Here is a 576,716-nt window from a genome sequence, read left to right as displayed (position 1 = left end):
CAGCCAAGGGAAGTCTTGCCTCACCAACTTGCTTCATTTCTTTGAAGGTTTGAATAAACATGTGGATAAATGTGAGTCAGTTGATGTAGTGTATCTAGATTTTCAGAAAACTTTTGACAAAATTCCTTATGAGAGACTCCTGAGAAAATTAAAGAGTCACAGGCTAGGAGGCAATGTTCTCCTGTGGATCAGGAATTGGTTATTGGACAGAAAACAGAGAGTATGGCTAAATGGATATTTTTCTCAATGGAGGAGGTGTGAATAGTGGAGTGCCACAAGGATCTGTACTGGGACTGGCGCTATTTAACATATTTATAAATGATCTGGAAATTGGAACAACAAATGAAGTGATTAAATTTTCAGATAATACAAAATTCTTCAAAGTTACACATGCAGACTGTAAAAAATTGCAGGAAGACCTTAGGAAACTGGAAGACTTGGCATCCAAATGGCAGATGAAATTTAATGTGGACAAATGCAAAGTGATGCTCATTAGGAATAATAATCCAAAATATAGTTACCAGATGCTAGGATCCACCTGGTGGGTTAGTGCCCAAGAAAAAAGATCTGGGTGTCATTTTAGACAATACACTGAAATTTTCCAACAGTGTGGGCGGCGGCCAAAAAAGCAAACCAGATGCTAGGAATTATTAGGAAAAGAGATGGTAAATAAGACCAAGAATATTATAATGCCTCTGTATTGCTCCACGGTACAACATCACTGAATATTGTGTTCAATTCTGTTTGCTGTATCTCAAAAAAGATAAGGCTTAATTAGAAAAGGTTCAAAGAAGAGTGACCAAAATGATAAAGGGGATGGAATTTCTCTTGTATGAGGAAAGGCTAAAGGTTAAGGCTGTCCAGTTTGGAAAAGAGATAGCTGAGATGAGATATGATGAATGACACGGTAACAAAATTCATCACCGTTCCCGTCCCTGCGGATAACCGCGGGAAATAAACCCATGTTATTTTCTAGTGTCTATTTCATCCTCTGTCCTTTTACACCAGCATTATTCAAAGCAAAGCTTGAGGGTCAGTGGTTGTGGCCATTCATACTCTGATTCTTCCCTCTTTCCTTAAAGAATGACATGAAGATGGTTTACCGAGGGACGGGAACGGTGATGAATTTTGTCACCGTGTCATTCTCTAATATGATTGATGTATACAAAATCTTGACTGGTGTAGAACAGGTTATTATGAAGATTAGGGTACACTCGAAGTTACATAGTAATACATTTAAAACAAATAGGAGGAAATATTTTTCACTCAAAGAATAGTTAAGCTCTGGAACTCATTGTTGGAGAACGTGGTAACAGAAGTTATCATAGCTGGGTTTAAAAATGGTTTGGATACATTCCTGATATTAAGACAGACATGGAGAAGCTGCTGCTTGCCCTGGGATTGGTGGCATGAAATTTTGCTACTATTTGGGTTTCTGCCAGTTATTTGTGATCTGGATTGGCCATTGTGGGAACAGGATACTGGTCTAGATGAACCACTGGTCTGACCCCGTATGAATATTCTTATGTTCTTACACAAACTTATTCACTGCCTCTAACAGCGTAGGTCCTAACGCGGCTGCAACCGCCGCTCACTCACTCGATATGCTTGTGCAGCGACGACGCCTGCTACTATGGCGACGTCCTTATTTAAAAATTGTTTACGTAACTCCGTTGTGCAGCTGATGTTATTACGGAGTTACGTAAACAATTTTTAAATAAGGACGCCGCCATAGTAGCAGGCGCCGGCGCTGCACAAGCATATCGAGTGAGTGAGCGGCGGTTGCAGCCGCGTTAGGAGCTACGCTGTTAGAGGCAGCGAATAAGTTTGTGTAAGTACTTTTAAGTTCATGATGCGTATTATTCTTATGTTCTTACCAGCATATACTGCTTGGAAGAGTGATCCTGGAAATAGTAGAGTGGCATCCCTTTTAAAAGGCTTCCCTTTATTTCTGGTTCTCTTTTTTTTTTTTTAATCTTTATTGATTTTCAAACTTTGACAGTGCGATACAATTAATTGAACATAAAATACTGCATAAAACACACTATTAACTACACAAGTAATACATAAAACAATCATTTTCTCCCATCCTCCTCCCAATTAATACAATAAGACATATGCTGTGATTACAATATTATAATTAAGTAATTTAAATCCTCAAAATACATTTCCCTCCCCCATCCACCCACCCTGGATGTGTAAGGAAATCTAAGAAAAGGAAAGATACATGACCCCTATTGCGAGGTAACAAATGTATTCAATGGGCTCCACACTTTATTAAATGAACTACTAAATCCCATGCATTCCGCATTCATTCTCTCATATTTATTTCTTTTTTAAAATCAAGCCTGTATTAATCTTTGTCTGGGCCTATTCTACTTCCCTTCTTTATTAGAACTTTTGGTACACACCTGCATTAACAAAAGCTCCTGACAAATGGCATTTGCCGAAACATGTTGAGTACTTAATATAGTTTATGCACTATTGTAAATATTTATTTTTCTATGTTGCATTTTTTGTTTTATGGTGTTTGAATTTTGTTTATATGAATGACATTTTTTATTGTCCTATGTTGCATCCTAACATTTTTGCTATCCTGGAATTTAGCATAGGCTTGCTTGCTTGACCTAAATTAATTGAAAAACACCATTAGAAACGGCAAAAAAACAGCAAGGTTGAGGTGACTACAGGCTACCACTATAATAAATGTAATGGCTACAATGAAAGATGGATGACTAAAGAGGAAAAATACTAAGCTATATCAGTGGTGGTCTGGTTGAACCAAAAGTCAGATCTCCCAACTGCTCTGTGGTAGCTGGATTGTGGACAATAATGAAATGATCCACTAGGCCATTAGATATGAGGCAGAGGTTCTCAACCCCAGTTCTCAGAATACATCAGTCCAGTCAGATTTTTAGGATTCCCACAATGGATTTGCATATCATAAGTTTACATGCATTGCCTCAGATCTATGGAAATCTATCACATGAATATTCTTTGTGGATATCTGAAAACATGACTGTTCAAATATGTCCCAAGGACTGGGTTGAGAATCATCCTGGTCTAGGTAATGTTTGTTCCAAAGAGTGTAGGATAGTTAGAGTATAGCAGCAAGCTGGGCTGGAGGAAGGTTATCTCATTTACTAAATAAGGTGCAGATGAAGTGACAGTTCCCGAAGCAGAGCAAAGTCTTTAATGACTAAGAGATCTTTCATTTTTTTAGGAGCAAATATGTCAGCATCGAATCAACTAAGTTTAGCATTGGCCTGGAACAGAGTGGACATCGCCAAGAAACATATTCTAGTTTATGGGCAACACTGGAAGGTACTTTTCATTTTAAATATACATAATAGTGGTGTAGTAAGGGGGGTGGGGGGGGGGCGGGGAGGGGGGGCACCCTGGGCGCTGTCTTGGTGGGGGGCCAGTACCCGTCCTCCTCTCCGCCCCCCTGCTCCTTCCCCGCACACCCCACTACCGTTCGCATGCACCCCTTCCCTCACACCTCTTTAATGTTTGCAGCGTGAGCAGCAACCCCAACCTGCTGCTCGTGCCAGCGTTGGCTCTTCCTCTGATGTCACTTCCTGGACCCGCACCTAGGAAGTGGCATCAGAGGAAAAGCCGACGCTTGCGTGAGCAGCAGGTTGGGGTTGCTTCTCGTGCCAAGAATGTTAAAGAGGTACGGGGGAAGGGAAGGGGCATGCGTGCATGGCAGGAGGGGGGCAGGGAAGGAACAGATAGGGTGGGTGGCGGAGAAGATGGCAGGGGAGGGGCACCACCATCCCGGGTGCCTCTCACCCTCACTACACCACTGATAATACTATTGTATATTAGACTTAAATCTCAAGTCCCATATGTAAGGATGCTGGGATACAATTATTTGCTCAGTTGTATTTAATTAATCATATCAACTGTAAAAAATATTTCAATGTATAACATTTCATAAAAGAAAGCAACATGTCACTTTAATTTTTATTGTTGAGACCATATTAAGTAATTAGGTAGCTGGGGCTGAAGACACAATGTCAGGAAAATGTTGCATGCTAAGTGTAATTGAATAGGTAGTTCAAAGTGCTGTTGCTGTCTTAGGAAGGACAGGTTTCTGTTTTATATTTCTTTGTCAGCCTATTGCTCTAATCACTAATCTATTCCTCCAAGCCATGCATTTACATTTCCTATAATAATCAAGCTACATGGAGGTTAACTGCTGCTTCAGAAATGTTGGCCTGGTACTTCAGAAGGTTAATATTGCCTCAAGTGCTGAACCTCAAGCCAAGTTGCTCATCCTGGGTGGATTTAGGGAATGCTGCTGTTGATATGATTAATGTCCCTTATTCTAGACATATAAATTCACCCTACCTGCTGCTGGGTTCTCTCATCATTGAATGACTGAGAGGCAAGTGAATGAGTAAGGGTTAATAGTTTAAAATATTTAATATACCAGCCTTCAACAGTGGCAAAATGGTGTACATTCACTAATTACATAAAAAGCATTGCATCATAAAAATCAATGAAACAACAATAATAATAATAATAAAAAAAAATCATTATCACGTATGGACAAAGCATTATTGGAGGAATGAGAGGATCAGTGTCTGAGATGTTACTACTGAATACATGGAGAGAGGGTTCCAGTGAGAAGTAGCTAATAAGAATTTCTGGGAAGGAAAGCAGAAAGATCATGGTGAAAATCAAGAATCTACAAAGAGAAAGCCCTTTGGAAAAACTAACTAGAAGACTATAAATTAGCCATCTTTGAAAGAAAAACCTCTTACTAAAAGCTCCAAACAGATCCAGAAGTCTATTTGCACTAACAAATAAATTCTTCACTGCATCCCAAGGAAACAGCCAATCTCCACAAACAAGCCTAGACAGTGAAACACTGTCAAACTTCTTCCACGAAAAAATACAAAAAATCCACTCTAACCTTGATTCAGCTGCCAACCCTTTACAAATAACCCCTACCGTTACACCACCAAACACCAATTCAAAAGTAAACACCCTCTGTCACTTTAAAACAATCTTTCATGTGGACCTGAACAAAACAGTTGACTCACTACGCCCATCAGGCTCAACCTTAGACCCCTGCCCAGCAAATCTACTGATATCAGCTAAAGAAGCCTCCCTAAACTCAATTATCCCCCTAATCAATAAGTCACTAACATCCGGAGAAGTACTTGCAACCTGGAAAACCACAATGGTCCGTCCTAGCCTAATAAAACCAAACACAGTTCAACCAAGTAACTTGAGACCAGTCTCAAACCTCCCATTTATGTTGAAGACCCTAGAAAAAGTTGTCCTACAACAACTACAAGACTTTTCAGACAGCCAAAATGATCTATCAATCTACCAATCGGGATTCAGGAAATCCCATAGTACTGAAACAGTCCTATTAGACATTATTGATGATTGTTGGAAATTCCTTGACCAGGGAGAAGATGTGCTGTTTGTTCTCCTTGACCTCAGCACTGCCTTTGAAACCGTGGACCACACTCTCCTCATCTCCAGACTTACCGATATTGGCATCAGTGGCATGGCATTACGCTGGTTCTCTTCATTCCTAAAAATTAGATCTCTGAGTGAACTGCTAGAATCATACCTATCATGTCCTAAAGCACTCAAATATGGTGTGCCTCAAGGTGCTTTACTGTCACCACTACTTTTCAACCTATACCTCAGACCAGTGCTTGCCATTGCATCAAAATACAATATCAAGATCCACTCATTCAGAGATGATATTCAAGTCTACCTCCCACTAAGTATGAACCGGGACACCCAAATAAAAAAACTACAAGGCTGCCTTTCCGAAATCAAAGACTAGATGACAATAAACAAACTTCAACTAAATGCATCCAAAATGGAACTATTTTGGATTCATAAGAAAAACTGCACCCATCTTCTGTCTCCTGGGATAATACGACCCTCAAAGCTAAGGATCAAGTACACAGCCTTGGAATCACCCTAGATGCAGACCTATCGCTAACGAATCATGTCTCACAGGTAGTATCAACTTCCTTCTACCTGCCCCAGTAGGGAATTTCAGGCCTTTAAATCTCACTTCTATGGTAAGCAAATTAATGGAAACACTTTTAAAACAGAGAATGGTCAAGTTTCTGGAATCCTGTGGATTACAGGACCAGAGGCAACATGGATTCACTAGAGGTAGATCTTGTCAGCCAAATATGATCAATTTCTTTGACTGGGTAACCAGAGATTTGGATAGAGGATGTGCGCTAGATGTGGTGTATTTAGATTTTAGCAAAGCCTTTGACAGTGTTCCACACAGATGTCTAATAAATAAACTGAGTGCCCTCGGGATGGGTCTAAAACTGGTTGAGTGGAAGGCGACAGAGGGTAGTGATCAATGGATATCACTCTGAGGAAAGAGATGTTACCGGTGGTATGCCTCAAGGTTCTGTTCTTGGGCCTGTTCTTTTTAACATTTTTATAAACAATATTGCTGAAGGGTTGTGGGGTAAGATTTGCCTCTTTGTGGATGATACCAAAATCTGCAATAGAGTAGACATGCCGGATGGTGTGAATAACATGAAGAAAGACCTGGCAAAGCTTGAAGAATGGTCTGAAATTTGGCAGCTAAAATTTAATGCTAAGAAATGCAAATCACATATTTGGGCTGCAAAATCCCGAGGGAACGGTACAGTTTAGGGGGTGAAGAACTTATGTGCACGACAGAAGAGCGGGACTTGGGTGTGATTGTATGTGATGATCTTAAGGTGGCCAAACAGGTTGAAAAGGTGACGATAAAAGCTAGAAGGATGCTAGGTTGCATAGGGAGAGGTATGACCAGTTGGAAAAAGGAGGTATTGATGCCCTTGTATAAGACTTTGGTGAGACCTCATTTAGAATATTGTGTACAGTTCTGGAGGCCGCACTTCAAAAAGATATAAAAAGGATGGAGTCATTCCAGAAGAAAGCTACTAAAATGGTATGTGGTCTTCATCATAAGGCGTATGGGAACAGACTTAAAGATCTCAATCTGTATGCTTTGGAGGAAAGGCAGGAGAGGGGAGATATAATAGAGACGTTTAAATACCTGCGTAATGTAGAGGGCTGACTGAACCCTTCTGGAGTTTTTCACCTCAAGTTAGGCACCCCTGCAGCCACCACCCGGCATTTGCCAGCATTGGGAGGGGAGGTCCTCTCTCCAGCGATTTAAACACCAGTGAGCCGCGAACATGGCCCGCAGATGTGTGCTCGAGGCCGTGTGTCCGAAGGGGCTTGGCTAAAGGGGTAGGATACGCCCCTTTTGAGCTCCTTCGGAGCCATGAGGAGCAGGTAGAAGCTAGGAGGTAATTATGGGCAAAAGGAAGGCGAAGATTGTTTCCTCTACTACTATTCCTGATAATCTTTACTATATACCTCGTGGTTCACAAAAAATATCAGAAGAGGGGGGGAATAGATCAATTAGTATCACCCAACAGTCTAAATATTTCTCAATTTTTAGAGTCATCAAAAGACTATCCCCCTCTTCTACAAAGCTGTGCGGTAACAGCCCTGAAGCCCATAGAGATTTAAAGGGCTTCGGGGCTGTTGCCGCACGGCAGCCGTTAGTGCGGCTTTGTAGAAGAGGGGGTATATAGCCAAAAGGGCAACATTGTTGGTTACTTTTAGAACTGAAATAGAAAAACAAGCTATCCTTAAACCATATTTTGTTAATAAAAATGCACTGTTTTGTGGGCAACAGTTTTATATCTTTCCAGATGTCTTTAAACAGACACATTACAGGAGGAAACAGTTCCCTCAACTCAAGACTCGTGTCTTGGCTGTGGGAGTTTTATTTTTCCTAAAGTTCCCATGTAAATGTTTAGTGACTTATCAGAATAATAAGTACATTTTTGTTGATCCAGCTCAATTAGAAATATTTCTTCAAGATACACCTAAATTATATATATTGCCTGTAACTAATGCAGAGGTTGAGATTGAGTGAGTTATATAGAATAGTTTAGTTTTGCCTGACACTAGAGGATTATGATATATTTTTTCTTTTTTTTTTTTATGTGATTCCCTCAGGAGATAATCAGCCCCCATAATTTGGACTTGATAAATATTTTAAAGTTTGGCATATTGTTTTTTTCTTGTACCTTTTTGTAACTGCCTGAAGATGCTATCTGTTGTAGCAAATAAAATAAATACCTACATAATGTAAATGCGCATGAGTCATCTCTTTCATTTGAAAGGAAACTGCAATAAGAGGGCATAGGATGAAGTTAAGAGGTGATAGGCTCAGGAGTAATCTAAGGAAATACTTTTTTACAGAAAGGGTGGTAGATGCATGGAATATGCTCCCAGAAGAGGTGGTGGAGACAGAAACTGTGTCTAAATTTAAAAGGGCCTGGAATAGGCATGTGGGATCTCTCGGAGAGAGAAAGAGATAATGGTTACTGCGGATGGGCAGACTAGATGGGCCATTTGGCCTTTATCTGCCATCATGTTTCTATGTTTCTGTGTTTCTCAGAAGGAGAATTCAACCAACTTCTCTACACCTATATCTTATCACCCATTGATTACTGCAACACTTCTAGTTGGACTCTCCGCAACAAACCTACAAAGATTGCAACGTGTAGAAAATGTAGCAGTTCGCCTTTTGAAGAACCTCTCTATTCGTGACCCTGTCGCTCCAGCTCTGGCTGCTGTACACTGGCTATCCATCCAGAAACATTGAACCTTTAAAGCTCTTACACTAGCTTTCAAATTCTTTGACAGAATGGTCCCATCCTACATCGCAAAAAAAAACCCAACCTAATAATCTGCAACCCTAACCATCCCCTGCAATCAAAGGCTGAGAGAAGATTGTCCACCCCATCGGCACAAACCCTCCTTCTGCAAAGTGCCTACAAACACTTCTACTCACACTTCCTACCCAAATTATGGAATGCAATCCCACCAACCATCAAATCACTATCAGGCTTGCTAAATTTCAGGAAAGCGATAAAATCCCACCTTTTTACCTGACTCTCTTAAACACACCCTAACCTCTAATTCTACCCCCGCAAATTTATCCTGCCTCACTGAACGTGCCCTCCACTCGTCTTATAGATGTAACTAAGTTTCTAGTTGCACACTCGGTGCTAAACTATGCAAATTCCTACCTCCCTACTACATGTACCTACACCAAGAATGCCTAAAATTGTCCTATATTTTGATTGTATTGTATTTCTAGCTGCTATACTTATAGGCCTATCAATTGCCATGCTACTGGTTCAGCCCCCAAATCATGTATTCATTCCTCCATGCAGCTCATAAGAATTATCCCTCTGTTGCTGTCCATTCAGTTCATAAGAATTATCCCTCTGTTGCTGTTCTTCCCATTAATCTGTTGTTTTGTATATCCTATATGTGAATTTGCATCCTTGTTACACATAGTTCGCCATGCTACCGTGCTCAGTACCCAAAACATGTACCTAGGAATTTATATTATTGCGTTTCATCCTTTAAATCAGTTGTTCTGTATATCTGCTGTATGTGAAGTTGTAACCTTGTTGCTAAACCTTCTACTGTGTATGTAAACTTGTAACTCATTCTGGGCTCTTCTGGGAGGATGGGCTAGAAATTTGACTAAATAAATAAATAAAAGTCTGGACAAATGTGCAAAGATTCTTAGACATTTGAGCCCTAGAACCTGTACTATCTGCAGAATTGGGCTGGGGCGGATACTCAACATACTTCATAGTGCCCAAGAAAGACTCAAGTGTTTGGAGGCCAATTCTGGCTCTCAAGTCAGTCAATGTGGCGTTAAAAGTGTCGCTGTTCCACATGGAGACTGTTTAATCATAGTGGTGGTAGCACTGGCGGTATTCCTGTCCTCCTTGGATTTAACAGAGGTCTGTCTCCATATTCCCATATTTCTGGATCACAACAAATACTTGAAATATCTGGTGCTGGGAAGGTATTTCCAATTCTCTGCATGCCCCTTGGGGCTGGTGACAGCACCACGCACATTCATGATGGTTATAGTGGCAGCTCACCTCCGGAAGGCAGGGATCCAGGTGCATCCTTTCTTGGAGATTAGCCTATCAGAGGCTCGTCCAAAGCTGAGGAAGAGACTGCGTGGGGATATGATCGAGACCTTCAAAATACTGAAAGGAATCGACAAAATAGAGCAGAGAAGACTGCGTGGGGATATGATCGAGACCTTCAAAATACTGAAAGGAATCGACAAAATAGAGCAGAGAAGATTATTTACATTGTCCAATTTGACACGGACAAGAGGACATGAAATGAAGCTAAGGGGGGACAAGTTCAGGACTAATGTCAGGAAGTTCTGCTTCACACAGAGAGTGGTTGACATCTGGAATACTCTCCCAGGGGAGATTATTGCGGAATCGACAGTCCTAGGCTTCAAAAGCAAACTAGATGCATATCTCCTTGAGAGAGGCATATAAAGATATGGTTGGCTGTAAAATAAATACAAAAACTAATTGAATTTAGATTTTAGTAGCTGGACATCATTCACACCACATTTAACAAAGACCTTCAGGCTACACACTTTCAGTAAAGCAACATATGAAAAATAATATAAACATAAAACAACGGAGAAAAATGAACCTCAATTGTGAGAGGCCAGGACTACACAAGTGCCTGAGCCAACTCACATCATCACGGGTTCATAAAAAAACTCCGTGTACATTTAAATGATTCTCATTCATACGTTTTATCAAAAACTTTTTTTCTTTTTCAAACTTTTTTGTGTGAGCCCAGTCAACAATGTTACTAATCTATTTTTCAGTGTGAACCGGAACCAAGCTAACCAAAAATTTTAACGATGGTAACAGCTCAACTTCACAGGTGTAAATAATTGTAGAAGCCTGAAAATACTGCCAACAATAAGAGAAAAAAACGTTCACTCATCTGGAAAAAACAAGATGGTTTTAACGATTCCTCAGTTCGTGTCCCAACAGAAAAGTCTTTCTGTTTCTCCTACAAGGCTACTTCAGGGGAGTATTGCATTGTCCAAAATTTTTCACTTCTACCAATATAATTCATATAAAGCTGGCTTTTTAGTTTTTGTATACATTTTGATTTATTCAATTGAATCCCCTGTTATATTTGGCTGTAAAATAAACCAGGTGTATACCTGGCAGGGCCTCCGCGTGTGCGGATCGCCGGACTTGATGGACCGAAGGTCTGATCCGGAGATGGCGTTTCTTATGTTCTTATGTAAGAGAGAATAGTATCTCAGGTAGTTCAGCTGCTACAGGATCTGGGTTGGATTGTCAAATTCCAAAAAAGTCATTGGGAGCCGGGCCAATTCTTGGATTACTTGGGAATCTGTTTCAACAAGGTGGAAGGCTATGTCTTTCTTCCTGGGCTACGCAAGAAGAAGTTAACAAGTCAGATTCTGGAATTCTTGAATATGCCTGCTCCTATGGTTTGATAATATCTTCAGTGATAGGATCCATGACAGAAACCATAGAGGTGGTACCCTGAACGAAGGCACATATGAGTGCTGCAGGAAACCCTGTAGTCTCCACAGTCGGATTCGCTCCAGAAGTTGTAGACCTAGATGGTAGAAGTGAGGCAAAGATGGCAGCGTTGGCTCCTTCTGGAGTCGCTGGCAAATGGCATGCTGCTCCGCATTTCCTCCTGGGTGATACTGACTACAGATACCAGTCTCTAAGGCTGGGGAGGTCATTGCCGGGGTCATCCAGTCCAAGGCCGATGGACACCATTGCAGAAGAAGTGGTCCATATATTGGCTGCTAGCCATTTGGCTCATATTACAGGTCCTGGAAAAATCCCTGGAAGGCAAAGCAGTCTGGGTTTTCTTAGACAATGCTACAGCAGTGGTTTATGTCAATCAACAAGGAGGCCCCAGAAGTGCTTTGTTGCATCTGGAGGTCCAGGTGTAGTTTGATAAGCATAGCTTCATCTGTTGGTGCTTTCAGAAGCACACATTGCAGGAGTGGACAATATACTTTCTCAGCCGACAGACCTTGGACCCTGGAGGAATGGTCACTGTCCCAGTAGGCATTTGACTGCATTGTACATTGATGAGGATGGCCAACATTTGACCTGGTGGCTTTGGCAACAAATGAGAACGTGGATCGCTCTATCAGTTGAAGCTTCGAACCAGGAATGCCCTAGTGCACAGTGCGCAGCAGCCTCGAAAAAAGCCAACAGGATGCGGGAAGTCATCATGCCATTGTATCGAGCGATGGTGCGTCCACATCTGGAATACTGCGTTCAGTATTGGTCGCCGTACCTCAAGAAGGACATGGCGGTACTTGAGAGAGTCCAAAGGAGAGCAACGAAACTGGTAAGAGGGCTGGAACACTGCCCATACGCCGAGAGGTTGGATAGGCTGGGGCTCTTCTCTCTGGAAAAAAGGAGGCTCAGGGGAGATATGATAGAGACCTTCAAGATCATGAGGGGCATAGAGAGGGTGGATAGGGACAGATTCTTCAGACTGAAGGGGACAACAGGTACGAGGGGGCATTCGGAGAAACTGAAGGGAGATAGGTTCAAAACAAATGCAAGGAAGTTTTTTTTCACCCAAAGGGTCGTGGACACTTGGAATGCATTACCAGAGGAAGTGATCAGGCAGAGTACGGTACAGGGATTCAAACAGGGATTGGACGGATTCCTGAGGGATAAAGGGATCGTGGGATACTGAGAGAGGTATCCAGGTAATAAGTATAGAAACCCAACCAGGTCATGCATGTGCAAGACCGGAGGGTTAGGACTTCGATGGGAAGCTAGGACTTCAATGGGAAACCAAGGTGGCAAGGGGGCCCCTTCTGGTGATTCAGACAGGTCGTGACCTGTTTGGGCCGCCGCGGGAGCGGACTGCTGGGCAGGATGGACCTATGGTCTGACCCGGCGGAGGCACTGCTTATGTTCTTATATATTCTTATGTGTTTCCCCCATGGTCCATGATAAGCCAAGATATCTGCTGAATAGTGACCCATCTGGAAATGGTGATCCTGGTGGCTCCAGATGGACCATGGAAGTCATAGTATGTGGATCTAGTGCACTGTCAAAGAGACAGAAGTAAGTTCCTAATGCACCTGGATCTCTTGTCACAGGGTCCAGTGCTGATGGAGGTGTGGTTTCTTCATGGGCAGAGTCTTGGGCAATCCCTCCTGAGGAGATTTGTAAGGCAGCGACTTCATCTATTCTTTATACATTTACACAGTTTTACAGAGTGGATGTGGCAGCACAAGAGGATACCGCCTTTGGGTCCTCAATTTTAAGGGTAGGCTCATTTGTTCTGCCCTATACTTGGAAGTCCACTTAGGTACATCAACTATAGTTAGGACTCCTAGACACATTGCACTAGAATGAAAGATTAAGTTCTTACCTCGATAATCTTCTTTCTGGTAGATGTGTCTAGGAGTCGTGACACCCCACCCTGTCAAATAGAATTCACCTGCTTACTGCCTCGGACAGAGTGTATGTCCACAGCTGCAGATCTTCTCCTGCCAGTTTGATATGAAGAGTAAAATATCAAATTTATTTATTTATTTAAAAATTTATTACTCGTGCCATCCTCTAGTTCGGTGCGAGTTATAGAATAAATACATCAATCTAGTCAGTCTTTCAGAGTTCCACAAATGTTAGGGCTGGTTGCACTGATAGGAAGGTTGTTTGTTCCACCTGGGTTTACATAATGGGTTGATTAACTTGGTTCAAATTTATCTTATAGAACAGAACAGCAGTGTATTATCGGGGATGTTCCCCATACCCCTCCTTCCTTTTTTATGTTGTGATGATCGATTGCTTTGGTCCAAACTGAAGGGAGCTCTACAGTTACTGGAGAAGGAGGTGGAGTTGAAGAATGTAAATTTCATCCTTCTGTAATACAACCTGCAAGTATGGAAAAATAACCTATAGTCAGGACTCCTAGATACCTCTACTAGAAAAAATATCAAGGTAAGAACCTAATTTTCCAATCGTATCCCTGATTTTTTGGGCTTCACCAGTGTAATGTAAAACACACACTAATGAAGGCTCAGTTTGAAGTCGCTGAGGGTTAAACAACCAGTGTCTATGACAATATACTCGTGATGCTCGTTTGTAGGCACTCCTGATGACACTTACTGGGTATCCTTATTGCATAAAGCTATCGTACATTTTCACTGGCCCTATCTGAAATCATTTTGTGGAAAAGCCCCGAGCTATCGCTTTCAGTGAGTAGTTCAGGATTTTCTGGTAGTTGTCTTAGTAGATGATATAAATTGTTTGAATATGGCTTTTTATACTGAGACTTCTGTTTCCATTCTTCTTCCCTCTGCCCATTCTTCTTTCTAGGTTAACTCGCTGGAACAGGCCATGCAGGATGCTTTAGTGATAGACCGCATGGATTTTGTGAAGCTGTTAATAGAATATGGTGTAAACATGCACCGTTTCCTTACCATCTGTCACCTGGAGGAACTTTACAATACTGTCAGTACCTGAACACAACTATGAAATGCCACACTTACAGCTGAATTATTGGTGAAGGGAATTTTTGAACAGTTTAGAGAATGTTGTATTTCACGCATATAAGGTTGGATTCAATAAATGGCATCCAAAGTTAGGTGTCAGAAAGACGTGCACTGAAATTGCATTCTATAAAGGGCAATCCATGCCAAGCACCCTTTATAGGGCTGATTCCTGTGACCAGTTTTGGGCATGCAGACTTACGTTAAGTAAAATCTGGTGTACAAGTTGGGCGCACAACTCTGAAACTTAATAACATTGTGACTAAATTAGAGGAATGCCCCTGACCCGCCCATGCCCCTCCCTTGGCTACGCCCCCTTTGGATTGCACAAGTGACAGTGTCAGCACACAACTTTATTGAATAGTGCGCAGGCAGAAGCATGTGCAGCTCCAAATAAGTGTCAATTAATGCTACTAATTGGTGTTAATAGGCTTATTACATAATTAGGTTGCATACACTTTTCAGGATCATGCCCAAAATTGGGTGTGCAAAATTCAATAACCTTTATACAATCCGGGATAATGCATATGTTATATGCATTTTTACAAATTGCATGAACCCCCGTTGTATGTATGGGTGTGCTATACTAATGTATTTTTACTAAGATGTGCTAACTGCAAAATTTGTGTATTTTCAAGGTATTTTTTTCTTTAAGTTTTTGCAGATTTCATGCACTAATAATACCTGCAAGAAATTATAAAGATAATCCCTTAAAAACAAACATGTTAGTTTTGCACGCCTTAGAAAAATAAACTAATAAGAGTATGGGCTCCTTTTACTAAGGTGCGCAAGCATTTTTAGTGCACGTTGGATTTTAGCGCGCGCTAAACCTACGCTACGTGGCTAGAACTAACGCCAGCTCAATGCTGGCATTAATGTCTAGTGCGCGCAGCAATTCAGTGTGCGCTATTCTGCGTGTTAAAGCCCTAACACAGCTTTGTAAAAGGAGCCCTATGTGTTTTATGTGTAGGCGGTTATACTAGTTTATTTTTATATGGATGTACAATTTGCATGCGTTATATGTATATGAGTGCTATATGAATCAGTGCGTTATATGAGTGGAAATTTGTTAAATGTACTTTCCAGTCCGCTTGGTGTTAGTTTTGAAGGAACTAGCAAGCAGCAGTACCTCTTGAAGTAGAGATGGCTTCAGGATGTCAGTCATTCACACACAGACTATAGTTTTTGCTCAGAAAGAGATTTTGATCTGAATAGCTAAAGGGATGCAAGGAGGACTGATGTGCACTGACCGCATGATATGGGGAAATTCACAGAGTGTTACCTGATGCACATTTTATCAAGCAAGTCTACTGATAGATCAGTGTAGAGAGTGACACGGTGGTGATTGCCTGCAGCTAGCCGTGTTTAGCCGCGGGTAACCCGCCAAAACGGTGACTAAAAAAAATGGTCACCGCGAATTCGGGGACGAGGCCATTCACCGCCCCGTGGAGCGGTGAATGGTAGCACGGGGCGGTGAACAAGGAGTGAACGCGCGGTGAACGAGCGTTTGATCCGGCAGTCCACTCTCTCCCTCCGGCTGTCCATGCATCTCCCTCCCTCCTTTTCCCTTACCTTTTCTTCTTGAAACTGGCGATTTCTATAAGGCTACGAGCTGTATTACAGCCGGAGCCTTGAAGTCGCGTCGCGTTGCCTGCTGGAAAAAGTCTCCTCTGACGCAACTTCCTGTTTCCGGTTGCATCGGAGGAGACTTTTCAAGCAGGCAACCCAACGCAACTTCAAGGCTCTGGCTGTAATACAGCTCGTAGCCTTATAGAAATCGCCAGTTTCAAGAAGAAAAGGTAAGGGAAAAGGAGGGAGGGAGGGAAATGCACGGCTGGCGGGAGGGAGCTGGTGGACTGCGTGAAGGGTGCTGGGGGTGGGGGGATGGAGAGTAGAAGACGCTGAAGATGGGGCCAGGGCCGGGGCGGTGAAAGAGACAGCGGGGCGGTGACGGGGCGGTGAAGGGGACGGCAGAGACGGGGACGGGGCGGTGAAAGGGACAGCTGGGACGGGGCGGTGCAGAGGATGGTGGTCCGGGGACGGGGCGGTGACGGGGACAGAATTTTTCCCCGTGTCATTCTCTAGATCAGTGTTGTAAGAGTCAAATTTCTGCTGAAACGAAATTACAAGGAGCATTTAAACAATTTTGTATATAATATATTGTGTATATATGTATAAATATATTTTTTTTTATCACAGAAACAAGGACCAACTAATTTATTGCTACACCATCTGATTCGAGATGTGAAACAGGTAAGCTAAATACTGATATCAAAGCAGGCTGAAATTTACAGCTGTATTGGTTTGCAATTCTGATTTTTTTTTAAATATTTTTGATTGAAAAAGTGACATTTTATTTTAATAAGATTTTTTATATCTAGAAACTGAAGGGAAAATATAGTGAGTGTGCTCCACCAGTCAATCTACTCTAATATATTTATTAGACACAGGTTGTTCAGGATCTGGATTTCAGTGCATTCCACTACACAGATGTTTCTTCTCTGAGGAACTGCCTGAACGAAATGGCCAGGAGACTAATGAATCATTGTCTTGTTTTCAATACTGTAAGACCACCACTTGTTGTATCTCAGGTCATTTTCCTCACCTTTTTCTGTCTCCCATTTTATTTGGTTCCCTTTTTGTGATTGAAGAGCAGTTTGATTACTTAAGAGTTATCATTAACCACCAGCTGTCATTTGCCCCCATATTGGGTGTGTGACCTCTTGGCATCACTATTACAGTGCCAGCATTTCTGCCTCACTGTAACAGCGTAGAACTTTTCAACACAATAATTTTTGGATTTCTCAACATGATCAAAATTATTGCTCAGCATCTCCACCCCAGCCCCAGCCCCCGAAGCAGGAAGCAGCAGCTATCCTCGGAGCGGAGGGGGTTTTTCCTCTGCTGCAGCAGCCATTTTTGGAGGAATACTCCTGCACCCCCCAAAGCAGCAGCCATCTTTGGTAGGAAAAGAATAAAATCTCCCCACACCCCACAGTAGCCATTTTTGAGTGATAGAATCCCCATCTTGCACCTTGTACTGCTGGCTGTCTACACTTCATAGCATGGGTGATTCTGGGAAGCAGCCGGGGAGTGTGGGTTCTTGATCAGAAGGGAAATGTAGGGTTACCTGTGAGGGGGACAGGAACAGGCTTCCTGAAGAACTGTCTTCCCTTACAGGCACTGCCTGATCAATGACCCCCTTCCGGTCTACTGTCCAGAACCGCTTGGGCCATGCAGGATAAGCAGCCAGTGGTAACAGGTGGGGAAGGAGATTTTCCCCCTTGAAAATTGCTGCTGTGATGGTGGGGAAGTGCAGAGGAATCCCTGAAGATGGCTGCTGTAGCCACACAGGGCAGGCAACCAGTGGTAAGAGGTGTGGCAAGGGTGGTGCTGGAGGTGTTGGGGGGAGGAGTGGTGGGGTGCTGGAGGTGTGGTAGAGTGCTGGAAGTACTGCAGGGGGGCGCCACATAAGCTGTAGGTTCACGTGGCTTGCCGGTCTCACATTAAAGCAGCCTGCAGAGGATCGCTGGTCGGCTGTAGCGATCCTAGCAGGCTGCCATATAATCAGCAGCACATTCCCTCTGCTGCGGGCCCATGTGTCAGAGGAGGGGCGGGACTGCAGCAGAGGGAATGTGCTGTGAAGGCCGACAGCAGCCTGCTAGGATCGCTACAGCTAACCGGTGATCCTCTGCAGGCTGCTTTAATGTGAGACTGGTAAGCCGGGATGGAGGGAAGGAAAGAAACAGAGGGCCAAATCTCAGGCCAAAAGGAAAGATGCCAGACCTCCGGGGGAGGGAAAGGAAACAGAAGGGAAGAAGAAAGAAGGAGACCCTGGCAAGCGAGTTATCAGAAGACAACTAGAGCCTGGGAATCACATGATTTGAATAATGACCAGATAACAAAAGGTAGAAAAAATAATTTTATTTTCTGTTTTGTGATTACAATGTCAGATTTGAAATGTGTTTCCTGCCAGAGCTGGTGTTAGACAGTAGGTGTGAACTAGGACCTAAAAGAGAGAGGAAAAGGCTTTTTTATTTATTTTATTTACATCACAGAGCCAGCATGAGGTTGGTGAGGTTGTAACCCTATACAGTACTTCTACTAAGGCTAATGGGTCCTTTTATTAAGGTGTGCATTTAGCGCGCACTAAATCGGTTAGCGTACCTTAATAAAAGGACCCCTAAGTATCTTAATAAAAAATTTGGCCCATGACTTAGCCTATGTTTTAGATTTCGGCCCCTTATGTGATTGAGTTTGACACCGCTGAGTTAAAGAAAACAGCTACAGCCTATTCCAAACACTGTCCATTGTTTATTATAAAGTTATGGGGTGTACTTTCAGCCAATTAGTAGCAGATTACATGGAGAGAATCGGGAGCAGCAAGAGCAGCATCCTCACTGCTCCATTCCCCAACTGGAAGTCTGGGGCAGGTGCATTTTTTAATGTTTAAACTACAGTATTACTGCAATAGTAAAGAAAGTTTTTTTTCCAATAATAATAATTTGCATACTCTGATACATGCTTGTTTTACATCAAAAACTGACTATTGTAAAATTATTTATGCTGGAGCATCTTTATTCAGTACTGTATTAGACATCTTCAGACTTTACAAAATATGGCCGTGATGTTACTAGAATTACTTGGTGAAAACTATCAACAATCCAAATTAACCAAAAGTTTTTCTTCACTCAGAGGGTGGTGGACACCTGGAACACGCTTCCAAAGGAAGTAATAGGACAGAGTACAATACTGGGTTTCAAAAAGGGACTTCCTGGAAGCGAAGGGGATTGCAGGGTATAGATAGAAGGTTACTCTACAGGACAAAAGCGAAAAGCGTATGTGAGTTTTAGGGTAGGAGCACTTTCAGGTCCTGGACCTGAGGTGCCGCCACGTGAGCGGACTGCCGGGCATGATGGACCTCCGGTCTGACCCGACAGAGGCAATTCTTATGTTCTTATGTTCTAAATCTATAGTGGAAATGTTGTCTATCTTGATTTGCTACAAATATTCATTCTATATCAGAGCATATCTGGGAAAAGACCTCAAAAGCCCAAGTGTTTGAAAGATTTGCTTTTTGAAAACACTTTAAAGGGGCTTGAACATCATCACTGGTCAAAAAACCTGGCGATCTTTTTTTCTTTTTATGCGTGTTATTTAAATCAGATTTATGTGCATGTGCCAGCAGTGACTAATGCAGTCATTATGTAAGCAGCATATAGAAATATTAGTATTGTTTCAGTGGGGAGAGTGTGGTGCAGTGGTGGTTGTATGGCATTGTGTGGCAGTTGCTATCTTTGCTCTTGGCTAAGTCAGCTTCGATGTCTCGTCCGTACGTTTCTTCCTCTTGATAAAGAATGTCATCGAAACACGGCTCGTGTTGAGGAGGATGGAATTGGATAGTTTTGTGGAAGACTGAGGAAGATGGAATTGGATAGTTTTGTGGAAGACTAGATGAATTGTCTGTTCACTTTTTATTCTCTATGTTGCTGAACATCTTTGGATCACTTCACTGGATTTTTGCACTTTTCTAATTTTGATGAACAAGTTTGCACATGAACCTTTGCATTTTTGTATTTTTGATCTTTACTCAACTTTTCCTCTATTGGATGGCTCAGGACTCTGATTTGTCCCGTTGGCTTTGGTTTTGAAGGCCATTTAAGCTGAAGCTGAAGTATGGACTTACTTGAGTTAAGTGACTTTTGAATTTAATGACTTCTTAATGAATTATCGGATTCCTTTGCCTCTTTTAATATTTCTTTTGTTTTTGCTTGAAATGCTTTGACGTATGTTTGTAGGTTTGTATGCTTGTTTTTTAATGAATTTATGATGTTAGAAACAAAGTATTTTTTAATGAATTTATGATGTTAGAAATAAAGTATTGAATGTATTTATATTATTTATTATGTATTGATATTGGGAAATTTGGATCATACTAACATAACTTTGAATGAATTTAGATTGTGTTTTCACAGAGTGGATTCTTTGTTGTTATACTTGATTAGATTTGAATCTTTGTTTGTCTTTGAATTTAATCTCTCTCAGTGGTTTTGTTTGTTTGAACTGCAGGTGTTAAAGCTACATCCTCAGCACCCTGAGGTTGTGGGTTCAAACCCACGCTGCTCCTTGTGACCCTGGGCAAGTCACTTAATCCCATAACTTTCTCACTTTATGCTCAACAATGAATTAAATCGCTACAAGTTCATTGGCAGTTTCATTCACGTCAAATCTTACGAAATAGTAAATAATGAGGGGAGAGCCTCAGATCCCCGTGCGTAACAGTTAGTTGCTGCCGCACTTGAAAGGGAAAAATAGTCTTCACCGGCTCCTAATCCCCCTCCTACCCACAGTCAGACACTTCAAATTTTTCTAATTTTTTTCAAAAAATGTACCAAAGTGTGTCAAAACTACTTAACTGTAGGTGGAGCAGTTAACATGTTGTTTATAGTCTCTGTGTCTCTGCCAGTCCTCGCCGACGGACGTTAAGCTAGCTACCGTTTCACTAACAAACTGTGTCAGGGCTCCGGACAGCATCTGCAAGAGAAGAAATAAGAAATAAAAGGGTCGCAGAGATCCTATCTGAGTGCAAAAAACCTGTCAATGATGTTGTAGCTTACAGCAGCTTGCTAGGACAGAGACCGCCCCAGGTGAAACTGCTAGCTCTTAAATCTTGAATATGTCTTGAACGGAGACATATTTTGGACAATAATCCTTTTTTTCCCTGTATTAAGTTATGGGTCAGGTTCATTGATGTACAACTAGCGATTTATTGAGGTCAAAACAAAATGATTAATAAATATATGAAAAATACGTTTTGTAAAATCTAGTTATTAGTAGGGAAACATCCAGGTTCATCAGGTTCATTGATGACATTTTTGTACTTTGGTTGGGGTCCGAACAGGAATTGAATGAATTTTTCCAATGGTTAAACAGTAGACACCCCACAATATAATTTAGCATGAATAAGCACAGTACCACATTAGCTTTCTTAGATTTGGACATCATTAGAATGGCCACTTCATTTGAAACTAAGGTACACCAGAAACCAACTGACCGCAATACATTGTTATTATATATGAGCTGTCACCCTAAGTCCTTAAAAGACAGTCCCAGTTTTTACGGTACAGGAGGAATTGTTCCACATTACATGTGTACAAACAAGAAGCCCAATAGTTGCGCGTGAAGTTATTGAATAGAGGTTATCCAACGGGCATTATCCAAGTGGCATACAAACGAGCCAGACACATTAACCAAGATTTGTTATTTGTTAAGAAAGCTAAGAAGAAGGAAGGGTGGCGCTGGAGGTGTGGGCGAGATAGCGGGGGTGTTGTGTAAACATTGGCCCATCATACAATTGCACCCCACATTCATGGATAAAACTCTAAGGATAGCGTACAGTTGTCAGCGGAATTTGAAAGGAATTTTATGTCCTTTTCTGACACCACTAGGAGAAGCACAATGGACATGGCTGAATGGAGCCATGTGAAGTGTGGGAAATGCAAAACGTGTGAGACCACTTTAGAGCTGCATGGCAGCTTTCAACATCCTTTAACCTTAAAATCCCATTGGCTCCGTTACAACATCTCTTGTGACACTTCTTTTGTAGTGTATGGGATTTTATGTCCTTGCCTAAAGCTATATATTGGACAGACATCGAGACCCTTCAGGGTTAGGATGAGTGAACATCATAGTAATTTAACGTGTCACAAGACAGAGGAGCCACTGGTTGAACATTTTGACACATCAAGCCATAACTCTAGGGATTTTAAATGTTTCATCTCGCCAAAAATGTCCAAAGTACTGATTTTCAAAACTGTCTTTCTGAATGTCTTTTGGGGCATCCTAGTCGTCGTGCATTCAAAACTAAAGGAGGGAACATGTTGGAGGCGTGTTCTGGGAGGGCTTCGGGTGGACTTAGACTTGGACGTCTTGCGGTAATAATCGAACCTTTCCCAAGATGTCTTGAGTCTATTTGGTGCACATCAGCTGCCATGACTATTTATTCTTTATACAGATTTTTGAGAAGGACAACCTTATGAAAAATGAACTACTCTAGTTGACATTCTTCCTATCTTGTGTGGTACTACTCTTATTTCTGTTTCTAGCTTTGGAGATTTGTGCAAATTACCAACTTTTTAAAATTATTTCTCTTTATAGAATAATCCTCCTCCGGATTATAAAATGTCATTGATTGACATTGGACTTGTAATTGAGTACCTGTTCGGTGGTGCATATCGAAGCAGCTACACAAGGAAGCATTTCCGGGTTTTCTACAACAGCCTTTATAGAAAACACAAGGTGAGTTAGGTTGTTCTCCCTTTTTATAAACATTTACATATGTATTTGTCCTGAAATAGTTTTGAGTGCTTTCAAGTGTCCCCTAGATTAAACTATATCTTTCTCCTGGCATTTAGCTCTGATTGCTCAAATTATAGGTTAATATCTCTTTTTTGCTGAACTGTTTTTTGCCTATTGAAAATAAAATGCATGACTCTGGACCTGTTCCTTCTGAAACTGATGGGATGAGAACCCAACCTTGCGGCACACCACTGGTAACATATTTTTCCTCAGAGTGAGCTCCATTTACCACTACCCTCTTGTTGTCTTCCACTCAACCAGTTCCTAACACAGTCCATCACTTTGGGGCACAGAGTTTATTTATTAAAAACCTGTGTGGAACAATGTGAAAGGCTTGGCTAAAATTTAAATAGACCACGTATAGTGCTCTCCCTTTATCCAACTCTCTGGTCACCCAGTCAAAGAAATTGCTCAGATTTGTCTTTCAAAACCTGCCTCTAGTGTTGCCTCAGATTCTGTAATCCATTGGATTCTAGAAACTTCACTATTCTCTGTTTTAAAAAGGGTTTCCATTAATTTACTTACCACAGAAATCAGACCTATTGGCCTGTAGTTCCTTCTGCTCATCCCTCTCTTCATTCCTTCCGTCTGTCTCATCCCCTTCTTCTCTGCCCAGATGCAAAAAAATAAATGCCCTAATTATTGAGTGGCTCCCTGGCCCCTCCTCTCCCACAGTTGCAAACATGCCCTGATGGTCTAGCTGAAGCCCATCCCCCTTACCTTGTACAAGGCAGGAACAATGCCTATTTGCTCCTGCCTCTGGACGCTATCTCTAAAATGGTGGCGCCCTGTCTAGTGCATTGCATTTTGAAGAGGACGGTATCAGAGGCAGGAGCAAATGAGCATCTGGGGGACCTTAGAAAAGGCTTCAGGAAGGGTCACAATGCTACTAGACACCAAAGTGTCAGGCGGGTGGGATGTTTTATGGGACACTTGTTGCCACAGCATGCTTATGTGTGTTTTTTAAAAAATGTCATCTTATCTGGCAGTACCTGAACCAATCACCACTGAAGCACTGACAGGAAAGTTGACATTCGCCCCCAAATTCTATAAAAAGTGCTAAAAATTGCACACTCAATTTTGGTTGTGCCCAAATTGCACATTCAATCTAATTGTATAACAAGCCAATCACCACCAACTATTGGTTCTAATTAAAATTAATTATAAGCTCTGTGCATAAATTTAGGCAAGGGATGGGGGGATACAGAAATGGGCAAGTCATGAGCACATCAGGACATTACTTTAAGTTACACGTGTATAGACGAAGGGCATCCACTCCTAAATTTAGGTGCAGGCATTTGCACTATGTTTTCCTTGGTGCAAATAGCTGCACCTAAATTTAGTCACAGTTCCCAGTGTAAATGCTATTTTATAAACCGCGCTCAATTTTAAGCATGGCTTATAGAGCTGTATTTTTTCTAGCACCGCTTTTTTGGGCGCCAAATATAGAATTTATCCTTAGTGCTAAGCAGCAGATTATTCCTGTGATTTTAATGCAACAGTAATCTGTATGCTCATTAGTTTGAGCACGCTGCAGCTAGCTGCAGCTATTTTTCTTGCTAGTTTCAAAGTGAAAAAGGCCTCTACTGTGCACCATTTGAGTATTGGCCCCTTAAAGTCTGCCTTCTTCTGGTCTCCCACCTAGTCCCAGTTTTCAGTTAAACTTTATCATATCTTCAATTTATTATATATGAACTTTAACAAACCTTTCATTCAAATGCTAAAATTATGACTGCAATTAACACACACTGAAAAGGCCAGACTGATTTCTGCAAATTGCCAAATAACATTTGGTTAAAAATGACTAAATATTGAATTACCTGCATTATTCTATGTAAATGGAAATCCCCATTTCTGTATCGCTTGGTAGACTGGTATAGTTCTTACGAATGGTGGTAGACTGGTATAGTTCTTACGAATGGGTGGAGACTAGTGCTGTCCGATTCAGAGAAAAATATTTCGATTCGATTCGATTCACCCTGTTGAATTGATTTTTCAATCACGGAGGAAACCGTGATTAGGAAAGGCGACAGGCGGGAGCTTATGTCCGGACCGGGGTGCCCCCGTCTTGTTTGCCACCCCCTAACGCCGGCCCTGCTGACAGAGACCAGAAACAGTCGCCGACAATGTGAGGGCAGGCAGAGAACGAGGCAGGAGCCCGATCCTGCGGGGGCGTTGAGCCGTCTCCGCGCCCCCCCCCCCCCCGAGTCCAGCGGGGGCCTACTACTTAAAGTGAGCAGCGTGGAAGCTGCTTGTTCAAGCCCAGTTTGCTCTCCCCGGCGATCCAGAGGGCAGGCAGAGAACGAGGCAGGAGCCCGATCCTGCGGGGGCGTTGAGCCGTCTCCGCCCCCCCCCCCCGAGTCCAGCGGGGGCCTACTACTTAAAGTGAGCAGCGCCAACGGCGCTCTGCCGTTCGGCGCGCCGGTGAAGGCGCACGGCAAAGGCGCGTGCGTCTTAGTGCGCGCCTTTGTGAAGCGACTCGAGTTGAAGCGACAAAACGTTATGATAGACTCTTCAATCCTCCATAATCGTCATCCATATACTGCACCTACCATTGCTGACAATCCTGCAGAATCTGACAGTACCTACAAATTCCAGTATACTTCCAAACAGCCTGATAAGTTGATAGTACTGTTTATCTCCAAAATAACCTGTATATCTCCATATAGTCTGATAAGCTGATAGTACTGTTTATTTCCAAAAGAACCTGTTGATCTCCATTTAGCCTGATAAGTGATAGTACTGTTTATCTCCAAAATAACCTGTATATCTCCATATAGTCTGATAAGCTGATAGTACTGTTTATCTCCAAAAGAACCTGCATACACTCCTAGAGCCTGATAGTTGTCTGTACTGTTTACCTCCAAAATAACCATATATCTTTATATAGCCTGATAAGTTGATAGTACCGTTTATCTCCATAAAATCCTGTATATCTTCCATATAGCCTGACAAGCTGATAGCACTGTTTATCTCCAAATCAACCTGCATATCCTCATAGAGCCTGATAAGTTGATAGTACTGTTTCTCTCCAAAATAACCTGACAAGCATAGACAAACTGCTATTGCCAATACTCTTATATCCCACTGATAGTTCTCCTTAATCCCACTTAACACTGATAGCACCCCCCGAACCAGCAGGGACCTACATAACATTGATAGCCTCACACCAAGTACCAAGCTCCAGACTCTCTAGCATCCTAAACAAAAACCACTATGCCTCCCAATTTCTCTACAAGCACACTCCTACATTTACTACTCTTCCTACTCATAACCAACAGAAAAGCAGAAGGATATCATACATCCTCTATCCCAACCTTAACAGAATCCCACAGAGCCACTCTACCTTCCAGAAAACTATACTCGCCCAGAAACTTGATAGATTGCTCCTCACTCAACCATATCAGCATACCAACCAGCTGGGGAAAAAGACCGCCCCCAAAACCAAAATCAGTAAACCACAACTATCACCCACACTCCAAAGAAAATCTCCTTCATCCAAACTGCTCACCCACTCCCCAAACACTTAACACCACATTATCCTGTGCATACATGAACATCAGATCAATAAGCACAAAAGCAGACCTTATTAAAGACTGGATAGTTAAAAAACAACTAAGCTGCTTATTCCTATCCGAAACCTGGCTAACCTCAGAATTCAATCCCTCCATCACAGAACTCTGCCCAATGGGTTATAAAATAGAACTAATCTGCAGAAAAAAAAACGTGGTAGAGGTCTAGCCATCATACTCAAAAACAACATCAATATAAAGATCCTAGACAAACACTCCACCCCCCACCTAGATCTCCTAGCTTGTCAACTATCCGATGATTCTCTCATAGGAACTCTAACATGCATCCTCTGTTACTCAACACCAGAAAAATGGAATGACAACAAACAAGCCCTAGAAGAATTTATCTACCAGAACTCCCTAACATCTCCTCATAACCTTCTCCTAGGAGACGTAAACCTCCATCTAGAAGATCACACCTCAAAACAAGTACTAAATTTACTCTCATACCTTAATGCACTGAACTACCAGATCCTCAACCCCCAATCCACACACGAAAAAGGCCACCAATTAGATCTCGCTGCTTACATGACCCAACACCCTCACAAACCCAAAATCAATATCTCAAACGGTGCATGGCACCCCTCCCTCTGGTCAGATCACTATAAATACACCTTTGATATCAACTGGCCTCAAAGCATTAACAAACAACCTCCAAAAAAAACCTCCTTCAAAGCACGCCAAAAAATCGAACCCTCTATATTCTGGGATAAAGCTGACCACGCCACCACCAACATAGCCCCCAACGAATTCGTATCCCAATGGAGATCCATAAGCGAAACCATTCTAAATGAGCTAGCCCCAGAAAAAATAAAATTCAAAATATGCAGACCTTCTGATAAATGGTTCGACTACGAACTTCTCCAGTCTAAAAAGCTCTGCAGACAACTAGAAAGAGACTGGAAAAAAAATAAGAGCTTAGAACACACCAAAACTGCATGGAGAAACCAAATTAACCAATACAAAACCAAACTCAAGGAAAAACGAAAAGCCTACTATTCCAAAATGATAGGCACAAAAACCCCAGACACAAAAAAGCTATTTAACCTAGTAAAGAACCTCACTGATATCAAACCTTACCTTTCCACCCAAGGTATCCACCCACCAACAGCCATCCACCTAGCCGACCATTTCAAAAACAAGATCACCAATATCAGATCCATATTCATCAACACACACACCCATCTAGAAAAGATAACAACAAACCCCTCAACAGGCGAAACCATCGTAGCAGACAGAAGCTGGTCCGACTTCCCAATCCTACTCTGGTCGGATATGAACCGACTCTACAATAAATACAGCCATGCTTCCAGCGACCTAAATAATTGCCCCACCTACCTGTTATCAAATGCCTCCACCACATTCAAAACCAACTTCATGCTATGGATTCAAACCACATTGACAGAAGGCCAATTCCCACAGGACCTAGGAGAGATCTTAATCACCCCAATCATAAAAGATCACAAAGGCCCAATAGATAGCCCCTCCAACTACAGACCTATCGCTTCAATACCAATGTACGTTAAAATAATAGAAGGCCTAGTTGCTCAATACCTCACCGAATACCTGGAAAAACATAACCTACTCCACACAATCAGGATTCCGAACTAACCATAGTACAGAAACACTACTTGTCACATTACTAGATACAGCACGGCAACACATTAGCAAAGGAAAAAAAATGATATTAATACAACTAGACCTCTCCGCAGCATTTGACCTAATTGACCACACCTTATTACTACAGATTCTCGACGCCATAGGAATCTCAGGCAAGGTCTACAAATGGTTTCAAGGGTTCCTTAAATCTAGAACCTACAAGGTAAAATACAATGATATCAAGTCAGAGCCATGGGCAAATCCCTGCGGAGTTCCACAAGGATCACCTCTTTCACCTACGCTCTTCAACCTCTTTATCTCCTCCCTAGGAGCCACTCTTGATACCCTAGATGTCACATCCTTCAGCTACGCAGACGACATCACCATACTCCTCCCTTTCGACCCATCAGAGACCACCACCACAACAAAGCTAGAAACAACCTTAGATACAGTAGAAAAATGGATGATGGATCACAAACTAAAACTGAACTCAGAAAAAACAAAATTCCTTTTGCTCGAAAAGGCCCAAACTCCTACCATCACCGAACTAGAAATCAAAAACACCAAATACCCAATACAACCCAAACTAAAACTCCTAGGAGTTACGATAGACAGATGTTGCACAATGCAGTCCCAGATCAATAAGACGACCCAGAAAGCTTTTCTAACCATGAGAAATCTACGTAAAATCAGAAAATTCTTCAACCAAGCACAATTCAGACTAATCGTCCAATCCCTAGTCTTAGGTCTACTGGATTACTGCAACTCCCTATATCTTCCATGTCCAGCCACTATGATAAAACAACTCCAGACCATACAAAACACCGCCCTCAGACTGATCTATTCACTTAAAAAATACGATCACTTAACAAATGCCTTCTTAGACTCTCACTGGCTACCCATACAAGCACGAATTCAATTCAAATTCCACTGCCTAGTATTCAAAGTGTTACACGGCTCTTCCCCCTCCTATCTAAATAACCGCTTAAACCAGATCTCCACCTCAAGACACAGAAGAACCTCAAACCCTTTTGCCTTCCCCCCACTCAAAGGCACACAATGCAAGAAAATGTTTGACAACCTTCTGGCAACACAAGCAGCAAAACTCAACCATTCCATCTCCAACCTGATGACAATAACAGACAACATCAAAACATTCCGAAAAGAAATCAAAACCCTGCTTTTCAAAAAATTCATCCAAATATCTTAACCCCTCCTCTCTTACCTCCAGAAGATTCACCTACCTCTAGATAATTCTCCCCCAAATTACCCACCTAAACACCTTCCAAGTAAACAAACCCCATAAATAGATTGCAATCTTACCCTCTCTAAATGTATTCCATTTGTCTTTTTCACACAGTTCTGCACTGTCAGTTTAATATCCATCCCTTAAGTTCCCATAGAATTCTATCCAGCTATCTCCCATATGTTTAAAAAAAAAATAAAAAAAATTGTATCTTCACTGGAAAATGTCCAGACAAATCTTTTATAATCCGCCTTAAACTGCAAGGTATAGGCGGAATAGAAATCCGAAATGTAATGTAATGTAATTCGATTCACTGTAAAAGTCAATAGGTTCTCCGAGTGGGAACAACCTGATGTCTCAGCACTTGAGGAAAAGACCACATAATAATGTTTATAAGATAAATCATATAAATGATTATACTGAAGCAGGGTGTCCTCAGCGAGAGAGGTAAGTGAGGGGAGAGAATTCTCCAGCGCTTTACACAATAAGACACAGGTTAGTCACCCTCTGCCTGCAGTGCACACCATCATAGGACACCTCACGTGTGCTCAAATTAATCAATGTGATAAATTAAACAGCGATATACAATTGGTCAATCACACGAGTGCAAGATCAAACAGGTTGTTCCTACTCAGAGAACCTATTGACTTTTACTGCTTTTCTGTGTGAGTAGATAATTAAGCAAATTTCTGATAGCCTACAGAAATGATTCTCGGCTTCCATCCCCAGCCCCCAACACTCACCAGCCCCCATTCCGATTCTCAGTTTCCATCCTCAGCCCCCCTGCCTATTCTGAGCTTCCAACCCCAGCCCCCAAGACTCACCAGCCCCCCTGTCAATCTCAGCTTCCATCCCCAGCCCCCCTGCCGATTTCAGTTTCCATCCCAGCCCCCCTGCCGATTTCAGCTTCCATCCCCAGCCCCCATGGCTCACCAGCCCCCCTGCCGATTTCAGCTTCCATCCCCAGGCCCCAAGACTCACCAGCCCTCCTGCCGATTTCAGCTTCCATCCCCAGGCCCCAAGACTCACCAGCCCCCCTGCCGATTTCAGCTTCCATCCCAGCCCCCCTGCGGATTCTGAGCTTTCATCCCCAGCCCCCCTGCCGATTTCAGCTTCCATCCCCAGCCCCCCTGCCGATTCTGAGCTTCCATCCCCAGCCCCCCTGCTGATTTCAGCTTCCATCCCCAGCCCCCATGGCTCACCAGCCCCCTGCCGATTTCAGCTTCCATCGCCAGGCCCCAAGACTCACCAGCCCCCTGCTGATTTCAGCTTCAGTCCCCAGGCCCCAAGACTCACCAGCCCCCTGCCGATTTCAGCTTCCATCCCCAGCCCCCCTGCCGATTCTGAGCTTCCATCCCCAGTCCCCCTGCCGATTTCAGCTTCCATCCCCAGCCCCCCTGCCGATTTCAGCTTCCATCCCCAGGACCCAAGACTCACCAGTCCCCCTGCCGATTTCAGCTTCCATCCCCAGGCCCCAAGACTCACAAGCCCCCATTCTGATTCTCAGTTTCCATCCCCAGCCCCCCTGCCGATTTCAGCTTCCATCCCCAGGACCCAAGACTCACCAGTCCCTCTGCTGATTTCAGCTTCCATCCCCAGGCCCCAAGACTCACAAGCCCCCATTCTGATTCTCAGTTTCCATCCCCAGCCCCCCTGCTGATTTCAGCTTCCATCCCCAGCCCCCCTGCCGATTCTGAGCTTCCATCCCCAGCCCCTAAGACTCACCAGCCCCCATTCCGATTCATTTACTTACTGGACTGGATATTAAATCGCGGGGCAGAGAGGAGAAATGTAGGGAAAGCCAGCCAAAAATAGTATTTGCTGCTGCCGAGGTCTGCTGCACGAGGTCTGCTTGCTCGCCGATTGACTCTCCCACTACTTTCATTTCTTCCGATGTAACTTCTGGTTTCGCAAAACCGGAAGTTACATTAGATGGGTAGAGTCCGGCGGCCGGCAGCGTGAAAATCGTCTTGCAGCTGAATCGGTGAGTCCGGTTTTTAGCAAAAACGAACCGATTCGATCGATTCACCTGATTTGAATCGGTGAACCGATTTGAATTGTGAATCAGGCAGCACTAGTGGAGACTGAGATCAAACTTGTATATCAGAATAGCATGCCCCTCTTGCTACTCCAGTTTTCCTCAGTCTCTGGTAGCAGGTGGTAAGGCTTTTCAGCTCCCCTCTTAGCACTGTTGGAACTTTGTTTGTGGACTCCTGATTCCCCTGTTTGTGCCGGATAGAGCTTGGGCGGGTTCTCCTCCACCTCCCCATATTTTTGCAGTGTGCCTCAACAGGCGGCCTGGCCCCCTAGTTGGTCAGCCCTCCAGCTTTGAGAGCCGTGGAGTCTGTTTTGACTAAATAAAAAGAAATAACAAAAAATCCTGAGGTGTGCTGGTCTAAAGGGCTCATTTCCCTTTATAACTGCCTTTTTTTTCTGTGTTTTTTCTCAACTAACCAGCACTTTCTTTACAGCACGGGCACAATGAGTTCTTTTAAAGGGAAAAAGTGCTCCAGGTGTGAGGTACTCGTTGTGCAGGCCGGAGCGGTGGGGAAGCCTCATCGGCAAAGGATGCCGGCAGCTAGGGCATCCCACCTTATGTGCTTCCTGGTTCTGCTTCGGATCTTGGGGAAGCCCAGGCTTCTTCCGACGCCCACGTGGGGGGTTCCCAGCCGCTGACAGTCAGGGAGCACAGGATTCCCTTAGCGCCGGTTCGGCTGGGGATTCCCTTTTCGCGACGGTCAGTTCCTTGGCCTCAGCATCCCAGGCTTTTCAGACATGGCAAGCCACAGGTGCTCCAATTTTGGCAGTTTCAGGTCCAATTTTGGCGGGAACCTCCTCATTCATTTCAGTTACCTCAGGTGACCTTCCCCCTGTTCTGGAAATACAGGGACAAGGTATGTCAGGGTCCCCTGTTGGGTCAGGGAGTCCCTTGGGGCCACTGGCAAATAAGCCATTTTGTAAAGCTTATGTGCTGGCAGCAGGAGGTTCTGTGTCCACTCCGGGGGTTTCAAGGGAGGATTTTTACCCTCAACATCTTCTCTAGTGCGGCCCCACACAGTGGCGGTTCTGCCCCCCTCTACTTCTCTCTCATCCAAACGCCCGAGGGTCTCTTGGGATGAGAATTTTTTTCCCAGGGGAGCACGAGGTAATTGATGAGGACCTGGACCCTTGGGGAGAATTCCAGGATCCTCTTGGGGGCCGGATTCCACTGGCAAGGGGTTTGAGCACCCCTCAGCTGGTAAAGATGCGTCTGTGGTGTGCATTTTTCAGTGGGAAGAGCTCCATGAGTTAATCCTTCAGGTCTCCTCAGTTTTGAACTTGGAGGACCCTGTGTCGGAGCCCCCACGTGCAGTGGACCCCTAGCTTAAGGGGATTTGCTCTGCTTCCCGCTCTTTTCCTATGCATCAGGATATTCAGGACATCATGCTCGCACAGTCTCAGGTGCCGGAAGCCCCTTTTTCGCTTTGTGCGCTCCACCTGTATCCCATTCCGGAAGGGGATAGGGATACTCTGAAGTCACCTGTTGTGGATGCGGTGGTCTCGGCCATCTCTAAGCGGCATACCGTGCCTGTTGAGGGCGGTGCAGCCTTGAACGACCCGGATGAGCGTAAGTTGGAGTCCCTCCTTAAACAGAGTTTTGATGTGATGTGCTTCTTATCTCGCTGCCAAGTCTCTGGTCTTAGGAATGGCAGCATACCGGACCTTGTGGCTTCGCGCGTGGTCAGCGAATTCGGCGTCCAAAGCTAACTTGATGAAGTTCCCTTTTAAAGGATCTTTCTTGTTTGGTGAGGACCTGGACAAGTTGATTCAGACTCTCACTGATTCTAAAGTGCCTCGTTTGCCTGAGGATAGGCCTAGGCCGCTGGCTCGAAGCAGCACTACTTGTGGGCATGGGTGTGATTTCCACCATTTCTTCTCCAGTCGAGGGGCTGCTGCTTTTCAGTCTCCTGGGCTCTCAAGAGGCAGGTTCTTCCAACGCATGCAGTCCTTTCATGGGGCCCACCGGGGTGCGGGTAGTGCCCTGGCCAGGTCCCCTGCTGCCCATCCTGCACAATGACTCCTTGCCGATGCCCGTCTTAGTTCCGGTGGGTGTCTGGTTGAGAGACTTTTATCCAAAGTGGGCAGACATCATGTCCGATCAGTGGGTTCTGGAAGTGATCTGAGACGGTTAAGCTCTGGAGTTCGCCCAGTCCTTGCCAGACCATTTTCTCGCTTCTCCCTTGCTCGCAAGTGGTGTGAAAGCAGCAGGCCTTTTGCCAGACCCTTCAAAGATTGTTGGGTCTTAATGCGGTGATTCCAGTTCCCCCGCTGGATTGGGGCACAGGTTGGTACTTGATTTACTTTGTGGTGGCAAAAAAAGAAGGGACCTTTCGACCCATCCTGGATTTGAAAGGAGTCAACAAGGCTCTTCACATGCCTTCCTTCTGCATGGAAACTCTGTGGTCTGTGATTCTGGTGGTTCAGCCAGGGGAGTTTCTGACCTCTCGATCTGACCGAGGCCTACTTACACATTCCTATTCGAGTCTCCCATCATCGCTTCCTGCGCTTTGTGATCTTGGGGCAACACTATCAGTTCTGTGCACTTCCCTTTGGTCTGGCCATGGCTCCACGGACGTTCACGATGTTCATGGTGGTTGTCACGGCGGTGTTGCGCAAAGAGGGTATTCTTGTTCATCCTTATCTGGACGACTGGTTGATTCGCGCCAAGCCGTTCCAGTAGAGCACTCGGGTCATGGCTCGGGTGGTGGAGTTTCTGCAGTCGCTGGGATGGGTAGTCATCCTTCTAAAGAGCCGGTTGTCTCCATCTCAGCGCCTGGAATATCTTGGGGTCCTGTTCGACACCTCCTTGGGGAAGGTCTTCCTTCCAGAGGCTCAGGTGAGAAAATTGCAATCTCAAATTCGCCTGCTTATGGCGTCCCGGTGTCCTCGGGCACAGGATTTCCTCCAAGTCTTGGGGTCAATGGCGGCCTCCCTCAATGTAGTGAGGTGGTCGCGGACCCACATGCGTCCTCTTTAGTATGCTCTTTAGTATGCGTCCTCTTTAGTATGCTCTTTAGTATGCGTCCTCTTTAGTATGCTTATCCACACGGTAGTGTCTGACAAAGGAATGCAGAGAAGACCAAACTGCAGCCTTGCAAATATCCACTGGAGGCACTAGAGAAGACTCAGCCCAAGAAGCTGCCTGACCCCTAGTGGAATGAGCCTTGAGAAAGTTAGGAACAGGCTTCTTCTTCAGAAGATAAGCGGAAGCAATAGTCTCCTTGATCCAGCAAGCAACAGTAGCCTTAGAAGCGCCATCCCCCTTACGAGGACATGCTAGAAGAACAAAGAGATGATCTGATTTCCTGATCTCCTGGGTCCTCTGCACATAAGAGCGAAGGACCCGACTGACATCCAACTGGCGCAGCTGTCTATGCTCAGAAGAGCCCTCCCGACAACCCAACAACGGGAGGACTACAGATTGATTGACATGAAGAGGAGAAGCCACTTTTGGCAGAAAGGAAGGAACAGGCCTCAAGACAACCCGTTCCCTAGAAAACTCCAAGAAGTGAGTCCTACAAGAGAAAGCCTGCAGCTCAGAAACACATCTAGCTGAAGTAATGGCCACCAAGAAGACCACCTTAAGAGTAAGGTCCTTCAAAGAGCAGTCGCCCAACGGTTCAAAAGGAGGGCGCACCAGAACGGATAGAACCAGATTCAGATCCTAAGATGGAACAGAGGGTCGTACGGGAGGCCTGAGCAACTTGGCCACCTGCAAGAAGTGAATCACATCAGGAATGGCAGTCAAACACTGACCTTTCAAGAACCCCTGAAAGGCTTACAAGGCCCCAAGTTGAAACCGGAGAGAAGACCAAGCAAGTCCCCTATCCCTGCTGCAAGAACTCTAAGATGTTAGGCAGGGAAGCACGAAAAGAGACCACTCCATGCGCATCACACCACTCCTTAAATAGACACCAAACCCTCACATAAGCCCGGGAGGTGGAAAGCCTCCGGGACCCCAAAAGCGTTGAGATCACTTTATCTGAATACCCCTTCTTACCTAGGTGACCCCTTTCAACAGCCAAGCCGTAAGACAAAAAGGACCCGGATCGAACATTGGCATGGGACCCTGAGTTAGAATGTCATCCAAGAGAGGCAGAGAAAGAGGATATGCCACCAGATGCCTCACCAGATCCGCATACCATGGTCATCGAGGCCAATCCAGAACCACCAGAACCACGAGGCCCAGATGGCGAATTATGCGGAGAAGAACTCTGCTCACTAATGGCCATGTGGGAACACATACAACAGCCCCTCCGTTGGCCATGGTTGAACCAGAGCATCCAGGCCCTCAGCCTGACCGTCTCTGTGACAACTGAAGAAGCGGGGTGTTTTGGCGTTGACATTTGTGGACATCGGGTCCATGAGGAGCTGACCCCAAGACTGCACTATCACCTGAAAGGCCATGGGGCTTAGACACCACTCTCTGGGATTAAGCACATGACGACTTAGGAAGTCCGCCTGAACATTCTCTACTCCAGCTATGTGGGATCCTGAGATTTCTTGAAGGTGCAATTACGCCCAGACCATGAGCAAAGTCACCTCCTGTGCCACCAAAGTGCTCCTAGTGCCCCCCTGATGACAGACATAGGCCACCACCATGGCATTGTCCGACAGAACCCTGACTGACTTGCCCATCAGAAAGAACTGGACGGCTAGCAACGCCAGACGGATGGCTCTAGTCTCCAAAACATTGATCGACCAAGAAGCCTCCTCCGTGGACTAGTGCCTGAGCTGAGTGACCTAGACACTGAGCCCCCCAACCGAGAAGACTGGTATCCGTGAGCAGCACCGTTCACTGTGGCTGATCCAGACTCGCCTCTTGTACAAGATGTGGGGTCTGAAGCCACCAGCAAAGACTGCCCAAACTAATCCCAGAAGCGGAAAAGGGTGATCCAGACTGTGCCTCTGAGGTGAGTGTCATTTACTGTTTTTCAGTTAAGAAATTTCCTAGGTTCTGCTTGGCTATTCAACAAACTGGAGTAGCAAGAGAGGCATGCTATACTGATATACAAGTTTGATCTCAGTCTCCACCTGCTGGACTATGCCAGTCTACAAGCTAACAGAAAGAAAATTAGCAGGTAAGAACCTAATTTCTCCTTTAGTACCTTTTGTCTGAAATGCCCAAGTGGTAGAATCCCAGTGTTGGTGACATTTATTCTATATCTGGTGAACTCAACTCTCTGCTTACTGTCATTAAAAGGGCAAGCTGTAAATGTATAACTAAACATCACCATCCAATAATACATACTTATGGCAATACCCCACCCATTGCACCTATTACCCGGTGGTAACTCCTAATCAACCCTTTATAAACAAAAGCAGAAGATAAACCAATTCCATAAAGTCAAGCGTTTTCTGTTAACTCTAATTGTGGCACATAGGTTTGATATACAGTATATGCTTTTCACACATTTAATTAAGTTCCACTCAAAGCTTGTAAAAGTGCCTAGACAAAAGGCCACTCAGCTGAGTTGACATCCTTCTCTATACTAAGTGATACTATTTCTTCTGGTTTCCTTTAGCTGAATGGATGGGAAAATAGATGGGATGCTGATTTTTCTATTACTAAGTGCAACTTTTTCCTTTTTTATTTGCTTCTAGAGGATTAGCCTTCATTCTGTAACCAGCTTGGTTCGAAGCATACCCCAGCAGTCACTTCATCAGAACAGTCAGTTAAATACTGGACTTGGATCAACTGAAGACACCTTGCATTCCCAGTTTTTCAGAACAGCACAGCCATACAAACGCAAGGTAATTGTTTTAAGTGTTGCTGGTTTTCTTTCACTGATTCTGCATTTGCTGCAAAATATTTGGATGTGAGCCATATGGGTTCTGAAGTATACACCATGGCACAGGATTACGGCATTTTACGTTGACTTCTCAGGTTGTACTCTTGGGCTATAGTTTGATGCTTCTACAGGGCAGTGTGTGGCGCAGCCTCAGCACCCTGGGGTTGTGGGTTTAAGCCCACGCTGCTCCTTGTGATCCTGGGCAAATCACTTAATCCCCCCATTGCCCCAGGTACATTAGATAGATTGTGAGTCTGCTGGGACAGACAGGGAAAAATGGTTGAGTACCTGAATAAACTCATGTAAACTGTTCTGAGCTCTCCTGGGAGAATAGTATAGAAAATTTAATAAATAAATACTGTAGCTGTTTTCCTTCTTAGCACATTCAACAACCAATATCACTCTCCAGACTTGTCCATAACTTTTCTTCTAGTGCAACAGGCATATCATTCCTGAACCTTCAGGTAGTCAATTTATTCCTGCGAGAATTTGTGTAGAGAGCCTCATTGTAAAATTTTTTTGCTCTGCCTCCCATCTCTCCAGGCTCCAGTTCCTCATTTTGTCTCTCTTCATGCGATATGGTAGGAGGGGCCCGATCACCCTAGAGGATCCAGTCCAATTTGGTTTTATGGCATGGCTCTTGAGCGCAGAGCCTTAACATACAAAGGCTATTCAGATGTGGTGATTGCCTCCCTTTTAAGATCCAAGAAACAGTCAACCTTAGCTGCCTACGTGAAGACCTGGAAGTGTTTCCAGGTTTGGTGTGGTGTACACAGAGGACTTTGAACCTGGTAATGGCCGTAATCTCTGTGGTGCTGGCATTTATGCAAGAAATGCTAGAAAAAGACCTGGTGGTCAGTTCTCTGAAAGTTCAGGTAGCGGGTATTTTGTTTTATCGAACGAAGGTTACCAAAATGCCCTGGCCACACATCCATATGTGGCTAGATTCCTGAAAGGAGCTTTACACCTGCATCTATCAGTAAGACAGCCTTTTCCTATATGGAGTCTTAACCGGGTTCTGCGGGAACTCACAAGAGACACCGCTTATACAAGCTTATCGTTAAATATATTTTATTGAGCACAACAATCAGAATCAAAAGCAGAAAATAACAATGTAGCTCAAATTTGTATACTAAAACCATCAAACCCACCCTACCAACCCAACCCATCCCCACCCTCCCCCTCTCACTGATGCCAAACAATAAGAGGTAAATAAGAGAATAATATCCAATACCCTAGCAGTTCAGAATGCGACTACGAGCCACCGGAGATAATGTAGACCATAGAGGCTCCCAAATTCGTTGAAAGGCCCGTCCAGGCAAGGAAGAAATGTCCTGAACACCTCTCCGTTCCCAAGAAAGCAACGTAATCATGTGACTACGCCAAAGGGAATAGGAGCCTCCGCCTCCATCCACTTAAGCAAGATGCACTTGATAGCAATCACAACCATCCAACGAATGAATGCAGAGGCTCCAGGCCGACGAGGATGAAAATGCAAGGAGGCTCCAAATAACACCAGGGCTGATCTCCGAACTGTAATTTTCCAGATGTCATCCACAAAAAGAAAGACAGTAATTGACACCAGAGACACCAGTACAACGGCGATTATCCGAACTCCAATTATCCAGATTGCTTTGGGTGGGGTCTCAGTTTATATCTGAGTTCTCCCCGAAGTACTATTCTTATCACTCTGCCTCCCACTAGTGCTCCTTCTCTGCTTCTGCCGTTGCTGACATCAGCCCAGCCCTGCTCCCCCTCCCCCCCCCCACTGAACTGGGATACTTTCCCCCACCGTCAGTACACCCCCTGCAATAATTGGATGTTACTGGACTTTTTTGTTTGTGCAGGTCTGGGGTGGAGCCTGGGCGGGGTACTTGGTTAATATTTGTTAGACATAGGGGGTACTTGACTTGAAGAAGTTAAGAAACACTGTTTTAAAGGACAATTGCTCTTTGGTAAGAACATTGATGATCTCATGGCCAGTGTGTTGGATCATAAACTAAAGTCTTTGCCAGATAGTAGGCCAAAGTCCCTTGGGGGGGGGGGGGGTCTAGTCAGGAAAAGTTTTGTTGCTCTAGGCATTTTCACCAATACTTCAGGGGACCCTAGGACCAGAGGATGTTTCAAGGCTTGAGACAGATTTGGGGGTGCTAGGTGCCCACAGAATTCAGGATCCCAACCCACAGCAGCTCTCAAAAAGAAACTATGATGCCAGATCAACAGCTGTACCTCTGCAGATAGGCGGAGATTGTTGGTGTACTGTATTGGGAGGCTTGGGCGCAGATCACATTGGATCACTAGGTACTGGAAATAATTTGGGAGGGGTTCAAGCTCAAGTTCTTTCATCTCCTCTGGGATCTATTTTTGGATTCTCCAGTGGGGAAGCTGGAAAAAGTGGCCAGAGTTTGAGCGACAATACAGAGGCTCATGAATCTAAGAGCCATAGAAGCCATCCCAGACGAACAATTGGGCTTAGGCAGATACTCAATATACTTTATCAAATCCAAAAGAGACTCTGTAGAATGGAGACCGATCCTGGATCTGAAATCGGTCAATGCAGCCCTCAAAATACCCCACTTCCACATGGAGACAGTAAGACCAGTCATTGCCTCAGTGGCACCGGGGAAACTTCTCACTTCTTTGGATTTGTGAGATGCCTATCCGCATTTCCCCATTTTTCCAGATCACAGGAAGTTTTTGAGGTTCCACGTACTGTAACAACACTTCTAGTTCTCGGCCCTTCTGTTTGGTCTGGCAACAGTGCCACAAACCTCCACGAAGATGGTAGTCTTTGTAGTGGCACACTGCACAAGGCAGGTATACAGGTGCACCCATACCTGGACGATAGGTTGATAAGAGCTCCATCCAAGTCCAAGGGAAGGATGGCAGTGGACCATGTAATCTAGGTGGGTTATGAACGTTTGGAAGAGTCGCCTGGAGCCGACACAGTCCTTGGAGTATCTGGGAATTAGTTTCAACACAAAGAAGAACAGAGTGTTTCTCCTAGAGGGCATAAGAGCAAAGCTCTTGTGGCAAATTATGCAGATTTAGGAGGACCCAGCCCTTACGGCATGGCATTACTTGCAGGTGCTGGGGTCAATGGTGGAAATGGTAGAAATTGTTCCCTGGGTGAAAGTGCATTTACACCCCCTCCAGGATGCCCTTATCCCATTGGTCTCCACAGACAGATTCACTGCAGATGCCTCTACCTTGGACAAGGGAAGCATGGTGCATCCTAAACTGGTGGCTAGAGACACAGTCTCTAGCCCAGGGGATGGTGCTACGCATTTCCACCTGGTTGATACTGATGATAAATGGCAACCTATACAGCTGGGTAGCTCATTGTGATAGGCACCCAGTGCAGAGACATCGGTCCCTTTCACAAAGGAAGTGGTTGATTAATTGGAGCTGAAAGCAATTCGATTAGCACTACAGTGGCTGGGAAGGTTGCTGAAGGACAAAGCTATACGAGTCTTTTCAGACAATGCAATGACGGTAGTCTATTCATACATCAAGGGTGGGGTGGGGCATCAAGTGTGCCTCTGTGACTGGAGACTCAGTTGTTGTTTCAGTGGGCAGAGACCCATCTGTTGGCTCTTGATGGCATATGCAGCAGGATGGACAATGTTCAGGTGGACTTTCTCAGACATTAGACTCTAGATCCTGGAGAAAGGGCCCTATCCCTGGAAACATTCAACCACATTGTGAGATACTGGGGGCATCCAACATTCAATTTGATAGCAACAGCCATCAACAAGAAAGCTGCTTGGTTTTTCAGTCGCAGATCCGAGCCAGGAAGCACCAGATTAGATGCCTTGGTGCAGTTGTGGCCACAAGCAGGGTTTCTGTATGTGTTCCCTCTGTGGCCAATGATTGGCAGAGTTCTCAAACGAATAATGACTGGTAGTTCTTCTCATCCTGGGTTGGCCGAGGCAGCTATGGTACGCTGACTTGGTACATCTAAAGAGGGACCAAGGTCTCAGGCTACCCTGTCATCTGGGGATGCTTTCGCAGGGTCTGATTGCTTTGATCTTATGGCATGGCTTTTGAGTGTGAGGCCATAGAGCATAAAGGCTATTGGAAAGTGTTATTGCCACTCTCCTAAGATCTAAGAAACAGTCAACCTTGGCAGCCTACGTGAAGGCCTGGAAGTGTTTTTAGAGCTGATGTGCTCGGAAGAGTGAGGACCCAGGCACAGCTCTGATTGCTTTCCTTCAGGAGGGGTTTGAAAAAGGGCTGGCAGTTAACTCCTTCAAGGTACAGATTGTGTGTTTTTCTTGCTTCAGTACTCAGACTAGTAAAAGGACATTGGCTTCTCATCCAGATATGTCTAGATTCTTGAAAGGAGCATTACATCTGCTCCCTCCAATACATCCTACTTTTCCATCGTGGAATCTTAATCTCATCTTGCAGGCCATCACTAGGGCATCATATGAGCTTTTGAAGAAGACGTCTGTACCGGATCTAACTTTTAAAAGTGTTTTTAGTAGCAGTAACCTCAGCACAATGGGTTTATGAGCTGCAGTCTTTGTCCTTCAGGGAACCCTTTCTCAGAATTTCAGAGACTGGAGTGTTCCTATGGACAGTTCCTTCTTTTTTTGCCAAAGATAGTCTCCAGTTTTCATGTTAACTAGGACATAAGATTACCTGCTTTCACACCTATGAGATTAAAGAAGAGTGACAAGGTTCTGAGATAGCTAGGTGTTCAATGAGTGCTGCTGCATTAACTGAAGGTGACAAATGAATCTCAGCTGTCAGATCATCTCTTTGTACTTATGGGAACTAGCCACCAGGGAAGACCAGCTTCAAAAGCATCCATTTCTAGACTGATTCACATGACCATCTCTTCAACTTACATTTCTGGCTGAAAGCAATCCCCCAGTCAACTAGGAGTGTAACATCATCCTGGGCATAATTTAGAGCAGGGCTGCCCAAGTCCGGTCCTCGAGATTTACTGGCAGGCCAGATTTTCAGGATATTCACAATGAATATGCATGAGAGAGATTTGCCTGCACTGCCTTCTTGGTATGCAAATCTTTCTCATGCATGTTCATTGTGGATATCCTGAAAATCTAGCCTGCCAGTAGATCTTGAGGACCGGACTTGGACAGCCCTGATCTAGAGCAGTGTCTCCTGAAGAAATTTCTAGGGAAGACACAAGGTTCTCCCTCCCCACTTTAACAGAATTTTACAGGGTGAATGTAGCAACCAAATTGGATGCTGCGTTTGGATCTTCGGTACTGTCAGTAGGCTCATCTGTCCTGCCTTAGATTCAGGGGACTGCTTTGGTACATCCACAGGTTCAAGACTGATGTTCCCTATTGCACTAGAAAGGAAGAGTGGGTACTTACCTTGATAATCTTCTTTCTAGTATATAGAAACATCATTCTTGAAGCCCACCCTGTCAGATGTATGTCGCCTGCTTTCTGACTCAGACATGTCTGTATTGCAAGATATCTTGTTTCTTTCTTGTCCATCAAATCCAAGGATAAAAGAGATCCTTTTATTCGGAAGTGATACATGTGTTTTATTTTCCAGAACTACAAGACTGTTGGTGCAGGTGGCACTCAAGTAGGGGGCTTGTTTGTTCCACCTCGTTATACGTTACAAATGGTTTATAATCATTCGTGTTACACATTGTTATATGAGCAGAACAGACTTTATTATCAGGGACAGTCCCCATACCCCTCCCTTTTATGTTTATTCTCTAGGGCTGACCATCTGCTTTGAGACGAACTGAGGAGGCATAGCAGAAAAAATGTGAATGAGGCTTTCTAGACTAGATCTCATGATCAGAGATACACTGGATTATTTTTCCCTCTGTAGTTATTAACTGCTTTGGTTGTACACCACAATGCTGAGGTGGCTATATGTGACTTGCGGTATACCAAATAAATAACTGTTGGGAGTGTCCCGGAGGCTGGGTTGGGAGCCCCTGCTGTAGAGGAAGGAATATTTTCTTTTAGTTTTTAGAGCTGTCCTCAAAAAAGGAATGGTGCAGTGGTTGTAGGGTCAGATCCCAGTGCTGCTCCTTGTGACCGTGAGCAAGTCACTTAATTCTTCATTGCCCTAGGTACAAAATAAGTTCCTGTATATATTTAAACTGCTTTGAATGTGTAACCACAAAAAGGCATTATACAATTCCCTAACAACCTGACAATTCAGCGTTCATGCAGGACCCTGAAAATGTTGCTTATGCTATTCAAAAAAGGGTTTCCTTGTTTCACACTGACTTTATCTCTGTGCAGGAAAAAACTGTTTCCCTGCAGAAAGTTGGGAAGAAAGTTGGGAAGGAGTTGCCATCTTCAGAGGACCTTGAACTCACTGACTTTGTCTACCCATATAATGACCTGCTGGTTTGGGCAGTGTTGATGAAAAGACAGAGGATGGCACTGTTTTTCTGGCAGCATGGGGAGGAGGCCATGGCTAAAGCACTGGTAGCTTGCAAACTGTTTCGAGAAATGGCGCGTGAAGCAAATGAGAGCAATATGGTGGATGGCACTTCAGAGGAACTGAAGAAGTATTCAAAGTAGGTGTTCTCCTTTCATATCAATTAAATAATTTAGGGGTTCATTTTCAAAGACTTAGACATATAAAGTACCATAGGTTTCTAGGGTACTTTGGGGCTCATTTTCAAAAAAGATAGATGTCCAAAAGACAGCATAAACCAGCACTTGGACGTTTTACTAGTGAATACATCCAAATGGGCATTCTCTAAACAGATTTTCTAGATATCTTTCTAGTTGTTTTGTCTCCAGTGCATCCAAAGCTTAAGGGGGCATGTTAGAGGCATGTTTTGTGCAGGCTTAGGACTTGGATGCTCATCAGGCATAATCAAACCTTTAACAAAAGGTCCTGGACTTTTTTTAGACATTTGGAGCTAGACCTCTATTAAAAGCATCTAAATACTAATAAAAGTGCCCAAACTGACCAGATGGCCACTGGAGGGATTAAGGCATGACCCCCCCCCCTTTATTTCCCTAGTAGTCACCGACCCCCTCCCACCACCCAAAGATGTTAAAGAAACCAGTACATTCTAGCCTGTATTAGGAGGGGGTGATGAAAAGTTCTCAACCCAAGCAGCTTCAGATGTTAATACAGACATTTGAGTTTAGAGAGCAGAGGAGCACTCTAAGGTGAATTTCACATTAAAAGTGCAGTGAATTTCACAGTAAATGTTCCAGGTACTGATGTCACCATATCTTGCTTATATTGCATGGTGAGCCCTCCAAAATCTACTGTACCAACATTAAAATGATACCTGCAGGCATAAGGGCTATTCGTGTGGTGTACAGGTGGGTACAGTAGGTTTTGGATGGGTTTTGGAGGACTCACCATACAATGTAAGCAGTTTCTAGTAGCATATGTGCCTGGGACTTTGAAATGTGGCAGCACTGCAGTACTCCCTAGAGTGCCTTTCTGCTATGCTCAGCTCAGCTCTCTATGAAGTTTGCTAAGAATGCTGGCTGCTTTGAGGTCTGAAAAACTTTCTTTTGTGCATTTTCATGTGGATGAATTTATATTCGAGAATGACCAAAAAGATTGACTTAACAGATCTCTAAGCTATCATATCACAAGGCAGTCAGATATACCTGCCTGGAAACTGCTATGGCTCAATATGTAAAAGCCCTGTGCTCCTCTTCCAGAGGTCATAAGTTCAAATCCCAACCTGCTCCCCAGCACATATTTTAATTGTGGCATTCTACCTTGTAAGTGCACCTTGATGATCTCACAATGAGGTCACCATTGTGCAGCTGCAAACCTCCACTTGCAATGAAGTAGAAGCCATGCTAAGGTCCGTATCTGGTTTTTAAGCTTTTGCAAATGAAGTTATGTATGCAAGATATATATTTTTGTCATGTGCTTTCTTTGCTTTCAAGAATAAACTGATTGGAGCACTGTTTAGTCAGGAAAAAAGGATAGCTTTTTAGCAAGAAAACTAAAGCTATGTTTTTCATGTGCCGTGCTTCAGTTAATGGATCTTTTCCTTTAATTAACAAATAACATTGCTGTTTGTCCCCCCCAAATAGGTTCTGCATGCAATATATCTGTTTTGTTTCCCCGTTTATGTGGTGCCTTATTAAATGTATTTTGAGCTTAATAAAGCAAAAATAAAAACCTAGAGAGCTATTTAGCATATCACATTAAGGATATCCAAACTGTGCCTAAGTTCCGTCCATAGAACTCAGGTCTATCTGAAGCCCAGACTAAGCTCAAAAGTAGACCTGGTTTTCATTCACCTACAATATAGGCATAATATGGACGCCCTAGGTCGCTCAGTGTTATGTAAATGAATCAAAGGACACCCAAATTGAGTCATTGCCCAAACCACGCCCATTCCACGCCCATGCCTTTTGAGCTAGGTGTGAGTTTTAAACATGGGTGTCCATGAAATTGTGGCTGCATCTACAAAGTGGCATCTACATACTTTGGACGCCTAAGTGCCAATTATCGCTTGTTAAGACCCTTAATTGGCTCATTAACTACTTAGATTGGACGCCTAAAGCACATCTAATTTAGGCATGACTTAGGTGCCCTTTATAGAATCAGGGCCCTAATGTACAGCGCTGCATGCATCTAGTAGCACTATAGAAATAATAAATAGCAGTAGTAGTGGTAAATAATATACGATAAAACAAGGAGGAGAGGGTGGTCCCAACCTAAACTGCTATAAACAACCAACCAAGAGCAAACAAAACAAAACTGCAGATCTGTACAAGACGCAGGCAAAATTTATTGTGACAAAATAATTTATATGCAAACCCTTTTACCAATCAAGGGACCCGACACGGTCCGTGTTTCGGACAAACCTTCGTCAGGGGTCCATGGTAAAAAAGGAAAATAAAAAGTCACAAAAAATGTAGAGTAGCAGCAAAATTTTGGCGACGTCGGGGCTCACTCAATGCCGACGGCTGTTTGCATTGAGTGAGTCCCGACATCGCCAAAATTTTGCTGCTACTCTACATTTTTTGTGACTTTTTATTTTCCTTTTTTACCATGGACCCCTGACGAAGGTTTGTCCGAAACATGGATCATGTCAGGTCCCTTGATTGGTAAAAGGGTTTGCATATAAATTATTTTGTCACAATAAATTTTGCCTACGTCTTGAAATAATATATGATTCCACCAAAGTCACCTTGGAATTGTTTTTCCAGTGATTGACTAGAGGTTTGTATATATCTAATAAAGAGGATAAGGATTTCCATATAACTATTTTGAGTACAGGCACTAATAAACTTGAAACTTGAATAATAATAATAATAAACTTGAATAATAATGCTCTGATGCCATTTATATGTTTATGTTTATTGACATTTGATACCTTCTCCAAGACAGGGCAGTATATGTAAATTTGGACATTCATACATCATATGTAGGAGAGTGCCAGGTGACTTAAACAGGACAAACATGTATTGTGTTATTAGTTAAACCACTCACTCTTCTAGGATTTTATCATGGTCCACAAAGAATGATGATAGAAGAAAAATAAAGATCGCATAATAGAGGTAGAAAGTAAAGTTCCCATACCCTGTGTTCTATCCCTATTTTATGTGGGCATTTTCTTATTTCTTGTATAAATCAAGTATATGTGTTTATTCTTAGATGTGTAAGTAAAGTGTGCTCTGTGGACTTAAATCCCCAGAAACCTTTGCTTCTCCCAGAGAGCCTGGCTGGCTGCACCTAGAGAGCTTAAGCCTGCCCTTCTTTAGCTTCTGGGAGAGAACATTATCCATTTTATAAGACCGCATGGCTGCATGAAAACTTGGGTCTAGCTTTGTCCTTTTACCAGGTTTTCTTCCTTTATTTCTGCTATTCAAATACTGTCTAGATTCAATATCTAAGTCTGGAGCACAGTGTTATTCTCCACAAGGTGTGTGGACACACTCCCAATTTTCCTTTGGATAGGTTGTGCTGGTAAAGTAAGAAGAGTCTGTATATAAAGTTGGGGCTCTTCAACTTCGAGAAGAGACAGCTCAGGGATGATATGACAGAGGTTTATAAAATAATGCGTGGAGTGGAAAGGGTAGAGGTGAATCACTTGTTTACTCTTTCCAAAAATACTAGGACTAGGGGACATACAACGAAGCTACTAAGTAGTAGATTAAAAACAAACCGGATAAAATATTTCTTCATACAACATGTAATTCAGTTCTGGAATGCATTGCCAGAGAATGTGGTGAAATCAGTTAGCTTAGCAGGGTTTAAAAAAGGTTTGGATAATTTCCTAAAAGAGAAGTCCGTAGGCCATTATTAAGATGGTGTGGGGAAATCCACTGCTTATTCCTAGGATAAGCAGTATAGAATCTGTTTTGCTACTTGGGATCTAGCTAGCTGCTTGGGACCTGGGTTGGTCACTGTTGGAAACAGGATGCTGGGCTTGATGGACATTTGGTCCGTCCCAGTAGGGCAAGTCTTATGTTCTTATGGCTGCCTTGAAATCTTCATATTGGAAGTGTTTATTCTTCACTTCAAGTTATTAAAGAAAGTTGTTCAAAGAACTACAGAGTCTGGCAGAAGTAAGGTTACAGAATGAAGGGTTACATAAGTAAGGTTACAGAAGTAAGGGTTAACTGAAAGGGATTCTCAGAAAGTGTTAACAAATACTGTGAGAACAAACAACACAAAATATGATCATATAAAGTAAATATACAGAATGTTGTCTGACCATGGCACTGAGAGACACCCCAATTCAAACCAAGCATGCACCCAAAATAAGAGGGAGAAAAAAGCCTCAGATTAATGTAGCAGTACAGACATCCGAAGGTACAGAGAAAACTACTTTCGATACTTTCACAGGCAAAAAAACTCCCTCACAAAACAGCTCAGGTTTAGAAAAGGGCAAAGTCACTCAGAAACACGTTCAAGAACCTAGCTGAAAAAAGATGACTTGTGCTCCAACGCTGTCATGTCTCTTCAAAACCTCCCAGCAAGTGACCTTGTTTCACCAATTTCTTGGCTCATCAGGGGATCAATAAACACAAATGTGCAGCCACGCCGTGACTAGCCCTGGACCGAATGGATACAGGAAACAATAGATAAAGACCATACCAAAGTATTGAAAGCAGTTTTCTCTGTACCTTTGGGTGTCTGTACTGCTACGTTAATCTGAGGCTTTTTTCACCCTCTTATTTTAGGTGTATGCTTGGTTTGAATTGGGGTGTCTTTCAGTGCCACGGTCAGACAACATTCTGTGTATTTATATTCTCAGAAAGTGGCAATCTAATGCAGTGAGTTCTGCAGCGTATGGCCATGTGGAGTCTCTGTTTTTTAGTACAAAACCTGAGGAAGCTCCAGTAAAAATCTATGGTAAAACTGTTCAGTAACGCTGTAATCTGCACAGTCATACTCTGTAAGCCAAACTTTTGTCTATATTTGATCTGTAAGCATACTTCCAATATCCTTCTCCCAGACTCCTTGTGTGCCTAAGGACTATTTGTGGTAATTAATTTGAAAAAGTCTGTAAAATGAGGAAGATATATGTTGTAACTTAACATTAGGTGAAAATATACATGAACATATCCAGCCTGGACTTTCGTTTGGGCTGATTACAACTTGACAATAAAATCTATGCATAAACAATTTAACAAATGCATATTAAAATATTTGACTCACTGAGATATTGATTCCATTTTAATCTTTGCCAAGTATATACATTACAAGCAATGGGTTCAGGGTGAATATATCAAACAAGGAGAAACCAGAAAAGGTATAGTAAAGCAACTGGTTTCAATAATAAATGAGTCAATGAAATGTGGCCCTATGTGGCTTGTAAAAAAGCTCAGAGATATGAAACTCTGAAGGGAAGGCTTTTAAACCTCCCTGAGAGAAGAGTTCACCTTCCATATAGCCACATAGGGCCACATTTCATTGACTCATTTATTATTGGAACCAGTTGCTTTACTATAAGTATATACATTAAGCACGCAGCCTAGGAATACTCCTTGACTCCAGCCTACATCCACATCTCTCAGGTGGTATCTTCCTCATTTTACTACCTGCAACAGCTCCGGAAAATAAGGAACTACTTTTCTGAGTCCTCTCCCGAATGGACTACTGCAACGCGCTATTCAACAGTCTCATGGTGAAGAACATACAACGTCTCCAGCGTGTACAAAACGCGGCAATCAGACTTCTAAAAAAAAACAACCCTCCATCCCCACGACACTGTCTCCCAGGCTCTATTGTCAGCTCATTGGCTGCCTGTAGCCAAATGCTGTGTATTTAAGGGCCTGATACTAGCGTTCATATCCTTGCGCTGGGCTACATGATGACCAAGCTTCCTCCATACATTCCAAACAGGTCCCTCTGCTCCCCAGGATAAAATACGCCTCATAACGCCCCCTGGTCATGCCCTTCAACTGCAAACTACCAAACGACGTTCTTACTCCCACTTCATACCAGCCCCCATAGATTAGATCCTTTGAAGGACTCCTCAACTTTAGGAAAGAAAAACAAAATGTCCTGTCCTGTACTCCCCTCTGCCCTCCAACCCAGCCAGCTGATTAACCGTTCCTCTTAACTGTATCCATGACATCCTGTCTGTCTTACCTTCCATATGCTGAGAGATTGGAGAAACTGGGTCTCTTTTCCCTGGAGAAGAGGAGACTTAGAGGGGATATGATAGAGACTTATAAGATCATGAAGGGCATAGAGAGAGTGGAGAGGGACAGATTCTTCACACTTTCAAAAAATAAAAGAACAAGAGGGCATCTGGAAAAGCTGAAAGGGGACAGATTCAAAACAAATGCTAGGAAGTTCTTCTTTACCCAACGTGTGGTGGACACCTGGAATGCGCTTCCAGAGAATGTAATAGGGCAGAGTACGGTACTGGGATTTAAGAAAGGATTGGACGGTTTCCTGCTGGAAAAGAGGATAGAGGGTTATAAATAGAGGATTTCTGCACAGGTCCTGGACCTGTTGGGCCGCCGCGTGAGCGGACTGCTGGGCATGATGGACCTCAGGTCTGACCCAGCAGAGGCATTGCTTATGTTCTTATGTTATCTGTTCACCTAACCCCCACGCCCACGAATGAAAGATTACAAAGAAATGTATATTTAAAACTTTTCATTGAACAGTGACAACAGCAGGTACAACAATAGCAGAAAACAAGGTTTACAATAGCAACCAGCTACCGTGGATGACTGGACTCTTATGTCCTCCATGATCAACACCCCTACCCCTTACAAAGAACCCCACCCACCTCCCTTCCCTCTCTCCTCCTCCAAGAGAAATAATACAACACCCAAATGGGAGGGGGGGGGGGATAGACAGCAAACAGGTATACTCGATTACATTTGGAGCCTATTCAGGATATGGCTACGACTTGCAGGGGACAAAATGTTCAAATATGGAGTCCAAGTGTTGACAAAGTCTCTGCTCCGGCGACAAGAAGAACAGGCCAAACGGGCCTGCCAGCCCATAAGTTCATGAAGTCGATTCCTACAAAGAAATGTATATTGATACAAGATCTTCAGTATGTGTTATGTTAGGATAAAAACTTATAAAGTCCTACACTATAACTATGAGAAATCGAACCCATATACTGTATATTATGGATATTGATATTAGATCTCTAGTATGTGTTGAGTTAGGATAAAAAAAACTTGTACTGTAACTATGGCAAATTGTAGCCTAACTGTATATTATGTATGTTAACCTATAACCCGTCCTGAGCTCTTTGGGGAGACTTTAGTAGATTCCTGGCAACAATTTTGCCTATGTACATTAGGGGTAGCCTCCCACTTAAACTGTTTTCCATGGAGCCAATATTGAGCCCTTTGCACAATTCAAAGTATACTCAATCCCAGGCTTTATTTGGACACTAGAGTTTAAATATCTGGCTATTTGGTAGCCACCAGAAGTTACCCCAGTGCTTTTATTTGGGTACTTACAGTATCAGATTAGTGGACCGAGAGCTGCTGCTCACTGGGTAATGCCCAGCTTTACCCTGACTCCATTCCTGGGCCAAACCAGCACTAACTGGATAGAGCCATGGTGGCTCTCGAAATTTTCAGTAGCATTGTCTCATTATTCCACTGAAAATCCAGGGATCACTTGGTCATCAGGAGATAACTGGGTAGGATACTTTCCTACTATAACCAAGGTTATAATATTAATTTAAATACCTGATACGAGGTTTTGGGTCCGGGGTGTTTGGCCCGAGGTTCAGGTGCCGGGAACAGGTGATGATCCATGGATCAGGTCGATCGCGTTTATTCTGGGCTGCAGCAGACAGTTCTGCCGTGGACCAGAATAAACACGAGGTGGGTTAAAGTATATGGAAATTCCAATTATCTTTACTTTTATTTGGGTAGCTAGTGTCCACAGAATATTATGTTTTTTTTTAAAGCCATCAAATAAGGATATAGGGTTTTGCTTTTTTGTGTTTTTTTAAGTCAGGGAGTAGGTTTTTTTAATGGAAGAGCTATTTCGCCCACAGAGAAGAGCACGAGAAAAGGTACCCAACGGATCCCAATGAAAGAAGAAAACAACTGCATAATCACTTGTTTACATGCAGATGATGATATCTGTTAGAGAAATTTTTTAAAAGAATCAAACTCTTTTAAAACTATTGAACAAAAAGCATTAAAATAAAATTACTACAGTGTAATCTTTCAGTAAATACTTGCCCCTGTGTTTTTTGAAAGGTGGGAAATTCTATTCCTGATTTCTTTTACTTGAAAATATTTATTGAGCATTATCAACAACAGAAATATATGATGCAAAGTTCCAGAACAATAACTCAAAAATATGGTAGAAAAAGGAAACAGAATTAACTATTAGGAAGTCTGCTACAGGCCACTGGTGTGAGAGTATTCCAAAAAGGTTCCCAAGTTGCGCCTTTCTGGGAGGTCAAATCCTGTGCCTTTCTATAGGAATGCCAAACTTGCTCCTATGGTGCATTGGAAGAAATCCAAAGCAACAAAATCAATTTCAGTGCTATCAATAATCCCTTCCACTGGGATCTTGGCTTCAGAAAAACTCCAAACAGCAAGCCGGGAGTGGGATGAATACGCACTTTCCAAAATCTTGAGGCAAAGTCCATTATGTACTGCCATAAGGTTTGAACCAGAGAAGTGTTCTAAAACATACATATGTCCCAAAGTAGATGACTACACCTGGGACAATTAGTGTTAGAGCATAATTTCAACAAATATGCCTTTTTTGGAGAGAGACAATAGCATAAAAATTTTGTATTGCATCTCCCAAAATGAAATATTGTCCTTATGATTCTGACTTGTTTTATTTTCGCCACAGGGAATTTGGGCAACTTGCCTTGGATCTTTTAGAGAATGCATTTAAACAGAATGAGCAGATGGCCATGAAGCTTCTTACATATGAACTGAAGAACTGGAGTAACTCCACCTGCCTTAAGCTAGCTGTGTCCTCAGGGCTACGCACTTTTGTATCTCATACGTGCACACAGATGTTATTGACTGATATGTGGATGGGGCGTCTGAAAATGCGTAGGAACTCCTGGCTTAAGGTATGAAATACCATAGGGCAACGTTTAGCTTTGAACTTTCTCAGATCTTACTTCTGCTTCATATTATATAGGATAGATTAATATGAAAGAAATTTCTGGTAAGTGTCCACAGTCACATTAAGCACATACAATGCATAACTGTACAGGAAGTAATTTTTTTTATTGAGAATTTTCAGTTATATATAGATGTAAATTGCAAAGAAACATAAACAGGAAGTAATTTTCTAAAGCTGTTCATGCATGTAAGAACATAAGAAGTTGCCTTCACTGGGTCAGACCAGAGGTCCATCGCGCCCAGCAGTCCGCACCCGCGGAGCTGGTTTACATGAGAAAAGAGGATCTTTTAAAATTTCAGGTGGGCATACAGACACAAAAGTAAGCACTTGGAAAGAGTGCAGCAACTTTTATGTGGACCAGGAGTACACTTTGAGTGAAGCTGAGGTAGAGTTGTGATCTGTATGGGCAGACTAGATGGGCCGTTTGGCCTTTATCTGCCATCATATTTCTATGTTTCGAGTCCATGCACAGAGTATACAAATAAGTATGTACATTTTGAGCATGCACAAATTTTTATGAGAGGAGTTTGTGCTAGTGGGGCTGGTTCTGGGACCCTATTTAAAATAAAAAAGCACCCAGGGGGCAATTCCATAGCTGCATGCCACCATTTAATCACCTACATATGGTGCACTGAGCACTCATTCTGTCATGGCATTTGGGTGCTAAGATTCTGTTATAGAACATTAGCCTATGTTGCCATCCATATGCCTACATTTAGATTCATCCACTTAAGCCATGTCAATAGCAGGCACAAAGGTACATATTTAAATTGTATCACTTTAGTACTGTGTAAGTTAAACAAATAAATGTTGGTCCCTTATGACCCACCCATGCTACTTCCATATGAATGCTCCTTAGAAAGTCATTTCACAGGGAGACTACCTGTGAGGCATATGGATCTCTTCCACCTCAGGAAGAGATCCTACAGGCAAATGGTGCTTAAATTTAGGTACCAAGTTACAGAATGAGGGGGGATGCTCATCTATGAAATAGGAGCCTTTAAGAACTAGGTAGAAAATAGCTGCCCTTTTGGACATTTCCTATAGGTTCCCTGTTGTAAAATGAAGCCCATAATGAAATCTGGATATCCCCATAGCAATTAATACCAGTAAAGAAAAAAATTTACAGAGAATACCCTCAAAAAATGCCAGTGAAAAAAAATCACAAACACCATCTGGCCAGCAGAGTTTCAGTTTATTCAAAAACACATTGATTTCATGGATAAGCTAGAATGTTGATGGCCGGGTGGTGTTTATGTGAGTTTTGATTGATATTGTTAAAGTGGTTCCAAGTTTCTATTACATTGCATTGCATTACAAACGTCTGTCCTGCCTGTTGCTTAAAAAGGCCCCTGAGTGAGGTATTTAATTTATGGGTCAGATTGTCATGAAACTACAATACATAACTCTATCCTCAACCCCCTCTCAGAAAACATAGGGAGAAACCTAGCAAGTTCATGATTTTACCAGTATCCCAGATCTATCCTTCAGCACTCACAGTAGCTTTTGAAAGAACTCCCATTAGGTGTGCCAATCCTCACCATGATCCTCTTTTCAAAATTACTGCTGGTTCTGAGGTCTCTGCAGGGCTGATTCTGAGATCTGTGCAGGATTTGCAGATGTTTATCCCCTCTTTATCTTTGATGGAGCTGTCATTGGTACTAGGACATAGTACTACTCGAAAGAGTCCAGAGAACAGCGACAAAAATGATTAAGGGGCTGGAGGAGTTGCCTTACAATGAGAGGCTAGAGAAACTGGGCCTCTTCTCCCTTAAAAAGAGAACACTGAGAGGGGTTATGATCGAAACATTCAAGATATTGAAGGGAATTGACTTAGTAGAGAAAGAGAGATTGTTCACCCTCTCCAAGGTGGAGAGAACGAGAGGGCACTCTCTAAAGTTAAAAGGGGATAGATTTCGTACAAATGTAAGGAAGTTCTTCTTCACCCAGAGAGTGGTAGAAATCTGGAATGCTCTTCAGGAGGCTGTTATAGGGGAAAGCACCCTTCAGGGATTCAAGAAAAGGTTAGATAAGTTCCTGCTGGACCAGAACATACGCAGGTAAAGCTAGACTCAAATAGGGCACTGGTCTTTGACTTAAGGGCCGCCGTGTGAGCGGACTGCTGGGGAAGATGGACCACTGGTCTGACCCAGCAGCGGCAATTCTTATGTTCTCCAGATATACATATGGGGTAAGTAATCAGCAGTTTCACCTTGTTCTTGAGATGGCTCTGTTCCCATGCTACATATATTGGGGGTTATCTCCATAAACTGAATTAATTGAAATTTCATAGCAGTATTTCCACCTCATGGAGAGACCCTACTACCAAATTTCAGAGAAATTAGTTCACAAAGCCTCAAATGCATGCGTACATGATAGACTGACAAGACAGACATAGTGACAGACATAGCAAAATTAAGAGGCACTTAGGGCTCCTTTTCTAAGGTGCGCTAGTAGCGTTTTTAGTATTTTTAGCGCGCGCAAACCACGTGCTAAATGAAAAATACTAACGCAAGCTCTATGGAGGCGTTAGCGTTTAGCGCGCGCGGCATTGTAGTGCGTGCTAAGTGCATGCTAAAACCGCTAGCACACCTTAGTAAAAGGAGCCCTTAGTATTGAAGATATGCACCTAGAAAGGAAGGTGGCGCCCCTTGATTTTATTTTCTTATTTTGAATGTGGATTTAGATTTAAGATTCAATTACTCGCCTTTCCAAATCCAAGCTCAAGATGTGCTACATTGTCCTGTTTCAGAGGTCTTTATTTATTGGTTTGTGTTGGCGATTTAGCATTCATTAATTTGAGTTAGGTAAATAGGTCCATTCAAGGCAATTCTATAACAGATTACTTACTAGGAGTCTTTCTATAAAGGAATATAAATGCCTATATTCCTTTACAGAGCACTACCCTAACCAGTTATATACACTCTTTACATTTAGGCATCAGGCTAGAGGTCATGGTCACCATTTTTTGAAGGAGCCAGCATGCCTGGTCCACCCCAGTAGATCACCAGGGACCCTACAATAGACCAAAGGGGGTCTACAGGTGTGGGGATGCTCTTTATCAGGAAGGGAAGATTGTGGTGGGGCCAAGAATGGGGGCTGCTCTTGAGAACATAAGAATAGCCTTACTGAGTCAGACCAATGGTCCATCTAACCCAGTAGCCTGTCCTCACGGTGGCCAATCCAGGTGGCAAAATTCCAAAGAGTAGCAACATTCCATGCTACCAATCCAGGGCAAGCAGTGGCTTCCCCCATGTCTGCCTCAAATAGCAGATTATGGACCTTTCTTTCAGGAACATGGGAAAGGTATAAGCTTATGTTTGTGTGTGTGTATTTGTATGTGTGTGTGGGTGGGGAGGGGGGGTGTTCAGGAGGAGTGTAAGCTTTTTTTTTTTTGGGGGGGGGGGTGAATGGGGCTTATCTTGGGGCTGCTCTTGGATGGGGTTCAAGAGGAGGTAATTCTTGGGGTTAATAAGTAAGGGGATTGCTTTTGAGGAGAGGTTCAGGAAGTGCATCACACACAAAAAAAGAAAACCTGTTATTCAGTCTGCCACCCAGTTAACTAACCTGAATATCACAACTACGCTTTTGAATTCTGGGTGTGGCCTGAGCCCGGATAGGTGCTGACTGATATGTTTCTTGAAACATAAAACACAATCCCGAACATAACAATGCACTGAAATGACAACTAGTGGATACCTAAGAGATCATTTTAAAAGGCATTTCTTTGGGCAAAACAGTGTTTTATGCAAAAAAGTAGCCTTTTCTCAAAGGCACGTGTTCAGTGTATATCTTCATATTTCTAAGTGAACTAGCATGGTGACTACATTTCTTTGCCCCAGAAAAGAGGCATATTGTTATGAAGAGGGACTACTGTAAGAGGGCTTACTTTCTTTTATACTATACTAGCTAAACTGGGTTTTATGTGCATATGTGTTTAGGCTTGAAGTTTCAAGTTTTTTTTTAAAGTTTTTGATAAAATCTTATCTAATAAAATCTAGGCACTGTACAATAAAATATTTAAAAATAATAAATAATACAAATAGACATAATTACATACAAAATAAGACCTTATACTGGAAACTAATTGGGAGGAAGGGAAGAAATACAATGTATATAAAGGAAAGAGAGGGGAAAAGAGGAGAGCACAAGAGGAGGGAGATAAAGGGCTCCTTTTACAAAAGCGCGCTAGCACCTAAACACGTGGAATAGCACGTGCTAAATTGCTGCATGCACTAGCCGCTACCGCCTCCTTTTGAGCAGGCGGTAGATTTTTGGCTAGCATACGCTAAAGCGCGCTAAAACGCTTAGTGCACCTTCATAAAAGGAGCCCAAAGTGTGTCGCATATCATAGTTCTTCAGAATCCTAATGGTTATCAAGTTTTTATTAAAATTTGATTTAATCGCCTATCAAATTTCTAGCCGATATCCAACAATTAAAATGGGTACAATTTAAAACGTACAAGTACGTTGATTGCAATACAAAAGCCAGACTAAGCTAACACACTGAAACAAACGGAAGAGAGGGGAGAAATACAATCATAACAGGATAGAAGAACAATAAAGGTAAGGTCAAAAGGTTAGGGAAAGATATGAAGGATCATGCCATGATTGGATGAAGTTTGCCTATAGATCGAAGGCATTCTTGAATAAGAAACTTTTGAGTTTGCCTTTGAACCGATTTATAGACGACTTTAAATAAAATGTTTTACGTTTTCCCATCTGGACTCTGCCTGTGTGAACGCCCACCTGCAGACATAGCCATAGGTGTGGTGTGGAAATCTTTGAAATCGCCTGCCTGTGTCCCGTTGGAGCCAGCTATGTGTGTGCTGTGTTCTGTGCACCCCCCTCCTCCATACAGAGCAAGCGCCTTGCATTGTATTTGGCATGACCAGTCATTTCAAAATGTCTATGGTATTACCTATTTCCCCATGCTTCAATAAGCTGTTCTGTTTCTTAGTGCAGATAGGTGCAAATATTGCATGTGCATGTTTCTTTCACTTTGCAACATTTCTCTTAAAGGTCATCCTCTGCATTCTTCTGCCTCCTGCCATCTTGATGCTTGAGTTTAAGAGCAAGGCAGAAATGTCTCATGTCCCCCAGCTGCAAGACTTCCATCAATTTACACGGCTCTATGTAGATCCGAGTCCCACCTGCACTAGAGAGGAGCCCTCAGAGGTTAGTATGGAACTGCATGAAGCCAGTGTGCCAGGACAAACTCGCTCATTCTTACAATGCAGATTAAACAGTTTGAACACTAACACTGATTGCGTTTTACAATATTTGTACTATCACTTTAGATGGATACTATTGTTTGTTTTTAGTTTAACAGTGTTGATCTGTAAGCAATTAAAACTGGCATTCATAGGCTTTCAGAACCTTTCTGCAGTTCGTGTTTAAAGTTAACATAAGAATAACCATACTAGGTCATAGAAACATAGAAACATAGAAATAGACGGCAGATAAGGGCCCACGGCCCATCTAGTCTGCCCACCTTAATGTCCCTCCCCTACCTTTGCCCTGTGAAGAGATTCCATGTGCCGATCCCATTTGGCCTTAAAATCAGGCACGCTGCTGGCCTCAATCACCTGTAGTGGAAGACTACCGTATTTTCGCGGATATAACGCGCACCATTGTAAAACGCGCACAGGGGTATAGCGCGCAGAAATCACGATGATATGTACAAAAACTTTTCTATACCGCGCTCAGGCATATAACGCGCATGCTGCCCGACTCTCCTCTGGCCACCCCGACTCTCCTTTCGCTCTCCCCGACTCTCCTCTGGCCACCCCGACTCTCCTTTCGCCCTCCCCGACTCTCATCTGGTTGCCCCGACTCACCCTGACTTTCGGTGCACTGCCCCGACTCTCCTCTGGTTGCCCCGACTCACCGTTCACCCGCCCTGACTTTCGGTGCACTGCCCCGCCTCTCCGTGCCTGTCCCCCTTGAAGTCCTGTCCCCCCTTGAAGGTCTGCCTGTCCCCCCTTGAAGGTCTGCCTGTCCCCCCTTGAAGTCCTGTCCCCCTTGAAGGTCTGCCTGTCCCCCTTGAAGATCTGCCTGTCCCCCCTTGAAGTCCTGTCCCCATCCTGAAAGCCTGATGCCCCCCCTCGACGTCCGATTCTTCTCCCCCCTCGGCAGGACCACTCGCACCCCCACCCCGAAGGACCGCCGACTCCCCGACAATATTGGGCCAAGAGGGAGCCCAAATCCTCCTGGCCACGGCGACCCCCTAACCCCACCCCGCACTACATTACGGGCAGGAGGGATCCCAGGCCCTCCTGCCCTCGACGCAAACCCCCTCCCCCCAACGACCGCCCCCCCCAAGAACCTCCGCCCGTCCCCCAGCCGACCCGCGACCCCCCTGGCCGACCCCCACGACACCCCCACCCGCCTTCCCCGTACTTTGTGTAGTTGGGCCAGAAGGGAGCCCAAACCCTCCTGGCCACGGCGACCCCCTAACCCCACCCCGCACTACATTACGGGCAGGAGGGATCCCAGGCCCTCCTGCCCTCGACGCAAACCCCCCTCCCTCCAACGACCGCCCCCCCCCAAGAACCTCCGACCGACCCGCGACCCCCCTGGCCGACCCCCCCACCCCCCTTCCCCGTACCTTTGGAAGTTGGCCGGACAGACGGGAGCCAAACCCGCCTGTCCGGCAGGCAGCCAACGAAGGAATGAGGCCGGATTGGCCCATCCGTCCTAAAGCTCCGCCTACTGGTGGGGCCTAAGGCGCGTGGGCCAATCAGAATAGGCCCTGGAGCCTTAGGTCCCACCTGGGGGCGCGGCCTGAGACACATGGTCGGGTTTGGCCCATGTGCCTCAGGCCGCGCCCCCAGGTGGGACCTAAGGCTCCAGGGCCTATTCTGATTGGCCCACGCGCCTTAGGCCCCACCAGTAGGTGGAGCTTTAGGACGGATGGGCCAATCCGGCCTCATTCCTTCGTTGGCTGCCTGCCGGACAGGCGGGTTTGGCTCCCGTCTGTCCGGCCAACTTCCAAAGGTACGGGGAAGGGGGGTGGGGGGGTCGGCCAGGGGGGTCGCGGGTCGGTCGGAGGTTCTTGGGGGGGGGCGGTCGTTGGAGGGAGGGGGGTTTGCGTCGAGGGCAGGAGGGCCTGGGATCCCTCCTGCCCGTAATGTAGTGCGGGGTGGGGTTAGGGGGTCGCCGTGGCCAGGAGGGTTTGGGCTCCCTTCTGGCCCAACTACACAAAGTACGGGGAAGGCGGGTGGGGGTGTCGTGGGGGTCGACCAGGGGGGTCGCGGGTCGGCTGGGGGACGGGCGGAGGTTCTTGGGGGGGGCGGTCGTTGGGGGGAGGGGGTTTGCGTCGAGGGCAGGAGGGCCTGGGATCCCTCCTGCCCGTAATGTAGTGCGGGGTGGGGTTAGGGGGTCGCCGTGGCCAGGAGGGTTTGGGCTCCCTCCTGGCCCGATATTGTTGGGGAGTCGGCGGTCCTTCGGGGTGAGGGTGCGAGTGGTCCTGCCGGGGGGGGGGGGATGTATCGGACGTCGGGGAGTCGGCCGGGCAAGAGGGCTTGGGCTCCCTCTTGCTCCGATCGTGGATGCGGGTGCGGGTGGGAGCGCGTGCGAGCGGTCGTTCGGGGTGGGGGTGCGAGCGGTCCTGCTGGGGGGGTGAATCGGGCGTCGGGCGGGGTGGGAACTATGTTTAAAAACTTTTGTATACCGCGCTCAGGCATATAACGCGCGAGGGGTATGCGCGGTACGTAAAATCACGTATAACGCGCGCGTTATATCCGCGAAAATACGGTATTCCAGCGATCAACCACTCTTTCAGTGAAAAAGAATTTCCTGGTGTCACCTTGTAGTTTCCCGCCCCTGATTTTCCACGGATGCCCTCTTGTTGTCGTGGGACCCTTGAAAAAGAAGATATCTTCCTCCGCCTCGATGTGGCCCGTAAGATACTTGAACGTCTCGATCATGTCCCCTCTCTCTCTGCGCTCCTCGAGCGAGTATAGCTGCAATTTGTCAAGCCGTTTTTCATATGGTAGATCCTTGAGTCCCGAGACCATCCGGGTGGCCATTCTTTGCACCGACTCCAGTCTCAGCACATCCTTGCGATAATGCGGCCTCCAGAATTGCACACAGTACTCCAGGTGGGGCCTCACCTGGAGGTCAGACCAATGGTCCATTCTAGCCCAATATCCTGTTTCCACAGTGACCAATTCAGGTCACAAGAACTTGGCAGAACCCCAAATAGTATCAACATTCCATGCTACCGATCACAGGGCAAGAATTGGCTTCCCCCATGCCAGAAGACTTTCTGGGCAGTTTATAGTATTTATCTTTCAAAGAGATGAAAAGAAAGATAAGACTAGGTTAATACCATGCAGCCCTTTGGCAATGATTATCCCATCCCCATCTTGAAACAGAAGGAACAGGAACAAGGAAGCAAGGAAAAGAAAGCTGTCATGTTAAGCACCAGAAATATCCTAAAATTAAAGAAGGACTTCCGTTTCTTCTTCAATACCTGTAGAGAGCACTCATTTTGGAGGGGCAATGGAAGAGCATTCCAAAGGGAAGGACCAATTGAAAACCCTAGACTGGATAGTATTTAACACAATAACGCAATAGATATCCTCAGATGATTGTAGAGGTCTAGAGGTGAGATAAGGGATCAAATAGTAGGAGAGATAAAGTGGGAGTGCCTATATAACGGACATATGAATTTATGGTCAAGATCTTAAAGGTTTTCCTGTGATTAATCAGGGCTTCTGCTGGAGTAGAGGGGGTCACAGTGATCATATTTTATAAAAAATTTTTATTAACTTCACAGCCATATTTGCACTATCTGTAGTCATTTAAGGTCAAATATCCATAACCCTATTAACAGCTGGCTGATGACAAAAGAATGTACCAGAACCCAGAGTGCTGACTTGGAAAATAAATTTCTTACTGAACGAGTCAATCTCAGTTTATAGGAGCACCGTTGAATCAGATTTTGAGCAAATATAACCCCCATAAGACTTTCACAGTAGATTTAAAAGTGACTTCAGTACCAACTATGTATTTGGATTGGAAAAATGTGATTTTTCAGGATTATGTTTTAAACCATTGGAACTCAGCCAAATAACAATCTCCTCAAGCTTGTGATTCAAAGACTAGGTGACCTGCAGGGAACCGGTATCTAAGATGCTAACGATCGCTATATCATTGGTATATATTACCCACTCATAAAACTTTCATTGATCCATGGTGCTATGTCCATAGCCAGCAATGAATTTCCACAGGTTTCATTCCCTCTGTCCAAAGAAAGCACACTACTGCACATTGTTCTTTGATGGTGCAATTTTGCAATGGAGCGTCCAGGTTTCTAACTTTGTGGCTGCTACATGACTAGCTCTGTTCCGGTTATCATGTAATTTAACAATTACCTTTCATTTTTGATTCGCCCTCATATCATGTTGAAGGCTGGATCTCATGCCTGCCTTTTACTACAAGTGTCAAAGAAATAACTAAATAGACCAGCAACTTTTGAATTATTAACCACAGTGAGTTGTAGATAAAACAAGGTGCTAAATCCAGTTTGACAAAAAATTTATTGGAACCAGAACAGAGGTTGCAAATAAACTGAAACAGCATCACTTAACAATAGTTTAATTCAACTTCTACATTTGGCAGTGTTGTTTATGCACACCTGTGGAATTTCTTTTGGGTCTCAAACTCCTTGCCTTTCCTGTGGCCTGGCTCATTTACCACTACATTACATTTTGCCATTGGAGGGATAACACTAAGGTTAACTGAGGCAGAAAACAAGGATGGTGGAAACATAAGAAAGGGAAGAGAGACGAGAAGAGAGTTGAGAAGGAGAAAGACTCCCTAAGTCAGGGGTGTCCAATGTCGGTCCTCCAGGGCCGCAATCCAGTCGGGTTTTCAGGATTTCCCCAATGAATATGCATTGAAAGCAGTGCATGCACATAGATCTCATGCATATTCATTGGGGAAATCCTGAAAACCCGACTGGATTGCGGCCCTCGAGGACCGACATTGGACACCCCTGCCCTAAGTGAAAGGGAGAAAGAAGAGGATAGACACAAACTATATAAAACAAACAAACAAACCAAGAACTAAATGGTGATTCACTTAGATTTTGATTGTAAAAGCTATTGTTTTTCCAGAAACATCTGTGAAATAATTTAAGATGAACCTAGGGCTCCTTTTTTCAAGGCGCGCTAAGGGGGTTAGCATGTTGGACATTTCATCACGCGCTAACCCCGCGGCAGCCTAAAATCCTAACGCCTCGTTAGTGGAGGCATTAGGTACTAGTGCGGCAGGCGGTTTAACGCGCGGTATTCCGCGTGTTAAACCGCTACCGCGCCTTTGTAAAATCATGAGAGGCATAGAGAGGGTGGAGAGGGACAGATTCTTCAGACTAGCAGGGACAACAAAAACAAGAGGTCACTCGGAAAAACTGAGAGGGGACGGATTCAAAACGAATGCAAGGAAGTTTTTCTTCACTCAGAGGGTGGTGGACACCTGGAACACGCTTCCAAAGGAGGTAATAGGACAGAGTACAATACTGGGTTTCAAAAAGGGACTGGATGACTTCCTGGAAGCGAAGGGGATTGCAGGGTATAGATAGGTTACTCTACAAGACAAAAGCGAAAAGCGTATGTGAGTTTTAGGGTAGGAGCACTTTCAGGTCCTGGACCTGAGGGGCCGCCACGCGAGTGGACTGCCGGGCACGATGGACCTCCGGTCTGACCCGACAGAGGCAAGTCTTATGTTCTTATGACTCCCTAAAGATGTATTTATTCACTCAAGCTTTTATCTCACATTAATAGCTAGGAGGAAAGAAAGGATAAGGAGGGAAAAGCTGCTTTTTTAATTTTGTTTTGTATGTATGGTCTTGAGATATATGGAATCTGCCTATCATTTATGGTATTCTTTTCTTTTATTAATTTATTTTATAAATTTATAAGTAAATTGCTGAGATTTGGATGTGCCACAGTTTGGCAATTCATCAAATTTGGAATAAAGATAAAAGCTAAAGTAACTTGTTTTGTGTAAGGTGTCATATAGATTTTGTTCTTCTATTAATTGGGTATCAAAGTTTTTATACGATTTTTATTTTATTGTACATGTTTTGTGCCAAAATATGATTATTTGTATTTTAGATATGAAAGCATGCCCTTGATGCAGGCTTATGCCGAAACATGGTCATGCCAGGCAGTATATCAATATAGTATTCTTGACCATACTGCTAGGGGTTTCTAGTGTCCATCTCCTGGTGTATGTGTAAGCTAGAGTCTTCAGAAAGTGGGCAGGTGACAGCTGGTATATTCCTCAGGTCTTTCTGCTGCACAGATTTCCTTGTTAGGGCACAGTCAATCAGTTATGGGTGCTTCCTTTCCAAGGTCTTCATGTAGTTAAGTGTACGTGGGAAAATTTGTTGTTTTAGTGCTCTGGTCTACATAAAATCATCATGTCTTATGACCTATGGACTGGGTTTGGCTGTTAAATCACAACATAGCACATAAGATAGCCAAAACAGCTCTTATTGGACTGTAAAACATTTGTACATGCTACTGCCACAAAGTTAGTCACAAGAAAATAAAAGTATAGGCATACAAATGATATTTAAGTAACACTGAAGACATCTGTGATAAAATCATTATGATCCTTCTCTTTCATCATTTCACTGGAACTGGTGGTGCCATTTTGAAAACCTTTTTACTTCCTTATTATGAATCCATGTAAACTGGGCTGATAATTACCAGAACTCCATGTGTGGGTCATACTAATACAGGCAAAGGCATACTTCTAATTGAGCTGTGATGTGCAGTTACCCTTTTCCAAAGCAGCTCAGAGTTAAATCATTTTTATACCTCTCAGCATTTCAGTTGCGGGTAATTTTATAAAACTTATTTTATTTTGATACATTTTCAACACTGATATATCAAAGAACACAGACCAAAGTGAGGCACACATGTTTGTTCTTCATGGTGGCCCCAGCAAAACCAATACAAGAACCAAGACTGTCCCACCCCTCACCCTCCACACACCGTTACATATTCATCAAGTAGCTACGGGCTCTAGGAAGCATAAAACTTATTTTGTGGATGAAGCTTGTTTTATATGCGGAAAAGAGCTTTGATAAAATTATGTTTACTTATACATACACTTCATAGGCATTCCCAGGGATATAGTTTGGGCAGAGCAGAGGCAGCGTTGTGATATAGGTACATATTTTGTATAATGCATTGGTATGTGTATAGAGTATGCAAATAGGGGCTGATTCTATACATAGCACCTAGTGGCTCCTATCTCCTAGGTACGGTTGTCAATCAACTGCTAAGTGCTTTTTACAGAATCTCACCTACCAGCACCTAACTCAGCTTAGGCATTGCTAGGTACCCTAATGTTAGGCACCAGTGTATTAGGCCAGGGATTTCCTGGCCTAATTTGCCAGTGCCTAACACAGATGACTAGCAACGCCTAAGTCATACCACACCTATTCCCTGCCCCTAACCACACCCACTTTTCAGGTAGGTGTCTGTAGGTGCCTTGACTTAGGTGTTGGTAGGCGCCTCTCCAAGTTCCACAAAGAACTCTTAATTAATTGGTTTTTAATTTATTTTAAATGAGCTTTTAATGGCATGGTCAATTACCACATCAATTAAGCTCATTAATCAGTTTTGAGTTCAATGCGGAACTTGGCTAGGCATCTCCAGTTGGGGTGCTGTTTATAGAATCTGGCCCATAGAGAATATGCCTTCTAAAAAAGGCACCCAGAACCAGCGCTGATGGTGCCCAAATGCCCATGCACAGATAACAGGTGCATGGGCGATTGGCCACTATTGGGGATGGTTCTGGCTTCTTTTTGGACTTTTCACATGAATGTCCTGTTACCAAATAACCCCACATATAAATAAAGTATACGAGTAAACAAGAACACTGCCCCAAATTTCTTTCCATTTAAAATCTTGAGATATTATGCATGTTGATTTTCAGAATCATGACTATGCTTGCACATGCATTAATTGATTTTGATGTTTTAAAATGCTTATCTCAGGGGGTATGTAGATTGGGTACAGTGGGTTGAGTGGGGGTAGTCTGGATAGTGTGGCGGGGCCGGGGGTAAGCCTAGCGCTTGCAACCCGGCTCCCGCCCCAGGCGTAAGGACGGAGCGCTCCCAGGAGGACTCCCACTGGATAAGCAGTAGAATAATTAGTGGAGACTGCGTTCTTGGTAAAGTTCAGCTTTTATCTTTATTACCCCTAGTTCACATCACTAGGGTTCCAGTAGTCCCTCCGGTCTGAGGAGACTTAAAACATACTTTCATAAGGTTTCTTCCTTACAATACAGTCCAGCCTGCTGCCCAGGCAGAAAAGCCAAAAAATAAACCAAAACGTTTTCTCCTTAATTTTGCTCCTTTTGTTTGGAAATACTTCAGGAAGCTCTGTGACCTAACCCACCCGAAGTCCAATGCCCCCCACTATCCTAGGCTCCTGGGTAGGGCTAGGGAACTTTATATAACCCAACCTTTTATGACTGGTGTAAGTCCCCTCCCGAAAGTTCCCTGCTTCAGGGTTACACGATGTCAGGTCTCTGAGTTCCGTTACACTTCTCGGGGAAGTTAATTAAAGGTTCTCACCTCCTTCCCTTTATCTACATGGCCTCCCTCTCAGGCTCAGATAATGGCCTCCCTCTCAGGCTCTAAGTGATTCATTCACACATGCTCACAGTTCTGCTACGGGAGAAAGAACGCTACACAAAGATACATTCACTTTCATTCCCCTCCCCCATTCATACCTTGTTAACTGTGATTCTCCAGGAGATCCCATACTGCGAGACTGCACTCCATCTCACTGCTTTCCGATAGCTCTCCCTCTAATTCCATTAGGGAATCTCCGCTTTCTGAGGCAGGGTAAGAACTCCCTTCAGTGACAGCTAACGGCCAGCCCTGCCCTGGAAGTCTTTCTACTCCCCTGCACTTCTGCTTAGGAGTCAGAAGTCTGTTAGCTCGGGAGGGTTGTAAGACCAGCTGTGCTTTAGCTAGGGTCTGGGACAGAGAACTCTTAGCAGGCGCTTTCCTGCTTAGCACGGCATGTCTCTCCCCTGCATTCCTCCCTCCAGTCTTCTCCCGAGTGTTCTCTCCAATCTTCTCCCTAATCTTCCCCCTAGTGTTTCCACCTGTGCTCATTTTATGCTGTAAGCCTAATCCCACTCTCCCTCTGGGTTCGTCCTGCTTGCCAGCCACACCCCTCTCATTAACCATGCCTGGGCTGGTTTTCTTTACTAGAGGTTTTGTTGGAGATTTGCCCAAGGTATTATAAAAGGGATTATAGTGCCCTAAACCAGATGTTATGGTTTCTGCCCTTCTCTCTCTGCCTTGCCCTGCCTGTTGGCTCTTGGTGATAGGTACAGGATTATTAGGCAGCTTCCTGGGCTTAGGAATAGGGGCCAGCCTTTGCAAGGCAGGGTTTAAAGCTGAGTTTAAACTGCTGACAGGCTCTTCCCTGTCACAATAGGGAGGGGGGAGGGACTTTGTGTAGTATTGGTTTGCAGCTGTATTAGTCTGATAGGCATTCATATGATGCTTTGTTTCTTTATTTTTGCCTGAGATGCCTTAATAAAAACAGATTTGAAGATAAAATGCTCATTTCACTGAATTCCTGGAATCAGGAATTCCATCCCCCCCCCCACCGGCCACACACTAAAACATGAATCAATAAAGATTTCCCTTGTATTGTTCTTTGATGCTGGAAACCACCAAACCAAGGCTAGGAAACCTGCAAGAGGCCAAAAGTGGCAGTCTCACATCTTCGTCTTCATTTGTTGCCCTCTTCTGTGTATAGGAGTAAGGAGGAATTTCTACTGGGCTTTCTTTCCATTGAATCTGTGAGATTTCGTAAATTTCATAATGATGGTTTATTCCACCAGGCAGCATACTTCTGCTTTCTTTGAGACAAGAATCCAATTATCTTATGTTTTGAAAACTTTTGTATCCAAGAAATTTGTGTTGCAGACAATTTAAGATAGAGTTTTTTAATTGTATGTTATTCCTGAAAACTGTTCAGCTATCTTTTATGTTAACTACTTTGAGCTTTGAATTGTTAAATTCAGGCTATAAATTTCTTTTAATGTAAATGTAAAACATCCAAACAGCTAATTTACTAAACATACAAAAGTAAAAACACCAGGGTAATAATCTTTCCTGTAAGTTTTCTTTCTTAAGCATGATTTTATTTTTTTTATTTAATTTATTTTACAACCAGGATTATGATGCAGAAAAAGGCTATGAGAAGACAGATGAAAGTCAGAAGTATGCTGGCAGCAGTGCTCAGCAAAGTCTTCCTTTATCCAGAAAAGTATATGAATTCTACAATGCCCCAATTGTGAAGTTCTGGTTTCATACAGTAAGTCAGTTTGATTCTTGCTAACAGAAACGTAGTAACATAGAAATGACAGCAGAAAAAGACCTTCACAGTCCAATCAGTCTGCCCAACAAGGCGGCCAGAACTGCGCTAGCCTCTTTGTGCAGGCCTCAGTCACCCATGTTCAAGTGCTGATTGTGAAGTCACCCCCATGCCACCATATAGGCAGCCAAACATGATGTTGTGATACATGATTCTAACCAAGACCCCCAAGTATTGCTGACAGACTCCAAGTATTGTTGAGATACATGATAGAACAGTAGCGTAACCACAGTGGGCCTGGGCCCAGGGCCATTCCAAAATTTCAGTACTGGGTGAATGGCTGCAAGAGATGCCCAAGCTCCATCAACTGAAGTGATTTTCTGGCCAAGCCCTCGCCCGTGCTGCCTCAGCAGCAAGGAAGCTGACAGGGTGCTTCAACCATAGTTGCCAAGACTTCTGTGCATGCTGAATTCTGAGTGTGTGAAGAAGTGCTCTCTAGCAGCTTTTTTGCTGGGCTAGTAGGGGTTTGGCCAGCGAATATCTTTGGCAGGCAGGGCTTAGGCATCCCTGCCAGCAAAGATATGAGGTGGGTGGAGCTGGAGGAGGGGAGAAGGGCTGAGGAAATATGTACTCCCCCTCCAGTCCAGCCATGGACCCCCTCAAAATTGGACTTTTGGCTATGCCTCTGGCTGAGAGAATCCTAAAATACTAAAATGTTAACAAGGATTTAGAGAATAATGTAATGTTTCAAGGCATCAGGAACAACTGTTGTAGAAAGTGATAGGCTGAGGATATGACAGATGGAAGGGATGACTTCTCCCTCCGAATTCAGGATTTCAGTATCCACGGATTCGGTTATTTGTGTATTTTTTAAAAATATTTTTAAATCTGCATTCCGGACCTTCCCCGCCTCCCTCCTGCCTTCCCCCCGGCTTCCCGGACCTTACCTGGTGGTCTAGTGGGCTTTCAGGGCATGAGTGATCTTCCTACACTCCTGCCCCATGCAGATCACTCATAGGAAATGGCTGCTGTGAGCTCCCATCATAGTCTCAAGGTTCCCACCCCCCTCAAGGCCCCCCTTCCCCATACCCTAAAAGCTGGGAGCAGGAGGTACCCAAAAAATCTCCGAGTCCTCCCTCGACGACGACACTGGCCCTTAGGCCCCTTCCCATGCATCATGTGATACACAGGGATGAGCTTAAGGCCCTGATTGGCTCAGACCCAAGGGAGGGGCCTGAGGCGTCTGAGCCAATCAGGGTCTTAGGCCCCTCCCTGTGCATCACAGGCCCAGTGTTGTCGTTGAGGACAGGTTGTGTTTAACACAGCACATCTGTGCCATTAAAAACAAAACAAAACCAGAAGCCCCAACAACAATGACAGGAGGCTTCTTTCCTGTCACTGCTGTTAGGGCTTTACGCATGTATCAATCGCTCACGTTTGCATGCAAATTATTTGCATTCAAACTTGTTTGTGCATCGATCGCTGCTGGGGAATCAGCCAGCGAATCAGCCAATAGCGATCCAGTTGGTAATACCGACTGACTTGTGCATCTAGGCCTAAAAGTCATGAGTTGAGGTTGCAAGATGGGAAATTTAGGAGCAATGTCAGGAAATACTTTCACAGAAAGGGTGGGGGATGCCTGGAATGCCCTTTCAGGAGAAGTTGTGAAGTGGGATAAACACAGAGGATTCTCTATCTAGAAAAAGAATGGAATCCAATTAAAGCAAAACTTAAATGACTTCTTAGCTGAGTGAGCTTTGACAGCAGCTCAGAGGTTAGGTCCCATAAAAGGCAAAAACAGATTAGAATTAAGGCTGGAGTCAGCTTCAATGGCAAATCCAGTAGCTGGGAAGCAGGATTGGTGCCAGGCAGACTTCTATGGTTTGTGCCAAGGGAATTGGTGGGAAGAGATAGAGCTAAGTATGCCAGTGTTTAATCATGAAAAAGTGGAGGCTTTGCACATGCCAGATACAATTCTAGCCAACTTGGAGAGACTGGATGGACTGTGCAGATCTTTATCTGCCAACATGTACTATGTTATTATGAGGTGTATTTTCAAAGCACTTAGACTTACAAAGTTTCATAGTAACCTATGGAACTTTGTAAGTCTATGTGCTTTGAAAGTCATCCCTTATATGTTTTCCAGCTTTGTAAAAATGCCTAGATGCAAATTTATGCACATCTAAAATGCAAACAGCACTTTTAAATTAAGCACCTTACACTTCTCCCTCCGTATTCACTGTGATAGGGGATCAACAGACCTGAAAATAACTTTTTCATATGTTATTCGCTGTTTTCTATTAAAAAACATTGTGAATATGGTGAAACTGCGAATAACATGGTGGGAGACCTGGCCTGTTCCTGAAGGAGAGGCAAAACACGGTGAAGAAAGGGCTGGGAATCAGCGATTTTCTCTGTAAATGCTTGGAATTAGCGATTTCTCTATGCAAGCTGATATAATTTTGGGGGGAGGAGCCAGCAAACTAAAAACCGTGAATAATCGAAACCGTGATTGCTGAAACCGCAAATATGGAGGGAGAAGTGTAGTGCACATATCCTTTCCTGAGAAATGTTTGCCTTTCATTTGTCCTTAGGATCCTGAAATCAGTCGGGAGCTTTCCTGTCTACAATGTTACCTTTAGTGTAGCCACAAGCCACACACTTCTTTGCATATATTTTCTTCCTTTTGATGGGGAAAAGCTCAAAACAAAATTCACCTTTCTCGGCTCAACCAACTTCCTAAATTCTGAACATTGTTTTGTCATTGTAGCTGAAAATAGTGTTATCTTATTTCGTTAAGTCCAATTTGCAGAAACGAAATTCTGTGTTTCAACATTGTTTCAGATCATTGATTGAACCATACCATGTCATTCAGCACCCCCTCGTATTTAAATGTCTCTATTATATCTTCCTTCTCCTGCATGAATGTTAAAGTCCTCAAAATGAGGGAATGGGAAGATAGTACAAGAAAGAGGAAAGGAAAGGGGGACTTATCAGATAGAAACATAGAAATATGATGGCAGATAAAGACCAAATGGCCCATCTAGTCTGCCCATCCGCAGTAACCATTATCTCTTTCTCCGAGAGATCCCACGAGCCTATCCCAGGCCCTTTTGAATTCAGACACTGTCTCCATCACCTCTTCTGGGAGACTGTTCCATGCATCTACCACCCTTTCTGTAAAAAAGTATTTCCTTAGATTACTTCGGAGCCTATCACCTCTTAACTTCATCCTGTGCCCTCTCATTGCAGAGTTTCCTTTCAAATGAAAGAGACTTGACTCATGTGCATTTACATTATGTAGGTATTTAAACGTCTCTATCATATCTCCCCTCTCCCACTTTTCCTCCAAAGTATACAGATTGAGATCTTTAAGTCTGTCCCCATACGCCTCATGACGAAGACCATGCACCATTTTAGTAGCCTTCCTCTGGACAGACTCCATCCTTTTTATATCTTTTTGAAGGTGCGGCCTCCAGAATTGTACACAACAGATGACAGCTGCCTGAAGAGGTAGTGGAGTGAGTAGCTAGACAGAGCGAACTTCAAAAGAAGGAGAGGAGAGGGAATGAGGTGGAAGAAGGAGTTGAAACTTATAGGAAAAGGACAGTAGAAGCCCAACACCACTGCTGTGGTGAGGTGCATTGGAAAAAAGTAACCTCCATGTCAGAGAGCAGCAACTGAAGTAGAATCTTCAGAAAAAAAGCTAGGTCTCAGTTATAGAAGAAAATGAAGAGTATGAGAGATAAAAAGGCTACAAATGTAAGTAAGCTAATTAGAGACAGAGTGGACGTTCCACAGGGCACATAAGATGAGAGAAAAGTTGGAGCAAGGAGAAGTATAAGAATAGAATTGGAAGAGTTTGGAATGGATTGGGTTTATTGCACTTGATAAACCACTAGGACTAATGTATTTAGCGGTTTACAAAACTGTATTTGAAATTACTGTTTTAGTTACAATACAGGATACAAGATAATCTTTTGAACAAGTATAGTGCAATTACAACATATGAAAATTCAGTTAAGATCACCAAGGGGGGGGGGGAGGAGCTTAGGCGTCCTGACTGATCTCAGCAGAATACTGCCAAACCTTTGCCTAATTTCGATGGTGAAAAGGAAATCAAAGACCCGGAGTTTTCCTTCTAAACCTGGGCAAATACCTCATCAATTAGGTCCGATGGATGCTTTTGTTGAGAGACAACCAAGAGCGGAACCAGACGAGAAAAAGTCCTCGGCTTGAGGCGAGAGTTGGTTGGAAGACTCCCAACTTCTTTCGAGGCAATCAGCCTCTCTCCGGAGGAGCGAAGAACACCGTTGCAGCCACCCCCCGGCCATTAGCATTCAGCACGGCAAGTGAGGGAAGTGAGACAGCGATGTCGACAAGCAGCAGAGAAGGTGAAGAGCTTGCTGCACAACGGGCATCAGCTGTTTTTAAAGAACAACTTTCACCGCGTGAACTCCTGGAATTGGCGGAAGAACGGCAGAATTTTTCTTCAATAATTTCCTCAGCAGGTACTATGAGCTCTAAATTGACCGTGGTAAATTTTGTGATAGCTCCTTTAAAGAAACCCTCAATGGTAGATCTGAATGCTATTTGGGAAGCAATTTCTGTGTTACAATCCTCATTGGGAACTCAGATGAAGAATTTAACTACTTACTGTTCTGGAATACTCTCAGAATCACTGAATACTCAGCAAAGAGTTGAAAAAATTGAAATAAATTTAGCTGAACAAAACCAAAAAGTTACAGAATACAGAATACGTTATTGATGAAAGAGTACGGAAATATTAACTTTAAATTAGAAATGTTGGAGAACGCATCAAGAAGAAATAATTTGAGACTAATTAATTTTCCAAAATTAATAATACATTAATTTTCCAAAAATAACATCTGCTCTTGATATGTTCAAGAGGTACCTCACTGAGATTTTGAAGATTCCTCAAAATGCATATCCCCCAGTTAAAAAAATTTACTATCTCCTGGTAGGGAAGAAGAAAACACCTGAAGATCAACAAGCTCCAGAAATGGACATGTTGAATTTAACAAATATTTTGGTGATCTCAGATTCTGAGCGGATGATGGTTGCTACACTCTTTGTCCAGTTATCACTGGATTCGGACAGAGATTGGCTTTTGAAAATCTTTTTTAAGTATAAAGATAAATTATTCCTAGATCAGAAAGTTAGAATGTATCTGGATGTTTCTAGAGTTACCCAGTAAAAGAGGAAACAATTTCTCCTTCTAAGGCAGTGGTCTCAAACTCAAACCCTTTGCAGGGCCACATTTTGGATTTGGCGGTACTTGGAGGGCCGCAGAAAAAAATAGTTAATGTCTTATTAAAGAAATGACAATTTTGCATGAGGTAAAACTCTTTATAGTTTATAATTCTTTCCTTTTGGCTAAGTTTTAATAATAATATTGTAATTTATAGCTAAAGAGATATGATCAAGAAACTGTTTTATTTTACTTTTGTGATTATGATAAACATACCGAGGACCTCAAAATAGTACCTGGCGGGCCGCATGTGGCCCCCGGGCCGCAAGTTTGAGACCACTGTTCTAAGGCCTCAGGTCTTAGAACTTGGGGATACTTTTATACTTAGGTTTCCATGTAAATGTTGTGTTAAGCTCCAAGGAGTTAAATATATATTTTTTGAGTCATTACAGCTCTCAAGGTTCATAATGGGTAAAGATGTGATTTCTGCAAGTACCCCCGCTAAGTCTCAGGAGGAAGGCTCGTGACTTTAGAACTCGGTTAGTTTTCAGGAATGTTGTTCAGTTTTCTTATGTAGATTTGATAATGATTATGATTTATCCGACTTCTTAAAGCTATCTCCCATATATATTGTGGACTAACAATTGAGCAATGTAAAATATTTGTTTGTTTGGAATTTTTTTTTCCTTTTGTAAAGATTTAAAAGATATTGCTTATTTGGAATGATGTTTGTGAACATATAAATAATTGAAATGCAATTAAAAAAAAAAGAAACTTCAGTGAATTAGTAAAGTGGAGAAGCAATGAGTCAGTTACTAGAGTTTCTGTAATTTGTTGTGGTCTTATCTGCATAGAGTGAGTACTGCCTTGGAGGGCCAGGATTGGGAGAAGGAGCAGGATAGTATGGAGAAGAGTAGGGAGTTATGACAGTGACAAAAATGAGATGCACTCCAAGAGAATGGAAATGGCTGAATTAAAGGAAGAAAGCTGAAGACCTGAGGAGTAGGTAGAAGACAAATGGTTGGTGAGGTGATAAAAGGGGAGAAAGGGCAGCAGGAGCAGAGGCTTGAATGGGTCAGGGTCACCACCCGAGAGAGGTGGTGGAGAGTAAAACTGTGACTGAGTTCAAAGAAGCGTGGGATGAACACAGAGGATCTAGAATCAGAAAATAATATTAAAAATTGAACTAAGGCCAGTTCTGGGCAGACTTGCACGGTCTGTGTCTGTATATGGCCGTTTGGTGGAGGATGGGCTGGGGAGAGCTTCAATGGCTGGGAGGGTGTAGATGGGCTGGAGTAGGTTTTAACGGAGATTTTGGCGGTTGGAACCCAAGCACAGTACCGGGTAGAGCTTTGGATTCTTGCCCAGAAATAGCTAAGAAGAAAAAAAAAAATTGAATTGAATCAGGTTGGGCAGACTGGATGGACTATTCTGCCGTCATTTACTATGTTATGTTACTATGAATATGGGAGCCACCCCTGAGGATGCTGGAAGGTATATACACAAGAGCTACTATCTCACCAGTACTAAAATGAAATAGGAATACTCAGATAAGCCCATGAGACAAGAACAACAGGTTCCTTTGCTAATGTTTATGTGGACATACACCATTGATTAGAGGATGAGACTATGTTAAAATTTGAACATTCTATTTTCCACCTTGGCCAGTATCTCAGTAAGTCTTTCTAGTGTCATGTCCTGTGCATTTGGCCTGTGTGCAATGTGTGTTCTGTGTTTTGTAGATGGGATATTTAGCGTTCCTTATGCTGTTCACATACACTGTGCTGGTGAAGATGGAGTCCAGGCCCAGTGCACAAGAATGGTATGTCATCATCTACATTTTCACCACAGCAGTGGAGAAAGTCCGTGAGGTGAGACCTACCTTTTATTTTGAAGTTTTGAAAAGAACGTGCATGACATGCTGACACCAGACTTCTGTTTATTGTCTAGTAGTTTGCTGCTGCTGAGTTTGTGCTAGCATTTCTTGAGACTGTGAGCATTCATATTGTGGCCGGGCCAGTCCTCAGGTGAGTGGGAAACCCCGGCTCGGACGATCGGTAAGATTTTAGATGCGCCTTTTATATGGTTGATGTAAGGAAAGCCCGGACACTGGATTTCTTACAAACAAAACTTCATCGGGTTTATTAAGACAAAAGATAAAAGTCCCAAAACAGACAGTTGTTTCTCATAGGCACCAATTATGCAGTTCCTTCCACTTAGTTCCGGTGCACTCCAACTGTGCTCTAGTTCAGGGACTGAACCAAAAAAAGATAAACCAAAATGAAACAAGCTTTTCAGTCTCTCAAATGCCCCTAATTCTCCCTTCTTAGGGCAGCTGGCCTCTCCTACCCAGTTCTGGCCAGCACTGGCTGAGCACTGCAGGTGCCAGCCCTTCTTTCAAGTACTTTTCCCACAGAGAGAGAGAAAAAAAACAACGTATTATCTGTCACTGCTTTTCCTCTCTAGCACATTGTCCCCTCTAAGGACTTTCACAGCCCTGCTTTGCAGGCTGTGTGGAGCAAGCCTCACTTTTCACCAAGGTCTTTAGACCCCTCCCAAAAATGCCCCCAAAAGTCCTTCAGCTGGGTTCTTTGGAGACTGCTAGGTGAGGTTTTAAATACACTTGGAAACTCAGGCAATGCTGCATCATTATTACCTGTAGCTTCAATTAGGCTTATGTTTCTTTGGCAAAGACTTTTCTTTTACTCTGTGAAGCAGGCAGCAGCTTCTCATGGGTCATTCACATGTCCATGCCTTCCTCTAGCACACATTCCCCTGGGTCAGTCTCACTATCACTGGGGCTATAGTCCATTAGGTCTCCTGCTTCACTTTCCACCTCCCATCCCTCATCCTGGGTGTTTGGGACAGATTCAAAGGAGGATTCTTCCTGACTGGAACTATCCTCTAGCCCTACCTCCCAAAGCTTATATGGGGTATTACCATACCTCTATGAAGGGAATATTCCTGCCCTTCCTTCCTGCCCTGGAACAAAACTCCTGTTTTGTGGATAAGGGAAGTTTTCTGCTCTGCTCCTCGTGTGCCTGCCTTCCTTGTTAGAGTCAGCTGAGGGTAATTTATTCACATGACTCCCTCCTGCTTGAGGCTTACGTGACTGCCTAGCCTCGTAGCAAACTCCACCCCCTTCTGTGTTGACTCTCTGTTTCTCCTTAGCTCTGGGAAAGGAGTAATTGGGGATAGACTGTGTTTTCTGTGCCCTCCCTGCCTGAATTTCTGGCTGTGACATCACCTGCCTTTTCTCCCTTCCTTCTTGCTGTACTAAACTAGTGCTTTTAGCAGGGTGTACAAGCTTCATCTTAGGAATTGCAGGTTTAAGGACTGTACTTTTGACTGGGCTAGCAGTCTTAGAATGAAATGCAGACTGTGGTAAAGTCTAGACCAGTGGTTTGCAAATCTGAATATCCATGAGAAAATGATGTGTGAAAATCATTGTGGATATCATGAAAACCTTACTGGTTTGGGGATCCCTTGGGTCAGGTTTCGGAACCCTTAGTCTAGAGCGTTGGGACTGATTAGTTAACTTTATACAATGGCTCCGTGAAGTTCTTTCATGTCAAAACAAACCTGGAAGAACAAAATGCCACAGGAAGCTTTGTGGCATGAAATTTGTTGTGGAAGAACATGCAGCCCAAGGACCTGAAATCCTTAGTGTGCAAGGGAATTTCTTCATCTATTTAGCCGTCATGGTTCACTGGAAGAGATTATATGGAATGCATGCCATTGATTAATTAATGATGGCCTTGTTATGTGTGACCGTGCAGATGTGTTCCTCTAGATGCTATCAGGGGAATGTTAATAGTCTCACACGGTAGAATTTCTGTTCTGTAGGATTCTTATCAATTCTATCTCGCATAACAATCTGTGCATGGTGGCAACCTTGTGATGTGTAAAGGGTTCTTTTATTACCTTTCAAAAGGTTCCACCCTACATGCTTGCTTACTGAAGCTCAAAAATCGCTACGGGGTACTTTTACCTTTCAGAGTAAAACTTTTACTGCTTGAAATGATCGTTTATAACCTTCCTTTGATTGTTAAAAACAAAGGTCCAAGATATTTGCAGTGAGTTTTGTTATACATCAGTGGAAAACAAGATATAGAAAATACCGTGTGGTTATACTATAACCATTATTCAGCTGTAACATGCTCTTAATCTGTAGCTTTTGATAATCATATTTTTAATCTTTGCTCATGTGCTCCGGCAGTCTCTGGAAGCTCAGTTTGTATGGAAGTATTTATTCTAAGTAACTTCACACTGCCAGGAAGCTCACAGAACTATTACAACAGAGTGGAAGAGTGGCGTAGCGCTTACAGCTGCTGTCTCAGCACCCTGAGGTTGTGGGCAGTGGCGTACCTAGCATATGTGACACCCGGGGCCTATCATTTTTTGACACCCCCCCAACTGTATGAAAACATAATTTTTAGTAACAATCCACACGTCACACATGAGTGAGTACCTAGGAAAAGGCAGCATCTTACATACTGCAATGAGCAGTACAACATCAGTACACCCATTGTAAAACTAAACAAGCCAGACTAGTACAGATCAATCCTGCAGTCAGTCCTAACAATAAACCATGTCTTTCGAACACACAGAATACAGAAAACACCTTCGCCTAGTATGGAATATGTAATCACAAACTAACCCCTCTGTCTTTTACAAAACTATAGTGTGGATTTTAGCTACGGAGGTAACAGCTCTGACGCTCATAGAATTCTGAGCATCAGAGCTGCTACCACCAGGGCTGGCGCTAAAAAACGCTCCACAGTTTTGTAAAAGGGGGGATAAAATAGAAATACATAGACAAAGGTTAAATTGAACCAGTAAGAAGCTGGACTCTGCATACAATGCTCCACAGAAACAGTGACACATGTCTCCTAAAGCAACAAATAAATAGAAAATTTTTTTCTACCTTTGTCTTCTGTGGTTTCTGCTTTCCTCATCTTCTTGTAACTCTCTTCCTTCCATCCACTGTCTGCCATCTCTCTTCCCCTATATGGCATCTTCTCTCCTTCTATGCCCCTTCCAGAAACTGTATGCCTCCCCCTTCCATCTCTCCTTTCACCCCCATTGGTCTGGCATCTCTCTCCCCATTGGTCTGGCATCTCTCTCCTCTCCTTCCCTCTCCTCTGCAATCCCTTTCCATTTTTCCCTCATTTTCCTTTTCAATTTATTTTCTGCATCTGTCTAGATTACGTTCTTACTACCCTCTCATCAATGTCCTTTTTTACTGTCTACCTAAAGCTTGCAACCTCTTTCCCTCACCCCTCCAGTGTTTCCCTAACTCAATCCTTTTCTCCCCATTATGTGCCCTCCTTTAATTTATCCCCTCCTTCAATCATGTCTTTCTCCAACCCTTCCATCTAGTACCTTCTCCTTTCTCTGTCCACTTCCATCCAGCATCTGCTACCCTCTTTCTCTCCTCCCATTTCCTTCCTGTATTTGCTCCCCTATCTCTCCCATCTGCACTTCCATCCAGCATAGGCTCCCCAATACCATCCAAGTCTGCCCTTTCTCTCTCCATCTACCCCTCTTCAATCAACATCTGCCCCCTTTCTTTCCCTCCAATATCCTTCCCCCTTATGTCTCTCCCCTTTCTCTGTACATCAATTCCATCAGCACCACCCTTATATACCACCCTGCCCCCTTTCTTTCCCTCCACCACTCTTCCATTCCAGCAGTCCTGCTCCTTTCTCTCCCTTCATGCAGCAAGGTCCCGCGATGACTGTAGCTGCCGGCTGCCAGTCCATCCCACTCCGACGTACTTGCTCTGGAGTGGACTTGGCAGCCGCATGCTGGAAGGTCCCGCGATGACTTGTCTGCTGACTCTGCTTCAGAAGAAGTAAGTTATGTCGGAGGGGGTGGACCCGGCAGACGCAGGGAGTTGCGGTAATGTCCCGCAATGACTGTGTCTGCCGGGTCCACCCCCTCCGACATAACTTACTTCTTCCGGAGCAGAGCCAGCAGACGAGTCATTGCGGGACTTTCCTGCACCTCAGTGTGGCTGCCGACTCTGCTGCAGAGAAAGTAAGTCAGAGGTAACATGACCATTTATTTTTTCATCAAAAGGGGACATCTATTAATTGACTATGTATCCTTTCTTTCATTTCTTTCTTTCTGCACTAGGCCCAACAATTGTTCCTTTCTATTCCCTCCCTCCCTCCCTCCTTCCCATGTTCTTAGTGCCCCCCAGTGCCTCCTTCCTGTGTCCTTAGTGCCCCCAGTGCCTGTGTCCTTAGTGCCCCCAGTGCCTCCTTCCCATATCCTTAGTGCCCCAGTGCCTCCCTCCCATATCATTAGTGCCTCCAGTGCCTCCTTCCCGTGTCCATAGTGCCCCCAGTGCCTCCGTCCTGTGTCCATAGTGCCCCCAGTGCCTCCATCCTGTGACCAGTGCCCCCAGTGCCTCCTTCCTGTGTCCTTAGTGCCCCCAGTGCCTTCCAGATTTTGTCTACCCCCAAAGCCAGCCAGCCTGCCTGCCTGCCTACCTACCTATCTCCCTCCCTCCCTGCTGTGCTAAAGCCAGCCAGCTTGCCTGCCTACATCCTTCCCTCCCTGCCGCGGAAAAAAAAAAAAGCCTCTCCTTCCTTTCCCCCAGTCTGCGCTGCTGCAGTCTTACCTCCCCACTGCTGCTGCTGCTAATCGCCGACAAGAAGTCTTTCCGACGCTAATTCTGACATCGGAGAGGACGTTCCAGGCCAGCCAGGTAGTGATTGGCTGGCCCAGAACATCCTCTCCAGTGTCAGAATTGACGTCGGAAAGAAGACTTCTTGTCGGCGATTAGCAGCACCAGCGGGGAGGTAAGACTAATGTGACCATTTATTTTTTTCGTCAAAATGGGACATCTATTAATATTCAGTTCCGCCCTAGCCCCATCCCCAGCCCTGCCCCCAATTTATTCCATTCATTTTCATGTACATACAATATCTTATTAATTCATAATGGTAAACATAAAATATATAAAAAAACCACAAAGAACACAGTACGCAGAGAAAATGTTAATTATCATTTACGAGTTTCAGGGATTTTTTTCAAAGATGTCAAACAGATTACTTTAAAATATGCAATGTCACCTCAGTAACTATAGAAAAATAGACACATATAGTGCAAAATATAGACAGCAGATATAAATTCTCAAAACAGACACATTTTGATCACTAAATTGAAAATAAAATCATTTTTCCTACCTTTGTTGTCTGGTGATTTCATGAGTCTCTTGGTTGCACATCCTTCTTCTGACTGTGTATCCAATCTTTCTTCCCTTCTTTCTTTTGCATCCAACATTTCTTTCACAATCCAGCCCCATCCCCTTTGGATCCAGGTCTCTCTCTCTTTTCCCTCTATTACCCTTCCCAGATCCAGTGTCAGTTCTCCTTTGTACCGTTGTTCCAGATCTCCCTCCCTCCCTCTCCCTCCCTCTCTGTCTGAACCTCCCATAGTCCTGCATCTTCCTCCTGTCTTTCCCCTTTCGTCCAGGCCTTTCTCTCTGTAGTCTTTCTAATCTGCTTACAACACCTCCCCCTTTCTCTGCCTCTTTCTCTCCTTCTTTCCTTCCTCCCTCCCAGCAGATTTTAGCATATCTCCTCCTTTTTTCCCCTCAGATCCAGTATCTGTCTCCTTCCTCTTTTCCTCCTCCTAGATCTAGTATCTGTCTCCTCCCCTTCCCCCCTGCTCTAGCATCTCTCTCTCCATTCCGTTTCTCCCGTTCTTCCCTGGTCTTCCTTCTCAATTTATTTTCTGTCTCTGTCTAAATTCTTTTTTATTATTCAGTCCTCAATTTCCCTCTTTCACTGTGTCTATCTATAGCTTGCCACCTCTTTCCCTCACCCCTTCCAGTATCTAACACTATCCTCGTCCCTCAATCCAGCATGTGCCCTTTTTTCTTTCTCCTCCCCACTTTCTTCCAGCGTCTGCTCCCCCTCTCCCCCTCACTTCCATTCAGTGTCTGTCCCTTTCTCTACCCCTTCCATCTACTGTTCACCTTCTGTCTCGCCCCTTCTAGTCACTGCCCTCTCTGCCCTTTCCATCCAATGTCTGCCTTCTCTCTCTTCCATACAACATCTTCCTTCTTTCTATGCTCCTTTCATAACTATCTATCCTGTGCCCCTTCTCTCCTTTGTACATGATTGATTTCAGCTCTGCCACCTCTCCATTTTTTTCTCTCTGTCACCACCCCATCCCCTATGCTATGGCATCTCTCTCTTCTCCTTTCCTTCGCACCCCACATTCTGGTATCTTCCCTTCCCTGGTTCTCTGGCATCTCTATCCTTTCCTTTTCTTCCATCTTTCCCTCTCCCTCTATGCTCTGACATCTCCCCCTTCTTTTTCCCTTAGGCTGGCAAAGCTTCCTCCTTCCCTCCAAGCCCTGGCATCTCCTAACATTCCATCCCTCATCTTCTTTCTCCCTCCAGCTGGGTACAACACACTCTCCCCTGCAGCTCTGGACTTCCCCACACCTGCTCCCCCCAAATTGCCATGCTTCGTTTCCTCTTCTTCCTTCCTCCCTCCCCCTGCGGGACTCTGCAACACCATCAGCTCTTACTCCCTCTAACGCCGGCACTGCAGCTCCGGACTTCCCCACACCTGCTCCTCCCCCCCCTCCCGGATCGCTATTATTTTAAATGTTATGGCAGCCACGGCGCTGTATCCATCAGAGGAGACTTCTAACCTCGGCCTGCCCCGGAACTCTTCCTGCAGCAGCCACCCGCCTAGGCGGGAACAGGAAGTCACTGTTGCAGGAAGAGTTCCGGGGCAGGCCGAGGTTAGAAGTCTCCTCTGACGGATACAGTGCCGTGGCTGCCATAACATTTAAAATAATAGCGATCCAGGGGGGGGGGGGGGCGGGAGCATGTGTGGGGAAGTCCGGAGCTGCAGGGCCAGCGTTAGAGGCAGTGAGAACCGGACAGCTAAGCGTCCAACATCGCCTTCAAAACCTGGCCGGCTGTGCACCCCCCCAAGGCGTGCACCCGGGGGAAGACCGCCGCCCCCCCCTTGGTACGCCACTGGTTGCTGGTTCAATCCCAGTGCCACTCCTTGTGACTTTGGGCAATTCACTTAACCCTCCATTGCCCCAAGTACCATAGTTAGATTGTGAAGCTGCCAGGTCAGATAGAGAAATTACTTACGGTTTCTTTTACAAAGCCCTGAAGCCCCCCTTTAAATCTCTGTGGGCTTCGGGGCCGTTAGCACAGCGCAGCCGCTAATGCGACTTTGTAAAAGAGGCCTGAAGAAAGAGAATGTAAACCACAATGATCCACATGTTGGGAAATTCAGTATATCAAGCACCAATGAAAAAAAAGAAGCACGACTTTCCATCATATTCAAGTTTCAAGCGGCCTTTAATCAGAGCTTCCAAAACTGTATGTTAAGGCTTCAAATGAGGTCACAAAACCAACTTTTGGGGGTCACAACCCAGGTGGGGTCTCTATACTGCATCCTTATTCTGCATCTCCATGAGTCACAATTTTATTTGGTTGCTATCATGGGGGCATGGCTTCAAAAAGATTAATAAGCACTGCCTTTGAGATTTTGATACCTGGTCATGTCTGTTGTTTGGCCTTCAGATGCCAAAAATGATCCATTCTGCACTCATCACTTGACTTCTGTTACGGTGTTTGCCTCCATCCTATTCTTAGGGAGACTGTTACATTCATCCTTCTGTGAACTGCTTCCTCCACCTCCAAGAATTATTTTCTCATATTTCTCGTGTTTGTTCCATTTAAGCCTCATATGGCGTAAACAAATAATATATGTACGTACATAAATAAAGTAAAAATAATGTTTCTCCAAGGACAAGCAGGCATAATATTCTCACATGTGGTTGATATCCACAGAACCTGGTACGGACACTGCCATGTCTTTAAATATTTAAGCAGTGCCCATTCTGTGCGCATACAGGTGCTTTCCTGCTCAGGGACCATCATTTCTTAGTTTTTTGTGGAGCCAAGCAGCTGTCTTTTCAGTATCTCCTCAGTGCATCAAATTTAGAAGTCTTTTCTGTACCTTTCTGATATTAAGTTTTTTTAATATTTAAATTTTTAATATTTCTTTTGCATTTTTTGCATTTTCTCTGAGTTTGGTTGAATTCGATCAACTTTTTGATTTTTGGCCTTCGGGCTACTTCGTCTTGGACCCATTCTACATTTGCGTTGTCATTGGCAGAGGAGTTATCTCCTAGGTCAGGCTATTGACCCCATATCTCGATGCATAGTCAACACTTATCCTGACATACACTCCCTGATTCTCCTTGAAGGGAATATTTTGAGGAGTCTGGCTCAGATATCTTCAACCATTCAGATAGGGAGACACCAGACTTGTCAGCAGAAGAATCCTATGGCATTTCCTCTATCCTTTTCCTCTAATACATAGGTGTAAGTCTCCACCACATAGCATATTCTTTACTGGCTTTGTAAGACAAATGGGTCAGGTTCTTCTTATTAAATGGAGACAGAGGAAGAACTTTACTCTGAATTTTTGAGCTTCTTGATTATGAATCACCACCAAATGATTGTATAAGGTCATGAAAGATACCTTATTTAAGAAATGGGGAAACCCCTCTATCAGTCCAGGTAGCTCCTAAAAAAATTGACATGCTCTGTTGTGGAACTGGAATTTGTTATTAGACAGAAAAGAGAGGGTAGGGTTAAATGGCCATTTTTCTCAATGGAGGAGGGTAAATAGTGGAGTGCCAAGTGATCTGTACTGGGACCAGTGCTATTTAACATACTTGTAAATGATTTGGAAATTGGAACATGTGAGGTGATTAAATTTGCAGATGAGGATTGTGAAAAATTGCAGAAAGACCTTAGGAAATCGGATGACTGGACATCCAAATGACAGATGAAATGTAATGTGGATAATGCAAAGTGATGAATAATCCAAATCATAGCTACCTTATGTTAGAGTCTACCTTAGGAGTCAGCACCCAAGAAAAAGATCTAGGTGTCATTGATGACAATACACTGAAATCTTTTTCCCAGTGTGCAGCTGTGGCAAAAAACAAACAGGTGCTAGGAATTATTAGGAAAGGGATGGTAAATAAGGTGAAGAATATTATAATGCCTCTGTATCGCTCCATGGTGCATTCTCACCTTTAGTATTATACACAGTTCTGGTTGCTGTATCTAAAAAAAGATAGAGTGGTATTAATAAAGGTTCAAAGAACAGCCAAAATGGTAAAAGGAATGAAACTTCTCTTGTATGAGGAAGGGCTAAAGAGGTTAGAGCCATTCAGCTTGTAAAATAGATGGTTGAGAGGAGATATAATTGAGATCTACAAAATCTTGAGTGGTATAGAACAGTTATTGAATCGATTTTTCACCATTTCAAAAAGTAGAAAAACCAGGGGACACTCAATGAAATTACATGGGAATACTTTTAAAACAAATAGGAGGAAGTATTTTTTTACTTAAAAAAAAAAAAAAAAGCTAAGCTCTGGAACTCATTGCTAGAGGATGAGGTTCAGTGGTTAATGTAGATGGATTTAAGAACGTTTTGGACAAGTTCCTGGGGAAAAAGTTCATAGTCTACTATTGAGAGAGACTTGGGGAAAACCATTGCTCACCCTGGATTGGTAGCATGGAAAGTTGCTACTATTTTGGTTTCTGCCAGATACTATGTTCTGGATTGTCTACTGTTGAAATAGAAAACTGGGTTAGATGGACCATTGATCTGACCCAATATGGCTGTTCTTATGAATTGGAGCAACTCTGACATCTAGAAAAATCTACAAGTGTTACTGTTCAGTGAAAACAAAAGCATTACTCCGATATTTCATTGTACAATTACAAGGGTATTAGAAGAAAAGTTAGACTTGGTGCTAATACTTGCTAATGCTTAGCCAAAAAAGCTTTATGTCTGCTTTGTGTAGCTCTGTCCAAATCCAGTAAAAAAACAACACATTTGAACACACACTGTGAGAAACTGCAGGAGTGTCTTACATGACTAGAAAACTGGGCATCCAAATGACAGATGAAGTTTAATGTATACAAGTGGAAAGTGATGCATACTGGGAAGAATATATAAGATTATAGCTACATGATGCTAGGTTCTGCATTAGGAGTCATCAACCGGGAAAAAGATCTTGGTGTTATTGTAGACAATAAATTGTAATCTTTTTTTTCAGTGTTTGTCAGTGACCAAAAAAGTGAATAGAATGATAGGAAATATTAGAAAAGAAGTAGAGAAAAGAATATCATAATGTCTGTGTATTGCTCCATGGTGTGATTACATCTTGAGTATTGTATGCAATTCTGATTGCTGCATCTCAAAAGAGATATAGCAGTTGAGGAAGAATATGATAGAGGTCCACAAAAGCATGAATGGAGTGGGATACATAAAGCCAAATTGATTGCTTTTTCTTTTGAAAAGGACATACCTCTAATACAGGGATCTCAAAGTCCCTCCTTGAGGGCCGTAATCCAATTGGGTTTTCAGGATTTCCCCAATGAATATGCATTGAAAGCAGTGCATGCACATAGATCTCATGCATATTCATTGGGGAAATCCTGAAAACCCGACAGGATTGCGGCCCTCAAGGAGGGACTTTGAGACCTCTGTTCTAATATGTGCTGGGTATAGTATATAGTAGGTAACATGTAACTCCTCTTTACTTAAGGTTCCATTGGCTCCAGAGTGGATAAAAATCAAAGATTTTTTTAAAAATTTCAAATCAGATTTTTTGATTTAGGGCTCCTTTTACTAAGGTGCGCTAGGGCTTTAACGCGTGGAATAACATGCGCTACATTACCGTACATGCTAGACTTTAACGCCAGCATTGAGCTGGCGTTAGTTCTAGAAGCGTAGTGCACGGTGTAGCGCACGGTGTAGCTAAAAACGCTAGCGCACCTTAGTAAAATGAGCCCTTAAATTTGATTTTTAAAAAAATTTAAATTGGGTTTTATACATTATAGTCCAAATGCTATTCATCATGAAATAAAGACTATGGGGCTCATTTTCAAAAAAAAGAAAAACATCCAAAAGAAAGCATAAACTGGCACTTGAATGTCTTTCTAGTTAAAACATCATTTTCAAAGCTGACTTTCCAGACGTCTTTCTGGGTTTTTTTTCTCCAATGCTTCTAAATCTTAAGGGGGCATGTTAGAGGCGTGTTTTTAGCAGGCTTAGGACTTGGATGTTCTGCAAGGATAGTCAAACTTTTAACAAAACGTCCGGGGCACCATTTAGACGTTGGAGGCTAGACCTGTTTTAAAAATGAATAACGCTCAAAAAGGTGCCCAAACTGACCAGATGACCACTGGAGGGATTAAGGCATGACTTCCCCCTTACTCCCTCAGTGGTCAACAACCCTCTCCCACCACTCGAATATGAAAAAAAAATTTCAGTATTTTCCAGCCTCTCTTACAGATTCACATGGCTTATATACATCTCCACAACAGAGCAGAGGGGCACTCTAAGAATTACTACAGTGAATGTCACATTAAAAGTCCCAGGTCAAATGTCACTATAACTTGCATATATTGTATGGTGAGCCCTCCAAAACCTAATGAACCTGCATAAAGATGACACCGGCAGGCATAAGGTGCTATTGTTGTGGTGTACAGGTGGGTATTTTCTCATAGCATAACCTTTTATTAACCGCATTGAACTTAGGGTTATGCAGTCTAGAAATTTGTTATTATGTTATGGTACAGTAAGTTTTGGTTAGGTTTTGGAGGGCTCGCCTTACAATATAAGCAGGTTATAGTGACTGTACCTGGGACTTTTAAATGTGACATTCACTGCAGTATCCCCTAAAGTGCCCTTCTGCTCTGCTCAGATGTGGCCAGTTTGCTAAGAATGCTGGCTGCTTGAATGCTAGCTTGCTTTTGTGCGGCTTTCATGTGGACGTCTTTATATTCGAGAATGGCCAAAAAGATAGACGTACTAAGGACCAAAATGTCTACATAGGTCATTTTCAAAAAATAAAATAAAAGACATCTTGCTGTTTGAGAATGGACATTTTCTTTACTGGATTTCTGGACATCTTTTTCAAAATGTCCAAACTCAGACTTAGAAGTCATATCGAAAATGCCCTAAATGGTGTCCAAAGCATAACAATATCTTTTTCTATTGCAGATGTTAAACTGTGGAACGCTTTGCTGGGCCAAATATGATTGTGTGTGGATAGATGAAAGTTTAAGAAACTGTTATAAATGCAGCTTTTTATGTCTGCGTTTTTGTAAAGAATAAACTCATTTTAGTCAGGTTGTATGGATTATCTGGTGAAGCAATTGTCTTGATGATGTATCTTGTTTTACTTATGTATGTTCATATGGAAATTGTGTAGGGATAGATGGTATATAAATTTTAAAAGTAAATATAAATATAAATAAAAATAAAATTTGTCTTCTGTCTGAGGACTGTCATTGCAATGCTGGGCTAAAAGGGAAACAGAAGAGTTAAAATGAAGGGAAAACGAGTAGCAGAAAATAATGACCTATAAGTAGAATAGGAGAAAAACACTCCACAAAAAAAAAAAAAACACCACTAAGATAAATGCTAAATGAAAGAAAAAGCCTCAGTATCGGGTGAGTCACAAGACCCTACCAGCTCCCCATCATAGGCAAAAAATACTTTCATATATAAGCATTATTTCAAAATGATGTGAAAAAAAAAGTCAGTGAAAATACTTCTACTGACTACAATTACAAGTATTCTAAATATGGCTATGGTACTGTTTTGTTCTACCAGTCCCAAATAGTAATGTAAGCAATTAAAGTTTGGACTAGTACAAGCACTTCTACGTATCATTCATGAGTTTGCCTCAGCCCCACCACTCCACCGCTGTACTTATCTTATGACTGCGTGGAGATTTAGGTGGTACTTTATCACTGGCTGCTCATATTTTTTGTTTATGTGATATTTTTGTGCATTTTTATGTGAAAGAATGTTGTCTCTATTATAAAAATAGTATAAATACTTAGCTTGTCAGCCAACGTCTGGGAGTCTAACCCGACATGTTTCGCGCCTACCGGCGCTGTATCAAGGTCTCCCTAAACATCATAAAAAGAACAGTTACCATCCAATCCTAAGTAGCTGCCCCTCTTAATTCTTATTAATGCATACAGTTAAAAAGTAAATGCTTACCGAGAACGCGCTTGTCACCCGACTCATACTGCTGTTAAGAGTAAGATGGCCGCGGCGACTATCCCCGGCATATATATACACTGTCAACTTACATTCATAATCAAGTACCTCCCCCCCAGGGTCTGATTGGACAAACCCCTATCCAATCATAGACATCTACTCTATCTCCCCATTCAATCCTAAGGGTGTAACAGTATCCAATGTAAAATTGTATCGCTGCTCACTTTCATTCAGTTTCTTGTGATCTTTCCCACCATCCCTCCCAATGACTCTGTTAATAACACGCCATCTCATCTCTTCGATCGTATGGCTATATGTTTTCCAATGTTCTACCAGGGGAGCCTGCATAATCCCGTTGACAATCCGAGATTTATGCTCTGTAAGCCTAACACGTATAGATCTTGATGTACGCCCCACATAAAGTAGATCACAGGGGCAAATTATCACATACACTAGATCCTGGGAGGTGCAGTCAGTGTTGGTCCTAGAGTATAGGATCAGATCTCTCCCTGGAACCTGCCACGAATCACCCTCAATGGTAGAGGGACACCATTGGCATCTGCCACATCTGTTATGTCGCCCCCCTTCCTGTCTAAGTGTTACCCCATATTTTTGAAAATTGCACTTCTGGCCTAACGTAACACCTCTTGAATGTGCTATCCTAGGAAAGGGTTGAAGAATCTGGTGGGTTTGTACAATGCATCAATGTCGTTTCATCAGTGTCACCACCTTTCTAGCTGTCCTTGAATAAGGGAGCACGCATGTCAATGTCTCATTCCCCCTATCTTGGGATGGGATAGCCTCTTGAAGTAGAAGGTCACGATGGGCAAATCTAGCCCTCAAGTAAGCTTGCCTAATAGCCTTTTCCGGATACCCCCTCTGTCTAAAGCGCTCCCACGTTAGACTCCCAGACATTGGCTGACAAGCTAAGTATTTATACTATTTTTATAATAGAGACAACATTCTTTCACATAAAAATGTACAAAAATATCACATAAACAAAAAATATGAGCAGCCAGTGATGAAGTACCACCTAAATCTCCACGCAGTCATAAGATAAGTACAGCGGTGGAGTGGTGGGGCTGAGGCAAACTCATGAATGATACGTAGAACTGCTTGTACTAGTCCAAACTTTAATTGCTTACAATTACAAGTATGGCATGCAGGTTTAAATCACAAAGCGGGTCAATGATCGTTTTGCGGTATAACTACTGCTGCCTCAGGACCGCAAAAACCTGATACAGGGACCAGCTGTTGAGCAGTGAACTCTCTGCTTCTCCACACTGCTCAACAGCTGGTTCTTATATCAGGAAATAATGCTCATATATGAAAATTTTTTGCCTATGATGGGGAGGTGGTAGGGTCTTGTGATTCACCCGATACTGAGGCTTTTTCTTTCATTTAGCATTTATCTTAGTGTTGTTTTGTTTTGATTTTTTGTGGAGTGTTTTGCTCCTATTTTTTGTGACATTTTTGCTTCCACACCTCAGTATTTAATATTTTTGTTAAGACCTATGAGTAGAAGCCAGTTCCAGTTGAGCTGTAGTTCAAAGGAAGAAAAATAAGCAGTGTCATTTGAGGGATTAAACTAGCTTAGCACATCTGCAGGGCTATTTTTCTTTTTAAGCTTATTTTTTCCTTTCTGTTTTAGGTATTTATGTCTGAGCCGGGAAAATTTAGCCATAAGGTGAAGGTGTGGATTAATGAGTACTGGAATATTACTGATTCTATAGCCATTGTCTTGTTTGTTATTGGCTTTGGCTTACGTTGGGGTGATAAAGCCATACAAACAGTAGGAAGGCTCATATACTGCCTGGATATTATATTCTGGTATGTTCGACTCCTGGACCTTTTTGCAGTGAATCAACATGCAGGCCCATACTTGACAATGATTGGAAAAATGGTGAGTCTGAGTTTTTTTCTTTCTTTTTTTTTAAATATCTTTATTCATTTTTAAGCCATACATAAGTGCAACATGTTATACAATCCTATTACACTATAAAAGCACTTAAAATCAATCAAATTGTAATCTATGACAAATAAATATATCACCCCCCATATTCATATTCAAAAATTGCACTCAAATTAAAGAATTAAAAAAATATATTCCAACCCCCCTCCCACCCACCCTGGTCGTGTATGACCAAAGGGCAAAATCAGCAATCACTCTTTGCAAAACTTTGTCAATGGTTCCCAAATCTTCATAAATTTTTTGTAATGTCCCTGTTGTATAGCCATAATACGTTCCTTTTTAAAAATGTGACAGAGAGACTCCTACCAAAAGGTATAGTTCAATCTATCCCAGTTTTTCCAATTCCTTAAAATAAGATGTATGGCAACCCAAGTCTTGAGTTTTTTCAACAGTGTTTTTTAGCTCCTGCACCAAGATAAAATTAATGGTCAAAAGCTAAAGATCAGGTGCACTTGCACTTGAAAATCCAGTCCTTTGTTAGTGTAAACTCCCAAAAGGAGTATCCCTGTAAGACAAGATCAACAAATGGTAAACTAACAGTACTGAACAGATATGTACAAGCATGGCTGCTTTATTATTACAAATACAGGGCCCCTTTTACAAAGATGAGGTAGTAAGTCCCAGGCAGCAAATGTGACGCAGCCCATAGGAATTGAATGGGATGTTGCATTTGCTGCATGGGAATCGCTACTGTGGTTTTGTAAAAGGAGTCCATAGTTTTAGGATGACATATTAGAAGATACAATGGCATGTTAGGTATATGTGCTACTGTATATTAATGATTCTGTCTTTTGTGGCACAGCTGTATGTAAAGACGTCTGTGTTTAAAATTTTCTGACAGACAGCCAACATGTTGCATATTGTGGTTATGATGGCCATTATATTATTCAGCTTTGGAGTAGCCCGGAAAGCAATTCTTTCACCAGAAGAGCCACCTTCTTGGACTCTAGCTCGAGATATTGTATTCCAGCCATACTGGATGATGTTTGGTGAGGTATATGCTGGTGAAATTGATGGTAGGTACAGTAAAGTATCCCATGAAAGAACACTTTTTTTTTTTAAACTGGAAAATGAGAATACAATATATATATATTTTATGGATTAAGGTATAAACTGCCTCTCAAAGGTTTTAATTTGGGGAGAGTATGTGAGGTGGAATGCTACCAGTACTGGGTCTGAATTGATCATCTCCTACTGCTTATATGACATCTCTATGCCTTGTCTCCCCTCCCTTCCAAAACTAATCAAGTAAACTACATTAATGTTGTTCTAATAATCCAGAAAAACATAGGAGGCAACAGTCATCCTATGGTGGTCAGTCTTGCTGACCACCACAGGCTTTTAATACCTGGATATTCAGTAACGGGCCATACCTAGGTGCAGCAGCTGAATATCTGGGTATAATCCAACTGCTGGCATTTATCTGGTTATCAGTACTATTCAGCCTGGTATCCTGCTGTCCTGACTTTATCCTGATAGTTAATTTGGTCGGGGGGCTGAATATTGCCACTGCAGTGAGCAGTACAACATCAATACACCCATTGTAAAACTAAACAAGCCAGACTAGTACAGATCAATCCTACACCATCAATCCTAACAGAAAACCATGTCTTTCGAACACACAGAACACAGAAAACACCTTTGCCTAGTATGGACTATGTCATCACAAACTAACTCCTCCCCCTTTTACAAAACTGAATTTTAGCCACGGTGGTAACAGCTCTGACACTCATAGAATTCTGAGCATCAGAGCTGCTACCACCACGGCTGGCGCTAAAAAACGCTCCACAGTTTTGTAAAAAGGGGGGGGGGGGGGGGATAAAATAGAAATACATAGACAAAGGTTAAATTGAACCAGCAAGAAGCTGGACTCTGCATACAATGCAACACCACAGAAACAGTGACAAGTCTCCTAAAGCAACGAATAAATAGAAAATTTTTGTTCTACCTTTGTCTTCTCTGGTTTCTGCTTTCCTCATCTTCTTGTTACTCTCTTCCTTCCATCCACTGTTTGCCGTCTCTCTGCCCCTATATGGCATCTTCTCTCCTTCTATGCCCCTTCCAGAAACTTTATGCCTCTCCCTTCCATCTCTCCTTTCACCCCCATTGGTCTGGCATCTCTCGCCTCTCCTTCCCTCTCCCACATCTCTTTTCTGCAATCCCCTTCTTCCCTCATTTCCTTTTCAGTTTATTTTCTGCATCCATCTAGATTACGTTCTTACTACCCTCTCATCAATTTCCTTTTTTACTGTCTACCTACAGCTCGCCACATCTTTACCTCACCCCCTCCAGTATTTCCCTACAATCCTTTTCCCCCATCATGTGCCCTTTTATTTATCCCCTCCTTCTATCATGTGCCCTCTTTCTCTACCTCTTCCATCTAGCTAAAGAAGCACTGCCTGGGCTTTGCAGTCCCCAGTTAAGTCTCTAGCAGGATATATATTTCAAATCTGATATATTCTAATGACAAAATAGAAATAAAATGATTTTTTTCTACCTTTTGTTGTCTCTGGATTCTGCTTTTATCTTCTTTTCACTCTTCCTTCCAGCGTCTGACCTGTCTCTTCAATCCAGCATCTGCCCGTTCCATCCACTGTCTGCCCATTCCAGAAACTGTCTGTCTCCCCCTGCCATCTCTCCTCTAGACCCCCCCCTTTGGTCTGGCATCCATCAACTTCCCTCTGTTCCCTCATGGTCTGGCATCTTTCTCCTTTCATCTCTTTTTCCCTCCCCCCTGTGGTTTTTAGCATCTCTCTCTTCTCATTTCCTCTGCTCAGATTTGATATCTCTGTCTCCTTCCCCATTCTCTTGCATCTCTCTCTCTTCCCTTTCCTTCTCTGGTCTTCCTTTTTATTTTCTGCCTCCGTCTAAATTAAATTCTTTCTTACTATGCAGTCCTCAGTGTCCCTCTTTTCACTGTGTCTACCCACAGCATGCCACCCCTTTATTTCACCCCTCCACTATCTCACTATCTTCTTCCCTCATCCAGCATATGTCCTTTTTCTTTATCCCTCCTTCCATCCAGTATGTGTTCTCTTTCTCCACTTCCATGCAGCATTTACTCTCCCTTTCCCCACTTCCATGATCTGCCCCTTCTCCTCACTTCCATCATCTGCCTTCTTCTTTCTCCCCCTTCTCTCCACTTCCATCATCTGCCCTCTTCTCTCTCTCCCTTCTCCCAACTTCCATCATCTGCCCTTTTCTCTCTCCCCTTCTCCCAACTTCCATCATCTGCTCTCTTCTCTCTCCTCCTTCTCCCCACTTCCATCATCTGCTTTCTTCTATCTCCCCCTTCTTTCCACTTCCATCATCTGCCCTCTTCTCTCTCCTCCCTTCTCCCAACTTCCATCATCTGCCCTCATCTCCCCACTTCCATCATCTGCTCTCTTCTCTCTCCCCCTGCTCTCCACTTCCATCATCTGCCCTCTTCTCTCTCCCCCTTCTCTCCACTTCCATCATCTGCCCTCTTCTCTTTCCCCCTTCTCCCCACTTCCATCATCTGCCCACTTCTCTCAATCTCTCCATCCACCACAGGCTCATCTCTCTCTCTTCCTCTCACCTTTCCAATTTTGGCAACAAGATCGGCAACACCCCCCCTGCCCCGCCTCAGTGATGACACTTAAGATTGGCCACGGGCCTGCTTCTACCCCCGGCAACAACAGAACTTCATATCGGCAATGCAGTGCTCAGTCTAAAGCCTCCCTCTGACTCAGCTTCCTGTTTCCGCCCAGGCAGTTCAGTCAGAGGGAAGCTTTTGACTGAGCACCGCGTTGCCGATCTGAAGTTCTGTTGATGCCGGGGGTAGAAGGAGGCCCGTTGCCGATCTTAAGTGTCATCGCGAGGGGGGGCGCATTGCTGATCATGAATTGCGTCATGGGGGGGGCTGTCGATGCCGCTCATCGCCATTACAGCCCAGATGCTGTCGATGGCCCCAATGCGATCTTGCTAGCCCTGTGCGGACTGGCACCGGACGACCCGGACCTGGCCGGCTGTGCACCCCCCCCCCTAAGGTGTGTACCCGGGGTGGACCTCCCCCCCCGCCCCCCCTTGGTACGCCACTGCCTATGTGTATGAAGCTGTCAGATGGAATTTGAGGCTTTTTTCTCCAAGTTTTTTTATTATGTATTCAGATCTCAAGTAAGTGCCTCTAATTTGCCATGACACAACAATAAGAATTTTTGAGTTGTTTTGTACATACCCTGACAGTGTTGAACTTCACTCCTAAGCCTGGGTTTGTGGAGTATGATCTCAGGGACCGATGCTCAAAGCTGGGCACTAAAGCCCACAACACAAAACCCAATAGCACAATAACAGCACAGAAAAATAGTTAAGTAGTCCTTAAAGGAAATGATATGCAATAATATACGAGGGCTGACTGAAAAGTAATGAGACTACCTCTGGTTTTCTTTCCAAGAAGTAGATGTGGCAACGCTTTGTTGGTTCTTGTGAAGCTCATACATCAACATTTCTGAACCTACAGTTAGACTGCCGTAGTCTTCATTGTTGGGTTACAGTGAGAGGAAGAACTTCATATGTTTCATCATGGCAGATGAAGAAGACATGTCTGTGAGAGTACACCAGAGTTGTGTAATTGAATTTTGTGTTAAACCTGGAAAGAGCAGTAATGAAACTCTTGAAATGTTACATCAGGCATATGGTGAAACACAGACACGACTTCCTCATCTACCATGAGTATGAAGTATGAAGTTCTGCTGTAGAAAAGAAGGCTGGGGTGGCTATCCTAGTCAATAGAAAATGCTCAGCTGCATTTAGCCTAGTCTCTGCAGATCCCATGGAAAGATGGGTCCAAGTGAACTTGAACTCAGGGGAAAATATTCAGTGGCTTTTTAATATTTATGCCCCTAATTCGAACCAAACTGAATTTTTCTAAACTCTCCAGCAGTTGATTCTTCCACTGGCTACTTCTAATTTAATAGTAGCTGGGGACCTCAATGCTGTTATGGACCCATTGTTGGACAAACAATCCAGTAAGCTAATATGAGCCTTTTAGAAATTGTTTGCACTTAAAATATTTGTAAGCTCATATTTAACTGCAGAAAAATAGGTATCGATGTGTGCTGTCACTTTTGATTTTGCTTGGACTTGCATGTTTGTTCCTTTTTTTTTTTCAAATTTTTATTCATTTTCAAAATTACATAAAGTGTAAGTACATATTCAATCAGATAATCAATACAGATATCACTTACATTCTATAATTTGTTTATTACATAACTTCTTACCTCTCCCCCCTCCCACCCCTCCCTACCACATAACCAATAATCATATAAATACACATCAATACCACAATCCCCACTCTACCCTTTTAAACTGATATATTTAAGGGAAACATTTCCAGTTACTCTGTACAATATCTTGTCAATAGTTTCCACACGTCCTGAAACTTCTTAAAATATCCTCTTTGCAATGCAATGAATCTTTCCATTTTATAGATGTGACATAAAGAATTCCACCAAAAGGTGTAATTCAATCTCCTCCAATCCTTCCAATTATATGTAATTTGCTGAATGGCAACACCAGTCATCATAAGCAGTAATTGGATGATAGCAGGAATACGAATATTGGATGGTATTATTTCTAATGGTACCATGCTTGAATTTTCACAGTTGCAAAACAAATTTGGTCTTAATAAATCAGAAAACTTTAGATGGATGCAACTGAAGCATGCCATTCAGGTGGGGTTCCCTGATTGGAAAAATCTTAATAAACATCACAGTTTGGAATTTCTGTGTTTTCAGACAGACTTCTTGGGTCACCAGGCCTCCCAGTGGTACAAAGTGTTAGGCGGATTTAATAAAAAGAAATTAAAAAATGGTTTAAGAGATATTTGGAGCATTGAGATTAAGCATGAAATTACTGCATCTCAATGGCCACGAATTTGGTCTTGGAGGATGAAATGTACGGTGTCAACATCTATGAGACAAACTTTGTTCTTTCTGTTACATAGAGCGTTATGGACCCCCGTTAGGTTACAAAAATTAGATAGTTCTTTGTCTAATAGATGTTGGCATTGTAATTTGGATTTAGATCATTTATTGTTTCATTGCCCATATATTATGAATTTTTGGAAATCAATTTGGGACCAAATTAATAATTTATTAGATAACCCAGTGGCATTATCCTATGATACTGTGATATTTGGTATGGAAATGAGAGCAAAAAGTCAAATTTCTGCAAATAATAATAAATTATTGCATGTTTGTTTCTTAATATTAACTTTCTAAGTTGCCATTGTTATAAACCCAGTTACACAGTAATATCTTCTTAAAAAGCACTGGTCGCTGCTTTTGATGAAAGGGGTGGTTTCACTCCAAAATGAGTTCACTTAGAAAAGGTATAAAGAGTTTTTTGGGGGGTTAAGGGAAAGGGGGAGAATAGCATTCATTGTTACCTTTTTATTCTGTGTAACTTTTGCCATAAGAAATAGAGAAACCAAGACTTCTTAATGTTTGCTATATCTGGTTTTCAGCGTGTGAAGAAAATCCGAATTGCCCACCAGGCTCCTTTCTTACACCATTCCTGCAGGCTGTTTATCTTTTTATACAGTACATCATCATGGTCAATCTTCTCATTGCTTTCTTTAAGTAAGTACATTAGTGATTGCCCATTGTTTTAAAGCTTTGATGGGCATCTGGTCTTTGCAGCTTACTATTGTGACCAATGTATGAGGTCAGACGCTTGAGCTATTCTAACTTTATGGACTTCAGTGTTTCTCAGAGTAACCTTATAATTTGTAATAAAGACTTGCATTAGAAAGTTCTCAGCCAGTCTTACATTTGCAGTTGTTCTTTCTTAGAGACCAGCTAATGTAGCTCTTTCACAAACCAGCTAATGCAACTCCTCCACTGTGATATCATGATACAGTAGGTAGATAGAGAGAATGCCAGAGCTCTGCTATTTAGACCCCTGTGCAGCAGCCCCATTTCCTGTATTCTCTCTATCTAGCAGGTGGATAGCACAATCTGTGCAGGTCTGACTGGTCTGTGGGCTCCTGGCCTGTCCCTTAGGGGAATGTTGAGGCTGGCTCATAGCACACCTAGGCAACAGAGGGCTATTTGGGCTGTTAGTGCCATCCCAGCCTTTCCTCCTTTAGGTGAAGATTGGTTTACATTTCTGCTTTCTCAATTGTAGTTTCAGAAATGACATGCTCAGGGATGTCTTGCAGGTAATGTCCACATGCGAGGTGTCAATAGAGGTGACTTGGGACACAGCAGTGGCAAGTATCTTCACTTAGGGGGACTATGAAGTTACTGTGTAAGTATAGGCTGCCAGCGAGTCTGAACAGTGGAGTTTACAAGAGTGGCCTTGGCTGCAGCCTACTTCATTGTGAAGCTGCTACATTGGTGGCAGTTGCCAACTGGGTGTGTTTTTTCTTAAAACTCTGTACCATACAGTGCCACCCACTTAACATGCCTGCTTCTCTGCAGGGTGTCCGCATGGGCATTTCTGGAAACACATGTGCTGCCTTGATGTCTTCTTATCTATTGTATGTTGCAGTTCGACTGTAGTGGTTGTTTGCATAACAACTCCAGATTAAGGGAGTATTTAGTAGGTGATAGCAGATGGAGGCCAGCATGGCCCACTAGTCTTCCCAGCAAAGGGAAACTCATAAGGTACATAGGCATATTGGATCTTGAGTTATATTCGCCATTTTCAGGGCACAGACTGTGGACGTTGGCTCAACTCCAGTCTCTTGGGTCAGCCATGTTTGGGGTACAGCCCATAGAGGACTATCTGGCATTGGCTTTGCTTTTCAATTGGTTTGCTGTCTAATTTTCGATACCCTTGTTGCTGCTATGTCTTCCATATAAGAGTCCTTAGCTGCTTCTAGGATTAAATAGAGAATAATTACAAGTAGGTACTCTGATCATTTGTTAGTGTGGCCTCCAGTCACAGAATAGGGGAGCAGGCTTTTCAGCCTGCACTTGCTCAATGGGGTGGTTGGCTGTATGGCTCAAAGAGACTAGCTTGTCTACTTATGGGCTTGCTGAATGAGCAATCTAGAGGAGTTTCCTGAGTACATTTTGCAACATTTTCATCTGTTATTACTTGGTTTGTATACAAGGTGCTTTACTCAGCTTAAAAGTTGGCATCTGGCCTCTACAGAGTTTCTGGGTCAAGGCAGATCCAGTCAGTTCTGAAGGAAGAGATTTGTCGGTCTGCAACATGGTTTTTAGTTTCAGGCATTGCCAGTTAGTCGTCCGACCCATGGGGACTCAGCGTGGGGGACTTGGTTTTTGATGGCTGGGGCTGCCAGGTCCCTCCCGACTAGATGACTGCATTTTTACATCCCACAAGTATCTGGATTGATATGTGGGATGCAATAGAAGGAAAAATTAGTTCTTACCTGATAATTTTCTTTCCATTAGTCTTTTTGTTCTTTTTCAGAGACAGCGATATCTCAAATGTTTCCTTAGTTGATGGCTTTGATATCTGGAATATCTGGAAATGCTGCACAGGGTTCTATATGGTAAAGCTCTGGAGTTCTTTCTATCTCCACCTGTTGGTAGATGGACACAACCCACAAGTATCTGGATTGATCTGTTGGGACTAATGGAAAGAAAATTATCAGGTAGGAACTAATTTTTCCTTAGTGGCGCAACCAATTATCATGCCACTTAAAACCAATTAAAATACTCAGATTAGGCACCAGGAGGCACAATCTAGGCACCTAAATTTCGGCATCTTTTTTCAGAATCTGACTCTTAGGCGCTATTCTGTAAATGGGTGAATCATATGTGTTTTGCATGAGTTTGCCATTTTTGCCCCATTTCAGCACCTCACGTCTGTTTGAATACTTTTCTTTGCAATGTTCCACATCATCTGTAGAATTTTCTCGATAGCACATGACTATTCTCTGTGACTTACAATAATTATACAATTGCAAATGAGAGAGTGGGGGTGGGGGGGTTTCTGATCTTATATTAATTGTTTGGATTAGTAGAAAAGAATATATTATATGATATATGTGATTACATTTGATATGGTAAGGGTGGGAGGGGGGATAAATACCATTAATTTAAGATGATTGTAACAGAAATTCAAGTGATGTTTGTAAGTTTAAATGTTATTTCCGATTACACTTGTTGTAAGTTGTAAAAATGAATAAAGAATTTAAAAAAAAAAGAAAAAAGAATATTCACAGTATTCATAGAAGGCAAAATAAACAGTACAATATCTTCTCCTTTCTGCCAGTTATGCTTCTTTTGCATCCTTTCTCCTGGTTAAGCCTTGCATCTTTCTGGCTTTAGCCACCACTTTATCACATTGTTTCACAATTTTGAGATCCTCAAATATAATCACCTCGATCTCAAAGCCGCAAAACACAGTGACATAGAGGGTACCCTTTAGGAAGTAGATAGAATGAGAAGTCATTTAAGAATGCTTGAGGTGTGGATGAATTCTTGACAGTTAAGATTCATTGCAGAGCCATAGACGTTTACCTAAAAATTACAGGAAACTTTGAGTCATAGTTTGTCTTTCTGATGGGTAAGCCACATATGTTATTTTGAATGAGAAAATAGTTGAAGATGTGCCTCTAGTACAATTATTCATTTTTTGTTTGCAGCAATGTTTACATGGATCTAAAATCTATATCACATAAGCTCTGGCAGTTCAACCGCTATCGTTACATCATGACCTACCATGAAAAGCCTTGGTTGCCACCTCCTTTCATTCTTCTGAGCCATATAGGACTACTGATCAGAGGACTTTGTTTCCATCGGCCCCGGAATGAACTGGATCAGGAGGAAGGTGATGTTGGACTAAGTAAGTGAACTGCTTCTGTGCTTGAGTTTAGGCCCAGTTTAAGAACTTGGGGTGCCAAAAGCTCTGCCCCAGACCCGCCCAAATCCCGCCCCTGCTTCCACCCCCATAATAATAATACTAATTGTAATGCAATTTCTTCTATCCATTTTTCATATACACACAATATAATCTTATTAATACATAATGGTAAGCACAAAATTTAAAAAACACAAAGCACACTGTAAGCAGAGAAAATGTTAAATATCATTTATATTTGGGGGGTTTCAAAGATGTCAAGACAGATGACTTTAAAATATGCAATGTCACCTCAGTAAAACTATAGAAAAATAGACAAATATAGTGCAAAATATAGACAGCAGATATGAATTCTCAAAACTGACACATTTTGATCACTAAATTGAAAATAAAATCATTTTTCCTACCTTTGTTGTCTGGTGATTTCATGAATCTCTGGTTGCACTTCCTTCTGACTGTGCATCCAATATTTCTTTCTTTCTTTCTTATCCAACATTTCTTTCACAATCCAGCCCCATCCCCTTTAGGTCCAGGTCTCTCTCTTGTTTTCCTCTGCTTACCCTCCCCAGATCCAGAGTCAGTTCTCCTTTGTACCTACCACCACCTTTGTTTCAGGTCTCCCTCTCTCTCCCTCCTGTGTTATGATCTTCCATCTCTCGGTTCTTCCTCAGGGTCTCTCCCCCTCTGTCTGCACCTCCCATAGTCCAGCATCTGCCTCCTGTCTTTCCCCTTTGGTCCAGGCCTCTCTCTCTCTGTCTTTCTTCTGTTTACAACCCCCTCCCTCTCTCTCCCTCCTCTGTTATGATCTTTCATCTCTTTATTTTTCCTCAGGGTCTCTCCCCCTCTGTATCTTCTGTCTGCACCTCTGCCTCCTGTCTTTCCCCTTTGGTCCAGGCCTTTCTCTCTCTCTCTCTCTTTCTTCTGCATACAACCCCTCCCCCCTGTCCTATTGGCAACCTTTGTTTCAGGTCTCCCTCTCTCTCCCTCCTCTGTTATGATCTTGCATCTCTCTGTTCTTCTCAGGGTCTCTCCCCCTCTGCTGTCTGCACCTCCCATAGTCAAGCATCTGCCTCCTGTCTTTCCCCTTTGGTCCAGGCCTCTCTCTCTCTTTCTTCTGCTTACAACCCCCTCCCTCCCTCTCCCTCCTTTGTTATGATCTTCCATTTCTTTGTTTTTCCTCAGCATTTCTCCCGCTCTGTCTGTAGCACCCATAGTCTAGCATCTGCCTCCTGTCTTCCCCCTTTGGTCCAGGTCTCTCTCTCTCTGCCTTTCTTCTTTTTACAACCCCTATCTCTCTCTCCCTCCTCTGTTATGATCTTCCATCTCTTTGTTCTTCCTCAGGGTCTCTACCCCTCTGTCTCTTCTGTCTGCACCTCTGCCTCCTGTCTTTCCCTTTTGGTCCAGGCCTCTCTCTCTGTGTATTTCTTTTGCTTACAACCCCCCTCCCCTTCCTCTGCTATGATCCTCCATCTCTCTGTTCTTCCTCAGAGTCTCTCCTCCTCTGTCTGCACCTCTCATAGTCCTGCATCTGCCTCCTGTCTTTCCCCTTTGATCCAGGCTTTTCTCTCTGTCTTTCTTCTGCTTACAACTCCCCCCATCCTCCGGTCTTTCTTGGCTCTCTCTTCTTCCTATGTCCCCCTCACTGCTTTCCAGCCTTTGTCCCACTCCCTCCCCCAAAGCCAGCCAGCCAGCCTTCCTCCCTCCCTGCTGCACCGAAGCCTGGCCTACCTGCCACCGATTCTTCCTCCCCCCCCCCCCCCCACGGTCTGCTGCAGAAAATCCAAGAAGGGAAAAGCCAGGCATGTGCTGCGGCGCCGGCTCACAAGCCTTATCCCGACGTCAATTCTGACATCAGCGAGAAGGTCTGAGCCAGCCATTGGCTGGCCTGGACCTTCTCTCCGATGTCAAAATTGATGTCGGGGGGAGGCTTATGGGCTGGCGGCATCCATTCGCTGCACGTGCCTGGCCCTTCCCTTCCTGCAGTTATGGCGGCGTGTTGATCATTACTAGTCATGCTCAAAAAATCATACTTATACTGACTTGTATAGACATTTGCTGATTTTCATTTCCTATTGTCTATTCTTCATATTCCACCATATAGAAAATAACTTCTTAAAAAGCTATTTCCTCAAAACTTGATTTACCACAGGAGGAGGCACTTGTTCCCTGCCAGTGACCAGCATCCCACTAATAGGACATATCTATACAAATACACACAAAAAGAAATACACATTCATCCCCTTGCAAACCATGAATTTCCTGTATAAATTCTACACCACAGGATTCTCATTGAAAGACCCATTTCACTAATATATATGAATTATTTCTGACAAAATCGAATCTTGCCCAAATGCTTCTCAGAAATAAAACCCTTTCAGCATGGTTTTAAATGCTTTAATATTTACTTCTAACCTCAACTCCTGTGGTAAATGATTCCATAATTGTGGGGTAATAAAATAAAATGCTTTGTTTCTTGTTGACTCCCATCTGGCACTATTAGCTGAAGGAAGAACCAACCTGTTGTCTTGAATTAATCTCAAAATTCTAGTCTAAGAGATTGTTAACGAATTTAAATAACTGGGTTATTGACGAAAATATGCTCTATGTAAGAACCAGTGCTCTATTTAAAAAACCTGGCAATTGCTAATAAAGTGGAGTAACTATCAAATTTCTTTTTAAAACCCAGTAATTTAATAGTATTTTGGATTGTTTGCAATCTCCTTAATCTTTGAAAGATGCATATATATGATGTTACAATAGTCTAATTTAGAAATCAATAATGCATGAATTAGAGTATGCAAATTTTGTTCATGAAAATACCCTCTCACTGCCCTTAATTTTCTTAATGAATAGAAACATGACTAATAATGCAGAAATTTGTCCTTCAAAATTTAGTTGATAATAATCGACAATCACTCCAAGATATTTTAAGGTCTGTACTGATGGAATCCTCTTTCCCAGGGTATTTATAATCTACCCTTGGTTATAGGTAGTGGCCTGTTATCCAACAAGAAGTACACTTTTCAACATTAAGAACTAAAATATATGATCTGTAATCCATTTGGCTGTAGTTATAAAGTCCTCATTAATTGATTTTAAATCAAGTCAAATTGGATCAAATTTAGCCACAATAAGTACAATCGTCAGCATAACAATATACGCAAAATCCAAATTCCTGAATTATAATGATCAAGGGTGCAATTAAAATATTAAATAGTACTGGTGACAATGCAGAACCCTGCAGTACTCCACACAATAAATGGAACCTTCTTAAGACAGATTTTTCCCTTTAATTGAATAAGTTTTATTTTGCAAAACAGATCTAAACCAATCTAAGACTGTAGAAAATAAACCAATAGACCCAGTCTACTTATTATTAATAGTTCATGATCTACTAGTGATTTCTGCTTTTTAGTTAAGATTTGTAATGTAGTTACTATCATATTTCTAAGTCTTGGGGTCAAGTTCAGGAAAGGTATCCATATTTGTATGACGTTATGAGGGGCTGTTGAAAAGTTCTCAGCCCAACCAACAAAGTTGGGGCAGCCTCCATTGAGGGCTATACACTTAGTCCGGCAATTTTCTACTTTTTTCATTCTGTATTTTTCATACAGAACAAAAAAAAAAAAAAGGGAAAATCGCTGGACTAAATGCATAGACCTCAATGGAGACTACCCTAACTTTGTTGGTTGGGCTGAGAACTTTTCAGCGACCCCTTGTATTAATTTTCTTCTTAAATCTTGCAAACAATTCTTTACTCCTATTAAAGGACTGACCTAACCATAATTATTTTAGGGGAGTGATATTTTCAAAGTGATTTTCTGGCCATTTAAATTGTTTGTCTGGGTCTAATTAGCTGCTTGTCTGGAGCTAACCAGGTATATTTAGCAGCACTGATATAACTGGATAGTCTCCATGAATATACCTGATCTGGTTAAGCGCCTGCTGAATATTGACCCCTGTATGGATAACTATTGGTAAAGCTGAGAATCAGGCAACATTTTTTTTGTGCTTTCATGATCCCTTCTCACGTGACTAAGGGCTCCTTTTACTAAGATGTGTTAGGGCTTTAACGTGCGGAATAGTGCGTGCTACATTGCCGTGCGCGCTAGACCTTAATGCCAGCATTGAACTGGCGCTAGTTTTTCTGTGTATCGCATGGTGTAGTACGCGGTAATTTCCTGCGTGCACTAAAAAACGCTAGCGCTCCTTAGTAAATGGATCCCTAAGAGTAGCTGCTGCCTACCGTGGAATTCTATAATATTCTTATACCATATGTGGTTCACTAAGTGCTGTAGAGCCTCTGAAGCAAGACACTATCTCCTTTCCTCAGAGCTGTACCTGAGCGATGATGATTTGAAGAAGCTCCATGACTTTGAGGAGCAGTGTGTAGAGAAATACTTTCATGAGAAAAATGAATCCCTACACTCCAGTGACAGCGAGAGGATCCGTATGACGGCAGAGAGGTGGGTTTATATCCTCTGCTTTGAGCACAGCTTTTCAAGGCAGGGCATTATTTAAATAAGCCTGTGTCACTTCTCAGTACACTGGGTAATTCTGGAACTGGTTTCCCCCCTTACATACTGGCTTGGTCATTCTACAGTATGGGAGGAAATTTGTTCTTGGTCTCATCAATAAACATGTGATCTTTCAAAATTCAGCCTTTTCAGTGGCTGATCTAATTAAATGGGATTTCCATCCAGAACACTTCAGAATGGATTGGACATTTCATTTTCAAGAGGCATTGAAATGCATTTCTATTTAAAAAGCCTTCAATACATAACAGGTGCTTATTACAGATTTTGTGCTTGTAGCTGTCAGTTTAAGTTTTAATTCTTAATTGGATGTGTTAATATGTTGTGTGTGATGTATTGATAATTATGTATGTTTTGTTGTAAACTGTTTTGTTCAATCATATTGCTAAGATGAAATGCAGGAAATAAAAATAAATTTCTAGGTCATACAGGAACATTTCCTATGTGTGCTTAGGTTTGCATATTCTTTATGGACAAGTTATGCCACTGATTAGCAAAGAATAACTAAAATCTCAACTCAAGTTGTGGAAAATTGGGTACCATAGCCAGATGGCAAAATTACCAGCTGTTGTGTCATGTTACAGTTCCAAGGAGAGGGAGAATCATGTGAAAAGCATCTCACTTTGGCATCATTTTGCTTTTGTTTGGTTTTTAGAGTTGAGGAGATGTGTATGCACTTGAAAGAGGTGAATGAAAAAGTCTTTTACATTAAAGACTCCTTGCTTTCCGTGGATAGCCAGCTGGGACACCTGCAGGACCTTTCTGCCCTCACAGTTGATACTCTAAAAGTCATCTCTGCTGTGGATTCCTTGCATGTGGAAGAAGCCTTGCTGAGCAATGAGAAGCAACGCAGCCTTAGGAAGCTTCCACACAGCTGGAGCAATGCTGTCTACTCCAAAACTCTTGGCAGTTTGGGGGACTTGGCTGATAAGGCGTACAATTTCTACAGTATGCCTCCATCCCTTCTCAAGAGCCTAGCAGGGAATCAGTGGTCTTCAGAGAGCCATTGTCCTATAAAGGAACTGAGCAGGAAGTCAGGTCAGGAGGAGCATGAGATAGAGAGTGACACTGTTACATCCGGGGTCTCTTCTGAGAGTAAATCAAGCCCTAGATATGGGCAGTTTCTTCTGGTTCCTCCCAATCAGGAGGGAATGTTTCCCTTTGAGGAAGTTGGATTGAAAATGTCCTTTTCTAGTACACCAGCTGAGAATAAAATAGAATTGTCTCCAGCAAACAGAGAAAGGCGGTCCAATACTACTCCAGCTAGACTAGGTCTGCAGAGTGTTGCAGAGGAAGGCCAGGAGAAACAACAGAAGAAGCAGTGGGATTCTGTTATGTGGCTGCCTCCTGATGAACATGATAAAATTGTGGATAAGCAATCTCTGACCTTACCTTTGTCCAAGGTTGAGGGAGGCCTTCCACTAGACAGGGAGGACACTGGAGGTGGTTACGTGAATTGGGCATTCTCAGAAGGAGATGAAACTGGGGTGTTTTCTTCCAAGGACAGACAGCAGGCATGTATTCATGCCACCTACAACAATGACTGCAACTGTACCAACATCAGTCCCCGGAGAGTTCAGATAAAGGAATCTAAATCCTTCTCTTACAACTCTGATAGGTCAGGACACAGCAGTGATAGCACCGAGTCTGGGTCTTATCTCCAGGGCAGCACGTCTTTCTGGATCAATCCACTGAGCAGAGACTGGACTTTTCACAAAGGGGGCAGCTTAAAGTCCAAGAAACAAAGGAAAGTGAAGAAGACCAGCAGAATCCCAGGCAAAGGTATTCTTTTGACTTCCATCGATGCATGCATCACCTCTTTCCAATTATGTGTATGACTCCATCTCCATGTTACATCATTGCAATTATTTTTAACTTGCTTTCATTGGAAAACTTCCCTCTTTAGTTTTTCATTTCTCATTTATTAGAATTAATATGCCATTTTATACAATACAGTTCTAGATGGATTCCATATAAAAAATACATAAAATCAGTCAGTTCTGCCTTCATTATCCAAATGCCTTTATAAATAAATGCAATTTTAGCAATTTCCTAAATGCTAAACACTCCATTTGCTGCCAAATTTCTACTGGTAGAGTGTTCCAGTCGCACCAACCACAGAACCTGTTGTATTCCTTGTTGAGGTGAGGCTAGCAAGCCCAGTCAATGGCAAAACTCGACTCATTGGAGACAGTTCTATAATATGGATAGTGATAGTTGTGCTTTCATGAAGAAAACTGCAGACACACGTACTATGATGCAGGCAAAGTTTATTTATATATAAAAAAAAAAAACTGAGTGCAGTTAAAAACAACACCTTAAAGGCAAACCGAGGGACCCAACACGGTCCGTGTTTCGGTAACACGCCTTCATCAGGGGTCCCAAGTTGGAAAAGGAATCAAGTGAAACCGCAAACAAACTAAAGCCTGTATGAAAACGAACGCCAAAGGTCAATCTGTGCGTGGGCGTTCGTTTTCATACAGGCTTTAGTCTGTTTGCGGTTTCACTTGATTCCTTTTCCAACTTGGGGCCCCTGATGAAGGCGTGTTACCGAAACACGGACCGTGTTGGGTCCCTCGGTTTGCCTTTAAGGTGTTGTTTTTAACCGCACTCAATTTTTTTTAATATAAATAAACTTTGCCTGCATCATTGTACGTGTGTCTGCAGTCTTCTTCGCTTTGTCTTAGTACCTTTCACTGCAGACCCTGTTGGTTCTTCCTTTTTGTTTGCGTAGTTGTGCTTTCATTACATGCGTGACTGTTTAGAATACAAGCATACATGTAAAAGCTCTCTTCTGTAAATATGTGCATATCTTGCACAGCTCAAATTTGTCAGTTGAACTTACACATGGGTTTCATAAGCAAACAGGTTGGGTCATGGTTCCCTCTGCTTCTTTCTCTAGCAGTTGCTTTTCACCATTACATTTGGGAAATCAACCAACTCTCTTAACAAGAGCAGATTACTGCATCCCAGTCTACAGTCTCTCCATCTTTTGGCATGCATATTGAAACCAGGATTATTGTGCTTATCCCAGCTTCTGACAAGGTCCTGGAGATTATCATCTCTAGAAGACCCCCCCCCCTAAAAGGGGTGGGGTGGGGGGGTTAGTTTTGTCTATATTACACTGTTGTTTGTAATGTCCCTAATGTAGGAATTTTGAAGTTTATTCAAAATGCTGCTCAGAGGCTGGTGATGGTATGTTCTCTAAAATCACATATTTTGTCCTATTTAAAAGAACTATATATAGAGCATATAGAGGCCAATTCTATAACTGCACTTATAATTAAGCACCCAGAAGGTACTTGGAAGGAGTCTAATCTATAAAGGAATATGGGTACCTATTCTGCTGCACTGAATACTAGTGTAATAGTTGAGATAATGATCACTGCTTCTTCCTATCTGATCAGGCTTAGATATTCAATGCCAGTGCTTGCATATGGCCTGGCATTGAAAATATTTTACTAACTTAGCCAGCAACGGTAAGCGTTTAAAAAAAAACAACAACCACCGTCACTAGCTGGATATTAACCAAGTAGATTTAAAAAAATTATAAATAAAATATATCCTAACCTATCTGCTAAGGACAAATGTCAGCATATTCATTAGTTTTTTTTCTCTTGTCTGCAGAAGTTGCCAAATCCTCTGAGAGTTCCCAGTCTGTGAGGCCAAAGGCAAAACTTCAGAATACAGACAGAAAATCCCCAAGGTCAAAGATGGAGCTACAGGTTCCGGTAGGTGTAGGTCTGTGCAGAGTTACAGAACTATATACGTTCCTTGGTCTTTGGACTGCAGAGCACTGTGGCAATATAATATTAGACCAGGGGTGTCCAATGTCGGTCCTCGAGGGCCGCAGTCCAGTCGGGTTTTCAGGATTTCCCCAATGAATATGCATTGAAAGCAGTGCATGCAAATAGATCTCATGCATATTCATTGAGGAAATCCTGAAAACCCGACTGGACTGCGGCCCTCGAAGACCGACATTGGACACCCCTGTATTAGACCATAGCATAACATGGAATGTTGATAGACTAGGCTCGTTAAATTTAACTGAGGTCTATGCCTTTTAACAGTTGGAGGAACTTAATAACGTAGAAAATTATAATTTCCTGTGGCGTTGGTTGATAGTTTTGTTTGAGAAGAACAGATGTATACATGAGGTATCAAGCAGTGGAAATCTAAGATGTCTCATGTTTAAAACCACAGAGCTGGAGAATGTAAAGCTTTGGTATAACCTTGTAACCCATGTAAGAGCTACTTGAGAGAATACCTACCTGCATGATGCCCATTTAGAGAATAAACAAACAAAAAAACCCTGAGAGAAGAAATATAGAAATCATATAGATTCACAACTAAACAAACACAGTTAGAGAATGACACGGGGACAAATTTTTCCCCATCCCCACAGGAACTCGATTTTCCCGTCCCCGCAAGTTTTGTCACTGTCCCTGCCCCATTCCTATAAGCTCTGCCTTAACCGCACAAGCTTCAAACACTTGAAGGGGCCCTAATCAAAAGAAACGTCGAAGTCCATTTTGGCCTAACTCACAAGTCATCCAAAGTCGGACACGGGAAAAGATCCATTTTCAAAAAATACGTCCAGCATATTTTTTTTGCGAAAATCGTCCAACTGAACGTCCAGCCATCTAATCGTCCAGACCGCTAAATCGTCTAACTTTATACCCCACTTTCATCCAAAAATTTGTCCGTCAAAAACACCTAGAAAAAGACCTTTTAGACATGGGAGGGACCAGAAAAGTAAGGGATTGGACACCCAGACATGGCAACAGAGTAGTGGGGCACCTTACAGGGTATTGCTGTGAACTTCACAAAAAGGGTGCCACATAAACATCTCACAACAGCTCCATTATAGGTCATGGTGAGCCCCCCAAAACACCCCCAGAATCTACTAGACCCACATATCTACCACCCCAATAGTCCTTATGGCTGCAGGAGCCACTTATATGGCAGTACAAAAGGGTTTGGGTTTTTTTGGGGGGTGCACATGTTTCTCCATGAATGCAGTGATTTGAGTGGTTTATGGGCCTGGGTCCTCCTCTTCATGGTTCACTAACCCACCCCCAAGAACACTTAAGCCACAAATGTGCAGCTCTACTAGGCTTTCCTACGCCAGGCTGCCAGGTGCTGATGTTCTGGAGGCAGATATGTAAAGTTGTTATGTTTTTTTATGGGGGGGGTCAGTGATCACTGTGGCTATGAATGGGGATCTGTACTTTGTGTCTGCAGTACTTATCTGGTCACTTTGGATACCTTTTGTGGACTTAGACCTGGTTTTAGATGGCCTAAGTCACAACGTCTAAGTTCCGTCTAGGCAGTGTTGTAAAACCTTTGGTTATACATGCAGAACGACTAAGTCTAGGACAGCCCACATCCCGCCCAAATCCCACCTTCACCACTCCTCCTAAAACGCCCCTTTTAGCTCTAGTCGTTCAGCAGCACTGTGAAAGCCTAAGTCGTTTTTAAATACGTTTAAAACCCTGTTTGATTATCGGCACTTGGATGATTTTTGTTACTGATCATCCAAGTGCTGATTTAGGCAGGTTTTTAGACATTTTTCTAAACCGATTATGAGCCCCTTATGATTTTAAAGAGTTTGAGGCTTGTGTAGATGAGGACAGAGTTTGTAGGAATGGGACAGGGACAGAAAAAGAATTTGCGGGGATGGGATGGGAAAATGAGTTCCCATGGGCACAAGGAAAAATGTGTACTCGTGCCATTCTCTATACCCAGTATACATTATTGTTGTTGGTGTTATTGAATATATTGAATATTTTAAACATTTTTTCAAATGAGAAAAACTGGTGCTGTTAATAATACAGTAGAGTCCTGATTTTCTTAGTCTTCATTATCTGAAATTTTGGTTTATCCAACATACCACATGATGTGTTGTCATTGAGATGTCCTATCCTAATATCAATAATAAACAGAGGGGAAAATCTTAATAATCAATATAGTCTAGAGTTCTTGTGTTTTCAGGTGGATTTCCTGGGACACCAGGCCGCACAGTGGTATAAATTGATATCTGGATTTATGAATAAAAACCAAAAACTGTTCTTAGAGACATTTGGAGCATTGAGATTAAGCATCAAATTACTGCATCTCAATGGCCACGAATTTGGTCTTGGAGGATGAGTTGTACAATGTCTGCATCTATGAGACAAACTTGTTTTTTTCTGTTGCACTGAGCTTTTATGGACCCCTGTTCGTTTACAAAAATTAGATAACTCTAGGTCTAATAGATGTTGGCATTGTCATCTCGAAGCGGGGACTTTAGATCATTTATTGTTCTATTGTCCATTCATTTTGGCTTTTTGGAAATCGATTTGGGGCCAAATAAATTGTTTGTTGGAAAATCCTGTGGCTCTATCCTATGATACTATATTATTTGGAATGTCAATGAGGAAGAAAAGTCAAATTTCTGCTAAGAATAATAAGCTACTACTTATTATGACAGGAGTTGCCATTCAGCAAATTACATTTAATTGGAAAAATTGGAATAGATTAAATTATAGTTTTTGGTGGAATTCACTATGTCATATATACAAGATGGAAAGAATGTTAGCCTTGCAGAAAGGTAATTTTAATAATTTTCAGGAGGTTTGAGGCCATTAATAGAATATTGTAATGAGTAGTTATTGGACTATCATTTTTCCCTAATAGGTATAATTGCAAAGTATGGGGGGGGGAGAATTTCTGATTTGATATTAAATTAATAGGACAGAATATATCATATATGTACTACATATGAATTAGTAGGATTGGGAGGGAGGGTTTAAATATTATGATTTAAGTTAAATTGATAGAGAATCAAGTGATATTGTTTAAGTTTAAATGTTATTTTATGATACACTTGTTGTAAGATGTAAAATGAATAAAGAATTAAAAAAATAAAATAAACAGAAGGGAAGACACAATACTAAACTGTATAGCACAAAAATCAAACATGTCTACCAATGGTTGTACCCAGTGTTCAGTCGAGTTTCAAAACTTTTACACAATTAAGCAATTGGGCCTCAAAATCCAAAGGATAAATACTTAAAAGGGCAAAATTCCTCAAAGAGTCTTCAGCTTCCTGCTTCTTCAGTAATTCCTCAGTGATAGTGTTTCCATATCCATTCCATATCTGTTCAAATCAAATGATGATTGTAATCCACTATTTACCAGACTTCCTACAATTCTCTTTGCAATATTTTCAAATTCTCTCAACAAGAGTCCTTGCAAGGCCTTGTTTCCACAGGTCGCTGCATCAGGAGGATAACCTCTTACAATGACAAAACTGAGATGTGACATGCCCACTTGATGTGTTGTCACTCAGAAAGGCAAGGGCTAAATCCATGTCTAAAATATAGTAAGGTGACGGGATAATCGCACGCCAGACACCAGTGCGCCGACAATTCAGCGCAAGATGTCTGTAGAGTTGACTGAGCTGGGGATTCGATGTTGGATGGGTGGGATATGGCCTTTCAGTGGGGCTGGGGTAGTTTCAATTGGGAGTTGGAACTCAGTGAGGCAAACCTCAATGAGGCAAACCTCCTCAGGTCAGGATAGTATACTGACTTGAAAAAGGAGATTTTGGCCTCCCAAAGTTAGTAAAAATGTATTTACGAGGGGCTGCTGAAAAGTTCTCAGCCCAACCAATAAAGTTGGGGCAGTGTCTATTGAGGGCTATTCATTTTGTCCACTGATTTTCCACTTTTGTCGTTCCATATTTTTCCAATTGAACAAAAAAAGTGGAAAATCGCTGGACTGAGTATATAGCCCTCGATGGAGACTGCCCCAACTTTGTTGGTTGGGCTGAGAACTTTTCAGCAGCCCCTCGTGCAATAAAAAGGTATCACCTTATTTTCCTTTTTATTAATTATTAAATTGAACTAACAAAACCTGCACACTGCTTTATCCTAAATTTAAAAATACAGGCTCTGATTACTGCTTACTTATTTCTCTTAACTTTCTTTTCAGGGTCTCCTGGCAATTTGTCATTGTTTTCTCTCCTCCTTTCTTCACTTCTTCCCCTACATCCATGCCTGACTTTGTTTTGTTCCTTTCAGCTTTCTTCCATTTATTTTTTCTGCCTCTGATTTCACTTATTTTTTCTGAAAAAGCAAATGGGCAAGCAATCTGCAAATGCCAGAATGACAAAAAAAAAGAAGAGAGCAGACAAAAGTGATTCAATAAAGTCCACAAATAAAATTAATTCAAATAGCAGCAACACAAGAGGAGATTAAAACAAGTTGCCTGACTTAGCCAAGTTTTTGACCTTCTGTGGTCTGTGTCGGGGAATAAAACAAATGTAAATAATTTGGTTAACCAAATATAAATGAAACATAAGTAGAAAAAAAAGTATAATTCAAATAACATAGATGAAATCATGCTCTAAGGCCCTCTTTTATCAAGCCACGTTAGGATTTTTTATCGCCAGCCATGGTGGTAAAAGCTCTAACGCTCATAGAATCCCTATGAGTGCTGTAGCTTTTCCTTCCAGTGATAAAAAAAAACCCTAATGCATCGTGATAAAAGGGAGCCTAAATAAGTTATCAAATAATAGATTAAGCAGATATATAAAATTTCAAAACCAGTGGCGTGGTAAGGATGAGCAGCACCCGGGGTGGTGGCGCCTCTTCCCTTTTTAACTTCTCCAGTGTGAGCAGCATGCCCACATCAATGTTGGCTTGCCCTTTGACATCACTTTCTTGGCACAGGTCCCGTATCCTCATGCCAGGGAAGTAAAAAAGGTACGGGGAGGGGGGTGAGGCAAGGGGTGCACGTGCAGCGGGGGGGGGGGAGAGGGCATCATGCCCTTAGGAAGACCGCGCCCATGGCGGACCGCTCCCCCACACCCCCTGTAGTATATCACTGTCTCTCAATGATACAAATTGTTGAGTCAACAGCATCAGTGTGGGTATGTGCATTGCTTTTCACACAGTTAGACAATCATGATGCACAGTTTCTCCCATTTCTGAAGGTGGGAGTTAGAGTGGGTTATAAATGTAATAAATAAATTTGGTCAGAATAAAAAAAGCTGATTTTATTTTTTCTCTTTGCAGGTAATTACAGTAGATAGATGCTTCCAAAGCAGCCAGATGAGCTCGGAACCCACAGATAGCAATGGATGGCAAGAAGAGGAGAAAGAACACAACAAACACTTGCTTACTGTTTCAAATTTCAACCAGCTAAGTATGTATGTTTGCAAACCACAATTAAACTAACCCCCTCTTCTAGTAAACTGCGCTAGCTGTTTTTAGCGCAGAGAGCCACGCTGAGTGGCCTGCGCTGCTCCTGACACTCATAGGAACTCTATGAGTATCGGGAGCAGCGTGGGCCATTCAGCGCAGCTCCCCGCGCTAGAAACTGCTAGCGCGTTTAATAGAAGTGGCCCTAAATTTAACTGTGATTATCTTACTAAATTATCTCCCTTTTTTCTTTAAAGCAAAGGAGGCAACTCTATAACTTGGCACCTACATTTAAGCACTACAATGGGGTTCACTTAGTGCCAATTATATAATGGTGCATTATAGCAGTGGTTCCCAACTCTGTCCTGGAGGATCACCAGGCCAATCGGGTTTTCAGGCTAGCCCTAATGTATATGCATGAGAGAGATTTGCATATAATGGAAGTGGGAGGCATGCAAATCTGCTCCATGCATATGCATTGGCACGACAAAACTTAAGTGCAACCCTTTATACCATGTCTGTGGCAGGTGTAAATGGCCTTACCTATGTGCACCAAGTGATGTATGTACAGTAACTGATAGTATTCTATAAGTTGTGTGCATTACATCGCATAATGCCCATGGTCTGATCATGCTTCTCCCATGTTTACTCTCACCTTGGATTACATGCTATAGGACTTAGGTGCCACTTTACAGAATAATGCCTAGGGTACTTCTGGGCGAAAATGTTAACCCTTTAATTGGCAGATGGTGAAATGGCTACTTTACGTAACTTGATGTTGAACGAGAGCAACAGTGCCAAGTAACGGGCATTTGGAGATGCAGATCTCCCATAAGAGCCATCGAAGACGCATGAGGCACTGGAGGGATGGGGAGGAGGGGTTTTTGGGAAAATATATGCTTCAAAGTAATTGGCGCAGGGATGTGAATCTGTCACCTCTGGTCAACAATTCAAATGTGTCGCAGACTACTAATGACATTTTTTGATGGCCTCAATGCAGCTCATGGAAAACAAGCATCCGCCTCTTACAGAATAACTCACTATTCCAAATTTGCACTAGGGGCTGCTTTTACAAAGCCATGCTAGGGCCTTAATGCGCGGAATAACGTGCGCTAAATTGCCGCACGCACTAGCCACTACCGCCTCCTTTGAGCAGGTGGTAGATTTTAGCACGCGCTAATCTGGTGCGTGCGCTAAAACCGCTAGCGCACCTTCGTAAAAGGAGCCCTAAATGGCAATATTGTTGACAGTTTCTACAGAGAAACCAAAGACTGCATGGTCTTGGAAACCAAATGACCTTTTTGGAGAAGATCCCTCCAGAGCAGGCGTAAAGGATAATTGGCCAAATACTATGGGGGGTGTTTCCACTGCCATGGCCCAAGTTGTACCTGTTGTGAGCATAAACGAAGGGCTTTAGATTCCAGTGTGTTCAATCTGACATCAGTACTAAGGAGTCCTTTTACTAAGGTGCACTAATAGATTTACTGTATGCTAAATGCCTTGCAGCCCATTATATATCTATGGGCTACAAGGCACTTAATGCACACTAATTAATTAGCATGTACTAACTCCATTGGCACATCTTAGTAAAAGGACACCTAAAATTTGCTCGAAAAGAAGAAGAATCTGGGGAGAGTATAAGAAAGATCCGTTATTTTATACACCGCATATTTATCTATTTTTTAATAAAAACATTTTTAATCTGCCTTTATCTAAGGCAGCTCACGATATTAAAATTCCCATACATCAGCAAAAATCACAAGATTATACCATCTCAACCTATAAATTACACCTCAACCGCTCATTTAATACATTACTTCAATCAAGCAGCCCAAATCTAATAACCTGCAGAAAAGATGATATTCAGAAAGTAAAATATTAACTCAAGGAGCAGAATATTAGCTTAAAAAAAGCTTGAACAAACAAATTGTAATAGGTTTCTACAAAACCGTAAGGTACCAGATAATGCATTCAGCATAAATGGTCCGGCTATAGAGAAACATTAATTTTTGGTCCGTACATATCATAAAATATTCCCCTTTGATGTGTCTAACAACCAACAATTCTGTGACCTCAGTATAGTGTTAGGCATGTTGCCAAATAATTCGGCAGGATGTCATAATTGTCATATTGGTTTTATTTTTAATGCTGCATAAATAGATCACTAAAATATACCCTCCCCAAATTTAAACATTATAGTCAACAATGGATTCAAATTCTAACTGTGGCTTTTAAATCTAGTTATTCTACACTGGCTGATACTCGGATATTAGTGTCAAATATCTGAGTATAGACCGGCAGGTGGAAATTATCCTGGGTGGTATTTTCTGGGTAGTACTGGAGTGGTCAGAGGTGATTTTCACTGCCAGTTATCTGGATGAAAATCTGGGTATGGCTCCGGTGAGCAGCAGTTATTCAGGTAGGAGCTGTTAGTGGAATATATGGCCTCTTTTACAAAGCAGCGCTAGTGGCTGCGCTGCGCTAATGACCCCGAAGCCCACAGAGATTTAAAGGGCTTCAGGGCTGTTGCTGCGCAGCTTTGTAAAAGAGGCCGAAAGTCTCATGTCAGTCTGAAGTCTCATGTCAGTATAATTTATATTTTGAAAGGGTTCATTCAGTTTTTTTTCATAAATGTTTAGAGCAGATTTTTCCAGAATACAAGGGTAGTTACTAAGTATATTAGGGTTAATGCAGATTTTATACCTCTTAATGTACATTAAAAGGAAAAATCCTATGTTGTTTGTTCTTAATGTATTTTAATTTACACTTCTCCCTCAATATTCATGGGGGTTAGGGTGCAGAGCCGGCCCGCGAATATTGAAAATTCACAAATAACTTTTGGACCAGCTCTGACCAACCCCCGCCTTCCCCCGGCATCCCGGACCTTACCTGGTGATCTAGCAGGCTTTCAGGGCAGGAGCGATCTTCCTACGCTCCTGCCCCGTGCAGATCACTCATACAAAATGGCTGCCGTGAGTTCCCATAGTCTCTCAAAACTATGACGGGAACTCCCCGCAGCCATTTTGTATGAGTGATCTGCATGGGGCAGGAGCGTAGGAAGATCGTTCCTGCCCCGAAAGCCTGCTAGACCACCAGATAAGGTCTGGGGAGGTCCGGGATGCAGCGTTTCTTCCCCCCCCCCAAATAATCGTGAATAACCGAATCCCCGGATACTGAAACCGCGGATTCGGAGGGAGAAGTGTATTATATGCAGGAATAACACAGCTTGCATAGTTGATTGAATGTTGTGTTATTTATGTACTGTGGGAATTATTAACCTGCAGTACTGAGTTGCAGTAGGTTAGTGATTCCTGCGGTAAATTACAAAGTTGCAGTATTTATGTTTTGGGGTTTTTTTAAACATTTATAGACCGCTTAAGTCTAAGCAGTTTCCATACAAAACATACATAATATTCTATCAAACAACACATTACACATGTTACCATCATTATAACCAATTTCTACTACATTTACCATCTAATAAAATGTATTTAAAATTTACTCAGTAAAATGCAGTATTTCATTATAGCTTAATAACTTCTCCCTGGTGTGTTTAATAATACCAGTTATTTTTTTTATCTATATTTATTCAATTTCACTACAACAAGCACTTTATCAAGCAATCAAAGCAGTCTTTTGGACTGAGCAGATCATAGCCAATTTGCCATTTTTATGATTTTAAGAAAATCAGAGCTTGCCCTTCCATTTCAGATTTATTGATGATTGTAAAATACACCTGAAATCACGAAACTGATTAATACAAGGGTTCAAGGGATTCAGCTGTTTATTCTCCTTAAAAGGAAAGAGATTCAGCTCTTTTCAGTCAAACGGGATCACTGTGTGTGTGTGATTCGACTTCTGGTTATCAAAGAGACACCTATCTTTATATTTTAGTATTAGCATTCCTAATTATTTTTAACTTAGAGCTCTGATATTGTTTTTCTCTGTCAGGCTTGGAACGGATCAGTTACTTGAAGCAGCAACTGAACTGTCAAGAAATTGAAAGACACTTAGTGCAAAGCAATGACTACCTGAGGCAATCACAAGAGGTAGGATCAGAAGACATATGTCATTTCTAATTCTAAGGGGGGAAGTTATCAAACTGGGTTAAGGTTTAAGACATGTTATTTGCACCTTAACACAACTTAGACTCATAGCTTGTCATGTTCTACCGTGATGATATTTAGATCACTTTGTGTTACATAGTAATGAAATGCAAAACACGCAAATGCATGTAAAACAGCTCATTACTGTGTAAAAACTATAATATGACTTGTGGTGTGCACCAGATACATATCGCAAGTTACATTATGGCCATAAAATTGTGGTAAAATAATCCCAGCTAAAAGCCAGGATTATTTTACTGTATTGGGAGCATGGGATCTTGAAGCAGCAGCCCAGTGCTTTGAGGCAGGGGCCAGCAGGGCCTTTACCATATCTTCACTCCCCAAGTCAGTTTCTCTACCTCCTGATCAAGCCCCTATTCCCCCAGTCAAGCCCCTCAACCCCTCCAATCAAGCCCCACTCCCCAGTTCAGCCCCTCAGCCTCCCATAAGGACCCCCACCTCCTCAAAGGGGCCTATCAGTAGTTTCCCTGGTTGTTTAGTGGTCTTTGGGTAGGAGAAATCCCAGGGATGTTGGGGGCTTAATTGTGGGGGAGAGGCTTCACCAGAGGGTTGGGGAAATGATTGGGGGCTTAGGATGGTACAAGCCCTGCATGCTCTGGACCTGGGAGTATCTAGAGGCAGTTTTGAGGCCTGATGCTCCTGGGCCACTGCTTGTGAGGTGGCTTACAGGCAGTGTTATTCCTTTATCACTATAGTCAACAACTTATGAGACTGTTATTCCACAGGTTTCTGACTCTCATAGTTAATCAAGGTTCGGCAAAAGCTTGCCTGTTACCACACCTTGATAACATTCCCCCCCCCACACACACAAACACTTAATTATGAGAAAATTAATCCTTTCTTGGCATGAGCCAATAAAATAAGGGGCCAGTTTTCATTGATGGTAGTGAGAAGATTAATTTAAACACCAGCACTGATATTTTAGATTAATACAACTGCTCAGCACCATTATCCCCCTAATTCTGGATACGTATATGCCCGATTTTATGCTTAGCACGCAAAGTTGTGTATGGAAGCCTTATAATAGGGCCAGTTGCATGCGTAACTTTATTGAAGAATTATCTATTAATAGGTATTAATGGCACTGGGGCAGGAGCAGAAATGATCCTGTTAATGATTTAGGGCTAGATTCACGAACCTGCCCAATCGGGCCCGATCCGGGCGGGTCCAACAAATTTTATAAACTAAAATATGCAGATGGGGGGGGGGGTGATCAGAGGAATGCCCCCATCTGCCGGCACGGATCACTGTTGTGCGATCTCCACGCATGCGCAGATCATCTGTAGATGGTCTGCGCATGCCCGTCCGAGCCGTGACCTTTTTTTTAAAACTTTTACCTTTTGTTTTTTTTTAAGCAGGAAAAGAACTGCATAAAATGCAAAGAAAGCAGGGACAGAACAGAAAGAAAAATAAGAAACACTGAACTAGGGTAGACACTGGCAGTAATTAGCTAGGCTGTAGAAATTGAAAGGCCAATTTTAAAAGATGGGTCCTCAAGAAGATTTTGAAAGACCGCAAAAGATTGTGCAGAGTGAATTTCAGCAGGATGGGGAGAGAGAGAGGGAGAGGGGGAAGCCCTGCGAGCAAATGGTTTTAACCCGCTTTAAACCCGCAGGTTAAAACCACAGGCTCACAGGGCGGGAAAGGGCAAGAGAGATTCAGGGAAGAGCAGGAGAAAACTGGGGGCGGCGATTTGGGCAAGCAGGCAGGAGAGATTCGGGGAAGGGCAGCAGAAAACCGGAATGGCAATGCGGCGATTCGGGGCAAGCAGGCAGGAGAGATCTGGGCAGAGCAGGGCGGCAAGCAGGGCAGAGAGCAGGGCTTCCAGAGTCAGAAAGACGTTTTCGAGTGGTCCCCAGCAGTTGCTTCTTGCGTTGATCGGCCAGCACAAAAATTATTTGGTGAATCGCGTCCCTGTCTACTTTGCATATGTTTCCCCTCATTTGCATGCACGGATTAGAAGCGGATCGCAGGAGAGGAAAGTGAATCAGGCCAGAGGGAAATTTAGTCGTAAAGGGGTCACAAACCGATCGGTACACGATTGGATTGCTTTGTGAATCTAGCCCTTAGAGCAGTGTTCTTCAACCTTTTTACACCTATGGACCGGCGGAAATAAAAGAATTATTTTGTGGACCAGCGGTTGAAGAACACTGGTATATAGCATAACTCTTGTCATAGTCCTGCTTTGTAGACTTAAATTTGAAAGAAATTATGGAGTTTGTTACAACAAAACCAACCAAATCTCCTATTCTACAAAATCACTTTAAATCTCCTTTAATCTCCCCCCTCAGACACTGTTTTGCTTAATGGCATGTTTGCTTCTGTATTGCACAGGCATAGCTTCTCCACTTTGGTAAGATCTATTGCAGGGGTGTCAAACTCAATCACATTAAGGGGCCGAAATCCAAAACATAGGCTAAGTCCTGGGCTAGACCCCGCCCATCTCTGCCCAATCTCCGCCCCAGACCCCGCCCCTATAATAGTACTAATTGTAACACTATTTTTTCCATTTGTTTTTCGTATATACACACACAATATAATCTTATTAACAACACATAATGGTTAACCACAAAATGAAACTACACAAAGCACACTGTAAGCTTCTCAACATTCATTCTTACCAGAACACAGATAACCCCTATGCAAATATGGGATCAAAAACTAAAAGTACTAATATATACAAACGAAACCTTAAGGTTCAAGACTCTGTATGCTGTACAACCCCAGAGAAAAATAAACAAATGCATTTCTTCCTGACAGAATTCAATCACTAAATTGAAAATAAAATCATTCCCCCTACCTTTATTATCTCCCTCCCTCCATGCTGTGCCTCAGTTAGGTGCCTTACATTCTGGCCTGCTCCCGCCTGGCTGTTTTATGCCACCCGGTGTTATCTTCTGGTCAGCTTCCTGTTCCTCACTGCCACAGTGCACAAAGCCGCGTGCAGCGGCTCCTCGCACATCCCCTGCGTCATCCAGAAGCCTGCCCTCTGACGTTGCGACGTGAGAGAGAAGGCTTCCGGTTCAGGTGTAGGAAACGCGTAGGAGCTGCTGCCCACGGCTTTGTGCACTGTGGCAGTGAAGACGAGAGAGCTGACCAGAAGATAATGTCGCATTGATCGCACCGCAGACCGGTGGTTGAAGAACACTGTCTCGGGCCCGATGCACGTGCCGGCCCTGCACAAACCAGCAGGAAATTTCTGCGGACCGGCATCAGTTCACGGACTGGCGGTTGAAGAAACTGATTTAGAACACTCTGACTTCTTTCATCATACCTAGAATAACTGAAACAAATAATCCAGTAAATCAGACTAGACTTAACTGATCTGTGGACAAAAGTCAGTAGTACAGTGCCCTGTCAGGATAGTAAATCAGTTGTGCTGCTTTTCTGTCCCCCAGGATCTCCAGAACAGTATGTTTTGGTCCATCAGTCAGAGTAACCTGAGCGGGAATTCTTTGTAAGTATATCTATTTGTACAAACTGAAAATTGTCACTTTTCTTAAGAGCTCCTTTACTAAAGTGTAACGGGTGCTAACAGAATTAGTGCATGCTAAAGGCTAAGAAACTGGTAGGCATAAAATGGACTTTTTAGCATTTAGGCCCTGATTCTATGAATGATGCCAAAAGTTAGGCGCCTAAATCAGTGAGCCTAGCTGATCTAGGTACCTAACTTAATTTGCACCATTAAAAAACAACGTAAAAACCATTAAAAAATATAATTAGCTGGTAGGCATTTTTTCCAAGGCGCCTACCAGATGAAGTCAGAGAGTGAACCTCTTGTCTTTCCAAGGTCAATAGAGCTATCATATGTGTACGCCATACGCTCCATAAAGGTGCATCAGGTGCCAACCAGGTAAGCAGAATCACTCTCTTCCCCACTGTGACCACCTTGTGAACGAATCTTTGTATTGTAATCCCTTGCGAAATGGTAATTTCCCACCAGGGGAACTGAACAGGAAAACCAGAGACCCCATCAGTCCACAGTCCCCACCATTAGACCAAAAGGCCCAGACCACCAGGCAGTGCCAAAACATGTGTTCGAGGGTCGTCCAAGTCTTATGACACTTAGGGCAGGAGTCGTTAGGTCTGTAGGAGGCCATATAAGCTTGGCGAGGCAAGATGTACAGGTGCAATAGAAATTTATATTGTATTTCCCTCAGAAGTGAGCCATCTGGTTTTCCACAAGAATAGGCCACATAAGTTTGGAGAAGAGGTTTTAAGAGGACACACTGAAGATCCTCATACCAGGTTTCTGCTAGCAGCTGATAGGAAATCGGAGTAGCTGCCTGCCGCCTAGCTGCATGATGGCATTGAAGGGGTGTTTTGCCAAAGGAACCAAGGGAATAAAAGGATGATAAACACTCAGTCAAATGTGTTGACAACATTGAGCTCAGATAGTGATGCAGCTGATGATAGGCAAAGATGTCCTTGAAGTGAAATTCTTGTTGCAGATCCAGGAAAGGTTTGAGATTTCCCTCTGGTGTCAAAACATGACAAAGGTAACGAATACCCCTGTTCTCCCAGTCAAAGAAGCTCTTATTGTCCATACCTGGCAAAAAATCCAGGTTGTCCTTTATAGGAAAGAGTGGGGTTATATTCGGGGACAAATTCAGTTAGCAGCAAGTCCACCACCATGTATTGTATATGGGGCACCTCAAAATACAGTCCTTGATGCGCACTGTTAGTTGAGCTGGGGATGCATGCAAAACTGCACTAAAATGCAATGTAGAGTGCAGCTGCGTCTCCACTTCAGTGAGAGAAAACATAGAAGAATTACAATACCAATCATTGATATGTCTCATATGGCTAGCTAACATCAAATGTCTAACATTCAATAACCCAAGCCCCCCCCCCTTTATCTCTGGGTAACATCAGTTTAAATATAGTAAGTCTGGGTTTTTTTAACCTCACCATAGGAATTTCTGAATGCTTCTATGTTAATAGAACTCATCCTTACAGCGTAAGGTCACTGGTAGCATTTGAAGTTTATATAACCACCCCAGGGCTATCATCATGTTGAACAAATGAACTCTGCCTAAGAGTGAGATTGGAAGAGATTACCACAAGGTTCATTTATGAGAGGTGTCCTGGAGGAGAGGCTGCATATTCACGTGATATAGCTCAGTGAGCTTGTCTAGAATCAAAATACCCAAATATTTTAATGTGTGGCCAACCCACTTCAAGGGAAAACTACCCCACCAATTCTCTCAGACCTGGGCCTGCACCAGGAGAACTAATGACTTCTGGTCATTAATTCTGAAACCAGATAAGATCCCGTAGTCACAGGCCATTCCAAGGAACTTGTCCAAGGAATACTCGGGGCTTGTAAGGGTGCAAAGGAGGTCATTGGCAAAAAACAAACACCTTGAGGATCTGTCCCCAGACAATGACTCCACGAATAGAGTCCTCTGATCAGATCATACACAGAAAGGGTTCTAGCAACAGCAAGAATAAAAGTGGGGAGAGTGGGCATCCCTGATGAGTGCTCACCTGTATGGGAAAAGGCAGTGTAAAGGAGCCATTGACCAGCAACAAGGCCTGTGGACTTGCATACAAGGTCTTCACAGCCTCTAGATACCACCCAGAGAGACCAACATATGCCAGAGTGGAAAATAAGAACTGCCAGTTCACCTTATCAAAGGCCTTTCCAGCGTCTAGACTAACCAGGATGGCTGGGATTTTACATTGCTGGCAACATTCCATTGCCAACAGCAACTTTCTAATATTGAGGACCGAATGGCTCCCTTTAACAAAGCCTTCAGTAGTTGGAACCTAAGCACAGTACTAGGCAGAGCTTTGGATTCTTGCCCAGAAATAGCTAAGAAGAAGAAAATAAAAAAATTAAATTGAATCAGGTTGGTCAGACTGGATGGACCATTTGGGTCTATATCTGCTGTCATCTATTATGTTATTATGTTACTATGTCATGGATTACTGATGGCAGATGCTGTGATAGACGATTAGCCAGGATTTTCAAAAGAATATTCAAATCTACATTAGTCAAAGAGATAAACCTGAAAGCCGCTGGGGTGTCTGAATGGGTACCAGGCTTAGGAAATTAGATTAATATAGGCCTCATTCCTTATAATAAGCCAATAAAGGTTGACAAAGTTGATATTGCAGTATTTTGTGAAATTCATAGGAGAAGCCCCAGGGCAGAGAGCCACTCCTTCAGTTGAAAGGGGCCATCCAGAGCCTGCAGTGCCATGGGGGAGAACCGAGGCATCCCCAACCCCAGTAAGTAAGACTCTATGGCATCTGTATCAATTGAATCCCCAACTTTATAGATCTAGCTAAAGTATGAGTACAAGAGTTCAGAAATCTTAACAGTATCTGTGTGGGAAATTCCTTGGCCATTGTTCATGCAGGGAATATATCGTGAGCTACCCTGCTGCTTCACTAGATTAGCTAACAGCTTCCTGGTTGTATTGCCATGCTTATGTAGATTATATTTACAGTATATAAGCATGCGTTGAGCCTTTTCATGCAATAGAGTTTGTAGAGCTTTTTTCGTGGAGTGCCAGGTATCAAGATCTTGGGGCAAGTGAGAATGAACACAGCGTATGTGAGCCCTATATAGCTCCTTTTACAGATGCCGTATACCTTGGAACAAACATTTATTAAGGGCACTCATGTAAGCTATAACGTTTCCGCAAAAGCCTTGGTGGTCTGCCACAACAACCAGCATCCGAGGCGCTGTTGTTTGACTTAAAGTCTTCCCATTTCTTGTTTAAATAGGTTCTAAAATCAGGATTACTGTATAAGTAAGCAGGGAACCGACAGCGACGCTGAGGCTGGCACTGGGAACCCAGGGCCATATCAACCCAGATAAAGGAATGATCCAAAATTCCTTCTGTCCCAATAGAGGCTGAGGCAACATCAGAAAATTTATGCTCACTAAGAAAAATATAGTCAAGGCGGGAGCAGGTACCGTGGACCTGTGAGATATGTACATAATCTTTTTCATCTATGTGAAGGACCTGCCAGGTATCTAGCATCTTTAAGGTGTCACAAAAGGCATAGAAAAAGGAAGAAACTCTATGTGCATTACTTTGAGGTATATCCGTTCTGTCCCACTGTGGGTCAATATCCATGTTGAAGTCTCCCACCACTGAGATAGTTTGATCGACATAAGGGAAGCACATCTTCACTGCTTCATCATAGCACTCTGGGGAAAAGGTGATAGGACCTTAAAGTTTCAGACGCCCCTAATTTGAAGTTTAATGAAGAGGATCCTGCCCTTCTCGTCTTTATCAATTAATTCCGCCCTCCGTTGAAGAGATTTTTTCAGCAGAATAGCCACCCCCACCTCTGCGACGGGAAGGGGAAGAATAAAAAATCTCCCCCACCCAACCCTGTTTCAGTTTTTGATGCTCGGCCTCAGTGAGTCTGGTCTCCTGGAGACATATAATAGCAGGCTGATTTCTGTGCAATGTGAATAAGGGATGCATAACAAATGGCAACAAAACAAACCTAGGTCAAGGTGCTCCTGAGAAAATTAAAGAGTCTTGAGATAGGTGGCAAAGTTCAGTTGTGGATTAGGAATTGGCTATTGGATCGGAAACAGAGGGTACTGTTAAATGGTCATTTTTTTCAATGGAGGAGAGTAAACAGTGGAGTGCCGCAAGGATCTGTACTGGGACCAGTGCTATTTAACTTATTTATAAATGATCTGGAAATTGGAATGATGAGTGAGGTGATTAAATTTGCAAAGTTGTTAAAATGTATGCGGATTGTGAAAAATTGCAAGCAGACCTTAGGAAATTGGAAGACTGGGCGTCCAAGTGGCAGATGACATTTAATGTGGACAAATGCAAAGTGATGCACATTGGGAAGAATAACCTGAATCACAGTTACTGGATGCTAGGGTCCACTTTGGGGCTTAGCGCCCAAGAAAAGGATCTCGGTGTCTTCGTAGACAATACGATGAAACCTTCTGCCCAATATGCGGCAGCAGCCAAAAAAGCAAACAGGATGCTAGGAATTATTAAAAAAGGGATGGTTAACAAGACTAAGAATGTTATAATGCCCTTTCGCTACGTGGTGCGACCTCACCTGAAGTATTGTGTTCAGTTCTGATTTCCTTATCTCAAGAAAGATATAGCAGCACTAGAAAAGGTTCAAAGAAGAATGATCAAGATGATAAAGGGGATGGAACTCCTTTCATTTGAGCTTAAGGCTCGTCAGCTTGGAAAAGAAATGGCTGAGGGGAGATATGATTGAAGTCTACAAAATCCTGAGTTGAGTAGAATGGGTGCAAGTGGATCAATTTTTCACTCCGTCAAAAATTACAAAGATTAGGGGACTCGATGAAGTTATAGAGTAATACTTTTAAAACCAATTGGAGGAAATATTTTTTCACTCAGAGAATAGTTAATCTCTGGAACATGTTGCCAGAGGATGTGGTAAGAGTAGTTAATGTAGCTGGTTTGAACCCATTACATCTGTCTTGGTGGGGGAGAGTCCAAACAGTTAAGATGATGATTCTGCCTGTAGTCTGTTACCAAATGGGTATGTTGCCAGTGTTTTCTCAGGGGTCTTTTTACAAGAAATTAAATAGTATTCTGACAAAATTTATTTGGCTGGGGAAAGCAACAAGAATTGCCTTAGTATCTTTACAAAAACCAATTGTAGAGGGGGGTAAATTTTCCCAACTTTTATAGGTACCATCAAGCCTATATTATGTGTCAGGGTATGTACTGGATCCTCCCTGAGCTCATGGAAAATCTCCCAGACTGGTTAAGGTTGGAATGGCAACTCATGTCACCATTGAGATTGAACAAATATTACCAGCTTCTTTCCAAAAGCTAAAAAAATTTTTTTTGTGAATGTGAAGATCAATAAATATTTAATAAATAAATTATATTTAAAAGTGAATATAAAAATATAATTTATATAAATATTGAAAAGTGCTCAGTGTCATATCTCTTACATGCAAGCCACATAGAGATCAAAGATAATTTATTAAATATTTAAATATTTATTGATCTTCACATTCACATAAAAAATGTTTTTCGCTTTTGGAAAGAAGCTGGTAATATTTGTTTGGAATGTATAGCGCTACCAGCAATTTAGTAAGTTTTATACTCCTACCAATTTTTAGTTTAACAACCATTGAGATTGAGTCATATATTAAGTATCAAGATGCCTAGATTATATAAGGATAATAGAATCCTAGTAGATACATGGAAAACCTTAAAATGTGTGAATAATTTAACAACCTATTTCGGTTCATAAATCAACTCATCAGACCCTATGGCTGAACTCCAAGATTTAAATTGGCGGATTTAAGGTCATCTGGAAGTATTGGTTGAAGGCGGGTATACGTACTTTGGATGATGTTATTTCAGATGGTAAGCTGTTTGATTTTTCACAATTGCAACACAAATTTGGTCTTAATAAATCACAAAATTATAGATGGTTGCAGTTGAAGCAGGTCATTTAGGTTGGGTTCCCTGAATGGAAAAATCTCAGTAATCAGTATAGTTTGCCGCTCTTATGCTTTCAGGTGGACTTCCTGGGACATCAGGCCGCTCAGTGGTATAAATTAATATCTGGATTTTTAAATAAGAAACCAAAAACTGGTCTTCGGGACATTTGGAGCATTGAGATCAAGCAACAAATTACTGCATCTCAATGGCCACGTATTTGGGCTTGGAGGATGAGATGTACAGTGTCTGCATCTATGAGACAAACTTGGTTTTTTCTGTTGTATAGAGCATTTTGGACCCTGGTTCGTTTACAGAAGTTAGATAGCTCTAAATCTAATAGATGCTGGCACTGTCATCTTGAAGCTGGGACATTAGATCATTTGTTATTCTTTGTCCATTGATACTTGCTTTTTGGAAATCAATATGGGCCAAATAAATAGTTTGTTAGATAATCTGGTGGCATTATCCTATGACACTGTATTGTTTGGCATGTCAATGAGAGCTAAGAGCCAAATATCCTCTAATAATAATAAGCTTTTACTTATTATGACAAAGGGTAATTGCCATGCAGCAGGGAAATTTTAAGAAATTTCAGGTTATTTGGGAGCCATTAACAAGATACTGTAAAGATTGAAATTACTGCATAGAATAAATATTAATTTTTTCCCTTTTGATCATACACGTCCAGGGTTTGGGGGGGTAGTGGGAATATTTTATTATTTCTTATGCTTATGAATAATTGTTGGGTATAAGGGAGGGGAAATATTTGATGAGAGTTCGAATTTGATGATATATTAAGTGTTGTTAAAGTATAAAATGATTGTATTCTATGTTACATTTATTGTGAGATTTGAAAAAAAAAAAAAAAAGGTTTGGATAAATTCCTGGAGGAAAAGTCCATAGTCTGCTGTTGAGACAGACATGGGACGATAGCATGGAATGCTGCTATTTGGGTTTTTGCCAGGTACTTGTGACTTGGATTGGCCTCTGCAAAGACAGGATACTGGGCTAGATGAACCATTGGTCTGACCCAGTAAGGCTGTTCTTATGACTTACGGGGAGGGGGAGCTTAGGGGGAGATAAGTGAGGAGAGATATTGAGGGGCTACAGAGTGAGTGCACTTATAAGTGAGTAAGAGGGTTTGAACTGTATTCGGAAACGGATGGGGAACCAATGAAGTGACTTGAGGAGAGGGGTAATGTCAGCATGGCGGCTCTTGCGGAATATGAGTCGAGCAGCAGCATTTTGAATGGATTGAAAGAGAGAGAAATGGTTGAGCGGAAGATCTGAGAGAAGTACATTGTAGTAGTCTGAGAGATAATGAGAGTATGGATAAGGGTTTTGGTAGTGTTTAGTGTTATAATGGTTCAAATGATCTTTAGAACTATTATTCACTAACTCTGAACTTTGTTTATTCCACTCAATCTGTAATACCTTTTAATCATTGTAAACCGCATAAAACTTCACGGTCCTGCGGTATATAAACTGTTATTATCATTATTATTAAACCTGTCCTGCGGGGACCCCCAGCCAGTCAGATTTTCAAGATATCCCTAATGAATATGCTGGCTATCTCCACTGAATATTAGCAGTTAGCAGCTTAAACTTGGCTGGCTATATCATACAATAATAAACAATTTTAAGTGCTGATTGGCCAAGTTTAGCAGCCAAATCAGGCTGCACAAAAAGCAGGTCTATCTTTGCCTGCAATAATTTAGCCAGCCAGCGTTTAAAATTGATGTAGCCAGTTTTAGATAGCCCAGATATTCAATGGTGGTCACAAAAAATGGCCCAGCGTTGAATATCAGTGGTCAGCACCGATCCCAGGAATTAACTGGTCTCAATATTGGCCCTAAGGAAATGTAGGGGCAAAGGTTGGTTTGTCTAGCCCTCCCAGCCAATCAAAATGCAGTGGAACCTCGGTTTGCGAGTAACGCGGTTTGCAAGTGTTTTGCAAGACGGGCAAAACACTCAGCAAACTTTTGTCTCGCAAACTGAGCACTGCCCCGATAAACGAGCACTTACAGCTGCAGGAAGCGCCGCATCAGAGGGATTCTTCTTCCGTCCACCGGCCAGCCTTCCACGTCTGGTGCCCTTCCGCATGTTGGCGAGCCTCTATCTGAGCCTACGCAGCCGAGTGCCGTCCCACCTGCATGTTGCGTATCATTGACGTTGTGCGTGTCATACGCAACATGCAGGTGGGATGGCATTCGGCTGCGTAGGCTCAGATAGAGGCTCTCCAACATGCAGAAGGCACCCGACGTGGAAGGCTGGCCGGCAGACAGAAGAGGCATCCCTCCGAAGCGGCATTGCGGGATTCTCCAGACATTAGAAGCATCCCCCCCCGAAGCGGCACTGCGGGGTTCTTCAGCAGATGACTGACAGAGGAGGCGGACGGAGGAGATGGCATTGCAGCACCCGGCACCCGACAGAGACCTCTGGGCCACCTTTTGGGTTCTGGAACGAATCATCTACGTTGCCATGGGGACATGTGCTTTGATATACGAGTACTTTGGATTACGAGCATGCTTCTGGAACGAATTATGCTCGTAAACCAAGGTACCACTGTGGTGTGTTGCTACTCCTGTACTGTATAGTAATTGAGTGACAATGGGGGCTCATTTTCCAAAGTTCTTAGACACACAAAGTACCATAGGTTTCTATGGTATTGTGTGTGTGTAAGTGCTTTGGAAAATGAGCCTCCATGTTGTTTTACACTTCCAAGTTTTCTACATTGCATGGATGGTAAGAAGGGGGAACTTTAATATGTTTATACTATCACTTAACTATTTTCACATCTAACCATTTTGAAGAAACAGCTGTAATTGTTTCCCAAACCTAGATTGAAGTGACATATTACAGACTTTATGTTGTAACAAAGCTTAGCAAAAAAAAAAAAAAAAAAATTGCTTCTGATTTAAATTTTTCTGTGATTGCTCCAGCACTCATGTGTAATCTAAACCATGTTGTCTGAAAACAGGTTCAGAAGTTCCAGTGGAATTAGCAGTAAGTTTTTGGGTGGGTTTTTTGTTGTTGTTGTTGAAGAGGGGAGTGGGTTTGTCTTTTCCTCTTTTCCCTCTATGAAAGCACTTCTCTCCATCTGCCTTTTCTGTGTATGCAGTGATTTGGGATAATGCTTGCTTGAAAGGACTGCATAAAATAATTTCCTTTCCTTTCCTTCTCAATACACTTCTCCCTCCGTATTCGCTGCGATAGGGGATTAACAGAACCGCAAATACAGAAAAACCGCGAATAACTTTTTCATATGTTATTCGCTGTTTTCTATTAAAAACCATCGTGAATATGGTGAAACCGCGAATACCATGGTGGGAGACCTGGCCTGTTCCTGAAGGAGAGGCAAAACACGGTGAAGAAAGTGCCGGGAATCAGCGATTTTCTCTGTAAACACTTGTAATCAGCGATTTCTCTATGCAAGCTGACATAATTTGGGGGGAGGAGCCAGCAAGCTAAAAACCGTGAATAATTGAAACCGCGATTGCTGAAACTGCGAATACGGAGGAAGAAGTGTATATCAAGCAGATGCACTGTATTGAGAGCTGAAAAGCTGTCAGTGATAATGTTGTCTGTTAAATGTGGAGGGGTATTTTCGATATGATATCCAAATCCAATGTTGGATGTTTTGCAAAAAACGTCCAAAAATACAGGGCCATTTTCAAAGAAAAATTGTCCAAGGGAAAAATATACAAAAAGAAGCCACTGGAACATCTGGGGGGGGGGGGGGGGTGAGTGCCAGCAGTCTTACTAGACTGGCCACATAGACATCCCAGCAGAGCAATGGAGCAGCCTAGGGGGCACTGCAGTGAACATAAAAGGTCGCAGGTACACATCACATCATAACTTCCTTATATTGTATGGTGAGCTCTCCAGAATAGCAAAAAAAAAAAAAAAGTACTGTACTCAACTATACACCACTACAGTAGCCCTTATGACTGCAGTTGTTACCTATATATGAGTTCAGTAGGTATTTTGGGGTTTGGGGAGCACTCACATCTTTCACCACAAGTGTACTAGTTGAGTGGGAAATGAGCCTTGGTCCCCCCTTCTCTACAGTTCACTGCACCGACCACTAAGCTACTCCAGGGACCTGTTTGCTGCTTTATAAGGAATGCCCATTATTTCTGCAGCTGTCATAGAGCCTGGTATGTACTGTCACTTTGACCTCTTGGGGGGGTGGGAGGGGGTCAATGACCACTGGGGGATTAGGAGGGAGGGGGGAAGTTATGCCTTTATCCTTCCAGTGATCATCTGGTCAATTTGGGCACCTTTTTGGCACTTAGTCATTACTGAAACAGGTCTAACCTAAAACATCTTATTTTTGGCCCTGGATGTTTTTACAATGTTCGATTATTGCAGAAAAACATCCAAATCATAAACCTGCCCTAGTGCTGCCCAAAACACCCCCCCTACCATGCCCTCTTGAAATTTAAATATATTGTGGCCAAACTATGGGAAAATATCTTAAAATGAATTTCAAGAATAGTGATTTGGATGTTTTTGCAAAAAAAAAAAAAAATCTATCTTCCACTTTATGCAATTTTTGGACATTTTTCTGTTTTGAAAATGAGCCCCTTAATTATTCCTTTTGGCTCCTTGGCTCAGTGTACAATGCTGAGCAGATGGGTTAAGTACATTAATGAGAAATGGATGTAAATACATGGTAGTTTTCATTTCTATTTCAGAAATGTCAGCTTCTCTGAAAACATCTCAAGATCTGAACCCTCATTACTCAGGTATATATTAAGTATTATCAAATAAACAGCTGCCAACTAAAGTCTTGCATCAGTGGTATGTGCAGTATTGAAATAGAGTTATTTCCACTGTTTAGAAACTATAACTATGACCCTCTTGGAAGATCAAACAACACCCAATCAATACTCCTTTATTAGGGAGCTTTCCCAGCCCATTGTGAGCATGTGGTGGTTCAACCACTCTTAAGGAAACCCTCTCTGCTCCTTAAGAAGATATATAACTCGGCCCATTTCCAATTTACCTTGGGAAAATTGTTGTGTATGTGTGTCCTTAGCAATTTTTGGCTATCCTAGATATTGAGCATTATCTGGACCCATTCTAGTCAGAACTTATTTTATTTATTTATTTAAAAGATTTCTAAACCTTTTAAACCTAAGCGGTTTACAATACAAATATAATTATCATATAACATACAAAGTTAAAATGAATGGGAACTTGTATACTGCCTTTTTGTTGCTTTGGCATTTCAAAGCTGACATTCAAAGCAGTGGGCACTGGAGGATTAATTGACTTGCCCAGGGTCACAAGGAACAGCACCAGGATTTGGTCTCACAACTTCTGGGTGCAGAGGCAGCAGCTCAACCAGTGAGCCACAGCTCTTCCTCCCTGAATCACAGCTTTTCCTCCCAAAACATACAAATAAAACAAACTCATGTGAAATGTGCATAATTAATATCCCAACCTACTCAATTAAAAGCCTCCATAAACAAAGTTGTTTACAAAACCTTCTTAAGTTTCTGGATATCAGAAAGTAACCTCAATGATGTACTTAGATAGAGACATTTAAGTATATCACTGGTCGCATAGAGGTGGAAGACGACGTTTTCCTTCTAAAAGGACCCTCGTCCACAAGGGGACATCCGCTGAAAATCAGGGGGGGGGGGGAATTTCATGGGGATACCAGGAAGTACTTCTTCACTGAAAGAGTGGTGGACCATTGGAACGAGCTCCCGGAGCAGGTGATCGTAGCCAGCAGCATACAAGATTTTAAGAATAAATTGGATGCCCACGTCGGATCCCTACGAGGGTAGCATAGAGGAGGGCAGCTTGGGGACGATTGATAGAGTGTAGATTGTGGGAGGATTGTTGGAGTGGGCAGACTTGATGTGCTATGGCCCTTTTCTGCCGTCATTTTCTATGTTTCTATGGTCCTGTCCAATTATTCCATAATTGTACACCTGCAACTGAAATTACAGATGCTCTCATATTTGCATAATATGATAATGTATAATGTGATAACTCATATGTAGACAATCACAGAACATCCCCTGACCTTAAAGATCTGAGAGGCTGGTAGAGTTTCATCAGTCACAATACCGAAACAGCATTGCTGGTCATGTTAAGTGACCTGCATTGGGATTCAGATACTGGTACATCTTCATTACTGATCTTGTTAGATCCGTCAGCAGAATATAATTTTATTCATCATTCTGTTTTGAACAGTCTGGCTAGGATTGTGATAGGGTAAATGGTTTTAGAATGGTTTTGTTTCTCACTGACAGGAAAATTGCAGGGTCATCTGTTTCTGAACCTCTCAGTTCATGGAATATGATGGGAGTTTAGTGAAATTTTGAATTATAAATGTGGAGGGGCATAATAAAAAAAAAAGTCTAAGTCCCCTTTTGGCCTAAGGCCCTAAATGTTTAAAGTAAAAGCAGGGAAAATGTCCATTCTCAAAAAAAACGTCCAAAAAGAGGTTTTTTTAAATAATGGCCTGTCTCTACGTTCAGCTGTTTAAATGCCCAGACCACCACTACGTCTACACTTAAGACATATAATAAACCAAAAAAAAGCCTAAGTCCAAACGTCCAAAGCCAGGCCTTTTAGGTGAAGGAGGAGGCAGTCCTTCGCCTAAAAGCTGGATTCTGTAACTGGTGTCTGTCAAAAACAACACCGGTTACAGAATCCACCCCCCCCCCCCTCCTTCCCAGCAACGATCGCGGCAGGAGAGATGGCTCATCTCCCCTGCCACGCTAGCGGCACTTGGGATCGCTATTGCGGCAGTAGTCAGGTTGCTGGGGCCGCTGAGCTGCTGCAATCAGCTCAGCGGCCCCTTTTTCGGCTCTTATACCTGTTTTGACTTAGTCTAAGTCAAAGCATATAAGTGCCGACTAGGCAACCTGCCTAAATCTTTGGTTATACCTGTTGTACGACTAAGTGTAGGTTGGCCCACCTCCCGCCCTTTCCCCTCCTCTAAAAATGCCTCTTTTCGCTCTATGCGTTTAGAGGCAGGGGAAAAGCCTAAGCTGGTTTTAGATCAGGCTTTTTGATCGTCCAAGTACCTATTTAGGCCACTTTTTAGACATTTTTTTGTTTTGATTATGAGCCCCTTAGGCACTCAGTCCTAGTAAATTTTCAAAGCGGCCAATATAAGAGTATAAATCTGAGAGGCCCTGATTCTCAAAACAAACCAGGCTTGCAACGTTTCATCTAGACTGGTTTTAGGCACTCTAAATAAAACATTATTGTGCACCTAATGCAGAAGGGTTTTTAGCACTGCTTTTACTGTCCACGGAAGCAGCCAGTGAAAGTCCTGTGCAAAGGAGCTTTTTTAAAATTAGGCTGTTTGCTATTCCCTCCAGTGCTTAAAGAAGCAGCAAACTAAAAAACCCTCCCCTAATGGCTGAAAACCACCAACAGTTCCCAAATATGAATGAGGAGCACTTGCCAGAAGCTCTGAAATGCAGAAAGCCAAAAAATACAGTTTTCCTTGTCCCTTCAAATGGGCGCATAGACACCAGTTTGCAACACACACACCAAAAAAAAAAACCCGACAGGAGGAATCAACAAAAAGCAGCAGAAACTCCCAAGAATGCAAGTGGCCCAACAGCAACCACTAAGGGCTCCTTTTACGAAGGTGCGTTAGGGCCTTACCGCGTGGAATAAGCGCGCGCTAGCCGCTACCGCCTCCTCTTGAGCAGGCGGTAGTTTTTTGGCTACCGCACACTAATCCGGTACGTGCGCTAAAAATGCTAGCGCACCTTCGTAAAAGGAGCCCTAAGTTGTTGAACTCTGTAGAAATCATATTCTTTCTATTTAGAACAAGTCCAGGAGCTCCAGAGACCACAGCTGTACCCTTTACTGGGCATGCACCCAAAGAACTGAGCCTACCACACAGCATTTATGGGCATATGGCAAGTGTGTTCTTCCCCCTTTAACATCCAGTGTTCAACTCTTAACAGTATGTATATAATTTGCTTGCTGCTAGTGTTGATCATTGGCCAGTAATCATGAATCGCTGTTTCAGCCGGATATTTTTCGGCACTGTTCCCTACAGCACCGGAGTTCTGTGCATCTCTCCCAGAGTTAGAAGAATAAATCCTTAGAATATTGGACCCGTGGAGGGGCATAATCAAAAAAACCGTCTAAGTCCCTTTTTGGCCTAAGTCCTTAAACGTTCAAAGCAGAAGCAGGGAAAGTGTCCATAACCAAAACAAACGTCCTTGTTTTGATTATGGCCTGCCTCTACTAAACGCCCAGATCACCACTATGTCTACAAGTACACCCCCACGACATCTACACTTTTTGGCCATAATGAACCAAAAAAACGCCTAAGCCCCAAACGTCCAACAGAAGGGCTTTTAGGCGAAGGAGGAGCCAGTCCTTCGCCTAAAAGCTGGATTCTGTAACCGGTGTCTGTCAAAAACAACATTGGTTACAGAATCCCCCCCCCCCAACAACGATCCAGGCAGGAGGGTGCCCAAGCCCTCCTGCCATGTCAAACCGTGGATCCCCCCCGACAACATCGAGGTAAGAGGGAGCCCAAGCCCTCTTGCCCCATCGAACCGCGACCCCTCCGACAACATCGGGGCAAGAAGGAGCTCAAGCCCTCTTGCCCCAGCGATCGTGCTCCTCCCCCCTGCCGAGTACGAGCAGGCCAGGAGGGAGCCCAAGCCCTCCTGGCCCCAGCGACCCCCCCTCCGACACGAAGGGGCCAGGAGGGAGCCCAAGTCCTCCTGGCCCCGGTGACCCCCCCTGACTGGATTGGGCCAGGAGGGAGCCCAAGCCCTCCTGGCTCTGGTGACCCCCTATCCCCCACCCCCCACTAAAATACGGGCAGGAGGGATCCCAGGCCCTCCTGCCCTCGACACAACCCCCCTCCCCCCAATGACCGCCCCCCCAGAACCCCCGATCGGCCCCCCTGCTGACCCGTGACCCCCCGACCCCCCACCCCCTCTTCCCCATACCTGTTAAGTTGGCCAGACGGATGGGTGCCAAGCCCGCCCGTCCGGCAGGCCAGCCGGGTCCAGAATGGGGCCGGATTGGCCCAGGTGGCAGAAACCCCGCCCACAGGTGGGGCCTGAGGCGCCTGGGCCAATCAGAATAGGCCCGGGAGCCTTAGGCCCCTCCTGTGGGCGTGGCCTTAGGCACGTGGGCCGGGTTGGGCTCCCTCTTGCCCCAAACATAATCGGGCAGTCGGGGTGCCACGGGGCAAGAGGGCTTGGACTCCCTCTTGCCCCGATATTGTCAGGGGGGGTGATGTATCGTGGCAGGAGAGATTGGCCATCTCCCCTGCCGCGATGCGATCATTCCTGTACCCGAACTGCCACAACCCGCGGCAGGAGAGATTGGGCATCTCTCCTGCCGCGGGTCGCAGCAGTTCGGGTAGAGGGGTGATTGCATCGCGGTAGGGGAGATGAGGCATCTCTCCTGCCGCGATGGTTGCAGTGGGTAGGTTGCCGGGCCGCTGAACTGATCGCGCCAGCGGCCATCAGCTCAGCGGCCCCTTTTTCGGCACTTAGACCTGGTTTGACTTTGTCTAAGTCAAAAAGGTCTAAGTGCCGACCAGGCAACCTGTCAAATGTTTTGGTTATACCTGTTGTACGCCTAGGTGTAGGTCGGCCCACCTCCCGCCCTTTCCCCTCCTCTAAACACGCCTCCTTTCTCTCTGTGCGTTTAGAGGCAGGGAAAAGGCCTAAGCTGTTTTTAGATACGTCTAAAAACCAGCTTTGGTTATGGGTATTTGGACGATCAGGCTTTTTGATCATCCAAGTAGCCATTTAGAACACTTTTTAGACCGTTTTTTTTTTTTTAATTATTATTATGAACCCCTTAGATTATCAGGTCTCTGGGGACAGGAAAGTATGTGAATGTGAGTTGCCATGAGCTACGGTTAAAAAGGCATGATCAAAATTCACATAATCATTGAGACTTCATATGCCACATTTCAAGAAACTGTGCTACAGTGTGTTGCTTCTGAGGTTCATGCAAGAACATGCTTAATAAACACGATTGTGTTTTGATTTTCAGCTGTTGAAAGAAATAACTTAATGAGGCTTGCTCAGACTATACCGTTTACACCGGTCCAGTTGTTTGGTAGGTATAAAATTCTAAGTAGGCAATTCAAAGAAGACAAAACGGGCGTTGGCGTAGAACAATACTGAATAGCATATTTTACTATTCGGCTGAATATGAATGATGAAAAATGTTTTTTTTGGCTGAATACAAATAACAAATACGAATAATGAGCATTGATCTTTAACATAAGAAGCAATGTGCAATCAGAGATCAAGTGTTTATTTCAGTAGGATTTAGCGCAGTAGAGCCCCAGATTATTTGTATTCAAATTTAAATTACTATTTGGCTGAATGCAAATAATGTATTTGGGGCACTATTTGGGACTTAATCGAATCAAATATGAATATTTGGTACAACCCTAAAATATTTATATCGAATGAACAGGGTTATCCTACTAGGAAATTGCATTGAATCCATAGAGTTTGGCTAGACCAAAAGGAAATAATTCTACAACATCCACCTCAGGCTTCTCAGACTGCACTCGGTTCTAGGTCGGTAGCCATCTGGACAATTCCCACCGGACAGTTTCCACCTACTTATAATGGACAATTGTCCTGCATGACCAGACAAATATCCAATAATACAAAAACCACCCATTCCACCAAAAAACCTTACCTAACAATAATAATAATAATAACAGTTTATATACCGCAATACCGTGAAGTTCTATGCGGTTTACAAAAGATTAGAGAAGGTACAGAATAATTGGACTTGAGAGCGGAAAGAGTGAGTGAATAAGGGGGGAGAACAGGTCAGTTGTTTAGGTATTTCAGGAACAGGTATGTTTTTAGACGCTTCCTAAATTCACAGTGTATCGCAAACTGTTTGCCTCCTGAGATTTGAGGTGTGCTGCAAGAAGCCGGGGAGGAGGAGAGGCGTTGATTGACTGCCTACAGGACATGCCTCTCACGGCGAGAGACACGTCCTGTAGGCAATCAGCTGGTGCCAGCGGCTCTCCTTCTCTCCACATGTGTTCCCTGGTGGCACCCCGCACTGGCAACTCAGGGCCTGTCTGGAAAGCCTTCGCAGATGCGTCGACATCGTGATGACATCACAGATGCACATGATGTTATCGTATTGACGTTGGCGCACTTCCAGATGCCTCTAGCAGCGGCCACTATGTTTAGTGTGCTGTGGCTCGACAAAGTTTGCGGGATACTGCCCTAACACTTGGAGGCTGCACATGCTTGAGGTCTCCCCTAACCCTAACTTTCAGAAAACGTGCATACTTGGAGTCTCCCCCTAACCCTAACACTCTAGTTTTTAATTTGTATCACCATACTTACTTGTGTAAACCACTGTGAACTTCATGGAGGTATTGGCGGTATACAGATAAAGATTGTATTGTATATATTTTGAGAACTCATTTTATTTTGGATTGTCAACAGTAGCAAATTCCATAAATGAGACATCTGAGTAACTAACACACTTAAGAGATTATTTGCAGTTACTATATCAAGTGGGCAAAATTGAAATTGCAGACCTGGTAAAGGGTTAAAGGGGTAGGAGGAGCTATAGGGCCACCTATTTTAGTTCAAGGGAGTAGGGAGTTGAGGGATGTACATCTTACTCGGATTTGAATAGGAGCAGTGCCTGTGGAGGAATGTGGAGAGACGAGAGATGAGAGAAAAGTGCTTGGGTTGTGGAAGAAGGAAGAGGGCAAGGAGAAATGCGGGGAATGTGAGACCTGGCCTTTGATGGGGGAGAGGCCTGGGGGATGTGAGATGGTGGGAACAGAATTTTGCAATTGCAATTGAGGAGGGCTGGAACAGTGAGGGTTGGGGCTGTGGGATGAAGGGCGCTGAAGCTGTTTTGGTAAAGAATAACCAAGAAGAAAAAAAATAAATTTATTATTGTTAAATGCTTTTTATTCTCTCACATATTTTCCTTCTTTTATGTCCATCACAATTGACATCTGTTATATGTATTGGCATTTGTTTGAGCTGGCTCTTGAAATATTTTGGTCAAAAATTAAGAATGTCTCGTTCCTGAAAGGACGCAGAGCTCTGGCTTAGAAGTAAAGTACTTCTTAATGCTCGTGTGATAACACCATATTGTAGCATAACACATTTTACTATTGCAACCTTCTTTTGACATAGCTGGTGAAGAAGTGACCATCTACAGGTTGGAAGAGAGTTCTCCAGTGGCTCTAGATAAAAGCATGTCCTCGTGGTCGCAGCGAGGAATGGCTGCTATGATTCAGGTATTGAATCGGGAGGAGATGGATGGGGGTCTTCGCAGAGCTATGAAAGTTGTCTGCACCTGGTCTGAGAAGGAGGTACTCAAGGCGGGAGACGTTTTTATTGTGAAATCATTTTTACCTGAGGTGGTCCAGACCTGGCAGAAGCTCTTTCACGATGGCACCGTGCTTCACCTCTGCCTTAGGGTAAGATTACACCAAGGAATAAAAAAATGGGAAGATAACAAAATATTAAAGTAAAATGAATGTAATATGACAAGGTCTGAACACAGAACAAAATAAGCATTGCTGAATTTGGAGCTAAAATACAAGAGGCCTGATATTGAGCCAGTGACTGGCACTGAATATCCAGGTTTTTATAAACTGCTAAAAGGTTAAGTGGTTATGCCAATATTTAGTGCTAATAGGTTAACTTTTTAGCAGTTAAAGAGAGGCAGCTATTTATGCAGTCCTATTTGACCGCTAAACTTATCTGGTTAGGCATCTAACTGGATAAGTCACATGACATGGCCTATGGACTTTTATCTTAGGAAATTATCAAAATCTTTTTTTAAACCATGCTAAGCTAACTGCTTTTCATCACATTTTCCAGCAATGAATTCCAGCACCAAACAATTTGCCTTTCGCTGCTTCCTCCAACAACACCCCAGGAGTCTAAGTTGTTTTCTCAGCATCCCCAAACTTGATGAAACCAACCCTTACATTTTCCAGATTTGGTCCATTCTGAATGGGAACAATCTGATCCAGTCTCGTACCCAGCCCTCATCCCCACTTAGCCACTTGCTCATCTAAAGACTTTTCACCAAAACCCTTTTCAAAGCAATCAGATAAAGGGGACAGCATTGAATGATCTACAGTAATCTATATAAATTTCTATGCTGAATAGGCCTTACAAATGACCCTGATATATAATGAGATTGCTGTAGCTGTATAATGAAGAAAATTAACTGATCCATCCATAACAACGATTTAAATATAAAATCCTCTATCTTATTAATTATTACTCTTCTTAAGAGTCTGAAAACACCAAATCTATAGTGTGCCCTAAAATATGCATCGGAGCAGTAACCTGCTGCATTAAACCTAGATCCAAAATAAAAGTTTTAAAAGATAACATGGATGGAGAAGACAAATTATCAAATTGTAGATTAAAATCCACTAGTATTAAAATACCTGAGAATTGTATCGTTATCTGCAAAATAGACCGATAAATGGTATCCCAAACTGCAGCTGATAACCTCAGAGGACAATATAAAACTGATATATAAGTTGAAACTGGAAAAGATATTTTATCAGTTAATACCACTTTATACGCTAAATGCAGAATCATAACTACAGTTACCAGCAGGTTGTTCTCATATAAAATAGCCAAGCCGCCCCCTTTTTATTATTTTGTTTAACTAACAAATAGGAAAAATTTGCTGTGGAAGCTTGGATTCAAGTTTCAAGTTTATTTAGTATTTTGATTACCTCGCATAGTCCAAATTCAATGCGATTTACACAAGTTCCAAAATTATGTAAAACATTAAAAACTAACAGACATAATATTCATTACCAATACAATAATATATGTAAGGAGGGAAAGGGTTAACAACAATAAACATAAATACAATTAAAAAAAAAACAACTAAAAGTAAAAATAAAACCAGGGGAGGGTTAAGACACCGCCTCACCAGATTTTAACCATGCTTCTGTAAGACAAATTAAATTCAATTTAAATTCCCTAATTACATCATGTAAAAGTAAAGTTTTCTTCTTTAATGATATACAATTTGAGACAGGCGGCGAGCCATTGAATAGTGGCCTAGATGGCTATGTCTCAGCTGGCCACAAATAGACTGGAAATTCAATGGTGTTCACTGGATACGGCGCCAGAATTGAATTTCTGGGTTTGCCATGATGATCTCCTGCAGTCTGAATATGAGGGGGGGGGGATGTCTTTCTGCAAATTTGTATTCCTCATTACTATGGGCTCCTTTTACTAAGGTGCGCGAGCGTTTTTAGCGCACGCAGGAAATTACCACGCGCTACGCTTCTAGAACTAACACCAGCTCAATGCTGCCATTAAGGTCTAGAGCCTGGGGCATTGTAGCATGCGCTATTCCGCGCGTTAAAGCCCTAAAGCAGCATAGTAAATGGAGCCCTATGTGTCTACTAGATTTTAGCAGGTTGAACCTAAAAAAAATGGAATATGGAAGTTGAAGAGTTTTGGGACACTTTTACAATTGATGTTAGGCAGCCTTGATTACTGTAATATGTACTTAGGTTTGTCCACTTCAGTCTTATACTCTTTGCAAGTTGTGCAAAATTTGGCCGTACATTTGTTGTATGGTTTGAAGAAAATAAAGCATGTGACACCGTATTATATACAATTGAAATGGTTGCCTGCTGTATTTTGCATCTGTTTTAAGCTATTGATGTTGGTATAGTGTGGACTTTATCAGGATACTGCAAATTATTTGAAATTGAATCTGAAGCATTACCTCCCGGGGCACAAATTATGCTTAGGAGCAAGTGGGCATTTAATGATTCATCAGTACCAACACTCTGGAGATTAAATAATACTTGGAATTTCACTTTTTCAATAGAGGGTCCTTATGAGTGGAACAAACTGCCCCTGGACTTAAAAAAGCAGATGAACTTATCTATGTTTAAGAAACAATTAATGGCAATACTTGCTGCATGATGCCTCTGCTCAGTTATAACTGATGGATCATTATAAGGAAGCTTAATTGTATATTTGACAAATATTTCAATTATGTATGTATGATCTCCATTTAAGGAATGGAAAAGGTAAAAAATGGACGAAAACTGGAATAAGCACAAACAACATCAACGCAGGTGCCATAAGACGGTAAAAGGAGCCAAAAGAGACTACGAGGAACAAATAGCCAAGGAGGCGAAGAACTTCAAGCCATTCTTTCGATACATTAAGGGGAAATGACCCGCGAAGGAAGCGGTGGGTCCATTTGATGACCGTGGAATAAAGGGAGTGCTAAAGGAAGATTAAGAAATCACCGACAAACTGAACACATTTTTTTGCATCTGTATTTACTGAAGAGGATATACGCAACATACTGGAACCTACCAGGCTCTATGCTAGAAACGAAGATGGGAAACTGACAGGGCTGACGGTCAGTCTAGAAGAGGTATACAGGCAGATTGATAGGCTAAAGAGCGATAAATCCCTGGGACCGGATGGCATCCATCCGAGGGTCATCAAGGAACTGAAAGGGACTATAGCTGAACTGCTTCAACTAGTAGCCAACCTGTCGATCAAATCGGGAAAGATTCTGGAAGACTAGAAGGTAGCGAATGTTACGCCGATCTTCAAAAAGGGTTCCAGGGGAGATCTGGGAAACTACAGACCGGTGAGTCTAACCTCGGTACCGGGAAAGATGGTAGAGGCGCTGATAAAGGACCACTTCATTGATCACCTTGACGGACACGGTCTGATGAGGACCAGCCAGCACGGTTTCAGTAAAGGCAGATCTTGTCTGACGAACTTGCTGCACTTTTTCGAGGGAGTAAACAGGCAGATAGACAAGGGCGACCTGGTCGACATTGTATATCTGGATTTTCAGAAGGCGGCTGGCAGGAGGGTGCCATAGTGATTTATATGTAGTTAAAGGCCTTTCAAAGGCTCCTGTTTTACAAAATGTCCTTTTCTGACAGACATGTGATTTTCAAAGTTTAATCATCTTTCTTTAGGAAATTCAGCAACAAAGAGCTGCCCAGAAGCTGATATACACCTTCAACCAAGTGAAGCCACACACTATTCCAAATAAACTAAGGTAAAGAAACTCTCTTGATAGAGGAAAAGACAGAATGTGGCCATGCTTACTGTTTGCATTTCAAATGGAGGCCCACTCTGGTCTATGTTATTTTTCCTGATGTGCTATTGGCCTAGCCCAGGGATACTCAATGTTGGTCCTCGAGAGCCGCAATCCAGTCAAGTTTTCAGGATTTTCACAATTTGTATACAGTGGAGGCAAATAGATCTCATGCAGATTCACTGGGGAAATCCTGAAAACCTGACTGGGCTGCAGCCCTCGAGGAACGACATTGAGCACCACTAGACTAGCAGCTTCTTCTTTGTGGACTTCTAGCTCAGGTACAAAAATACAAATTGTGAACCCACTAGGGACAGAGAAAGTACCTACATATAATTTGTACAGCATTGCATACATCTACGAGGGGCCACTGAAAAGTTCTCAGCCCAGCCAACAAAGTTGAGGCAGTCTTCATGGAGGGCTAGACACTTAGGCCCTGATTCTGCAAAGTGCTCCCACTTGTAGGCAGCTGTAGGCGTCCTACAGCTGTCTAATCAACCAATCGGGAGGCACTTTTTCAAAAATAAAAAAATGCTCCCCAGGCAGGCCGCCTATATTGAAGGCGCCTCCAGGGAGCCTAGAGAAGCCTGCCTAAGCTCACCTAAGGCTAGACGGTAGCCTTAAGCAAACCTAGGCGGCCCTACGTGTCTCCCTAGCAGAACGGGAGACGCTTAAATGTAGGCTAGCAAAATGCTGGCCTACATGGTAAGTAGATGCGGCCATTGTACCTAATCGTGGCAAGGATCTCCCTGCCGTGATTAGTATAGTGGCTGCGGCTACGGCCGCAAGTCTCCCCTCCCCCAGCAATCGCGGCAGGAGGGTGCCTAACCCCTCCTGCCGACCCCCCCAACGGCCCTCCTGACAATTGTGGCAGGAGGGTACCCAACCCCTCCTGCCGGCCCCCCCAACGGCCCCCCCTAAGATCACCGGCAGGATGGTGCCCATCCCCTCCTGCCGGCCCCCCCAACGGCTCCCCTAAGATCGCCGGCAGGAGGGTGCCCAACCTCTCCTGCCGGACCCCCCCCAACGAACCCCCACCCCGGAACCCCCCCTTAGTCTTACTTTCCAAGTTGGACCGGATGGCTCCTCGCACGTCCGGCCAGCAGGCCTACTCCATCCAAAAGAGGCGGGCCCGCCCCTCCCCTGCCCAACCCACAGGATCCTAGGGCCTGATTGGTCCAGGCGCCTAAGGCTCCTCACGCTATAGGAGAAGCCGTCCAGTCCAACTTGGAAAGTAAGACTAAGAGGGGTTCCGGGGTGGGGGGGGTTTGTTGGGGTGGGTCCAGCATGAGGGTTTGGGCACCCTCCTGCCGGCGATCTTAGGGGGGAGCTGGCAGGAGGAGTTGGGTACCCTCCTCCAGGCGTTGGGGTGGGGTCCGGGGAGGGGGGTTGGGTATGCTTAAGTGGCTTAGCGTTTAATAAAGGAGTGTACACATAGATAGAGCATGGGCTGGACCTGGGCGGGGCGCCCACTTACACACATAACTTACATAATACTGTAAGATAGACGTGTAAGACAGTGTAATGCAGGAATGACAGCAGTTCACACAATATTTCTTCCCAAACCAGATAAAAGAGGGAGCAAGCCTGACACTGGCCGTGGTTCAACCAAGCAAGGGCTGCGTCATGTTAGGATAACACTTGTATCATAAACTTGTACTGTAATTATGGCAAATTATAACCTGTTAACTATATATTATGTATGTAACCCATTCTGAGCTATTTGGGGAGAACAGGATAGAAAACGAAATAAATAAATATACAAAAAAGGATCACCCAGAACACCCCACTGTTAAATTCCCATATGCTGCCATATAATTTGTGCCTTTCTAAAATTGCTACACATGTAAATCATGTGTAAATGGTTCCTAAAGCTTCTAAAATTTACACCAAATGGTTAGAAAAGTTTAATAATAAAATAAATTGGACATGAATTAAATTAGCAAAATAAATACATGTAAATTATTGCTTCCTTCAAATGTACAGAAAGTGTAGGTTTGACCATCTTGGTGAACTGCTGACTCATATTTCTTGTCTCCCTCTAGGTTTCTGGAGGTCTTCTTATTGTACTGTCATTCAGCCAATCAGTGGCTGACCATAGAAAAGTATATTACTGGAGAGTTCCACAAGTACAACAACAACAATGGGGATGAGATCACTCCAACCAATGTACTAGAGGAGACGGTGCTGGCCTTCTCCCACTGGAGCTATGAGTACACACGGGGGGAGTTGCTTGTGCTTGACTTGCAAGGTAAATGTTAGGTTGATACACACATACACAGACAACTCAACAGGCATGATCACGCTGAAAAGTAGTAGTTATGTACGTAACCCATTTGTCCTGAATATGGGGCACATAAGTCTCTAAGAAGATATTTTCTCTCTGTTATGGCCTAAAAATATTGAGGTCAATATTCAGCGGAACTAAGCCAAGTAGGAGCATCTGCTACCTGGATAAGTTCTGCTGACTAGGTCCATACCCAGTTTTTTAATGGTATTATCCATATAATGGCGCTGGTACCAGGGCAGTCCAGGAATGTTTTGAAAAGGATGAATAAATAATGGAAGATCATTTATCTGATATTTCTGTAGAAAGAGAATGATCTAACTTTAAATTTATAATTGTTCAAGAGATTCAATCTATTTTTAAAAAGGTTACATCAACATCTTTCTCTTAACGTACTTGCCCGTCATTGATGTTGAAAAACCCTCCTTTTAAGCTTTTCAAATTGGTTACTCTATTGGATTAATTTGACTTTAAATCAAGAATGGTTTTCACCTTCCATGGGTGACACTATTGTAACCCTGATTCCAAAGCTTACTGGCCAGACTTATCCTAGGCTGTTAATTTTAGGCCTGTTGTAAGTATACGTTTCTTTTCTAAACCGATTGAGTTTGTGGTGTGCTCTCAATTGTTGGACGATATGCAGAAAACAAACTTACTTCATGAATCTCAACACGGTTTCAGAAACTATCATAGTACTGAGACACTGTTGTTATCTTTGAGCAAGGAAGTTAGAAATATGTTTTATAAAGGTGGCAATATGGTATTATTACAACTCATATGCAGCCTTTGACACAGTCAATCTCAATAAATTACTTCTAGTGCAATAGGGATGGCATGCTGAGCCATAGGGTTGTCCATGCATCCTTGCGAGCATACTGCCGGCCAAGATCTTTACCAGACAGCAGACTCCGAACAGTTAGAGGCCAGAGCCGGGGATTCTTTTGTGGCTCCCGGTGCTCTCACCAGTATTCCACAGGAGCCTTTACCCAGAGAACCTTTCAAGGTTCCAGATAGAAATTCTCCAGAAACCAGAAGAGCCAAGGTTCAGGTTCTGCTCCACTGGGCCAGCCAAACAAGCCACAATTACGCCAGCCCTCAAGCTGCTCCTCTAAAGATTGGAGGTTGACTCTTGGACTATCTGGAGGCTTGGGAATGGATGGTGTTCAATCGCTGGGTCCTAGACATTATCAGAGAGGATTAAAAGATAGAGTTTGCATACTGTCTCTCTGACTGGTTTGTGAATTTGCCGGCAGGTTGGCCAAAGAAAGCAAAAAGGGTCCGAACCACGTTATGGAGGTTACTAGATATTCATGCCATAGAATTAGTCCCTCCAGAAGACTCGGACTCTGGGAGATACTCCATATACTTTGTTGTGCCAAAGAAAGGCTCAAAAGAATGATCCGGCCTATATTCAGCTGGGGCAGCATAGGAGTTATGCGGTCTTGACTAAATATTGGGCCAGCCACATGACTTTTTTTTTAAATTCCCTATCCAACCCTGCTCCCCCAATCATGACCCCTCTTACCCTCCCCCCTTCCCCAGCCCCTGGGAAAATCCCTTTCTTCTCCTCCCCTAGAAGACTCCCCCACCTGAGACCCTGATCCTTCTCCCAACCCCACCTCATCACAGACCCTAGACGCTCTTTTCCTCCCCTTCCTCTGCCCAGGGCAAAATCCATCATTCCCCCCCCCCCACTCAAGGACCCCCCTGCCGGACCTATCTGCATCAGTGGTAGTCCAGTGGCTTCGATGAGGGCATGAGTGCAGTCCCTTCACTTCTGCCCTTGCAGCATCTTTGGAAAATGGCTGCTATGATCTCTCTGTCCTAAATCTGGCCACTTCACTATGCAGGTGCTGGCACCGAATATATGGATGCTGGCTTCTTCCCAGCTTTTTAGTTGGGCTATCTGAGGGGATATACAGTGGCACACTCCAGTTAAGTGCAACTGAGTTTTCCCACTTAGGTGACGGCAAGCGATTTAAGTGGGCAGGAGAGTTTTCTGCCCGTTTAAGTCACTTTGAATATCAGCCTCTAAGAGGTTCATTCTGTAACAGGGTGCCACCACAAATATTTTTTATGGTTATAGTGCCTTTTTAAGTCTATTCTATAAAAAAAACATTTATACCAATGCAAAATGGCTAAGATTGCATACAAAGAGAGCGTGGTGTAGTGGTTAGAGCTACAGCCTCAGCACCCTGAGGTTGTGGGTCCAAACCCTGTGCTGCTGCTTGTGACCTTGGGCAAGTCAATTAATCCTCCACTGCCCCAGGTACATGACCTAGACCAGGGGTCTCAAAGTCCCTCCTTGAGGGCCGTAATCCAGTCGGGTTTTCAGGATTTCCCCAATGAATATGCATTGAAAGCAGTGCATGCACATAGATCTCATGCATATCCATTGAGGAAATCCTGAAAACCCGACTGGATTGCGGCCCTCAAGGAGGGACTTTGAGATCCCTGACCTAGACTGTGAGCCTACCAGGACAGATAGGGAAAGTGCTTGAAGTACCTGTATGTAAACTGCTTTGAGTATGGCAGTAAAACTACAAAAACATGGTAAACAAGTCCCAATCCCCTTCCCTTCCCCCTTATATCATTTACAACTGCCTCTATCAGCCATTCCCAACCCAATGGTACTAGGTGTACCCTGGAAAATGGATTTTGAATGGCTGGCTTATGTTTTATCAGAGTTCTGACACTCTACTGAATCGTAGTATTGGGGTTGTTCCACAATCAATATCAGCAGATAGGGAGAATAAATTTCATAGATCCCTATAAGATAACGCCCTTTATCAACATCAACGGTTCGCTTTATTCAACTATTTAATTATTTAATATTTAATTATCTAAAACTATAAAATGTTTAAAAATGAAATAAATCTATATAAAAAAATTCCCCTATGATCCAATGATGATCTAACATTTAAAGCTTAGAGTAATGAAATTTGTTGAACTCTAAGGGCTCCTTTTACGAAGCCGCGTTAGCGGTTTTAGCGCACGCAGCTTTTTAGCACGCGCTAAACCCGCGCTACGCGGCTAGAACTAACGCCAGCTCAATGCTGACATTAGCGTCTAGCGCGGCTGGCAGTTTAGCGTGCACTATTACGCGCGTTAAACCGCTAACGCGGCTTCGTAAAAGGAGCCCTAAGTGTTGTTGCTGAGGATCATTTAAACTTAATAAGGGTGTTATCTTATAGGGATCTATGAAATTTATGCTCCCTATCTGCTGATATGACTTATGTTTTAGGCATGATCATGTATACTAGCCATAGAAAGCTGTGTGAGTGATAACAAATTTTTCATGATCACACCTGTTCTTTTCTTACTTTTATTGATTGTTTTGAGCACTGTATGGCATTTCCTAAATCTGATAACATTCTAGCCATTGGCTTTCGTAGTTGAGTGACAAAAAAGGAGATGGCTTAATTTCTGATATATTTTATTATCTCGGTCTTTCAATTTCAGGGGTTGGAGAAAATCTTACAGACCCATCTGTTATTAAACCAGAAGACAGGCAGTAAGTTCAGTCTCACTTCACGATCTCTTGTTCCAGCAACAGCAAAGAGATTTCTCAGGCCCATGAACTCAGTGGGCAGATGACAGATGTTTATCGCTCCACAGCCATACTGGAAGATGATCTTTGTCATCTGTTTTCCAGTTATATAATTTTATGAAAGAAAGTTGTAAAATATTGGAAAAGCGTTTGGGAATATTTGTTTTAGAGAAGTTTATCCATACACATCCAGTAAAGGAAATATATTTTGCAAATTCTAAGTCTTTGTATGGCCTTCCTGATTTGGGGGAGCTGATGTTTAGTGCCAGTGGAATTTCCATTGGTAGTTTCTTCTTCTTTATTGCTGTAAACGTTCGGTAATAATAGGAGTGATACATTCAGCAATGGTGCAGTGCACAGCAGTTTTCAAGGCCCTCATCTGTTATGTTTGTGCTGGCACAGTGATTGCTATAACATCAATCCCAGCCCTTTCTTCTGCCTCCTGTATCTGCATATTGTCTGACCCTGGGCTGAGTAGTGTTGACAGTACCCAAAAGTATTACATTACTGCTTTGCAAGTTTGTTATTGGATTGTATGTAATGCAGCTAGGTTGTTTTTTGGGTTGTTGTTTTTTTTTTTTAGAAGAGCCATATAACTGATAAAGTCAGCAGTCTAGGTAGTGGAGAGGGTAGCTTGGCATTAGGTAGTACCTAGGGGTGAGGGAAGAGGGGAAGATAGCCTGAAAATGACAAAGTAAGACAGGCTGAAGGGCTGGGGATAGGATGAAATAAAATGAACATAAGAATTGCCACTGCTGGGTCAGACCAGTGGTCCATCGTGCCCAGAAGTCCGCTCACGCGGTGGCCCTCTGGTCAAAGACCAGCACCCTAACTGAGACTAGCCCTACCAGCGCACGTTCTTGTTCAGCAGGAACTTGTCTAACTTTGTCTTGAATCCCTGGAGGAAGAAAGCAGAAGGAGGAATGAGGGGGAATTGGGATGCTCTGTCATTTGAAAAGAAATAAGAAATACTTGTTTCATTAAAAAACAAAAAAAACACCGGGTACCTAGATTTCATCCAATTACATTTGCTGGCCCTCCAGATCTCCCCATCAACCCATCCACTGTCTTCTCTTGCTGTTGCCCAGCCACTGCCATATTTCAAAATGGCATAAAAAACTGGTGTCAACTTCTTAGAGGACAGATGTCAGGCCAGTGCCATTTTCTTTAATAGCAAGATCGTCCAACATCATTTTGAAAAATAATAGAGAGTAGGACAGGAGTGTCCAGTAACTATTCCAGCCCACTGAATATTGCAGATGGAGTAAGTGATGGGAGTGGGGTATATTGATAGAGAACTTTGACACTGAATGATTGTCAGAAGAAAAGTTAGTCTTTATTCTAAGATTAGCTATAAAATAACTCTGTGTAGGGACAGCAATGAATGATTCATCTATAGCAAAATAAATAGCTAAATATTAAATGATTCACAGCAAATCGCAATTGCTAAGGTGAATGTCACATTATCAAATTATATAGCCCACTGTCACAGACTATCGACCACAGAGATCTTATGCACCCAGTATTCAGATCATGCCAGCTGTCGTTTTGCCTTCCTATTATCTTTTTTGATATGTGGACATACTATTGACATGGTCTTCATACCAGTGACATCTAAAAAACATTTTTCATTCAGTTCTTTTATACCTATCCCATGGTCTGACCATTTCTTAATTCCATTAACCTATTTCTCTCCAACAGTCAAAAATGAGACTGTTAGTAAAATTATCAAATTTAGAGATTTTAAAACATTATCCGTTAATCAACTAGCCGAAAACTTCCATTTTACACCTACTCATAGTACATCAATCACACTAGAAAATCACTTAATATTATGGGACGAAAATATTCAATCTTTCCTTGACAAAGTAGCTCCACTTCATACTAAATACATTTCAGCTAGAAAATGTTCAAATCCTTGGTTTACTGCTGAACTTTTATTAATTAAAAAACAACTGAGATCCCTTGAACGCTGTTGGAGAAAAAACAAAACTTTTTCAACTTTAGAAAAATTTAAAATACACTCCAATCTTTACAAAGAAAAAATAACTCAAGCAAAAAAGAAATATTACTCTGATCAAATTTTAAAAACTAGAAACGTTTCAACTCTATTTAAAATCCTTAAAACAATTACCCCATCTTCAAAGAAATTTGACCTCTCTTCTACCCAGTTACCAACTGCACAGGAACTTGCAACCTATTTTTCAGATAAAATTAAAAATATTAGAGAACAATTTGAAGTTACTACAGAGCTTATCCCTGATCCATTAGATACAGTAACTTCATCAGGGCTCTCAGCAAAATGCTCTCAATTTCATCTTCCTTCTCTGGAAGAATTAAAGGTGCTAATCAAAACAATTAATTGTAAAGGTACACGAAACGAATCTATTCCGCCTTTTATTCTTAAAAAACATTTTGACTTCTTTGGACCTCTAATTCTCTTCCTGATTAACGAAAGTCTACAACACAGTATAATGCCAAAGGCCTGGAAAACTTCTACAATTCATCCTATTATTAAAGACCAAAAAATAGGCAGTTCAGACAAATCAAATTATAGGCCAATTGCCAATATCCCATTTCTGGCTAAGATAACAGAGAAAATTGTCTTTAATCAAATATCGAACTTTATAGAACAAACAAATACACTTCATCCTAATCAAACCGGTTTTCGGCAACACCATTCCACTGAACATTCTCTAATAGGTATGACATCATCTATACTATATCACCTCGATCACCATTCTTCTGTCCTTTTGATTTCTCTAGATCTTTCAGCAGCATTCGACACAGTTGATCATAATCTTTTACTAAACAGATTACAATCTATTGGTATTTCTGAGCAAGTTCTTCTTTGGTTTAGGTCCTACTTTGATAATCGTACCTCTCTAGTCTCTTTTAATGATTCTGTCTCTTCGAGTTCTTCTAGCACTTATGGCATACCTCAAGGTTCTATCCTATCTCCTCTGCTGTTTAATATTTTCCTTTCTCCCCTTATGACTCTTTGTCAATCTATTGGTTTCTCAGTATTCGCTTACGCGGATGACGTACAACTTTTACATCCCCTTGATCCTCACAATGCATCTGAAATTGACAATATTAATGATAAACTTAAAAAGATTCATCTATGGTTGGACCAAAACAGATTATCCTTAAACATTAATAAAACCAACACTTTACTCTTTCCTTGGAAAGAAAATCACAAAATAGCAGTTTCTATTGATATACAAGGAGTTAAGCTCAAACAAGTAAATAAAATCCGGATACTAGGTGTCATTTTAGACGAGAATCTTACTTATCACGACCACGTTAGTTATGTGGTCAAGAATACTTTCTATAGATTACGTCAAATTCGCTCCATTTCAAAATTCCTCTGTCCCAAATCTTTAAATATCTTAATTCATTCATTAATTATTTCAAAAATCGACTACTGCAATGCTTTATTCAAAGGAATGGCCCAAAAAGAAATCAGAAGATTACAAATCATCCAAAACACTTCTATCAAATTAATCACGGGGGCAAAAAAGTTTGATCATGTCACCCCGTTACTTCTAAAAGCACATTGGTTACCTGTGGCACACCGCATTCTCTATAAAATATCTTTACTCACCTTTAAATCATTGCTATATAAAACCCCTTCATTTATTTACAAAGTTTTAATCCCATACTCCTCTCAGAAAACTTTAAGATCAAACGAACAACTTTTATTGGTAATTCCTACCCTTAAAATGATCAATACACAAAGGCAATTCATTTTTACAGTTACAGCACCGCAAACTTGGAACTCCCTCCCGCTATACCTACGACAGGAGAAAAACCTTGATAAATTTAAAGGCCAACTTAAGAGCTTTCTTTTTAAAGACGCTTTTAATGTTTAATTGAAAAGCCAATTGCTCTTTTTAGTAATAATTCATTTTATTTAATTATGTATTTTTATTCCCAATTAAACTAATTTTCCCCTACCCTTTGTATATTACCCTTAATTGTTCCTCCTTTTCTATCAGACAATGTAGTTCTTTCCCCTCCATCCTAATGTATCATGTAGTATTTCGTCTATGTTTAAAGATTTAATCTTTTTACTCAATTTTGTTCTTGTTTACCCAATATTAATATTTTATGTACATCGCTTAGTAATTATTGATAGGCGATTGATCAAATATTGAATAAACTTGAAACTTGAAACTTGAACTAGTCTGGGCTTCCAAAACAGTAAACACCGCCCACGCCTAAATTAAACTCCTAATCTTTGTAGCTTCTCCTTTCAGATAAAAAAAAGTCATACAAAAAATATATATGTGGAGGGGCATAATCAAAAAAACCGTCTAAGTCCCTTTTTGGCCTAAGTCCTTAAACGTTCAAAGCAGAAGCAGAGAAAGTGTCCATAACCAAACCAAACGTCCTTGTTTTGATTATGGCCTTCCTCTGCCTAAACGCCCAATCACCACTACGTCTAAAAGTACACTCACACAACGTCTACACTTTTTAGCCATAATGAAACAAAAAAATGCCTAAGCCCCAAACGTCCAACAGAAGGGCTTTTAGGCGAAGGAGGAGCCAGACTTTCGCCTAAAAGCTGGATTCTGTAACTGGTGTCTATCAAAAACAACACTGGTTACAGAATCCCCCCCCCACAACGATCCAGGCAGGAGGGTGCCCAAGCCCTCCTGCCATGTCGAACCGCCAACCCCTCCCCCCCGACAACATCGGGGCAAGAGGGAGCCCAAGCCCTTTTACCTCGCAGCAGCTGCGACACCCCTGACGATCCCCGGCGATCGTACCCCCCCTCCCTGCCGAGTACGATCGGGCCAGGAGGGAACACCAAACCCTCCTGGCCCTGGCGACCCCTCCGCCGCTACTGGAATGGGCCAGGAGGGAGCCCAAGACCCCCTGGCCCCGGTGACCCCCTACCCCCCACGACAATACGGGCAGGAGGGATCCCAGGTCCTCCTGCCCTCAATGCAACCCCCCTCCCCCCAACGATCACCCCCAGAACCCCCGATCGCCCCCCCGCTGACCCGCAACCACCCCGGCCGACCCCACGACCCTCCTCACCCCCACCCCGTTCCTCGTACCTTTTCCAAGTTGGCCTGACAAACAGGTGCCAAACCCGCCCGTCCGGCAGGCAGCCGACTCCAGAATGGGCCGGATTGGCCCAGCCGTCCCAAAGCCCCGCCCACAGGTGGGGCCTAAGGCGCCTAGGCCAATCAGAATAGGCCCAGGAGCCTTAGGCCCCTCCTGTGGGCAGGGCCTTAGGCACATGGGCCGGGTTGGGCTGCTTCAAGGGTTGGACTCATTTTGAATGCTATTTTTTGCTGACTCAGTGTGATGATTTTTGGACTTCTGATTAGATATTTTTGATAATTTTTGATCTGGCAGCTAAGATCTGAGTTATTTAATTTATGAGGTGTTTTTTTTCCTTAGTGTATTTTTTTTTTTTTTGTCTTATTGGGTCCTTTTACAAAGGGTGCTGCTGAACACCTGTTCTATTCCTATAGGCGCATTGGCATTTAGCATGTGCTGCTCGGCAGTGCACTTTTGTAAAAACCCTCCTACGTGTTCATTGGGGATTGTGGACCAGTGACTACTATTTTTGATATTTTCTCTTTTAAAGTTTGGTTTGGATAAGGAATGCTGATGTCCCTTCCTTACAATTATATTATCAAGTTTTCATGTAAAGTTGGTGTTTAAACCTGCCTTAGCTTTCAGATCAATTAAGATATGTTGGCAGATTTTTTTGTGTGTTTTTGATATATTGTTTGCCAATTCCCTTGTTGTTTTGAGGTAATTAAAATCACTCATTATCATAGTGTTGCCAGATTTGCTAACTACCCTAATTTCTGCTAACATTTCATCGACCGTCTGTTTCTTCAGGCCTAGCAGCCTGATACTAAGTCTACATAATCAGCATTTTTTTTAATGCTACTTGCTACAGCCCAAAAAGTTTCCAGAAACTCAGCAGGAGTATCCATGTAGTGGCTGCCGCTGAATATCTGGATAAAGTGGCACTATATAAATAGCAGTAATATTCAGGCAATATCTGGATAGCACTTACATGGCTGCTATCCAGATAACTTGTGTCTCCCTCCGTGACTCCGTCTCCAGTTAGCTCTGGCATTAGCCACATAGTGCAGAAGCCATCTAAGAATATTCAATGGAACTTACCAACATTTATCCAGCCTGTGAAGGAGTCTATAGGATGTGGCCACTTTTCCTTAAAAAAAAGCTTGCAGTGTCAGGACCACCTTAAAATTCCTAGTTCTGCCCAAGGGGGAAGTGATACATGAGGGTGAAGCTAGGAAGACAGGAACTAGGAAGCATAAAAGATCAGGGCAACTGCAACAGTCAGGTAGGCCCAGTTTAACTGGGGCTTTCTAGTTTAACATTTTGGACCTAGCCTAAGGCAGGCTTGCTGGTGAAACGCTAAGAATTGTACTAATGCCTCTTCTGCCAGTCCAGAGCCAAGGGAAAGTATTGCCTTATCGAGAGACTATAGTGCCTGCAGTGGTCCTGCTGGTGCAAGTCACTTAGGACATTCCTATATTTCAAGGTGTGGTTTTACATTTGATTTCTCCTTCACCTGTGAACCAAACAGGACCCCCCTTCCTAACAGCCTTAATAAATGTTAATTTTGTTCATCTTAGCCTGCTTCAACTACATGGTGTCCTTTTGTCCGGGGCGGGCCCCAAGTGTGCCCTCGCTCACAGTATCTTACATCTCTATATTGTTACAAGGCTCCAAAGGGTGGTGGTGAATGGCACCCCCTCCGAAATGACGGAGGTGATTAGTGGAGTGGCTCAGTCTTGGGCCCAATCCTATTCAACATCTTTATAAGAGACTTGGCAGAAGGGCTTCGAGGTAAAATAACATTATTCGCCGATGACGCCAAACTGAGTAATGTAGTGGGCAAATGCACAACAGACGAAGATTCAGTGCCCGACAACATGATGCACGACCTACTCCTACTGGAGCAATGGTCTAGGACATGGCAACTCAACTTCAATGCCAAAAAATGCAAAGTTATGCACCTGGGCAGCCAGAATCCATGCAAGTCTTATACCCTTAATTGCGAGATCCTAGCAAAAACGGTAGCAGAACGAGACTTGGGGGTAATCGTCAGTGAGGACATGAAGTCTGCCAATCAAGTGGAGCAGGCTTCGTCCAAGGCAAGACAAATCATGGGCTGCATACGAAGGGGTTTCGTCAGTCGTAAGGCGGAAGTCATTATGCCATTGTATAGATCCATGGTGAGGCCCCACCTGGAATACTGTGTGCAATTCTGGAGGCCGCATTATCGCAAGGATGTGCTGAGACTGGAGTCGGTGCAAAGAATGGCCACCCGGATGGTCTCGGGACTCAAGGATCTACCATACGAAAAACGGCTTGACAAATTACAGCTATACTCGCTCGAGGAGCGCAGAGAGAGGGGGGACATGATCGAGACGTTCAAGTATCTTACGGGCTGCATCGAGGCGGAGGAAGATATCTTCTTTTTCAAGGGTCCCACGACAACAAGAGGGCATCCGTTGAAAATCAGGGGCGGGAAACTACGAGGTGACACCAGGAAATTCTTTTTCACTGAAAGAGTGGTTGATCGCTGGAATAGTCTTCCACTACAGGTGATTGAGGCCAGCAGCGTGCCTGATTTTAAGGCCAAATGGGATCGGCACATGGGATCTATTCACAGGGCAAAGGTAGGGGAGGGACATTAAGGTGGGCAGACTAGATGGGCAGTGGGCCCTTATTTGCCGTCTATTTCTATGCTTCTATGTTTCTATGGCTCTGCGAAAGACTCATCATGTGTAGTAGAGAATGAGATAAGATGGAAAGCAAAAGAAAGCAGGAGACTGGAATGGAGAAAGGAAAAAAATAGTATGAAATGAAAGGGAATCCATTTCAAAAGGTTGAAAAGTCATCTTTGTGTAGAATTCATAATGATGGACTATCAGCTGGTTACTAATGTGCTTTGCAATGTGAGTACAAACTAACACAAATAATGTGCATTATTATACTGCAGGTTCCATTTTATGCAATGGCAACCCACAGTATTTACTTAATAACACACATTAATACATGTTGGTGACCCTATCCCCGGATTCTATATATAGCACCCAAAATTGGGCACCAGTCCAAGATAATGGATAATGGGCCGATTAGTGCCAATAATTAGGTGCTAATTGACACCAATTTGTACACACATCTTGTTACATGCTATTGTATAACAATGTGTGCCCAATCCCATATAATAATAATAATCATTTATTTTTGTATACCTCTATACCAAAAAAGGTTCAAAGGGGTTCACAACAAGATAAAATACATACAATTGGTAAAATTGAAATAACATAATAAAAACAATCAATTAAAATTGGAATACATGAATTAAGAATCAGTTAAAATTGAAATGCATCAGTTAAGAAACAAAAGTGAGTTAAACACTTGTAATACTAGGTTAAAGACATGTTGTAGTACTAGGATATAGACATGTCGAACAGACGGGTCTTTCATGTTTTTGTTGAAGTAAGTTGAGGAGGGATGTAAAATAGGGAAATCTCTGAGTACTTCTGAATGAAGGCTCCTGGTTCCAGATTCAAGCCATTGAAGCCCCATAGAATAAGAAAAAAAAATTGCTTGGCCAAAAACAGTGCCCCTCCCCACAAAAAGAAATATCAGATTATAGAATCTTCCGGAAAGAAATCAAAATCATGTTATTTAGGAATATGTCCTGCAATGCTAATCCAATGTTGGTCTAACAATAAGCTTTGATATGTAATTCTCTAGAAACATCCAGATACCTCTTTTTGTAATTCGCCTAGATCTGAAAGGAAAGGTGGAATAGAATTGTAGTTTGACATTTTGGACCTAGCCTAAGGCAGGCTTGCTGGTGAAATGCTAAGCATTATACTAATGCCTCTTCTGCCAATCCAGAGCCAATGATGGGGTGCTTTTAGCGTGCACTAAACACTAACGTGTCCATAGACTATAATGGATGCTAAAACGGCTAGTGCGCCTTAGTGATCGTAATACAAGTTTATAATAAATCACAAAGATTGTAAGAGAAAACAAGTGATGAACTCAATGGACTCTGATATTCAGGTGGTGGCAATCAGTGTTTTGCTGACTGCCGTCAGCAGTGTATTCCAAAATTCAATGCCGGGTCATGTCTGCACTCCAGCACCAAATTTTTCTGGGTATATTGAGCCTGTGAAAACATAGCCAGTGAAGTACAATGTTTGGCACTTACCTAGCTATGAAGAACCACATAAAGATAGGACTGCTTTTAATGTGATCCTAAAACCGCTTCGAACTTCACGGTATAGCGGTATATAAGAAATAAATTATTATTTATACAGTTCTCTTAGCCGGTTAAGTGCTAACTCTGTCCTTGGAACACCCCCCAAAATAGCTGGGCGCTACCAGGCATTTTCAGTGCCACTGAAAATGCCCAGTTAGTTCCAGACAGGTTATTTAAATGGTCAGAAATGACTGATTTTGCACAGCAGTAGAGAAAGCAGCAGAAAAGGCTAGCAAAATGTTTGAAGTCCCTCCTTCCCCCAGTATATTAGACATCTAAATGACTCATTTTTACTGATAACTATTTACAAAAATTCAGTAAAAAGAAAGTTAAAAATTAAAGCCTTTCTATTGGCTCTTTTTAACTTAAAACGAATAATGTTATCTCTTTTTTGCAAAGCCAAGGAGATTCTTTCTGTGCTACAAAATAATTTGAGCAGTGTAAAAAGTTGAAATCCTGATAAGGATTTATATTATTCCTGTGTGCTTCTTTCAGATCTAGAGGGATGGTGTTTGGACCAGCTAACTTGGGAGAAGATGCAATTAAAAATTTCATTGCAAAGCATCGCTGCAACGCGTGCTGCAGGAAACTCAAACTTCCTGGTATGTAGAAGGTGCTTTTAGCATGTCTTTCTTCCATAGACAGATTCACTTGGGGACAAGTTTCTATAAAATATGCTTAAAGTTTGGTGCCTACATTGGCGCGCATATACGATGTAGGCCCCTAACTTGATTGATTAATAGGCTCAATCAGTGCCAGTAATTGGTGTTAATTGGACTTAATTGAAAGTTAGGCACACAGCTTGCAAAGCGTGATTCTATGAAAAGCAGGTGAATAGCCCAAAGTAGAGAATGACACGTGGAAAAAATTTGTCCCCGTCTCTGTCCCGTACCCGCGAGATCCATCCCTGTCCCCATCCCGTCACCACGAGCTTGGTCCCTGTCCCCACCCCCACATATATTCCCCATCAAAGTGTACAGCGTCTGTTCCTCTCCATCCCCCTTCACCTTTTCCATAAGCCACTTCCCTCCCGCTGTGGTCCAGCAGCTCCCTCGCTCCCTTCCTTCCCCTTGCCTTCGCTGGTTTACTTTAATTTTCATCTTAACAAGCCGCCGGAGCTTTGAAGTAGCGTGTTATTGCTAGAAAGTCCTCCTTTGACGCAACTGGAAACAGGAAGTTTGCATCAGAGGAGGACTTTCCAGCAGACGCACACGACTTCAAGGCTCCGGTGGCTTGTTAAGATGAAAATTAAAGTAAGCCAGGGAAGGAGGGAGGGAGATGCCCACACCATGATTAGGAGGAAGGAGAGAGGGGGCTGCTGGACCATGCGATCTTCAGCCTGATCCTCAGTTAACTGCGGGGACAAGGCCATTCATCGCTCCACAGGATGGTGAATGGCCTTCTCCCTGTCCCCTTTACAACCATTTTTTTTTTTAAGTTCCCGTTTCGGCGGAGTAACACTCACCATATCATTCTCTAGTCCAAAGCATTTAATTAAACATGGGCATGGTTAGGGGCGGAATGTAGGTGTATTTCTGAGTTAGGTGTCTGTTTTTGACAGGCACCGTTGTGCGCCAAACTTAGACCAAAAAAACTCTGGCATACATACAGTGCACCTAAAGGTTAGGCAATGCTACGCGCAATTCTATACAGTGTGTTTTTCATAGAATCACACCTAGCGCTGCAGTGGTTGTGCCAATTGTTTATGCGATATACTGTATGTAGAATCTGGGCCTTGGAGTCTCCACTTAAGTACCTTAAAAGAATACAGAAGCAAATTAATATTAATGCTACAGAGTTAAGTAAGACAAGGCCCTAGGGGCATGCAAAATTTTATAATCAAGGGGACACAAGTCTAACAGTAATGGATCAGAATGTTCTGTAGCCTTGTTTCTACTATGAATACAATACCTAAGTCAAAGTTACTAATCATTTCATGCAAAATAGAAGCCTTATTACAATTGACTTTGCATTCATATAACTGCAAGGTATAGTTCAGGAAGATGAAAGGGAATTGGGTAGTTCTAGTTTCATATATTGTAAATGTGTTCAAATAGGCTTAGGTATAGCTTTAGATTTGTAGGAATTATCATAATAAATGGCTTCAGTACTCTTAATATTTTCTCTGAACATTCAACTAGCCTTATTTCATATGGTAGTTTTGGTAGCTTAAATCTATATATTTTAAAATCATAAATAATTACTGGAATATTATTATGAAAATAATCACTAAAGAAATCTCCTGTAGCAGTATTTAATTTTTGAAAAGTGACCAATAGTCACTTTTGGTCATAGAGAAATGTGTTTCTCTCCATCAAGAGTTTTGAAAAAATCTCAGAGTCTTTTTATCAATAATAGTAATTTTTTTTTTGCCTGTTTTTTAGTAAATCAAAATTTAGTGTAAATTCAAATTACCATAACCATGCAGCTGTGCCTCTTAAAATAAATGTGAAACAAGATAATACAAAAGAAAATTTGTTTCTAAAAGCTAGACTCTGAGTGGAGCTCAAGATGGCCAGTCACACCTTTTCTCTGTTCAAAAGAAAAAAATTCTATCTTAAACCTAAATAGGCTTTTATCTACACCGATCCTATTCTGTGAAGTTATCTGCTTAATTTCAAGGGTGACATCCTTGACTATTTACCCAGTTACCATGGAGTTCTAATTTTGTCTCCTTTGTCATCGCTTAGGCAAATCTGCTAAGACTTGTATACCCCTTTATAAATCTCATTCTAAAGGGCCAATGTCTAGTGTTATATTTATTCTCAAACATTCCACAAAACCCCTTGTGAGGGCCTCAGTTTTATTTCTTCAGATTTCATTACAAGTTATAATACCATATAGTATTATTTTATAACTCGTTCATTCCTCTCATGCCAGCCCCATACCTGCGGGATGGACATTCAGGAAAGCATAATACAGACTTCTAACTTTTACATCTGTTAAGTCATGTCATCTTTTTTCCTCATCTAAACATCATATCCTTATAAAATGGCTTTTTCTTACATAAACAGGCAAATACATTTAGGGCCTGAGGCGTCTGAGGCAATCAGGAACTTCATTAGGAAGGAGTCTAAGGAAGTCCCTGATTGGCCTCCTTCCTGTGAAAAAATTAAAAAGCTATGGAATAGGAGACAATGCTATGTTATGAATTAGGGGGTAGTTAATGGATAGAAAACAGAGAGTAGTATGAAATAGCCATTTTTCTCAGTGGAAGAGGGTGAATAGTGAAGTGCCACAGGGCTCTGTACTAGAATTGGTGCTATTTAACATATTTAAAAGTGATCTGGAAATTGGAATGAGAAATGAGATGATTAAATTTGTAGATGACACAAAACTATTGAAATTTGTTAACACACATACAGACTGTGAAAAATTTCAGAAAGACTTTAGGAAATTGGAAGATTGAACACTCAAATGGCAGATGAAATTTAATGTGGACAAATGCAAGTGATGCATATTGGGAAGAATAGTCTGAATCAGGGCTGCCCAAGTCCGGTCCTCGAGATCTACTGGCAGGCCAGGTTTTCAGGATATCCACAATGAATATGCATGAGAGAGATTTGCATACCAAGAAGGCAGTGCAGGCAAATCTCTCTCATGCATATTCATTGTGGATATCCTGAAAACCTGGCCTGCCAGTAGATCTCGAGGACCGGACTTGGGCAGCCCTGGACTCTGAATCATAGTTACTTGATGCTAGAGATCACCAAAGGGGTCAGCACCCAAGAAAAAGATCTAGGTGTCATCATAGACAATATACTGAAATCTTCTGCCCAGTGTACAGTTTAGTGCAGGCCAAAAAAGCAATCAGGATACTAGAAATTATTAGGAAAGGGATGAAAAATAAGATGGCTAATATTATAATGCCTCTGTATTACTCCATGGTACGATCTCACTTTAAATACTGCATGCAATACTATTCACTGTATTTCAAAAAAGATATAATGGAATAAAAAGGTTCAAAGATTGATGACTTAAATGATAAAGAGGATAGAACTTTTCTCATACGAGAAAAATCTAAAGAGGTTAGGGCTCTTCAGCTTGGAAAAGAGATGGCTGAGTGTTATAGGATGCAAAGTGAATCAAATTTTACTCTTTCAAAAAGTATAAAGACTAGGGAACACTCAATGAAGTTACATGGTAATACTTTTAAAAGGAATAGAAGGAAATATGTTTTTATGCAATGAATAGTTAAGCTCTGGAATGTGTTGCCAGAGGATATGGTTACAGTGGTTAGCTTATCTGGGTTTAAAAAGGTTTGGCCAAGTTCTTGGAGGAAAATTCCATGGGATAAGCTACTATTTGGGATTCTGCCAAGTACATGTGACCTGGATTGACCACTGTTGGAAACAGGATACTGGGCTAGATGGACCATTGGTCTGACCCAGTATAGCTATTCATATGTTCTTATTAACTAGAAGACCATTCAGACCATCTGCGACAAACACTTTATTTTCTGGCTAAAAAGGTGGATTGCCCCTAAGAATGAGATTTTACAGCCAATGTGTCCGAGGTATAAATTTACATTTACATGTGAAAACAGCTTCACAAACAGAAGAAACTACATCTTTCTTTGGTGCTTCAGAAAGAATACAATTCCCTTCACTACTAGTGGATTTCTCTGCTCCAGCCTAAATTTTCAAAGGGAAAACATAGGGCTCCTTTTACAAAGCTGCGTTAGTGTTTTTAACGCACGCAGCTTTTTAGTGCGCGCTAAACCCACACTACGTGGCTAGAACTAACGCCAACTCAAATGCTATTTTTTTTATTCCATTATATCATTGTCGTTAGCGTCTAGCATGGCCGGCAGTTTAGCGTGCGCTATTACACGTGTTAAACCGCTAACGCGGCTTCGTAAAAGGAGCCCTTATGTAAACATACACACACACTCATGCTCTTCATTCACAGACATACTTTCTCACTTTTTAGTCACACAAACATTCACATGCATAGTCTCTTCAGACATGTTTACCCCCTCACACACATGCATGCACTCTCATTCTTCAGACACACACACACATGCATACCATACTCCTAAGATAAACACTTAATTTTTCTGAAATCTTAACAGAAAAAGGAGGTGCAGATGTGTGTGGGCGTGTTTTTCTTTGGCAATTTTCAAATAAATGTCTGTGTGTACTTTGCAGATTCCTGCAGGCAAAAAAGTACCAACTGACTTTGCAACTATACAGGCTGTATGAAAATTGCAGAAGTGCCTCCCTTCCCACAGAGATATGTAAATATCCTGATTATAAGACTGTAATCTATGCTATCAGACCATATCCCAAGGGATCTATACATTACTAGATCGGAGGAGTGTGTGGCGCAGTGGTTGGATCTACAGCCTCAGCACCCTGGGGTTGTGGGTTCAAACCCCGCGCTGCTCCTTGTGACCCTGGGCAAGTCACTTAATCCTCCATAGCCCCAGGTACGTTAGCTAGATTGTGAGCCCACTGGGACAGAGAGGGAAAATGCTTGAGTACCTGATTGTAAAACCGCTTAGATAACCTTGATAGGCGGTATATAAAATCCTAATAAACTTGAAACTTAAAACTTGATTACTAGATTCAACATACATATGAACAGAACAAAGAAACTTTTCAGTTATACAGTACATAAAAAAACACCTCAGTATTATAAATCAGATCAACATTCTTTTTGAAAAAGTACAAATCACTTTTTCCTGGAGCAGCAAGGGAATTACTAAAAATAAAACACAGGAACAAAAAATCCTATCAAAGACAATACATCTAAAGTATGATATGACAAATCCAAGTAATTATAGAACTACTCTTTGTTTTCACTGTAACAAAACAAACAGGTTTGCAATGACTTCAAAGAGTACTACAATAAAAAAAAAAAAAAGCTGCACCGATGTGCATTGTTTATATTGGCTCATTTCCCAATTTTTAGATTTTTCTCAGTTCATTTCACATTTCAAAACCTAGCTTTCTAACATTGCCTTTTCTGCATTTATTTGGCGTAGACATGTATACGCTGGATTTACACAAATCATGAAGGGCCATTTTAATGAGCAAGAGTTTCTAGGCTAACATACCAAATGCATTTGTTTAATTAACTATCCCAGCTGTCGCTTAAGAGTTCTAAACAGCGATCAGCGTAAACAGGAGAGATATTGAAGCAGGACAATGCAGCACAGACCTAAATACCAAATTAAAACATAACTCTTAAATTAATACAACTTAAAGATTCATAGTCATAGGGCTCCTTTTACAAAGGTGCGCTAGCGTTTTTAGTGCACATACCGGATTAGTGCGCGCTAGATGAAAAACTACCGCCTGCTCAAGAGGAGGCGGTAGTGGTTAGCGCGCGGTGTATTTTAGCAAGTGCTATTCCGTGCGTTAAGGCCCTAACGCACCTTTGTAAAAGGAGCCCATAGTTTCCCTATAAAATCCCAAGTAAAATAAAAACATTTTCACGTTCTTCTGAAAATCAAGTAAATCAGTTGATAAGCACTTATCTAAAGGTAAATGGTTCCATATTTTAGGACATGATAAAGACAGAATCCTATTACAAGTTGATTTGAAACTGGTACTATCACAAACTTGGACCATAATTGTTGAGAAGTGGAATATAAATAGATAGGAAAAAAACAAACCTAACTTTATCACTTTGAAAACCAACATGACAATCCTACTCTGTTTGAAGCCAGTGGAACAAACATAACACAGAGGAGACATCTAGCAGCTACATTTTGAATAATCTATAGGTCTGTATTGGAATGTTTATGTTTATTGATATACCTCCTTTCTAAATAAGGTGGTTTACAAACTGATAAAATATTTATCCCAGGACAAGCAGGCAGGTATTCTCACATATGGGTGACGTCACCGATGGAGCCCGGATGCGGAAGCCTCGCAAGCAAACTTTCTTGAAGAAACAAGAAGTTTCGAGTCAGCTGCACCACTCATGCGTAAGTGCCTTCCTGCCCAGTACAGGGTGCGTCTCCTCAGTTCTCAGTTTTCCGCGGAGCTGAGAAGTCCGTCTTTGACTCTCTGTGTTTAACTAACTAACTTCGTGCCTTCTCTCACCGCGGTTTTGTGTTATTTTCTTCACGAATCGCTGTGTTTCTTTTATTTCTTGTTTAAAAAAAAATAATAAAAATTTTTTTCTTCCGTCCAGTTGCCGGGGCAGACCGCTCGGCCGCAGCCCACGGGTTTCGACCTTACAGCGGCTGTTTTTTCCTTCTATGTCCCGGCCAGCTACCGGCTTCATGAAGTGTAGCCAGTGTCAGCGTGCAATTTCTCTCCCAGACCCACGTACCAGGTGCCTTATGTGCCTTGGGCCTCACCATCAACTGAAGTCGTGCGACCGCTGTGCTGCTCTTCAGCCTCGTGTTTGCACGTCGTCTACTTTCAGTGGAGAGGCTCTTCCAGATGGAATCCACTTCTTCCTCGACTCCGAAGTTGACCGACCGGGGGTCCACCGGCCTCCACTGTTTCGACCTCGAGCCTCATCACCCCTTCCTCGTTTGCAACGGCTCTTTCCTTGACGACGACTGCTGTATCTTCCCCTGTATCCTCAGGTGAGCTAGTGCAGCAGGCAGTTCCACCGGTGATGTTTCAGGTGCCTAAGACTTCCAAGTCGAAGCACATTTCTACTGCCTTGGTGGAACCTCCAGCCAAGGCAGGTGGTCCGGTTTCAGACACAGATTCATCCTTGCCGGCTTCTTTCCAGACCATGTTTGGGCAGCAATTTGTTCAGTTATTGAGCAAATATAGTTCTGCCTCGACATTGCCTCTACTACTTCAGCTGGGAAATCAGCAGTCTCCCGCGAGGTCGAGTCTTTGCTTCTGTCCCGAGCTCCAGATTCGCACTCTATGCAAGGAGCAGAGTCTTTGCTAGTGTCTGGTCTGGCATATACACACTCGATGCAAGGAGCAGAGTCTTTGCGAGTGTATAGCCTGGAATATACACACTCGATACAAGGAGCAGAGTCTTTGCGAGTGTTTAGTCTGACATATTCACACTCGATGCAAGAAGCAAGTGTCTGGTCTGGTATCTAAGCACGTGAAGCAAGGAGCAGAGTCTTTGGGAGTGCATCGAGATTCCTCCATCCAGCCTCTGGAGCTTCGATCCACAGCTCCAAGCCCCATCCATTCTCTGGTGGCATCACCTGCTTCCTTCGCCGGGGTGAAGGCTCCTCGACCTTTGAGATCTGCTTCCAAGCACAGTTCTCATCGACGTTCGAGGCATGCTTCCAGGCATCGCTCTTCTTCTAAGGAGCGCCTGTCTTCCACTACGCCTCGATCTACACCTGCATCTCCTAGACCGTCGACTCCTCAATCGAGGTATCCACTTTCACACCTCGACGACTCAGCGGTCTCAATTACCTCGTCCATGTCTCCCTATTCTTTTGATGCCTTTCTTCCAGCCAAAGTTTCATCTTCGACCCAGACTGCCTCGACGTCCTCGAGTCATTCTTCAGACAGGGCATTACCAGATCTCCTCATAACATTCCAGCTGTTCCAGGCACATTGCACTCCTAGAAGGGATGGGTAGACTATGGACGAATTTGGACATCGCATCTCTCAAAATGTATGATATCCTCTAAAGTCCTTCATTATAATTTTCATTTAATTGCTTCTTTTGCCAAAATTTTTGAGTTATTTGCATACTCAAAAGCACTTTGAATTTCAAGATGTCATAGTTTTTCTATCACAACTCAGACTACATCTCCTCCAGTCTTCTTATGATGCCTTCGAGTTGTCTGCCTGAGCGGCTGCTTGTTCCTTTGCAATGCGCCATCTCGCTTGGCTTCGTACCATTCACATGGATCCTACTTTTCAGGACACCTTGGCTAATATTCCTTGTGCTGCCAATGACCTCTTCGATGAATCCATTGAGGCAGCCACCATAGAATTGTCTGAGCATGACAAATCCTTTGTTTCTTTTGTCAGACCAATGCTAAAGCCAGCTCCTGATCAACCTGCACGCCCTTCTCCAATTTACCAGAGGCGTTTTGCTTCGAGAGCAGCTCCTTACAATTGCCCTACTCCTATGCAACAGCACCCTCAGAAGCAACAAAAATCTCAACCTTCTGCTGCACCTAAGGCTACACAGCTTTTTTGACTGTTTAAAACAGAGCATAAACTCCACCTTTCTGTCTCTGTCCTATCTTCCCCCTCTTGGAGGTCGTCTCCATCATTTTTACCACCGATGGGAGACAACCACATCCGACCTCTGGGTGCTGTCCATCATCAGGGAAGGATACTCTCTTCATTTCACTCAGATTCCACCAGAGCTTCCTTCAAGAGAGTATCTTTCCAGACCGCCCTTCTTCTTCAGGAAGCTCAAGCTCTGCTTTGTCTCCATGCCATTGAACCAGTTCCCTTGGAACAGCAGAACAGGGGGTTTTACTCCCATTACTTCCTTGTTCTTAAGAAGATGGACGATCTGCGACCCATTCTCCTCCTAGATCAGAACGACTGGTTATGCTCTCTGGATCTCAAGGAGGTTTATACTCATATTCCCATTCATCTGGCCTCCCGCCAATACCTCAGATTTCGGGTGGGGAATCTGCATTATCAGTACAGAGTGCTGCCCTTTGGCCTGACTTCATCTCCCAGAGTGTTCACCAAGTGCCTCATAGTGGTAGCAGCAGCTCTACGGAACCATTGTCTTCAGGTATTTTCCTACCTAGACGACTGGCTCATCAAAGATTCAACATCTCAGGGGGTTATTGTAGTGACCCAATGGACTACGTGGTTTCTACAATGCTTGGGATTCGAAATCAACTTTCCCAAATCTCAACTTTCACCCTCTCAGAATCTACAATTCATCGGAGCTGTTCTGGACACTGTCCAACTCAGAGCTTTCCTTCCACAACAACGTCTGGAAGCTCTCCTGCAACTCTGTCATACAGTGTCTTTCCGCTCTTCCATCTCAGCGAGACACATGATGGTACTCCTGGGTCACATGGCCTCAACAGTACACGTGACTCTTTTTGCCAGACTTCACCTCAGAATTCCTCAGTGGACCCTGGCATCTCAATGGACACAGGTTTGCGACCCTCTATCTCGACACATAACTGTCACTCCTTCCTTGAAGCGGTCTCTCCGTTGGTGGATGCTCTCTTCCCAACTCTCCAGAGGCTTGCTGTTTTAAATGCCCCCTCAGAAGGTCCTCACCACAGATTCCTCGACCTACGCTTGGGGCGCTCATCTCAATGGTCTCTGTACTCAAGGCCACTGGACCAGTACGGATCGTCAGTGTCACATCAATCTGTTGGAACTCAGAGCGATTTTCAAGGCTCTCAACACTTTTCAACATCTTCTTCACGACCAGGTAGTCCTTATTCGGATGGACAACCAAGTCGCCATGTACTATGTCAACAAACAGGGAGGGATGGGATCTTCCTCCCTTTGTCAAGAAGCTCTGAAGGTTTGGAACTGGGCAGTCTGTCACAACACCTTCCTCAAAGCTGTTTACATCCAAGGGGCGAACAATTGCTTGGCAGACAACTTGAGTCGTCTTCTCCAACCTCACGAATGGACACTCCATTCCTCGCCTCTTCATCACATATTTTCACAGTGGGGAACGCCGCAGCTAGATCTCTTTGCAGCTCCCCACAACCACAAACTGCCTCAGTTCTGCTCCAGGATATATTCTTCTCATCACCTCGAAGCAGACGCTTTTCTTTTGGAATGGACAAATCTCTTCATCTATGCATTCCCTCCATTCCCACTCATTCTCAAGACTCTGGTCAAGTTGAAGAAAGACCATGCCACCATGATTCTGACTGCTCCTCGGTGGCCGAGACAACCTTGGTACTCCCTTCTACTTTAACTCAGCACCAGGGAGCCATACCTTCTACCAGTTTTTCCATTTCTGCTTACACAGAGTCAGGGATCTCTGCTTCATCCCAACCTGTAGTCTCTACACCTGACAGCTTGGTGCCTCCCTACATAACTCCTCTTCAGTTTTCTCAACCTGTAAGAAACATTTTAGAAGCTGCTAGGAAGCCTGCCACTAGACAATGCTATCCCCAAAAATGGACTATATTTTCTATGTGGTGTTTTTCTCATGATAAGGAACCTCAACATTCATCCTTATCTTCTGTTTTGGATTACCTTTTGCACTTATCCACCTCTGGCCTCAAGTCTACATCGATTCGAGTCCATCTTCTTGCAATTACGGCTTTCCATCAGCCTATTGAAGGGAAATCTCTCTCTTCTCATCCGGTGGTTTCCAGATTCATGAATGGACTTTTTAACGTCACACCTCCTTTCAAACCACCTCCAGTGATTTGGGACCTCCATGTTGTCCTTGCTCAATTGATGAAGCCTCCATTTGAACCAATGTCTACAGCTCATCTCAAGTATCTCGCTTGGAAAGTGGTGTTTCTCATTGCTCTCACTTCTGCTCGATGAGTTAGTAAGCTACAAACTTTAGTTGCTGATCCACCTTTCACTGTCTTCCATCCTGATAAGGTGGTCCTCTGTACTCATCCTAAATTCCTTCCAAAAGTGGTATCGGAATTTCATCTCAACCAATCCATTGTTCTTCCAGTGTTCTTTCCTCAGCCTCATTCTCATCCTGGAGAATCAGCTCTTCATACTCTGGACTGTAAACGTGCTTTGGCCATTTATTTGGAACACACTAAACCACACAGATCTGCTCCTCAACTTTTTGTCGCTTTCCATCCACACAAGTTGGGACATCCTATCTCTAAACATACCATTTCCAACTGGATGGCTGCTTGTATCTCGTTCTGCTCTGCCTAAGCTGGATTACCCTTACACAGTAGAGTCACAGCCCATAAGGACAGAGCAATGGCAGCTTCAGTAGCTTTTCTCAGGTCTACCCCTATTGAGGAGATTTGCAAGGCTGCCACTTGGTCCTCGGTTCATGCTTTCACTTCTCACTATTGTCTAGATGTTTTCTCCAGATGGGATGGCCATTTTGACCAGGCAGTGTTACAAAATTTATTCTCCTGAATTGCCAACACTCCCACCATCCCATTATGGTTAGCTTGGAGGTCACCCATATGTGAGAATACCTGCCTGCTTGTCCTGGGATAAAGCACATTTACTTACCGTAACAGGTGTTATCCAGGGACAGCAGGCAGCTATTCTCACAACCCACCCACCTCCCCTGGTTGGCTTTTCTGCTAGCTATCTGAACTGAGGAGACGCACCCTGTACTGGGCAGGAAGGCACTCACGCATGTGTGGTGCGGCTGACTCGAAACTTCTTGTTTCTTCAAGCAAGTTTGCTTGTGAGGCTTCCGCATCCGGGCTCCGTCGGTGACATCACCCATATGTGAGAATAGCTGCCTGCTGTCCCTGGATAACACCTGTTATGGTAAGTAACTGTGCTATATACAGAAAGAAAGAAAAAAGATAACAGCAATATAAGCCAAACTGAATTACAATAGGCAGTGAGTGAAATGGTGTGGTGATCGTGTTAATCCACTTTCCAAGGTAATATATAGAAAAAACCCAAAGGAAATAAGGTAATTCCTTTTTTATTGGACTAATTCAATTCATTTTATGATGAGCTTTCAAAAGTAACCCTTCTTTAGATCAGAAATAAGCAAATGTTGACAAATATCAGTATATTTAAGGAAAACATGAAAGCATTTCAGGGTTATGAAGAGGGAAGAATGGGTGGGTGGGCAGGAGACAGAGAGGTCGCAGAGCAATTTTAAATGTCTTTGTAGTTTGAAAGGAAGCCCAGATCTTTGTTAAGGGGCTGGAGGAGTTGCCATACAGTGAAAGATTAGAGAAACTGGGCCTTTTCTCCCTCGAACAGAGGAGATTGAGAGGGGACATGATCGAAATATTCAAGGTACAGAAGGGAATAGACTTAGCAGATAAAGACAGATTGTTCACCCTCTCCAAGGTAGTGAGAACGAGAGGGTACTCTCTAAAGTTGAAAGGGGATAGATTCTGTACAAACGTAAGGAAGTTCTTCTTCACCTAGAGAGTGGTAGAAAACTGGAATGCTCTTTGGGAGTCTGTCATAGGGAAAAACACCCTCCAGGGATTCAAGACAAAGTTAGACAAGTTCATAATGAACAAGGACGTACGCTGGTAGGGCTAGTCTCAGTCTCAGTTAGGGCGCTGGTCTTTGACCAGAGGGCCATCCCGTGAGCGGACTGCTGGGCATGATAGACCACTGGTCTGACCCAGAAGTGGCAATTCTTATGGTCTTATGTTAAGTCCTGTTTGGTAGGTGTCAAAATATTTCAGTTGATGTAAAACTGATGATGTGGAGTTGGTACACCAAAACTTTGATTGTAATGCCTCTATTTTTAATCTCCAACTCCGAGTCCTACTGATATTAAGCTTTAAGTATTTTGTATTGAATCTAAAGTACTGGTAAATATAAATTATATTTACCAGTACTTTAGATCAAATTCAAAAGTCTATATAACCAAGTATAAAATGATAAAGTACCATATATTATAATGTAAGTTTTTATTTTGAAGCTGAAGTCAGAGTTGGTACATTTTTACTGACTCTGACTCCATCCAAAATTGCTTCCGACTCCAATTTTGACTCCACAGCTCTGTGTAGAACATTTCTAAGATCAAAGGGATCCAGATATGGATATAGTCTACCCACCAGCTATAACACAAGGACTGACTTGTACCAAGTCATTGATATATAGCCAAAAAGGCAAAATGGAGTCTAGGATTCAGAGAGTGTAGGTAAATCTGAAATTCTACTAATATTTTAGTACAGGATTTGCTGACTTAGAGCCTGTTCAGAAATAGACAATACACTGGTTACATATAGCATTAACATGCATTTTAGAAAACTTGACATCTAAAATATCAAAGACATCAAAACAGGTAGATGGATGTCTATGTAGGAGCACATGAACATCCATCTGTCTATGTGAATCATTTTAGAAACATGAACGTTCATTTTACCCGAAGCTGTCACTGGGCCCGGTTTCCTTTTCCAGTTTTGCTTTTAGGGAGGAAGGGGGAGGGGCACATCAGCCACTGTGGTATTAAGGGAATGACCTCCCTTAATCCCTCTAATGAAGTGCTGCTCAATAGGATCACTTTGCTAATACTTAAGACACTGGTTGGAAGAGGGAGAGAGATTGTTGATGCTGGATGGAAGAGGGAGAGAGAGGGTAGACAGTGAATAGAAGGGAGAGAGATGGCTGATGCTGGATGGAAGAGGGAGAGAGAGGGTGGAAAGTGAATGGAAGGGAGAGTGGATGGAAGGGAAAGAGATGGCTGATGCTGGATGGAAGGGGAAGAAAGAGATCAGAGAAGATGAAGAAAGCAGAAACCAGAGATGACAAAGATAGAAAAAAGTTGTGGGAGGTTTTTTGTTTTTTTTTTTTGCTTTAGGGTAGCATTGAAGCTATGTTAATAAAATAAGGTGATCTTTTGGAGTAATTTTAATACATTTTTGACTAACTGTTAGAGACCAAAACTCTCATCCTGTACTATACTGAGCTGAGAAAGGAGGTATTGGCCTCCGAAAACGAATTGAAAAATGTATTAGTCCAATAAAAATATATTATCTTATTTTCCATTTTTTGTTTCCTTTCTATTTGTTAATTTTTAAAGTGGTGATTGTTATTTTTCAATTTTTTTTCAAATTTACATCTGCTGTCTTTATATTTATATTTTATATTTTGCATAGTACTAGGAGACATGAACGACAGTTTCTGTGGTATTGCATTGTGTGCAGAATCTGGCTTCTTGGGGGGGTAGTTAAATTTTTGTCTACATTTCTATTTTTAGTTTGTGAGTGAGGATATATTTGTTCTCTGTGTGTGAAAAAGACATAGTTTTCTGTTGGCATTGACTATGCAAGTTTAATCTGTCTTAATCTGGCTTGTTTAGTTTGACAATGGGTATAATGATGTTCTAGTGCTCACTGTAGTGTTTAAGATGCTGCCTTTTTCTAGGTACAATAACCCCCCACACACCCTTTTTTTTTTTTTACAAAACCATAGTGCAGTTTTTAGCGCTGGCTGTGACAGTAACAGATCTGATGCTCATAGGAATTCTGTGAGCGTCAGAGCTGATACTGCCGTGGCTGGCATTATAAACCACACTGTGGGTTTGTAAAAAGGGGAAGGGATAAGTGTGTCTCGTGGATTATTACAAAAAATACTATTTTCATGTAGAGGAGGGAGTGTTAAAAAATGATTGGCACTGGTGTCAAATATGCTAGATGCACCACTGGACTGAGGTAATACATCCAAATCTATTGTATGAAAATGTGTCTTATGCATATTCACTTTGTATACCCTGAAAACTCAACTGGCAGTGTTCTGAAGACTTTGGGCTAGATTCACTAAGCCCACCGATCAAGTTCCGACCCCTTTACGACCTGATTTCCCTCCGACCCGATTCACTAAACTCTGTTCCGATCATCCTCTGATCCACGCATGCAAATGAGGGGGAACAGCATTCAAATGTAGGCAGGCAGTGATGCACTAAAAAAAGAGAGACACCGACTGGGCTGACCGCCTAGAAGGCTTCATTGGGCGGTATAAGAAATTTTAAATAAACTTGAAACTTGAAACCGATCCAAAAATAAGCGACTGCTGAGGACCAGTCGCTCAGGTCCTTTCCGTCTACCCTGCCTTCTGCTGTCCTACTTCTCTGCTCTCTGCCAATCTCCTGCTCTCTGCCCGATCTCCTGCTCTCTGCCCCGACTCTCCTGCCCTTCCTCGCCGTGCAAGCCTGTGGTTTTAACCCGCGGATTTAAAGCGGGTTAAAACCACGGGCTTGCGAAGAAAAAAGTAGTGCCAGGCCTGCCAGGCATGAAGGGCCAGCGCCTGCGCAGACCATCTACAGATGGTCTGCGCATGTATCAGGATCGCTGCAGAGCGATCCAAGCGGTCGGTTGGGGGCATGATTCCACCCCCCCCGGCCACGGATCGGATTGCTCACAGATCAGATCTGATCCGTGGCCGTAGTGACTCTGGGCCTTTGTTGAGAATCATGATTACAACACGATGGGTCATGATCAACAATATCTATACCAGACAAGGCGCACAACAGTTCCAAACAAAAATGGTCCTTTATTATTACATTTTGTCTTTCATTAGATTTGAAAAGAAATGACTATACACCGGGAAAGATAAATTCAGACTTCAAAGAAGCAATAGCAGAAGGAGGAGGTACCGAAGAGGAGCCTTTGGAATATGACACAAGATTATAAAGAGAAACTATTTTGGGAAGATTACGGACCACATGTTCACTGGAAGCCCTCCACCTGTATTGGTTGCTGTTACCTGCAGGTTAAGTGTTGTATGCAGGGAGCGAAATGTAAAAGTGCTTATCAAATAAAACCGTTAAGCATCTATTTCTGCATTTTCAAAAATGTAGGAACTGGTTAATGGAGAGGTTTTCCCCAAGGATTCACCAGTTACTGACCTCCATATATTACTGCTTGGTAAACATTTTCTGATGATGGTCACTGAAGTCTTCAAAACAAGGATTCACGTTTCCATTGGATAGGGCGAGTGCTTCTGTCTCACTTATTCTAATGGTGTAGTCTCAGAACCAAGGTGCTTTATACACATCGGTGGTGAGTCATGCAGAGGTGCACATGTGCCACCAAAAATACATTAGAAGACCAGAGTTGCAAGAAAGTAATGGAAAAGGATGCTGGCAGAGGATGACACTTGGGAGGGTGGATAGAAGGACTAGATTGGGGGAGGGGGAGAAAGGGAGAGAGAGCGGGCCAAGGATAGACAGTTGTGCAAACCACTTATCTATTCACGATAAGCATCCCATATTCCACTCTCTCTTTTTTTTTTTTTTTAATCTTCCATTGTAACGTGTACTATCCAAGTCTAGATTGCCATGAATGCTGTACGAATATTTTCTCAAATGAAAGGGGAGAGAATTTGGGCCTTTGTCAATGAACTGCTGACATTTTAGATCTACAACTTGGCAATGTTATAAACTATAAAAACCCACAAGCTATTTGCAGTATAAATGCATCTATACAGTAGGGTGATGGTAAAGGGACGTTTGTAGCTAAAAGATGGAAACATATCAACTGCACAGTAAAGAAATGTAAATATAATTGAAGCAGAAAACTGAATACTGTTGTATACATGTTAAAGTAAATTAAGGATTTGATTGAATATAAATTACTTGGTTGTAATCTGTATAGATGCCATAGTGGATATGCTCCAGTATATCATGAATTGTAAATAATAGTAATATTTTAGAAGCAGATGCCTTACTTTTAAGGTAACTCTAACGAACATCACAGTTCTGATATCTGTTTTTCGGCCAGCTTCGGAATTATTCAAAAATGATGCTACACTTGGGTTTTTGAGATCTCTTCTTTGATCTGATGACTTCTGAAGAAGAGATCTTTGTGGTTTAGCTCATAAATCATATCATTTTTATGCAATAATTCCAGTGCTGGAATTTGGTTTCTCCAGGACCAGTATGACTATGAATATTTTGCACTGTAGGGCAGTGTTCTTCAACCTTTTTACACCTATGGACCGGCAGATATAAAATAATTATTTTGTGGACCGGCATCAGTGGTTGAAGAACATTGGGCTAAGTCGTGGGCCAGACCCTGCCCATCTCTACCCAATCTCCACCCCAGACCCTGCCCCCATAGTCCTAATTGTAACACTATTTTTTCCATTCATATATACACACAATATAATCTTATTAATAACACATCGATCGCACCATGGACTGGCAATTGAAGAACACAGTTTTGAGACTGATGCACATGCCGGACCTGTGGACCGGCAGGAAATTTCTATGGACCGGCACCAGTTCATGGACCGGTGGTTGAAGAACACTGCTGCAGGGTTTTGGAACAGAGCCTCTGTAAGTATTGTGAACTGAATTATATTTTCATAGCATTTTTGAAGTTTTTGAAAATTTTTTACTCTCTCTGCAGGGAATGGAGTCCTAATGGAGGCTAGCCTCAAAGTCCGGGGCTTGGGATTTTAAAGTGGATGGGTTTTTTTTTTTTTCAAACCAAATAGCTTGAACGCCACTCACTTTCAGTTCATCATTGTAATACATCTCTTTGTAAGACACATTTACTTGGCCTATGAAACTATTCAAAACGATATTTTAAAAAAAGACAAGCTTGATGCAGGTTCCTGACTTGGAATAAGACTGCCTGGTTATGTTTCATTTATTTAGATTTGCAATCTGTATATGAAGACCAGCTGTTCAGTTCTTGCAAATTAGGTGAATGATATAGCAAAGGAGTTGTATATTCAGAATCTAATGTGTAAACTAAAGTAAAATGTTAAGGAGAACATATGAAATTATCATGTTTAATAATATTAATAATAATAATTTTATTCTTATATACCGCCACAATCTTGCGACTTCTAGGCGGTTTACAATGAAGAGAAACTGTACAGACAGCGAATTACAGAGTATAGCATTGAACATCTAGTGATAGTAACAGGAGAGTTAAAGGGTCTGTGTATTACACGGTTTCACAATGAGTAGCATTATACAGTCGACGATATTCAGAGCATAAGTAGGAGAAGAGAAAGGAGATTGCGCTTTGAGTTACAAAGGTGCAAGACTGCGAAGGTGAAAAAGATAACATAAGATGTTGATGAGAAGTAAGTTGCTAACTTGGTACATTTGAACGAAGGACGGGCACCAGTGGGAAAAACTGGTAACAATAAAAGACAGAAATTTTGGCAGAAGAGGGTAGACGGACTCCTTGGGATGGGAGGAGGCTCCGATTTTAGGGGAGAAGTCTGGTTAGGTTATAAATCTCTTAAACAAGGTGGTTTTTAGTTCTTTCCTAAAGATACTATATGATTCTCTGGCGGCATCAATGAAGTAGCCTGTCCAAGTTTGCAGTCTACCTGCTTGGAATTTGAATGTTCTATGAATATTTAGATTAAGGGCTCCTTTTACAAAGCTGTGCTAGTGGTTTTAGCACGCTAAATTGCCATGTGCGTTAGACGCTAACACCAGCATTGAGCTGACGTTAGTTCTAGCTGCATAGCGTGGGTTTAGTGCACGCTAAAATTCTGCATGCGCTAAAAACGCTATTGCAGCTTAGTAAAAGGAACCCTAAGTTCTTGGTAGCATTTTGTTAATACTCAGTGTACACTATTTTGATTGCATCGACGTTCTAGCAAATACATATGCTTTATGCACGATAACAAGTAATGGCTTAAATAAACAGAGCCTACATTTTTTAGTCTTATTTTCTAGCAGCTGTCACTAAGGGGCCCTTTTACTAAAGCTTAATGTGTGCTAACAGAATTAGTGCACACTTGATGCTAAGAAGCCATCTTATACCTATGAGCTTCTTATAATTTAACAACCCTAAACTGAAGTAGAAAGGCACCTAAAAGAGTTATTCATAAGTCCATGGGGTGTTTTTTTTTTTTTTTTTAATAATTTATATTCCACATATCCTACAATTATGTGGATTACAAATTATTCAGATACTCAAGCATTATTCCCTAACTGTCCCAATGGACTCCCACTATCTAATGTACCTGAGGCTTAAGTGACATGCCCAGCGTTACAAGGAACAGTGTGGGATTTGAACCCACAACCTCAGGGTGCCAAGGCTATAGCTCTAAGCACTGCATCACACACTCCCCTAACATGCTTTATATATTAACATATTTACTTTACCATGGGCCCCATTATTTCCATTGAGACCAGTTCACAAAATAACTTGCCTTAAGATTACCACAGGTTTAACTAAAGGGCGCTGTTTATATTGGGATTTATTTCCGATGATTTTCCTCTAGGTTTACCATGATATATTTGGTATCACCTCTCTAGATGTGGACTTGATAGAATACTGCATTATTTAGAATTTTTTTTCCGTGGTATTTCTTTTCTATTTCCATTCTGTATGGAATGTATTAGTAAAATGTGCAATAAAAAAAAAGATTGCCACAGGTTAGTGAATACTCCTCTTATCCTTTGCTAATTTGTCCTGGTTTCAAGATGACATTCTTCAAGTCAGAGTGAAGCCTAGTAATAGTGTAATAGCTTCTGTTTATACAATAAGCTGCTATTAATAAAGTTTACTTCTTATTTTGCATTTTTAACATGCCTTTTCTTTCTTATCTTTGATTCATCAGTCTTTTTCTCATTCCTCACTATTTTCAAACATAGGGGCCCTTTTACTAAAATTCTTTTAAGAAATTGATTTAGTGGGCCCAATATTCAGATGGTGGTGGACAGCTCCTATAGCTAATAATAAGAAAGTGCTTGTTCAAAAAGGTGGATTTTTAAAGTCACTGGACCACCAGGGATTTAAACGGTATGGGGGGGGGAAGAAAGATAAAAATTGTTATAGTTGGCTGGGGCTGGAGACAGATGGGATCACTCCTGTCTGACCATCAGGTTTTACCGCAGGCCTGGCAAAGACCTGCAACTGGTTCGGGAGGGGGGAAGGTCAGCGCTGACCCAAATATAAACCGAGACCCCTATTTTGGCCCATTTTTTTGGCCCAAAAATCTCGGTTTATATTCGAGTATATTCGGTACTTGACCGAAGTCTCCCCTGATAAGCATAGGGACGTCTAGATTCTGCTGCCTATTACACTTAGGAGTAAATTATATATATGGCACCAAAAAAGTGCTATTCTATAAACCATGCTTAAAGTTAAGTGCAGTTTGTAGGGTAGCACTTACGCTTGGGAATCGTGACAATTTAGGAATGGCCATGTTCACCAATGATAACTAGTGCAAATGCCTGTGCCTAAATTTAGATGCAGGGGCCCTAATTCTATCATTACACACATAATTTAAATCATCCATGACCTACCAATTTCTGCTCCCCCTTTTTTGACTGGTATAAAATTTAGGTGTGGAATCCGATAGTAAATTTACATACATAACCCTTAATTCTAATTAATGGCAATAATCACTTGTTAAAATGCCAATTATTGGTACTAATTAGCTTGTTATTCAATTAAATTGCACATGTAATTTAGGTCTGCAACCCAAATTGTGTGCACACTTTTTGGCACTTTTTATAGAATTAGGGGGTGTACCTTTTTGGACTCCTGAAATTAAAAGGTGTGTTTTTTGAAGCAAGACAATATTGAGGGTGTACCAGTTTAGGATCTTATTTCACTTAATAAGATTGTTGAAATCTTTAAAAACATTTAGTAGATGATTCCTTGAAAGTTTGTATGAATGCAGTACTAGAAAGTAAACTGCATCTCAGTTCCCTACACTCCTATTTAAAATAAGACATATTTATTTGAGCCACTAGGTGGCAGCAAAGCACCAGCAGTCTTTTCTTCAGCTCTGCTTCAGTTTTACAACAGACAATGTTTTAAGTTTTGCATTGCAGGTGTTCACAGTCATACTTTTAGTGCTTCTTGAGTACCTTCAGTTTATGAATATTAATGCTCATCTTACCAATAACACTGTTCTTTGCAGTTCTTAGTCATCCCTAAGCAGTTCTCATGGTGTAAATTTCTTTTATTTTCAATGATTCATTCCCTGGTGTAAGTTATATACAGCATTGTTTAATATATTCCACCATCCAGGGCCTTGAAAACCAATAAAAATCAGAATGATAATAATTCCTCTCATATAAAGGCCTTGCTTCAGTTAGATATCAAGATCCTGATATTCAAAAGAATCCCAATTATCCAGTTCTCAAGCAACTGGTACTCTCATACAACAGACAAATAACAAAACAAAAAAACCTTCATCCTCCCTCCAGACCTCAAAGCAGCAGTGACAGCAGTCCTGACCGAACAAGCCCCTTCTGTCCTTTCCTACAGCCCCCAAAGAAGCAGTGGCAATAGTCCTGATCTGCCAACCTCCCCCCCCCTCCCTCCAGCAACGAAGCAGCATCAGTGGTCTTGACCCGACAACCTCCCTCCCTCACTAAAAGCAGCAGTGGCAGCAGTCCTGACCCAACAATCCCCCTCCCTCCATTACCCGAAGCAACAGCGGCAGCCGCAGGACCTATCTCCATCCCTAAGAGTTCTGTCCCTGCCCCATCACTGCCAGCTCTGTCCTCATCTACACAAGACTCGAACACTTTAAAATCATAGTCAGGTGTTCAAGGCTTGTGCAGATGAGGACAGCTTGCAGGGATGGGGCAGGGACAAGGACAGAACTAAAACTGTTCCCTCTAAGCTGAGCAGGAGTCCTCCACCCACAGTCTCACCAATAGAGGGTGCTGTTTTACTGTCACATTTTTCAATTGTGAGGGACAGGCAAGTTCTGCAGGACTCCAGGGAACATACCTATCCTTAGCGACTGAAAATATTCCACCCCCTAGTGGTAGCAATGCAGCTGGAGGACCCCTGCTCAGCTTAGAGGGAACACTTGGGACAGGATGGAGATAGATCCTGCGGGGATGGGGACAAAATTGTCCCTGTGTCATTCTCTAGAGAACCAGAAAACTTGTTGAATAAACAAATTAGCCAAAAAGGGTAAAGGGTTTTTAATGCTATGCAACAGGAAGAAAATTGGCCACCTTAGATGGCTCTTATGGTTAATTTCTGAGGTCATACCTTGAGGATCTCATTTTTAAAAAAGGCTCAACACCTCTGCCGCCATATGCAGCTGTGATTTAAGCAGCTGAGGGAGGACATGAAGTACGCCAGTGCTAAGTGCTCTGTGTCACATCTGCAGAGCTGCGATACAGTCCGAGTGCCTGCCTGCCCATCACAACCGACAGCCCCATTCTCATGCTGTAAGGTACCTGCCCATGGATATCCATGGGTAGAATCAGGAATAAGAAGTCATACATTGGAATGTTTGTGTACAAATAAGTCTGCTCCCAAATCTGCACCCCTGGAGGTGTTTAATATGGCTGTTTCTCCTCTTTGTGTATGCACACTATTTTCCCCATGTTCAGAGCATACTGGTAGATCCAGCCCATGTAATGTACAGATTTTTTAAATACTTTAAATTTGAATAGGCCAAAAATCACTAATAATGTCAAAGATCTCCTTAATACCTGTAGTCTTCTTCATCTATCTTGATGGGAGTAAGTGGCATAGTAAGTGGCTGGGGTGGGAGGCTTACTGCCCTGAGTGCCATCTTCACAGGGGGTTCCGGCACTGGTGCCTCTCCTTTTTTCTGCCCCCACCGCATACCTCCTTAAACATTCCAGAAGCATCTTCCACTTGCTGCTTACGCCAGCCTTGGCTCCCTTATGACATCACTTCCTGGTCACAGAACCAGGATGTGATGTCAGAAGGGAGCTGTGGCCGGCGCAAGCAGCAGGTGGGAGATGCTGCTTGCGCTGGTGAACATTTCAAGAGGTATATGAGCATAAGGGGGGGGAGAGTGGGGGGAACTCAAGCGGTGGGGAAGAGTGTGTGTGTGTGGGGGGGGGGAGCACAATACGGTGATGCAGTGTGCCACCAGCCCGAGTGCTAACCTCTCTCACTATGCCACTGGTGGGAGTAGTTGTTTATGTCATGTTATACCAGTTCTTGTATTCCGCTTAGAAACATGAACATAGAAACATGATAGCAGATAAAGGCCAAATGGTCCATTCAATCTGCCCATCTGTAGTATCCACAATCTCCTCTTCTCCCTAAGAGATCACACATGCCTGTCCCAAGCTTTCTCGAACTGAGACACAGTCTTTGTCTCCACCACCTCTACTGGGAGCATATTCCATGCATCTACCACCCTCTCTGTAAAAAAGTATTTCCTTAGATTACTCCGGAGCCCATCACCTCTTAACTTCATCATAGGCCCTCTTACTCTGGAGTTTCTTTTCAGTCGAAAGAGACTCACCTCGTACATATTTATGCCACGTAGGTATTTAAATCTCTCTATCATATCTCCCCTCTCCCACATTTCCTCCAAAGTATACATATTGAGATCTTTAATTCTGTCCCTGTACGTCTTATGACGTAGACCACTGACCATTTTAGAAGACTTTAACTGTTCTAGGATGGATTCCACAAAGCAAAAGCTGGATCAAATCGCCCAGGAATTACAGAACATTGTTATAGATCAACAACAAATTGAGTAATCGTACATTAAATTTATGGAACAGATAGATTTTCAGCATCTGTCTACATCTAAAATACTGGTCACAAAATCTTACAAAAATTGGGAGTTGATTCCATAACTCAGCCGTGTGATATTAAATAGAGAAGGAGAGTTGCTTAATCAAATTTCAGTTCTTAAACATAGGGCTCCTTTTACTAAGGTGCGCTAGCGTTTTTAGCGCACGCAGCAGATTAGCGGCTAGAACTAACGCCACCTCAATGCTAGCGTTAGCATCTAGCACGCGTGGCATCGTAGCACACGCTATTCCGCGCGTTAATGCCCTAACGCAGCTTAGTAAAAGGAGCCCATAGTGTTATATCCTGTAGAAGAGTCCTGTAATAAAGTTACAATATCTAACAAATATGAAGGAACCTCACCAGCCAAAATCTTAAAAGCTGTGACACTTAATTTAAACCACACTTGGGCAGCCGCAGGAAACCGATGACATTTATGATAGGATGATTGCAATGATTCAAATTTAGATATTGTTCTGCCCCCAGCAGCATTGCACTAACTAGTTCAGTGTCTCTCAAACTGTGTGCCACGGCACAGTGGTATGCCCCAAAGAGATTCCAGGTGTTCCACGAGAGATTTCAGAATTTTACTTTATTTTTAAAAATTCCCTTCATAAGTATACACTAGACTTGATGACATGTACTTTGCATACGCAACAGTCTGTAAATGTTTTGAGCATCTGTGTGCGTAAGGATACAATCGCCCAGACAAGCATCGTCTTTGACGTGATTGGTCCTTGAAAACTAATGGCATGTAATTTTATTTTTATCTTTTATGCAGTAGTTATCCTAACTTGAGCAACTGTTACTGTTTGGATATTCTTATCTTTGCAAACTTTGATTTTCAGCTCTGACAGAAATTAATTTTTTTTTTAAAAAAAGAGAACCACTGCAGATGGTGGATGATGAAATACATGTTTGCTTGTTGACTGTTGAGTCATAAGAACATAAGAATAGCCTTACTGGGTCAGACCAATGATCCATCAAGCCCAGTAGCCCATTCTCATGGTAGCCAATCCAGGTCACTAGTACCTGGCCAAAACCCAAGGAATAGCAATATTCTATGCTACCGATCCAGGACAAGCAGTGGCTTCCCCCATGTCTTTCTCAAGTTTTGAATTAATATGTACTGAAAAACAAGCGCATCGATTGCATTGATTAGCAATTCTATCTACTTTAGTTTTGTTACAATTACCCATACATAGATTAAAGAACTTTAAATAAATAACTCTCAAATTTAATTTTTTCTTGGCTTTGCAATTTTATAATTTCAATTATGTGCTGCGATAACCATGTGCTCTCTTTTAGTGTTCCTCAAAGGGACCTGCACAAACTAGAAGAGTGGGCAACGAGATGGCTGATGAAGTTTAATGTAGAGAAATGTAAAGTCTTGCATGTAGGAAACAGAAACCCAAAGTACAGCTATACGATGGGAGGGCTGGAAATGGGTGAAAGTACCCTAGAAAAGGACTTGGGGGTAATAGTGGACAAGACAATGAAGCCGTTGGCACAGTGTGCAGCGGCCTCTAAGAAGGCGAATAGAATGCTAGGTATTATCAAGAAAAGTATTACAACCAGAACAAAAGTAGTTATCCTGCGTTGTATCGAGCGATGGTGCGCCCGCATCTGGAGTACTGCATCCAATATTGGTCGCCGTACCTTAAGAAGGATATGGCGTTACTCGAGAGGGTTCAGAAAAGAGCAACGCGGAGGCTTAGAGGGGACATGATAGAGACTTACAAGATCATGAAGGGCATAGAGAAAGTGGAGAGGGACCGATTCTTCAAACTTTCGAAAACTACAAGAACGAGAGGGCATTCGGAAAAATTAAAGGGGGACACATTCAGAACCAATGCTAGGAAGTTCTTCTTCACCCGAAGGGTGGTGGACACCTGGAATGCGCTTCCAGAGGGTGTGATAGAACAGAGTACGGTATTGGGGTTCAAGAAGGGATTGGATGATTTCCTGAAGGAAAAGGGGATAGAAGGGAATAGATAGAGGATTACTGTACAGGTCCTGGACCTGATGGGCCACTGCGTGAGCGGACTGCTGGGCATGATGGACCTCTAGTCTGACACAGCAGAGGCACTGCTTATGTTCTTATGAGCAAGGCCCAGTGGAGGGAAGTTATTTTATCAGTTACTAAATTTAAGCTCTGCTCAATTACCTGAGGGTAACTATAAAATCCTGCTTAGATGGTATATGATGCCTGTTAAATTACAAAAATACTGTAAAATACCACTTATATAGAACAATACACATCAGTATTGTTAATCCCTTACACTGTAGGGCTTACTCTACGGCCTCAGAGATGGAGCCTACGCACAGCAATACAGTCACAAGCTGAGATGATCCGCGTAGATGTAATACTCCTGCTCCAATCATTGGCCAATAAATACTTTTCTACTTTTTTGTGCTATTTTTTAAAATATAGTGTTTATCTTAGAGCTACTATAAACCCTTCACCAATCACTACTGAAGATGTAATGCGTTTTCAAAAAATCTTCAGCGAATATTGTGCATATTGTCCAAATTTGAAAAACTAGACCACACAACTTATCTTTTTGTTGAATAGTCTTCACTGTGGGAGTCTTTTTTTTAAAACCTCAGTTAGTTCATGTCCGTCTGCTGACGCGGCCAGCATTTTGCGGGAATTACATACATCCGCTGCGTCAGGGCCACCGGGACATTAACAGTCACACGCACACTAGAAATAAATACAAAAGTTAAGACATTCACCCTCAAAAACCAAAATATTTAAAAATTTAAATACCACAACACTCACATCAGTGCATTCGGTCACAGCTTTTCAAACAGTGCCAAGATGCAAGCCACAACTTTTTTATAACCTATTCAACGTAGTGATGCAATAACGTAATGATGTAACCGGAACGTGCCTATTACACGCTTCAATCTTCAAAGAATGGCTACTAGTAAAAGTGTTGCCATTCAAAGGGCCTATTAAGGCCCTTAGGCCACAAAGTATCTAACCTGTTAATCCAGCGCTGTTCTCGTTGTGCAAGGTAACGCCTGAAATCCCCCCCTCTACTTCCCGGAACAACCACTTCCAAAATCAAAGCTTTCAAAGACCAAAACTCATGCTCACTTTCTATACAATGTTTGGTCAAAGGTGCCCCAACTACTTTATTTTTGATGTTACTTTTATGTTCAGTAAGCCTTGTAGTTAATTTCCTAGATGTCTGACCCACATAGATTAGATCGCAGGGGCATTTTATGATATACACGACCCCACAGGTTTTGCAATCAGAAGTATGTCTCAGAATATATTCTCTCTTATCCTTAGGTTTGCAAAACCTGTCAGTGCATACCATAAGCTTACACATTTGACATGTCCCACACTCTCTGTGTCCCAACTGTACTACAGTATCACTGAATTTAACACTAGGTAACACAGAGGGGCACAGAATCTCTTTGGGGTTCCGAGTTCGCCGGAAGGCTATTCTCAAATGGTGAGCTTTAAAAATTCCCGAAGTTTGCAAGATCCCCCAGTGCCGCTTTAAAGAACGGACCATCTGGTGACATTGACTAGAATATGTCACCACACATGTCATATATTGTTCTCCTAATTTCTGGGGCTCAGATTTTTTAGGGGCAAATAGAGTATCCCTATGACTATAACATGCTCTTTTATAGGCTGCAGAAACAACCTTAAAAGGATAACTCCGAGCCAAAAATTTTTTGTTTAAGAACATCAGCTTGTTTTTTGAAGTCACTTGTCGAGGAACAAATCCTCCGCATGCGTAAAAATTGGGAGTAGGGGAGACTTTTTTTCAAGGAACTGGGGTGGGCACTGGAATAGTGAAGAGTAGAGTTACAGTCAGTAGGTTTTGTATATACTACTGTATGAAATTCACCATTCCTGATTTCCACCGATATATCCAGAAAAGAAATCTGGTAAGTACTAGAAGTGTAAGTAAACTGTACTTTAGGGTGACAGGCGTTTAGATATAAGAAAAAATCTTCCAATTTCTCCTGACCCCCATTCCAGATCAAAAAAATATCATCAATGTATCTCGTCCAGAAGGTAACAAACTTGAAAATAAGGTGAGAAACAGCAGCCAGTACGCTGTTTTAAGTAGGGGAGTAATGTGGTCAAATTTGCAGTTCCCAGTGATGAACCTGGTGGCAGTATTTTGAATGATTTGGAGTCATTTACGGTCTTTGACTTTAATTCTCCTATAAAGGGAGTTGCAATCATCGATGTGACTGATGACCAAGGAATGAACGAGAGCATTAAGAGCATGGGGTAAAAGTAAAGGGCATACCAAATGGTTGAGTCGAAGTTTGTAAATTGCTCCCTTGAAAATGGATAGAATGGTCTAAGAAAAATATAGGTTAATTGACAATGCACTCATAGACAACAAATTAAAATCCTTTCAGGATCTACAATCTCCATTTATGCTTCAGTCAAATCAATACTTTATGCGAATGCAGTTAAAATATTTCATTGAATCAAAGAGCATTGGCTCTAGCTTAACATCATCTCCACTGACTATACCTTTACAGAATTATTGTTACTTAAAGGTCATACAGCTTCTCAACTGTTTAAATTTCTATTAAAGAAGTTTGAGGAGAAACATGAACTGTAAAGTATTTGGGAAAAAGATCTCCAGTGCACCCTTTTCTGGACAAAAATCTGCAAACCGTGCGCACTAGACCTTAATGCCAGCATTGAGCTGGCATTGTTCTAGAAGTGTACCGTGCAGTTTAGCGTGCGGTAATTTCATACGTGCGCTAAAAATGCTAGCGCACCTTAATAAAAGGAGCCCTAAGTGGTTGTGATCTCTGATGGTTATTTAGCATTTATTTATATTTTCGGGGCTCTTGAGGTAGGACTTAGAAAGAACCTGAACAGACTCTGAACTGATTTTTGGATTGCAGACCAGACGGACGATTTCTCACATTTACGTTTTTTGCACTTGAATTATTTTTTCTTTTGGGGGGTTTGTGGAGCAACCTTTTTAGTAGGCGTACCAGTGATTATTGTTTTGCTTGTGAATATTCTCTTTGAGGGACTATTGAAAAACTATTCTTTGTTTAACTATTATTGCAATTTTGATTGTTTTCGTTATCACAATATTTCAGCACACGGTTGGGATCCGATGATGGTGTGCAAGATTGGTTAGTGAAAATTAGCCAACCTTTGCTATTTGGACTATACATAAGCATTAGAGCTGTACCTTTATTTAGGGGTTGGATCTTTAATAGTTAATTAATTCAATTTTCTATACCATTCTCCCAGGGGAGCTCAGAACGGTTTTTTACATTAATTTATTCATGTACTTGAGCAATTTTCTCTGTCTGCCCCGGTGGGCTCACGATCTATCTAATGTACCTGGGACAATGGGGGGATTAAGTGACTTGCCCAGGGTCGTAGGTTTGAACCCACAACCTCAAGGTGCTGAGGCTGTAGCTTTAACCACTGCGCCACACTTCACACTGAGGATCCCCATCGTCACTAATTTATTAATCAGGTTTGAAGGATGTATGCATCTTGGGCCCCTCAAAGTTTATATTCATAGTGGTTATAGAATACTAGCATACACCTACCACATCTAGGTGCCTAACCTTAGGTGCGAACACTGACACCACATGGTCATGCCTAAATGTAGGCAATTAGGCACATACATAGGCAGTGGAACATTTTTTTTGTTTGGGGGGAGGAGAGAAAATCTGCAGGAAAGGGACGGGTGGAGACTCTGCACTGTGTGCATGGGGAGGCCACAGGAGCCGTCAGAAGAGTTCCGCACCCGCCTCCTACCGGCCGCTGTCATTTTAAATCTTCGAACAGCCGCCGCGCATCATCATTGAGCAGGTCTGCCCCAGAAGTCTTCGTTCTACAGCGACGCATGGCAGCTGTCCTTAGATTTAAAATGACAGCGGCCGGTAGGAGGCAGGTGTGGAACTCTTCTGACGGCTCCTGTGGCCTCCCCAGGCACACAGTGCAGAGTCTCCACCCGTCCCTTTCCTGCCCCCTCCCTCCTGGGGTTCCCCTCTCTTTGAGCCTTCTATTTGTGGGTGTGAGACCATGTTCTGTGGGTGCAGTGGTGCTCTCCTGCTTGGGCACATTCCAGGCACTGATGAGTTCTGCCCCCTTGGACATGCACTTCTCTTCCCATCGCTGTGTAGTCAGGACCCAGCAGTGCCTGGCTGTGCTTGAGCAAGAGGCTCCACGGAGCATTGCTGTGTTTGCTGGGCATGGTCTTTTGCCTGCCGGGGGGGGAGGGGGGGGTTGGGGAGGTTGGACAGGGGTGGATTCCAGGGAAGGGGTATGAAGGGGAAAGGAGATGCTACAAGGAAACAAGGAGGCAGTCTACGTGACAGGGGTACACCATAGTGTGCAGTTGCCCAGGGCCTCGGTCCCCAGTTTTAGTTCCAGCAAAGGTTTGCAAGCATGATGCAGTAGCTGAGAGTAGGAACGAATCAGTGTGCTGAGCTACCATGCTGACACCATCAAAGCTTTCCTCTCTGTATCTCTATTATCGGAACAGCTCTGTTAACCAAACCTATTATCTTCCCCTCCCCTTTGGTTTTCAACTTGAGAAAGCGAAAGCTTCTTCTATAATGGCCCACAGACTGATGATTAACATTTTACACGTCCCAGCTGGTAGGTAAAAGAACTGTTTAGTGGACATTTAAAATGCCTAAGAGGAGGAAGCGGGAGTCAACTTGCTGTATTAAGCTGTGCTGCTTCATTAATCACAATCTTTTTTTACTGGCGTGCTTACAGCCAGATTCATTGTACTTCTTTGCAATGGGTAGATTAACATGGAAGGCTCTTACTACACCTTTGACATCTGGGCCCAGCAGCTGGCTATCTGCTGTATCACTCTTAAGGAGTGTCTAGAGCCCCATTTATTGTGGCCATGCCAGCCTTCCTCATTAAAGCTACTGGAGAGGGCAATGAATTATTGCAAAGCAGCTTTTGCTGTAGAACCCCCAAGTTATTTTGGACCCCTGCCAGCGCGAGCCTGAACAGGCAGACAATTGAACTGATCTGACTTTGCCTCTCCTGGAGTTTCATTGCGTTTAACCTGAGCACTAATGGATTTAGGAAAATAGGCAGGGGCATTTAATGTCATGCTAAGTGCTTCTCCGACTAGTGGGAATGTGCATTAGCATCTCAACTAGGGCACCCATTCTTGTTAGCTGAAACACTGCATTGATTTGCAGAGGGGAGCCTGGCACAGTGGAGCAGAGGGATGGGACCAAGGGACTACTGTAGACCCTGCACGATCAGATCAACATTATTGTAATGCAGCTTATTTCCTTTTATGCAGTTAGAGAGGAACGGTCCTAATTTTCTTTCTTAACTTCCCAGAGGTTTTTTTTTTTTTTTCAATGAAAGTATTATATATTTCAGATTCTAAAAGGGACACTGTAGCTTCTTCCAAGGAAATTATAAATACAAAGAGACCCAGTAGTGTTAAAAATATTTCTGAGGTCAGTTGAACTGACTCAGTTCATCTCTTATTTTGTAAGAGTACCAGATATTTTAACATTTAATATATATCACTTTAGTAAAACAATCATTTTGGATAGGTGAACATCTATTTGGCATGGATCAGATACAGTGACTGAAATGTACAGTATAACTAAATATAAATGGTTTCTTAAAGCTCTAAAAGCTTTCTTCTTTCAGAGATTTACATTGGCAAACTGAAAATAAGCCTGGATTATTGTGTTTCATGATTTATGATTTGCTTTATCACTGACAAAGCACAGTTGTTTGTGTTTGTGAGCCACCGTGAACTTTGTGGTACTGGTGGAAATTATAAATGAAATTTGTAATGTAATGTAATTCTGGAGTGGCTCCACTGCATCTTTTAACTTGCTCACCTGAGGTTATTCACATCCATTCTTATTCACCTCCTAGAACCTTCTACCGCAAATATATTGGGAAGGGGCTATTTTCTTCATCCCCTTGTTTTTCTGTGTAGGCCCCATTATCTCCTTTGAAAGGAAAATATGGCATGATGTATATTTTTCATTTGCTAGCAATCCTAGCTATGCTGCATTCTTTCTTTTTATTCATTCATATTTCATTTGTATGAAGGCATCAGGGCAAGGATAGAAACCTGAAAATGTACTGTTCAGAGCCATTTCTTGATGTACATATTTAAAAAAGACAATACGAGGTCTGTTCAAAAGGTTCCAAGACAGTTTGAATTATGCACCAATGGGAAGTTCTTTTGAGACATGCTAGGTGATATTGCATAACTTGAAATCTTATGAGCAACCTCCTTTTTCTGTTTGTTGATATCTATTTTCATCTCTGAGCTACAGCAGTTTTTGTGAAAGTGTGTTTTTGTGATTCGCTATTTTTTCATCATGTGCAGTGCAATAGCATGAAGTTCTGTTTTAAATTGGGAAAGACTGCTCCAGAAACTTATGAAATGTTTAAAGTGGCTTAGGGAATATGTCATGAGTCATGTAAGGTGTTTTGAATGGTATTCACGTTTCAAAAGTAGTCATAAATCAGTGAAAGATGATTCGCAAACTCAAAGACCATCAACATCAACTGATGATGATCATGTTGATCACGTGAAGGTTCTTGTGCAAGCTAATCAGTGATTAACTGTTAGAGAATTGACAGAGGAATGCAACATCTCCATTAGTTCATGCCACAACATTCTAACAGAGAAGTTGGGGATGTCTCACGTTGTGGCAAAGTTTGTTCCATGGTTGATGACCGAAGAAAGGAAGAACAACTGCATCATGATCTGACAGAATCTTCTTGAGCAGGCAAATGAAGATGAAACATTTCTGGTGATGAGACATGGGTCTACGGTTATGACATGGAAACCAAAGCTCAGTCATCTCAATGGAGAACCAAAACATCACCAAGACCATAAAAAGCTTGGCAAATTCAGTCGAACATCAAAGTGATTTTAACAGGGTTTTTTTTTGACAGTTGCAGTGTTGTTCACTATGAATTTCTGCCACAAGGACAAATTGTCAACCAAAATTACTATCTGAAAGTGTTGAAATGACTCTGTGAGAGAATCAGGAGGAAGCAGCCTGAACTTTGGAGGGAGTAGTCGTAGTTCTTGCATCATGACAATGCGCCCACTCATGCTGCCATCAAAATTATGATAACAGTTCTTCCCCAGTTCTTAAACTTAAATCCAAGCTGAAAGGAAAGCGATTAGACACCATTGAAGACATAAAGCAAAATTTGACACAGCAACTTTTGGTGAGTCCTGAAGATGTATTTAAGGACTGTTTCCAGAAGTGGAAACGACGTTGGGAAAAGTATATACGTAGGGAAGTGGAGTACTTTGAAGGGTACCCAATGGAATAAGTTATAAGATTGTTTAATCTTTGTGAACTTTTAGATGTCCTTAGGCAGACCCTATCTGATCCACATACATTCTGGTATTACCATTAGGCACACAGGTTGCAACTTCCATTACTATTTCATCCTCATATCTACTCTTACATGCATACCAGTGATAGCAAGCATGGTCACAGAGTTTAAAAAAGCACATATCCAGCTCCACTACCCAGCTAGGAGAATCTTTCAGAGGTTTCAAGGTGCAGGGAGCTGCTATTGCCTCTGATGTCATAGCAATAGGGAGGCTGTCATGTACACTGTGTGGACTCCTCCAACTGCCAAGAGCAGAGAGTTACTATTGGCTCTTTTGAAAGATTCAGAGTTTTTTTTTCAGCCTGAGAACATGGAGAGAAAGAGAGAACTGCAGCTGGAGTGAGAAGGAGTTGGTTGTGGTAGTGGCTCACTTGCACAAGTGCCTCTCTATCTGTTCGACTGGCTGATCAGAGACCCCTCATTCTCTGAGGGGCAAAACACAATGGATCAGGTAATCTGAATCTTAGAGGATCTGGGTTGGATGGTAATTTACCAGAAGAGCAATTTGATGCCAAATCAATCCCTGGCGTACCTAGGAGCTTTGTTTGACATGTAAACAGAAGTTGTACTCTCAGATTCCTTGTCTCCTGCACAGGTCCATTCTGTTGACGTGGGACTATCTTCAAGTCCTGAGATCTGTAGCTGTGGTGCCTTTGGTGAGAGCTCTCATCCATCCTCTCCAACACGCGTTGCTTTCACACTGGTCTCCATAGACGGATGTATTACAGACAGGCCTACATTGGACATGGGAGGCTAGAGTTTGCATATAGTGGTGGCTTCTTCCTCAGTCTTTCTCCAGGAGCTTGCCTCTGTGGATGGCTTCTTGGGTGATTGTGATGACAAATGCCAGGCTCCAGAGCTGGGGAGCCCATTGCAGCTGCCATCCGATTCAAGGGCTCTGGACATCCTCGCAGAGGAAATAGTCGATCAACCGTCTGAAACTGCGGGCCATACGTTTTGCTCTGCTGTAGTTGCAGAAGATTCTAGAAGATCAAGCAGTCAGAATTTTCAACATTTACCTGGGTAAAGCGTCATCTTCAGGTGCTTTCAACAGTGCATGTTGCGGGAGTGGGCAATGTTCAAGCAGACTTTCTCAACAGACAGACCTTGGATATGGGAGAGTGGATACTGTCTCCGATAGCATTTCAGACCACTGTACAGTGCTGGGGTCATCTCCACTTCGGCATCATGGCAATGGCGAGAAACTAGAAGGCAATCTGTTTCTTCAGTTGAAGATTCAAGCCCTGAAGCAAAGGTCTATACGCTATAGTCCAGCAGTGGCCACAAGACCTTCTGTTGTATGTCTTTCCTCCTTGACTCATGATAGGCCAAGTCATTTGATGAATTGTGACTTGTGAAGGAAGATTTATTCTAGAGGCTCCAGATTGGCCTTGTAGGCTGTGGCCCACAGATTAGCTGCATCTTCACTCAGGCCATGGGCTCTGGATGCAGGTGCATCCAGACCTGCTTTCCCATGCATGATATATCTGGATAGCTTTGCTCTTACGGCATGGCTATTGAACGTGAAGCATTAGAGTGCAAAGGATATTCAACCATGGTTCTTGCCACCCTTCTCAAGTCTAAGAAGGCAACTACAGTCTCTGCCTATGCTACAGCATGGAGGACTTTCCAGCATTGGCTCCAGTTTTGGTAACGTGGTCCTTGACAATGGTGTCACCGTGGCGTCACTTCCATGTCCAAGTTGCTGGGCTCTCATGTTCCAGACGTCGCCAGATTTCTGTAGGGTGCTTTTCAAATTCAACCTCCTATCAAATCACCTTTCCCTTCGTGGGACCTCAACGTAGTTCTCGGAGGCCTCACCAAGGCTCTGTTCGAACCTTTGGAAGAAGTGTCCCTCTTGGCCTTGATGCTTCAGGCAGTTTTCTGATAACGATGTCATCAGTGTAGTACATTTCATTGCTCCCAGCTCTTTCTTGTTGAAAGCCTTTTTCAGAATTGTGGAGACTGGAGTCTCATGGCACTCTGTTCCTTCTTGTCTCCCAAAGGGGGTGTCAGCATTTCCTGTGAGTCAAGAAATCTGTTTGCCTGCTTCACATCCTACAGGTTCTGCAGAACAGGACCTAGTTTAGCTTTAGTTAGACATGAGACAAGTGCTTCTTCGTTATCTAAAGATATCAACATATTGGGCTCTCTAATCATGTGTTTGGGCTGACTCCTTCGTCTAAGCAAGGAGGGGTCTTAAACAACCTGGGCCAATAGAGTCTTAGGCCCCTCCCCGGTGTACTTTGGGGGGAGGCGTTAGCAGTGTCGGGTGATTTTGCAATGTGGAAGGAGAGAGTGGGCATCTCTCCTGCCAATCTTGATTTGGTGTTTGTTTTTATTTTTTTAATTTGAGTTGGGGGGGAGGTTGTCTGAGCTGTCAAACCTTACTTTCCTGTCAGTGCCTCAGCCAATCAGTGCTCAGGTACTGATCAGAAAGTAAGGCAATATCTCAGACCTGTCAGCAAATTTTGGCCACAAATGTGGCACAACGAGGTTAGAGAATCACTCGGCGATTATAGAGAATCGCTTGGAGTGATCATTTTAATCTTAATGACCTTATTGTATTATATTTGCATGGTAGTATCAGAGACTGCTAGAACACTTGGAAAAGACCTTGGTAAGCCATTTTGATAATCCACCGCTAAAATACATGCACGCTAAACAGGCTGGAACCAGTTTAGCAAGCACGTTAAAGGTTGATTTTAGTTTTAAGAATCTGCCCCTGAATATATCTATTCTGTGTTCACTGTAGAAGAACTCGAGATAGGACTGCAAAGAATTGTCAGGAATGTAAGTAGGTAGACTTGAAACCATTCTCAGATGACTCTGTTCCTGATGTGCTAGCAAATCTAAAAGTAGATAAGGCAATGTGGAGTAACGAGATAGATCATATTAATGATACGTTTTTGGGCTTATATGTTAGAATTTTTCCAGATTTAGCTCAGAAAACCCAGAAGTGAAGGAAGGAATTCTTGGCCTTGTGACCAAGAGTCCTTGCTATTGGGACTACTTTATTGCTTAAATTTCTGGCAAAATGTTATATTTCTTATCAAAATAAAAATGTGCTTTTCTTTGAGCCCAAACAGCTGTTAGACTTTATAGGACCAAAAGAAAGGTTGGTATCTTAGTCCAATGATAAATGATAAATGACCTGTCATCCGGCTGTAGGATGGAGTATTCATTGCCGTTGTGCTAATATTAATATTAATTTTCCTTTCTTGATTCCAATAATGGTGGACTAAATAGTAGATTATATTGCTATGCATACACTTTAATTACTTTATTTCTTTTTGTGATAATGTTTCTGATCTGTTTCAAGTTGTAATGCTTGATTACAAAATTGGAAAAAGTATATATATAAAAAAAAGAGAACTTAGGGAAGTTCTGGCTGCTCTACAATCAGGTATGTTCAATACTTCACTGGAGTCAGGATTGGTCCCAAAGGACTGGAAACTGGAAGATGTGGTCTATCTTTACAAAATGTTGAAAGAAGAGACTGGGAACTACGGACCAATTAGTCTGAGCTCGGTGGTGAGTAAATTAATTGAATCATTGCTAAAACAGAATACAGTAATGCAGTTTCTAGAATCCAATAGATTACAGGCTGTAAAGGTCTTGTCAGAAAAGTTTAATCATTCAAAAGTAATGTCCTAGTCATGGATTCTAAAGTGGCTGAGTTAGAGGCAGACTGGGTAGAAAATGCAATAGGGAAGGAAGGCTGCCAAGGGTGTGAACCAGGGATACCATCAGGCAATAGCCTACTATTGAGGATGAACTGCTTCCAGATTGAATTGAAGTATCACCAATGACAAAAAGAGCTGACATTAAATCAGGTTATCTTTCAATGGCTCAAAAATATTTCCCTAGCAGTAATATAAGGTATTATGAAAAAAGGTGGCAATCATATGCTCATGATCATCAGGTGATTGGCAAAATAGCCAAACACTCAGCAGTCACCTTATAGTGGGGTCAATCAGCCAAGTGGAGTGGAGAAGTAGTCTAATGGCTAGTGCAGTGGGCTTTGATCCTGGCAAACTGGGTTCAGTTCCCACTGCAGCTCCTTGTGACCTTGATGAAATCACTTAACCCTAGGGTTACCAGATTTTCCCAAAGGAAAATCTGGACCCATGGCCAAGCAACCAGGCCTTCCCAGTTACGCCCACATCCCATCCCATCCTGCCCCCAGCCCCACCCCGCTTAACCTGTTTGTACATCGTGATGGCATTCGTGAATGCGACGCAATGATGTTGCGGGTTCGCGGATGCCGTCCCGATGTTGGAAGCTTTTCAAAACCCAGACAAAGTGCCGGGTTTTGAAAAGCCATCCGGACTCCCAGACATGTCCTCAAAAGGAGGACATGTCTGGAGAAATCTGGAGGTCTGATAACCCTACTTGACCCTCCATTACCGCTCCCTGACAACACCCAGCCTAGACTAGAGATGTCATGCAGTGTTTATCTGCTTTCATTTTTCTATGTATTATGTTATGACTCCCTAATTTCTGCCCCCCCTTAATGGACACAGTACATTTGTTGCTATTCCCGGAGGGCTCACCATACAATATAAGGGGGTTATGATGTGATGTGTACCTGCGACCTTTTATGTGAAGGTCACTGCCGCACTGCTCTGCTGGGATATCTCTGTGGCCAGTCTAATAAGACTGTTTTTGTGCATTTGGCCCTTAAAGAAAGATGCACCGAACACAAAAATGTATAAAATAGGTAATTTTTGAACCAAAAAGTTAGGCATTTGTGTGGCCATTTTTGACACAGGTAGTCCCCGGGTTATGAACGTCCAACTTATTGTCGGACTCGTACTTACGAACCAGGGTCTGCTTTTCCCTTCCTGTGCCAAAGTGTCCTTCTTCCTTCCTTCTGTATCCCAACGTGACCCTCGTCGTACCTCTCCCTCTGTGCTGTATCCCAAATTCATGCCTCCCTCCCTCCTGTAGGTGTTTACCTCCTCTGGCTGGCTTCCTCCTCCCAGTCGCACTTCTCTTCACAAAGCTGTGAACAGCTGCTTCTGCACACTGCCTGTGATTGACCCGGAAGCCTTCCCTCTGATGTCAGAGGGGAAGAAGAGGGGTGCGTTGGCACAGGAATGGAGAAGCAGGGTCGCATTGGGACACAGAAGAAAGAGAGGGAGCACAAACTTCGGACAAAGGATGGAAGGAAGGAGGGAGGGAGCATGAACTTGATACACAGACTGGAGGGAGGGGAGCATGAATTTGAGACATAGGATGGAAGAATGGAGGGAGTGATGGAAATAGATGCTGAGGTGGGGAGAGAATAGAAAGGGAAAATTGTTGGTTATGGGTGTCTGAGTGAAAGGGAAAGAGAGATGGTACCTATGTCCCTCTCACTGACTTCCACACTTTGTCCCACCCCACCCCCGAAGCTTGCCTGCCTGCCTGCCTGTGCCTGTCTACATTTCTCCCTCCCTAGCTAAAGCCAGCCTGCTGCCTCCCTGCCGCCCAAAAAAAAAAAAAAAGCCACCGTCCTTTTCCCCTTCTCTTACCGCTATGCTGCAGCTGCTAAAGCCGGAAGTCTTCTTTCTGACTCAATTCTGAAGTCGGAGAGGACGTTCTGGGCCAGCCAGGCAGCGATTGGCTGGCCCAGAATGTCCTCTACGACATCAGAATTGACATCAGAAAGACTTCCTGTCGGCTTTAGTAGCTGCAGCATGGCGATAAGAGCAGGAGAAAAGGAGAGGCTTTTTTTTTTTTTTTCTTTGTGCGGACCGGCAGAAATTCAACCGGCGGTTGCTCTTCAGTTCAAAGGTGAGGTGGAGGGAGGGAGATGGCGGGGACCGCGTGATCTTGATTGCCTCACTGCAGGGACAAGTCCATTCACCGCTCCATGGGGCAGTGAATGGCCTTATCCCCGTCCCGCAGAGGCCACTATTTTTTCTTCCCCGTTTTGGCGGGTTACCCGCGGCTAAATGCGGCTAGCCGCAGGTAACCCGCCACCGTGTCATTCTCTAATGGTACACATGGGGAAATGAAGAAAGAGGAGAATTGTTGGGCATAGGGAGGGAGAGAGAAATATTGGATATGGGGGTGGGAGAAACATGAGGTCAGATGCATGGAGAAGAAAAAGATGATAATAATAATAGTTTATATACTGCAGGACCGTGAAGTTCTATGCGGTTTACAATGATTAAAAGATGTTACAGATTGAGTAGAATTAACAAAGTTAAGAGCTAGTGATAAACAGCTCTAGAGATCAGATATTGTGGACTAAGATTGTATAGCTCGGTTACCTAAATACTTCAGGAACAGATATGTTTTTAGGTTTTTCCTAAATTCCCCATAAGTAGTAGGCATAAGCAGTTGTTCCAGGTCTTTACCCCATAATGCTGCCTGATGTGCGAGAAGATGGTGATGTTTTTTAAATTTACATCCTCTAACCGGTGGGGGAAACAAAATTTAAGTCGTAACTTCTCTGAAACGTAATCCTTATTCTTCTACCTATCTTTTAATCCCTTCTCTACTATGTAACCAGCTCCTTAAATTGTAATTTTTCCTGGAAATGTCCAGTCATCTTTTGATGTAGTCCGCCTTGAACTGCAAGGTACAGGCGGAATAGAAGTCAGTAATGTAATGTAATGTGAGCTTCTCTTATGTCTGTTGGTTGTGAAAGAAAAGGTCAGTTATATATTTAGGGGCTAATCCCAATAGTACCATAAAGCCAAAACATCCAAACTTGAACCTCACACGTGCCTCCATCAGCAGGCAATGCAGAAGTTGATAGGAAGGCGTTACATGATCGAACTTCTTCAACCCCAAAATTAGCCTGACCGCCGCATTTTGTACCAGTTGTACCAGATGAGAGGGAGAAATGTTGGATGTGGTGGTGTAGAGGGAACAGTGGGATGAATGAAGAACAAAAGTAATTGTAAACCTCCTATCTTTTCTTTCTGTTTAAACTACAGTACTTTATTTTGAGGACTGTTTCTTTAATGTTTAATGTTCTTTAACATTTAATGTTTTTATAGACTACTAGCTGATGCCCCGGCGTTGCACGGGTATTTAATTATAGCAATAACACTGTAAATGGATTCAAAAAAAGATACTTTATAGTGGTGAAATAAATTATTTTTTTACAGCTTTATAAAAAGTACAATATTCAAATAATAATGTGAAATATTACTAACACAAAACTTGATTATAAACAACATTTTTAGTTTCACCTCCAGGAGCAAGAACATATACATTCTTGGGTGAACCCACCCTTGAGCAAGCAACATAGAGTTGTCCATGGGAAAAACAGGGGGATCTTAAATCCACTCCACAGTATGTAATAGTTGTAATAGTCTGTCCTTGTGATTTGTTGATTGTGATAGAGAATGCAAGTCTCACTGGAATTTGCAATCTCTTAAACTGAAAAGGAAGATCTGTTGGAATAAGTGGTATCCGCGGGATAAATACGGTTTCACCTTGTCCCTTTCCGGTTAAGATAGTCGCTTCAATTACATTGGACAGTAACCTCTTTACACAAAGCCTTGTGCCATTGCAAAGTTTTGGTGGGTCAAGGTTGCTAAGTAAAACAACTGGAGATCCCACAGCTTTTTACATTTTTTCCATTGACATGAATGGGTGAAATCTGATTTTATGTTTGTAGCTCCGCCCACGTGTGCAGGTGGGCCGCGAGACCCCCAGAGCACATCACCCCAGGTAGTGAGGGATCTGCATACCAAGTTTCGTTCAAATCGGTCAAGACGTTTTTGCGTGATCGCGGCACATACACACATACATACCTCCGATTTTATATATATAGATATAATGTATAGGCGCCGAGTTACATACAAAATCAACTTAAGAACGGTTTGAAAAAAACGGACCTCATTCTTAACCCGAGGATCGCCTATAGTCGCCCTTTCGAAAACTGAATGCTGCTAAAGAGATTTATTTATTGACATCACTTCAGATAACAGCTCAAATTTGAACATAGTCACCTCTCGTACTATGTACTGCATTCCACTAAGGACTGCATCTAAAATAGCTCCCCCTCTTGTCGGTTTCTGTACCAGTTGCTTCAAGAAGCAGTCATTTATTACAGCTAGCAATTTTATTTCCCTAGTGCTCCCTGATACATCATTTATCCATTAAACACTGAGGTAATTGAAATCACCCATTATTATACTGTTGCCCAATTTGCCAGCTTTCCTAATCTCTGTAAACCTTTCTTCATTTCTTTCCCTTCACACATGGAATTTCTATCTATATGGATTCCAAGCTTCTATCTATGTCATGCAGAATATTTTGTTTGATTCAATTCCCTCTTTAACACATAGCGCAGGGATCTCAAAGTCCCTCCTCGAGGGCCGCAATCCAGTCGGGTTTTCAGGATTTCCCCAATGGATATGCACTGAAAACAGTGCATGCACATAGACCTCATGCATATTCATTGGGGAAATCCTGAAAACCCGACTGGATTGCGGCCCTCGAGGAGGGACTTTGAGATCCCTGACATAGCGCAACTCCCACCTCACCAATTTGATAAATTCTAGCATTGTGATATAATTTGTACCACAATAACACAGAGTCCCATTGATTGCCCTCCTTCCACAAGGTCTCTGAGATGCCTATGCCTTCATTTAGTGCTATATACTCTAACTCTTCCATCTTATTTTTTTATAGGTTTCTAGCATTTATATACAGATACTTCAAATTGTGTTTTTTCCTTGCATCTACAGGCTGCATAGAAGTTGACAGGGATAATTTGTGTCCTTTACTCTGACCGAATAACCACCTGTTAAGTGAGTTAACTGGTCAGCAGATATTTCCAGCTGGTTAACTCACTTTGAATATCTGCCAGACTGTACTGTATACAAGAAGTCTGAGTCATAGTTATTACACTACTACAGTAGATTCTCAGTTAACTAGCACCCATGGGGATGGATAGATGCCGGATAAATGTAGTTTCTGGTTGTTTGACATTTACTATTAAAAATAGGCCATGCATGATACATAAGAACATAAGAAATGCCTCTGCTGGGTCAGACCTGAGGTCCATCGCGCCCAGCAGTCCGCTCACGCGGCGGCCCAACAGGTCCAGGACCTGTGCAGTAACCTCCCTCTATCCCCTTTTCCAGCAGGAATTTGTCCAATCCTTTCTTAAACCCCAGTACCGTACTCTGCCCTATAATGTCCTCTGGAAGTGCATTCCAGGTGTCCACCACACGTTGTGTAAAGAAGAACTCAGGGCAGGATTAATTCTTCAGTGGGCCCTAGGCACCCTGCCCTTCCATGGCCCTGTCCCCTCCCTGCCTCTGCCCTCCTATGTCCCCCCAGCTCCAGAAATCCAAGTAGCACCTTCTACTTCCTTCTTCATTATTCAGTGCAGCCGAATTTGCAGTCTTCAAAAGGCCATGGGCAGTGGTTCCTACACTTCCCGCAGCTGACCCAGAAGCCTTCCCTCTAATGCAAAATCCCAGCATCAGAGGAATGGCTTCTGGGTCAGCTGCGGGAAGCGTGTAGGAACCACTGCCCCTGGCCTTTTGAAGACTGCGAGTTCAGCTGCACTGAATAATGAAGAAGGTAGGAGGAGGCAATACTTGGACGATTGAAGCCATACACAGAGGCAGGTACACTGATGTCATCCGAGCAGGCAGCATTCTGGGCCCCTCTGAACTCTCTGGGCCCGAGGCACGTGCCTACTTGGCCTACCCTTTAATCCTGCCCTGATGATACTTAAATATTTTAAACCCAATGACTTCAAGTACTTACCAATTCCAAAACATCTCACAATTAAAGAAACAATTCAAATGTATTTAAAAGTGTCTCAAGAAGCACTAGCACATAATTTAAATTTGGCCAAATTGAAGTCTCCTGTAAAGACAAACATCTCAACGCTCATCGCAATATCCTGCAACGTGTTCTAAAACCCCTCCTGATGTTATGACAGAATAATTGCTATAATTTAGCACATATACTTCAACTTTGACAAATAAATTTCTTATAAATCTCTATTAATAACAGAGATAAATACCTTTGAAGTCTTCTTTTCCCTTCCTGTGGCATACTTAGTTTCTTGTCTGATACTGACATTTGCCAGTTCAATTTCTCAGATTCCTGACAGTCTCCCCCCCCAACCAAACATTTCTTCAGAACAAAAGAATTTAAAAGTGACTATCCTGGATAAGAAAGCATTTTGCAGATGGTTTAACTCTGTGACTGGCAGTTAAGATGTATCCATAGCAATGTGGACAGGATAACAGGGCAAAATACAGGACCATATCAAGCTAAGACTATATCCTATGCAACATTCCCCCTGATGCCCCCTCCTAATCCACTGCACCATGACCAAAAAGTGGGGACAATAGACGAGGGAACAATTTTGGTGCCCCCGCCTCTGTAGCACTCTGTTAGGTTGCATCACTCACACAGCCCTTGTATGGCTTTAGCGGGATGATTTTTCTTTCTCATTATTTACTCTGTTATTCTGCTTTTTCGCTGCCTACCTTGGCTTCATTCCTAAGTTTTCAAGTTTTATAGCCAATGGCGTTCCAATATGCTACATCTCTTAATAATGGAAAGCATGTCTATATCCGAATGGGACGCTAAAAAAGGGAAGAAAGTTGATCACGATTAGGCAACCCTCTTTAAATACATTATCTCCTACAGCACGAAGTTGTGTTTTGATTGATAGATTTTAATTTAATTTATTTTTTTTTTTAGCAGTCCTGGGAGAGGGGAGGAGGGATGGTAAGAAAAGGGAGGAGGGGGTTTGTTATATTTTTTAAATGGTATTGATACGATGGGGCTCATAATCGAAAGAGAAAAACGTCCAAAAACTGGCCTAAGTCGGCACTTGGACGAACATTGTCAAAATACGTCCAAGTGCCGATAATAAAAACAGGTTTTGGATGTATTTCTAAATGACCTAGGCCTTCATAGTGCCGCTGAATGACCATAGTTAAACTGGGCATTTCAGGAGGAGTGTCGAGGGCGGGATTTAGGCGGGACATGGGCCGGCTTAGACTTAATCATACTGCATGTATAATACAGCACAGGATCGACGGAACCCACTTAAAGTGACCAGATAAGGACTGCAAACACATAATACAGACCCCCAAACACTACCCTAGTGATCATCGACCCCCCCCCAACCTCATAAAAATCGTAATCACACCTTTAAAATTCAGCCTCCAGACCATCATCACCTGGCAGCCTGGCATAGGAAAGCCTAGTCGTCCAGCACAGAGGCGGCTTAAGCCGTCTTGGGGGTGGGTTAGGGACCCATGGAGAGGAGGACCCATGCCCCTAAGCCCCTGTAATCACTGCATTGATATTGAAACATGTGCACTCCCCTATACACCCCCAAACCCTTTCGTACTGGCATATAAGTGGCTCCTGCAGTCATAAGGGCTATTGGGGTGGTAGATAAGTGGGTCTAGGGGATTCTGGAGGTGGTTTGGGGGGCTCACCATGACCTATAAGGGAGCTGTAGTGAGAAGAAGACATGGCACCCTTTTTGTGAAGTTCACAGCAGTGCCCTGTAAGGTATCCCACTATTTAGGTGCCATGTCTGGGTGTTTAGTCCATCACTTTGCAGACCCCCTCCCACATCCAACAGGGCTTGTTCTAGGCATTTTGTATTTAGACGAAAAGTTGGATGAAAATGTGGTATAAAGATGGACGATTTAGCGACTTGGACGATCAGATCAACAGGACGTATATTTAGCCGATTTTCGAAACGAAAAAAAATGTGGACATATTTTTTGAAAATGTGTCCTAGGCTGTTTTTTTACTTTGGATGACTTGCGACTTAGACAAAAACAGACTTAGATGTTCCTTTTGATTATGCCCCTCCACATGTATAAAATGATTGAATAGTTATAATATTTGTATTATTATAATGTTGTATTGTTACAATGTTTGAAACTATATTTGAAAACTAATAAAAATAAATATATTAAAAAAATATTGTTATACCGCCTATCATAATTTTAAGTGGTGTACAGGTATCATAAAGGAGGGGTTACATATACAATTATAAACAAAATACTTACGATAGACTAAGTGACGTACAACAAACAAGAGAGAAGAGGGAGAACTCCATTAGATCAATAGGATAGTGAGACGGGTTAAGGATAGAACAATAGGAAGCAGGAATCCTGTCTAAAGTAGTTCTCAATACCCTCTCCTTGTTTCTTAACCCCCCTCTCTTCCTCCTCTACCCAGCATTAGCATGTTTTACTCACTCATCTTTCTTCCATGTTAGTAATTCCTAACTTGATTCCTTCTGCTCCCGCCCTCTCTTTTCCTATTTGACCCTCATTCAATGGTGTACCAAGCGGGGGGCGGGAGGGCGGTCTGCTCCAGGTGTACGCCCCAAGGGGGTACACAGCCGGCCACCCTCCCTATTCTGCCACTGCTGCCTTTCCTTAACCAGCAGCAGCGGCAGCAAACAGAGGTGTCCGCGGGTGCTCACCGGCATTGCTTAGCTTCTGGCTGGCTCCCCTGATGAAAGCCATGGGCGTCAGCTCCTCGCATGATCTGCGGCTATGTCAGAGAGAAGACTTACGACGTAGCCACGGATCGGTGAGATGTGTAGACGTCCGCGGCATTCAGCAGGGGAACAGGCCAGACATACTGGGCAGGAAAGGGTGGGAGGGTAGAAATGCTGGGCAGGGAAGGGGGGAGGGTAGAAATGCTGCACAGGGAATGGGGGAGGGTAGAAATGCTGCACAGGGAAGGGAGGAGGGTAGTAATGCTGCACAGGGAAGAGGGGAGGGTAGAAATACTGCACAGGCACAGGCAAGGGGGTAGAAATGCTGCAAAGGCAAGGGAGGAGACATGCTGCTGCTGCACAGGGAAGGGGGAGGGTAGAAATACTGCACAGGGAAGTAGGTAAAGTAGAAATGCTGCAAGGGGGGAGACATGCTGCTGCACAGGGAAGGGGGAGAAATGCTGCACAGGCAAGGGGGAGAGAAATGCTACTGCTGCACAGGCAAGGGGGGGAAGAAATGCTGCACAGGCAAGGGGGGAAAAATGCTGCTGCTGCACAGGGAAGGGGGGAGAGAAATGCTGCAGCAGCACCCAATTGGGGAGAGAGAGGGAAGGAGGGAGAAGGAAGACAAGGGAGAGGAACCAGAGATGCCAAGTCCATGGGAGGGAGGGAAAGGAAAGGAGATACCAGACCATGGAGGGGGAGGAAGAAATGCCATGGCATGAGGGAAGGGAAGGAGATAGAGATACCACACCATTGTGTGGAGTGGGAAGGAAGGAAGGAAAGGAGGAGATAAAGCATAGGGGAGGGGGTGGAGACAGAAAAATGGAGAGGGGTGAAGCTGAAATGAATCATGTGCAAAGAAGAGAAGGGACACAGGATATACAGTTTATTGAAGGGACATAGAAAGAGGGAAGATGCCATATGGAAAAAAGAGAGGGTGGACAGTAGATGGAAGGGGCAGAGAGAGAGAGAGGGCAGAAGCTGGGTGGAAGGGGCAAAGAGAGGGCAGATGTTGCATGGAAGGGAGAGAGGACAAGCGCTGTATAGAAAGAAGAGAGCAAAGAGAAGATGATTAAAGCAGAAATGACAAAAGGTAGAAAGATTTTTTTGTTGCTTTACTTAGAATTAAGTAGTATTGTAACTGTATTGATAAAAGTTTATAAATAGGAAAATGGAAATAAGACAATTTTGGGACTAAACCACTTTCCTCAGGACAGGATACCATAACAGCAGTATACTGTACTGTTCTGAAGAAAGATTTGGCCTCTGAAAGCTAATTGAAAAATGGTTTAGTCCAATAAAATGGTATTTTCTTATTTCTCATTATTTGTTTTATTTTTATTTGTTAATTTGTAAAGTGGTGATTGTTATGTATCAGTTTTTTCAAATTTACATCTACTGTCTTTATATTTTGCACAGTATTAGGGGACATGTGCAACTGTTTTTGTGGTGTTGCATTGTATGCAGAGTCTGGTTTCTTGGGGGTTCAGTTTAACTTTTGTCTACATATTTCTATTTTTAGTTTGTGATTATTCCATATTGGGCGAGGGTGTATCTCTGTTCTGTGTGTATGAAAAGGACATAGTTTTCAGTTGGCATTGACTACAGGATCAATTGACTGTGCAGGATCTAGCTTGTTTAGTTTTATAATGTATGTGTTGATGTTCTAGTGCTCACTGCAGTGTTTAAGATGCTGCCTTTTCCTAGATACACTCTTGTTGTGTGATATGTGGATTGTTACTAAAAATCATATTTTTGATATAGATGGGGGGGTGTCAATAAATGATGGGCCCCGGGTGTCACATATGCTAGGTATGCCACTGCCCTCACTCACTCACTCTTCCCAAATACCCACTCTTCTCGTGTTTGTCTGCCTGCCTTTGGCTGTCACCTCTTTTCCACCAGCCCTATCTTCAGGCAGCTGGACAAGACACACAAAAAATCTTCTTCCTCCTACCTGCAGCCCTCTCTGAGTCTCTCGGAGCAGCAGTGGAGGTGAAACTTTGCAGTCTTTCTCTACCCCTCTCTAAAATAAGAAAAGCCATGATGAGTCACACTAATATTCATTCAGACCACCATTCAGTTTCCAAAAACTTTCTACAATTTGTTTTCAGAAGGCTGGTCATTAGTTTCTTGAAGAATCCTCTTGTGTTTTATATGTCTGAAAGGTTAAACAACCATTTCCTGTTTTACTTGGATTTTTACCACATCTTTTCTTTATGTGGTCTGTCGTCATTTGTATTCAAGTTACATTATTGTTGTGCCAATCCATTCCCTTCCTTGGCATCTGGTCTTTTGAGTTTGTCTGTGTGTGTATTGTGTTGGCTGTTATTTGTTCTGTTATTAATTTTATTTTTTTTTTAGCTTGTACACTATTGCAATGGATCTCAAATAATGATATATTAAATTTTCATAAATAAATAAACTGTTCCACCCTTCTCATGATTTGATGTTGAATCTTTTTTTTTATAAGTAACAAAGATAACATAACATGCCAATAAGGAGTCAAACAAATACAAACATAGGGCTCCTTTTACAAAGCCACGCTAGCGGGGTTAACGCACATGACTTTTCATCACGCGCTAACCCCCGTGCTGACCAAAAACTAGCAGGTGGTAGTGGCTAGTGCGTCCGGCGTTTTAGCGCGTGCTATTCCGCATGTTAAAACGCTAGTGCGCCTTTGTAAAAGGAGCCCATAAGCTTGAGCAAAAGTAAAAGTGTGTAACTCCATATTTAACCCATAACAAATCTCAACAGGCATTCTTTTCATTTATAAATATAAAACTTACAACTTAAAGTGCTTCCAGTCTTCCCTCCCCATGCTCACAACCCCTATCCTCCCTCACTACTCTCACAACCCTCTTCACAATTACTAGCAGTCAGAGCTACACACAATATTGTAGACTGTACAATTAAAACGGCATAAAATCTTAATTCAAGTGTCTTCCTAGTCTTTTCTCTTGTCTGTCTTATGCTTTTTTTTTTTAATCACTCCTTGTTTTAACTTTTTTATTATTTATTTTTTAATAGCGTTTTTGACCATTTTATTATTTTATATTTTACTTTTGAATACATATATTTTATCCTTTATTCATTTTTATTTGTGCATTTTTTATAACTTGTCAATTTATTAGTTATTTATCAGTTGTTTTTTTTATAGAGGGATACTATTTCTCTCTAGTCTTCACTTTTGACTTTTCACCTTCTGTTTCTTATGAAGTTATAATTTACTTACACCACAACACCACAAAAACAGTTGCACATGTCCCCTAATACTGTGCAAAATATAAAGACAGTAGATGTAAATTTGAAAAAACTGATACATAACAATCACCACTTTACAAATGAACAAATAAAAATAAAACAAATAATGAGAAATAAGAAAATACCATTTTACTGGACTAATCCATTTTTAGCTTTCAGAGGCCAAATCTTTCTTCAGAACAATAAGGTTGAATTCTGTAGCCTTAAGAAGGGACCTGCAGAATTTGTGCTACCTTTTCTTTTAAGAGCAATTCCTTATAATTTTTGAATCAATAGGTGTTCCCCCCCCCCCCTGAAAATAGCATGAAGTTGAATTTGGAGGGTTAGATGTTAGTCTCTTATGTTAAGATTGAGGCAAAAATGCTGTCTGTAGCAAGTGCCAAGCTTTGGAATGTGCTGCCTAGTATTCTGCGATTCTGTGATGGGAGACTGAATTTTTAGAAAATGTTGAAAACACAATTATTTGTTAATGCCTTCATGTGCTAATGCTATTTGCTGCCGAAGCCTTACCGTCCCGTAAATGTTTTTATGGGATTTTGTCTTTCCGTCTTGCTGGATGAATTTGAAAAAAGGTTTTATTGTGTTTGTTCTGTCGAAACATGTTTTAGTATTTTTAATATGTTTGCATGTAATTTTGTAAACCACATAGTATTTATGCAGTATATAAATTTTTAAATAAATAAATATTTTTAAATGTGTGAGATTTTAAAGACTTCAATACACATTTCAGGTGTTTGATGTTGTTTAGAAGACATTGCATGTGGAAGTTTTGGGTTTCTTTTCTCTTAGATTTATTCTTTCTTTTCTTTAGTTTATGTTTATTTCTATTAGTTCTTTTTGATTTAAGGCTCCTAATTTTTTTAATTTATTTTTAAATTTGGAACAGTATCAATATACTTTTACAAAGCAATTCAAGGATAGGACACCCAGACTTAGGCATTTGGAGAGTGCATGGTAGAAGCCTGTTCTACAAAAGAAAGTATGCATCTAATCACCTTTATACTGTAGATTACTAGCATGATTGCGTATTTATGGACCTAACATTTAGGCATGAACACTTGCACCAGCCATATAACTAGTATAAGTGCGAGTACCTAAGTGCAGCAGCAGCCATGTTGGTGGGGGCGCTGGCATCCCTCCTTCTCTCTGCCCCCTGCCTCTTCCCACTCCTCCCCTCACTACGTATGCACCCCCTTCCCTCTATCTCTAATTGTTCACCGCCAGGAGCAACAACTTCAATGTGCTTCTTGCGACCATGTCATGTCTCCCACCGATGTCACTTCCAGGTGCACATAGGAAGTGACATCAGAGGGAGAGCCGACAGGGTCACAATGAGCACATTGAAGTTCTTGTTGCTCGCGGCGGTGAACAACTAGAGATATGAGGGAACGGAAAGGGGCGCATGTGCGGCAGGGGGAATGGGGAAGGAGCGGGGGGACGGAGACGGGTGAGGGGTGCCACTGTGTGCCTCTCACTCTCGCTACGCCACTGTGTAGCAGTAACACAAAAGAACTTCTAGTGCAACAGACACTTTATTCCTGAACTTGTGGATAGTCAAACTATTCCTGCAAGAATTCTTGTAGAGAGCCTCGTTAGCATTCTTTTGCTCTGCCTCCCATCTCTCTGAACTGACCTCTAATTCCCCAGTTGTCTCTCTACAAGTGAGATGTTAGGAGCCTGTCTTTTCTGCTCATGTTTATTTTTCCTTTAATTTCAGTTTTTGCTTACCGTTTGTGAGGTTTTTTGGTGCTGTAGAGCAGTGTTCTTCAACTGCCGGTCCGTGGACTGGTGCTGGTCCACAGAAATTTCCTGTCGGTCCACAGGGCTGGCACATGCATCGGGCCCCAGACAGTGCTCTTCAGCTGCCAGTCCACGGTACGATCGATTCGGCGTTGTCTTCGGGCCAGCTCCCTCTTCCTCAGTGCTGTAGTGCACAAAGCCATGGGCAGAGGCTCTTATGTGCGTCCTGCGCCTGAACCGGAAGCTTTCTCTCTGACGTCGCAACGTCAGAGGGTAGGCTTCCAGATGAGGTGAGATATGTGTGAGGAGCTGTTGCCCATAGCTTTGTGCACGGCAGCACTGAGGAAGAGGGTGCCAGCCCGAAGATAACACCGGGGGGGGCAGGCCAGAAGGCAAGGCATAGCATGGAGGGAGGGAGCCAACAACAGTAGGGGGAATGATTTTATTTTTTAATTTAATGATTGATTTACATCTGTTGTCTGTTCAGGAAGAAATGCATTTGTTTCTTTTCCTCTGGGGTGGGACTGAATGCAGAGTCTTGCACCTTAGGGTTTGTTTGTATATATTAGTACTTTTAGTTTTTGGTCCCGTATTTGCATGGGGTTATTTGTGTTCTGGTAGGAATGAATATTGAGAAGCATACAGTGTGCTTTGTGTAGTTTAATTTTGTGGTTAACCATTATGTGTTGTTAATACGATTATATTGTGTGTGTGTGTGTATATATGAAAAATGAATAGAAAAAATGGTGTTACAATTAGTACTATTATGGGGCAGGGTCTGGGGTGGAGATTGGGTGGAGATGGGCGGGGTCTGGCCCACAACTAAGTCCAGTGTTCTTCAACTGCCGGTCCGCAGACCAGTGCCGGTCCACAAAATAATTATTTTATTTCCGCCGGTCCATAGGTGTCAAAGGTTGAAGAACACTGCTGTAGAGGATTCCAATCTTGGGACATCTCTGGCTGCAGGACAGTGCAAAGGTCAGAGGTCTGCATCCAAGGGGCAGACTGACTTGCAATGCACCCACTTGGATAGCCTGCACTTTGAGCTCAGGGACTGGTCTCTTCGCAGCAAGGGTCTCCCTAGGTTCTGTCCACAGTGGGTTTGAGTGCAGGCAGCATGGCTCTGTGGTGGTTTTTCCAGGATCAGGGCCAATTGCATTTCCTCCCTCCCAACTATACATGTAAGGTTCTGATGGAAGTGGAGGTTGAGGTGTCCGACCTGAGAAGCAGTCAGAAGAGTCGAGCAGTTCAGGTTCCAGGCTTATGTGAGGCAGAAGTTCTCCCTGTAATATGTCTGCAGCTTCACCCAAGCAGCCCCCAGCACACAGTATTGCACAGAGAGTAACAGGCTGACAGCCTTTAAAACAAAACCAGGGGAGCCTTTAAAAGTGGATTTATTTGGGTTCTGGGGTTAAAACCAGGGTCCTTCTCCTCTAAAATCTCAAAATCACTAATGTTTTGACCACAGTGTAGCTCCCACAGGCTGTTTTGGCTCTAATATAGATGCCATAGTGGATCTTGGATTTCCTGATTTGAAAATTAAAGCCTCTATCTGCCTCAAAACACCTTGATTTTGAACAAAAACAGGTGTGATGCAGTCATACCACATTTGTGCTGGATAGCCTACTCAGAACCATCCATGTCCCACGTGGGAGGGAGTGGGAGCTGCTGGCTTAGCCTCTTCTGGTTCCTTGGGGGATGTTAGTGCCCAGAAAGTTTGAGTCCAGGTTGAAAATGTGCCCTAGCAAAGCACAATTGTGCTGCTGCCACAAAAGCCCAGAAAGGACATTGTGAGCGACTTGGGAGCAACTGCAGGGGCCATCTGGATGTCCTGAACAGGGTTTTCCCCACTGAATTCATCAATATGATGTTTGAAGTGTACATGATTAACAAGGTCACATGAAACCTTCAGGGATTCTGACCATGCAAGTGCCTGGGCTTCCCCCCCCCCCAAAAAAAAAAAAAAAAGTGCAATTTCCTAGCAACAGAGCCATGCGCAAGTCTGAGAAGGACTGGGTTGATGAGGGCTCTATATCAATGCCTTTACTTTCCCACTCTGGGTCTTCAGTAGCAGGCGATACTGCTTCATGTCTAGGGAGGCCAGATCAGGATCTGGTGGAGGCTCTTGATCTCAGTGAGGACCCGACTGTGCTCTGGCTGCTCCAGTCGTCAGTGCTTTTGGAAGTAATCATGGAATCTCTCCAGGAATTAGTTTGAGACTCCATAGTCCTCAGCCGCACTGTGCTTGCTTATGAACAGCACTAAAATTCAGACCACATTTCCCCTCTCAACAAGACATTACAAAAATGCTAATGGACCATTGGGAGGTCGTAGAGGGGCCCCTTTGGATGGCCAAAGCCATGGCAAATCTCTGTCTGATGGAAGCTGAATTTAATCAGCTATTTGGTCATGGATTCCCTGGTGGTGCAGGTAACCAAGTGTATCTCCCTCCCCAGTGAAGGCAGATTTATCTCTTCTCTCATAGGCCGATGCTTAAAGTTTCATGGTAGAATCAAATTGTACTGTGAATCTTGCACTGCAAAATTCCCACAGCCTGCTCAAAATAATGAGCATACAAATTAATACTACGAGTTAAAATCATGATATTAATTTGCTGCTCACTGTCCTGTGCAAATGTTCTTGCCGGGGCCTGAATGCTGATTGGCTCAGGCACTGACAAGTATATTGATGTTAAAAAAAAAAAATGCCCCTGGCCTGAATTCTCTCCTCCCCCTCCCTCCATCCAGGGGAACCGGAAACTTGGACCACCACTGCCCCCCCCCCACCACCTTTGAGGTTGACAGGCCAGACCACTCTCTGAGGCAAGGTGAGGCAGGGCAGGACAGATCTCTTCTTGATCCCACTCACAATTGGCCTTACTGGTCTGGTGGACCACACTCTCCGACCCCATACCTGGACAAAGTTCTGGTGGTCCAGTGGGACCCCGAGACAGGCCAGAATCCCCTCCCCACACTGGAGTCTTCCTTGGTGGTCTAGAGTAGCCCTAGCCCACTCCCCACATAGGCAGAAATACCTTTTCTGGAAGATAGGAGAGAATGGGCATCCTTTCCTCTTCTCTCTTGGGCTCTGTCATCAAAATGCCATCTCCCACCACTAACTGGTGCATTCTGGGATGTACTGGGGAGACCTAACTACCAAGCATTCATTTTATATTTTAGCAGAGGGGGTGTGTTTGGAGGTGGAGAATAGGTGTGTTTGCGCATTGGCGCACGCTGACTGATTAGCACAAGAGCCTTTAACATCTACTAATATCTTCTACAAAGGTGGCATTGAGGGCACACACAGTAAAGGCCACATGCTGATTTCCCAGATTGTGAATGGCCATTAATAATAAAGCAGCAACGTCAGCTATTTTAGAGCCATGCTGAAAAGTCACCTCAGCAAAACAGTGCAGGAAATTTTTTTAGCTCTCTGCCCCGAAAAGGCCCTTCAAAAATTAATTACCGTGTAGTTAGTATATGTACATATCAAAACTAGTGCAGAATGCTTCTTTAGCTTATTAAAAGGACTCATTAAACCAGGGGTGTCCAAACTTTTGGCCTCCCTGGGCCGCATTGGCTGAAAAAAATGTTTCTGGGGCCACACAAATGCGCAAACGCTGCAGCAAGACAGAGGAGGGAGCCGGTAAGATGGTAAACACCCGGGGGCAGCAGACTGCATCGCCCTCGACTGGGGCCGCACAAAATACTTCACAGGGCCGCAGGTTGGACACCCCTGCTTTAAACTGTAAGTCTTTCAGGGACAGGGAAATACCTAGTGTACCTGAAAGTAACTTACTTTTTTGAGAAGCAGCTCACGGTATCAGCTAAATGAAAATAAATATTCTTTTAAATGTCTAATCTTTTAATCTTTCATTGCTTCCTCTCTCTTCCTCCTATTTTCCTACTCTCTTTTCCTTCAGTCCATCTCTGGCCTTTCTTCTCTTCCCTCTCTTACTTTTTCATTCTTCTCTACTCTGTCATTCCCTCCCTCACTCATTCGAGTCTTTCACCCTGAGTCCCCTCAGTGCTCCCGGTCATCGCACTGTTCTTTTTCAGTTGCCAGCTGACCATGAATCACATTGGAAGCTGGCATGTTTGCATCTTGAACTCCACTCGTACAATCTGTATTGCTGCTGTGTGATGAAATTCTTGGGTTTTTTTTGGGAACTGGTATTTATCTTTCTTTTGTTTTAGTTTGTAGCCTGAGCGATACACCTTGAACTAAGCCCGAGCCCGAGTAAGTTCCTTTCAAACCGCTGTATATTTTTCAGATTCCACCTTACAGGCTGCTATTAAGAAACAATTCAAATGGCTAAAAAGGCGAATAGTGTATGATAATGTGCTGTATTTGTTGTTTAGTATGCAAAGCACAATTTGTATCTGAGATTTATTCAAAGGAACAGTTAATGAACTACTGAAATGCAAAATCATGTAAAGCAGCACCATAACTGCTATTGTGTAATAGAACTAGGGACATAATTTACTTCATATGCAGGATCAAAAATAACTACACCTTGTTGAGGTGTATTATGAGGGTTTGGTGGTTTTGGGTTTTTTTTTTAATTTTCCAAGAGCAAATTTCTGCACGTACAGGTTTTTTTTTGTTTTTAATTATGGTGCATGTAAGTTACAGTAGAAAATTACTGCATACAGTTCTGCAAAAGCTTTGTTCCCCATTAAAATACTGGCCCCACAATGTTTGGCAAAAATGCTAAATCTGGCCCAAACTGATTAGAGAGTGACATGGTGACATCTAGCTGAAAATGTTTTTCACGGCGGTCAACAATGTGCTCTTCATGACCCCATCAGCTCTCCCGCTGACGTCATTTCCAGGTGCCACGCATAGGAAGTGGCATCAGAGGGAGAGCCAATGGGGTCGCGAGGAACACGTTGTTGACCACTGCAACAACTTCAACTAGAGGTATGAGGGACGGGAAGGGGGTGCGCCCAGCAGGCGGGATCAGGGAAGGAGTGGGGATGAAGATGAGGGTGGGGGAGGGGCACCACTGCCCTGGGCGCCTCTCACCCTCGCTAGGCCACTGCCTGCAGTCAGTCATTGTGGGAATATGAAGAAATATATTGGGCTGTTTTTGCGTTGCTTTTTCAAGGTAAATGGGCAGGATTTTAGAAAAGTATCTGGCAACCTTACGGTTTCTTCCCAATATATGAGTTGCACTTTCTGTGTTCTACAGCAGTGGTTCCCAACCCTGTCTGGGAGGACCACCAGGCCAGTCGGGTTTTCAGGATAGCCCTAATGAATATGCATGAGAGAGATCTGCATATAATGGAGGTCCTAGGCATGCAAACATACTCCATGCATATTCATTAGGGCTATCCTGAAAATCCAATTGGCCTGGTGGTCCTACAGAACTCCCAGTGCTAGCTGCCAGAAGACTTTACAGAACTATCGGTTAGCTTTGGGCCCATTTTAACTCCAGTCCCTTTTGGAGATATAAATATCTCAAATTCCTTTCTACAGCACATGTGACAGGTAAAAATGCAATCTAGAATAAAATGTCTACATTTTTCTTACTGATGAAAAGGCGATTTTTTCCCCCCTTGATCACGGAATTTTCCAGAATGAAGCTAAGCCACAAGGTAAACGCTTGCTTATACAGTATAGAGATTTTTATTGTTATTAATTTGTTCAGCATTAAAGAAAGGAACTTCATCAACATTGATTGTCATTTACAGAAAACATTCAAAAATCAGATGCGTTTCATTATCAAATGTTAAACAGTACGTTAACTAATAATTTACAAGACATGAAAAAAGACAAAACCTAATATCTAGTAAATCAATTTTTAAAAATATGACAGGGTTTGCTGTTGCATTTTTCTATGACATCAATGAGTAGAGCTGAATCAAGCTCTTAGGCCCTTAAAAAATCTAAATTAAATATGCCATGGCCTTTTTAACATATTAAGATTTATTGATTAAACAAGGGAAACAAAGAGATGTACAAAGATCAGACATGCTTCTGGCAGTGAGAGAGAGAACCAGGAAGTGAAGGGCTCCTTTTAAGAAAGCTGCGTTAGTGATTCCCTCGCGGCAAATGCAGCGAAACCCATTCCATTCCTTTAGGCTTTGGTGTATTTGCTGCAGGAAAATCACAACCTCGGCTTTGTCAAAAGGACCCTTGGGTTCCGTGTGTTTTTCTTGTTCACTATCTGTGTTTAAATAAAGAATTATATATATATATATATATATATAAAGATTTAGGAGCTCTTTTACTAAAGTGCGAGAAGGTACAGTAAATGCAAAAAAAGCACCGATGCACCTGCACTAACAGCAAATGCATGCAATACAGGGCCTGGGCAACCGGTCTGTGTGGTAAATGTAGGGCAGATGCAGAGCACACACCCTGCATTTACTGCAAGGGTTTCTTTTTTTAATTATAACTTAGTTGATATCAGATAAAGGCCAAATGGCCCATCTAGTTGGCCCATCCGCAGTATCCATTATTTCTTCTTCTCTCTAAGAGATCCCACTTGCCTATCCCATGCTTTCTTGATTTCAGACACAGTCTCTATCTCCACCACTTCTTCCGGGAGACTTTTATAACTATACTAATCAGACATTTATTTTTCGCCAAATCACATTATACAGAGCAGAGCATCCATAAGCCCAACAAGAACGATATAACTGAAAGGCATCATATACAGAATGATCTTTATTGAACAGAAATCAGTCAGCAGCATTAATTCCCCCTCCCCCCAAAAAAATCCCACAAAATCATGCAACACATTCACTTTACAGTTTTCTTCCACTCCTCATAGCATTGCCATTTAACTAATGAAGCTCCCTATTCTGTGATACTTCAAGGCCGTCAGCCTATACAGAGAGACCAGTCGTCCAATTTAGTCAGCACTAATTGCATATCTGGAGCAGCAGGCGATTTCTAACTGGCGGCCAGCACAATACGAGCCGCCGTTAGAAACAGTTTAGTAAAACAGACTTCCCCTTCATCCCAAGTGTTGTCATAATGATGCAGAAATACTAACCCAATGAAGGCTCTAGAGCCCTGTTCAGAACAGATGCTAAAACTTGAACTACAGAACCCCCGAGCCATTCCACACTCCCACCACATATGTAAATAGGAACCCAGGAGCCCGCATCCCCGCCAACACCGTCTATCTCCCCCTTCCAGACAGCTTTGCTAGCTAGAAAGGGGTGTAGTACCAGCATAACAATGCTTTGCTTGGCCAAGTCAAGCGTAGCAGTATGCTGCCATTTACTGCAAGGTTTTTACTTACTGCACTGTAAGAACCTGTGCAGTAAATGCAGGGGATATGTCTTGCAGTCAGTGCAGGCACATGCATTGGTGTTATTTACCAATGCATGTAATACCATGTTAACCCAAATAAATTATGATCTGCCACAGTGCACCCTCCCATCTAATTATAGCCCCTGACATTTCCCCAAATCTAACAACAGCCCGCTCAATCAATGAGCCCCCCCCGTTGCCAAGCTCTGCCCCCATAGTGAAGTCCTGTCCCCATAGCAAGGGATCACCATAGTAACATAGTAATATAGTAGATGACGGCAGATAAAGACCCGAATGGTCCATCCAGTCTGCCCAACCTGATTCAATTTAAATTTTTTAATTTTTTCTTCTTAGCTATTTCTGGGCAAGAATCCAAAGCTTTACCCTGTACTGTGCTTGGGTTCCAACTGCTGAAATCTCTGTTAAAACTTACTCCAGCCCATCTACACCCTCCCAGCCATTGAAGCCCTCCCCAGCCCATCCTCCACCAAACGGCCATATACTGACACAGACCGTGCAAGTCTGCCCAGTACTGGCCTTAGTTCAATATTTAATCTTATTTTCTGATTCTAGATCCTTTGTGTTCATCCCACGCTTCTTTGAACTCCAGTTCCCTCCTCTCAGTTGTATACTCATCCCCAACCTACCTCGGCTACTTAAAGACATTTCTCTAGTGTCTAGGCCACGAGCAGAGCCCCTCTGCTTTTGCCCTGGCCAAGCCTCAGGTTCATAATGGCAGATCTGACCCTTAGCAGTAGTACCGAGACACTAGGGGTCAGACCTGATATTTTGAATTCTATGCTTGGCTGAGGCAAAAGCAGAGAAGGACTGCTCCTGGCCCCTCCTAGACACCTGAGAAATGTGGTGGTTCAGAGGTAGGGGAACTGGGCAGCAGGTCTTCACAAGGGGACAGGGCTTAGTGATAATGGTGATTGGTTGGTTGTGAACAGGGTTAGAGGAATCAGTGAGCTATAATCCCAGTTGGAGGAATTGGGGTGGGGGATCCAGGGGGTGTGATAGAGATCTAGCCTTGCTACCAGTAACATGGCTGCATTACTGTCACTTCTTGAGGTATCTAGCACACATTACAGACTTATGCCTCTGATCTGCCCATATCACATCCCACTATTACCTGTGTTGAGGTGGGCTGGCTGGTTTTGATGTGGGATAGTTGTTAGCATGGGCCCACCTGCTCTACCTATTTAACACAACTTAGTCAAAGAGCCACTTAATGATCAATTTAATACTTTTCTATTGTAAACTGCTCGCACCATCATTACTTGCAGTTTCTTCATATCCATAGGCAGGTTAGATTAAAAAAATACAAAACCAATAGGGCTGTACAAAGCATTTACACTACTTTGTCATTCCTTCATGTACTTGTCACCATGCTTGTGTATTTAACAAGAGTGTGCTATTGAGAACAGCAAAGCACACCGACAAAATCACAGCAGTTTCAACACCACGCAGTCAATCACATCATTGGCAAAAATTTTAGGACATAACGTCTCGCTTTTAGTTAAACAGCAGTGACTAAAAATATGGATGAAAACATTGAGCTTCTGCCTTTTGGATACAGAAGCACACGGTTCTCTCTCACATGCCACAAAGATAGGTTGCGTTTCAGGATTAACAAAAATTAGAAAATTATATTTCAATCCAAGTTGCTTTTAAATACATTTATAAATTAATCGCCATAACTCTCTACTTATAAGAAGTCATATTTTTGGAATTATTTTGCATGTGTGCTCTAGGTTTGTAACATAACTCACTGTCGATATACATGAACTTGACCTTGTATTTGGTGTGGGTCAGCCACAGCTGTGAAAATTACACCTGGACATGGAACTGGCCTTATTTTTGCAAGAAAGGAACAAAAAAGGTTCCACAGTAGAATTAGCAGATTTTAGAGCAATTTATAAAATTCCATGTTTTCTGAGAAAGTCTTTGTTGAAAGGGGGGAGAGGTCTCTGAAAAAAAGATGAGGGGGCAATTCTATAGCTTGGCACCAATATGTGGACACCATAATGGACATACTCAGTGCCAGTTCTATAATGTTCTAGAATTATTAATGCATAGCTGCTTTGGCATGCCCACTTACAGTATAGTGGAATAAGTTGCAATGCGCACAACTGACAGTATTGTATAAGTTGTCTGTGTCATTTGGTGGTGCACCATGCTCCGCCCAGATATACACCCTCACTTTATAGAATAGCGCGTAGAACTTACCTGAATAGATGCCAATTACTGGTGCCCGTTAAGTGCTAGCATTCCAGAAACTACATTCAAACTTGATGCCTAATAGTAGCTGCCGAGATAGAATGAAAGGAAAAATCGCTACGTTGGACATAGGAGGCTCTTCGTTGACTTGTATGGGCTCGTTAATGCAATTTTGTATATATTAAATAATACAAGACTAATTATTCTAAATGGAGGCCTTGTGACTGATTACTGTAAACAGTATTCAAAACCTGATGCTGGAAAAAACTGGTGCTATGCACTATTTTCCAAAGGGTACCCTTTATAGAACTGCTCTTAGAGCCAATTCATGTGCTGAACGCTGGCATTTACGACAGCTGAAACCTGGTGTAAATTCGGCACCCAACTCATGGCTTTTAGGCTGTTCTATAACTGTGCACAGTTTCTCAGCATGCCCCTCTCTTGGCTGCTCCCCCTTATGAGTTGCACACTATGAAATTTAGGCAGCCAGGCATTATAGAACAGCATGCAGGGAGATGCACAATAATTGGTCAATTAACTGATAGTTAATAGCTTGTTAATTAATTTGTTTGCATCTTGGATCTGCACTGAAATTTCAGTGCCAAAAGTTTGGTGGCATACATTGAATCTTGAGGTATGTGCTTAATTCAGATTAATTTGCTTTAACTTCTTAATGTACATTCATAAATAACATCATGTAATTGCTTGCTTTATTTGTTAAAATGTCCTATTGGATACCTTTGTTTCTGTGCTCTCTCCAAGTTATAAATAAAGTCCCCCCCCCAAAAAAAAAATCCTACTTTATTAAAAAAACAAACAAACTCCTTTTCACAAAAGTACTGTGCAAAAGGATCATAGTTCATTTTCAAGTTAACATGGTTAACACACATAGGGACCCTTTCACTAAACTGCTAATAAGTGGTCAGCACTTTCGCTAGTGCAGGACTTTCACACCTGCTGTGCCTGTGACCACTTTTAGTATAGTTATAAAATGGCTGCATTTCCCTTTTTCTCTATTAATGGCCATGCAATTTTTCCATTAACACGGAAACACCCACATGTACTTTCTAGGCAGTAAGGGCTCCCATGCTAATCACACACTGATTGGTGTTTACCAATGTAGCTGCACTGATTAGCAGAAAACACACCTACTCTGCACCCCCAAACATGCACCTAGCACTAAAAAATAAAAAGTTTTTTTTTGTATGAGGGAAACCAGCACCAGGCACCAAACTACTGTGGGACACCTGAGCGTCTCCCGTGGTAGGAAAAGAAACCCAAACTGTACTGGGGGTGGGAGCATGGTGTACCTGGTTTGGTGGCCACTTGAGGCAGAGCATCCTTTCCTACAGTATGTGTGTGTGTGTGTTGGGGGGATACATGGAGTGGTCATGGGTACGCGGCCGGCATCCACATGGCCTTTAGCTTCACCAGTCCCCTGCCCTGAAATAGGAAATTGACATCAGAGGGGATAGGGACCAACGGAGCCAATGGCTGTGCACATGTTCCACACACCTTCCCCCATGCTTGCATCCAGGTTGGACTGTCCTCACTGCCTCACCCTTGGTAGGCTAGAGGAGGGGATGCATGTTGATTTAGCTCAACATCTTTCCAGGTAAGGTACTTTGAGGTATACTAGATATTTATCTATCCCCAGAGGGCTAACAAATAGTGGATATAATCAATTACAGTCACAGGGAGCTATGTTAGTCAACGTCATCAGAAGCCAGGCTACTTTAGCATGGGTTAACACGCTTTCGTGAATAAGGGACTCAGTCATTTCATGGTGAAAATTAAGTTTGAAGTTCACGATTTTCTGATGACAGTCAATAAACTCCTCTCTTATGTTTGCCGACGCCACTTCCTGAAAAAGAGTCGGAGGATTCTGCATGTATTTCAGCATTGGTTCTCTATCACCAAATCAGTAAGTTAAGGAGGCAGTTCTATAATGACTCACTTTTCCCCAAATTCTATAACTGATGCTTAAAATTGCACATGCAAACTGCCCAGTGTGCGTGCATCAATTTAATTGAGCAACTAGCCAATTAGCGCCACTAATCGGGCCCTAACAATCAATTATCGGCACTAATTAGCAATAATTTGAATTTATGGGGCACATCTTAATAGGTGCACAATTAAAGGGGGTGGGCCATGGGAGGGGCATTCACTATAGATGTGTGCAGTATTATGGAATATGGGAGCTCCACACAAAATTTAGGCATGAGGATTTAAATTTTATACCGGGGTCAGTTGGTGTAAATCCTTGTGACCAAAACTGGGCACTAAGCTTTATTCTAAAAATGGCACCCAATTTGGAACTCTGTTTATAGAATAGCACTCAGCATCAGTGGCGTAGTGAGGGGCGGTGGCGCCCCCTGTGTCCTCCTCTCCACCCCCACCCCCGCCACACTCACATCCTCCCTTTCCCCGTAATCTCTTTAAATCATCGCCAGCGTGAGCAGCTTCCCCCAGCCTGTTGCATGTACCGGCACTGGCGTTCCCTCTGATGTCACTTCCTGGTCCCGCGACCCAGAAATGATTTCAGAGGGGAGTCAGGCCAGTGCGAGCAGCGGGCCTGAGAAGTTGCTCACGCTGGTTAAGAGTTAAAGAGGTATAGGGGGTGGAGAGGTGCCGGCGTACCCCCCTAAGATAGTATCCGAGGTGGCATGCACCCCCCCTTGCTACTTCACTGCTCAGCACTCACCTTTTTGGCACCCAAATTTGGGCACTATTTACTGAGTTTAGTCCATTATGTGCATAAATAGGCAGAATACTGACAGTGACGTATGCTTAAATGTGAATATTCCCCCCCCCCCCAATATCCTGGAAGAGCGCATTTAAGTGGCAAGGTGCCTAAGTGCAAGGGCATACAAAGGGGTGTAGCATGGGCAAAGCCACCACTTATGCACCCGACTTATGGAATACTGTAAGTTACATGGGCCCCTGCCACATCTGGACACACATACTGTAGTTACACTATGTCTATGGCTGGAGCAACTGGGAGCATCTAGATTTTAGGCACCCCTTAACCAGATGCCATTATAGAATAGGATCTCACCCCATAGCATCAGGACACCTAAACAGAGGTGCTCACTTATAGTATTACTTTCAAATTGCCTGTTTTCCAGTGCCCATTTGCAAGGTCTCATAAGGGTCATTCCATGTCAAGTGGTCTCGAACTCCCCACTCAAACATCTCAGAAATTGCTGAAACTTTTTCAGGGACCTCCAATGAAGACATCCAAAGTTTTGGGGCATGATCTCAACCAGGTTCAGAGTTAGGAGCCCCCTTTATTTGGGCCACTTCTTTTTTTTGTATCCGTGGACCCTCCTTGACATTGGACCAGTTGATATGGAATTACAGTTCTCAACATATTCACTCTTTGGAACAACTTGGCAGTTTTGTTTTAACATTTTGCTTACATTACACAAAGCAAAATAGACTTCATATCAAATGGCGAGTCAAACTAATCATAATTTTTTGTTTGTGATGCTGTTGGTTAGAATAAGAACAGAAGATACTTTTACAGCCATTGTAAGGAGGGGGCACCATTTTGCTTTTAGATGCTTTGTTTTCCTTCTAAAAATTGTTACAAAGCCTTATATTTAAACAAGAGACATAGAAAAAATATTCAGCATGTAAACACAGTCTCCTGTTATATACAACAAAATTTACAGAGACTGCACACTTAATATTAGACTTTACTCAAGCATATATTAAAAGTAATTACATCTGAAAAAATATTTTGTCTTCTTTGTTTCTACAATACAATACCAGGTTCATTTATATACTTTCCTTAGTGTTAATCAGATGAGGCAATGTAGAGAAATCAGTGGGATTCTGAAGTTGGTTTTCAGTTTCCTTTTTTCATGAGCTGTCTTAAGAAAGAAGTTTTATTATTGAACTGGGGAGCAGAACCAGTGGCATAGCAAGGGTGAATGGCGGCCCTCTCATGCCCTCTTCTCCAGCTCGCTCCTTCTCAACCCCCCCTGATGTGCATGTGTGCTCCTTCCCTTTCCCGTACCTCTTTAATTTTCCTGGCGCGAGCAGCATCACAGACTTGCGCGCAGAACCCAGAAGTGATGTAAGAAAGAGAGCCAACACTTGTATGAGCAGCAGATTGGAGTTGCCGATCGTGCCGGCGAAAAGCTAGAGATACGGTGGAGGGGGGAGTGAAGACGTGTGTGCAGTGGGCGAAGAGTGGGAAGGAGGGGGGGGGTGTGAGAGGAGGATGCTAGCTCCCCCACCAAGACAACACCTGGGGTGGACTGCTCCTCCCTTACCACGCTGCTGAGCAGAACTAAATTTCTGTTTCTGCTCTGCTTTATTCATGGTCACAAGAACTATGCAATCACTGTATTATATGCATGCGACTAATCTAGATTTTTAAATTTCATTGCTCATGCTTTCCAAATTTGAGTTCAAAGTGGGTCACACAGCGGTACAGTTGATATTTCTTTCCACAGAGGGCTCACATTCTAAACCAGGGGTGGACAACTCTGGTCCTCGAGGACCGGAATCCAGTCAGGTTTTCAGGATTTCCCCAAGGAATATGCGTTGAAAGCAGTGCATGCAAACAGATCTCATGCATATTCCTTGGGGAAATCCTGAAAACCCGTCTGGATTCCAGCCCTTGAGGACCGGAGTTGCCCACTCCTGTTCTAAACTGTATCTGCATGGTGGATTGACTTATCCAAGGTCACAAGTAGAATTTAAACCCTGGCTCCACTGGTTTTCAGTCCTCCACTCTAGGAATTCATACTGCACAAAAATACATAATCCAAACTTCAGAACTTTACAGCAATTTATATGTAATTTTACTTCACCCTCTTAAAAATGGTCTACAACAGAGGGTGAGAAGACACATTACTGCCTCTTATTTGGCTGAAGGATAACTGAATAAAAAACATTATAATTGCTTTTTGTGTGATCTGTTTGAACAAGACAGCTGTAAGGGAAAAGTCCATGACCCTTAACCCCTGACTTCCCCGTTATTCCCTCTGAAGGCTGCTGCTTGAGAAATAAGAAAAAGTCAGCAGAACTGAAGAAGATTAAGTATTGAAAAAGATGAGAAGGAATGATCTGAAAAGACACTGCAGCTGACCATGTTCTTGATGGCCAGTTTGTAATGATATTGAACCTTTTCCACAACAGACTTACCGGTAAGCTATCCGTCAGCAGTATCCTAATACAAACAAGACACAGGTTCCTTCGGTATGAACAAACATATACTGTACAGCATTGCTTTTCGTTATATTATACAAAAGACAGCATGCAAAGCCGACATTTTCAGCAAACACTATTACAAAGAAAGACAAATTTATTGCTTCTGTATCTAATGACATTTCTTTCAGTCTCTCTAGAAAACAGCTATGACAGAGATGTTAGATTCATATACACCATTTCCTGAATTCACTGTCATCGTTATGCTTATTGGTGGTTGTCAGTTCATAATGAATGCCCAGATGAGCTTTAAGTCTCATCGGTCCTAGACTTTCTCTTTATTCACAAACCTTGGTTTGCATCTTTATGGTAAAATGAAAGCAGACATAGATATAAGGAAACACAAAACTAGCAGATGAGCTTATTCTGCTTTTGGTCCTGTTTTCTTTAGATCCATTCTTTTTTTGGAAAATAATTAATATGTTAGTTGCAATTCAGTGGCTGGCTTAGTACCTGCTGTAGGGCACACCATTTGCCACTGGGTGTAGAATGAAGGATGAAATGGACCAAGACACTTCATGGTTACATATGTTGCCTGTTTCCTCCAATTCCTTCCAGTGGTTTCACCTAGGTCAATCTAAACTCCAGAAAATATCTTCAGTGCTAATAAAACTTGGTCGAACAAGTGCAAGCTTAATAAAACATTATAGGAATTTGTGCACACTTTCTAACGTAATTCTAGACAAGGAAACAAACACTAAATACCAAATAAGAGGCAAGTTAATTTAATCATGTGTTTTTAATGAGAATAACTAATGGGCAGACTGGATGGACCGTCATTTACTATATTGTTACTATGTTGAGAGGGCTGGGACAAAGGATCCTCCTGAAGGGTCTCACTGTGCCCGAGTGAAAAGCTATCCAGAAGCAATTGCATATTCACCTCACGAGTATGAAGTATGCGGGTATCTTTACACTGAGAAAGCAATAACAATTTCAATTTGTGCATCTGCTTTTCAGTACTGGTGAGTAGTGCTGCCCAATTCACGATTCAAATCGGTTCACCAATTCAGTTCGGGTGAATCGATTTGAATCGATTTAAAACAACAAAAAAAAAATCAGCCTCCCGATTCGGTAACTGACCCTCCTCCCTCGCCCCCTAAAGCAGGAGCGGCAGCACTGCTTCTTGCTGGCTGGCTGCTGCCACACCTGCTTTAGAGGGCGAGGGGGGAGGGTCAGTCAGGAAGTACTGGTGTCCAGTTTCCCCCCTAGCCTCCCACGCATCCATTTATCTCATTTCAGCAGCCTAAAGAGAGTATCGCTTGTGCTAGCGATCTCTGCAAGCTGCTATAGGCTTTGGGAGCTGTCTTCCCTCTACCATGGTCCCGCCCCTCCTCTGACATCAGAGGCAGGATCGTGGCAAAGGAAACAGCTCCGAAGGCCTATAGCAGCTTGCAGAGATCACCTGCACAAGCGATCCTCTCTGCAGGCTGCTGAAATGAGGTAAATGGATGGGCGGGAGGTCAGGGGACCCATAGTCCTTCGGGGGGGGGTGTGTGCAGTCCTTCGGGAGTTCTGGTACAGGCCTTCAGGAGGGACAGGCAGGCCTTCAGGTGTGGGGTGCATATCTTCAAGGGAGACAAGGCTTCAGAGGGGATAGGTCTTCAGTGGAGATGCAGGCCTTCGGGGGGGGGGGGGGGGTGGAACAGGCCTTCAGGAGTGGTGGCATAGGTCTTCAGGGATGGTGGTACAGACCTTTAGGGGGGACAGGCAGGCCTTCAGGGGAAGTGGTGCAGGCCTTTAGGGGGGACAGACCTTCAGGGGAGGGGGGCCCTTGTGTAGAAGTGGAGGGAGGGAGGGAAGGGTGTTCAAAGAGACATGCATATGCTGGACTTTGGGGGGAAGAAATAATGGGTGTAAAAACAGAGGAGATGGAGAGAGATGGTGGACAATGGGATTTAGGTTTTACTGGGCCTAATGTACCGGCGCCTAACTCAGACACCTAGCAATGCCTAAGACAACCCTGCCTATTCTCTGCCCCTAACCATGACTACTTTTCAGGTAGTCGTCATTAGGCCTCAGAGGGCATCTCAACTTAGACGTTGCTAGGTGCCAATTTTGTGTTCTGTGCAGAACTCTTAATTGGTTATTTTTTTTAATCAACTAACCTCAATGGTGCAGTCAATTACCACACTATTTAAGCTAATTGAAACAATTTGGGTTGCACATGGATTTTGGTTAGGCATCTGCAATTAAGGCGCCTAAGTAGGGCAACGTTTACAGAATCTGGCCCTTAGTGTGTAAACATCCAATCCTCAATGTATTTTAGGAATGGATGTTTATATGCCAGATGTGTGTGGCAGGAGCATCCATTTTATATCCATAAACATCAAAAAGAGCAATGGGATCAATGCAATTTAGAAAGGGTTCTACATTGGCAGATTTTGGTTTTTAAAACACTAGCGATTCTTGAGATGTCTAACCTGTCCATCTGAATTACAATTTATACGTCATTTTGAAAACCTGCCTCTAAATTTTTTCCCTTACCAGTAGTACCATATTGGCTAAACTCAAAAAAAAAATCTATTACTTCTTCAAAGATTAAAAACCATTAACTGTTATCAACAAAGCAATCAAAAGAAAAACAAACAAATCAACAAACAAAAAAAAATCTGCAGTGGGTAGAGGAAAGAGTGACAGTGAATTCAGCCTGTATAAAAGCCTTAACATGTCTAGTTATTGGCTTCAGGGCCTTGCCTGACTTTCTTTTATTCAATAACAAATTTGGTCCTTTATGAAAAAAAAAAAAATATTTTTCAGTTGTTTTAAAATATTTTTCTTCTCTGTACTTTTTGCAATGAGACATCCCTGAGTGGCATCCAGTGCAAAATCTGCATCACGCAGTGATTGTCATTTACGAAGTGCCGCTTTTACGAAGCAGTGTGGCGCGTGAATGTAAAGAAGCCCGTTCAATTCCCACTTGTTTGCATATCCCTCAATAAAATCCTGTCATTACAAAAGGTTCCTCGACAGAACCTTTTCTTTTCAGGCAGCCAAACCGGATACATGGCTTGCCAAAATTGCGTTAGAAGCTTCCTCTTATCTTGATTTTAGAAAACAGATAAAAACCCAATTATTCAACAGACTGGCATCCTAATGTATCTTATTACTTACTTAATAATTTTTATATCATTTTAAATTGTTTATATCTTCCCACTATAAGCTTTTAACTTTGCTGAAATTTTAGATGATTTCAATTTTATATATCTATTTGTACTGTATATATTATGATTGATTGATGTGAACCGCCTAGAACTCCCGGGTATGGCGGTATATAAAAATAAACTATTATTATTATTGACTGCTTCCCATTCACTGCATGCTGATCGGTAATGCTGCTTCGTAAAAGGTGTCCTAGGTGAATATCAGAAAAGTTACACGAGCACATGCTAGATCTATAAGAATGTGCTTAACGCTTCTGCTTAACTTATAAAATGTTGAATTATTGTCTGCATCAAGTATTTTTCCTTACTATATAAAAAATGCATAAAATTTTAGCTTTCGGTACTATTTCCTCATATGTGCATCAAACAGGAGAATAGTGTATTACAATTCAATATTATTCTGCTAACAAATTTCATATTGCAAGGGCTTATAAACTGTATTTTCCTGACTAAGCCAATAGATGTGTATAAATTTATTGGTAGCATAAATAAAGATAGAATTAGTCCTTATATTACTGCAGTATGTTAAAATCTATTTTGAAGACATGCCTCCAGGCACATTAGAAGCAGGTTAAATGGAGAGAAATACCCTAGAGAAAAAAAAAAAAGTTTTTTGTATAGTACATCTGGACTAAACACTGGGATTGACAATTGTAAATTTAACTATTTACAATAAACTCTAAGGCCCTAGCACCACTTAACTTAAATGATAAAGTAACTGACCGTGTCATTTAAAACCAATTAAAAGTCATTTAAAAAAAAATGTACAGGCACCTACAAAGAACACCATCCAAGTCACGTCTATAGCGATGCTTGTTGGCACCTACATGAAAAGTAGGCATGATTTGTGCTGGAAGTGGACATAAGCGCCGGAAGGTGCCTCTGTAGATGCAATTATCGTCAAAGGTGGGCACTGTAAATGTAGGCCCGTAAAACCCTGGCCTACATTTCCAGCGCCTACTTTTAACATTGCTGCAATTCTGCAAATGGCACCGTAGCGTGACTGACACATGGGCAGTGCTGCATTTGTAGGCGGCTGCCAATAATGGTGCCATTTTCAGAATCCAGCCCTAATAGTTTATGTTAAGCTCTAACAGAATGAGTGAACATATATACATAATACATGCTGTTTATGTCATATTTCAACTATACAGTCTCTCTCTCTCTCTCTCTCTAATGTTGAAATTCAGTGAGGCCTCTGCCCATTTAAACTAAACTCAGCTGGTCAGCTGTGGTACTGTCTAAGCAGTGCTGAGAAGGGTTACTGGATGTCCGGATTTACCCGGACGTGTCCACTTTTCAGAGGACTGTCCTTGCGTCCAGACAGCTTTTCAAAACCTGGCACATTGTCCGGGTTTTGAAAAGCTGGAAAGATCGGGGGCCAAGTCTGGCGTGCATCTGCGCATGCACGGATGCATTCCAGACCCAGCCTGAAGAGACGAGGTTTGTGTGGAGCTGGGGTTGGGAGACGGAACGGTGCCGGAACAGGGTGGACCTAGGGGTGGAACGTGGCAAGCCCGAGGGTGGAATGGGGCAGGGCCTTACTTCCCGACCTCTGAAGCTCCCTCCGGTTACGAAGCCATTTAAGTTTTGCTTTAATGTGATCCACCTTTTTTCTATATAGTGATCCTCTGTGTTCATGTTTAAACCTTATTAATATTATGTCAGTCTCAAGGCAGAGAGAGGGAGGGAGAAGCCTCACCTCACCCTGGGAAGGCAAGCAGCTAGAAAGCAGACCTGGGCCTGTCCCAAGGACTAGCCATCTGAAGGAACTGGGCGAGTTCAGATATCTCTTTAATCTGGCTAGAAACTGTTCAGAAGCATAAGCTTTGGAGAATCAAGCATATTTGTGTCCAGAGGGAAATTCTCTTACAGAGGACTCTGAAGGCCCAGAAGCTGAGGAAATGATATGGGATTCAAATGCTTGAGAGACAGAAAAGTGAATTTGGCAGCTTGTTACAAAGCTAAGACTGTTTTGATGTAGAAAGCTACAAATTGCATGCTAATCAATGGGACTGCTAACAGGCTTTGAAGAAGTAATAAGCAATAAGATGTATGAATGGTTTAAAGACACGCAGCATGATTTGGGTAGGGATCTTGAGGACAGTTTTTTGTTAAGGGTGCTGAAACGCACAGCTGGCCTAGTCTATAATGCTGAATTACGGAAATGTCACTATCGCACAGTCCTGCGAGCTTATGTTTCCCAAAGTCAGGCTTATTATATGGGCTGTATTGACACTCAACTCTGTGTGTGTTGTTCTGTTGAGGTTAACTCTTATTTTCATGGTATCTGGAGTTGTGAGGGGATACAGGCCTTTTGGAAGGAACTGGCTTCCTTTTTGCAGGACCTTTTGCAGGTTCTCTCCGTGTACACTTCTTCAGAAAAACTATTTCTTAGCAAATGTTTCATTTTGGGAAAGATATGTATGTATCTTATGTTGCTGGCTGTCTTCTGAACCCCCCTCCTTTGGGCTTTGGAGGAATCGACTACATGAGCTTATGGGCTGGGAGGCCCGTTTGGCCTGTTCTTCTCGTCGCCGGAGCAGAGACTTTGTCAACACCTGGACTCCATATTTGAACATTTTGTCCACTGCGAGTCGTAGCCATATCCTGAATAGACTCCAATTGTATTCTGGTGTATCTGTTTGACATCTAACTCCTCCCCCATCTGTGTACTGTAGTATTTCTGTTGGTGGGGGAGGGAGGGAAGGGAGGTGGGCGGGGTTCTTTCTGTGGGGTAGGGATGTTGATCATGACCGTGGAGGACATAAGAGTCCAGTCCTCCGCAGTAGCTCGTTGCTATTGTAAACCTTGTCTTACGCTTTTGTTGTTCTCCCCACCCAAAAAAAGACATTGTAAAGCTAGAATTCCTGAACTATGCCATCTCAAGTGGACTTGTTCATTGGTGGCAACAGAAAAGGGGAATGAAATGCTACACTAATGAACTGAATCGGAGGTGCCTGTGATAATTGCTAACTCTTTTGAGGGAATTGGGGGGGATTGAATACTATCAATCTAAAGATGGATAGACCCTCTTTGCTGGGCATTAGGTTGCCAAAGCCCAGTGGTTCAAATCAGGGTTACATAATGATTACCTGGTGATAAAGTGGAACGCCTAAAATAGAAAAAGAAACTATTTGTTGTGTGGGGAAAGGCCCAAGGCCCTGGCCCTGGTGCACAAGACCTGATGTTGAAGCAATGTTTGAAGAAGCTCCAGTAAAGAAGCCGAACTGAGGTTATAAGCTTATATTTAGGCTGGAGGCTTTTGGAAACTCCTGATAGAGAGCAAAATTTTTGCTTTTGAGCACCAAGAAACTGTTGACATGCTTTAGGCAAAGCATTATGAACAGGAGGAATGGGAATCCCGAAATAAATCAAAGTGTGACTTGTGTGAGAACATTGACCTTTTTATTTTTCACTTCTTCACCCCTCCAACAAACGCTTTGTTTGGCGCATTTGTCCATGCTCAGTGTTGTGACCTGCTGTCAGGCCACCTATGCCGGCCACAGGAGGCATTGTCTGTAATAAAAGCCGTGTAATAAAAGCCGTATAATAAAAGCCTTGTAATAAAAAGCCGTGTAATAAAAGCCTTGTAATAAAAGCCGTGTCTCCACTGATACAAATGGTATACTGTGCCTACCTGATCAAAAGAGGAAGCGGCAAGGAAGCCAGCGTAGTGCCAAAATCTTTGAAGGTTGTCTGCTGAAGCCTGGAGATAGGAATGGGGATAGAGGGAACTTTCTGCTTACTACCCATCCTCTTCTTCCCTACTGCAAAGGAATTAGAGATCACCCAGGCTAGAGTCAGGAAGCTCACATTCAGATGATGTGACTCACTTAGCTGCCATCTTGGATTTCCCTTTGCATTAGATTTTAACTGTTAAACATTAGACCATTAGTTTATTCTGTTTCAAATCTTTGTGTCATCTGCAAACAAGGCAAACTTTCCCATTTAACCCTTTGGTAATGCCACTCACAAATATAATAAATAGAATTGCCCCCCAAATTGATCCTTAGGGTACTCTGCTACTCACCTTTCTTTCCTTCAAGTGAATTCCATTCAATGCCATCCTTTGCATCTTTTAGTTAACCAGTTTTAATCCAGTTCACTGCTTTGGGCTATAACTTCAGCCTATTCAATTTGTTCACAAGTCTCCTATGAAGATCTGTGTCAAGGGTTTTGCTGAAGTGCAAATAGACTACATCTAGCACATGTCCTTGATCTAGGTCTCTGATCACCTAGTCATAGAAATCAATCAGATTTGTTTAACATGATTTTCCTTTGGTAAAATCATGTTGCCTGGGATCTTGTAAGCCATTGGATCTTGTAAGCCATTGGGATCTTGTAAGCCATTGGATTCTAGGAACTGGACTAACCCTTCCTTCAGCAGCACCTCTAGAATTTTCCCTACCCTCTAAGTAAGACTTATTGGCCTGTAGCTTCCCAGTTCTTCTCTGTCACCAGTTATGTGGACCTAAATAATAATAGGAGTATATAAAACAGTCTCTAATACACTTTTCGATAACTGTTGAGCACAGTACCAGCATATTATTTCAATAAGTAATCAATATGAAACATAAAATTGAATAAATTATTCTTAGTGAAAAGTGCTCAGTGCCCTTTGCCTCCTGCAGAAGAAAATATATAAAAAATATCTTGCTGGACCGCTTAGAAGCTACATTTTCTAGCACTACTGGTTTCATCAAGACACACAGCTAAGTGTTTTTGATTTTTCAAATCTGCATAAAGTATCCTAGTAGTGTTTCAAGCTATAATAGAAATAACCAGCAATAGATATATAATATAACACCCATGTTTCACACAATCAAATTGTCCACCTAAACTCATTGATACCATGTTGGTGACTGCTCTCATGCACATTCTAAAAAATTGGAAATCACCCTCGCTATTAGATTATACCTTTTGGTGGAACTCTCTGAGTATGTATCATAGATTTGAATCCTATGCATATGAGAAGAGAGTTACATACCGAACCTGCATGAACTTGAAATACAACAAATCTCCATGGTCATTCTTAGATTCCTATGTACGCTCATCTTCTTAGACACTCCTGTTATCCTTTTCTTCTCCTCTCTTCTCTCTTTCATTTTTCTTTCCTTTTTCTTTACTGCTCTCTCTCATCTTTATCTTATATATCCCTTACATACATTTTTAATAATTGGAGCCTTTGCTCCTATACAGTTAAACATAGATTTATATATTTTATATACAGAAAGCTTTATTTTGTTTCTATGTACTTTAAATGATTCTTGTATCCTTTAAAATACTTAATAAAAATTATTGAACTTAAAAAAAAAAAAAGAAATAACCAGCATAAGATTATATATCTGGTGGGATGGAAAGGTGGCATGATGGTCCCATACTTATTCTCCTAGAGGTGCCAACTATGCAGGAGGCAAAGGGCACTGAGAACTTTTCACTAAGAATAATTTATTCAATTTTATGTTTCATATTGATTATTTATTGAAATAATATGCTGGTACAGTGATCACCACTTATGTGAAGACAGATCACATTCACTCTTCTCCAATTCCGTGGAACCAATTCCTAAATGGGCCCTCCAGAACCTATCTTTCAGCTCCTTCAATATCCTTGGATGTATTTCATTTGGCTCCATGGCTTTGTCCATTTTCAGTTTTTCCAGTTGTTCAGAAACACTTTCTTCCGTGAACAGTACGATATCTATTCCACTCCCATATAAGTCTTTGTCAGCCAAGAGAGATCCTTCTCCAGGATTTTTTTCCATGAACATTGAACAGAAGTAATTGTTTAGTATGTCTGCCTTTTCCTCATCATTCTCCACTCTTACATTGCCCTTTCTCAGTAGCTTTCAGTCTCATAGGATGCCTCTTTTAAATCCAGTTATCAGCCTACACACTGTGAAAACCCACAGGTATTTTTAACCACATTGAGGGGAAATAATTTTTGACCAGGGCAATCTAGAAGGATAATTGCTTAGTTATGTGGCTGAATGCCTTTAAAATCTGTTCTCAATATCCATTTGTACATATAAACAGACAAGATGCGTAATGTATATGTCTTGACGTCATCAGTTAGAAAAGGGAAAAAGAAGCATGAGGAAATTAGTCATGAATCGTTAAAAGTGATGGAAAGGAGATAGATGGACAGATTAAAGAGACAAAAAAGAGTAGTTTGTTTAATTAAATGCTTTTCTATTGCCCTGTTTTCCGAGCAATCAGTGAAATAATCTCTCCATTAGAAGGAAATATGACTCTTGGAATTAATTCTTTATACAAACAGCGAGGAGGAGTGACATTTATACCAACAGGATTATGTCCCTGCCTTAACAAGCAGTCTACATCTGTCTGCTCAGATACTGAATGTAATTTTGGTTTAGTAGAAAAATTCAAAGCTGAGTACAGTGGTAGTAGTATAGAAAAATAATCTGTCTTGCAGGACTGGAATTCTCAAGTCACTACAAAATTATCTCATTCAAAACTCAGTTATTGTGGGGGTTAGGGGCGGGGCATATCAAGCACCTGTGCCCCATTTCAAGGTAAAGATGCTCTAAACCAGGGATCTCAAAGTCCCTCCTCGAGGGCCGCAATCCAGTTGGGTTTTCAAGATTTCCCCAATGAATATGCATTGAAAGCAGTGCATGCACATAGATCTCATGCATATTCATTAGGGAAATCTTGAAAACCTGACTGGATTATGGCCCTCAAGGAGGGACTTTGAGACCCCTGCTCTAAACTAACTTGGCTGTACAAACATTTTTAATGGAAACGAATAAACCTGAAGGCAGAGAAGTAAACTGCACTGCTAGTGAGGCCACTTAAACCTATCAAAACACCACATATTTATTTTTTTCTTCCCATACGGCCTTTTGTTCATTACAAATCTGGCCACAACACAGAACAATAAGACTGTGAGGGCTTTCAGGGAATTGTGTGTAGGAATTGCTATATCAGTGTCTACCATTTTCTTGGCTAATATCTTTTCTATAACCAAATGAGCGGCCCTTATGACTACCAGTAGGAATAATTCATTATATTGCTATAACACCAAGTGGAAGCTTGGTAAGAAAAGTCCTAGAAAAATACCTTTTACTGTTATTAGATTTCACTTGGCTTTAATTGCCATACAGAGATCTCAGCAAAGATTGCATTAATATGTAGAAAATCCTTCCCCTAGCACTGGCCAGCACACTTCACTTCTTTAGCTGGAAATGTTGACGCCTTTCTTTCACTCTTTCTATACAGCAGATGTAACTAGGATGAGAAAATTATTTGACTCCCTTAGTTTATTTTCAGAAGGGACCAAAATATCCCCCTCCCCCTTTATGAAGCCACGTTAGGCTTTTAGATCGCTGGCCACGGCAGTATTAGATCCGACGCTCATAGGAATTCTATGCAGACGGTGATAAATAAGCCTAACGCAGCTTCATAAAAAGGGGTGGTGGGGTGGTATATGAGGTGTTAGGTCTGATGGTATTAAAAATTCAATATACTCGTAGCATCAAGAAGTCTGTCAGTATTGTTCTTCGTGCTGACCTACACAAGCAAGACTTTTCTCTACTATCTGTTGTACAGCTTATATTGTGTACTGCATACATTCACACCTCAAACATTTAAAATTGGAAAGGGATAACAACTCTGGTTACCGTTAACAGGAGCTCGATCGCCCAACGAATGGCAGAGTGAATGTATTACTTGAAAGGGGTGAAGGGAAGAAATACCAACAAGTACGCCTGTCAAGAATCTGTAAGTAAATATATGATCCTTAAAAACACTGAACACATACATCAGTGTGTACATGTATATAGATATACTGTATACACATACACACACAGAAAGAACTTCAAAATTTCACATGCACTGAGCATCTAACACATAGAAATAGGTATGTATAATAGGTTGGGATCTCTTAAATTATATTAGAATGATAAATGAAGAGTAATACTGGAAAGTACTGCTCTTTCTTCATTTATATCTACAATAAAATTCTATGAACATTGGTTTCCAGAAACATCTCTCAATAAAATAACAATAAAGTTAAAAAAAAAAAAAGTCCACCCGCTGTCCTTTCTTTGTACATTTGTGGATGGAGAGCGAAAGAGGTGCACATCTACATTCTTCACACTGTAGCGGTGAAAATTATTCTAGTAAGTGCAGGACATTCCTAGTGTTTCAGTAGTGATGCTTGCAGAAAAATCTTAGTGAACACATTTCTGTGGTCCCAGTAGTGAAGCATTCCAGAGCTTTCTGCTATTTCTAGCTGGTGTTTTACTTGCAGCTAGTGGTAGAGTCTGGATTAAAGAGTTCCTTGTACAACGGAGGAAACAGTGTGTTCACTATCTCTGGATGAGATTGCCTAAACACCTGCAGTTTCTCCCCATGAAGGTTACAAAGTGCTGTTATATTTGGTAACTTGGCTATTAACTGTATGGGAGAAGGGGGGGGGGAAAAAGACAAGAATTATTTACAATGTCATTGTTGAAAAAATAATTAGGTGGATTACCTGGAATTCATATGCTCACTATAGTAATAATAAATAATATATTTTTTTTAATATACCGCCCTACCACATAGTTCTAGACGGTTCACATACATTGAAAATTATACAATCAATGAATAAAATACAATTTGCTAAAATGCATTAAAATCCAATAAAATGTGCATACTCTAAAATCAATGTACATTTACCTATCAAAATTCTAAAAGATCAGTTTACAAATTTGTCAAATAAATTGGTTTTTAGTAGTTTCCTAAAATACCTATATGAGTGTGCCTGAAAAATAATAGTACTTAACCATATATTCATTTTACCTGCCTGAAAACCGAGCAATTTATCGAAAAATCTCTTATAAAGACATGACTTGATAGTCGGAAGGACAAATAAATATTGCCCTCGAGTAAGGCCATTGATTTGGCAAATAATAGAGTGTGTCTGAAGGGGTGGGTGACACTGCCTCTGCATGCGAGTACTGGCTTGCTGGGAAATTGTGTATTTTACAACTTGGGGAGAAGAGAAATTGTAGATTAAATTGATACATTCTGTGTACGTTTTAAAGGTAGAACAGAGCATAGATAAAAATCATTGTGTCTGCTCATTGCAATATGATTTTATGTTTTAAGCTAAGGGTTCTAAAAACTAAAAGGCAGGTCAGTTTTAGGCAACTATTTATTTATTTAGATTTTTATCCCGTCCTCCCAGTAGTTCAGAACGGTCTACAAGTGAACATACACAATTGAGGGTAATTAGACATATAAGAAGTGCAACAGGTTTGGATGATTGGACTTACAAGACTGTGATGTGAGTTTAAGTACAGGCAATACAGCAATTTAAGAGTAGAGTTCAAATATAAGTAGTTAGTTTAAGTACAGTTATGTGAGATTAGGTAGTTGTGTAGTTTAAGTACAGTTAATTGAGATTAGGTACAGTTTGTCAGAGGATAGACTAAGATAAAATTGTACTGGAATTTAGGGGGAAGGTAGGAGAGAGGAGAGGGGGGTGCTTAAGGGGGGGGGAGAGACAGAGGGAGAGACAGAACTATGAGTTCGATTCCCCCCCCTGCCTTCTCCCTTCCAGACTCCCACTCATGCCAGGCACTTTTTTTGTTACCTCAGTTAAGATAAGTGAGGGATTATTATTGATTTTTTTTAACACAAGAGGATGCTAATACCAGGGTCTAAATTATATTCAAATAATAGGAGTAGTGTTATACAGTATGTTAAGAATGGCATAAAACTGAACAGGATAAAAGTCCTACAAGAAACAGAATGCAATGTGGAATCTTTTGATCTAATTTTTTAAAGGGAATTATGCATTGCCATGGCAAATGCATAACTTCCCAGACATTTCTTTTTTTAAATAGAAAATAAGGGATCAATAAGCCCATGGCAGTCAGTGGCTTTTAAGCCCTATATAGCTGTGAGATGAACTGGACATATCCAGGCATCAGCCAATATGGTGCACAGCTAGCTTTTCAGATTAAGTTAGGACAGCCTTTATAACCAGGGGCCTCAAAGTCCCTCCTTGAGGGCCGCAATCCAGTCGGGATTTCAGGATTTCCCCAATAAATATGCATGAGATCTAGGTGCATGCATTGCTTTCAATGCATATTCATTGGGGAAATCTTGAAAACCAGACTGGATTGCGGCCCTCAAGGAGGGACTTTGAGATCCCTGCTTTATACTGTCCTAACGTTAGGTGTTTACATAGCTGGTTAGTGGACCGAATATTGCCACTAATCAGTTACATGCTGGCTCTGCCCAAACTCCGCTCACAGACTGCCCTGGCACCAACTGGACAATGCTTGGAAGGTTACAGATAATATTCAACAGCACCATCCGCTTTGGTTCTCTCGAATATGGCCAAAATGTTTGGTTCTTTCTGGGGTTTTTTTCAAGCCCTTAGTAGCTCTGAAATCTCACATGAATGCCCACTTTTCTCACTTGAACATCTATTTATAAGTTCAAATTTTCACTTCTCCATTCTCTTTATTTTATCTCATTACCTTATTTAGTATATTTCTAACTTCCTTCTCCAAAGCCCTAAACAGTGGGGATCTCATGATCATATTCATTTACTCTATTCTGTTGATATCTCATTTTTCCTAGATTTCAAGTTCTTCAGGATAACAAATTTCTGAAGATTTGCTTACGATCTTTAATACGTTGTTTCTGTGTCTTTGTGACTTACTTTTGCCAAAGTTTCATCATCGAGGTGGTTCTTCTGAATCACATGTTGAAGTGCAAAATAAATCTTTTCCTGGAGTTTTTGGACCTTCCTCGGTTCCATCAGCCATGGCCGATCTGATCCAATAGAAACATGGGTTAAAGTTAGCAAAATTGTGAAAAAAAAGATCTACATACAATGGACTGTTCTGACAAGAACCAAAGTGAGAATGTGAGTAGGCTTTTGATATATTTAATGGGATTAACATATCAAAATTCAAAGAGACTGCAACAGAGCATTCAAAACTACCCAATATCTTGTTTGCCATATGTTTGTCTTGACAAGATTATACACTTGATTGAGCAGGAGCGCTCTCTTAAATGTGACCGTACAGTGCTATACACATGGCAGTTCTTTCAAATTAAGCAGTAGTAGTGTAGGTTAGAGAAGGTCTGATGGCTCAGTGGAACTGGTGTGCACTGCCTTCATAGGGTCTCAGGTTTAAATCCCAGATTGAGCTTAATGCATGATCTCAAGGTCAGCTGGGACTGTATGTGCTCTGAAAGCAATGCCACTTTTTTGCCAGATGAAATTCAGGGTATGAGACCTGTGTTATCTATGAAGAGGAAATGATGACAGTAAGGTGCTGGTCGACAATGTATTTTATTGTTTATATCTTTAGCTTTGTTTTGTGGGTGTATTTATTGTTGACATGGTATGTATTTTTGTATGTAATTTTGTATTTTTGAATGTAAGTTTGTAACCCGCCCTAGGTAAGGGCAGGATATAAATAAATAAATCAAACCAAACCACTGACATACGTTTCCAGAAGCATGGTCTAATAGTTAGTTCAGTGTCCTGAGACCCATTGGAACTGGGTGCAATTCCCACTGCAGCACCTTGTGACCCCGGGCAAGGCACTTCACACTCCATTGCCCCAGGTACAAAATAAAGTCCCTGTTTATAATAGGTAAACCACTTAGATTACAACTACAGAAAGATGGTTTATTAAATCCTATCCCCAACCCAAATGATGCTTGCTGCAATTAACAGACCTGATAGTAAATGTGGGGAGGGATGTCTATCAAGAAAGGCATAGAGGGATTTGGCCTGCACAGAACAGCAGGTATAGTCTTACTGGGCAATCTGGATGGACCATGCTGGTCTTTACTATGTTAGAAAATAAGATCATAGGGAGCTGAAAATGAAGGCTTATGATGGTAGAATCTTAGCATTGATTTTGATTGAGATGGAAAGAAAAAACCAGAGGAAACGCACTCTAAGAAAACACACCTCGCCCAATATATGCATGCACTATGAAAGGATAGAAATTGGACAAATGCCATTTACATCAGTGGTTCCCAAACTTGTCCTGAAGGATACCCAGCAGTCAAGTTTACATGATGCCCGCAATGAATGATCTATATATAATGGAAACAGTGCATGCAAATCTCTCTCATGCATATTCATTGTGAATATTCTAAAAAAAACATCACTGGGATTTGACAACCATAGCTCTTCCTAATTGTGGGTCTGCTGAATAAGGTTTTCATTTCAGATATACTATCGATTTCACTTAAAACTACTGACATTCTTTTACAAACTTCTCCGTACTTAACGGACAAGAAGAGTTTTGAAAATTATTTTCCTTTCCATCCACATTCTTTTTAACTGTCACCCACTTTCCCTTCTACAGATAGGAGTAAAGGTAGGTTATAAGGATAGGATTAGAGGATTAGAGGTAAGTTACAAAATTAGTCTGGGACCACTGTTCAGGCGATAGGCCTGATGGGCCACCGCGTGAGCGGACCGCTGGGCAGGATGGACCTCTGTTCTGTCCCAGCGGAGGCACCTTCTTATGTTCTTAAGTCCTTCCTATCTGTACCCTTCTCTTCAACTGCCAACTTTAGACTCCGTCCCTTCTGCCTTGTTGCACCCTATATTTGGAACAAGATGCCCGAATCCCTACGGCGGGCTCCGTCTCTGGCAGTTTTCAAGGCCTGTTTAAAAGCCCACCTCTTTGAGAGTGCTTTCGACTCCTAGCTCCTCTCACCTTGGGTTCTGCTTCCCTTACCCTCTATGTCATGTCTGTCTGTCTGTCCAAGTTAGATTGTAAGCCTTTCAGCGCTATACAAGAGATTAGTAGTAGTACCTTGGCTAATCCTGCCCACCCTGGAGCATCAATTCTATAATGGCTGCTAGTTGTGTTTCGAATTCAGTACAAAGCAGTCATGTTATGTCATCAATTTCTATATGGTACGATGCCTTATCTGTCCTTTTGAATACAAACTGTTTTATGATTTTATTCTTATGTTTTTGCTTTTGTTCTTTGAAATTTTTAAGAACACGGTGTCTCATTATTGACCACAAAGATTCTTATGTTCTATAGGTGCGGCATTGTTGAAAACAAAGGCCAACCCTAAAAATGTAGATCTGAATGCCATGACTTTTACGTGTGCAGGAGTCAAGTTATGGAATGGCCTTGTTGGCCAGATTAGACAATGTGGAGTGAGGAATTCCTTTAGGAAAATGATGAAGACTCAATTATTCGCTGAAGCATTTTTCTGAGCAACTGGCTTTATGTTAGACTGAATAAGTCTGTTTTGATGGTATTGATGCATTTTTCTGGGCAATTGATTTTATGATAGACTGAATATGTCTGTTTATCTTCTTATTTTGTATGGATTCTTAACTTTTTATGTATGTAACTCCTTGTGAACCGTTTTGGATAAAAACGGTATGGAAATTTTAAAAATAAATAAATTCTAAATTAGAATGCCTACATTTAGGTAGAACTGCTGCCTCTGTACCCAAAGGTTTTGAGATCAAATCCTAGTGCTGCTCCTTGTAACCCTGGGCAAGTTACTTAAGGGCAAATTCTATAAGATGCGCCCAAAAGTTAGGCGCCTAATTAGGCACTGTTCAGTGCGATTCAAGTAAAATTGGGTGCTGTTTAGTGAATCACGCTGAGCGGCACCTATGTTGGAGGCGCCCAATAAATAGGCCAGCTCTAGGCACCACTAAAAATTACACGTCTAGCTGAGCGCATAAGCACGCTTAAAAGCAATGATTCTGCAACAAGGCACCTAACATGTAGCCACGCCCACGCCTAACATGCATAGCGCCTATTTTTTTTAAAGCTGCCTAAATTTTTAGAGGCGCCTTGTTATAGAATCGCGCTTTCTTGATAGGTGCCTATGTTTCAATCAGTGCTGATTAAAAAGCCTAATTGAGCTTGTTATTCAATTTAGATATGTGCCTAGGTGCTGGTTACAGAATTTGGACCTTAATCCTCTGGTGCCCTCAGCTTTGAAAGTCCGCTTTGAAATGCCAAAGAGGTGGTATACAAGACCCCATTCCCATTTATGCCAAACATCGTAAGTATGGTAAGCAACGCATGTAACTTACATATTCTATAAATTATGAGGGAAATTCTATAAATGGTGTTCAAAATTCAATGCAAAAAAACCCCAAAAACAGCACTGAATGGTATTCTATAACAGGTGTTCTGGGACTGGCGCAGCGGGATTTGCACTCAGCTGGACGGAAGTAGACTTTTCAAAGAAACAAAGACAGTGAAAAAAATGAACATAACTAACTGAAGTGCTCTGAGTAAATAAAATTACCTGGTGATATTAAAACAGCAGCTGAAAACAGAGCAATTTCTTCTTCAGTCAGATGAAGAGAACATAAACCCTTTGCAAAGTCAAATGCTTCATTCACCAGATCATCTGAACCTGTCGATCAGATAAGAAAATATATAGCATGCTGTCTGTTTTTGCTCCTCTCCTAACTAAAAATAAATTGTAAAATAAGATTGGATTAGATTAGATTACAGTGCCATCATGACCCAGAGCCAACTGTGTATTAGACCAGTGGTTCCCAACCCTGTCCTGTAGGACCACTAGGCCAATCGGGTTTTCAGGATAGCCCTAATGAATATGCATGGAGCAGATTTGCATGCCTGTCACTTCCATTATATGCAAATCTCTCTCATGCATATTCATTAGGGCTAGCCTGAAAACCCGATTGGCCTGGTGGTCCTCCAGGACAGGGTTGGGAACCACTGTCTTAGACAGTGGATAGTAACCGAAGATCCTCATACACCACAACCATGTCAAGCTTTCAGGATACCCCTAATACATAATGCCCTGTATTCTCTATATAGCATCCAAATCTGGGTGCACTGCTGAGATTTACACATAAATTAATTGGTTAATGACTCTTAACCATCAATACTTACATATATCCCCCCCCCAAAAAAAATTAATGTTAATTGGCACTCATTAAAATTTGCAGGTGCATCATATTCTAAAAGGCAGGGCATTTAACTCCCATAGTGCGTATCCCAAAAGGGGGGCATTGCCATGGGAGGGGCATGGGCATGTTGGGTGTTCAGAAAACTTATGTGCATAGTTATAGAATAATGTGTAAGCGCTCCTGACTTGGGTACCAGCATTTATACCGGATTTCAACACACGTACGTTGGTGCTCAAAGTTAGGCATGGGAATCAGCGCTATGCACTGTTCTATAAAGGGCACACCTCCTTATAGAGTCAAGCTTAGCGCTGATTTTTACTGGCACCGAATTGTGAACGCCACTTAATAATAATATAATTTTATTCTTATATACCGCCATACCGAAAAAGTTCTAGGCGGATCACAACAAGATGAGCTAATACATGAGATACAGATTAAAATACAAATTAGAATAATGGACTTAAAAACAAATAAAGACAGAAAGCATTTACAATATAATGCAGAAAATACCGGCATGGCAGGGAAAGAAGTAATATATTTATAGAATTCCCCCCCAATGTGTGGAGATATTTGCATGCAAACTGCTTCCACTTCTCTCTTTGCATATTCATTTGGAATATCCTGAAAACCCAACCTGCTAGTGATCTATAGGACATGACTGGCTTTGCCATGAGTCGCCTACAGAGCCAGAATTGAGGCTCTGCTAATCAAGCAAGAGCAAAACAGATGGATAGAATACTGGATCAAACATGGCTTGTAGGGATTTCCCAGGTCTTGGGAGCAAATGCGAGAGTGAAATTGGGGTGGAGTGACAGAAGCCGTTACTTCCGCTTTTATTCCTCCTCCTGGGTGCTTTCACTGTGGGCATGCTCAGAACTCTTGTTGGGGGACCAGCACTTCCTGATGTTGATCTTGTGGATGCTGAAGAAGAGGGGAAGAGGCAGGGGGATAGGGAGAGGTAAAAGACAAAGGGCAGCTGCTGAGGTGAGTCAGGGGATGGATGCTGGAGAGAAAAGGGACAGGGCCGGGGCATTTTCGATATGACATCCAAATCCGAGTTTGCCCATCTTGCGGAAGATATGCAAAAATCCAGTAGTGAACATCACCATGTTCGAAACAGCAAAACGTCTATCTTGTTTTTTCAAACATGGACATTTTTCAGAGTGTTTGTCCTCAGTGTGTCTGTTTTTTGAACTGTTTTTAGAAAAAAGCATGTCAACAAGAAAAATGCACAAAACAAGTCATTGGGATGTAGGAGGGGCCAACATTTTTAGTAGATTGGATACACAGACTTCTCAGAAAAGCAGTGGGGCACCTTAGGTGGCACTGCAGTGAAGTTCACATTAAACAAAACCCTTATATTGCATGGTGAGCCCTCCAAAACCTCCCCAAAACCTTCTCACTGGTTTTCCCTATTTCAGTTCCTTCTCTTTTCTCAGGATGCTGATGCACTTTCATCTACTACCACCCACTCCCTCAACCACTTGAAGCAACCTGATTATTGCAAAAAAACTTTAGCAAGATAGGCTCTCCTGACACATAACTAAATGCAATTGTTTAGAATATTATTTGTGATTTTAAGCAGAGTGCACCAATGTAGGGTTATCATATTTCCTCTTAAAAAAAAGAGGACATGTGGCCCTGCCCTGTTCCGCCCCCAGCCCTTGGAATCCCTCCCTCCTCCTACCTTTCCCTGGTCTGACATCTCTCTCTTCTTTCCTCATCCAGTGGTTTGACATCTCTGTCCTTCCCTTACCCCTCCCGTGGTCTGGCATCTCTATCTGCCCCTTCCCTTTCCTTTCTTCTCCTGAAGGTCTGGCATCTTTCCTCCCCATTCCTGTGGTCCAGCATCTCTCTTACCCTCTTACCCTCCCCCCCAGATGGAAAAAGGTTTACTAGTACTCACCCTCTGGCTGATGTTTTGCCCACAGAAAGGGGGGGGGAGGAAGCAGGAGTAAAGAGCAATTTTTGGTGGCCATTTTCAAATGGATAAAGGCCTGCTTAACTGCATAAAAAGTTTAGAAAATTGTCATCCTCAGATATTCTGCTTCCCCGAATTTCAAATGGAAGAAGGAAGCAAATATGGAATGTAACCCCTGAATCTGTAGTCAAACAATCAGAAGTTTGGACTTAATGGACTTACTGGTCAGTATAGAACTCAACCAAATCCATAATAAAGAACATACCTAATGTTTTGAACATCTGCATTCCGCCATACTTCCCTTCAAACAAGACGGTGTTGTTCAGAGGGTTGAAGGCACGGCACATTCTCACCAAAACTACTTCTAAGCAACCTGTTGGGCAATAAGTAACCATGTAATAAATAAATTGCTAAACTCTTCCGTTATGGCACTTATAACAGAAGTGTATGTAATTTAGAAACTTTCCTGCTAAAACCAAACTGCTTTCACTAAGCAACACTGAAATTCAAAAATCTGCCAAGGTAAAACCTCTGCAGCTCTAACAAATTAAATTGCATTAGTATTTATGTATCACTAATATGTCCCCCAAAAGATTTCAATGCGATTTACACTTTAGAAGATCCTGACCATGTCCAGGATTTACATTATTTCATTAGAGTTCATGATACATATACTGGTTTGTGTTCATATAAGCATATGATTATAGTATGTGGTTTGGAGAGAAGATTGGCCATATCTAGTGTTGTAATCTTGACATTACGGGTTCTGATATGAGTGTCACTTTCCTGGTTTGTGGGGTGACTGGTATATAGAGAGCTTGATCATCTGTTGGTCGTAGACTTTTTTTTTTTTTGGGGGGGGGAGGGTAGTAAGATATTTTCCAAACAGATATGTTTTTAGGCAGTTACAAAAGTTTTGGTGTTGAAGGATTTCACCATTTTGCTGCCAGGTATGTGCAGGTTGTAGAGTGAATAGTTTGTATTTGATTCTTCTAGGATATGGGATGAGCTAATGTTGACCACTTGATCTTGAAACTATGACCTAACTGTATTGATAGTTATACTGATCTACCTGTACTAGCAACTCTATTGAATGGCCATGTCAAACTGTCCTCTGTAACTTCCTGGGAAACTGACCCAATCTCTTGAAATGTAATCCAACCTTGAACTGAATAAGTAAAGGCAGAATAGAAAACCTGATTAACATAGCATCTTATTCTTATATGGTTGCTGATCAGGTTGTATTTGTCATTGGGTGGTATTTCTATTAAATTCAACATGTAGTCTGGTGTTTTGCCATGGAAGTTTAAAAAGATCATTGTACATATTTTTAAAATACCCGTTGCATGGAAGGGGAGCCATTGTAGTTCGAGGTATAGAGGTGTCATTGACATTCAGAAGTTTAAGAAAATGCTTAAGCCTACACTTTTTATAGAAATATTCCAATGAATGATGATTCTGGTTTATTCCAGTTTTTGGATTGCTATATAATTGAGTGTTGTGAATTAATTGTTCTTATTGAATGATTTGAAATGTCTGTTGTTTGTATAATTTTGTTATGTATGTTGCTATTTTGTTATGTATGTTGCTATGTTTGTTATGTATGTTGCTATGTATGTATGTTTTTATTTTATGTATGTTGCTATTTGTAAAGCCGCCTAGGAATAGGCGGTTGAGAAATCTTTTACATAAATAAATATTCACTGATCTCTTGCCCTTACGGGGTAATCCGGCCTTTCCTCCGGGTAGGGAATCCAGGGAGTACCAGTCTTGGGGAGCGAGAGGAGTCACAAGTTTAAAATATATTTTGGGGGATGATGGGGAGCTATTGACCCGTGCAGATTTACTAGCTAAGGTTGGGGAGACCTGGGGAGCGCAGTTCGCATGTCATCAAGTGGAGCACTATGTGGGATCCCTCGACAGAGCACAGTTGCATTTGGGGGCCAGGCTGCGGGAGTTGTTTGTTCGGGAGGAAGGGGTGTCCCTCTTGGTGTCTAGCATTCATGCTAGTTTGCAAGAGTTACAACCAGCCAAGGACTACCAGATCATCTGGGGTAAATGGGAGGGGGAATTGCAGATTAATTTGGGTCATTGGGATGTAGCCCGTACCTTAAGGGTGATGCCTGGGGTGACCCGGTGTGCTTGGTTGCGGGAAACGTATTATAGGGCGGCCTTACGAGCTTATTACACTCGTACACAGTTGTATTACAGTGGGGGTCTCCCTATACCACTGTGTCATAAATGTGGGAAGGGAGGACATAGTTTGGGACATGCCTTTTGGTCTGCCCCATTATCCAGCGCTTCTGGAGGCGTATAATCTCTTATATGTCAGGGTTAATTGGGAGAGCTTTGAGCAGTACCACAGCACACTTTGTCTAGGATTTGCCAGAGGCTTTTGGTCATTTGCCTAGGGGGCGTCGGGCTCTGTGTAGGAAGATGAGCTTACTGGCCAGGAAATGTATTCTTCATTGCTGGATGGTTCCTGAGCCTCCGGCGTTTTAGCATTGGCAGAACTAGTTGCGTCAGTTGGCCATCTGGGAAGCGCGAGAAGCTAGGAAGCAAAATATGTTGTTCTTGAATATCTGGGAGACATATCTGCAAGCCTTGCATCCAAAGGGCCGCAGTGCGGTCTTAAGATGGGTGTCCTAATCTGGCGCTCAGTTAGTTGGGCTGGGAGAGTACTGGTGAGTACTGGTGGGGCGGGGTGGAGAGTACCATTGGGGGGAAGGGGAGGGGGGATTGGGGAGGGGAGGGTATTGAAAGGTTTTGGTACTTAGTTATGAATAGATTAGTGGGCAGAGGTGGGGGTGGGGGTGGTGTGGCATCTTCGGGGCTCATAATAGTCCATGGCCTCGGAGTGCATTTCTGCCTCATTAATCTCACTTGCCCTATGTAGAGTAGGATAGGGGGTGGGGAGTTTGGTTGTCGTTACATTTTCTGTGTAAAAGCTTGTTATTTTATTGTATATGATGCATCAGTGTGTGTACTGTGCACCCTTGGGGTGCTCTGGCATTGTCTTTGTAGTTGTTTGCATCAATAAAAGTTGTTTGAACCTAAATAAATAAATATTTTGTTTGCTGAGAAAATAAGTCTGGCTGCTACGCACTTATGTTTATATTTACACGTTCAGACACAAAGAAGTGGAAAAGTCCAACAGAGACTGGTGAACTCAATCTGCATACGGCAAGAGGTGGCTTTTTTTTGGAGCGCGATTTATGTGATGTCAAATTGGTCATTGGATGCCATTTTTTGACCCTTATACAGATCTGTGAGACTCCTGAGGCAGACCACGGGCTGAAACATGTACATGTCGAGTCGATGTATGTTGCAATTGAAGAAATAAAAGGAATATCTTGAGTTCACCAGTCTCTGTTGGACTTTTCCACTTCTTTGCGTCTGAGAGTTGTGTTTGTGGATTTGACTCTCCTGTGTTACTCTATCTATATTTACATGTTACAATACTTTTGTTTTATTTTTACAGGTCATAGTGCCCTATGACCAGCTGAAGGCATTGATTCATTGCGTTGTCTGTCAGACAGGGAATCACTGTGTCTGAATGTAAAAAGGCATGCTTGACAGGAAGAAGGGAAAGAACAGGAAAGAGCAAAATATAAATAGCTGCTGAGGGGCTAGGTTAGAGCTATGCAAATAATTACAAGCTGAGAAGAGAACATATTTCACTTGCTTATTATGCATTCATTTTGCAGATTTCTAAAAGAAGTTGCTTGTGAATTCTGATTGACATCAGAGAGACTGGGTGATTTAAGGAACAATGCCTCAAGCATACACCTCAAGGCACCTTTTGGCTAGTGGCTCAAGTTTAGCTGAGCCCAGTAATAGGAGCAGGTCCGGTGCAAGGGAATTAGGTGCTCTAGGATAACTTTTAGCCTTGCATCTCTCTCCAGTTAATGTTCAGGCCCACTACACCAGGGTCCCACAATAATCTGTGTAAACAGACAATTTGAAAACTTTTCACCCTCCCTGCTGGTACAAGTATAACCTATGTAGTTATCAGGATCTACTGTTTTGCTTTGACTGCTGGGGCTCTTTGCCTACACTCATGGTCTGCTCCGACCTCCTCTTCCTGTAGTAAAGTCAGACTACACCAATCAGGAGCCCCCTCCCCTCCCCCCCAGAAGGTATTGCCCTAAGTCACTGCCTACTTCTGCCTAATGGTTAGAATAACTCTGAGCATAATTATTCATTATCATCTAAAAGCCATTCTAAAATGAATTGGAGGTCTTATTTTAGATGATAATGGACAGGCATTTACAATATATGAGCTATTATTACAGTTGTATGTCTTCAGAGAAATCATACAGAGCAAGCATGGAGATTGAAGGCCTGATATTCAAAGGATTTCTGCATAACAAAGTGCACTATCCTCTGTTTTTAGAAGCTTTTATACCCTCACTTGACAATTAATACCAATTCTCTTAGGTCCTACATTTAACTACAAAGACACCTCTCTCATCTACTATGCAGTAATATGTATGATCAGGTCTTGCTTATTGGGGGGAGAGGAAACATCTTATAGAGCAGTGGTCTCAAACTCAAACCCTGTGCAGGGCCACATTTTGGATTTGTAGGCACTTGGAAGGCCTCAAAAAAATAATTAATATCTTATTTAAAAAAATGACAATTTTACATGAGGTAAAACTCTTTATAGTTTATAAATCTTTTATTTTGGCTAAGTCTTAATAATAATACAGTGTTCCTCCGTGAATTCGCAGTTTGCGAATCGCAGACTCGCTCATTCGCGGTCTGCTCCAACTGCCTCTTTCTGTAGTAAAGTCGGGCTACACCAATCAGGAGCTGCGTATCAAAGCAGCTCCTGATTGGTACAGTCCGACTTTACTACAGGAAGAGGCGGTCAGAGCAGATCATGAGTGATTGTCTTCACCTGCTGGCGCTCCAGCTGCCCTCTCCTGCCTCTTGACAGGCAAAAAAACGCATTTGTGGTTTCCTAGAACGGAACCCCCGCAAATTTCGGGGGAGTACTATATTGTGATTTATAGCTAAAGAGAAATATGATCAAGAAACTGTTTTATTTTACTTTTGTGTTTATGATAAACATACCGAGGGCCTCAAAATAGTACCTGGTGGGCCGCATGTGGCCCCCGGGCCACGAGTTTGAGACCACTGTTATAGAGGAACTTAACAAGTAACATGAATAATTACTAGATGAGTGTGAGACTGACTGTTGGACAGACTGGATGGATTATGCAGGTTGCTCTATGCCGTCATGTACTATGTTACTATCTTTGTACTTTACCATAACTAGTTTTCAAAGGGAAAGTACTTTAGTAGATTCTCTGAAACTTAACCTTAAAATATGTGGGTTGAAAGGGTACACGATGCTTTCCAGCTAGGTGGACTCTTGAAAATTGCTGTTTGCCTTGCTTTGCTATTCCCTGCTCTCTCACCTGATTTAAGAAGCAGAATTTGATCATTTTGACACAGGTCCATAAAGCCAGTTATCCTCTTTGCAAACTCTACCACATACTGAATGGCGTGAGTGATCTGGATGGCACACTGCTGCCACAAGGCTTCTCTTGTCTACAAAAAAAAAAAACACCATACACACATTTACCGAATAAATAACTGACTAGGTGCATATAGAGATTCCACAAAAGATAGGTGTTGTGTAAAGGTCATGTCTATGTTTGGACATAATTTCTTATTTAAACTAGAAGTACAGTAGAAACTTCTAGAAGAGACATACAATTAAAACCTTACAGCACAAGGAAAAGAATCCTGTCAACAGAAAAAGGGCAACTTTGAAATGACACATAGATAAAAACGTGCTTCTTTTTTCTAAAGACCTTCAACATACATTGGCTGCAATTTGCAATCCTGCAGCAAATATTTAAAAAAAAACCCCAAAAAGTGAGTTGCAGGGTGGCATTCATGACTAACTAGTATATGTATATTTATACGGTTGTAGCAAATTTCTGGAAGGTTTAAAGATCAAACGATATGCAAAATGTCGACTCCAGAATCTGTTGGTATTCCATTGCTACTGATCTTGCAAAAAAGTTTGTTTTTTTTCCTTAACCATGGTATTTCAATTTCTATTCCTTAGAGGTATATACCTAGGCAATTTTAGGCATTTAGGGATCCTTTCACTAAGCCGCGCTAACCGATTTAGCGTGCACTAATCAATTTAATGTGCACTAAAGATTAGCACGCGCTAAATGCTAAGGCGCCCATAGAATATAATGGGCACCTTAGCATTTAGTGCACGCTAAATCGGTTAGCGCACACTAAGAGCTCTTTTTACAAAGGTGTGCTAGGGTCTTAACGTGTGCAATAGTGCGCATTAAATTCCTGAGCGCGCTAGCCACTACCGCCTCCTTTTTAGGAGGTGGTAGATTTTCGACTACCGCGCACTATAGCATGAGGTAATTTTGTGCGAGCGCTAAAAACCCTAGCGCACCTTCGTAAAAGGAGCCCTAAATGGTTAGTGCGCCATAGTAAAAGGATCCCTTAATAATAATAATCAGTTTATATACCGCAAAGCCGTAAAGTTCTATGCGGTTTACAGTAGTAAAAAAAAAACAATAAAAGAAGTTGAATTGAACTAAAAAAGTTAAAAGCCAATAATTAGAGACACTAAAATTATCAAAATAGCGCATAATAAAATTTTTACGAATTAGCTGCCTAAATACTTTGAAAACAGAGATGTTTTTAGATGTCTCCTAAATTCTCCTTAAGTGTCAGTAAGCAAAAGCAATTGTTCTAAATCCTTACCCCATAATGCTGCTTGATATGAAAAAATATTTTGATGATTTTTTTAAGTTTACATCCTCTAACAGGCGGAAAAACAAAATTCAGATGTGAGTTTCTCTTATGTCTTGTTGGTTGCAAAAGAGAAAAGCTCAATTATATATTTGGGAGCTAAACCAAACAAAGCCTTAAAACAGAAGCAACCAAACTTAAACTTCACCCGCACCTCCATTGGCAGCCAATGCAGTTCTCGAAAGGAGGGTGTTACGTGATCATATTTCTTCAACCTAAAAATCAGCCTGAGTGCTGCATTTTGTACTATTCGCAATCTATCTATCGCCCATTGAATATTGCTGGATAGCCGGCTATGTGCTATTTAGCCAGCTGGGAACTGTTGAGGTGAGCATTAGCAGTGATTCTAAGAGAGATGATCTCCAGCGTACTCTGGTAGAGGAGTAACAGTTCATTTTATAACGTTGAACTATATCTGGATTCTTTACAATGTAGATACGATAAATGGAGTTTTTGCAGGACCAGTGGTGGTTTAGTTGAACTCTAAATGCAAAGAGACTTAACGTGCTGACAAATCCTTTTTCTCCAGTGTATGAATAATTGCTGGGGAGAACATTGTAATGATATTTCCAGCATTGAAGAGAAGGATTACAGTACTAGTTGATGTGTAATTTTAGCCCATTTGGAGACATTATCCTGAAAGGAAAACACCAGCCTGATTAAAATGTATGTCCAAGTGTATCAAGAGATGGCTTTCTTTGGAGTAATATGAGCGTTGAGGCAAGCACTGGCAGGGAATCTAAGAGACTAAGGTAATCTCCAAAATACCTGGGACAGGATTATCATTTGCTTGTCATATGAGTAAAACTGACCCAAAAAAGAAGAGACAAAGTCTCGGACTACTATGAAGAGAACAGCAGAAAGATGCACTGGAGATGTCGCAACCAACACATGGATACAAGTCTTTTATTTGAAAATAAGCCACTAAAATGTATAAGAACAAACATTTTAGTGGCTTATTTTCAAACAAAAGACTTGTATCCATTTGTTGGTTGAGACATCTCCAGTGCCTCTTTTTTGCTGTTCTCAAAATTGACCCAAAACACTTCACTCCACAGGCCTGCTCAACCCATAAAGGACAACTCGTTCCAACAAGAATATCCATAATCATTCCTACTGAGTAAGACTCTGGTTCAAATTGCCCTCATGACCATCTACATTCACCTGCCTCAACACAAAGAGCCAAATGTAGTTAACTGGATGACCCTATTTAGCTCAGTGTGTTGAAAAAGAAGACTAATACAGAACCTGCTGATCTTTAAAGCTCGTGACACCAACAGTACAGAATTTCTAAACAAACGTCTCATCCCGTATACTCTTTTAAGATAACTCAGATCTACCTCACAGCACTTACTATCCATACCACCTTTGAATTACATTAATACAATGTGTACATCTATCTTCTTGGAACTGCTCCAACGTTATGGAATTCCGCTCCAATTATTGTAAGAGAAGAAACTTCTATGACTCATTCAAAGCAAAATTAAAGGCATTCTTATTTAAAGATGCTTATGATATTAAACCGTCCTTATAAGGGGAGAGTGTGGTGCAGTGGTTAAAGCTACAGCCTCAGCACCCTGGGGTTGTGGGTTCAAACCCATGCTATACCTTGTGACCTTGGTCAAGTCACTTAATCCCCCCATTGCCCCAGGTAAACTAGATAGATTGTGAGCCCACTGGGACAGACAGGGAAAAATGCTTGAGTATCTGAATAAATTCATGTAAACTGTTCTGAGCTCTCCTGAGAGAACGGTATAGAAAATAAAATAAATTTTCTTTAGTGCTATCATATTCATTTTTAAAAAACTTACTGAGATCTCTTTTCCCTGCGATCTCCTTCTTTTTTACCTTACCTGCTGTTTTTGCCCTAATTGTTTATTTTCTGTCCACTATTGTAATTCTCCCCTCCTATCCTCTTGTTCAAGTAATTCATTATGTCATTTGTTCATTCTAAATAATAATAATAATAATTTTATTTCTTATATACTGCTGTACCATGAAGTTCTAAGCGGTTTACAGTAGAAACAGAAGAAATGCAATAAGTAAGATTAATTAAGATGAAGAGAGAGTACTTAGAATTCCCTGACTGTCCCAAAGGCTCACATTCTTGCTAAAGTACTTGAGAAAAATAAATTAGTTAGGTGAAACTATGTTTAGGAGATCTATCAAATTTTAAATAAATTTGTAAACTTGTAAACCTATAAATACCACTTCTGTGTTCAATAACATGATTTATATTGACTGTGTTTGGTATTCCTGCATACAATAATGGGCAAGGGCACTCAATCATAGAAGACACTGATACAAATATATTTATCCTAAACCCCCGTTGTAACAGCATGTCAGTATGTACGTACATCAACTCTGCTATACATTGCCAGGAAATGTGGTAACAGCAGTTAGCGTAGAAGCCATTAAAAGACAGAGTTGGATAATGTTCCACAAGATATGTCCATAAGCCATCCATGTTTAAGATGGGTGTGGGGAAACCACTGGTTAAACCTGGGATAAGCATTATTATATGATCTGTTATACATATTTGGATCTTGGCAGGTACCTGTAACCTGACTTGCCTACTTTTGGGAAAAGGAGATTGGGCTGGATGGACCTTTGGGCTGTCATTGAATGGCCACTCCACGGTCCCAGTGCCCACAGCCCTCAGTGCAGAGCCAGCATTGCTCAAGCCGCCTCTGTAGCAGGCCCACCATTTGCACCACGATCCGCCTCTGTGCAACTCTCTATGCAGGAGGGAGTTCAGAGTGGCTGGGGCCAGCAGTTGGGGGTGCTACAGCAGTTGGTGCGTGGGCCATTGAGGGACCCTGATGCTCTTCTTCCTCCTTCCCCCCCCCCCCCCCGCTTTAACACCTTCCAGGGCAGGCGTGCCACTCCAGGGGTTTCCCCTCATGCTCATTGTTCACATTTTGCCATTGAAGTGGCACATTGCAGGCTCCAGAGTTCACTTCCAGTTCTTCTCCTGGGCTCATGCCTGTCTCTGTCCCTCCTTTGGGGTGCGGCGGGCTTCTCCTGGGCACACTCGAATGTAGTGGGCTGCTCCTGGGGTGACTGGCATTCAGCAGACTGCTCCTAGGAGGACTGGGGCACAGCAGACTGCTCCTCAAGTTGGCCTGTGTATGTGATAGGTTTACAATTCAGATCACAACATGATACTTGGGTAAGGTTGCACTGTGGTGCAGCTGAGGGTAAGAAAACAGGGATGGGGATATATGTGTGGACTGGAGAGAGTGGCATGGTTGGGATTTGAGGGTGAGATTGTTAGGTTTGGGGAGTCATGATAGCTGTTGGGGAGCAGAGGGGGGGGCAGTTGTGTATGATAGGGGGCAGGGGATATGTAGACATAGGTAGAGGTTCCCAGGGTATGAAGGGAAATAGAGAGGGAGAGAGGGGTGGGCGGGTTAGGGGAGGCCCTGTGCTGAGGACATGTAATAGGCCCGGGGTTTGTGCCACTTAGGCATTTCTCTCACAGCAGCATTCAGACTTGTGAAGCTGACAGTGGTCTATCCAACTAACTAACTCTCTTTCTTCCAACCCTCATCATCTCTTTGCCACGCTTAACTCCCTCCTCAAAGCGCCACCACTTCCGACCCCTCCTTCTCTATCCCCCCAGATTATGGCTGATTACTTCCATGACAAGGTCCGCAAGATATTGAATGATAAAACCACCTTGAATTCACTACAAAGTCACATCCTTCTCCCCTACCATCATCCACTCTCCTGAACATCACTCTCGCACCTCCCCTTCATCCTTCACCCAAACAGCTCAGGAAGCTTCTCTTGTCCGGTCCTGCCCTCTTGTCCCTCTGTCAACTACTGCTGACTTTTCTGCCTTCTCTGTAACCACAGAGGAAGAAACTGCACAACTGTCTTCAGCCAAGCCTACTACATGCCCCTCAGACCGTATTCCCACCCCTCTACTCGACCCCATCTCACATACTGTTATCCCTCCCATATGCCATATTCTCAATCTATCTTTTTCCACTGCAACTGTCCCTGCTGCCTTCAAACATGCGGTGCTTAAGCCGCTTCTCAAAAAAACCTTTGCTGGACCCTTCCTGCCCATCCAACTATCACCCTGTCTCCCTTCTTATATTCCTATCCAAGATACTCGAGCGTGCTATTCTCTGCCGCTGCCTGGACTTCCTTTCAACTCGACAGATTCTTGATCCTCTACAATCTGGTTTTCGCCCCAACACTCCACAAAGACTGCCCTTACTAAAGTCTGCAGTGACTTGTTCATGGCCAGATTTAAGGGCCTTTACTCTATCCTTATCCTTCTTGACCTGTCTGCTGCCTTTGGATACTGTAAATCACAGCTTACTTCGTGATAAACTGTCCTCGTTTAGATTCCGTGAATCTGTCCTCTCCTGGTTTGCCTCCTACCTTTCCCAATGCACCTTTAGTGTATGTGTTGTTGGGTTCTCTTCTGCTGCTACCCTGATAGTGGTTGGTGTACTCCAGGGTTCTGTCTTAGGACCTCTTCTCTTCTCTCTCTACACCTCTTCCCTCGGTGCCCTGATCTCCTCCCATGACTTCCAGTATCACCTATATGCTGATGACTCCCAGATCTACCTCTGCACCTGAAATTTCACCTAAAGTCCAAGAAAAAGTCTCTGCTTTTTTGACTGACATTGCTACCTGGATGTCATCTGAAACTAAATATGTCCAAGACTGAGCTGCTCTCTTTCCTCCTAAACCCTCTGCTCCTTCTCCTCCTTTCTTCATCTCAGTAAATAATATTGTCATTGTTCCAGTCTCCTCTGCTCACAACTTTGGAGTGGCCTTCGATTCTGACCTCTCATTTTCTACACATATCCAAAAAGTTGCTAAGACCTGTCACTTCTATCTCTTCAATATCACCCAAATTTGCCCTTTCCTCTCTGAGCATACTACCCAGACCCTTGTCCAAGCTCTTGTAACCTCACGCTTAGATTACTGCAGTCTACTCCTAACTGGTATCCCGCAGTGTTGCCTCTACCCCTTGCAATCTGTGCAAAACTCTGCTGCATGACTCATCTTCTTCCAACCTCGCTATGCTCATGTCACCCCTCTCCTTAAATCACATCACTGGCTCCCTATCTGCCATCGCATACAGTTCAAGATCCTATTGCTGACCTACAAGTATGTTCATTCTGCTGACCCTCAATATCTCTCCTCGCTTCTCTTTCCTTATACACCTCCCAGCGAACTCCATTCCTAAGATAAGCTGTTCTTAACTTTACCCTTCTCCTCCACTGCCAATTCCAGACTTCGTTCCTTTCATCTAGCAGCCCCCTATGCCTGGAATAAATTACCCAAGTTTGTCCGTCAAGCCCCTTCCCTTGTTTAAAAGCAGACTGAAAACCCACCTTTTTGATATAGCTTTCAATCCTTAACCCTACTCCTCTGCCCTCCAACCCAGCCAGCTGATTAACTGTTCCCCTTAACTGTATCCATGACATCCTGTTTGTCTGTCTTGGCTGTTTAGATTGTAAGCTCTTTCGAGCAGGGACTGTTTTCTTCTTTGTGACTCTGCACAGTGTTGTGTATCTGGTAGCGCTATAGAAATAATTAATAACAGTAGTAGTCTGAAGAGTTTCAGTCTTTGAGAAGCAGAGCTGAGATTGTGATGTCATAATGCCTCATTCCACCAATGCCTAAGAGCCAACCTCATCAGTGATGTCACAAAGGATTGATTGTCCTGTACTCCCCTCTGCCCTCCAACCCAGCCAGCTGATTAACTGTTCCCCTTAACTGTATCCATGTCATCCTGTTTGTCTGCCTTGGCTGTTTAGGTTGCAAGCTCTTTAGAGCAGGGACTGTTTTCTTATTCTTTGTGACTCTGTTCAGCGCTGTGTGTGTTTGGTAGCACTATAGAAATAATTAATAGTAGTAGTATCCAATAAGTGTGGGTTAGGGGGTGTGAGCATTTATCTGTTCAAGGGGCCAGGGATGCTGTGATGCCCCCTCTGTAGCCACTGTGCTGTCCTTCATCGCTCGTTTGTCAGGGCTGAGGTGCAGTAATGCAAGTTTGAGACCCACTGCTGGTATTTGTGAGGATTGTTTTTGTTCTCCCCCCCCCCTAGCTGCTGCAAGGTGGTAGATATGAGCGTGTGGTATGCCGTGGCCTTTTGGATTGCTATCTGCTAGTGGGCAAATGTCACCCCCTCCCTTGAGCTGCACCATGTCAACTCATTGTTTGTGGTTCTGGGGGTAGCTGTGCACTGAGGACACGATGTAAGACAGGGAGGTTGCAGGGGCTTAGTGATGGTGGTGGTGGGGGTACTTACTTTTAGCCCTGAGGCACAGACTCATGAGCTGCATGAGGTTGGAATCCCCCTGGTGCATGCAGCGCTGCAGTGACTTGAGGTCACAGTGTACCCCAAAGCACCCGAATGACACCAGTTGTTGGGAAATGTGGTCAAGTGATGGGCCTTCTTGGTTTTATATACATAATTATTTGTTGGGACATGCAGTGCAATGCTCCTCACATGGCCTGGGACAGAAGGCAATGGGCTAGTGGGGAATGGCCAACATGGCCCAGGTGGGTTGTGAGCTGGGGTGAAGGGTGGCATGATGGCCTTTTTGTGGAGCATTTGCACAATTGGTTGCTAAGATCAGGCTCGCTCTGCTCTCTTCCATTGACTTCCTCCTGATGGACATGCTCCAATCTCTTGTTCCTCTCTCTTTCTCTGTACCTTCCTCCCTCCTTCTCCTCTTTTTCTCTCCTCATTCTCTATCTCTCCTCTACCTCCACTACCTTTCCTACTCCCTGTAACTCCTAATTCCCACAAAGAAACATTTCTCCATGTGTAGTGGCATATATTCACATTCAGTATGTTGCGGCAGGCTCTTTCAGCACTGGCACACATACGTCCTGTGGGTTGCTGTGTGCCGGTGTCCACTCAAGGTAAAGGTTTGGGGGTGGGCCATGGAGGGGGGGGTGCAAAGCCAGTTCCCGAGGTGGGGGGTGGGGGCTCGCATATCGAGTCAATGCTCGGTTTGCAAGTCAATGTTTGCAGGAGTGTTTTGCTCATCTTGCAAAACACTTGCAAAACGCGTTACACACAAACCGAGGTTTGGCTGTAATTAATAGTAGCAGTAATGTTTTCCATGGGGTATTTTTGAAAGTGTGGCAATGTTTATGGGTGAACAGTGACACCATCTGTAGATGCTGATTTCCTAGATGTTTATCTCGGCGATTTTTGAAACAAGCCTTATGCTATAGGTAGTTTTTGATTATCACTGTTGGATTTTAGATGTCTTTCGGGCAACATTTAACTTGGGATTTAGACGTCATCGAAAATGCCCCTCCACATAACACACTGAAGTGCACAGTACAACATACAGTGTTTGAGAAGATATACCTTGCTATGTTCCTTTTCTCTTCTTGCATAGTTTTGTTCTTATCTACAGTATATTGATAAATTCTTATTTTTTCCCTGCTTTTTCATATTCAGATTTTTTTTAAAAAAAGCATTTGTGCCTTTTGTATTTTAGAGGACTTCTGAGAAAGCCATAGTTTTCTGAAACACGGATCATATTGAGTAAAATAATCAATTTGTGTTTGCCTGTTCTATCCAGTTCAGGATTTTATAAACCTGTATCATATTTCCCCTCAGTTATCTTTTCTCCAAACTGAAGAGCCCTAATCTCTTCAGCCTTTTCTCATATGGTAGTTCTATCCTGTTAATCATTTTGGTTGCTTTCTCTGTTCCTTTCAAAACAAAACAAAACAAAACTCCTCCCCCAAAATGACTGCTATCGATACTTAGAAAGAAAACTCCAGAAAGCAACCAAAGTCAAATACAGTAGGCTCTCAAAGGGGGACAAACCTGCTTGATACAGCACCTGAGCACCAATATACATCAATCAATAAATTGTGTTAAACGGGGTGTCCTCAGTGTGTAGGGTCAGCGAAAGGAGAGAACCTCCAGCGTGCCAGCACACCATCACTGGACAACTCCCGTGTGCTCAAAACAACTAACTGTGTAAATAACTTAAGCAGTGATATAAAATACTTTATAAATCATACAGGTGCTATAAGAAAGCAGGAGTCCCGCCTAAAGAACACCCCCAGCCAACTCCAACAGGTAATAAACTCAGACTTAGCTTGATAGTTGATCCAAATATCTGTAGTCTAAACAGGAGAATATATTTGCTGTACATCCTGAAGATAAGGTTCCTTTGCCATGTCCATTATATCTTCTTTAAGATGTGGCAACCAGAATTGAACACAATACTCAAGGTGCAGTCTCATCTTGGAGCGATGCAGAAGTATGACTTATTTTGTTTTATTCTCTATTCCTTTCCTAATAATTCCTAACATTGTTTTCTTATTTATTTACATTTATATCCCGTCCTCCTTATAGAGCTCAGAACGGGTTACAATATAGATTTTACATACAGTGTGTTGCAATATAACTTCATATAGAATTACTTACTGATGCTGGTGAAGAGTTGAGGGAGTGACTAGACTCTGACATGTCCTTTCTGGGCCAAGCTTGCCTGGGTAACCTGTGAATCACTTATATAATGTGCACTTTGGGGACAAAAGAAATAAACAGCTGGTTGAAATGGAAGATTAGATTCTTATCTTTGGTAATCTTCTTTCTGTTAATGCACTACAGATTCTGTATGATAGGTGCTCAGTCCAAACCCACAAAGCAGGTCCCGCAGAAGCCACACTCAATGCCTTCCGCACCCCCCACACAGCACAGAGCAGATTTCAAATGACATCTGTCTTCTTCTTCAATGGCGATTCCTGATGTGGAACTTCGATTCATGCAGCTTAGAATGTGCATTATTCTTCCACATGTGCATCACTTTGTAGTTGTTCACATTCAATTTCATAAGAACATAAGAATTGCCACTGCTGGTTCAAAACAGTGGTCCATTGCGCCCAGCAGTCCGCTCCCGTGGCGGCCCCCAGCCCTACCTGCGGACGCTCATCTGTCATTTAGATGCAGGATGCTAGATCCATGGAGTGAGTAGAAACTCACTTACTACACCCTGTGGCGTAGCGAGAGTGAGAGGTGCCCGAGGTGGTGGCGTCCTCCCCGCTCCTTCCCTGATCCCCCCCTCCTACTGCGGGCGCGCCCCCTTCCCTTCCCCCGTACTGCCATAAGCAACAAGAACTTCAATATGCTCCTCGCGACCCCATCAGCTCTCCCTACGTCACTTCCTAAGCGCAGCACCCGGAAATGACATCCGCGGGAGAGACGACGCGGTTGCGAGGAATACATTTAAGTTGTTATGCATGGTGGTGAACAACTAGAAGTACAGGGGAAGGGAGGGGGATGGGGTGCACACTTGGTGAGGGGGGCAGAGAAGAGGAGGGGTGCCCGCACTCCCACCAATATGGCGCCAGGGGTGCACTGATTCCCCCCACCCTTACTACGCCACTGCTTATTCCTGCAGACTTGCTTCTCTATATCTAATACAAGCAGGGCCTGCGAAGGGTGGAGTTTCAATAGTAGCAGCAGGAGCAGACTGCCACACCCTGAGGCAGAGAATAGCTCAAAATGTGATCATGTTTTCGAAAGTTACGCATGAGAGAAGAAAATATTTTTTTTCCTTACACCAAGAGACTCTTAAATTGGGGGCTACATTTTTTCTATCACACCCCTGTACATGCCTGGTTAGGTATTTGGGAATTAAATATACTTTTTATTCTCCAGACCGCTTGAGGGAGTTTCTAAAAGTTAAAAAAATCATTAAGGATTGATTAAGGAATGGATTTTTAAGTTAGAATATTGCAACCGATAGTGCATTAAGCCTTTTCTTCTTTTTGACTGTCTGATACCCTTACTTATCTCCATTATTTTGTGATTACCACTCCCCCACATAGTGGTCTAAGGAAGCGGTAAAATTTATGTTGAAAAAATTTATTGTGAATTGTTTCTTTCTCTGTATTACATGGAACAAGATTTATACTTGTGAATATTGTGAAATTTAATAAATAACTTAAGTTAAAAAAAAAAAAAAAGTGATCATGTCCCCCAAAACAGGAAACGCTACCTTCACAACCGATTTACAGAGACAGCGACACACACTTCCGACCACAGGATTGGATATCTAAAGATTTCTGTGTGGGGGTTTTGAAATCTTATAGTTTATGACTGGTCATCATGACTCAGATTCCTGTGGCAGGCCTTTTTGGGTCGAAACACGCTTGTGTCTTGCATTATTATACAATAAAGGAAATTGAACACTGACTAGTCACCTTCATTGTTTGCTCTCTGGAGACAGCTTACAAACACAGAGTAATGCTCAGCGTGCCTCTTTGATGACAGTCTTGCTTCAGTTACATATATTTTTTTAAGGTGTTCGTTGAAGATTGCCTTTAAAATATGGGCATAAATAAGCACTTTTCTGAAAAAATTGTTTGATGCTCCATTATGAAATTCCCTATTGCATTGGTAAATTGATTAAAACAGCAATTTCTACCTAGTCTGTAACTTATTTGGAAGATAAATTATTTAGATGATCATCGTGTTGGTATCTGTTTTTGATACAATCAATATGAGTTTGATGGTGGAGATGCAGTGGGCACGGTTTTATTAGATATGACTGCAGTCTTCATATTATTTGGAGGAATAATTTTGATTTCTATGCTTGCCTATGGGACTAGAAAGGAGAATAGTGGTACAACGGTTAAACTTGTGCTTAGTAGATATTTGTCTACGGCTTGAGCAATATAAGTCAAAAGCCAATAAGCAAAAGTTGAAAGTTCTCTTATTAGGTTAAAATGATTGTGTGGGAATACACCAGCCTGTTTTGGATGGTGCCCCTATTACTGTGACAGGCCTTAGGGGTTTATTTGGATGGGACTTTACTCCTTGACTTTCATATATCAAGGATGGTACAGAGATGCATTTCCTTCTTCACAGGAGGCTATGTTATTCTTGTGTCTGGTGTCTCCATCTTGGTCTTGGACATGTGCATTTTCAGTGATTGCTTCTAAAATATGGAATGCTTAGGCCTACACCTTGCATCAAATCTAATCTTCTGAGTTTCAGAAAACAACTGACAGTGTGATTCGTTGCTCAAGCTTTATCTGCTGTCATTTTCTGCTTTATACCTAATGTTTTATGATTGCATTTTTATTGATGAACATCACTTTGGGTGTGGGATGACTGTTTACAATTTTAATAAAATCAAAAATGAAATGAAGAATTTTGCATGCTGATCGAGGATGGCTAAATGCCTACAAGATTGGAAATGTGGGAATAAGTACTCTGGTAAAGATTAATAATGTACGCTACTTCTCCTTTGATTGTTTGAAACATCAAGGACCAATAGAGTGGAAGATAAGAGCTTCTCATCCTATTCTGTTGTACCTTGCTCTGGTATACTTTGATTTCTTCATAGCTGTGCGTTTGCCATGCTAACTGATGTAGTTCCTCCACAGTGTACTGACATGTTTCCAAATGGGACTTAATGATATTCTGTGCAAGCCGATCTGTGCAGACAAGGAGACAAAAGCACTGATTGTCACATCATCTCAGTCCCCACAGTAAACTTTTAAGTGTAGTCTTCCCGGTATAAGAGTTTATACAAATTAATTAATTAGATCAGTTACAATACAAAATCATCCAGGGCAGCACAACATTATTTATGAATTTTTGGGAAACCCACATGTCATCTCACATTTTTCTTTCGTTTTTTTTAAATTTTTAATAAAAATCAACTGAATTTCCATAGGCTTGATTATCTTTTTTGGGGGTGTGAATTTGTAAGAGGCCGTTCACATGGGTAGAACATGGTTGGGCCGTAGGCAGAGCAGACATTTAGGGTTCCTTTTACTGAGCTGTGTTAGCGTTTATAGCGCACGCTAAACCCGCGCTACGCGGCTAGAACTAACGCCAGCTCAATGCTGGCGTTAAGGTCTAGCATGCGCAGCAATTTAGCGCACGCTATTCCGCGCGTTAATGCCCTAACGCAGCTTAGTAAAAGGAGCCCTTAGATAAGCAACTTACTTGAGGAGAGTATGGCATAGTGCAGGGGTAGGGAACTCCAGTCCTTGTGAGCCGTATTCCAGTCGGGTTTTCAGGATTTCCCCAATGAATATTCATGAGATCTATGTGCATGCACTGCTTTCAATGCATATCCTGAAAACCCGACTGGAATACGGCTCTCAAGGACCAGACTTCCCTGGTTAGATCTAAAGCCTCAGCATCCTGAAGTTGGGGGTTCAAACCCCACGTTCTTCCCTGTGACCCTGGGCAAGTCGCTTAATTCTCCACTGGCCCAGGTACATAACATAAGAATAGCCTTACTGGGACAGACCAATAATCCATCTAGTCCAGTAGCCTATCCTCACAGTGGCCAATCTAAGTCACTAGTACCTGGCAAAAACCTAAATAGCAGAGGTTGTGAGCCCGCCAGGACAGATAGGGAAAACATTTTAAGTACCTATATGTAAACCACTTTGAGTGTGGTTATAAAACTACAAAAAGGTGGTCTACAAGTTCCAATCCCTTTCCCATACAGAATACTTTAAATTGCCGGCACGCCTACTACATTTCCCTATCCGCTCACTGGTTACCAATTCCACACCATATCATTTATAAAATAGCACTTCTCTCCTTTAAACCTCTAGACCCTAAGGGCTCCTTTTACAAAGAATTTTTAGCGCACGCTCCTGATCAGCGCTAGCTGAAAAATTACCGCCTGCTTAAAAGGAGGTGGTAGCGGCTAGCGCGCGGGGCATTTTAGCGCGCGCTAAGTGTGCACTAAAACCACTAGCGCACCTTTGTAAAAGGAGCCCTAAAGAAGAAGCCTTTATTCATAAACTTCTTATCCCGCATGAACCAACACGAATCCTAAGATCCTCCTCGCAATACCTTCTCCATAAACCATCATTGAAAATTATTGGCTCACGTCGAGCTACTTCTTTCGCAGTTACAGCTCCTATGATATGGAACTCCTTACTTCTATTTATCAGGGTGGAAAAAAAAAACGTAACCAAATTTAAGGGAAATTTAAAGACTTACCTTTTCCAAGATGCATATAACTTCTAAACCAATCTTAAACATAGTCAGAGCTACTCGATAATTCTAACTGCCTCCCCTTCCTATTGTGGTCTCCCCTTTTTTGTATTCTTTACTTTTAATTTGAAGTTCTCCCAACTTTCCTAATTGTTTCTGTCAGTCAAGTGTTGTTAAGTGGATATCTGTCAATTTTGTCTCCCTCTTTTTAATATCATTTGTAAAACGCTTAAAAAGCTTGATTTGCGTTTAATCAAAATTTTAATAAACTTGAAACTTGATGAACACCAAGTTTATGAAGGTGTAAATGGGGGCACCGAAATATACTCTAATACTGGGTACATACATGTACACTGTATTCAATTAGGACAGGGATGCTAAAGTAATCATACAGAATAGACTCTCCCCTCTAAATGAAGTAGAATTGTCCCAACTGGACCACACTTTAGTAGATCAACCTCTATGGGAGGCCTTTGAACTTCTTCCAAGATATTCAGGGAAACAAAAGCACTCCCACAGAACATCTTAGTGTCCTCACATGGAAAGCAAGAGGAGTGAGAGTTTCTCAGTGCACCCGAGGTGCTCAGGTGTATTTAACTGGGTAAAAGAGTTTCCTACCCAGTTAAACAGTACTGAATCTCACAATTCTTAATGCATGCACTAAAAGCCAATTTTGCATCAGATGCAGTAAACTACTGGTATGCAAGTATCTACATGTAGAAGTGTGCAGAAGCAGGAGAGCACAGTGCTAACAAGCCGAGTTTATTTCATTGGGCAATAATCACAGAAATATTCAGGTTGAAATTCAAAGTGATTCGTCTGGCCAGAAATGGCTCCTGGCTAGTTAAATGTCCTGATTGGAGCTAACTAATTTTTAGTGGCACTTAATCGATTTGTGCTGCTGCTGAAAAAACTGGCTAGTGCACAAGACAAAACTATTTTAGGAACATTGCGGGGCTGGAGTCAGCACGTGGCGGGTTAAGTGCTGATACTCATCACTTAGCTGGCCAGTGTTACCTGCATATTTGTTAACTAGCTTCACAAACTGAGAAATTCAATGCCGATGCACAGGCAGTGAATTTTTGGGTTTAACGCTAAGCAGTGGTCAGTCAAAAGCTGATCACCGCGAGCTGAATATTGACGCCTGCATAAACGTCAGTCCATAACCGTGCTTAACCAGCTCCGCAAACCGGAAAATTCAATGCCGATGCTCAGACATGGCCTGGCATTGAATTTTTGGGTTTAACGCCAGCGGTAGTCGGCAATAGGCTGATCACCACTAGCTGAATATTGACCCCCATCAATATTTAGTGAACAGGTTATAACAAGAAAGAGTATCTGCTAAAATATACATAAGTGAAGAATCCATGTGTATATTTGGATATATAGACCACTGGATTATGCACATATATAGGGCATATATCACCATCACCAGGGAATAATGTGTGTGCGCGCGCGCACAACATTTTTTCTGGTATGATATAGATGTCTTTCCTTTATCATGCTATGATAAATCTAAATGCTTCATTTATTACACATTTATATACCACTTATAGTCTAAGTGGTTTATTTTCAGGCATTTCTCCCTATCTGTCCTGGTGGGCTCACACTCTATCTAATGTGCCTGGGGCAATGAGGGATTAAGTGACTTGCCCAGGGTCACAAGGAGCAGTGTGGGATTTGCACCACACACTCCCCAAATGCTTCATGTTATCCGATGGTTATTTGTAGCCGTAAAACATGTGCCTACTAATCATTCCTATAGCACTACTAGATGGACGCAGTGCTGTACACATTATATGCAGGCACTTTCTCTATCCCTAGTGGGCTCACAATCTAAGTTTTTGTACCTGGGACAATGGAGGGTTAAGCGTCTTGCCCAGGAGCTGCGGTGGGAATTGAACCTTAGGATCTCAGTCTGCTGCACTAGCCATTAGGCTTCTCCGCCACTCTGTTTCTCAAAGTAAGGACATATTGTAGAAATGTTCTTCTACCCCTCAGCTGCTAGAGGCAGTAAATTAAGTAAGTTGTGGATAGCTCATACCGGCCCAGAACCCTCACTAATGCTAGCCATATAGAAACTTTTGATGCCAAGAGCTAGAAGACCCTTAGCATTCGCAAAGCGCATGGCTGATCTTCAGATCTTCTGTAAAATTTGTATCCTGATTTAATAACACTAATACTTTCACTACTAGAGGATTTAAATGAGCTGTATGCTATGTGCACCTGCATTTCACCCAGTGGACTGTACACAAATCAAATTGATTACATCTATGGAAGTCAATGGTGGAAGCACTCAATAACATCAACAAAAGCAAAGACCTGGAACAGATGGCGGTACAGATTAAAGAATGACACGGTGACAAAATTCATCACCGTTCCCGTCCCTGCGGATAACCGCGGGAAACCATCTTCATGTCATTCTTTAAGGAGAGAGGGAAGAATCAGAGTATAATTGGGCACAACCACTGACCCACAAGCTTTGTTTTGAAGAATGCTGGTGTAGAAGGACTGAGGTTCAAATAGACACTAGAAAAAGACATGGGATTATTTCCCGCGGTTATCCGCGGGGACGGGAACGGTGATGAATTTTGTCACCGTGTCATTCTCTAGTACAGATCATGCAAACTCAGGCTAAAACTGAAAAAGAGATAGTCAGTATGAATGTAGCAATGAATCTTCTTCAAAATATACCATTACAATTTAAAGACTGCCTGCAAAATCAAATTGCTATATCGTATACTAATGACAGAGTACCAGGATTTCCTTATTGACACAACATGCTATTTGATTGACTGTTCCTGGATGAGTCTTCTAGATGAGGTTAGGGCTATCCTATTTCGTTTTGGAGGTCTCTTTTGTTTTATATATGTAATGTTTTTATTGCAAGCCACTGTTGTAAGCATCAGCGATAAATCAAATTTTAATAAACACTGGGAAAATTGTACGCCCAAGAAAGTGAAAAGTCCCTGTAACAGGTGAAAACACAAGTGTTCAAATCGACAATCTAAGAAATTTGGAAAAATTGCTCATAAATATAAAGCCAGAAGAGAAAGAGAGGCAGCTCTGGAATTTAGTTCAGCACATTTCCAATGTGCTGAAAGACAAGTTAAGGAGAAATACTACAACAAAGCATGCAATAAATGGAATCAGAAAATATTAGAGGAAGAACAAAGAATAGCTTTCCTAAAGCTAACAAGAGTATAAGAAAAAAATTCCATCAAAAGAAGTCAAAGCAACATCGGTGGCATGGAATGCTGCTAACATTTGGGTTTTTGCCAAGTACTTGTGACTTGGATTGGCCTCCATGAAGATGGGATACTTGGCTAGATGGGCCATTGGTCTGATCCAGTAAGGCTACTCTTATGTTCTTAACACTGATGGCATGCTTTTAGGGTGGGCATGCTTTTTTTTTTTTGGGGGGGGGCAATAGGTTTGGTGTTTGGGAATTTGGAATACAATGGGGGGAGTGAGGGGGTATAAGGGGGCTAAGAATATGATGGAGGGTGGGAAAACATTTTTGACATGTTAGAGAAGACAGTATATCCATTAGGGGTAGGGTATACTATAAACCTCCCCACGATACCTTCTATACCACAAATGTTTAGGCGACAAAGTCTTCAGGCCCTCAGAGATGCCACCAGAAGACCAATAAATCTTCATAGCAACTGGCTTTATGCCCCCTATCGTCATCGGGTCTCTTAATATTTAGTGTGCAATGCTAAATAATCTTATTTTGTATTTTTGTATTCTCAATAAATAATTATAAATAGTATTAAATAAAGTTTGAACTTAACTTGGGTGGTTTAGCCAAGAGGGACAGAGTACGCCAACATGTTTCACCCTGTTCAGGTTTCCTCAGTGCACAATCCCTCAAAACTATGTAACTCTTCACGACGTGGCCACCCGAATTGTATCACAATGTTGGCGTACTCTGTATACCCTACCCCTAATGGTGTTACAACATACATTCCTCTATTAAGTATTCTTTGACCTACAAGCCTTACACACTAATTCATTAAGAGAAGACAGTATATGCATCACTTCACTGTGAATGGTAATAGGCGTTCAGTATGCAATGTGCAGTACATGTAAGGCCCAATCCCTGCATGTAGGCGTGATTCATGTCAAAGGTAGGTGCCAGATGTAGGCCTTGAAAACCCTGGCCTAGGTTTACGGTGCCTACCTCTCCCGAAGACGCAATTCTATAACTGGCTCTGTTTACGTGATCGGTGGCCACTTTTAAAGCGGCTGCCAATGGTACCATTTATAGAATCCGGCCCAAAGCCGATTCTTGACATCTTTGCCAAGCGCTGGCATACGAGGTAAAGAACCCTTGAGAGATTCATCCTGCTTACCTATTTCAGTCATAGTTATCCCTGGCGCTAGCTGCCCGCTGTTGAAAGAGCTATAGGAAAACAAGTTCGGCACGGATGTCAGGTCATAGACTGGCTCCTGCTTTATCTGCTTCACTCCAGTCATGTCTATTCCAGACTGATCAGGGGAAGGCTGTGAAGAATCCACACTGTAGTAAGCCTCCGACTTGGGCAGGTCAATGACATGCCCGTTGGAGTAAGTGCCGCCAGTTTCAGTGTTCAGGTTGCTCAGGCCGTTGCTAATGCTGGGGCTGCTGTATACCCTGGCCAGAGCTTCGGCTTCTCCACTTTGCTGCTGCCGCTGCTCCTGTAGTCGCTGCTGGTGCTTCTGGACCTCAGCATAGAGGCTGTCTCGCTGCTTTTTGGACATCCTTCCGAATTTCACAGCTATTGGGAAAACATATATAATGATTTTTTTGTTGTTCTACTATTGCTTGTCTAATGTTAATAAAATAAAAATATGCTTTATAATACAATCACCAGGCAATGCCCTCCATTGGTTTTAATGTGTGTTGCAAGGAACCAGTATGGAAATCACATCCTACTACTTTAAAACTGCAGGATTAACTTATTTCAGCCTGAAAACAGTCTGGAAAGCATGCCCTGGAAGCACATCTTGCTAACTTACCTTTGGAATATCTGCAATGAATATGCATGAGATATTTCAATACACTGAGGGCTGAAGAACTGATTCATTGAGATTATTTTCATAGGCACAGGAGGAATCACCTCAATATATGCAGGGGTGTCTCGTTCTTTTTTTTTTTTTTAATCTTTATTAATTTTCAAGTACGAACAGGGGGCGCTTTGCAGGGGAGGCTTTTTTTTCATTTCGGCCATTTTTTGACAGGTCTGCCTGTCTTTTCATTTTTTTTTTTTTTAATGGGGCAGATATTTTGTGTGTGTAACACACGCAAAATATCTGTGCCATGAAAAAAAAAAATGAATAAAAAAGACAGGCAGGCCTGTCAAAAAACCTGATGACCTGTCAGTAACTCAGTTATCGACAGGTCTGCAGCAGTCGGGTTTGACAATAGTAAAACCCGATTCAAAATAGCCAAGCCATTGTTAGTGAGTCAATCGCTTGGCTATTTTGCATGTGGTATTGCTAATTTGCATGGGAGGATCGGGATCAGATCGCTACAGGGGTTACTGAATTGGGTCAGAGGGCAATCAGCTCACAAAGGGCTCGCAAACCGATCGGTACACGATCGGTGTGCTTAGTGAATCTAGCCATAAGCCCAATATCCTGTTTCCAACAGTGGCTAATTCATGTCACAAGTACTTGGCAAGATCTCAAAAAAGTCAGCTGTTAAGAACAGAGTGAGCTGTGATCGAAAAGGAAGTGAATGAAAACTCTTCTAATTATAGCACAAATGGTGAAAATGTGTCTTAGATTTTTTGGGGGTGTGTGTGTGGTCTTTTTGTGCATTTTTATTTTTTCTACTGTTTCATCTTTAAATCTCTCTTCCCCAATGGCATGCTTGGATGGCTTATTGTTTAAGAGCTGGAGAGTACACTTTCCTGGAGTCATTTGCTTATAGTACAGTCATCATGAAAGCCTCTTTCCCTCTGCACACAACCAAAACACTATTAAAATGTGTTGTTTCTTTCTTTGGGACCTTGGGACCTCAACATACCATATATACTCAAATATAAACAGAACCGAATATAAACTGAGGTAACCTTTTTCCCACCAAAAAGTAGGAAAAAAGGTTGACTTGAATAGAAACCAGGGGGTTTATATTCATGTGCCCTGCCTTGCTCTAAGCCAGCAGTCTCAAATTTGTGGCCCATGGGCCGCATGTGGCCCCCCGGCTGCTATTTTGCGGCCCGCGGTCTAGTACCTGAACTTGCAACTGCCTGCTGCCGTCACGTATGCCAGAAATCCAGCCTTTGCATATCTGCTGGATACACGAAGGCAGGAGTCCCGGCATACGCGACGGCAGCAGGCAATTGCAAATCAGCTGGCGCGATATCGAACACTGGGCAGGAAGAAAAGCTCCGGTGTTGGCATCAACTGACTTGCAACTTCCTGCAGCCGCATCGTATGCCGGGACTCCTGCCTTCGCGTAAAAGATGCACGGCTATATTCACTTTAAAAAATAGAGATCCCTTGGGAAGATGGGTACATATGGAAATGAGTTCTGGAAAAAATTCTTTGGCGCTCTTGAATATCTTTGCCTCTAATTCTAATCAATCAGAATTTTTTATATCTCTTCAGAGACTGTTGTTGCCACTGGCTACTTCTAAAATAGTAGTAGCTGGGGACTTCAATGCTGTCATGGACTCATTGATAGATAAAAATCCTAGTAGGGTAATTAAGTCAATAGGATTAGATAATATGGTACAATCTTGTGGTTTAAAAGATATATGGAGGATCCTACATTTTAATACTCGGGAATTTTTATTCTGTTCTCATGTTCATAATTCATTTTCAAGAATAGACTATATTTTTGTTTCAGATTTATTAGTACAAAATGTGATGAAAGCTAATATAGATCCAATCATCTTATCAGATCATGGTGGTGTCTGGACTGAACTGAGAGTGGATGAAGAAGATATGGCAAGACCTGTTTGGAGATTCAATAATACATGGCTTGCAGATTCAAAATTTGAACGCAGAATGTTTGGGGTCCAGTGTTTTATTTAACAAAATATGGAGTCCATTGGCTCTATTTGCTACTTCACATTAAAGGTTTATATATCATTCTCTGAGTTTTTTCATTACACATCCCGGATTGGGGGGGGGGGGGGGTAAGGGAGGGAGAGGTAGTGGAAAAATGGATATTAAATTTTCATATTAATGTAATAAAGATGTTTTGTATTATTATTGATAAATGATAAAAGGATGAGTGGGTAAAGTTATGGTTCTATATACTAATTGTAGCAAATGGTGTATTCTCTGTAATATTTTTTTATATTCAATCAAATGTATTACACTGTTATAGTTTATAAAATAATAAAATAAAAAAAAAGAATGTGGGTTTCAGCAGCCGAACCATCTACCCTACAGCTCTGACCTGGCTCCCTTGGATTATTTCCTTTTCTGAGTTTTGAAGATATCTCTCCATGAAGTGCAGTTTTCAAGTGATGAAGATGTCAAAAGAAGCTGTGACGTCTTGGTTTGAAGGTCAAACAGAAGAATTCTTTTCAAAGGGGTTAAAGTAATTGCAGGAAAAGTGGATGAAGTGTATGGAAATATCAGGGGACTATATTAAAAAATAAAAAAAAAGCTTTTGAAAACTCTTTTCTTTCCTACTGAGGTAAATTATTGAACACCCCTCGTAGTTTATAGGTTTGACAAAGAAGTATAAGGCAAAAATGCATGACCCATACCCACACTCATGATTGCATATGATCCAAAATACAGCAGCAAAGATTATATTACATGCAAAGAAAAAAAGCTTAGAATGTTTGAATGAATGGATGAAAATTTATACTTGTGGTTACTAGAATCAAGACCCTTATAGGGTTCTGTTAAATGGAATCATCTACCTAGGAACTGGCTTAGTTTTACCTTTTGGTGGGCAAATTTATGTTTGTGTTATAAGTATGAGAAAATGAACGCTGACATGTTGGGGCATAATAATTTATTCAGATTAGTTTGGGGTCCATTAACGACTTCGGTATAGTTGTCTTTTACCTTTAATTTCCTTTAGATTTATACACACATACAGGGAAAGGGGGGTTATCTCGTTTGTTTTATTCCTTGAATTCATTTTGTTTTGTTACTAATAGTTTTTAAGTGCTGATTCTGATTATTAATGTATGTATAATTTTATGCACTTTGTATTAGTCTTGAAAATTTACTAAAGATTTTTTTAAAAAAAGGAAACAAATATGGTATTTATGAAGGGGAATGTAAACACATGTACAGCTGAAATGGATGATGTTAGTAAGACAATAAGATACAATAGCCCTGGCCATATATGCATTGAAGTGAGGAGTTAGGGCAGTGTCTCGCAAACTGTGTGCCATGAAGAGATTCTGGATGTGCAACGAGAGATTCCAGAATTTATTTTTAAAATTCCCTTCATATAAAATAATTCATAAAATAAATATATACTAGAATAGATGACGTGTATCACCATTCTCCATTTACCTCCCTTTCTTATTATTTTTTACTTCGATGTATTTAAAAACTTCCCTTCCCCTACTTCCCTTTTGTTCCATGTACGTCAATGTGAACTCATCTAGTATTTTTAATATTTGATAAGATATTGCTTTTAACTCATCTTTTTTTTAAATTTCTCTTTTTAATCTCATTTTAAACCAGCCATGAGCATCTCTGGTCCTTGAGGGCCAGAATTCAATCGGGTTTTCAGGATTTCCTCAATGAATATGCATTGAAAGCAGTGCATGCAAATAGATCTCATGCATATTCATTGGGAAAATCATAAAAACCCGATTGGATTCCGGCCCTCAAGGACCGGAGTTGCCCATGTTTGGTCTATACACTTGTTTTGATATACAGTATATCAAAAATAATAAAGAAACTTGAAACTTTCCTCCTCTCCACCCCCTGTGTACTTCTGTAGATGTTTGCCAGCATGAACAGCATCTTCCACCTGCTGCTCGTGTCAGCCTTGGCTCCCTTCTGATGTCATTTCCTATCATGGAACCAGGACGTGACATCAGAAGAGAGCAAAGAGTGGTGCAAGCCACAGATGGAAGATGCTGCTTATGCCGGCGAACATTTACAGAAGTATAATTTCAATTATAATGTGCCGTGAAAATCGTTTGATTCGTTTAATGTGCTGAAGCTACAAAAGTTTGCGAGACACCGAGTTAGGGGGTGCAACTATTTCCCAGACAAGCTGAGAGTTTTAAAAGGGGAAGATTCTCAAAGCTTCACAGTAAAAAACAACGGGCCGCTGTCAAAGCCGTTCTTGTAACAATTTTTAAAAAGTGAGTCATTCTCCAAAAACAGTGCATGCAAATGAGGCTTGTGGAGTGGAGTGTAGGCTCTCTAAATTTATTTGAGATGAGTCGCTGGTGGTAGCAATCAGCACATGTACAGAATACACCCTCATAAAAAAATAAAACAAAAATCTCCTGCTGCGTTGCACAACCTCCTGACACCTTCTGGCAGCAGGAGATATGCCCAGTCTCTTCCACCATCGCCCAACCCCCCCGTGCCCCTGACGACCCCCATGCCCCACCCTACCTTATCCAGAAAGCCCAGCCAGAGAGATGCCTACCTGCTCCGGCAGGTAGGTCCACCTCTTACAAAATGGTGGGCCTTCCCCTTCCCAGCGCATCCTGGGATGCGCTGGGGAGGGGCCTATGGCTCTGATTGGCCCAGGTTGCTTAAGGCCATAGGTGCACAGAGAAGTTGTCGGGGGGTGGGGGGTGAGGGGGGGTGACGGCGTGAGAGAGTAGGCATCTGTCCCGCTGATGGGGTTGGGGGCTTTAGCATTGTGAGATGATTGTGTGACATGGCAGAAGCAAGTAGGTATTATTTTTTGTATTTTAATTTGTGTGTGTGTGTGGGGGGGGGGGGAGGAGGGGGATTGTTCTGAGCTGTAAAACTTTACTTTCCTGTCAGTGCCTGAGCTAATCAGCGCTCAAACACTGATCAGAAAGTTAGGCTACGACAGCTCATACCTGTTGGCAAATTTTAGCTGCAAATGTGGCATAACGAGGTTAGGGAATCATTTGGCGATGATAGAGAATTGCTCAGAGTGCTTATTTTGATATTAATGACCTTGTACTACATTTGCATGACACGCTTAGAACCGCAAGGCACAAGCGGAATAGAAATCACTAATGTAATGTAATGTAAGTATTGGAGATTGCTAGAAAACTTGGAAAAGACCACCGTAAGCTGTTTTGATAATCCACTGCTAAAATACATGCATGCTAAACTGGCTGGAACCAGTTTAACAACCACATTAAAGGCAACCTTAAGTTTTGAGAAACTGGCCCTCAGTGTTGTGTACTGGTGTAAGAAGAGCAGCCTAGCATTTAGAGCTGCATAGTTTGGCAGTTGGAGTAAAACAATAAGTGATAATTAGTAACATCAGAGGAGTATGAACTTGTGACCTAGGAAGTTTGAAAAAAGCTCATGCACTGAGTCTCCATGGCAACCACAGACAGGCAGGCACCTCTGAAAACAGCCAGGCACTCAGGGCAGGAGTTCCAGCAGTTTCCTGAAGCCTAAGAAAGCCATTGAGAAGCCAGATCAGTTCTTGGTCTTTCTGGAAGGCGGTCTCAAGTTGTGACCTCCCTCCAGAGGAGATTTAAGATCTGGATCTGGGCAGGAAATCTGTCTTTTGGTCAGAGCACACCAACTGACCAGTGCAATTAGATTAGAAGATTCAATAGTCCTGATATGTCTATTTGGAACAATTTGAAATTCAAATACAATGGTAAAACGTTTTTGTTGGAAAAATTGGCAAAAAGTTGGAATATGGTTTGTAAATCAATTAATCACCTCAAAATCGATTATTCCTTTTCCATTACTTTGTGCTCAGTTTCCGTCTCTTCATAAATGTCATTCCCAATGGCTTCTCCTGACTTCGACATTATCCCAGGCTTCTTTACAGTTTGATGATCACTCTCCTATGACTTCTGTTGCCCATTGGTGCAAGATAGCTTTATCTGGTACTAAGGCTATCTCCCTATTTTACTGCATTCTACGTGACCATCGTTTCACCTTTTCTTCACAGTCTATGAAACATTGGGAGAATTTACTCTCTACAATGCTACAAGATATTGACTGGGAGCTCTTCTGGTCGAGAACAAATCGTCCCTTAATGTCTTCCAGAGTTTCTCAATCTATGTTCTACGTAATGTGGCATGCTGCCTGGACTCCTTTTCGTATGTGGAAGGCCAAGCTCAAATAAGACCCTAAATGCTGGCATTGTCTTGAAGCTGATGGTACCATCGATCATATGCTATTTCATTGCAAAGATATCTACCCTTTCTGGTCTCGCATCTGGACAACTATCAAAGACATTACTTCTTGTACTGTTGATTTGACTTTTTGACACCATCATCATTCCTCTCAACATCCATGTTTTGCTAATTCTGACTGTCCTTCCAAATTGATTGATTCCATGTTTGTAACAGCTATTATACACATTTTGAAAAACTGGAAATCAGCCTCTTTACTTGATTACACCTTCTGGTGGAATTCTTTATGTTTGTATCATAAATATGAATCCTATGCATTTGAAAAACGCTGTATAACTGTATTATCGACATGCTCTTCTCCTCCTCTTTCTCCATGGAAATTTCTTGACCGCTATATGCAATGTTGCTAGCCGATCACTTCTGCCACTTTTTGACTCTTCTATTATTCTCTCCTTTTTTCCTTTTCTTTTTCTTTCTTTTCTCTCCTCTTTATGTCTTACTTATAGCCTCATTTCTATGATCCAGGTTGACTAGTCTTCCTGTTCAATTTAATTATGCCTGTTCTGTTGCATAGATCATATGTATAGATATTTTTTCTCAAGGTCATCTTTTCTCTATTTGTTGTTATCCCCAAACTGTCAATAAAAATTTTGAACTAAAAAAAAAAAAAAAAAAAGATTTGAGTCTCTGGTGAAATCCCATCTTCAAACCCAGTGGTTCCCAAACCTGTCCTGGGGGACCCCCAACCAGTCAGGTTTTCAAGATATCCCTAATGAATATGCATGAAAGAGATTTGCATATCTGTCACTTCCATTATATGCAAATCTCTCTCATGCATATTCATTAGGGTTATCTTGAAAACCTGACTGGCTGGGGGTCCCCCAGGACAGGTTTGGGAACCACTGTTCTAACCCCTGAATAATAAGAGGACCATAATATCATCTTTTTGGAGCATAGGAGTGCATAGAGTTGGACTGTTTCCACCAAGAAACTTTTCACTGTTAAAGAAATGCACCTCTGCTTATTTCACTAAGGAGCAGTAAAGTTGGACTTTATTTTAGACTTACTGGTGTGGTCTACATTATTCAGAGACAGCAAGAGAGGAAGTATGTATGGTGCATGCTTGTTGTGGTACTCCAGCTTGTAAATTGGTCACAGCTCTGGTCCTGACAAATAAAATTTACTTTGTGTGCCCCCTTCCCAGAATCCGGGTAAGCAAAGGATTACGATACATTATACTGTACTATTCTTAATTCTGAACTCTTATGAGACAAGCAGAATATAAATGGTATTTTAATTTACTTTGCATTCTTTCCAAATCTCTGGATGTTGTAAGAAATTATATATAAGGTGATTGCGCATGTCTGATTATCTGGAGCAAAATATCTCTGAATATATATTTAACAGAAGAAGCTCAAATCTGATGTGAGGCAAAATGCAGTACAAAAGACATATCAGATTTAAAAATAAGCTCTCAAAAAATGGTTAAGTGCATTTCTAGGAGAGATGCTGTCCAAGCTTTTGAAGAGTAGAAACTCTTAATACATTGAAACAGAGCAGTTAGGGAATTCGCTTTTTACCCCTGCCCCCCCCCAATACACACATTAAAGAACGGGAAAAAATTTCCTAAAACAAGTTCTCCATTGTAGGTGTAATTTTTATAAAGAAGGCATTAAATTTTCATGGCAAATGTGTCTGCAAATGATCAGAATATAGACATACAGTATATGTGTACATGTGTATTGTGTTCAGTTTTGGAGGCCGTATCTGGCGAAGGACACAAGAAAATTTGAAGTGGCCAGAGGAGGGCAACGAAAATGATAGGAGGTTTGCGCCAAAAGACGTATGAGGAGAGACTGGAAGCCCTGAATATGTATATCTTAAGAGGAAAGGAGGGACAGGGGAGATATGATTCAGACGTTCAAATACTTGAAAGGTATTAACATAGAACAAAATATTTTCCAGAGAAAGGAAAATGGTAAAACCAGAGGACATAATTTGAGGTTGAGGAGTGGTAGACTCACGAGCAATGTAAGGAAATTCTTCTTTACGGAGAGGGTGATGGATGCCTGAGATGCGCTCCCAAGAAAGGTGGTGGAGATGGAAATGGTGACGGAGTTCAAAAAAGCATGGGATGAACACAGAGGATCTAGAATCAGAAAAGAATAGTAAATATTGAAGACCTAAAGCCAGTATTGGACAGACTGCACGGTCTGTGTCTTTATATGGCTGTTTGGTTGAGGATGGGCTGGGGAGGGCTTCAATGGCTGGGATGATGTAGATGGACTGGAGTGAGCTTTGACGGAGACTTCAGTGGTTGGAAACTAAGAACAGTAGCGGGCAGAGCTTTGGATTCTTGCCTAGAAATAGCTAAGAAAAAACAAACAACAAATTTTTAGATTGAATCAGGTTGGGCAGACTGGATGGACCATTCAGGTCTTTATCTACATCATCTACTATGTATTTTTATTATGAATGCTGAAGTCTAGCTGGGTATAGCAGGGCAGGGCGCCCAATGCAAATATCTCTAGATTCCAGACACAAATACATAAGCACATAAGAATAGCCTTACTGGGTCAGACCAATGGTCCATCAAGCCCAATAGCCCGTTCTCACAGTGGCCAATCCAGGTCCATAGTACCTGGCAAAAAACCCAAGAAGTAGCAACATTCCATGCTACCAATCCAGGGAAAGCAGTGGATTCCCCCATATCTTTCTCAATAACAGACTTTGAACTGTTCCTCCAGGAAATTGGCCAAACCTTTCTTAAAACCAGCTACGCTATCCACTCTTACCACAACCTCTGGCAATGCATTCCATAGATTAACTATTTTCTGAGTGAAAAAATATTTTCTCCTATTGGGTTTAAAAGTATTTCCCTGTAACTTTGAGGGTCTTTGTAATTTTTGACCGAATGAAAAATCGATCCACTTGTACCCGTTCTATTCCACTCAGGATTCAATCATATCTCCCCTCAGCCGTCTCTTTTCCAAGCTGAAGAGTCCTAACTTTTTTAATCTTTCCTCATACGAGAGGAGTTCCATCCCCTTTGTCATCTTGGTCATTCTTCTCCAAACCTTTTCTAGTGTCGCTATATCTTTCTTGAGATAAAAAGACCAGAGTTGAACGCAATACTCCAGATGAGGTTGCACCATGGAATGATACAGGGGCATTAAAACATTCTTGTTAACCATCCCTTTTTTAATAATTCCTAGCATCCTGTATGCTTTTTTGGCCATCGCCATACATTGGGCGGAAGGTTTCATTGTATTGTCTACAAGTTTCAAGTTTATTATAAATTTGATTAATCGCTTATTCAAAATTCTAAGCGATGAACATATCATTAAAATTACAAAAAATTGAGGGGGCAGCAAAACAAAGAACTAAAGCTTACAAAACATATTAAAGACTAACTTTACAACCATAATAAAACAAGGGAAAGGATGGGAAAAAAATACAATTTGATTGATAGAAAAGAAGACAATTATGGTAAAAAACAAAAGGATCATTTTCTTGGGTGCTAACCCCCAAGGTGGACCCTAGCATCCGGTAACTGTGATTTGGGTTATTCTTCCCAATGTGCATCACTTTGCATTTGTCCACATTAAATTCCATCTGCCACTTGGACACCCAGTCTTCCAATTTCCTAAGGTCTGCCTGCAATTTTTCACAATCCTCATGAGTTTTAACAACTTTGAACAGTTTAGTGTCATCTGCAAATTTAATCACTTCATTCGTCAATCTAATTTCCAGATCATTTATAAATATATTAAATAGCACTGGCTCCAGTACAGATCCTTGCGGCACTCAATTATCTACCCTCTTCCATTGAGAAAAATGGTCATTTAACCCTATCCTCTGTTTTTAGTTCAATAACCTAATCTACAACAGACCACTACCTCCTATCCCATGACTGTAATTTTCTCAGGAGCCTCTCATGAGGAACTTTATTTATTTCTAAAATTTCTAGACCGCTTATGACTAAGCGATTAACAATTAGAACATTCACAATATTCACAAAATACTTTCAGTTACAGTGCAATCGCATAATAATTTAATCCACTTAAAATAATATCAAAAGCTTAAGGAATTTATGTGTTGTCCATCCTCACTAAATATACGTAGTGCAATAATCGCAGTTCATGTTTCTTATTAAATATGCCTACTAGCTAACTTTCAGAGAAAAGCCTCCACATACATTTGTGTTTTCAACATTTTTTTAAACTGTAAATGGCCAGAACAGGTCCTCAAAATTCCCAGGGGGGGGGGGAACTGTATCAAAAAGCTACATCAACCGGCTTACCTTTATCCACATGTTTATTCACACCTTCAAAGAAGTCAAGCAAATTGGTGAGGCAAGATCTCCATCAGCTAAACCCATGCTGACTCTGTTTCATTAAATCATGCTTGTCTACGTGTTCCACAATTTTATTTTTTATCATTGTTTCCACCATTTTGCCCAGCACTGAAGTCAGGCTTATTGGTCTGTAATTTCCCAGATCTCCTCTGGAATGCTTTTTAAAAATCAGTGTACCATTGGCCACCCTCCAATCTTCAGGTACTACAGAAGATTTTAGTGACAGGTTACAGATCACTAACAGCAAGTCAGCAATTTTATGTTTGAGTTCTTTTAATACCCTGGATATATACCATCTGGTCCAGGCGATTTATCACTTTTTAATTTGCCGATTTGTATTAGTACATCTTCCACCGACTCTGTGGCTCATGCCTAAGCCTGTACGTGGACCTGCCTGGTCAGTGGCATAGTAAGGGTGAGTGGCACTCCTCCCCTGCCCTCTTCCATGCCCCCCTCCCCCCCGCTGCATGCCTATTTTTAACAGTAGGCATGGCTATGGGTGAATTATTGGTGTGGTTGAGCTAGGCATCTAACATAGGTGCCGCCAAATTAGGTAAATAAAAAGCTGGCCTAACGGAGCGGCTCCTATGTCTAGGATGCCTAGAGATGCTTAAGTCCGCTTTGGTGCCATTAGGCATGATTCTATAAATGGTGCCATTTTTTTCAATTGACAACTGTGTTGAGCATTGCCTACAATGTAAGCACGACTCAGTGTCATTAATAGAATATGGCCTTTCCTTTATAAAATAGGCTGCAATTAGGTGCCCCTTTATAGAAATACATATACATATATAAATAATATTTTCAGCACATGTTAAATTCCAGAAAAGATATAAAATAAAATGTCCAAAAATTGAGTAAAGCATGAAAGCATGAGGAGCATAACACTAACCCCTCTGAATGTGTGTGCATATAATTCTTTGTTGCTGCTGCTGGTGACCAGTAGTGCTGCCAGATTTGATTCGATTCACCGATTCACTTCGGTGAATTGATTCAAATCAAATTGTTGTCTGAGAAAATCAAATTCACTGATTCAGCAACCAACTCCCCCCCTCCGTGAGACCTGACATACTTCCAAGGCCTCCTAGAGTAGCAGCGGCAGCGGATGGTCAGCAGCGGCATCACTCTGAACAAGCTGCTGTGCACTCTGCCCTGCCGGGGTCTTCCCCAACTGATGATGCAGCATACGAGGAGTGTTCAATAATTTATTTAGCTGAGTAGGAAAGAATGTAGTAAGCTTGTTGAAACAAGTCTGTGCATGTTGTGACATGTCTCAAGGTTACTCATGCACAGTTATGGCTCAGTGCAAGTCTAACATTTCAAGAGATAGGATGTCAGGAGAGTCCTCGTGCAAATCAAGTAAGAAACTATTAGATTTGGAGCACCGTTCAGTGAAAAATTTCTCACAAAAGAAGGGAAAAAGCCAAAGGAGATTCAGTTTATGGTGTGTCTGCCCCATCATCCTACAAAGTAAAATTTTGGAGCAAGCAATTTAAGTGGGATAGAGAGTCCATTGAAGAGGACCCTCATACTGGACAGCCTGTGGAAGCAACTTCCAGAGAAATGTGCAAGAAAGTCAAGGATTTAACTTTATCAGACAGATGAATTAAGATTTCCTGAATAGCTGAAGAAATGGGCATCTCGGCAAGTACCATTTGGAAAATAATTCATGAAAAGTTGGGCATGTACATGGTTAGTACAAGATAGGTTCCAAGAATGTTGACACCATATCAGAAGGCCATGAGGATCCAGTGCTGTTAGGAGAACTTGGGGATGCTCCTTGAAGATAAAGTACATTTCTTTCATCATTTGATGACTGGAGATGAGACTTGGGTTTATCACAGAGATCCTGAGTCCAAAATGGAGTAAATGCAGCAGAAGCACAAGCCATCCCTAAAATAGTTCAAGACAGAAAAATCTGCAGGCAAAGTCATGGTAACTGTCTTCTGGGATGATGAAGGACTTTTGCTTCTGGAGTTCATGCCACACAAAGCAACCATAACCAGGAAGAGTTATGTTAACACAATGATCGCTTTGCAGGGGTCAATCAAGGAGAAAAGACATGAAAACTCACAGCAGGCATGGTGCTTCTTTACGATAATATGCTGGTGCATATGTCACAACAATCACAGGCTGCTATCCGAGGATGTGGGTTTCAGCAGCCGAACCATCCATCCTACAGTCCTGACCTGGCTCCCTCAGATTATTTCCTGTTCTTAGTTTTGAAGAAATCTCTCCTTATACAGCAGTTTCAAGTGATAAAGACGTCAAGGAAGATGTGACGTCCTGGTTTGACGGTCAAACAGAAAAATTCTTTTCACAGCGGTTAAAGTCATTGAAGGAAAAGTGGATGAAGTGTACTATCAGAGAACTATACTGAAAAATAAAACAAAAGTTTTTGAAAACTCTTCTCTTTCCTATTGAGGTAGCTAAATTATTGAACTCCCCTTGTAGAAGGGCTCTATTTAACCCTTTGCCTTAAGGCAAATTTTGGAAATGCAGCTAATTTGGATTTCCTGTGACAAAGGACATTATGATATGAAATCAAGATATTGTCGTTACTTATTCTTAATTGCTTTATGAATCTCTATTAGTCTTCTACACTGAACATGTACAATACATTTAAATTCATTTATTAATTTGATCAATTATGTAAATCAATAAAGCTACTTTAATGTGGGGCAGGAGAATGTGAAAAATATACACGGGTGTGAAGATTTTTACAAGATCTTGAATTCACTCAGATATAGCCAACTGGTGTTACACGTTTGAGTTAGCAGGATAAGGGCTCCCAGGGCGTACCAAGGGAGGGGGGGGGGGGCAGTCCGCCCTGGATACACACTCCAAGGGCGTGCACAGATGGCCAGGTCTGGAAGCTCCTGCACTGCTGAAAACGGCACCTCAGCGAGGCTGCTGTATTTATTCCAGAGCAGAGTCGGCAGCTGCGCTGAAGTGCACTAAGGTCCCGCAATGATTACTTTTGCTGCTGCTGCTTCGGAAGAGGTAAGTGACATCGGAGGGAGTTGGACCGGCAGCCACAGTCATCGTGGGACCTTGCCTCTGCCAGCCCAGCCTCCCTCCAACGTCACTTGCCTCTTCCGAAGCAGCGGCAGCAAAAGTAATCATCGCGGGACCTTGCTGATTTCGATGGAGAAAGAAAGAAGCATAGCAGGGTGGTGGCAGGAGAAAAAGGGGGTCAGGGTGGTATGGAAGCATGGTGAAGGGTGAGAAAGGGGCAGATGCTGATGGAAGTGGGGGGAAGGGAGAGGAGAGAGTGAAATGCCAGACCATGGGGGTGTGGGAGAGATGGAAGGGGGAAGCATAAAGTTTCTGGAAGGTGAATAGAAGGAGAGATGCTGTCATATAGAAGGGGCAGAGAGAGGGTAGACAGTGGATGAAAGGAAGAGAGTGACAAGAAGATGAGGAAAGCAAAAACCAGAGAAGACAAGGTAGAAAAAAAATTCTATTTTTTTTTTTTTTTTTGCTTTAGGGGAGATGCATTGCTGTTTCTATGGTGTTGCATTAAATGCAGAGTCTAGCTTCTTGGTGCTTCAGTTTAACCTTTGTCTACGTATTTTTATTCTATCTCTCCATTTACAAAACTGTAGAGCGTTTTTTAGCATTGGCATCTGAGCTGTTACCACCATGGCTAAATATCATACTACCGTTTTGTAAAAGGAGAAGGGTTAAGTTTGTGATTATGTACTAGGCGAAGGTGTTTACTTTGTTCTGTTTGTTCGAAAGACATGGTTTTCTGTTAGGATTGACTGTGCAGAATTGATCTGTACTAGTCTGGCTTGTTTAGTTTTACAATGGGTTTAATGACGTACTGCTCACTGCAGTATGTAAGATGCTGTCTTTTCCTAGGTACACTCTTGTGTGACGTGTGGATTGTTACTAAAAATCATGTTTTTCATACAGATGGGGGGGGGGTCAAAAAATGATGGGCCCCGGGTGCCACAAATGCTAGGTACGCCACTGAGGGCTCCTTTTACTAAGCTGTAGTAAACACAAGTTTATAGTTAGTGCTGCTTAAAAGGGCTTACCACGAGATGGGCTGAGGCATCTTGTGGTAAGTTCTGAATTTGTGCAAGCAAACCCTGCGCTAAAAAAAATACATTTTAGTTTAGTTTTTTTCTGAGGGTTGGGCATGACTAGGGTGGAGAGTGGGTGTTTCTGCACATGCTACATTAAGGGCTCCTTTTACGAAGGCGCGTTAGGGCCTTAAGACGCGGAATAGCACGTGCTAGCTGCTACTACCTCCTTTTGAGCAGGCGGTAGATTTTTGGCTAGCGCGCGCTAATCCGGTGCCTGTGCTAAAACGCTTAGCGCACCTTCGTAAAAGGAGCCCTAAATTTCTTTTTGCTCCATATACTCGTTTGGGCTGCGCTTTTTTTCTACCTCTAATCAGAGCCCTTAGAAAATAGGTGGCGGTTAAGGGCTCATGCACTCATTTTAGGTAATGGCCGTGAGCTAATGGCAATATTAGAATGTGAAATAACTATAATATCAGGGACAAGCTTCAATTAAACAATTCACACACAAAACAAAATACAGCTGGCTTACAAACACTGGAGTAATAAAATATTACTGGTTGGGGGGAGGGGGTAATCATTTACCAGAATTATAAGCATAGCCTCAAAGACTCAACGAGCACCAATCCAACTCAAAGTTGCAACAGAAGTGCTCTTATGGAGTACAGCCAGACTATCCCCCTCTTTTACGAACGCATAGCTTGGGATTTCGCGTCGGCAGCGGCGGTAACTACTCCGACGCTCATAGGAATTCTATGAGCGTAGAAACAGTTACCGTTGCTGCCGACGCTAAAATCCACGCTATACGTTTGTAAAAGAGGAGGTATCATTGGCCAGGTTAGACCGTAAAAAAAATGAGCAAAAAACAAAAACCTTAAAAAAAAAAAGGGGGGAAGAAAATTCTCTTGCTCAGAAAAAAATCCAGTCAAATCAATAAGATCAGCCTCCCCCTAAAACAGTAATATATGAGAACAATATTTTCTGGTCTCAACTAGTCCAAAATAAATGAAGTACACTGCTGAAAAAAACCCCACAAAAAACAGTCACTTAGCTGTTAATTGTCACTCTCCGAAATGGTAGGGATCTCTGAGCTAGGTCTGTGAAACAGCGGAACACAATTTCTTTCACTGCAGCAACACTCCGGAGAAACAAATACCAAAATCGCTTCAACACAATTCCCCTCCAGGCCAGCGGTGCACCATCCCCCAAAACTTGACAAAGGCAGCCTTGTTTCGCGGGACGCCAGCCCGCTGCTTCAGGAGAACAGGAATCAGACTGGAGGAGGAGGAAGAGGTTGATCTTATTGGTTTGACTGTGTTTTTTTCTGAGCAAGGGAATTTTCCTCTCTGTTTTTTTTTGAGGTTTTTGTTTTTTTGCCCATTTTTTTCCCGGTTTTAACCTTAGCAATTATAGTGCGGCTGTACTCCATAAGAGCACCGCTGTTGCAATATTGAGTTGGATCGGTGCCCAGCTAGACTTTTTACCAGCTAGATGTCTAAGGGGCTCATAATCGAAAGAGAAAAACGTCCAAAAACCGGCCTAAGTCGGGACTTGGACGATCATAAGTCAAAAACGTCCAAGTGCCAATAATAAAACCGGATTTTGCATGTATTTAAAAACGACCTAGGCCTTTACAGTGCTGCTGAACGACCATAGCTAAATGGGGCGTTTCAGGAGGAGTGTCAAGGGCGGGATTTGGGCGGGACGTGGGCAGGCTTAGACTTAGTCGTATTGCATGTATAACCGAAAGTTATACAGCACAGCATAGACGGAACTAGGATGTTGTGACTTAGACCATTTAAAACATGGTCTAAGTCACAAAAACCCACCTAAAGTCAACAGATAAGCACTGCAGACACAAACTACAGACCCACACACACTACCCCAGAGATCACTGACCCCCCCTACAACCCCATAAAAATCGTAATCACACCTTTAATATTCAGCCTCCAGACCATCATCACCTGGCAGCCTGGTATAGGAAAGCCTAGTCGACCTGCACAGAGGCAGCATAAGTCGTATGAGGGTGCATTAGGGACCCATAGAGAGGAGGACCCATGCCCATAAGCCACTGTAGTCATTGCATTGCTGGTTAAACATGTGCACTCCCCCAAAAACCCCCAAACCCTTTTGTACTGCCCTATAAGTAGCTTCTGCAGCCATAAGGGCTATTGGGGTGGTAGTTAGGTAGGTCTAGGGGATTTTGGAGGAGGTTTGGGGGGTTCACCATTATCTATAAGGGAGAAGTAGTGAGATGAAGACATGGCACCCTTTTTGTGAAGTTCACAGCAGTGCCCTTTAAGGTACCCCACTATTTAGGTGCCATGTCTGGTTGTCCAGTCTATCACTTTGTAGACCCCTCCCACGTCCAAAAGGTCTGTTTCTAGGTTTTTTTGCCTTGGACAAAAAGTTTGATGAAAATGAGGTATAAAGATGGACGATTTAGCAGCTTGAATGATCAGATCGGCAGGACATATAGTTAGACGATTTTCAAAACGGAAAATAATTTGGATGTATTTTTCAAAAATGTGTCCTAAGCTGTTTTTTACTTTGGATGACTTGCGACTTGGATGAAAATGGACTTGGACATTCCTTTCGATTATGCCCCTCCACGTTTATAATTGTGGTAAATGATTACCCCCAAACCAGTAATATTTTACTATTCTGGTGTTTGTTAAGCCAGTTGTATTTTGTTTTGTGTGTGCATATTTAGAATGTGCTCATTAAATCAGAAAATGGAAAACTGCCCATTTTCCCGCAGTGGTAAAAATCGCCTTAGCACGCAGGAAAGACCTGCATAAGGCATGCTAAGGACACTTTCTACAGCAGCTTTGTAAAAGGACCCTATATTTCTCCCACAGCTTTCAACCTCTCCCTACAGTATGTCTATTTTTAAAGCAGATAAATATAGCCAACTAGAAAAAGAGGGAGCAATTATTCAGTCTCTCTTCAGGAGAGATATTGTACCCTGACAGACCTAGCTGCCTTTGTAGTTAGTAAGTTTTAGACGTAGTTTTGGTTGGTAAGGGAGTAAGTAGTCTGGATAAGAAAGCAACCAAGCAGAAAAAAATGACCAACAGAAGCAAGAAAATAACCAATAAACCGGAAGGTGGATAATTTGCAAGGTAAACAATTGCTGGTTTAAACTCATTTTTTTTCTCAGTTATGTGCTTTTGAGAACAACTGCCCCTGCCCTAAGGCTTTCAGAGGCAATTTATTTCCATATTTTATAGCTATAGGATAAAACAGAGGCAAAGGTCTGCACATATACAAACAAGAAACCCGACATGGTCATGCTTTGTAAAAATTTTAATATTTGTAACAAAAATAGAGACTCAAAATTTCATTTCTAACAGGTCTTTTTTCCCCTGATACAGACTCTGCTGATATATGGCCATGTTGGGTTTTATGGCTGTCTATTTATAATTAGATTGAATTAAAAGTTTTTATGTTCATCGAATTGGGCTGTCTTTCCTTATCCTCGGTAGTCAGCTGTCTCTGGTTCACATTTTAAAGCTACATACCAGCACAGCACTTCTTCTTCTGTCTAGAAAGTGTTCACAGGCTTGAATAGGCAGCATAAGGGGGCAGATTCGGGGGATTTAATAATGAAGGTGGGAACCTGTGTCCTTACCATCTCTAGACATTCCTAGAGCGAGACACTTCTGCAGCCGGCAGTGCTGGCAACGGTTTCTGTTTGTTCTGTCAATTAAACAGTTTCTCTGCCGCGGGCAGGAGTAAGAGGCATTATTCTGCTGACTCCTCCTAAAGAATCCCTAAGAAATGGAAAAAAAGAGAGAGAGAGAGAGAAAGAGAGAGAGAGATTGGAGGGAAGAAAATTAGGGTTATCCAGAACAGCCCTCACTCACATTCTTGAGGGTTCTGTTTAGGATCAGTTTTGATTGATGCTTCATTTATGAAATTATATGAATTTTCAAACCAAGAGGGCAGACAATTATCTTACGTTTATAAATGATTTTTAAAAAGTGAGGGCAAGTAGCAAAGGAAGAAAGCAAAACATTAAGTTTCGGTTCAGTCCTTCACAGACAAACTGAAGGGCTTATCTCTAAAATCTTCTAAGTCCAATGGAGCTAATCCCGACTTTGCAGGTTTTGGAAATAAGCCTTTCAATTATATCTATAGGAGTTTCTCAGACAGTGCATTTGTAAGGGTTGTTTTAAGCAGAGCTGACAAATTTCACCACATAGTTTGAATTTAACATTTAGATCCCTATCTACGAAAGTGTAGTAGGGATTTGCAGTTACCACACAATAACTGCCAAAACTGATGTGCTTCAATTGCAAAATATCCATGTTAATTGTTGGAGGTGTTGCCAGAAATTTTGGAAAGTTTGTTGTGCAACAACCCAGCAACATGCTACCTGCATAGTGAATAATTTCTTGTAGTGTTTGGTTAATATTTACGGCTCCTTTTACGAAGGTGCACTAGCGTTTTTAGCTATAGCGCACGCTAGCCGAAAAACTACCACCTGCTTCATAGGAGGTGCTAGTGGCTAGCGCGCAGGCTAAAACCGCCAGTGCACCTTTGTAAAAGGAGCCCTGAAGGTATGGAAGTGGAGGAGTGGCCTAGTGGTTACAGCAGCTGCCTCAGCACCCTGAGGTTGTGATTTCAATTCCCACTTCAGCACCCTGTGACTCTGGGCAAGTCACTTAACATTTACTTGCTCCAGGCACAAAATATGTACCCGTCTAAAATATATCAACCGCTTTAATTGTGCAAATCACACAGAAAAAGCAGCATATCAAGTCCTTTAGCCTTTATCTTGTGGAAGCATGGACCTCACAAAATGTTGCACACACAGGTTGCAATTTATTTATGCATACAAGGGAAATAATCAGCCCATGTTCCTCACGGGCCTTGTACTACTAAAGTCTCTGAAAGCACAGTCCCAGTTTCAACAGCCTATCCCTGACAATGGCTTCATTCTTCAATACACAATAAAATTCTCTAGCATAATCTCAGCTCCAATAGCCCGTCGCAAATATGGCTCCATGGTACAAACAGCCATGGGATAAATGACCTACCTTTGCAGTCATCAGTTACCTTTCAAACCCTGGTGGTATAGACTTGAAGCTTCTTACAAAACAGGGTGCGTGCACTGAGCTAAGGCCACTCTTCTTCCCTGGAACTCACCTTGGGTACAGCAGCCAAGCCATGACACCCTGGAAGGATGCTCACTTGGAGCCTCCCTGCTCTGTTCTGCCTGAGGGCTTTTAACTTCCTGCTCTCTGCTTGAGCCCTGCCTTTCTGGACAGAGAGGTTAACATTAGGGTTACCAGACATATGGATTTCCCTGGACATGTCCTCCTTTTGAGGACATGTCCGGGGGGGGGGGGGGGAATGGCCGGACGGCTTTTCAAAACCCTGCACTTTGGGTTGGAACAGTTTCCCGACCAAATCGCATTGGGAAGGGGCATCCGCGCATGTTCAGACGCAATGCGGTGACATCACGTGTATGTGATGTCATTGCATCGTGTCCGCGCATGCGCGGATGCTGTCTGGGGAGGGGCTAAGGCTGAAATGGGGCGGAACTGGGCGGTTCTTGGGGGCATGGCCATGGGTTCAGATTTTCCTTTGGGAAAATCTGGTAACCTTAGCTAATATACCTATTCTTAAGATGGCATAGCTTCAGTGAGAGCGTTCCTAAGGAAATCCTGTCTTGTACCATCCACTCCCTCACAGACCTCAAATGATACCATACCTTATTGTTTCTTACAGCCCGCAAATGTCAACTGGGAATCATTGCGGCTTACGTAAGATTAATAAAGTTAGCGAAATAGACATAATGAATCAAAGCAAGACTATAATGCAGACAGATAGGTTTTTTTAGGCAAGGTGTAAGGTGATGCATTTTTTTGCATTAGTTTTTCATTGCAGAAATTAGCATGCTAACTGTTCATATACATTAACTGCTCATGCATAGCATTTGTTAACTGCTCATATGTTTCTGCACTATGGATGTGTGGTAATTCCCGCATTAAGGGCTCCTTTTATGAAGGTGTGTTAGGGCCTTAATGCGCAGAATAGCGCCCGCTAAAATGCCATGCGTGCTAGGCGCTACCGCCTCCTCTTGAGCAGGCAGTAGTTTTTTGGCTGGCGCGCGCTATAGCGCATGCTAATCCGGTGTGTGTGCTAAAAACGCTAGCGCACCTTCGTAAAAGGAGCCCTAAATAGCCAATACATTTTAGTAAATAGGCTTCTAATGTTCTCTAATGCTTAGTCTACTTACCTCTTTATCTATGTTAACAATTCTTATTTCAAGACTTCACTTCTAGATATATACATTTAACCCCCTTCCAAGATGATAGTTCCTGAGTTTCCGCTTTCATCATTTCTATGCCCCGCAAGCATCTTCTCTTTTCCCTTCAGCTCTCCACAGTTCAGCAAAATACCCTTTCTCTGGGTGCATATTTTATTATGCGTGATACATCTGATAAATTTCACCACACAAACACAGCACCCAGTACAGCTTTCCATAAATGTGTCTGTGCAACAGAGCATTTTTTGAGTCAGCTGTTTATTTCGTAGTAGGAAGACTTTTACACCGGTAAGGTGAAAATTGCTCCATGTATACGACAAAACAAATGACAATTTTATTTCATTACTCAAACCATTGCTATACTACTCGGAACTTCAGTTACACAAATGGCTTTTCCCACTCCCTCCAAATCACAATGAGGTAGTCTGCATGTCAGCTGGTAGACAGTCAGGGTTTGATATTCCCTCCCCAGCCTGCAGCTCAACACGTTCATGGAAGACCAGAGCTCTTAGACACCTCCTCAGATAGGCTGGGGGGTGCCAACCTGCTCCAGATTTGCCCAACATTTAATTCTGGTCTCCTTATCTCAAGAAAGATAGTGGCACTAAAAAAGGTTAAAAGAAGAGTGACCAAGATAATAAAGGGGATAGAACTCCTCTCGTATTAGGAAAGACTAAAAAGATTAGGGCTCTTCAGCTTGGAAAAGAGATGGCTGAGGGGAGATATGATTGAAGTCTACAAAATCCTGAGTGGAGTAGAACGGGTACAAGTGGATTGATTTTTCACTCCATCAAAAATTACAAAGAGAAGGGGACACTTGATGAAGTTACAGGGAAATACTTTTAAAACCAATAGGAGGAAATATGTTTTCACTTAGAGAATAGTTAAGCTATGGAACGCATTGCCAGACAGGTTTTAGACAATATCATTGCACAGAACATTCACTAATAGGCATGTCTACTGTTATTCATTACCATCTGGATCATCACAAGTCTGTGCTCTTAATTTCCCCTGATCTTTCCTCTGCGTTCGATATTGTGGATCATGACCTCCTGCTCGGACGCCTTGAAACTATTGGTATCACTGACCACTGCATGGTTTTGCTTCTATTTTGAAAACCGATCTGTTTACAGAAATTACCGTAGATAGTTCAAAGTCTAATAGATGCTGGCACTGTCATCTAGAAGTAGGGACACTGGATCATCTACTATTCTATTGTCCCTTGATACTTAGGTTTTGGAGATCCATTTGGGGTCAAGTGAATAATTTATTGGAAAATCTGGTGGCATTTTTTTCTTTAATTGACATTTCAAACTTTTATAATGTGTACAATTGAAGAATCAGAAAAACTGTATGAAAATACATTGTTACCATCACAATTATTAAATTAAACAATTTTTCCTCCCCTTCTTATTTTAGTTATAAACAATAATATTATATCTTATGCTATCAATATAATAAAAAAATAATAATTTTACTCTTCCAAATAAATATTCCACCCCCTCACCCTCCCACCCTCCCAGGAAAAATCTGGTGGCATTAACATATGATACTGTGTTATTTGGCACGTCAATGAGGGCTAAGAGCCAAATATCTTCTAATAATAATAAACTTCTATTTATTATGACAGGGGTTGTCATACAACATATTATGAAGAACTGGAAAAATTGGGACTGGTTGAATTATAATTTTTGGTAGAACTCTTTATGTCACATTTTAAAAATGGAGCATGTGATAGCCATACAACAGGGGCATTATAAGAAATTTAAGGATGTTTGGGAGCCACTAACAAAATTTTGTAAGGAATGATTATTACTTTTTCCCTTTGAATATACATGTCCAAGGTGGGGGTGGGGGTGGATGGTTGAGGACAATTGTTGTATATATACTGGTGGGGGGGATATATATATTTGATATGAATATAATTTGATAGAATATTAAGTGCTGTTAAAGTGTACAATTTTTCTATGTTATGCTGCACTTATTGCAGGTTTTAAAATGAATAAAGAATATATATATATAAAAAAGAAAACCGATCTGCTACTGTTTCATTGAATATCACAATCTCAAGAAAAATCTCTTCAAATTATGGAATTCCTCCAGGGTCCATCCTCTGGCCACTCCTGTTTAATATTTAGAACAAGCTCCGATCCCGTATAGGGAGAACCATGGCCAAATCGGCCGAAGCCGGAGCAGAAAAGATGGGAGGGGGAGGGGGAAGGGAGGAGAAGGAAAGACCAATCAACGATGGAAGCGGGATTGGGGGGGTTTAGGAGAAGAGTGGGAAGTGGAAGGGAGGTCGCCCTTTTCCAGACGGCGATCCGGGTGCCTTTAATGACTCTTTGTCAATCTATTGGATTTAATGCATTTGCTTATGCAGACAACATTCAACTTTTATATCCACTAGACACCGAGAACCCTTTAGAAGCCCTTTCAATCACCAAGAAACTTGAGCAAATCCATCAATGGCTTGCTACCAATAGACTTGCTCTTAATGTTACCAAATCAAATGTAATGTTTTTCCCATGGAAAGAAGGACTAAAATTTGACAACCCCATCACTCTTACAGGTGTTACTCTTCAGGCAGTTACTACTATCAAAATTTTAGGGGTCATATTTGATCAGAGACTGTCTTATCATGATCATATCAGCAGCATGGATAAATCAATATTTTTCAGATTACGGCAAATTCATTCAATCTCAAAATGGTTAGAACACAAATCTCTAAACAAATTAATCCATTCATTGATCATTTCTAAAATTGATTATTGTAACGCCCTATTTAAGGGCATTGCTCAAAAGGAGATCAGGCGCTTACAACTAATTCAAAATGCTTCTATTAAAATCATCATGAAAGCATAGAAATTTGATCTTGTTTCACCACTTCTTAAACAAATCTCATTGGCTTCCAGTGTCGCATAGAATAATTTACAAAATATGTTTGTTATCGCTTAAGGCTCAGCTCTATAAGTCCCCAGCTTTCATCGATAGGATTCTAATTCCCTACGCTTCCACTAGAATACTTCAGTCTAGTGACCAACATCTGCTAACTGTTCCTTCACTTAAAACCATTAATACGCGGGGACAATATATTTTTTCGGTTGTGGCTCCCCAACTGTGGAATTCCTTACCAATTTATTTGAGGGAAGAACGAAATATTGATAGATTTAAGAGCCAGTTGAAATGTTTTCTTTTTGAAGATGTTTTTGACTGCTAGATATCGTAAAACCCTGTTGAAGACGTAACTCTTAAAAAACAAACAAAACACCCCCAAACCCCTCCTTTTGTAGTTTTCTTTGATTGTTTCATTTGCCTTCAATTATTGGATTCCGTATTGGTTCTGTTTGTCCTGTAAGTCATGTATTTGCTATATTAATTTTTGTTTTCCTGTACATTGCCATAAACTGTTTTTAGAATTGTGCATTGCCTTGACTATATGATTAGGCAATCAATCAAATTTTAAATAAACTTGAAACTTGGATAGCGCAGCTGGTTTTAAGAAAAGTTTGGACAAGTTCCTGGAGGAAAAGTCCATAGTCTGTTATTAAGACATAGGGGAAGCCACTGCTACTCCTTGGATTTTGGCCAGGTACTAGGGACTTGGATTGGCCACCGTGAGAATGGGCTACTGGGCTTGATGGACCGTTGGTCTAATGTATTTACACTAATTATGATTTTGGCACTGATATGGCTGTGTGCTATTCTTTAACAATGGACACCTACATTGGATCATGTGCAATTCAAAAGTGGGTGTGATCATGGGAAGAGCAAGGGTGGATCAAGGGCATTCACATAAAAGGTGCACATTATTACAGAACATCAGGGATCCACACTCAACTTGCATACCAGGATTTACAAGTCTTTGCAGTCTAAGTTGAGTGTCAAATTCAGTGCCCAAGGTTGAGCTCAACAATTTCTATGAAGAGTGCTTACAGTAGTGTAGCGAGGGTGGGAGGTGCCCGGGACCGTGGCACTCCCCTTGCCCTCTTCTCCACCCCCCACACCCCTGCTCCCCTTCCGGTCCCTGTACCTGTTTAGTTTCCCCAGCGTGAGCAGCATCTCTACCTCGCTAGCCATGCCAGTATTGGCTCTCCCTCTGACATCACTTCCTAGTCGCAAGACCCAGAAGTAACGTCAGAGGGGAGCGCCGAGGCTGGTGCAAGCAGCTGGTTGGAGCTGCTGCTTACACTGGTGAAGAGCTAGAATTGAAAGTGTGCACGTGGCAGGGGAATTGAAGGTGTGTACGTGGTAGGGGAATTGAAGGTATGCACGTGGCAGGGGAATTGAAGGTGTGTACGTGGCAGGGGAATTGAAGGTGTGCACGTAGCAGGGGAGGGAAGGTGGCAGGGAATTGAAGGTGTGCATGTGGCAGGAGAATTGAAGGTGTATACGTGGTAGGGGAATTGAAGGTGTGCACGTGGCAAGAAATTGAAGGTATGCACGTGGCAGGGGAATTGAAGGTGTGTACTTGGCAGGGGAAGGAAGGTGGCAGGGAATTGAAGGTGTGCACATGGCAGGGGAGGAGTTGGAAGGAGTAGTGGGGGGGGGGCAGAGAGAAGGAGAGGTGCCAGCGCCCCTACCAAGATGGCGCCTGGAGTGGTCCGCCCTCCACCCCCTTTCTACATCCCAAGCACCCTTTATAGAATAGTTTGGAGCACCAAATTTTATTGGCATGAAATTTTTGGCACCATTTATAAAATCTGGCCCTCTTTGCAGATACTTTCTCTGTCCATAGTGCGCTCATGAAAGATTTCTGAGGAAATTAAAAAGTAATGGGTTAAGAGGTTATGTCCTATTATGGATTAGAGTTAAATAGTCAATATTCTCAATGAAGAAGGGTAAATAGTGGGGTTCCCCAGGGGTTTGTGCTGGGACCGCTGCTTTTTAACATATTTATCAATGATCTAGAGTTGGGAATAACTAATGTGCCCATTAAATTTGCTAATGACACAACGTTGTTTAAAGTTGTTAAATTGCAAGAGGATTGTGAAAAATAGCAAGAGGACCTTGTGAGACTGGAAGACTGGGTGTCAAAATGGCAGATGATATTTAATGTGAACAAGTTCAAAGTGATGCATGTGGGAAAGAGGAACCCAAACTATAGCTACGTGATGTTGAGTTCTATGTTAGGATTCACTGCCCAGAAAAAGGCATCCCTCCTGCCTTTTTTTTTCCAGGGAGAAAGGGGGAGGTTAGGGGATGTTTGAGGGGGTGCCTGGTGCAGGGGGTAGACCTTTGGTGGCAGGAAGGAGTGAGCATCCCTCATACCATTTCGCTGCCACGGTGGGGAGAGGGGGTCGGCATGACAGGAAGGAATGGCCATCCCTCCTGCCAATTTTCGATTGCGTGAGGGGGGAATTCCCGGTGCCGCGTTCGTTGGGGGAGGGGGAGCCATCATCGGCGGGGGTGGCCTTTTTTTTTTAATGGGGAAGATATAGTGCATATGTAACATGCACAGCATATATGCCCATAAAAAAACAGAAAGGAAAAAAAGGTTTCCTGCCCTGAACAGCTGAGCGGCAGAAGGCTTTCCCCTACCTCTCAGCTATTTCGGCTTTCCCTGCCGGCTCTGAGAATGTGTGAGAGTCACTCTAACAGCGGATCCATCGAATCAGAGAGTCAGGGGTTACAGCAAGCATCCGCATGAATCATTTGCATGCAAACCTTTTAGTGTATCAATAGCTCTTTCTGAATCGACCCAAAAATTGGATTGGTGCAGATACACAGTCTTACCGATCCTCTTAGTGCATCTAGGCCTGAGTGGAGTGGAACAGATAGATGTGAATTGCTTGTTTAATCTTTCCAATACTAGGACTAGGGTGTATGCTATGAAGCTAATACGTGGTAGATTTAAAACAAACCAGAGAAAATATTTCTTCATTCAATGTATAATTGAACTTTGGAATTCATTGCCAGAGAATGTGATGAAAGCAGTTAGCTTAGCAGATTTATAATAGGTTTGTATAACTTCCTAATAAGCCATTTACTAAGATAGACTTTGAGAAATCCACTACTTACTCCTAGGATAAACAGCATTAATTCTGTTTTACTCTTTGGGATCTTGCTAGGTACATTGATGATAAGTCCTTTAGATTATTAGCTCAGTCCATTGTTTTAAGTACTCTGAACTATTGCAATATTTGGCTCAACTTCGACTAATACAGAACAAAGCAATCCGTCTGATTTTTAAATTGAAAAAAATTGGACCATAAAACGCCCTACTATAGGGAGCTCCAAATGCTCCCTATGGAAGCAAGAATGCAGTTTAAGTTTGGTTGTCTGTGCAATAAAATGATATCTGGTATGGCTCTGGCCTAATTAGCAGATCAATTCATTTACTCTCATCACAGACATTCTACTCGAATAGCTACACTTTTTGGTTTTTATCGTCTAAAGGCTGCCGCTATAAAAGATATCACAACCGATTACTGTCATTTCAAGCAGCTACGTGGGATTGAGACTTTCATCAGTTATATTTTTTACATCTACATCAAAATTTTAGCAAATTGTTAAAGTCTTATTTATTGAAGAAATTTTTGAAAGACTAAATGTGTATTTCATTCTGTGTTTGTAGCAGTTTTCCCATTTTGTTAAACTGCACAGATCTGAAGGGTATTGTGATATACAAATGTTTTGTTATATTATGTTGGCTACTGTTGGAAATAGGATACTGGGCTTGGTGGACCTTTTGTTTTTTTCCTCATATGGCAATTCTTACGTTCTTAAGGCCAATGAGTGTGTGTGTGTGTGGGGGGGGGGGGGAGGGGTGCATGGGGATATAAATTTGGCACAGTTCGAAAGGGATTGAGGCTTGGGAAGAGCTGCTGGCTATTTTTACTGACAAGCAAAGCCTTGATGTGAATCTAAAATGGATTTTTATGTCATGGTGACATTAAACATTTTAAACTCAATTATTTCAAGTACTTTAACCAATACTAAACCACACACACAAACACACATCTATGTCATCTATGTAAACAATTCAACTGTATTTAAAGACTCCTCAAGAGTTGGTGTCTCAAAATTTAAACCTAATCAGACATAATTCTGTTATGGACCAAATTAACCTAACGTCGTGCAGCCAGATGAGGCTGTGTGGTAAAATTTGAGAAATTATAGTAAGACTTGGCTGACTTTAGGAACCCTATCGTTCCATAACACAGCACTCCCAGGCCTCAAAGAGCAACAATCTTATCTGTGAAAAGGCAGCACTGGACCTTAAAACAACAAATGGAACTGCTATGGATCATTACACAGCAACAATCAAATGTAAAAGTCCAATAGGAGAAAGACCCACAATAAAATAATCCAGAAAAGAGAGTGGGATTGAACAATGAGCTTCCGAGAAGAATGATCAACAAGTCAAATTGTCAGTTTATTGTATAAATCCACAGCATTAAAGTACATGCATACAAAAGACCCGACACAGAACTGTGTTTCATTGAAAGATACGCCTGTTTCAGGGGTTAAAACACTGTATATAATATAACAAATAAAACAAGTATCAATAAAAATGTGCAAACATATCATCATCATCATTATATGAACTGTATATAACATAAAACCATAAAAAATTGACTGAAAATACAGCAACAAACTGTTGCCAACTATTCAGGAAAGAGAACAGAAGAAACTAAAACAAACTGAACCAAGAGTTTGATTGCTTAGTCGCGTCATAATATTGCCAGAATGAATAAATGGACACAACGATAAACGCATATTAGAAACTCCATACATGCAGAATGCAAGCGCCTTGATAACTTGCTTAAAAAGCATATGAAACAAGGATCAGTAGTCAAAAGCCTGAACAAGAATCTCAAGAAGTCAGACTCTGCCTAGAGCAAACATAAAATAGAATATGAAATGCAAATCAAAGATATGCATTTCCCAAAATCTGACATATTCCAATTAATAAATTTCAAAAACAAAATACTTTTTTCTGTCTTTGTTGTGGGAGCATTTTATTTCTTTGGTCCCCTTTCCTCTGGGGGTTTTTTTTTCCGTCTTTGCAGGATCTTTATCCTACTACTACTGCTAGTATTTATCATTTCTATAGCGCTGAAAGGTGTACGCATCGCTGTACGTTTAACATTCAAAAGATGGTCCCTTCTCAGAAGAGCTTACAATCTAATTTGGACAGACAAGCAGGACATCTCAGGGTTGAGAAGTTTCTAGCATAAGGAACGATATGATGGGTAAAGGTATCTGATGGCGTGTGGGAGTTAGGAGTTGAAAGAAGCTTCAAAAAAGGCTTTTAGCTTGGATTTGAAAACTGCTAGAGACGAAGCATGACGTGTTGACTTGCATGCCTGTTCCAGGCATAAGGTGTGACAAGAAAGAAGGGACGGAGTCTGGAGTTGGTGGTGGAGGAGAAGAGTACAGAAATGAGGGATTTACCCGATGAATGGAGTTCACGGGGGGGGGGGAGCATAGGGGGAGATGCGATGAGAGATATTGAGGGGCTATTGAGTGAATGCACTTGTAAGTCAGTAAGAGGAGTTTGAACTGTATCTGGAAATGGATGGGGAGCCAATGAACTGACTTGAGGAGGGGAGTAAATATGAGTCGTGCAGCAGCATTTTGAATGGATTGAAGGGGAGAAAGATGGTTGAGCAGAAGACCTGAGAGAAGTACGTTGCAGCAGTCTAAGTGAGAGGTGATTGGAGCGTGCATAAGGGTTTTGGTAGTGAAGAGGAGAGGTCAGATTTTGGTAATATTATAGAGGAGGAAGCAACAGGTTTTAGCAGTGTGTTGCAGAAAAGGAGAGAGAGGAGTCAAAGATTACCTCCAGGTTGCGAGCTGACAAGACAGGGAGGAGGAGAGCGGTATCCTCGGAAACACAGAATGGTGGGAGGGGGGGAAGTGGGTTTTAGGCAGATGGATAAGGAGTTTGGTTTTAGATTTCAGTTTTGGTTTCATATTCAGTTTTAGATGGCGGTGAGACATCCAAGTGGCAATGTTGGACAGGCAAGCTGAGATTCGGGCAGAATTCCTGTAAAGATAACTGGTGTGGAAAGGTAGATCTGGAAGTCATCAGCATAGAGGTTATAATGAAAACCATGGGAGCAGTGGCATAGCAAGGGAGGGTGGCGCCATGAGACCCCCAGTATTCCCCACCATGCCATGCACCCCCCACCCATCTCTTGAAATGTTTGCCAGCGTGAGCAGCACACTCCACCTGCTGCTCGTGCTGGCCTGACACCCTTCTGATGTCACATCCTGGTCCCACGTCCAAGAAGTGACATCAGAAGGGAGCTGAGGCCGCGCGAGCAGCAAGTGGAAGATGCTGCTTACGCTGGTGAACTTTTAAAGAGGTATGTTGGGGGCGGAAAGGAGGGAGAGATGCTGGCATCCCGCCCCCTCCCATGGAGACGGCGCCCAAGGTAGTCCGCCTCCCTTACTAAGCCACTGCAAGGGAGGAGATCAGTGAACCGAGAAAGCGGATATATTGGGAGAAGAGGAGAGAGCCCAAGACAGACCCAAGGTGGTGTACGTACAGCAAGGATAAGCCAAACATAGGCAAAAGACAATTACCATGCAATTCTCAAATTCTTCAGTGGGGGGTCACATTCTAGTAACTGATACACCCTTGAAGTATAGATAGGAATAATGGTAGATCAGATGGGGTGCTAGATCTATGTTCCCTCTAAGCAAAGCATATGAGCAATTGCCCATACATTTTATGAGGGGTACTGAAAAGTTCTCAGCCCACCCAAAAAGGGAACGACGTGGAGTCATGAAACTTACAAGTTATTCCACATATTCACTCCTAAGTTCAATACACGTGGCGCATCGTTTCTATAACCCTTCCAAAAAATACCTCTGAATCGCTCAAAAATTGTCACCCTGTCAAACTCTTTTTAAGGTTTGGAAACAGAAAATAGTTGGATGTAGCAAGATCTGTTGAATAGGGAGGATGGTCTATGCACTGAAACCCCAACTGCATCAAAACATCCATCGTTTTGCCAGCCTTGTGAGCAGGTGCATTGATTTAGAAAACGAGAACTCCTTTCCATAGCTTCCGTCTCCTTTTTTCTTTCAATGCCTCCTTTAATCAGCAGAGCATTACCTGCATTAACTGTTTGGCCCCTTGGAAGATAGTCACTCATTACACCTTCCTGATCTCAAAACACACTGGCCATGACCTTTCCTGCTGACTTTTGGATCTTGAATTTCCTTGGCCTTGGAGAACCTGAGTGCTGCCATTGCATGGGCTGCTTTTTTGTCTCAGGATCATAGTGGTGTAACCATGTGTCATCAACAGGAACTGGTTGTTCCAAAAAGTTGGCACCAGCTTGCTGAAAATGCTACAAATTCAGCTTGGAAGTGTCCACTCGCCATCATTTCTCATCAGCATATAAACATTTGGGCACCCACTTGGCTAACAGCTTCTGCATACTCAGCTGCTCGTGGATTATACACCCAACGCATTCCCTGGATTATCTGTAATGTTTCAGCAATTGTTTTAGCTAATATTCACCGATCTCCCAAAATCTGATCATGGACATAGTCAACAATTTCAGGAGTTAAGACCGTTTGAGGCCTCCCAAATATTACTGCACCTTCAGTCTTGAAATCTCCATGCTGAAAGTTTGCACACCACTTCTTCACTGTGGAGTATGATGGGTATTTATCACTTAGGGCCCCTTTTAATCAAGTTGCGTTAGAGGTTTTTAGTGCGAGCCAGAGCAGTAAATGCTCCGATGCTCGAATTCTTATGAGAGTTTGAGCACTTACCTCGCCCACCCTTGCGCAGCTTGATAAAAGGGGTCATCGATGTTTGCATCCCACATTCATGGATTTCCTTTGACGTTTTCTTCTTCAGGAATAGAAACTTCATGATGGCTCGGATTTCCACATTTGGAAATTCCACAGTTTGCGTTGACATGGTTCAATCAATGATCTGAAACAATGCCAAAAACATAGCATTACGATTCTGCAAATTGGCACTTTGCAAAACAAAGTACCACTCTTTTCAGCTACAGTGGCAAAATAGCACTCAGGATTTAGGAAGTTGGTTGGGCTGAGAACTTTTCAGCACCTCCTTATACATGATTGTTCACAAAATCACTGACCTGACTCGATTTGCAAACAAAATTAAACTATACTAAACTAAATCAATTACCATATGTGTGATTTTTTTTGTGCTGCATACAGTAATGCATTACTAATACTGGGATCAAAAATAGTTTGTTTTTAGAACTTGTCGCTCATATGAAAAAAAATTTGTATGTACCTGGCCACTCCTAGAGTCATATGGTCTTTTCCTGCTGTCATTTACTGTGTTTTTAGGCAACTATATTTTAGCCAATCTTAACATTGGCCATGACCGTTCCCTTAGGTCGGGATAAGTAGTTTAAAAAAAAGTAACAGTTTTAACTTCAGATTTAACAGATTTTTGTCTTGTTCCTCAGACAGCAGGTCTCTCATACATTCATTCAGCAGCGAGTTATCTCTAGCACCTCTTTCCCAAGATACTGATTTTACAAAAATAGCACGAAGCAGCCCCAAAACAGAGTTGCTTAAAATCCTGTTCTTTATACTGCTTTCAGATTCTATTTCAATAGCATCACATACCGTAAAAAGAGGCTGACCAAATTTTGTTTTCGGTACCAAAATAGACCCGAAATCCACATTTAGTCTTCTTTCATTTTGGCTAAAAAAATGCAAGTGTGTTTTCAGTTGAAACAAAAATTGTGTGGTGTCTCTGAAATTGAAGTAGTCTTCATTCCCTCCTCCCCCCCCCCCCCCCCCTCAACAAGAGCAGCTCCTCTCCTGGACCTCCACTAACATCTCCACAGGCCTCTGCTAGGGCCTTCTTTATAAGTGTTGGTGTTCCAGCTTTGCACTTTGGGTAGGAACAATCCCCATTCACTTCTGCCCCTACCGGTTCCATCAACAAAGTAGCTGCTGAGACTGCTACCAGATTTCACAAGCTATTTTGAGATCAGACTCGGCTGGGTAGGAGTATTTGCTTATCCATGCCAGCTGCATCTCAAAAAGACTGCTGCATCTTGTGGCAGCAGTATCTAAAACTGCTCATCTTCCCGCCTAAACCCACCTCTCCACTTCCCTCGTTCTACATCTCTATGGACAACACTCTCATCCTTTGTTTTGTCTTCTCATAATCTCGGGATCATCTTTGACTCTTCTCTCTCCTTCACCGCCCAAATACAACATATCGCTAAAATCTGCTGCTTCTTCCTTTATAATATTACCAAAATCTGACCCTGAGCACACTACCAAAACACTTATCCATATCCTCATCACCTCGTGCATAGACTACTGCAACTCGCTACTCTCAGACCTTCTGCTTAGCCATCTCTCTCCCCTCCAATCTGTTCAGAATTTGGCTGCATAACTTATATTCCGGGAGAGCTGCTATATTCATGCTACCCCTCTCCTAAAGTCACTTTATTGGCTTCCCATCCATTTCCAAATACAATTCAAAATCCTCTTACTGGCCTGCAAATGCACTCACTCAGCTGTCCCTCACTATCTCTCTTCACTTATCTCCCCCTCACAATACTCCCCCCCCTCCACCCCCAGTGAGCTCTGTTCAGCTGGAAAGTCCCTCCTATTTGTGGCCTTCTCTTCAACTGCTAACTCCAGGCTCTGTCCCTTCTGCCTTGCTGCACCATATGCTTGGAATAAGCTGCCCGAAACCCTATGGCGGGCTCTGTCTCAGGCCGTGTTCACAGCCCAGTTAAAAGCCCACCTCTTTGAGAGTGCTTTTGACTCCTACCTCCTCTCACCTTGGGTTCTGTATCCTCAACCCTATATGTCATGTCTGTCTGTCCAAGTTAGATTGTAAGCTAAGCTCTTCCGAGCAGAGACTGTCTATAAATGTCAAAATGTACAGTACTGCGTATACCTTTCAGCGCTATATAAGTGATAAGTAGTAGTAGTAGTTGAAGTCATGGCAGCCATTTTGACAAAAGAGCTGCGGGGGTAGGGTATATGGAGGAGTATTCTTGCCCCAACTGCACAATTAGACCTCCAACACTTGTAAGGTAGAACCAGGTGGGGAGAGGGGGTCCTAAGGGTGGTTATGGGAAGGGGAGCTGCTCTTTATCAGGATGGGAAACTTAGGAGGGTTGTTGCTTCTGATTGGAGGGGTTGGTGGGGGGGGGGGGTTGCACAGTGCTGATTAAGGGCAGACAGCTTCAGTTACTCTTTTGTTTTTAGCTGAAATTGAGTGACAATAGTCAGTCGGAGTTTTGCATGAATTTGAAAAAGTGGTTTCAGCCGTCATTTAAGTGTAAACATTGCCCATCTATCATGATTTTTTTACAGGAGAAAACCAAAATAAAAGGGTTACAATCCATTCCGTATGAAATAAGTGGAATGGAGGACTACCCTAATGGTTAAACTAAACTAAACTAAACTAAACCTTAAGTTTGTATACCGCATCATCTCCACAGAAGTAGAGCTTGGCACAGTTTACAGGAATTGGTATAGAAAGGAACTACAATGAAAAGTAGAAGGACTTAGAGAGAGAAGTTTAGAGGGACTTCGTATATCGATGAGGGAGGGGTCATTGCATTTTAGACAAAAGCCAAGTTTTCAAATGTTTTCGGAAGAGTTGGAGGGAGGTCAGGCTTCGAAGCGGGGTAGTAAAGCTGTTCCAGAGTTCGGTGATCCTGAAGAAGAGGGAAGTCCCTAATTTTCCTGCATGGGATATGCCTTTTAAAGAGGGGAAGGATAGTTTGAATTTTTGAGTGGATCTGGTGGTGTTGGGATTAGAGGAGTTCCAGATAATGGAAAAAGGGGAGGCAGGATACCGTGTAGAGACTTGAAGGTTAGGCAGGCGCATTTGTAGTGAACCCTAAGGATTACTGGGAGCCAGTGAAGCTTAGACAGAAGTGGGGAGACGTGGTCAAATTTGCTTTTTGTGAAGATTAGTTTAGCCGCAGTGTTCTGGATCCGCTGGAGTCTATGAAGGCTTTTCTTTGTCAGGCTTAAGTAGATGGAGTTACAGTAATCCAGTCTGGAAAGAATGATGGATTGTACGAGGACAGCATAGTGATGATGATGGAAGCAGGATCTCACTTTCCTTAACATGTGAAGGTTGAAAAAACATTTTTTTACTAAGGAATTAAGGTGGTCATTGAAGGACAGTGTGGAATCAATGATGATGCCCAGAACTTTGCATGAGTGTTCAAGCTGCAATGTGGTGCCAGAGGACAGTGAGATGAGGGTGGGTAACTGATCTAATTTTGGGCCGAGCCAAAGTACTTTTGTTTTGGTCTCGTTTAATTTCATTTGTACGGTGAGGGCCCAGGATTGGAGGTTCGATATACATGAAGAGATGTTCTCAGAGAGATTAGTGAGGTTAGAGTCGGTCTCGAGGAGGACAAGGATGTCATCGGTGTAAGTGTAAAGTGTTTCCAAGGGGGACAGTTGGAGAAGCAAGAGGCTGAGACCTGAGGTGGGAGCACTTCAAATTACTCTATAGCTGTTTATGATCTTGGACAAGCCACTTATTCCTCTATTGCCTCAGGTACAAATTCAGATTGTAAGCCCTCCAGGGGCAGAAAAATACCTACTTATCTGAATATATTCTGCTTCAATAGCTTGGTGATATATAAGAAAATCAAGAAATAATGGGAGTCATGTGGGCAAAAAGATGGGCAGCTGGGCTTATCCTTGCTCTGGCTAGATATAAACCTATTTTGGATGGAGGCCACTGGCAACCAAGTAAATCTTCACTAATGTCCCCCTTCTGGCCTGGGCTTATAGCAGAGGGCATTATGAAGCGTCTTTGGTAGATCTGTTTCTATGCTTTTCATATACTGGTAGATTTTTTCTTCTACTATAGAACAAGCATTTTGCCAGTCAGACATACACCATAAAGTCATGGACTACCCCCTTTTTCATCACTGGACTAGTTACTATGCATAATATTTAGCCACTTTTTGCCATGCAGAAGCTGAATCAACTTCTTAGACTTTGGGGACTTGGACAGGAGGGGGATATTGAATTACTTTTTGTACTGCTATGCATACTGTTGGAACAATATAAACAGTATTATATCTCCATCATTTCTATGATTTCCCACTCTTGATTTTTAGAAACATGGGCTGTGAAAACAAAACAAAACAAACTTGGTGGGTGAGAAATCCCTCATAAGAAGACAATGTTGTGAGCATGCTTTTGATTTACTGAAGGATTGGGAACATGCTGGTTTCATAACAATATCAATCTTGTCATTCTTCTTGACAAAGAATAGGGATTTTAACAAAAACAAACTAGCATTAAACAAGAATACATTTCCCAAAGTGTAATCAAACATCAAAATGACCCCCCTGAGAACAGAACAGTAATCAGACAAGTCTTTGTTTTCCAGTCCTAAAAGATCTTTCAAAATGGCCTATTTGCTTGACTTCTCAAGACTGAAATCTGATCTCACTGTGATACCTGCTGTTTAGAAAAGCAAGCCTTCATTGAAGGTACCTGTGGATTTCCATACGGCACAAAAGTCAAGGAAATGATCCTATTCAGATGTTTCCTCCCATTTTATGGCTATAACAAAAATCTCTAATGAATAAGACCCTGGTGAATGGAAACCTTAGGAAGCATCTCCATTTGAAATAGGAATCACTCTCTCCTGATTTCTTTGGGCCTTGCTTCCCCTCTACCTGGCGCTTACTGCTTAGCTGTGCTTTTAAAGGGCCATTGTGTGACTTTGCCTCCTTAATCCTCAATCAGTTTAAATGCAGTCACATTCTTTTCTCTAAGTGTCTATCTGAATACTCCGCTTGTTAGCTGTATCCTTCTTTCTTTCTACATTTTAATTACCTTATTTAAACAGAGTAATTTGTTTTAAATGAGTTCTGCCATAGTGTGCTAGCATATTTTATGTATATACTGTATATATTTCTCCCCCACCCCTCCCCCCCCCAGTTTTGCTCATGCAAAATAGCATCTGCTTAACTCAGGTACTGTGCAATCAAATACTCTGTGATGTTTCTCATGCATTTATTTCAAACATCTCATAATCTGCATGGGCCTTGCTTTTCAGGTCCAAGGACTCTATGAAATATTTATTGGTTGATAAGCACATCCACCAGGGAGCAGACTGAGGCCATTAAAGTTCTCACATCTGTGCATTTATAACAGTTTAGAAACTGCATTTCCAGTCTGGAGGCTGTTCGAACAACATAAATATATCTAAAATAAAAACAAAAGAACATTTTATCTAGCAGAAAATCATAAAAACAAAAATCATTAAATAGCAGCATGGGACCATAGTGTTAGATCAAAGGTTCTTGGCCAAGCTATAGATATCTAATAAACCATCTCTGTCAGAGGCAGCACAATGCCATTTCTTTATTTTTTTGGGGGGGAGGGGGAGGCATTCTTATGTTCTTATATTAGTGGAGTGAGAAAGAACTACATTGTAAGTCAGTTCAAAGAGAACTGTTCAATTGATTCAGAGTCTGAGCAGGAAATTCTTACAGTAGCCAGTAACTTAGAGAAGTCCTTGCTTCAGTACAAAAACCTGAGGACTATGCAGAGAACTGTATCTGTATAGTAGAAGTTAGACAGCAACAGGGGCAGCTAGATGAAAGGAACGAAGTCTGGAATTGGCAGTGGAGAAGAACAGTACAGCTAAGAGCAGCTTATTTGAGGAACAGAGTTTTCTGGGAGGTGTATATGGAGAGAGGAAAGGAGAGATATTGAGGGGCAGCAGAATGAACACACTTGTAGGTCAGCTAAAGGAGCTTGAACTGTATGCGAAGGCGGACAGGGAGACTCAGAAGTCTCGGAGAGATTCAGAAGTCTGGTTCCGCGTGGAGACTGTGCAGTCAGTTATTGCGGCGGTCGCAACAGGTAAATTTCTGGCCTCCTGGATTTGACGGAAGCCTACCTCCATATTCTGATTTATCCAGAACACAGAGGATTCTTTAGATTCTATGTTCTGGGGATATACTTCCAGTTCTCTGCCCTCTCCTTTGGGCTGGCAATGGTGTCTCATACCTTCACCAAGGTAACTGTTGTAGTGGCGGCCCATCTCATAAAGATGAGAATTCAAGTACATCTCTACTTAGACGATTAGCTGATCAGGGTCCTGTACAAAACAGAAGGAGAGAAAGCAGTGACTCAAGTGGATTTGGGATGGATCATCAACTTCTGCAAGAATCACTTAGAACCAGTTCAGAACTTGAAGTACTTTGGAATATGTTTCAACACAGTGGAAGGCCGTGTTTTTCTTCCCAAGTCATGCAAATGGAAACTAATAACACAGATCACAGACTTCTTGGCAATGTTAGCTCCTAAGGTATGGAACTATCTCCAGCTGCTAGGTTCCATGACAGCGACCACAGAGGTGGTTCCTTGGGTGAGGGCCCATGTGAATCCCCTCCAGCATGCTATGGGCCATTCAGCTCACCTTGCATATGCAGGGGAAACACCTGGAAGGCAAGGCAGTCAGGGTTTTCTCAGACAGTGCCACGGCAGTGACTTATGTCAATCATCAGAGGGGCACAAGAAGTACTCCACTGAGTCTGGAGGTCAAGCTGCTGTTCAATTGGGCAGAGCTCCATCTGCAAGTATTGTCAGTGATGTATGTAGCGGGAGTAGACAATATGCAAGCCAGCTATCTCAGCAGGAAGATTCTACACCCAGGGGAGTGGTCACTGTCCCAGCAGGCATTCACTTGCATAGTGAGGCACTGGGTGTCCAATGTTTGACCTCATGTCATCAGTGGACAAGAAAGTGGCTCTTTTTCAGCTGAAAAGATGAACCAGGAAGTAAAGGGTTAGATGCCCTAGTTCAACCATGGCCAACACTGGGCCTGCTGTACATGTTTCCTCCGTGGCCCATGATAGGTCAGATCATATGTCAGATAGTGAACCATCACGGACAAGTAATCCTGGTGGCTCTAGATTGGCTGTGTCAGCCATGGTATGGGGACTATGTGGGCCTGCAAAAGGACAAGCGTCTCAAGTTTCCAGTGCATATGTATCTCTTATCTCAGTGTTCAATTACCTTGAAAAATCCAGAATGCTTTGGTCTTACAACAAGGCTCTTGAGTGTGCAGCCCTAGTCCAGAAAGGCTATTCAGAGGTGGTTATTGCTACCTTCCATAGAGCCAAGAAACCAAATACCATTGCAGCATATGCTAAGGCCTGGTGATTGTTTCAACTGTAGTAAGCGACAGGTGGAACCTGTATGACCTCCAGTGTCAGTGGTTTTGGCTTTTCTACAGCTGGCCTGGAAAAGGGACTGGCAGTAGAATCTCTTAAAGTGCAAGTTGCAGGTCTCTTGTGTTTCAGAGCCTGAGTGGAACAGGGTTTCTTGGCTTCACTTCTAGATATAGCCAGATTTTTTAATAGGGTCCTCAGGCTGAGACCCCCAGTAAGGCAGCTATTTCTCTTGTGGAACCTTAACCTGAGTGGCCTCAGCAAGGTGCCATCCAATTCTTTGCAGGAGGTATTCCTGCTGAATCTGGCAGTGAAGATAGTTTTCTGGTTGCATCATCTTCGTGAGGGGAGTCTCAGAACTATAGGCACTTTCATGCAGGGAACCGTTCCTCAGATTTATAGAAGCAGGAGTTTCTCTTAGTACGGCCCCTTCATTTTTGCCGAAAATGATGTTGACATTCCATGTCAATCAGGAAGTCAGGTTATCCGCTTTCCAGACCACAGGTTCCAAGAAGAGGGACAAAATTTTGAAATTGCTAGATTTACGGAGAAGTCTTCTTCAATACCTAGAAGTAACCAATACGTTTTATTTGTCAGATCATTTTTTTTTACTTAACTTATGCTGCTAGGCTAGCCAGCTTCTAAGGCAACCTTTTTCAGATAGATTCATATGGCTATTTCATTGGTGTACCTTGGCTGTGGTAAATAGCTGTCAATTGCTCTGAGAGCACACTCTACTAGAAATGTGGCATCTTCGTGGGCGGAGACATGAGAAATCCTCCTGAAGAAATTAGTAGAGCAGTTACATGGTTCACTCGCCATACATTTACAAAGTTTTATAGGGTAGATGTGGCAGCTAAGAAGGATATCACTTTTGGGTCTTTGGTGTTAAGGGCATGCTCATCTGTCCCGCCCTAGGATCAGGAGACTGTTTTGGTATGTCACTTACTGTCAGGCCTCATATGCCCTTTGCACCAGAAGAAAAGATTACGTACTTATCTTGATAATCTTTCTGGAATAAGGGCATGAGTCCTGACACCCCACCCTGTCAGTCTGGAGTTTGCCTGCCTACTGGTTCAGACAGACAGAGATGTTCAGAGCTGGAGATTTTCTCCTGTCAGTTAGATAATTAAAAAAGAAAAGAGAAAAAAGCATAAAGCAGTAAGACTTTATGAGCGCCATATGTTTAATGCTGGTTGCATTGAGATGGATTGTTGCTGTTTCTTCCACTTAAGTTGTTTACAGTGTTTTTTTAACCTTATTAATGATTTCTTACAGAGCAAAACAGAAATGCTGTTTGTTTGCTTTGGTACAAACTAAGAGGGTTCTACAGCACTAGGGAAGGAGGTGGAGCTGAAGAATGTAAATTTCATACTTCTTAAATCAACTCGTGAGTATGGGAATATCACCTACTGTCAGGATTCATATGCCCTTATTCCAGAAAGAAGATTATCAAGGTAAGAACCTAATCTTCCCCTCCAGCTTACTTTTACACTGACTGATCCTTCTAAAAAGAACTCCCTGTATTGATTATGTGCGCTGTGAATGTAGATTTTCTATGAAAATGTCAACAGTGTAGGGTATAATTAGATTGATATATTGGTTCCCTCCATTATAAGTAACTATGACCTTTATAAGTACTTTCCCAATATATAGCATTTATTACATCTTCCCCTTCCATGCCCCAATTCCAAGATCTCTCTGTCTTTTCCCTTTCTGTTTCCTGTTTTTTTAAGCACTTCTCCCTCCTTCTCTCCTTTCCTGCCTCCTGTTGTCCACCATCACTCCCTTCTCTCTTTTCTGCTCTCAAGTCCCACATATCTCACTGATTCTAACTTCAATCTTCCCATGCCCCCAGCATATGACATCTTCCTCTCTCTCTCTTGCACACTTGCTGTCAAACCTTTCCCCCAGTCTATCTCAACTTGCCAGCTAGAGATTTCTAGGTGGCGGCAGAAATTCACATTCACAATTTGCCACTGGCCCTGGAGTCTACTTTTTACCATGACCTTCTGTTTCCTCAGTGGCAGGATGCAGAATGTGGTAGAGAGGAGACTTCAGGGCTGGTGGCAGATGATAAATATGAATTGCTGCTGCTGCCTGGTGATCTGCAAGTTAAGTTGAGGGACGCTAGGGAGGCATTAAAAATATCAAATGCATTAAGGACCATATTCTATATATGGCACTGGAAAAAAAAAAAATCGATGCTGAAAAAATATGTGCACTAAGCGTTATTCTATAAATGATACTCCAAGTCGGATGCCATTTATAGAATGCTGCCTAGTGCTGGGACCCACACCTAATTTTTAGGCACAAGGATTTTACCAATTGAAACCAGGTGTAAATCCCCATGCCTAAATTAGGTGAATTCTGTAACAGTGCGTAGAAATCACTGGAACACTCACAATCTGCCCATGACCTCCCATGGCCACACTGTCTTTTTCTGAGCCATGCACTAGAATTTACACGCGCATCTTTATAGAATATGCCTAACAAAATACGTGCAAAACTTGAGATTTCTTTGCAATTAATACTGATAATTGATTGTTAACGCTCAGTTATCAGCATTAATTGCCAATTGGTTCATTATTCCATTAAATTGTATGGACACCTGAAATTGGCTCACCATATATAAGATCCAGCGGTATTTGTGTTAATGTTCACTTCTACTTTTTAGAAACTATCTGGGTGCCCAGAGGGACTTCCAAAACCCAGCAATTTGTCCAGGTTTTGAAAGTCCTTGAGCTTAGGGCCATGTCTGGAGGGCATCTGTGCATGCGTAAACATTGATGTGATGATATCACATGCATGCATATGATGTCATTGGGTCGACATCCATGCATGCGCAAATGCCCTCCAGATGTGGCCCTGAACTTGGGGAAGGAGATGCGAGGTTTGTGTGGGGGGCGGGGCTGAGAATAGAATGGGGCAGGGCTAGGAGTGGGACTGGGGCAGGGCCAGGTGTCCTTTTTTTAAAAGAGGAAATCTGGTAACCCAACTCTAACAAAGACAAAAGCAAGACAAGAGACACGTCCCAATCAAGCTTTATGCAAGCTTTATTGTTAAAAAGTCCCAACAAGGATGCAAATTTCGGCATCAAAAGATGCCTTTATCAGGTGACACTAAGAACATAAAAACATTAACATTTGTATGAGAAAAGCAATAAAAACAACAATATAAATAAGCGGAGTAATAAAATGCGTACATAAAAGATAAAATATAAAGGAACAAAAAAACCATAGTGGAAATGCAAAACGACAGACCCAAAAAACTCTTAAACATGTGCAGTCACAATGTAGCAGTAAAATGATATGGATGAATGTATGTGTGCATTGCTGTATCATTAAACACATAAAATAACCATGTTGAGATCAAAGTAAAACAGAATACAATGAAATACACAAACGAACATTCAGATAAATATGCATCATTATGGAACCCACATGAAATAACTATATCAAAACCAAGGTAAAACACAGAGACAAAATACCATTATCAGCTGGGGTCAGGGCATATTAATGTAATTAAAAGTCCTTATGGTAAACCAAAACTGACATGCTGATGCAGAAAAAGTGATAAGCTGATGCAAAAAAAAAAAAGTTTTCTGGGTTAAGGACTACTGGTGGCCAAAAAAACTATGAAAGGAAAAACCTAGAGTGACAAAAGAAACCAAATGGACAGACGGACAGACAAATGGGGTATAAGGAGTGAAAGGTGGTGTACCTGGTGAATATAGTAGACACAACAAATCTAAAACTGGAACAAGGGGCACACCAAAAAAACGATATGATCAAATATTAAATAGAGAAAAGAATCCACCAAAAGAAGGAAACCGTACTTACATATAGCGGTTAGAACGGGGCCAAAGGCTGGTCGTCTTCACCAGAAATGCTGATGCTCCAAAACAGAAAGTGAAACCCGTAGACACCGTGGCACTGTTCTTATAAACAAAAGATCAGGAGCATGCTGACGCGAAAACGCATGGCTATGTAAGGGGAACTGATAAAAACAAATTATAAAACTATAAAAGTTTAAAAGAAACTGTAAAAGTAATCTAAAAAGAAAAAGACAAAACTCTTAGGGCTCCTTTTACGAAGATGCGCTAGCGTTTTTAATGTACACACTGGATTAGCGCATGCTAGTAAAAAAACTACCGCCTGCTCAAGAGGAGGCGGTAGCGGCTAGCGCATGCAGCATTTTAGTGTGCGCTATTCCATGCGTTAGGGCCCTAATGCGCCTTTGTAAAAGGAGCCCTTAGTGTCCCATGAAGAAGGCATATTTCGATGCCGAAACTTGGATTCTTGTTGGGACTTTCTAACAATAAAGCTTTCATACTGAACATAAGAATAGCCTTACTGGGTCGGACCAATGGTCCATCAAGCCTAGTAGCCCATTTTCATGGTGGCCAATCTAGGTCACTAGTCCCTGGCCAAAACCCAAGGAGTAGCAACATTTCATGCTACTGATCCAGGGCAAGCAGTGGCTTCCCCCATGTTGATTAGGACATCTCTCTTGCCTTGCTTTTGTCTTTGTCTATACCCCTCCTATAAGGCAAGTACAGTGTTCCCCCGCGAATTCGCAGTTTGTGAATCGCAGACTCACTCATCTGCGGTTTATTCAGACTTCCTCTTCCTGTAGTCAAGTCGGGCTACACCAATCAGGAGCTGCGTGTCAAAGCAGCTCCTGATTGGTGTAGCCCGACTTGACTACAGGAAGAAGTGGTCTGAGCAGACCGCGAGTGATTTTCTTCACCTGCCGGCGCTCCAGCTGCCCTCCCCTGCCTTTTGACAGGCGAAAAACTGCATTTGTGGTTTTTCAGAATTCGTGGGGATTCCTACAACGGAACCCCTGTGAATTTCGGGGGAGTACTGTACTCGCTGTTCGTTCTGTAACCCTGCTCTGACTTCATACATTCATTTGTGAGCACAACTGTGTGGGAGAAGATACAGCTGGTCTTGCCTAGCGTGTTGCAATGTAGACTACCCTGCACATTGACCTGAATGTCTACTTAATTCTACTTGTTTCTCCCCAAGCAACATCCTTCCTTGCTTCTACTTCCTCTTGCAATTCACCTGCTACTAAACAACTCTTTCAAGTGAACTGTCTTCTATGCTATTCAAACTTTGTATATTCTTTGCAGCAATCCACAAGAAAGGCTGGGCTATGTACCGTGGGTTTAAGAAAAAGTGCTTGCTGTCCACATGGAAGGTTTTCAGTTGAGACAAGATGACATTTTCCACAACAATTTGAAGAACTTAGTTTCAACAAAATTTTGTTAAGCAAAAAGTAATTTTCTCACTTCTTTAGTCCAACCAGTTTATTTCTATCGGTTTCATACCTTACAGCCTTCGCAAGTGATGACTCCGTAATGTATTCCAGAGGATTTATCGCCACAAATTTTGCATGGTATCACTTCAATTTGTGCTGAAAGAGAGAAAATGTCAGGTAAGCTCACGCTGTGGTTCCTCTTGCTTTAGCAACAGATCTTTAGAAATCAACAGTCCCATTAAGGTAATGCTGTGATTACTCATGCCTTTTACATCAGCATGCAGAAATAACTAGCTGGTTAAGGGTATCAAAATCCTATAGGCTTATGAACTAACCCATGGGTTGTGCACCATTTTACTGCGGGATTTACCAGCTTGCAGTGTTTCTATACCACAGGTTAGCAAATCCTTTGCTAACTTTATTTTTGCGTAGTCTCAGCTGGGAATATTGCACGTTCCTAGCTGCAGCAAAGCAATGATAGTGGATGCCAAGTCAAACCTGCTAAGGGCTTGGCCAGTGCATAGGAAAAAAAACAACCAACATCCCTTTTGAAACATTGTGATACTCCACTCCTTATCCCCTTTCAACCCCATCACCCCTAGCACCTACCTTGGGTTTCTTTGGTAAGAAGCAAGGAGGAAGAACAATCCCTGGACTCTCCTACCCCAGAAAACCCCCATCTTAAATTGGTAGCCTCTACCTTCTACAGCTAGTGGGGTTGACTGACAAAGCAGTGGTTGCTTACTATTGTTTCTAAATCAGACATTATTGGGGCTGATTCTGAAAGTGGGAAAGAGTACAGACAATGAATCTTCCCCTAGCCAGTTCTACAATGGAACTGCTGAGTGCGATTAACCATTAAACTTTGCACGTCAGGACTACTTCCTTCATTTTAACATTTGCGTAAGAAAGTGGGACTGAGATCCCTTGGCCCTAATGCATCATTAGAATACAGGACAGTCCCTTGATAAAAGCTGTGCTAAACATTACTATATTAAAAAGTCAGACTTCTTGCCTCCCCTCCTCTTTGCCAGCCAGATCCAACAGCAGTGATGGCAGGCTGGCTGCTATGCTTCTCAATTACAAATCAAGAATACACCAAGGGAAAGAGCAGCTGAGTTTACAGGGAGAACATGCTCACCATGGCCCTGTCCTACTTTGAATTGTGCTCCAGGAACTGAAAGGAACCTGAATGAGGACATGAGGAGGAAGAGGAAGAGATGGAGATGAAACTACAGTATGGAAAAAAGGAAAGGGATAGAAATGAAATTACTTTACTTTCCAGATCTTATAGCCCGCAGATAATCTTTACAGTTCAGAATGGGTAACACAGAAGACACTATGCCAGTGGCATCACCACAGACCCAGTTTAGCACGAGTCCTTGTTACAAGGAGTTGAACAGCATCACAGGTTTTATCTTAGCTCAAGGCATTGAATGTTTGAGTGTTTGTAGATGACTATACTCATAGGCAGCGGAATGCTTTTTTGTTGGGGGGGCCCACAAGCTCTGCCCCAGACCCCGCCCCATAATAATACTAATTGTAATACCATTTTTTCCATTCATTTTTCATATATATACATGCAGGGGCATAATCAAAAGGAACGTCTAAGTCCATTTTCGTCTAAGTCGCTGGATGACTAGGCTTTCCTATGCCAGGCTGCCAGGTGATGATGGTCTGGAAGCTGAATTTTAAAGGTGTGATTACAATTTTTATGGGGTTGGGGGTGGGGATCAGTGATCACTGGAGTAGTGTGTGGGGGTCTGTTTATGACTTTAGCTGGGTTTTTGTGACTTAGACCATGTTTTAAATGTCTTAAATGTTTTAAAAGTCACAACGTCCAAGTTCCGTCAATCCTGTGCTATATAACTTTCGGTTATACATGTAGTACAACTAAGTCTAAGCTTGCCCAAGTCCCGCCCAACTCTCGCCCTCGACACTCCTCCCAAAACGCCCCATTTAGCTTTGGTCATTCAGCAGCACTATGAAGGCCTAGATCGTTTAGAAATACGTCCAAAGCCCGTTTTTATTATCTGCACTTGGACGTATTTAGACAATATTTGTCCAAGTGCCGACTTAGGCTGTTTTTTGGACGTTTTTCTCTTTGGATTATGAGTCCCATAATATAATCTTATTAACAATACATAATGGTTAACCACAAAATTAAACTACACAAAGCACAATGTATGTATGCTTCTCAACATTCATTCCTACCAGAACACAGATAACCCCTATGCAAATACGGGAACACAAACTAAAAGTACTAATATATATAAACAAAACCCTAAGATTCAAAACTCTGCATGCAGTACAACCCCAGAAAAATAGAAACAAATGCATTTCTTCCTTAACAATACAAAATATAGACAGCAGATATAAATTCCCAAAATTGGCACAATTCAGTCACTAAATTGAAAATATCATTTCCCCTACCTTTGTTGTCTGGTGATTTAATTAGTTTCTGGTTGGACTTCCTTCTGACTGTGCATCCAACCTTTTTTTTCTTTCTGCCTCCTGCATGCTTCCTCTCCTCCACAACTCATTCCCGTCCCCAACCAACATCTCTCTCTGTTCCTCCATGAGTCCAATTTTTCTTCCTTTCTCCTCCACCCCTATTGGCAACATGTCTTCCTCTCTCTCCCTCCTGTTATGATCTTGCATCTCTCTGTTCTTCCTCAGGGTCTCTCCCCTTCTGTCTCTTCTCTCTGCACCTCCCATAGTTCAGCATCTGCCTCCTGTTTTTCTTCTGCTTACAACCCCCAACCCCCAGCATTTGTTCTCCTTTCATCCAGGTCTTTCTCTGCTTCTTTCTCTCTCTCTCTCTCTCTCCTTCCTTTCTCCCTTCCTGGTCCAGAAACTTTTCACCTCTCTGCAGTCTCTTTCTCTTCCTTCTATACACCCCCAAGTCCAAATCTTCCCCCCTCTCTTCTGCTTCTCCTTTGTTTCAGGTTTCTCCCTCTCTCTATCTTCCTTCTGCTAACATTTTGAGTCCTCCCACCTTTCATCCTGGTCTTTCTGTCTCTCTCACTCTCTTTGTCTTCCTCCTCCCCAGGGCCTGGCATCTCTCTCCTTGGTTCAGGGTGTTTCCTCTCTCTAACCCCTCTAGTTCAGCATCTGCCTTGTCTTCTGTTCAAGTCTACTTTCTTGCCCCTCCTCAAAGTCCTTTTCTGTCCCTGCCCCCGGTGTCCAGATCCAGCGTCTCTGGCAATCGCCATCCCACCGGGGCCCTCGCGATCGGTGGGGCCTTACCTCCGCTGCTTCCATGCTGTGACCGCCACCACAAATATTTAAAGCTAATTATGGCAGCCTGCAGAGCGAGCCTAGCAGGCTGCCATCAGCATCCACAGCACATTCCTTCTGCCGTGGTCTTGTCCCTCCTCTGACATTAGGGATGCGTTAGCATTTAGCACACCTTAGTAAAAGCAGGGGTAAGTTGTTTAAATTGATAGTATGAATCTCAATAGGATAAGAAAGATCTTGAAACTCAGCATTTATACTTTGTACTTTGTGAATTATCCCCTGAACCATCTCCTGGGAGGATAATTGATGCTCTATATTCTTATTTGAAGAGAAGAGCAAAAAGAGGCACTGGAGATGTTGCAACCAACAAATGGATACAAGTCTTCTATTGGAATTAAGCCACTGAAATATGTAAAAACAATCAAAGTCCCAACTATGTCGCCTTTCTCAGGGGACAATATCAATTGTGTTGGCAATTAATCTCTTAATTGTATTAAATAGTTCCCAAGATTGTAAAGGGGAATCTTCTATCTTTTGGTTAAAATAATCCTTCTTGGGCACTAGCACAGCAGAACAATACTGCTGTCTACACAGATTATAGTTCTCAAGATTCGGTTGACAAGGATATTTACATTACATTACATTATTCCAGATGAGGCCTCACCATGGATCTGTACAACGACATTATAACTTCGGGCTTCCGGCTGATAAAACTTCTACGGATACAACCCATCATTTGTCTTGCCTTTGATGAAGCCTTCTCCACTTGATTGGCAGTCTTCATGTCTTCGCTAATGATCACCCCCAAATCACGTTCTGCCTTGGTCCTAACTAAGGTCCTCACCATTGTGTGTAAGTTTTGCATGGATTCCTGCTGCCAAGGTGCATGACCTTACATTTTCTAGCATTGAAGTTTAGCTGCCAAGTCAAAGACCAGTGTTCCAATAGAAGTAGGTCCTGCGTCATACTGTCTGGTAAAGTGTTCTCACTTACTATGTTGCATAGTTTGGCGTCATCGGCGAATAATGTGATTTTACCCTGAAGCCCCTGAGTCAGATCTCCCACAAATATGTTGAAGAGAATCGGGCCCAAGACCGAGCCCTGCGGCACTCCACTGATCACCTCTGACGTTTTTGAAGGGGCACTATTTACCACCACTCTCTGAAATCTACCGTTTAGCCAATCACTGACCCATGTAGTTAATGTCTCTCCCAGTCCCATTGATTTCATCTTGCGCAATAGTCTGCGGTGTGGGACGCTATCAAAAGCTTTACTAAAGTCCAAGTACACGACGTCTAGGGACTCACCCACATCCAGTTTCCTTGTTATCCAGTCAAAGAAACTAATTAGATTGGATTGGCAGGACCTGCCCTTGGTAAATCCATGTTGGCGGGGATCCCGTAGATTCTTCTCGTCCAGGATCAAGTATTGGCTGTTTATCGAACAGTAAGGCAGTTAATATCCGAAACAGCAATGAAATTATCCACAGAGAGAATGACAGTGCACAAGATATGCAGAAACCTATGTGACAGCTTTCACAGTAGCTAGTCCACTTTTATTTATTTATTCAATTTTCTATACCGTTCTCCCAGGGGAGCTCAGAAAGGTATTCATGTACCCAAGCATTTTCCCCTGTCTGTTCCACAATCTATCTAATGTATCTGGGGCAATGGGGGGGGGGATTAGGTGACTTGCGCGGGGTCACAAGGAACAGTGTGGGTTTGAACTCACAACCTCAGGGTGCCGAGGCTGTAGCTTTAACCACGTTCTCCCTTTTGTGGCATGCATTGCCAGAAACACAGATTAGGTCGTTGTATAAGACAATTTAAGTAGCTTGTTGAAACACACCTTTTTGTTACAGTATTTTATCGGGGATTATTATCATCTGTTATCATTAGTCCTATGAGCAAGAATGGGAGAGGCTGAAGAAACAGCATGTGGGCATCGGCCTGCTGGTTCATTTATTATAGATGCTGTTTTTGCACTCTGCCTAGATTTTAGGCGGAATAAAATTTTTTTAAATAAACAAAGTATGAGTTCTGCAATGTTCTACATATTTTTACACATAAAGGCCCGGATTCTATAAATGGCGCGTTGTGGGTTGCCGATCACGTGTCAATCACGCAATGGCAGAAAACAATGAACAGACTGCAGATAATGTACAAGATGCAGGTGTTGTTTATTAATAAATGCAGTAACATATACAACCTTTTAGCCAACCAAGGGACCCGACACGGTCCGTGTTTCGGATAACATGCCTTCCTCAGGGGTCCATGGTGGTTAAGGTATAAAGCAAACTGCATAAAAGATAACAAACACACGCCAATCACGATCAAATGGGGTCAAGCAAGTCTTGTACAATGGCAAATCACGCAATGGCGCTATTTATAAAATCGCACCTTCGGGAAAACTAGGTGCTGAAAATGTAGACCAGGGTTTTCAAGGCCTACATTTCTGGCACCTACCTTTCACGCTTTATGACAGCTAACACCACTTTCAGCATTAGCCATGCCTACAGTGGCAGTTAGGTCTCTATAGGTACGATGCCGACGCCAGTAGGCACCTGTAATTTTTTAAATGGTGTTTAAATGGCGCTTTGCACTTATCTTAGGTGCCTAAGTTAAGGCAACAAGAAGATACTGGAAATACATCTAATGTGTTTAATTTAATGGCTAGGACATTTACGGATGATGAATTTGATAGACTACGATATCAAAAGGATTGTCATTTGTACCAAGTGTAATGTATGATCCTTTCAACACCAGAGTCAGCATATACAAGTTTATTAGGAAATGCAATTTGGCTTTATATTTCAAAGATCAACCAGTAATACAAGCTGCTAAGAGAGTATTAAGTAGACCTTCCAGTTGGTGCCCGCCTAGCAACATGGACCCGCATTTAAAGTGTTTCAGAATCTAGTAGAAAAGGTGTCTGATGTCAGAGAAAGGGCGGGACCGCCGGAAGAGGAAGCAGCGCAAGCGCAGGGCTCACAGAAGGGCCGGGACCGCCGGAAGAGGAAGCAGCAGACGCAGGGCTCACAGAAGGGCCAGGACCGCCGGAAGAGGAAGCAGCAGACGCAGGGCTCACAGAAGGGCCGGGACCGCCGGCAGAGGAAGCAGCAGGACAACAGTAAGAGCTTCTCCATGATGGGGGGGAGGCTGTGGGGGTGCAAGCGGTCCTTCGGGGTGCGAGTGCGAGCGGTCCTTCGGGGTGGGGGTGCGAGCGGTCCAGTGGGGGGGGAGGAAGGGGTGAATCGGACGTCGGGGGGGAACTATGTAAAAAAAAGTTGTAAAACGCGCTCACGCCTATAACGCGCATGGTTATGCACAGTTTGTAAAATCATGTATAACGCGCGCGTTATATGCGTGAAAATACGGTATTGACATCTTATCCTCATGACTCCTCCGTTGTGCTGTGCTTCTGTCGTCATTAAGGCCTTTTTGGGCTTTCTCTCCAGAATCTTATGGTCCCAACAAGTATCCAGGATTCATAAGAACATAAGAAATGCCTCTGCTGGGTCAGACCTGAGGTCCATCATGCCCAGCAGTCCGCTCACGCGGTGGCCCAACAGGTCCAGGACCTGTGTAGTAATCTTCTATATATACCCCTCTATCCCCATTTCCAGTAGGAATTTGTCCAATCCTTTCTTGAACCCCAGTACCTTACTTTGCCCTATCACGTCCTCTGGAAGCGCATTCCAGGTGTCCACCACACGTTGGGTAAAGAAGAACTTCCTAGCATTTGTTTTGAATCTGTCTCCTATCAGCTTTTCCGAATGCCCTCTTGTTCTTTTATTATTAGAAAGTTTGAAGAATCTGTCCCTCTTTACTCTCTCTATGCCCTTCATGATCTTATAAGTCTTTATCATATCCCCTCTAAGTCTCCTCTTCTCCAGGGAAAAGAGTCCCAGCTTCTCCAATCTCTCAGAATATGAGAGGCTTTCCATACCTTTTATCAGACGTGTCGCTCTCCTCTGAACCCTCTCGACTAACGCCATATCCTTCTTAATGTACGGCTACCAATATTGGACGCAGTACCTTAAGAAGGATATGGCGTTAGTCGAGAGGGTTCAGAGGAGAGCGACACGTCTGATAAAAGGTATGGAAAACCTCTCATATTCTGAGAGATTGGAGAAGCTGGGACTCTTTTCCATGGAGAAGAGGAGACTTAGAGGAGATATGATAGAGACTTATAAGATGAACTGCCTTCTTCAGGGGACAAAACAACTGATGATGGAATTCAAAAGATCATACTTTAGGATGCAAAATATCCAATTGAATCCAACAGGAATACAGTAGTAAAATGTAAGTTTCAAGTTTTATTAAGGTTTGTTGTACACGTAATGTCTAATACTTCAATGCGTAGAACATTTTAAAATAGGGGATAAAACAGAACAGTTTTATACAATTAAAAACAAAATATACATGTGCTAATAAATAACTGGTACAAAAGGTGAGGGGGATGAACCACAATCTTTAAAGAAAGAGAAGAAACTTTTAGGGAAAAACATATGGTGGGTAACACAAAAGAAAAAAGAAATATAAGGCAGAAATAATCATAGAAAGAAAGAAGATAAATTTACAACCTGCCCATAGGTCTAATTAGGATCTAAGAGATTTAATGATTGATATGTTATACTATCTATATTTCAAATATATCCTTATACAGGAAACTTTTTAAAGAACGCTTGAATTTTTCTAAAGAGGATTCATTACGTAAATATATTGGTAAATTATTCCAGAGCTGGGGTGCTATAACCGAGAAAATAGTAGATCTCCTGGTCCCTATTATTTTTAAAGAAGGGATAGTCAGTAAATGTTGTTCTGTTGATCTAAGTGCCCTGCATGGAGAATACGGTATCAAGAGACGATCCAAAAATATCGAAGCATTAGATTGTTGAATTTTAAAAGTTAACAGTATAATTCTAAAAGTTATTCTATGTGTAATTGGTAACGAATGTGCTGTTTGTGGAAGTGGTATAACATGATCATATTTTTTTTAATTAGTAATAATTTTTATTGCTGTATTTTGTATTATTTGTAATCTTCTTATTTCTTTTTGGGTTATACCATGGTATAAAGTGTTGCAATAGTCAAGCCTGGAAATAATGAGTGAATGAGAATGTTAAGAGCTTCTGGTTTTAAAACTTTTGATAAGGATCTAATGAGACGTAGCTTATAAAAACAATTTTTAACCACTGAACTAATCTAGTCATGATAAGAAAGTTCCTGATCTAATATCACTCCCAATATTTTCGTTGTTGTTACTATTTGGAGTGGGAAATTATCTAGGAGTATCTGTGATGAAAATTTAAGATCATTTTTCCATGGAAAAAACATTACTGAAGATTTTGTTGCGTTCAGGGCCAACATATTATCCTTAAGCCATTGGCTTATTTGTTTTAACTTATTATTTATATTTGTTATCTCGTTGGGGTCTGTTGTGTTTAAAGGGTACAAGAGTTCGATGTCATCTGCATATGCAAAAGAAGAAAATCCAGTAGACTGACTGAGAGTTAAGAGAGGTGATAAAAAGATGTTAAATAAAAGTAGGGACAGAATTGAACCTTGAGGTATTCCATAAGAATTGGTAAAGGTATTCGATGATGAATTGTTAAAGATAACTTTAGCTGACCAATCTTGGAAGTATGATTTAAACCAGTTTAATACTTGGTCGGAAATGCTAACTGAAGATAGTCTTTTTATGAGTAAATGATAATCTATGGTGTCAAATGCCGCAGATAAATTAAGTGAAACCAGAAGGACAGATTTATGGTGATCTAGGTGATATTGGATATTAGATGTGAATCCCATCATGGAATGTTCACTTGAGTGGTTTGATCTAAAGCCTGTCTGATTGGGATGTAGTATGTGAGTTTTTTCTATAAAGTTGGTTACGTGGTTAAAAACAACTTTTTCTATTAATTTGGCAAGAAAGAGAAGATTAGCTATGGGTCGGTAATTTGATTCAGTTGCAATTGATTCTTTTGAGTTTTTTTATAATTGGACGGATGACTGCCTCTTTCCATTTTTTCGTTATAAATCCTGTTGTTAGACTGGTTTCTTTCATTATCTGAATAAAAGGACCGAAAAAAGAGAAATAACGTTTTAGGAAAAAAGGAGAAATTGAATTGAGGTCTGTGCTCTTAGTATTAATAATTTGCAAGAGTCTTTTAAGATCCTCTAGAGTTGGTATGTTGAAATTGGCACATTTAGAAATAGGTATCATTTGTATTTGTTCTTTGTCTATGTTAGAGTTAGTTTTTAAGTTGATACATTCTCTAATTTTATTTACAAAATAATCAGCGAGATTTTGGGCACTAGGTTTGATTTCTAAAGATGGATCTTCAATACTTTTGGGGGCTGTGAGATTTTTTAATATTGAAAAGAGGGCAGATGAGTTTTTAGCACTAGCTATTTTATTGGAGTAATATGTTGCTTTTTGCTAAATTTATTTTGGGCTCCTTTTACGAAGTTGCAGTAGCGGTTTAACGCGTGTAATAGCATGTGCTAAACTGCTGGCCGCGCTAGCCACTACCACCTCCTCTTGATCAGGCGGTAGTTTTTCGGCTAGCCCGGGGGTTAGCACGTGATTAAAAGTCGCGCTCGTTAAAGCCGCTACCGCAACTTCGTAAAAGGAGCCCTTTATTTTTATAATGCTGCATTTGTTCTTTGTATTTATCTAAATTATCTCTCAATTTAGTTCGTCTCCATTTCCGTTCTAAAGTTGTTTTTTAATATGTGAAAGTTTATCGTTGAACAAGGGTTTCTGATTTTCTTTTGACTGACAGTTTTACTACATATCGAGGCAAGCTTTTCTATCAGCTGTTTTGTCGCACTGTGCCAAGATGTAATTTGTTCATTTATTGACAAAAGACTGAATTCTTTGATTTTTAAGTTAAAGGATGCAATAATCGATGGAGATTTTTATTGTAGTCTCGGTAAGTGATCATTTTTGGGAGAGAATTATTCTTGACAGATTTAAGACAATAGTTTATAGTAATTAGAAAATGGTCTGACCATAGGACAGAAGTTATGATAGGTTTTGAAAAAGCATCTTTTTGAGATGTAGAAGTGAGGATCATATCTCTACCGAACCTACCACATCCGCATCTATTCCCTGTGCATATCTCAATACTAGATCTGTCAAGAATAAAGCCTTCCTAATTTAATGATTGGATCATTAGCAAGCAAATAGCCTGTCTTTTTCTAACCGAAACATGGCTACTATCAGAAGATGATCCAATAATAATTGACCTCCTACCAGACAATTTCAAAATCCTTACACTAAACCGCCCGGGAAAAAAAGGAGGAGGATTAGCAATTATTCTTAAAGAAGATTTTGAGTTCAAATTACTAGATTCCAAAGTGACCGACCAACTAGAAATTTTAGCCTGCAAAATTAGCAACTGCCAGTTAGAAGAATCCCTATCCTGCATATTATTCTATGTCCCACCAAAAAGCTGGCCAAAAGCCAAAGAAGACTTCTGTGAATTTGTCCTACATAATTCAATTTGTCCTTCCTACAATATCATTGCAGGAGATATAAACATACACTTAGATGAAGAGGACAACATAAACGTGAAAGATTTTAAACACTTTCTATCCCTACTCAACTACAACCTCCCTTTACCCACACAAACATGAAAAAGGTCATCATTTAGATGTGGTAGCCATGTCCATAAAGGAAATCCCAGACCCTGTCATCTCTCTACCGCAAGGCTCCTGGTGCCACGATATCTGGTCTGACCATTTTACTTATTATTTCAAGTTAATTTGGTCTTATAGTAAAACTAAAACACATCCAATGATAAAAAGAGAACACCACACAAGAGGCTATATTAATCCAGAAGAATACTGGTCACACTACGAACTGCAAACGGAGATAGAAGGAATCGATTTCTGGGATCACTGGATGATAACCAGCACATCCATTCTAGATAAAATTGCTCCCAAACGTAACAGCAAAAGCAATGCAAACAAATATAACAAATGGTTCGACATCGAACTTCTAAAATCGAAACAACTAGCCAGACGATTGGAAAGAACCTGGAAAAAAACAGGAGAATCAGCAGACTGTAACAAATGGAGAGCTATTATAAAAATATACAAACAAATGATAAAAGACAAACGTAAAGCATTCTACTCCACTAAAATTAACTCATCTTGCAATGATTCGCAAGGAATCAATACAAAAGAGCTATTCAACCTGGTCACGAATTTATTCGACACCACTCGATACACCATATCCACACACAACACTAAGTTACCCTCTGCGAATAACTTAGCGCTGCACTTCGATTCAAAAATTAAAAACCTTAGAAACCACTGCTCAACAAACGACCCTAATGATCATCAAATAGCTAACACCCAAGGAAATGACATACCAGCAGACATGATCTGGAGCTCCTTTCAAGACCTAAAATGGAGTGATTACATCAAACTATACAACAAATACTCTAAAACTTATTGCGTTCTGGACTCATGCCCCCCAGAAATTATGAAAGCGGCACCATTACAATTCAAACTATCGCTGCTACAATACCTGGCCCACAACTTAAAAAATGGGATGTTCCTCTCTAATAACGGTCACATAATAATAACCCCAATTCTAAAAAAATCGCAAAGAACCCTCAGCCCTAATAACCAACTACAGACTGGTAGCATCCATTCCGTTTATTGTAAAAATCATGGAGGGACTTGTACATACCCAACTGATGGACTATCTTAATCAGTTCTCTCTTCTACACGAAACCCAATCCAGTTTCAGACCTTTATTCAGTACGGAGACAGTAATTGCAGCTATTTTAGACAACCTGTGCCTACTGTTTAGCAGGGGCTACAATGCATTGGTTATGCAATTCGATATGAGTTCAGCCTTTGACCTGGTAGACCACAGGAAAATGCTACAATGCCTAGTCGCCATTGGTATCAAAGACGAGGTACTGAACTGGTTTCGTGGCTTCCTTACATCCCGCACCTATCAGGTACGCTTCAATTATGAGCTTTCCGATACCTGGAGCAATCCATCCGGTGTGCCACAAGGGTCACCATTGTCTCCATTGCTATTTAACGTCTACATGTCCTCACTGAGCTTGCAATTAACTCAGCTGGGGATAAAACTATTCAGTTATGCAGATGACTTCACGATTATAATCCCATTTGCTGACTCTATCTCGGAAACTATTCCCAAGGCTTCAGAAGCCATAAACATGATGGAGCGATGGATGACAAACTTCAAGCTCAAACTTAATTCAGAAAAAACAAAATTCTTCATTGCTTCACCACATCCGTTTGACACCAAAACACCTCTATGCATCAATGAACTTAATCACCCCATCCAGCCCACCATAAAAATACTAGGCGTAACTCTAGATCAATGCCTAACCATGAAAGACCAGGTGGACTCCTTAATCAGAAAGGGTTTCTTCACTCTCTGGAAACTCAGATCCATTAAAGCTTATTTCAATACGTCGGCATTCAGAACCCTGGTCCAATCCCTCGTACTAAGTCAACTTGACTACTGTACATCGCCTACTTAGCTATTTCCCCCAAAAATATGCGACGTGTACAACTAATGCAAAATGCAGCGGTCAGATTAATCTTCGGACTAAAGAAATTCGATCATGTATCACCCTACTACCGGCAGTTACATTGGCTACCGATGGAAGCATGCATAAAGTTTAAATTCGCCTGCTTCTGCTTTAAAGCGCTAAACGGACTTGCCCCTAAATACATAACTGACCTTTTCTCCTCTGCCAACAGACACAAGAGAAGCTCTCATTCCTACTTCGTTTCCCCCCCAGTTAGAGATTGTAAACTGAAAAAACACCATGAACACCTTCTTTCACATCAAGCAGCATTGTGGGGTAAAGACCTAGATCAACTGCTTTCGCCAACTACTTATGAGGAATTCAGAAAACGTCTAAAAACTCAACTGTTCCTAAAGTATCTAGACAACTGACCCACTCATCTTCTTTCTCCTCCATAGTGATTCCTCTGTCCTATTAATCTCTTTCTCCTCAACAACGCATTTCCGGTCCTATTAACTCTCCTTTTCCCCCCTCTTAAATTCAATCAATTTGTACCTCGCTTAATCTATTGTAAACCGCATAGAACTTAACGGTATTGTGGTATATAAACTGTTATTATTATTATTATTATTATATCTAATGTGTGACCGGCAGAGTGAGTAGAGTCTTTAAACAAAGTGGTGAGATTTAAATTTGAAGCTAATTCTAAAAATTCCACTGTAAAAGGATTACCTATGTTATTCAAATGAATATTAAAATCACCAAATAATACCGTATTGGATGATAAAGAATTAAAATCAAATAGTAATGCTTGTAAAGAATTGAAAGTTTCCATCTCATTGGGGGGAGTATTTACTTTAAAATGTAGGAATTCAATAAGAGCTCCAATAGGAGAATGGTCTACTTTAAGTAATAAAAAATGTTTAAAAAGCATAGCTCCCTTCCTGCCTGTAATGCTTTGTTGTCTCTCTAAAACGATTCAATCAGATATTTTGTTATCCTAAAGTATGATCTTTTGAATTCCACCATCAGTTGTTTTGTGCCCTGAAGAAGGCAGTTCATACTGCCGAAACCTAGATCCTTGTTGGGACCATAAGATTATCATACTTAGAAAATAAAACTTGTTTTGCTTGTATTGGACATCATATTTGCCCTTTCTTTGGTTTGTTTGCTTAATCAGGCAAGATACTTTTCCCTTTGCTGTTTGGTTTTGCAGCTAAATTCATGCCACACTCCTTTCACTATCTCAACAATTGTGCTAAAGAGATTAATTATTAACGCAGACACATTTTTTGGGGAGAACAGTGCTAGGAAGAAAATATTGTAAACCGCGATTGCAATTTAATATATGTCTTAAAATAAATAAATAAAAAAAATCTAACACAAAAACAAAAGATTGTTTCCACGTCTTTTTTGAAATCATTTATATCTGTTATTTCCCTAGCCTTCAGTCAGATGTTTTAATTGTCAAAGAGTGAAATCTAATGGGAAAATAATGGTTTCTTAAAACCTTTGCATGAAAAGCAAATTAGGTTACGAGTGCAAGGCGTAATGATTGTATGTCATCTATCTTGTTTGATGTGGCATAGTTTTTTTTGACAACAAGTAAAGGAAAATGCCCAGGGAAATGTTTTATGTAGCACAGGTATTAACTCCCCCCCCTTTTTTTTTTTTTTAAATGAAAGCATTGTGTAGAGAAACAAGCCCTCTCCTAATATCTCAAGTAATGATTCTAGATGCTTTTCCAGATAACACATCATCTAGATCAGGGGTCTCAAAGTCCCTCCTTGAGGGCCGCAATCCAGTCGGGTTTTCAGGATTTCCCCAATGAATATGCATGAGATCAATGTGCATGCACTGCTTTCAATGCATATTCATTGGAGAAATCCTGAAAACCCGACTGGATTGCGGCCCTCAAGGAGGGACTTTGAGACCCCTGATCTAGATCAACATACAAAATTTGCTGCATTAGAATTTAAACCGTAGCAAGGGTCCCATACCCTCAAAGAAAGAACCTTTGCAGACACCTATAACCTTAAGGGGAAAAAAAATCTTAAATGTTGGTACAATAAAAAGTATTGCATAGCAGGTTTTGCTTTCCTTAGCGTAAGGGCTCATTATGGCTATAAATCTTTTTTACTGCCCTTGGTCTTCTCAATTTCAAAAGCCAGTGTTAATATTTACTACATTGTTCAAAGTTCCTTTTTGTTTGCTCTGGTTTTTACAGATACAGACAAACGTCATGGCCAAAAGTTTGCAACCACCACCATTTTTATTATTTATGACTAATATTTAACAATACACATAAAACAAATCAGATTTTAAAGCTACAAATTGTCTATCCTGTATATAGCATCTAAAGTCATTCCACCCCATATTCAGCGGCCGGCTACATACTGCTAAACTGGCTAACTGCTGCTATTCATTGGGAGACAGCTGGTTATCTCCTGCTGAATATGCTGGTCAATGGTTTGGCCGGTGACCTGCTATGTCTTGGAACATAGCGGGTCACTACCGATATTAATAGACCCACCAGCTAAGTCCAGCGGCCAGAAAGACCTGCCTGAAAAGCAGGTATATCTTTGGCTGCTAGGGGTATGAGACAAGGATTTAGCCAGCTAGCCCATGAATATCAGCTATTGGAGTATGAGGCTCACCATAATCTATAAGGGACTTCTGGTGAGATGATTATGTGGCACCCTTTTTGTGAAGCTCACAGCAGTGCCTTAAAAGGTGCCCTGCTGTTCTGTTGCCATGTCTGGGTGGTCAGTCCATCACAATGCTGGCACCTCCCACATCCCAAAGATCTTGTTCTGGGAATTTGGGACTTGACAAATTTTTGGTCAAGAATGTGGTATAAAGATAGACGTAGTGGCAGTCTGGAAGATCAAACTCCTGGACATCCAGATATATGATTTTTTTTAAAAAAAGAGGCATATTTTAGACGTACTATTCGAGAATGGACATTTTACCGCTGCTGACTTTGGGCGACTAGTGATCTACGTCCAAATCGGACTTAGACTTTTTTTATTATGCCATTCCATATCTACACAGCTTTGATCCAGTGTACAAGAGGTCTGCTTCAGATGCTGGATTGTGCATGGTCAATTTCTGTTTCTTCATGGTCCAATCACTAATACAATGATCTCTAAGTGCTCAAAAACTTCTGTTATCACTCACAGTTGTGACTGCTATCTATTCTTACACTGGCAAAAAACAAATGTTTGATTATACAAAAAAATTATACAAATAGAATTATTATAAAGGTGACACATACTTTCATGCAGGATACAAAATCCAACATGCAATTATGAGAAAACCGCCAGATTCTTACCTTCTAAGTGAAATTTATTTAAAAGATGGCTGAAACTATTAAATATTTAACATGGGCAGACTAGATGAGCCATTTGGCCTTTAGCTACCGTCATGTTTCTATGTTTCTATGATAGAGAAGAAAATAAAAAGGAAAGTATAATATAATAGGAAAGTGATAGTGGAAGAGAGAGAAAAAGCTTCTGTACATAGAAAATTACATGAAAAGCTAGATCAGAATCTGGAAACCTTCTATCCTAAGTCTGTGGTGAAACCTCCTCCTAGTATACTTGTAATGTGTGCCGCCTACAACAAAGGAAAGCGTAAGATATATACCCACTAGAGCAGTGGTTCCCAACCCTGTCCTGGAGGAACACCAGGCCAATTGGGTTTTCAGGCTAGCCCTAATGAATATGCATGAAGCAAATTTGCATGCCTATCACTTCCATCATATGCAAATCTCTCTCATGCATATTCGTTAGGGCTAGCCTGAAAACCCGATTGGCCTGGTGTTCCTCCAGGACAGGGTTGGGAATCACTGCACTAGAGTATACAAGAGTATTATGATGAAATATCACACAACTAATTTGAATCCAGCCTTTTCCGGTTTGTCATTGGTTAAAATGTTATACAATAAGGTGTCTCTGAGAACAGGTGAAGGGAATGGGAAAGCCTTCAGTTTAAGAAATGGTGTAATTCTTCTTACGACGCTATGAGGTCAGAGTACAATGGACACGTCAAATTGCACTGCTTTGTAATGATCTGCAATAAAAAAAAGCAACACAAAAAAAATTCAACAGAACAGCTATCTAATTAAAGGATACAACAAAATGGTTTTGATGTCATTCCTTAGAACAAATCCTATTTTATTAATTTTATTATGTAACAAAAACATTGCCATTAGCTCCTGGGGCTACTTTCAACATTTTTTAAATGGCCGGATGAGTGGCAGGACAAATTCATTCTCTATTTCCTTTTGCTCAGGATAGATCTCAGGTGTGGTAATGAGAACAATTAAAAGCAACAGATAAAAGGTGTTTTAAAGAATCAAATCCTAAGAACCTAAATTTTCTCATCTTCTTTTGCTCTGACCACAGTGAAGCTTCTGTTCATTCAGCAGCAGGTCAGCAGCTGGGAAGCCTTCCAAGAATTCCTAGACTGTCTGATACCCAGAAATGCTTAATGAGCACCACCTGGAAACATTAGCGACATAAATACCATAGAAAGCATGCGTTATGCTGCCTTCTCCCTTGTGACTTTGATATTGTTTTATAGTCATGTCTGCCAGAAATATGTTTTCTGCTCCTTCATGTACAGACCTTCACAACCCTTTTAAAAACTGCTCAGGGACACATTGAGCAACAAATCTCTTGCTTCTTTCCCTGTCTCTACAAACTACACACCTAGGAGGCAATATTATAACAGGGCACTTCAATTTAGGTGTCATAGGTCCAGGGCAGTGAGCTTATTCTAGCTAGGGTTACCCGGTTTTCCGTTTGGAAAATCCGGATCCCTAGTCCCACCCCTCGCTGCCTGTTCTCCAGGCAGGACGGTCGCGTGTTCGCAGATGTGATGACATCATGCATGCGTGTGTGTGATGTCATCGCATGGCATATGCGCATGCACGGATACCCTCCTGCCCCACGCAATGTGGAGGAAAGCTTTTCAAAAACCGGACAAAATGCTGGGTTTTGAAAAGTCGTCCAGGGAAATCTGAACGTCTGGTAACCCTAATTTTATCATAACATGCTTACGTGTTCTTATACAATAGCAGCTTAAGTTGGCATCAACACACCTAAATTTAGGCTCAAACATTTATGACAGGTCTTTGGCATAAATACTCCGCAGAAAAGCACTTGGTCGCTCTTCAGTGAAGGCGCTCAAGTTTTTCAGTGCTCAGATGCGAAAGCTGGACACTACAGAAACAAAATGACTCATTTGAGCTTTGGTGCTGGAGAAGGATATTATGCGAGCCGTGGACCACTAGAAGAACTAACAAATCAATTCTGGAAGAGATCAAACCGGCTGTGAAACTAGAAGCTCAAATAATGAAGTTACGACCGTCTTATTTTGGTCATAGAGGAAGATCATTGGAGAAGGACATCATGTTTGGAAAGATTGAAGGAACCAGGTGAAAAGGGCAATCTGCAATCAGATGGCTGGACACGCTACAAAGAACCATGGGGATGACGCTGGAAGACCTTATCGAACTAGCATTTATTTCTAGATCTGTAATTCTATGGCACCTAAGCAGAAGATGGCTGGTGTAAACGGGTATGTCTAAAAGTATTGTGTACATTCTGTGTGTAGATGTCAGCCCTGTGTCCCGCCCATGCCCCTCCCCTGTGAATGTCCCCGTCGCAATTATGCTTTTTTAGTAATTAGAGAATACCGTCAAGCACGATACTGTCATTTACATGTGTAAGTGCACACTTACCTGCATGAATGCCAGCATTCTATAAATTTAAGCATGGAAATGGCACTTAAATTTAGACATCTTGTTATAGAATGAGGGAGTAATATTTGTGAATAGGGGGTTCCTTGCCAGAAGAAGGAAGAAGTACACCTCGAATTAAGAGGAACATAAGAAAAGCCATAATGAGTCAGACCAATGGTCCATCTAGCCCAGTATCCTGTTCCCATCAGTGGCCAATCCAGGCCACCAGTACCTGGCAGAAACCCAAAAGTAACAGCATTCCATGTTACTGATAACAGGACAAGCAGTGGTTCCCCCCATGTCTGTCTCAATTGCAGACTGTAGACTTTTCCTTCGGGAACTTGTTCAAATGTGTGTTTTTTTAATCCAGCTATGCTAACACCTATGGCCAAGCTTGGAGAAAAGGAAAAGAGCTAATTAAGTAGAGGCTCATTTGGCTATTGTGGAGTCCTATGTGTTCCTCATACATTTCTAGTTTATTATTAAAAATAATAATAATAATAATAATAACAGCTTATATACCGCAATACCGTGAAGTTCTATGCGGTTTACAAAAGATTAAGCAAAGGTACAAATTGACTGACTGATAGCCTGATTGAGTCTGTGCAGAATTTTGTTGTGTTTAGTAATCCTCAGATCTTAAATTTTCCTAAAATTATGTTACTGCCTGTTTTGGAAGTACATAAGAAATAATTTCTTTCAGTATTGTATTTTCCTAATTTAGAGGCAACTGAAATCTCTCTAAATTGTATTATGTTTCCTCTGGAGAATGCAGCTGATCTTGGTCTTCTCCCATCAGCTTAGAGCTGTCAGCATTTTTAAAGCCAACAGACCCTAACATGCAAAAAGTGTTGAAGTATGATGGTGAACATATAGCATTCCAACAATCAGAAGGAATGGGTGAGAATCAACTAGTTCAGTAGGGAAGGAAGATACAGACATTGCAAAGCAGGCAAAAAAACTTTTTATAGAATTAAATCAGCAACCAATCAAGTGACAAATGCATAAATACAATGGGATATACAAAGTGTTACTCCAGGAATCATATGTTGATCCAAACCAGACATGTAAATGGTATAGGAGAGGGGAATGGAGAGCTAAGAACATAAGGCTGATAGTTGTAGCCCAGGCCAGTGGATTACGGACAAGATGATTCACAGCAGCATAGAAAATCTAGTAAAATCTGCTTATTTTCTGTACGTAAAAGCTGGAAATGGTTACTGGGCATGTCTTCCCATTCGGTAATCCCTGTTGGATGTCCTGATTTTGGGCCTTCCCTAGTCCTTCACAAAACATTCCCACAACATTCCACCTGGCTATTTGGATGTATTGCATTGTTGTATGTCCCATTTCTGCCTTTGAAAAATGGGAATTTAGACGTTTCAAACATATGGACATGCATTTGGGTATTTTGAAAATAAGCACACAGAAAGCTCCACAAATTGACCAACCAATGAGACAAGGGTACACTCAATGAGTGAGTAACTGATATCTATCCTCATGAGTATACACAAGTCTATGTAAAACTTAAACTGGATTGCTCTTTACCTCGTTTTATGAAAACATCACATACAAACACACAAAATATCTTCTGTAAACTCTTTTTATGGGTATCTACAGAACGACATGAGACTCCAACTTCAAACTGCCCACAACGGGTATATTTGCAGTACGATATGGCCTGACAGAATATTGGGCTTCCGTGTGGTCTAAAATTCATGCACACGTTAGCAATTGCATTGAGGGTCCCTTTTGCCAAACTGCAAAAAAATATGGCCTTAGCGTGTGCTCACATGGGTCATCCCCATGTGCTAAGGCCATTCTTCCATAAGAATAAAATGGCCACCTTTTCTATTTTTTAAAAAAATTAATGGCCACACGCTAATTTCCCCATTAGCTCATGGCTATTAGCGTGAGAGCCTCTACTGCCACCTATTTTGTGGGTGATAAAGGCTTATAAGCTAATCATGATTAGCATGCGGCAATGTAGTTCTACGAACCAATTAGTGCAGAGCCCGCCCTGGGTGGCTAAAAAATAAAATCTTTTTTTGGGCATGTGGGAATTGTGCACTAATCACAAAATTACTGTGGAACCTGTACGTGTGCTCCGTGGTAGGGCCTTTGTTGCTGCCGTACGCATGTGGTAATGCTTACCACAGCTTAGTAAAAGGACTCTTGGGATTCTTAACAGGCTGCACAACTTATACCAGTTTACATTTTGTACCCTTGGGCATCAAATAAACTGGCATAATAGCGACCATAATACATGGGTGGTTTGAAAAGTTTGGCAAAAAAGTTAAACAACGTAGTCTCCATCGAGGGCTTTACACTTAGGGCTCCTTTTACGAAGGTGCGCTAGTGCCTTAACGTGCAGAATAGCGCGCACTAAATTGCCACGTGCGCTAGCCGCTACGGCCTCCTTTTGAACAGGCAGTAGATTTTCAGCTAGCGCGCGCGATAAAACTGCTAGCGCACTTTTGTAAAAGGAGCCTTTAGTCCAGCAAGTTTCCAGTTTTTTTGTAAATTATTTTCTTAAGATACAAAAAAACCTGGAAACTCGCTGGACTAAGGGGCTGATTCTATAAAGTGTGCCTAGATTAATTGTCAAAGCACCCTTAATACACTCAGTAAATGTTAAAAAAAATAATTTAATTAGGTGATAGGCACCTATCCAACTTTATAAAAGACAGGCACCTATCGCAATGCGCTTAGCAGTGCCTAATGCCTAAGGGGTTGTTTCTATGGGTGGAGTGTAAATTAGGTGCTGCTAAGCATGATTCTCCAAAAACTTAAGCACCTTAAATATAGGCCTTTAAAACCTTTGCCTACATTTCAGGTACCTAAGTTTTTGGAGAATCATGCTTAGCAGCACTTAAGGTTATCAGAGAAGGTTATCATGCCGCTGTACCGGGCCATGGTGCGCCTTCACCTGGAGTACTGCATTCAGCACTGGTCGCCGTACATGAAGAAGGACACGGTACTACTCGAAAGGGTCCAGAGAAGAGCGACTAAAATAATTAAGGGGCTGGAGGAGTTGCCGTACAGTGAGAGATTAGAAAAAACTGGGTCTCTTCTCCCTTGAAAAGAGGAGACTGAGAGGGGACTTGATCGAAACGTTCAAAATACTGAAGGGAATAGACTTAGTAGATAAAGACAGACTATTCACCCTCTCCAAGGTAGGGAGAACGAGAGGGCACTCTCTAAAGTTAAAAGGGGATAGATTCCGTACAAACGTAAGGAAGTTCTTCTTCACCCAGAGAGTGGTGGAAAACTGGAATGCTCTTCTGGAGTCTGTTGTAGGGGAAACACCCTCCAAGATTCAAGACAAAGTTAGACAAGTTGAGACTGGACTCATTTAGAGCACTGGTCTTTGACCTAGGGGCCGCCACGTGAGCGGACTGCTGGGCATGATGGATCACTGGTCTGACCCAGTAGCTGAATTTCTTATGTTCCTATGTACATAGGCGCTGCTAGCCACAATTCTGTAAATAGCGCCTAAGTGTGACTGACACATGGACTGTAACTATTTTTTAGGCACTGAGATCTAGGTATGGTTATTTCATTGGCACATCTCAGAAAATAAACATATTTGGCATTGTCATCTGGACATAGGGACACTGGATCATCTGTTGTTCCATTGTCCTTTAATACTTAACTTTTGGAGGTCAATATGGGGTACGATTAATAACATATTGGAATTATCAATTCCACTGACGTATGAGGTGGAATAGCCATGAAGATGGTATCCCGAAATTGGAAGAACTACGACTGGAGGGCAAATTTGTGCTCCAGCTATAGATATGAAAAAATGAAAGCCGATAGTTTGGGGCACAGTAATTTTTTTAAGCTGGTTTGGGGGCCGTTGACATCACTATAGTAGGTCTTTGATTATGAGTCAGTTTTGATTTTTTTTCGTACACATCCAGGAAAGGGTGGGGGGGGGGGGGAGATTTCTGTCCTAATTTGACTTTTGAGTATGTCCACCTGGGTGGGAGGATATTTTAATCTGAATAGGGTAAGGTTATTGGGATAGTCTATGTTTCTGTGTTTTATTGAATAATCATTGGGTGGGGGAGGGGGGAGAAAATGGTTGGTTATGCATATTTATAAGTTGAACGTGCTTTTATTAACTTATTATATGATATATTAGTGTATTGCACTTTTGAAGTTTAGAAAATCAATAAAGAATTTTTTAAAAAAGAAAATGAACATCTTGAGCAGCCCTTGGGTGAATGTTGTGTCCCACAAAATGCATGTAATCAAAAGATGATAAAGTAGGTAGAATCCATTGATGGTGCAATGGCTCATAACATTCAGTTAATCTTATAGATGGGCATTAACAAAAATGTCTAAAGTCCAACTTGGACCTTTCCAGCTGAACATCCAGAGTTGGAGGAACAAAAATAACCATTTTTAAAAGGCAAACTGCTGGACGTCCAAATATAATTAAAAAAAAAAATCATCTACTTAAACATCTTGGCCACTGGGATGTCTAACTTTATACCTCATTTTCGATCAGAAAAACATCCATGTTGAAAACGTCCTAATCTTGACCATTTGAATGTGGGTGGGACCAGCATAGTAATGGCTGGCCACATAGACAGAGTAATGGGACACCTTAGAGGGCACTACTGTGAACTTTACATAAAGGGTGCCAGCTGTATATTTTACCATAGCCCCCTTATAATTTAGGGTGAGCCCCCCCCAAACCTACTATACCTTCCTGTGTACCACCCCCACTAGCACTTATGGCTGCAGGTGGCACCTATTTGGCAGTATAATAGGGTTTGGGTGGGCTTACACATTCTACCATAAATGTAGTGGTGAGAGACCTGAATTCTGATTTTGTAAATTCCGGTTTTAAAAGGAATATTCCCCTTGTTGACAGTTTCTACTGTGGTGTTTTGCTCTAAATGTTGCCTTCAAGATTAGGATATGAAATGTGCCTTAAGGGTTCATGACAGGTAATAAAATCCACCATCAGAGGAATACTACAAAATGAGAATTTAGAGAATGTATAGAGATTAATTTATAGCTAAATCTATCATTTGAAGTCACAATTATTGTATTTATTATACTTTGTTTTTATATTATGTAAAACCGCTTTGAATTTTAATAAGGCGGTATATCAAATTTTTAAATAAACCTGAAACCTGATAAACCTTAATGGTAAAGATGTTTTGTGCTTTTTTAATGCACAGATATCCACATGCAGTGTGTGCTGGTAAAGTTAGTATACAGAAGGCAGCTGCAGCCCTGGTGCACTTTATTGACAGGTTTCACAAGACATCATTAAAAAGAGATGCTTGGAGCATAGTATTTACTCCCCTTTATGGCTATTCAACTATCAATAAAACTAAGCCTATTATTTAACAGAGGGCATGACAGAAATGACAGCATTATTTGCATAATCACTAGTTTTGGAGAGTAATAAAAACAGAAAATACACAAAACTACCTATCTCAACAATGTTAGCACTCAATAAGCATAGATAACAACATCTTAGAGCTTTTTGTTAAATTTCTCCTGGCGACCGATCATTATTGCTCCCCTTACCACCTGCACAGTTGCATGCTAGATTGATCTGTGGATTCTAGAGGGGTACCTTCAATGCTGTTCATTAACCAGAAAAGTCAGCACAGATGCTAGGAATTATTAGTAGAGCAGGGGTGTCAAAGTCCCTCCTTGAGGGCTGCAATCCAATCGGGTTTTCAGGATTTCCCCAATGAATATGCATGAGATCTATTTGCATGCACTGCTTTCATTGTATGCTAATAGATCTCATGCATATTCATTGGAGAAATCCTGAAAACCCGACTGCACTGCGGCCCTCGAGGAGGGACTTTGTAGTAGAGGGTTGGAAAATAGAATGCAAAATATTATAATGCTTCTGTATTGCTCCATGGTGCAACCTCACCTTGAGTATTACATGCAATTCTGGTTGCCGTATCTCAAAAATGATAGAATTAGAAAAGGTTCAAGAGAAGGGTGACCAATATAATAAATGGGATGGCTTGGAATTCCTCTCATATAAGGAAAGGCTAACGATGTTATGGCTCTTCAGCTTGGAAAAGGGAATGCTGAGGGGAGATATGATAGAGATCTACAGATTTCTGAGTGGTGTAGCATAGTTAAAAGTGAACTGATTTTTTTTCACTCTTTCAAAAAGTACAAAGATTAGGGGACACTCAATGAAATTATATGGAAATACTTTTAAAATAGGAGAAAATATTTTCACTTAGGAGGAAATATTTTTTCACTCAATAAATAGTTAAGTTCTGTAACTTGTTGCCAGAAGATATGGTTATGGTGGTTAGCATATCTGGGTTTAATAATAATAATAATAATAATCAGTTTATATACCGCAAGGCCATAAAGTTCTATGCAGTTTACAATAGTTAAAAAAAAAACAATAAAAGAAGTTGAATAGAACTAAAAAAAAGTTGAAAGCCAATAATTAGAGACCCTAAAATTATCAAAATAGTGCATAATAAAATTTTTACGAATTAGCTGCCTAAATACTTCGAAACAGATGTGTTTTTAGATGTCTCCTAAATTCCCCATAAGTGTCAGTAAGCAAAAGCAATTGTTCTAAATCCTTACCCCATAACGCTGCTTGATATGATGCATTTATCAGAATGTTTGATGTAATTTTGCTGTTTGCATGCAGTCTCTTTTTGCTGTAAACCACTCTGAACTGTCAAAGTATAGGGGTATATAAAAAATAAAGTTATTATTATTATTATTTTGATGATGTTTTTTAAAGTTTACATCCTCTAACAGTCAGAAAAACAAAATTCAGATGTGAGTTTCTCTTGTTGCAAAAGAGAAAAGCCTAATTATATATTTGGGAACTAAACCAAACAAAGCCTCAAAACAGAAGCAACCAAACTTAAACTTCACCCGCACCTCCATTGGCAGCCAATGCAGTACTCGATAGGAGGGTGTTACGTGATCATATTTCTTCAACCTAAAAATCAGCCTGACTGCCGCATTTTGTACTATTCGCAACTGTTGCATATTCTTCTGGAAAACTGCCAAATAGGCAATATTGCAGTAATCAAGCTGGCTTAGTATAAGAGACTGTACCAAAACTCTAAATGATGAAACATCAAAATACGCCCTAATGGACCAAAGCTTCCAAAGAGTAAAGAAACCCTTTCTGACCAAAGAGTCCACCTGATTTTTCAGTCAAGCCCTGGTCCAGTATTATTCCCAAAACCTTAATGGTAGATTGAATAGGATAGCTGAATTTTTTATACGCAATGATGTTTTAGTATCAAACGGGCACAGTGAAGCTACAAAAAACTTCGTTTTTTCTGAGTTAACCTTCAGTCTAAATTCAAGTCATCCATTGCTCCATTAGACCTAATACTTCTGTTGCTTTAGGTATAACTTCAGAAAGAGAAATAGCAAATGGAATAATGATCGTAAAATCATCTGCATAACTAAACAGTTTTATCCCCAGCAGGGACAATTGAGCACCTAATGATGACATATAAACGTTAAAGAGCAATGGGAACAATGGTGAACCTTGCGGAACGCCAGATGAATTATTCCAAATACTTGAAAGTTCATTATTGAAACGAACTTGATAGGTGCAAGACTTGAGAAAGCTCTGAAACCATTCTAACACCTCTCCTCTATTACCAAGAGCATCCAAAATTTGCAACAATATCACATGATCCACTAAATCAAATGCAGAACTCATATCAAATTACATTAAGACCTTTACTAAACAAAGAACGTAAATTGTCCAAAATAGCCGCAATTACTGTTTCGGTACTAAATAAAGGTCTAAAACCAGATTGAGATTCATGCAAGAGAGAAAATTGATCAAGATATTCCAATAGTTGAAAATGGACCAATTCTTCCATAATTTTTTTTACAAAAAATGGGATGGATGCTACTGGTCTATAATTAGACCAGTAATGATTCTTTGGGGGTTTTGAGATTGGAGTTATTATAATATGACCATTATTAGTGAGGTTTGGACAAGTTCCTGGAGGAAAAGTCCATTGTCTGCTATTGCGATAGAACTGGGGGAAGTCATTGCTTGCCCTGGCATTGGAAGCATAAAATCTTGCTACTATTTGGGATTCAGCTAGGTAATTGTGACTTGGATTGGCCACTGTTGGAAACAGGATACTGGGCTAGATGGATCATTGGTCTGACCCAATATGGCTGTTCTTATGTTCTAAGAAATACATTCCTCCAATCATCTGATTATTGCTTGATATTGTAAGCTACAGGCTCGAGGAGGTAGTATATAGATTTTTATAAATAAATTAATGCTGCAAAAATAACTGCAGATAAATTATTTTTATTTGTTGAAAAAGCAGCAGTCTTCATTTTCTTAAACCCTATATATGGGCAAATCTAATCCAGTGTAATTGTAGTTAACTTATAAGGCCCTTCCACAGATATTCCAAAGAATCAATGATATAGTGTAAATACTGTTAAAAAAATGGAGTAGTATGTATCCTGTTTTTCAGACAGACAGTGATATGTGTGATCAATTAGGAAGAAAAGCACTTGCAGTAGAAATGTGAACTAATATTATATTTGTAACAATTCAGTTGTGTATGTCACTGTATTTACCATAGTGCCTTGTCAGTAGAATAGGTTGCACATATCTCTGCCAGCCACATGATGGCACTGTTACCTACAGTGTGAAATAAACATTGGCTCAAAGGTGATGCTCAAGCAGGACAAGAACTTCAGGGCCTGGAAATTCTTTGAAAACTAAAAGTTGAAGAACTGTTTAATAATCAGATTTCCATTCTGTTATGAAAACATTGTGTTGAAACTTTCTCTCACGGTCCTAATAATTGGATTCTCAAAATCAATGATTTTGCTGAGTTTCTGGTTTTTATTTCTTTTTTTTTTGGGGGGGGGAGGGGGGGATAAAGTAGTGTGCTAGGCTCTGTTAACCTGCTTCAGTTCCCCAGCATGCTCTTCCATCAGTCATAATTCTTTATTCTCTGAAAGAGAATGCAGATCTATAAAGACCACAGTAGGATTGCTGCCAGCTTCACTAAAGTGATGCTGTTTAGTATTCTTGGTGGCACGAAGCTAACCTTAATCTGACGTTTTAATGGCATATATGCAGCAAAAGAATGGTCTCCCTTCCAGTTCTGATACTCTTCTGAGAAGCACATTATTTAGAGGAAAATAAAGATAAGTCACCCAAGGCAGCCATATCAGAGTAAATGAACTTTGAGTTGCCTGATAAATCTAAATGTACTGTTTGGTTGTATAGAAGAGACATTCCGGTGGTGGGAGTATGAGGGTGTGTTTTGGAAGCAAGTAAAAAAATTCCCATGCATACACTTCATTTTCAGTAAGTATGCTGCTAACATGAAGTCTGTACACCAACTTTTGCCCTATCAAATATTTTACCTTTTAACAATTCTGTCATGCAGGCCTTCATATACTGGAGTCTTCAATACAGGCCAAAAATACCTGTGTAAGTGATAAGCAATGTTTCCTGCACTTTCATACCATGAACAGTTAGCACCTGGCGCTGGAAATAACAAAGCTCCCGTCTCTGTGTCAATACAACTTCATATTATTTTTAGCCACCTCTTATACTTTTGAGAGAACCTGATTATTTTGATATGATCTGGACTAAAAGATCAATTACTATACACAACACGGAGGCATTTAATTTGCAGTCTCTGTTGTGTCTTCTGTCATCACAGAATAAAAGAGAGAGAATAAAATGCTGCTGTTTATTTGGATACAAACCACCACTATTCTATTTCTGACCTTAGGAACACTGTCATTTTCCCAGGTATACCAGAAGACAAACAAAACTGGGTCTGCAGACATTTCATTGGCTCCTAACCTAAGAATATATAGTAAATGGAAAATTCATGCTGCAGGCAAAGATGAAAATGTGTTTTGCCTGAATCAGTAAGCCAGGAAAAACTGCTGTCCGGTGCTGAATTTTACTTTTTCTGCAGCAAATCTTGGCATCACTTGCATAATTATTCCATGGCATTTATGTTTTGCATTTTAATTTATATTTAAGTTAGGTGGGGGCAGGGCCAACTTAATCATCAGGCAAGGCTACACAGTCATCTAGGGTGGCAGCTTTGGTGTGTGTGGGGGGGGGTGGGGGGGGGCATGGTGCACCTGTAGTCAAAACAGAAAAACACCTAACAGCTGCAGAACCAAATACACACAAAAGTAAGCAAATATCCAAGCAAACTAAATAAAGTTTTATATTTTGAAGTATGATGTCCCATTCTGAATTTTTATAGGACTGTGGGTTGCATAGGATAAGTTAGGGGCTCGAAAACTATTTAAGAGGGGTGTGATGCTGAAGGTTTACTTGGTGCAACCAATATTGTTGCCTTAGCCCTGAGTGGGAGAAATGGTCAATCAACCCAAAAGCTGTCCTCTTGCTTAATAAAAGGGCCCCTGAATGTGCATGAATGAACATGTAGATAAGGCGAGACCGTTGATATAATGCATTTGGATGTTCAGAGAACGTTTGACAAAGTACCTCATGAGAGACTCCTGAGAAAATTTAAAAAATCATGGACTAGGAGGCAACATGGACTGGAAAATGGTTAAAACATAGAAAACAGTGAGTAGGACTAAATGGTTGTTTTTCTCATTGTTGAAAGGTGAAAAGTGTAGTTTCTCATAAATTATTACAAAATTGTTCATAGCATTTACGATCAGAAATCACCTTTCTACAAAGCACCAATAATACATCTTACTACAAGAATAGGAAATACAGTACTATCTATCCAGCATTCTTTGGTGCAATTGCCTACGTTAACTGAGAACCTGGAGTCTAAGTAACAAATTATGGGCCTCTTTTACAAAGCTGTGGTAGCAATTCTCCCACAGCAGTTGCACCGAAGTTCATGGAGAGGGGAAGGGCATGGATAAGAAAAATGCTAATGGCCTGACCAGCATTAGAGAAAAGGGAAGAGAACCATAGTGACAACTTTTAACTTCAGGAAAGGAAACTACGAAGCAATGAGAGATATGGTAAGGAAGAAACTTAGGAAAACTTCCAAAAATGGCAAACGGTAGAACATGCCTGGACTTTTTTCAAGGACATGGTGAGCGAGGCGCAAAATCTGTATATCCCCAGATTCAGAAAGGGGTGCAAAAAGGGTCGAACAAAAGACCCGGCATGGATAACTAAAATAGTGAAGGAAGCGATATGCAATAAGAAAAATTCATTCAGAAAATGGAAAAAGGACAAAACTGAGGGGAACTGGAATGAGCACAGGAAGTATCAAAAAGAATGTCACCGTGTGGTTCGAAAAGCCAAAAGAGAGTATGAAGAGAGACTAGCCAGGGAAGCTCAAAATTTCAAACCGTTCTTTAGATATGTTAAAGGGAAGCAGCTGGCTAGGGAGGAGGTAGGGCCGCTGGACGATGGAGAAAGGAAGGGAGTTGTGAAGGAGGAGAAAAGAAGTTGCGGAAAGACTAAACACATTCTTTTCGTCTGTATTTACAAACGAAGACACAACCAACATACCGGAACCTGAGCAATTCTTCAATGGTGATCAAGCAGAAAAATTAACATCCATGGAAGAGAGCCTTGAAGATGTATGCAGGCAGATAGAAAAACTAAAAACTGACAAATCCCCGGGTCCGGATGGAATCCATCCAAGGGTTCTGAAGGAATTAAAGGAGGAGATAGCAGAACTACTGTGGCAAATTTGCAACCTATCCCTGAAAACAGGCGTGATCCCGGAGGATTGGAAGATAGCCAACGTTACGCCCATTTTTAAAAAGGGATCAAGAGGTGACCCAGGAAACTACAGACCGGTGTGTCTGACCTCGGTTCCGGGGAAAATGGTGGAAGCACTGATAAAAAAAAGCATCGATGAACATTTTGAAAGAAACGAACTTCTGATAGCCAGCCAACATGGTTTCTGCATGGGGAGATCATGCCTAACTAACTTATTGCACTTTTTTGAAGGAATTAACAAACGGATGGACAGAGGAGACCCCATAGACATCATATACCTGGATTTCCAAAAAGCCTTTGACAAGGTGCCTCATGAACGTCTATTCCGGAAACTGAAGAACCATAGAGTGGACGGAGACGTACATAGATGGATCAGAAACTGGTTGGCGGGTAGGAAACAGAGGGTAGGGGTGAAGGGCCACTACTCGGACTGGAGGACGGTCATGAGTGGTGTTCCGCAGGGCTTGGTGCTCAGGCCGCTGCTATTTAATATATTCATAAATGATCTAGAAACAGGGATGAAGTGTGAGATAATAAAATTCACGGACGACACCAAACTATTTAGTGGAGCTCGGACTAAGGAGGACTGCGAAAAATTGCAGACGGACTTGAACAAAGTAGGGGAATGGGCAATGAGATGGCAGATGAAGTTCAACGTTGAAAAATGTAAAGTATTACATGTGGGAAGCAGAAACCCGAGATACAACTATATGTTGGGAGGGATGATATTGAATGAGAGTACCCAAGAAAGGGACTTGGGGGGTAATGGTGGACATGACAATGAAGCCAATGGCACAGTGCGCAGCGGCCGCTAAGAAGGCAAATAGAATGCTAGGCATAATCAAGAAGGGTATCACAACCAGAACGAAAGAAGTTATCCTGCCATTGTATCGGGCGATGGTGCGTCCGCATCTGGAGTACTGCGTCCAATATTGGTCGCCGTACCTTAAGAAGGATATGGCGTTACTCGAAAGGGTTCAGAGGAGAGCGACGCGTCTGATAAAAGGGATGGAAAACCTTTCATATGCTGAGAGATTGGAGAAACTGGGTCTCTTTTCCCTGGAGAAGAGGAGACTTAGAGGGGATATGATAGAAACTTACAAGATCATGAAGGGCATAGAGAGAGTAGAGAAGGACCAATTCTTCAAACTTTCAAAGAATAAAAGAACAAGAGGGCATTCGGAAAAGTTGAAAGGGGACAGATTCAAAACAAATGCCAGGAAGTTCTTCTTTGCCCAAAGTGTGGTGGACACCTGGAATGCGCTTCCAGAGGACGTAATAGGGCAGAGCACGGTACTGGGGTTTAAGAAAGGATTGGACAACTTCCTGCTGGAAAAGGGAATAGAGGGGTATAGATAGAGGATCACTGCACAGGTCCTGGACCTGTTGGGCTGCCGCATGTGCGGACTTCTTGGCACGATGGACCTTGGGTCTAACCCAGCGGAGACATTGCTTATATTGCTTATGTTCTTATGCATGCGAGGACTGCAAAAGGAAGCCAGTAGGCCCAGATTGAACCCCACCCCCACAAGCAGTGACAAATTAGTACAAAAAAGTTTTAACAAAGCAAAACAGACAGTCAAGCTAGCCATTCTATTCTACCTTTCCTATGTTGTACCAAGATATTACCATATCCCCTACTATCCCTCCAAAACCCAAAAATAGACAGCATCTCTTGCCCAACAAGTCCCCACAAAGGCCACACAAAGGCCATTATGTAGGACCCTTTAGCAGAGATTTACTGGCAGAGACCCTCCTATGGGCCTGCTCCTTTGTAAGGTGGCATCAGAACTCTGCAATAATGTCATCTATTAAGGGGGTGAGGCCTGTAGTGTTAGCTGCTACACTCCCATAAGCAAGAACATCAGAAAGCCTGAGTAGATACAGAAGCTAAGTAAAGAAACAGTTCCAATATACCACAGTATCAACTCACCAGACAGTAAAGAATATCCTATGGGACTATGAAGAAAGCCTGAATAGATTAAGGCTCTTCACCTTGGAGAAGGCTGGGGTGAGATATGATAAAGGTAGATATAATAGAGGTCTATAAAATAATGAGTGGAGTGGAATAAGTAAATGTGAATCACTTGTTTATTATTTCGTAAACTGCAAAGACAAAGAGATGCACCCTGAATTTATTAACTAGTATACTTAATACAAATTAGAGAAAATATTTTTTCACTCAGTGCATAATGAAATTCTAGAATTAGTTGCCAGAAGGTATGGTAAAAGCAGTTAGCATAGCTGGGTTTTAAAAAAGGGTTTGGACAAGTTCCTGGAGGAAACGTCTATAAGCCATTAAGGGTAGATCTAGAGAAAGCTACTGTTATCTCTGATAGTATGGAAACTTGCTATTTTTGGGGGATTCTCTTAGGTACTTGAAACCTGGATTTACCACTGTTGGAAAAAGGATACTGTCCTAGATGGACCTTTGTACTGACCCTATATGGCAGTTCTTATGTTATTTTCATTATGACGACTGAGCATTTAGAGGAATTATCTTTTTTGTTGTTGTTGAAAAAGTCCTATATACTATCAATCCTGTTTTGTTGACCTGTTCCAAATCCAAGCTCAAGGTGGGTTACATTCAGTATTTGAGTTACATCCTGTGTAAAAGGGCTTACAATCTAAGTTGTATCTAAAGCAGACATGGGCAACTCCGGTGCTCGAGGGCCGGAATCCAATTGGGTTTTCAGGATTTCCCCAATGAATATGCAAGAGATCTATTTGTATGCACGGCTTTCAATGCAAATTCATTGGAGAAATCTTGAAAACCCGATTGGATTCTGGCCCTCGAGGACTGGAGTTGCCCATGTCTGATCTAAAGCAATGGAAGATGATGTGACTTGACCAAAGTCACAAAATATCAATTGGAGAAGAGGGATTGAATCCCCAGCAACCCTGGTTTATAACCTGCTTCTCTAACAAGTAAGCCTATCCTCTCCCCAGTATATGCACATCTATCCCAAACATATTAATTATTGATATTTTAAAAACCAGAACGGTTAGTTATACCTACAGGATGGGGCAGAGAATCACTGGTCTATGCTTCCTTTCTGCTTTTCCCGTGTTCCCAAACTTTGCTCTGCACTAAGGGCTCCTTTTACAATGCTGTGTTAGGGCTTTAACGCGCAGAATAGTGCGCGCTGAATTGCCCTGCGCACTAGACCTTAACGCCAGCATTGAGCGGGCGTTAGTTCTAGCCGCATAGCGTGCGGTAATATCCTGTATGCGCTAAAAATGCTAGCGCACCTTAGTAAAAGGAGCCCTAAATTATAGTTCAGTCATAGGCGTTGGAACAGGGGAGGCCTCAGGGGCCATGACCTCCCCAAAAATAGGTGGTCAGAGTCAGTTACGGCTCTACTCCCCCACCTCCTCCTAGTCACTGCAATTGTAAACCTTCCGATAGTCGCCACGCAGCGTTGCTGCAGAATGAAGACTTCTGGGGCAGGCCTGCTTGTTGACACTGTGCGGCGGCTGCTGGAAGATTTAAAATTGTAGTAACCAAGGAAGGCAGGCCAGGGAGTCGGGAGCTAGAAAGAGAGGATCTTGCTGGGGCTAAGGTGGAGCCTTTGGGACCCCCCCCCAAACTAAAAAGTGTTCCGCTGCCTATGTGTCCAGTAGTATCTTATTTCCTGCCTATTCTCTCTTCCAAACCATTTTACTGTACATTTCAACTTCCTGAGTTACAAAATTCAGAACAGCCAAGCAGGATCTGAAGGATAATGAGTCTATCAAATAGATGAAAATACAACAGTTTCCCAAATCTAGGTGTAAATGCAACTCCTGTGCCATGCTATAAAGGACTTGGCTGCGTTTCGCAGAAGCAATGAGTGAAGAGTCTGAATAGCTTACAAGCAAAATGACTGCAGGTCACCAAGGAATTAATCTCATATATCATTTAATACCACATATTTCATTTCTTCAATTGTTACTGTAATAGTAGCTATAAGCGGTAACCATAAGGCTTGTTTCCTTTGGCTGTTCTCCCATGCCAGTACTTCTACTTTCTTTCTTTCTCAGGTACGAACACCCATGAGACTAGGAGCCCTGTAAAATTAGTTGTTTTGTTTTAAAAGCTTCTGTCTGCTACCATCACAACTGAGCCTTTCTATCACTGTTATGTTAAAAGTACTGTGCAAGCAACACTCAGATTAACTAGGTAGTATAGGCAGGAAAACGTTAGCAAGCATTCAGAGAAAAAAGGTGACTACCTCAATCAGAAGAGACTTTTACCCACACCGTGTCTAAGGGAAAAAAAATTATTAAACAAGAGCCTTTGCTTTAAAAATGCTATCATATATTGATTTTGTGAGAAATTTTACAATTAGAACAAGTCATGCTATTTAAATATTATTGAAGAGTTTAATATTCTTTTATATGAGCAAACATAAATTTTTTTTAAAAAAGTAAATGTTGGAGAGCGTGGGGAGAGAGACAAATGATTAAATGACTTGGATAATTGGCACGGGCACTGGAATAGCGCTATAACAGGCCCTGTGATCCTGTTTCTACTTGTTCAGCTGAATCACGACATTTTAACAAGATTTGACAAAAAAAATGGATAAAAATAATTTTAAATATATTGTTTTTCAATATATTTTCTTTGAAAGTTTTTTTGAATTGAAGAGGGCAGAGGGTCTCTGCTGAAAATTTATAGAGTTTGATCCTACCTTTTTTTGCCACAGTGGATTTTGAACTTTATTGGGGGTAGTTACTACATTATTTTCAAACTTCCCCTCTATCTGGCATACCAAATTCTATGAATTCATGTTAGTGATTAGAGTTAGCACTATTTCAGACAGGTCTGTCAAAGGGCATGCTGGTGGCCTAGACAGTTCAGGAGTGGAGCAGGTGTGGGTCCTCCTAATGATGCCACCAACCAACTGTGGTTTTATTCCAGTGATAATGCCACAAGCTAAAAGTCACTTAACAGCTTAGGAGGGCAGTGGTAGCATGGAGCAGTAATAAGAAGTATTGGCACCATCCTGGACTTGCTGGGCTAAATGGGCACCATCTCTTCTGACAGCTCCGATTTCAGACTATTTAGAAATGAATGATAACTGTCATAAAATAGGCCACTCGTAGCTGTTCTCACCCAGTTCTTGTGTTTTCCTATAAAATGCATCAGAAAATTAAGGCATGTGTTATATGATATGAATGCTTTTACAACAGAAACTAAGAGTAGCTAAAATTGATAATTTTGTAAAGTTTAGATCAGCTATTCCCAAATCAGTTCTTGGGGATCTTGCTAGCCCCATTGAATTTTTGGAATATCCACATGTTTTGTTGTAAACATTTGTTTATAAGGGCAGAGTGTGACAGTGTAGATTACATTCTTTACAATTATTATGTCTTTGTTATGCATAAAAACCTCAATAAAACTTACTGAACTTAAAAAAAAGCTACAGCTTCATAACCTGGGGTTGTGGGTTCAAACCTACCCTGCTCCTTGTGACCCTGGGCAAGTCACTTAATCCTCCCGTTGCCCCAGGCATATTACATAGCTTATGAACCCATTGGAACAGACAGAGAAAATGCTTGAGTACCTGAATAAATTAATGTAAACTGTTGAGCTCCCTGGAGAGAACAGTATAGAAAATTGAATAAATAAATGAATAGTCATGAGTCAGATCTGCATGCAAATTGAGTCAGTGCATGTTCATTGTGGATACCCTGAAGCCCTGATGGGACTAGGTGTGGCCCAAGGACTGTATTAGAAATTGCTGGTTTAGATCAATTTAGCAGTTAAACACAATAGAAATACCAAAAGGTTTCCTTACATGGTAGTAGAAACTATAGTATTCATATAGCTAGAAAGGCATAATAGAATTAGCTTGAATTCAAATGCAGTTTATTTCTGCAGTTTTAGGTCCCGTGCACTAAAATGTGGCAAAATCAGCTGCTTGTTGCATGTGACTCTGCCACAGTACTACTGAGTGGTAAAAACTTGAGCGCCATTGTTGCATATAATAATGCTAATTATATGCAGGAAAAAAGTGCATAGTAAATTGTCTGCAGTAACATGCAATATCCAGCTCAGCAACTGCAAAATCTGTAATAAATTAAAACATGGTAATTAGACCAAGGGGCAGCAGCAAGCCAAGCAAGGATAAACCAACCCTCCTTGCCCCCCCTCGAGTAATCACAAAAGTCTGGTCAAAGCCCACTTATAGTCATTGCTGCTAAACAATTATTAAGAACTTCTGGTAAGAGAGAGAAAAAAAGGAAGGCAAGGAAACAGTGAGGTGGGAGGAAGGGAGAGAAGGAGGAATGAAGAGAGAAGAACTGGAAAAGAAAGGAATTTAAAAAAAGGGAGGGAATAGGAGGGGGAGGGCAATCCTATCATCGTCCTGAACCACAGAGAAGTGGCTACCCACTCCCCAAACCTGCAACGTTCTTCTTACCAGGGAGGGGAATGAACTGCTTTCTCTACCCAGTTGGGGGGGCTTAACTCCCCATTTCTCTGGGAAGGAGTTCAGCAAAAGGTCTACAATACAGCAACAAAAAAAGCTAATTATGGAAAGAGATGGCTGTGGTCATAGCTATGGTGCTGCCAAATACAATGCAAGAAGAGGTACAGGGAGCACAAGTGACAAACACCTAAGATATTACTGTAGCTCCTTCAGCCAAGATCAGAGCAAGGGGAGCCATGCTCTGTTTAGATCTGTGGGTAATCAATTCTCTCTAGTTTGTTTTACTTCTTCTTACATCATAATTTTTAATCCATCTTGGTTTTCAATAAATAGATTCCTCACAAAAAAATTATTTAAATGAGAATCAATTATCCACAGAATTACTATGATGATTTGATAACATTATAAATGTGGATATATAATTAGACAATCATTTTTGTAAAATGTTAACATTTAGATCTGTGCCATTGAGGAAAGGCTGAAAGATTTTGGTGATATGTACTGTACGTAGTTATCTTTTCTGGCTGGGTCCCATAATTACAATTTGTGCACAAGTTTTCTACAGACACAAAAAAAGGAAAAATTCTTTCACACATCAGCCCGTGGCATCAAATCAGGCATTCTAGGCCAGCTGCCAGATTACAGCACTTTATTTGATATCTCTATAAACCAGCATGCTAAGAACTTCAAAATGTCTGGGCAGTGGAGGGACTCCAGCCCTCTTTTGAATTGTATTGCAAAGGAAGGCAATTAATCAGGCTGCACTGAGGAAGCTTTCATGTGCCTCACGCCATAGACTCAACCAGCTGTTACTGTGGCCTAGGGCAGGACTAGATATTAACAACCAGTTTCTAAAGCTTTTCTGTGCCGCCCTGTGTATAAATGTCCTCAGTGAAATAAAGCCAGTTATATGTAGAAAAAAAAAAAAGATGAACAATTTCTTCCCCCCACCTTTCAAAAGCGATCAGAGCATTCCAGCATACCATTTATACATCTATGCAGTGCACAACTTAACAAGAAATTGAACTCAGTAGCAAACAAGATATCTTTGGTCTTTGTATATTACAATAGGAAATCAGACTTTTCTGTCTCAGAAGATAGAGTGCAACACATTTTATCACCTTATCACTTCTGAAATCTAACTGCAGCATTTAATTCCTTTCTGCACAAGAGGTCATGGGTTAGGTATCTATAAGGTTGTCTCCAGGCTCTTCCAATCCTTTCAGATTCTACCTTCCTCTGACTCACCTTTGAATCTGAAATCATTGTATTTGATTAAAATGGCGAATGTCAAAAGCACCTGTTCTAAGACAGGTAAATTATTATTAACTCAATCCATAGATATGTATTAGTAGATTTGCTGGCTAGCAGAAGCTTTAGCTGACAGAGTTGACTCAGTCCTGGGACTTTTAGTTATTTTCTCATTTCCTCCCTCTTTCACAAAGCCCAATAGTGTGGGCCACTGTGGTAACTGCTCAAATTTGGCTCAAGTATGGCTTTGTAAAAGGGGGGAGGGTTAATTTTCTAAGAAAAATAGGATGTCTATGCATGTTATGGGGTAAACCTAGGGCTGGATCAACTCTGTTGGATAAATTTAAAAACCTACCTTTGTTCAGTACCTGCTAAGACCTGGGATCAAATGCTGCCTGTTTCCTGCACCTAAAATAAAGACTGCTTGGGGTGTGTCAAGCCCTATGGAGAATGGGACTTGGGATTGGGAAAAGACTGGAGAAAAGTATACTTGTTTTCTTGGAACAACACAAACTTATAGGAGCCTATGAAGAAACAGGCTCTGCACTACTGTTTAATTAAAGAGTTTTTTTCTTGAATGCCCAGAGTGTGGTCTGTTTGTCTGTCTGTGCAACCCTTCTCCGGAACACACTGCCCACCTCTATCACAACAGAAGAAGGGAATGTCTTTCTTGCAGAAACAATTGATACCTCACAAAATGCACATACAACAGAATACTTAAAGTAGCAGCAAAAACTATAATAAAATATGAACAAAAATTCAAATGTCTAGTACGCAGTTTAGTCACAGACAATACTGCACCAGCGACATTGACCAGACTCCCCCTTAAAAGGGGGGAGAGCCAACGGCGCGCAGCCTTTCGGCGTGCGGCAAAGGCGCTCGCCTTAGCGAGAGTGCCTTTGCGAAGGGCCGGGTCGCTACGTCCAGAAACCCCAAGCAAGACAGCAAGGTAAGTAAGTAGCAAGAGCGGAAGGGAGCATACTGATACAAGCAAGTATAGGCAAAGGGGCAGCAAGCACAGAAGATAAGGAACAAGTAGATCCAGGAGGGACCACACCCATAAACGAACAAAGGGAAGCGGCAGGCAAGGAAGGCATAGAAGATAAGCGGCAGGGACAGAAGATAAGGAAGGGGTAGGCCCAGGAGGTAGCTCATGAGCACACAATCAAAAGGGCAGCAGCAGGCACAAAAAGTAGCAAGAGCGGGAGGGAGACTCAAGAGAGAGCACACACAAGGCAGACTCAAGAGAGAGCACTAAATACTTCAACACTGCTCTGACGCTCATAGGAATTCTTCCACCACAGCTCAGTAAAGGGGGGTGGGGGGATTAATATTATACCAGGACGAATGAGTCTGTAGAAAACTATGATTTAAATCAAGTCTCTGACTAGTGATTAAAAATCGATTTGACTTAAATCAAATCCACCCTGCTCTGATCCTCCACACTATTCTGGGTAGATAAGCATACTGTAGCCACACTTAAATGCCTACCCCATTTACCCCCATCTTCCTGCTCCCTATTTACTTAATCTGAAAGTCCCAAAAGCTATATTTTTGAAATATATAGTATACCCCTAGAAAAGACAGAATGAATACTAAAATCCACAAATATGACTTATTCCTTTTATTTCTAAATGGTGAAATTTGTACATGGCACGTGAACGCAAGACAAGTTTATAGACCATGCAGTGAGGAGGGAGGGGGGACATAAAAAAATTTGTTTGAAGATTGAGAAAAAAAATGAATGGAACTGAAGTTTACTTACATATTTGATATCAGAAATTAAATACTTTAATCAGATAATGTATATTGCCTCTACTATAAGCTGAGCAGGACACCATCCCATGACAAGGACATCAACTGTGACAAGTAGGAGTAAGCAACATCAAAAACCCTTCCTCTTTTTAAAGAAACTGACTGTGAGGGAATATAGGCAGAGCTACATGTCACATAGTGGGCCCAGAGGCTGATACTTACTGCTCAGTTTATAGTGAAAGGTTTCTTTCCTTCGGCAGCCAGCTGGGGAGACAGGACTCCAGAGGCAGAGCTCACAGCCTAACCTTGAGAAAGGCAAGCTGATAGCTACACCCTTATTGCTGGCTTGAACCTAGATAGAAAGCTATTGTTTGTGACTGAAGAAGTTTCCACTGGACTGTGGGAAAGGCTGGTGTGCTTGTGAGTGAGGCTCCTGCTTGGCTCCCTGGGTAACATCAGCATTAAGTAAGGTGCACCCCGTGGGGATTTAATGCTTTTGTCTACTGAATGTCTGTACTGTTTAAAGGGCCAGTGCCCACTTGTGAAAGAATAAAACTACTGTTGCAGAAAGCTGCTGAGTTGTACTGCTGTTTCTTTCCAGACTATCAGCCGGCTTAGCTTAGCCAAGTGGCAAGGGCATCTTGTCAGAAACATGATTTTATTCTTCTCTTTTTTTCCCTGTGGTGGCCATAAAACATAAATTGGCATATCACATCAGCTTTCCAAAAAGCACCAGAAGGAAAATGTTGCAGGCTTCAGTTTGTAACTATGGTGCAAGCACTGTAAGGCCGCTCAGGTCGCTGAAAAGTCTGAACTCTAATTGAAATAAGAGTCACATAGCAAAAGCCTTCAAGGGTCACACAATAAACACATTACTGTGACTAAGACCTTAAGCTTCTCTGAAATGTCCAAAAGCAAGTTAAGGTAGAACAGGACAGCTGATGTGTTGAAATGATGATTTCGCCCATCCCAAAATCTCTTCTTTACATTATTATATCAATCATTTACCGTAACCGCAGAAGGAAATGGAGGACACATTTTGGGGTTTTTTTTTAAATTAATACATCATTTGACTGTAATCATTATTTATTTTCTTCTCCCTCTCATTTCAGATGGCTAAACTCCCCAAAACACACACCATGATTAATGGCTGCATGAGAGATGCTAAACTGCTATCATGTTATAGGGAAGTAAGTTTATAATTGTCTGATACATGGAATAGCCTTGGTAAATGGAATAAAAGGCCCCTGTGACAGCCTGTTGACTCATCTGATTTCAGATTTACATAAGCAGCAGAGATTATTATGCACCCAGAGTTTATAGGAACAACAGAGAGATCACCATATTTTAAATATGAACTGTCATACTGGGTCAGAACAAAGGCCATCAAGCTCAGTATCCCGTTTCCCAACAGTGGCTAATCCAGGTAAACAACTACCTGGAATAATAATAATAACTTTATTCTTTTATACCGCCATAACCAAAAGTTCTAGGCGGTTTACACTAAAGAGAGCTGGACAATCAGTGAAATACAATTGCGAGCAAAAGCAGTAAGATTCCATACTATCAACCCCAGTATCTTTTCCTGGGTCAATCTTAATAAGTTTATGAACTTCTCCTATAGGAACTTGCCCAAACCTTTTTTAAGCCCAGTTATGCTAACTTCTTCTCCCACTCCTTCTTCTAGCATCTTCTGCAAGTTTATTGTATTTTTCTTTTTTGTCCTATTGCCATGGGGTGAGGCTCTATCACACTAATATACCTCAGTGATAAGTATATTCCATGCATTAATCTACCATGGCAAGATCTTCTTTCTTCACTTTTAGCTTCAAATTACATTTTATTGGACTCACACCATATGCCTGCAAACAAGAAAAGACAAAGTGCAGTGCAATGTCCATCAGAACAGTTCTCTCCTTTGCCAAATGGTACTCGGACAGGGTGGAACTATAATAAAGAACAAGGTCTTCTTTTAATGCACCTTACCCCCCTCTTTCACAAAGGTGCGCTTCTTTAAATGCTAACGCGTGCATGTTATCCTATGGACGTGTTAGTAGTTAGTGCACGCGTTGATTTAGCATGCGCTAAAACGCTTAGCGCGCCTTTGTAAAAGAGGGCCATAGTGTTTGTAGCGCTATCTAATACAAGGCTCAGAATTCAGCCAAAGCTAATGCATTATCAGTAGTTCACTAAATGGCAGAAATTTTGAGCCAGTATTTCAAATCTCTCTCTTGAACACCTCTGGAAATTTACATTAAGCATTTTTCGAAGCACTGACTGCCACCAGCTAAAATAGATCCAGATATTCAGTGGCACACCCTTCCTTCTTTTTTTTTCATAAATAATTTATTGAAATTTTAAACAAATAAACACACAAATCCAAAAAAACAAACAAACACAAATAACAGCAAGCCTAAAAGTAGAAATATAACTGTTAAATCTATATTAATAAATTGAAAAGATTTATCTAAATGAGATTATAACATCTGGTGGAATATGCTGTGTTTGTATGCTAAATATGAAAAAAATATTTTGCTATTCGGTGTGGTAATTTGGGTAAATTTAGGAAAGTATGGGAATCTGTTAGTAGGTATGGTAATTAATTGTGTTATAATTTAAGAGTGAATGCAACTTAGAAGTTCTTATTATAAGTATTGTTATATTTGTATACTTTCTACACCCTTCCTTCTTAATGGCTGCCGCTGCCTGGGATCCCATGCCTTTCTTCCTGTCCAACCCCCTCTGCCGAAGCCACCACCGGGGATCCCGTGCCCTCCTTCCTGCCCGCCGACCTCCACTGAAGCTGAGGCTGAAGGTAAAAGGAGCAGCCCAGCTGAACGGCCCTGAAGGAAGCAAGTGCGGCCTTGGAGTGAGCAAGTAAGAGGGGACATGATCTGGAACAAAGGGAGGAAGGGGGGGGGGAAGGAGCGTGTTGGGACATGGGAGGGGCACAAATTTGGGACAAAGGTTGGAAGGCAGGGGGCATGAACTCAGGACACAGAAGGAAAGGAGGGGCATGAATTTGGAACACAAGGGAGGGAGGAAGGGGGCACTAACTTGGGACATAGGAGGCAGGGCGGGAGGGAATAGAAAGAATTGTGTGAATGAGAGGGAAAGAGATGGTGCATATGGGGAAAAGAAGAAAGAGGACATCTGAGCATAGAGAGAGACAGAGAAGTGAGGTAGAAATACATGGGGAAGAGAAGGATGAGAGGGAGAAATGTTGGATATGGAGAGGGAACAGAGGGACGGATTGAAGGAGGTGCATGGTGGAGGAATGTTGGACATAGTGATGGAAGAAGAGATGTGGCATGGTGCTGGAGAGGAGTGATAGAAGGAAAAATGTTGGGCATGGGGCTGGTGGGCAGTGGTGAAAAATGCTGCATACAACCCGGGGGATGAGAGAGGGAGAAATGTTATATGTGGCAGTAGAGGGGGTGGGAGAGATGCACCCTGGATCTCTCTCTCTTTTCCCACTCCCTTTGCAGCATGGGAGGAAATGAAAGAAAAACAGATGGACAATGAGAGAGAAAGAGGGAGACATGTTGCTAATAGGGGTGGAGGAGAGAGGAAGAAATGTTGGACTCATGGAGGGACATAGAGAGATGTTGGTTGGGGAAGGGAATGAAGTCTGGAGGAGAGGAAGCATATATGAGGCAGAAAGAAAGAAATATTGGATGCACAGTCAGAAGGAAGTGCAAACAGAGACTAATGAAATCACCAGACAACAAAGGTAGGAAAAATGATTTTATTTTCAGTTTAGTGATCAAAATGTGTCAGTTTTGAGAATTTATAACTGCTGTCTATTTTTCTATAGTTGTTACTGAGGAACCGCTCCCACGTGTCAAAGGATTTATTAAACAAATCTGCAAGAGATCCCATAAGAACTTCCCTGAGTTCCCTCAATACTCTAGGATGGACCAATGGCTTTGTCTACTTTTAGTTTTTCCAGTTGTTCAAAGACACTTTCTCGCATGAACAGAGTGATATCTACGGTACTCCATTCCCATATATACCTCAGTCAGCCAAGGTCCTTCTCCAGATTTTTGTTCCATTTGTTTAGCACATTTGCTTTTGCCTCACTTTCCACATAGTTCTCAGCATCTTTTAGTCTCACAATTCTATTTCTAGTCTTCCTCCTTTCCCCAATAAACCTGAAAAAGCCTTTTATCTCCTCTTTTTACCTCTCTACCCATTTTTTATTCCGCCTGTGCGTTTAACAATTGTATTTCTCTCTTCACTTTTTTGAGTTTTATCCGGTATTCTTTATTGTGTTTCTCTTTTTGTATTCCTTGAATGCTGCCTTTATTTTTTTCCTGCAACCTGTTTAGAGAACCAAAACGGTTTCCTTTTCATCGTGTTTTTACTAACTTTCTTACATAGGAGTTCAGTTGCCATTTTTATAGCTCCTTTCAGCTTGGACCACTGTCTTTCCCACTTCCCTTATATCCTCCCATCTCATAAGTTCTTTCTTCAGGAACGCTCTCATTTTACTGAAATCAGCACGCATGACATCCAGGACTTTTGAGTTTAGTGTGTCCACGGTCCACTTTAGCTCATAAATCAAACCATACTGTATGATGATCACTCTTACCAAGGTGGGCATCCACCCAGACATTAGACACACTTTCTCCATTTGTGAGCGCCAGATCTAAAGTTGCCCCTTCTCTCATTGGTTCCATCAGCATTTGCTTGAGCAGAGCACTTTGAAGGTCATCCACCATATCTTTTACCCTCTCCTCACCAGATATGGATTAATCTTTGTAACCTAGGCCTCCTAATGTGTCCTCTCCTGTTCTTCGTCCTCTTCAAACAGCTCTTCTGTGCTTCTTTATAAATTTAAATTGTAGACCACCTAGATATGTATTATTGATTGGAAGTACATCACATAAAGTGAACACTGAACTTTTCCTGTCTATACATCCCTGGGCAGTTTTATAAGCTGTAGTTTGTTTGCTGGTGTCCGGTGTGGTGTCGTTTCTCTGAGTCGGGAGGGGCTGGTATTTTGCTCAAGATAGAGGAAGCATAAGGGGATTTTGTCAGACGTCCTGCCAGTGAACGAGCTCCTGCTACAAAAAAGAGACAATGAACGACAAGGATTTTCTACAATAAATCACAGACTGGACTGGTCTCAGCTGAAAATTCCAGATAAGTTTTTGTTTTGCTCTCTTTTTCTATTTTGAGAACTTTTTGTGTCGTTAGTTCCATTTCCTGCTGTGGGAACATTTTCTTGTTTGTTTTTCTATATTGCTAGTTTTGGGGGTTTTGGGGAGCACTTTGAAGTATTTTTTTTGTTTTTAAAGTGCCCTTTTTTCTGGTAACATCAGCCAATGAAATGATTCTGAGCTCCAATATAGCACAGTTTTTCTAGATAGCTATGGCTGTTAACTATGCTTGTTGAGCATTTGATGCTGTTTTGAGTAATATTTTCTAATCCATGTGGTGTTTCTGTGGCAATATCTTTACTGTTGTCACACTAAAATTTTCGATAATTGATTCTATATAGGGAGTATGATCCCCTTTCTAAAGTGCTGTTGAAAGAAACAGTTTTATAAGAAGCCACATAACATTAAGTGTGTAGATAGCTATGTTTGCTACATTTCATTATTATTCATGTGTTTTGGTGACATTTAAACGGCATCTTTACAATGTTGAGACTTAAGATAGCAGCAGGCCAATATCGTCTGTTTACCTGCAGTGACATGGAATTGACTTGTTCCTCACAAACAGTACAAATACTACTTTACATTCGCAAAAATTGACATGTTACACACTGTGACAAGACTTCAGATAAAAAGATGATTTGCTTTTCATTTTCCATTTAGTTCAAATTGAAAATTGTGGAACGACCACTGCTGCATTAATGGTACAGTTGATTACTAGGTTTGTACCTCAGCAATTCTCAATCTCACTCCTGCTGTACAGCAGTGCAAAAACTAATATGAAGCTGAAATTATGTACTTGACAGAGATGCTTCTGATTACAGTTAAGGTCTAATTTAGAGAATGGTGTTTCTCCCATCTAGTGTCCATGGGAAAAGGCCTTGATGACTGAGGCCCTAGCTGTACTTAAGGAAAAGTTTGGAGACAGTACACCAATAATTCATGGGTCTATGTTCTCATAATTCAAATTGGCAAGTAACTAACATTATCGGCTGAGTCTAAAGTCTCAAAAGAAAATCCAACGAAGTCTGCAGTCAATAAAGCAACAAGCAAAAACCAAAACACAAACTGCAGGCTATGTACAAGATGAAGGTAATGTTTATTAAACCAAAGGAATTGCAGTGAATATACAACCTTATTACCAACCTAGGGACCCAACACGGTCCATGTTTCGGACAACACGCCTTCTTCAGGGGTCCTAATGGATATGAATACATCCAACATGAAATTATGTATTTAATGCTAATAATTATAAGAACATAAGAACATAAGCAGTGCCTCCGCCGGGTCAGACCACAGGTCCATCCTGCCCAGCAGTCCGCTCCCGGTGAACATGGTGAACAATAATAGTGTGACATGTTTGTGCGGTGATGGTGCAATAGGATTGTATAAGTGCCATGACAGAAAAAAAAAAATAAATAAATAATAAATAAATAAATAAATATTGCATGTGTACCAGTGCTTTCCTGCCCACTCGAGGGACCATCAGTTAATTAAAAGAACTAAGAAGACAACTAGGTGGGCGAGTTATGAGAACATATGACTGCTGTCCTTGCAGAATACCTGCTACAGATAAGTATCTTTGCTTTCTCCGAGGACAAGCAGGTATAATTATTCTCACATGTGGAGCTCCAAAGCTGCTAGGATCATGACTCTGGAGAAGGATAATGGATATATAAACACGAGTCTGACACAACCTAAATGGGTTGGAGATAGGGTTAGCAGACCTCCATATTTCACAGGACTTGTCGTCCTTTTTGAGGACAAGTCCGAGCGTCCAGATGGCTTTTCAAAACCCAGCACTTTTTTGGGTTTTGAAAAGCTTCCAGCAATGAGTGACGTCGGAACAGCATCTGCGCATGCGCGGATGCAATGTGGTGATGTCATGTGCATGTGCAGATGCCATCCCAATGAGCAAAGAGGTCGGGGCCGGAACAGGGCTGAATGGGACGGGTCTGGATTTTTGTTCCCGAAAATCTGGTAACCCTAGTTGGAGGGAAAATTGGTGCTCAGGAAGTAAAAATATTCTGCAGAACTTCTTTACCAAACTGACTGTCTCTTCTGGAGTTTTGTTCCAAACAGTAGTGAGAAGTAAAGATATGGATTGAGGACCAAGTGGCCACTTTACAAATATCAATGGATGTAGAGCAGAAATGAGCTACTGAAGAATCCATAGCTCGAACATTGTGGGCTGTTACACAGCCCTGCAGCATCAGCCAACAAAGGTCAATCAAAATATTTTGAACAAGAAAAGCATTCAACATGGGAAAATGCCTGCTCATCTCACAGAAGTAGCTGGCTGTACCGCATCTTGCAGAAGAGGAAGCCCTCCAAGTAGACAGAGTGGGGACAGATTCTATAAAGGACGTCTAACTTTAGGCTTCCACAATGTGTACGTCCACCGACTTAGGTGTACAAATAAAGTGGATAATAAGCCCAATTAATGACTTTATGAAGCAATAATTGAAAATTAGATGTCCACAGGCTGGACGCAATTCACAAAATAGGCGTCCATAATTTCATAGATGCGTATTGGAAAAATCTGCGCCTAATGGGATAGGCATGGGTGTGGCTTCGATATAAATGTCCATATACTGAATCACATGCCACTTAGTTTAAAATGTAGGTGTTGCAAAAGTAGGTCTACTCTTAAGTGTGAGTTGGGTGCAAGTTAGGTCGCTGCGACTTAGGCATCACTTAGGCGTGCCGGAGGGGTCTGCATATAGGTGAATGGGGCTTCTATTTTTGGTGGTATAGAGGACTCCAGTTTGAAATTAAAGATATTTAATAATGCATTACTCAAGTTAAAGAGGACTCCTCTTTGATAATAATAGAAAAAAAAAAATGTTTAATAATGCATTACTCATGCAAAGCACATGAAATATATATAGCATACTAAACCTCATTCCCAAAAGAGTAAGAAACTAAGAAGAGAATCCCTTCTCATAATGGCTGTGGTTCAGAGTAAGTGGACATGTCTGATGCAGTCTTTACATCATTGTGACATCATCAATATGCACCTAGATGGCAGAATGCCACTAAAAAATAATAGGACCCCCTGTTAATTTTATAGTTCAACTCTCAATGAGGTAAAACCGCTATCTCAGCTTTGTAAAAGGAGCCCTTAAGTTTTTATGGTCTTTTATCACTCATAATTATGTATTTCTAAACAAAGCTCCTGCATTCTTAGAAAGATTTCTAATACCCTATATTCCCACAAAATCTTTAAGATCCGAAGAAAAATCTTTATTAGTAGTCCCCTCGCTAAAATTCATTTATTCAAGGAGGGATGTGATTTTTTTCTGTTACAGGCCCTCAAATTTGGATTTTGCAATCAAATCAAATATTTTAAATAAACTTGAAACTTGTATAAATTCGCTGATGTCCAGCTTTCCTTTGTTGTAAACCACCTAGAACTGCCAAGGTCTGGTAGTACATAAAAATAAAGTTATTATTAGTATTATTATTCTATTTGCTTTCTTAGCTGCCACTATACACTGAGCTGAGAGTTTAAATGCATCCTCAATGATGACACTTAGATCCTTTTCCTGGGTGATGACTCCTAATGTGGAACCCTGTGTCACATAGCTATAGTTTGGGTTCCTCTTTCCTACATGCATCATGGTGCACTTGCTTGCATTCAATGTTATCTGCCATTTTGATGCCCAGTCTCCTAAGGTTCTTTTGCAATTTTTTTACAATCCTCTTGCAATTTAACAACTTTGAACAACTTTGTGTCATCAGCAAATTTAATTATCGTAACATAGTAAATGACGGCAGATAAAGACCCAAATGGTCCATCCAGTCTGCCCAACCGTACATGCTCTATAAACTTATAATTCAGTTTAAATGGTGCTTTTTCTTAGATATTTCTGAGCCAGAAACCCAGAGCTCTGCCCAGTACTGTGCTTAGGTTCTATCTACTGGAGTCTCTGTCATAGAAACGGCAGATAAAGGCCAAATGGCCCATCTAGTCTGCCCATCTGCAGTAACCATTATCTCTTTCTCTCTCTGAGAGATCCCACTTGCCTATCCCAGGCCCTCTTGAATTCAGACACAGTTTCTGTTTCCACCACCTCTTCTGGGAGACTGTTCCACACATCTACCACCCTTTCTGTGAAAAAAGTATTTCCTTAGATTACTTCAGAGCCTTTCACCTCTTAACTTCATCCTATGCCTTCTCATTGCAGAGTTTCCTTTCAAATGAAAGAGACCTGACTCATGCATATTTATAATATGTAGGTATTTATAATACGTAGGTATTTAAATGTCTCTATCATATCTCCCCTCTCTCACCTTCCCTCCAAAGTTATTCCCAAAGTGTGTGCTCCTTCCTCTTTCTATCATCAGTATAATTTTCTTATTATATTAAACTAAATAAAGTAATCTAAACTATAACAAAGTCTGTAATAAAGTAAAACCTTGTTCCTCAAATCCAATTTTTTAGTTTATATATTTTTTCTAGACTATGCAGTTTCCTCATGCTGCTTTGAGTTTCCAACCTTACTAGATCCAGGGTTGGACTCTGGCACCATAAACCTCCATCTATGGATTTTGACTCTGTGCAATCCTCTGTGTAACATGTATTGCCTTAATCCATATTAACTACTGTATAATCTTGCCTCTTCTCATTTTTGGTGTAACCAGTGCTGGTAAAATGAACTTCAGGTTTACCCCCCCTCCATATTCCCCCCATACACATACAGTAGTACTCCCCCAGAATTCGCAGGGGTTCCATTCCAATAACCCCTGCGAATTTCGAAAAACTGCAAATGTGGTTTTTTGCCTGTCAAAAGGCAGAAGAAGCAGGAGAGGGCAGTTGGAGTGCCGGCAGGTGGAGAAAATCACTCGCAGTCTGCTCCGACCGCCTCTTCCTGTACTAAAGTCGGGCTACACCAATCAGGAGCTGCTTTGACAAGCAGCTCCTGATTGATGTAGCCTGACTTTACTACAGGAAGAGGCAATCGGAGCAGACCACGAAAGAGCAGGTCCGCGATTCGCGAACTGTGAATTCGCGGGGGAAGACTGTACATACTCCTGCCAATGAACAGGAGTGGCCCTTAGCCTGATGCCCCCCAGGCCCAAGAATTTGCTAAGTAAACTCAACAATCATAACTATTACACAAACATCCTATAAAAATGCAGGCTACAGTGTGTGCTGATGGTTCTTTGTTTGTGTGTGGCTATCAGGACCTGTTTTGCTCTGATTACACCTGCTTTGGACTGCTCCCCCCCCCCCCCAAAAAAAAAAAAAAGCTGCTGTCGTGGGCAACTGCCTAGTCGTTATCTAATGGCTGGGCCAACTCTGGATGCTTCATGACATCATTAGCATCAAGTCAAAACATACTCTTTATGCTTTTTACTTTTTTCTAAAGTGTTTTAAAACCAGTAACTTTCTAGAAGTGACATTCCTACTACTAATTATTTCTATAGTGCTACCAGACGTACGCAGCGCTGTACAGTCACAAAGAAGACAGTTCCTGCTACAAAGAGCTTACAGTCTAAACAAACAAGATACAGTTACATTGCATGATATTTTGAGAGACAGTGGCATTACAAAGAATTATCTGGTAATTTATTATTTGAAAAACATACCAAAGAAAAACATTTTCCACAGAAAAGAAAAGGCTAGCAATTAAAATTCAGAGAAGTGGTGCAGGCTGCTTCAGGGGCACATACTCTGACCTGCAGAATTAAGTGCCAGGCATTTCAATAAATAGACAGATTTGGGGGGTTCCAGCCAGGCTGTGCTGCTCACTGCAACCCAATCCTGTTTCAATCCATTCCTAATTTCATGTGATGTACATAGAGCTGGCAGTATTATGGAAGGCAGACTGCATACCATAGTAGTAAACACGTAAAAGCCTGAGATATTGCTTCTTGATAAGAATATCTGCACTAGTTTAGAGGCACATTGTGAAATCATGTGTATTCAGCTCATTCCACCTTTTGGGGGGTCTTTTGAACTCTGACAAACCACACATTTTTTGGTCTATTGGCTTGTGCTACCATTACCACACAGCAAGTAAGTAATTTTGCTTCTTGTAAAGAAGCTGATTTCATCTTAGGAATTAGTATCTCTCACTAGCAAGCTGAGAATGCCAATTAAGCAAGCTTAACTGACATACACAGGCAGTCCCTGGGTTAAGAACGTCTGATTTACGTGAGACTTGTTCTTAAGAACCGAGCTTTGCTTCTCCCTTCCTGTGCCAACGTGCCCTTCTTCCTCCTTTCCTATCCCAACGCAACCTTCATACTTCCTTCCATGTTCCAATGCACCCCTCATCCTTCCCTCCCTCTGTTCTGTGTTCCAAATTTATGCCTCTCTCCCTCCCGTGGATATTTACCTCCTCTGGCCAACCTCCCTCTTCTCAGCTGCACTTCTCTTCACAAAGCCTGTGGCATGTGGCCTGTGGCTGATCTGGAAGCCTTCCCTCTGAAGTCAGAGGGAAGGCTTCTGGATCAGCTGTGGGCCGCGTGTAGGAACCGCGGCTGCTGCTTTGTGAATAGAAGTGTGGCTGGAAGGAAGGAGCCATCTAGAACAACAGTGTGTATCAAGGAGAGGGGGAGAAGGAGTGGTCTGCCATAGTTGCAGCCAGCATCATGAACTTCTTCTAGCAGTGGCAGCGTTCACAATTCACTGCTTTGCTGGTATCGTGCATTCCTTTCTGCCAGAACCTGACAGGAGAGAAGGAAGGGGGAGAAAAATGCTGCACCCCAATGAGGAGAGAGAGAGGAAGGGAGGGAAAATGAAGACCAGAGAAGGGAGAGGAAAGGAAGGAAGGAAAGGAGATATCAGACTAGGGGGAGGGAGAGATGCCAGGGCATGAGGGAAGGGAAGGAGACAGAGATGCTAGACCAGTGGGAAGGAGGGAGGGAAGGAAAGGAGATGCCAGATCATGGAGGGGAAGGGATAAATGGAAGGGAAGGGAAGGAGAGGAGAGAGATGCCAGGGCATTGGGGAGGGAAGGGAAGGTGTGGAAGCACAGGAGAGCAGTAGAGGAGGCGAGAAAAGGCCTGGTGCTGGCAGGGCAGAATTATTTCTTCGAGGGCCCCTAGGCACACAAGTACACTAGGCCACTTGCCCTTCCCCACCCCTGCCTCACCCCCATTTATTTACTTGTTTGCTTATTTACTTCTTTATTTCCTTTTTTTTAATATTCAAAACAAACAAAAAAGATTGCCATACCAGTGCCAGTGTACAGTTTTTCTTCTATGCAACCCTTAAACATCTCTGAACAAATCTCCCCTTTCTTCCCTTTCCACCTACTAAGTAATCACAAACTACTTCCCCCCCACCCACACACACACTTTTTACAAAAGCACAGAAGAGGTTTTTAGCACTGGCTGGCACTCTGAATGTTATGTGCTGCTCCGATGCTCATAGGAACTCTATGACTGTCAGAGCAGCGCAGAGCAATCAGCGCACCAACCGGTCTGCTCTTTTGTTTAAAGGAGGTGGGGGTGGGTTAAAAATAGAAATATGTATACAAAAACAACCATAAAGAAGCCAGGCTCTGCATATAATGCAACACCACAGAAACAGTGGTGCATGTCCCCTAATACTGTACAAAATATGAAGATAGCAGATGTAAATTTGAGAAAAGAGAGATAAAAAATCACTTTACAAATTAACATATAAAAATAAAACAAAAAGTAAAAAAATAAGATAATACCATTTTATTGGACTAATAAAATTTTTAATTAGCTTTCAGAGGTCAAAACCTCTTTCCTCATGTCAATAAAGTACGTATACTGCTGTTACAGTATCCTGTCCTGATCTGAGGAAGGAGAATTTGGTCTCTGAAAGTTAGTCAAAAATGTATTAAAATTAGTCCAATAAAAGGATCACCTTATTTCCATTTTCTATTTATAAACATTTATCAACACAGCTACAATACTACTTTATCCTAAAGCAATAAAATAAATAAAATATAATTTTTTTCTACCTTTGTTGTCTGGTTTCTGCTTTCCTCATCTACTTGTCATTCTCTTCCTTCCATCCACTGTCTGCCCCTTCCAGAAACTGACTGTCTCCCCCTTCCATCTCTCTCCCCCTCCCCCCAATTTGATCTGGCATCTATCTTCTTCCCTCTGCTTCTTTTATGGCCTGGCATCTTTCTTTCCCTCCACTCTGTGGTTTTTAGCATCTCTCTCTTCTCATTTCCTCCACTCAGATCTGCTATCTCTGTCTCCTTCCCCGTTCCCTCCATGCTCTGGCATCTCTATCTCTCTCTTCGCTTTCCTTTTCTTCCCTGGTCCTTCTTCTCTATTTTCTGCCTCCATCTAAATTAAATTCTTTCTTACTATGCAGTCCTCAGTTTCCCTCTTTTCACTGTGTCTACCCACAGCTTGCCACACCTTTCCTTCACCCCCTCCATTATCTCACTAACTCTATCCTCTTCCTCTCATCCAGCATATGCTCTTTTTCTTTATCCCCTCTTTCCATCCAGTATGTGTTCTCTTTCTCTACTTCCATTCAGCATCTGCTCCCCCCTCTCTCCCCTCCAAACTGACATCCAACATCTGCTCTCTTTTCTCTCTCCCTTCACCCCACTTCCATCATCTGCCTCTTTCTCTCTCTCTCCCTCCAACCCAATTCCATTGAGTATTTGGCCTCCTTCTCTCTCTCTCTCCACCCCAATTCCATCAAGTTATCCTGCCCCCTCACCTCCCCACCACTGCTGCTACTTTCCCACATGCTCCTGAGGGCACAAGATAAACCTCAAGCACCACTTAACCTCTTCCCCTTGTTGGCCCATCTCCCTCCCTTCCCCTCACCTTCGCGGTTGCCTTTCTGTTTCAAAATCAACATTTTCTTTTTCAGACAGACCCGGTGTTGTCAACCGTTCTCTTGCAAGCAGTTGCTCAACCCAAAGCTTCTCCTTTGACGTGAGCCACCCAGGCGGAAACAGGAAGCTACATCAGAGGGGAAGTTTTGGGCTGAGAAGCCGCTTGCAACGGTTTCCGACGCCAAGGCCCGTCTGAAAAAGAAAACATTGATTTTGAAACAGAAAGGCAACTGTGAAGATGAGGGGAAAGGAAGGAGATCAGCCAACTAGGGGAAGAAATGCCCGGACTGCAGAGTCCCCTGGAGCTGTGGGGCCCAGGGCAGCTGCCCTTTTTACCCTCCCCTAACAATGGCCCTGGTCAAAGCACTACACTGGCGGGCCCCTCTGACATTTTCGGGTCCAAGGCACGTGCCTTCTGGGCCTAGCCTTTAATCCTGCCCTGGGTGCTGGTGAAGAGGCATAGGGGAACAGTGGAAAGGCCTGGTCTGGAGTCACACGACTACGAAGGAGGAGAAGGAAGGCAGAGCTCAGGACTGAAGTAAGTGAAATCTCCTATCTTTTCTTTCTATTTAAACTACAGTACTTTATTTTGAGGACTGTTTCTTTAATGTTTAATGTTTATATGGATTGTGTACCGTACAGGAGAACATAAATACACACAGATTCTCATGTGATTTGAGTTCCATACAAATTCAACTTAAGAACGGTTTAAAAAAATGGAACTCATTCTTGACCCGGGGACTGTCTGAGTACCAATAAAGACTACCAACTAGTATTGCTCTTGTGTAAATAACTTTGCCGCACACAGTGAACATGCATGCTCAGATACAAAGAAGACCATCTGTGTTCTCAAGCTTTCACCATGCAGTGAAACTGAGGGGGTTTTGTTTTCACATGAAGCTTTACTGTACATAAACAATGAATGAGAGAAGAGAGATTTGTGGCTGATAGAAAAGAGAAACCAGAGGGTAGTTTTTCTTTCCTCACGGGATGGTGGAGCAGTACACGCAGTCATGCAACTGATCCTCTGGGTTGCACATTACTTCCTCAACTGAGGCAGCTTTACAACTACTTCAAATATCTTACTGCATCATCTCAAAAGAGGGGACACAAACTGCTTATCTTTTCCTGTCTAGTTTTATCATTCAAGTCACAGCCACCTACTCCTAGACCTGCTTGCAGATGCAACATGTGGTTCTGAAACTTAGCAACAGCTCAGAGTCCCGAGAAGCTTTTTCTCTCAAACCGATAACTCTGCAGTTTAGTGTGTTCTGATCATCTTAGTGTTTTCAGAGAAAATTAAACCGTTTCGGTTTTCAAAGGATGTTCGTACATAGGGAGTTATTTGTTCAGAGGAGAAATAGAGCTCCGTTATTGTCTACTGTAACCTATTTGTTGTCATGACTAGTCTGTTTTCACATGATTGTGAATGTCTACCTGTAACTCGTTCGGAGCTTCTGGGAGAACGGGATAGAAATCGAAATAAATGAATAGGGAGGGACGCAGTGAGAGAGAAGTGATATGACATATAGATCTCACTACCTTTCAAACAACACACAGATATTGAATGCCATTAAAGATACCATCAGCGTATTAAAACCAGACCATGGCCATTAATGTCTATCAAAAACAACATATTTCCATTTTTAGTTGTGAAAGGTCATTAGGAGGATGACATACAAATCTGCATTATTTACTGAAGAAAGCAGCTATTTTATGTGAAAGTTTGTAGAAGAAATGGTAATGCATGTAAAATAGAACAGGACCCCCTTTTGCAAGCCTACTAGGGGAAGGGGTAAAACGTGGACCTCATGGACCTTACGGATCTCGCGGATCTAAAACCGCACGTCCTTAAAAATCCGAGGTCCGTGCATTGACAAGTCCGCCCTTGCTTTCCCTGCAGCTCAGCTCAGGCCCCCGGCTCCCGACTCCCTCGCGGACCTCACGGATCTGAACTGCACATCACATCCTTAAAAATCCGAGGTCCGTGCCACTTTTAGTCTCTGGCTCTGAAAGAGCTCTATGACAGTTTAACTCTGACGGATCCTAATGCTTTTCCCTCCCTATGCTAGGATCTAGACCTGTTTCAGTCATGTCAAAGTTAAGAAAAGATGCTCTGATTGAACGGGTGAATCCTCCTTCATCCCTCAGTGGTTGCTGAACCTCTCCATCTCCCCTAAAAGGGAAACCAGGCTCTATGTTAGCTGCAGGTATTATGACCATTCTACAAAGCAGTAACTAGGTCAGAGGAGTAGCCTCGTGGTAAGTGCAGCATTCTTCTATAGGTTGAAATCCTACTTTAGCTCTATTAATGTTTATTTCCTGGGGCTCCCTTCAGGAACAGAAAAATACTTACTGTACCTAAAAATAATCTGCAAGCCTGAAGGCTATTGAAGTGGTGAACATTCAGATACAGTAGGCATTTTTCTGTTCTTGGAGGGATCACATTTATTTAAAAGAAAAAAACCCCACAAATTTAGAGTGGGATTTGAAGTTGAACCTGTGTTCCTTAGTTTAGAGTCCAATATACTGACCACTTGTCTACTCCTCTGTTCTGCAACAACATCTGCGAGTCTCACAAAGTTTGCCACGGGATCTCATGACAGTCATTTTTTCACTACGGAGGCTGCCGGGCTAGCGCGTAAAGGGATCACTCCTGCCTGCCTCACCGCTGGACCACTGGGGGCCTAAGGTAGATCTGTAGGGGGACCAGGAGGGGAGAGGAGGGAAGGGGAGGAGTGGGCTAGTTGCACAAAGTCACTGGGAGGGAGGGATTAAAGGGCAGTACTGGAGGCCTGCAGTGGGTCCCGGAAGGGGGGGGAAGACTGAATGTCTGTCTGTCTGTACCACTGGACCACCATGGCAGTACTGCTGGCTCATGGTGGGTCTGGGAGGGAGCCATTCTGGGAAGGGGGGCAGATTGGCTGGTTGAACCGGCAGACAGGACACCAGGGAAGGGAGGAGGGGTCGCTTCAGCCCTGTACCAGTACTTGAATATATACCACTGGCTTATATTTGAGTCAACTTTTTTTTCCTCCTTTTTTGGGAGAAAAAGGTTACCTTGGTTTATATTTGGATCAGTTTATATTTGAGTATGTATGTTACGGCCACTGTGTTTCAACAGATTGTTTAAAAAAATATTTATTCATTTTTAAACTTATAATAAGTGTGATAACATATCCATACAATTAACCATAAATATATCACTTAATAATCAACAATGATACATATAATATTCTCTTGTTTAAAAAATCTGATCATCACTATAGATTTTAACTGACATTTCATACCCTACTCCTATATGGAAGATTCTTATTTTTCATTTCCCCTGGGGGATTTTGACCTTAAGTAACCAATTATTGTTCCTACCCATTCTGCTAGCCACTTTGTACTCTGCTGGGTTTTAAAAAATATTCTTTTTTAGGTTTCTTTCTGCGTTTTCATTTGAGATAAAACAGATATGGGAAAATTTGCCGACCTGTTATGATCAACCCATACACGATCAGCAGATTTCTCAGCTGAGTTTCTATTAGTGTTTTAATATGAGCTGTTCATTATGACTTTAGATAAGACTGTCCCTGAGAAAATTCACTCTTCTTGCTTATCTCACTGTATGTTCCCCTCAGGACACTTTATTATATAGGGCTAGATTCACTAAGGGCACGGATCGGATCCGATCCATGAGGGATCCGATCCGATCCGATTCGTGTCCAGAGGGCTGATTCATGAATCGCCCTCATGCAAATGAGGGCGATCAGAATCACGCCCCAGCCTGCCATGCCCCCCTAGCCTGCACACCCCCACCCTGCCCGGATCGCTCTATAGCGATCCCAACGCATGTGCAGACCATATGTAGATGGTCTGCACATGCGCTGGTCCTCCGAGCCCGGCAGAGCTATATTTTACTTTTTTTTAACTGGTTTAAACTTTTTCACGAGCCCGTGGTTTTAACCCGCTTTAAAACCGCGGGTTAAAACCATGGGCTTGCACTGCGGGGAAGGGCAGGAGAGTCAGGGTGGCAGGAGAGATTCGGGGCGAGAGCAGGGCGGTGAGTCGGGGCAGCAGGAGAGATTCGGGGTGAGAGCAGGAGATCAGGGCAGGCAGGAGATTGGGGCAGGTATTTAAAGAAAAAAAAAATCATACATATATAAATCTCAATACAATATAATATAGATCATATGTATGAATGATAGATGAAACCAACCAAAATAAATAAACAAATTAAACATAGATTAACATTTAAAATTAATGATCATTAATACTTCCATAAATATATCAAAAAGGACAGTATGGATGTACACCTTAATCAAACAAATCATTATGGTTTAATAGGCGCATAACTATAAGACTCCAATGGCTCCCATAATTTAGTAAATTTTTTTTAGAGCATTAAATCTCTCTGCAGCAACTCCATTATTGATGAGACTTCACTGGTTGCTGGTAGAGGCCAGGGTTGTATTCTACCTTACCCTGGTATTTTTGCATGGTTCTGCTCCAATATATACGTCATCATCACTGCTAAATCTGTCATGCAGAAATGTGGAGGTTTAGCAACATCTACTTCACTATCTGTGATTAGAGTTGGGTACAAAAATTATTTTCTTCAACATTTACATATCAAAGGCCTAGCTGGTAGAATTATTTTCCAATCACTCTGATATGTCTAACCAATTATAGGATGTTCTGTACGAATCTGAAGACATTCTTATTTCCAAAATTTATTTGTTATATATGAATGAGGTTGCATTGTGAGTTATGTTTATATAATTTTCCTGAGTGTGCTCAGTTACTCTTAATATAAAGCACTAAGAACCATTCTGAGGCTATGGTGGGTTATAAATACTATAGAGCTCATTTTCAAAAGAGAAAAAATTCCATAAAGTGGCAGATGGATGGTTTTCTCACCAAACCATCCAAATCACTATTTTTCTAGACTGATTTCTATACTGTTCATCTGCATAGAAACATGACGGCAGATAAAGGCCAAATGGCTCATCCAGTCTGCCCATACACAGTATCCACTATCTCCTTTTCTACCCAAGAGATCCCATGTGCCTGTCTCTCACTTTCTTGAATTCAGACACAGTCTTTGTCTCCACCACATCTATCAGGAGACTATTCCAAGCATCTACTACCCTTTCTGTAAAAAAGTATTTCCATAGATTACTCATGAATCTATCACCTCAACTTCATCCTATGCACTCTTATTTCGGAGCTTCCTTTCAAATCAAAGAGACTTGCTTCATGCACACTTATGCCACATAGGTATTTAAACATCTCTCAAGAAAAAAACTAAGAGTAATAGAAAAAATCCCAAAATTTAACTGCAAAATATTACTCACCAGAGATGGGTTACACTCCCCTGATAACCATTTCACAAACCAGTGGAGAAAAAGCCTCAAAAATTTCAATGCAGCAGTAAACAACTTCAATACTGTTTAAAGTCCAAGCTGCTTATGTACTATCACTGGCAAAAAACTTCATCACTGTACACAGGAAAAGCAAAAAAAGTTTTACTTAGCTTGGGACCTTGGTCTGAAACACCGTGCTGTGCTGGTAGAAAATGTCTGGCCAGACTGTAGATGAAAACACCACGGCAGTCCAGAATCCATGCCCAATCCTCCAACAAGTGAGAGGCGAAACAAGGCACTTGTTGGAGAATTGGGCATGGATTCTGGACTGCCGTGGTGTTTTCATCTACAGTCTGGCCAGACATTTTCTACCAGCACAGCACGGCGTTTCAGACCAAGGTCCCAAGCTAAGTAAAACTTTTTTTTGCTTTTCCTGTGCTCAGTGATGGGTATATTACCCTTTTGATAATTACATTTCAGTGGTAGTGGAGTTTTTTTGCCAGTGATAGTACATAAGCAGCTTGGACTTTAAACAGTATTGAAGTTGTTTACTGCTGCATGGAAATTTTTGAGGCTTTTTCTCCAATGGTTTGTGAAATGGTTATCAGGGGAGTGTAACCCATCTCTGGTGAGTAATATTTTGCAGTTAAATTTTAGGATTTAAACATCTCTATCATATCTCCCTTCTCCTCCAAAGTATACAGTACATATTGAGATCTTTAAGTTTGTTCTCATATGCCTTATGACGAAGACCAATGATCATTTTAGTAGCCTCCCTCTGGACCGACTCCATCCTATTTATATTTTTTTAAGGTGCGATCTCCAGAATTGTGCACAATATTCTAAATTAGGTCACACCAGAGTCTTATACAAGGGCATCAATACCTCCTTTTCCCTAATGGCTGTACCTCACCCTATGCACCATAGCATCCTTCTAGCTTTCACCATCACCTTTTCAACCTGTTTGGCCACCTTAAGATCATTGCATACTGTCACACCCAAGTCCTGCTTCTCTTTCTTGCACAAAATTTCTTCATCCCCTAAACTGTACTGTTCCCTCCGTTTTTTGTGGTGCAAATGCATGAACTTGCATTTCTTAGCATTAAATTTTAGCTGCCAAATTTCAGACCATTCTTCAAGCATCACAAGGTCCTTCCTTGTGTTATTCACACCATCAGGGGTATCTAATCTATTGCAGAGTTTGGTATCTTCCGCTCTCCATTTAACAAGTTCCTGACCCAGTCTGTCACATTGGAGGCCATACCAAGGACACTCAGTTCATCTAAATCTCAAGGAAGCATGTTTGAAGTGTGGTATGGGCAGTACTAGGGCAGTACTAGGTACTAGGGCTATGACTTGGACATTTAGCACTAAGATGGATTTAGACTACATACTTTGGTCCCTAGAGGCCTAAATACCAATCTGAATGCCAAAATTTTTATTAATTGTAGTAGTTAGGTTGACACCACTTTTGATTGGTAGATCTGCAATGTTATAGATGGAACTGATTGGCTAATGAGAATAGTGTTTGTAAAATGCATTTTTGCCATTTTATATGTATGTGGGGAGACAAGCAGACATGATCTGAAGAGGAGGGAAGAAGCTTGCAGACTGAACTAAAATTGATTTGGATTTGGAGGTGAGATCATTATGATACATTGTATTTCAGAAAATCTGGGAGCTGCTGGATACATACCCCGAAGCAGCGGTATTAATATATCTTCCGCAAAATGCTAGCCGCATTGGTGGTAACACAGCTGCATAAGTAAATGAGCAGAAAAAGCACAGTTACTTACTATAACAGATGCTATTTGGGGACAGTAGGCCAATATTTTCACATGTGGGTGATGTCATCCATGGAGCCTGGTACACACAGTGTAAAAATGTACTGTCACTTTAAGCTTTAGAAGCTTTAAGATTGCCTATACCATGTATGCGCGAATGCCTTCTCACCTGATGACGGCTCGCGAGGTCATCATTTCTATGCCCAAATGAAGAAACCAACCAGGGGAGGTGGGTGGAATGTGAGAATATCTGCATGCTGTCCCTGGATAACACCTGTTATGGCAAGTAATTGTGGTTTATCCTAGGACAAGCAGGCAGCATATTCTCACACGTGGGACTTCCTAAGCTTATGAAATGGGATGGAAGGAGTGTTGGCCGCTAATAAAACACCAATAGGAAGATCTCTGCTCAAAAGGCATCTATATTGTCCTATTCAAGCAAGTGGAGCAAGGGAAGAAAAAGAAAAGAAAAATAATAAGAACCATACAACCCGTCTCCCAAAAGAGGAAAGAGTAAGATGGTAAGAACAGCAATGTTTACGGAGGCTCTAAAAAGAAAGAGATGAGCTCAGAACAGCAGGTGAGTCCAAGTATAGAAAAGGAAGATGTCAGAAGAAGTAAAGGAAAAAAGAAGAAAGGGTAATAGAAATTGCATTTATAGAAGTACTAGATGAAAAGATCCCAGAAAGTCATTCATTTCCTCTTGAGAAGACAGAAAATAAGAGGTAAAAACCAAAAATTGGAAAAAAAGAAAGGATGGTTCCTGTTGATTAGACTAATGTAGGATGAAATCAAGAGCAAAAGCATAAAAATGAGAGAAATTCTGTACTATGGACAGTAGCAGAAAACTGAAAAGAAAGACTATCTGACTGAAGATTAAGTCATATATGAACAGTTCTACCAGGGGGCTGTGTGACAGCTCTGGAATGTCTTGTAAAGAGAACAGAGCCAACGGAAGAAAACAGAGGAGAAGCAGTTCTTCTCACAATATATGCTGAAAAGAAAACAAAGGGGAACCAGTTGAGAAGGGACTGAATAACAGTGAACGGGAAATAGAAACCATTAAATGCTCCCGTTGAAGCAGGAAGGTTCGAAATTTAAGAGAGCAGAATATGTGAATTTTTGCAGAGTCTGGCTACAGGCTGTACTGAGAGAAACAGAGTACAGAGCTCAGACGTCAGAATGCTAATGAAAAGAAACAGGACCTTTTCCCATTCAAAGAACTGGTAGGAAAGGTAATGAAGAGAGCAACCAAGAATGTGGATACAATCAGAAGAGGAGTAAAGACAGAAAGTAATGTAGTCCAATGGAAGCAGAGTCCAGAGTGACCGGATGGCTGGGAAAATAGTTAAGAAGATAATGAGACAGAAAAGGCATAGCCTTTGGGATGGGGAAATTATGTATGTACCAGAAATGACGTGGAACCTGAACCTTAGAGGTTTTGGTCCCAATACCAGAACTGTATGTCTGAGAAAAGAGGCACAAGAAAACCTACATGACTTGTGCATGGTCACAGGGGAAGCTCAGGGCCCAAACTCACAACCAAAGGTGCCGAGGTTGGAGCCCCCAGGACTCCACTATACTGCCGCTATGTGTTTGCGCATTAGGGGCACTTCATAAATGGATGTTTAGAAGCGAGAGAGGAGGTCAAGGCCACCAAAGAATGGAGGTGGCTATGAAGAATTTAAAAAGTTAGAAAAACCTGACAATCCTAAGGGAAATTTAAAATGCTACTAGGAGTGGGACTTGAACCCAGGTGAGCACATTTCCACTGGATGATAAGCTGAATGCTTAACCCACTTCAATATTCTAATGGCTGTGGGGAGGGAAGAATGTGGGTATACCCAAATGTAGAAGACCACTCGCATAACTCTGGAGCTAGAGGTTTTCAAGAGTAGAGTTAACCAGCAAAGACTAATGCGACCATTGTGGTTTATCAAAACCAAGTCAGGATTGTATTCTGCTAAGGTCAGAACAGTACTGAGGGAGACATGGAAATACCAGTACCAATTATTGAGAATAAAATACAGGAGCAGCAATAGTACCGAGGTAAACATAGCAGCAGTACCAAGTCTCAATGCGGGAAAATAACATAGAGCAGGATGAATCGATACTGAGCAGAGTCCAATGATAAAGCTATGGTGGTACCGAAGATAAAATAGGGGCATCGAGGCCAAAATTATTGTGAGCGAATGGTCAGCCATTTACCATGCAGATGCTCTGTATACGGTGAGAGATTGCACCAGTACTAAGGGCTATGAAGCTGGTACCTTAGGTGTCACAAGTGTCGAAGCGTTGAAAACCCCAATGGGTAAAGCGCTTCAGAATTGACAGCTTGCATCAATGGCGTCGATGATTGGCATGCATTGAGTGACTCAGTGCTGAAAATGCCAGTGACGATGGTGATGAGAGCGACTTTAGTACAGGAAGAGGCGGTTGAAGCATACAGCTGCCCTCTCCTGCCTCTCCAGCTGCCTTCTCCTGTCTCCCCTGCCTAAAACCGTATTTGCGATTTTTGAAATTTGCGGGGGGTTCCGAATTTCGAGGGAGTACTGTACTTAGATTCATCACATGCCACCTAATCCTAGTATTTTTGGAATGATTAGACAAGCAAATCACACCTACCTTACTTCATGCAGAATGCATATTGTGGTAGTGCTTGGCCTGCTTGACCACCATGGCTTTTCTGGATCAGCTTGGTTTTATCCATGGCCCAAGAATGGGGTTGGGGAGAAGAAGAGCAGGAGAACAGGAAGGAGAGGCTATCACAAAAAGAGGATGTAAATAAGTCTAGGAAGCTTCCAAGTGTTCAGGAAGTGACTCTTGTCGGCTACTCACAACCGAAAACAGCAACAGAGAAGTGCCCAATCACCATTCAACAAAATAGACATGGCACTATTACATTACATTACATTAGTGACTTCTATTCTGCCAAGACCTTGCAGTTCTAGGTGAATTACAAAAGAAGATAACTGGACATTTCCAGGAAAATTACAAATTAGGGTGCTGTTTGCATGGTTGAGACTTTGATGGGAAATATACAAGAGTAGGGATAGTTATGGAGATCTTGATAAATTTTATGAATAACAGAGTTTTGATTTCTTTTCGAAATGATTTGAAGTTGGTCGTTGTTGTCAGCATGTTGGAGAGGAGGTGATCAAGTTTTGCTGCTTGCATTGCTAGTAGGTTGCCATACATCTTCTTGCGCTGTGTACCTTTCATTGGGGGGTGGGTAAATGGGATCCGAGTTCTCCTTTGTCTGGTTGATTTATTCCGGTTTATGCGATTCATTAGATACGTGGGGGCAGTGCTATTCATTACTTTGAATAATAGACAGTAGAATTTGAATAGTATTTGCGCTTATATAGGTAACTAGTGTGAGACTAGGGATACAGTGGTGATGTGATCATATTTGCTTAGGGAATAGATCAGTCTAGTAAAGAAACTCAAAACACCCAGCATGCTTGTTTGCCAGATTCAGAGTAACCATCCAGTCACATGCCCACCTTCACAGTCTCTATGACATCATCAAAGCAGTGCATCAAGCTCCCCTGACTTCCTCAGGCTCGAAAAACATGCCTATTAGGCCTACCCTTTAATCCGACCCTGATTCTATAACATTGTGCCTAACTTCTGGATGCTCTCTGATCCGCCTCTGCTCCAACTATGGCTAGGCCCCTGTGGGATTGCGCACTATGAAATTTAAGAGCACATGTTATAGAATAGCACATAGGGCAGATGTACACATAACTCCAAATTAGTGCCAAATAACACAAATTATTGCTGATGCCTCATTAGCTAATTAATTTGCACACCCAACTTTGGGCAACCTACAGTATATAGAATCTGGGGATGTGTGTGTACAAATATTTTGTCAATTTGTTTTGAATTATTTAATAACTTCATGCCCTGATCTCTAGTCTTTGTACTTTCCGAATGAACAATAGATTTACATTTACCAATTCTACTGTACTCATGATTTTACATCTATCATATCTCCTTTCAGTTGTCTCTTCTCCAAACTCTAACGTCTTAATCTCTTTAGCTGATCCTCATAGGTTAGTCATTCCATCCTGTATCATTTTCTAATTTACTACATCTTTTCTGAGCTGAGGTATCTAGAATTGCATGAAATATTCAGAATGCAGTTGCACCATGGAGTGATAGAGGCATTCTGACAAATCTTTGCATTCCTATCCAAAATATGCCTAATGTTAATATGTGCTTTTCTGGTTGCCATCAACATAGGATTTCAATGTAGAGGTAATGTCTAGTTCCTTTTTCTGGGTGGTAACTCATAGGAGTTAATTTTATTTTTGCATATTACCTCAGGAATTAGGTGCATGAAAATACATGCAATGGAAGGTTGACCTCCAGATATAGTACAGTACTCCCCGAAATTTGCAGGGGTTCAGTTCCAGGAAAGCCAGTGAATTTCAAAAAACCGCGAATGTGGTTTAGTTGCTGATCGAAGGCAGGAGAGGGCAGCTGGGGTGCCAGTAGGTGCTGAAAATCATTCTCAGTATTTTCTGACCGCCTCTTCCTGGTACTGAAGTCAGGCTACACCAATCTGGAGGGGATTGCTCCTTCCTCATTCCATGATTACCAGGATAAGTCCTGGTAATGGCTGGAGGGTCCAGAGGGGTGGGATCCAGAGAAGTGTTAACTGATATCAGGTGTGTGTGGGGGGGGGGAGGGGGTGCAAGGATTGTACTGATGTGATTGGGTATGGGGATTGTGAAGTCAGTGCCAGGGGTACCGTAGGGTTCAGCACTGCAACACCTGTAATCAAAAATCCTCACATAGATATTGAGGTGCCAAACCTGACACATCTATACTGTAAGGTGAGATGGTTGACATTGATGTTATTGATGTCTGCATTTATAAAATTGGTCCTCCCATAGGATGTGGCTGCTGCAGGAAAGTTCATGGTGACATATATTTTAGGGATCTAAACTGGCAGGAACTGTTGATGTTCCAACCTGAAAATCTCATTTATGGTTTGTGTCAATGCTCAAATACTACTCTATGAGGGGCATCTTTGGTATGACGCCAAATCCAAGTTTGGATGTTTTGCGGAACACACACAAAAATCCAGTAGTGAAAATGACCATTTTTGAAACAACAAAACACATTTTTTGTTTCAAAAATGGTCATTTCTCAGATGTACTTGTCCTCAGTGCATCTATCTTTTTAAAAACATTTTAGTAGATTGGCTATACCAGTGGTCTCAAACCCAAACCATTTGCAGGGCCACATTTTGGATTTGTAGGTACTTGGAGGGCCTCAGAAAAAAAAAAATGACAATTTTGAATGATGTAAAACTCTTTATAGTTTAGAAATCTTTCCTTTTGGCTAAGTCTTAATAATAATATTGTAATTTATAGCTAAAGAGGCATATGATCAACAACCTGTTTTATTTTACTTTTGTGATTATGATAAACATACCGAGGATCTCAAAATAGTACCTAGCGGGTTGCATGTGGTCCACGGGCCGCGGATTTGAGACCACTGGGCTATACAAACATTCCAGCAGAGCAAAACCAACAAAAAAATAAATATGAGTTAAGCTATGTTAAGCTATGTGTGGGTAATTGTAACAATGGTAAGGCTAAAGCAGATAGAATAGAATTGTTAATCAACACGATGGATGTGCATTTCATCATCCACCATCTGCAGTCGTTCTCATTTTTAAAAAAAAATTAGGGGTCCTTTTACTAAGGTATTAGCGTGCACTAATATTTAGCGCACGCTAAATCGGCTAGCGTACCTTAGTAAAAGGACCCCTTAGTTTCTGTCAGAGCTGAAAATCCAAGTTCGCAAAGATAAGAAGATCCAAATGGTGACAAAGCCTTGATTACTTTGGTGCTCAAGTTAGAATAACTACGGCATTAAAAAAAAAAAAGAATTTACTTGTCGTTAGTTTTCAAGAGCCAATCAAGTCAAAGAATGATGCTTGCCTGGGTGGTTGTATGCTTACACACACAGAAGCCCATAACATTGACAGACTCTTGCATAAACAATGTACATGTTATCTATTCTAGTGTATACTTGTGAAGGGAATTTTTTAAAATAAAGCAAAATTCTGGAATCTCTTGTGGCACACTCAGAATCTTTTCAGAATATACCACTTTGCTGTGGCACACTGGCTAAGAGGAATATGTAAATATTTCAAAGTAGATCAGTTTAAAATTTTAGTTTAATCTATTATTCTGAGTCAAATTGATTATTGCAATATTGCTTAATTAGGATAGGATTGTCTATGGCCAAGGATGGAACCCTCAAGAATACAGCTAAGCACATAAGGGTTGCAAGTTCAAAACAATATTTTCTCAAGTCAGTTTTCTTTTTAGGCTGAACACTCAAATCAATAACCAACTGGTGTGTTATTTACTCCCCTCCCCCATTTTTACAAAACTGTAGCGCGTTGTTTTAGAACCGACCATTGTGGTAACAGCTCCGATGGAACACATTGCCAAAGGTTGCGGTAAGAGCGGCTAGCATAGCTGGTTTTAAGAAAGGTTTGGACAATTTCCTGGAGGAAAAGTCCATAGTCTGTTATTGAGAAAGACATGGGGGAAGCCACTGTTTGCCCTGGATCAATAGCATGGAATGTTGCTACTCCTTGCATTTTGGCCAGGTATTAGTAACCTGGACTGGCCACCGTGAGAATGGGCTACCGGGCTTGATGGACCATTGATGTGACCCGGTAAGGTTATTCTTATGTTCTTATGATGCTCATAGGAATTCTATGAGCATCGGAGCTGTTACTGCCGCAGCCGGCGCTAAAAACAGTGCTACGGTTTTGTAAAAGGGGGAGGGGGCTAGTTTCTTTTTAATCCTTGACCCTTACAGGCTCTTTAGTCCAAGTACATTATTTTTCCAAAATGTTTAATCCACACTCTGTTAATTTAACTAGGCTAGTCCTACCTCACCAAAGCATCTGCTTCTATCAACCACAGGTTGAACAACTTCTTGCCTCAGGGTCTTGCCTTGCTGCGGGATCTCCCTGACTCTTACATGCTTCCGAGGCTTTTAAACTTTCCTTTCCTCTGAACCCTGTCCCTCTGGCAGAGGTCTTGCTCATGTCATTTAGCGCTCCCTGCTGTCAGGCTGCTCTACTCTTTCCTCACAAGGATATATAAAAGAGTTAGGAAAAACATTACAGACAATATAAAACACAGCCTTGTGTCTGATCTACTCTTTAAAGAAATCAGATAGAATATCATCTTACTTAAAAAAATCACATTGGCTTCCAGTAGAAGCGAGGACGTTTTTTGAACTCTTCTGCTTCTTATATAAAGTTATTTTTGGTATGACACCGGATTATTTCCATGGACAATTCATTATTGCAAAAAAGGATTCTATTCAAAGGAAAATTAATAATAAATTTTTCAGCTATCCATCTCCAAAGGGTGTTCTCAAAGGTTAAAATTATTTGAGCAAATATTGTCATATCAAGTGGTTAAGGTAGGAAAAAAATTAAACTACTCTTAGGTCTTCAGTCTCATATTAGATTTGTCGTACACATTGTAAAATCTATTTGTCTAAGAAGAATGGTTTAGGAATGTTCTTATTAATATATCTTTTATACGATATATGTAGTATGATGTACTCCTGGATATGACTAGTTTCTTCTTATATATTGTTATTTGTTCTTAACTGTTAAGGTGTGAGCAGGACTGTCCTGAGCCGGAAAAGCACCCCTTGCAAAATGCCCCCTTGAGTTCCTATCCTGCCCACTGAGCCACAGCCAAGCAGGGAAAGCGATAGATAGCGCTCAATTTTGGAGCCCCTGCCTCCCTTGCACCCTGGGCAGCCACACTATCCACACATAGCTCGCTACGGCCCTAGGTATGAACAGATTACAAATTCAGTTGTTGTTGTTATCATTATTGTTATTATTCTACTTGAACATGCCCCAGGATTATTAGTGAAATAAATTTGAAAATTCTGTGGCTCTCCTACCCTTAGAACATGTGAGACAAAGGGAACCCTCAGGTCAGCTGGCATAAATAAGACTGTCAAACTAAAAACAATTGAGCTTTGCTTCCGCTCTAAAGACTTGAAGCTTCCCTTGGATAAAAGTGTGTGTGTGTAGAGGGGTTGAGGTGTTTTCTTTCTTTTTTTTTTTTTTTTATTGGAAGCCGAATTGGAGTAGTGTTGGAGGGATTGGATATATGAGGAATGGAATGGGAGGAATCATTGTGGAGCAGAAGTTAGTATTGGAGGGTAGTAACTAGAGACTACATCTCCTTTTAGGATCTTGGCCCAACTGGAATACTGATCACATGAACATTCAAGAGACAGGTAAATGACCACATGTTTTCAGCTATATGAATGCATATTGTGGCATTCACTATGCTATGCTACTTATCACAGCGAATATAGCAATAACTAACATTTGGTAAAACTAGGCATTCATAGCCAGATTTAAGTTGTTCAATAAATAGGCCCACATATTTATTAATTTAATATAAAGAAACAGCTTAAAGTTGATTTCCTGTGGGCTATAATTAGATCCCAGACAAGCAAGAGAATACCGCTGCAATAAAATCTGAATCTGACCTTTCACAGAGAATCTATATCCTGAACAAACCACACAAACATACTTTTCAACCAATTTGGCAATTATAAGGATCGTAGACACTGTTGTTAAACAATAAGCGGCTCATAACTTGAACTTAAATATGTCTAAAAACCTACTCAAGTCGGCATTTGGACGATCTAAAAGATAGGTCATTCAAGTGTCGATAATCAAAACATCTTTTTGGATGTATCCAGGGACATTTTAGGCCTCTGAAGCCTTCTGTGCACCCAGAGCTGAAAGGGGTGTTTTTGGAAGAGTGGTTAGGGGAGGATGTGGGCTGACCTAGACTTAGTCGTCCTACAAGGATAATGGTATGGTTATGGTTTATGAAACTTATTATACTGCTTGTTCATTTTATTGGTCCAATCGGTTTACAAAATATAATAAAAATAAAGTTTTGAAGATGTTTCATCCCACCCCTGGAATATCCCACACAAGAAACAACACACATACCAACCAACACAGAACAATCAAACAGTCAAGCAAACCCCTCTCAAGCTCCCCATTCATACAGAACCCCACTCCCTTCCCCTGTGTCAGTTTGGACCCATGCTTGTTTCTCTTGTGGTCTCTTTAATAAAAATGATGTTAAAAAACCCCCAAATATAAAAAGGAAATCCATTATTAGATAGTATAGACCTAATCCATATAAACAGCAGGCATACTAAGGAACATTCTCTTACAAAAAAAACATTTACTCCTAAATAAAATCATATAATTATCTTTGAGCTTTATATTTTTCCAAGACCGCTAGCTGAAGATCTAGAATGTTTGACAAGACTGCCTAGGCAAAACTTATATGTTGTCAGACGATGTAAAGAAAGGTATGAGTGCCCAAAAGGTATCAAAAGTGACCAGATAACCACTGCAGAGACAAAGTACAGTTCAAAATAAAAACGTACATATCTGCCTCTGGAACATTAGCACCTGGCATAGGAAAGCCTAGTACAGCTGCACAGAGGTAGCTTAAGTAGTCTAGAGGGTGGGTTAGTGAACTGGAGACCCAGGCCCATAAGCCACTCTAACCACTACATTCATAGTGGAAAATGTGAGCCCAGCAAAAAACCCCAAAACCCTACTGTACTGCGATATAGGTGCCACCTATAGCCATAAGGGCTATTGGAGTTGTAGACAGGTGGGTATAGTGGGTTTTGTGGGGCTCACCATAACCTATAAGGGAGTTCTGGTGAGATGTTTATGTGATACCCTTTTTGTGAAGTTCACAGCAGTGCCCTATAAGGTGCCCCACTGCTCTGTTGCCATGTCTGGGTGGCCACTAGCCACTCCATCACAATATTGGCCCCTTCCACATTCAAAAGGTCTTGTTCTGGGCGTTTGGGACTTGGCCAAATTTTTGGTCAAGAATATGGTATAAAGATAGACGTAGTGGCGGTCTGGACAATCAAACGCCTGGATGTACAGATAGACAATTTTCGAAACACGGAATAGTTTAGATGTACTTTTTGAGAATGGCCATTTTACCGGTGCCGACTTTGGACGACTAGCACCCTACATCCAAATCGGACTTAGATGTTTCTTTTGATTATGGCCCTCCACGACTTGTAATGCAACTGTTTAAAATGCAAAGATGTGTGTATATATAGTAACAATCTTCTTTCTGAAATATCCTCTTCCTAGAGCATTAAATAATATTACATAACAAATTTTTATTTTTTGTGTTCTTTTGCCTATGCCACAAAAGTATAGAAAATGGCTACCACTCCCCTCAAACTTTGCTTTTATGACCAGAACATTGATATTTTGAAATTGACCTTTTTTTGTACAACATTCCAGATTGATTCCAAGCTAAGTAAACTTTGGGGCCCTTTTGACATCTAAGTTCAAGCAGTAGAACTTGGATGAAAGTGTGCAACTCACAGATTAGAGGAAGTATCACTAAGCTTTTTCCATCTTCTTCAACCATTAATATGGGCTCTGCTTCTGCCACAATGTGACCAGTCTGTTTCAGTCAATTGGAATCACCTGTAACCCGAAAGAGTGGCATCTGTTTTTGACAGCTCATCCAGGAGCATTAAAGCCATGCTGCTGCATAATAGGAACAAGTCCCTGTCTCTTCCATTGGCTCACTCAGTGCACCTCAGAGGATTATAACAGCATTAAGCCCTTACTAGGCGCCTTGAAGTATGATAGTATAGCTGGAAGGTCATCAGAGACGTCAAAATGGTGGCATTCCCAATGGGTCTCTAAGGTGGTTTTACCAAGTATCCCTGCTATCTCTGCCTTTGGGACAGCAGGGACACAAAGGCTCACTATCAAAGGTAGGACTAGCCATTGCGGACCGAGTTCTCAGTGGGGAGAAAACATCATGTGGAAACTACTGGTGGACCCCTGGAAGGTGCTGATACCACCACTGCACATCAAATTGGGCCTAATGAAACAATTTGTCAGAACTCTAGTTATGGAGTCAGCAGCCTTCAAGTACCTTCAAGACATCTTCCCTAATTTGTCTGAGGCAAATGTCAAAGCTGGTGTCTTCGTCAGACCACAGATAAAGAAGATCCTGGAGTGCAAGGAATTTCCCAAGAAGCTAACTAAGAAGGAGGAAATGGCTTGGAAGAGCTTTGTCGCAGTGGCTCGAGGCTTCTTGGGCAATCACAAGGCCAAAAACTACGTGGAGTTGGTTGAGAATCTGATGCAGAATTACTGTAAAATGGGCTGTAGGATGTCTCTCAAAGTCCATGTCCTTGATGCTCATCTTGAGACATTCAAGGAGAATGTGGGAGAATACTCAGAGAAGCAAGGTGAGTAATCCACCAGGATATACTGGACTTCAAATGCCGCTACCAGGGACAATATAATTAGAACATGTTTTTTTCAAGTTTTTATTCATTACTACCTCACTGATTCATGAAAGTGACTAGATAAATATGAGTCGTCTATTTATGATCTTAACAGGAATAGCCATTCAATTGATTACCAGTAATTGGAAAACCCATGATAGAATAAATTATACTTTTTGGTGGGTGAATGTGTGCACTACGTACAGATATGAACGATTTAACGCAGAGTGTAAGGGTTTTAGTGAAGTTTTTAATAAAGTTTGGAGCCCATTGACAAAATTTGTAAAAATATAATAATGAATATTTATCATATCTTTCCTTTAGTTCATTTATTTTTACACATCCAGGGGGATGGGGGGTTGGAAGGTGGGGGAGTAACTATTGATAGCGACATTTGGGTAGCTTTATTCTTCATTTGTATTATATATTAAGATATATTCTGCTATTATTATATGTAAGAAACTGAAATTATTGAATGATATTAATGTTACCTGTATAGATATTAGTGTAATGCATGTAATACCTACTGTTCTTTCATTTGTATGACACTGTTTTCGATTAAAAATCAATAAAGAATTAAAAAAAAGAAAGAAAGTGACTTTCAATATAATCACAAATCTCAAAAGCCTACTCACTTCTAAAACTTCTGTGGTCATCTTTGTACAACTTCAGTATAAATGCATGTTAATTATGATTCATATGTTGCTTTTTATGTCTTTATAAGATTGATGAAAATTCAGCATTTTCACATTTTAAATAGGTAAATTGCAAAATTTGCCTACACTGGTCACAAAAGCAAAGTTTTATGGAAATAATAGACATTTTCTATACATTTTAGGTATGAGCAATTAGGAAATTGCGCAGAGGGTCAGATTCTATAATGGGTGCCTTAAAAAATAGGCGCCTTAAATATAGGTGACTAAAGTTAGACGCTTATCGCATGTCAATCATACTTAGGTGCCCATTACAGAATCATGCTTAGTGGTGCCTAATTTATACGCCTGTAATATAGGCCAGGGTTTTAAAGTCCTTAAGAGAATCACGCCTGGTGTTAGGTGTCAAGCGATAAGCGCCTATCTTTTGTAGAATTCTATCTAAGATGATAGGAACCTATCTCCCAATTAAATTGTATTTTTTTCCCATTTATGAGCTTGTTAAAGCTCATTATTGAAGCCAATTTCCAAATTAACCCTCCCCCCCCCTTTTACAAAACCATGGTGCGGTTTTTAGCACCGGCTGTGGCAGTAACAGCTCCGATGCTCATAGGAATTCTACGAGCGTCGGAGCTGTTACTGCCATAGGCGGCGCTAAAAAAAAACCACACTACAGTTATGTAAGTTAGGGGCCTAACTTTAGGCACCTCTTATGGAATTTCCCCCTTACTGCCCAGGATCAAAAGTTGTGTTACATAGTGTAATTATTGCGCAGATGTGAGAAGATGTTTAAAAACACACTTTGCAAAGTAAAGAACTGCTGCTGCTACTTTTACATAAGATAAGTAAATATTTCACCTTGTTCTCCAGGGCTCCAATTTGCCAATCTTGTGAAGCATTTTTACAGCTTATGCGTGCCTTACTAGCTTGAGAACCTGCTGATATATACAGGGAGGTGCGAATTTGTCATTGTGCATAAGCAGAAAGGTCAGTCAGATATAGTGATAAATCTATTCTTTGCTTGAATTTGTTTGCTGCTATATTAGGTGGTTTACCAGCTGACAAAGCTAATTCTAAGCCTGGTTTTGTGGTTTTAAAAAAATGTAGAAAGTGAACCAATAGGGTTTTGACAACATCATTATTGGATACAGTAATTTTAGAATATTCCTCCCCATTCTAGAACAATTGGCAAAATCTATTTTGAGTGATGGGGTTCTTCATGGGACTACCTATTATAATGCTAGCAGCTATGCCGAATTAAAATTTATCTCTATATACACATCCACCATTAGTGCTTATATTCTCAATGGACTCAATTCACCTACATTATTTTGACAGCTAAAGGACAAATAGTGAAATATAATTTCAAATGGTAGTTGTTGTAAGAGAAGATATTTGGCAACAATAAAATATTCCTCACAGTTCGGAACCCATTGACTAAATTTGTAAAATTATAATAATTTATATTTATCTTATCTTTCCTTTGTTCATTTACCTTTACACACCCATGGAGGGTGGGGGGTTGGAGGGAGTGGAATAAATATTGATGGGGACATCTTGGTAACTTTATTCTTCATTTATATTATATATTATGTTATATTATGCAATTATTAGATGAAGGATTACTTAAAATCTTGAAAGATATATATGTTACCTGTACAGATTATTAGTGTAATGTATGTAATACCTATTGTTTTGATCATTTGTATGACACTTGTTTTAGATTAAAAATCAATAAAGGTTTAAAAAGGAAAAAAAAAGATTTGAAGCCTATTGGAAGGAAGCACCTTAGAAACATTTTTAAGATCCTTTAGTTTAGCTACAGACATAAATATTTCTACCCTATGGACTCCAGAAATATATGCTTGGATATAGAATTACACCGTGAACTATCTTTTTTGAGCATATATAATATGGTTTACAATACAATTTTCCCCTAATTCTATAATACTACGTGCATATTTTTGCACTTAGCACATACAAATTGTACACAGTTATATAAATTTGGCACTTACATGCACAAGTTAAAGTTACAGATTTATTTTGCATCTGCACAGCTGAGTGGTTCACAATGAATTCACAATCTAATCAGGTCCTCCAAGTATATTCCCTGTTTGTCCTGGTGAGCTGTGGTGCCTAAGAACATAGAAAAGTCAGTGAAGCAGTAGCTCTTTTTCACAATAGTTTCCCCTTATGAAGCGATTGAGCGAAACAGGGCCTGGTCAGGCAATCTATAGACTGCTATAACGGCGCTCCTGGAAGTGGATGCACTTTCAACACGTGGATTTCTGCTAAGACTCTTTTGCTACTGGAGATGGGACACTTCTACAGATAAGTGCTTTACTATCTATTTTTTATTGGTTTTGAATAGCTGAAGTGAACAGATTAAATTACAAGACTTAGAAAATTTCAATAATGTCAATCGAGTTTTTTTGACCAAGGATGTATTTCCTATAGCAGCTTTGAAGCTGACAGAAACAGAAAATATTTATCCCTGGTGATATTCAGGAGATATTTATCCCTGGAACTGCTGAGGTCTTTTCTCCATTATTTTGTATGGCTAGTCTTTATAATCATTATTTTTGTCCCTTCTTCTAGTACAAAATAAATGAATATTTTTGGGTGAATTTTGGAACCTAAGAACACAGAACATATGAATAGCCTTACTAGATCAGCCCAGTGGCCCATCTAGCCCGGTATCCCACCTTCACGGAGGCCAATCCAAGTCACAAGTACTTGGCAAAAGCCCAAATAGTAGCAGCAGTCCATGCCACTGATCTAGGGCAAGCAGTGGCTTCCCCCATGTCTGTCTCCACATAAGTCTATGGATTTTTCCTCCAGGAACTTGTCCAAACCTTTTTAAAAACCAGCTACATTAACCGCTCTTACCACATCCTCTGGCAATGTATTCCAAAGCTTAACTATTCTCTGAGTGAAATAAATATTTCCTCCTTTTGATTTTAAAAGTATTTCCCTGTAACTTCATTGAGTGTCCCCTAGTCTTTGTAAATCTTGATGCAGTAAAAAATCGATCCACTTGTACCTGTTCTACACTACTCAGGATTTTGTAGACTTCAATCATATCTCCCCTCAGCCTTCTCTTTTCCAAGCTGAAGAGCCCTAAGCTCTTTAGTCTTTCCTCATATAAGAGGAAATCCATTCCCTTTATCATCTTGGTCGCTCTTCTTTGAACCTTTTCTAGTGCTGCTATATCTTTTTTAATATAAGGAGACCAGAACTGAACGCAATACTCAAGGTGAGGTCGCACCATTGAGCGGTACAGAGGCAATATAACATTTTTAGTCTTGTTAATCATCCCTTTTTTAATAATTCCTAGCAACCTGTTTGCTTTTTTTGGCTGCAACCGCACGTTGGGCGGAAGCTTTCAGTGCATTGCCCACGATGACACCCAGATCCTTTTCTTGTGCGCTGACTCCCAAGAAGGACTCTAGCATCTGGAAACTATGATCTGGATTATTCTTCCCAATGTGCATCACTTTGCATTTGCCCAAGTTAAATTTCATCTACCATTTGGATGCCCAGTCTTCCAATTTCTTAAGATTTTCCTGCAGTTTTTCAAAGTCTGAGTGCGTTTTAACAACTTTGAATAGTTTAGTATCATCTGCAAATTTAATCACCTCACTCGTAATTCCAATTTCCAGATCATTTATAAATAAGTCAAATAGCACCGGTCCCAGTACAGATCCCTGTGGCACACCACTATTTACCCTCCTCCATTGAGAAAAATGGACATTTAACCCTACCCTCTGTTTTCTGTACGATAACCAGTTCTTAATCCAAACTTGAACATTGCCTCTTATCCCATGACTTTAATTTTCTCATGAGCTTCTCATGAGGAACTTTGTCAACAGCTTTCTGGAAATCTAGAGCAATAGAGGGTTACATAACTTTCCTAGGGTTAAAGGAGTGGCACTGGGCTTGAACCTGCAACGTCAGGGTACTGAGGCAGCAGATCTAGCCACTAGGCCATTTGTCCCATTAACAATCAATTATTGGTGATAAATAGAGTTATTGCTGCTCACTGGTGCTAATTTGCAGTTATGTGCACAACTGCACTTTGGCGCTATCCTATAATGTTAGCACTTACATTGTATAGCACATAAACATGAGAGAGGACACAGGAGAGGTAAGGGTTGGGTCTGGGTATGCCAAGCACTTGCGCACTAACTTTTTAGAATACTGCAAGTTATGTGCAAAATTGACAGCATTTAGGTGCAAGCATTTACCCTGGCGTTTCACGTGACCTTAGTGACCACACCTAAAGTTTAGCATGTAAATGCTGACTTACGCTAGTATTCTTTAACGGCAATTAAGCATGCAATTGGTGATATAGAATACGCACTTAGCACGCATCAATCTAGCACTAAGGAGTGGATGAGAATCTGGGGAAGTGGGTTGGATTCCCACTGCAGCTCCTGCTGACCCTGGACAAGTCACTTAACCCTCCACTGACTCAGGTATATAACTGAGGCCCCTTTTATCACACCGTGGTAGAGGATTTTACCGTGAGCCAGCAAATACTCTGACACTCATTCAATCCTTTGAACATCGGAGCATTTACATTGCTGGCTCGCGGTAAAATCCTCTATCACAGTTTGATAAAAGGGGACCTTAGTTGTAAGCCCACAAGGGACAGAAAAATTCCTGCATATGTAAACTGCTTTGACTATACCCATGGAAAGGCGGTATATCAGATTCATGACCCTTTGCCAACCATTATGAAATTCACCTCCTTTTTATATACAGACCCTGACATACATGAGTATGAGCTAAATTTGACCTATACATTTCAGTTTTATAGAAATATGATGGCAGATAAAGGCCAAATGGCCCATCCAGTTTGCTCATCCGCAGTAACCATTATCTGTTTTGTAAATAGCCTTGGTGTGCATATTATACTTTTTTTAAAAAAAACCTCATTTTTATTAGGAAATAATAAGATATCTATGCATTGTTCTTGTAAAGTTTGTCTCTTCACAGGATGAGAGTTTAATCCTATTTCTATCCTTTATAAATATATTTTTGGCAATGCTACATAAGCAGCTATTTCCCCACAAGGGTTAATTACTCTCCCGCCTCCATTGTCTCTTGCATGGCACTTTATCCTGGCTGTCTTACAGATCACCTGTGGCCTCACATCTTTTCAGTTGTGTCTGTGCTGCTTCAAGTTTCTTTGGCCTAGTATAATGGCTTCCCTCCCATTTTTGTAAAACAGACCCTATGTAGCACTTAATTTTGAATTTTATGCCAGATCTGTTTCCTAACATTTCAAGTGGTTCAAGTGTGCATACGTTCTTGGACAGTCCATTGCATATGAGGGAAGCTGTGGAGGAGGGAAATGTAACACTTTTTTGGCAAAACATTAAGATGTCCAGATTTGAAATAAACTCTCTGACAATTTGTACAAAAGAAACTGGAGGCCTGCTTGATATTGAGCTGTTGAAGATGGCACTTATGATAAGCCGCCTCTCTATGTATATCAACTATCCAAAAAGAATCATTCACCATGGATCTCTGTTTACAACTATCTCTGCCAACTTCTTCCCAGTTCTCAAAGCGATTTGTTTTATTTTCAAGATCCTTTTCAAAGCCTCCTCACAACACAGCTTTTGACCTCCTCTGTCATGATTGCTTTCCTTAAACTCTTCACAAAGGGGAATCTTTGGGAGCCGATGCTTAGGAATATGTACAATATGACCTATTCATCGCAGTTGTGTAGCTTATACAAATGTTCAACAATGGTCATGCCAGCTTTTCTCAATGCCCCAGTGTCTTCTCATATAATTCCTAAAGCTGTCACAGGTACCTCACTTGTTTAATGTATTGCTTATATAGGGTTACTGTTTCTATGGAATACAGCAGTACAATCACCACCACAGTTCTGTAAACCTTCATCTTAACTGTATTGATGCTCTGCTTATACCAAAGCTATTTTCATAACCTTTCAGATGCTCTGGATGCTGATTGTTGGCTTTTCTCAGGAAGTACTGTACACAGTAGAGGAAGCCTCATTGGGGAAAAAGAACCTTATTCTGCTGGGAGATTAGTGACTTACAGCTTGGAATAGAAGAAAATTTATGAATTTAGTGTTAATTTAATTTCATTAAAGAAAAACAAAAAATAATTATTACTTTATTTAGAGAGCCTAATATTCTTTTGTCATAGTTTAACCTGAGTTGTTACAGTTCTTGATTAAAAGGTAGGTGTATTAATGTGGCTCTGTGGCCAGGGCTGGAACTCTCAGGAATACAGTGGTTGCAAATAAAACAATAGCTTTATTCAATACGAAGTAAGGGCTTCCCAAGTCTGTTCTTCCCACAGGCTGGACACTCTAAACCAGTGCATCGCAAACTGTGTGCCCCCTGAGATTTCTGGTGTGCTGCGACACACTGGCGAGGAGGAGAGTCGTCCACACCAGCTGCCTGCCTAAAGTACGTGCCTCTCGCGGCGAGAAGCACGTCCTGTAGGAAGTAATCTGATGCAGATGACTCTCCTCCTGGCTGGCATCTCTCCTCTTCTCCCCGCACCTCCCAGATCCCTCCACCAGCCAGATGGGGGGTCGTGGCCAGATGGTTGAAGAACACTGCCCTAATGCACCCATTCTCCTCTCATATTAATACCCCTTTTGCAGTTGCATGTCAGAGAAGTTAGATGCTCACCCCAAAATTCTATATATGATGTCTAAAAAGAATCAGCGCAAATCAGAACGGCGCTTAGTATGATTACATAAAAGGCATGCGCCATATACAGAATCACACTTAGCAGCCATACGTAGCTAACATTTAGGCACACCCAATTAGGCCAAGAAAAACTAGGCCCAAGTTGTGTGCAAATCAGGTGTATTCTATAACAGTGAGGTTAACTTTTAGGAACGCCCTTGATCTGCCCATTCTCCTCCCCTGGCCATGCTCACTTTTCAGACTCATGCACTAGAACTGGTACACACCAATGCACCTGAAAATTTGTGCACATAAATTCTAATTAGTGCAAGTTAGCATTTATTAGGCGTTAATTGTCAGTCGGCTCGTTAAACAATTAAATTGCACGTGCAATTTGTCTGTGTGTACCGTTTTGCACACGCAACTTAGGAATTTGGACCTCAGTTTACAAAATGCAGGCACAAATCAGTTATGCGTGTAACTGCAAATTAGTGCTTGGTAATGCCATTTTGATACTTATTGACAATTTGGTTCCTATTACCTAATTATGTTATGTGCATATCTGATCCTGTTCTATAACTGGGCGCACAATTGCCATTTATAGAATCTGGGGGATGGTGCACACTCTGTCCCAATGGTGCATGCACACATGATCCATTATATATGTACAAACCATTGGGAAAGAATTTGCACCATGGAATAAATTCTATAAATGGTGCCCAAAAATCAGCAAAGACTAAAAAATGAAGTATATGGTACTCAAATTTAAGCGCTGTTTATAATATATCACTTGGTGCCAGGAACCACGCCTAACTTTAAGCGTGGTACATTTACACCAGCTAAACATTGGCGTACATCATTGTACCTAAATTAAGAACAGATCCCCTTTATTCTATAAAATATGCATAATTTACAGAACGTCCCCTAGCCACCCATGACCCTACCATAGCTATGTTACCTATTTGGAGTCATGTATAAAATTTATGCTCAGATCTGGACATCTAAATGTTTGCCTAACATTTAACTGATGTGAATTAGCATCGATAATTGATTGGTAAAGCCCAATTATTGGCATTATTAAATTAAATTGCAAGTGCAAATTTGTGCATGCAATTTTTAACACCTTTTAAAGAATTGGGGGGCATAAAGGGGCAGATTCTGTAAAGGACGTCTAAAATTTAGGCATTGTTTAGTTGTCCAGCAGCAGCGATTCTATAAAAGATAGACGCACTATAGAGAATCGCGCTCAGTGGTGCTGAGCGAATCTAAGCACTTCTATATTTTAGACGTCCTGTGCTGAATTGCCTTTTAGGCGTTATATAGACCAGTGTTTTTCAACCTTTTTTGGGCAAAGGCACACTTGTTTCATGAAAAAAATCACGAGGCACACCACCATTAGAAAATGTTAAAAAATTTAACTCTGTGCCTATATTGACTATATATAAAGTAATTCTCTTGAATAGGAATCAAATAAACACAAAGAAAGTATTTTATAATGCTGCCACCGCCAACAACACCGTTGGCGGCGGTGGCACTCAAGTGGCTAAAGAGCCGCAGTTTGCCGGCCTAGGGACAACACTGGAGGGTGGCCAGCTGTGCACCCCCTTGGGACGTAAACCCGGGGTGGGGCAGACCGCCCCCCCCCTGGTATGCCACTATCTGTACCTCACTCCCTCCCTATGACCAAAAATTCTCCTTTCTTCTATTCCCCGTGTACACAACCATCTCTTTCCCTCCCTTCCTCTCTCCAAAGTCCATGCCTTCTGTGTCCAAACACTCATTCCCTCCCTTCCTCTCTCCCAAGTCCATTTCTTCTGTGTCCAAAAACGCATTCCCTCCCCCACCTCAGCATCTCTTTCCCTCCCTTCCTCTCTCCCAAGTCCATTTCTTCTGTGTCCAAAAATGCATTCCCTCCCCCACCTCAGCATCTCTTTCCCTCCCTTCCTCTCTCCCAAGTCCATTTCTTCTGTGTCCAAAAACGCATTCCCTCCCCACCTCAGCATCTTTTTCCCTCCCTTCCTCTCTCCCAAGTCCATGCCTTCTGTGTCCAAAAACCCATTCCCTCCCCCACCTCAGCATCTCTTTCCCTCCCTTTCTCTCTCCCAAGTTCATGCCTTGTGTCCAAAACGCACTCCCTCCCCCCTTTTGTGTTCCGTGTTTGCCTCCCAGCCCATCTTTGCAACTTTCTCAGCAAAACGAAGCTCAAGCCGCAAGGCTTGTCTTCTGCTTCCTGCCTGCCCTGCCGCGCACAAATAGCCGAACGGAAGTATTCTCCGACGTCAGCGCTGACGTCGGAGGGCAGGCTTTGCTTAAGCCCTCCCTCCGACGTCAGCGCTGACATCGGGGAACGCTTGCGATCGGCTATATGTTAGCTGCAGGGTAGGCAGGAACAGAAGACGAGCCTCGCGGCTCGAGATGTATTGAACTCCGCGGGTCCCCCGTCCAGCTCTCTCCTGTCCACGTGGGGCGGACCGCCCCTCTCCCTAGACTGGTGGTACTGCCCTGATGGCGGCCCTGACCGTACGGCACACCAGGCAACATCTCGCGGCACACTAGTGTGCCGCGGAACAGCGGTTGAAAAACGCTGATATAGACGTTATATAGACGTCTATAATGTTATCATTTGTTAGCATTATGATGTCATTAGAATGGCAATTTTATGCTTTTTTTCATTAAAATTATATGCAGTAAAATGCTGGCAGCACTATTATGTTTTATTTATTTATATACCACTTATATCCTATGTGGTAATTAAATTTGGCACCTTTATCATATTTCTCTTCTGTTCCGGTTGCCCTGGGTTACAAGGAGCAATGGGGGATTTGAACCAACAACTTCAGGGTGCTAAGGCTGTATCTAACCATTGCACCACACACAATCAGTTAGTAAACCATATGTCAATTCCAAAGTCAAGCTTATACCCTCTTGATTTACAAGCAGTAATTTATCTAGGATAAATGTCAAACATGTACCTTCAACATTTTTCCAGTTCCTCTGCTGTTCTCTAAAGAAACTCTTTTGGCCTCTGTGTTTTTCAATCAATGCACATGAAAAAACAAATTATATATATTATATATATATATTATATATATATATATAATATATATATATATATTGCATACTAAATCCTATATTTTTTGGTGTAAAGAGGACTTCTTGCAAAGCAAGTCTACTTTTGAGCGTGAGTTGGGTGCTAGATAGGTGTCATCTAGGTGTGCTGGAGGTGTCCACATATAGGTTAACGGGGCTTCTATTTTTGGGTGTATGGAGGACTCCAGTTTGAAATTAAGGTCAAAAGATGTTTGCTAATGCATTACTCAAGCAACCTCATTTCCAAAAGGTTAAAAAAATAAAAGAAATACCGTACTCACAATGGCTGTGGTTCAGAACACGTGGACGTGCCTGATGCATAATCTTGATGTCATTGTGACATCATCAGTATGAACCTAGATGGCAGAATGACACTAAAAAATGAGGAATATGTGCTATGGCACCTGATCCTATTGCAGCTTCCTGTGGGCTTGAACCCATGATCTGTGGAAAATAGAAGCAGTGCCTTTAACCACTGAGCCATAGGTGCTTCCTTTTAGGCAGGGGTCCCTGCCACGTGAGATGGTACCTTAGGAGATCATAACCATCTCAGGGTAAAAATAAGTTTCCCTTTGGATGCATGAAAGGGCAGAGTGCAAATATAAATGACAAAGTCCACAATCCATACTCTCTTATGAGACCAAAAAGAAACTGCTAAGGTACTTGGGGGGGGGGGGGGGAGATAGGGAAATGTGGATTAGAACCCATGACCTATGGAAGATGGAGGAAGTCCTTTAACCACTGAGCTACAGGAGCTTTTATTTAGGTAGGGGTTCCTATTATTTTTAGTGACATTCTGCCATCTAGGTGCATATTGATGATGTCACAAAGATGTCAAGATTGTGCATCAGACACAACCATTTGCTCTATCATATCACTCTTGAGCTATCTCTTCTCCAAGTTGAAGATCTCTAGGCACTTTAGCCTTTCTTCATAGGGAAATCATCCCATCCCTTTTATCATTTTCGTCACGCTTCTCTGTATCTTTTCTAATTCTGCTATATCTTTTTAGAGATATGGCGACCAGAATTGCACACAGTATTCGAGGTGCGGACATACCATGGAGTGATACAAGGGCATTATAACATTTTCATTTTTGTTTCCCATTCCTTTCCTGATAATTCCTAACATTCTATTTACTTTCTTAGCCACGTTTGTACATTAAGCTGAGGGTTTCAACGTATCCTCAACAATGACACCTAGGATCCTTTTCCTGGGCAGTGACTCCTAATGTGGAGCCCTATATCATACAGCTAAAGTTCGGGTTCCTCTTTCCCACATGCATAACTTTGCACTTGTTGACATTAAACGTCATCAGCCATTTTGATGCCTAGTCTCCCAGTCTTGCAAGTTCCTCTTGCAATTTTTCACAATCTTCTTGTGATTTAACAAGTTTGAACAACTTTGTATCATTGGTAAATTTAATTATTTCGCTAGTTATTCCCATCTCTAGATCATTGACAAATATGTTAAAAAGCAGTGGTCCCAGCACAGACCTCTGGGGAGCCACACTATGTAGCCTTCTCCATTAAGAATATTGACATTTAAACCTACTTTTTGTTTTGTCTCTTTCAACTAGTTCTTAATCCATAATAGGCCGTTACCTCCTATCCCATGCCTTTCTGATTTCCTCAGAAGTGTTTCATGAGGTACTCTGTCAAATGTCTTTTGAAAATCCAAATACACGATATCAGCTGGTTTCCCTTTGTTCACATGTTCATTCACCCCTTCAAAGAAATGCAATAGATTGGCGAGACATGATTTCCCTTGACTAAATCCACGTTGGCTTTCCCTCATTAATCCATGCTTATATATATGTTCGGTCATTTTGTTTTTTATAATAGTCTCTGCTATTTTCCCTGGCACAGACATCAGAATCACTGTCTATAATTTCTTGAATCACCTCTGGAACCCTTTTTAAAAATCGGCATCATGTTGGCCACCCTCCAGTCATCTGGTACTATGTTGGATTCTAGAGAAAAATTACAAATTATTAATAGCTCTACAAGTTCATTTTTCAATTCTATCAGCACTCTGGGATATATACCATCTAGTCCAGGCGATTTGCTACTGTTCAATTTGTCAAACTGATCCATTACATCTTCCAGTGTTATAGAGATTTGTTTGAGTTTCTCTAATTCATCAGAAATGAATACCGTTTCTGGCACCAGTAACTCCCCCACATCTTCCTCGGTGAAGATCAAAGCAAAGAATTTATTTAATCTCTCTGCTATGGCCTTGTCTTCCCTTTTATCCCTCAGTTGTCTAGTGGTCTAACCGATTCTCTTCTCGGCTTCTTGCTTTTAATATACCTGAAAAAGTTTATACTATGTGTTTTTGCTTCTAGCACAATTTTCTTTTCAAGGTTTCTCTCTGCCTTCCTTAATAGCACCTTGCATTTGACTTGCCATTTCTATTTTGTTACCTGGGGAAGAGTTTTAAAAGAATGTATCTCCATAAGTGTCTGTTGAGAGGAGTGGAAGGCACTTTGCAGATAGTGCGTCAAGGTGACAGCGAGCTGCAACGTTACATTGAGCCTTGACAGTTTTAAAACTAGAACAATGAATTCCAAAACCAGCTGCTGTGGTATAGGCAGCCAATGAATGGCAGACAAACTAGTTGAAATATGATTCTGATGGGAACAATTAACTATGAGCCTAGCTAAAGCATTTTGCACAAATTGGAAAGGACAAATAGAAAGGGCAGAGAGACCAACAAATGGCTCAACAGATAAACAAGACTATTTTGAAACAATTATATTGGCTTCCTATCAGATGATAGATCAATTTTAAGACTGTGATGTTGTTTTTTTCAAGGTTTTATATGACAAATCCCCTGCTTGTCTTGCTAGTTTTCTGTAGATGAAGTGGGTTATTCATTTTTTAAATAAATAAATAAAATCTTGGTTTTCAACCTGAATCAATAGGCTCCAGATCAATTGCTGCAACAGATTATCTTAAGGAAGGATGTAGTCACATCCTTTTTAATCTGGAGTTTCATAGTCAGATAAACATCTAGTATAACTCCAAGAGACCTCTGGAAACCATGAAATAACAATATCATTAAAGGCAAGCTGGGAAGGAAACCCCAGGATAGGAACCTTTGAAGCAACTAAGGTTTCCATATTATTTGTATTAATTTCTAAGCAGTTCCTAAATATCTACCTAGAAACTTCAGTCTGAGAGTTGGTAAGTTTTGGAACAACAAAAGCAGATTGAGACTGAAAAGGGAGGAAAATCATATCCATAGCATATACAGTATATGAAAACTACACCCAAATTGCCCAAAATATCACAGAGGGAATGCAGATAACTTCCGCCATGGAGGATCTTTGTTGGCTTACCCTGAATGTCTGTTATTTGAATTTCAGTCTTTCTCTACACTGTTTCTTTTTCTGTTGCTTATCATGTGTACAATGACATCTTAAGCTGCATTACACTTTATGAATTTGCTGGTGCTAGGGGACTTTTAAAATAAACTCAGATAATCCAACTAAGCCACAGGCAAGTGTTTTTTTTAATTTTTTTAAAATTTGATTTTTTAGCCCATCCTCCCAAAGGAACTCAGAACGGGTTATAAATCAGGTACTCAAGCATTTTCCATATCTGTCCCGGTGGGCTCACAATCTATGTAATGTACACGGGGCTGTGGAGGATTAAGTGACTCGCCCAGGGTCACAAAGAGCAGCGCAGGGTTTGAACTCGGGGTGCTGAGGCTGTAGCTCTAACCGCTGTGCCACATTCTCATGATGTGGTACCTTTGGATATACAATATTGTTATATACTTCTTGCATCAGAGAATTTATTGCATATATTATTGGCTCCTCCTGAGCCGAAACATGGGTCCTATCCATATGCTGTAATAAACTCTTTGGACCATTATCCCTGGTGGTGTGTTTTCCCATCCCTACATTTTTTGGGTGTTTATCCTTATCATGGGGATTTGTTCTGTTTTTGTTCATTGACCATGGAAAGATACATGTTTTACTGTATGTCACTTTCTTATTTTGTATGCAGTAAAGGATCATGTTCTAACCACATGCTAATTTGTTAGCGTATGACAATATAGTTTCAGTAACCAATTAATGCAGAATACGCCTTCTCTCTTCCCACCAGACATGCCCTGAGCACTAAAAATAAAATCTGTTTTTTAGCACATTGGTAGCAAGCACTGATCTCAAAACTACCGCAGGATATCTGAGCATGCCCAACAGTAGTGCTCAGTAGAAGGACTCCATAATGATTCCACAATATTAATTGTAATTTCTCTGGTTTGTCTTATAGACTTTGATGTTTTAACACGCCCAACAAAGGCATTAGCCAAAACAGGGCTATATCGTGTTTTATTGATTGAACTTGGGTTATAATATTTGAACTTTAGTATTTATTATATTTATTTCATATACAAATATACAGTATATATTAAATTAGTGTATGATTTCAACTTTCTATTGTGTCTCAGTATAATACCCTTCTTCCTCCCTCTCTTCACAAAAATGATAGTGGCAGTTCTGCAGTCCCAACGTAACATCTCTTTTTCTACTACCAGTAACTCTGTTACTTATACCTTCCCTCTCCCTTTCTTTCTGCTCCCACACTTCTCTCTCCCTCTGACAGCCACAATGAAGTCCTTCATGACTCCCTCCATTCTAACAGCTATAGTGTTCTCTTCCTCCCTGTCATGGCCAATATCTTACAAACTTGACACAGAACCACAAAGCTCCCTCTATATGTTTTTGACAGCCAAGATGTCCCTCACCATTTCTAACTCTCCTTCAAACTCAGCTATGATGCCCCCTCATAACACGTTTGTCTTCTGGACCACCAGGATGCCTCTTCTCCACCATCTCCTTGCCCAAGATGGCCATGATACTCTCTCCTCTTAAGCTGTGAAAGCCATAATGTTTGCCACCCATCTTCTTTTCTCCACAGCAGCCAAAATTCTATCCCCTCCCTCCCTCTTTCTTGCATACATAGCAGGTTGGTGGGAAGAGGTACTGTGATGTTGCCGGGTGCACACAATGGGACTTACAATGCAGCTCAGTGCCAGTGCAGTCCACTATGAAATGGTGGGGCTGAGCAAGCACTTAAGGATGGGCAGTCATTTCAAAGGCTTATCAGATCCCCAGAATGCTTATGCCTTCTGTTCTGCATCCACTCCTCTTCAGGTAGTGATGAAAGAGAGGTGGCTATGGAGACAGGGAATGCAGCATTCTCATGGCCTGTGATTCTGTTACTGCTGGTGCTGTGTCGTATAGCTGTTGTATGCTGAAATCACCTCAGATCAGTGCTGAGCACCAGCTGTTTCTGGTTTCAGCATCATTTTCTATAACACATGCTCCAAAGTAAATGTAAAAATTACAAAAAGTGCTAGAATACTGGACTTTAAAAAACCCCCCAAAAAACCAAACCAAGGAGTTAACCATCTAGTTAACATACGATGGAGAAAGAGACAAAAAAAGCAAAGAAAAATGAGAGCAGTCTTTCCCAAACCCCACAGAGAATTAGGCTACTTACAATGATATATATATGCATAAATTGCAAATACAGTTAATTAAATTTATCTCCTACTTATTTGTGTGGATAGCTCTAGGTTTTGAAGGATAGGTGGGGGTGATCTGAGATTGTTTACCAAAGATTAGCGTATGTAATCTGCCCCTAGACTTATTTTATTCCTATGGGACCTTTTGTAGATAGCATGAACTAATCTTTAGTAAAAGTCCCTCTAAGTTAGGTGCCTATTTTTTTCTGCTAAAATTAGGATTTTAAGTTTTCATCTGAAAAAAGCATGAAATTATTTCAGAACACACAATCCATAATCAATACTATCAACTCCATTAAACTAAACACCACTTGTACACCGGTGACGGAAAAAGCCTCAGATTCACACTCAGCAAAAAATTGTAAGTTTTATGTTGAATTATACAGCATACTTACTCACCTGTAGCAGGTGTTATCCAAGGACAGCGGGCAGATATTCTTACATGTGGGTGATGTCATCCACGGAACCCAGCACAGTCAAAAAGTGTACTGTCACTTTAAAACTTTATGCCTGCCCGTACTGTGCACATGCTGGTGCCCTCCTTCCTGACATCGACTCGAAGGACCATCAGTTCAGTAATAAAGCTAAGTAGGGAAGGTGGGAGGGTTATGAGAATATCTGCATGCTATCCTTGGATAACATCTGCTACCGGTGAGTAGATTTGCTTTATCAGAGGACAAACAGGCAGCATATTCTCACATGTTGGACTCCCTAGCTGCCAGGATCAAGCCTCTAAGAAGAGGGTTACTAATAATTACCATGAGCCTGGTGAAATCAAGAGGGTTGGAGGGATGTTGACCGCTTAACTGGAGAATAAATTTGATAGAACTTCTTGGTCCAACCGACTATACCATCTGGAATGATTCTCCAAACAATAGTGGGATGTGAAGGTGTGGATTGAGGATCAGGTGGCTGCTTTGCAGACATCTTCAATAGGAGTGGAATGAAGATGGGCTACTAAAGTCACCACTGCTCAAACTTTATGTCTACTGGCACATCCTTCAAGAGTAAGCCCAGCCCAAGCATAGCAAAAGGAAATATAGTCTGCTAGCCATGTGGAATCATGCTAGCCATGTTCTCTTGGTGACAGGAGCTCCAAGTCTGTAATGATCGAATGAAAGGAACAGCCGAGTGGAAGTTCTGTGAAGTTTAGTCCAATCCAGGTAATAAGTAAGTGCACATTTACAGTCTAAGGTGTGGAGTGCTGCTTTGCCACAGTACGAATGTGGCCTTGGAAAGAAAACAGGTAGCACTATGGCTTGGTTTAGATGAAATTCTGCAACAACTTTTGGGAGAAACTTTGGATAAGTGCAAAGAACCACCCTATCATGGTAGAATGTTAAATAAGGTAAATCTGATACAAGCACTTGAAGTTCACTGACCCGGTTACTGGAGGAGGATTGAATGGTGGTTTGATGTGATGGAGTCCTTTCATAAATCTGGCAACTAAAGGATGTACCGATAATGGCTTTTGTTCTAGAGGTGTATGAAAAGCATTAATAGTGCTGAAGTGAACTCTGTCTGACTGAAATTGTTTTGAGGCCGGAGTTAGAAAGGTGTAGAAGACAGTCGAAGACCGAAGGGTTCAGAAAAGCGATCAGATCCAATACATTAAGTTCAAACCAGATTGTGAAATGAGACCACTTGAAATGATAGCAGCACTATATGGAAGGTTTTCTAAATATTTCAATGATTGCTGACACTAATACAGATAATGTAAAGGCATCAATTCATTGGGAGAGAGATACCACACTGTGAGAGATAAGGAATGCAGATTGAGATGGAAAAATGTGCTTTCTTTCTGCGTCAGCAAGGTTGGAAAGAGTTGAAGCATGATGGGTTCCCATATATGAGTTGTAGGAGGAGAAGGAACCATGGTTGACGTGGCCATCAAGGTGCTATGAGAATCATGGTGACATGTCCTTGGCAAAGTTTGAGTAGAGTCGTGAGAATTTGCGAGACTGTCCTGGGAATTTGCAAAGTCATTTCTGATCATGGCTTCACAAGAGGCAGGAGTGAAGAAAAATCAATCATGTCTAACTTCACTGCTAGACCACCAGGGTTCAAAAGGTATGTTGGAGAGGGATCTGGGAGCTGGGAGGGAAGTGGAGTGGAGTGGTTAATAGTTGGCAAGGACAGGACGCGTGAAGGATCACTCCTGTCCAGGCTCACCACTGGACCACCAGGGCTTAAGGCAGGCCTGCGGGAGGCCTGCAATGGATCTGGGAGGAGGTGGAGTGATTAACAGCTGGTTGGGACATGGTGCAGGAAGGATCTCTCCTGTCCCGGCTCACCACTGGACCACCAGGGCTTAAGGCAGGGGGTCCGGGTGGGGGTGGAGGTCCGGGCAGGGGTCCGGGTCCGAAGGGGGTGGAGGAGCATGCAGACTTGAGGACTTGAATATAAACCGAGACCCCCATTTTGGGCCATTTTTTAACCCAAAATCTCAGTTTATATTTGAGTGTATACAGTAAGTTACATAAGAACTTACCATATGGTAACTTACATAAGAGTTACCATACTGGGACAGACCAAAGGTCTATCAAGCCCACACACATAATATGCACAAATTGTGTGTCTATGTAAAAGTAAACTGATTTAGCATATGCTATATTTGCTACATCATCATGCTATATGCTACATCATGCTATATGCTACATCATCATCGTCATCAGTATAACACTACCAGGTATATGCAGCATTGTACACAGAGAGGGTACGTTTAAAATTCTTTTGATTTCTGAAAAAGAACATGAAAAGCTATTCTGACTCTGCTTGATTTTTGTTTGTACTGCTCCCAGAACTTCATCTAATAAAAAAATCAATAGGCTATCAAACTCTTTAGTCACATATTTTCTCTTTCGAACAAGCACTGGGGAGACTACACAGTAAGTGGTAGACACATCAAATTTTGAAAACTTTGGTCTGCTTGATGCTGGGATCTTAACTGATCAATCTAGAATATCTGCAGTGGAGGGAAAACATTGCTAGTATTCTGTTCAAAAGGTAGGAAAAAATCCCACATCCTTAGGTAAAAACAAACCCATGTTTTTATGTAATGGCAATATCTGAATTAGCATTTCTAATTTTCCAAATCAGAGTCCATGAGAGTTCAATTCAGGTATAAGAGTTATTTCCCTGTCCAAGAGGACTTATAACAGTGTTTCTCAACCCAGTCCTTGACCTATCAATCACCACTGCGACTGTGTCTGATACCTTCAAACATGCCATAGTTGCGTTACTCCTCAAAAAAATCTTTGCTGGGTCCAACCTGCATCTCCAACTATCGCCCCGTCTCCTTCCTCCCCTTCTTATGTCTATCTGTTCATTGACATTGTGGGTAACTGACACCTAGATTCTTTTCCTGGGCAACGACTCCTAACACAGAACCCAGCATCACACAGCTATAGTATTACAACATTTCTTTAAATAAAAATGAAAATAAAATCAATTTCTGGTGGAAATTTAAGATTCTGTGACACAGAATCTTTATTAAATTATAAAGAACAAGCTGACCCCCTGCCTATCTAAAAAAGAGAGTGTCAGCACAACCTGCAGCCATAACCATATACAATATCCAAAGCACAGAGGAACACCAGAGTTATATAAATATGAATAGCGAGCCATGATATACCGTATTTTCACGCATATAACGCGCGCGTTATACGTGTTTTTACAAACCGTGCGCGGTATACGCGTGAGCGCGTTGTACAAAATTTTTTTTACATAGTTCCCCCCCGACGTCCGATTAACCCCCCCCCCCGCAGGACCGCTCGCACCCCCACCCCGAAGGACCGCTTGCACGCACCCGCACCCCCACCCCGAAGGACCGCTCGCACGCGCTCCCACCCGCACCCGCATCCACACCCTGAAGGACCGCTCGCACACACTCCCACCCGCACCCGCATCCACACCCTGAAGGACCGCTCGCACGCACTCCCACCCGCACCCGCACCCCCACCCTGAAGGACCGCTCGCACGCACTCCCGTCCTCTTGCCCCAGCCAACCGCGGCACCCCCGACACGATCGGGGCAAGAGGGAGCTCAAGCCCTCTTGCCCCAGCCAACCGCGGCACCCCCGACACGATCGGGGCAAGAGGGAGCTCAAGCCCTCTTGCCCCCCCCCCGACACGATCGGGGCAAAAGGGAGCCCAAGCCCTCTTGCCCCGCCGACTCCCCAACTCCCCGACAATATCGGGCCAGGAGGGAGCCCAAACCCTCCTGGCCACGGCGACCCCCTACCCCCACCCTGCACTACATTACGGGCAGGAGGGATCCCAGGCCCTCCTGCCCTCGACGCATACCCCCCTCCCCCCAACCTCCCCCAAGAACCTCCGACCGCCCCCCCAGCCAACCCTCGACCCCCCTGGCCGACCCCCACGACACCCCCACCCGCCTTCCCCGTACCTTTATGTAGTTGGCCGGACAGACGGGAGCCAAACCCGCCTGTCCGTCAGGTAGCCAACGACGGAATGAGGCCGGTTGGCTGGGGCAAGAGGGCTTGAGCTCCCTCTTGCCCCGATCGTGTCGGGGGTGCCGCGGTTTGCTGGGGCAAGCGGACGGGAGTGCTTGCGAGCGGTCCTTCGGGGTGGGGGTGCGAGCGGTCCTGCGTTGGGGTGAATCGGACGTCGGGGGGGGATCAGGTTTTCAGGGTGGGGACAGGACTTCAAGGGGGAGAGGAGAGTCGGGGCGGGTGAAAGGAGAGTCGGGGAGGCCAGAGGAGAGTCGGGGCGGGCAAAAGGAGAGTCGGGCGGCGACGGGAGAGTCGGGCAGCATGCGCGGTATACGGGTGTGCACGGTATATAAAAATTTCTGTACATAGATTTGTGTTTTCCGCACGCAATACCCGTGTGCGCGTTTTACACGGGTGCGCGTTATCTACATGAAAATACGGTAATGCATAAGTTCTGTTGTAGATATCTATATCCTAGCACAATAACTGAATGCCATCAGTCTGGATTGCAATAAGAGTTGACCGGACTCCAGATTTTGATAAATGAGCTCATAGACTTGCGCCTTTCCGCCATGACACTTTCATATTTTACTGTAAGGCATAACATATTCCACCAATTAATATAATTCACCAACAATGTAAGAAATTTTTAAGGGTCAAAAATAACAAGTTGTTAAGCAGTCTCGCATTATGATCAGGCAGCGTGTGCAGTAGGCCAAGATGACCCAGTATGATAATGCGCTAACTTAAGGGCTCTTGTACACTTCTCCCTCCGTATTTGCGGTTTCAACATTCACGGTTTCGATTATTCACGATTTTTAGCTTGCTGGCTCCTCCCCCCACATTTCATCAGCTTGCATAGAGAAATCGCTGATTCCAAGCGTTTACAGAGAAAATTTCCGATTCCCAGCACTTTCTTTACCGTGTTTTGCCTCTCCTTCAGGAACAGGCCAGGTCTCTCATCATGTTATTCACGGTTTCACTATATTCACAATGGTTTTTAATAGAAAACAGCGAATTACATATGAAAAAGTTATTTGCGGTTTTTCCTGTATTTGCAGTTCTGTTAATCCCCTATCACAGCGAATACGGAGGGAGAAGTATATATTCAAGATTGTAGAAATGGTTTCTTAGCCTTTGCTCCAATAGACTGATAGATGTGAACAGTCATAGATGATATGAGTTAGCGTGCCTTCCTGTGAGTTACAAGACCAACACATGGTAGAGAGTCCATTTGAAATTGTAGTTACCTTAATTTGAGTCATGTGCTCTATGCATAAGGAAGAAAAGAGATTGAAGAACACTCACAGAGTGAGAATATCTAAACATATTTTTCCAAACTTCCTGCCACGTCTCTCTTTTTAGATAGGCAGGGGCCAGCTTGTTGTATTGCACAGATAATATTTTATGATTCTTTGCTTTGTACAACTTGTCTGTATCTTGCCTTGTTAACATTTATATTTGTATTTTATTAAAATCAATAAAAATCTTTGAACTGGAAATTTTGAATTGAACTCTTTGGAGCCGTGTGGATTAAATGCTGAACTTGACTGGGTGACTCTTATGTAGCAATGGGTGGGTTAGATCATCATGTAAAGGCGTAGTGAAGTTCAGATATAAGGGAGTAGTTGGGAGTTTAAACATTAGATCGCCATATTGCCGCACATATGCAAAGGAAGCCGCTATAATGAAAATCAAGTAGGTGCTAGATTTAGTAGGACGAAAATATGTGAAATTGTTATGCAGAAGATTTGGAATACATTTGGTTTTTAATTGTTTTGTTATACACTTCTCCCTCCGTATTCGCGGTTTCGATTATTCACGTTTTTTTTTTTTTTTAACTTCTGACTCCTCCTACCTGAATTAGGTCATCCATAGTTGCAGAGAAAAATTTTGCAGCATTTTTCCAAGCACCGATTTGCAGCGTGCACAGAGAAAATCACAGATTAGCAGCCAGTTTTCAAGAATCAGTGAAAAGAGATCAAGTCACACTTGCGCTCTCCCCAGTCAGCATGCCTCCACCCCCCTGTCCACGGTCCGGTATCTTTCCCTCCATGCTCCTACTGTGACCGAGGTCTGGGAACTCTCGCTCATTCTCAAACCCCACTGGTTTTATCTTCAAACTTTTCTCTGAGGTTGCCGGCAGTGGCAGAAGTTTACATGGGGTTGCCTGCGGTGGCCCTGGAGCTTTCCCTCCACCATGTCCCGTCCCGCCAGAAACAGGAAGTTGAGTCAAGAGGGGAGGCGGGATGCGGCACAGAGAAAGTGATTGTGTCAGAGGGGGAGCGGGGATGAAGTAAGGTTGGAATAAGGTTCAGCTACCGGAACGCAAGATTGTTATTCACGGTTTCACCAAATGCGGGAGGGTTTTTAAAAGAAAACCACGAACAACATATGAAAAAGTTATTTGTGGTTTTCCAGTATTCGCGGTCATGGTAATCCCCTAACCCCCGTGAATACGGAGGGAGAAGTGTAGATGAACCCTGCCCTGATGCAGACAGCTAAACATGCATGTCGGCATCGGGTTTGGCAGCAAACTAACAACAGCAAACGGCAATTGAAGATATGTGTATAAGATACAAGTTTGAAATACTGTTGCAAAATATAAAAAAGTGGTGTTGTGATATAAAAAGTTGAAGCCGATGAGGAAGCTTGCGGCCTTAGCAAACATTTGTATCAGGTCATTTTCCCATAAGAGAGCTGCTTCTGATGGCTTCTAATTAGGATAATTGATCTGAGTTTTGCAAGTCTTTAATATAATGAATAAGAGTGCAAGGAAAAGCCAGATCCAGTATATGCAATTTTCAGAGACTAATATATAAGACATTATGACTGGCATTTTTTGATTGTGATTGTTGGCTATATTGTTTTTCTGCCAGTATAAATAATCACCCTTATTAAAGGGATTTATTTTAATGGAAAACTTTTGAGTATTGAGGCCTCAGTCCCTCTCCCCATCACCCAGCCTAGGGTTACCATATTTGTAAAGTCAAAAAAAGAGGACAAAAGACCCTGCCCCTGCCGCACCCCTACCCCTGGTCCACCTTCCACTAGGCTCACACCTGCCTCACCCCTTACCTTTCACCAGTCTTGCCCCTACCTCACCCCACCTGAATTCTGAAGTGCTGCCTGTGGCCTCCTCCATGTTTTCCTTCTGTGTGGTCTGCCCCCAATGATGCAACTATTTCCTCTTAGACAGACTGCGACAGAAGGAAAGCATGGAGGAGGATGCATGGAGTCTGACCTCAGTACCAGGAAAGATGGTAGAGGCGCTGATAAAGGACTGCATCATTGATTATCTTGACGGACACGGTTTAATGAGGACCAGCCAGCACGGTTTCAGCAAAGACAGATCTTGCCTGACGAACTTGCTGCACTTCTTCGAGGGAATAAACAGGCGGATAGACAAGGGCAACCCAGTCAACATCTGGATTTTCAGAAGGCGTTCAACAAGGTTCCACATGAACGACTACTTCGTAAAATTGCAAGCCATGGAATCGAGGATGAAATACTCACGTAGATTAAAAACTGGCTGGAGCATAGGAAACAGAGAGTGGGGGTAAATGAACAATACTCAGACTGGAAGAGTGTCACTAGTGGTGTGCTGCAGGACTCAGTGCTTGGACCCGTGCTCTTCAACATCTTTATAAAAGTTCTGGACATTGGTACGACGAGTGAGGTGATTAAATTTGCGGACGATACGAAGTTATTCAGAGTAGTGAAGACACAGGAGGATTGCGAAGATCTACAAAGTGACATAATCAAGCTCAAGAAATGGGCATCGACATGGCAAATGAGGTTCAACATGGATACGTGCAAAGTGATGCATGTCGATAACAAAAATCTCATGCACGAATACAGGATGTTCGGGGCGGTACTTGGAGAGACCTCCCAGGAAAGAGATTTGGAAGTTCTGATACAAGTCGATGAAGCCGTCTGCACAATGTGCTGTGGCGGCAAAAAGGGCAAACAGAATGCTAGGAATGATAAAGAAGGGGATCACGAACAGATCAGAGAAGATAAATCATGCCGCTGTACCGGGCCATGGTGTGCCCTCACCTGGAGTACTGCATCCTGCACTGATCGCTGTACATGAAGAAGGACACAATACTACTTGAAAGGGTCCAGAGAAAAGTGACTAAAATGGTTAAGGGGCTGGAAGAGTTGCCATACAGTGAGAGATTGGAGAAACTGGGCCTATTCTTCCTTGAAAAGAGGAGACATGTTCGAAACATTCAAAATACAGAAGGGAATAGACTTGGTAGATAAAGACAGACTGTTCACACTCTCCAAGGTAGGGAGAACGAGAGGGCACTATCTAAAGTTGAAAGGGGATAGATTCCGTACAAACGTAAGGAAATTCTTCTTCACCTAGAGAGTGGTGGAGAGTTGGAACGCTCTTCCGGAGTCTGTTGTAGAGGAAAACACCCTCCAGGGTTTCAAGACTAAGCTGTACAAGTTCCTAGTAAACTGGGACGTACGCAGGTGAGGCTGGACTCATTTAGAGCACTGGTCTTTGACCTGAGGCTGCCGCGTGAGTGGACTGCCGGGCAGGATGGACCACTGGTCTGACCCAGCAGTGTCAATTCTTATGTTCTTATGTTCATCACTTCAGAATCGCTGCAGTGGTTAGTTTGTTAGCAGGATGGGGAAGGTGAGGGTGACATTGGACCGACACCAAAAGAAGTGGGAAGGCACACCAGCCCAGAGGGGGCCCCCCAGAGCTGGGGGCCCGGAGGAGTTGCCCTTTTTCCTTCTCCTAATGCCGGCCCTGCCCAAATCTCCTTCAAAGACCTGTTCCTTTCCTTTGTTTCTTGCCCTCTGCTTTTACTCTAGCAATCATTGCCCTTGACTCTCCTCTATCCCCATTTTATTCCCCCGCCTCTTCTCCCAAATTTCCTCTCCTACCTCAGTATCCATCTACCTACCTCATTCTCTTATATTCATTTACCCTGCCTTTCCTCACTGTCCCTGGCATCCATCTCTCTACCCCTTCATCTCCACCTTCCCCTGCATATACCCTTGCTTCTTCTCCCACCGAGTCTGCCATCTTCTTCCTTCTCACTTTTTCAGCATCATCCCTTTTTCCCCTATCACCACCTACTGCATGTCCCCAGCCATTCTCCCAGTCCCAGCATCACAGCCCATTTGCAGGATCCCTTTTCCTGTCCACCCCTTTGTCAGCCTCCAGCTCTCTAGAGAATGGCACGGAGATAACCACAGGAAACCATCTCCATGTCATTCTTTAAGAAGAGAGGGAAGAATCATAGTATGAAAGGGCACAACCACTGACCCTCAAGCCTTGCATTGAAGAATGCTGGTGTAGAAGGACGGAGGTTGAGATAAGTCACTAAAAAATGACATGGGGTGGTTTCCCGCAGAGATGGGAACAGTGACAAATTCTGTCACCGTGTCATTCTCTACAGCCTCTTCTCTAACCTGCACTCCTTCTCCCAATATCTACAAGCATGATCATCCTCTTTCTCCTTTCCCCATCCAGCATATCTACCTCTCTTGTCCACCATTCCCAATATATTCCAGCATCTCCCCTCTTTCACCCATGAAATCTAGCACCTATCCTTTCTCTTTCTTCTGTCCCTCAGTGTGGTCCAGCATGCCCCCTCACTTTGTCCCCCACCCTCCTCTTGGTCCAGCATTTTTCCCTCAAACTTCCCTCTCTATCTCCTGCCACCACTGCTGCTGCATCTTACAGGGCCTATGGCAGTAATAAAAGAAACTAATGTACAGTGTAGGGCCTTTGAGCCCATATGTTCTTAGCTCACCCCTCTCCTTAAGTCACTTCACTGGCTCCCTATGTGCCATCGCATACAGTTCAAGATCTTATTGCTGACCTACAAGTGTGTTCATTCTGCTGCCCCTCAATATCTCTCCTCTCTTCTCTACACACCTCCCAGAGAATTCTGTTCCTCAGTTAAGTCGCTCTTAGTTTTATCCTTCTCCACCTCTGCCAATTCCAGACTTTGTTCCATTCATCTAGCTTCCCTCTATGCCTAGAATAAATGACCTGATTGTCCACCAAGCTCTTTCCCTTATCTTGTTTAAAAGCAGACTGAAAACCAACCTTTTTGTTATAACTTTCAATCCTTAACCCTACTCCTCTGCCCACCATCCCAGTCAGCTGATTAACCATTCTCCTTAACTGTATCCATGACATCCTATTTTTCTGTCTTGGCTGTTTAGATTGTAAGCTCTTTCGAGCAGGAATTGTTTTCTTCTTTGTGACTCTGTATAGCGCTGCATACGTCTGGTAGCGCTATAGAAATAATTCATAGTAGTAGTAGTAGTAGTAGTAGTGTGATTAACATGAAACTTGACTAAATTCACCAATGGCTAGACAACAATATGCTAGATCTAATTGCCCCAAAGTCTAAGATAATGCTCTTTCCATGGAAAGATGGTTTAAAGTTATGTTTCCCCATCACACTAAAGGTAGTATTCTTCAGAAAGTTAACTCTATTAAGATTTTAGGGATTATCTTTGATGAGAAACTTTCATATCACGACCATATTAGCAGCATAGTTAAATCCACCTTCTACAGACTACGCCAGATTCGATCAATGTCAAAATTTTTGGAACCTAAATCATTCAATATACTAATTCCTTAGTTATTTCTAAGATCGACTATTGTAATCCTCTGTTCAAGGGAATTACCCAAAAAGAAATAAGGCGCTTACAAATTATTCAAAATGCAGCTATTAAACTTATCATGAAAGCTAGGAAATTCTACCACGTCTCGCCACTTCTTGAGAAAGCACATTGGTTTCCAGTATCTTATCGCATAACATATAAAATCTGTTTACTGACTTTTAAGACACTTTTCTCCAAGGCCTCATCTTTCATTGATAGACTACCGATACCCTATGCCCCCACTCATTCACTCAGATCAAACAATCAGCATTTAATAACAGTCCCTTCTCTCAAAGTTATTAATACCAGATGACAAAGTATTTTCTCAGTTATATCACCTCAAACATGGAATTATCTTCCTACTTATTTAAGAGAGGAATGTCTTCTCGATAGGTTCAAGAGTAACCTTAAATGTCTCCTATTCAAGGATGCCTTCAATCTCTGACTCTTTGAACCAGGATGAGCTCCTTCCTCATTTGATCTCTGTATTATAACTTTTTTTCTTTCTTTTTTTCCTTTTACCCTTATTTTTAACTTTCTTCTTTTAATCCCCCCTTTATGTTTTTCCTTTTGTTTCATTCCTATTTTATACTGTATTTCTTACTTTTCTTCCCCACTGGCACTATAACTCTTTTTACATTAAGTCTGTATTTTATGTTGTACTCCCCCAATTGTTTTTAATCTTTTTATTTTGTACATCGCTTAGAAGCAAGATTAAGCGATTTAATCAAATTTTTAATAAAACTTGAAACTTGATGTCATAAATCCTCATTCCACCAATGTCTAAGAGCCAACCTCATCAGTGATGTCACAATGGCTTGAATGTCCTGTACTCCTCTCTGCTCTCCAACCTAGCCAGCAGATTAACCATTCCCCTTAACTGTATCCATGACATCCTGTTTGTCTGTCTTGGCTGTTTAGATTGTAAGCTCTTTCGAGCAGGGACTGTTTTCTTCTTCTTTGTGACTCTGTGCAACGCTGAGTGCATCTGGTAGCGCTATAAAAAAATAATTAATAGTAGTACAGTAAAACCTTGGATTGCAAGTAATTTAGTATGCAAGTGTTTTGCAAGACAAGCAAAATATTTTATTAAATTTTAACTTGATAAACAAGCGAGGTCTTGCAATACAAGTACATACAGTATACGCACGTCACATCATCACAACTGAGCTGATGGTTCTTTTCTCTCCGACGCTGCGGGAGTGTAGTGACTGTTCTGAACGAGCGAGGTCTTGCAGTACGAGTACATACAGTATTTTGTATTAAAATTTTTGGGTTGTGGAATGAATCGTCTGAGTTTCCATTATTTCTTATGGAGAAATTATCTTTGATATACGAGTGTTTTGGATTACAAGCATGTTTTCCGAACAAATCATGCTCGTAAACCAAGGTTTTACTGTAATAGTAATAGTAGTAGCTCTGTGGCGTCCCTTCTCCTGCAACTCATTTTCCAATTTGTAGAGTGGGCACAGGGCATGGAAAAGCCTAAAAGCATATGGGCTTGAAGGCTTCAGGGTATGTCCTGGAGTTTCCTTTATTATTGCCATTGCTGTATACCCAAGCTAATGTGCTGGTAGCAGTGGCAACAATGAGGAAGAGGGGAAGAGAAGCCTGTGTACCCTACCCCATTCCAATGCTCTACCAATTTTGCACTGTGGGCATGACCACATTCTGTCATAGATACCTGAGCCAAGGGTGTGGGCATTTAACAGTAAGGGCAATTATGAGATCACCTTGATTTTTCTCCATTTACCACTTTTACAGAAACTTTCTGGGCAAAACTGCACACAGCAGTTTAAACGTGTATAAAATACAATAAATGATTATCTGGGTAAGCTGCATAATAATTTAGTAAGGTAATATATCAAATCCAAACCCTATGTACAGCTAGCTAATTAGCACAATAGAGCACAGTGTAATGCATGTAACTCTCATAATACACAATGCATCTTAATGGTTTATTAAATCTGCCCCGATTTCAATCTGTGGGCCTTGGTAATTATGCAGGGTCACATGACAAATTACAGTAACCAACGTTTTCTCAACTATTTTATGAACATATTTATTAGTATGTTCAAAAATATGTTGCTTAGGAAACAGATGATTCTTATTCACCACTTAGGTTGGCTATCCTATTGCTGAAAACATACCAAATGTTATTAGAATATGAAGAAGCTACCCTCTGTTTATAGCTTTTCCCCATGTGGTTCTCCTCTCTTCAACCATGCTCTATACGACATCAGCAAGCTCAGCTGTTACAATCTCCAGTGAATATGACGGTTCCATAAAGTGCACTGGACATTGGCGCGCTGATAATTGCGCGCAGGGCATTTGCATGCTGCCACTTTAACTCGGTAACGTTACCACTGTGAGGGGGTATGGGGGAATCCCGCCAGTACATGTAGAAGTTCTTGCGCTCCTGTTAGGGGGTGGTTTGGAGGGGTGACCCCCCCCAAGCAGGGCAGGATTAACCAATAGGCCAAGTAGGCACGTGCCTAGGGCCCGAAATGGTCAGGGGGCCCGATGAAGGAGGGCATCAACATTGTTTTTCTAAACGGCAATGGGCCCCTCCAGCATCAATCGGCAATGCGGGCCCCCCTCCGATCAGCAACACGGGCCCCCCCCATATTGATGGAAAGTAAGACAAGCAAGCAACGTGGGTAAGAAAGGCAACGGGAACTGTAATTGTATAAGCGGTGCTGCTTGCCCAAAGCTTCCCTCTGACGCAGCTTCCTGTTTCCGCCTGGGTGCATGGTGGGGTGGGGCGGCGCAGGGGGCCCAGTGTACATGGGTGCCTATGGGCCCTCGACAAATTAATCCTGCCCTGCCCCCAAGTACAAAGCTTCCATTTTCCATTAAAGTGGTGAGACTGGCGGCGCGCATACATCCTGCATGCGATTGTCGGCATGTCTTTGTTGGAGCACTTTTTTCCTGCGTTCAATTGACAGGTCAGCAATATGACTGGCTGAGGTGACCATTCCACCTTCTAACTAGAAGTCATGTTAACCCTCCACTGTCTCAGTAGCTAGCTACTACTGCAGATGACTTGAGTTGAATATATTTGGTACGTTACAAATGATTAAAAAGTGTTATGATGCCGAACCACTAATGACCATGAAAAACACACATATCTTTGCAGTCATTTTACATTCTGGTAACAACATGCACTGATTGACGCTGCATCCACAGGAATAACAAGGGTGCAGCAGCGGTCAACAAGCATTATTGCTTCATAAACATGGCCCTTAGGAGCCCATGTTATTTCCCTATCCAAGTGGATTTGCAGTCTGTTTGTAACATGCCTTGGTTTCTGATTTGGACAAGCAAGTAACTAAAAATCCAAAATCCAAACCCAAACTGCACACATTCTGATTCACTCCCTTGTCATTTCAAAAACCCATTATTGCCATTCATTATATTAAGGGTTATGTCAAAAAGACATTAGACGTCGTCAACTGATTCAAAATTCGGCCATTAAAATCATCATGAACTCAAAACGATATGATCATGTCACCCCGTTACTAATGAAAGCACACTGGCTTGCCATTCCACATCGGATAACGTGCAAAATTGCTCTCTTAACTTTTAAAATTCAAAAGTCTAACGAGCCTGCATTCATAGATAGACTCCTAATCCCATACGATCTTCCCAGAGCTTTAAGATCTGCTTCTCAACACACTTTCTATGTTCCTTCACTAAAAATTATCGGCACCCACCGTGCCTCCATCTTTTCTGTCTCAGCCCCATCAACCTGGAATTTCCTCCCAGCATATATCAGAGCTGAACAAAACATTGATAAATTCAAGAGTAGTTTAAAATGCTTTCTTTTTAAAGATGCCTACAATTGATTTATCCTTTCCACTATTTTATTCTTTTAGCTGACCCCCCCTTCTCCCTTTGCTTTTTTTTTTTTTTTTTTACCTTTTTTGTTCTCTTTTCTTTACAAATTGTAGTTCTCCCCCTTTTTCCTTGTATTTTTTACCCTTCCACATGTCAAGTTTGTTTAGTCTGTTTAGGTCTTGTTTGTTATTTTATGTAAGTACCCCATTTTATATTTTAATGCACAACGCTTCTAATTTTATGATTAGCGTTTAATCAAATTTTAATAAACTATGAAACTATTGACACCTAGATCCTTTTCCTGGGCAGTGACTCCTAACACAGAATTCAGCATCGCATAGCTATAGTTTGGGTTCTTCTTTCCCACATGCATCACTTTGCACTTGCTCACATTAAACTTCATCTGCCATTTTGACACCCAGTCTATCTGTCTCACAAGGTCATCTTGCAATTTTTCACAATCTTCTTGCGATTTAACTTTAAACCAGTTTGTGTCATCAGCAAATTTAATTATCTCATTAGTTATTCCCATCTCTAGGTCATTGATAAATATGGTTAAAAGCAGCAGTCCCAGCACAGATCCCTGGGGAACCCCACTATTTACCATCCTCCATTGAGAATATTGACCATTTAAACCCACTTTCTGTTTTTTGTTTTTCAACCAGTTCTCAGTCCATAAAAGGACATTACCTCCTACCTCTAATTTCCTCAGAAGTCTTTCATGAGGCACTTTGTCAAATGCCTTTTGAAAATCCAAATACACTATATCAACTGGTTCACCTTTAACCACATGTTCATACACTGCTTGAAAGAAATGCAGTAGATTGGTGAGGCAAGATTTCCCTCGACTAAAATCATGTTGGCTTTCTCTCATCAATCCATGTTTAGGTATATGTTCTGTCATTTTGTTCTTTATAATAGTCTACCTTTTTGCCCGGAACCGACGTCAGACTCACCGGTCTATAATTTCCCAGATCACGACAAATAAGAAAGTGTAACAATTTCACACTCTAAAGCTAAAGCTAAGTACATAAGTTTTAAAGTTGTATAATTAAAGGTTAATGAATTGCACAAAACATAGAGTATAGAGCACAAGCACTTTAAAAAACTAAGGTCTGATGATGAATAAAAGCCAGAAAAGAAAAACAAGCCTTCAAATAATTTCGCTGGTGGTTGGCTGGAACTGAAGACCATAGAGGTAGTTAGTAATTTATCAAAAAAAAGATTGCTTAAAAAAAATTAGGTACTTTGAAGTTTACTAAATGCCGTTGTGGATTGATGGTGTATATTACATGGACAGCGTCATAAACAGCATTGGGCTATTTTAATACATTCTATAACACCAGGCACGTAAATCCCATTGCACACAACTCAGAAGGGGCATGAGCAGATCAGTAAAGTTCCAAAAATTTGCAAGCAGTGTTACAGAATACGGCCATTTAAGTGCCAAAATGTCATGGGTTGGGTACCAGTATTTATACCAGATGTCAGCTCAACTATAGGCATGGGAGTCTGCTCTATGCGCTATTCTATTAAAGGTACTCATCCTGGGGCACCATTGCTACAGTGTTTAGCACATTGAACAGTGTTTGGCACAGATTTTTGAGCACTATTTATAGAATTCTCCCTTTTGTATGTGTGTGTTGGAGGGGGGGAGGGAGGGAGGAATATTAAAGCTAAGTACAGATGCTCCTATATGTTTTATGATGGACAATTGCTACACATAAGCAGAAAAATCCAGAAGGAGGACTCATTTGCTTACACTTCGAATTTTATAATAGTTTTGTTTCAACATCTATAACTCTAAAAGATAATCATGATTTTTTTTTTCTTTTAAAGAAAATCCAGATCATTGGATTTCCAGCATTCCAGTCTTCGAAAATAAAGATAACACTGTACAAGGAAAAAAAAAATAATTCTGCCTGGACTGGGAGGCTTCTAACTCAGCAGATGATATCCAGTACTGCTAAAGCTCCCAGCTCAGCATTTTCTGAAAGAAATCCTTTAATGAAGTAGCCCACAAGTATCAATATTCTCTGTGCAAACCCCTTTGGTTCTTTTCCTCCTCCTCTCTCTCTTTCTGCATTTCCTATAAAGGCTAAATTAGATCCCAGGGGGGCTACTGTACCATGAAACAAGGATCTCTTGGTCTATTGTGAAGGAAGTAAATGTACTCAGGAGGGAGATATACTTGAAGGAGAACTTAACATATCTTCCTACTTCCCCTGCTACCTGATCTTAAACATAAGATGTCCCTTCCCTCCCTTATTACAAGCAAAGACTTTACTGAACCAGTATTAAAAAAAAACGTGACAGCTACAGTATTAATTTTCACAATAGCACAACAGTAACTTTTCACAAGGGATTCAAATCAATGACTTATTCCTCCAAAGATAGCAATACCTTCAGCTATCTTGGTATACCCTCATGCATATATAGTATTATACCGTTCTAAAGGATCCTCAGCGGCACCACTTAGGGCTCGATTCACTCTCATTGCCCAAAGCTTTACGTGTCAAATCTTCATCGGGTCCTAACTTTACTTAAATATATCATTTTTATATGTCATTTTTTACTTATGTTTTAATTTTATCTATTTGATCTACTTTTCAAAAAGCAACACTTAGCTTAGTGACTTGTGGTCTCTGGCCCAGGGATTGTCATACCGACATGTTTCGCTATTAGCTTTATCAAGGAACTTCCCCTGGAGAACAACAAAAGTATGCATTAAGTAGTGTACATTTATTATAGCCCTCTAAGTGCCCTAAGTATATTTAAAAGACACAAAAATAGCAAAATGTATTTTACCAGATATTCAATCGCCAGCAACCCGACCACTCTACCTAAAGAGATGGCGGCGGCGTTCTAAACTGCAGTTAAATAATGCCGAGCCCGAGTACACTGTACACCCGTGATTACGTGGCAACAGCGTCACGAGCCGGCCTGCCGGTTTTAAAGAGATAGTAACATTTTACTGGATTAGTCAATTCTGTATTATAGGAGCCTCCCACCCAGATGGTTAGATCAAGGAACTCCACTCCAATTCTGCATTCAAACCAAGAGGACTCACTGTGTTTAAGGAATATATCCATCTCTGTTCTCTATAATTTAGTAATTCATCATAGTTTCCCACCTCCCTCCCCATCTCCACCTTATCAATAACTCTCCAGCGGACTTGATCAATAGAGTGCTGACTGTTTACAAAGTGTTCCACCAAAGGGGCCTGCATGATTTTATTTTTGAGCCGTGATTTATGCTCATTCAATCTTATGCATATGGGCCGTGAAGTCCGGCCCACATATACAAGATTGCACGGGCACATTATAATATATACCACCCCAATCGACTGGCAATTAGTATCTGAAAAAGATTTAACCACTTTTCCTGTTTGGGGATCAGTCCAGTAAGATCCCGTGATGGTAGTGGCGCACCATTGGCAATGGCCACATTCCCTGTGGTTTCCCACAGTGCACTCTTTAAAATTACCCAATTTTTGTTGAATTAATGTTTGGCCTATAGTTTTACTTCTTTTAAAGGCAAACATGGGAAGAGCACTAAAAATGTGATGTATTTGAAGGATATGCCAAAATTTCTTAATTTGAAATATCAATTCTTTAGCTGCCATCGAGAATGGGAGGACACAAATTAGTTTATCTGGTTCCTCCTCATGATGTTTTTCAAGCAAGAGGAGGTCCCTGTTCGCATATTTAGCCCTAGTGTATGCCTGCTTAATTGCCTTAGTGGGATAACCTCTCTCTGTAAAGCGTTGTTCCAGCTCTTTCGCTGCAATTCTAAAGTCTTGCTCTTCTGAAGAGATCCTACGAGCTCTTAGAAATTGACTGACAGGCAGATTAAATTTGAGATGGTAAGGATGGTAGCTGCTAAAATGTAGGAGGGTGTTGCGTGCAACCGGTTTTCTGTATAGTTGGGTTTTCAACTGGAGGTCTTTCTTAATAATTAGTATATCCAGGAATTCGATCTTATCCAAACTAAATGTGGGAGTGAATTGCAAGTTAAGATCCCTCGTGTTAATCCATTCAAAAAACTGTAGTAATTCATTCTCCGTGCCTTCCCATAGAAAAAATATATCGTCTAAAAACCTCTTCCACAGGCTGATCTTATCGAAGTACGGGGAAGGGTAGATTACAGTACTTTCAAATCGTCCCATATACAGTGTGGCTACTGACGGGGCTAGCGTGGCACCCATAGCCACCCCCTGGATCTGCTGGTAATAATTATCCTCAAAAGTAAAATAACTATTTTCAATCACCCAACAGGCTAGCTGATATAAAAATTCAGTGCTAATCCTCGGATTAGGGTCTCTATCCTCTAAGGTTTCCTTAATAACGGATAAGGCTTCAGATTGTGGGATCTTAGTGTATAAAGACACTACATCAAGAGAGACCAATATTGTCCGAGGGCCAATATCCAGATTTTGAGAAAGGATTCGTAGAAAATGAGAAGTATCTTTCAGATGAGATGGAATCATCAAAGCTTTGTTGGATAAGAAAACATCTAAAAACTTAGATAAAGGCTCCAATAGGGAACCTATAGTATTAACTATAGGTCTCCCTGAGGGAGCTTTAATGTTCTTATGAATTTTAGGGACGAAATAGATGTTAGGAGTACGTGGATATTTTTCTAATAAAAAGGTATATTCCTTTTTAGTCAGCATTTTATTTTCATAATGAAGCGTGATCCAATCAAAAATCTCCTTCATCAATTTTACTTCAGGATTTGAATGAATTACACGGTAAGCAGTGGGATCAGATAATTGGCGCTTAGCTTCATTCAAATAGTATTCTCTATCCATAATCACGGTAGCCCCTCCTTTATCAGCTTTCAAAATCATAATGTCCCTCCTATTTTTAAGCTGCATAAGGCCTTTATGTTGGTCATAGGTTAAATTGTATACCATCCGCTGATGTTTAAAGGATTTCTCAAACTCTGAAATCCCTGCTAATACCAAAGTTCGAAATACTTCCACCGCGGGGTCCATTGGACCAGGAGGGCACCATCTAGAGGCTACAGTGACTATGGAATCATCATTCTCAACATTAGTCCAGTCAGAATCCTGAAAAAATATTTTTAGCTGTACTTTCCTCAAGAATTTATGAAAAAAGATCTTCAGTTGAAAAAAATCCGGGTGTTGGCAGATGGCAAAACCAAGGCCCAATTCCAACACTTCTAATTGTTCCTTGGACAGGCTGACTTTAGAGATGTTCACCACTGTAGATTCTATTTTGTTTTTCCGTTGGGCTGGAGCTTGCCCCGGTTCCGAGGGGCTCCTCTGGATCTTCCTCTGGTGCGTCCGCCTCTCGCGGACCGCCCCTCGTCCCCCGAACTCTTTGTGGAAGGAGGGTCCGTAGACTCACCGCTAGCGGCATCCGATTCTTCCGATGAGGTGTTAAATGCCACTTTCTTTTTTATGGGGATAGCAGATGTTTTCTTGTTCCATGTGTACACTCGCCCCATTTGGTAATCCTTCTCGTCCCTTTTCCATTTTCTGATCTTGGTCTGTTTTATTGAGTCTTTAAATTGAACCAATGAGTCTTCAAACTCATTGCGCTGTTTCTCAAACTCACTCAAAACCATATTTTCTTTCATTTGGAGTTCCAGGGAGACAGTTTTGGATCTAAGTTCCAGCTCAATATCAGCCGTGGTTTCTACCAAAAGTATCATCAAGTCCCGTGAACATCTATTTAAAATAGCTGTCCACTTATCCATAAAGGTTCGATCAGATGTGGTGATCTTAGGTTCCTTCAAGATGCGTAATCCACGAGGGATCATGCTATTCTTCAAGTATTGAACCATGGTGCTGCCATGCAGCTCAGCCCTAATAAGTCGTTTATGCAACTGTTCCAGGTCTAACCATGAAGTCTGGGCGGAATGCTCCTCTATATCATCCAGTAGAGCAGGCCTTAACAAAATATGTTGGAACTGCTCTTCAGAGTATCCACCGAATTCTTGGTCTTCTTGTGCCATAATGCTAATAGAATTTTCACAATAGCACAACAGTAACTTTTCACAAGGGATTCAAATCAATGACTTATTCCTCCAAAGATAGCAATACCTTCAGCTATCTTGGTATACCCTCATGCATATATAGTATTATACCGTTCTAAAGGATCCTCAGCGGCACCACTTAGGGCTCGATTCACTCTCATTGCCCAAAGCTTTACGTGTCAAATCTTCATCGGGTCCTAACTTTACTTAAATATATCATTTTTATATGTCATTTTTTACTTATGTTTTAATTTTATCTATTTGATCTACTTTTCAAAAAGCAACACTTAGCTTAGTGACTTGTGGTCTCTGGCCCAGGGATTGTCATACCGACATGTTTCGCTATTAGCTTTATCAAGGAACTTCCCCTGGAGAACAACAAAAGTATGCATTAAGTAGTGTACATTTATTATAGCCCTCTAAGTGCCCTAAGTATATTTAAAAGACACAAAAATAGCAAAATGTATTTTACCAGATATTCAATCGCCAGCAACCCGACCACTCTACCTAAAGAGATGGCGGCGGCGTTCTAAACTGCAGTTAAATAATGCCGAGCCCGAGTACACTGTACACCCGTGATTACGTGGCAACAGCGTCACGAGCCGGCCTGCCGGTTTTAAAGAGATAGTAACATTTTACTGGATTAGTCAATTCTGTATTATAGGAGCCTCCCACCCAGATGGTTAGATCAAGGAACTCCACTCCAATTCTGCATTCAAACCAAGAGGACTCACTGTGTTTAAGGAATATATCCATCTCTGTTCTCTATAATTTAGTAATTCATCATAGTTTCCCACCTCCCTCCCCATCTCCACCTTATCAATAACTCTCCAGCGGACTTGATCAATAGAGTGCTGACTGTTTACAAAGTGTTCCACCAAAGGGGCCTGCATGATTTTATTTTTGAGCCGTGATTTATGCTCATTCAATCTTATGCATATGGGCCGTGAAGTCCGGCCCACATATACAAGATTGCACGGGCACATTATAATATATACCACCCCAATCGACTGGCAATTAGTATCTGAAAAAGATTTAACCACTTTTCCTGTTTGGGGATCAGTCCAGTAAGATCCCGTGATGGTAGTGGCGCACCATTGGCAATGGCCACATTCCCTGTGGTTTCCCACAGTGCACTCTTTAAAATTACCCAATTTTTGTTGAATTAATGTTTGGCCTATAGTTTTACTTCTTTTAAAGGCAAACATGGGAAGAGCACTAAAAATGTGATGTATTTGAAGGATATGCCAAAATTTCTTAATTTGAAATATCAATTCTTTAGCTGCCATCGAGAATGGGAGGACACAAATTAGTTTATCTGGTTCCTCCTCATGATGTTTTTCAAGCAAGAGGAGGTCCCTGTTCGCATATTTAGCCCTAGTGTATGCCTGCTTAATTGCCTTAGTGGGATAACCTCTCTCTGTAAAGCGTTGTTCCAGCTCTTTCGCTGCAATTCTAAAGTCTTGCTCTTCTGAAGAGATCCTACGAGCTCTTAGAAATTGACTGACAGGCAGATTAAATTTGAGATGGTAAGGATGGTAGCTGCTAAAATGTAGGAGGGTGTTGCGTGCAACCGGCTACAGTATTAATGGCACACACTCAGAACATGATTCTTCCCAAGATTTTTCAAAGGGTTTCAGACGAGTACCAGCTGAATATCTTCCTTTTAGAAAGGCCATACTTGCTAACAAAAACACAAAACATCATAAGCCACATACAGTACTAAAAAAACAAATAAAAATTATTTTAAAAAAGTTTGAGTTCACCAGGCCCTTTAGAAAAAAAAAAAGAAAAAAAAATTAAATGAGCAACTGTTTGACCTCATTGATCTAAGGCAGGGGTGTCCAATGTCGGTCCTCGAGGGCCGCAATCCAGTCGGGTTTTCAGGATTTCCCCAATGAATATGCATGAGATCTATTTGCATGCACTGCTTTCATTGTATGCTAATAGATCTCATACATATTCATTGGGGAAATCCTGAAAACCCGATTGGATTGCGGCCCTCGAGGACCGACATTGGACACCCCTGATCTAAGGAATTCATTTCCATATTTGATGACAGGCATAAGTAAATACTGATCTAGGCTATATGCCAACAGCCACATCAATAGGAAGGAATAGAATACAGTGTTCCCCCGCGAATTCGCGGTCTGTTCCGACCGCCTCTTCCTGTAGTAAAGTCGGGCTACACCAATCAGGAGCTGCGTGTCAAATACCACAATAGGGCTAAAAGCCGATAGTGTTGATGTATTAATTGACTCTTCAGTGTGAACTATTTAGACTCATATATGAACTATTTTGATTACAATCCAACAACTAAACTGGTATTATCTCAAAGTATTGAAATGAAATTACATGGACCTCTGAATTGACCAAGGAGAAACTGAGAAATCAAGAACCTTCTCCCAAGACCACCATCAGCTACAAATAAATAGATCAAGAAAATGACTTACAAGACTGTCTTGGAAACATCTTAGATTACTACTTGGGGGAATCTGTTATGACAACTTAAAAACCTTCTCCTCAAAGAAGGCTTCAAACTTATCACTAGTCAAATAATCTCATGCAACTTAGACTTACCAGTTAAGTTCATTTATCAAATGAAACAAATGTTTAAGAGTTGTTTCCTTAAATTGTAAACTTATAATTCAATTACTCTGTCTTCCTTACAATAATCTGCCAATAATAAAAAGCACCTCTGCCTATCCTGCTCTAATTTAGTTCTATGCCATCTATACTGCAATTGCCTTAGATGCTAGCACAATAAGGAACCCCCCCCTAAAAATAAATAAATAAATAAATAAAAAAGACCAGGATGAAACCAGCTTGTGTTTAACCTGGAGTTAAAAGAAATCCAGTATTCTTCAAGAACCTCAGTGGCCAAACTATATAGGGAAAACCAGTGGTTAGTTAATTCCATACAAAAAAGGACTTCACAGTTTCCCAAAAGTCATCATCTATCAGGTTTTTTCCTCATGGGACACCTTAAGTTTTTTTGCTACTACACAAATTTTAGTCTTCTCATGCAGCCATAAAACTGAATAAATGAAATAAGTCAGACTAGGAAACTGGAAAATCCTGGTTAATATCTCAAGCTGGCTAATTCATGTGAAACAAAAATCAGGTCTATGGTTGCATAGGCATATAGTAGCTTCAGTCCACACAAGTCAATGCATAGGAGGTCCGTATTAGCTGCTGTGGACTCAAACTGAGCAATAAAATCAATGGATTTGTATGATCACCCCAATACGAATCAAGTCGACAAGTTTAAACGGGTCATCTGAAACAATATTGGTTAAACTGTACCCTTGCAAAATTGCCTGAAAAAGAAGTCATCAGCATACATTCACTGGTGAAATATAAATTAAATTTCTTTCTTTTTTTTTTTTAGTTCAACAATTTTATTGAGTTTTGTAAATATAATGAATATTACAAATTGTAACAATGCTCCCACAAGGGAAGCATAAATGAAAACACACAAACCTAGTGTATTAAAGTACAACATGAAGGATGCATAATATAGTAGTCAAATTTCCAAAGATTAAACACAAAAGCCCTGATTCTGCAAAACGCGTCTAAAGTTAGGTGCCCTTTGTGGAATTATCGCTTGTTATGACATTTAATTGATTCATTAACTACTTAGATTGGATGCCTTAAGCACGCCTAACTTTAGGCATGACTTAAGCGCCTTTTATAGAATCGGGGCCATACTGCCAAGGGAAATGCAAGTGCAAGTAGAGTCATAACAATAGTGATGAAAGTCAAAAGGTGATCATCAATTGCAGGAGAAATACATCTAAATAAAAAAGAGTGGGTGTAGAACTTATGTATACATCAAAGGTTGGACTCACAGTGGTCCTGTATTAAAGCTCAGGTTTTGATGTAGGAGGATATTGAATTATGTCTTTCAGCTATATGTCGTTCAAATTTAACATGTAAACATACGGAGTTCCACCAATGGTTAAATTCAAGTTTCGAGAAGTCTTTCCAGTTTTGGAGAATTATTTTAACAGCTATAAACAGTAAGGCTATCAAAAGGCATATGATGCATAGGTAAAGGAGAGGCTAATGCAATGGAACCAGTGATTAGAATATCAAAGGTAAATGGGTCAGAAATATGGAATATCTTAGTTATCATGGACCAAACTGTGGACCAGAAAGTTTGTACATGAGGACAGGAAAAAAAGCATGTGATGCAAAGAGCCACTGAGTGATTTACATGTCCAACAGCTGACATCATTAGATCTGGATAATTTTGCAGACCTGCTGGGGATCCAGATCGCCCTGTGATAGAGAAAAAAAGCTGCTTGTAACAGGGAAGCCGATTGTAAGGCCAAATATCAAGCCAGATATCTTCAGTAAAAGTGATTTGTAAAGTTGTGTTCTATTTGTGAATAAAATCTGAAGGGATATGATAACATTTCGATTGTATGAATTTATACCATTTGGACGTTTGACTATTACCTGAACCATACGAGATAAACATAGAAAGTACGTCAGGATAATTGTGTAAAGAGAAGAGGTCCAAAAAACTATATTTGAAGCAGTGGTGTAATTGCATCCAATTGAAATATTGTGAAGAAGAAATTTGAAATATGGCCATAATGTCTGAGAAGGAGAGCCATTTATCTTCCATAATTAAATGTCCTAAGTGCCAGATGCCTTTTTATATCAATGAAATTTCAATGTCCTTCTGAATATAACAGCTAACCCTACTCTATATTACCCCAATCTTGCTTTCCAAAAATCACCATATCCAGGTAGTCTCAAATGATGAGGTGTAAGCAGATCACATTCACCTAACCAGATTTCATTTATATTCAATAAATTAAATAGGTTAATAGAAAAAGTCTTCTTGCTCGTTGCTCTAAAAATTAATTTGACCTGCCTCAAGTGAAGCTACAGATTGGAACAAATATAAAGAGACTGGAACTAAAATTTTTTGCCTGGACTTACTGTACTGTATATTTGACTAGACGGCAATCTAGTCATCACTCTGACAGCAAAGACATGCTGGATTTTAGAACACATACTGAGGTAGAATCCAGTCATTGCACAAAGGAGCGAGCCTTTGGCCTGTGCCTCAGACAAAATGTTACAAGCATTGCTCACTAAAAAGCTGTCAGCGTCCAACAAAAAATAATGGGTAGAGTCATCATGTTAGCACCCACTCCTAGCTTCCAAAGGCTCCGATTAATCAAAATCACAAATCCAGAGGAGTCTTGGAAAGGAGCTACCGTCTCTAAAAATTTATTCATCTTAAATATTTACAGTGCTGAGAGTTTCTAAACTCCAAAAATAATAATGAAAAAATATGGGTTATGAATTTCTTGTTTAATTGAAACCAGTGTTTTCCTAGGCGATGGATGCAATAAGGGCATAAGTTAAACAATTCTGTGTTTGACATAAAATGGTATATACAGTCATGTGAGAAAAATTAGAACACCCCATGAAATATTCACTTTTTTTAGTGCATTGGAAAGCCATGAAAGAGCACCAATCGCTCTACTAGTTTACATGGTTGGATACAGGAATGAGCAATTGTGCAGAAAACCACACGGTGAGCCATTTTATGCATCGGGTCGACAAATGTGATCATCGCTAAAGCTGTTAAAAAACAGGTTTAGTGACGATTGCTGGCTTTAGGTATTTCCTCAGGGTCGGGGACATGAACAACAGACATAACCGGAAAACAGCATAACGCTAATCCATAACAGTAAATCCGAGGCTTTTCAAAATCTAGCACTTTGCCCGGGTTTTGAAAAGCTTCCAAATCGGGACCGTGTCGGGAGGGCATCTACGTCTGCATGGATGCAATGTGGTGACATCACACTTATGCACATGACGTAATTGCATCACACCTGCGCATATGCCCTCCTGATCTGGCTCCATGCATGAGAACAGGTTGAGGGGGGGCGGGCCTGGGAGGCAAGGCTGGGGCAGAACGGGGTGTGACTTGGGCAGATCAGGGCAGGCCTGGGGGTGGGGCCATGGGTCTGGATTTTACAATAGTAAAATCTGGTAACTTTAGTCATGGGGGTAGTTCTGAGATTTGATTCCACAACCTAGGGATGCAGAGGAAGTTGCTCTACCACTTGTACCACTAGGGCAGCCAGTTTCTGAGTATAAGGATAGGCTGACTTTGTGATAGTTGAGGGGGACATCTGATAAAGGTTTGTTAGTAGGAACCTCAATTAGTGGTGATATTCAATTGTTAGCATCAGCAGGTGGATTGCTGAGGGTGATTGATAGGTGTATAAATGTGATGTGAGCCTAGGGATGGGTGGGAGGGCATATGCACAGGTGTGATGCAATTACATCATGTGCATAAGTGTGATGTCACTACATTGCACCCATGCAGACGCAGATGCCCTCCCGACACGGTTCCGATTTGGAAGCTTTTCAAAACCCGGGCAAAGTGCTAGATTTTGAAAAGCCGTCTGGACGCCCGGACATGTCCTCTAAAAAGAGGGCATGTCCGAGTAAATCCGGACAACTGGTAACCCTACCCGTGATTCTGGGTAAGTCAATTAATTCCCTACTACCATGTGTAAACAGTGTAGCTGTGAAAAGAATCTGTAGTGCTGTCAAGCAAACAGAAAGGGGAATATTCTAATATTTTAGTGAAGGCAGAGGGGAGATGCAACAAGCAAGGAGACTGTGTGCAGCTCTTTATGCAGCTGGAGGTGAGACTAGGTGTGGTTTCCTGTGCTTTAGGCCCAGATGCACTAAAGAGGATGTGGGTCTCTCCGATCTGATCCAATTTTTTGGCCAATTCAAAAAGAGCTATTGATGCATTAAAAAGTTTACATGCAAATGATTCACTCAGAAGTTTGTTGTAATCCCTGTCTGTGCCTATTTAACAAAAAGTCACAATCACTTTTTTTTAGTGCATTGGGAAGCCATGATAGAGCATCAGTCGCTCTACTAGTTTACATGGTTGGATCCAGGAATGAGCAATTGTGCAGAAAACCACATGGTGAGCCATTTTATGCATCGGGTCGGCAAATGTGATCATCGCTAAAGCTGTTAAAAAACAGGTTTAGTGACGATCGCTGGCTTTAGTGCGTCTGACCTTAGTCTTCAGTTGAGCAATTATGAAACTTGGGCTGGGGCATTTAAGAACTGTTCCACAATCTGCATAGACAATTAACAGAGAGAGTATGATTGTGTATACAATTAAACAATAAAACAGAAACAACAATCAGAATAGTAGAGAAGCCATATGCAGTTTACAAAGCAAATATATTTACCAGCAGAAAGGGAAGATTCTAATATTTTTGTGAAGGCAGAGGGGACATCCACAGGTAGGTATGAAACAAGCAAGGAGACTGCTTGCAGCTCTTTAAGTAGCTGGAGTAGACAGTTCGGAACTGATTTAAATAATACAACGTTGTTGTTAGCTACAACTGAAGAGATTCAAGTGGATAAGATTTGGTCAGATCTTGATTATATAATGGAATTATTGCTAAAACACACATAAAAACCTTAGATCCTCATGCATATTAGATGCTTGAGGTCTCTTATTTACACTCACCTTGAGGGACTGGCTAAACCATAAGTTTCTGATAGGTCAGTTCCCCAAGAATTGTGGTAATATAATTTAGGCCTTCTTCCTCCTCCTCCATTCTGCCAGATGTACACAATGAACCTAATAATCCGCAATGAACCTAAGGAGGTTGTTTTACTAAATGTTAGCACATGTTATCTGCCATAAGACCCATTTTATTCCTTTGCTCTAGAGTCTTTAGTAAAAGATTCCCTAAGATTGTAGCGGGCTATAAGAATCGCAATAATTTGTGAACAGTTGTAATGTATTTTCAGTGGTGGTACATCAAATATATTAAACCAAACTAAATAGGCTGTGCTTAGGTGATAATCCCTCTCTTTCTCCCTCTCTCTTCACAGCGTGTTAAACCTACATAGAGTGGATTGCCCAGGTCATTCGAGCGAGTGAGCGAGAGGGAGGGGGTGAGAAGAGAATCTCAGAGAAGCTTGTCACATCTTTGTGAATTGTTTTCTCTCCTTAGGGATTAACTGTGCAGTTAGAGAAACTCTAATCAGTCCTATGTTATAGCAGCAGAGAATCCCAGGTTATGAAGCATAACAGAACAATCTCTGGTGCACATATTAGAACATAGTAAACATGGCACATTATATCTGTCCACAGTGACACATCTGTTCCATAGAACACAATAACACAGATGGCTAGGGCAAAGGAGGTATTATCCTCTGGAGCCACAGTATTTCTTTACATTAAAGTACGTAAGCGTGATGAATTCTTTGGTACCTAAAAATGAAATGAACAAGTGACTAAACCAAATGACATCCCTACAGATCTACACAGACTAACGTGAAGATGAAGGTACTGTTGCATAAGTCCATAAGACAATGCTTTTCACAATTTTTCCAGTGGAGGGCACTTTGGAGGAAACTCCCCCCACCCCCCCTCAGTGTGACAGTCAAGTATGTTGTCAATGGGCATAGGGGAATTCCTCCTTCAGTGACAAAGATGGCCTGGTTGCTTCCCCTCTGATCAGCCTGGATACTTATGCACATTTAGAATGACTCATGTAACTAAAACAAAGTCTACTGTCCTGCATTTCCTCTAAGTACACTTTTATCCTACACGTTTTCTATCTGTGTGCCCCAGCCCATCACCCCCCCCATCTGTTCTCCCCAGCAACTCTCCCCTACATACTCTTATCCATCCAACTCCAACCAGTCTAAAGTTCACCCTCCATCCCCACCAGTCAGTCTTCACCACCTTGTCTATATCTTCAACTCCTTCGAGCAGCTCCAGCTATATAAATCACCCCTCCACACACACACTCCAAATTTTCTGCAGAAGCTTTTTGGCCTTTGCAAGAGTTGTTCTAGTCTTTTCCAGTACCATATGACTCCCCTGTGGATAGCATGACGCCCCGATTCCTTCACTGCACTTCCGCTCTCAGGAAAGGTGTGAGAATTTGGGAACAACATAGTTTAGATTTATAGAGAACTACATGGGCACAGGCAGAAAACATACTGTCATAGATGTATTGCCTGAAGCAAGTCTCAGGACAATGTGGGGGGACAGTGTATATAGGAAGAATCAGATGGCCATAAATCAAATGAGGGCCTCTACTGTCCCCCCCCCTCCCCACCCAAGACCATGCAATGAAGATCAATAGCTTAAGGGATTGTGCCATTTAGAAAATAAAGGGCTCACATAATTTTTCACGCAAATTTTTTTTTCTGATTTATTCATTCATTCATTGCAATATGTAAACCACTTTGAATGTGGCTGTAGAACTACAAAAGGGCGGTATGCGAGTCCCAATCCCTTTCCCCTTCTCTCTCATCAGGGTTTAGATAAGGATCTTACCATGTTTTAAATATAAATTGTGAAACAATGCAGACCATCCTGGGGGGGGGGGGTTACCTTCTATTTTTCAGCAGCATTCTTTACATAACAGCTATATTTAAACACCAGTTTCATGCGCTACATTTATGAAATACTGCCATCCACTCACTTAAACGGCAACATTGCGCCTAACTACTTGCCACTATCGTGTACTTATGCACTCAAATGGTTTAAGGAGGAATGCTATACGTGGGCATTCAAAATTGGTGCTAATCGCTATTCTTATACAGAGCACTCCTAAAATAAGCCAATTCCCGCACCTGAAGTTGAGTGCCAGTATTTACACCAGCTGAAACTTGCTGTAAATGCGGGTGCCCATTTACAGTGTTATAGTGCTATCAGCATGCAAATGGCACTATAACACTGTGCAAAAGATCAGAATGCCCCAGACCTGCCCATCCCCCCCCCCCGGCCAGGTTCCTTTTCAGTTGCCCACTATAGGATTTAGGCGCCTGATGTTACAGAATATTGCTCAAGCAGATGTCAGCACAAATTCAAATTAAGGGCAATTAATTGATAAAATAAGGCTTGCTAATCAATTTAGTTGCCCTCACATCTTGGATTCGTGCCAAAATTTTGGTACCATATAGAGAAAACAGTATAATTGCAGGGGGGGGGGCTCATAGGTGGGGAGCATGGGCAGGGCTTAGGCAGCAGCAGAATATAATGTGTGTAGCTTACAGAATACTGTAAATTACAACCGTCGGTGTTGCATTTAGACCTGGCATAAATGTGTTGATGCCGACTTACTCTAGGATTCTATAACAGCAATTACACTTCCCCCTCCATATTCGTGGGGGTTTAGGGGCAAAACTGGCCCGCGAATAAAAAAAAAATTGCAAACAACTTTAGGGCCAACTTTGACCCACCCCCGCCTCCTGGACCCCTCAACAACTTATTTAAGGCCGACTCTGACCCACCCTTGCCTCCCGGACCTCTCCACAACTTATTCTATAAAGCTTGGTGGTTTAGCAGTGAAGCGGGGCAGGAGTAATCTTCCTACAGGTGTCCGGGAGGTGGGGTAAGAGCCAACCTAAGTTGTGGAGGCTTTAAAAAATAAGTTGTGGTGAGGTCCAGGAAGAGGATAAAAACCCCAAATAATTGAAGTCGCGAGTGACGAACCCGCGAATATGGAGGGGGAAGTGTACATAAGTACTATGATAGAATAGGAACAATACCCACTTAATTTCGACAACTAAATGGTGATGTCTCCTGTATGTCAGGTATGAAGGGATTATAGTTTACATCTATCCCACACTTGCACAGGAATTCCACACACATTTGAAATATTAATCTTATGCCTTTAGGTTCTATATGGAAATGCTCTTGAGATGCATGTACAAATTAATTTGCTAATGAGACAATTAATGTCAATAATTGGGAACTCATTAAAATTTGTAAATGTATCTATCCTATAAGGCATGATACCCAGGGGCAAGGGCATTCTGAAAAGTTAACACATGTTGAATAGTGTCTCAGCGTGTCAAACTCTGGTGCTAGCATTTATAGCCAGGTTTCAGCAGGATCTCCCGTACGAGGAACGGCTGGATAAGTTGCAGCTGTACTCACTCGAGGAACGCAGAGAGAGGGGTGACATGATCGAGACATTCAAGTATCTCACGGGCCGCATCGAGGTGGAAGAAAATATCTTCTTTTTCAAGGGTCCCGCGGCAACAAGGGGGCATCCGTGGAAAATCAGGGGCGGGAAACTGCACGGGAACACCAGGAAATTCTTTTTCACTGAAAGGGTGGTTGATCGCTGGAATAGTCTTCCACTTCAGGTGACTGAGGCCAGCAACGATTTTAAGGCCTGATGGGATAGACACATGGGATCTATTCACAGAGAAAGGTAGGGGAGGGTCATTGGGGTGGGCAGACTAGATGGGCTATGGCCCTTATCTGCCTTCTATTTCTATGTTTCTATGAGTAAGTCTGGCACACATGTTTAGGTGCAGACAACAGCACAGTTAAGTGCAATTCTATAAAGGGCATGCAAACTTTATAAAATCAAGCTTAGTGTCAATTTTTTCCAGCACCAAAATTTGAGTGCTATTTACAGAATCCAATACCTCCCCCCCCCCCATATATTTTCCAAAGTTTTGTAGTACAGCAGAATAAAATATATCTTGGGATACTTCTCTCATATAAATACTCATTTCCTTAATTACTCTTTGGGGAAAAATGCAGATTTAAAAGAAAACCATCTTTCAACTATTATACTGTAAGTCAGTTGCTCTGAAAGAGTTGCATAGCAATATGAAGGTTACTGGCATGCAAGCATATGCTGTCGAGTACCAACCACAATACAAGCACTATGATTAACTTTTGATAAATCTGGTCCTATTCCAAATCCTGCTAAAATTGTTTCTGCTTTACCCGATATTTCCCCATGATTAATGTCTGGGCTATTTTCACAGAAGGACAGAGAAACATTTTTTTGTGACCAGATCAAAAATCTTTGATAAACTTGCCCTATGATCTCATATTTTTGTCCCCCTCCCCCAACCTCTTCATTTTGATTCTTTATCCTGTTGCTTTAATTTGGAGAACAGTGATTGACAAACTTAAGTGACAGTGCCAGCAGCAACAGTCCCAATCATGACAGAACTGCCCTGCAGCAACAGCATCTGTCCCATAGCAAAGTGACAAGTGGAAAGAAGAGTTTCTATTAGTTTTAGTACCCGAAGAGCAATTATCTGCAATGACGACTGCAATGGATGCTTGTGGCACCAGAAAATAAGGGTAAAAAAATTATTTAGTTTCAATGTTTCATGAAGTTCTTTAAAATGTGCCATACGAAAACCTAGGGCTCCTTTTACTAAGGTGCGCTAGGGCTTTAACGTGCGGAATAACACACGCTACACTGCCGTGCGCGCTAGACGCTAACGCCAGCATTGAGTTGGCGTTAATTCTAGCCGCGTAGCGCGTGGTAATAATCCTGTGTGTGCTAAAAACACTAGCACACCTTAGTAAAAGGAGCCCCTAGTTGTAGAATTCCTATGAGTGTCGGAACTGTTACTGCTGTGGCCGGCGCTTAAAACTGCACGACGGTTTTGTAAAAGAGGGGTTAATAAATCATTTCAGGACAGAAGCTGCAGTTCCGAATCAAAAATTTTTCTTAAATTTGAATGATGCAGGAAAAAAACATGGGACAGTATCTCACTGTTAACTATACTATATACAGATTATGGAACGAAATCCCACCTGCTAGCAGATCGCTAACTAGACTACTTAACTTCAGAAAAGCAATAAAAACTCATCTCTCTTTCCTAGTACAGTCACATAGACTACTCCTACCTGTAAACCAATGCGGACCAGACTCTCCATAAATCCTAATCTACGAACCAAATTCCTATCAACTGCATGAATCTGCCAAAACTGTCTTGCTATCGTAAATAGTTCCCACAACTATATTATTCATGAGAAATTGTTTAAACCACGATATTGTGTTTATAAGCAATTGTTAATATCGGGAGAAGTGGCTGAACCTATCCTGTTCTGTAAATAGTCCCAACACCCATGTTAGTTCACAAGGAATTGTTAATCTGCTAACTCTTATTATACATGTAAACTTGTAACCCATTCTGGGCTCTTCTGGGAGGATAGGCTAAAAAAATCAACCTAATAAATTAAATAAATATATAATATGTAAATGCTTTGATTATAACCTCAGAAAAGTGGTATATCAAATCCTATCGCCTTTCCCTAAGAGGGTGATTCAGAGAATATTTAGGTTTTATGAACACTCTGCCTTGGTAGAAGTTCTTTGCAAAAAGTCCTTTATCACTTTGGGGGAGAGTATGGCGCAGAGGTAAAGGACCTCAGCACCCTGAGGTTGGGGGTTCAAATCGGTTAATCCTCCCATTGCTCCAGGTACAATAGATAGACTGTGAGCCCGCCAGGACAGAAAGGGAAAAATGCTTGAGTACCTGAATAAATTCATGTAAATCATTCCGAGCTCCTCAGGAAAAACAGTATAGAAAATTGAATAAATAAATTTGTAGATGATACAAAGTTATTCAGAGTAGTGGACACAGAAGGATTGTGAAGACCTGCAACGTGACATAAACACGCTCGAGGAATGGGCCGTGACATGGCAAATGAGGTTTAACGTGGATAAGTGTAAGGTGATGCATGTCGGCAACAAAAATCTTATACACGAATACAGGATGTCAGGTGCAGTACTCGGAGAGACCCCCCCCCCCAGACTTGTGAGTCCTGGTAGAAAAGTCAATGAAGCTGTCTGTGCAATGCGCAGCGGCGGCTAAAAGGGTGAACAGAATGCTAGGAATGATTAGGAAGGGGATCACAAACAGATCGGAGAAGGTTATCATGCTGCTGTACCGGGCCATGGTACGCCCCCACCTGGAATACTGTGTCCAGCACTGGTCACCGTATATGAAGGACATTGTACTACTCGAAAGGGTCCAGAGAAGAGCAACTAAAATGGTTAAGGGGCTGGAGGAGTTGCCATATAGTGAGAGATTAGAGAAACTAGGCCTCTTCTCCCTTGAAAAGAGGAGACTGAGAGGGGACATGATCGAGACATTCAAGATAATGAAGGGAATAGACTTAGTAGATAAAGACAGGTTGTTCACCCTCTCCAAGGTAGAGAGAACGAGAAGGCACTCTCTAAAGTTAAAAGGGGATATTTTCCGTACAAACGTAAGGAAGTTCTTCTGCACCTAGAGAGTGTTGGAAAACTGGAATGCTCTTCCAGAGGCTGTTATAGGGGAAAACATCTTCCAGGGATTCAAGACAAAGTTAGACAAGTTCCTACTGAACCAGAACGTACACAGGTAAGGCTAGACTCAATTAAGGCACTGGTCTTTGACCTAAGGGCCGCCGCGGGAGCAGACTGCTGGGCACGATGGATCACCGGTCTGACCCAGCAGTGGCAATTCTTATGTTCTGGACACATCCTCCAGAAAAGGGCTGCTCTGAAGTCTCTAACTGGTAGTAGGGCTTTCAGCTTTTAAGTGCAAATTTCTTGTAGGCGATCCTTTCCCTGATGGGCGCTTTGCTACTAAGGTTCTCTGTCCTGTTGTTTCTCCTAGGACTTTCCTCTCTTTCCCTCTTGTTCTCAAAGGCTTGATCTTGTCACCCCCCCTTTATCTTTGTAGACAAGGTGTTTAGCTGATTCTCTATTCCAGCTCTCACTTGGTTCAGATGCAAAAGCTGTGTGAGCTCTGTTAGATATACTTCCCTCCTACTCTCTCCAAGTGCAGTGGCTTTCGTAGCCTATTTTTTTTAGTCAGATATATAGGTACTGGGGAAAATAGAGCCAAGCTTCTTCCCCTTGCAATAAAGGAGAAATAGCCAGGAAAGGTAGAGCCAAAGACAAGGCTACTCCCACTGGTATTTATACCAACAGTTTTCTTCCAAAGGGTGTTTTCATCCTATCACTGTTAATCATGAATAGGATAGCCAATCCTCTATTTCAGAAATCATGAAAGAATGCCAAGTTGAAAGGTCACATGCCTTATCCTATTAGAGTCCTATTAGAATCATTGGAGGTCTCTGCTGAGCTGATTTAGAAGGAGGAACCTGAGTCTCTATACATATTTCTGCCCACAGGAAAATTAAGGCCAGCATTAGGGAGGATGAAACAGGGTAATTACCCTGGGCACCCATGCTACAGGGAGCCTCACAAGCTTGCTGGAAGCTGAAGAAGGCACAACTACTGGTAGGCTTTGGGACCCATTTCCTAATTTGTGCACTGAGCTCCAACATGATTAACACAGTTCTGAAGAAAACACTCACCTGTAAATTCACTATAAGTTTATACATATTTTTTTGAAAGCACAAGCTGTAGGATCGTGTAATTCGCATGGTAAGTTGTTCCATAAAAACAGCCCCTCACATGAGAAGGCATGCATACTTATTTTAGTCAGTAACAATCCCCCATTCTCTCCCAGAGGCCCCTTGGTCTATATTTCCTAATTTAATACACTAAGAGCTCCTTTTATCAAGCCGCACTAGCGGGGTTAACGTGGTAGCGGCTAGTGCGTCCTGCGGTTTAGCGCACGCTATTACGCGTGTTAAATCGCCAGCGCGGCTTGATAAAAGGAGCCCTAAGGACCATATTCCGTAAATGGCACAAAATGTCAGGCACTGGTAGGCACAATTCTGTTTAATGGCACCTAAGTGCGATTGACATGCGGCTAGTGCCATTTTTTCTAAGCACTGGCAGATTTAGGCGCCATTTAAATAATCCGGGCCTAAGTGTCCTAAAACAATAGTACTCCTAATTTTAAAGATCAGAGTCAAAATTTAAACTTAGTTTTCTGACCAATAGGCAGCCAGTGGAGTTCCCTCAATACTAGATAGCTCTGGGGCATAGCCAGACACTCAATTTAGAGTAAGTTTGGACAAAAGAACACAGCCCCATTGCTCTCACTGGCAACTTTCGATTTCTGCAAAGTCAGAGTAAGTCAGAAGGGAGGCGGAGTCAGCACAAGCAATATGAATCAGTCATGCTGCTTGCTACCGGTGTAGAACTGCTTTCTAAAAGGTATGCAGCTTTAGAAGTGTGGTAGGACTCCAGAGTGGGGTGAGGTGGGGCGGACATGGCTATTTAAGGGTACATGGGAGGAAAAGGCTTCAGAACCTTTTAGCTAGTGGAGCTTTGGGATCCCCACCAACTATCGGCTCATAGGTGTGCTGCTACTGAGTGGGTGGGACTGGGCCTGCCTGGGCCCACTCGTGGCTACGCCAGTGGGTCACCCTGGCCGTAATATTCTGAATCAGCTGCAACTTAGGAAAATAAGAATAGCCATACTGGGTCAGACCAATGGTTGATCTAGCCTAGCATCCTGTTTCCAACAGTGACCAATCCAGGTAACAAGTATCTTCTTCTGATATTGAGGCATACCTACAGGAGTGAATTGAGCTGAAATTGTGCCATGTGACATATCCCCTGGTGAAGGATTACCATATAACTCCAGAAAAGGGAGGATGGATTGAGACATCCAGGTTTTACTTCTATTGCTTTCAATGGAAGTAAAACACAAATGTCTCAATCTGTTCTCCTTACTTCCATTCAGCTTGTGATAATCTAGGAACCACAAATCTACTCTCCAGAACATACCATAGTACTCAGGACATAGGGCATTGTGAACTCAGCAAGATATGATAGAACATTCTCACAAGCTTTGTGTGCTGAGACTAGTAATTTAAAAACTCATGTTGATACTCCATCAGTAGCCAATAGTATCAAACAGAGATGTCACATAATAATGGCAACCACTCTAGATGGGCAACTAGATTATAAACACGTTTGGTTTTCAGGATATCCCAATCATCAGCTAGGCCCCTCCCCTCAAACCACAACTTTCTCCTTCTTATGGCACTTTGTATCCCAGGGTTCATCTGGTTTTTAGGCTTACAACCTCTCTCCATACTTTACTTATGGGATCAGGAATTTCCCTTTCTCCTTAGCCTCTTAGGCAGAAGACTAAGGTCCTGATGGGCCCCAGGACAGAAGACCCAACACCCTGCATACTACCTTTTCCTTCTTCACTAGACTTATCTGAGGAAGAAAGATGGAAAACCCTTTACTTTTCTGCTGAACTTCCCCTATGATATGAAGAAAAAGGTTCCTCCCAGACTCTAGTTTTTAACTCCAATTCCCAAGTTTCTACTTCTATTGGGCTACTTCCACTGAATAAATCACCCTTTCATTAATTTAGCTTGTGCTACTCTGGAGCAGGGACCCAGAATGTTCCTCCTGTTGCTGTTCAGAAAGGTACAGTGTAGCATTGTACTACACACTCATGCTCTGATCCTTCAGCACAAGTTCTCCCCTCCCCCCAATCACCCTCTGACATACAATTCCCCTCTTCCACCAAGGCATCTGATCTCTCCTCAGAGGCTGGAAGATGGGAAGGGGGGACTGAATGGGAGGCCTGACCTCAGCCTTTACACCTGCTCTTCCAAGAAGGACATTTTGGACAGGTTGTAAATGCCTTAGAGGCCATTTCATCAAGATGAAGCAAGCAGTAACACGTTGACTGCAGCTTAAAATGGTGGGATGCACTGAGGCGGTCCATGATATGTTGCAAATTTGGGCATGCTACCTACACATTAATATATATATTTTTATTGTTTTGGTTGAGGGAGCATGTCTGGGTGGTTGGAGGCTGGACATTTGTGCACTAATCAGTACAGCTACTGATTAATGTGTGAGCTCTTACCACCTACAAAATAAGTGATGGTAAGAGTTCAAATATTACATTTCTGACCACTTCTATTTTTTCTATTCTTCCTCTTCAGACCGTCCACTCTTCTTTCCTTTCTCCTTTTCGTTCCTCCTTCCTTCTCTTCTTTGTAAATACTTATTCATATACATTCTTCCTGACCTTCCCTTGTTATGATGAACTTTAGTTTGGTTCAATGGATCATTTATATTGACATATATGTATGCTCACCTTCTATCTGTATATGAACAGAAGTTCATTGTTTCATTTTATATTGCTTTATTTATATTTTGTTGTTTATATAAAACCCAATAAAAATCTTTTGAACTGAAAAAAAAAAGAACAAGGCAAAGTGCTAACTTTTTCGAACAAATAAGAGAAAATCTCTCCCTTGCTCCCTCAACTCGGTTACTGTTATTTTCAAACAGCATAAACACTAAGAGTGTTTGCCTCTCAAACAGAATACTTAATATAATTTAATATATAGAATTAAAACTTATGGAAGTTTGGACAAGATGACTTTTACATAAGCATATGAGGCATGTGATTCTGTTAGACTTAAGCTCATTAACATGGATAATCTACAGAAAAACATAATGAAAGGCAGCACTGCTCATCCCCAGGAAACTCTAAACACTAACAGGGATGTGCTAGAAACATGCTGGGATCATGAGCCCAGTTAAAATTAGAGCAGGCTTGTCTAAGGTCAGGCCTCAAGGGCTGCAAACAGGGCAGGGTTTCAGGATATTCCTAATGAATATGCAAGCCCACTGCATATACAGTATATATAAGAGATAATCTGAAAACCTGGCCTGTTTGCAGCCCTTGAGGCCTGAACTTGGACAAGCCTAAATTAGAAGATGAAGTAGCTAGAGTCATCTGGAACATTCTCTCTGTAACTGAGTGAGATGAAAATGGCATTAACAGAAGCATCAGTACCAACTATTGCATACAGGGAGAAGATCTTAAGTACCAATAAATGCTATTGGAAGCTATGAAATGGTACCAGAAAGCAAAAATGGTCCAAGTTTCCAAGTTTCCAAGTTTAATATATATTTGATTGATCGCTTTATCAATTTCAAAGCGATTAACACAAGTTTAAAATTACAATATATAAAATTTACAAAAAAAAAACAAACAAACACGACAGAACAATTTCATTACAGGACAAATCGGAAACATTAGGGTAAGTAGGGGGAGAATTTACAATATATTTGAGCAGAATAAAAACAAATAAGGGAAAACACATATGGGTGGGATAAAAGGGAAAAAGATTTTAAAAAAAATTATTCTAGCATAAAATGAATCGATTCTGAAACTTGTAAAGATATAAAAGAAAAAACCGAATAAATTTAAATAATAAAAGCGTCGTTAAATAAAAAAGTTTTAAGATTGCTTTTGAATTTATCCAAATTAGTTTCTTCACGTAAATAGATAGGGAGAGAATTCCAGGTTTGGGGCGCTGTAACTGAAAAGATGTATTGTCGACGTGTATTAATTATTTTTAACGAAGGAATTGTTAATAATCGCTGTTTATCTGATCTTAAAGTTCTGTTAGAAGAATAAGGAATTAATAATTTATAAATGAATGCCGGAGATTTAAAATGAAGGGATTTAAATGTAAGTAGGCAGAGCTTATAGATTATTCTATGGGCCACCGGGAGCCAATGGGCCTCCTTGAGGAGAGGAGTGATATGATCAAATTTTTTTGCTTTTCTGATAAGTCTGATAGCTGTATTTTGTATGATCTGCAAACGCTTGATCTCCTTTTGGGCGATACCACAGACTTAATAAAAATAATTTCCAAGAACATTTTGATATGTTACATATGAACAGCCATACTGGGGAAGACCAATGGTCTATCTGGCCCAGTTTCCTATTTCCAACAATGGCTGATCCAGGTCACAGTACCTGGCAGAAACCCAAACAGTGGCAACATTCTAGCTACCAATCCAGGGCAAGCAGTGGCTTCCCCCATGTCTGTCTCAATAGCAGATTATGGACTTTTCCTCCAGGAACTTTCTTAAACCCAGCTACACTAACCACTGTAACCCCATCCTCTGGCAACAAGTTCCAGAGTTTAACTATTCTTTCAGTAAAAAAAATATTTCCTCCTATTTTGTTTTAAAAGTATTCCCATGTAATTTCATTGAGTGTCCCCTGGTTTTGTACCTTTTTATAGGGTATAAAATCAATTCACTCTTATCCGTCCTACAGCACTCAGGATTTTGTAGACCTCAATTATTTCTCTCCTCCAATGTCTCTTTTCCAAGCTCAAGAGCTCCAACCTCTTTAGTCTTTCCTCATTAGAGAGGAGTTCCATCCCCTTTATTATTTTGGTTGCTCTTTGAATCTTTACTAATTCCACTGTATTTTTTTTGAGATACAGCGGCCAGAACTGTGCACAACAATTTGGAGTTACACACATTCTTTGCCCACATTTTGCGTTTGAAAACCAGGAATCCTAGGTCTTACCCCCCAGTTTCATGTTTACTTTTCTATATTTATTGTAGTTCAACCTTTCCTGCCTTGTCTCCCATACTTCTGTTTATTGTTCATGTTGGTCACAGCTAATTCTATCTAAAGATTAAACCCCTCTTTTACTAAGGTGCGCTAACCGATTAGCGCGCACTAATCGAATTAGCATGCGCTAAACGCTGACGCGTCCATAGACTAACATGCACGCGTTAGCGTTTAGCATGCGCTAAATCGATTAGCACGCCCGAATCGGTTAGCGCACCTTAGTAAAAGAGGGCCTAAATGTACTCCCTGCTTTTAACGTACATCGCCTAGAAATTGTGATAGGCGATCAATCAAAATTTTAATAAACTTGAAACATCTGCCCTAGGCACTATTCTATAACAGGTGTTCTTAAATTTCATAGCACACAACTCAGAAGGGATAAATGCGGGCACCCAAAGTTAGGTGCGAAATCTGCAAAGGATGCTCTGCGGTGCTATTTTAGCACAGATCCCTCTGGTTCCTAACTTTGGGTGCCATTTATCGAACTTGGCCTTTACTGCCATGGACGAGGTAAGTGCACCCACACAGCGAATATACTTTAAGCATTAAAATAAAAAAGGGGTACTTAAGCCACAGAAATACATTTTTTGTTTTGGTTTCACTTAATATTTGTTTATTGTTTTTAGGGAGTGTGTGGTGCAGTGGTTAGAGCTGCAGCCTGGGCACCCTGAGGTTATGGGTTAGAATCCTGCACTGCTCCTTGTGATTCTGGGCAAGACACTTAGGAGTCCTTTTACTAAAGCGTGCTAGCCATTTTTTTGTGCATTAAACGCTAACACGTCCGATATAGTCTACGGACACATTAGCGTTTAGCATGCGCTAAAACGGCACAGCTAGCACATCTTAGAAAAAGGACCCCTTAATTTCCATTGCCCCAGGTACATTAGACAGAGTGGGAGCCTGCCAGGACAGTTAGGGAATAATGCTTGAGTATCTGAATAATTTGTAATCCACATAGAATTGTAGGATATGCTGAATATAATATATATTTTTTTTAAAGTCCATTTTTGTCCCCTTTGACCTCACTGTCAATCCTCACTGAGTTTCAATGAAACTCCTGAAGAAGGCATTACACCAAAACATGTCAAACACCTGATGCATGTGGACTTCTAAGGCCTGTGTTCTGTACGTGGAAAGACAGATCAGGAGGGGCTAGAGTAGGTTTTGATGGTACCTCGGTAGCTGGGGAAGTAGAGCTACTTCAGGCAAAGCAAGGTTGGATCAGGAGCAAGTATCATCTGCGCACAGCTCTTGCATACCTCAGGGGAAGAGGAAGACATCTAACAGTGGAACTTAGCAAGTAAAATATAATAATATATTGGACTGATGGTTCAATATTGCCTTGATAACGGAAGTGACTTTTGGGCAGACTGGATGGACCATGCAGGTCTATCTGCTGTCATTTACTATGTTACTATATAATAAATAGATGGTATTTACAATTTTGTGGTGGAGAAATGTGGCATTGAAATATTCAGAAAAAAATATGAGAAATAAAATGTGACTGAAGCAGGTATACAAGCAACCACAAAATGTAACTTTCTAATCTCATCCCTACTTTAAACCCAAATAGAAACTGGCTTTTGGAACATTTCATTTTCTGAAAAGGAAGGATAGAGGAGGAGAAACCCAGCAATACAATTGTCATGAATAAAAAGTTGGTTTGGTTTTTTTTAAGAAGAGAGTTGTTTTATAATTGAACCAATGTATCAACTACAAAGTGTGAAGGCATAGTCCTAATTAAATACAAAATTTTATAGAACCTAGACTAGAAGCAAAAATAAATGGGAGAATGAGGAACAAGACCAGCAGAGGGAGAGAGAGAACCAAGGAACAGGGTAAGCAGATATTTCGAAAGAAACATCTAATACAGTGGCTTTTATTACATTTGCTGTAGATAAACCTTCTTGGGGTTTTAATCACTTGAAAGTTGCAAGAGTTGTGCAAATTCATTTCAGACCCAGACTAGAAATTATTGCAAGGCACAACGTGCAACACATCCCATTATTCTGACAGAGCAGGAAATGGTAATGTAATGACTTCTTTTGTTTTGATCTAATACTTTTTGTGTAGGAACCCAGATCGGAGAGACCTTGCAATCTGCTTAAGATGACCTTTAGTGCACAAAACGATGTCTCTTGAAATGAGGAACAAATTAAATCCAGTAAGAATGCCTGGAAGAGCTGCAAATGTTCTGAGCAATCATTTTGAACAATTTGCATCAATCCTGACTTCAAAGGTTTTCCCACTTTCCAGGCAAAAGCTTTTATTTACATGCATCTCTTTACAATAAATAGCTTCCAACCAGCAAAGGATACCTCCGAGCTAGCCAGTGGCATCCCGCAAAATAAGCCAAAAATGTTTCCTGAGAGTTCCTTGGAAAAATGAGCTAAATGCATATACTTTATAAATAAATAAAAATGTGTGATGACTTATGCTACTAATAAGTTTCAGATTTATGCTAAATTTAACTATATTTCTATTGGGGTTAAATGTCTCCAAATAGGTTGGTTTTACGGTTCATAGACAATGGCGCGAAAGACAAAGGTGCGCGCCGACAACTGAGTGCAAGACGGAGGTGCGCGCCGAAGAAAATTACAGTTTTTAGGGGCTCCGACGGGGGGTTTTGTTGGGAAACCCCCCCACTTTACTTAATAGACATCGCGCTGGCGTTATGGGGGGCTTGGGGGGTTGTAACCCTCCACATTTTACTGTAAACTTAACTTTTTCCCTAAAAACAGGGAAAAAGTGAAGTTTTCAGTAAAATGTGGGGGGTTACAACCCCCCAAACCCCCCACAACGCCCCCACAACGCGGCGCGATGTCTATTAAGTAAAGTGGGGGGTTCCCCCCATAGCCCCCCGTTGGAGCCCTAAAAACAGTAATTTTGAGCGGCGCGCACCTCCGCGCTGCGCTCAATTGTCTGGGCGCGCCTTTGTCCCGGTGCGCTTTTGACCTGACACCGGTTTTACACATACCATAACACTATGGAATATTGTCTCTGTCTCTCAAATGTACAGATAATGTTCAATGTAGTACATGCATTGTGCCAAAGGAGTGTCTCGAGTTCATAACATTCAGGTGTGCTTCGAAATTCTGAAAACTGTAGCTTTTCTTTTGATAATTTACCTATTTCCTCTATTTTCCAGTGAGCTTCTTTGTCTAACGTCTGTAAACAAATATAGGGTTTATAGCATAGTAGCCATAGTATATTATCTCTAGTCTTTCAGGAGTCTACCTAAATTTTGTCCTTTTGGCTTTTTAAATAGTTTCTGTGGTTTAAGCAGATAGCAACACTGAATATCACCACTAACTATTCATTTACTAAAGGAATTTTTTTTTTTTTGGGGGGGGGGGTGAATCACATATCACCACTCACCTGATCCCTCTTGTACCTTTAAATCTTTTAGTTCTTTACCAGCAGCGAGAAGCAACATATTCCCCCCTGCTCACTCTGACCCGAGTTTTCCCTCCAATGTATATTCCTGTTTGTAGGACCAGAAAGTTGTATCAAAGGAAAGGCTCGGAGCCATCACAAGGGGAATGAGTTGCTAGTTGCTACCAGTGAAGACCTAAAGGATTAAAGATTCAAGAGGGGTCAAGGAAGTGGTGTTAAGTGATGCCTGATTGACTGGGAGGAGGGAGAGATGCTGGGCAGGGAACATCAGGGATCAGGGTTGTCATACCCACCCAAAATTGGATGCCTGGCTATGCCCCTGGGTGACCAAGTACATAAGTTAGGACAGCATAAAGCTGGCCTAACCTTATGTGCCAAGTTAATCAGGCACCAGTCTGAATCACTGGCATACCTGGCTTGGTTGCCACCCGGGGTGCAGCACTCCCCTCCTCCAGGCAGATAAACTCAACACTAAAGGCTCCTTTTACAAAGGTGCGTTAGGGCCTTAACGCGTGGAATAATGTGCGCTAAAATGCCGCACGCGCTAGCTGCTACCACCTCCTCTTGAGCAGGCGGTAGTTTTTCGGGTAGCGTGCACTAATCCAGTGCGTGCACTAAAAACGCTAGCGCACCTTTGTAAAAGGAGCCCTAAATCTAAGATGTTCATAATTCTCCCATCCATGTGTTATCCAAAATAATAAATTGAGAGGCTTGAATGAAAAGATATGCCTTCAGCCTTTTTCAAAATGTTTCAATATGATTAACAAAACCGAGATCAACAGGCAGTGGAAGTCATAGAAAACATTTGCTTAGGAGATTCTGATAAGTGAACTAATCACGAAGATAAGAACATAAGAACATAAGAAGTTGCCTCCGCTGGGTCAGACCCGAGGTCCATCGTGCCCAGCAGTCCGCACCCGCGGCGGCCCATCAGGCCCATGACCTGTAATGTGATCCTTCTCTAATCCCTTTTATCCTTCTATCCATACTCTGTCTAAAACCTATCTCTACCTCTATCTGTATCCTTCAATCCCCCTATCATTCAGGAATTTATCCAATCCTTCCTTGAACCCCCGTAGTGTACTCTGTCCTATCACAACCTCCGGAAGCGCATTCCAGGTGTCCACCACCCTCTGTGTAAAAAAGAACTTCCTAGCATTGGTTCTAAAATTGTCCCCTTTCAGCTTCTCTGAGTGCCCCCTTGTGCTTGTGGTTCCCAATAATCTGAAGAATCTGTCCCTTTCTACCCTCTCTATGCCCTTCATGATCTTGAAAGTCTCTATCATGTCTCCTCTGAGTTTCCTCTTTTCAAGGGAGAAGAGCCCCAGCCTTCCCAACCTGACTGGTACAGCTAATATAAACCACCCTTCTCATCTCTTCTCAGGACTGGCAGACAAGACAATAAAATATTCAATCTCAACCTGTCAACGAGCCAGCAATTCAAGAATGGACCTCCTACTGCTTCAGAATAAGTGATACCATTTTGGAGAGCTCTTCCTTCTTACTGAAGATCAAAAGAAAGGATCCTCTTGCTGATAGCAATCACCAATAATAAATGTCCTGCCTGCTTCTTGTTCAGATCAGACCCTCCAGAACTCACTTTGGAAAGATGGAAAAGAGATCAGGAGACTGAGTTGGGTCCAACCTACAGTATGTAAAGGAGTTCTGTTTGAAGAGGGTCCTTAAAAAGTTCCAGGTGGGGGGCAGTTTGACCAATTTGGGAGAGGGTGACCTTAATGAGGGTACTGGAAGAGGACGAATGCCGCATATGACCCAGTCTTTCACTCTAGGCCAGTTAGTAAGGGGTATTTCATGGTCCAATATGTGCATGCTAAACATTTTCAGTTAGGAAATGACAAGTTTTAGGGGTTGTTTTGGACCCAGGTTCTTATGCTTCATTGCCTTACATCATTGATCTCAACCTATGATTTTAGAACTGTTGTACAAGGGATGGTTTTGTCAAGGTTGGATTTTTGCAACATACTCTACCTTGGAGTTTCCAAGACAAGAGGAAGAGCGTTACAATTGAAACAAAATGCTGCAGCCAGGTTAATTTTGTGTGTAGATAGGATCGCACATATGGCACCAATTTTAAAGAAATTACACTGATTACCAGTTTTATTTTGAGTACAAAACAAGGTTATTTCTGTGATCCATCAAACTGTTTATCATCAAACACCTTAGTATTTTCAACAAGTCATTGTGAACTATAAACCAAGCAGATCTTTACGATTTGAAAATAAAAATCTATTAACCTCAAGGAAGCAAGGTTACTTATGCAGATACCAGAGCAATGACATTCTGAATAGCTGGTGTTAAGATGTGGAATGCTTTGGTGGGTCAGTTGCGACAATGTATTGTTCCGTTTCAATTCATGGAACAGCTAAAAACCCAGTTTTTTGTCATCATATTCTTATGATTTAAAGAAAAGATAATTCTCCTCTTTTAAGATTTTAGTTTGTCATAGCTACTATGTTTGTTTTAACTCATGTGAACCATTTAGTTCTTAAGCGTTATAGAAAAATTTTAAAATAAATAAATAGTGTGAATAGAATGTGTGCACTGAAAGGACATATTTTCCAGATGTGCGCTAAAGTCTACTACATCCCATATTAAGGGCTCCTTTTACAAAGCCGCGCTAGGGCCTTAACGCGCTAAATTGCCGCGTGTGCTAGCCGCTACCGCCTCCTTTTGACCAGGCAGCAGATTTCTGGCTAGTGTATGCTATAAGCGTGCGATAAAAAAAAACCGCTAGCGCAGCTTTGTAAAAGGAGCCCTAAATGTAGCATTTTAGCTTGCATACTAAAATTTTCATTTGTGAGAATTAAAAATCTTAGCGTAAGCTTCAGTACATATAGATCACTTTATCACAGCCAGCTGTGTCCTAATATTAGAACCAAGAGAATCAACATGTCTACATTGTATGGTCTCGAGGTAGCTATATTCACGTAGTAATACTTTCCAAATGATACGATGATTAGAAGCACAAAAATGAAAATTACACCGTTTGCATTTGTACGTTTACCTCTCTGAATAAAGATATCCGCTGGCTGCTTGATGTAGGAAAAAAAGATAATACTGTTTCATTTCAGAAAACCTTGCTCTTATTTTTGATGCCAAGGATCTTTTGGAGGAAAATAAAATTTAGAAGACTGTATTGCTGCATGTACATTTTGGGAGTAAGTTTTGGAAAAGTGACTACAAAGATTGTGAGTATATTTAACTTTAAGGCTTTACATCAGTTTTCAAAAGGGAAAGTATGATTATATTTTCCCTTTTGAAAATTGCTTTTGACATAGCAACTAAAATAGTTGTGGTAGCTGTTTTGTTTTTGCTAGTTCTTTTTCTGAGGAAAATTATAAAGTTTTGAATATGCATATTTATTTTTCATTAGTATTTATATACCACTTTTAGTCTAAGTGGTTTACGTTCAGGTACTCAAGCATTTTTCCCTATCTGTCCCGGTGGGCTGACACTCTGTAGCTGGGGCATTAAGCGACTTGCCCAGGGTCACAAGGAGCAGTGTGGGATTTGAACCAATAACCTCAGGGTGTTAAAGCTGTAGCTCTAATAACTATGCCACACATTCCCCTTCAATTTTAACCCTACCCCAGGAATACCTCTGTACAATGTGGAAAACACACCATCAGACTGATTGTATATAGAGTGCCAAAAGTTGCGTGTGGTCAGATGCATATAAATTGAGTAATTAACAAGGCATCAACAATCAACTGGAGTTAATTGGCTATTACATGTGCACCTGCCCTATAACACCCACACCTAAATTTCATAGCATGCAACTCAAAAGGGGTGTAGCTGTGGGAGGGGCATGAGCGGATCAGGGAGTGTTCTCAGAGGTTAGGCGGGATGTTATAGAATACTGTCATTTGCACACCCAAGTGGCAGGTTTCAGGAGGTGTAAATGCTGGTGACCATTTACACCTCCTGAGAACTGGCACTTGGTGATCTCTGGAGGTGCAGTAGAGTATGCAGAAGGCAGGATCCATGAATAGTGAAAAATTTCAGAAAAAGAAACTGAGTGGATAATTATGTGCTTCCCTGAAGCAGCAGTGGTGAAACGTATGCCGGAAGCCTTATAAATGATCTGTTGGACTCTGCAATATAAGTTATAAATATTGGAACCTTGAGGAGGTATTGAATCCAGCACAACAAAGAAAAATGGGGAGACCCAATGATCCACAGTGAAAACATTCCACCAATGAAAACAAAAACAAAAACTGTGGATACAGATGTTCTGGAGATAATTTATTAAACACTGACATATAAAACCATGAAAATTCAATTTAAAAAGTACAATGATAAAAAATACTGTGATAAAAATCCAACCGGACCCTACACGGTCCGTGTTTCAGCGAACACGCCTTCTTCAGGGGTCCAAACTCACATATAAAGAATTGGACTGAAAACAGTCTATTGGCTTTAAACATGTGAGCAAAGAACACCGCAGATAAGCTGAAGTAGCAAAAAAATGCTAAGGCTTAGCATTACTGGATTATTTATGTGATATGATGGTCCTATTAAAAAAAAATATTTTCTTACAAAAAACTGCTTGGAAGATATCAGTTTGGAGCTATATTGTACTTCTGGTGACCAAAATTAGGCATGAGAATCTGCTCTAAATGCTATTCTATATAGAGAACTCCACACAGAGTGACCTTTATGGAATACTAGCTTAGGGAGTATCTTTCCTGCACTTATCTTTGGGTACTATTTATAGAATTTCCCCCTCCCCCCAACCATATACCATATTTTTCGTTCCATAAGACGCACCTGCCCCTAAGACGCACCCTAGATTTAGAGGAGGAAAACAAGAAAAAAAACATTCTGAACCAAATTCTCCCTGCCAGGCTCTGTACCCTGTCCCTCCCCCCCCCCCCACCTCTGGTGATCTAGTGGTATGCAGGGGCAGGGCACAGAGCATGCAGGCCTAGTGACAGGCAGGCAGGCCCCATACCCCTCATGTACCCCCCAGTACCTCAAATCATCTCTCCCCCATGTACTCCCAGTACCTTTTTTAATCATCCCGCATACCTTTAATCATACCCCCTTGTATCTTTTAATCATAGCCCCCCTTGAAACTTTAATCATATCCCCCTTTGTACCTTTAATCATACCCCCCACTTGTACCTTTAATCATAGCCCCCCTTTGTACCTTTAATCATAGCCCCCCTTTGTACCTTTAATCATAGCCCCCTTGTATCTTTAATCATAGCCTCCCTTGTACTTTTTTAATCATATCCCCCCTCTGTACCTTTAATCATAGCCCCTTCTGTACCTTTAATCATAGTCCCCACTTGTACCTTTATTCATAGCCCCCACTTGTACCTTTATTCATAGCCCCCCTTGTACCTTTTTTATCATGCCTCCCCCCTCCCTTTTGTACCGGTACCTTTTTTATTTTTTAAACCCGTACCTTTTATAATTTTTCCTTCCCTCCCTCGATGGCTTCGTATTATTTTTTGGGCAGCAGGCGCACGAGTGAGAAGTGCGGAGGTCAGGCGCAAGCTTTCTGCGTTCCTACCTGGCCCCGTGCATTTTCTGAATAGCTGCCAGCAGTTCTCGCAAGTCCCACATGAACTCCCATCAGCCATTCAGAATGCAGCATGAGCCCAAGCAGGAGCATGCAAAGCTTGGCCCTGACCGCCAAGCTCCTGACTCGTGCACCTGCTTCTGTGAAATAATACAGAGCTGTCGAGGGAGTTATATACGCTAGACCACCAGGCTTGGAAAAAGGTATGGCAGCGGCGGTGATGACAGTGGCGACGGTGAGGGGTTTATTTTGTAATTGTACGGGGGGGCAGCGAGCAGTGCTGAAAGGTAGTGCAGCTGCAGCGCAAGGTGTGTTTTGTAATTGTACGGGGGGGGGGGGTTGGCGAGCAGTCCTGAAAGGTGCGGTGCGGGGTGTTTTTTTCAATTGTACGGGGTTGCCATCAGGTGGTGTTTAACAAGATGGTGCGCATGGGGTTGAAGGTGTTGCAGCAAAGCGGGGGATTCAAATTTTTTACCTTTGCTTCATAAGACGCACTGAGATTTCCACCTACTTTTGGGTGGAAAAAAAGTGCATCTTATGGAGTGAAAAATCGGTAACTTTACCCACACTAAAAGGAATTATTTGAATAGATAATTTAGAAGCCCTTTTAGAAGGATGCTTTCGGCACTACCATGTACCCAATGTGCAATAAATGGAGTACCAAGGGGCATGCTCAGGTATCTTGCAGTAACTTTGAAATCTGTATAGGCTAATCTCGTACTAAAATATTTTTCTAATTTGTATTGGTTTTTTTGAGGTGTCGGGGTGAAATGTGGGTGTTCATGTGTGCTAACTAGTTAGTGCACAAGGGCACAAAACACAGGAGCCCTGAACACTTCAAAATGGATGGTAGCAAATGCTCCTGCAGTAACAACAAAATCCAAAAAGTTCCACAAAGGAAATGAAGCAGCAAAACAACAAAAGATTGAGGAACAGAACACTGAGGAACAGTCTTAACCCTACCCCAGGAATGTCTCTGTACAACGCGGAAAACACACCATCAGACTAATTATATACAGAGTGCCATAAGTCGCGTGCGGTCAGATGCATATAAATTGAATAATTAACAAGAAACAGATGTACCAGTTTGTACTTTAATAAGCGGCCCAAAAACTTAGAAACAATAATCTCAAAAACAATCCACAAAGGATGGTACACAGTCACAAGTGACCCACAAGATAAAAACCATAAAATGTATAAAATACAAATGAGAAATAGAGAAGAAGATTAACCAAAAACAAATAGATCCACAAAAAAGTTTAATCAAAAAGGCAAAAAGTCATCAAAATAGATGACCTGCATAATTAAATCAACATGAAGGAAAAAGATCTCAGAGTTGCCACTCCTGCGGATTATAGTGTTATAGCCCACATATGGAATTGTGGCGTGGTTGTCTTTCATCGATCTAAAAAACCTTCATGATGAATGTGTGACTTAATTCGTCATAAATTTAAATATATCTCTTCACTACTCTTTATAATTTAAAGCGACTATCCTATATTTTCATAGTTTTTATTAGATAATTTTTTAATTATTTTTTACTTTGTATTCTTTTTATTAAAAAACTGTGCAAATTTGCATATATGTAAACCGACAACTACCTAACAGTAACTTGAAATGTGCAAATAAGCAATGATTTTACTGTGCAAATTGGCAACGATTGAACTGTGCAAATTAGCAAGGCACAGAAAATAGCAGCAAAACTGGTGCAAATAAGCAAATTACAGCAAAGACATATCAAAAAAGCCAAAAAGGCACTTATCTTGTGATTTAGTGATACAAGATAGATTGCTTAGTTCCCATAAGGTGTATCTGATGGGAACCCGTTTCGCTGCAAACCAATTAAGTCACACATTCATCATGAAGGTTTTTTAGATCGATGAAAGACAACCACGCCACAATTCCATATGTGGGCTATAACACTATAATCCGCAGGAGTGGCAACTCTGAGATCTTTTTCCTTCATGTTGATTTAATTATGCAGGTCATCTATTTTGATGACTTTTTGCCTTTTTGATTAACCTTTTTTGTGGATCAAAAATACAAATGACCCAACCACTGGCCATGTTTCGGCAAAATAAAAATGCCTTCCTCAAGAGTCTTATAGGGTCCTAAAAGAATTAACCAAAAAAAATTGTGGTGCACATGTAATAAAAATGAACTTGTGAATGGATGAATTGCTTTGAGGTGAAATGATGAAAAGCCAATGATGGTAAAGCAGGACAGAAGGTGGTAATTAATCCACAAAAAGAAGGTGAAAAATGCACAAATGTCAATCTATAAAATGAATGTGTGAAAAGGGATAATCTATAGTATTTCAGAAGAAGAAATAAAGGGCCATGCAAAAGAACCCAGTGTGGGTACAATAGAGTTAAGAATTTTAAATAAATAGCATACTTCTGTCCCCCCCTTAAAGGTCTGCATCCCACCCATGAAGGCCTGCCTGTCCCCCCTGGCCTGCCCCCCCTTGAAGGCCTGCATCCCCCCAAAGGCCTGCCTGCCTTTCCCCCCCCCCCTTTGAAGACCTGCCCCCCCCTTTGAAGGACTGCCTCCCCCCTCGAAGGTTCCCCCCCCTTAAAAGCCTGCATCCCACCCCTGAAGGCCTGACTGCCTGTTCCCCCTGAAGGCCTGTCCAACCCCCCACCCCAAAGAACTGCTCACTCTCCCCCGGCATCTGGCTTCCACCCCCTGGCCTCCCGCTTCCACCCCCTGGCCTCCCTGCACTGTTTACCTTCGAGGAACAGCATGCAAACAAGATCGCGGTGCTAGCTCTTTGTACTGCTTCGGAGCTGTTTCCTCTGCCGCGGTCCCGCCCCTCCTCTGACATCAGAGGCAGGATCGCGGCGGAAGAAATAGCTCAGAAGCAATACAAAGATCACTAGCACTGCGATCATGTTTGCAGGCTGTTCCTCGAAGGTAAACAGTGCGGGGAAGCGGGAGGCCAGGGAGGTGGAAGCCGGATGCCAGGGGGGAAACGGACGCTGGGGGGAAGCCAACAGCAGCATTACCCAACTGACCCTTCCCCCTCTCCCTCTAAAGCAGTATAAGAAGGTCCATCAGAGCAGTGTTTTCTCTTTTAGGACACGTATTCTGTGTTAATGCTTATTTTTGAGACTTTACTTTTCTTGATTTATTTTTTAACCTTTTCATTTCTATATCTGCCACAACTCTCCATTTCATAGGACCATTAGCAGCTATAGTAATTTGCAATTTTGATGTTTGTCTAACCTTTTTCATCTTTCTAGGAACAAATCTAGGTGAGAATGATATATTGCTAGCTATTTAGGTGTCTTTATTAGATAAGAGCTCAGGCAGAACTGATTTCATCTTTTGGACTCCTTTTGGTGATTCTCCATTAACTTTTTCTCCCCTGAAATCTGCCACAATTCTCTCCATTCCACAGGGTCATTAGCAGGTCTGAGAATTAGTGATGATAATAATTGGTTCCAGGAATCTTGGCTGGAAAAAACCCCCATGCTGTTTGAAACTTTGGTGCCAGTAAAATGGATATGCAAGTTACATGAATATGTGGAACCTATAGCAGTGTTTTTCCTCATAGAGCTAAAAGTAAATCTTTTTAGAGTTATAATTGTTAGGTATCCTTATTATAAAAAAAAAGGAACAGTGTTTCTTTTGCTTCTGTTCATTCTAGTTGATATTCTGAGACTGTGCTGCATTTTATTTTTCCATATATGTCTTGACCTTTCCCCCTTTTTCTCTTGATTTCCTGTTCCCAGGTCTGTTCAAACTGGGTTCAGCACAAGAGCTTGCACCTGGACAAAGCTCAAATACTAAAACAGACAGAATAATATACTGAAACCTTTGTTTGCCCTTGTGATGAATTATCTACATTTTCACAATACTAACATGTTTCACACTTTTTTTTCCTTCAGAAGGGTGTAGTTATAGAAGATTTCCTGAGAAAACAGTCAATTGGTGAGTTTTACAAAGGTACGTTAAATCCATGCATGCATTAACTACTAACATGTGCATAGGATAACATGCACGCGTTAACCTTTACCACATGCTAACGGCGCCTAAACGGTGCCGCTTCAGCACACGGTGGGTGGGGGTGGCAAACAGGGTAGCTGGCATGTCTCCTGCTTCACAGCCTGCAACTAGCATAATATTTGAGAAAATGAAATTAGATGAGAGGTGGAGAGGATGAACCAGGTGCCTTAACTTGGTGGCGTCTTTCAGTCAGTTTCCTACCCTGACAGCTTGAGATATGCTGAACTGCAGCTGATTCTGCATTCTTTGGGTGCCCAAAGGATGCCTAAACAGCACAGTATAATCCATTTAGAATTACTATGATTCTATGGCTGATTCTGTAGCACAGTGGTTAGAATGAAGGTTGGGGTATGAGCCTGGTCTGGGTTTGACTCCCTCATGTCCTTCAGCTGACAAAATACTAATTTTAATAAAAATTACAAGCTACAGACCAATCACATCTAATTTTCATCTCAAACATTAGCAATACTAGAAAAAATCTATTCCAAAAGTTGAGTTTGCATGTGATACAAAACAGCAGTATTTGAATCCACGTTACATTTATTGAACCCACGTCACATTTATTGAACCCAACTTGAGATTCTGGCTTTTGGGACAATGAAAGCAGCGCTTTAAGCCATTGAGCTACCAGTCTTTTGTCTCAGCTAACTGTGAGATGATAGCTAAGCAGATTTTACCTTAGCAGATCACTAGACTATGATATGACAGGGGAGTCAGAAAAACTGGAGTGGAAGGTGCTGTAGCTCAATGAGTAAAAGCGCTACACTGATCTTCCAGAGGTTGCGAGTTCAACTCCCGGCCTGTCTTTTACTTGTGCAGGTGCACTTTGATGATGTCACAATGAGGTCATCATGGTGCAGCTCCATACTTCCATTTGCAATGAATTAGAAGCCACATTCAGGTCTGTTCTGTGTTTTATTCTGTTTTTAAACTTGGCCAATTGAAGTTATGGGCTTTCTGTTTGCTTAAAAAAATGAGCTGATTGTAGCAATATTTCATAATAAAGAGAGTGTTATTTAGAGCAAGGAATCACTTCTAAAAATCTCTCTCAAATAACGTCTATGGGATGCCCAGAGAAAGCTGATTGGATGACCTAAATAGCATGTATTGTGCTAAAGCATTTCTGGAGCTTAAACCACATCTATTTGAAGCCTATATGGAGCTCAAAGCCCTATGCTTTACATTTCTTATAGGAGATAATGATACCATTGCTATTCAAGTTTCTGTGTAGCACAGGAGTGAAGCTTTCCCCCCCCCTTCCATGCTGATGTTCCCAGATCAACTCCTACTGAAACTAAAATATTATAAAAATCCTTTTAAACATGGTATACTGTGTTTTTATTATCTTTTAATGATGGTATACTTTGGGTTAATTATGTTAAAGCTTACAGTCCTGAAATAATAACAAATCAGTAAAAACCACCTTTTTATATATAACATCGTAGGGATGTCTATCTAGCGTCTATTTGGGGGTTTTGGGAACGTGTGCCTAATAGACACCTAAGATATGATTAGTGCATTAGAGACATCTATACGATGCCTAAACAGTGCCTAAATAACACTGATTACCACTTGCGCTACAAGGACGTCTATAGCACGCCTAAAGTTAGGTGCACTTTACAGAATCTAGCCCATAGGGCCAGATTTTGTAAATTGGCGGTTATCAGAGGACGCATATAAAACGGCTGCCGGACGCATGCCAATCACACAATGGTGCTGTTTACAGAATCACGCCTTTTGTCAAAGATAGGTGCTGGAAATGTAGGCCAGGATTTTAAAGACCTAAATTTCTGGCGCCTACCTTTCACAAGAATCGCAATTATGGAGGTGCCTTAGAATGCCTAAGGTCATTTCTGGGGGATAGAATGCCTTAGAACGCCTACGGAGGTGCCTTAGAAAGCACAGTTACTTACCGTAACAGGTGTTATCCAGGGACAGCAGGCAGATATTCTTGACTGATGGGTGACGGCACCGACGGAGCCCCGGTACGGACAATTTTAGAGTGATTGCACTCTAAGAACTTTAGAAAGTTCTAGCTAGGCCGCACCGCGCGTGCGCGAGTGCCTTCCCGCCCGACAGAGGCGCGCGGTCCCCAGTTAGGATAAGCCAGCTAAGAAGCCAACCCGGGGAGGTGGGTGGGACGCAAGAATATCTGCCTGCTGTCCCTGGATAACACCTGTTACGGTAAGTAATTGTGCTTTATCCCAGGACAAGCAGGCAGCATATTCTTGACTGATGGGTGACCTCCAAGCTAACAAAAAGAGGGATGGAGGGAAGGTTGGCCATTAGGAAAACAAATTTTGTAAAACAGATTGGCCGAAGTGTCCATCCCGTCTGGAGAATGCATCCAGACAATAGTGAGAAGTAAAAGTATGAACTGAGGACCAAGTAGCAGCCTTGCAGATTTCCTCAATAGGAGTGGAACGGAGGAAAGCTACAGACGCTGCCATAGCTCTAATTTTGTGGCCCGTGACAGAACCTTCCAGTGTCAGGCCCGACTGAGCATAACAGAATGAAACGCAAGCAGCAAGCCAATTGGACAGAGTACGTTTAGATACAGGATGACCCAACTTGTTAGGATCAAAGGACAAAAACAGTTGAGGAGATGATCTGTGAGGTTTGGTGCGATCAAGATAGTAAGCCAGAGCACGTTTACAATCCAAGGTATGCAAAGCCTGTTCACCTGGATTAGAATGAGGCTTTGGGAAAAAAACAGGTAGAACGATGGATTGGTTAAGGTGAAACTCAGACACAACCTTAGGAAGGAATTTTGGATGTGTACGAAGGACGACCTTATCATGGTGAAAAACAGTGAAAGGTGGATCAGCCACCAGTGCATGGAGCTCACTGACCCTCCTGGCAGAAGTGAGAGCTATCAGAAAGACCACTTTCCAAGTTAGAAATTTAACATGCGTTGTGGCCAAAGGTTCGAAAGGAGGCTTCATCAACGCAGAAAGAACCACATTAAGATCCCATACAACAGGAGGGGCCTTAAGAGGTGGCTTCACATTAAAAAGACCTTTCATGAACCTTGAAACTAAGGGATGAGCTGAGAGAGGTTTTCCATGAATCGGCTCATGAAAAGCTGCAATAGCACTAAGGTGAACTCTTATCGAAGAGGATTTAAGACCAGAGTCAGATAAGGACAAAAGATAGTCCAACACCAGTCCCACTGCTGTAGACATGGGATTATGGTGATTTAACAGACACCAGGAAGAAAACCGAGACCACTTTTGTTGGTAACAAAGAAGGGTAGACGGTTTCCTGGAGGCATCAATAATAGAACGGACAGGCTGAGACAGGAGAGAGTGATCCGAAGTCAGCCCGAGAGATACCAAGCTGTCAAGTGCAGAGACTGTAAGCTGGGATGAAGTAGCGTTTGCTGATGCTGTGTAAGTAGTGAAGGAAACAAAGGAAGAGGTATGGGTTCCCTGGAACTGAGTTGAAGTAGAAGGGAGAACCAATGCTGCCTGGGCCACCGTGGAGCGATGAGAATCATGGTGGCTTGTTCCCTCTTGAGCTTGAATAATGTGCGCAGCATGAGCGGAAGAGGAGGGAATGCATAAAGGAAGAGATTGGTCCAATCCAGGAGAAATGCATCTGGTTCCAGACGGCGAGGAGAGTAAAGTCTGGAGCAAAACAGGGGCAGTTGCAAAGAGATCCACTTGAGGTGTGCCCCATTGAGAAAAAATGGACTGAAGAGTCGAGGAGTCGAGAGTCCATTCGTGAGGTTGAAGAATTCTGCTGAGATTGTCTGCTAAGCAATTCTGTTCCCCTTGGATGTAGACTGCCTTCAGGAATAGGTGATGAGCAGTCGCCCAGGTCCAAATCTTTTGAGCCTCTTGACACAGGGGACGGGATCCCGTTCCTCCCTGTTTGTTGATGTAGTACATTGCAACTTGGTTGTCTGTGCAAATGAGTAGTACCTGAGGATAGAGAAGATGTTGAAAAGCTTTGAGGGCGTAAAACATCGCTCTGAGTTCCAGGAAATTGATGTGGTGTTTCTTTTCTTGGTTGGTCCAAAACCCCTGAGTTTGGAACTCGTTCAAGTGAGCTCCCCAAGCATAGGGGGAGGAATCCGTGGTGATGACCAGTTGATGAGGAGGTAGATGGAACAGCAGACCTCTGGATAGATTTGAGGATGTCAACCACCAAAGAAGCGACTGTCGAAGAGACAAGGTCACAGATATGAGTTGTAAACAAGGATCCGTCGCTTGGGACCACTGGGTCGCTAAGGTCCATTGAGGAGTACGCAGATGGAGACGTGCGAAGGGTGTGACATGCACTGTGGAGGCCATGTGACCCAAGAGCACCATCATGTGATTTGCAGAGATGGAAGTTTGCTGGAACACCTGCTGACAGAGATGAAGGATGGTGTGAAGGCGGTTTGGAGGAAGAAACGCCCTCATCCGAAGAGTATCCAGAATGGCTCCAATGAATTGAAGTCGCTGAGTTGGAATGAGGTGCGACTTGGGTAGATTGATTTCGAACCCCAACAGTCGAAGGAAGTGAATGGTCTGATTGGTGGCTATGTGAACGGCCTGAGGAGAAGGAGCCTTGATGAGCCAGTCGTCCAGATAAGGGAAGACTTGAAAGTTGTGGGAGCGAAGATAAGCTGCGACCACAATCAGACATTTGGTGAATACCCTGGGAGAGGAGGCTAGGCCGAAGGGTAACACCTTGTATTGGTAATGATGTTGGTTGACAAGGAAGCGAAGATATTGTCTGGACATCAGATGAATCGGAATGTGAGTATACGCCTCCTTGAGATCGAGGGAACATAGCCAGTCTTCCTGAGAGAGAAGAGGGTATAGGGTGGCAAGAGATAACATCTTGAACTTCTCCTTGACCAGACATTTGTTGAGATCTCTGAGATCTAATATTGGTCTGAGATCTCCGGTTTTTTTGGGGACGAGAAAGTACCGGGAATAAAATCCCAGGCCTTTCTGGTCTTGAGGAACTGGTTCGATGGCATTGAGAAGAAGGAGGGATTGAACCTCCTGAGCGAGGAGGAGGGACTGAGCCTTGTTGGAAGCAGACTCTTTTGGCAGACTTAAAGGTGGAGGAGTCTGAAAGTTTAGGGAGTAGCCGTGGGCGATGATAGCAAGTACCCACTGGTCGGAGGTGATTGCTTCCCAGCGAGACAGAAAAACTTGTAGTCGACCTCCTATGGGCTGAGGTAGAGGACATGAGGGAGGAAGACTGGCAATGTCCTGGAGAAGAGAGTCAAAAGGGCTGCATCGGCTTAGTCTGAGGAGCCGGCTTTACAGTAGGCTGTTGTTGCTGACGGCCCTGTTGCTGCTGCTGACGCTGTCTGCGAGGTTGAGGGGGATGAGGCTGAGCCGGTCGAGCAGAAAACCTCCTTTGATATGAGGATTGTTGCCTGAATGGACGAGGAGGAGGAGGTTTTTTCTTGTTTTTCAACAAGGTGTCCCATTTAGTTTCATGGGCGGAGAGCTTTTGTGTGGTGGTATCCATGGACTCCCCAAACAGCTCATCCCCTAGGCAAGGGGCATTGGCAAGTCGGTCCTGATGGTTTATATCCAGGTCTGAGACCCGTAGCCATGCCAACCTTCTCATTGCTACAGACATAGCAGTAGCTCGTGAAGTCAGTTCAAAAGTATCATAAATTGAACGGACCATAAACTTCCTGAGTTGCAAAAGACTAGAGGTACATTGCTGAAAAGCAGGAAGTTTACGGTCCGGAATATACTTTTGAAAAGAGGTCACCTGTTGGATGAGATGCTTCAGGTAAAATGAGAAGTGGAATGCGTAATTACCTGAACGGTTGGCCAACATCGCATTCTGGTAAAGGCGTTTCCCAAATTTGTCCATGGCCTTTCCTTCTCTGCCAGGAGGGACAGAGGCATATACACTGGCTCCTGCAGATTTCTTTAGGGTTGACTCTACCAACAAAGATTCGTGGGGAAGTTGGTGCTTGTCAAATCCTGGGATTGGAATAACTTTATAGAGAGATTCCAGTTTTCTTGGGGCTCCTGGAATTGTCAAAGGAGTTTCCAGATTCTTATAAAAAGTTTCCCTCAAGATGTCATGGAGGGGTAACTTTAAAAACTGTTTAGGAGGTTGGTCAAAATCCAAAGCATCCAGAAATGCCTTGGATTTTTTAGAGTCAGACTCCAATGTAATAGAAAGGGTGTCTGACATTTCCTTTAAAAATTTGGTGAAGGAGGAGTGCTCTGGCTTAGCAGCAGTATCCTGCACCGATGGTTCATCCTCATCAGATGTGTAATCTTCCTCGGTACCGAGGGGATCATCTGAGTCGTCCCACAAGTCAGGGTCCCGTACCGATTGGAAACGGCCCTGGGAAAGTGGAGTAGATGTTTCGGTGTGCTTAGTCTTGCGTACCGATTTACCTGAACGGGTGGAGACGGTACCTGGGGAATGCGGTACGGTACGGGGTTCAGAGAACGGTACCGGGTCCGAGACCACAGGGGTCGCACGCCGCTTCGGTTCCGCAGACAGAACAGGCATGGATAAAGATTTGTGCGGTGCCGAAACAGTCGATGTCAACAAACGAGGCTGATCGACAGACGGCACCGAAGGCTCAGTCGGTACCGATACTGGAAGGTTCGGAGTCAACAGAGCCGGGAGCAACTGTTGAAGCTGCTGCTTAAGCTGGACCTGGAGGATAGAGGCAATGCGCTCATCCAACGTTGGTCCCGATGGCACCGGTACCGGTTTTTTTCTTGCTCGGTACCTTCGGTGCCGCTCGACGCTCTGGTGAAGTCGATGCCGATGACGAGGCAGTGACTTCAATGGGAGCGGAGCGTTTACGAGGCCGGCGCTCAGTCTGCAGGACTTGGCTCACTGCATGCTCGACTGGCGGGCATAGGACAGTAGGGGAAGGCTTCTTAGCCGGCTTACCTACCGGAGTCGACACCGGCGATGCATCTTGCGGTGCCGAGGCAGTCGGAGTCGATTTGGAGGAAGTCGTCGACGTCGATACCGGTGCAACTTCCATAGCGGTACCGAAAAGGATCCGCTGCTGAATTTGACGATTTTTTAAAGTTCTTTTTTGTAAAGAACTACAGCGGGTGCAGGTCTCAGCCCTATGGTCCGGACCCAGACACTGGAGGCACCACTTGTGTGGGTCGGAGAGGGAGATAGGGCGGGCACACCGCTGACACTTTTTGAAACCCGGTGACGGGGGCATGAAGGGAAAAACTGCTGTAGCAAAATCGAAGCCCGAGGCTTCGATGGTGCCAACAGGACCCGCCGGGGCAGATTGATAAAAAAATGAAAAATAAAACGATTTTTTTTTTTTTTTTACACAAACGGTAAAGAAAATGAAAGAAATAAATTATGAAGAAAAAAAATACGCGCGAGCGGGAAGGCAAGTGAAAAGTTAGAAAAAACTTCCAACAGCCGTTGGAAACACGCGTCTTCTTAGCTCCGCGGAATTAAGAAAACTGGGGACCGCGCGCCTCTGTCGGGCGGGAAGGCACTCGCGCACGCACGGTGCGGCCTAGCTAGAACTTTCTAAAGTTCTTAGAGTGCAATCACTCTAAAATTGTCCGTACCGGGGCTCCGTCGGTGCCGTCACCCATCAGTCAAGAATATGCTGCCTGCTTGTCCTGGGATAATGCCTACTTTGACCTTAGGCATTCTAAGGTGCCTCCGTAGGCATGATGAAGGCACCGTTTTTCTAGGTACTGGTAGGGACCTACATTTTTTAAATTATTTTAAAATTGTTTTTAAATGGCTTTACCAATTAAGGCTCCCTTTTATCAAGCTGCATTAGGGTTTTTGGTTTGTTTTTTTTAAATCGTGGGTCTCTACGGTAAAAGCTCCGACACTCATAGGAATTCTATGAGTATTGGAGCTATTAATGCAGCAGCTCAAATCAATACAATAAGATACTTTGCATGCACTGTTAAAAGCTAAATATAAATATATTAAGATTTGCTCACAATTGGCTAGGAAAGATTTGTTTTGTCAGCAAGTGGTGTATTATGGAAACTCGAATAAAGCGGGAAGAGTATTGGCTAATTATCTTAAAGCTAAAAAAAAAAAAAAAAGTAAAAGTAAAGATTGCGGCCATTAAGGATGAAAAAGATAAAATTTATACCCATATTGCAGATGTTTTAAAGCAATTTTTGGATTATAAAGCTTTATATTCAGATAAAGAAAATGAAGGAAGAGAATTTTTAAACTTGATTAATGGGCGAAAAATTCCAGGGCATATAAAAGAAAAACTTGAGGCGCCTATATCATTTATAGAACTCCGGTCAGCATTGAAGTCTCTCAGAGCTGGGTCTGGTCCGGATAGTGATGAATTCACAGTGGAGTTTTTCAAATCTTTTCAAACTGTACTGTTATCTCATATTTTTAAATTATATCAATCACAACTGACGAAGGGTCAGATATCAGGTACTATGGCAGAAGCACTTACTATTGTTTTGCCAAAGCTAAACAGAGATTCCATGTTGGTTTCAAACTATAGGCCGATTTCTTTAATGAATATAGATGGAAAAATTCTGGCTAAACTATTGGCTCTGAGATTAGATAAGGCTCTTCCTCATATGATTTGAATGCACCAAATGAGTTTTGTTGCTCAAAAACATTCTGCAAATAACACCAAATTGGCACTAAATCTAGCAACAAAAATGGACGATCCGGTCTTCTCTGTCTCTTTGGATGACGAGAAGGCCTTTGATCATGTAGAATGGACTTTTATGTACCAATCAATGGATTGGTTTGGAATAGGTTCCGGATTTTATTCAAATGATTCAAACTTTGTATAGTTTCCCTTCTGCCAGATTATATATTAATAATGCATTCTCTGAACGTTTTAGTTTAAAGAGGGGAGTTAAGCATGGATATCTCTTATCTCCTTTGCTTTTTGATATCATTTTGGAACTCTTGTTGTTGGCCATTCAGCAGACAAAGAAGATACAGGGAATTCCATTTGCAGGTCAAGATTATAAAGTTTCGGCTTATGCAGATGATATTTTGCTTCATTTGAGAAATCCTGAAATCAACCATCCCTCATTTACTGGAATTGATTGATCGTTTTGGAAAATTTTCTGGATATAAGATAAATTGGAGTAAATCAGAGGTTCTTCTATTGAATGTACACTGTGTAAAAGCTTTATTTGATACATTCCCATTCCTTTGGAAGGAAGAGGGTATAAAATATTTAGGTATAACAATTCAAAAACACATTGGAAGACACAATGACAATAAATATTGAAAGTCACAATGACACAATGATAGTAAATATTGAGACACAATGACAGTAAATATTGAATGTCACAGAAATGTGTGAGCATTGGAATCCAGTACATCTTTCGTGGTGGGGAAGAGTCCAAACCATCAAAATTATGATTTTGCCTGTGGTTTCTTACCAAATGAATATGTTGCCAGTTCATTTTCAGAGTTCCTTTTATAAAAAACTAAATGGGATCCTTACAAAATTTCTTTGGCTGGATAAAACTTCTAGAATAGCCTTAGTAGCTTTGCAAAAATCACAATCGGCGGGAATGGTAAATTTTCCAAATTTTTACAGGTATCATCAAGCCTTTATTTTGCGTCAGGGTATTTATTGGATCCTTCCTGAACTCATGGAGACTTTGCCAGTTTGGTTGATACTGGAAAGACATCTCTTAGCCCCATTATATCTTAGCCATATTCTGAGTATCTAGCTTCCTTGAATATATAAGGACAATATTATTCTTCATTCCACCTGGAATACATTAAAATTTATAAATGCATTAACTCCTACTCCAATACAACAATCTACGTGTCAATCCCTATGGTTAAACTCCAAGATACAAATCGAAGAGTCTAAAATTCTCTGGAAATATTGGTTGCAGGCAGGTTGTACTTTAGATGATGTAATTTCAAATGGGAAAATGGTAAATTTATTATAATTGTAACAATTATTTGGCATATCAAAGTCTCAAGGGTATAAATGGTTGCAGTTGAAACAGGCCATTCAGAAAGGGTTCCCTGATTGGCGCAATTAAAAAAAAAAATTAGTATAGCTTGTAGGACCTATGTTTCCAGACAGATTTTCAAGGGCATCAGGCTGCTAAGTGGTACAAATTAATATCAATATTTGGCAAAAAAAAACAACAACCCCTAAAACAAGCTTAAAAGACATTTGGAATATAGAAACAAAGCAGCATATTTCTGCTACACAATGGCCACGGATTTGGATTTGAAGAATGAGATCTACAGCATCAGCAGCAATGAGACAAACTTGGGTTTTTTTGTTATATAGAATTTTTTTGGACCCCAGTTTGTTTACAAAAGTTGGATAGTTCAAAGTCTAATAAATGCTGGCACTGTGATCTCGAGGTAGGGATCATTTATTATTTTATTGCTCCTTGATACTCAATTTTTAGAAATCAATATGGGGGAAAATTAATATGATACTCGGTGTCTATATACCATTGTCATATGACGTGGTCCTATTTGGAACGTTGTTGAAATATAAGAGTCCAATAGACACACATAAAAGTAGACTTCTTCTGATTATGATGGGGGTGGCCATGCAAATGATAACAAGAAACTGGAAGAACTGGGATAGATTAAATTTTTCTTTTTGGTGAGAAACACTCTGTTTGTATTACAGGTATGAAATAATGAATGCAGAACAATTGGGACATAATAAAAGGTTCAAAAACATATGGGGTCCATTGGAGGCATTTGTTAAACAAAAGACTGATTAATTGATTAACCTTAATTCCTAGTTGATTTCTACAGACATCCAGAAAGGAGGGGAATAAGGTACTGCTTTTGACCGGCCTAAGATAATTTGCCAGATTGAAGTGGGAAACCAGGTAAGTGGGAGTCAGACCAAATATTGATTTATAACATAGACAAGTGAACTTAAACAGGATTCGCGCCTCTAGGAGCAGCCAATGGAGTCTTTGATAGTAGGGGCTTATGTGTTCCCATTTTTTCAGCCTAAAGATCAGTCGAACTGCCGAATTTTGAATAACTCTGAGTCTTAGAATGGTTTTTTTAAGGAACCCAAGTAAATAATATTGCAATAATCGAGCAAGCTCAGGATGGATGATTGAATCAGTAAGCGAAAGGATGGTGCATCAAAGTATTTCTTGATGGTTCTGAGTTTCCATAGAACCAAAAAGAATTTTTTAACTAGTGTGCATTTAGAGTGAGGTGGCGGTCCAAGGTGACTCCCAGGATTTTAATGGAGTGGTCAATAGGGAAGTCCTGACCATTCAGGGAGATCAAGGAGTCTTTGATTTTGTCGTTATGGCTTGCCAGGAAAAATTTAGTTTTGTCGGTGTTGAGCTTCAATTTGAATTTGGTCATCCATCGTTCGATTTCATTTAGAATGGATGATAGATAATCTTCTTAGGCATGATTCTACTTAAGATAGGCACCTATCACCCAATTTTTTTTGTTGTTGTTTTAATTATGAGCTTATTAAAGCTCATAATTGAAGCCAATGTGCTAATTAAGTTAGATGTCTATTTGGCACCTATCTTTAGGTGTCTTTCAAAGAATTCCCCTCTTAGTGTCTGTTTCATTACCCAGTATCTATGAACACAGCGCAGCTTTCACCAGCAACACTGCTATTTTTGGGACACTTGACACATTCATTCTACATGTCAAGAACTGCCTCCTTATGCTTATGTTGTCAGGTTCGAAACAACATACAAATATGGATGAATGGTATCAGATATTCTGTCCTTAACCCAGTGATGCTTGGCATTAGCTCTCTTGAATATTGTTCAGTCACCAAACACAGCTGCCCAATATATCTTACAAGATTTCTGATGAGAATTTTATTATTCTGGCTGTAATATTTGCAAAGTGCCAGTATGATTTCCAGACAGCTGTAATTTTACGAGTGTGGGCAGATGCCCAGAACACAATGCAATAAAAAAATGAGTATTAATGGAGAATCTGTAGAGATGCACTTCTCAGCTGGTATGCAAATTTTACATAGAAAATGTTTAGTGAGAATTTGGAGTGGAGAAAGAAGAGAAATTCATCTGATCATGCTATAGTAGTTTTAATTGAGGGATTTAATGTTTCCATAAGGATCACAGATCTGTAATGGAAGGTTACACACAGAATTAAGACAGCACCACATAATAAAGCAAAATTGATATCAGTAGCTCAGCATGTGATGTGATTTGCATGTTTTATGAAAATTCAGGGATGAAAAGGAAAGTTTGTAAAGGAGAGAGACTGGTGGAGAAAAATGCTGATCCAGTGATTTAAACTGATCACTAGATCTGGTGTCAGGAAGGATGCTGCTTCTACTGTGGAGCAGATGCGACTACAGATACACAGTAGGGATTTCATTTCAGAATTATTTTTCTCATTCTCTGGATTATTTCATAGAAATGACAAAAAGGGATTGGATTGCTGGAGCTACGATTTTCAAATCTAGCCAACTACATTAAAAACTAAATAAAGTTCAAAAATTTAAAATTTTTTTTTTAAAAAACCAAACAAATCCCCAACAACCTGTCTAAATATGTTTCACAAGTGGGTGCTGAAAGGTTCTCAGCCCAGACAAGAAAAAAATGACGAGGATATGGTTCAATCAATGATCTGAAACAATGTAAAAAAAAAACAGAGAATTTCGTTTCTACAAATTGGCACTTACCCTATTACAAAACCATAGCACGTTTTTTAGTGCTGACTGCGACAGTAACAGCTTTGACACCCAGGAATACTATGAGCGTCAGAGCTAATACCGCCGCTAAAAAATGCACTACAGTTTTGTAAAAGGGGAGGGTTAATGAAATAAGATAACACTCTTTTCAGCTACAGTAGCAAAATAATGCTCAGAATTTAGGAAGTTGGTTGGTTGGTCGATCAGCAACGCGGGCCCCTCCCCCCATCAACGGAAAGTAAGACAAGCAAGCAACACGCGTAAGAAAGGCAATGGGAACTGTAATTTTGCAAGCGGTGCTGCTTGCCCAAAGCGTCCCTCTGACACAGCTTCCTGTTTCCGCCTGGGCGCATGGTGGGGTGGGGCGGGGCGGGGGGGCCAGTGTACTTGTGTGCCTAGGGGCCCTCGAAGATATTAATCCTGCCCCGGTGACCATAACAGAAAATAAGCACACTGGTTAAATCTAATGGTCCTTTTCTGTTGACATCTCTTTCATGTGTGATTCTGTTTTTAACAAAGATGTTTCATGTAATTTCTAGTAATAATTCATGAATTAACTTTTGAGCACCCCCTGGTATTTGATCAAAAATTCACCCCCTCTCTTTTACAAAGTTCGTTAGCCATTTTAGTACGCAATAAACACTAACACATCCAAAGACTAACATGCACGCATTACCTTTTAGCGTGTGGTTAGTGTGCGCTAAAATGCTTAGCGCACCTTTGTAAAAGGACCCATGGCTGTAACAAATTAGCTACATTATAGAAAACTGTAAACACAAAAGTGTCTCAAATATACTACTCTGAGAAATCTAATATCCTATTTTTTAAGTTTTACACACACAGTAACAGAAAAAAAAGGTAACTAATGTCTCATTAATCGATCTACTGTTTATCCTGTAAAAGTCTTGAAGTTGTAATTCTCTAATATCCGGTATTTTTGATTGTTGTGATTTTTCTTTTTGCTAGAGGATGTGGCAAAAGCGGATAGCGAAGCTGGTTTTAAGAAAGGTTTGGACAAGTTCTTGGAGTAAAAGTCCATAGTCTGTTATTGAGAAAGACAGGGGGGAAGCCACTGCTTGCCCTGTATCGGTAGCATGGAATATTGCTACACCTTGGGTTTTGGCCAGGTACTAGTGACCTGGATTGGCCACCGTGAGAACAGGCTACTGGGCTTTATGGACCATTTGTCTGACCCAATAAGGCTATTCTTATATTCTTATCCCTTATGCTTCACATGAGGAGGGTAGGGATTTTGGATTTAGCTCATGGCTTTTTATTTTTCAATTGTAGTTCAAGGCAAGTGAAATTCAGGTGCAATATGTATTTTCCTGTCAATCTAAATCTCTCCCCCTTTTTATAAAACTGTGCAAGTGTTTGTTAGCGCCAGCTGGTGCACTCTATGACTGTCGGAGCAGCGCAGAGCATTCAGCACTAAAAACCTCTTGCACGGTTTTGTAAAATGGAGTTTAAGTTTGCACCAAGAGGTTTAGCCTAGTGGTTAGTACACTGGACTGGAAAGCAGGAAAGTCAAGTTCAAATTCCACTGCTGTTCCTCGTCACCTTGGGAAAGTCACTCGACTCTCCATTACCTAAAGTTTTCAAAATAAATTCCCCTCCTGGGAAATGCACCAGAATATACGAGGGGGTGCTGAAAAGTTCTCAGCCCAATCTTCCAACTTCCTAAATGCTAAGCGTTATTTTGCCACTGCAGCTGCAAAGAGTGTTATCTTATTTCGGTAAGAGCCAATTTGTGGAAAGGAAATTCTGTGTTTTGACATTGTTTCAGAACATTGATTGAACCATGTCCACTTCATTCTCTTCTTGGTTGGGCTGAGAGCTTTACAGTGCCCTCTCATAACTTATCTTGAGCTACTCCTTAAAAAGGTGCAAATTAAATCCAAAATAAACAAATGGAGAGCTAAATGACAATCACAAGGAGCTGCAGTGGGTTTAAAACCTAGTTTCCCAGATTCTCAGCCCACTTCTAACCATTAGGGTACACCTGCACACCAAAGAATAGAAGTACAGTAATAGAAAGCGCTGCCATATCAGCTTTTCACTGGATATCTATAATCCAAGATGGCATTTGAAATTTGATATTTTGCTTAGTCACTCAAAAATTGATACTGTCAAATTGGAAAATTTTGCATTTACTTAATGTTCATACTTGGTAGAATTCACTTGTTTCATCCCAGGTGAATTGGCTATAGCAGATAAACTGGGAACCTCTGCAGGGCTGCCCAAGTCCGGTCCTTGAGATCTACTGGCAGGCCAGGTTTTCAGGATATCCACAATGAATATGCATGAGAGAGATTTGGCTGCGCTGCCTTCTTGGTATGCAAATCTCTCTCATGCATGTTCATTGTGGATATCCTGAAAACCTGGCCTGCCAGTAGATCTCGAGGACCGGACTTGGGCAGCCCTTCTCTAGAGCGATTCAGAAAACTTGGTCTCTTTTATCCTCTTATGTGATTAGAATTCTCCATGACTATTGATATCAGTGTTCTCTTTATATTGTGTCCTCAGAGGTATATTATTACTTATTCAGATGCTATATATGTGCTGTGCTTCCATTTTTGTTTGCAATTTTTTTGTTTTGTTTGTTTCTTGAATGCTTGTCTAATACTTATGATTTAAATATGTTACAGAACATGTTGAGCATTTCTTGTATTACTGTTTTTAAAAATTTTAATAAAATTTCATGGAAAAAAAAAAGAAATACAGGATTCAAACAGTGCCGGCTGCAGCAGTAACATCTCCTATGCTTATAGGAATTCTATGAGCGTCGGAGCTGTTACCTACATTACGCTTTTGTAAAAAAAAGGGGGGGGATATTTGTCTAAGTTTTGTTATATTTTTACACTTCCATTCCCCCTATCTTTGTCTAGTCGTATTTGAAATATCCAGTGACAGCATGTTTATTTATTAAGGTTTTATTAGCCATATTTATGAAGAGATTCATACAGGCAGTATATGGGAAAGGGATTGGGACTTGTATACTGCCTTTTTTGTAGTTTTACAGCCACACTCAAAGCAATTTACATACAGGTAAACATAGAAACATAGAAAATGACGGCAGAAAAGGGCCATGGCCCATCAAGTACTTCAAGCATTTTCCCTATTTGTCCTAGTGGGCTCACAATCTGTCTAATCTGCCATTTAAATACTTGAAAAATGATTGGGGGATAGGAAGGGATGAAGGGGGTATGCTCATGTGTGTCTTGACAGTTTTGCTTTTAAACACAGAAGGAAAAGTATAGCTCGCTCCTCCCCTATCATATTCTGTAAGATGCTCCAACCCCCAGTCCTGGCTGACCTCTAAGATTCGCTAGTTATGCTCCTGTGCCTGATCTGCGGAATATCACTGGCTGAAGTCCCGCTCTCATGTTGACTTCTTACACTTCAGATCCCTGATGACCTCCTTCCAAGCTGCCCTCTCGATTGCAAAACAAGACTACTTCACCTTCTTGAATGATTCCCTTGGATCCAACCCTTGCCGTCTCTTGCCACATTCAATTCTCTACTCAAAGTGCCCTCACTTATGACTCCTCCTTCCTTTACTCCCCAGACTATGGTTGAATACTTTTACACAAGGTTCACAAGATTAACCTTGAGTTCTCGATCAAATTATCTCCACCTCTCCCTCCTTCTCCTCCTGTCTACTCAGCTGACCCTCCACTGACCCCTACCACCTTTTCTTCCTTCTCTCCAATTACTAAGGATGAAACTGCACAATTTATTTCCTCCTCCAAACCCACTACTTGTTCCTTTGATCCCATCCCCACCCATCTACTGATTCCCATCTCTCCAGTGTAATTAAACTCTGGAATTCTTTGCTGGAGAATTTGTGAAACCAGATAGCAGGGTTTAAAAAGGTTTGGATAATTTCCTAAAAGAGAAGTCCATAGGCCATTATTGAGATAGTCTGGGGAAATCCACTGCTTGTTCCTATGATAAGCAGCATAAAATCTTTTTACTACTTGGGATCTAGCTAAGTACATGGGACCTGGGTTGGCCATTGTTGGAAACAGGGTGTTAGACTTGATGGATCTTTGGTCTGTCCCAGTATGACAATTCTTATGTTCTTTTGTTCCGTCATCCTCCCTATTTGCCATATCCTCAACCTATCACTCTCCACTGCGACTGTGCCCGACTCCTTCAAACATGCCGTAGTTATGCCACTTCTTAAAAAACTGTAGATTAACCTATCTGCCCCTACAATTATTGCCCCATCTCCTCCCTTTCTTATCCAAGCTACTTGAATGTGCTGTTCACCACCGCTGTCTTGACTTTCTTTTGTCTCAAGCTATTCTCGACGCAATTCAATCAGGTTTTCACCCTCTTCATTCTATGGAAACTGCCCTTGCTAGAGTCTCCAATGATCTGCTCCAGGCCAAATCCAAAGGCCTCTACTCTGTTGATCTATCTGCAGCCCTTGACACTTTAGATCACTGCTTACTCATCGATATGCTGCCCTCATTTGGGTTTCAGGGCTCTTAGTTTTCCTCCTATGGTTCTCACGTCACTTTTAGAATATACTCTGGAGGGTAATCCTCTGCCATCATTCTGTTATCAGTTGACATAACTCAGGGCTCTGTCCTGGGTTCTCTCCTTTTTTTTCCCCCCATCTACTCTCCTTCCCTTGGTGCCCTAATCTCCTCCCATGGCTTCCAGTATCACCTCTATGCTGATGACTCACAAATCTACCTCTCTACGTCTGAAATTTCTACGGAAATCTAGGCCCAAGTATCAGCCTGCCTGTCTAACATCGCTTCCTGAATGTCTCACCATCATCTAAAATTAATCACCACCAAGACTGAACTTCTCATCTCTCCTCCTAAACCTGCCTCTCTCCTTCTCCGTACTACCCCGTCTCATCAGCTCGAAACCTCAGTCATCTTTGACTTGTCTTTCCTTCTCTTCACATATCCAAAAGACCGCCAAAACTTGTTGTTTCTTTCTCTACAACACTGCTAAAATCTGACCTCTCCTTTCTCAGCACACTGCCAAACCCCCTCATCCACACTCTCGTCACCTCTCGCCTGGATTACTACAATGTGCTTCTCAGAGGTCATCTCTCTAAGCCATCTCTCTCCCCTTCAATCTGTTCAGAATTCTACTGTACACCTCGTATTTCACCAGTGTTGTTATGCTCATGTTACCCTTCTCCTCAAAATCACTTCACTAGCTCCCTGTCCGTCTCCGCAAACAGTTCAAACTTCTTTTACTGACCTACAAGTGCATTCATTCTGCAGCTCCTCTGTACCTCTCTTCCCTCGTCTCTCCCTGTACTCTGCCCTGGAAGTTTTGTTCATCAGGCGAGTCTCTCTTGTCAATGCCCTTCTACTCTACTACCAACTCCAGAGAGTCTGTCCCTTCTGCCTTGCTGCGCTTCATGCCTGGAACATCCTTGACTGACTCAGTGCATCAGGCCCCGTCTCTCATGGTGTCCAAATCCAGGCTAAAAATTCACTTTTTTTGAAACTGTGTTTATGCTCTACCCTCTCAACTTGTAAAGCACCCTATATCTGTTATTATTCGCTCTTTAATCCCCTACCTCTAGTTCCTTATATTTCCTCACCTAAGTAACATGTCCTAGCCTTTGTCCTATGTCCATCTTAATTTAGATTGTACGCTCTTTTGAGCAGGCAACATCTCGTGTGTTTGTGTTACAGCGCTGCATGCATCTGGTAATACTTTATAAATAATAACTAGTAGTAGTTATATTTCAAAACTTTTAATATTTGAAACTGTTATATAAAATTTCCCTAACTCCTGCAGTTTACACTGGCATGAAGCCCCCCCAAAACTGAGGGCAAAAATTTTAAACTTCACTCCTTCATCCTTAATATTCTAGTGGACTGAAGTTGACTCCTCTTAAAATTAGGACTGTGTGGATGCCAGGGATCTGATGGTCCAATGTTTAGCCCTAAAAGCAAGTTTGACACCTGATTTGCAAACACAGGAACTCCTTCAAAGTTTGTTTGGTTGTTTTTTTTAGATTTACCTTGAGAATGCATTTTTGAGGTGGTAATGCTGCAGTTGCCCAGCAGCCAAAAGGCATTCTTCATGAATCAATTTTTGAGTTTAAAACTGACAGATCTGCAAATTATCACAAACCCATCAGGAACTGGAGCTCACAAGATCTGTCAAATGGGGGGGGGGGGGAGGGAGGTTTCACTTAACACTTCTCTTCCGGTGAAAATTACAAAACTTGCAGCTTCTGATTGGGGAAGACAAAGATCTACCTTCTCTAGAAATGCAAATGATTTCTAGTAGTTTGCAAGCCAACTTATTAAAAAAATCCTATCCACTCCTTCTATCATGTTCTCCCTTTTCACCAGCAACTCTCCGTTCACAATATTTTCAAGGTTCGCTTGGCTCTGATATCTAAGAAACTGCCCATGAGTTATTTCAGAAAACAACGGAAACAGTACCACATAATTCAATGTGCTAATGAAAACAATATTTAATGTTTGATCTGGACCAAAATATTACTATATTGTATTGTTACATAATGTAAGCTTTAATTTTTTAATGATTTTTTAAAATCAAATTTCTTATTTTATAATGTAAACCACTTAAACAACCTGATTTAATGAGTTATATATCAAATAAACTTGATACTATTTCAGTTCAAAGCCTTTGATAAAAATCAACATAACAGAGAAATACAGATTTGGAATGAATAAGAGCAAATTAAATAAGAATGACAAAAATGGCAGAAATCTTGATCCCAGAGCTCTTTTCCTTGAGTCTTGATTGCACTTACTGCTGAAAAAGCAAGAGAAGCTTGGAGGCTCTTGACATCCCAACTTTTATCCTATTCCCCGCTCCTATGGTGGTTCTGAACATGGCTACTGAATGGGGGATTCGTTAGTTTTTGAGGAGTAGATATCTTTCAGTGAAGCCATAGATGCCAACTCTGGGTGCTTGAGCACCCCCAATATTAAGCAGATGCCTTCACTTTGTCCAAGGAGGGGTAATTTGTAATGGGTTTAGCATCTCTCAATCATTCTGAAAAGTCGATTCCTACGAGTGTAGTAGATATGCAAAAAGAGCCAAATCCACAATTGTACAGGCATACCCGTTCTTCAGGCACTCAAAAGACCACATGAAAGGCGCACTCTTGTACCTAATGTTTACAATTTCCACCTGCCATGCCCAGTCACAGATACAACAGCCCAGCCACTAGGGTACATATCCAACCACGCCGGTCAACCACTAATATCGGCACAATCACCACCTTCTTCCCCAGTGTCAACATCATCATTCCCACGAGTCTCTATAGGCTCCCCAATCCAGTATTACTATTACACCGAGCGCCTCTGTCTTTTCTCACCAGGGCAGCAGCAATCAAATCCACCACAGCCACCATCTTCAGTAGCACCCGACAGTATCTGTCTGATCACTGACCACAAATACAAAACCCCACAGCCAACTTCCTTTTCTGCCCGTTCAGTTCTAGCAGCTATCCTAAAGTAAACTACCTGGGGATCTAAACAGACTGTTGCACACCCTCCTTCTTTCCTCCTGTCTAGGCTATATCATTCCTTATTATATATCCTCCATACCAAACTGATTTTCTGAATCCAACCTACCCCCCCCCCCCTCTTCCTAACCACTACCATGACCTGCCCTTTAGTTCAGTTGAATATTTCAGTTATGGTAGTACCCTGTGTTGCTCTTGCAGCATCATCTGTCTTCCCCAGCAGGTAGCAAAGCAGCATGAAAATTAGCAGCTCCCTGCCCCCCAGCAAGCCATAGCTGTGGACGGCAGCGTCATGCATGGTGTGGGATAGGGGAAGCAGAGAGTAGGAGTAGCAGTTTGGCATATGTGAATGGTCGCAATCTTCCTGTTTTTGTTTGGAATTTGTTAACAGTACACTGTTTTTTTTCTTAAACAGTGAAAATAATGCGCTCTCTTGCCAGATATGCAATGGTTCATACATGCAAGATAAGTTTGCACATGCACCCTAGGGGGATAAAGAATGTGCACTATGTGCAAAGAAAGCACCCTATTACCAATGGACAACCTTCATGTCGAATGACAACCCATCCCCAGTAGTAGATGGCAGCGATGACTGGGGCTACCGGGACCCCTGATATGAGCAAACTGAAAGGGAATGGGTCAACTGAAGCAGCACAGGTGACTGAAGTGGGAACAGGGAGGAGGGTGAGAAGCTGAATAGCAGCCGGGGGATGAAAACCACGAACAAAGCCTGCAGGACACAGTTTTGCCAAGCGGATAAGAATGGGATTTGTGATCACTACTGACAACTTTGGACAAGGGCAGGGAGCAAGTGCTCAGCTTAGTGGGCCTAAGCATCCATATGTCCTGCCCCCTACCCTCACAGCAGTAGCAGAATTAGCCTAGTCCTTCAAATCCAACCCCAAGGAAACTGAACAGTTATACTTTACAAAAAAGTAAAAGGAGAAATAGAGGGGGGGAGGGGGGTTGTCTTCCAAATCTCAACTCACACCACATATCTAGTACGAGGTTAGCCTACCTAATTCCTACTCCCCGTCTCAGTTTTATTGTTTCCAGCTCCTGCAGCTCAGATTGTGCCCCTTGAACTAAACCCCACCCCCTCCCCTCCTCTCAGCCCCTAGAAGTTGCACTGCGAACTTTGTCCGAGGTCTGCTTTGCGTGCGCTTCCTACCCGCCGCCCCTCCAATCCAGAACACGGCCACCTCCACCTGCAAGGGGAGGGGTGTGTGTGTGCCGCGTGCAGGACCACTGCACCTCACCATCGAAGCCCAACCTAAGAAGCAGGTTGCACGTGCACTTCAAAGGCGGGAGGGAGGGGGGGGGCGTCCCCGTAACGGTCACCTGTGCACCTGCGTACAGAGGTAAAAAAACAAACAAAAAAAAAAAACAACAACTTTCGTAACTGGCTGCGGTAGGTTCTCCCTCGTTTATTTCTCCACAATAGCTTTTGAGAAAGTACACAAATTTTCCATATGGCAACCCGGCCCTATTAAAAAAAAAAAAAAAATTCCAAGCCAAGATATCTCGCAACAACTTTAGCAAAAAAAAAAAAAAAAAAAGCTGCCCCTTACCTCTCATGGTTGAGTTCAGGCTCCCAGCCCGGACCGCGCGCCTCCCAAGTCCCTCCTCAGGAAGCGCGAGCGCGGCCGGGGGAGAGCAGCATCGGTGGGTGAACCATTCCTCCTCCCCACCGCGTTTCTCACTGCCTCGCCTCCCGGCGGAACCGGCAAGCTGGAGAGCGGAGTGTCCGCTCCTAAGAAGCACAGCTACTTTTTCTTTTTCCCCCCTTCTTCTTTCCTTACTAAGCTTTTCTTCTGGCACAGTTCAGAATTTTCCTCCGACCACCTGCCGCGCCGATGAAGACCGAGAGATGCGCTAGCCAACGCAGAAAAGCGGAATAAGGAGGGGGGGAAGGAGGGCACCGCGCGAACGGCGGTGCATGACTTCTCCGCCTGGCTTTCACCGTTTAGCCATCGGCACTCGGGCAAGAGAGAGGGGGGAAAAAAAGCTGCAAAGAGGCTTATAGCACGAGTGGGAGGGCAGACGAGCGGCGAGGCTGAGCAGCGTCTGCTCCCGCTGTCAGAGCTGCAGCCAATCGCAAGCTCTTGATGGGCAAAGAGAGATTACACAGCCCGGCTTTAAAGTGGCACATAGACGGCAGAGCAGGAGCCCTAGCAAATCACAGAGAAGGAAGACACCGCAGGGGAGATGATTTTTTTTTTTTTTTTTTAATCTATTCTTTGTTGGAGCAGGACATCCCCCCCCCCCCCCAACTTGCTTAGTCCAGTTTTCAGGATGTCCACGATGCGTATGCATTAAAAACACATATGTATAATGCTGGGTGTCCAGCGCAGGCACCATTACGAGGGGCCGCCGAAAAGTTCTCAGCCCAGCCAACAAGTTTGGGACAGTCTCCGTCGAGGGCTATACTCTTTATTATTATGAAACTTTTTTTTATTGGTAAAGAAAATAACAACTCACAACCACAGAACACAAATAAGGATTGTAACATTTCCAATAACAGTCAAAGGAGGGCCCCCCCCCCCCCAAAGAGGACTGGACTCTGATGTCCTCTCAGGGAACAAAGAGAGATACTCTTTAATCCAGTGATGGTCCACTTTTTTTCGTTCCGTATTTTTCCAACAGAACGAAAAAAAAGTGGGGAAAAAAAAATCACTGGGCCTCCATGGAAACTGCCCCAACTTTGTTGGCTGGGCTGAGAACTTTTCGGCAGCTCCGCCTGTTCCTGGTGTAATTCGTTGTGAATATCCTGAAAAGCCAACTGGCTGTGAGGTTCCCCATGACGACCTATCCTGCATGCTTTAGTGTGGAACTTTTAAACTGGATGCTGTGATGATAGTTTGCAGAGATGCAAATGGAATATTCAAGCCTGTTAGAAAAAGGATTCAAGGCAAGAGCAGGAGGGAGGGGAATTCCTAAGGTAATTGGACCGACCGTCCCGCTGTCCCGACCCACTGTTTCGGGATGCTGAAATGTCCCGTTCTCAGGACAGCGTCCCGAAGCTGTGTGCGGGGACAACGGACCAGTGATCGCTTCCCCTCCCTGCCATGCTAAAGCCTAACTCCCTCCAGCGCCGATTCAACACCCCTCCTCCCAGTCTGCTGCAGCCGCTGTTTCTTGACGCCCAGAAGCCTTCTTCCCGACGTCAATTCTTACATCGGCGAGGAAGTTCTGGGCCAGCCAATCGCCCGGAACTTCCTCTCCGACATCAGAATAGACGTCAGGAGGAAGGCTTCTGGGTGTCAAGAAGCAGCGCCTGCGATGGACCTGGGGGGGGGGGGGTTGAATCAGCGTGGCAGAGAGGGAGGAAGGTAGGCAGGCAAGCTTTGGCACGACAGGCAGGCAGGTAGGCATAGGGGGAGGGGTGGGACAAAGGCTGGAAGGCAGTGAGGGGGACATAAGAAGGAGGCACTAGGGGCACTAAGGACATAGGAAGGAGGCACTGAGTGCACTAAAGACATAGGAAGGAAGGAGGGAGGGAATAGAAAGGGACAATTGTTGGGCCTGAGTGCAGAAAGAAAGAAATGAAAGAAAGGATGCACAGTCAGAAGGAAACACAACCAGAGACTCATGAAATCACCAGACAGCAAAGGTAGGAAAAATGGTTTTATTTTCAATTTAGTGATCAAAATGTGTCAGTTTTGAGAATTTATATCTGCTGTCTATATTTTGCACTATATTTGTCTATTTTTCTATAGTTACTGAGGTGACATTGCATATTTTAAAGTCATCTGCCTTGACATCTTTGAAAAACCCCTAAATATAAATGATAATTAACATTTTCTCTGCGGATAGTGTGCTTTGTGTTTTCTAATTTTATGGTTACCATTATGAATTAATAAGATATTATGTGTACATGAAAAATGAATGGAAGAAATTGGGGGCGGGTTTGAGGGGGGGGCGGGACTGACAATTAATAGATGTCCCGTTTTGATGAAAAAAATAATGGTCACGTTAGGCATTCCCCCTTTAGCAGCAGAAAGCTTCAGTTACCATTGCATTTACTGATCCATACACCATCACCACTATTGCTACTATATTTTACTCATACCTCTGTGCTCCTGGCTACTATTGCAGTGACAGGGCAGGTTCTGTAAACTAAGGGCTAACATTTACATGTGTACTATGCACATGAACATGGTAGCTGTGACTGTCCTTCTACACAAACCTCTTGCAATAACCCTACAGAGCCTCTCTATAGTAACATAGTAAATGAAAGCAGATAAAGAACATAAGACTAGCCCAGTGGTCTCAAACTCGTGGCTCAGGGGCTAAATGCAGCATGCCAGGTACTATTTTGAAGTCCTCTGTATGTTTATCATAACCACAAAAGTAAAATAAAACAGTTTCCTGATCCTATGTCTCTTTAGCTATAAATTACAATATTATTATTAAGACTTAGCCAAAAGGAAAGATTTATAAACTATAAAGAGTTTTACCCGGTGTCAGGTCAAAAGCGCGCCGGGACAAAGGCGCGCCCAGACAATTGAGCGCAGCGCGGGGGTGCACGCCGTACAAAATTACTGTTTTTAGGGCTCCGACAGGGGTGTGTGTGTGGGGGGAACCCCCCCACTTTACTTAATAGAGATCGCGCCGCGTTGTGGGGGCGTTGGGGGGTTTGGGGGTTGTAACCCCCCACATTTTACTGAAAACTTCACTTTTTCCCTGTTTTTAGGGAAAAAGTTAAGTTTACAGTAAAATGTGGACGGTTACAACCCCCCAAACCCCCCATAATGCCGGCGCGATCTCTATTAAGTAAACTGGGGGGGCTCCCCAACAAAAACCCCCGTCAGATCCCCTAAAAACTGTAATTTTCTTTGGCGCGCGCCTCCGTCTTGCGCTCAGTTGTCGGCGCGCGCCTTTGTCTTTCGCGGGGTTGTCTATGAACCGTTTTACCCTCGTGCAAAATTGTCATTTATTTAATAAGACATTAACTATTTTTTTTCCGAGGCCCTCCAAGTACCTACAAATCCAAACTGTGGCCCCCTGCAAAGGGTTTGAGTTTGAGACCACTGGACTAGCCTTACTGGGTCAGACCAATGGTCCATCAAGCCCAGTAGCCCATTTTCACTGTAGCCAACCCATGTCTCTAGTACCTGGCCAAAACCCAACTAGCAACATTCCATGCTACTGATCCAGGGCAAGCAGTGGCTTCCCCCATGTCTTTCTCAATAACAGACTATGGACCTTTCTTCCAGGAAATTGTCCAAACCCTTCTTAGAACCAGCTACGCTATCAGCTCTTACCACAACCTCTGGCAATGCATTCCAGAGGTTAACTATTCTTAAGCTCTGGAATATTTCCTCCTATTGGTTTTAAAAGTATTTCCCTGTAACTTTTGTGTGTCCCCTAGTCTTTGCAATTTTTGAGAGGTGAAAAATTGATCCACTTGTACCCATTCTGATCCACTCAGGATTTTGTAGACTTCAATCATATCTCCCCTCAGCCGTCTCTTTTCCACATTGAAGAGCCCTAACCTTTTTAGTCTTTCCTCATACGAGAGGAGTTTCATCCCCTTCTAGTTCCACTATATCTTTCTTGAGATAAGCCAATCAGAATGGAATACAGTACTCCAGGTGAGGTCACACCATGGAGTGATACAGGAGCATTATTAACATTCTTAGTCTTGTTAACCATCCCTTTAAAAAAAAAATTCCTAGCATCCTGTTTGCTTTGTTTTGGCCGCCACCACACATTGGGCAGAAGGTTTCATCGTATTGTTTGCAATGGCACCCAGATCCTTTTCTTGGGCGCTAACCCCCAAGGTGGACCTGAACAGTTCATTCAGTCTGCCCAATAATCACATGCATTACACATTAATGGTTAAATTGTCTTTTTTCTTGAATATTGCTGAACCATAGACTCTAGAAGTCCACCCAGTTCCATCTTTAGGTTCCCACTACTGGAGTTGTCAGCCTATTCTGACCATCCTGTCACTGGAGCTTCCTTCAAAACCTTCTCCAGTCCGTCCTAAATCGAATTGCCATATACGGGACACAGACTATGCAAGACTGCCCAGTATCAGCCTTAGTTTGTTTTATGCCATTGGTTTTCTAATTAGAGATCCTATTTATTCATCCCATGCTTTTTTAAAATTCCATCACCATTTTTAACTCTGCCACCTCCCTCGAGAAGGCATTCCAGGCATCCACCACTCTCTCCGTGAAAACAGAATTTCCTAATCTGCCACCCTGCAATCCAGTTTTATCATTTTCCCTTCTCTGGAAACAATATATTTCTATATTAATATATTAATACCTTTCAAGTATTTAAACATCTGAATCATATCTCCCCTGTCCCTTCTCTTCCCTCATACATCTTTCGGGGCAAACCCCATACCATTTTTGTCGCTTTCCTCTGGACTGCTTCAAGTCTTTTTACATCCTTACCCAGATACGGCCTCCAAAACTGAACACAGTACTCCAAGTGGGGCCTCATCAATGACATCCTTTCTTCTGCTGGTTATGCCTCTCTTTATACAGCCCAACAACTTTCAGGCTACAGTCATGTCTTGCCACACTGTTTTGTCACCTTCAGAACCTCAGACACTATCACCCCAAGGTCCCTCTCCCAATCCTTCTATATCAGCTTCTCACCTTCCAGCATGTACAGCTCTCTCAGATTTCTACTCCCCAAGTGAATCACTTTACACTTCTTTGCATTGAATTTTAGTTGCCAAACATTAGACCATCCTGCTAGCTTTTGCAGATCTTTTTTCATTTTTCCACTCCCTCTGGGTGTCCACTCTGTTACAAATCTTGGTATCATCTGCAAAATGACAAACCTTACCCTCTAACCCTTCAGAAATGTCGCTTCCAAATATATTGAACAGAATCGGCCCTAACACTGATCATTGTGACACTTCACTATTCACTTTTTCTTCCTCCATGCAAATTCCAGTAATCACTACCCTCTGACATCTGTCTGTCAACCAGTTTCACATCCAGTTCACCACTTTGGGTCCTAAATTCAGTCTGTCTAGTTTATTCAAGAGTCTCCTATGAGAAACCATGTCAAAGACTTTGCTGAAATCTAAGTAAATTACATCTAGTGCACTTCCTCAATCCAACCCTCCTTTCACCCAGTCAGAGAATTCAATCGGATTAATTTGACACTATTTACCTTTAATAAAACTTTGTTGCCTTGGGTCTTGTAACACATTGGATTCTCGGAAGTTCACTATCCTTTCCTACAACAATACTTCCATTACTTTTCCTATTACCGCCTTATAGTTTCCCGCTTCATTTCTGTGACCACTTCCGTGATGAGGGACCACCTCCGCTCTTCTCCAATTCCATGGAACCTCTCCTGTCTCCAAAGACTTTTTGAAAAAATCTTTAAGAAGACCTGCCTAAACCTCTCTGAGCTCCCTCAGTATCCTCGGATGGTTCCTGTCTGGTCCCATGGCTTGTCCACTTTCAATTTTTCACGTTGTTCATAAACACTTTATTCCGTAAATGGTACAGTTTCCACTCCATTCTCATGTGTATCTTTGCCAGCCATTCGTGGACCTTCTCCAGAATTTTCTTCCATGAATGCAGAGCAGAAGTATTTGTTAAGCAAGTTTGCTTTTTCCACATCACTCTCCACATAGCTGTTTGTAACTTCTTTCAGTCTTGCAATTCCAGTTTTTGCCTTCATCCTGAAAAAAAATTTTGTTACTCTTTTTTACATTTCTAACCATTTGCTCTTCTGCTTTTGCCAGACATATTTCTCTCTTGGCTTCTTTCAGTTTCATCCAATATTTCTTTCTATGTTCCTCTTCTTGAGTTTTTTTGTATTTCATAAATGCCATCTCTTTTGCCTTTATTTTCTCTGCCATTTCTTTAGAAAACCATATCAGTTTCCTTTTTCTCTTGCATTTATTTATTTTCCTCACATAAGATCAGTAATCATTTTTATTGTTCTTTTCATCATGGACCACTGCTTTTCCACTTCTCTTATATCCTCCCATCCTATCAGCTCTTTCTTCAGATATTCCTCCATTTTACTAAAGTCTGCACATTTGAATCCTAGGACATTGAGTTTTGTGTGACTGCCCTCCACTTTAGCTGTTGTAGCAAACCAAACCATTTGATGATCACTACGAACCAGGTGGGAACCAATTTGGATGCTAGAAACACTTTCCCCATTGATGAGCACCAGATTCAGCATGGCTTCTTCCCTCGTGGGTTCTGTCACCATTTGCCTGAGCAGAGCACTTTGAAAGGCATCCACAATCTCTCTGCTTCTTTCCAGTTTTGCAGACAGAGCTTTCCAATCCACACCTGGCAGGTTGAAATCACCCAGCAGCAGCACCTCCCCTTTCTCTCCCAACTTTTGGATATCTGCAACCAGATCTTTATCAATTTGCTGTGATTGTGTCAGAGGTTTGTAGACAACACCCAGGTAGATAGAAGTTCCATCTTATCTTTTCAAAGCTATTCATATCACTTCTTCTTTTCTCCAGGGCTCCTGCATTTCAGTGGCTCAGATATTGGTCTTCACATAGAGATCTACTCCTCCATCTTTTCGGCTATCCCTAGCCTTCCTAAAAATATTATACCCGGTATGTTTGCGTCCCATCCATGGGAATCACTGAACCACGTCTCTATGATAGCAACAATACCCAAGTCTGCCTTTAACATCAGGACCTGCAGATCATGAACTTTGTTGCTTAGATTGCGAGTGTTTGTGATCATTGCTTTCCAGCTATATTTCACTGGTAGTCTCATTTTTGGGTTAGTCTCACTTCCTACTGCATTGCTAAGCAGTGAATTATTAAGATTGTTGTCTACATTGCTATCTTTACTACTGTGACATCTTGTCTTTTGCTGGGGGGTGGCCATCCATAAGCCACCCCCACCTTCTAGCTTAAATGCCTAGAAACATATTGCCTGAATTTCTCAGCAAGGATTCTTTTTTCTGCCATAGTAAGATGCAGTCCATCATTACAATATAGACTTTTGTTTTTCCATGTATTGCCCCATCATCCTATGTACTTAAAGCATTCTCGATTAGAGGTCTGCACAGGAACGGGGATCGCGAGAATCCCCCCTAACCCACGGGACTCCCACAGGAACTCCCCTCTAGCCCACGGGACTCCCATGGGGACCCCCCTCTAGCCAACGGGACTCCCATGGGGCTGGAAGGCTTTGGAAGCAGGGTTCGTATAATGGACATGTCAGCCTTAGTAAAAGAGGGTGTTTATAAGTTAATTACCTGAACAGAAAACAAAAACAAGGGTTCCACCAAAGAGATTCCACAAGGAAAACAGCAGCGCAAACACAAAAGAAACTGTGGAATTGATGATCCTGTCAGAAGTAATTGCTGCTTTTTATGGGGACGGGCGGGGATGGAGGTAAATCCTTGCGGGAACGGGTGGGAACGGAGAGGATCCTGACGGGGACGGGTGGGGACGGAGAGGATCCTGGCAGGGATGGGTGGGATTTCTGTCCCCGTGCAACTCTATTCTCGATGACACCAAGCTCTGAGCCACCTATTGAAGTTCTCGGTATTTTGTAATCTTTCCTCTCAGTTTCCATAAGTAGGCATTACAGCGCTGCATATGCCTTTCAGTGCGATATAAATTATAAGTAGTAGTAGTATTTCTGAAAAGGCTACAGTCATTATGAAAGGTTTTAGCCCCTCCCCCAGCCCTTGAAAAGCTTTCTTTGTTACAAGCAGGGGTATTGTTGATCAGGTCATTTGTTCCCAAGTGGATAATAACATCCATGTCAGAATCCTGGTACTGCTGGTAGCTGAGGATCCTGGAAGACACTTCACTATTTTGGGCTCCTTGAATTGCATTCCAAGGTTAATGCCTCTGATAATGGAATCCCCTAGCAGCAATAATTTTCTGGATTAGGCTTTTTTATTTGTGCTGTGGGGTGCTTTACTTCTCGAGCTACCTTCACTGGTTCTAATTCCACCTCAGTTCTTTTTTCTGGATCATCATAATGCTCTAATGGAGTAAAGGAATTCTGTAGGGGCAACAATTGTGAGGGTAGGTGTTTTTTGTGTCACACATCTTAGTCTACCTGAGCCTACTGTGACCCAGGAGTCACAGTAGGCTTAACAGACTGCAATAAAAAGCATAATAATTGAATGGAATTATAACTCTGCCTCAGCTTGGTTTATTGTAAAAAAAAACAAAAAAAACAAAAACCCAAATATTTAAACTTTGCAAATGTTATAGAACACAAACCCAAGCTATAAATAGAATTTGCTGGAATAACTAAACAGGAACTTGAACTTGAAAAACTACTCGCCATGACAGCTAAGAAACCATGTAGCAATGCCTTGCCATTTCAGTTAGGGCTTATATAACCAGCAAAGACCTCCATGCCACACCACCAGGTCACTTGACTCACTTCATGCATACAGTACTTTCCACCAGCAGGTGAAAACCATGAAAATCCACTTACACCCTGCCCCAAAGGGCCCAGATTAGCTTAAGTGACCACCACGGGGACCTAACAAAGTAACAAAACTGCTGGCTGAACATAACATAATTGACATATAGGCTCTATAAACTCTTGAAAATCATTCCACATTAAATCAAGCCCAATGTCAGATAGGTGGATCCTGTCATGACCAAAAAGACTGGTACAAGTGACATCAGCCCACATATACCTGATCTGTAGACCACCCAACTCAAGAAGAAGCCATAATCCAATTTGCCTATTGATCTTGATCAGTGCAACTACTATTATCCTGAAAGCTCAGTCTAGGAATGGGAAACCAATCCATAAGCTGAAGGTCATCTTTTCCTGTGGTGATCAAGCATCTGCAGGTCCAAGATCGAAGGTCGTTGCTTAGATGATGACTAGTTGCAGCCTTTTTGACTGGATCCAGAGTCTGTACAACAGTGGCAGAAATTCACTCCAAGACATCCCATGTATTCCATGAAATACAAACCATGAAATACAAACTCCCAAGAACACAAGATACAGATGAAGACCTCCAGGATGAACCACAGTTCCATGTCCAGCCCAGTGCAAGAAAGAAGGGCCAATAATCCATACAGAAAAGCAGGGGCTACCTGATTCTGCAATAGAGTAGAAAGTATTGTTGACAAACAACACTGAACAGGAAGCAAAATTAGAGACCCAGGGGAGTTTCAAGTTTCAAGTTTAATAAATGCGTTGATTAGATCGCAAAATCTCATTTCAATTCGATTTACATGAGATAAAAATCAGATAAAATAATAAAATCCACATATATCACATATACTGCTAATTGACATTAAAACATTAGGGAAAAGGGCAACTTAAATTACAATATTAAAAAAATAAAACAAAAAATAAAATCGGGTATAGGTTTAATGCACACAGGATGGGAGACACATACCCACATATTTCACTAACCTCCTCATCATCCTACCCAAAAATATAGTGAGAGTGATCTATTAAAAAGCGTCTTTAAAAAGCCAGCTCTTTAGGAGACTTTTAAATTTATTCAATAGTTTTTCTTCTCTTAAATTAAGTGGAAGTAAGTTCCAGATTTGGGGGGCCGAAACAGATAAAATCATGTCTCTCCTAAGTTATATATTCCTAGAGTATATAACTTTTAAAGAAGGAACTGTTAATAGGGCTTTGTCTTCTGATCTTAAAGATTTTAATGGGGAGTATGATATTAAATATCTTTCTAGAAATGCCGGGGCTTTATTTATGAGTATTTTATGAGTAAGTAGAGCTATCTTATAAGTGATTCTATGGATTACTGGTAGCCAGTGTTTTTCCTTTAAAAGTGGTGTTACGTGATCAAATTTTTTCTTTTTCATAATTATTTTTATTGCGGTATTTTGAATGATCTGGATTCTACGCATTTCTTTTAAAGAGGCTCCTTTATATAGGGCATTGCAATAATCAATTTTTGATATTACCAGTGAATGTATTAAAGTATTTAGCGCTGATTCATCGAGAAAAGCTGATAGTGATCTAATCATTCTTAGCCTATAAAAACAGGCTCTTACTAGTGTGCTAATTTGTTCATGGTAATTCAATGTTTGATCTAACATAACTCCCAGTATTTTCACTTTTGTAACTGTTTTAAGGATTGTTTTATTCATAAATTTTTTAAAAAAATTAATTCTTTATTAATTTTCAAAAATACATTAAGTGTTAAATATATTCATTCATATTAACAATAAATACATCACTTACAAACAATCATTGATATATTTCATAAATTCTTATCCCTTCCCCATCCCTCCCTCCCATATATTCCATTATCATATAAAACATATAATAATAAACTTCCCCCCTCCCTATACCTTAAGTTGATAAATATAAGGGAAACAAATCCAAATTAATCTTTACAATACTTTGTCAATGGTTTCCACACATCCTGAAACTTCTTAAAATATCCCCGTTGTAATGCAATAAACCTTTCTATTTTATAGATATGGCATAAAGAATTCCAGAAGTTGTAATTTAATCTTCTCCATTCCTTCCAATTATATGTAATTTGCTGAATGGCAACACCAGTCATTATAAGTAGTAATTTATTGTTATTCGCAGAAATCTGACTTTTTGCTCTCATTTCCATACCAAATATCACAGTATCATAGGATAATGCCACTGGGTTATCTAATAAATTATTAATTTGGTCCCAAATTGATTTCCAAAAATTCATAATACATGGGCAATGAAACAATAAATGATCTAAAGTTCCTACTTCTAGATGGCAATGCCAACATCTATTAGACAAAGAACTATTCATAATAATATCGGAGCCCAGAATAGCAACACTGTCACTGTAGAAAAGTCCCATATCCCAGAATAAACACTGCATGGACTCAAGACTTTCAGATGTACCCCCAATGTGTTGTGGACAACCACCTGCCAACGTTTTTAAAATTGAAATGTAGACCAGCAGTTTGCAGGCACCTATCATCTATCACAGTCCTAGCATGTCTAAGACCACTTCCAGGTGAAACCACGCCCACACCTCCCTAGGCTTGCGAAAACGCCTACAATGTAGACAACCCTCCTTAGGGTTAAAAAAAAAAGTGTCCCAATTGGCTGGTTTGACAGAGGTAGGATGCCTACCACTGCCTACAATCGGAATGCCATTTATAGAATTTGCCCCAAAATGTCCACCTGCCACTTTTTTGGACGTTTTTCTGTTTTTGAAAATGAGCTCTATAATATGCATAAGTACATATTAAACAGCACAGGAGAACATTCATATGACATTTAGCAGAACTACATGTGGTAGCCAGATGACATCAAGATGACTGTTGTCTTGGACAAATGAGCTAAGAAAGTCAACCCTCCTAAGAGAAAAATTAAGAAAAACTGAAAGTCTCTCTCTGGAAAATGACTCTGACATGAAGAAACTTGAACAGAAAGCTGTATATACTGTAAATGTCTAGGAATAGAAGAAGGAGCAACAATCCAGCACAAATCTCTGAGAGAAAAGATACAGGAGAATTAAAACATACTGAAAAGTGCTTTAACATCACAGAATAAGATACAAGTGATCGATCAGCGTGCAATTTATAAACTCTCATACAGCTTTGGAACGGTGGACGGACTGTTTAAAGATTTTAGGAAACTACATGTACAAAACAAGGGAATGCCTCCATGCTTACAAGGCAATTTATAAGAATCAGTGTATGCTGAGATTATACATAACACAAATAAGATGCTAACAATGTCAGTACAATTCAAATGAAACATCTTAATAGGCAACAGAGAAGACATGTGCAGCTGGGATAATTAGACAAAATGGGTAAAACAAAGGTATTGGGATAAAAAAAAAAAAGTAGGTGACTCGATTGGGGGTATTTTATATGTATAACCAAATAAGGTATATGCAATTTATCACAGAGTTTGTGCAGCAAACTAATCCAGATGCGATCTAAGTGACTGAATAGTCAGCCACCATAACCATTGGGAGGAGAGCCAGGGTTTCACCTGCTCCCTAGCTGCTGCTAGGGGTCACATACCCCTTTCAACTGATAGCATACAATTTACGTTCACACATTTGTTGCCTCTCAAAGCCCCATAAATGCCACTGCTGCGTCGTCTCAAAACCCTTCCAAATACCGCTGCCAGCAATCATGCAGCTCCTAGTTACCAGCATAGCAGCCAACTTTTCAAAATGATTGGGGGTGCTAAACCCAAAAGAAATTACCCCTCAATATTGGGGGTGCTCAAGTACCCACAGCACCCACAGAACTGGCTTCTATGGTTACCAGACATACACATCTACAGCCACTGTTGCAGCATGCTACATTTGCCACAGCTGCGGAAATTATCCTCGTATCCTCTTCCTAACATCTGCCAGCCTCTTCTCCTCTGCCCAAACTGGGATGGTGCCACTTTCCACAGCTGCAATCTGTGTCTTCTAATGATGCCAGTGCATTGCTATTAATGTAGTGTTGGGAAAGAACATTGTGAGGCCAAAGGGATACATATTTGAGCCAAAAGCTAAGGATGTGCAGGATAAGAGGTTTAGTGAGCAGTGAAGGAGAAAGAGGGGTGAAATTGGGTAGGCCAAGCAAGATAAGAAGACAAAGGGGTTAATTGGGTTTAAGGAGAGTGGCGACATGGAGTGACTGAGGAAAGAGGGAAGGGGAGGAGAGTTTTGATAAGGCAGAAGGGGACCAATAAGAATATTCAACTTAGAGTTGATATGCCTGCCTCTGGCGTGCTTGGAAGAGTAGAATTCCTCCGCCTCTCCCCCCCACCCAACCCCGCCTGATCTCTGAGGAGAAAGAAAAAAGACAGAACAACTGACAGAGCTGATCCTTGGCTTCCAATGTGTCTGAGTGCCAAAAACAAAACAAAAAGGCATTTGAAAAACACAGAACAGGAAGAAGGCAGAAAGATAATGACGTCAAAGAAAAGAAAGGTAAAGGTAAGAAAGAATGAAGAGTGTTACAGTCTGTACCCCTGGATAGCGCAGCGGGCCCTGTGACTAACGAATACTGAGCTGGCGTGGTCCCCTCTGACTTAGGGAACCCTTCAGGTTTAAAGTCTGTCGTCTGTTGCCCACATTAGGGCTGCAGCTAAGTATTCCCTTTCCTTCTGAGAGAATAAGGACTCGGACAACAAAACAGGTTTCCAGCTTTTATTCTGGCCAAAAGCCAGATTGTGGTTAAAGCTCACCACTGTCTTGCAATGCAAAAAAATACTTCAAAATAATTTCCAGAAAAAAACAAGAAGCACAAAAGAACAATAGCTAATAAACACAGGCTCTCTGTAAAAGTCAGAATAGTAGAAAGTTCAATTGCTGGTTCCTGGACTTTAAGTTATAGTCCTCTTCACCAGGACTGCCTTGTGTACAGGTTAATTAAGTAACTTTGTAAGTCCCACAGAAAAGGTTTCAAAATGGAGTTCTTCCCACAAGCAGCATAAGAAATTGTCACAAACAGTTTTGCATTCAACATGCCCTGAATACTCCCATAGACCTCAGAGAAGGATTACTATCCTCAGAACACTTCAGTAAGAACTGTGCCGTTCTAAACAAGCAGCCATTCTTCAGCTGTTGCCAAGCCAACCACTTCTCAGCTGGTTCAGCTCAGAACGTAATGCAGTGTAATCAGGAAAAATATACTTCGGGGCTTTTCTCTTATGCAGTTTAAACAGCCTCCAAGTTCCATTACTGGTTTTAACTAAAACACTCTCCTAGCAGGCAATTTTCCATAGCAGCAATTTTCAAACCCAAAAATTCAAAAACCACATTAGCACAAACACTGGCAACTTCAAAATCCTTACAACTCACTTTTACAGCAACTTATGTCCATGGCCTCAGCATAGGTTCCTGGCTCTGTTGCCCTGACTGGAGTATTCACAAACTCCATGTGTTCAAGCTGCTGCTCCACTGGAAAGGAAGGGATTTCTTCCATCTCCCAATCTCCATTGCTGATGTCTGGCTGGCTGGGGTTGCTCCTTGTACAGCTGCTGCCCTGCCGGCTTCTCTCACTCTCTGCTCTTTATGGAGCTCATAGCCCCACCCCTTCAGCCTTGATAGGGGGATGGGACTGCTCTCTCTCCTCAGCTGTTTGTGTTTCTCAGGGACAGTGTTTCTCTGTCTCTGCCTTACAGAAGCAGAGTGCATTTTGAGTTTTAATCCTTTAACTGGATTGGCAAAAACGCTAGGCCAGGGGTGTCAAAGTCCCTCCTTAAGGGCCGCAATCCAGTCGGGTTTTCAGGATTTCCCCAATGACTATGCATGAGATCTATTTGTATTACTCAATTGCATGCGCTGCTTTCATTGTATGTTAATCGATTTCATGAATATTCATTGAGGAAATCCTAAAAACCTGTCTGGATTGCGGCCTTCGAGGAGGGACTGTGACACCCCTGCTCTAGGTTGAACAAAGTCTTCCTGCATGTTATTTTCTGATTCACTCTGGTGCACTGGTGGTAGTCAGTGATATCAGGTTCTAGCATGCTATTCTGGTCAGCTCTTCTGCATAAGGGTAAGATATTCCTATCCCTTTTCTTAAAGACAAATCGTTTATTAGCAGCCGATTTGTCACAAGTGACAATTACTCAACTCAGGTGATGACCAAGGAAAAATAAATAACTGGTTGAGATAGCATAAATCAAGTTACAGACATGCATAAAGACTAGAAAATATTTCATTAAAGTTTATTTTATTTCTAATAAGGACTTCATGCTTTCTTTGTCTCGGTATAATTCGACTCAGCCTTGGTTTGGTCCTTAAGAACCAGCCAGAATCTCAGTTGAATTCTGGATCAGCTTGCCTGTGAAATTATCTGGTTTACCTGTACCTTTAGTCTGTCTGCTTTCTTGTTGGCTGCTTTCTGTCATCAGCATCATTTACTCTTTTGCCAAGGTACGACACATTTTCTGCCAGCAGAACTTGGAGTCTTAAATCAGAGCCAACTTGCTCTGATACCCAGTCTTTCCCTCAGCATCTGCCTTCCCAGATCAATAATCAAAGGGGACTTTCACAGAGATGAGACTCCTGGTCTTTGCTCAAAGCTGGACGATCATATTTCAAATAACTGTCTGGCCCCTAGTTGAGTCTCTGATTCTTGGCAGCTGATTGTAAAGCCCTGAACAGTCAACCCTTGATCAACTGTTATTTGTACTACTATTCAGGCTGTCTCAGAATCTTTTAGACTGCATTGGCTTGTTTAACTTGGGTGTCAGGATTAGAGTTGAACTGTGTATGAATAAAGGTGGTAAAGTGATTTAGAACACTGGTTCCCAACCTTGTCCTGGAGGACCACCAGACCAATTGGGTTTTCAGGCTAGCCCTAATGAATATGCATGAGAGAGATTTGCCTATAATGGAAGTGAGAGGCATGCAAATCTGCTCCATTCATATTCATTAGGGCTATCCTGAAAACCTGATTGGCCTGGTGGTCCTCCAGGACAGGGTTGGGAACCACTGATTTAAAAGCTCAGTTATAAAATATGATCTGGAAATAATGAGGATAGATGGAGAAAGTCCTTAGGTAAATGAAACTTAAAAAATGTGTATAGGCATGGGAAAAAGGGATAGCATCTGGAAAACTATGTTTATTAATTCCCTGGATCTAGAGTTTGACTTGGATTTAATCACAGAGACATGGAGAAAAGCCATGGGGCCTTTTAAGGCCTCTTCTTGAACTTAGCATATCCTTAGAGATAAACCTTTGGGTGTACTGAGACTGTTTTCTATTAATGAGAGATTCCAAATCCTTAATCAAGAATTCATATTTAATAATTGATGGAAAATTAAATAATCAACAGGTCACTTGTAATAATTAAGCTGGATCAGGATTCTGCCCATACAGAATGAATTTGCTTCGTGCACCTTAATTTTCTCCCAGAGAGAGCCGTCAATCGCTAATAAAAGATGTACTCAGACACAAGTTCCAAAGACAGAAGTTACATCAGTAGGCATAATGGATCTCACAGTCCCAGATATCAATCACCAACATGTGGTAAAAACACTATGGCCTTCTATGTTTAACAAAGAAATAAAGCAGCTGGGGTAGTTGTCTCAATGTGGAATGTTTTTGGCACTCAGACACATTGGAAGCCAAGGATCAGCTCTGTCAGTTGTTCTGTCTTTTTCCTTTCTCCTCAGAGATCAGGCAGGGTTGGGTGGGGGGCAGGGGGGAATTCTGCTCTTCCAAGCACGCCAGAGGCAGGCATCACAACAAACTTCAGGCACTGAAAACAGCACAGATGCCTATACAGGCTAATCACTGAGAAGCACAGAAATACAGGGTCTCAGTTCATTCCACATAACTCAGATATCTAAACATAAAACTACATTGAACATTTATGCAGCAAAGGCTGTCTCTATGTAATGGGGCCAGCACAGGACCCTTTCACCAAGGTGCACTAAAAACTGGCCAGCACCATGCTCAATGCAGGTGTTTTCCACACGCTGAGGTCAATTTTAGCTCAGTGGTAAAATGGCCCCATTTTCCTATTAATGGCCATGTGCTAATTTCCTTATTGGCTCATGAGCATTAGCACTTGAGCCCCTCCCCTCCACCTATTTTGTAGGTGCTAAGAGCTCCCATATTTAACCACACACAAATTGGTTGGCATGCTGTGATGTAGCTGTGCTATCTGATTAGCACAGAACACACCTACTCTCTGTCTCCCAACTGCCCAGCACTAAAAAATAAAATCTGTTTATCCTAGGACAAGCAGGCAGCGTATTCTCACATTTGGGTGACGTCATCCAAGGAGCCCAAATGGACAGTGTTAAAAGTGAATTGTTACTTTAAATTTTAAGAAACTTCACGATTGCCCGCACCATGCACCTGATGTAGGCTCTTGGTTCCTCAGTTCTTCATTTTCCGTGGAGCGAAGAAGTGCTTTTTTCTGGACTTCATCCAGTCGGCATTACCTTCAACCCATATTATTTTCTACTTGGCCTTTGGCTGTTGTTGTTGCTTTTTCCATACTTTCTTCATTTTGTTTTCCAAAAATAATAATAATAATAATTTATTTTCCTTAATTGAGCCTTTCAGCCTTCGTGTGAGGCTTTTAAGCCTTTGTGTTATTTTTCGGTGGGTTTTCTCCTCTATTTCATCATTGAGTTTGATTTTGCAGCTCCAATTGTTCCATCCATGTCAAAACCGTTGACGGGCTTTAAAAAGTGCTGGTCACCTGCATGCGCTGTTCCACCTTACAAAAGCACTCATTAAAGGCTCATCACATTCAACAAGAGAAACTCGTAGGGTTCATCCATGGCCACCGAAAAACACTCTGAGCCTGAGGTACCATCGGTACCAGCATCAACATCGGTATCAGTCCAAGATTCCAGCATAGGGAAGCCAGTTAAGAATCCATCCTCATCCCAACAAGCATTGCAAGCCTCTACAGAATTGAGTCCCTTGATGCAAGCTAAAAGATGACGCCATCACTCTCCAACTCTGCAGGTTGTGTCTCCTTCAGGGTGTGCATCCTCCTCGAGTTCACCCACCCCTCAACACCCTGCTGCACTGATGGTAGCGGCTGTTGAGTCAAGGGTATCAGTGCAGCTCTTCAAAGAGCAACTCAATAAGAGGCGGGAACAAAGTGTGAAGTCATTAAATTTGCAGATGACACCAAACTATACAGCAGGGCTCAAACCAAGGAAGACTGCGAGGAGCTCCAAAAAGATCTAACGCAGCTGGAAAAGTGGGCCGAAAAATGGCAGATGAGCTTCAACGTGGGAAAATGCAAGGTCATGCACGTGGGGAAAAAGAACCAGATGTTCACATACAAATTGGGGGGAACACCACTAGGGGTTAGTAACCTGGAGAGAGACCTGGGAGTGATGGTAGACGCAACACTGAAGGCATCGGCGCAATGCGCCACAGCCTCTAGGAAAGCAAACAGAATGCTGGGTATCATTAAGAGGGGTATTACGACCAGGACGAAGGAAGTTATCATGCCGCTGTATCGTGCAATGGTACGGCCGCATCTGGAGTACTGTGTCCAGTACTGGTCGCCATACCTCAAGAAGGACATGGCGGTACTTGAGGGAGTACAAAGAAGAGCAACCAAACTGATAAAGGGAATGGAAAATCTCCCATATACCGACAGATTGAAGCAGTTGGGACTTTTCTCCCTGGAGAAGCGAAGACTTAGAGGAGACCAGTGTTCCCGCTAAGGTGCGCTGGTGTGCGCTTGCGCACAAAATATTACCTGGCAGCGCACAAGTTTCTCGTCACAGCGCACACATTGTAGAGCACAGTTCTTCAACCGCCGGTCCGCAAACAAAATCTTGCCGGTCCGCGAAGGATTCGGTCCCCGCCGCAACGAAAGGCCGGCGTCAGCTGACTTGCAACTTCCTGTTGCAGTCGCTGTGCCGGGACTCCTGCCTTCGCCGGGACTCCTGCCTTCCACCGCGTTTGCCTCCTGCCTTGTCTCCGCACCTCCAGACCAGCAGCGGCAGCTCTGTATGTTTTTAACTTCGGCACAGAGCTGCCCCTAATCAATAGTTTAGCGCGGTTTCATAAGGCAGCCTCGGGGCCTTTGCTAGGCCGGCCCACATCGCATCATCGAAGCGGGCCGGCTATCAAAGGCCCCGAGGCTGCCTCATGAAACCGCGCTAAACTATTGATTAGGGGCAGCTCTGTGCCGAAGTTAAAAGCATACAGAGCTGCCGCTGCTGGTCTGAACTCTTGGGCCGCTGAAGGAGGGCAAAAAGCAGCTATCCTGGAGGTTTCCCTTCCTCTCGCCTTACAGGTTCCTTTTTTCCACCTTTTTTTTTTTCCTTCAAACGGCAACGGGCCCCAGCATCGACATCAATCAAGTAAGTTCCACTGTCAATCAAGCGGTTCTGCTCGGCCAAAGCTTCCCCTGTGACATGAGCCACCCTCAGGGGAAAGAAAGTGACCCACAAAGGTGAGGGGAAGGGGGGCAGATGATGGAAGTTGGGGGGGGGAGAGAGAGAAGGGGCAGATGATGGAATGGAGGAGATGAGAGAGAGAGAGAAGGGGACAGATGATGGAAGTGAGAAGAAGGGAGAGAGAGCAGAAGGCAGATGGATGTCAGTTGAGAGGGGAGAGCAGATGCTGAATGGAAGTGGGGAAAGAACACATACTGGATGGAAGGAGGAGATAAATAAAGGGGGAAGAAAATAGTAAGATAATGGAGGGGTGAGGGAAAGGGGTGACAAGCTGTGTGTAGACACAGTGAAAAGAGGGAAACGGGACTAAATAGTAAGAAAGAATTTAATTTAGATGGAGGCAGAAAATAGAGAAGGAAGACCAGAGAAGAAAAGGGAAGAGAGCAGAGAATGATCAGATCTGAGTGGAGGAAATGAGAAGAGAGATATGCTAAAAACCACAGGGGGGAGGGAAGGATAGAGATGCCAGACCATGAGGGGAACAGAAGGAAGATGATGGATGCTAGACCAAATTGGAGGGTGGGGGGGGGGCAGGAGGAGAGATGGCAGGGAAAGACAGACAGTGAATGGAAGGGGCAGATGCTGGACTGAAGAGACAGAGAAGGTTATCATGCTGCTGTACCGGGCCATGGTACGCCCTCACCTGGAGTACTGCGTCCAGCACTGGTACTTTAAGAAGGACACGGTACTACTCGAAAGGATCCAGAGAAGAGCAACTAAAATGGTTAAGGGGCTGGAGGAGTTGCCGTACAGCGAAAGATTAGAGAAACTGGGCCTCTTCTCCCTTGAGCAGAGGAGATTGAGAGGGGACATGATAGAAACATTCAAGGTACTGAAGGGAATAGACTTAGTAGCTAAGGCAGGGAGAACGAGAGGGCACTCTCTAAAGTTGAAAGGGGATAGATTCCATACAAACGTAAGGAAGTTCTGTGGTAGAAAGCAACATATTTATTTGGCTCATAACTTGCTGGCGCCCGATATTTTTAGCTCACAGTGAAAAAAGTTTGCTCACAACACCCGCCCGCTTAGAGGGAACACTGGAGGAGACATGATAGAAACCTTCAAGATCCTGAAGGGCATAGAAAAAGTAGACAGAGACAGATTTTTCAAATTAAGGGGCACCACAAGTACAAGGGGGCATTGGGGGAAATTGAAAGGGGACAGGTTTAGAACAAACGCTAGGAAGTACTTTTTCACTCAGAGGGTGGTAGATACATGGAACGCGCTTCCAGAGGCTGTTGTGGACAAGAAAACACTAAATGGATTCAAAGAAGGTTTGGATAGATTCCTAGAAGAAAAAGGGATTGGGGGTACAGATAGGTATAGACCATTGCTCAGGCAATGGGCCTGATGGGCCGCCGCAGGAGCGGACCGCTGAGCAGGATGGACCTATGGTCTGCCTCAGCGGAGGCAACTTCTTATGTTCTTAAGTTTTTCAGGAGGGAGATCAGTGACATTTACATGCGACACCGGTGCTATCATCGACTCCCTTAGTACTGGCCCAGCCTAAACTTAGCACCTCGATGCCACAGGGTACTGATTCCAGATCTCCATTAAGGTGTCGGTCTAACTCTCATCGATCTGCCAATAGACAACAATGCTCTCCATCGAGGTATCGATCTTCAACATCACAGGTGTGCTCCCATCAAAACATCGTTGCTCTTCATCAAAGCATCAATGTTCTTCTTTGATGCATCAATGCTCTTTATCAACTAGACACTGCATTGAAGCACTGTCATTCTACATTGCATCAATTCCATGTTTCCAGGGATAAGAGAACTTCCCATCACTCCTCTTTATCGTCTTCATCGGATCGGTATCAAAGGCATCAAGGAGCATTGTCATTCTCTTCCTGCAGTTGAATCTGATCTCTCATACTGACTCTGAGTGTGAGCTCACTTTGTCTGCCCCTGAGTCATATGGCATACCTTCAGATTCATCTCCTCCTCTTACAAGAAGATCTCCTGAAGGACTTTCTTTTACTAAATACATTAGACAGGTGGGCAAGGCCCTCCCTGTCAAATTAGAGGCGACACTGAGCCCAGGGCAGAGCTCCTTGATGCCCTAGATTATGACGAACCTCTTAAAGAACTTCTCAAGTTACCTCTGCATAATCTTTTTAAGGAGGCCCTCTTTCCTTCATTCAGAAATCAAAGGGTAATACTAATGATCAATTCTTACCACATTCTGTTAATGGATCCCAAACCTCTTTGAATTTATTATAATTTCCCAATTGTAACGATTTCATACGTTCAAACTTATAAACTAGGCATAAGGTTTCCTACCAAAAGTTATAATTTAACCTAGCCATTTTTTCGTGAATAGCTGCATAGCAACTCCTATCATGATAAGAAGTAATCTATTCTTATTTGCATCAATTGGACTCTTGGGTATTAAGAGAGTTCCAAACAACACTAGCAGTGTTCTCCCCAGAAATTTTTTCCAGCCGGGTGGCATGAAAAAGTAGCCAGGTGGGGCGGGACAGGGAAATTTGGTGGTGGGGAAAATTAAGGCCTCCTTTTCCTAAGCTGCAATAGCGTTTTTAGCATGTGCAGAATTGCCACGCTACACAGTTAGAACTAATGCCAGCTCAATGCTGGCGTTAGCGTCTAGCACGTGCGGCAATTCTGCGCAAGCTAAGCGCGCGGTAAAACCGCTATCGCAGCTTAGTAAAAGGAGCCCTAAATGTGTACTATTAGTATTAGTTAATTATTATTAGTTATTTTCCAATGCTCAAATTGACTGCCTCTCTTAAGGTTTGACACTTGTTCCATAATATTTTTATTAAATTTAAGAAGTATCCAAATCTAGAAGTGAATAATTAGATATTTGCCCTCTTTCAAATGGTATAGAGCAGCGTCTCTCAAACTTTTTTAACTCCGGCACACTAAACGGAACAAATGATTTTTGTGGCACACTAAATACAGCAAATATTTTTCATGGCTGGAAAAAATTTCTGGGAAGAACACTTTTGCCGTTAGTTTTCAAGGTCCAATCACGTCAAAGAATGATGCTTATCTGGGCAGTTGTATAATAAAAGAATGGATAAGATAACATGAGAAGTGAAATTGTCATGAATCAGAGGGATACATACCCTGTAGGTCCTAAAAGCAGGCTTGTGGATTAGATATAAACTGTGAAGGCAGTGGTGTACCTAGCATATGTGACACCCGAGGCCCATCATTTTTTGACACCCCCCCATCTGTATGAAAAACATGATTTTTAGTAACAATCTACACATCACATAAGAGTGTACCTAGGAAAAGGCAGCATCTTACATACTGCAGTGAGCAGTACATCAATACACCCATTGTAAAACTAAACAAGCCAGACTAGTACAGATCAATCCTACACAGTCAATCCAAACTGAAAACCATGCTTTCGAACACAGAACACAGAAAACACCTTCGCCTAGTATGGAATATGTAATCACAAACTAACCACTCTCCCTTTTACAAAACTGTAATGTGGTTTTTAGCCATGGTGGTAACAGCTCAGACTCTCATAGAATTCTGAGCAATTACCACCATGGCTGGTGCTAAAAAAACGCTCTACAGTTTTGTAAAAGGGGGGATAAAATAGAAAAACGTAGACAAAGGTTAAATTAAACCACCAAGAAGCTGGACTCTGCATACAATGCAACACCACAGAAACAGCAATGTGTCTCCCCTGAAGCAAAAAAATAAATAAATATAATTTTTTTCTACATTGTCTTCTCTGGTTTCTGCTTTCCTCATAGTCTTGTCACTTCTTCCTTTCATCCACTGTCTACCCGCTCTCTGCCCCTTCTATAAGGCATCTTCTCTCCTTGTATTCCACTTCCATCTCTCCCTTCACCCTATTATTCTGGCATCCATCTTCTTCCCTTCCCTCCTCCAATGGTCTGGCATCTCTCTCCTCTTCTTCTCTTCCCTCTCCCACACCCCCATGGTCTGGCATTTCACTCTCTCCTCTCCCTTCCCCCCACTTCCATCAGCATCTGCCCCCTTTCTTTCCCTCCAACCCAATTCCATCTAGTATCCTTCCCCCTTATGTCTCTCTCTCCTTTCCCTTCCGGTTTCAGAGGGAAAAGAAGGGCAGCCGGCACTCACATGTTAGAGCCCCAAAGCATGCGTTTGCTACGGGCTAAGGCGGGAGACAGGTCGGTGAAGCTTTCCATTTGCTCTTCTTGCAGTTCTGAATAGCCTCCAGGAATCCTAGCGCATTTTGAGTTTCCAAGACTCCAGTCTATCCTGGGATAGTTGAAGTCTCCCATAATGTTACCGTTTTTGCATTCCCTTTTCATCTTGGCTTCCATTTCTTCATCGGTAGTTTCGTTTTGCCCAGGTTTTGTACAGGCCCATCTTTATCCCGGACCCTTTCCTTCCCAGTATTTTAACCCAAAGCAATTCCAATTTGTTGGTTGTCGCTGCTGTGTCCACTCTGGTCGAGTGTATGCTTTCTTTTATGTATAGAGCTATTCCTCCTCCTTTCTGCCCTGACCTGTCCTTGCAATAGAGTTTGTACCCTGGCAGTGCTATGTCCCATTTGTTTTCTTCATTCCACCATGTTTCGGAGACCCCAGTGATGTCTAGGTTCTCAGTTTTGGCCATGACTTCTAGTTCCCCCATTTTGTTCCTTAGGCTCCTTGCATTAGTATATATGCATTGTGGATATCCTGAAAACCTGGCCTGCCAGTAGATCTCGAGGACCGGACTTGGGCAGCCCTGGTGTAGCCTGACTTTAGTTCCTGGAAGAGGCAGCCAGAAAATACTGAGAATGATCCCGCACCCGATTTGCAGCACCCGCCGTTGCCCCAGCTGTCCTCTCCTGCCTCCGATCTGCCCCTAAACCGCATTTGCAGTTTTTCAAAATTAACAGGGGTTCCTGGAACGGAACCCCCATGAATTTGGGGGGAGTACTGTAGTTATATTAGGCTATAATCTATTCAGGAAGAATTTTAGGAAGAAAAAGGAGGAGTTGTTCTATATGAATAAAAAAAAAATATTAAAATAACAGAATTGCAGCCCCTTTGAGGAAAGGAAGAGACACTTTAGGATGATCTAGAAAGAGGGAATAGACTATCTGTTTTTATTGGTGTGATTATAGACCACCAATTGAAATAGAAAGGGTAGATTCTGAAGGTATTCACAATATTGCTATGAAAGGGGAAAGTGCTTTTGATATGGGACTTCAATCTGCTAAATGCTGATTGGGATATCCCAGCTATGGTGTCATCTAGAAGTAAGGAAGTCCTAGATTCTTTAGAGGGAGAATTCTTATTTTAACTGGTAATAGAACCCATGGAAGGGGAAAGCAGAGGAGATACAAGACCTGGTGAATATGAATGGACAGAGTGTTTCTGATTGTCGCACCCAAACAGGAGATCCTACCTTACCATGGTAGAAGCACAAGAAGGACAACAAAGGTGACCTGTGATGAGCAATTCCTTTGTTTCGGCCATATGGCCTGCCTCAAGAATCTGGATCTTAATTAAGAAATATATGCCACACATATTCTCAGCCTTGCAACTGTGGTGCTTGAGTTACAAGTATAATAGTTAAACATAAATCATAAAAAGAATGCCAGCTTTTCCTATACAGTGTATGTGTATTTATTATACTTTTAACTCAAGCACCACAGTTGCAAGGCTGAGAATATTTTGTCTTGAGAATATTTGTGGCATATATAGCCAGACTCCTGAGGTAGGCCATAGGGCCGAAACACGTACGTGTCGAGTCTTGATTACAATACTACTACTACTACTACTATTAATTATTTCTGTAGCACTACCAGACGTATGCAGTGCTGTACAGAGTCACAAAGAAGACAGTCGCTGCTCAAAGAGCTTACAATCTAAACAGACAAGACAGATAAACAGGATGTCATGGATACAGTTAAGGGGAATGGTTAATCTGCTGGATGGGTTGGTGGGCAGTGGGGAGTAGGGTTATGGATTGAAGGCTATATCAAAAAGGTGGGTTTTCAGTCTGCTTTTAAACAAGGGAAGGAAAGGGCCTTGGTGGACAAACTTGGTTAATTTATTCCAGGCATAGGGGGCAACTAGATGAAAGGAACGAAGTCTGGAATTGGCAGTGGAAGAGAAGGGTACGGCTAAGACCGGCTTATCTGAGGAATGGAGTTCTCTGGGATGTGTATAAGGAGAGAGAAGAAAGGAGAAATATTGACACGAATGTAGCAAGGTTGGTAGAAGATGAGATGTGCAGCAGAGTTTTGCACAGATTGCAAGGGGGAGAGGCAGCATTGCGGGAGACCAGTTGGAAGTAGATTGCAATAATCTAGGCATGAAGTTACAAGAGTGTGGACAAAGGTCCGGGTAGTGTGCTCAGAGAGGAAAGGGCAAATTTTGGTATTGATGTAGAGATAGAAACGACAGGCCTTAGGAGTGTGTTGGATGTGCATAGATAATGAGAGGTTGGAATCAAAGATGACTCCAAGGTTGTGAGCAGAGGAGACTGGAAGAATAATTGTATTATTTACAGAGATGGAGAACGGAGAATGGAAGGAGGGAAGTGGAGCGGAGGGTTTGAGAGGAACAGCTCAGTTTGGACATTTTCAGATGACAGCAGAACATTCAGGCAGCAATGTCAGCCAAACAGGCAGAAACTTTTTCTTGGACTTTAGGTGAAATTTCAGGTGCAGAGAGGTAGATCTAGGAGTCATCAGCATATAGGTGATACCGGAATCCTACTCTGTTGAAACGATCCACCAAGTAAAGTATTTCAATGCCAATAACCCCAGTGGCCACTAATGCCCCCAACTCAGAGACTTTCTAATGAGTCACAGACAAGGCAAATGTCTACTTGTCTAGCTTTTATCAGGGAGTCATCAAACATGGCTACTCTGCCTCTGGGACAGGAGCATACACTTGATTAATTTGGCAGCCTATGCAGGAAATACAAAAGGGAACCAATGGATGAACACCTGTGGGTTCATGTTAATAGAGCAGCACAAAAACTACCGTATTTTCGCGGATATAACGCGCACCATTGTAAAACGCGCACAGGGGTATAGCACGCAGAAATCACGATGATATGTACAAAAACTTTTCTATACCGCGCTCAGGCATATAACGCGCATGCTGCCCGACTCTCCTCTGGCCACCCCGACTCTCCTTTCGCTCTCCCCGACTCTCCTCTGGCCACCCCGACTCTCCTTTCGCCCTCCCCGACTCTCATCTGGTTGCCCCGACTCACCCTGACTTTCGGTGCACTGCCCCGACTCTCCTCTGGTTGCCCCGACTCACCGTTCACCCGCCCTGACTTTCGGTGCACTGCCCCGCCTCTCCGTGCCTGTCCCCCTTGAAGTCCTGGCCCCCCTTGAAGGTCTGCCTGTCCCCCCTTGAAGGTCTGCCTGTCCCCCCTTGAAGTCCTATCCCCATCCTGAAAGCCTGATGCCCCCCCCTCGACGTCCGATTCTTCTCCCCCCTCGGCAGGACCACTCGCACCCACACCCCGAAGGACCGCCGACTCCCCGACAATATTGGGCCAGGAGGGAGCCCAAATCCTCCTGGCCACGGCGACCCCCTAACCCCACCCCGCACTACATTACGGGCAGGAGGGATCCCAGGCCCTCCTGCCCTCGACGCAAACCCCCTCCCCCCAACGACCGCCCCCCCAAGAACCTCCGCCCGTCCCCCAGCCGACCCGCGACCCCCCTGGCCGACCCCCACGACACCCCCACCCGCCTTCCCCGTACTTTGTGTAGTTGGGCCAGAAGGGAGCCCAAACCCTCCTGGCCACGGCGACCCCCTAACCCCACCCCGCACTACATTACGGGCAGGAGGGATCCCAGGCCCTCCTGCCCTCGACGCAAACCCCCCTCCCTCCAACGACCGCCCCCCCCCAAGAACCTCCGACCGACCCGCGACCCCCCTGGCCGACCCCCCCACCCCCCTTCCCCGTACCTTTGGAAGTTGGCCGGACAGACGGGAGCCAAACCCGCCTGTCCGGCAGGCAGCCAACGAAGGAATGAGGCCGGATTGGCCCATCCGTCCTAAAGCTCCGCCTACTGGTGGGGCCTAAGGCGCGTGGGCCAATCAGAATAGGCCCTGGAGCCTTAGGTCCCACCTGGGGGCGCGGCCTGAGACACATGGTCGGGTTTGGCCCATGTGCCTCAGGCCGCGCCCCCAGGTGGGACCTAAGGCTCCAGGGCCTATTCTGATTGGCCCACGCGCCTTAGGCCCCACCAGTAGGCGGAGCTTTAGGACGGATGGGCCAATCCGGCCTCATTCCTTCGTTGGCTGCCTGCCGGACAGGCGGGTTTGGCTCCCGTCTGTCCGGCCAACTTCCAAAGGTACGGGGAAGGGGGGTGGGGGGGTCGGCCAGGGGGGTCGCGGGTCGGTCGGAGGTTCTTGGGGGGGGCGGTCGTTTGAGGGAGGGGGGTTTGCGTCGAGGGCAGGAGGGCCTGGGATCCCTCCTGCCCGTAATGTAGTGCGGGGTGGGGTTAGGGGGGCGCCGTGGCCAGGAGGGTTTGGGCTCCCTTCTGGCCCAACTATACAAAGTACGGGGAAGGCGGGTGGGGGTGTCGTGGGGGTCGGCCAGGGGGGTCGCGGGTCGGCTGGGGGACGGGCGGAGGTTCTTGGGGGGGGGCGGTCGTTGGGGGGAGGGGGTTTGCGTCGAGGGCAGGAGGGTTTGGGCTCCCTCCTGGCCCGATATTGTTGGGGAGTCGGCGGTCCTTCGGGGTGAGGGTGCGAGTGGTCCTGCCGGGGGGGGATGTATCGGACGTCGGGGAGTCGGCCGGGCAAGAGGGCTTGGGCTCCCTCTTGCTCCGATCGTGGATGCGGGTGGGAGCGCGTGCGAGCGGTCGTTCGGGGTGGGGGTGCGAGCGGTCCTGCTGGGGGGGTGAATCGGGCGTCGGGCGGGGTGGGAACTATGTTTAAAAACTTTTGTATGCCGCGCTCAGGCATATAACGCGCGAGGGGTATGCGCGGTACGTAAAATCACGTATAACGCGCGCGTTATATCCGCGAAAATACGGTACACTTGTAATGAGCCTTCGAGGACAAAATCCTAAACACAGCAGTGGTTACTTTCAAGTAATTCACACTAACCTCTGTATTGGAAAATGGTAAAAAGCTTAGGGGCCAAAGCATCTCCTTCATAAGGGAGGGGGGAGGGGGCTCACCTGACAGATCTCCCACCAGAGCTAGCTCTACTGTTTCCCCCTTTATATCTCTCTGGCACCCTGATGCCTCCACTCAAGAAGAAACAGTATATTAACGAATGGCTTCCTTCCCCTTTCCCCAGGAACTATTAAAAAATCTTAGTGAATTTAGTGTTCTTAAAATTTCACACCTGTCACCTGTGTTTGCTCACACAAGAGACCACACAACTTTCTGAGCCAAGGAAACTCCCTAATATTTCCCTCTTCAGAAACTACTCCCCCTTCCTCACAGCCTCAGTTCCACCGAAAGCTCCCTCCTCAGAAACCCCTCTCTCTTCCCTCCTCAGAAACTCCTCCACCTTCCTCACAACCTCAGTTCCACCCACTGATATCTCCTTCCCCAGAAACCCCTTCCTCTTCCCTCCTTCCCTCCTCGGAATTCCTCCCCCTTCCTCACAGCCTCTGTTCCACCCACTATCTCCCTCCTCAGAAACCCCTCCCTCTTCCCTCCTCAGAAAATCCTTCCTCTTCCTCACAGTCTCTGTTCCACCAATATCTCCCTCCTCAGAAATCCCTCCCCCTTCCTCACAGCCTCAGTTCCACCCACTGATATCTCCCTCCTCTGAAACCCCTCCCTTACTCATTATTACCCCCCCCCCACTGCAGCACCTAATGATTTGACTATAAAGAGTTGTGATATGCAAAGTTCGATGGAGCTGCAGTAAGAAAAAACAAACAAACTTTTAATTGCACAATTAATCAATTAAAATTTTAATTAGAATTCATCTCTAAAGGTTTTCTAAAATCAAAATTTCCTCATTTTATCAGTCTTTTGAAACTAAAATGGTACAGTGGTAGTATTCCTTTATGTCTTCCTTCCACTGATGTTGCATTTGATCACATTGTGATCACTACTGCTAAGTGGCCTCTAAACCATTACCCTTCACACCAGGTGCTGCAGTCCAGTATGTTTATTTAGAAGTGATACAGATTTAAAGCAGCTTTTCTTTTTTCTCCATGAAGTCACTTGAAGTATCTATTCACTTTCAAAAGGCTTACAAATCCTCTTTGTGGATACCAAAATTTGCAATAGAATAGACAGCCCTGATTGTGCGCATAACATGAAGAAGGGCCTACTGAAGCCTGAGAGATGGTTTGAAATTTGACAACTAAAAAAATGCAAGGTCATGCATTTGGGCTGCAAAAACCCGAGGGAACAGTACAGTTTAGGAGTTGAAGAACCTTTGTGCACGAAAGAGGAGTGGGTCTTGGGTATGATAGTATGTGATGATCTTACTGAGCATCACAGGTCACCTTCACTGTCTTTCTTGTGAGAATGTTTCTAATGACATAAATGGTGATCGTCTAGGATCTAGTGATCACAGGATCATTATCACTCAGTATTAGGACACAATGATAACAGTTCATCCAAAGGCAAAAGTCCTAGATGTCAGGAAAACCTCAAAGAGTCGTTAGCAAGAAAAGAGCATCCTCTAAGGCAGTGTTCTTCAACCTTTTTACACCTATGGACCGGCGGAAATAAAATAATTATTTTGTGGACCGGCAAACTACTAAGACTGAAATTTTAAAAAAAAAAACATCGCCGCCCCGTCCCCGCGATCTCGGTCCCACAAACCATCTGATCCCATCCGCACAAGCCTCAAATAGTTATAATTTTATATTGAACACATTTTATTAAAGTGTTATTTAAGAAACAATATTCTATACAATTGTCATTTTATAAATACAAATAATACAGGGCAAAGATCAACAAAACCCCTGTCTCCCCTCCCCTTCACATATATCCCCTCTACTATCAAGAAAACTGAATAAGCCAAATTATTACAGAATGCTACACAAATATCAAGTAACAGAATACCACAGTCACACATAACAGGAATGGTGTTAGGGGAGTGGAACTATGGCAACTGCCCCCTGGTCAGAGAGAGCCCTAAGCCAGCTGGAAGCTAAAGAAGCACTGCCTGGGCTTTGCACTCCCCAATTATGTCTAGCAAGATACATATTTCAAATCTGATATATTTGAATCACAAGATAGAAATAAAATTATTTTTTTCTACCTTTTGTCGTCTCGGTTTCTGCTTTCATTGCCTTTTCACTCTCTTCCAGCCAGTGGCTGCCCTAAGAACATAAGAACATAAGAATTGCCACTGCTGGGTCAGACCAGAGGTCCATCATGACCAGCAGTCCGCTCACAAGGCAGCCCTCTGGTCTAAGACCAGCACCCTAATGGAGACTAGCCCTACCAGCGCACGTTCTTGTTCAGCAGGAACTTGTCTAACTTTGTCTTGAATCCTTGGAGGGTATTTTCCCCTATAACAGCCTCTGGAAAAGCGTTCCAGCTTTCTACCACAGAACTTCCTTACGTTTGTACTGAATCTATCCCCTTTCAACTTTAGAGAATGCCCTCTTGTTCTCCCTGCCTTGCAGAGGGTGAACAACCTGTCCTTAGCTACTAAGTCTATTCCCTTCAGTACCTTGAATGTTTCTATCATGTCCCCTAATCTCCTCTGCTCAAGGGAGAAGAGGCCCAGTTTCTCTAATCTTTCGCCTCCAGCCCCTTAACCATTTTAGTCGCTCTTCTCTGGACCCTTTTGAGTAGTACCGTGTCCTTCTTCATGTACGGTGACCAGTGCTGGACGCAGTACTCCACGTGAGGGCGTAACATGGCCCGGTACAGCAGCATGATAACCTTCTCTGTCTCTTCAGTCCAGCATCTGCCCCTTCCATTCACTGTCTGTCTTTCCCTGCCATCTCTCCTCCTCCCCCCCCTCCCAATTTGGTCTGGCATCCATCATCTTCCTTCTGTTCCCCTCATGGTCTGGCATCTCTATCCTTCCCTCCCCCCTGTGGTTTTTAGCATATCTCTCTTCTCATTTCCTCCACTCAGATCTGATATCATTCTCTGCTCTCTCTTCCCTTTTCTTCTCTGGTCTTCCTTCTCTATTTTCTGCCTCCATCTAAATTAAATTCTTTCTTACTATTTAGTCCCGGTTCCCTCTTTTCACTGTGTCTACGCACAGCTTGTCACCCCTTTCCCTCACCCCTCCATTATCTTACTATTTTCTTCCCCCTTTATTTATCTCCTCCTTCCATTCAGTATGTGTTCTTTCCCCACTTCCATTCAGCATCTGCTCTCCCCTCTCAACTGACATCCATCTGCCTTCTGCTCTCTCTCCCTTCTTCTCACTTCCATCATCTGTCCCCTTCTCTCTCTCTCATCTCCTCCATTCCATCATCTGCCCCTTCTCTCTCTCTCTCTCTCTCCCCCCCAACTTCAATCATCTGCCCCCCTTCCCCTCACCTTTGTGGGTCACTTTCTTTCCCCTGAGGGTGGCTCATGTCAGAGGGGAAGCTTTGGCCGAGCAGAACTGCTTGGAAGGAACAGTGGAACTTACTTGATTGATGTCGATGCTGGGGCCTGTTGCCGTTTGAAGGAAAAAAAAAAAAAGGTGGAAAAAAAGGGACCTGCAAAGGCGAGAGGAAGGGAAACCTCCAGGACAGCTGCTCTTTGCCCTCCTTCAGCGGCCCAAGAGTCCAGACCCACAGCGGCAGCTCTGTAAACTTCTAACTTCGGCACAGAGCTGTCCCTAATCAATAGTTTAGCGCGGTTTCATGAGGCAGCCTCGGGGCCTTTGATAGCCAGCCCGCTTTGATGATGCGATGTGGGCCGGCCTAGCAAAGGCCCCGAGGCTGCCTTATGAAACCGCGCTAAACTATTGATTAGGGGCAGCTCTGTACCGAAGTTAAAAGCATACAGAGCTGCCGCTGCTGGTCTGGAGGTGCGGAGACAAGGCAGGAGGCAAACGTGATGGAAGGCAGGAGTCCCGGCACAGCGACTGCAATAGGAAGTTGCAAGTCAGCTGACGCCGGCTTTTCGTTGCGGCGGGGATCGAATCCTTCGCGGACCGGCAAGATTTTGTTTGCGGACCGACACCGGTCCGCGGACCGGCGGTTGAAGAACTGTGCTCTGAGGAATTGGAAAACAGTGAGCAAAACATACAAGGGGGGTTGCTGAAAAGTTCTCAGTCCAACCAAGAAGAGAATAATGTGGATATGGTTCAATCAATTATCTGAAACAATGTCAAAAACATAAAATGTCCTTTATGCAAATTGGCACTTAATGAACTAACACTCTTTGTAGCTACAGTGGCAAAATAATGTTCAAAATTTAGGAAGTTGGTTGGTTGGGCTGAGAACTTTTCAGCACCCCGTCATAAGGGAGATATAAGTTTAACAAAAAAATTTGTTTTTATGCTTCTAAGTCAGTCTTCTCAACTTGATCTCCTGCAAGCTTGTGTTTACAGTACCCTTTCAAATAACAATATAACAAAAAGATGCTGTATGAAAATAATCAGAAAACCAAATAAAGTTGTGATTTAATAATATAATGTATAATTACTCTGTGGAATAAAAGGCAACTAACATAGCAGGATTCAGATGAGGTTTGGGCAAGTTCCTGGAGGAAAGCCCATTAAAAAATTCTTCATCGGACTTGAGAGAACCATTGCTCATTCCTTGAAACAAACTATGAGAAATAGGTGTACTTGTGGGGGGGACAGAATACTGAGCTAAGTGAACTTTAGTCTGATTCAGGGTGGCTTATTTTATTGTAAATAGTATAAAATAATTATTAAAATTGCCTCCACGGGAAAGATGGGGCTTCCCCAGTTCCCCTCCCCCAATTTCAGCCCAGCTGAGCAGCAGTTCTTTCATGGCATCAGTCCGGACACTGAGAGAAGAGGAGCGAGAAGCAAGTGGCTGAAACCATGAAAAGGGACAGAACTACAGCAGGAGTTAGACCTACAGGAGTAAGAAGAGCCAGGAAATGAAGGTCTCTGTCCCCAAAGTTACAACAGAAGTGGCAGCAGTGAAGCACAAAGAATAAGACCCAGGGGCCTTGATTCTATAAATGGCGCCAAGGAGCGCAAGTGTTGCCGTTTTATAGAGTTGTTAGACGCCATTTATAGAATTGCTCCTAGCAGCATCTAAAGCAGTGGTCTCAAACACGCGGCCCGGGGGCCACATGCGGCCCGCCAGGTACTATTTTGAGGCCCTCAGTATGTTTATCATAATCACAAAAGTAAAATAAAGCAGGTTCTTGATCATATGTCTCTTTAGCTATAAATTACAATATTCTTATTAAGACTTAGCCAAAAGGAAAGATTTACAAACGATAAAGTTTTATGTCATGCAAAATTGTCATTTCTTTAATAAGACATTAACTATTTTTTTCTGAGGCCCTCCAAGTACCTAGAAACCCAAAATGTGGCCCTGCAAAGGGTTTGAGTTTGAGATCACTGATCTAAAGCAATCTTAGGTGCCAGTAGGCATGGAAACCTTAGGCGCACGCCAGGGTTTTCTCAGCCTAAATGAGTGTATCTAAGTCAAGCCCACCCAAAATCCACCCTTAACCATGCCTGCTTTCTGGTGGGCGTCTTAGAGTAGATGCCTACCTCAAAATGGTAGGCACCTACCAGCTAATTAACTGAAATGTAATCATTTTGAAATGGCACGTGTCAATTAATGGTGCTAATTAAGGCTAATTGAATAATTACATTAGGTACCTAGATCGGCTAGGCACATTGATCTAGGCACCTAACTTTAGGCATCTTTTATAGAATCAGGGCCAGGATGTTCAAATACTTGAAAGGTATTAACGTAGAACAAAATCTTTTCCAGAGAAAGGAAAATGGTAAAACCAGAGGACATAATTTGAGGTTGAGGGGTGGTAGATTCAGGGGCAATGTTAGGAAGTTCTACTTTACGGAGAGGGTAGTGGATGCCTGGAATGCGCTCCCGAGAGAGGTGGTGGAGAGTAAAACTGTGACTGAGTTCAAAGAAGCGTGGGATGAACACAGAAGATTTAGAATCAGAAAATCATATTAAATATTGAACTAGGCCAGTTACTGGGCAGACTTGCACGGTCTGTGTCTGTGTATGGCCGTTTGGTGGAGGATGGGCAGGGAAGGGCTTCAATGGCTGGGAGGGTGTAGATGGGCTGGAGTAAGTCTTAACAGAGATTTCGGCAGTTGGAACCCAAGCACAGTACCGGGTAAAGCTTTGGATTCTTGCCCAGAAATAGCTAAGAAGAAAAAATAAAAATAAAAAAATAAAAAAAATTTAAATTGAATCAGGTTGGGCAGACTGGATGGACCATTCGGGTCTTTATCTGCCGTCATCTACTATGTTACTATGTTTGTTCTCCAGGGACCACTGTGGAGTGGATCATGTTACTGTCATCGCTGTGGTACCAGCTGTCATGGGAGAACAATTTCCTAGTAAAGGATGAAGAAAAGAGATCATCTGTATAGAACTAACTATCCAAAAATAATTGGCAGATGAATGCTTAAACAAAATGTAAGTAAATATATATGAGCATCCTTATATTAAACTGCTTCTACTATTTATCATTTCTATAGTGCTGCTAGATGTATGCACTCTGTAGAGAATGACATGGTGACAGATTTTGTCACTGTCCCCATCCCCACAGTTAACTGCAGGAAACCATTTCCATGTCATTCTTTAAGGAGAGAGAGGGAAGAATCAGAGTATGAAGGGGCACAACCACTGACCCTAAAGCCTTGCATTGAAGAGTGCTGGTGTAGAAGGACTGAAGTTGAGAGAGACACTAAAGAATGACATGGGATTGTTTCCTGCGGTTATCCGCAGGGATGGGGACCATGACAAATTCTGTCTCCATGTCATTCGCTATAACACGTAAGAGACAATCCCTTCTCAATAGAGCTTACAATCTAATTAAAACAGGGCAAATAGGGGTTAGGGAATTTCTCACAGAGGGAATGATAAAACAAACATGGATACTTTACAAGTAATTGGGAGTTAGGAGTTAAAAGCAGCCTAAAAAAAATGGGCTTTTAGACTAGATTTGAATACAGTGCTCCCCCGCGAATTCGCAGTTGGTTGTTCATGGTCCTGCTCATTTGCGATATTTTCCAACTGCGAATCGCCGACCAGGAGAGGACAGCTGGAGAGGCAGGAGAGGGCAGCCTGAATGCTGGCGAGTGAAGGAAATCACTCGCTGTATACTCCGCCTGCCTCTTCCTGTACTAAAGTCGGGCCTCACCAATCAGGAGCTGCTTTGACACGCAGCTCCTGATTGGTAAGACCCAACTTTAGTACAGGAAGAGGCGGTCGGAGCATACAGCGAGTGATTTAGTTCACTCACCGGCACTCCGGCTGCTCTCTCCTGCCTCTCCCACTTCCCTCTCCAGTCTCCCCCACGAAAAACTGTGTTCGTGGTTTTTCAAGATTCGTGGGGGTTCCTGGAACGGAACCCCCGTGAATATCGGGGGAGTATTGTACTGCTAGAGACAAAGCTTGACATACTGACTCAGGCAGTCTGTTCTAAGCATATGGTGCAGCAAGATAGAAGGGACAGAGTCTGCAGTTGACAGTAGAGGAGAAGGGTATAGCTAGCCAATAAATGAAGTTCCTGGGGAGGAGTTTTAGGAGAGATACCGAGGAGCTGCAGAGTGAATGCACATGTAAATCAATAAGAGGGGTTTGAACTGTAAGCAGAAATGGATAAGGACTTGAGGAGAGGGGTAACATGAGCATAGCAACACTGGTGGATTATAAATTGTACAGCAGAATTTTGAACGGATTAAAGGGGAGAGAGATGGATTAGTGGAAGACCAGTGAGAAGCAAATTGCAGCAATCTAGGCGGGAGGTAGTAAGAATGTGGATAAGTGTTTTGATTGTGTGCTCAGAAAGGAAAAGTCAAATTTTGGGGATATTATAGAGAAAGAAACAACAGGCTTTAGCGGTCTGTTGGATTTGTGCAGAGAGAGAGGAGTGAAAACCCCGAGGTTATGAGCTGACGAGACAGGGAGGATAAGGGTGTCATCTACAGAAATAGAGAATGGGGGGAAGAGGAGAGGTGGGTATAGGTGGAAAGATAAGAAGCTCAGTCTTGGTCATGTTTAATTTTAAATGGTGGTGAGACATCCAAGCAGTAATGTCAGACAGACAGGCTGAGACTTGGGCCTGGATTCCTGTAGAAACTGTGTAACTACCTACATTATTTCATTTTTTCAATAACTTTGCTGAATGATATTTTAGATTTATATACGATTGGCACAGTTCCTTGAATATTATTTTTAGCATAGTTTACTTCCCTGTTTTTATTTTCTTTAATTACCAATGGTTTGGAGATGCATATTAAAGAGAAGGAAGAACTGCCAGTCATGGGACACCTTTTCCCCAGCTATGCTGTTGACTCCAGTTAATCTTATAAAGCAATTCCTTTGACTATGTAGTTTTGTTATTTTTAATCAACTAATATATATTCATCATAGCTACAGCGAAGCTGAACCAAGTTTTGCCTGTTTCAGTTAATTCATTAAAAATGACTGAATGTAAAAAATGTCAGAAAAAAAAGATCTTTGTGGTGGTTATGAGGTTATTGCGATGTGAACAGGACAGACATTTCTTTTGTTCATTTCATTCATTTGTTTTAATAACAAATGTTTAATGTGCTAACAAACCAAAAGCCCAGTCATGAATATACATCACTAGAGTTTAGGATCTTATAGGCCCAATATTCAGAGTTAGCTGGGCTAACAATAAGAACAGAATCCAATCACGTCCAATTTCAGAAAAAATTTAAAACTCTACTCTATGAAAGTTAATTTATAAGATCACCAGACGCACCTGTCCTTCTGCTTAATATGTTTAGGTCTCCTCCTGTCTCCCCTCTTTCATTCCCTCTCCCCCCCCCCTTCTTCCCCCTCTGCCCATTCTACCCTCTTCCTTTCTCAAGTCACCTAGAGCCTGTTTAGGTTTGTGCGACTCACAAATATTAGATTAGATTAGATTTTTCTAATCTGGTTAAGACAGTGTTCGATGCTGTGCCTGGATATTCAATGCTGGATCGTTTCCAGTGACTGGCATTAAATATTTGGTCTATTTTTTAACCACTAAAAACTTAAGGCTCCTTTTACTAAGCCATGGTAGAAGTTTCTACTGTGGCCCAGAGCTTTACATGCTCCAATGTTGTTCCAACACTCCTAGGAATTCTAAGAGTGTTGAAGCAGCATCGGAGCAGTGTCAGAGCATTTAACCCGCTGAGCCATGGTAGAAACCTCTACTGTGGCTTAGTAAAACCCAGCATTAGCTGGCCAGCACTGAATATTGACATAACTAGCTAAGTTTGTAGCAGCCAAAGTTATTGAAATGGCACAATTTGGCCACTTGACTTAGCCTCTCAACTAGCAGTCCGAATATCATGGATAGCCAGCTAAGTTGCATGACGCAGCTGCTTAGATGCTAAGCACTAATATTCAGTAGATGCTAAGCACTAATATTCAGTATCTCACACTGAATATTAGCACTTAAGTGGCTTTGTGCTATTTAGCTGGCCAGGGGCCATTTCTGGCCGGCTAAATACCGCTGAATATATCAGGTGACATGTGTCAGATGCAAAATGAAAACAAGGCAGCTGAACCCCACAAAAACCTAACAAGCATAAAAGAAGTGGGAATGTAATTGTACACATCAACCAGAGATAACAATCTAAACGTTTTTATTATAATAAATTAAAAACAGTCCACATTGCGGTGTTGAATCATGTCCATTGAAACAATCCTATATTACAATATTAAATCTGACCACACACTGTCCATATTTCGGCTTAAAAAGCCTGCTGATGGCAGATAAAGGCCAAATGGCCCATCTAGTCTGCCCATCCGCATTAACCATTATCTCTTTCCCTCTCCGAGAGATCCCACATGCCTATCCCAGGCCCTTTTGAATTCAGACACAGTCTCTGTATTTACAACCTTTTCTGGGAGACTGTTCCATGCATCTACCACCCTTTCTGTAAAAAGGTATTTCCTTAGATTACTCAAGAGTCTATCACCTCTTAACTTCATCCTAATCCTTCTCATTGCAGAGTTTCCTTTCAAATGAAATGGACTTGACTCAAGTGCATTTAAATTACGTAGGTATTTAAACACCTCCATCATATCTCCCCTCTCCTGCCTCTCTTCCAAAGTATACAGATTGAGATCTTTAAATCTGTCCCCATATGCTATCCTTTTTATATCTTTTTGAAGGTGTGGCCTCCAGAATTGTATACAATATTCAGTAGAGAAAGCTATATCCACAAAATAGCAAAAACTATGTGCCTTCTTGGAAGCCACTATATAGAATCCTTGTGGACATAGTTCTCTCTACTTATTGATGCCCCAAAATTGCCATTTACTGGATGATAAATGTACCCCTGAAGCAGGCTTTTTAAGCTGAAGCCCAGACCGTGTCAGATCAGATTTAATATTGCTATATAGGACTGTTTCAATGGACATGATCCAACACTGCAATATGGACTGTTTTTAATTTATCATAATAAAAATGTTTAGATTATCTCTGGTTGATGTATACACACTTCCATCCCCGTTTCTTCTATGCTTCTTTGGTTTCCGTGGGTTTCTGCTGCCTTGCTTGTCAGATGCAGAATGAGCCAGAATTTCATACCTTCTGAATATTTTGATGAGTTATAAGATTTTGGATGATGCATGCTGATTGACCACGGTTGCTGGCATCTTGATTAGCACAGTATGTGCCTATGCTCCCACTTCGGTCCTCCTCTGGAGGTCTTTTGGTGCTTTATAATGCAGCTGTTATGAGAAAAGTAGAAAAAGAAGCATGGAGACAGAGGGCATTTAGGATAAAGGCTATGTTGGAATGAAATAAGTTGCCTGATGAGCTTAGGGAGGAGGAGTCAGGCTTGCGATGGGAAGAAGTGAAACTGCTTCTTTTTCCTTGATATTATGTTAACTGAAGTTTTTAATGTTTTATGATTGTATACTAACTTGATTAGCATTTTATGACACCAAGGAGAGGTTATGTAAATTTTTTTTATAAATAAACATTGAAAAACTTTATCAATGTGCGCTACTAAGACAGATTATTTTACCACAAGTTGAGCAATTTTTAACACAAGGTCTCATTGCATAAAAACAGCCCGCGTGCTAAAATAGCACAACTTGTGGTAAAATAACCCATCTTAATAGTAGCATACATTAGAACATGAGAACATAAGAATAGTCCTACTGGGTCAGACCAATGGTCCATTCAGCCCAGTAGCCCAACTTCACAGTAGCAAATCCAGGTCACCAGTACCTGACAAAAACCCAAATAGTAACAACTGATCCAGTTGAAGCAGTGGCTTCCTCCGTGTCTGTCTCAATAACAGGCTATGGACCTTTCTTCCAGGAAATTGTCCAAAACTTTCTTAAGTTTTGGACCAGCTACTTTACCCGCTCTTACCACAGCCTCTGACAATGCATTCCAGAGTTTAACTATTCTCTGGGTGAAAAAATATTTCCCTGTATCTTCGTCGAATGTCCCTTAGGGCTCCTTTTACTAAGGTGCGCTAGCGTTTTTAGCGCACGCAGGAAATTACCGCTTGCTACACCGTGCGCTATGCTTTTAGAACTAATACCAGCTCAATGCTGGCGTCAAGGTCTAGCGCGCGCTATTCTGCGCGTTAAAGCCCTAGCGTACCTTAGTAAAAGGAGCCCTTAGTCTTTGTAAATTTTAATGGAGTACAAAATCGATCCACTTGTACCCGTTCTACTCAACTCAGGATTTTGTAGACTTCAATCCTATCTCCTCTCAGCCGTCTCTTTTACTAGCCAAAGTGTCCTAACTTCTTTAGTCTTTCCTCATAGGAGATGAGGACTATCCCCGTTTATCATCTTGGTCACTCTTCTTTGAAACTTTTTTTTTTTTTAATTCTTTATTCATTTTTAAACTTACAATAAGTGTGAAATATATTCAAACAAATTAACAATAAATACATCACTTAATAATTATCATTGGTACAAAACATAAACTCTTATCATCCCCCCTTCCCACCCCTCCTACCATATAATCAAATATCTTATAGAATATGTAATAGTAAAATAACCCTCCCCTCCCGCTCACTATTGAACTTGTAAATTTAAGGGAAACAATTTCATCTAAACTGTACAATATTTTGTTAATGGCTCCCACACATCTTGAAATTTCCTGAAACATCCCCGCTGTATTGCAATAAATCTCTCCATTTTATAAACATGACATAAAGAATTCCACCAAAAATTATAATTTAATCTACTCCAATCCTTCCAATTCTACGTAATTTGTTGAATGGCAACACAAATCATTATGAGTAAAACTTTTCTAGTTCTGCTATATCTTGTTTAAGATAAGGTGACCAGAACTGAACACAAGGTGAGGACGCACCATGGAGTGATACAGACTACAGAGACATTATAACATTCTTAGTCTTGTTAACCATCCCTTTTTTAATAATTCCTAGCATCTTGTTTGTTTTTTTGGCCACCACCACATATTAGGTGGAAGGTTTTGTCTACAATGACACCCAGATATTTTTCATGGATGCTAACCCCCAAGGTGAACCCTTGCATATGGTAACTTTGATTTGGGCTACTCTTCCCAATGTGCATCACTTTGCATTTGTCCACATTAAGGGCTTCTTTTACAAAGGTGCGTTAGGGCCTTAACGCGTGGAATAGCGCGCGCTAAATTGCCGCATGCACTAGCTGCTACGGCCTCCTTTTAAGCAGGTGGTAGTTTTTCAGCTAGCACGCGCTATAGCGCACACTAATCCGGTGCGTGCGCTAAAAACGCTAGCGCACCTTTGTAAAAGGAGCCCTAAATTTCATCTGCCATTTGAATTCCCAGTCTTCCAATTTCCTAAGGTCTGCCTGCAATTTTTCATGGTCTGCACATGTTTTAACAACTTTGAACAGTTTAGTGTCATCTGCAAATTTACCCCCCGCCCCCCCCCTTTTATAAAAATATAGTGCAGTGTTTAGCATTGGCCATGGCGGTTACAGCTCTGACGAGTGTCAGAGCTGTTACCACCAAGGCCGGCACTAAAAACCATGTTACGGTTTTGTAAAAAGGGGGGGAGGGGGTTAATCACCTCATTCGTCATTGCAATTTCTAGATCATTTAAAAAATATGTTAAATCCCTGCGGCACTCCACTATTTACCCTCTTCCATTGAGAAAAAAGGCCATTTAACCTTACCCTCTATTTTCTGTTGGTGCTAAATGGTGACTGTGGTTTTCTTAAAATGCAAGAATCTATGTGGATAAGGAAGATTCCTTAATATTACCCAATTGGTGGACTTCTTTAAACCATTTATGTTGTCTGTACTAAACAACAGTGAATTAATTCTATGCAGGGAGCATTTGAACACTTATTTTCAAAAGGATTTACCAGGAAACATAGAATGGTGTCTTTGAAGACCACCAGTAGATATACTCGTATATCAAAACTTCTTCCCTAGTCTAATAGATATTGGCATTGTCATACTGATATAGGGACTTTGGACCATCTATTATATTTTTGTCTTTTTATATTTATACTAGCTGATGCCCCGGCGTTGCACGGGTATTTAATTATAGCAATAACACTGTAAATGGATTCAAATAAAGATACTTTATAGTGGTGAATGAAATTATTTTTTTACAGCTTAATAAAAAGTACAATATTCAAATTATAATGTGAAATATTTGACAAAATGAATACAATACAACTAACGCAAAACGTGATTATAAACAACAATTTTAGTTTCACCTCCTGGAGCAAGAACAAATAAATTATTGGGTGAACCCAGCCTTAAGCAAGCAACATAGAGTTGTGGGCCGCGAGACCCCCAGAACATATCACCCCAGGTAGTGAGGGATCTGCATACCAAGTTTAATTCAAATCGGTCAAGCCGTTTTTGAATTACTGTGAGAATGGCAGCTTTTTACATTTTTTCCATTGACATGAATGGGTGAAATCCGATTTTCTGTTTGTAGCTCCGCCCACGTGTGCAGGTGGGCCGCGAGACCCCCAGAACATATCACCCCAGGCAGTGAGGGATCTGCATATCAAGTTGCGTTCAAATCGGTCAAGCCGTTTTTGAATTACTGTGAGAATGGCAGCTTTTTACATTTTTTCCATTGACATGAATGGGTGAAATCTGATTTTCTGTTTGTAGCTCCGCCCACGTGTGCAGGTGGGCCGAGAGACCCCCAGAACATATCACCCCAGGTAGTGAGGGATCTGCATACCAAGTTTCGTTCAAATCGGTCAAGCCGTTTTTGAATTACTGTGAGAATGGCAGCTTTTTACATTTTTTCCATTGACATGAATGGGTGAAATCTGATTTTATGTTTGTAGCTCCGCCCACGTGTGCAGGTGGGCCGCGAGACCCCCAGAACATATCATCCCAGGTAGTGAGGGATCTGCATACCAAGTTTCGTTCAAATCAGTCAAGCCGTTTTTGCGTGATCGCGGCACATACACACACACACACACATACATACATACATACCTCCGATTTTATATATATGTAATTACATTACATTACACACACACATACATACATACATACATACCTCCGATTTTATATATATAGATTTTGGAAGTCCATTTGGGGACAAATAAATCTGGTTCTAGAGTCAAATGTTCCACTATCATATGAGGCCATTATATGTGGTACATTACTACATGTGAAACCCACTTTAGATAAATATAAAAGCTGTCTTTTTATGATAATGACAGGCATAGCCATTCAATTGATCACGAGTAACTGGAAAAACCATGACAGAATAAGTTACACTTTTTTGTGGGTGAATGTATGCACTACATACAGATATGAAAGAATTAATGCAGAATGTAGGGGTTTTAGTGGTGTATTTAATAAAGTTTGGGGCCCATTGACTAAATTTGTGGAATCATAATAACGTATATTTATTTTATCTTTCTTTCTGTTTATGTACTTTTACACATCCATGGGGGAGGGGAGTAGGAGGGAGGGAAATAAATTTTGATAGTGATATTTAGGTAACTTTATTCTTCATTTATATTATATTATATATTATGTTATATTATGTTATTATTAAATGTAGAAAATCTGGAATGATATATATGTTACCTGTATAGATAATAGTGCAATGCATGTAATATCTACTGTTCTTTTATTTGTTTGGCACTGTTTTTAGATTAAAAATCAATAAAGATTAAAAAAAGAAAAAACCAACAACTTCTTCCCTACCCACAAACACAGAGACAAAACTCCAAGGCAATCTGCTATGGATTTTTTTGAAGAACCATAATAAAATTTTAAAGATTTTATTTCAAAATATCATTCATGAAGTCAATCCAGTTCGTTTACAGAAATTAGATAGCTCTAAGTCTAATAGATACCTGTCATCTTGAAGCTGGAACATTAGATCATTTACTATTCTATTGCCCATTGATACTTAGTTTTTGGAAATCCATTTGGGGCCAAGTGAATAATATACTGGAAAATCCGGTGGCATTATCATACGTCATTGTGTTATTTGGTACTTTCATGAGAGCCAAGAGTCAAATCTTTTCTAATAATAATAAACTTTTGCTCATCATGACAGGGGTTGCCATACAGCAAATTATGGAAAATTGGAAAAATTGGGATCGGCTGAATTATAATTTTTGGTGGAATTCGTTATGCCATACAGCCATACAGCAGGGGCATTTTAAGAAATTTAGGGATGTTTGGGAGCCATTAATAAACTATTATACAGAATGAATATTAATTTCTCCCTTTGTTCATACACATCCAAGGTGGGGAGGGGGGAGGGAATATTTTATGATTTATTATGCTTAAGTACAATTATTGGATATAAGGGGGGGAGGGATATTTGATGCGAGTTAAATTTTGATGGTATATTAAGTGATGTTAAAGTATAAAATGATTGTATCATATGTTACACTTGTTGAAAGTTTTAAAAACGAATAAAGACTTTAAAAAAAAAAAGAAGTCAACTCCCCCTAAAATCATAGGTCAGAAATTCTGGGGTACTGCTAGATTTGTCACTTTCTTGGAAACTGTTTTAAATGTTGAATTTGTGGGATCAATCACCTCCGGCAACTATGGAATTTATATATTGAAAAGACAAATCTGACCATAATGGTCCTTGTTATGATAATGTTGTCACAACTAGATTACTATAACGCCCTGTATTCTAGTCTGCACTAACTTCAACAAATTCAGAGTGCTGTAAAATGACTGATAGAGGTCTGCGGATGTGGGAGAAGAGATAGGTATGTCATGACCACGTGGGAAAGAAACAGGTTCCAGGGAAAGAAGGAAGAGAGGAGATGCTGTTTCCATGGGGTGAAGGTAAGCAGGAAGGAAGGAAGAGAGAGGGGGAGAGGTTGGACCACCAGGTAGGGAGGCGGGAAGGAAAGAAGCAAGATAGAGGAATAAAATGCCCTAGTGGGTAGGAAGGGGGCACAAGGGATGGAACAGAGGTAGAGAGATGCTGGCCTGGAGGAAGAGGTAGCAGGAAAAAGGAACAGTAAGGGAAGAAACTGGACATAGGGAGTGTTGGGGACACAAAGGAGTGATTCTGAGCATGGGGGAAGATAAGGGTGCAGAGGATCAATGCTGGACATGTTCAGGACACAGAGGGTCCATGCTGGACACATATATTCAAAGCAATTTAAGGGAGGAGAAGCTCCTGCCCTCTTAAATAGCCTTCACCACCTATCCCTTGATATTCAGTGGCACTAAAGTGGGCAGTGTCGCTGAATAATGCCTCAGACTGCTGCCCAAAAAGGTCAGGAGTAGCATAGGGGGAAGTGTTAAACATAGTAACATAGTAACATAGTAGATGACGGCAGATAAAGACCCGAATGGTCCATCCAGTTAAGGAGGAGTCCAGGGTTCTGAGAGTTCTGGCAATATTCAGTGCCAGCCCCCACATAGCTAAATGGTCTGGTTTAGGACAGCTCAAAAGTTATAGTAAGCAGCACCTACATAACCTATTGTACCTTCAAAAATGTTCCTCAATCTCCCTCTTAGCCCCCCTCCCAACAAAGCCCCATGCTTTCCATTTCCTCACTCCAGCTTGCACTATATAGAAGACCCCCAGACCCTACTCTCCTGCATTCTAGGTAGATCACCAGGGCTATCTTTGCTTCCAGGTGGTCCACTGGATGCATTATGGTAGGATAAAAGCCCTTTTGCTCCTGCATTTTGCAGCTTCCAGTATCAAATGGACATGGAGAGAGCAGAAATATCAAATGGATAAGGAGACCCTGGCAAGAGAGTTTAGAGAAGATAGAGGAAAGCAGAAACCAGACACTGGGTCCAACATGATTAGAAAAATAAAATGATCAGACAACAAAGTTAGAACTGAGGAGATGGGGTTTGGGGATGTCTGAAGGATAGGTTTGTGTTGGGGGAATATTGGAAGGTCAGGATTGTGTTGGGGAAATTGGAAGAGGGGGATGTTTTGTGTGTGTGTGTGTGTGTGGGGGGGGGTGCTTCTCTACGACTGTTACTTCATTATTTATTTGGAGCAAGCCCACACTGTATTACATGCAGTGGAAGATAACATGGACGATTGCGCTGCAACTGCATGTACCATGGTGCCCATTGCAGTGGGAGCTGCTCTTTGCAGTAAATGCAAGTCAGATGCTGGGCACACCCCTTGCACTACTTCACAAGCTTTGTACTTTCCATAAGCTAAGTTTTGTAACTAATAAGTGAAGTGGAAAACCTTATCATATCTTTTTGACAAGACTCCTGTGAATTAATGGAAAACTTGTGTGGAAAAAAATAGCTTCAGATTTATAGAGATCTAGTATAGTAGTATAGTGTGTGGTACCTGCAAAATAAAATAAACTATGTAGGAACACTTACCGCCTCTTGTTTAGGAAGCATGCTCTTGTATTAAGTCTGAGACTGAGGCCCCAATGCACAAAAGGTTTCCTTGCAAGTAAGATAGGTTAAAACCTATCTTACTTGCAAGGAAACCTTTTGTCTTACTAGTCTTACTTGCAAGGAAACTCTCCTGCCGATTCACAAAAGGGTTCTCAGTGGTTGTTACTGATCATCCGTAGCAGCCACTGAGAATCCTATGCTAATGCATAAAGGAAGTGGTCTATGTAACTGGCAATTTGAATCTGAGGAACTTCACCTTGAAAAAGCTTATTAGCGAAACATGTCGGTGAATTCATGTACCCTATTTAGACTATAAGAATTAAGCTAAATACTAGCTAATTTAAAATATATGATATGTAAAAGGAATATTTATTCAACTATCCTATGATATAATTATTTTAAAAACTTATTTATCTGAAAATTGATTTATCTAAAAAATCTAATTTATTCATACAAATATTCATGGATCCGATGAAGATTTAACACTTAAAGCTCAGAGTAATGAAATTATTTGAACTCTGAGTGGTGTAGCTAAGGATCTTATAAACTGAATAAGGGTGTTATCTCATAGGGTTTATAAAGTTTTTATTCCCTATTGGTTGTGATTTCTACGGAATAACCCCAGTATTATTATTGGAAGAGTGATAGCACGTTGAATGCATTACAAGGAGCTTATTAGTATTTTTCACACAGAGAGAAACTATAACACCGTGTGAAGTTTAATATGAAATTTTACTGTGGAGTTCATTTACATACAAAGCAAACTTTTGCACCAAATTATTAGTCTGGCATGAGAAATCCCAGAGTTTAGCACATGAGGATATAGCCATCTAAAACATTTTTTTTTTTCCTGGCAGTATTCAAATCCAGACTCAAAACCCATCTGCTAAGCACCCATACCTGTCTTATCATCCCCTACATAATGCCTCTACCTGAGCACTATGCATTGATGCACCTTTTTGTACAGTTTGTCTGTCTGAACTAGATTAGAACATAAGAACATAAGAATTGCTATACTGGGTCCATCAAGCCCAGTATCCTATTTCCAACAGTGGCCAACCCATGTCCCAAGCACCTAGTTAGATCTGAAGTAGCAAAATAGATTCTATGCTACTTATCCTAGGAATAAAAAATCCTAGGATTTCCCCAAACCATCTCTATAATGGCTCATGGACTTCTCTTTTAGGAAATTATCCAAACCTTTTTAAAACCCCAATAAGCTAACTGATTTCATCACATTCTCTGGCAATGAATTCCAGAGTTTAATTACACATTGTGTGAAGAAATATTTTTTCTGGTTTTTTTTAAATCTACTACTTAGTAGCTCCATCGCATGTCCCCTAGTCTTAGTATTTTTGGAGTGAACAAGTGATTCATATCTACCCTTTCCACTCCACTCATTATTTTATAGACCTCTATTCTCCAAGCTGAAGAGCCCTAGTCACTTTAGCCTTTTTTCATAGGGAAGACGTCCCATCCCTTTTATCATTTTTTGTCACCCTTCTCTGTGCCTTTTCTAATTCTGCTATATAACATAAGAAATCATTTGTATACTGCAGCTTTCTTGCAGTTCTGTGTAGTTTACAATTCTAAGATACTGCACATTCACAGCGAAATACAATCCAGCTTATTTAAAACCTTTCTCAAATAGGTAAGTTTTTAATGATTTCCTAAAACGTAAGAAACGGATCTTAGAATCAAAGTGCCAAAATTCCTATCCTATAAAGCCACCTAATAAGCCAAAATTCAATGAAATAATATTTTGTATTGGTGGAAATTCAAATATTCTGAGACTTCGTGCAAAACGCATTCTGTCAGCTAACTTAAAATGATCGATGTCTTGTAACATATGAAACCAAATGTAAATAATATTCTAGTCTCTTTCTGCATAATCCAATATGTGATTGAATTTCTTAAAATTAAATATCAGAGATACGTCACAAAGAAGAAAATAGTCCCTGCTCGAAAGAGCTTACAATCTAAACAGCCATGACAGATGAACAGGATGTCATGGATACAGTTACGGGGAACGGTTAATCTGCTGGATGGGTTGGTGGGCAGTGGGGAGTAGGATTATGGATTGAAGGCTATATCAAAAAGGTGGGTTTTCAGTCTGCTTTTAAACAAGGGAAGGGAAGGGGCTTAGTGGACAAACTCGGGTAATTTATTCCAGGCATAGGGGGCAACTAGATGAAAGGAATGAAGTCTGGAATTGGCAGTGGAGGAGAAGGGTACAGCTAAGAACAGCTTATCTGAGGAATAGAGTTCTCTTGGATGCGTATAAGGAGAGAGAAGAAAGGAGAGATATTGACACGGATGTAGCAAGGTTGGTAGAAGATGAGATGTGCAGCAGAGTTGTGCACAGATTGCAAGGGGGAGAGGCAGCATTGCGGGAGACCAGTTGGAAGCAGATTGCAATAATCTAGGCATGAAGTTACAAGAGTGTGGACAAAGGTCCGGGTAGTGTGCTCAGAGAGAAAGGGGAGAATTTTAGTAATGATGTAGAGATAGAAGTGGCAGGTCTTAGCAGTGTGTTGGATGTGCATAGATAATGAGAGGTTGGAATCAAAGATGACTCCAAGGTTGTGAGCAGAGGAGACTGGAACAATAATTGTATTATCTACAGAGATGGAGGATGGAGACTGGAGGGAGGGGAGCGGAGCAGAGGGTTTGGGAGGAACAGCTCAGTTTGGACAAGTTCAAATGACAACAGGACCTTCAGGCAGCAATGTCAGCTTGTTCTGGAATAAAGCACAGTTACTTACCATAACGGCCGTTATCCAGGGACAGCAGGCAGATATTCTCACAAACCTCCGATCTCCCCTGGTTGGCTTCTTAGATTGCTCCAGGGTGTTGCACAAATGAGGGCCAGACTCCGCGTGGATGCGAACCTTCGCTGGAAACAGAACAGTGAGTCGGATCCCCCGGTTACGCAATTCAGCGGCCACAGCTGGCGAGTAGTCATTAAATAAGAGCAAATTGCTGCCCTCATAGTCCAGCGAGCCCGCCTTCCTGTATAGGGCCAAAATGCGATCTTTGAGCACTGCATTTAAGAACCGGGCAATCACAGGGCGAGGTTTAGACTCTCCTTGCTGGAAGGGCCCAATACGGTGCACCCGCTCTACCACCGCTTGGGCTCCCGCCATATCTAAGTCCACCTGAGTTGGCAGCCACTGCTCCATGATGTTCCAGAGATCTGCCTACTGAACCCGCTCCAGGAGCCCGAACACCCTCAAGTTATTTCTTCACCCGCGATTCTCCTGGTCCTCCAATCGGGCCTGTAGGGTAGAGTATTGGGACTCCAGGGCCCTCAGGCGAGTAGCATCCTGATTACTGTGGTCCTCCTGTGCCGACACTCTCTGTTCCAGCTTGGTAAGTTGAGACCCCTGTCTTTCCATGATGTCTTTCAGTTCATCGACAGAAGCCTGAAATTTAGCAAGTTTGTCATCTATGAGGGCAGACAGATGTCGGGTAAGTTCCTGCAGTGTCTCCTCCTGCAGGGTAACAGTGGTGCTCGCCGGAGTCCCCTCCGACGCCATATTGGGTGAGAGTGTGGTCTGCCGAAGTTTTGGCAGTCGCGGGAGCTTAGCGGGCATAACACCCCAAATAAGTGTCCATTCAAGCCAAATCGCACTCCTGCCGGTTCCTGCAGGGAGGCAGCGTTAGCGAGGAAAAATGGGAGCGAAACTAATCACTTCATGCCGAGATAAAATAAGAAAGGAGCGGGGAGAGATAGGAGCTCAGGCAGAGAGCCACCGCTCAGTAGCGTGTCATCACGTGACCCCCCCCCCCCTCTCCCGGCTTCGTAGATTGCTTATGGGACTGAAAAACCGAGAACCTACGTCAGGTGGAAGGCACTCATGTATGCGTGGTGCGCGCAGTCGCGAAGTTTCTAAAAACTTAAAGTGGTGATACACTTTTAAAGCTGTCCATTCCTAACATTCTATTTGCTTTCTTAGCAGCCACCACAGAAAGCAAATAGAATGTAAGCTCTTTCGAGAAGGGACTGTCTCTTCCATGTTTTGGTGTACAGCCCTGGATAGCAGCTAAAAGAAACAAAGCAGAGTATAACAACCACATCTTAAAGTTGTTTATAAGTGCAGAGAACTGGTAAGTAAACAGAAAAAAATAAAAGGTGAGGTGAATGATTTTCAAATTTGAAAATGGCAATTCGACAAACTTTTTTAAAGATTGAATATGGAGTAGCTGTATAATGAAGGCACTTATTTTATACCATAAGCGATCTTTCTGTTGAAACTGAAACTCTTTTCACTTAACAATACCCCATAGGTTGGACATTTTGGGAAAGAGGGATAATTGGGTATACAGATACAGCAGGATGAAGAAGACATGGCAATACACAAAGGCTGACAAGAGACAACCCCGAGAGAGGCGCATTCACCTGCCACATCATTAAGGCAGCAGTGAAGGAGATGACGACTCCGTGCAAGATAAGGTTCGTGCAGTGCAGCGTTTTTTAGGATTGGGATTTGACATGACTGTGTTAGCCTCATTAAGGGGAAGAAACAGAGACCCTACATGAAAATTCTGTAAATTGGCACTAAACACTTTGGGGATTTGGGGTGAGTGATGCATTCAGCTGTTTCTGCCTAGATCAAAGGGTCGCATAAGAGGTCGGTGTGCGCATTGCTAAAAGAGCAGAGAAAAAAAATCTTAACAAGGAAGCATGCTGCAATGTCTGACTGCTAAGAGCCAAGCTGGTTTCAAAACTAGTGGGGGTGGTCCTTTCCAGATCAGGAGACATTTGTTTCTAATCACAGTAGTAATGCTTATTTTAAAAAACCAAGTAAGGATCAGTAGCTTTCTTTCATATTGGCAGAATACAGGGAGTATAATTAATCCCTGCTTTGAGCTAATGGTATGAGTAGAGCCATAAAAATATATTTAAATGATGAGGGTCTGCCTGTTGGTGAGCAGTGAGGTATGCATATGAAAAACTGGCAGCCAAAACAGGTGGGCTGGAAAGAAGTTCAGGCACTGGTCTACACCCACCTTGACTGAAACATAGGCAAGGAACATAGGCACAGGAGGATATAGACCAAGTGCCCAAACTGCAACCCAAAACCCACTTATTTATCGCAAAGTGCCAACACTAAAGAAATGGATATTCCTGAATCAACAATCTGCTCCCCTATGCTAGCCCATGCTGTGAGCTATGCTCCCCTCCAACCTAGCTCCTCTCCAACCCCACCACGGGAATCACCTGTGCCACAGACTCAACAGGCTGCCGTCCACACCGCATCCTCATGCCGCACTTGAGCCGCCTGCCTTACCACAGACAGGGGAGGGAGGAAGCGCTCCCATTGGGCTGCTGGGCAGAGGGGCGGGTGATGTGAGAAATATCCCCGGGCAGGCGTGGAGGGGGGAGGGGAGCAGCCCGGGCCCGTGTCCCTTTGGTTTTCTAGTAACGAACTCTGGCAAACTCTGTGCTGGGGGCGATGGCACACGTGCCCACAGAGAGGGCTCTGAGTGCCCCCTCTGGCATGCGTGCCATAGGTTTGCTACCACTGAATAGACTGTTTGAACTGCTGCATGCAGTAAGTGCATGGTGCAACTCCATCAGCCAAGGCAGGCAAGCAGAGAGAGATGGAGCTGTACTAGGGCAGGGGGACCAGGGAGATTGGTGCTGTTGGACTGAGGAAATGAATGCCAGGATCAGCCATGGAAGGGAGGACATACAAATTTTCCTGCCTTTACAAATATTATGCGGGCTTCTAGGTTAGTGGCAGCTGGTAGAGTCTGTCTGTGATCATGGTATATGCATGCTTAAGAGTACATGGTAGTTTGGGACTAGGACAGGGCTCTCAACCAGTATGTTGGGTGACACACTGATGTATCACCGAGAGCTAAGAAAACCCATGCTTTCCACCACAATCGCTGCTGTCACCAGCCCAGGATGGAAATGCTGCATCCTGCTCCCTTCTCTGTAGAAACGATTAATGCCATTGCTGGCTGCAGAGGAGGAGGAAATGGCTTGAGGCTCCAGATTATTGGGATGAGAAGATTTTAGATTTATAAAAGGGGGACTGATTGGGGGACGAATGCTGAAAGGGGAATTGAAACAGTGGCTGAGAAATGTGGGGTGACACTTGGGGCACGAGAGAGAAGCAAAGAAAAATCACTTGAATAGGTTTAAAGGACTTTTAAAAAGCTGGCTCTACAAAGACGCTTTTGAATACTAAAATTCGATTTTTTTTTGGATTCTTAGTACTCAGCACTCATCAGAGATCTATTAATCTTATAAAACAAAATTAAATGGGTAACAATTAAGAACATAAGAATTGCCACTGCTGGGTCATACCAGTGGTCCATCGTGCCCAGCAGTCCTCTCCTGCGGCGGCCCTTAGGTCAAAGACCAGTGCCCTAACTGAGTCTAGGTTTACCTGCGTACGTTCTGGTTCCCCACCCTATTGTTCTAATCCTACTTATTTTTTCTTTTCTCTTATACATTGTAGTTCAATCTGCCTGCCCTTTGTTAGTCGTGTATCGTCAGAGTTCATTTACACTTTGTTGTATTGATACCCCGATTTTAAATATGATATTGCAATTGAATCAAATTTTTAAATAAACTTGAAACTCGAAGGTATACATTTGGTGCATTGCTCTTGCTACAGGAGGGGAATTCTAGGGATAGGAAATGCCACCTTCAGAAAACATGGTGTTCAGGACTGAGATTAGGTGTGGATTCATCAGAGAATTGGGTGGGTTTTTGTCTTAATGGGTGATGTTGGGACTGTGGACTGAATGAATGACCGAGCAGAGTGCAGCAATGGAGGTATTTCTCTAATTAGTGAAGACTGGTCTGTACAAGCGTGTGTGAGGAATTCTCCCGGCATGTAACCTATAGCAGTCCTGTTTGTTCAGCTTTTCCAACAGAATTCATATTGGTGTCCTGAGAGTTGGAGCTGTTACAAAATGGAGTGGGTTTTTTTTTTTTTCATATGGGACTCTTTTACTAAGCTGTGGCAAAATATAGCCGTAGCGCATGGTAATGTGAGACTTTCCTGTGCACTAAGCTCAGATTTACAGAGATCTAGTACAAAATAGACTTTTTTTTTTCTTAAATTTAAAGGTCGTGCACTGTCTGCATTAGTGTGTAGTATATACACAATAAAAAATTATATGTAGGAGCGCTTACTGCCTCTTGTTTAGGAAGCATAAAGTGCTCTTGCATTAAGTCTGACTGAGGCCCCAATGCACAAAAGGTTTCCTTACAAGTAAGATAGACTTTAACCGGTCGTACTTGCAAGGAAATCTTCTTTCTGATGCATAAAAGGGTTTTCCCTGGCTGTTACCGATCGTCTGTAGCAGCCACCAAGAATCCTATGCTAATGCATTTCAAGGAGCTCATTAATATTCTAATGAGCATTCCATATAATGCACAGCAGGGACACACATAGTTTCCAATGCAGACTTTACCAACAGGGTCTGAGCTGTCATAGTTTTACTTTCCTGTTAGTGCCTGAATGCTGATTGGCTCAGGCACTGATAGGAAAGTTAGGCTATGACAGCCCACCCTGCAGGTAAAAGCCCTGACAACCATTTAAAAAAAAAAAATCCTTTCTTCCCACTGATCCCCCGTCCTTGCCCCATGCCCCTTCCTGTCGAGACCCTCTCCCCCCCCCCCACCAGGGATGTGACTGTCTAATGATGGAATCCCTCCTATGAATAGATTTCTGAGTGGAACAGTCCATGAAATGCATATTTAAGGACCCCCTTCAGGGCTCTCACCAGCCCTGTATGCTTCTGACAGCAGGACCATACCACTTTATGTTTGTTTGAAGAGGTATAAACCAATGTCCGACCTACAGCATTCTGTTCTGGACTTGACTTGCTGCAATCGTTCTCATCAGTGCCCCTAGGTGGCACTGTGGTCTTTCTTTGGATTACTTGAGGCATTGATATCATGGGAGCACTGTGAAGAACACCCATTTGTTTTTGTATGGGGGAGGGGGTATAAAAATTCATTTCTCCATTTGGGATATTTTATATTTAGTTATAAAAAAAATTCAGAAGCCCTAATTAGTTGCCTGTTAGGTGTCAATTGTAGGCATTAAATTACACTGAGCAAGGGGACAATCCTTGAAACAACCTTTATAGGTGAACCATGAGTCATGTTGGAAGATGATCTCAAGCCAACTGATAAGTAAAATTCAGATGAGTATTATCAACATTATTAAATCTTAAATAATATTGGTTAAAGTCGAGAGAAGAAAAATGTAAAAAAATTAATTAAATGACGACTGAAAGTGGTTTCCTATTGAGTGGCACTGCTGAGGTCTTTATAAAATTCATCACCCCCCCTCCTTTTATGAAGCTGTATTAGGGTTTTTTATTGCCGACCATGGCGGTAAAAGCTCTGACGCTCATAGGAATTCTATGAGCATCGGAGCCATGGCTGGTGATAAAAAGAACCCTAATGCAGCTTCATAAAATGGAAGTTATTTAGGTCCTGGACATTGAAGGGGATACCATATGTAAAGAAAGCCATTATGTATTGGAAATGCCATCTTGATCTTCTATACAAAGTCCTTGTGATATAACGCAGTGGTTCCCAACCCTGTCCTGGAGGAACACCAGGCCAATTGGGTTTTCAGGCTAGCCCTAATGAATATGCATGAAGCAAATTTGCATGCCTATCACTTCCATCATATGCAAATCTCTCTCATGCATATTCATTAGGGCTAGCCTGAAAACCTGATTGGCCTGGTGTTCCTCCAGGACAGGGTTAGGAATCACTGATATAACGGATCAAACAGGCACTGAAAATTCAGTTCAGGCTGTATTTTATTCTACAAAGCCATCACATGTTCTCTTGTGAGCACAGATCTTTCAAATTGGTAAATTCCAAAATAGCTTGCCTCTAGTATCATAAGGATTCAGTATTTCTTTTTGAGTCTATAGTTGTTGTCACATAAACCTCATTGAGTGCTAATTTGTGTTTTTGGTAAGAGAGAGATTTTAACTTACCCCTCAGAACTGACCCTAACACAAGGAGTACGATAAACTGTGGACCTGTGAAGTACTAGTAGAAAAATGAAAGAGAATGAGAGTCCCTATTCTTGTGCTAACATAAAAAGGGGGGGGGGGGGGATTTAGCTTGAGGCAAAATTTTCATGAGTTTTGTGCATACTGAAGAAAATCCTAGTTTGGATTTGCTGTGGGTTTCCCTGTTGGCTAGTGAAGAGGTGATCCTTGGTTGCTCCTGCCCTATTGGAACCTAGGTTCAGAGAGGCAACTTGAACCCTTCTCCCAGTCAAAGAGTCTACCCATGGAGAGGAAAGTGCATGTACTGTATACTGAACTTAGTGGAGAGAGAACATGAGAAAATAAATATTTTTTTTGTATGTACCCTATATACTCAAATATAAGATGATCCAAATATAAGTTGAGGTACCATTTTCCTCCCAAAAGAGGGAAAAAAGGTTGACTTGAATATAAGCCGGAGGAGGGAGGGGGTGCTAATATTCATGTGCCCTGCCAGGATTTGCACCCAGCCCCAACATTCCCTGCCCTACTAAGCTCTGTACCCTGTCTCCCTGCTCTCGCTGCCAGGCTCTGCACCCTGTCCCCCCTCCCTGCACTGTCCCCTCTCTCTCCTGATGTCCTGCAGGCCTCCACCGAGCCTGCTGTATAACCTGGTGGTCCAGTGGTATACCGGGACAGAAGGGATCCCTCAAGTCTCCTGTCCCGGCTGACTCTGACAATATTTTTACCTCCCTCCCGCCTCCCCCCATGTACTTTTTTGAATCCTGGGTGGTCCAGCGGTGTACCAGACAGGAGTGAGCTTTCTGTGCTCCTGCCCTGCACTGAACCCCTCCCTGAATGACTGCCTCAAGTTCTCGTAGCCCAGCAGTGTACCGGGCATGAGCAAGCTCTTTGCACTCCTGCCCGGTCCTGAGCCACTCCCTGAATGGATGCTGTCAGGTCCCGCAAGAAATGGTGGCAGCCATTCAGGGAGGGGCTTAGCATGGGGCAGGAGTGCAGAAAGGTCACTCCTGCCCAGTACACTGTTGGACCACCAGGGATTCAAAAAGGTACGTGGGGGAAGGCAGGAAAAAAGTAAAAAAAAATTGTCAGAGTCGGCCAGAACAGGAGACGGAAAGGATCCCTTCTATCTTGGCCCACCAGGTCACACGGCAGGCTAGCGGATGCCTGCAACAAGTCCATGAGGAGGCGGGTGGGCGTTGATCCGAATATAAGAGGAGACCCCCATTTTAGGGCCATTTTTTGGCCCCCAAATCTCATCTTATATTCAAGTATATATGGCACTTCCACCTCTTGGATGTATGAACAAAAGGTTTATATTAGTAATGCATCTAATCCTTTTACCAATGAATACACCAAGGTAAGACAATAGAGGGGTCTTTATTAAGTTCACAGCAGTCAAGTGCCAGCTATCTGGTGCCAATATCTGGATACACTGGAGAGAAGCCTGAGAGACCTCTATGACAAAAGCAGCAAAACAAGCACAGGAATTTTAATGTATTCTAAATGCTTTTGCTTTAGGCATTTTCACTGTTGTTTTGTTTTTTCCTTTTGTAACATAATATAACATAAAAATCAACTTCTAGACCACATAACCTTGACGATCTATGTGATTTACTAAAGATTACATCTACTTACAACCGAGCAATCATCATGGAATTTAATTACTCCAAAATCTTTTGTACATGTATGTACATGGTTTTAACTTATGTATGTTTATTTATGATTTTGTTAGACTCTTGATAAAGCCAATTCATGTCAAGTCAACTATTGCAACTATCAATAAAGTTTCTCCTGTTTGGTGCCAGTATCTGGATACTTGCCAGCACCGAATATCTGTCCTGTTAGCGATGATTTTCACACTGCTAACCAGATAAAGCCAGGACAGCTTTTTTGCTGCTCTGATGATGGAGCCCCCTCTGTTACCAGGGGCTCAGGAAAGAAATGATATTGTAAGCCTTATAAACTTTTAGTTACTTTGAGGGACTCTATACTCTCCCTTAACAATATTCCCTTACAGTTGCAGAATCATCTTAACTCTCAGACTCGCACCCAGGGGAAGGTGACACAGGAAAGGTAAAACAGGGAGAGAGTGACAACAACAACCAGGGAATATAAAAGCTTAAGGTTGGGAGATTTGGATCCTTACTGCTCATGTCTCCACCACCTACATATGACTCTCAGATGCCTAGACATTACATTCAGGTAGGCCAAGTTCTTCTTGGAGGCTTACAGGACTGTGTATGAAAGCCTGACCTGTAGCTGACCAGTGACTATTATCTGACAGTAGACAGAACTTATCTCTGGGTCACAGGCCTGAGACAAGCTGCATATAATGTTTTGCTGAGAGAGAGTAGAGAATGCCACATTTATTTTTCTAAAATGGATATTTATGCTACGCATAGCCAGCACATAAATGCCCATTTCTCATGTATTTTAGAAACCCAGTAAAAAAAACTCAAGGGCTCAAAGGGCCTGCTGAGAAAAACCTGAGTTTGCCCCCACTGGTTGAGTAAAACTGAATTCAAAAATTGTCCCAAAATAATCAAGGCAAACACAGTATAGTAGCATACATACAACTCCCCCCCACAAAAAAAATATATAAGAAAAAAATCTCTGACAGTACTTATCTTTAGATGGTTGCAACTGGGATACCAGAGAATCCAAACATGAAAATCAACACGCTGTCCTCACACGTGTATTTGTAATCCAATCAAAGTAAGGGTGCTGCTCATGATCTTCCACTCTATTGAATGGCAAGCTTTCTTCTAGTTGTTTGCTTGGCAGTCTCGTTGAAAAAATTTTTTATATTAAAGAACTACAATAAACAAAAAATCCAACAGAACTGCAATGAAATATCGAGTAGAGAAACAAAGGCAAAAACTGCAGTGGTGATGTACAAGATGCCAAGGGGCTCATAATCGAAAGAGAAAAATATCCAAAAACAGGCCTAAGTCAGCACTTGGACAATCATCAGTCAAAACCGTCCAAGTGCCAATAATAAAACAGGGTTTTGGACGTATTTATAAACGACCTAGGCCGCTGAACGACCATAGCTAAATGGGGCGTGTCGAGGGCAGGATTTGGGCAGGACGTGGGCAGGCTTAGACTTAGTTGTACTGCATGTATAACCGAAAGTTATACAGCACAGGATCGACGGAACTTGGAAGTTGTGACTTAGACCATTTAAAACATGGTCTAAGTCACAAAAACCCACCTACAGTGACCAGATAAGCACTGCAAACACATAATACAGACCCCCACACTACCCCCTCACCCTCATAAAAATATTAATCACAACTTGAAAATTGTGCCTCCAGAACATCATCATCTGGCAGCCTGGCATAGGAAAGCCTAGTCGTGCCACACATAGTCGTCTTAAACCATCTTGGCGGGTGGGTTAGGGACCCATGGAAAGGAGGACCCATGCCCATAAACCACTGTAATCACTGCATTGATATTGAAACATGTGCACTCCTCTATACACCCCAAAACCCTTTTTTACTGGCATATAAGTGTCTCCTGCAGCCATAACAGCTATTGAGGTGGTAGATAAGTGGGTCTAGAGGATTCTGCAGGTGGTTTGGGGGGCTCACCATGACCTATAAGGGAGCTCTAGTGAGATGGACATGGCATCCTTTTTGTGAAGTTCACAGCAGTGCCCTGTAAAGTACCCCACTATTTAGGTGGCATGTCTGGGTGCTCGGTCCATCACATTGCATACCCCTCCCACGTCCAACAGGGCTTGTTCTTGGCGTTTTTGATTTGGATGAAAATATGGTATAAAGATGGACGATTTAGCGATTTGGACGATCAGATTGGTAGGACGTATACTTAGATGGTTTTCGAAACAAAAAAAAATTTGGATGTATTTTTCGAAAATGTGTCCTTACCTGTTTTTAACTTTGTACAACTTATGACTTAGACAAAAACGGACTTAGACGTTCCTTTTGATTATGCCCTTCCACGTCTTTAATTGAATGATCATAAAAAATAGTCTTTAATAAACAACTGGAATCGGCAAAGAACAGCCAAACAATCTGCACTGTGTAGAAGCTTTCACAGATTGTTGGCTGTTCTTTGCCGATTTCAATTGTTATCCATCAGATTTCCTGCATATGATATCAATTAGGACCCCTGAGGAAGGAGTGTTTGTTCAAAACGCAGACCATGTCGGGTCTGGATTCATTAATCATTTTGGATACAAACTGTTATATGATTATATTTACGATTTATTTTTTATGATTGTTTATTAAAGACTATTTTTTATGATCGTTCAGATAAAGACTTGGTATCCTGTACATCACCACTGCAGTTTTTTTGCCTTTGTTTCTCTATATTAAAGAACTGCCAGCTGTTAGGACGTGTCACGATTTTGCTGGTTACTTATTGGCCCATTGAATGTTAAAAACACACCCTCTTTTTGAGTCGTGGGTGTAGCAGTTTGCAAAACTTCCTCACAACAGTTTGTGCACATTTGGGTTAACTTCCTTCTTTCCTGAAGCAGCAGAATATGGCACAACAAGGCTCTTGTTGAAGGGGGAAGATCATAAGCAGCTCCTATACTTTGATTGGATTACAATGCACGTGTGAGGATAGCGTGATGATTTACACATTTGGATTCTCTGGCATCCCAGTTGCAACCATCTAAAGTTAAGTACTGTTGGAGCTTTTTTCTTCTTCCTTTTTTTTTTTTTTTGAGGGGGGTGTGTTTGTATACTACTACACTGTGTTTGCCTTGATTATTTTGGGACAATTTTTGAACGTAGTTTTACTTGACCGGTGGGGGCAAACTCAGGTTTTTCTCAGTGGGCCCTTTGAACCCTTGTGCCTTTGAACCCTTGAGCCTTTGAACCCTTGAGCCTGTGATTTAACTTTTGGAGCTCTGTGTGGCTTATTGTCTCTGCTAGAGATTTCTAAGGCTCATTTTGTAAACTAAATGGTTCTTGTTCCTGTATATAATCTCGAATAAACATTCTGTCAAGTAAAGGTTTACATTAAGTAGTTAATTTTGACAGTAACACCGCTTTTTTGTATTACTTCTATCGCTTTTTTGCATTACTTCTATCTCATCACCAAAATTCTCCCCTTCCTCTCTGAGCACACTACCCAAACTCTTGTCTACACTACCCAAACCCTTGTCTACACCCTCGTAATCTCACGCTTAAACTACTCTACTGCAATTCTAATAGGTCTCCCACTGAACCACCTCTCCCCTCTGCAATCTGTGCAAAACTCTTCTGCACGACTCATCTGCTGACAACCTTGCTACACTCATGTTACCCCTCTCCTCAAAATCACTTCAATGGCTCCCTATCCACCTTCGCTTACAGTACAAACTCCTATTACGTACAAGTATGTGCATTCTGCAACCCCTTGATATCTCTCCTCTCTTGTCTCTTATACACTTCCATGAGAACTCCAATCCTCAGATAAGTTACTTGCATCTGCACTTTCTATTCCACTGCCAGTTCTAGACTTTGTTCCTTTCCATATGCTTGGAATAGACCACCTGAATCCATATGTCACACCCTTTCCCTTCCCTTGTTCAAAAGTCGGCTGAAAACCCACTTTTTTGAGATTACCTTCAACTCATAAATCTCTCCCCTCTGCTCATCACCTTAGTCAGCAGTTGAACAATCTCCCACTAACTGTAATCCCTACCCTTGCATCCTGTTTGCCTGTTTTTATGGATTAGATTATGAGCTCATGTGAGCAGGGACTGTCTCCTTTGTGACTCTGTATAGCTCTGCGTACATCTGGTTGTGCTCTAGAAATAATTAATAGTAGTAGTAGTTGTGTTCATTCTTGAAAAAATAATCTCCTAGAAAGCAGCAGAAAATTGTGTGAAATGCAATGACATCAAATTTCAACTAAACTTTATAAGTTTCAAGTTTCAAGTTTATTTATTCATTTGATGAATCGCCTATTAAAATTGCTAGGCGATGTACAAAAATCCATGTAGAAAGTAATACAGAGAAACTATCAATTAACAATATAATTACATAAAATACGGACATGAGGAGGTAGGGAAGGATTAAAGTTTACAATCTTAAATTTGGTAGAAAAAGGTAAAAACAAGAGGTAAGGGGCTAAAATCCAAAGCACAGCTAAAAGCATCTTTGAAGCTTGTAAAAGTTTTAGTTATTAACTAAATAAATAAATAAATAAATAAGATTTTAAAAGTTTTTTTTTTTTATACATATAGAATAGCTGAGATTTCAAAAAATACAGCAAAAATGTAACCTCTGCTGTAAATATCATGAAAACATGCAAAATATATTTTAAAAAGTATTAAGGTAGCAGTCAAGTAAAATTAATAATAACCTCCATACAAAAACAGCAAAAATAGGTGAAACCCCAAGATACTGTTAAATAAAATCAACCAATTGTATTCTATTCTAATCATTAAGACCTTGTTGACTGATTGTAGTTCATTACATTACATTACATTACGGACTTCTATTCTGCCTATACCTTGCAGTTCAAGACGGATTACAAAAGAGCCAACTGGACATTTCCAGTGAAGTTACAACAGTTTTTTTTTGGTTACAAGAGAGGTGAGATAGCTGGATTGATTCCGGAAGAACTTGCAACTTGGATATTAAATTGACTGTACGTTACTGTGTGATATAACAAATAGATTACAGTTAGAGTACAAATAAGATTATGTTACATTTCAGGGATCTGAATACTTGGTTGGTGTTTTGGGGAGGAAGAGATTATTTAAGTGGAGGTTTTGGGGAAGAATTTAACTAGGAGGAGGGGGAAGGGTTGGGTTAAGATATCGGGACAAATTTTTTGAAAAGTAGGGTTTTGATTTCTTTTCAAAAAGTTTTGAAGTCGCCCGTTGCCGTCAACAGGTTGGAGATGGAGCGGTTAAGTTTTGCTGCTTGCGTCGCCAGAAGGTTATCAAACATCTCTTTGCGCTGAGTGCCCTTGAGTAGAGGGAAGACAAATCTAAAATTATTCCCTGAATGAGCATCCTGCAGAGTGATCATCAACTAAAAGAGGTGCAAGCACTTGTTCAACGATGAACTATCAGAATTGTTCAAAAGCAAGATTCTGAGAAATGCAATAAGGAATGCTATGGTTCATAATGCAGCTGCAATGCTCAACTAAGCTTGTGCTCAGTGGTGTGGTAAGGGGGAGGAGTGAGGGAGGTGGCCACCTCCTCCTGTCCGCCATCTCCGCCTCTTCCCCTCACCATGTCCGCGCCCCCTTCCCTTGTACCTCTAGTTCTTCACCGCCATGAGCAACAACTTCAACGTGCTCCTCATGACCGTGTCGTATCTCCCGCTGATATCACTTCCAGGTGCTGCGCATTGGAAGTGACATCAGAGGAAGAGCTGCCGGGGTCGCAATAAGCACATTGAAGTTGTTACTTGTGGCGGTGGATAACTAGAGGTACGGGGAAAGGGAAGGGGGGCAGACACAAAGCAGGGGGGAGCTGGGAAGGAGCAGGGGTTGGGTGGGCAGATATGAGGGCAGGGGAAGGGCACCTCTCACCCTCGCTACGCCAAATGGTGCACCCCAAATAAATCAATGATAAGGAGCGCCTAGGAGACAATTCTGTAAAATAGATGCTAACATTTACACCATTCCACAAGATTCTATAAATGGTCCCCAAATTTATGTAAGCAAAATTGCACGCTATCCTGAGTTGCGTGCACAACTAAATTGGCTAATGAGCCAATTAACGCTAATAAGTGGATATTAACTAGTTTTAGTTGGAAACAATTTGCATTTGTACATGCATCTTGCTAAGTGCTATTCTATAAAGATCCATGTGTAAATCTTAGCGTGCAATTAAAAATGGAGGGGCATGATTGTTCACTAAAGATGTGCACCTTATTACTGAATAGCAGGGATCCACACCTAACTTACATACCAGGAGTTTACTCCTGGTGGAATTCTGCATGTATGAGATTGTTGTTTACATAAACACTACTACTACTACTACTACTACTACTACTACTACTACTACTACTACTTATCACTTATATAGCGCTGAAAGGTGTACGCAGTGCTGTACATTTTGACACTTATAGACGGTCCCTGCTTGTAGGAGCTTACAATCTAACTTGAACAGACAGACATGACATATAGGGTTGGGGATGCAGAACCCAAGGTAAAAGGAGTCGAAAACATTCTCAAAAAGGTGGGCTTTTAACTGGGCCTTGAACACTGCCAGAGACTGAGTCCACTGTAGGGATTTGGGCAGCTTGTTCTAAGCATACGGCGCAGTAATGTAAAATGGATGGAGTCTGGAGTTGCTAGTTGAAGAGAAGGGCACAGATAGGAGGGACTTACCAGCTGAGTGGAACTCACAGGGGGATCATAGGGGGGAGATAAGTGAAGAGAGATTGTGAGGGGCAGCTGAGTAGGTGCATTTGTAGGCCAGTAAGAGGAGTTTGAGTTGTATTCAGAAACGGATGGGAAGCCAATGAAGTGACTTTAGGAGAGGAGTAACATGAGTATAGTGGCTCTCCTGGAATATAAATCGTGCAGCCGAATTCTGGACGGATTGGAGGGGAGCGAGATGGCTAAGCGGAAGGCTTGAGAGTAGCGAGTCAGGTCTAAGCCGGCACAGGAGGAAGAAGTGACCCGCTGTGCAGTGGTTCACTTCCTCCTCTACTACCCATGTCTGCACTGAATTCTGCACAGCAAGTGCAGAACTCTATGGGGCTGGCGACTAACTGTGTACAATTCTGGAGGCCGCATTATCAAAAAGATGTGCGGAGAGTTGAGTCGGTTCAGCGAATGGCCACCAGGATGGTCTCAGGACTCAAGGATCTCCCGTATGAGGAACGACTGGGTAAGTTGCAGCTGTACTCACTCGAGGAACGCAGAGAGAGGGGAGACATGATCGAGACGTTCAAATATGTCACGGGCCGTATCGAGGTGAAAGAGGATCTCTTTTTCCTTAAAGGACCCACGGCAACAAGAGGGCATCCGTTGAAAATCAGGGGTGGGAAATTTCATGGCGACACCAGAAAATATTTCTTCACCGAAAGGGTGGTTGACTGCTGGAATAATCTTCCACAACAGGTAATTGAGGCCGGCAGCGTGCCAGATATTAAGAAAAGATGGGATTGGCATGTGGGATCTCTTCATGGAGGTAGTTAGGGGGTGGGCCATTAGTGTGGGCAGACTAGATGGGCCGTGGCCCTTTTCTGCCGTCATTTTCTATGTTTCAATGTTTCTAACTGCTCCTGGTATTGGCTAATTCTGAACTGGGACTCTAAAAGATAAGTCCTATGAAATTTCAATATTATTTATTTAAGCATCATAATCTGATATTAATTATAAAAAAAATGTAGAAAGAAAATTAAAATATAAAATGAAGAGATTTAGCGATTACAATTAATATAAAATTAATGATGAATTGGTATAGGAGCCTATGAGGAAGCACTAGTGGCACCACAGCCCCTTGAACTAATACTTTGTGCATTTGGGGTGCCGCTTCTGATGGTTCTATAACACCAATTGAGAATTTTTTGGGGAAGTTAAGTCAAGTCAAGTTAAGCAAAGATTTGCATACTCTGATGAACTTGATACTAATTGCAAATCTAAAAGAATTTCAGCTGGTTTAATTGATTCCTCCGTTCGATCAACAGGCTCGCCTCCATTGAATGGCGGGCCTGCCCCTTCACAATGCATCATGCCCAATTCCTCCTGCTGCCACCTTGCCGAGATATCCACTGGCAGGAGGGATACCCAGTCCCTCCTACTGGAACCCCCCACCCCCCAAAGATCTTCAGTAGGAGGGATGCCCATCTCTCGTGCCGGAACCTCTCACCTCCCTAAGATCATCGGTAGGAGGGATGCCCTGTCCCTCCTACTGGTACTCTCCACCCCCTATGATCATTGGCCGGTACCCCCTCCCCATCGAAGGGGATGCTCCCAACTCCCCCCCCAAGCCCAACCAGACCCCATAGTACCTTATTTAAGTTGGCCGGCTGGAGGGATGCTTCCTCCCTCCGGCCAGCAGGCCTGCCTCCACTGAATGGCGGGCCTGCCTCTTCACAGTGCATCGTGAGAGGGGCCTATGGCCTTGATTTATGGGTAGAAACTACATGTGAGAAAGGGAAGAGAAAAATGTTGGACATATACTATCATCTACCTTGCCAGAATGAACGGAGACATTGAGTTGTTAGCAGAAATTAGGGAAGTTAACAAACTTGGCAACACAGTAATAAAGGCTGATTTTTTGTTTACCCTAATATTGACTAGATAAATGTCATGTCAGGACATATTAGGGAGGGAAAGTTCCTAGATGAAATAAATGACTGCTGGTTTAGGAACTGACAAGAGAGGGAGCAATTTTAGACCTAGTCCTTAGTGCAGTGTGTCACAAACGTTTTGAAGCTGCAGCACACTAAACTCGGGGCCGCAGCTACAGGGCATCCGGACATGCTTGGATGTCAACACTATGACGGAGCCCTGAGCTTACTAACCCTGGGAGGAGAGGTGCAGAGAGGAGGAGAGGCACCGGCGAGGAGGAGAGGCGCAGGCGCCAACTGACTGCGATAGGCACGTCCTGTAGGTAGTCATCAGGCACCAGCGCCTCTCCTCTTCACTGGCGTCTCTTGGCACACCCTGAATCTCGCTGTGGCACACAAGTGGAATGCTTGGTGACAGTGCTAAGGACACTTGATAATAATGTTAATAATGAGCCCGATTTTCAAAAGGATATAACTGGGCAGGAGATGCTCCAGCCTTATTACATAATGCTGAGCATATCAAGAGTGAACATTAAGCAGACAGTGCCTTTGAATATCCCCTCTGACTTAGGCAGACCAGAAGTGGAGTTGGGATGCTGGAAGTTATGCAGACAATGGCAATATGCAGTGGTGTACCAAAGGGGGGGGGGGGCGGTCCGCCCCGGGTGCACACCCCAAGGGGGTGCACAGCTGGCCACCCACCGGGGAATAGGCTGCCGCCAGGGAAAGACTTCCACTGCTGTCATCGGAAACAAGCCGGCCAAGTTCTCCCTTTTCTTCCCCGCAGGGCCGACCAACTCTATGCTGCCCGACGTCAATTCTGACGTCGGAGAGGACGTTCTGGGCCAGCCAATCACTGCCTGACTGGCCTGGAACGTCCTCTCCGACTTTAGAATTGACTTCGGGCAGCATAGAGTTGGTCGGCCCTGCGGGGAAGAGAAGCAGGGCAAACTTGGAGCCGGCCTGTTCCCGATGGTGGCAGTGGCAGCCTATTTCCCAGCGGCGGTGGCAGCATTTTCCCAATGGCGGTGGCATAGGGGAGGGAGGGAGAAAGAAAGAAACGAGGGAGGGGGGACAGGGAGCCAGAAAGAAAGGGGGCAGGGTGAAACAAAGAAAAAAGAAAAAATGGGGCACGGAGAGAGAGAAAGACAGATAGAAAGTAAGAAAGAGGGCATGGAGAGAGAAAGAAAGAAGGGGGGCAGGGTGAATCAAAGAAAGAAATGGGGCATGAAGAGAGAGAGAGAAAGACAGACATACAGAAAGAAAGGGGACATGGAGAGAGAAAGAAAGAAGGGGGCAGGATGAAAGAAAGAAAAAGTTGGGGGAGGGAATGAGGTCTGGAGGAGAGGAAGCATACAGGAGGCTGAAAGGAGGGAAGAAATATTGGATGCACAGTCAGAAGAATAAAGTGCAACCATAGTCTGATAAAATTACCAAACAAAGGTAGGAAAAATGATTTTATTTTCAATTTAGTGATCAAAATGTGTCCGTTTTGAGATTTTATTTATGCTGTCTATATTTTGCACTATGGCCCCCTTTTACTAAACCGCAATAGCGTTTTTTAGCACAGGAAGCCTATGAGCGTTGAGAGCAGCATGGGGCATTCAGCGCAGCTCCCTGCGCTAAAAACCGCTATTATGATTTAGTAAAAAGGGAGGGGGTATATTTGTCTATTTTTGTATAGTTGTTACTGAGGTGACATTTCATAAAGTCATCTGCCTTGACCTCTTTGAAATCCCGCGGAATATAAATGATTTTTAGTAACAATCCACATATCGCACAAGAGTGTACCTACGAAAAGGCAGCATCTTAAACACTGCAGTGAGCACTAGAACACCAACACATACATTGTAAAACTAAACAAGCCAAATCCTGTAGAGTCAATTGATCCTGTACAGTCGATGCTATCAGAAAGCCATGCCCCTTTCATACACACAGACAGATACCCTCACCCAATATGGAATAATCACAAACTAAAAATAGAAATATGTAGACAAAAGTTAAACTGAACTGCCAAGAAACCAGATTCTGCATACAATGCAACACTACAACACCACAAAAACAGTAATGCATGTCCTCTAATACTGTGCTAGATGTAAATTTGAAAAAACTGATACATAATAATCACCCACTTTACAAATTAACAAATAAAAATAAAACAAATAATGAGAAATATGAAAATACCATTTTATTGGACTAATCCCTGTAAGCTCGGTCCCCATCCCCGCAATCCACCTGATTCCATCCACACAAACCTTGAATTGTTTTATAATGAACTTATTATATTAAAGTATAAAAAGAAACAATATTCTGTACAATTGTCAATTTATAAATCAGCGTCTTCTCCCCACTCTCGATTCCCCATTTCCCTTCAGCGTCTTCAACCCATTCTCTCTCTACTTTCCTTCAGCACACACACATAAAAACAAGCAAGTAATTTAATATAATTTTCATTTTATTCATTCATAGAAATTAAAGTCTAAATAATGCCAGTCACATAACAAAACATAATTTTACAAAAATAATTCCCTGCACAGTCAAGCCTGCAAGGATTACTAGATGTCTTTCAGCAGCTCCCCTCCCTCCCTCCCCCTTACCTTTGTGGCCAAGTCAAAATGATCTACCAACAATAAAATTTTAAAAACACAAAGCACACTGTACGTAGAGAAAATGTTAATTATCATATTTTTCATATAGATGGGGGATGTGTCAAAAAATGATGGGCCCCGGGTGTCACATATGCTAGGTATGCCACTGGCAATATGTACATAGTTATGTGGAGGGGCATTTATGATACGATGTCCACGTCTGACTTTGGACGATTTGAGAAAACCATCAGAAATTGGGTGGAGAAAATGTCCATTTTCAAACCCACAAGAAGTACTCTGTTGCTTCAACAAGTTAGCGGCAGCGATTTCTACATGCTACCTGCTGCTGACCAGGAAGCCTCTCCTCTGTCGTGTCCCACCTGGGCAGAAACAGGAAGGACAGAGGGAGGGATTTAGCAGAGGAGAAGCTTCCATTTTAGCATCTGGTAGCATGTAGGAATTGCTGCCGCTAACTTGTTGAAGCAACAGAGTACTGCAGGAGAAGCAGAGACCGCGTGACTTAGACTGTAAAATTAATTGTAGGGGCTGTGGCGGCAGTGACAACAGTGACTCCACCACAGAGTTGAGAAAGAAGGAGAGTGGGAGACCCACGCAGTGCCACATACCCCCCCCCACACACACACACACACCAGCAGGTCGCATACTTCTACCGTGTGTTGAGAACCTCTGATTTAGGGAACCCCTGGTACAATACTGGTTGACTGGAAGGAGTCTGCAGTAATGAACTGAAAGTTTGTCCTACCTACACAAATAAACAAGAGGTAGAAAATATCTTCACTGAAGAGTATTTTCTACCAGGGAGTCCATTGGCATTCACTTGTCTTATTTAATTATTACTTTCCTGATTCAGACGTTATTCCTGGATCTTTTCCCGCTCTTCAAGAGCTTTGAGCTGTGCTTGCCAATGTTGTGGCATATTGAAAAGCATGGATAGGCAGCACAGTATGCTTGATAATGCATCAGACTACAAGCCTGGCATGTTTGCTATGCAGAATCTCCCAACTGCCAAAACAAGGCAATGTTCTTATTCACAGTAAAAAAAAACAACAACAACCCACTACCACAAAAAATTCTAGCTTTTCAATACTGTGCAGGATGCAACTATGATTACATTTCCTCATGCATTATTTAAATACAATTGGAGTAGGTGACATTGTGCAATGTTTATACTGTAGACATGGTTTAATAAAATATCACTTCTTTCTGTTTCATTTGTATAAAAATATGTGCCAATAGGAAAAATTCCTCAAATGTGAAATGTGCAACATGCAATAATAAATCCAGTAAGAACTTCTCTTTCACTTTGGTTCTTATATTACATAAAATAAGAAAGCTCTTGTTTGAATATATTCAAATGTGATAAATCTGTACCACATGATTTTAGCTGGCTTTTATTAATTTGCATGTTAGGTGCCATCGACTTGTGTTCTAGTCCTAGTGACTTCATGAATTACAATTCTAAAAATAAATCAGTTTTGTGCTTGTCCAATAAGGTCCTTCAGCATCATCCCCGTGGTTGTTTATGTTCAGCCATTTAAGAACATAAGAAGATAAGCATTGCCTCTGCCGGGTCAGACAGGGGTCCATCATGCCCGGCAGTCCGCTCCCGCGGCGGCCCCCTAGGTCCATGACCTGTAAGTGTTCCCTACCTAACCTAAAACATCCATACCCTGTTCGCTTAATGTCCTGTAAGGTAACCTCTATCTGTACCCTGTTATCCCCTTCGCTTCCAGGAAGTCATCCAGTTCCTTTTTGAACCCCAGAATTGTACTCTGTCTTATCACCTCTCCGGGAAGCGCGTTCCAGGTGTCTACCACCCGTTGAGTGAAGAAGAACTTCCTTGCATTCGTTATGAATCTGTCTCCTCTCAGTTTTTCTGAATGACCTCTTGTTTTTGTTGTCCCCGCTAGTCTAAAGAATCTGTCCCTCTCCACCTTCTCTATGCCTTTCATGATTTTATAAGTCTCTATCATTTCCCTCTCAAAACATTTCTCTGAATGATAAGGACTATGATTGCAGGTCACCCTCTTTGCCTGGTTCCTTTGATCTTCCCAAACATGATGTTCTTCTCCAATGATCTTCTACTGGTGTGACCAAAATAAGACAGTTGTAAGTTCAACATTTGGGCTTTGAGTGCTATAGCCGGTTTCATCTCTTGCAGAATCGATTTGTTAGTTCTTCTGGCAGTCCACAGCACACATAAAATTCTTTTCCAGCACCACAGTTCAAATGAGTCAATCTATTTTCTGTCTTGTTTCCGTGGTGGGGCATAATAATAAAAAAAAAAGTTTAAGTCCCCTTTTGGCTTAAGGCCTTAAACGTTGAAAGTAGAAGCAGGGAAAATGTCCATTATCAAAAAACATGTCCAAAAGGAGGGTTTTTAAAAAATAATGGCCTGCCTCTACATTCAGCTGTTTAAACACCCAGACCACCACTATGTCTACAATTACTACATATAATGAACCCCAAAAAAGCCTAAGTCCCAAACGCCCAAAACAAGGGCTTTTAGGCGAAGGAGGAGCCAGTCCTTTGCCTAAAAGCTGGATTCTGTAACCGGTGTCTGTCAAAAAGAACACCGGTTACAGAATCCCCCCCTACAACGATCCGGGCAGGAGAGAGCCCAAGCCCTCCTGCCCCGTGGCACCCCGAACCCCTGACTAAGATTGGGGCAAGAGGGAGCCCAAGCCCTCTTGCCCTGCTGACTCCCCAACCGTCCCCAACAGCATTGGGTGCAAGAGGGAGTCCAATCCCTCTTGCCCCGCCAGCCCCGACCGTCCCCAACAGCATTGGGGGCAAGAGGGAGCCCAATCCCTCTTGCCCCCCCAGCCCCGACCATCCCCAACAGCATCAGGGGCATGAGGGAGCCCAAGTCCTCTTGCTCCAGCGATCCCCAAACCCTCCTCCCCCTGCCGATTACGATGGGGCCAGGCGGGAGCCCAAGCCCTACTGGCCCGACAACACCCCCTACCCCCCTAAAATATGGACAGGAGGGATCCCAGGCCCTCCTGCCCTCAACACCCCCCCACCCTAACCCCTCGATCCCCCCCAATCCCCCATACCTTTAAATTGGTGGACGGACGGACGGGTGCCAAGCCCGTCCGTCCAGCAGGCCAGCCTTTGGTTGAATGGCTGGCCTTAGGGCCTAATTGGCCCAGGCGGCTCAAACCCCGCCCACAGGTGGGGCCTGAGGCGCCTGGGCCAACCGGAATAGACCCAGTAGGCTTAGGCCCCTCCTGTGGGCGGGGGCCTTAGGCACTAAGTCTAAGAAAAGCTCTCCAGCCAAAGCAGCGGGTCCAAGAAGGAGACTCTATGGAATGACTGAATTCTGAAAATTCTCAGACTCCTGAGCTAGTCCCAGGAGTGGAAAGTATGGACTTTGTCGAATCAGAGCCAGTTCCTAACTAGGCAGAGGAAATGGAGATCAACTTGTGCACAGTGGGCAAGTAGCTATTTTGGCGTGGTATTTTTTCTCTTTTGCTTGGGAAAGGAAGACAGAGTTTTGGCTGGTTTTGTTGTGTGGTGCTTACCAGAACCTTTGGCACTCTGTGGGAAAGACTTGTGCTACTAGCAGTACTGACTTTTTGCTGCTAGCAAGAGACTGTTTCTTTTGAAGAGTTTTTTTTCTTCTGTTTGTTTCTGACCAAAAGTCCTACAGTGTTTGGAATTGCTGGGGAGTGCATAAGGCTGTGGGGATGTGTATGCTGTACCATCCGGGTGGGATAATTTTGAGGGACTCTTTTTCTCTTATGTTTCATGAAGAAAAAGTGATAGAAGCTACACAGCAACCTTTGCCCCACAATTAGCTCTAAGGAGCAGAAACACCTGCCCATGTTTGTGGAAGGCAGGCATTGGGAATAATAACTGGTTTACCTGGACTGAGATTTGGTTTGTTTGCAACTGCATACAAGAACCTGGTGAAGAGGACTGTACTTGAACTATTGGAGCCCAGGTATCTTGTTGGGCTGAGGCCTTTTTGCCAGCTCACAATATAGCCGGATTGTTTTGAACTTTTCTGTTCTGAGTTATTTTGCTTTACTGACAATTTTGTTCTTGAGCCTGTTTGGACTGTGGAAACAGCACAGGATGGACTGAACTATTTGAGTCTGGCTAAAGACTTTGCTGAACACTGGAAAGCCAGAGTTTTGAAGGGTTTTTTACCTTTTAGTTGTTTGCTCTCAGCATTATAAGGCCTACCTGATAAACTTATACAAAGGCCTAGGATTGACCCCTTTTCATAAGGGAATGAATAAATGTGAACTTACCTTGCAAAACTCTCCTTGTTTTTAGAATTGTTTTGTTTTTGCATTGTGGTTTGAAACTAACTTAGTGCAGTTTACTTTTTTCACCTTGAAGGGCCATCTCTCCCTTTAGAGTGGCGTGCATCAATCGGCCTAGTCACCCTTCCCAGCACTTGCACTACCCAGTGGAGGCCAGGTGGGTGACAGTATGAACACTGATCTTCTCCAATCAGTTGGCCTTTTTTTTTTCCTTCCAAATCTGTTGACATAGTTGAGTGAGGGCCATGATAGCACCTTCTGAGTCAGGGTCCATATAAGTTTTTGCTGGTGTTGTAAATCTAAATCCCTTCAGAGCCCCTGATAGCCCCTTCCCCTTCCCCCTTTTCCCTCCTCAGATGTGCACATCTAGGATATTTGCTGAAATTTTGGCAACATATACAGTAAAATCCCAGGGTTATTAGATAAGGGTGTAGCAACTCTGTTAAATGCAGCTGGACCTGGCCTCTGCATTTGACACAATAGATCATGATATATTATTAAATAGATTGGCTGCAAAAGGATTAAAGGCAATGCCTTTCTTTAAAAAAAAAAAAAATTTTCCTATAGAGTTAGTAGAAATAGAGAGATTTCAAGAGGTTGAACCCCTGGTTGTTGTGCTCCCAAAATTTTTCCCTTTTCTTCTATTTTCTTCAATGGCTTTCTTAGTTCCCATGGGAGGGATATTTGGACAATGGAACAATCCTATATTATTTATACCAGTGGTCTCAAACTCGCGGCCCGGGGGCCACATGCGGCCCGCCAGGTACTATTTTGAGGCCCTCGGTATGTTTATCATAATCACAAAAATAAAATAAAACAGTTTCTTGATCATATCTCTTTAGCTATAAATTATAATATTATTATTAAAACTTAGCCAAAAGGAAAGAATTATAAACTATAAAGAGTTTTACCTCATGCAAAATTGTCATTTCTTTAATAAGACATTAACTATTTTTTTCTGCAGTCCTCCAAGTACCTACAAATCCAAAATGTGGCCCTGCAAAGGGTTTGAGTTTGAGACCACTGATTTATACTGATGATGCACAGATTAGAATTCTGGTTCAAACCTCAATAGCTGAGAACTATAATTGTTTCATTAGATGTTTTGTTTGTTTTTTTAAAAAAATCTTTATTCATTTTTAAATCCAATAAATAATGCATCAGGTTATTGAGCAAATAATATAATACATAGCACTCCAAACAATCAAATGATATATAAGTACTTAACACCCCTGAAAATAAACCGGCAACATACTCATTTGATAACAAACTACAGGCAAAATCATCATTTTTACAGTTTGGACTCTCCCCCACCGTGAAAGATGTAATGGGTTCCAATGCTTGCACATTTCTTTTACTTTCAGCAATAAAGGGCTCCTTTTACTAAGCCGCGTTAGGGCTTTAACGCATGGAATAGCGCGTGTTAAATTCCCGCACGTGCTAGACCTTAACGCTACCATTGAGCTGGTGTTAGTTCTAGCCGCGTAGCGCGGGTTTAGAAACATAGAAACATAGAAATAGACGGCAGATAAGGGCCTACGGCCCATCTAGTCTGCCCACCTTAATGTCCCTCCCCTACCTTTGCCCTGTGAAGAGATCCCATGTGCCGATCCCATTTGGCCTTAAAATCAGGCACGCTGCTGGCCTCAATCACCTGTAGTGGAAGACTGTTCCAGCGATCAACCACTCTTTCAGTGAAAAAGAATTTCCTGGTGTCACCTCGTAGTTTCCCGCCCCTGATTTTCAACGGATGTCCTCTTGTTGTCGTGGGACCCTTGAAAAAGAAGATATCTTCCTCCGCCTCGATGTGGCCCGTAAGATACTTGAACGTCTCGATCATGTCCCCCCTCTCTCTGCGCTCCTCGAGCGAGTATAGCTGTAATTTGTCAAGCTGTTTTTCGTATGGTAGATCCTTGAGTCCCGAGACCATCCGGGTGGCCATTCTTTGCACCGACTCCAGTCTCAGCACATCCTTGCGATAATGCAGCCTCCAGAATTGCACACAGTATTCCAGGTGGGGCCTCACCATAGATCTATACAATGGCATAATGACTTCCGCCTTACGACTGACGAAACCCCTTCGTATGCAGCCCATGATTTGTCTTGCCTTGGACGAAGCCTGCTCCACTTGATTGGCAGACTTCATGTCCTCACTGACGATTACCCCCAAGTCTCGTTCTGCTACCGTTTTTGCTAGGATCTCGCCATTAAGGGTATAAGACTTGCATGGATTCTGGCTGCCCAGGTGCATAACTTTGCATTTTTTGGCATTGAAGTTGAGTTGCCATGTCCTAGACCATCGCTCCAGTAGGAGTAGGTCGTGCATCATGTTGTCGGGCACTGAATCTTCGTCTGTTGTGCATTTGCCCACTACATTACTCAGTTTGGCGTCATCGGCGAATAATGTTATTTTACCTCGAAGCCCTTCTGCCAAGTCTCTTATAAAGATGTTGAATAGGATTGGGCCCAAGACTGAGCCCTGTGGTACTCCACTAATTACCTCCGTCATTTCGGAGGGGGTGCCGTTCACCACCACCCTTTGGAGCCTACCTCCAAGCCAGCTCCCAACCCATTTCGTCAATGTGTTACCTAATCCTATAGAACTCATCTTGCTCAGTAACCTGCGGTGTGGTACGCTATCGAATGCTTTGCTAAAGTCCAGGTACACGATGTCCAGGAACTCCCCAATATCCAGCTTCCCCGTTACCCAGTCAAAGAAGCTGATCAGGTTGGATTGGCAGGATCTCCCCTTAGTAAATCCATGTTGTCGGGGATCCCGTAGATTCTCTTCATCCAGGATCTTATCTAATTGGTGTTTGATTAGAGTTTCCATTAGTTTGCTCACTATCGATGTTAGACTCACTGGTCTGTAGTTTGCTGTCTCCATCTTTGAGCCTTTCTTGTGGAGTGGAATGACGTTAGCCATCCTCCAGTCCAACGGGACGCTGCCTGTACTAAGGGAGAGGTTGAAGAGCGCGGACAGTGGCTCCGCCAAGACATCACTCAGCTCCCTAAGCACCCTGGGGTGCAGGTTGTCCGGCCCCATTGCTTTGTTAACCTTGAGCTTTGACAGCTCACCGTAGACACTGCTGGGCGTAAACTCAAAGTTACTAAATGGGTCAACTGAGCCAACCCTTGTCTGTAGCTGAGGGCCGAGCCCTGGCGCTTCTCGGGTGAAGACTGAGCAGAAGTATTCATTTAATAGTTGGGCTTTTTCCGAATCCTTTTCCACATAGTCTCCGTCTGGTTTCCTAAGACGTACAATCCCGCCTGAGTTTTTTCTTCTATCACTGATATACCTGAAGAAGGATTTATCTCCCTTCTGGATGTTCTTTGCTAGAGACTCCTCCATGAGGAATTTAGCCTCCCTGACTGCTGTTTTGACGGCGCTAAAGTGCTATGTGCGCTAAAAATGCTTACATGGCTTAGTAAAAGGAGCCCAAAGATTTTTAATTTACTATCACTGTGTTTTCTAGTGTTTTTTTGAATCGTAATACCTAAATATTTTATACCCTCTTCCTTCCAGAGGAAAGGGAATGCATCAAATAATTCTTTTGTACAATACACATTCAACGGAAGAACCTCCGACATGTTCCAATTTATTTTATACCCTGAAAATTTGACAAATTGATCAATCGAATCGAATCTAGTAAATGTGGAATGGTAGATTCAGGATTCTTCAAATGAAACAAAATATCATCTGCATAAGCAGAGACCTTATATTCAAGACCTGCATAAGGAATCCCCTGTATCTCCTTTGCCTGCTGAATGGCCAATAACAAGGCTTCCAAAGCAATATCAAAAAGCAAAGGAGATAAGGGACATCCTTGTCTAACACCCTTCCCCAGACAAAAGCGATCTGAGAAAGCATTATTAATGTATAATCTGGCAGGAGCACTATACAAGGTTTGAATCATTTGAAAAAATCCTCATCCTATCCCAAACTAATCCATTGCTTGATACATAAAAATCCATTCCACTCGATGAAAGGCCTTCTCTGCATCTAAAGAGACAGAAAAGGCCGGATCCTTCATTGTTTTTGATAAATTTAACATATGAAATGCCAATCTGGTGTTATTAGAAGAATGTCTTTGAGCAACAAAACCCGTTTGGTGCATACCAATCTTATAAGGGAGAGCCTTGGCTAATTTTAAAGCTAATAGCTTAGCCAGGAGTTTTCCATCCACTTTAAAAATATATATATCTTTATTCAAAAATAAAGTGCAAAAAGAAGTGCAACATATTTTATAGACATTTTACACTTTAACAACAGTTAAATTCTATCAAATTATATTTATTACAAATACATATATCAACCTCCCCCTTTATACATAACCAATATGTATAACCTTTTTAACTTCTGCATTACAGGAACTGCATGTTAAATTAATGATATTCTCAACAGCAAAATTTGCAATGAAAGAAAGCATACAACAATTACCCTTTGCAAAATGTGAACTCTACACAATTTTACATGCAGAACCAATGCTTCCCTATGCTGGAATAGATTGCGGGGTATGGAACTGTATACTATGCATCACCTCCCTGAGTTTCAGTTGGCTGAGGAACAAAACACATTTCATTAACAAATATTTGTCTATGAACTTGTAATCAAGCTCAAGACCACTTCTGGTCTAGGGCTTCTCACATTAGCTTCTGCTTAACTAAGCAGATTGAATTAAAAACAGTTCAACAAAAATTTACACATAAGAAGGAAATCACACAGTCTGTGATATCCAGTGGCTTTAAAATATGGTATAGATGTATTTATTAATCAGAACCAAGGCATCAGCTTCTCAGCTGGCTTCCTTCCCCTCAGCTCACAAAGAAAAGAACGGCACATGTACCTGCATTTTAACAAGCTGAAAACTATGCCAACACATTTCACAGGATCCCACAGTCACTCACATGGGTAAACATTCAGCATAAAGGAATCCTTCACATACTTCCTTCTGGCAGAAAATGTATTGGTGTGAGGTTAGCTAATTGTTCACCTATGTATACCTCCGTGCTCATAGGAGCACCCTTGAACTGTTATACTATAAACATAGCAATGGGGTCCTTTTTGACTACATTGCATGCTGATACTTCTAGCTTTTACTCTTTCTTCTCATATCTCTCTCTGTTCTTCTTCTTTCTGCTTTCTGACAGGAGTGTCCTTTATATTTTGATATATTATGTTGATTCTCTGCTTTCTCTGAAAATGGGCGGATTCTACTGCATTGTAGTAATACTTATTATGACTTATGACTGACTTACACATTTTTTCTTTTAATGTGAATGGTTTGAATCACCCTATTAAAAGGAAAAAGATAGCCAACTATATCTTTAATAAACATCCTGATGTGGTTTTTCTACAAGAAACCCATCTCACGCCTGCTACCGCTTTGAAATTCCAACTTAAAGGATATTCCACTCATCTATATTCTCCTGCAACTCTACGTAAAAAAAATGGGGTATCAATATTGTTTAATGATAAACTTTCTCCTGTTATTCATTCCTCTAAAATAGATACAGAAGGTAGATGGTGCTTGGTACATGCTGCGTTGCACTCGGTGGATTTTGTTTTTCTTGATATTTACGCTCCAATTCTAGATCACCCAGAATTTTTTCATGAGCTTCAGACGGTATTGATGGAATATGGATCTTGTCCTCTAATATTAGGTGGTGACTTCAATCAAGTTCAGGATATATATATTGATAGATCATCATCCTGTAGATATTCGAAGTCCAGGTCCCTCGCAGCCTTACATGCCCTTAAGGATGCTTTTTCACTAGTCGATCCCTGGCGGTTGTTTAATCCAAAGGGTAGGGAGTACTCTCACTTTTCACCACCACACAATACATACACCAGAATAGACTTCTTTCTTTTATCCTCTTCCCTAACTCATGACCTTACAAACACCATTATTCATCCGATCTCTCTTACGGATCATGCGGCTATTTCTCTGCATCTACTTCTCTCTGCGCCTCGTAAAGAATCTCCATCTTGGAGACTGAACAATACTTTACTCTTAGATACTGAAATAGCTGAAAAAATAAGATCCTTCACCACTGAATTCTTTGAATTTAATTCCAATGACCCTGCAGTTTGCCCTTCCATTGTTTGGGAGGCTTACAAAGCTACCATTAGAGGTGAATTAATTAAGCTCGCCTCCTGGAAAAATAAACAATCCATGCAAAAAGAGAAAGAATTAGAATCTTCTATCAAAATGTTAGAATTACAACACATGTCTGCTCATTTGTATGACCCGTCCATATATCAACGTATACAAAATCTTAAATACGAATATAATACCTTGGTTTCGTGCACAGCCAGGAGGGATATTTTTATTTCGTCCTCGGGTCATTACATGGGTGACAACCTCATGGGCCGTCCTTTGGCTAGATACCTTAAAACTAAATCTAAACGTTTGCATATCGCGGCTGTTCAAGACCCGTCAGGACAGATGGTTAAGACTAGGTCTCTGATTTCTTCTCAATTTGAACAATTCTATACTTCCTTATATAAATCCGAACACTCAGCCTCTGACTTTGAGATAGACTCCTTTCTTGCTCCCTTGATTCACCCATCCTTATCAGATTCTGTAAAAATGGAACTTGATTCCCCTATCACTATATCTGAAATAGAAGCTGCAATTACATCCCTGCCCAATAGTAAAGCACCGGGTCCAGATGGCTTCACTAATGAGTTTTTCAAACAATTTCGAACTCTTTTGGCCCCTCATCTTCATACCTATTATGAATTTCTACATTCTACTCCAGATAAACAATTTAATTTTACTGAGGCTACTATTGTAGTTATTCCTAAACCTGACAGAGATCCCACCTTGGTTAAAAATTTCCGCCCCATTTCTCTTCTTAATTTATATTATAAAATTATGGCAAAACTTCTTTCTCTGAGACTCAATAGAGTGATCCCCTCTCTAATTCACAAAGATCAAGTAGGATTTATTAAACACAGATACATAGGTGACAACTTACGCCTCTTCCATCATGTTAATGCCCATGCTAAAACTCTTTCAGATCCTGTAATCGGCCTGGCTGTTGATGCTGAAAAGGCTTTCGATCGCGTCGAATGGCTCTTTCTTTTCCGAATCCTGAAATGGTATAATTTTGGTTCGTTCTTTATAAAATGGGTTGAAACCCTGTACAAACAACCCACAGCTCGAATCTTGATCAACAATTCTCTTTCCAACAAATTTTCACTTCACAGAGGCACTCGCCAAGGCTGTCCACTCTCCCCCTTATTATTCAACCTAGCTCTAGAACCTCTCCTTTCGGCCATTCATCAATGTCCCTCAATTAAAGGCATTTCCACTTCCTCTCGACAGATTAAATTAGTGGCATATGCTGATGATGTTCTTCTCTTTATCCAAGATCCTACTAATTCCCTTCCAGCTCTCGTTAACATCGTCTCTCAATACTCCTTGCTCTCTGGATACTCAGTTAATTGGGAAAAATCGGAGATTTTCCCCCTTAATGATCATATCTCTCCCTCAGACCTCACTCAATTTTCTTTCCCATGGTCGCGTGGGGCTGTGAAATACCTAGGTGTCTTGATACATAAGGATCCAAATCACGCTCAAGATCTTAACCTGTCTAAAATCAAAAACATAGTCCTGAACACGATATCTCGTTGGTCTCCACTGTATTTATCTTGGTGGGGCAGGATTGCTTCCATCAAAATGACTCTTGCCCCCCAAATAAACTATATCCTCTCAATGCTCCCATCTTTATGTAAGAAAACATTTTTTCAGTGGTTGGATAAAAAAATTTCTGAATTTGTTTGGAATAAGAAAAAGCCTCGAATTGCTTTTGCCAAATTGAAAGCCTCCAAAGTTCATGGCGGTTTAAATTTACCAGATTTCTACTTTTACTATATTGCATCAATGGCCAAATATGGAGCTTATTGGATCACTGACCCCTGTTCCCAGGACCCTCCAGCTTGGTTTGAGATGGAACGATTTATATGTACACCACTACATGTCTCTTGTATGGCAACAATTCCAATCCCTAGACACTTGAGAAGATACTCTCTGTTGAGTGCGACGCAGCATGCCCTTCATCTATTAGATGCGATAGCAGAAATTTCAATCAAAGATAGCCCATTTGTGTCTATTTGGAACAACCCCAAACTCCAACACAATGGAAAGTCACTTTCATGGAAAAGATGGCAGCGGGCTGGCCTGTGGTTTCCTCATCAAATAACTACTCAGACCTCTATTGTTCCTTTCAACACACTCTGCTCTACATACTTATTACCTCCTTCCACATTTTCTCAATGGCTTTCCCTCACTGAAACAATATCTTCTCAGTCCCTACGATTTGACTTTGAGTCATCCATTCACACTATACGCCATTGGTCTCTACTGGCTATATCGAAGGGCAAAGCAATCTCTTTATTTTACAGCATACTAAGGGACAACTCCTTTATCTTTTCTCCTCATTCCATGAAACACTGGGAATCCATACTAACAACCCCTCTTACTGATGTTGATTGGGATCTTTTTTGGTCCTCGACAAATCGTCCTCTCTTATCCTCCAGCGTTTCACAGTCAATGTTCTTCGTCATGTGGAATGCGGTATGGACTCCTTTTCGGATGTGGAAAGCCAACCTTAAACAAGACTCTGTATGCTGGAATTGTATGAAGGAGGCCGGAACCCTTGATCATATGCTCTTCCACTGTACTCCAGTTCGCTCCTTCTGGTCTCGCATTTGGGACACTATAAAGCATGTTACTAACTGTTCGGATGAACTTTCCTTGGATATTATAATTCTCAGATCTCAGCACCCCTGTTTTGTTCTTTCGAATTGTCCTCCTAAACTTATTGACACTATGTTTGTGACTGCCCTTATGCATATATTAAAGAATTGGAAATCCTCTTCATCATTGGATTATACTTTTTGGTGGAAATCTTTGTGCATGAATCATAAATTTGAATCATATGCTTATGAGAAGAAAAATATTGCTCGACTATCCATGAACATGACACTATGCAACTCGCCTTGGAAATTCTTAGACTCCTATGTTAGTTCTGTTTCATAGACACTCCTGTCTTTCTCTCTTTCTCTTTCTCTCTCTCTTTCTCTTCTTCTCTTTCCTTTCTCTTTTCTCTCCTTCCTTCTTTCTTTACTGTTTTCTTATAAGCAGTCCAAGTACTTTGGATCTCTTAGAAGATTTCAAACCTAATTACAATTGATTGTAGTTACTGCTGTGTTACACTAAGTGTTATTAGTTTCGAGATCCCGGTGTCGTACATGTATCTGAATGTATATTTGGACTGTATCTTTTCATAAAGCTTAATAAAAAATATTGAACTAAAAAAAAAGGAATCCTTCACATGGTCATCTTCTGGTATGCTGTATATCATTCAATGCAAAAAGTGTAAAGAAGGGTGCCACATTGGAGAAACAAGCCAGATGCTAAAGACTAGGATCAATCTACACAGATATCATATTAAAAATTGCAGTGCCAACCAAAATATCACTTCTGTTGGACAACACTTCAGAAGACCAGAACAATGCTTCAATGATTTTATGGTAAAAATACTAAAAGGAAATTTTAAGACAATTTTAAGGAATGTAAGACCTTTCAAATCAAAATGATAACATATTTTGATATCCACCGGACAGGGGTTAATGAAGACCATGGTTATCTACCGCATTACATACCATGAAGTTATACTGCTCTGTCACCTTCTTATCATTCATCCACATCTCTCTGTCTCTCACCCACCAAACCCTCTCTGTTTCTTAGCTTGTTCCACTCCTCCCTCTTTCTTTGAGTCTGTCATTGGAATGCTTTTATGTTTCACTTATATACAGTATACTGATTTGTCAACATTTGCTTACTTCTGATCTGAAGAGTTAGTTATCCTTGAAAACTAATCAATATAAGCAGTTTCATTATCTGTTCTTGTACACCTTGCTATCCATGCTCTTGTGTTTTTTGTCAAGTTGACTTATGGTTGTTTGTATTCCACCACTGTTTAATAAAGTATATTTTTTTTAAAAAAAGTATCATCTTATTTCTTATGTTTTTATTTATTTAATCATTTGAAAATAATAGCAAACATTTACACTTGTTCAAGTAACACAAATGGAAAAAAATTACAGATAATGTTTATAACACATAGGGCTCCTTTTAAAAAGGTGTGTTAGCAGGGGAATAGACATGTTTATTTTGAACCTCAGCAGCTGATAAAATTTATTTCTGTGAAAGAGCAAACTTAATATTCTTGAGAGAATTGTTGCTCCAACCTGCTTAGTTTAATTAGGTTCTTGTCACCACTCAATGCCATCTTTATTTTCTTAGTAATGTTTGATTGAAAATTCAGCAAATATAGCTTTCTCCCCTTTTATTGAGGTCTAATTTTTCAATCCAGCATATTTAGAATTGTAAAAAAAAATTTTCCTATTGTATTTTTGTTTTGTTTTCTTTTTTCATCTAAATTTATCTTTTTGATTATCTTAAGTTTTGCTGAGACTGGTATTGAAATATTTATTTGAATTGACTGATTATTATGTCAAATTATAAAATTAAATAAAGAATTACAGTACAGCATTAAGATCTTGCTGAAACACAAATGAAATGAGCAAGGTAGCTCTTTTCTCAATTTTTGTAGTGGATGCTTCCAAGATTTCTGAGATATTTCCCAGGTCAGGTGGTTAAGGCAAAAGCCCTTGATTTACTCCTGGTGTTTCGCTCCCTAATTTCTTAGTAGCACCAGGTAAATAATAAATTCTGTTCAAAGGAGGAATAAGTTAGGGAGCAAAACCCAATATTTGAACTACATAATTCTTAAATAACTCAACTGAAGAAATCTCCAACACCCTTGGGAAATTTAATAGTCTCAAGTTTAATCGTCTGTTGTAGTTCTGTACTTGTTCTATTTTCTTGTGTACCAAAAGTTTATCCTTTATCAAGCCTGCATTAACAGCTTTAAGAACAATTATTTATTCATTTATTTCTTGAAACTTAATTTCATTCTCCATTTTAGTGCCCTCAACTGTTTTCGCTAGAGTCTACCTGATTTACCAGGGAAGATGTTTCCTTTGCTGTTTTCCATAGTGTTCCAAGCATCCTCTGGATCGCTTTCCATACATCGAGCAGGGTCACCTCTGGGGAGGGGAGGGTTGGGAGGGGGGTCGGAGAGTCAGAGGACTATCTTCCACCCTTGGTCGCATTCCCCGCTGCTCCATCCTCCGTCCTGCTCCCCTGAATAGACATAACTCCCGCAACCACCTCGGTATCGGGGCTTCTCTCTAGCATGAGCGAGTCAGCTGCAGGGCACAGAGGAACAACCTGATCTGGAGGCAAGAGAGAGACTTCCAGCTCTGGCGAGGCGCCTAAGTCACGAGACGCCAACTCCTGCGAGCCTCGCGTTTCAGCTTGGAGAGGAGTTCTGGTAGTAAAATCCAGCAAAGTCTGTCACAAAGGTGTAGAAGTTCTGGCTGGTGAGGGAACAGACTGAACTAAGCCTTTTCTTTTAGTATGAGGCATTTCTTTGGGGAAAAATATAGAGACTCGCCAGCAGCACACTAGTCACGCCCCATCTTGGAGCAGGTGGGCGGGCAGAGGAGCGATGCCAGTTCTCGGGGGCAATGCCTCGCATATCGAATCAATGCTCGGTTTGTGAGTGTTTTGCTCGTCTTGCAAAACACTCGCAAACTGCTTTACTCGCAAACCATGGTTTGACTAGTATGAGGTGTCCCCCCCAAAAAAAGGGACTCCCAACATTTTCCCAAATAATCCAAAACTGTGCTACTGCAGCACAAAATTCTGCCTGAAATTCAGGATATTTCTGAATACTTTATTTTTCAAGAGGATGGATCTGTTGCACATTGAGCTCTCAAAACAGTTGAGCTCTTAATTAATGAAACCCCAGAATTTAATCGATTAACGCACCTTAATAAAAGAGGGTGTGAATGTGTTAAGGTTGAAGGAGAACACTTTAAGTCCGACATTTAGCTCTACGTAGCAGGTGATAAGGGATAAGATGACAGGATTTAAGGTTAGAGTTCTTTCTGTTATGTTCTATGTATAACCAACAAGCACATGTTGTATTATTGCTGCAGCCTTTCAATAAAATTCCCATTTTCAGAAGAAAACATGAAGTGATTTTCATTGTGTTAGAAGGGGAAGTAAAAAGGGGTGGGGGAGGAGTGGAACGAAGGAAGGGTAGGGGAAGTAGGGTTACTGGTGTGTGGTCGCTGCATACCCGATTTGAGACATCCTTGTATAGAAATAGTCTTCCTTGCAGACTGCTGCTAGCTGCTGGTTCTGTGGTATAAAAGGCTCCAGATACTAAAGACTCTTCTCCTTTAGGTAACCTCTCGACATGAGACATGTATCTCTCTCAGCAAAAATGGTCCCCCTAAATCAAAGCAAAACCAAAACTAACAGCCAATGCCGTCCTTCTTTATGAACATATGGCACCGAATTACTCGTACCTCCTTCCTCGATGTCGCAAATGTCATATACATTTCTACCTCTTTCTTTTTCTTTTCAAGCACAAGCATTTTGTATTTGAGATGAAGCCCCAAGACAAATCTTCCGTTCCAAAGATCGTTGGATAGTGATGTGCTTTTCCAGGTACTGGCACTGTTCCCACTTCCTGCCATAATAGAAAGTTTGCACTTGATTAATGCTGAGTGCATCTTTAAAGGGATAATGATATTCTTATTTTATAAACATCTTCTCCCTGGAGAACACAAAATGAAATTGTAGAGCTGAAACCAACCTCAGTTGCATGTACGCTGAAGACACCTTGTTTTTGCTCAAAGACAGGTGCTGTGTCTTGCAGTGAAAACAGATACCTTTATTAACGAGCACAAAAGTGTACCTTTTTTAGAGTTTCCTATCACACAACAATCTTTTGGGCATCTCTATCCATCCAGCGTTCCCATTCATTTTGGACATCTCTATGTCAATTAGTATAAAGATAGTGATAAGAACCTTTATGCTGGTAACTGCAGATTTATTAATACTCTGTAGTCAGAGTGCAGTAATTAATTTAACTCGCAGAGTGGAAAATCAATTTTGCTGCACTGTAAGGTACTGGAATTTGCTGGTTTATCTTCATTTTTTTTAAAGTACTTGTACAACTATACTTTCAGACGATATTCAAACTATTCTTTAAGTTAGTCATCCTGTCCTCTAAGTTTCCTAGCCCATCCCCCATCTCAATTGCTGAACTTTTTTTTTTTTTTTCTGAAATTCTCTTTGAATCAGTTTCTTAAAGTATTTAACAATACCTATACATTTCACTCAGATGTCATCTCAGCCTATTGTCTTTAAGTCACTGTTAAGTATTGGAATATATTTGAAACCACTTCTACTCCAATGCAGTGTTGTCTTTTTTTTATTGTAATTTTCATACAAATGAAGAATCAGAAATTGAATTTTAGTAATCACATTTGCATTGCATCTTTATTTCCTGTATTCTCTATTACGTGCAATGGTTCATAGACAACGGCGCGAAAGACAAAGGCGTGCCCGGACAATTGAGCGCAGTGCGGAGGCGTGCGCCGCTCAAAATTACTGTTTTTAGGGGCTCCGATGGGGGGTTTTGTTGGGGAACTCCCCCACTTTACTTAATAGACATCGCGCCGGCGTTATGGGGGGGTTTGGGGGGTTGTAACCCTCCACATTTTACTGTAAACTTAACTTTTTCCCTAAAAACAGGGAAAAAGTGAAGTTTTCAGTAAAATGTGGGGGGTTACAACCCCCCAAACCCTCCACAACGCCCCTACAACGTGGCACGATGTCTAAGTAAAGTACGGGGGTTCCCCCCCCACCCCTGTCGGAGCCCTAAAAACAGTAATTTTGAGCGGCGCACGCCTCCGGGCTGCACTCAATTGTCTGGGCGCACCTTTGTCCCGGCGCGCTTTTGATCTGACACCACATGCAATATCCATGGTTAAATTGCATTTATCTGTGAAAACCAACACACAGGTCTGCAGATTGTCCTCTCTGTGCCTTACTCAGCGTATCATTAAATTCCCACCTCAGTTGCTGAACTTTGGGGTCCTGTTATCAAGCCATGCTAGTGGAGTTAGCACGTCGGACATTTCATCACGCGCTAACCCCCCGCGGCCGGCTAAAAAAGCTAACGCCTGCTCAATGCAGGCGTTAGCGGCTAGTACGGCAGGCGGTTTAACACGCAGTATTACGCGCGTTAAAAACCCCTACCGCAGCTTGATAAAAGGACCCCTTTTTTTCTACACGCTGTCCAATGCAGACCTCCTTTTCCTACTGATGCACAGCTGCCCAGTTTCTTCTTTTCTTTGCAGCAGAAATAAAACTGATGCAGAATGTTTTATAACAGGTTATAAGGAGGCCATTCCTGAAATAAATGAGCTACCGAGATTTAAAATAGGTTTAAAATCTTTTCTCCTTTTCACAAGAATTTCCAGACTGTAATATTGGTTACTGGTAGCACATAATTAATCGATGGTGTCGAGAGCAGTACTGGTATTTAACCCTATCCCCCTTTGTTAAACTTGTGAAGTCTTTTGTGTGTCCCCTATGGTTGTTTAATATGAGTCTCATTTTCAAAGCGGGAAAAAAAATGTCTGAAAAAGTCATACAGAGTCAGAAAGACACGTGTCTCTCAAAAAACATCTAAGCTGTGATTTTTGAAACCCAGATTTGAGACTTTTTCTCCGCAGTTTAGGACTGCATTTTGGGTGGGACTTGGGCGTTACCAAAAGTTAGATGTTTTTCTGCCATAATGGACCAAAACCAGAGCAAAAACTGAGACATTTTGATCTAGACCTGTTTCATTCATGACTATAAAAAGGTGTCCTAAATAACCAGATGACCATTAGAGAGATTAGGGCATGACCACCTCTCATTTCCCCAGTGCTCACTGGCCCCCTCCCACTCCCCCTAAGAAGTGAAAATGACAGTTCACACCAGGCTCTATGACAGCTTCAGATATGACGGCTGTTCCTATTAGTGCAGTAAGCATGTCCCAGGAGTAGGCTAGTGGCCAGTGCAATGAACTGTAGAGAAGATGACCCAAGGCCATAACCCACAATAACTAGTACAATTGTGGTAGAAATTGTGAGTCCTCCACAAACCACTAAATATCTGCTGTATGAGGGGCTGCCGAAAAGTTCTTAGCCCAACCAAGAAGAGAGTGATGTGGAGCGATGACACTTTTCATTTCATTTCATATCACTGAAACGAAGTGTCAAGAAAAGTGTGGAATAACTTGTAATTTTCATGACTCCTTATGGATGGAGTAGTGGTAGACCCTGATCGATTTTCAGAGGATTGTGTTCGTGAGGTAGACAAAGCGATGGGGCCAGATGGTGTACATCCGAGGGTGCTGAAGGAACTTAGGGAAGTTCTGGTGGCTCCGCTTACTGACTTTTTCAGTACTTCTCTAGAGTCCTCGTATATAAAGCTGTGTGGATAAAAATATCTAGATAAGTTATCCTGTGAAGTTTTAACTGCAAATTCAGCAGCCTGATCTACATGGACAAACTTGCTGAAAATCCACGTAAAGATATTTGAATAACTCATCTGTATATCTTTAGGCAATTACTGCTCTACATACAGTATCTTTATTGAATGACTTCATTATAACTGAAGATTATCATGTATTTTTATACATATGCATGCACACATATGGTGTTAAATAATTGTACAAAGGAAACAAAAAAACAAAATAGAATTACCTTTAAACCTCAAAGGTGTTCATAAGCACTTTGGGAACATTTTTGTTCAAAATGAACCCAGTTGGTATATTGGGGTTAAATAATTGTATACATTAGTGGCACTGTATATTGAACAGGTGGTATATATTTTTGAAATTGAAATGTATGCATGTAGTTTCCAACCATACCTCCTGAAATGATCACAGAATGCATTTTTCTAAGTGGCCAAAATTACCTTCATATCTTCTGTAGGCTGAAAATCATACTAGGTGCTTGGGAGACAGTTGTGTGTGTGAATCCAGAGGCTCCAGATATGGAGGGAGAAATTTCTACTTACATCTTTTTTCCTGATCATCAAGTGTTTAGACAACTGACTATTGTGATACATTTCCTTTGTGGCAGAGTGAGATAAGGCAGTATTTGAGCAAAACCTGCTACTGGTTGATCCACAGTGTTGCAAAAGGTAGGGTGACAATGAATGCATGGAGAATAGAAGGAGAAGAAGATGCTGGACATGGGAACAGGCGAGAGAACAGGAGATGAGACGTAAATGCTTTTAAAACCAATAGAAGGAAATATTTTTTCACTCGGAGAATAGTTAAGCTCTGGAACACATTGCTAGAGTATGTGATAAGAGTGGTTAATGTAGATGATTTTAATAAAGGTTTGGACAAGTTCCTGGAGAAAAATCCATAGTCTGCTATTGAGAGAGACACGGGGGAAACCACTGTTTGCCCTGGGATTGGTAGCTTGGAATGTTGTTACTATATGGGTTTTTGCCAGGTACTTGTGACCTGGATTGGCCACTGTAAAAATAGGATACTAGGATAGATGGACCATTGGTCTGACCCAGTATGACTATTCTTATGGACCCCAGTGGAGGTAGAAAAGGGGAAAAAAGAGGAAGATTTTGGAACCATGATGATGGATAAGGAAGGGAAGGAGAAATACTAGACTCATGACTCCACTCATGTATAGGTCATATCCCTGACTTCTAAGTTTCAAATAAATCGTAAATTATTATTTATTCAATTTTCTATTTTGTTCTCCCAAGGGAGCTCAGAACGGTTTACATGAATTTATTCAGGTACTCAAGCATTTTCCCCTGTCTGGCTGGCGGGCTCACAATCTACCTAATGTACCTGGGGCAATGGAGGGATTAAGTGACTTGCCCAGGTCACAAGGAGCAGCGTGGGTTTGAACCTACAGGGTGCTGAGGCTGTAGCTTTAACCTCTCACCACTCTAGAAATCAAAATGTAGTAAAAGTGAGCCAAGTGTAGAACAATCAAGCCATTGTGACATCACTGATGAGGTTGGCTCTTAGGCACTGGTGGAATGAGGCATTATGATGTCACAATACCAGCTCTGGCTATCAAAGGCTGAAACTTTTCACAGTATTTATTTATTCAGTTTTTTAATACTGTTCTTCCAGGGGAGTTCAGAACAGCTTACATGAATTTATTCAGGTATTCAAGTATTTTTCCCTATCTGTCCTGGTGGACTCACAATCTATCTAATGTACCTGGAGCAATGGGGGGGGGGGGGGGGGGATTAAGTCACTTACCCAGGGTCACAAGGAGCAGCATGGGTTTGAATCCACAACCTCAGGGTGCTGAAACTGTAGCTTTAACCACTGCGTCACACCCTCCCTCATATTTTGCTTATCCCCATTGGCCACTATAAGCTTCGATTTTTCTTCATTTTGAAAAAAATTCCATGAAAGAAATAACTAACCAGTAAAAGGCACAAACCCAGCATATTTCTGCTCAGCTCCTTCCTTATAGGTTGTCAAGTACTCCTGGATACGGAGAGCAAAGCACTGTAAAAGTGACCAGGATTTCAAGGCATGACTAATGCAAGGTGACAGCACAGTATGAGGCTGCCTGCTAGTCCTTAGAGTACTTCGATGAAGCATTTGTTTACCTTTGCACAGTTAAATTTAATTCAAAGAGATATGCTATTTCTAGTTGTGAATCAAGAACTACCAACAAACTACAGTATATGGTTGCTATCTGGGCATATTTGTATGGAAAAGAGAAAAGCTTCGTAGATTAACATCATTCCTGCCCTCATAAGAAAGCGTAATCCTTTGCCACAGAAGAGAGAGAGCTGCAAGAATTCCTTGGGGATAGCACATAGAATCAGAGAAAGCTGTGCGATAGTACTTCAGCTGATGAGACCAGAGTGTATCGGAGAACCGAACATTTCCATTTGTCTTAAAAAAAAAAAAACCAACAACACAGTTCCATGGCTCAATTCACACATAATCATGACTTGGAGAAAGTTCTTTAGTAAATAAGAATTACATGCAAAGTCAAGCCTACTGTTCCCTCTGTGACTCCCAAATATCTTATACTTTACTTATACTTATACTTAAATCATATTTAAAAACGTATGTTATACGCAATTCAAAAGACAGGTCCAGTGACGAAAGGGTGCATAAAGCCCCGCACTATGAAATATATTTGAGTGCGAGGTGGCCCTCTGAGGATCTATTAAAACATATACAAAAAATTGAACAAAGGATTTTGAAATGGAGTTAGGCAGACTTGTAAGATAACTTCTTGCAGGAACGGACTGATCATGCTAATAGCCTCCATTTAAGAAAATAGGTGCTGAGTTTCCCAAATATCTTATGCATGTTGGGGAAAAGAAAATATTGCAGGCTGCCAAAATGTGCGTTCCTTTGCAACTGCAGGGAGAACATTCTGGGCAATCAAGTGTACAATGCAGAAGGTCTATTTCCGAGACCGTGGCCCAATAGCATTAAAACGTAAGCTTTTAGAAGGAAGCATAAAACTCAGATTTAAGGAGGAGGCCTGGGGGGAGAGGTCCAGTCGGCAGGTCTTCCCCTCCCCCCGGTGGCAGTCCAACAAGGAGGAGATGTAAAGCTGTACCGAGTAAACACTCCACTCTGGGGCCCACATGAGCCGTAGTAGCTCCCTACTCTTAAGGGCTAAAGAAAAGGAGAAACAAGCACAGGAGTTGCCAGCCTGATCCCTAGCTATCCCCTGGGCCATTTGAGAAGAGGCTTGGTCCTAATAATACTGATCAGGATCTGCTAAACTGATCCACAGCTGTCCCCCGATGTACAGAGTGCCCAGAAAAAGGGAGCTGGTCACTGGGGGAGATCTGATCCTCTGTCAGAAAGAGAATAAAGAGCAAAGCTGTTGCCACAAGACAGTCTTTACGGGAAAAAAGGATCTATAATCTGGAAGCAGTGGAACTGGTGAGTGCTGCTGCCCTAAAGTAGAGAATGACACAGGGACAAATTTTCCCCCGTCCCTGCAGGAAATCAATTTCCCCATCCCGTCCCCGCGTGTTTTGTCGCTGTCCTTGTCCCTGCCCGATTCCTGTAAGCTCTGCTTTAATTGCACAAGCCTCGAACGCTTATGATTTTAAAGTGTTTGAGGCTTGTGCAGATCAGGACAGAGTTTGCAGGAATGGGGCAGGGACAGGAAAAGAGCTCGCCAGGATGGGATGGGAAAATGAGTTCCTGCGGGAACGGGGAAAAATTTGTCCCCGTGTCATTCTCTACCCTAAAGCAACAGTGTATACCAACTCACTCAGGATCATATTCATGAATCTGTTCCAAACAAAGAAAATCAAAAGCAGTGGAAAACACAGAGCCACATAGAAGTTCTATAGAGAACACCATAGGCGTTAAACCACAGAACTATTGCCATAAGAGGAGTGTGTGTGGAGCACACCAACTGATAAATGAAGGGCTACAGAGAAATACTGACAAGGAAAAAGGCACCAAAAGGAGAAATAAAGAGTTTTTACCATTACCCAGAAAGAAGCATGAGTGGGCAGACTAAATGGGCCATTTGGCCTTTATCTGCCGTCATGTTTCTATGATTTTGGAATTTGAGATGAATAATGCAGTTCAAATGAGACCAAGGTCTGTCAGTATAATGTAGCTGTTTAATTCTTTTTGCAGCTATTGTACAGCACCCTGTTTTGCCTTTTGGTTTTCATAATTCTTCCCTTGTATATATTGGAGAGCCCATTTATAAGAATTTTTTATTTTAAAGCCAAAACAGTTTACAGTCCCTTTTGCTTTTTGAATTTAACATAGAAGCATAGAAAATGACGGCAGAAAAGGGCCACGGCCCATCTAGTCTGCCCATACTAATGACCCACCCCCTAACTTCCTCGATGAAGAGATCCCACGTGCCAATCCCATCTTTTCTTAAAATCTGGCACGCTGCTGGCCTCAATTACCTGTAGTGGAAGATTATTCCAGCGATCAACCACCCTTTCGGTGAAGAAATATTTTCTGGTGTCGCCATGAAATTTCCCTCCCCTGATTTTCAACGGATGCCTTCCTGTTGCCGTGGGTCCTTTAAGAAAAAAGAGATCTTCTCCCACCTCGATACGGCACGTGACATATTTGAACGTCTCTATCATGTCTCCCCTCTCTCTGCGTTCCTCGAGTGAGTATAGCTGCAACTTACCTAGCCGTTCCTCATACGGGAGATCCTTGAGTCCTGAGACCATCCTGGTGGCCATTCGCTGAACCGACTCAACTCTCAGCATGTCTTTTTGATAATGTGGCCTCAAGAATTGTACACAATATTCCAGATGGGGTCTCACCATGGATCTGTACAACGGCATTATGACCTTGGGCTTATGGCTGACGAAGCTTCTACGGATACAACCCATGATTTGTCTGGCCTTGGATGAAGCTTTCTCCACTTGATTGGTAGTCTTCATGTCTTCGCTAATGATCACCCCCAAGTCACGTTCTGCTACAGTCCTTGCTAGGATCTCACCATTTAGGGTGTAAGTCCTGCATGGATTTTACTGTGCCTAATTATTGTTACACTTCAGATATTAAGCTCATTAGAAAGAGACCCTTTAATTTACTGTGTGCTGTGAGTGAAAAAGTAGGGAGCATTTTGACCATTGACCTTACTATAATGTTATGTATCAGCCTATGGGGTATCCCCGAGACCCAATATACAGTGCATCTCAGAATGCACCAGGTGGGACTGGGTGACACCATTTTGATGATGCCGCCCAGAAGGGAGGAAGAAAGGATACCTAATTCCTCCTCCCCACTAGTTAAGGCATGTCAAGCTGTGGTGGGAGGTGGTGAGCCAAGGCTACTCTAGGCCACCAGGGAGGGGGGGGGTGTCTGGTCTGGCTTGGCCTGGTTAGGTCAGGCCAGGGATCCCACTGGGCCACCAGGGTTTTGGCTAGATTTGGGGAGGTTGGGATCCACCTGACCACCAGGATGTAGGAGGAGTCAAGGTCCACTGGACTATCAAGAATTTTTTTTAAACAGAAGGAGGTTGCCTGATATTGGGGAGGGGGAATAGAAGAGAATTCAGGTCAAGGCAAAGGCCAGTAGCATGTTTTTTTTTTTAATGTCAGCACTCAGGTACTGACAGGAACATTAGCACAGACGAGTGAGCAGCTAATTAACACTGCAATTTTAATGCAACATTAATTTGCATGCTCATTATTCTGAGCAAGCTACAGTACGTTTTTTTGCTGCAAGATTGAGTATAGGCCTGTAGATGCACTATTCAATTTGTCCTGTTGAATACCTGGATAATTTTGCCCATAGCAGCCAGCAAAACATAAATAAACAAACAAACTGATCATCCAATGACACATCTGGCAGCAAGGATATCTGCTTATTCAGCTCCAGACTGCTTGAAGCCCAGGAATTATGGGATATACGTAACAGTACAAGCGGGGTTTGGCGTTGGGCCTGTGCATGAACAGCCAGACACAAGCACAAAAGGTAAAGGAAATATCTTTATTAACTCAAATCCTGCACCCTGTTACTTCACAGGGCCAGATACAAGGAACAGTCTTTTGGTTCAAGGGAAATAGTGTTCATAAAGAACGTAAGTTACTACGTTGTCCAGACTGTGTAGAAAACAATAGATACATTCATTCGTGATTGTCCCATTACTTCCAGACAATTCTGTTTAATCTTGGTGTTCTTCATACTACTATCTACACACAATAGAGACTTCTGATTCAGGCCGTAGGGCCAAAACACTTGCATGTTAAGTCTTTGTAGTGAAGAATGAAGCACTCTTATTATTGGTCATCTTCACTCCTTTTTTTGTGGTTGTGAAGGTTGTTTCTCCTGTTTTGTCACTGGACTAAACTGGCAGGTCAGGCAAGAATGACAGAATAATTCTATTTGTTTGTATATGACTGGCCAGAAAAACCAGGCCAAGATCCGTTCTCAGGTTTTCTCCTCTTCCAAGAGACCTCCTAACAAATGACTATGGGCTAACGACATGACTTGCCTACGATATGACTGGGAAACTAACAACTGATCTATTTCCTCCTCCTCCAGGGTTCCCTTGGCCACCCTATACACCAGATCCCTCTTAATAATGAAGTACATGATTGCTATTTTAGAGAGATTTTGATTGCCCATGGGGTTCCCATCACTGTCACCACTTGAGCTCTGACTGTTCTAAAGGACTCATCCTCAGCCTGGGCTCTCATGAACTCCCCTGGGGTCCCATCCCCACTCTACTCAAGCAGGTTATCCAGTGGGTCTGTGGTATCCTGTCCCTCTTCTCCTGCACCCCAGGTTCAGGGGACAGAGCAACTTTTACCACCGCCTCTATCAGTGGGTTTTAAGCATCTTGGGCTCCTCTACATAAAGGTTGGGGGGTCTTCCAAAGTAAAGATCTTAGTGAAAGACCCTCCCTCCTTTCTGTGAGAGCCAGCAGTTAACTGATCCCAGAGAGCTCCAAACTTTGGGAAATCCACAAGTAGAGGATCCATGGCATGACCTCTGCTTCCAGTTTGGCCCACCCGACTAGAGTCTTGAAGAGCACCTGGGCAGTAGGATACTGTTGGTGATCTCCATGCACACATGAAAGTACCATGGTCCATTCATAATTTACTTACAGTCAAGTAACAGTCTCTCTTTGTAGAAGAGTCTTTATGCTGACAGAGTCTATTAACACATGGTAGGGGTTTCCATTCTATTCTACTTCTGTCAGGCAGTTCCTGCCTCCTGGTTGAGAGGTCTCCACACTATTGCAGTTCATGCGACTCTACCACATTCACATCCATAACGTCTTCGCTTATCCCCAGGCAATCTCTTGCCAAATGTCCCTTGGTTCCACATTTAAAGCAGATGAGGGTGTTTGAATCTTGATTCCGGCCCCACCTGGGCTGGCTGGTTCTGGCTATTTCATTTGGGCCTTCTGAGCTTGAGGGTTGTCTCCTTTCTTTGGGGTGCTCTACCTTTCTTCCAGGACTCCCTCCCGGTTTCTTCTTCCTAAGATTAGAGGCTGGTTGAGCCTGGTGGAACACTTCTGCCACTTCCAAGGCAGTTTCTAGCATTAGCTTGGGGTGTTATTTCACCCACTGTCTCAAAGACTGGGGTAATCCGTCCAGGCACTTCTCCAGTAGAACCATATTTGCTACCTCCTATCCGGACATCTCCTCTTGTTGCAACTACCCCCATGCAATCTCTTCTATGTTTATAGAAAAATCTGTAAGGGGTCTCTTTCATCTGGAGAGTACTTCTCCAGAATTTCTGTTTTTAGGACTCCTGAGTAAGCCCCGCCCATTCCAAGATGACTACCTTAACATCTTTATAGGGAGCACGGCTATCAGGGTTGGCACTCTGGAAAGCGATTTGACTGCTCCCCATTTGACTTGCTGCTGTCTCTCCATCAGGATCTGGAGTAGTTTCTTCATGTTTCCCTAGTAGTCCTTGAGCACATGGAGTAGACAAAAAAAAAAATCCTTCCTGTTTAGCACTACCTGTACTGTTTCAGTTCTCTCTCTCTCTCTCTCTCTCTTGAGGCAGAGCTAAGTGCATAATTAGTAATTAGCCCCTTTTGAGAATAATGGAACTTGTGCTATCTAGCCTGTGTAAAACTACATAATGTGCATTTAACTGAGCAATGAATATTTAGTTAATTTGCACACAAGGGACAAACAGCACCTTTGACACATACAAGGGTACCAGGGCAAAACAGTAAAAAGTACAGTCATATATTTACATATTCCCTATAGAGCATTTGCAGATATATACAATTCACATATAACATGAGTCACAACACAGAATCCATATATTTCATCCCCACTCACCCTCCCAGTCCCTGGCTCCCTATTGAGATTTCCACATGCACATGAAGCTCCTGTAGATAGAAAAGGGGTAATACCATTTTGTCACTGTAAATGGGCACCTTTCATCTTGTTCATATTGAAGTGTCAGTATATTTCACCATGTCTGCATATTTAGCTCCGTTCTGAATGGTTACCATACTGCTGTAAGTATCACTCTTCACAGAGGACTACATGATGTAAAGAAAGTTTTATATATTGTGTGATATATAGTCAACTTTCATCTGGTGCTGGGAGGAGTCTGTGGTTTTACAATATATACAGTAGCTTCCTTTATTCGGTGCCTTTCTTCTAGAACTTTCAAGCCATTTTCTCTATTCATCTTTAGTTTTAGTGATGAGCTTTGGTCTTGATGTGTCAAGAGATTTGAGGATTTTCTATTTATAACTCTGCAGCACTGTGCTGAATTCCCGTGGGGTGTCACTGCTAATCCACTGTTTCTTCCTTAAGCATTTGGCATGGTTCTGGCATTGTTCTTCGGGCAAGAAAGATAACTTGGTAGTTCTCATTAGAGCACACTGATAAGCACAATATCATTTGTCATAAGCTACCAAGATGACAACTATTAGTGTAACTCTCATGGCCATTTTAAGGTCTCAGTATTGGCCTATAGTATGCTCATATCATTCTTCTCACTTTTAGTTAAGTTTGCTATTCAGCTGTGTTTGTTCATGCACATCTACACTGCAACACTTTCATTTTTCCTTTGAAATCCATCTTTTAAAATTTTTTTTAGTGTCACATTATAAAATTCTTTATTCTTTACTTGATATAACACCTCAAGGCATAACGGGGGGGGGGGACCACAGGGGCCTCCCCCCAAATTTCCCATGGCTGCAGGGCTGGTGTTAGCCGTAGCCCAGGGTCTCAACGCGTGTCGCTCGCCGTCCACCGCTACATTAAATTTTACAGCCCCTGTGCCGCAACTACAGGAAAGGAAGGGGCAGCACGTGCAGCAACTGCCCACCGCCTGCCCACAACCCTTCCCCCCGATGTCATTTCTGACATCAGAGAGAAGGTCCAGGCCAGTCAAGCAGCAATTGGCTGGCCCAGACCTTCTCTCCAATGGCAGAATTAACATCGAGAGGAAGGGTTGTGGGCCTGAGGCATACAACCGCATGCACTGGCCCTTCCCTTCTTGTAATTGCAGCACCAGGGCCGGTATTTAATGTAGCGGGTAGTGGGTGGTAGACCGGGGTGGAGGGAGGAGAGGAGGAACTGGCAGTGAGTTGGCTTGGGGGCAGGCAGGATTCGACATGGCTTCGGGAGGGAGGGGGCACTAAGGACATAGGAAGAAGGCACTGGGGGCATTAAGGACATAGGAAGGGGCACTAAGGACATAGGAAGGAAACACTGGGGGCACTAAGGACATAGGAAGGAGGCACCGAGGACACTAAGGACATAGGAAGAAGGGGGGAAGGAATAGAAAGAGACAATTGTTGGGCCTGAGTGCAGAAAGAAAGAAAGGATGCAGTCAGAAGGAAGTGCAACCAGAGACTCATGAAATCACCAGACAGCAAAGGTAGGAACAATGATTTTATTTTCAATTTAGTAATCAAAATGTATCACTTTTGAGAATTTATATCTGCTGCCTATATTTGTCTATTTTTCTATACTTGTTACTGAGGTGACATTGCATATTTTAAAGTCATCTGCCTTGATACCTTTGAAAACCCCGCAAATATAAATGATGATTAACATTTTCTCTGCATACAGTGTGCTTTGTGGGTTTTATTTAATTTTGTGGTTAACCATTCACGTGTTTTTTTTTTTGTTTTGTTTTTTTGTAAAATAATATGTTTATTAGCGATTGCAACACAGAGCGCATAGGAATCCAATAGTACAAAAACAAGGCACACAATAAGTACAAAACTGTATGTATATATTAAAAATGAATGGAAAAAATTATATTACAATTAATACTATTATGGGGGCGGGGTCTGTGGTGGAGCTTTCAGGCCCCCCAAAACAAAAAACAACTACAATTTTTGACAGTTAAAATCACATCAATTTGGAAGAGACAAAGGAAAAGGCCATTATAAAAACAAAGATAATAAAAATGAAACCACAACACTCCTTTTATATTCATCCTCAAGTTTAGGGATGGCAAAGGAAATAAAATGAAGAAAACGCAAATACATCCATGACAGAGTTAACAGAAAAGGTTATAAAAGCCAGTCTTTAGTTTAGCAACCCTTGGGTTGTCCACAATTGAAATTTGCAAACCTACATGCTATTGAGGTAAAAAAACAAAAATGAAAACATGGTTTCCCTCAAAGCTAACAGAACAGTTACAATGAAATTTCAAATTAAAACTAGCAAACCAAAGCATAGACCCTTGGTTTAAGCACCAGTTTTGTTACCTCTTTTGTGTTGCTTTGATAAATCAGAATAATACAAATTAATGACCCCCCAAGAAAAAAAGAACATAAGAATTGCCATACTGGGACAGACCGAAATCCATCAAGTCCAGTATTCTGTTTCCAACTGTCCAACCCAGGTCACAGGTACCTGGCAAGATCCCAAGGAGTAAAACAGATTTTATGCTGCTTATCCTAGGAATTTCCCCAAGACATCTCAATAATTTATTTATTCATTCAATTTTCTATACTGTTCTCCCAAGGGAGCTCAGAATGGTTTACATGAATTTATTCAGGTGTTCAAGCATTTTTACATGTCTGTCATAGTGGGCTCACAGTCTAATGTACCTGGGGTAATGGGGGGATTAAATGACTTATCCAGGGTCATAAGGAGCAACATAGGTTTAAACCTACAACTTCCAGGTGCTGAGGCTGTAGCTTTAACGACTGTGTCACATCGTGGTCTATGGACTTCTCTTTTAGGAAATTATGAGGGGGTGCTGAAAAGTATCAGCCCAGCTAAAATGAGAATGACAATGAACAATGCCAAAATATAAAATTTGGTTTCTGCACATTGGCACTTAACAAAATAAGATAACACTCATTTCAGCTACTGTGGCAAAATAACGCTCAGAATTTAGGAAGTTGGTTGGCTGGGCTGAGAACTTTCCAGCACCCCCTTGTATCCAAACCTTTTTAAAACCCTGCTAAGCTAGTTTCTATCCCCACATTCTCCGGCAATGAATTCCAGAGCTTAATTACATGTGTGAAGAAATATTTTCTCTGGTTTGTTTTCAATCTACTACTTAGTAGCTTCATCGCATGCCTCCTAGTGGTAGTATTTTTGGAAACAGTAATCAAGTGATTCACATCTACCCTTTCCACTCTACTCATTATTTTATAGACCTCTATCATATCTTCCCTGAACTTCTCTTTGCCAAGGTGAAGAGCCTTAGATGCTTTAGCCTTTCATCAAAGGGAAGTCGTCCTATCCCTTTTATCATTTTTGTCGCCTTTCTCTGTACCTTTTCTAATTCCGCTATATCTCTTTAGAGATATGGTTACCAGAATGGCACCCAGAATTGCCCACAGTATTTGAGTTGTGGCCTTACCATAGAGTAATATAAAGGCATTATAACATTTTCATCTTTGTTTTCTTTTCCTTTCCTGATAATTCCTAACATTCTATTTCCTTTCTTAGTTGCCGCTGTACACTGAGCTGAGGGTTTCAACATATCCTCAAC

At 42.0% G+C, this 576,716-nt stretch overlaps 2 protein-coding genes across 10 annotated transcripts in view; one reads left to right on the top strand and one right to left on the bottom strand.

Annotated features, from left to right (window-relative positions):
* Positions 1 to 175,664, top strand: part of TRPM6 (transient receptor potential cation channel subfamily M member 6) — a 255,335-nt gene extending 79,671 nt beyond the window's left edge. For 3 of the 6 annotated variants that reach the window (XM_033926740.1, XM_033926733.1, XM_033926768.1), the window contains 29 exons: positions 3,224 to 3,324; positions 14,268 to 14,402; positions 16,640 to 16,693; positions 22,598 to 22,738; positions 36,860 to 37,009; positions 43,296 to 43,576; positions 52,306 to 52,534; positions 57,613 to 57,768; positions 67,821 to 67,961; positions 74,916 to 75,044; positions 89,924 to 90,175; positions 91,086 to 91,260; positions 96,732 to 96,846; positions 99,831 to 100,030; positions 104,379 to 104,511; positions 105,236 to 106,362; positions 108,208 to 108,311; positions 113,643 to 113,772; positions 117,720 to 117,817; positions 121,294 to 121,352; positions 130,307 to 130,344; positions 132,027 to 132,077; positions 137,347 to 137,412; positions 139,494 to 139,780; positions 143,306 to 143,388; positions 145,473 to 145,678; positions 149,177 to 149,228; positions 159,049 to 159,155; positions 174,612 to 175,664. In XM_033926740.1, coding sequence (XP_033782631.1) covers positions 3,224 to 3,324; positions 14,268 to 14,402; positions 16,640 to 16,693; positions 22,598 to 22,738; positions 36,860 to 37,009; positions 43,296 to 43,576; positions 52,306 to 52,534; positions 57,613 to 57,768; positions 67,821 to 67,961; positions 74,916 to 75,044; positions 89,924 to 90,175; positions 91,086 to 91,260; positions 96,732 to 96,846; positions 99,831 to 100,030; positions 104,379 to 104,511; positions 105,236 to 106,362; positions 108,208 to 108,311; positions 113,643 to 113,772; positions 117,720 to 117,817; positions 121,294 to 121,352; positions 130,307 to 130,344; positions 132,027 to 132,077; positions 137,347 to 137,412; positions 139,494 to 139,780; positions 143,306 to 143,388; positions 145,473 to 145,678; positions 149,177 to 149,228; positions 159,049 to 159,155; positions 174,612 to 174,724 — 4,913 coding nt within the window. In that variant the 3' untranslated portion in view covers positions 174,725 to 175,664. Of the gene's footprint in view, positions 1 to 3,223; positions 3,325 to 14,267; positions 14,403 to 16,639; positions 16,694 to 22,597; positions 22,739 to 36,859; positions 37,010 to 43,295; positions 43,577 to 52,305; positions 52,535 to 57,612; positions 57,769 to 67,820; positions 67,962 to 74,915; positions 75,045 to 89,923; positions 90,176 to 91,085; positions 91,261 to 96,731; positions 96,847 to 99,830; positions 100,031 to 104,378; positions 104,512 to 105,235; positions 106,363 to 108,207; positions 108,312 to 113,642; positions 113,773 to 117,719; positions 117,818 to 121,293; positions 121,353 to 130,268; positions 130,345 to 132,026; positions 132,078 to 137,346; positions 137,413 to 139,493; positions 139,781 to 143,305; positions 143,389 to 145,472; positions 145,679 to 149,176; positions 149,229 to 159,048; positions 159,156 to 174,611 lie in introns of those variants that run through there. The other 3 variants (XM_033926749.1, XM_033926754.1, XR_004537426.1) reach the window with 3 other exon arrangements.
* Positions 175,665 to 234,027: 58,363 nt separating this feature from the next.
* On the bottom strand, positions 234,028 to 491,344 carry RORB (RAR related orphan receptor B). 4 transcript variants are annotated; one of them, XM_033956186.1, is made up of 11 exons: positions 477,064 to 477,586; positions 397,407 to 397,529; positions 313,302 to 313,387; positions 287,169 to 287,310; positions 268,265 to 268,669; positions 262,257 to 262,378; positions 249,546 to 249,678; positions 244,385 to 244,492; positions 241,565 to 241,675; positions 237,963 to 238,075; positions 234,028 to 235,699 (listed from the first exon to the last, which is right to left on the bottom strand). In XM_033956186.1, the coding sequence occupies exons 1-11, from the start codon at positions 477,068 to 477,070 to the stop codon at positions 235,544 to 235,546; spliced, it is 1,506 nt and encodes a 501-aa protein (XP_033812077.1). In that variant the 5' UTR covers positions 477,071 to 477,586; the 3' UTR covers positions 234,028 to 235,543. The 4 variants fall into 4 exon arrangements, with proteins under 4 accessions (XP_033812077.1, XP_033812257.1, XP_033812168.1 ...); XM_033956366.1 differs by lacking the exon at positions 477,064 to 477,586 and adding an exon at positions 388,048 to 388,168 and having other exon boundaries at positions 397,407 to 397,527; XM_033956277.1 differs by lacking the exons at positions 397,407 to 397,529; positions 477,064 to 477,586 and adding an exon at positions 491,231 to 491,344.
* Positions 491,345 to 576,716: the final 85,372 nt, after the last annotated feature.

Source organism: Geotrypetes seraphini, chromosome 1 (assembly GCF_902459505.1).
Source record: "Geotrypetes seraphini chromosome 1, aGeoSer1.1, whole genome shotgun sequence".
In the NCBI taxonomy this organism is placed as follows: domain Eukaryota; kingdom Metazoa; phylum Chordata; class Amphibia; order Gymnophiona; family Dermophiidae; genus Geotrypetes; species Geotrypetes seraphini.
The sequence above is the reverse complement of the archived record's forward strand: the minus strand, read 5'-3'. Positions and strand labels throughout refer to the sequence as shown.

Coding starts and splice junctions, on each gene's coding strand:
- RORB (XM_033956186.1), bottom strand. Junction 268,670..287,168: donor TCTAGGAATGTCTAGAGATG/GTAAGGACACAG, acceptor TTTTCCCAATAG/CTGTGAAATTCGGAAGGATG. Junction 244,493..249,545: donor AATTCTGCTTCTTAAATCAG/GTGAGAGAGCAG, acceptor ATTGCCCAACAG/GTTGCTTAGAAGTAGTTTTG.